Here is a 430,000-nt window from a genome sequence, read left to right as displayed (position 1 = left end):
GTTATCCCTCAATTGTCGTGCTACTAAAATCAAGTTCCCATAGCCCCAATGAAGTTACCACAATACCATAAGCATTTCTCCAGTACTAGAAAGCATCCATAACCTTGATAAAGATATTTGCATTCCTGCTTCATTTTTTATGCTTCATTTCAACCTAATCCTTGCCTCTATTTTGATATATAAATATCAATTAATGGATGGGAACAATAGTGGCCTTTGCAAGCTTAATAGGGGATGATTTCTATACATTGTTATATATTAATTTTATATTCCTTTTTATTAAAGTAATTGTCTTTTTTATTTGTATCCCATAGATTTCAACTCCTCTTCCATCACACTGTAAGTTGTTTAAGTGTTTAAATCCATCCCTTAATAAATTAGAATTACTCACCAACTAGGATTCAAGAGAATTCATTGTTTTTTCACCTATGTAGAGAACAATACAACCACTCACACATCATTTAAACATTTTCTACACATGTATTAAATATTTTCTTTCCTTCTAGATCACACCAAACAAAGACAAGTAAAATTAGCCAACCCTTTCTTGTGTGTGTTGTTGCCACCATCAGAGGTAGGATGAAAATTTCATGTATATAATAAAGAATATATCCATAAAATTATCACACACTATTATCATTTCAAATAATCATGAAATAGTAAAGCATACATATTAATCATCCTTCATTTAGTGCACACTAGGAGGATACCGTACAGGACCATAAAGGAATCTAGGCTATCAATAATTAATAATGTTGAGATTATTATTTTATGATTAAGGAAGGTATTAAAAATTTTCATTAGGCATTTGATTTATGATACTTCACAATTGTACCATGATGATTATTTTACGGTCAACAAGTGGAAGCACGGTTTCTAAAAACCACAAAACCAAGGAATCATTTTTCTCACACAAGAGCTATAAGATCAAACCATCCTTTACTCCTTTAGGATTTGTAGAAATTTTACCAAAGAGATATTAAATTCACTAAGAGAAAAAAAAAAATATTGGCAGCAACAAAACAAAAAACATAAATACAATGCACACAATGTTTATCCTAGGAAAACCTCGACTCCGTAGAAAAACCCAGGTAACAAAATTCCATTATTCCCTTGGCCAAAATCAGGCCAAGCTAGCAAAGTGAGCCTTCACAACTCACCTCCTTGGTACATTACAATGAAGTCTTCCAGATCCTTTTAACGGCTTCATTTCATGTGATCCATAGGAAAAAAAAACCGGAAACCACTACTATTGACATGATCAAATTTGACTCTTTCCCCAAGTCAAGTCTACCGAACATGGTTTATTCTAAACCCTATTATCTTTTTCCTCCTTAAAGACAAAACCCTAACTCTGTAGAATTTTCTTGTATATTCAAACTTCAGGTTGTAATATGCTAAAACAATTGACTTCAATCTAATCTACTCATCAGTGGAAACAAAAATTTATATCTCACTGCTTCACAACCCATCTCAAGCCAATACTTAGCCAAATATGTTGCCTACCAACCTCCTACTTCCTTGCGCAGTTTCCTAGGGAATTAGACCATATTCAATTGGGAAATTCCTCATCCATAACTAGGCAATCCATCCACAGACCTTTATCTAATTGCATGCATCACCTACTTAATTTAGATGATTTTACAACTGATAGTACACTGTCCCTGAACTCAAATCTCAACTGGGTCTTTCTCAGAACTGACATGCATGAGTTATTTATGAGTGAATTATCAGTTATCTGATTGATCACTACATGTGAATTAAATCCAAATTAATTCACTTAACATCTCACTAGTTCCTCCATTTGTTAGAACTAGTTTAACTGAATTTAACTCAATTAAACTGCATTAAATAATTACAACTCAATAATAACTCAACATGGGCCCCTAAAATTTAGGGATCACTCTACTTGACTCTATATAGACTCCCAACTCGAATTTACTGAGCCAACTAAGTCAACTTAACTTAGTTAACTGTTACAAGTTGCTACGAGAATTAGAATTACAATTTAATTCCTAATTTAATTCAAGGACAATTAAATTATGATTTTCTTGATGCTATTTTTAACATTTCTTGTTGTTATTTTCAACACTCCCTCTCAACAAGAAAGGAATTCAACTCTATCCTAGTCCAATACCTTTAGAATGTTTTGCATGCAACACTTGTCACTATTGTTGTTGCTACTGCAACATCTGCAACAAAAAATCATCCAAACAAAATAAATTCAATCAATTGTGTTTGCAATTGTCTACTAGGAAAACTGTGTTGTTGCTGACTCTGCTACTGAGCCTCTTGCTCTGCTGTCAACTCTACTCTGCACTTCCTCAGTATCTGACTAACATTGATCCTCCTGCTATTGAAGATTGTGGGCCCTCATAGCAAGGTAATGATCCATGAGACAAAAAACACCTCAATGGATCCTGCCAAATTTCTGAAACTCTTGGACTAAGGTTTCATATCGCCCCACCTCACACCTGGAGGTATGGCTGCATGTGTTCCTTTTTCCCACTTGGCTCAAAATATCCCCCTACTAGAGGTCTCTGCTTGAGTGGATGGTTCCACCTGATCTCCTCTCTGCTTCTCCAATTGTGGCTTCTCCACAACTTGTTGAGGTTGCTTCTAAGGCTGCTTGTTGAGAGATAATTCATGCTTCCTCTCAACAACCAAGTCTCTAACCATTTCCTTGCTCCCCAAGGCTTTGCATGCATCTTGTACCTCAAGTGCATATAGGTTCTTAACTCACACATCGATCTGTTTCACTTGTATCGTGGCGATGTGTCTAAGGAAAACCTTTCCTTTGTTAAATATCACATCATAGCCACGATCTTCCAATACAGCAATGAAAACAAGATTCTTCTTTAGTCCTGAGCATACATCACATATGTGAGTCTGAGAAGGGAGCTAGAGTTGCCCTGAAAAGTGATTGTACTGATGTCGGTCACGTTATACCTCCCATAATCTCCAAACTCTATGTTCTTCTTGAGGTCTTTCTCCTCCAAGTCAGTGAAAAGATCTCTATTACTCGCCATATGGAACGAGGTACTGTTGTCGAGATAACACATAATTCCCATTACAGTGCTTTCCATGTATGCAATGAGAGCAAAATCAAGTTTGAATTATGAAGCTAGAGGTTCACATGTTGCTACCACTGCAAACTCCTTCTTACTTGCTTTCTTCTGTGGGCATTTTGTGGCATAGTGCCCGAACTCATGACAGTGAAAACACTTGATGTTCAACAAGTCCTTCTTCTTTCCGCCCTCCTTGCCTTGGGACTTCTTTCCCTCGGCTTTAGTTTCTTTGCTAACTAATGCAAATTTCTATTCCACTTCTTTGGATGAGTTCCCATCTCTGGTGTTCCATTGAATCTCTTCTTATACCAATTCAGACCACAATTTCTCCCACTCTGGTAGCTTATCCCTCCCATTAACTGAGTCCTCGTAGTTTTTCCAGCTCTTAGGAAGTCCTAGAAATGCTAGGCTCACCAAATATTCTTCAGAAACAGTAACACCAACACTTCCAAGCTCATCCCAACATTCAGTGAACTTGGTCATGTACTTCGGTATTGAGTCACCCTTATCCATCTTGATATTTCCAAGATTTTCCTTCAATGGCAGCTTCTTGTGGTCACTATTGTTTTGAAACAAGTCTATCAAGGCCTTCCACATTGCAAACAGAGTTTCCTTACCATGTAGATTCGAGACAATATGATCTTTAACTCCTTCTAGGATCATTCTTCTCGCCTTTGCCACACACTTTCTCCACTTTGTCAAATCTTTAGCATCAGATGTTGGAGGCTTAGGGGTATCATGATCTATGAATTCCATCATCCCGTTGTCTTCCAACATTGCCTCCATCTTTTCCTTCCAAGCAATATAGTTCAAAATACTCTCAAGGGCATATTCAAGTCTCAATCCGTAGAACGACATCCTACTCGATCTGAAGTATGATACTATAAATTCGATTTCTACTTAAAAACAAATTTGTATTCTCCTCTTATATAGTGATTTAAGCTCCAATACCATGTAGAGATTTCTATAAATCTAGCTCTGATACCATGTAGAAATTTCTACAAATCTAGCTCTGATACCATGTAGAATTTTCTTGTAGATTCAAACTGCAGATTGTAATATGCTAAAACAATTGACTTGAATCTACTCTACTCATCAACAGAAACAAAAATTGATCGATGAAATCATGAAGAAGAAAAGGAAGAATTTTAATCAGGCATAACACAATAATTTTATGGGGAAGGCCATAGCTAAAAATCCATGATATCTGTATATTCCATTAATCAGAAGATCTGAGAAGAAAATGCAATGCTTATTCAACCCCAACAATCTCTACACAAGTACAATATATCTCACTACTTCACAACCTAGCTCAAGCCAATACTTAGCCAAATTTGTTTCCTGCCAAGCTCCTACTTCCTTGCGAAATTTCCTCAGGAATTAGCCCATATTTAATTAGGAAATTCCTCATCCATAACTGTGTAATCCATCCATAGGAATTTCGCTAATTGCATGCATCACGTGCTCAATTTAGATGATTTTACAAGTGATAGTACACTATCCCTGAAATCCAATATCAATTGGGTATTTCTAAGAACTGACATGCATGAGTTATTTATGAGTGAATTATCAGTTATCTGATTAATCATTGCATGTGAATTAAATCCAAATTAATTCACTTGACCTCTCACTAGTTCCTCCATCAGTTAGAACTAGTTTAACTGAATTTAACTTAGTTAAACTGAATTAAATAATTACAACTCAATAAACTCATCCTAGACCCTTCAAATTTAGGGATCACTCTACATGACTCTAGATATACTCCTAACTCGAATATATTGTGCCAACTAAGTCAAATTAACTTAGTTAACTATTACAAGTCTGTATGAGAATTAGAATTAGAATTTAATTCCTAATTTAATTCAAGAAAAAAATAAATTAGGATTTTCTTGATGCGATTTTTAAGATTTCTTATTGCTATTTTCAATAAACTCTAGTCTTCCCATGTAATTCCTCTTAGAACAATAGCATGCCACTCAAGACATAGAGACAATATACGAATGAAGAGTACTACAAATATACAAGATTGTTCCAAATCTCACATATCTAACACAAGTCTATGTTTACATGGGTGAACAAAATCAATTACAATTGATGAAAATACTCTCCCCTCAAGGTGAGAAAGCATAAATAACTGATGGACCTAGTCTACTACAAGTAACCTAATTCTACACAATATAGTCCGACATATGGAGCACTCCAATCCCAAGTGACATGGATCAATATCCAATGTGAGTAATTCCAACAATTGAAGGTCCAAGGTTGAATTCCCAACGAGGCGTGTCCAACACTCCTCTAGTGGGTTCCAATGTTCCAACACTCCCTCCTAGGCCACATATACCTCCAGGTACAACACACATGCATGATCCCTCTGCAATCCAAGCATATTCAAGAATAATAAGCCTCCGTGGAAGAAACTAATCCTCCCCATGAAATGTAGGGTTCAACATCCCCCTATAATATTCTTGACAATCCTCCTCCATGGTAAATCATCCTCCCAAGAAATAAACCAACATTCACATGCATGCCCCATGAATAAAATCACTAAGCCACATAGGTTTCCAATTCCCTGAGGAAATGATCCACATAAGAATCTAATTAAGGCATAGAAATCGAAAAGCAAATTATCTCTAATGTGTAAATCATTATGGAACATCCAAGTGTAGTCAACACACCATGTACCACACATCACATAAAGCACACCCAATCATGGTGTAAACACTTTGATGTAACCCCAAAAACTACACTCCCTATTTATGAGGATAGTTTTTTACTAATAACAATTCGTTCCCTCCACAACATGACCAAACATACCATCTATAAATATGAATCTATTATGGTCTCAACATGAGACACTAGCCCCTGGAAAGGAATTGCCACTCAAACATCATTCTCCTATATTAAGGAAACACATATAACCTCCTCAATACAACTACAAAACTCAAAAATGGAAGTAGCTAACACAATATGGTTAGCATATCCCCTAAGAAGCATACTTGACCTCACCAAGTATTTAGTTACTTTCATATCCTCTTATGGATCCTATAGCATCTATGTAATCCATTTCAACCTCCTGCATGTTGGAGTAAAAGCTAGTTCAAACTTGGATATTATCATATTATACCCTCCAAATTAGACTTTAGAATAATAATCTCCTCGCACTCTTCAATCACTAAAGTAGATACCTCTAATCTAGAGGACCATCATCCTCATCAAAATTTTAAACTCAACTCCCCAACACCTTCCATTTTGTTGGAATATAGAACTTGTAATTTGTCGAAGTACCAATATTTCCAACAACAAAACATGCTATCATAGTATATTGAACCTCTAGGAAACACTAACCACCTAGGAATATGAATGAACATAACCCTAAATCATCAAAAATTGCAAAACTCCATCATCCCTCAAGGCAATACCATGGGCCAAATCCTTTAGACACTGCATCATGATATATTCAATATATCCTACAAAGATGACAAAATCTCCATGTAGGACCAATACAAGTGGATCAAAATATATCAAAAACACAAATACAAACATATGCACAAATCCCATGTTTCTTACATGCAACGATCTATGTAGGGTTGTCAACAACATATAATCATGGGTGTCTCAGCTCCCTCACCTTGATAGAATCAGACACCCTTTCCCATGCACTATACAACATTTCCATCAACTCAAGCTCAGACTCAATCATTACTTTCAAAATAATTTTTGAACCTATCAACATGGAATCATACCATACATGCTTTTCATATGCCTCCTCAAGACTAGAAGACTCAACCATCTTCACATTAAACTATACAAATGTTATAGGTTCAACTAACAACCTATAAATGCCACCATCTATCAAACTTCTAGCCAATGTTCTTAGACTTTCTCGACTACAATAACTAATAGTGTGATGTTGTATTTCAAATGAAAATCTATACTAAAGCTACAATAAAATAAGCTAAAGGAACATTTTCCTTCATGATAAGAAAAAAAGACATCATTCAACATAAGAACATCACCTTATGGCAACCACAAGGAAACAAATCCCAATTCTTTTATAGGATATGTAGCATAATCACCCAATTCCACTTTCATTCCTCCATTTTGCTTATGAAACATGTTGTATATTTTCCAATCATAATTAATATGTCTCAAATCCCCATTACCCACATACAATCCAACACTTGACAACATATTAGAAGATAAATAACAAACCACAGAGAAGAAATTTCTAATACTAATTGATAATTCATCTAGTCCTACTATAGTATATGTAATCCATTCATCCTATATCTATTACTTGAGCTTCTCCTTCTCCAAATATTGGATAACATAATGTCCCCACTAGTAACACCTAAAAAAAATATCTTTTACTCAAATCCTTCTTAAATTGGATTGAATCTTCCTCACTCTTTTTTTTATTCTTTGTCACTTCCCTTCCTCATCCTTCCAAAGAGGGATAGGTATTCTACTTCTTTTGTTGCAATGAAAAATATTTAACCTAGTTTCTTCCTACATAAAGCTATCCCAAAACATATCACAATAGGTAAATTCTCACAAGTCTAAACAACTCAGGAAAAAGGTTTCCAAGATGGATAAAATCCATTCAAAGCTGTCAACACCAAATGCTTATCCTTCACGTTTTCCCCTTGGGATCCTAATCTCTCAAATCTACGATCCTTGCCAAGTATCTCGCCACTATATCTATATTTCTCAAGAGCCATTGTCTAGATTGGAACTCTAGTATAACTCAACCAAAGCCTCACATTTCAATGTATCAATCATGATCTTTGCAATGTGAGTGAATAAGTGATCCTTCACTAAATCAAAAATGGTTCTCTTTCCCATGGCCCACTTCCTGTCATGAGAAACTAATTGTGTTGAAATGGTATGTGAAACAATGTATTTCTTAACATGCTCTCAATTCTTTTCCTCCTCCAAAAGCATTTATAACTTGTACTTATAAGGTATGAAATTAGAAGAACCCACCAACATGTCACAATATCTCAGACCAAGAGTAGTCATTCTACGAATCCAAGTCACACCTCAAAGAACAATAAGCAACAAATAAAGTAGAACGACATCTATAAGGGTCAAGTACTTCTCCCAATTATACTAAGAATTCACACTCAATTGACATGTACTAAGTTAAGCACCTCTCCCACATACAACACAACTGGATATCTGACACCCTCTTCACGAAGAGAGCATTCCTAGTCAAATTAATTCATACCATGTATAAATGTCTAAAATTATTCAGTAACATGTAGAAAATTCAAGAATCTAATTTATAGTGTAAACTAAAAAAATTCACCACGACCTTTTAAGGTTTCCCATATCAAATTCCTATGAACTTTTAGAACTAGGGATGAATTTGAAATATGAAATTACAATAGCAATATTCACAAGGAAACACAAAATAAATACCATTCAAGTGTACTTCAATAACACAAAGCTACACCCACTATGACAAATTTTTCCAAGGATATAATAAATTCAAAATGTCTTATTACAACATATTAAAACAACAATTAATATTCCTCTTATCATCTACATATGTTTTAAATAACTTAACTATTCAATTACATGTTATGTCAAATCAACATGAACAACTAGCATTAGAATCTACCCAATCAAGAAGATAACATAAGATGAAATTCAAATCTACAAGTACACAAAATTTGGACAACTATAACACATCACACATACATAAGAGATGAAGCACATGTACATATCCACAACCTATTACAAGTTGATATAAGTCAAGCTCTCCAAACCTATTGTGGCTGCTACAACCCCCCTCCAAAATTTTTCCATTTCGAGCCTATCTTCTATTCATAAGAACTTATCTTTAATGGTCGTCAAGTGTTCCTCTTGTTGTTTATTGTTGATATCACTTTTTTTTGCATGCAGTGCATGTGATGGCTTCACTAAGCAACTTCTAAACACAAGCCACTTATGCCTTGATCTTGCACCAACTGTTGGTCTTCCCTCTAGGAATTGTGCAATCCCCTGCTACTAGAAACTGTGTAATCCCTCAAAGATCGGAACTAAGAAACCCTGAGAGACTGGAAGTCACTGAGCATGTGAACTAAGTAATCACTCACTGAGAGTCAAGACTTCGCAACTCACTTAGTTAGTGGATTGTGTAATCCCTTGTCCTTGGGAATTGTGCAATCCCTTCTGCCAGTGACACTGCAAAGTTCCCCAAAGCAAGCAAGTGCACATCCCTAGAAAATAGGAAGTGCGCAATCACTATGGATAAGTGGCACAAAGTTTATATTTTTGATCTAAGGAAAATTGTCACTTTCTCCTTGATTTTAGGCATGTGCGTTATAAACCCTAACCTAACCCTCTGAGGGCTAGATATATATAATAGATGCTTGTATATCTCATTGGAACACTCAACATTGGATCTCTAGCCTTCCCCATGAGATCAAGGAGATTTTGATTCATCTTGCAATGCTTTTTCGGGTAATTTTCTCATGCATCACTTTTTGCTACTTTTTTTGTTGCTTTTGTCATTTTTGTCTTTGTGAGTATTATTTCTCTCATTTATTTCCATGGTAGTTGGTGTTTCTATTATTATTAGCTTGTACAAGTATTGTTTTGGTCCGTTGTTCAATTTTTGTAAGTGTCGCATTGCCTTCTTGTTATTTTCCTACCAACAATTGCCATTATTGGGTCTTTTTGTGCATGCATGTTTTTCCTTTTGCATGATCTCTTTTGGTCCATGATTTTGATTGATCTAACTCACCCTAAGGAAGATATCCACTTTTCCTACCCTAACATTAGATATATAATTTTATCTCTCTCTCTCTCTCTCGGGTAGAACCATGCAATCCCTCATCGGTTGTTGCCTCCCTTACTGAATATTTCACAACTCCAAGGCTCAAGCTCACCCATTGACCTTTGAGACTGGGCAATCCGCAATCACTAGATTTCCCAATTGCACATTATGCAGATCTAGTCCTTAGTGCCCATCCTTGGCCTTTGAGACCGTGCATTGAACAACCCCTTCTCTCTCCTGCCTAGCTGATACTGCGCATTACGCAGACACGAATCTCAAGCTTCCTCCTTGTCAGTTGAGACTGTGCATTATGTAATTCCAAAGCCCATGTTTCCTTCCAAATCCCAACAACTATGCAATCCTTCTCAGTTAGTGTGTTGATTCTTTAAGTTTGATTAATGAACTAATATGCTTAAGCTAACTTGTTTCACCATGAGTGCATCTCTTGTTACAGGTACTACAAGTTTTGAGCTCATCTCTTTTTCATTAGTAGCCATCGTCATGCCTCCTAAGTGAGCATCCTCAAAAGAAACAATAGAGAGAAGTGTCGATGAAGTGGTTGAGATCCCTCCAGCTACCATTCCTATTCTATCTAATACTCAACTCTTCATTGATAAGGACTTTGACATCACTTGACATATGGTCAAAGATGCATTCATAACTACTGAATTCAAGGCATATCTAGAGGAAATATAGGTGTACATTAAGATCCAATGATTAGGTTTTCATAAAGCTGCTCACAAGTTCCAAATCCTACCTTGTGTAGATGTCATCAAATGGATTTCGCAGCACTTGGATACCAAGAGCATGACCCTTAGTGGTGTCACCGGGCGACAACTTGCTTCCTATTTAGGCCATGATATTCACTTGATGTATAACTTTCCTAAACCAAAGAGATATATGGATTCACACTTCTATGCAGTCATTCGTTGTTTAAACACCAAGGATTTTATCAAGACATGGGTAAAAGATCCAACTAAGTTCTGCTACACACCTAGTAATACTTACAAAACTAGATCTCTCATAAAGGTGTTTCAATACCTGATTGTATTATGCTTCTTTATCTATGAACAAAATAATACTGAATCCTTCCTTATGGATGGATTCATATGTTGCATTAGATTGTTACAGAGGGGAAGATATTTAATTGGTCTGATCTTTTGGCTTAACAACTTAGGATAAATGTAAACAATGCAAAGAATCCACCTAAAGGAAATCAAGCTAAATTCTACATGTTTGGATACCTTTTGGATGGTATATGTGCTCATAATGCTTTTCCTGGCATGGACTGGAAATGGACACCCAAGGAACCTCTTGTTCACATTCATTGCAAACTACTTTCAAGGTGAATTTATGGAGGAGTCATTAAGAAATTGGCTTACCACTTCTGTAAATCCTTGTACCAGATGATCTTTGAAGAGGAAACCCCTTGCATGTCTTGTGAGGCGATGGACTCAGCATCAGAAGTTTCCAATTTGTTTGCCTCACCAGATGGAACTTACCTCAGGGTGTTTAGCTTCCAGAAACCATAACATTTGTTACCGAGGTATGCCACAGATAACTTAGTCATGCAAGAGGTCGCATATCATCTTTCCACAGGGTTATCAACAGTACTGCAGAGGAAAAGGAAAACACCTTGGCCTGTTTTTTCTTTGAGGGTGGGATCTTACGAAATAAAGAACCTAAAGGCTACAGAATATGAGGTCAAAGAGTTGGAGAACTTCAGGTTTGGCATGATAGATTATCATTAGTACGATCCCAGAGGTATTTGCAAGCACCATTGTGCCAAGTTACATTTTAACTAGCCGTGTGGGACCTACTCTAGACTAGAGGAGAAGATCGAGAATTGCTACAATACTTCTTGGATCCACACACCAGGTAGCCACGCAGACCCTTCTCATGTGGCTCCAGATCAGGACACTACTCTGAAAGCAAGACAACCAGAAAAGCGCAACTCAATGAACATTAAATATAAATGGAAGGTTTCTCATAGCCCAGCAAAGGAGAAAAGACACAATTTCAAAGTGGATACAATTATTCTAAAAGCATCTATGGAAACAGAGAGAAAGAGGAAGAAACAATGAGAAGAGCAGAAGAGGCAGGAAGAGGAGTGAGTGTAGGAGGAACATAAAAATAGAGAACGAGAAGAAAGGAGGATGCAAGAAGAATTAAGAAGGAGGAAGAAGAAGCAATGTTGAAGCAAGAAAAAGAAGAAAGACAAAATCAACTACAGGAAGAAGAGAATAAAAAATAACAAGATTAGGAACTTTCACAAGAGATTGAAGAGTTAGTAGTTGTCAAAGACATGGAGGTAGAATAAGGGAAGAAGAATAAAGATGTTGATCTTAAGCCCAATATAGAACAAATCATCACTTAGTCTCTGCCTCCTCCTATAGATGGGCAAGCTCTAGGTGATGAAGAAGAAATTGCTCCTTTAGATGATAGCCCAGTCATGGATATTTGTAGCCTGATTTTTAATGAGCTTCAAAGAAGAATTGTGCAAGCAAGGAATAAGCATTTTCCCAATGACCTCACACATCCTTCTTTCATGAATACATAAAGGGTGATTTTCATGGATACCAGGAGAAATCCTCAAAACATTTTCACAACGAATTTGGCTTTTGTAGGAGCTTCAAATGCAAATACAAATTATCTAATGGAAAAAAAATAAAAATGGAAAAGGATTTAGAAGTTGTGAGACAACAAATAGAACAACTCCAAGCAGAAACTCATAAGTTGTCCTCCACACATGTGTACTTGAAGGATCTTCATGTGGCTATATATGGTGAAGTTCAAGCGTTGGGAGACACTATGATGAATCTTTATGAGGAGTTGGTCACCGTGCATAAAGAATTTGTCCTCTTGCATGATATGAAGAAGAAATCACTAGAGAATGAAAAATATCTAAAGGTAATTCATGCAACCATCACCACAATTCATGAATGGGGAATGAAGTACAGCGGTGCACCACCATAATTTACTAAGAAAACAAGGCAACAAGCCAAGTTGGAGAAATTTGAAATCATAATGCTTACATAAAGTAATAAACAATTCAGCACTTGCATAGCAAACATCTTATCTTCTTATGCATGGTTGTACAATGGTGTGGACTCCTTGGTGAAATCTCCTAATATCCCTTCAGTCGGGTCATTTATAGAAGCAAAGGGCTTGGAAGCTTTGTTTTGGAGCCTTGGTTTCTCTAGTTTAGCATAGGAGGAATATCATTCTTTGGAGAAGAAAGTGTTGGCTTCATGTTCCACTATTGGGGCTATTGTCTTTTCAATGTAATTGTATGTCTGGAACTTTCACTCTATAATAAAAGCTCAGAGCTGACATGCTTTCATGAATATGTCATAAATGTAGTAAGACTATTATTTTTGTATTTGTGATATGTGTTGTTTCATTTACGCTAATTCTTATGAACTAATTCATTTGTGTTAGTATGAATCTTGTTGAATTCATGATGTTATGTTATTATGATTGTTGTTATCTTGCGAACTATTTTGCAGGTTAACAAATGAGTCTCTTGCATTATTCGCGCATCTCCTTTAAGCTAGTACTATTACATGCTTCTAAGGTTCTCACTTATTTCCCTTTGATGTGATGGAACCATTCATTTTTTACATTTGATACTTCAGAAAGTTTATACATTTGCTTTCACCAAAGTTATGTTTATATCATTCTATGTGTTTATCGTAGCCAAGACACATCTTTGAAACCACCATTTTGGCAACTGGCCATTTTCTGGTTGGGGATCCTACTCCAAATCATGTGGGGTCTAATTGGTAATTCACATCAGGGAGACCCCTTTCCCTATTGGTGACTTCCAGCACCGTAAAAAAACCTGAGCTAGGGAAGCCATAAGAAAACTCGAGCCACCAATTCTTCCTTGCTAGGAATCAATCCTAACCAAACATGGCTACTCGATCAAAGATCCTTAACAAGAAAACATAAATACTAACAAGACTTTCTTGTCACATACATTTTCATCCAAGTGTAGAAGTATCACATGTCGCTCCTCCACAACAAGCACACCAAGTAGCACTAGGGTTTCCTAATGCCACAAAAACTTAATATATTTTCTCTCTTAAAAGACACAAGATCAAATCATAATTTTTCTCCTCTAGGGTTTATTTCAAACCCTAGTTTTCTTTTTCCTCCTTAGGGAAAAACCATTACCTTATCCTCCCTTGAAATTCCTCCAAGAACCCTAGTATTTAAGACAAAGAGAGCAGATAAAAAATGAAGAGAACAAGTAGATAATTTCATCAGATCTCTCACATCTCTAACACAATCATGTGCTTATATGAGTGAGAAATAACGAGTACAATTGATGAAAAGACTATATCCTCCATTTATATGAAAGGTGAGGGAGGCCAACAATAAAAATTGAACATATTCCACTACAAGAAACCAACACTACATAACATAGGTCCACATATGGAGTGTTCAAACTCCAAGTGACACATGTCCAACTCCATGGTAAATAAGCCCAACAAGAAAGTGTATAATCCTAAAATTTCAATGACATGTGCCTAACACTCCTTCCTGAGCCAAGTGTACCTATGTGTTCACAACACCTAAATGATCACTCCTCAAACCAGGCATCATCAAGTCAAGTACAAGCCTTGGCATGTAAGAAACTAAGTGTCCCCATGCCATCTAGGGTTGAATTCCCTTCGACAAGGTGCACAATGATCCTCCAAGTTAATTCATTGCTCCAAGCAACCAACCACATTCTATGCATGCACCTCATAAAGAAATCCACTAAGTCACATGGGTCTCCAATGCCTCGAGGAAGTGTTCCACATAAGTAACTATTCAAGGCATAGAAATCCAAGAGAAAGATATGTCTAATGTGTAAATCCATTACAAAACAACCAAGGGTGGTCAGAGCACCGTGCACCCCAAATCACACAAAGCACCCCAAGCATGATGTAAAAACTTTTGGAAAAACTATAAAAGCTAACATCTTTTTTTCTCTCATATGTTTCTTATTTCTATTGTACGTGCTTGTATGAAAAACTAAAGCGATATTTAATGGCATTCATATTTTTTCAAAACCTTTAAAGATAAATTTTATTTTTTTTAATTATAGAAAATAAACTAATATTTCCTTGGACAGCTAATCTATAACATAAAGTTCCACATCAATCTTTTGGAGGTCAACCTCTTCTTTGGGATTTTAGTATTCAAATTACACAACATAATAATCACCCTAATAATGTTCTTTTCTGCGTATTTACATTGTTGGGGAATTAAAAGATAAGTCTAGATTGATCTTGCATTTGATGCACTAGACTTTTATATTCTTTAAGCTATATGATCAACATATGTTATGCATTCCATACGCCTTGAAAATTTCATGGTAGAGAAAAAAATGAATTTACTTTTCTTAAACTCAAATATTATGGTTCCATGGCTATGTTTGAAAATTTTAGAAGCAACCACTCTTAAATATCATCCTTTTCACAATATCCCCTCTTTGGATTTCTTGAATGGAAGATATCTAACATTTTTTCAGTCCTTTGATTTGTATTTGCATCTAACACTACACTACTTGTCACCACTACAATATACAATTCTTGTCATAATTTCTTCTTTATCCATGGGGAATTTGGCTCACAGATCTTATAATATCTAAATATAATCTTGAACCATCTTCATGAGTTGCTATTTGATTTCTTCAACCTCACAAGAGTCACATGTTGCCCAATTTTATGAAAGAGCACATATATAATTTATTGTCTATATCTTCTTTTGAAAATTCATGGCATTCATGAATGCGATCATGAACCAATCCACAAGCACACCAAATATCCTTTTTGAAACTTCATAAACATCATATAAGGGAAGATCTATAATTACATCAATAGGAATCACATTTTTTCTATATCAAGATGTATTGCACAAATAGTTCTTACTTTGATGTTGTGAAAAGGTTTTTACATTCAATAATCCCTGCTTCTCTAAAAATCATCTAAAATGATGCTTTAACGAACATTAAGTAGTAGATTAGATTTCTTCTTCAACAAGGATTTTTAAACTAGGATTATATCAAGCCTTTCAATTTCTTACAACTTACCGAAATCAATAATAGAGGGTTACTTTCATGTCCATTGTATTTTAAATTAAGAAAAAAAATAGATAATATGTAATCTTATCACATTTACTAAAGTTTCTAACAAGATAATGTCCATCGTAATTGAATTTTGTTGATCTCTTCTAAATTGCAACATGTCTTATATCTTAAGTATAACTATGTATACTTGAGTTACTAATAGATGATACAATGGTTAGGTAAACTACTATTTTCCCTTATTAAACATGCATGCATGACCATAGATGCTCCCATGTATGGTCATTAATCAATTGACATCATAAGCATTCCTAAAAACTCATGTGCAACAAATGCCCAAACAAAAATGATGAAGGTGGATGCCTATAGAACCACATGCTTTATGAATTCTTTAATTCCTTTTTTCTTTTATAGAAGCAATGAAATCATTTTCATCTATCAAGGAAAAACCACCTATAAAAAAATTGGTGTTGGCTCTTACAAAACCAAAGCAACATAATTGAGAGGATATTGTTGCAAGGGATACATTAACATACTTACCAATGTCAATTTATAAAATACAACTAATAGTGTTGTCACTATATATTTTAAAAGGATGCGAAAAAATAAAGGATATGATTATTTGATTAAGGTAGTAGTGGTTTGGAAGAATAATCTAGGTTAATATTTTTTATGCTTCAACGATTTGAGAAGTGATGGTATGTTGCCAAATGCTTTTATCTACTTAAAAATGATCATGGTGATATAAAAAGGCACAAGTGTTAAATGCTAGTCAAAAGTGGCATCTTTACTACAATTTAACTTATCTCGCTCTAGACATCAAGAATTATTCTAAACTATGAGTTGTATAGGTGTGTCTTTTTTTCTTTGATTTCACAATTATTTATTTCATAGACAGTGTTTTCAAATATTACAAATATCTCATATGGAAATCAACACAATCATTTTTGTCACAAGCTAGGGGAAGTTCATTGCAACATGCATAAAAAAATTGGCCATAGGCCAAGAAGGTTCAAATTTGGCTCGATCCCACATGATACATAGATTTTGGGTTTTGATATTTGCTACAAAAATTCATAAAAATCATCCAAAATCACAAAATTAATTTTTAACAAATGTGAATGATAAGAAATACTATGACTTATTATCCATATAGTTAGGAAAATTCACACACACACACACTTCTATCGAAATGATTAATATGATAATAAATCCATAGAGACGTAATATATCCATAAAAAGAGTCATGATAGATTACAACAGGTGGGGGAATGGGCGAGAGTAGGATTCCCTATACATTCTTTGGAGTATTGATTTAATAAAATTTGAACTAAAAATCCTAAATTATGTGTCCATTATTTGGTGTAAGTGTGTGTTCCCTATTGCATTTGTAACATAATATTATATAGTATGGGAGTAAATATTGCTAGTTTATTAACATTTTTTAGCATATCGCATTGCATGAAATGTACGTATTAATTGTTTTGTGGGAAACCACAATAGATTATAATTTTGTCATCTCTATAAGTTGTCATTCACAATGATTCATTGATTGCTGGATTAATCATCTTGTAAATGCAAAATTTTAAACTATTAAACATAACATCATCAAAGCCATGATGCTTAATTCCAAGTGGTAAAACTAATATACCCTGTACATAATGTTGAAGTTCACCATCATTTTAATACATAATTTGCAACTTTCTATTCAATTTTCCAAATTAATTTTCAGTTTTCTATTCAATTATCCATGTTGCTAAAATAATTGTCACTTTCTTATGTTTCTTTCTATTTCTTTATAGTCAATGGTTGTTTTAACGCCAAATTCCAGTATTAAAAGATCATAAACTCCTAATGAAATAGCTATATTAGTACCTTGTTAAAAATTGAAAGCCTTGAGTTGATCCAAGATTTTTTTTCAGTGACCAACCAAATGAAAAAATAAAAATTTTAAACAAAAATCTAAAAACCTTGGATGCACCTTGATGTCATGTGGTATCCACACTTAACTGTAGGATAACATAAAATTATATTAATTGGGAATTTTCACATAAATTTTCATTTTAGGTTTGAAAAATCTTATGTAATATAAGATGATATTTATAATTAATCTAAAATCTTATCAAAAATCAAATCCGTTTTTTTGCAATAATATGAAGCGATTGAATTGAGGTAGATGTGAGTTCTATATGAATTTTAGTTTAAGTATGAAGTGGAGAACAAAGATACTTTTAATGTAATAATAAAGTTCTAATATTTAATTATTAGTTTTGATCTCCCCCTCTAATTTGTAGGTGTAATTTTCTCTTTTTGGTGGCAATGCTTAAAAGGTGATTTTCTCCTTTGTGATAACAATTAAAATTATATTAAGCGGGAGATTTGACCTTATATTTTCATTTTAGGATTGAAAAAGCTTGTGATAAGATGGTATTTATAATTAATCTAAAAACTTATAAAAAAATCAAATCTGAGATGTTTTTTAAATGTTAATATGATTTACAATAATATGAAACCACTGAATTGACTCAGATGTGAGTTGTATATGAATTTTAATCTAAATATGAAATGGAGGAAAATAATTTAATATAATAATAAAGTGCTAACAATTAATTATCTATTTTGACTTTATCCCTAATGTGTATTTATAATTTTTTCATTTTTGGTAGTAATGCTTAAAAAGTTTTTTCTGAGAAAGATAAGTGATTGGTTTCTTTTAAAGATACTAGTTAATATGTTTTAACTTTAATACATATTTCTCTATCATATTTTGTATTTATAAATAAAAATAAAACTTTAATTAGAGGCATCTTCATACTAGAACAGGGCATCGCTGGATGGAATAGTTGCTCTCCAGTTTGGAAAAGTGAGTCGTTGGGACTAATTGGCATACTTGCTGCTGAGTGGGAGGAATATATCCTACGACTTTGGCTCGTTGGAATTTGCAGATCTGAAGTTGGGGACTCTCACCTGGGCATGCACAAATCTAATAGAGGTGGAAAAAAATTATAGGTATCTCATACACTCCACAATCTCAGCCAAACTTGTTAGTTTTCACTAGTCTGGAAAATTGGCATCCCCGCTAAAATCATACTTTTTAACTGGTTGGTATGGAAAAATAGAAACCTTACATGGGAGAATTTATGCAAGAGGGGCTGGATGGGACCGGGGAGATGCCCCTTGTGTAGGACTTCCATTGAAAATAACTTTCATCTGTTCTTAGAATGTCAGTTTGCATCTTGTGTCTGGAGTGGCATATGTATTGCACTAAACCTTCCTTACAGGCACTTTGGAAACATGGTCGATTGTTATTTATGGTGGTTGCAGCGCAACACAAAGGTAAAGGTTGTTCCCTTTCTCACCACCTGGGAAATATGGCGTGCTAGAAACAGACTTATCTTTGAAGGGATTCTGGTAAACTCTCATTTTGTTATCCACAAAGTTCTATTTAATCTATAGGATGTTAAAACTCCCATTCGCACGATAAAGGATAGATCTCACAGATTTGCTCCAAATGCAATACATTTTCCAGCAGGTTTCTTTAACAAGGCTAGTCATAATTCAAATTGTGGTTGCGGTGTTTGGCTTCGGGTGGACCATATTTTCCATTACAAGTTCCATTGGAATGGTGGACATGGTACAAACATGAGCTTTATTTGTGTATGGGGACTCACAAGTCCTCATCAATGGCTTATCGACAAACTCATATTTCTCCCCCATCTTTCAGCGTCGATTGCCCAAATCAAACTTCTCAGTGGTACCTTTACATCGATCACTTTCCAACACATATATCACGAGAAGAACCAGGTTGCAGAATTGTTGTCAAAGCATGGGATTGCTGATTATTTTGGTACCATACATCATACTTATCTAGAGGGCGAGAAAATTTCGTATTGATTTTGGGTAGCATCGGATGTGCTCTAGCCATGAAATTTGGTGGAGAGGCTAAGGCACATGAGATCTCCAAGGCCCATAAATCGTTTGGAGAAATTCCATCCGGATGAGGAGTTATTAAAATAATTAATTTTTTTAATGGGTTTCTAAGTCCAAACTTAGGAAAATAAAAATATTAGTGTATTAATAAAATATGGGTGAGAAAGTTCTAAAGTGATGAGGATCAAGTTAATTCTAATCTTACCCATTGATTAAGGACTTATTCTCGGTCGTTGTTTCGTCAATAGGAAAGTATAAGAGGAGGCTTGTGGGTCAGTTGGAGACACACCAAGAGAGATCAAGAATTCGATTTTTTTGGGAAAGGTTTGCTGAGGAAATCGAGTTAGTGATCAGTTGCAGTGAGGGGCAGTTCAATAAGGGATTTCCATCCAAGGTTGAAGAATACATAGCAAAAAGGGAGTGAAGTGTCGGGAGAGATAGCGCAGGCCCTAGAAGAGCTAATGCAGAGGACGCAGAGGGTTGTAGACGCTGATGCAGAAGTCGTAGAGGGCTTTAGAGTCAGCGATGGGGAGATTCTGTGGGGCAGACTAGGAGCAGATCAGTAGATTTTGAGCCGGGATTAGGTGACGCAGCTCCTGGAGGAGTGACCCAGTTCCTCAAAAGTGCTTGGAGCAGCTTTCGATGTCTATCATAGCGAACAGCCAGAGTTGCTGTGGGGTTTGATCATCTAGTTGTTGATTTGCAGGAATATCTGTCTCCGGATAGAGGTACTACTGTCAAGGATATTCTCTGTTGGGTAAGCCATTTCTAGCACCCTAGTTGTATTCACGAAATCTACTTAATAATACAAACCATCTATATGTTGCACCGGTTTTTTCAAATTGGGTTTTTCCGGGGACGATTGTCCAAAAATAACAGTGTCCCTTGTGTTATTGTTTCTATTTATTTCAGTGCATGATCTGTATATCTGTGAAGGCTGCAATAGTGTTTACTTCGATGTTTATGCAATTAAATAACTTGTTAATGTAAAGAACAAGTAGGAGAGTGTAAACCAGTAATTGCAGTAGGGGTTTCTGATGTGTTAGATTAAGGAATTTTCACATGGTATCAGAGCGATTGCAGATCATGGGCGACTAAAGACACCAGCCGAGAAATCTGAGAATTTGCAGCAGAGAAGCAGCTATCTCGAGAGACATCAATGTTCCAGAGCTGAAGAGGCAAGAGGAGTGATGAAGTGCAGAGAGTGTGATGTAGAGGCTCACGTAGTGCCTGTGTCAACATTCTGAGCCGAGAAAGGAAGACGCAGTAGTTGGGAGGAGCCCACGTAGTAGCTGCGTCAGCCATTAGGGCCGGCGCAAAGGCAGAGGAGGGCAAATCAGGCTCACACAGAGCCACGTCATCTTTCTGAGCCAGGAAGGATTGACACAGTTGGCTGGGAGGAGTAGATTGAGCCCACACAGAGATTGCACAGAGCCTGAAGGGCTCAGATTCTTTGAGTTGTCGGGGCTTAGGGAGCTGTGTAGATTTTGATTTGTGGAGCTGGTGGGACGTTGTTTCTGTGAGTGCAGAATAGTGTCTAAGGAGACTGAACCAAGGTACATGGAAGCACTACCTTGACAGATTTCTAGCCAAGAAATCTAGATCCGGGTTGTAGCGGCAAAGGAGGATTGGAGATAAGTGATTCGATAGTTGGCCGAAGGATTTCTAAGAGGGAAATTAGGACTCAGAGGGAGTCTAGAGAAGAGGAGCAGAGATGGCAGTGAACAGATTGAGGGATCAAGACAGATTGGACGAAGCTTCCAATTTTGTCATCTCGAAGGCCTAGATCCTGGCAATGCTGGATAAATATCGCATCAAGGATTATGCCTTGAAAACAATGGTTGTCCCAATTGACCCTAATACAAATTAGAAGTATGAGGAGTCTAAGGCGAAGGCGAAATGCATGATCCTAGATGGGGTCAAGGATCATGCCATACCACATATCGCTGAGAAGAACACAACAAGGGAGATGTAGCAGACGTTGACCACCTTATACCAGGGATCTTCCGTGCAGCGGAAGATGTTATGGGAGAATCAGCTGAGGTCATATCAGATGCAGAAAGAAGAGGAGATAGATCCATTCCTTCTCAGGTTGCAAGGAATTCGTGACCAACTTACTTCCATGGGGTCTACACCAGATCTAGAGTTCATGGTCAGGACGGCCCTAAATGCAGTCTTCAAGGAGTGGGAAACATTTATCCAAAGAATTTTGGGCAGAACAACTCTCCCCAGTTGGGAGGAGATGTGGGCATCTCTTCGACAAGAAGAGATCAGGATATTGACCAATGTGGGGAGTAGCGGTAAGGGAGTTCGAATCAAGAAAGAGGAGGAGGATGCAGCTCTCGCATCAATGGGACAACAGGGAGTACAGAAGAGGAAGAAGAAAGACATTTCCAAGGTCAAGTGCTTCAACTGTGGGGAGCTGGGAAATTATGCCTCTCAGTGCCCCAGGGAGAAAGCAAGGGAGAAGCTTCCGATTCAAACGCTACTCCAGCAAAGGCGAAGAAGGATGTCCAAACTGATGACGATTGTGCCATGAGTGCTCATGCACCTCTAGAGAAGAGGTGGGGAGACATAGAGTTGTAGTCAAAAGGACTACAGAAGAGGGGCAGGATCCTTGAGGTGCCCAAACTCTTGGATCACATATGGCTATGGGATCCCTTAAGGACAGTAGCATGATGACAGGCGTCAGATGGAGCAACAGTGGCAGTGCTAGAGTGCTGAAATCTGAGGCAACATAGTGGAGGTTGCAGCAGTTCGAGAGGCACAGAGGTGTTTGCAGCAGCGCAGTGGCAACAAAGGGAGCACAGGATAGTAGTTGAGGTAGCTTCAGCGTCACAAGGCTTCCAGACTGACCAAGATGTCAATGTGTGGGTGAAGTCAGTTACTTACTTCTCAGTAACTGAGTTGCAATGCAGCAGTCAGTAGTGGCAGTGATATGGGCAGCATGAGGCAACATTTTGAGAGGGAGCTGCAGTACATATGTAGCAGTGGCAGTGGCAGTGTCATGGGCAGCAATATAGGAAACAACAATGCAGTGGATGTGGGGCAGCAGGCCAAGCATCAGCACAGAGGACCGATGTGGAGGATCAATGTGATGCTTCTATGATGAAACATTTTTAGAGCACATTCCTCGCTAAGAGGGAGTGTTGATTTTGGGTAGCATTGGATGTGCTCTAGCCATGAAATTTGGTGGAGAGGCTAAGGCGCATGAGATCTCCAAGACCCATAAATCGTTTGGAAAAATCCAACCCGGATGTGGAGTTATTAAAATAATTAATATTTTTAATGGGTTCCTAAGTCCAAACTTAGGAAAATAAAAATATTAATGTGTATTAATAAAATATGGGTGAGAAAGTTCTAAGTGACAATGATCAAGCTAGTTCTAATCTTAGCCATTGATTACGGACTTAATTTCGGTCGTTGATTCGTCAACAAGAAAAGTATAAGAGGAGGCTTAAGGGTCAATTAGAGACACACCAAGAGAGATCAAGAATTTGATTTTCTGGAGCGAAGTTTGTTGAGGAAGTCAAGTTAGTGATCAGTTGCAATGAGGGGCAGTTCAGCAAGGAATTTCCATCCAAGGTTGAAGAATACATAGTAGAGAGGTAGTGAAGTGTCGGGAGAGACAGCGCAGGCCCTAGAAGGGCTAATGCAGAGGTTGTAGGAGCTGACGCAGAGGACGCATAGGGCCGTAGAGGCTGATGCAGAAGCCGTAGAGGTTGACGCAAAAGTCATAGAGGACTTCAGAGGCAACGCTGAGGAGATTCTGTAGGGAAAACTGGGAGCAGATCAGCAGATTCTGAGCCGGGATAGGGTGTTGCAACTCCTGTAGGAGTCACACACTTACGGAGCAATGCTTAGAGCAGCTTTTGATGTCCAACATAGGGAACAAACGGAGTCGCAGTGGGGTTTGATCATCCAGTCGCTGATTTGCCGGAATATCTATCTGCGGATAGAGGTACTACTACCAAGGATATTCTCGTTTGGGTGAGCCATTTCTGGCACCCTAGTTGTATTCACAAAATCTGCTTAATAATACAAACCCTTTATATCCTACACTGGTTTTCCCGAATTGGATTTTTCTGGGAACGAATGTCCAAAAATAACGGTGTCCCTGGTGTTATTGTTTCTGTTTATTTCAGTGCATGATTTGTATATCTGTGAAGGCTGCAATAGTGTTTACTTCGATGTTTATGCAATTAAATAACTTGTTAATGTAAAGAACAAGTAGGAGAGTGTAAACCAGTAATTGCAGTAGGGGTTTCTGATGTGTTAGATTCAGGAATTTTCACATTTTGATTGAGGGATCTTTTCCCCTCCCATAGCTCCCGATTTTGAATTTTCTTATTATATCTATGCTAAGTATATATGCTTATGTTCTTTCTTTTTGGCACAGTTAGTTATAATAGAAGCCACTATCTCAATCATGGGGGTTATTGACGTAGATATCATCTTTTTTAATATGAAAGGATATGTATAGATCTATTTCTTGGTCCGCTGATAGAAACATTTTGAATATGAAAGTTTATATGTACTTATGACTCTTTTTTAATATATGCACTGGTACATAATATAAGCCAACGTTTTTTCCATCTGAAAAAAGAAAACCAAAATAATTTTTTAATTACATATGTAGGAAAGCAACCAAAAAAAAGTGGGGCACTAAGGATTCTAATTCCCCAATTGCTAATTTTGTGGCAACTTTCACACCTGCAGTAGATTCTTCTGCCAATTCAGGGTTTGCGTAACATTATGATCAAGTTGTAGTTATAATTTACGTAAGCTTTCAATCGATATCAACTATAATAAGTGAGAATTATATGGGCCTAAATGGAGTGCATCAACATCTAGGCCTATAAATACTAAACTTATCAAACCAAGTCTAGTGAATGAAGAACGTTAACAATTGATTTTCCATAAAGATGTTGAAAATAAATATCATGAAGCAAAAAGCTTCTCAGAATCTGGAAGCCAACTGTACATCGTACTAACAGGGGCAATATTGTGAGCACCACGTGTTGGCAATGGCATGGCTCTGGCCATGCGAGTTGGCATTATTATTTCCATGTGGAGACACACATATGGTGCCATCCAACACCATTTGTATGCTGCCTATTAAATTTGGCATAACTTTTCATTCAACCCGACAATTTTTATCCTCTCTATTACAAAATTTTCAACAACATCATACAACAGGGGCTCCCCATAGACTCAACAACTAGTCTGGCAATACCTCTTTTCAAGAGCGGTGACGTCAATAAATCCTCCAATTATAGGACCATCATGATAAACCCTTTGTTTGCAAAGCTATTTGGAAGCATGCTAGAAAATAAAAGTAGCATGTGGGCAAAAGAAAGAGATAAGAGTGCTAAAGGGCAAGCAAGTTTCAGACCTAAACATTCCACAGTTGATCATTGTATAACTTTAAGGCACATCTTTGAAAATGTTTGGGAGAAAAATGAAGAAGTCTTTTGTTGCTTTCTTGATTTCAAAAAAGTGTTTGACATGGTTCCTAGAGATAAGCTTTGGCACAGAATGGAGGAACTTGGGGTTCCTAAACATTTGAGAGCAGTTGTGCATACGCTGTATGAAGAGGTGAAAGTCAAAATTAGAACTTCAGCAGGCATTTATGAAAGTTTTAGAAGCGATATCGGGGTCAAGCAAAGTTTCCCACTGTCTCCTACCCTTTTTGGTTTGTATATCGACAAGCTTGAGGAGTGGTTAAATTCACAAGGGAGTGATGGTATCTATTTGGGCAAGTTTGCTATAAGGCTTCTTTTGTATGCAGATGACCTTATTCTAATTGCTAAATCGACTCTTGGTTTGCAGGAACACTTACTATCCCTTGAGCATTTTTGTAGAAGTGTGGGGATGCAAGTCAATATCAACAAAATGAAAGTAGTGGTTTTCTCTAAGAATAAAAAAACATAACTAGCATAAGTTCTACTTTGAAGGCAACATTCTGAAAGAAGTTGCGGATTACAAATACCTCATAATTGAATTCAAAAAAAAAGTAAGCTGGGATGGTTGTACAAAGAAAAGAACTTTGGGGGATTGGAAAACATTTTATGCTTTTCAAAATAGATGTAGAAAGGCAGAGTTATGGGGCTGAAAAACCACTCAAACTCTTTTTGGGCTTCTAGTGATTTCGATGATTCTCTATGGTTGTGAACTATGGGCCAACAGTACATCCAACATGCAATGGAGACAAATTGAGAAAATTCATAAGCGTTTGATTACAAACAAACACAAGATTAAAAGTGTAGTTCCTTATGGTATCTTGTTAAGTGAAACAAGGGCTGCTCCTATTGAAGCCATTGTTATGGTGCAAGCCATAAGGTATTTAAAAATTTTGGGAAAACGGAAGAGGGTAGATGGCCTAAGGTTGTCTTTAATGACAGACTGTGCAACAAAAAAAAAAAAATGGGGTATTGTCTTGAACACGTGGCCCATAAATATCAAAGAGATAAAAGTTTTTGTTATGGATAAGTTCCACAAGCGTTACTTGGGATAAGGAACTAGGAAGAAAGAAAAAATACTATATTGAAGTGTTTAATCCCATTCATAGTCATCAACCAAAAGCATACATAGAGGCCAATATCTCTTGGAGAGCCAAAATTCTTATTCCTCAGTTAAAGACTATTTCTCATCAACTCCATTGCGAAACAGGGCGATGGAAAAGGCCAAAAGAAGTGTGGGAGGAAGGACTATGCATTTTTGTTCTTCTGGAAAAGTGGAAACAGAAAAGCATTTCATTTTAGAATGTGAGGCTTTCAAAGACAACAGGAAAGTTATGCAGATATGTTGGCAGCTAGCTCTTGGGATAATCTATTTAGCGAGGAGTTTGTCGAGAAGCTGGGAGCATTTATTGTGAAGATTCACAGAAAAAGGGCCGAATACATCAAGCAGATGAAGAAACAATCTGTCCCATAGGCTATCTTTAGCCTCATGGACGTTAAAATAATTTCTTTCTTTCTTTCTTATATTTAAGGGCACCAAAGTTTGTTATGCATAAGATGAATCAACAAGAATTTAACCTTTACAAAGAATTTATATGTCCAAATTATGAATAGACAAGACTTCTGAAAGAGCTATTCACATTGATCACAGTTCAGTAAAACTTCTAATGTATTTAACTTGTAGATTGTCAAATGTCTGGTCTTAATATTTATTCCCTCATATCTAAGATTGTTTTTAATTAATTTACTGAAGAAAATGTCAAAGAAAGAAGAATTTACTCCTGGATTCCAGTCAAGACCCCATCTTGAATAGTTTGTAAGACTAGATTTATCCAAAAGGAATTGGAAGAGCAACCCAATCAATGACAAATTGAATATCTGTCAAATAACTTGGGAAAACTGAAGAAGACACCAGAAGATTAACGTAGCATCACTTACAGTAATTTTTGATGGTTTACATTTGATAACCCGACCTAATCTATAGATCGGTTTTAATTATTCAAGCAAAGTAGCATTTATCTGTGGCGCCCACCCAAATACATGGAAACGGGTACATACATGAGGACGTCACATGAGCATAATGCCTACTGATTTTCCTCGAGTCAATATGGACTCTTGCCTCATACACTGTTTCAAATTCTGTACAAATCCTTATGATACAAACAACCTCGAGGAAGGTCTTCCAAGGTTTTCCAGTATGAGAGTGAATTTCACTCCTAAAACTCAATAGACAAATATAGATATATAGTTCTATGAACTTAACACTGAACACAGAACAACTCTCTTTACTCCGCAGTTTATGTAATGTTGGGAACAATAACTAGAGACCTAACAGTAGCACTTGTTTCTGGCAAGAATTAGCACTGTTAATAAGGTAAGCTGGTAGCATGGAGAGCAACTGTCAAGAACGGCATTTACCAAGGCCCAGTTCAGTGCTTACTAATCGCAACAATACTTGAACAAGCTCACGCACCCTTGCTTCCCTGTGCAGTGATGCAAAGATAGAGAGTCAAATAATCTGGTGTCGTTAAAAACCTGAAGCAGTTGCCAATATTGAATAAACAGCAATAAGGTTAAGGGAAACGAGACCCACCTGCAAATAACAAGTTCACAAAGAGATGGAAAAAGTACAAGCAAATGAGTATGCTCCACATAGCTGCTTTTATCTCCCACACCTTTTACCACTATTGGTAACTCAACGATTGATGCTGTGCTTGGATGCAACACAAGCCTTGCTAACTCCTGGAGTACATAAATTAACTCTTGTACTCTTACTGACGGTAAGGGGGTTTCACCTGCTAAAAAATCGCATAACAACCCATTAGGCAGGGCCGGTAAGAAAGAACTCAAAAAGCATAAAACATAGATGAAAATATAACGAAAATAACCGTCATCATAAAGTCTACAACATACCAGAGTCATTTTCATCTGTTAGAAATTGGCGTAGTATAAAATCACATCGGTTCATTAGAACAGGCAATGCAACTCGACTAATTGTGAATCTTGAAGCATCCCATTGCGTAACAATCTCGTAACTGTGTTACAATCAGAATGAAACACCAAGAATTTTCATGAGACAATCATATGAACAACCCAATCTCTCAGTTTTTAAAGTATAACCATCTCCCACAAATAACTGAAAGTGATAGATGCAACCTACAAACTAAGGATCACTTCACATGATCTGTGAATTATGTACAGTTTAATCCAATAGGTGCATGGTTAGTCTGTGAGGCTGCGCTTCAGTGATTGAGATGATGCATCACCATGCAAACAACCCAGGCTCAAACCCTGGCAGGTCAGCGAGAAAATGATGTCCACCCTTAACTAAAAACATTACAATTAAGTGCATGGTTATGCCAAGTACCTTTATATTCACACCAAAAATTTCATAACATTACTGTTTCTTATAATTTCCTAAATTTCAGGAGGTTCTCTTAAGAGAGTCGTTACTAAATTACTCTTTCTTATAATTTCCTAAATTTCAGGAGGTTTTCTTAAGACTGTAGTGACTCGTTACTTAATATTTTGTAATTTCCTAAAATATAGCAGTTCATCAAGGGTGTTTTGGCCCTGTGGGCATATTACACACTCCTATAGACACTAATCTGAAGCTTCGTTCTTGATATAGAGTTGTGGATGATTTCAAAGCTTGATACATTTTATGCATACCTGAATAGAGCACACAACAGAAGGGAAAATAGTTGGAACAGTTTGAGAATACAAATTATCATCATGGGAAAAAGCCGTAGCAACTCCAAATCATTGAATATTGAGCTCGTGGCATCATTCATATCTTGTGATCTTTTTAATGTTTGTCTCCTCCACATATTGAATGTAACCATCAGCTAAGTTACCAGGATTCGGATACGGATACGGATGCGGATCCGGATCCGGATTCGCTAGTTTTTTGAAAATCCAGGATCCGGATACGGCAAGTACAAAAAATATAATAATATAAAAAATATAATAAAATTAATAATAGACACAAAATCATCCATTTTATATATATTAAAGCTAAATCATTGTCATTCATTTTGTGCTTTTACCATATATTCAAGTTCATCTTTAATTATCTTTTCAAATTAACAAATTGTTGTTTTTTAAGTTTGCATTCATAAAACACCATCATTAGTTTATGCCCACACACCTATATTTTAAGATTATTAAGACAAAATTAAATTAAAATTATATCTATATATCAATATGTATATTTAAATTTGTATAAATTTTATATATCATTTTAAATTTTAAATTAATTAATAAAAATTAGAAAAAAAAAAATATTTAAAATAAAAAATATATGCTCAAATTCCAATCTATAAGTCAAAACTAAATTATAAATAAAAAGCAATATAATTTAAAAAATACATACCTATATTTTAAGTTTATTAAGACAAAACTAAACTTAAAAAATATATATATATATATTTGAAATTTGTATAAATTTTATATATCGTTTTAAATTTTAAATTAATTAATAAAAATTAGCAAAAAATTATATGTTAAAATCTCAATCTATAAGTCAAAATATAGCTCGTAATAGCTCGTAAAAGCTCGGGTCATGGTCATAACACCGCAACTAGGGCAACTTTAAACCCTGCCTGCGTGCTCGAAACTCTGCACGTTTAAAAATTCCGGAGATCGTGTAACTTGAAGCCAAGGTCCGCGTTCGAAACCCTTGGAAATGTACCACGAATGTCTACAAAGTAAAAAAAAACATGGCAAAAAGCTTAGAAATCCGGAAAAGTGACACGGGATCCGTTTCCAGATTTCAACATCCGTTTCTAACAAATATTAATCCGCCACGTGCCGGTTCTTGGGCATATTTACGCAGATCCGGATCAGATCCGTGGATCCGTGGATCCTGTACCCCAGAGGGCCGGATCCGGTAACTTAGACCATCAGCGTCTTGATGCGTACAGAAAGTTTCCATTAAGTGCGTATGGATGCTTCTAATTGAGGTCTGAAGCATATAATTACCAAGAACTATGCGTTGGAAAAGATATGTTGTCAGAAGTTTGTATGTGTAGTTGATGTAATTGTTCCCATCAAAATGATGAACGCTGACAGAAGCATGTGCTCATCATGGTGAACAAAATTTGCCAGGATAAGGCTTATAACCTGCTCTTCACGGTTTACAGTCTTGGTATAAGATTGACCTGGAAGACATTGCTAGTCTGCTTTGTGGACAGAACTAAGGACAGACATCTCAAAGTGACAACTAAAGGTATGATTGAAATTATAGCAGAGGCAGTTCACTGCAGAGATTGGATCTTGTGCTAACAACTGTAGCAGAATTTTCATTGGTACCTTGGTCGTGCAAATCACATTTTTACTGTTGTAGGCTTATGTTATACTGCTAAGAATATGACTGTAAGTTAAGATGCCAGTAAAAGCATGCAGTAATCAAGTTCTTGGCAGAGGGTTTGTAAGTTTGTACTAGAAGACTGAGATTTGTTGATGACAGTAGAATTAAAAAGCTGAGTTGATGAGGTCAGAATTGCTAGTATGCTGGCTGATGTAAAGATTGTACAATCCTTGTATTTCCAAGTATGCTTGCTGGGGTCGCTGAAGCGAACAAAGTTCCTTCTACAAATTAATTACTCCAAAAGACTTGGAATATAAATATATCCATGAGGATACAAATATTATATATTAAATATGTGAATAAGAATGATAATGATAATGATTTACAAATGAGAACAAGAGGCTTGCTTATATATCAGGCAAGTGTCTCTTCATGAAGAGTCATGTCTCATTTAAACATGCCTCTTCAACCTAATTACTAGTTAAGTAATCATTACTACAATTTATCTTTATTATTTATATTTATATTATTTATATATATTTTATTCGTTACATTGCCCCCTTCCTCAAAGAGTTTTGTCCTCAAAGCTTGTCGATGAAAAAAGGCTTGATCTCTTTTTTGGCTTCAAAAGTCTTTCCCTCTTGGAATAGTCATCCTCGTTGATACAAGTTGATATGATCTTCTTAGTGACAAACAAAATTGTCGCACTGAGAAGGGATCAGACCATCCCAGATTAATATTCTATATAGTACTCTGATCACCGGAATTTTGTAATGACTTGTTAGCATAAGATTGGATTGAGATTACATCACTATTATCCGGAACATCAGTTTGTTGTTTCGGTTCTGACTGGTTCAAATATGTAGCATGATTGATTCGTCTGTTCTCATGATTCGGATGCCGATATGGAACCTTTTTTATTTGCTTTCTACTTACTGGGCATGTGCCAATTTTTATATTTTCTTCTGGAAAAGATGTTGTTGAGATGGTTATGGAACATTCACTTGGGATGTTCATTGTCTGAACTGAAACATCTACGTGTGTCGTTTCTTCAATTGACTTGTCTTCTTGAGTTGTCATATTCACTAGATTGGTATTTTTTATTTTGTTATCAACTTGAATTCCTACATTTGATATTTCTTTCTTGATAAATTGTTGTACCTTGTTTTCTAATGACTTCTTATCCTTCTTAAGTTTCCTAATTTGCATCAATAATTTTTCACTATGGTTTTTAAGTCGAGAAACTTCTTCATTTTTTTCAATAGTGATTTTGTCAATTTCATTTTGCATATTTTGTAATACTTTTTTACCTTCTTGAGAAATTACTTTTGAAATATCCGATATATTATTACTGCATTAGGTTTCAGTGTAACATCTTGGAGTGTTATTTTCTTCTTCTTGTAAGAAAATGTTAAAAACTTTTTCTTAGTATTTAGAATAAAGGAACCTAGAGTTTTCATCCATGGTGATCCCAAAACAATGTCACTATCGTTAAAAGATAAGGTTTGCACAGTGAATTGTGAGGTAAAAGTATAATTTCCAATATTTAGGTGTAGATTGCTTATATCGTATTGTTTGCCAAAAATATTTGTTTCAACTATATTTGATTCAGGAATCACCAATTGATTAGCACATTTAGGACTAACATAATTACTTCTTTCGGTAGGACTAATAGAGATTATGATGTCTCTTCCTGCGACTGATCCTTTGATTTTAAATAGTGTGCAAACACATGTACTATGGGTTTTAGGTAACCTTTCATTACTAGTCTCCATTTTTGCCTTTATGTTTTTACATAAACAATATGTCAACTAGAGCTATTTTTATTATAAAATATCACTTATTTCTTCTATGTATATTTTTCAAATATTCTCCTTTAATGTGGATTGTTAAAACTTGAATACCCTTTTATTAAAAAATACTCCTTTATATTGTTGCCCTCTATATATTTATGTATTTCTTTATATTAAGTCCCCTTTTCACAGTAACTTTATTATCTTATAATAATAATAGTTTCACTTCTTTTTTTTAATAATAAATTGGTCCTTTTTTTTATATACTTAATTACTTCCTTGATAAATTTTTAATGTCACCCCACTTAATAAATATAAAGGTCATGTCTTTTCATATGACACGGTCACGATGTTAAAATACCCTGGGCTGTTTTTAAAACCTCCATTAAAATGTTCTCAACGTAAAAAGTAAAACGTATTCCTTTTGTTTTTTGTTTTTTTTTTTTAACTTTTTAAAATACCATGGCAATTACCATGGGTTGTTTTTAAATCCATGGGCTTCTCCATGTAAAAAGTTTTAAATATACTTGGTATGAGATTTTGTATCCGTTTTGTTTTTTCTTTTACTTTTTTTTTCTTCTTTCTTTTTTAATTCATTTACTTATATTTTTTTCTTGGTTAATTTTTTTTTATGGCCAAAGGCCTAGGAAAACGGAGAAAAGGAGAACTCCCAAATATTTAGCAAAACGTTTGAACTGCAACAGCAATAAATTTGACGAAGAGTCGATAGCCAAAGACTTTGATCGGAGAACGAGCTCTGTGCACCGATTAAGCAACCTAGATGACCGAATTGCTCTGATACCAAATGAAGCAAACAAAGTTCCTTCTACAAATTAATTACTCCAAAAGACTTGGAATATAAATATATCCATGAGGATACAAATATTATATATTAAATATGTGAATAAGAATAATAATGATAATGATTTACAAATGAGAACGGGAGGCTTGCTTAAATATCAGGCAAGTGTCTCTTCATGAAGAGTCATGTCTCATTTAGACATGCCTTTTCAACCTAATTACTAGTTAACTAATCATTATTACAATTTATCTTTATTATTTATATTTATATTATTTATATATATTTTATTCGTTACAGTTGCCGCCATGTATATGCGTTACTTCCATCTGTATTGTCATGAAATTTGCTACAAAATTGCAGGCGTTGATATGTGGAATGATGTTGCTACAATAGACTTGAGAAAATACCTACTGTAGATCTTAAGTTTATGACAGTAGTAGATGTGTGGTGCCACCATAGGGGTTATGATATTGCACTAGTTTTGATGTAACCTTTACACAGTGACATTCCTTGAATGCACAGCATGGTCATATGGGTCCTAGTATGTTTGGTGGTAAGGCTTGATACTATTGAGCAAAGCCAAGAATTCATACTCGCATGGTCTATATGCTGCGCACAAACTGCCATGGTTAGCGGCATAAAGCTGCTACGTTTTGACAAAGGCACATGTGAGATAGGGTTTTTTGTTTAGAGGTTGGTGTGGTTGATGTGTTAAGGAGACAAAGCACATTGGCCCTGATGTATTAATCCACCAGTTGTGTATGATAGTAGGGCTTTCATGTGTGAACCTTTGATGAGTCAAAATATGTTGAGTAAGAGTGTTGGCTATGGTAATTATTGCTGAGCCTAGTATTGTCATTGCCATGAGCTAATGCCTTGTATAGCGCTGATGGTAATAGTGTGTTGAGCAAAGGGATGAGTAAGCTAAGAAGACCATTGTTGCTGCGACTGTTGCCAATGTGGAAAATATGTTTGATTGAATCTTGGTGTTGATAATCTTTGTCAGAAGCTTGTATTACAGAGAAAGATGCTGAGTAGTGATTGAGTAGAATCAGATCTGATAGAGCAAAGACTTTGACAAGGTAGGCATCCTATGTAATATTCCCACGGAAATATTAAGTTAATAACAAAAACATGAACTATAAAAACAACGATGAAATTCAACACATACACAGGAAATCAAACACAAGAGGAAATGCACCAAAACTCTAAGCCATTTTATTTATTTTAGAGAAAAATGGAGTACAAATGAGTATGAAAGAGGAACCTGGGCTTGCTATAGCAAGCAAAGCCAAACCGAGGTGATGATCAAGCTGCCCAAATGCCCGATGACCTCCCCACCATGTTTTGCGCTAGCTTAGAAATTTACTGCCACTACTGTTGTAGGTGGACTGAGATTTTGGCCCTCAAATCTACCCCAAAATTTCTGCAAAATTAAATGTAGGCTCTCCACACCAACTCCAACCAAACCCAAAAATATTTCATGGACCCAAGTGGTGGAAATGGTCCTGAAGTGAACTGCGCCCTCCTCTAGTGATTTTTGCTACTGGCTACTGACTGGAACAATGATTTTGGCCAAAAATTCTGCGAAATTGACCCCGGGCTCCTCTCAACAAACCCACAAAAACCCAGAAAGGGTTTGTCCTAAATCCACCGACCCGAAATTATCCAAAGTTGGTGTGTTCCCCTTCAACTGCTGGCCCAACAACCAGTTCAGAAATCTCTACTAAATCCCTGCTCCAAAACTGCTCCACTGAGCTGGAAATTCCTGCAATATTTCTCCCAGAAGAGAAGTGAGAATCTAGCCTTCAAATCCCACTAGATCTAATTGATTTTGCTGCTACAAGCAGAACAGAAAATGATTGCGCAGGCCCTAGGAAGGAAAATTCGTCCCACATTGAAGCAAGTGCCTCCAGCCCTAAAAATCACTCCAAAATTTCTTACCCCCTCAAGGAAATTTCCTGTAAATTCTCGAATGGAAATTCCCCCGGAATCTCCTCCCCCAAGCAAAACGAATTAGCTTCTGCGTCTCTGTCAAAAGATGGAAAAATTGGCTCAAGTGATAGCCTCCAATCAAGCCCGACAAATCACAGTCCAAACTCTAGTCTAACCATAAGATAATTTCCTGCGAAAACTCGAAGCGTCTAACCCATGCTTGCTCCCACAATGTGCTCCACAAAAATACCTTTGCACCCAAGAAATGTGCACTGCTGAGTAAACTCCTGCAATGATGTCCAATGAAAGCTCTGAATTGAGATCCCCAAATTGCCTCACTAGGGAGACACTCTAAGTTCTCCAAAAATGAGGGTGGAATTCCCTCTCGGAAATCCCTTGTGTTGAACAACATGGGTTGTCTTGGCTAAGCAAGTCAAGAGAACTAGAGTTGAATTGTAAAATGACAAAAGATTCCCAAAAGTGAGGCCCCCAAGCTCTATTTATAATTTGTTGACCTCTTCTCTCCTTGTGGTCCCCACACTCTCTCTCTCTCTCCTAATTTGCATTTCCTTCTCTTTTCTCTAACCTCCAAGAGTGTGAGTTTTCTCCTTGGGTCGAATTTCTCTTTCTTGTGGTCTCCACAATCCATTAGAGCTGCATTTTCTTTTTTTACTCCTAAGTCTGTTAATTTTAGGTATGTTCTATGCTGAGAGCAAATTTACTTCAATTTTCCATATTAGCTCAATATCTATTCCAGATTAGCAATCACATTTAGCATGATAGTAAAATGTAGATAGAACATAAACATAAATCGCAGAAGACAAGCCAAGACAAGAGGACACAAGATGTGGCGCCAACGAGGGACAAACCCCAATGTGGGGAAACCCTTGATCAATTTTTCTTATGTTCTTTAATAGTTCAGCAAAGAGAGAGACAGATAGTACATATACATTAGAAGTCAACATTTTGACTTGTCAAAATAAAAGTAGAGATCTTCTCCAAGAATATGACACATGAGGGAGCATATCTAAACTCAGGTGATTCCATCACCATCCTGTACCCATCACTGAGTTGCACCTCATCATCATGTTGCACCCATCACTAAGTTGCACCTCATTACTATGCTGCATCTCATCATGCTGCACTAATCATCACTGAGTTGTACCATGTTGCACCTCATCATCATGTTGCACCCATCACTAAGTTGCACCTCATTACTATGTTGCATCTCATCATGCTGCACTAATCATCACTGAGTTGTACCATGTTGCACCCATCACTATGCTGCATCTCATCATGCTGCACTAATCATCACTGAGTTGCACCATGTTGCACCCATCATCACGATGTTGCACTCTACTGTGCTGCACCATTGTCATGTTGCACTCATCATCATCACTGTGTTGAACCACTATCATGCTACACTTCATTATCATCACTGTGTTGCACCACTGTCATACTGCACTTCATTATCATCAATGTGCTGCACCACTGTCATGCTACACTTCATTACACTATGCTGCAATCATCATCATCACTGTGCTGCTCCATGTTACACCCATCACTGCATCCAATATGATGCAACCATTTACACTCACCAGCCTTAGCTGCTTGCCATGGCTTACAACCTAGCAGAGCAGCTAGGCTATAGTTGCAGACTCCTTCAACAGGTCCAAAGTGCAGTCTCCTAACAGTCCCAAAGTTTGCCCAAATTTGATTGCAATTGATCTCCAAGGAAAGGTTGTTGCCTTTACTATTCAGAATCCAAGTGGCATACAACAGTCCTTAGAACATGCTCATGACAGCCTAGTAGAGTCACTGATATCCCTCCAGCAAGTGTTCACTCAAGCCTCCTATCCTTGGCCTATCAACTAGTAGTTCAACCCTCTAATTGGACCCTGAAACAACCCTTAAATGGACACGCTGATCAATCTCCTTCTCGCTGTGGTTAGGGTTCTTTTGTCTGCAGAAATAGGCCTCCTCTTCCCAGCGTATACCTCATTCTCCTAGCTGCACAAACAGGTCTTCTTTTGATGCATATAGAAGCCCCCTTTTACATAGGAATCTTCTTTAGAACAACGTATTGATTAGAGTCTTCCATAGCTTATTAGACCTCCTTTATGCAGTCATTCAATTAGCATCTATGGGGCTACATCAGTCCCTCTATTCTCTGCGGCTAGGGCATAACATGATCCTCCTATCTCAGCGTCTAGAAGTCTTCACTTAGGACTCACTTCCCTAATGTGATATAACCTTCTTCCCTGACTGTGTTAGAGCTTCTCCATGACAACATTAAGTTTCTCCACTTAGAGCAGCATATCATCTTAAGATCTCTCCTCCCACCAAAACCCAAAGACAAGTGGAGAGGAAGAGACCACAAGAGGTGTGTTCCAACTGACTTGCAAGCCACCTCTTTTTATACTAAAACGTTGAGGACAAGTGGGGACAAATTGGTTGCTTGCCGACCTTGACGAATTGTCCCATAACAAATAAATTCATATCTCCATGAATACATGTCAGAATCGGATGATCTTTAGATCAATCCTAGACCTCTCGACGAGAGGAATCCAAGAAAAATATCAGTTGCCGTGAATAAGTAGACCCACATGGAGTTTGGCCCTAGTTGCCAATTTTAACACTCCCTCTCAACTAGGGAGAACTCCATCTGCTAATCCATCTACCAGATTGTACTATCTCTGCCATCAGTGCCCTGCACTGCTCTACTCTGCTGAACTATGAAGAAGAAGTGATCGAGAATGTATCATATCATTCTCTACTGACCTGAAGTCAGTCCCATATAAAAGAGAGTGTCCCATACCACTCTTACTGACCTAAAGTTAGTTCCAATAAAGAGAGTGTGTCATACCACTCTTAATGATCCGAAATCAGTTCCAAATAAAGAGAGTGTATATACCACTCTTACTGATCCGAAATCAGTTCCGAAAGAGAGTGAGTTATATCACTCTTGCTGACCCGAAGTCAGTTCCAATTGGTCCCAGATCAATCTCATCCTAGCATAGGAAGTACAATAGTAACACGATGTGTCCATCGATACTACTATGGTCCCTATCCTCATTTCCCTACTCATTGGCCAGATGAGAGGTACTTCCCATGAGTCCCATACTACATGGGTAGGATGTCTCAGCAAGAGAAGGATGAACCACTCATCCTGCCTACATGTCGCTAGGGGTATCCTAGGGGAAGTCTGAACCACTCACCTTGTATACAACAAATCACTAGGGGAAGGCTGAACCACTCACCCTATGACTGTGTCTCAGCAGGAGAAGGATGAACCACTCATCCTGCCTACATAGCAGACCACTAGGGGAAGGTTGAACCACTCACCCTATGGTTGCTCATCACTCCAAGATGCACCCCCAAGCCCCCCAGAGCTACCAAAGCTCAATGTCCATATCATACATGACCCTTAGGAGAGAGTCTCTCCACGACTCCTAGTCGTTCTCGGAAAATCAAGAATTTGACCTTTCCCAGGGGTTTCAACAGAATATCTGCGACCTACACATCAGTCCCAATGCGATGGAGCCTTCTTGGTCCTCGATGTATCATATCCCAGATAAAGTGGTACCAGATGTCTATATGCGTGGAGCGATCATAGAACACAAGATTCCTCAACAATCGAACCCCCCTTTGGTTGTCAAAGAAGATCACGGTGGTATCCAGCATGTGTCCAAACAGCTCACTGAAGAGCTTCCTCAACTAGGCAACTTCACACAAGGTCATACTCGTAGCTATGTATCCAGTCTTAGTGGTGCTCAAAGCAACCAACTTTTTCTTCCTACTCATCTAGGATATCAACACAGAACCCAAAGAGAACCAACAACCAGAAGTGCTTGTGCGATCCTCCACAATGCCTGCCTAATCAGCATTAGAATATGCAGCTTCACATTTCTAGCAATGTATCTCAATCCATGAGAGATTGTGCCCTGAAGATATCTCAAATGATTCTTGGCATCAATCCAGTAAGCCTCAACCATATATGAGCTCAACATGCTAACTACAAAACATATATCTAGATGGGAGTTCTCCAAGAACATCAATGCTAGAATGAGTTTATGAAACTCAGAGGCATTACCCAAATCAGGTATAGCATCACTACCACATAACTTCTTAAAGTTAGGCTTCATCGAGGTAGTCACGGGCTTGCAGTTCACCATTCCAAATCCAGAATCCAACTCCCTCTTACTTTTGCAAATGAGAAGGTCTACACCTGTTAGAAAGAGTTTGTCCTCATAAGGTGCCAGTACGAGAGGTCTATCATCCACAACCTTCAAGCAATGGTTTGGATCGACTTCACTCCAAGTGAATCTCAGCTTCATCAGATAGTTGTCAATCCTCTCATACTAAGTTTGGGGTGCTCGCTTCAAGCCATAGAGATCTTTCCTTCCACCTACATACATGAGATTCCCAATCATGAACCTCAAAGCCCTTGTTCCAAATCTGTGGACTTGCTACATGAGGGGAATGGTCCCCTTGTAAGTTTTCCTTCGGTACATCTCAGGCATGTACCTTCATTCTCTTCTTTGAATTCAGGCATCCCTGTCACCATCCAACTCACATCGGGTAGGGCCTTACAATGAAGATGGGAAAACCTCTGGTGCCCTTGAAGAGATGTGTCACACGACATGGTCCCCAATGGACTTCTTGTAACTTGATACAAATTGCCAACCCTGAACCCAAGAGTAAAAGCATCTTGAAAATTCCTTTTTCAAACATGTACCTTTCGATCGATGAATGCCACCTTGAAACCTTTGACTTCCATTGCCGAAATGGACACCAAGTTCTTCTTGAGATCAGGAACATAAAGAACTTCTTGTAAATGAATCATGCTACTCTCATTCAATTGAAGGGTAGCATTCCCTACACCCTTTCTGGGATAAGTGGCATCGACTCCAAGAATAATCTCCACGATTGTCTCCTTCTCTATCAAATTAGAGAGAGTTTCCTTGTATCTGATGGAGTGCCTTGAAGCACTACTATCAATAAGCCAGATTCCCAAAGAGTCTAGAAGAGAAGTAGTGGAGAGGGCCAATAGAAGATAATACTCCTTTAGCTTATCAAAAACAACATTTGATTCTTCATACCTGGAGTTCCTTGCTTTCTTTGAAGAGTCAGCCATTTCCTTGATGACCTGCATTCCTTTTTCCTTTGCCATTGTACCCTTTGTTCCTTCGATCACTGAAGATGCCCCTGGAATGATTGTTCTCATCATCAAGTGATGTGTCCCTTCTATTTGAATACTCCTTTGCATAATGGCCAAACTCATTGCAAGCAAGGCATTTGCCTTTCCTTCCATCCTTAGATCCAGAATTCCCATTGACGTGACCTTTAGGTAGGCCACCAAATGCTTTCGCTGTGCCACCTTGATAATCTTCTTTGCTTCGACTTCACCCTTGGTGAATTTGAAGAGGGAAGACGAACCCATTGAGCCTTTTGTCCTTTTTAACTGTCTTCGGTGATTGCTCTCAGTCGTGCTTGGGCTTTGTCTTCACCTTAGCTTTGATACCATGTTAATTTTAGGTATGTTCTATGCTGAGAGCAAATTCACTTCATTTTTCCATATTAGCTCAATATCAATTCCAAATTAGCAATCACATTTAGCATGATAGTAAAATGCAGATAGAACATAAACATAAATCGCAAAAGACAAGCCAAGACAAGAGGGCACAAGATGTGGCGCCAGCCAAGGACAAACCCCAAGGTGGGGGAACCCTTGATCAATTCTTCTTATGTTCTTTAATAGTTCAGCAGAGAGAGAGAGAGAGATAGTACATATACATTAGAAGTCAACATTTTGACTTGTCAAAATAAGAGCAGAGTGTTGAAAATGGCAACAAGAAATGCTAAAAATAGAAGTGCTAAAAATAGCACTAATATAAATAGCAGTTCAGGTACCAGTGCTAGACTGAGCAACAAGGAACGAAAAATGGAAGTGCTAAAAATAGCATTGCTATTTTTAGCAGTTCGGGATAGATTCCTATTTTAGTTAGTCCCTGAACTAAACTAAAGAAGTAAAATTCGAATTTGATCTTAGCAACTGTTTGTAAAATAATTAATTAATTCATCTTGAGTTAATTAGTTAAGGAAAATCAAACATGAAGTCTATGTGGGGACATGCAACAGTTTCTCCATTAATTGAGGAATTTATCGATTAGTTAAAGAGATAAGGATGAATTGTAATATTGAGTTGTAATTAGTTGGCTCAGTGAACTGAGTCAAGTTCAGTTAGATTAATTCAAATAGTTTGTTGAATTAATTGTGAGTTCAATTAGTTAATGCTTGCATGCATGTAATTGTTGCAATTCAAATAACTGAATATTCTCTCATAAATAACTCATGCATGTCAGTTCAGAGAAAGACCCAGTTGAGATCAGAGGAGGGACAATGTACTATCAGTTGGATGGATTTTTCCTATAAATGAAACTCATCTATACAAAAGGATATATCTCCTTCAAGATTGCGCAGTTACTACTGGGCCAAGTGAGCAGTGTGAGGTGGGAATTCACATGTGTGGAAGAACTGGACCCCAAGAAAAACTGCGCAATGAAATAGGAGGCTTGGAGGGCAGAGGAGAAGGTTTGTGAGAGGCCTTTGACTATCTATGAGCAGCAGAGGGATTATACTGAGAGTTGATTGGCTTCCAAGCTAAGGCTTTGTGTAATTCTGTGACTATTTTCCACTTGTATGATAATATAGAGTTGGGGTTTTAGGGTGAGGTTTTCCCCGGGTTATTTCTTCTGTGTTATGTGTGATTGATTTCTCATTCTCAACTATATGTGTTCTCTTGATCTTGCTCAATTCGATTAAGCTTCTGCAAAGTGTTGTAGAAGTAGATCTTGTATTGTGTTTTAGTATATTGCATAATCTGTTGATCTACAGTGGGAATTTCTACATGGTGTCAGAGCAAAGGTGATCAAGGCGAAGAATAGTATACAAGGAGGAGTTCGAAGGTTGTGGTTCCTAAATATAGAAATCGAGTTCTTATCACATCTCAATTTCACCAATGGCATTCAGCGATTTAAGACTCGAGTATGCCCTTGATGGCAGCTCGAATTATATAGCCTAGAAGGATCACATGGAGGCAATATTAGAGGATAACAATCTAAAGGACTTCATTGATCACGAAGTCCCCAAGCCAACTAATGCTACTCAACTGGCAGAATGGAAGAAATGTGTGGCTAGAGCAAGGAGAATCCTCTTGGAGGGAGTTCGAGACCACATTGTCTCGAGCCTCCATGGGAAGGAGACACCGTTTTCGATGTGGAAAACATTGAAAGATCTATATCAGAACAACAACGATCAGAGGAAGCTGGCGCTGAAAGACAAGCTTCGTAAGATCAAGTGTGAAAAGGGCGACACGATCTCTACATATCTGAACAAGCTCACCACCTGCAGGGATGAGCTTGGAAGTGTAGGGATCACGACCGCTAATGATGACATGGTGAGTCTTGCACTCCTCGGTCCTCCTAAGAGCTGGCATAGCTACCAAGACTCTATTAATGGAAGAGAAAAACTACCAGATTGGGAACGCTATTGGTCGGATCTGATGCAGGAGGAAATAAGAAGAAGCACCAGAGATGCATCCTCATCGAAGCAAGATGATGAGGAAAATCTAGCCTTAGCGAGTAAGGTGAGGAAAGGGAAAGGGAAGGCATCCCATCCCAAATCCAGTTCTTCCCATGGTGGGAAGAAGATTGACAAATTGAAAGTGTGATGCTTTCATTGTCGTGAAGTGGGCCATTATGCTACGAATTGTCCACAGAAGAAATCCAAGAAGGGATCCTTGGTTGGAAGTGAGGCACTTGCCTCACAGTTCGAGTTGGGCATCTTGCATGTTCATCCATGGTGGGAGTTGGATTGATGGAGTCTTCTTTCGCACTTGATGGCAACAGGTTAGGTCCATGTGTGGATGTGGTGGTGGATTCTTGATAGTGGAGATTCTTTCACCGATGGCAAGGTATGATGTACCTTGTTTCAGTACACTTATGAGATACTCATAGCGATGTAATCGCATCGTAGGTTTCAGATGTGGCTCGATTAGGGACATGGACAAGTACCATAAAACTTAAGGATAAAAAACTTGGTATCGATCGCGATGCTGGAAGACAGAGGCTATGATGTAGTCTTTAGTAAGGGAAAAATTTTCCTTAGACACATCATCACGAGACAGGTAAAGCAGATCGGTTCATGAGTCAAGAACTTGCATGCTCTTGAGGTTCAAGATGCATGCAAAGCCTTGAGGTGCAAGGCAACTATTGGAGACTTGGTGGTTGAGAGAGAGAGTACACTACCTCTCAACATGCAGCGCCAGAAGAAGTCTCAGACAATTGTGGAGGAGCCACAGTTGGTGAAGCAGCTTCAGGAGGTTCTGAAGCAGCCACAACTAGAGAAGTAGAGAGGAGATCGAGTAGAGGCATCCACTCATGCAGAGACCTCCAGTAGGGGGAAATTTCGAGCCAAGTGGGTAGAGGGATCACATGTAGCCATACCTCCAGGAGGGAGGTGGGGCGATGTGGAGTGATCATCCCAAGAAGGCTGGAATAGGGGTAGGATCCTTGAGGTACCCAACCTCTCTGATTCGACTTTGCTACGGGAGCCCCAATGAGGAGTAGCAAGACTGGCTGAGTGGGTAGAGACAAATGCGGATGGAGCAGCAAAGAGAGCTACAGTGCAGGAGTCCCAAGGTGTAGAGCTAGCAGGCTGCAGCAATGCGAGAGGCATAGGAGTGTTGCACCAGTGCAGGATGGCACAGAGGGGTGTGCAACAGTGCGAGATGCATGGAGATGTTGCAGCACCTCAGAGGTCAGTGAGGGAGCACTTCTCAGCAGCAGAGGGAGCTTTAGCATCAGAGTATGTTTCTAGCCCAACAGAGAGGTCAGTCGGGATTTTTTTTGTTTCTAGAGTTGCTGAAGCAACAACAATTGGAAGAAGTGTTGCATGCAGAACATTCCAAAGGTTCAGGATCGGGTTTGAGTTGAATGCCTTTCTTGTTGAGAGGGAGTGTTGAAAATGGCAACAAGAAATGCTAAAAATAGAAGTGCTAAAACTAGCACTGCTATAAATAACAGTTTAGGTACCAATGCTGGACTGAGCAACAAGGAATGAAAAATGGAAGTGCTAAAAATAGCATTGCTATTTTTAGTAGTTCAGGATAGATTCTTATTTTAGTTAGTCCCTGAACTAAAATAGAGAAGTAAAATTCGAATTTGATCTTAGCAGTTGTTTGTAAAATAATTAATAAATTCATCTTGAGTTAATTAGCTAAGGAAAATCAAACATGAGGTCTATGTGGGGACATGCAACAGTTTCTCCATTAATTGAGGAATTTATCCATCAATTAAAGAGATAAGGATAAGTTGTAATATTGAGTTGTAATTAGTTGGCTCAGTTAACTGAGTCAAGTCCAGTTAGATTAATTCAAACAGTTTGTTGAATTAATTGTGAGTTCAGTTAGTTAATGCTTGCACGCATGTAATTGCTGCACTTCAGATAACTGAATATTTTCTCATAAATAACTCATGCATGTTAGTTCAGAGAAAGACCTAGTTGAGATCAGAGGAGGGACAATGTACTATCAATTGGATGGATTGTTCCTATAAAGGAAACTCATCTATGCAGAAGGATTTATCTCCTTCAGGATTGCGCAGTTACTATAGGTCCAAGTGAGCAGTGTGAGGTGGGAATTCACATGTGTGGAAGCACTGGACCCCAAGAAAAACTGCGCAAGGAAATAGGAGGCTTGCAGGGCAGAGGAGAAGGTTTGTGAGAGGCCTTTGACTGTCTATGAGCAACAGAGGGATTATACTGAGCGCTGATTGGCTTCCAAGCTAGAGCTTTGTGTAATTTTGTGACTATTTTCCACTTGTATGATAATACAGAGTTGGGGTTTTAGGTTGACGCTTTCCTCGGGTTATTTCTTCTGTGTTATGTGTGATTCATTTCTCATTCTCAGTTATATGTGTTCTCTTGATCTTGCTCAATTCGATTAAGCTTCCATAAAGTGTTGTAGAAGTAGATCTTGTATTGTGTTTTAGTATATTGCATAATCTGTTGATCTACAGTGGGAATTTCTACACAGAGATCTTCTCCAAGAATACACTGTTGATAATATCGGCAATATATCGGCAATATTCGAAAATATCGCGATATTTTTGGCAAAACGCTATATCGCCGAGAAAATATCGGCTATGTTTAAAAATTGAAAAATTTATTTTTTATGCTTGTCGATATTTTGTCAATATTTTCGCCGATATTGCCGATAAGATGTTTTTTGGACCCTCGCCGATATTTTGTCGATACCAATATTATCAACACTGAATATGACATGAGGGAGCAAATCTGAACTCAGGTGATTCCATCACCATGCTGTACCCATCACTGAGTTGCACCTCATCATCATGCTGCACCCATCACTAAGATGCACCTCATCATCATGCTGCACCCATCACTATGCTGCATCTCATCATGCTGCACTAATCATCACTGAGTTGCACCATGTTGCACCCATCACTATGTTGCATCTCATCATGCTACACTAATCATCATTGAGTTGTACCATGCTGCACCCATCACTATGCTGCATCTCATCATGCTACACCCATCATTATGTTGCATCTCATCATGCTGCACTAATCATCACTAAGATGCAACATGCTACACCCATCATCACGGTGCTGCACTCATCATCATCATTGTGTTGCACCACTATCATGTTGCACTTCATTACACTATGCTGCACTCAGCATCATCACTGTGCTGCACCACTGCCATGTTGCACTGCATTATCATCACTGGTTGCACCATTGTCATGCTACACTTCATTATCATCACTGTGCTGCAACAGTATCATGTTGCACTTCATTACACTATGCTGCACTCATCATCATCACTGCGCTACACCACGCTACACCCATCACTTCATCCAATATGCTGCAACCGTTTACACTCACCAACCTTAGCTTCTTGACATGTCTTACAGCCTAGCAGAGCAGCTAGGCTATAGTTGTAGACTCCTTTAACAGGTCCAAAGTGCAGTCTCCTAACAGTCCCAAAGTCTGCCCAGATTTGACTGCAATTTATCTCCAAGGAAAGTTTGTTTGCCTTTACTATTCAGAATCCAAGTGGCATACAACAGTCCTTAGAACATGCTCATGACAGCCTATTAGAGTGACTGATATCCCTCTAGCAAGTGCTCACTCAAGCCTCCTATCCTCGGCCTATCAACTAGCAGTTCAGCCCTCTAATTGGACCCCTGAAATAGCCCTTAAATGGACACACTGATCAGTCTCCTTCTTGATGTTTAGGGTTCTTTTGTCTGCTGAAATAGGCCTCCTCTTCCCAGTGTATACCACATTCTCCTAGCTGCGTAGACAGGTCTTCTTTTGATGCATATAAAAGCTCCCTTTTACATAGGAGTCTTCTTTAGAACAACGTATTGATTAGAGTCTTCCATGGTTGATTAGACCTTCTTTATGCAATCATTCAATCAGCATCTATGGGGCTACATCAGTCCCTCTATTCTCTGCGGTTAGGGCATAACATGATCCTCCTATCTCAGCGTCTAGAAGTTTTCGCTCAGGACTCACTTCCTTGCTATGATATAACCTTCTTTCCTGACTGCATTAGAGCTTCTCTATGACAGCGTAGAGCCTTCTCCATGATAGCGTTAAGTTTCTCCACGTGGGTCAGCGTATCATCTTAAGATATCTCCTCCCACAAAAACCCAAAGACAAGTGGAGCGGAAGAGATCAGAAAAGGTGTGTTCCAAATGACTTGCAAGCCACCTCTTTTTATACTAAAACGTTGAGGACAAGTGGGGGCAATTTGGTTGCTGGCCGACCTTGACGAATTGTTCCATAACATAAATAAATTCATATCTCCATGAATACATGTCGGAATCGGATGATCTTTAGATCAATCCTACACCTCTCGATGAGAGGAGTCCAAGTAAAATATCAGCTTCCATGAATAAGTAGACGCACATGGAGTTTGGCCCTAGTTTCCCATTTTAACAAAGTCCCAATGCCAAAATTGTGTCCTCTCCCAATGCTCATCTCTAATGCTAAAAATCAAAATTGGGGATATTGCAGTACTCCCTGCCAAAAATTGTTTGTCCTCAAGCAATGCCTGAACAAAATATGGTGTGTGCGAAACAACCCTGCATCGGCCATACCACGCAATGGGATTTGTCGTCCTTCCTCCTAAAAGTGCTCCCCAATACTGCTCGGAGTCTAAACATCTGCCTGCAAGTAAGGTCCACCAACTGCTGTAGATGTTCCTGAGACACCTCGAAATGTCTCACCAAAAGCGGGTCATGCAAATCCCTGAGTGTGGGCTCAAGGGTGGTGCAAGTGCTACCTCTGCAGAAGATCAGACTACCCCCAAGCCTGCATCCACCAACTTGCGTTCTAACCATATGCCACAGCTGGAAAGCCTCTCTCACAATGCATTGTGTCTCATCCAACTATCTCATATGAACCTTCTAGGTCCTGTTGCTTGCGATGAGAGCATCAAGAGATGATAGCCAAGTCCTTTGTGTTAGTGTGCAATGTTGGAGTGATAAATGGAAGCTCACGGTCGTCCCTGTGATCAACTCGCTTTACAAATCTATGTGCCAAACTCAATGATGTGCCTGACACCCTCGTCAAAAGATCTCTGGCGGAAACACTCCGACACCCTGTTGTGCATCAACATGCTTGGATGCACACAAGTATGTACCCCTACACTCCTCTGCATAGCATTGAACTCCGTGGCACGACTCCATGCACCCTTAGATACCAATGCTCAATGCCATGCCTCCATGTACCATAGGGCATCCCATATGTGCCCATGTATCCGCCACTTTGTTAGTGCACCCACCACGATGTGATCTACACCTCCTCATTTTCCTAGGTACACCCGAGCAGCCCAACTCCTCACATGTAATCACGAATAACGCTACCGTGTCGAACCTCAGTAGCTTCGGTGCCCAATATATCAATAAGAGAGCATTGTCTCCATATGATGCCTTGTCTAGTGGCCTGTCGATGCCACCTCCTCCTACCAACTCCTGCCAGAGTGGGTTAATCACCCTCTGATCCCATGCTCAATCAATATGCCAATATAACTCGTGATATCTACCTGCTCTCCTGTCAAACCATCTCGTCACTAGTGTTGATGTAGATCTAAAAATGTGTGTGCGTCCAATCATCAGACCCATCACATAGCGACTACTATCACCCACTGGCTCCACCATGTGATGGAGAATTCCACCTTGATCCCAACAATCTAGCCCTCGAGCCCCTCTAGAAATCCACAACCCCTGCTAAATTGTGGCCATGGATACATCTAACCTCCTAGCCAGCTCCACCAGATATCAACTCAATATCTCTCACCATCCAACCCCGAGAAAGGGATCGAATGCACGAACAACCATACTTAGAACAAGTCCTCCATCCTACACAACTCGTGTTGCCTCTTCTCGCTAGTTTGGCCAATCCATGTAATCTGCCTAGGTAACACAGTCTCTCTCTCACCAACATGCGGGGGCGACCAAACAATGTTGCAAGCCCCATCAATGTATGCTTGAAGGGGATTTTTGTCTGAAAGTACGATAACTCTGTTGGCTGCCAATGCACCTAACTGCTCCTCATCAATGGCTGACTCCAAGGATTGTTGCTCATCCTCCTCCACCATGGGCTCAACATGAGCCACTAATTTCCCCTCCACAGATAGCTCATCATGCATAACATCCTCAACAATCAGCGATAGGTAGCTATCATCTAGAAACTCTGTCACAACTTTGGATAAATTTGAGCCTGCCAGCGCTTCATCGTTGGACATGTCTCCGAGCACCTCACTAATTTGTTGTGGGCTACTATCACCTAAAAGCTCGGACATGGCCTTGGACACCTTGGCAATGGATACCTCCACAACGGACAACACCTAATCCCTGGGTGGTACCTCATCAACAGATGGCCCTTTGAGTGTATGCTCTACTCTCTCAACTAGGGTGTCAATTAGAGCTACTAAAGGGATCTCCAACAAGGGTGACTCTTGTGTCACACTGGACACATCGACATGCTCCTCACACTCTTGTGTGCCCACAAACTCATGCTCAACCTCCTCCTTAGGCTCCTGATATCTAAAGCCAAGTCGCCACTAGCAAAAGTGCCTCCTAGTCTCACCCTCTAAATGTCCCTGTCTTGCCTGCTCCTTTTGAGGAGATCTGGTGCACTGAGTCTGTCAAATTTCCCCACATGGTGTAGGTGGTTGCACCCCATAGCCTGTGCACCTATAGTGTCTCTACCATAAGGATGAGGATGGAACTGGTCTGAAACCTTCCTCAACTGGGCCAATCTCTCATCGTTCCAGCGGATTCCACCCTTAAATTCTTGCATACTAAATCTTCCTTGAGCCATGGGTTGTCTATGGTTTAACGGTCACTATGCATACATGCCCAAATCTTCCATGATCTAGTTGGCTACCCCATAGTTGGCCAAGATTATGGTTCTGATACCACTGTAATATTCCTAACAGAAATATTAAGTGAATAACAGAAACATGAACTATGACAACAACTATGAAATTCAACACATACACAGCAAATCAAACACGAGGAAATGCACCAAAACTCTAAGCCATTTTATTTATTTTTGAGCAAAATGGAGTACAAATGAGTATGAAAGAGGAACCTGGGCTTGCTACAGCAAGCAAAGCCAAACCCAGCTGATGATCAAGCTGCCCAAATGTTAGATGAGCTCCCCACCATGTTCTGCACTAGCCCAAAAATTTACTACCACTATTGCTATAAGTGCACTGAGATTTCAATTTTCGGCCCTCAAATCTACCGAAAAATTTTTGCAAAATTAAATGTAGGCTCTCCACACCAACTCCAAAAAACCCAAAAATATCTCGCAAACCCAAGTGGTGGAAATGGTCCCGAAGTGAACTGTGCTTCCCTCACCAAACCCACAAAAACTCGGAAGGGTTTGGCCTGAATCCACCAACCCGAAATTACCCAAAGTTGGTGCGTTCTCCTCCAACTACTGGCCCAACACCTAGTTTAGAAAGCTCTGCTAAATCCTTGCTCCAAAACTCCTCCACTGAGCTGGAAATTCCTGCAATATTTCTCCCAAAAGAGAAGTGAGAGTCCAACCTTCAAATCCCACTAGCTCTAAGTGATTTTGCTACTACAAACGGAGCCCAGAAAAATGACTGCACAGACCCTAGCAAGGAAAATTCATCCCACACTGAAGCAAGTACCTCCAGCCCTGAAAATCACTCCAGAGTTTTGTACCCCCTCGAGGAAATTTCCTATAAATCCCCGAAGGGAAATTCCCTGGGAATCTCCTCCCCCAAGCACCACGAATTAGCTTTTGCATCCATGTCAAAAGATGGAAAAATCGACCCAAGTGATAGCCTCCAATCAAGCCCAACAAATCACTATCCAAACTCTAGTCTAACCATACGTAATTCCATGCAAAAACCTAGAGCCTCTAACCCACGCTTGCTCACATAAAATGCTCCATGCAAATACCTCTACGCCCAAGAAATGCGATCTGCTGAGTAAACTCCTATAATTATGTCCAATGGAAACTCTGAATTGAGCTCCCCAAATTGCCTCACTAGGGAGACACTCGAACATCATCGAAATGAGGAAGGAATTCCCGCTCGGAAATCCCTTGTGCTTGTTAGTTTTTGTAGCATCGAATGTGTTCTAGCCACAAAATTTGGTGGAGAGACTAGAATACATGAGATCTCCAAAACCTAATAAATTCGTTTCTAGAAAATCCACCCAGAGATGGCTTAGTTAGATTATTCGCTGATTTTGTCTAAACTTAGGGAATATGGCTAATTAATCAGAATTAATTAAGTTAAGGTCAGAATTCTCTAGAAACTCACATGGATCGATCCAGAAATGATCTGAACCATCGATTAAGATTTAATCTTGGTCGTTGGGGTTCCAACAAAAAGATATAAGAAGGGCTTGATGTGGTGATAGAGAATGCACTAGAGTCACTTGGAGAATTCGATTTTCCAGAGTAGCAGTAGTCAGCTGTCAGAGAGTTCGAGCTTTAGTGAGGTAGCAGAGATAGTGAGGGGCAGGGACAGTGATTCGAGGAAGTTTTCCAGATCCGGAGAGGCAACAGCAAGAGGGTCGAGTTATTCTCAATGAAGCAGCATAGAGGACTGCACAGTTGCTTCAAAGAAGCAGTTCGGTTTGCTGGAAAGAAATTCATTCTCAATTCCAAAGGCCAGGTAGAGGGTCCATAGTGTCAGAGAGGCAATTTCCTCTGTAGAGACAGGTTGAATGACTTCATCAGAGGCAGGTTTGAGGCTTGACGTCATAGGGTCTATGCAAAGCAACACAAAGGGTCTAGGGGGCTGAGTTTTCTGAAGGAAGTTGTGCCTGGATTGCTTGTGGAAGAAGGGTAATTCCCTTAAAATAATTTTGCCTAGATTTTCTTCTTGTTTGGATTGTCAGTTGGGCATCCATAGATTGTACTCATATTTTTGCTATTGCATAATAATAAAAACCCTCACTATTGCACCGGTTTTCCCAAGTTGGGTTTTTTCAGGGATAATTATCCAAAAATAGCGGTGTCATTTTTATGTGTGTGCTAGTATTTTATCAGTTTGCAGCACTATTTATTTTCCGCAGTTTTACATTGTGAAGGTTGCAATGTGTTTATTTCGATGTTGTCGTAGCAATAAATTGAATAATAAATTTATCAGTTAGAAGAAATAACACCAGTTGTTGCAATAGGATTTCAATGGTAAAATTTTCACATGGTATCAAAGCATGAATGATCAGCCGAAAAGTTCAAAAGTGAAGATGGGAATTTCGCTATTCCAAAGGAGCAGCAGGCCGAAATTCATAGAGGCAGCGCAATGCTTAGACTGGCAGGTAGAATTGTTGGGCAGAAAAATTGATTTTCCATTGCAGGGGTGCAGAAAATTCAATTTGCACACGATAGTGATTCCAACAATCAAAGGAAGCAGCTACAGGTCAAATTTTCACTAAGCAAATTTATGGTTGGATGCAGAGGGTTTTGCTGCAGGTTGCAGATGCAAAATCCACACCGGGTGGAAGAGAGAAGCACACATAGCAGAGGGAAAATTTTCCTCAGGGAACTTCGAGTCTCCGAAGTTTGAATTTCCAATTGCAGCCTGGCAGTACCAGCTAGCAGAGTCATGCATTCTAGGAGAAAGTGAAAATAGTAGAGCAGCACCCAAGCACAAGGAAAGAGGAAGTTTTCGACAATTTCAAACATGGCCACTACAGGGCTTAGAGATTAGGATAGGTTGGATGGAGTTTCCAATTATCTCATCTGGAACGCTAGGATGTCCTTCCTTCTAGATGAATATGGCTTGAAAGCCTACACTGATAATGCAGCGGCAGTTCCTCAGGATGCAGACAAGCTCAAGGAATATAGGAAGGAGATGGCACGGGCGAAGCGGTTGATCCTGGATGGTGTCCGGGACCATATAGTCTCACATATAGCGGCCAAGGGAACGGCCAAAGAGATGTGGGATGCTCTCTCCATGCTATACCAGGGTACTTCCGAACAATGGAAGATGTTCCTAGAGGAGAAGTTGAGATGATTAGGATGCAAAAGGGGGAAGGCATAGATCCCTTCCTCACTAGGATTCCGGAGGTTCGAGATCAATTTTCAGTTGTTGGGGTAGCGCCTCAGCCTTCAGAACTAGTACGATTGGCACTCAATAGTGTCTCAGAGGATTGGCAGGTCTTCGTCCAAAGTATATTGGGAAAAGACACGCTACCAAGATGGGACAAAATGCGAACCAATTTGCAGCTGGAGGAATTGAGATGAGCTCTACTGAAGAGCTCTACCAATGGCAACAGTAGCAACGGACAGATGGTGGTGAAGGAGGAGAATGTGGCCCTTGCATTTAAGGGTCCCAGTCAGGGGAAAGGGGAGCAGAGAAAGAAGAAGAAGGATCTGTCTAAGGTCAAGTTCTTCAAGTGTGGTGAGTTTGGCCACTACAATACCTAGTGTCCTCTTAGAAAGAAGGACAGAGGAGAAACAGGACTAGGCAGCAGCAAATGTTGAGATAGATAGGCTATCCTCCAGGTTGGAGGAAGACCTCACTATGATAGCCCACATAGCTCCAGGAGTGAGGTTGGGTGGCTTGGAGTTGTAGCCCTAGAGAGCTACAGAGATTGGGCAAGGTCCTTGAGGAGTCCACCTCATGAATCATTACCTTGCTACTGGGGCCCACAGTATTCAGTAGCAAGATGGATCAGTGTCAAAGCTGCAATCAAAATTCCCGAGTGACAATTGAAGGACTAGTTGCAATCAGATGCTGGAGAGCGCAGTGCAGAATTGGCAGCAATGTAGAGTCAGCAACAACGCAGATTCTTCAGAGGCAGTACAGATGCTAATAGCAGTCAGGACTCGGGAGACAAATGCATCATACTGAACACAGTTGGTTCAGTATTTTGGATGCTTCTCAGTTGCAGTAGTTGAAGTTGCAGTTGCAGCAACAACCGATGAGAGGGAGTTGCAGTGTTGGCAGTAGTACAGCAGGGTCAGCAGCAGCACAGATGCAGCATCAAAGTTGCGCAGTGGTTGGTGGGCAGTTGCAGGTAGTCACAGTAGCCAAATATCAGCAGTGTGATAGGAGGTGATACAAAGACAAGGTGTTGTGGCAGGATGTGCAACACCAAAACACATTCCTCGCTAAGAGGGAGTGTTAGCTTTTGTAGCATCGAATGTGTTCTAGCCACGAAATTTGGTGGAGAGGCTAGAATACATGAGATCTCCAAAACTCAGAAATCGTTTCTGGAAATTCCATCTAGAGATGGCTTAATTAGATTTTTAGCCGATTTTTAAATATTTCGTAAGAAACTTAGGGAATATGGCTAATTACTCAAAATTAATTAAGTCAAGGTGAAAATTCTCTAGAAACTCACACGGATTGATCCAGAAATGACCTGAGCCATCGATTAAGATTTAATCTTGGTCGTTGGAGTCTCAATAGGAAGATATAAGAGGGGATCGATGTGGTGATGGAGAATGCACCAGAGTCACTTGGAGAATTCGACTTTCCAGAGTAGCAATAGTCAGTTGCCGAGAATTAGAGCTTGAGTGAGACAGCAGAGATAATAAGGGCAGGGACAATGATCTGAAGGAAGTTTTCTAGATCCAGAGAGGCAGCAGCAAGAGGACAGAGTTATTCTTAGTGAGGCGGTGTAGAGGACTGCACAATGGCTTCATAGAAGTAGTTCGATTTTCTAGAGAGAAATTCGTTCTCAATTCCAGAGGTTGGGCAGAGGGTCCAAAGTGTCAAAGAGGCGATTTCCCAGCAAAGACGAGCATAACGACTTCATCAAAGGTAGGTTGGAGGCTTGACAACATAGGGTTTGTGCAGAGCAGCGCAGAGGCCGATGTAGAGGGTCTAGGAAGGTGAGTTTTCTGCAGGAAGTTGTGTCGGGATTGCTTGTGGAAGAAGGCTAATTCCCTTAAAATAATTTTGCCCAGATTTTCTTGTTGTTTGGATTGCCAATTGGGCATCCATAGATTGTACTCAGATTTTCACTGCTGCATAATAATAAAAACCCTCACTGCTGCACTAGTTTTCCCAAGTTAGATTTTTCTGGGGACAGTTGTCCAAAAATAACGGTGTCATTTTATGTGTGTGTGCTAGTATTTTCTTAGTTTCCAATGCTATTTATTTTTCGTAGTTTTATTTGTGAAGGTTGTAGTGTGTTTATTTTGATGTTGCCATAGCAATAAACTGAATAATAAATTTTTCACTTAGAAGAAATAATACGAGTTGTTGTTGTTACCGCTCAAACTAGCAGGGAACCTAAGGGGAATCCCTAAAGCGAAAATGCTACGCCAAGGGCAACAAATGGAGTCTTAGCCCACTATCACCTCAGATAAGGCTCCCTTCTATTTATGGATTTTCATCGATGGGAGGAGATCTGGTATGTGTGGAGTCACTAATGAAGGATAAGTCAATGAATATGAGTGACCCGAACAACCCTTTCCCAGAATTTGTAGGATAAAGGTTGCTTTCTTTGTAAGCAAGGTACTAGGTAATCTAAGGAAAGGAAGAAACGATTTGAGGGTTAGGTTTATGGGATAAGACGTGCGAAGGAGATTCCCAATCCCTAAAATCCTTATTAGAATTGGTATCCCAGATGGTTCTTGAAGAATGGTCTTTCAAAGGAGTGGGACCACAGGGGGCCAAGTGGACCCAGTCTAGGTTATGAGGAAGGAATGTAGCAACCAATAATATTCTTACCCTAGACAAGGTGGAGAGAGGATCAAAGAAAATATAATTACTCGAAGATGTTGGTTTGACCTTGGGAAGTGCTAGCCTTGGGGATGGTAGAAAAAGTTTTTGTCATGAAGCTAGGGCTTCGCTTTTCTGTCAATTCCATCGTCGGAATGTTTTCAAATTTGGAGGGCTAGAGGAAAGGCCAGTGCAGGAGACCCTAGGAGATCAAATTTTTTCAGTGGCTAACATGTCGGGAAATTGATGCCCTAGGAACTCAAATGTGGCTAGACTTGGGAGAAGGTGAAAAGACAAGAGATTTGGTAACCACCCTTGGTAGATCAGTGCCTTAATCCTTGGGAGAATGGAGTCTATGTTGATTATGTGTAAGATTTCTTGGTTCCCAGTCAAGGAGGCCTCAAAATTACTTCACAAACCCTTTAGGTCAAGTGAAAGCAATCTTACAACTTTTATACTTCAAATGCATAAGAGGAATGACTTATCAAGGTTAGATTTTACCCCTACGAGGTTTCGCTCACACAACATGGCCCATACATGGAGAAAATGCTATAATAGAGACAATCCCACAATATTAAGCAATAATTTGCATGCAGCAATTAGCCCTAAAACAACGAAAATCCCAATCCAACGTATATGACAAAAGTAACAAGAATAACATCAAAATTTTGTATTTACATGCAGTAGAGTATATCCAACCATTCACAAATGACAATGGAGAATCTCCAAGAGAAGATAGACCAATAACCATACATCAAAATTCATCCATAAATGCTCCAATTCATCCTCCAGAAAAAAGTGCGAAATTCTCTAAAGAAGAGAGAGATCCAATCCAAAATGATGATGAGAAATGATCTCACCTTACTTGTATTTATACACATCTTAGGAGTTCGAATTAGCCTCCTTGGCCTACATAAGCCCTCAAAATAAAATAATGTGCTAATAATACAACTTTTGGTGACAAGCCCACCAAACTAGCTCATAAATGAAAAAGTGAGCCTCTCAAGAGGTCAAATAATAATCTCATGCATGTTGTAGGGCCCTCTAAGAGGCCTAATGAGGTCCATGGGGGCCACAATGAAGAATAGGACCCTCAAAAGCAGTGGACAAGGGGTTGACCCCTTCTAATAACCTATGGTGCTCCAAATGACACGTGGGGGCACACAGGTGTCCTCACGGGTCTCCAAACAAATCAAAGATGTTGTAGATCATCTACAAGGGCTAGGATGATGGTGTAGGTGATCCTCATCATGCAAGTTTTGGATCATTTGCCAAGTGTATGGTGTAGATATGGGGCCAGCTGGGCATGATGGATCAGGTGCATCCTCCTCGTCCAATAAGTGAACCACGAGCAATCTCTGAATGGCTGTGGGGATCCATGGAGTGAAATTTGCTATTGTGGAGGCCCATGGCTCTCAACGTTCACCCTACATGTGCCAATGTAGCCCTCTAGAGGATTAGGACCTCGTATAGCGAGACCAAACCCAAACGGAAACCATCTGCAATCCGGCATAAGATCTAATGTGTCCCCTAGCCTTCCAATACAAGTCATTAAAGAAATCGAGTAAATGAGCTTACCTAATCATGGACCACAGGTGGGGACTTCATAATGGTCTTCCCTTCCATAATGGGCTTTGGGATGTGCTAATGTCTCCAAAACTCCAAATGGGGTTAACCAAATGCCCCATTAGGTGGTTTCTGCTTCTAAAGGGGATTATATAGTAAAGGTACATCCTTCAAAGGTGGTGGCATGTAGCAGATAGGTGAATGAAGTATGGAATGAGAAGGGGCAACCCTGGGTCACATGCTAGGGTACAAGGGTAGCTGATAAGAGAGAAGCCCACACTTGGGTTTATAATGTATAGGAGGGAGAAATCGTGGTACATGAGGTGCCCCGACCTTGATTTTCCACCCTTCTTTTATGCCTTTGTTTTTTTATGATTTTCTTTGATTGACTGCTCAGGGCTCAAGGGGTTAGAGCATGATGTGTAAGATATAGCAGTGGAATACCCCTTTTAAGGTGGGGCAATTCATCGCTCACTAGTTGTTGGGACAATCATGGGTTCCTACATGATGAAGATGGCTCATAGAACCTGTCGGAACCAGGGTGATGGCCATGATGATGGGGTCAAGCTCATGTATTGGCTTTTGCCCACGTGCTAAATGTTTTTGTCCCGACCATCTTTTGCATTTTATGTTACTTTTCTTGTTAAATGTGGCCATATATGCTTTTAACTTTCTTTTCAGTTGCATCCTAAGTCACCAAGTTCATGTTCGTGTTCGAGTTCGGCGACCTTGAAATTTGAATAAAGTTCGCCAACTAAAATTTTGCCGATAAAGTTTGACTTCAAATTAGACATATAGAAATTCAAAAAAAAAATTGTATATATATAAAAAAATCAATTTAAAGTCAAATTCAAAGTCCATAATGCACATTACAAAGACATAAGATTATTGCTCAAACATTTAAATCATTTCCACATAATTTTATAAACCATGAAAGCAAGTGCCAAATTCCAATAAAGAACCAACTTCCATACATAGTAAATAAGGTGAGAAATTCATCATAGACATTGGCACCCATATCAAATTCAACAAAACCATGGGCCATATCAGATTTCATATATTGAAAAACAATCTGATAAAAAAGTATTCAAAATATATAAACTCGAAAGTTTAAAGTAGCTTGGTAGTTTTAGAAAATTGTTTATGCAAAAAGTAAACTAGAAATCTAAAACAGGAACAGAAGTTTTATTCTTGATGTTCTTGTGGCCCACTTGTTATATCAAAAAGTTCTATATCATCAAGAGCAGAAGGAGTTGTGAATCCGCAAGATGCTTCAGCATCAAATCCATCAGTCAATTCCCTGTCAATGTTACTGTCAATGTACAAATCAGCTTCATCCATTGATGCATTTGGATCATGATCGATCCACGGAGTAGAGGAATTGGATGACTCTTTAGCCACATTTTTCAATGCCAACTGCAAGTTACTACGAACATAAACAAGATCTTCTAATCTTCCAGATAACAATCTATTTATTTTCTTGGAATGAATGTGGTCAAAGGAACTCCAATTCCTTTCACATGCTGATGCACTTGATCCTTGGCTTAAGATAAGAATTGCAAAATTTTGCAATTCTGGTGCCTGTGAACCATAAAATTCCCACCATACTGTTGGATCACTTCTGCTCCTATCATACTTTGTTGATTGTGTTCCAAATAACCCTTCTTCTAACCTGTATGCCCTCAAATGACTTCTGCCCAAACCTGCAATTTCTGGATCTGGATTTAGCTTCTCAATAGCCTGGATAAGTCCATTCATGACTTCTTCATCCCTATGTCTTGGTAACCCAAACAATCTAGGGTCCAAATAGCATGTTGTTGCATGTAATGAACTATGCATCATCTTCCATCTTTGATCAATTAAATCCCATATCTCCTGGTAATCAGCTTCCACATTATTAAAAGCAGTTGCAATGGTCTCTTTGCAACGATCAATGCTTTCATAAAAAAAACCCATACAAGGTTTGTCACCATCAACCATGTGGAGCACATTAACAATTGGACCACATATTTTTAAAACCTTGTTTGCATTTTCCCAAAAGCCATTATTGAGCACTATTTGTTGAACATTTTTCCCCTTAGTTTCTTTTGAAAGGGTAGATCTCTCCCACTCAGTGTTGCAAAAAACAACTCTTAGGCTCGCTTTTTCCTCAACAACTCTTTTCGGAGTGATATAAAAAGTGACAAACCTTATATCACAAGGCCTCAACAACTCTTTTGATGCATTCTTCCTGTATATGCTCAAAGTGAGACGATGGTTGATGATGAAGTTTGCAATTGTTTTGGCTCTTCAGATTGTCTCATTGACCCAAGGAAATTTGGCTAAGTCATGCAACATTAAATCCAAGTAGTGAGCTGCACAAGGGGTCCAATAAATGTGATTATACTTTTCCATAATCAGCTTCCCTGCACCAACACAATTTGATGCATTATCTGTAATAACATGGACAACATTTTCCTCCCCAACCTCTTGAATCACTTCATCCAAAAATAAATTCTGATGTCTTCACTCGATCCATTACATTTACTGCCTTCAAGAAAAGTACCCCTTGAGGACTATAAACAAGCACATTGATCAATGGGCGATGACACAAATCTGATCAACCATCACTCAAAATTGTGCATCCTGTAAGCTTCCAAGACTCTTTAATCTGAGCCAACTTTCCTGTCACTGTCGTTTGTTTTCTTTAGCAAAGTTGTCCTTAAAGCTTTAGATTCGGGAGGAACATAGCCCTTCCCAAAATCAATGGTCTTTTTAATTACATTTTTAAAATATGGACTCCTCGCCACATTAAAGGGAATTGAACATGCATAAAGAATTCTGCAACAGCATCATCAACTTCTTGTTTCTCAATAGGTTTCCAAAATTGATTTAACGTTTTGGTTCCCCCTATTTTTACTTGAGTAAAACTTGATCCACCAATGTTTGAGATTGAATTAATGGTGTTGGAGGAAGACATGGCAATCTCCCTCTCAATTCGCTACCTCTTATTTACCCTTTTCTCCTTTTGCATCTTTGCAGTGAAATGGTCTTTCTCCACTGTGGCTTTTTGTTCATCAGAGATCTTAGTGCAGCCTTCAACACCACCTCCACTTCCATTGCTAATACCGAGAAGGTGATCCACTGCTCTAGTTAAAGTGCCAGTGAAATCATGTCCACACAGCTGACATGAAAGATTATTCCCATCTTTTTTGACAAAATTCCAAGCTACAACAGTTGATTTTGGGGGTGCCATTGAAATTTGAAGGTTCTGAACCTCTGATTGTTGAAGACTGAGGTGAAGGCTTGAAGCCTGAAATGTCTGCAATTTTTTTTCAATTTACATTTTAATTAGTTTTATTTTTTGCAGAATGAAATTATGAAAATTTGAAACTATAATTTATAAAAAAAAAAAATTATCAGTTCAAAATTCAGCCTGAGCCTCTTTAAATACTGATAAATTGTATTTAATTTTAACTGATAAAAACTAGTAAATTTTATTGCACTGATAAGAAAAAGGTGTATTTAAATTTTTGACTTACCTGGAGGCTAGAACTTGGAAGCTGGAGTCTGGACAGTGCACTGTGCGGCTCGCTGGAGGGCCAAGGCTGCTTGAGGTCTTACTTGAAGGCTCACTGTTCTCAGGAGTCAGGCTCTGTAAGGACTTAGAAGGCTCACTGCTCTCAGGCTCTGTCAACTTTTAAGGGCAAAGTCCAAGTTGCAACCTATACATGAGAACTTAAGTCCTTTAATGAAAACTGTGTGATCCTCATCCAAGTGGACCTCAATTTTGGCAAGACATATTATAAATTTATAACTTAATCTTTTATTTCTTAGTTACTGTATCGATATCAGTGATCACGTCCAATAGGAGATGAATTGAATAATGCAAAAACAAACAAACAAAAAATTTACAGCCAAAAAAAACAACAATACACAGCCTACAGGAGTTTGAAAGTGTGCACTGTGCAGTACCCTTGATCACTCACTGGTCAACGTTTTGGCAAGAGGGCGAGTATTCACACGAGGACGAGTTCTGGTTAGCATTGTCAACCTTCAGGACATTGCCACAACCTTCAAACCACGGTCCATAGCCTGAGATGAGGTCGATGCTAAGACTCAGTGTCTAACGGTGTCTTACAATTTGTGGATTCGAGCTCGAATTCAAACACTAATCTGAGCGATGTAGCAGCCAGCTTTGAATTGGAATGTTAGCGAAGGGATTGGCAACTTCTAGGTCACGGCCAAAACTTAGAAGTTTTTAATCCGCTGAGACTAAGCTGAAGCCTGAGAGTCGAGACCTGTGTATGAGATGAGCTCAAGCCTCACGCTGCTGAGAGTCGAGGTTAGTGGTATTGGTCGCCGCCGGCCGGTCGCTGCAAAGTTTAATGAAATGGAAACCTAACTTCTAACCCACGAGCCGCGGCAAACAATGAAACCAAAACAAAACCACGGGCCCACATTCATGTTTCATTTCTACTTTTTTAACACTGCAAAATCGAATTTCAAAATGAATCTGAATGATTTTCAACGATTTCCAACAATTAAATTCGCCTTTAAATTCGAATTCGTTTCAAGTTCGAGTTCGGCATTTCGTTCGATGAACTTGAATGAATAAATTCGAATTCATTTAAAGTTCGGCGAATTTCAAATTTTTCCATTCAAATTCGCCGAATCTGGTGACTTAGGCTGCATCAACCTTCGGGCTTCATTCCAGGCCATGACCCAAGGTGTGGGCAAGGGGAAGGGGCAAGCTAACCCTATGTGGACCCAATGTAGGGATGTGAACCCAGGTGGGAAATATGATGAATGGGGCAATAATGGATGGAAAGAGGGTAATATAAGCGGATAAGGGAGCAAGACCACACAACCAAAATCAGGGTTTCCCGTGAAATACCATCCCTAGAACGAAATAGTCAATAAAAGAGATCCCATGGTATTAGAATCCAAGGTTAATTCCTAAAAGGGATCTAGGGGATAGAATCGAGACAGAATCACAGACATAGCCCATTCTTTCTGTCGAATCCCCCCATTAATCCATGCCCAGAAGTGTCCATGATAAGAAAACTATAATACTCAATTTCAAAATGACAAGGCATACCTTTAGATTTGGGAGGCCCACCTTCAAACATACGATCATGGCAGATAGGCGAGGGACCACATGGCTGGCTCAGGTGGCAAAGAAAAGGCACAATGAGCTAGTTGGTGGCTGCAAAGGGCCACTGTCTACCGGCTGAGGATCATCTTGGAGAAAAATTTTCTCCTAGGGATATTACCCACAAAATGGTGGTAACAGCTACAACAGGATTTCAATGGTGAAATTTTCAAAGTGCTAAACAACACGGGTTTTGGCTTAGTAGCTCAGGAGAACTAGAGTTGAATTGTAAAATGACAAAAGACGCCCAAAAGTGAGGCCCCCAAGATCTATTTATCATTTGTTGGTCTCTGTTCTCCTTGTGGTCCCCACTCTCTCTCTCTCTCTCTCTCTCTCTCTCGTAATTCGCACTTCCTTCTCTTTTCGCTCTCCTCCAAGAGTGCAAGTTCCCTCCTTAGGTCGAATTTTTCTTTCTTGTGGCCTCCACATTCCACTAGAGCTGCAATTTCCCTTTTTCCTCCTAAGTCCCAATGCCAAAATTGCATCCTCTCCCAAAACTCGTATCTAATGCTGAAAATCAAAATTGGGGATATTACATCCTGGGGTTTCCAAAGTCACTAGAGACTTTACCAAGATCCATGGAACTTAGGAGATGTGGGAACATATAGATGTGGGAAATATTGATCTGTGAATTACAAGGAAAAATGAAATAAAGAGCCGAAATTAGTAGAAATTTGCACTTTACAATTCAAACTACCCCACAGTAGAAGTTTGGACTTATGGCCATAGTCCCACAGCCTAAGGAGCTCAATGAATATTATAGGTAGGAATAAAATCTTGAAGGAGACTAAAATGGAAAAGCTCATGGGAAGCCCTAATCATAAGACTGATACCAATTGATGCAATTATAATTCCAGCAATTCCTATTATATTCACACACAAGAACTCATAACAAAGAAAGTATGCAATTATGAGAAGAGTAATGTTGGAACTGTACACATGCTGTACATTAATTTTATTATTATATAGAGTACAAAACTGTGCAGAGAATGATCAAAGATTACCAAATCTCTAATAAAATACAACGAAGTGGGTCAGTGATCAATAGATAAAGTCACCCAAGGATAAAGATAAAATACAATATAGAAAGTAAAAATATAATACATGTTCATTAGATTAAGTCTCATAAATGGTTGCCCTGTTCAGTAAGATAGCAGTTTTGATTCTCTGTAGAAAGACCATAACCGGACAATACACCACAAACCTCTGCATCAAGAATGTTTGGATGAATTTTGGACTGCAAACTTATATCATATTCGACAGAGACAGAAGATTCTTTAGTCATTCATAGAATATTCACTAATGGGCACCAAAATGAAAGGGCACATAGCCTTTCACTCATGGATAGATGAGCTGTGAGCATATGCAGATGCTCACTAGTTTTGGGGAGATGATTACATCAAACGGGGTTTAGGTTTTTCTTATAATAATCTCCACACTCTTGTCTACAGATATCTATCATGGTAATCAAGATTTTCTTGGGTCCTTTACAACTTCCCAATATACGGTTCCTTTTCCATAGTCAAGGGTTAAAATTCTCAAATAAGTTCAATCTGTTCAAACAAATCTGTTCAACAACTTCTCTTGAATTCTGAGTTTAAAGAATAACTGCAAAGAGCAAATTTGTGTGCTCAAAGCAGAAGACTGAAAGATGTGATAGCAATTTAAATTTTACAATAGCACCTGCCATGTAAATCTCAGCCTGGACAGTTTTAGCGATTGATTACCATTAGCTAACCTCTGGATATTGGGCATAACTAAAAATCAGTACGTGACCTGAATACATAAGATAAAAAATAATTGAACAGTTTCAGAGGGTTCACATTGAGCAACATTTTGCTGCAAGGTAATGTATCCTATGTCAATTAAAATTATCAGAACCATGCAGAGAACCATAAAATATTTCATGAAAAAATAACATATTATAAAATCATGAGGATAGTGAAATAAGTAATGCTGCAATATACATTGTAACTCACTAGTACACACCCATACTGTCCACTGAAGACAAAATGCAAGATGTGGTATTTATTTCACTAAGCTACACATACTCTTATTGACTGCTACTCAAAGAAATAGGGCACCATAAAATAGTGGTCTCTGAAATCAAAGAAATAACACACCTGCAAAGCGAAAAAATCTTCTGTAAACAAGTCAAGGAGAACCTGCTGCAATGTGCAGGTAAAAGCCCAACACTCTCGATGGGCAAACTGGATGTACGAGCTGCACACCGATCTAGAGTAGAAACTAATCTTTGAAAAACCTGCATGTAGATCCACCATTGAATGTCCATACTTCATTATGGAAAGAAACACAAGAGGGGAGGAACAACATATTATGAAAAGAAGTCGACCATAACATTTCAAAATTATAAAACAGTGTCCAATGTCTTATTTACATAAAACTAATCAAATGAATGCTCACCTCCACAGGAGCATCTATAGATGAATTCAGCACCCTGTTGCACAAAACCTCTAGAACATTTGCTTCAAGAGATTCATCAGCTTTTAGGATTGCAGGTGACAGAATTTCAGAAGGAAAAGCACGCCCACAAGAACCCAAAAGAAATGTTTCATAGGTATCTGCAACTTCTTTCCAGAAGCGGGACCTTCCAGGTCCACTACTGGGTAAATCAACCTTAGAGCCAAAGGATTGTAAATTTGACTGCAAACTGGTAATGTCATCTACCAAGATATGATTGAAAGCCTCCACAGCAGTCCTCCACAGTGAACCATCAGGAATATCTCTCCTTGTAGCCATGCACCTTAACAACAAAGAAAATGTCTCAAACCAATTACCCAACCTCTGTAGGTAAGTTTACAATAAATTTGACCATTGAAAATGACAATCTTAGTCAACAAGGCACCCACAATTTCATAAATTACAATTTTGATAATACTAATAATGCATCAATCTCTAACTTATGATAATTTTATTAATGTCCATAAATAACCAAGGAATAGGTCAATGACACTATAGAGTATTAGTGGTCAAAAGAAAATTTTATTAATGTCCACAAAGCAACAGGGAGCATATTAATGGGACTAGAAAACAATGTGCGCAAGAGACTGTTGGAGTGCCTTGAGGCCCTATCTCAAGTTTCAACATCCAAACTAAATATAAGTGGAGGCAAAGATTGAAGGGGAAGCATCCATGTCTCCATCTATCACTCAGAAGAGCTTGATGAAAAGCCCAAGGATGTCATCTAAAGGGTACCCAAGCTAAGATGCCTTGGTTGTGTGACCCTGGGCAGAGCTTTTGAACAAGGTGGCCTATGCCTTATGCCATCTAAGGCCGATGGAGTACATCCTGTGGCAAAGTTTAGTTGTTCAATCTAACGCAAGGGGCAATTCTCTATCATAAGAAGGTCATGCTCTAAGGCCATGTAGAGGCACCACATATGCCATTTGTTGCCGCCTAAATCGACACCTAGGAATATTATAGAGAAAATCTCTAACTCCACTTGGTGTGGCCATGGGGGCAAGTCTTGAGTTGAGGCTGTCACTCAATTCTTAACTCCTTCGTCTAGGCTTACTCCTAGTCGAAGTCAATGGGGGTGGACCCTACAAAATATCTAAGGCTCAACAAATTGATTTAATGAGTTAAGTTCTAGGAATTTAAATAACATAATCAAGGTACAATCCAACTATGTAAACCAACATAAGAACTTAAGACATAACCAATGATTTCATAAACATCCACAAGTATAAATATTGCAAGATAAGCATAATAGACCAATGCCAAATGATAAGTATTTGTAAGCAAATGATCCAAGTGCAAAAGATAAACTTGGAAAGAAGAACTTGAAAAGTAAATTTGCTTAAGAAATAGATACCCCACAAGATAAAATACCTAGGAAATATAAGCATGCATAATAATGAAAATACTTGAAAATGCAAAGACTTAGAATCAAGATGTTCAATAAATAATATATGCTTACTTGAAAAAAAATGGCAATTGCCTCATGATAGATGAACTTTAAAAAACCACAATTGCGAGATGGATGTAGAAATTGCTCTTCGTTATTTTTAGCTTAAGTTAGATGGTGAGTTCAAATATCTAAACCAAGTTTCAAATGAACTTGCTCCCCAAACCTTATCCTCGTCAAGGCCCCAATCTCAGAATAAGGAAGCAATAGAGGAACAAGGATCCCTAAGTTGCTACTTCAACCAACCAATGTTGGAGGTAAATTTATTATTGCAAAAAATTGACAAATTGCTCTCTAATCTAGAGTTGCGGGGGAGAGCTCCCCCCGCCTTGCTCCCACTCCCAATCCGCGCTCCGGGTAGGAGTGGCTCAGGAGCGGGTCGGGAACGCGCTCCCAATAAAAAATTTGCACTCCCGAGCGTTAAATTTTCGCTCTAGGAGCGATTCGATCGACACCGGGAGCAATCCGGGCGGAAAAAAAAGCCGCGGACGCGAAAAAAATCCAATTTAAAAAAAAATATATGTTTTAAAAACTCAATGGGGCAAACAAAAATTTCATTATCACTTGAATGAGAGCAAGAGCAAAGGAGCGAGGAGAAGCGAGGAGCAAGTGTCGAGGAGCAAGAAGCAAGCCTGCAAAGAGGTAAGTAACTTAGTAATTTAGTTAGTTTAATTTAGTTAGGTAGTAATTTAGCTAGTTTAATTTAGTTTATTAACTATATTTAGTAAAAAAATCATGAATCTAAATTAAATTAATAAATTAATAATCTTAAATTAAATTAATTAGATTAAATTACAAAATCAAATTAAATTATATTTGCAGATTCAAAAGCCTACAAAATACACAACACATAGATAACGGATACTCAAACAAATAGAAAAAAAAAAGACCAAAGAGAAAGGAATAGAGAAAACCAAGAAGGATGATGAAAACATGACGATCAAAACTAACAACAACACAAACACCCAGAAGAAATAGGCAACAAGCCAGAGGAGAGGGGGTGGAACCACTAAATTTCATTCCCACATGCAACAATGATTACACAGGTTCATACACCTGTGCAAAAAAACACTTCTGCAAGAAAGGCCATGGGATGGAGACAAACAAATAGGAATCAAAACTTGACCAATGGTGTCAGCAGCGGGTAGAGCCAAATACATAAGGGAAGAGGAGGAAGCCCAATACAAATCAAAAAAATCAAGGGGTTTCTTTGAACCAAGCTCACAATCACAAGCACAAAGAACTCCTTCAGCATCCTCCCAAGGCAATGGATATGGAGGCACAGGGTCATCAGCTTTAAGGCATAGAACCATATCAAATTTCCTTGATGAGGGGTGTAAGAATGATGTGGATTCAAAGGTTTACAGGTTTCTCTATGCATGTGGGATACCATTCAATGTTCTTCGCTCACCTTATTGGCACGAAATGGTTTCTGCCATAAATGATGCCCCTAAAGGATACAAGAGCCCTGGGTATGACAAGGCAAGAACCATTGGACTTGATCATGAAAAAGCAAAAATATCACATTCTTTGAATAGAATGACAAGTTCTTGGACTGACCATGGGGTGTCCATTGTATCTGATGGATGGACAAATGTAAAAGGCAAGCCATTGATAAGTGTTCTTGTTGTGTCTGTTAGTGGTGCCATCTTTCTAACTGCACATGATTACTCAGACAAGTTCAGGACCGCCATAACCACTGCAGAAGCATTACTTGAAACAATTGACCGTGTTGGGCCATACAATGTCATCCAAGTTATCACTGATAATGATCCTAATTGTAAGGAAGCGGGAGCAATTATTGAGGATACATACCCCAACATATTTTGGGCTGGATGTTTGGTTCACACTTTGAACCTTCTGATGCATGATGTTGTCAAGAACAAAAATGCACAATACAAATGGATTGGTGATTTATACAAGAAAGGCAAACAAATGATAAAATTTATGACAAATCATAGCAATACCCATGGCCTTTTCCATAGTCACTCGAGATTGGAGTTGTTGAAGATTGCAAAGACCAAATTTGGTAGCTATTACCTCACCTTCAAGCACCTTTTGAAGGTAAGAGAGTCATTAGCTAGCATGGTATCAAGCCCACATTGGCAAGTATTAAAGGAAAGGGCTACAAATGTAGCTGACAGGCGAGGTTTTGAACTAGTGGAGGAGGCCGCTCTGGATGGTCAGTTTTGGACAAGTGTGAGGCAAGTATTGGATTTCACCAAGCCCATTTATCACATGATTCGGTTTGCAGATACAGACAAACTAGTGATTGGCAAGGTGTATGAGCAGATGAATACCATGTTGGGGCAAATAAAAGATATTGTTCATAACAGAGATCCCGAGTTGTACAAACTAATTCATGATTGTGTGTGTGAACGGTGGAATAGACTTAATCTTCCACTACATTGCTTGGCGTATATCCTTACGCCAAAATACTACTCTACATCTTGGTTGGGCCAACCTGCACCAGGGGGTGGGATCAGGACCAAACCCCATTTAGATGCAGAGGTAACTAGTGGATATTTGCAAGCATTAGAAAACTTGATACCTAACAGGGAGGAATGTGTAGCTGTGTGCCTTGAAATAGGCAAATACTTCAGTGGCACTGGTTTGTTTGGTACCTTCCATGCAATGGAAGACAGAGACAGATTTGATGCTCTCACATGGTGGGAAACATATGGCGGCCATGGACTTTTGCCAAAATTGGCCAAAAAAGTTCTATCACAGGTTGTGAATACTTCTTCTGCAGAGAGGTGTTGGAGCACCTACAGCTTCATACACAATGTTAAAAGAAACAGACTCAATGAAAACCGAGCAGAAAGCTTGGTTTATGTGCACTACAACTTGAGGTTGTTCAGTCATTACTGTGATCGGGCTTATGAGGATCCCACATATAAAATTTGGGACAATCACCCAGAGGATGACAATTTGGAGGATGGTATAGTGCATCTTGAAGAACTGGAAGAGGAACTTATAAGGGATGAAGATGACGCAGCTACAGCTGCAGCAGCCATGCCACCTCCACCTCCACCATCCAGTAGCAGTGCTCGAGGTCTGAGTCTTGTTCCTTTGCTGTCGCCACCTCCATCTACATCCTCGCGTGGAGGGCATGTGCCTTCTAGTTCTAGTCGTTGGTCTATGCGGGAGACTCCTAGAAGACCACCACGACCTACTTATACTCCTGGAGACTCTCGTGGCAAGGGCCACATGTAGATTTACAGTTTACTTGTCTTTTCTAGTTTCTATTAGTTTTCATAATTGTTGAGTTTTGAGTCCTTGACTCTTGACTCTTAACTCTTTCATATCATAATGATATTTTTTGTAAACAATATATGACTATGACAATGAAAATTTGAAGTTTGAAGTTGGCAATTATAACTCATTGGTAATGATTGTGAATTATGAGTATGATGCTTCGTGAAAGATTAAAGTTGTTTCATTTCATTTCATTATTCATGTTTCATTTTATAACATTTCATTTCATGTTAACAGTTAGAAGTTAGGACTTAGAAATATCTAAGATATTACTTCTTGTAATGGTTAAACTTAGCTTACAAGTACAACTTTGGTGATCAATGATGATAAATGTTATATATTGAATTTTCAATTTTGAAAGCTTGAAGTTGAAACTTTAAGATTGAATTTGATGAATCATGATTCACGAGACTCAATATGTTGCAGTTGTAATATGTATTTTACTAACTTGTGGACATGGTTGAAGATTATAATTTCTAGATGATTGATGTGATATGGTTCAATAATCAATCTATGTTTTTTTATGTTTTCTATATCTAATTCATCATTTTACATGTTTTTGTTGACATATATGTATCAAAAATTAAAAAATATATATATTTTTAAAAAATCGCTCCCGGATTCGCTCCCAATTCGGGAGCTTCTGAAAATGGTCGCTCCCGCTCCCGTTTTCACTCCCGCTCCCGCTCCCAAGTAACATTGATGAAGACCAACACTAGTTACATTCTGCAACACTCCCTCTTAACTAGGGAGGTATTCATAACTATACATATAGGTGTGTTCCAAGCTATAGCCACTATAGGTACCATCAAGCTTCAACTCTAACACCAACACAAAGGGATCTAGGTATTGTATCCAAGGTCTAAGCTCCATGAGACCAATGATACCCTCCGTACTTTGGGATCTAGACATCTTCACAGGCCAGCCAAATGTCCTCCCTAGCATCTTACCCAAGATGCTTCATCTCTCCTATCAACTAAATCAGATATATCCACCAGTCCAAGCATGCTTCCAAGATGTTCAACTTTCTTATGGAGAGATCTACCTGTACAATCACAACCCCAGTTAGTAACAAACCTTCAAATATATATAAGTTAGCACAAAACTTCGAGGTTTTCAATCATACTAATGTTTCTCAGGTCGACACAATATCCAAACATATTTTTTGTGAAAGCTTTCTTCTTCAACTTCTCCAGCAGCACCAAACTCAGAATCAACACTTCTTCCATAATATCTAAATCTTGTTTATAACTTCATTAATCATGACCAACCATCTATAGTGCTTTAGCTATTCTCCGATCTCATTCTTTTTCAAGGTCTTATAGCTGTCACAATATGCCCTCCCTCTTAACTGGGGAGATATACCCTTTCTTTATCCAAGATTCTTCTTTATAACAAAATCCTCTTTCTTCTAGCCACACAGGCTCTTTTATTTGTATCATCATATCATCGAAGAAAATTCAATCTTTCAAAGCATCATTCCTTCAGGAATATTATTCTTTCTATGGCAACAAGGTTATCTATCCATTTTTAATGCCATCATCATTATTACAACTCCCTTTTTCCATCATGCTCAACATCACCAATTCATCATCAAGTATGAGGTAAGCATCTTCAACATCTTGAAGATTATGTACGTGCACATCTTCAACAAGTACAACCAAGTACAAACAAGAGCATTAAATCAATTTTATAAATGTTAGCATATTATCATTATGAGAGCATCTAGAGTTATCAAAACTTTAAACAAGAAATTAAACTTTGGACATCCAAAACCTAAACTTTGTTAGGTCTATAATCAACAAGGGTCATATCTTTTATATCCTAGACTTCGACAATTTTGTCACAAACCCTAGATTCCATCATTGAGACTTAAAGCCTTAGATATCAACAACTAATTCAATCATAGCATTTTACATTTGGAGTTTCAATATTATGCTTTAGAATTTCATGTCAAACTCTACTAAGGTTTCGTTACAAACCCTAGATTTCATCAATAAAACTAAATCATGTATATCAACAATCAAGTTAGCATTCTAGCATTTCATATCTAGGGTTTCAGTATTATTTCCTTATATCAATCTGTTACTAGGGTTTTTACCATAAACCTTGCATACAAACATCAAACTCCAAAATTGGATATAGACTAGGGCTTCAATTATGTGGAAGCTCATACACCTAGGGTTTTATTCCTAGGAATTTACATTGACTATCGCAAGAGTTGTCATAAACCTTAATTCATCAAACACTAAAAATCTAGGGTTTCATCATATAACCTAGATATCATCGACAAACCCTAAAAGGCTAGGGCTTCTTTATACCATTATCAAAATCCTCAATATCAAGAGTAGGATACCATTATATGATCTACACTTTATTAACAAACCCTAACTAGACTAGGGTTTCATTATTATTGTCAACATACCCTAAGCATCAAAAGGTTAGGGTTTTATAGTGAACCCTAAAGGTTAGGGTTTAACCAAAATGAACAAATGGTAAGAGATAGCATGACAAGGGTAGATTAATCACCCAAACAAGAATCTTTATAATTCAAAACCATAAACATAACAAAGTTAGTAATATAAGGCAAATTTTAAAATGATCGTACCTTTTAATGAAAAAGTTTAGCTATGAATCTTTATACATACCTTGAGATTCTTCCTTTACAAACCTTGTAGGGTTACCTTAATAAAGGGATCCCTCTGAATCTTGCCATAATCCTTTTAGAATATACTTGCAACACTTTCTTGACAAGTATCATCAAGTACAAGTCTAGGGTTTTCATTAAACTTTAGAAGATGAATTCATAGGGTTTTGAATACAAAAACTAGGCATTATTTAATTCCATTCTTGCAAAGAATTGTCCAACCCTAGCTATTATAAGAGGAAGCAAGAAAATCAGGATAATGTTCTATCTACAATTCTTAGTTATTTATTACAATGAAAACTTAGCAACTCTAGATACTTAACAAATGAACATTCTATACATACCTCAGGATTTCATACCTTTGTCTTTTATGATCCATTGAGCTTATTTCTTTCCTTGCAAACTAAAGATATATTTTCGGAAGATTGAGGTCTAAAAAACAATAATTACTTGACTTTGAAGAGGCCTTTTTCCATATAGTGGTGAAAGACAACAAGTTCTCCTTACTGTTGAAGATTGCTTTTTGACTTTTACTGTTGCTTTCTTTTGTAGACTAGGTTCACTTTCAACAAAGTTCTGAAATTGAGTCTTACTAACCATATACTTGTCATATCTTTGTGAATGCTATGTTTCTCAGTTTATCAGTGTGTTTAGAATGACCCAAAAAGAGCTACATTGGAAGTTATTGGCTATCACTAAAGGGAGACTTGAATGTTTACAAAGAAATTAGCTTCTACATCTCTGTTTAGGTTCGGACTTCATTTATATATAATTCACAGATTTGTGGCCTTTATTCCATGTAGTTCGGCTTCTATGAATAGTACGTGTCTGTGTTTTAATGGTGACTGTCACTTTATTTTAAGCTTTCCAACTAGGCCTATAAGGCTTTTCCACAATTCAATCTTCATCTCTCTTCAAGTAGAGATATTTCGTTGGTTGTCAAGGCTTCACAAGATGCTCTAAGATGGAATTAGGTCACCCACACTTGTGCATAGTATTCTAAAGTTTCGAATCCCTAAGGAGGCACAGAGAATTCGGGTTCCTTAATGGTGATTTCAAAACTTGTAGACTAAGTACAGTGCTTCGCTCTCCTTATTAAAGTGCTTGGCCTTGAATGGGCTATTATCCTTTTCGAATTTCTGGAACAGAGCTTTTATGTTCCTCAAAAAACTTGCTTTCCTTACTCAAGCCTGTGGCCTAGACACTGTGAATAGAGCTTATGAATGTGCCCAGAATTCTAATTTTCTTCCCCAGAACCTCAGTCCTAGAGAATTACCCTTTCTTAATTGTTTTGAAGCCCACGTGACCTTCTTACTTCCCTTATACAAGTGAACCAAGCTCTAATACCATGTTGAGAAATCTAGGGCAACTTAGTTACGACTTATTTTATTGATTTCTCTTATACTTTGACAAGTTCTTGAGATTATATTAATTATTCATCATTATTAATATGTTATGTTCATCATTAAGATAAATGCCAAACAAGAAGATCACAAATAGGACACCATAGCTAGGCACATAGCCAGAGAAAAACCCCTATGAAGGGGAAAACCCAGTCAAACTCTTCTTCTAGTAGAATCAAATCAAGATGAGACAAACCAAGACCTTTTTGACCATGACACAATCTTTCCTCCATCCATCAAGGCAGCCTTTAAGAATCTTCTTTCAAAGACAAATCAATACTTCAAGTGGTCCAATAGACTTCATCCTTCTCTAATTCTGCAATTTTCAGTCTCTCTTGTCTCTTCCTTGTACTCTCGACCCTGCAATGCATCAAATCTCTATGGTACAATGTTCCTCTTACGTGTGACAAAATGAAAGACAATTTCGACACCCTTCTATGTTTCTTTTAGGCTACTTCGCATCCTTCTTTCTTACTCAAATATTGCAGATCAAAAATTTCTTATCTCTTTTCAAACTAGGTTGAGTTCACTTGCTTTAAATAGTTGTTTCTGTCTATTCTATTGAGGCCAACATGAATGGTAGGAGAGGCTGACTTGATAGGGGGCAAAGCCAACTTGATGGAGGAGGAAAAGACATAATTTTGACATAGAAACTTTTTCTTTCTTTGACACAATGAGCCCAAGAAGGGTCTCTTACATGACAGCTTTGACTTTGACTTCACAAAAATTGTAGAGCACTCAATGGGTGCTTTGACCTAAAAACAAATACATAGAAAATGAAACCCATGCTCATAAAATAAACTTTTTTAATAATTTTCCTTTTCTTGACAAATATCATGACTTAAATATAATTATGAAGACTAACACTAGTTACATTATTTGTAATATCCCTAAGGAAAATTTACAATAATAAACAAAGCAAGCATAGTAAAAATATACAGAAAATTGCACACAAATCAGACCACAATATAGAGCCAGAAACTGCACTGTGGTAAGCCATTTTATTATGAAAACATGGGTTTACAATCTGATGTTTGGAAAGTGTACACCTAGGCTTGCCTGAGGCAAGCTAGCAAAGCCCAAGTGAAGAAGACAAGTCCCCCAAACCTGTTGGCTGATCTCTCTCTGGCTCTGCCCTGAACTGCCTAGAAAATGAGTCGTTGGCTATAAAAAATAGCTTCTAGGGCATCCTGCACTGCTTAGAAAATTCTAGGAAATTAACCTCGAGTTCTCCATCAATAACTCACAAAAACCCACGAAGGAATTGACCAAATGTTGACCTTGGAATTTCAGTCCAATTTCCCCTAGCTCCTCCTACTACTAGGTATTCCGACCCACCTGTAAATTTTGCTTTTGAGTGTCCCCAAAATGGCTGAAATCTTCAGCAATTCTCCTTCGCAGACTCCCCCACAAATCTTAGCCCAAACTCCCTTCTCTCCTCAAGCCCCATGTGTGGCACTAACAAGGACTGCGCAGTCCCTACGTTGTTACTGCTAGAACTCCTCCACACTCCCACTACGCTGCTCCTGGATCGCTCTGAAAAGGATGAGACTCCCTCCTTGGGTTGGCACTCGAAGTCCACCAAAGAAAGAGGTGAGATTTCTACCTGAGAACCTCTTGTGCTCAACAGCACCTGTAGACTTGGCTTCCAACTCAAGCGTGCTAGTCTAAGAGAATGCTCAAATGATCAAGAATGGCCGAAAGTGATTGCCTCGTCTTTTCTCAAAGTGCCTCCCAATTGCCCTTGTGGGCCCAGCCATCGATTTCCCCACCATTTCTTCCCTCCAATGAGTGCGTACTTCCTATGGGGCTGTATTTCTCCATGAGTGGCCCCCACTCTCCACCAACAATTCGATTTCCTCCCCTTTCTTCTAATGTTGGGCCTTCCCTTAACTCCAAAACTTCGAGTGGGACCCCCAAACCCACCATTGCTAAGTGAAAATATGAAATAAGGCAAAATTGGACAAAATTGATATTTCCCCTTAGCAATATTGCTAAGTGGGAATATCACAGTCCTCCCTGCCTAAATGTTGCTTGTCCTCAAGACACTGCAATGAAGGATGTTGAAGTATCTGCTCTCCCTCCCAAGTGGCATCCTCATCTGGTAGGTTCCTCCATCTAATCAAAAATTATTTGATGACCTTGTTCCGCAAGTGCCTCTCACAGGTGTCCAGAATAGCCTCCAGCTCCAGAACCAAGTGCCCCTCATCATCCATCAACAATAGCTCTGTAGTTGCTATCACCTGTTGACCCAATGCCTTTTTCAGGCAAGACACATGGAAAATGTTATGAACTTGGCTCCCCGGGTTAGCTCCAACTCGTATGCTACCTCCCTAATTCTCCTAATGACTTTGTACGACCCATAGAAGTGAGGCATGAGCTTCTCGACCCCCTTCTACTTAAGTGTCAATTGTTTGTATGGTTGAAGTCTCAGGAAGGCCAAATCCCCAACCTCAAACTGCCTCTCTACTTGGCCCTTGTCTACATAGAGTTTTTGCTGGTTTTGCGCAGTTTGCAGGTTATCTTTGAGAGCCCGCAAGATATCTTGGCTCTCCTATATCCAATCCTTGGCCCTAGGGGCCTTGTTGTTTCCAAAAATCACATCAGCAAAAGATAATGCATCATAACCATACAAAGCTTTGAATGGGGACATACCTATGGACATGTGGTACGTGGTGTTACAACAGTACTCGCCCAAATCCATGAACATTGATGGCTCGTCACATAGTTGCGTAGGTAGCTCTCCAACCATTTGTTGACTATCTCCATCTACCCATTAGTCTCGGTTGGTAACTAATACTCGAAGTGAGCTTTGTGCCCACCAAATGGAACAACTCCTGCCAAAATGCCCCCATGAACCTGTTGTCCCGATCACTGACAATGGTCTTCGGAAGACCATGACGCTGAAATACCTCCCAGAAAAATAGTTCAGTCACCCGTGAGGCTGAAGACTAGGCTGAGATAGCAAAGAAGTGGGAAAACTTTGTCAATCTATCTACCACCACGTATATGCAGTCCTTTCCCTAGAATATGGGCAACCCGATAGTGAAATCCATCGATATTCTCTCCCATTTCCCCTCAGGGATAGGAAGAGGTTGTAGTAACCCAACAGGGTGTGTCTACTCACCGTTGTTCCTTTGGCACGTATCACACTCCCGGACATGCCTCAGAACATCATCCTTAAGGCCCCTCCATGCAAATCACTCCCTAATAACCCTGTATGTCTTGGTAAACCCTTTATGCTCTGCCAATGGTGAGTGATGGGAAGCTTGCATGATCTTCTCCCTCAACTGGGAGTTGGGCACTAAATAAATTTGGTCCCGAAAGTAAATCACCTCGTTCATTACCATGTACCGGTCATCCGTCACTGCACCATCAAGGACCTCACATACAAATCGGTCCTTGGAATACTCCGTCAGCAACTGCACCCTCCAATATGGTGAAATGCACATTAGTGAAATGGTGGTCGGCCTCCTGGACAACGTATCAACTACCACGTTGTGCTTCCCTTTGACATACTTAATGTCAAAGTTGTATGCCTAGAGCTTGCTCACCCACTTTTGTTGCCTCTCTTGCAACTGCTTCTGCTCCAAGAAAAATCTGAGGCTATTGTGGTCTGTCTTTACCCGGAACCTATTTTCCACCAAGTACTACCTGAACTTGGCTAGCGCATGCATGATGGCTAGCATCTCTTTGTCGTAAATCGAGTACAATCTCTCATGGGGCAGTAGCTTCAGGCTCTCGAAAGCTATCAGGTGTCCCCCTTGCATCAAGACTGCTCCTATGCCCTTCCCTGATGCATCACACTCAAGTACAAAAGGTTGTGCGAAACTTAGGAGTGCCAACATCGGGCAACTGCTCATAACCTATTTGAGGCACTCAAAAGCCTCCTGTGCCCCATTACTCCACTCAAACACCCCCTTCTTCATCAAATCGGTGAGGGGAGCTGCTAGCTGAGAGAAGCCCTTCACGAACTTCCTGTAGTAGGTACAAATACCCACAAAACCCCTCAACTCTGTCACATTCCAGGGCTCTAGCCAATCCTGGATGGCCCTGATCTTCTCCTCATGGACTCTCCCGCCATCCTCCCTAATAATATGCCCCATGTAGAGCATCTATGTCAACCTGAACTCACAATTGGATAGGTTAGCATAGAATTATTGCTCCTCCAAAATACGCAAAATTGTCTCTAGGTGTTGCAAGTGTTCCTCCCAGGTTCGGCTATAGATCAAAATATCATCGAAGAATACCAACACAAATTTCCACAGCTACCCATGAAACACGTGGTTCATGTAGGACTGGAAAGTGGCAGATGCATTGGTTAGCCGAAGGGCATAACCAAGAACTCGAAATGCCCATAGTGACACCTGAAGGTTGTCTTAGGGACGTCCTAAACCCTCACTCTGATCTGATGGTAGCCCGAACGCAAGTCGATCTTGGAGAAGAACTTAGCCCCCCTTAACTCCTCTATCAGCTCATCTATGCGTGGAATGGGGTAACGGTTCTTTAGGGTCTTTGTGTTGAAGGCCCGAGAGTCTATGCACATTCGTAGGGTCTCGTCTTCCTTCACCAGGACAACCGATGAAGCAAAAGGGTTGTAGCTAGGCTAAAACTGAGACGCGTTGCCCCTACACGGTGCCCTTGATCTTCAAGGTCAAAAACTTGGGTACCCTACGTAGAGATGCAAGGACCCCTCCTGTTGGTGCGAAGAGAGCTCCCCCTGGTGGTGGTGGTCCCCACTCCACATGTGCCACATTGTCATCTCCACCCACCTCCAACTCTACATCGTCCTCCAAGTCACTGTCAGAAAAGACCTCAATGTAATGGGTCTTGCCTGTTGTGCATTTGTGGCCCGATGCCCATGGTTTTTGACAGGTGAAACATAAATTCCTCCTCCGGAGGTCTCTCCAAGTCTCCTCATCCAGTTTCCCATGTCCCTGGTTGCCTCCCGGTGGTGGAGCCCTATTGTCTCTTCCCCTCTGCTGGAAACCCTGTCTAGGAGGTAACGGTGCTTTAACCCTGGGTAGAGCATCCTACAAATCTCGAGCTCTCCCTACTGCGTCGTTCAAGGTGGTGGGCCTATTGGAACTCCCCAGACCCCTCAATGGCTCTACTAGCCTTTCTACAAACATGAAGACCCTCCTAGCCTCTGATAGATCAGGCACCATCACTGACAACCTCAAAAACTCTGAGATGTAGGTCTCAACACTCCCCGTCTGCTTGATCCTTGTCAGCTCCCCAAAATGCTCCTCTAGGTCTCTCCTCTCAAAGCGCTACAGCACCCTCCTAGTGAAATCCTTGTAGGTTGTCACTCTGGTATGCCCGATCATGGTTAGCCCATGGAACCACCAATCATGGGCTTCCCCTTCTAAATATAATGTGGCAATTTTAATTGCTTCTCCTTCTATCATCTGATTGAGCTGGAAGTAGACATCCAGAGTCTCAACCCATGCTTTCGTTGAGCTATTGGACGAACCATTGAAAGTTGGGAGAAACAATCTCCCCATGGTGCGCTGCAAATCAGTACCATGCATGTAGCTTCCTCCGCCTTGCCCTTTTCCCCTGTTATTACCTTTTAGTTGACAAAAGTCCTTGAAGGTAATGGCCTCTCTAAAGTCGAGCCCATAGGACTGATACTCCATAAGATAGACCCCCATGGGTAGCTCCTCTTGCCCTTGTGGCCCTCCAGCAGCGAATGCTATAAATGTGGGAATAGTGGACTTGGGTGGTGTGTTGGGAATGAGGGGTGCGTTGGGGCCATGACCCCCTTGGTGATATGAAGTACTGGAGCCCTTGCCAATTTGGAATTCCCCTTGCATCCCTTTGCCCATGTTATTATTGCAATTTTGTTGCCTCGGCTCCTTAATACCCTTAGACAAATCCTGCACAGCCTTGAGAAGATGTTGGGAAAACTCCTCTTTACTGCTTCTGTCTCCCTTGTTATCCCCCATGTTTGGCCTTTCGACCTTTGGTTCAACTATCATTGGATCTAGGGTAATTTGCAGTTGCCTCTCTTTGCTCCTGTACCTTTGCCTCCAGTAAGTCATGTTTTGTTGGCCTTCTGGTGTCATAGACTGATGTTGTTCCCTTAGGCTGAGCCAAGACTATGAGCTTTGATGCCACTATAATATCCCTAAGGAGAATTTATAGTAATAAACAAAGCATGCATAGTAAAAATACACAGAAAATTGCACACAAATCAGAGCATGATATAGATCCAGAAACTATGCTACGCTAAGCCATTTTTATGAAAACATGGGGTTACAATCTGATGTTTGGAAAGTGTGCACCTGGGCTTGCCTGAGGCAAGCTAGCAAAGCCCAAGTGAAGAAGACAGGTCCCCCAAAGTTGCTCGTTGATCTCCCTCTAGCTCTACGTTGAATTGTCTAGATAATGAGTTGTTGGTTGTAAACAATAGTTGCTAGCACCTCCTTCGGTCATTGGAAAAATCCGGGAAATTAACACCGGGCTTTCAACCAATAACCCAAAAAAACCCACGAAAGAATTGGCAAAATGTTGACCTTGGAATTTTGACCCAATTTCCCTTAGCTCCTTCTACTGCTAGGTATTCCGACCCACCTGTAAATTCCGCTGCCGAGTGTCCCCAAAATGGCTGAAATCTTCAACAATTCTCCTTCCCGAACTCCCCCACAAGTCTTAGCCCCAAACTCCCTTCTCTCCTCAAGCCCCATGTGTGGCACTAACAAGGATAGTGCATTCCCTACGTTGTTACTGTTGGAACTACTCCACACTCCCACTACGTTGCTACTAGATCAATCTGAAAAGGATGAGACTCCCTCCATGGGTTGGCACTTGAAGTCCACCGAAGCAAGGGGTGAGATTTCCCCCTAAAAACCTCTTTATGCTTAATAGCACCTGCGAAGTTGGCTTACAACTCAAGCGTGCTAGTCTAAGAGAATGCTCAAATGATCAAGATTGCCCAAAAGTGATTGCCTCCTCTTTTGTCAAAGTGCCTCCCAATTGCCCATGTGGGCCCAGCCATTGACTTCCCCACCATTTTTTCCCTCCAATGAGTGCGTACTTCCTATGGGGCCATATTTCTCCATGAGTGGCCCCCACCTTCCACCAGAAATTTGATTTCCTCCCCTTTCTTCCAATGTTGGTCCTTTCCTTAACTCCAAAAATTCGATTGAGACCCCCAAACCCACCTTTCCTAAGTGTAAATACGAAATAAGACAATATTGGGCAAAATTGATATTTCCCCTTAGCAATATTGCTAAGTGGGAATATCACATTCTTCAACACCTCCATCTAAGCTTACTCGTAGTCGAAGCCAAGGGGGTGGACCCTACAAAAGATATAAGGCTCAACTAATTGAGCTAATGAGTTAAATTCTAGGAGTTTTAAAAAGATAACCAAGACACAATCCAACAATGTAAACCAACATAAGAACTTAAGACATAATCATTGATTCCATAAACATCCACAAGTATAAATATTGCAAGATAAGCAGAATAGATCAATGCCAAATGATAAGTATTTGTAAGCAAATGATCCAAATGCAAAAGATAAACTTGAAAAGTAAAACTTGGAAAGTAAATTTGCTTAAGAGATAGATGCCCCACAAGATAAATACTTAGGAAAGATAAGCATGCATAATAATGAAAATACTTTAAAATGTAAAGACTTGGAATCAAGATGTTCAACAAATGATATATGCTTGCTTGAAAAGAAATAGAAATTGCCTCAAGATAGATGAACTTTAAGAAACCACAATTGTGAGATGAGAAATTGCTCTTGGTTAATTTTAGCTTAAGTTAGATAGTTAGTTTGAATATCTAAAGCAAACTCAAAATGAACTTGCTCCCCAGACCTTATCCTTGTTGGGGCCCCGATCTCAGAATAAGGAGGAAATGGGGGAACAAGGATCCCTAAGTTGCTATTTCAACCAATCAAAGTTGGAGGTAAATTTATTATTGCAAAAAATTGACAAATTGCTCTCTAATCTAATTAAGAATTCCTTGCAAAATAAAAATTGCTTGAAAACTACCCAGATGCGGGTGAAACCCAAGATCATTAATGGCCACCATTCGAATTGTCGGCGCTAGGACCTACTAGGCAGTGGGTTGTGCTCTGCTCCAGGCTCATCTCAGACAGAACCTGGCCAGTGTGCATGCTGCAATAAATGGCCCCTCAAGCCGAGATTTGGAAGCAGATGATATTCATATGGCGCCTCTTGAACCCTCTGTTCATCCCCCATTCCATAGCTTCTGTCCACCTCAGGCTGGAATTTCTTGCAGCAGAACAGCCACAGGGAGACGATGTTGGCTCCTCTGCTGTATTGATCTCGGAAGTGGGCACCATTACTCCCACTCCAGGTACTACCTGTTAAATCCTGCTCAGGAGCCCTGTATTCACAACCCGTTCTCCCTCCCGTCTGATTGTCCAACTGATTTGCACTCCAACCTCACTGGTATGGTCCGTCACCGCATGAGGAGTCGCAGAGGAGGAACCCGAGGAGGCAGCGCAGAGCTCGGCTCCTGCCTCTCCCCCTCAGCACCATGAAAACTCGCCTCCCCCCAGGTCGCCGCATAGTCACTATCCCCATACGCGTAGTGGGCGGGGGCAAGGGTCGGCCTCAATGGCTGCGCACAGCGATATTAGGCTCCATACTGCAATTTCTCCTCTGCGTCCAGGCTCTGTCCCTCACTCGACCCAATTCAGGTTCCAGAGTAGTCTGAATAGACCCATTATAACTGCCAATGTGACTATCGTTTTCTCTGAAGAAGATGAGCAGAACAATGACCAAGCGAGGAATTCTGAAGAGCACTCTCAGGAGGTGAGAAATCCAGAAATGGGTAGGGGTTCTGAGAAAAAGTCGAAGGATGATGGCGGGGGCGCAAGCCACAGCAGACTGCATGGTGGAGAAGCTCACGCAGGTGACATTTAGCGAGCTGGTGGCAGCTTTGCAAGAGCTGCAATAACGATAGGGTTCGCTGGCAGTTCGAGCGGCACCCAGCATGCAAGGGGGCCTCCAGGTGGTGCAGCGAAAGGCGACGTGGCGGAGAAGGATGAAGATTGGGACCAGTATGCCTGCCTCATTGTCGAGGAGACACCTGACGAGGATGACAACAAATGACGCCACGTGGCATCCGTTGCCACCCACGAGCCAGCTCAGCCTTCTGCTGCTGACGGGTTGGTCTAGTCATTTGATGTTTTTGCTGTTTGTTTGTCTGATCAGAGGGTTTGTTGTTCTGTTGTCGAGTCCGGTGGTGCTGAGTTGTATCTTTTTCTGGGTTTTGCTTCAAAACATGGATCCAAGTCCTATGTATGGGTTTCCTTTGGTGTCAGTCCCGGGATATATGTTTGGTCTTTTTGCAATGTCAAACTGGTTTCCCCAATCTGGGGCAGTTTCGACTTTCTTGATGAACTCTAGCAACAGCAGTTGAGGCTAGGCCTCGATGTAATTATATTTTTGTTTTTATTAATAGAATTAGCCTTACATAGAAAAAAAAATGCTTGAAAACTTAAAAGTTAAATAAAGCAATGAAATGAGAGACTAACTAAATTAATGAATTTGAGAGATAAGAACATAAGTTGCAAGAGTAGGTCTACAAAGTAACCAAATTACTTGCTGATTTTACACCAGAGAGATGGCCGAGTTCTAATCAAGATTTGGGGTCGAGTTGCACTGTTAAAGAGGGGGTTGACTCATCATTAAATTGCTGGCAAGATCTGTGTTTTAAGGAAGCTGGGTTACACAGTACAGCCACTATAGAAGGCCGTGATCCCTTGCCCTGTGTGGAGTTGACAGCTGAAAATAATACCAGGTTTCTCTTATTTACTATGCACTGTAATCTATGTTATACCGTTAATGAAATGGCAGAGTGTATTTACATTTACTGTGGATGCTTCTGAGTTATTTTCAGTGAAACGACAGTGAATATACTGCAGATATTTATTGCTTATCTTCCTAATATACCACAGCAAGCCAACAATAGTGGAATGTACCATTTCTGAGTACGCAATAAATTATACAACATTGTATGGAAGTGTCTTTTGGCACTTAGTTGGTACTGTGTATCTCTATTTTGAATAACATACATAAAAAGTGCACCTACAGCCATACATGTGCAAACTATTTCAGCAAATGTCGCAGTGACAAATACTAAACACACTCAGAAATTTAAAGGACTAAGATATTCCAAAGGGGTATCTTACAAAAAAAGGATGACTAGTAAACTGGAAAAGGGATCTTTGTTAACATTCCAGACAATTAAAAATGTTACTTCACAATATAATTGTTTTCTCTTTGTCACCTTTTCAATCCCCTTTCCCTGTGAGTTGGCATGGAATTGAACTTAAAACCTGATATTTCAATATTCCTTGCAGCCACGTGTATGAAGCCATGCTCCTTGTTCACATGTCAACATGGATTGTGATAATAGAAAAGTTTGCATACCTCCCAAGGGCTGCAATTATTTCAGGTGCAGTATCCAATCTCTCAGATGGAGGAGCCCGTAAAAATATATCAACAAGGACTGTTATTATTTTTTCAGCAAACAATGGACTTGAGACTTGATTTGACATCTCTTCAATCCGAGCAGCATTCAACTCGGAAACTGTAATCTGTGCTTTGATGTAAGAACTCTTGGGAACAGAATTCGAAAAGTCGGAGCTTTCAGAGCGCAGCATTTCCTTGGTAACAAGAGTATCATCAGCAGGTTTCTGAAACTGTGAATTAGATGCACATTGTCCAGTACCATGAAAACATGAAATTTCTGTAGTCCAAGTATCCCTAGCAGTACTACATCTTTCTTGTTTATCTCTTGAAGTACTATAGCTGTCCACTGTAGCACAGCCATCACTAAAATGGGCCTCATCTCCTGGAAGATAAAGTAGCATTTTTCTAAGAAGATTAGGCCACATTGAAGACAGTTTCCCATCTTTTGGTTTAAGCATAGGATATACCTCCAACACTGTGCGTTGCACTGGGTGAACACATCCCTGCAATGTACATGTCGGTAACAAGTCAGAGTGTTTTGAGACTCTAAGAAAAGTTTGAACATGTTCTCTCAAAAAATTCCAAGTATGCAACCCAGCTCAGAAAACCAAGATTCACCAAAAAGAGAATTAAGAGGCCAATATTCCAGGCAAATGATTCATCTCACATATTCTATAGTAGTGTTATCAACTACGCTTTTCGGATATCTAGCCATCAAGTCCACAAGCTCTAACACACGGAGATACAGGGTACTGTCAAACATCTCATGTCCTTGAACATATAATTCACCTGTTTATAGATTCAAACTCCAAACTGTCAAAAGAAAATTCCATATAGAAGCAGTGGAAGATAAAAGCAATACATCAATCATTACAGCCAAAAAAAATCACTAATAACATCAACATAAAGAGCATTGTTGTAATGCCATTGGAAGTAAACAAGAAAACTTACCCACGCTACGCAAAAGTTCCTGCTTGGCCTTGGTTGCAACTGTACTGTGATAGTCAGCAGCCTTTTGCAAGACAGTTTCGTAAACTAGGAATGCTGATTTAAAATAACTTTTGGGCAGTTTCCCCTACACAGCAACCTCAACATCAAGAAATATTGTATAGGAGGATATCCAAATAACTAAGGTGTTACAAGCATTGCAAAACAAATTGTGGTTACAAAGTATCATACCTATTTTTCTGAAATCAAAATTGGAATAGAATAATCTTACGGGAAACAAAAAAACTTAGAAAATGCAAATTTCCATGCAACCCCAAAAAGAGCCATAATAGCAGATTTGTTAATTAAGTGACAAGGTTAATTTAGGTGAGGCAAGGAATATGTTTTTCCTATTGTTAAAGGGATATAAAAGATTGAATGAAGTACAGAATAGGAATTTATTGCAATGACATCTTGACTAGAAATTGTTTAAATGTTGTCATACTGTGACAAAAAATATGAATTGTATGGATTCACAGTCAAAGCCCAGTGTGAGAAGTTATTATCCACTGCACTGTTCTAAATCCAAAGATCATAGGCAATAATACCTTCAAACAGTGACCGAGTAGCACTGTTTGTAAGCAGTTATTAGCTGCAAGGGCGACTTCTTTGCTTCCATTTAAGATACTTTCTTGGATAAAAAGCAGCAAGGAGTCCCAACCTGCCAAACTTCATGTCTTAGAAAAGGAAGTAGATCTTTCAATTCCTAGTCAAAACACATTTGAAATATTGTATACTTGGAGGCTCAAGCATATTCTCACCCTTCTGGAAATTGTCCAAGGTCTGAAGAAATGGTAAGAAAGGCCGTAACAGGCGACTCATTCCACCTAGCACCAGTACCAAGGTTTCATCCCATTGTTTCTGAGCTGTATTACGGCTGAAAAATCATTGAATTCATACACACAATAAGAAAGAATACCAAATCAAAGTTTAATAATTTTGCATTAACACTGGCTCTGCAAACAAAGAACCTCAACCATCCCTTTGCATTATCTCTCTTTCCCAACCACTGTACCTGTGATGAACAAGCATGTGGACTGGTTTCCCCCCTCGCATTCCCAATTCTTTTCCCTGCCATTCATCTTTTGAAGAAGTTGCAGCCTGTAGCAAAAATAGGTGCCTCCTGAATAAAATGAAGCAAACAACACTCTACTAATCCTTATCAATATAATTACCATAGAGTGAAGAATCTTCAGCACTCACCAAATGACGTACACTAGTAAGAAGAGGAAACACAAACTCCCAGAGGGAGCGATTCCACATATCCTTTGATAATTTGTGTCCATGACTGCTAAGAGACTGGAACAGAGTCCGAATAGCAGAGTTCCTCACCTGTAAGTCAATGAATAGAAATATTAACTTTTGAGGAATAGCTGCTCTAATACCATGAAGAACCCAACATATCAAAAGGCATTACAGAAAAGAATCTTGAATGAATGATTACTTATTCCTTAACATGGAAAATATCTTGACAGTTTAGTCATATTATAATATACATAATTCATATATTTAGAACCTAGATACCACATCTTGAAGCTCCATATACATATTCAAATAGCCTCCCATTGCATTTGACTATCGATTACTTGATATACAAGACAGAATAAATCCAAGCAGTCAAGGTACCATGATATTTTGATCTGCTCAAGAGCATACCAACCTAAAACAATTAAAGTAATACATCTAAAAATCTCAGTTTAAGGCTTTCCAATTTACAAATTTGGCATGGCACTTGCTAAAAATGCATCATTGTTCTCCTGGAAGAAGGTTAAAGATATGACCATCATTAACAGTCTGCAATCAAGTTAAATATAAGAAAAATATCTGCTGTATTCAAGCAAGGCAATGATCAAAAGCTATGAAATTAAGGCCATATAGTTACGCAGTTGTTTGGTGGTGATTAGGAAGCTTCACAGATGGACTAATCATAATGATTGACGATAAAAGTAAGTGATCTTCCTAAAGAACAATGACTATAGATTGGACATGAGGTATCAAATGACTACAGTTTCATGGAAAAGGGGAATAGAAGAACAAATTATTAAGAAAGGACAGAAAAATGTGATGGATAATGAAGGGAAGGGCATTAATTGTGCACACAATGACTCGTCACCCCAATTGCCCAAAGATAGCTAGTCGAAGCTTGATCACAGCCATGCCTGTATTAATACTCAGTATGAGAAGCAAATCTATTGCCAATGTAGTCATTCCAGTGAACATAGCCCAACTCAAAAGTATTTGTCTCCAGTTGCTAATGATTTCAAGATCAGCGTGGCTTGATCTCAGAATACCAGACTTGCAATACATGTGGATCTGTCAATGGCTACAAAACTACCACCTACTGCTAGTTTCCTCTTGCCTAATGACACGCTTATCCACAAGATTTTGCCTTGTATCAGATCTATTCCACTACTAGAAGAGACCACAACATCTGTCAATATCATTTATGTGCTACCACAACCTCAATCATTCTTATCCACTGTGGACAAACCTCAAACAATGGTGGTCCAAATAATGCAAGATGGATTTGTTGTAGATCATGGTCTGGCCATTGAACTCCATGTGCACTTTCTACATGAAGATGCTCAGTCTATGGATCATTTGTACATTGAACCTACGAGCTTAAAGGAGGAGGTCAAAAGTGTGAATCTGAAGTTAGCCTTGCATGTAGATGGATTGGGGTTTGCATATGAATCTGACCAGCTCCAACAACTCAAGCGTGGCTCAATTTTATCCAAGGGTATTGTAGTTAAATCTCTAGAAGCTTAAGATGCAACAAAAGGGACACCTACACCTAACCTTGAAGGTGACTTCAACTTTTTTCCTGAAATAGTAATAAAGAGTATAGTATGCCCAAGCAAGACATAATTTGGAACATCAAGGGCTGATCTTGTTCTTCCTTCATAAAATGTTGAATGAGAATACATTCAATAAATGCCTCATTTTGAAATAGGTAACCAAAGGGAATTCCTTTTACTCGAGTTAGGGCCTTTGGTTGAAGTACCTTTTCATAATGTTCAAGTCTAATGTGGTAGCCCAAAATGCACTTTCAGTATGGCACTTGGAACATGGAAAGCTTGCTAGCTTACGTTCAATCTTAGAAGTTTCATTTTAACCTTGGGGTCAAGTCTTAGGCACACCACCCACTTGCTTTGAGTTTCTCAAGCTTCATGTTAATCTCCAACCATTATTGGACCTTTGTGCTTAATGCTTTGGTTGAGTATTGATCCTGGATGGTCACCACCTAAGTCACAGTACATGTCCCTAGGGGATTAGTTGTCACAAATACCAAATGTTGGACATGGGTTCATGAGGGCATGTGTTGGAGATGAGTTATGTATGTGTCTTGTGAACAAAACATGTGCCAAACTCGTGTCTAACTCATGCCCTACATATGTCTTGGGTTTGGGACATGTGTTATGTCAAAAAGTAGACATGGGATGTGTTTACAAGTAGAGGGAAGAGTGGTTGAAGAGAAAGACAAAAATGTGTGATGTGTTTCCTAATGAATATGAGTTAGGACAACAATGTTGAGTTGGTGTTGGCCAACTTGGATCTCAATGAACTAGTACTAGAACTTGTCACTTTTGATGATGTTGATCCTCTCGAAGGGTCATCCTCCACACCAACAAATGCATCGATTGGATTTGATATAGAGTCGGAGGAGGGGGAGAATGGAGGAGAGAGCAACAGAAATGATGTTGATTTTGATGAATCTAAAATGGAGGACTATTGGTAGTGCATCTACAGCTCTAGTATCTACTATATTTTGTATTTGTCAATGGCATTCCCACCGATGGTAGCAATGAATCGGTACCTATGTAGTAGTTTTGATTTCGATGACTTAATGAGAAAATTGTACTTTATGGTTCTAATTTCTCGTGTGTTTGGCATTTGATCATCATTTATTTAGTAACTAGTTGTATAATTGAATTTGTATCATGTAAATGTTCTGGTTTCTAAATTCTAACAAAATTTGAATCTTTATGTCTAAATTTCATTTTTGTACGTATAAATTGTTAACTTTTCAATATATGTAATTCTTTTAAATATACATATATATTGTGTCCTATTTCTAGGGCCATCGTGTTGTGTCAAACACTTGTATTTTTGTGTCCTTCATGTCACATGTCATCATGCCAGGTGACTTAGGTCACCAACAATTCTTTCAAATCCAACCAATGAGTTTTTGTGGACATAGATTTGTAGTGGAAGCACCCCTTATTCATTTCAATGTTCAAAACTAATGGTGTTCATCAAAAGAAGGGTTTTTTATCTAAATTTTCCTAGTGCATGCTTTGCATGCCAAGCTTAAGACCACAACATCAAAGATTTCCCCCTTTAAAAGACCAAATGGGAGAGGCCCAAGGAGAAATAGGTTTCTAAGAATGCCTCAAGTTCAATCTCATCCTCTAGTTCCATCCAGTTTTCTTTTCCAAAGCATATTCCCAATCAAGTACATCTTCCTCCCTAAGATCCCCACCTATCTTCTTCAAATGTTAGTACCTAGGGAAAACATCCTTCCCATGCTTCTATCATTATTCGAACTCACACCACAATGCATACACCTATGAATGTAGACGAGTGTTAGATTTAGGCCTACAAAAACAACGGACCCCAACATGACTTCTTAGGAAGCATTGAAAATTCAAGCTATAAGTCCTCATTTGCACTCTAAATCTTAAAAGGATATAGCCGTGAGATCTCCACACAGTGGGTGTGTACACCCCAAGTGACTAAGTGCCCAGTGATAGTTGCAATAGATTGAGTATGGAGTTAATCTCTTCATCGAGCCTTCTCTCATTTCTGGGATGTCAAATGGTTGATTGTTGTAACAAATATAAAGTTATATAATAATAATAATAACGAACCATCATGGATCACGATTCACACCCCTGCACCTCATGACTACCAATGTATATTTATATATCATCCCAACAATCAATGTAATTCATCTAACTATTATTGAATCATTTTATATCTGAATTTGGAAACATATTCTAACTTCTAAATCATTCATAAAAGCTCTCATTATGCTTCTTGCATTAGTATCAGAGCTACCAATTTGGTCACTCGTGGATATTAAAACAATTATCTTATTCTCATATCTCATCTCATCTCAACTGAGATTTGAACTTGGAACTCAGTATTGCTAATTTTCCATCCTACCCACCAGTTATCATAAAATGCTTGTAAATTTTATTTTTCAATGTAAAGATATTTTGCAAAACAGAAAGAAGATCCACTAACATAAGCTATTACTTGCCTGCCCAAAGTTAAAAACATATTGATTTCCATCAAATTTGACACGACAAGGATATTAAAACCATTGTTTCAATGCCCTTCATCTATTATTGCATGTCAGGAAGTACCTCTGGCCTCTCATCTGTCCCAAGAGTTTGTAAAACACCAAATACTGAAAATAATAATCTGTCACAATCCATTTTGAACATCGTGGTAGACATCTTTTCAAGTCTATCAGTGGGAATATCAGAAGCTGGTCTAACTTTTCCATATTCACCAGGAATTTGCTCCTGAGTTTTTGGACTTGGTGGAGCACCAATACCACTTAATCGTCGCCCTGTAGTAGCAATAATGGGAAAAATAATTGCATTTGAAGATAAACAAATATCAAAATATGTCAAATTGCGTACATGTTCAAACATGTTTTACCATTGAATGTAAAAAGTGGTACTGAGAAATACCTGTTTCTTTGATCTCCAAGTGCTCATAATTTACACCCCTTGCAAAAAAATCTGACGTAGTCCATAGTAGTCCTATGGCAGTCAAGCTTATATTGACATCCATCCTTTGTGCAGCATATGCTCCAGCCACCTCTATACATCTGATGGCCAATATTCTGATCAAGACTATGACAAACAATGTACCTGGCTCTCTAACATCCCAAGATAGAACAATTGCATGCAACAAACTATTAGTTGAAAATTGAGCATATTAAGTTATGTCTTACATGTCAAGACATTGTACAGGTACTGCAAGAAGCCCATCATTCATGATGACACGAACAATCTGAAAATACAGAAAATATTTATTTAACTTTCAATTTTGGATAGAGCAAATAAATTCATTCAAAATGTCCTTATGAAACAGAAATAGCTTTATCATGTTTGGTAGAGTAATAAATTTGATTCATAGAATTGCAATTTGCTACAGTCGTTTTGCAGACAACCTATGAATGAGATAATTCAAATTTCAAGGAAAGTCGTACTGACAACAAGCATTCATTTTGTTTCTTATTAGATTGAACTAAATGTTCTTACGTGTATGAAGTTGAAGAATGGAGAAGAGTATTTTTGTTAGAATATTACTTTATCCAATTCCCTAATTATCTCAGCTCACAAAAACGACATTTTCATGACTTCCTTTGATAAAATCTGTCACCTAAAAAGTCAATGCAACATCTTATGGGATACTGTAAAGCAGCACAAAAGTTCAGAAATTGCACAATATGGCTTTGAGTGGTACATATCCAAGAAGGAAAAAATGCCAAAAATCAGCAAAATTGCGAAAAATGGTGATTCTAAACCAAAAACAAGAAATCACCTGCTAAAATCAGGGAACTGAGAATGGACTTACCACCATCCACAATTCATCTTATGAGGGCCCATGTAATGTTCCAAACTAGGAAAAATAGTTCTATGCAAAGCAAATAATAAAAACAACACCATAAAATTGAAACATCCAGTGCGCACCCATAAAAAGTCCAAGCATAAGTTATAACCAACAGTTCAGCCATTTTATTATAATCTAGGACAAAAGTACAATAATGTGGAAGTGTTGCACCTGGGCTTGCCTCAATCGCAAGCGTGATCAAACCCAGGTGGTAATATGTCAAGCCCAGATGACACAAATAACTGCTTCAATGATGCCTTGTGCTGCCCTTGTGAAATTGTGTTGTCTGCTACAAAGATGTTGCTGGAAACCCCACCTCCAGTGCTCAAAAAATTACGAGAAATTAACCCCAGTCTCTCCACCAAATACCCAGAATCACCCACAAAGGAATTGGCCAAACATTGACCACGGAAATTTGGCCCAAATTCCCCTTAGCTCCTCTAGCTACTGGCTGAGTTCAAACTTCAGACCATTGTTTGACCCCTTAGATCTGCCCAAAAAATTCTATAAAATTAGGAGTGTGATCCTTGCCCAAAACCTAGAAAAACCCAAAAAGGGTTTCCCTTGGTTCCAACCTTCAAAAATTGACCCTTCACAGCGTGGCCCTCCTCCAATTTCGAATTTTGTTGCTATGTCTGATCCTGTCAACCTCTGGTCTCCTAACTCCAGCAGTCCTCCTCAAATGGCCCTCCAAATGATCTCTCAACCTCCCAACTCCAAACTCCCTTGGATGTTGTTGCCCCAAAGAGTTTCACTCCAATGACTGCATAGTCATGGAGGAGATGACGCAGTTCTGTGTGTGATGAAATGAGAGATGTGTGTAGGATGGCCCTCTTGTCTGTAGCTGCCCTCTATACTCCTAAGAATGATGAAGGCTGCTCCTGTCTCCCCAACTTCTAGGAGTACCTCACGCTGTGACTGCGCAATCCCTGCGCTGTTGTTACTCTCCCTGTTGTTGGTACTTGACTTACAATTGTTGTAACTCATCACCCTGCTGCTGCTACGAACTGAGATGAAGAACTCCGTTCTAGGGCTGACACTCGAAGTCCACCGAAGCAAGGGTTGAGATCTCCGCTCATAGACACCCGTGTGCTAAACAGCACAATAACCCGGCTAAGCAGCTTGAGCAACCAAGGTTGAGATCAATATGTCAAAAGATAAGACGCTGAAATGAGGAGAGTTTCCTTCCTTATATAGATTTCGTGGAGCACTTTTCCCTCCATCGTGGTTCCCTCACTTAATCACGATCTCCCCTCCATGCAAATCAAACTAGGGAATGTGTATTCTCCTAGTGTGGGTGGCCCCCACGTACCAATTAACTACATCGAAAAAACTTCTACTAAGTCTAGCCTCCTAATAAAATTCAATGGGCCCCATCACCTCCAAAATCGGAGCCAAAATATAGAAATCAATCCTGTTCTAAAATAATTTAGGAAGGGACATTATAGTCCTCCCCTCCCAAATGTTGCTTGTCCCCAAGCAACTTTAGTGTTGGATGCTCAAGTATGTGTTCGCCCTCCCAAGTAGCATCCTCATCTAGCAAGCTCCTCCAATGCACCAAAAATTGCTTGTCCTCAAGCAATGCCTGAGCAAGCATCTTCTCTAACTGGTGCTCCCCACTGTCACTACAAAATGTGCCAGGGTCCCAAATGTGCCACTAGATCGTGTCTGACCTTTGCATTGTCCTGATATGAAAGAATCCTTCAATACCAGGATCCCAGGCCATCCTGTCCAACATGAAGCTCCCCTTGCTCCACTCATTATCCTGCCCGGTGCAAGTAACAAAAATCCCCTGCTACATCAGTGACTTGGTAAAGCCCAATGGAAGATCTGTATGATCTCCCCCTGTAGTAGCCAATGCATCCCTAAAGGTTATTGAGTTGTGAAGAGTTGTCATGCCCCAATTCCCTGCTAGTCCCAGAGTGGTGCCACCATGCTAACACTACACTACTCTAACTATGACATACTCCCCATCATGCGTAGATGGTATCCTCCCCTCTTGAGGCCTAGTGGTGAAAAATCTGTGAGAGTCAAGCTCATCCTCCCCAGGCATCTCCATGATGCCAATATCTTCCCCTCCACTGCCAATCTCAACTCTGGGCCATAACAAGACAAGTCTACCTCGCCATGCTATGGAGGTTTTAGTGATTCCCAATGTGTCAAACCCAAAGTGAATTGGATCATCCTCTGCCATGACCTTGCTCATCACAAAGTGGAGTGATTTGCCTGCCAATCGGATCCACGGATTCCCCAAACATACGGGGAGCTCATAACTCCCACTCCTCACAAGATATCACTGCATAACGTCATTACCAGCTAGAGCCCATCTGGCCCTCATCTCCGATCCCTGTATGTATTCCCTGGGTGGACCCCAACTATAAGGAATAGCTCTCATGCCTGTGAACCTGCCCTGCTCTTGCCAGACCACGCAATGAAATCTGTTATTCCAACTCTTGATGATACACCTCGACTATTGATTTGTGGTAGCATCGGATGTGCTCTAGCCATGAAAACTGGTGGAGAGGCCAAAGCGCATGAGATCTCCAAGACCCAAAAATGGTTTGGGCAGATTCTAACCGGTTTGGGAGATATTAAAATAGTTAATATTTTTAATGGAGTTCCTAAGTCTAAACTTAGGAAAAATAAAATATTAATGGGTATTAATATAAAACTGGGTTAGAAGGTTCCAAAAGTCATGGATCAAGCCAAATCTAATCTTAGCCATTGATTAGAGATTTAATCTCGGTCGTCCATGGACCAACGAGAAAAGTATAAGAGGAGGCTTGAGGGTCAGTTGGAGAAGACACCAAAGTGATCAGTCATTCTATTCTCTAGAGGGGGGTTTACTAAAAGAGATAGAATCAGTGATCAACAGCGAGGGGCAGTGAATACATAGGAGAGAGGTAGAGTTGGTACCAGAGAGACAACACAGAGTCGAGAGAGGTTGACACAGAGGCAGATGGGTGCTACGCAAAAGCAGCTAGGAGTTGCGCGGAGACAAGAGAGGCCAGCACGTGTGACGCAGAGGGTCTAAAGGTTGACGCAAAAGCTCCAGAATCTGACGCAGAGGCTAGCAGAGCTGACGCAAGGCCAAGAGGCAGCATTGGGAGGATTTCGTGGGACAGACTGGGAGCTGGTGAGCCGGGTAGGGTGACGTAGTCCTTATCAGAGTGACACAAAGCAGTGGGAGCTACAATTGTTGTTGTGGGATCATTCATCCGGTGATTAATCAACTGGAATATCTATCTTCGAGGAGAGGTACTACTACCAAGGGCATTCTCTGTTGGGTGAGCCATTTCTAGCACCCTGGTTGTATTCTAAAAACTGCATAATAATAAAACCCTCTGAATAGCTGCACCGGTTTTCCCGCATTGGGTTTTTCTGAGGACATTGGTCCAAAAATAATGGTGTCACTTGTGTGCTTGTTTTCTTTCAGTTGATGATCTGTAGATGTTGATACTGTACTTGTGTTTATTTTCAGTATTTACATGGTAAATAACTTGTTAAGTAATTAAACAAGCAGGAAGAAATAAACCAGATAGTACAGGAAGAATTTCTAACGGGTTAAACTTAGAAATTCCAACATGGACACTGCTCGGAGTCTGGGTACCCTCCTGTAGACGAAGTCTACCATCCACCATCCCTCAAGTGTGAGCTCAAGGGTGGAATATATGCTACCTCAATTATCAACTACGCCATCCCTAAGCCTGTATCTGACAGCTCGTGCACCTACAAGGGTCTCAACTGAAGAGTCTCCTCCCGACTCATGGCACGTTGTGTCTCATCCAACGTGGAATATATGCTACCTCAATTATCAACTACGCCATCCCTAAGCATGTATCCGACAGTTCGTGCACCTACAAGGGTCTCAACTGAAGAGTCTCCTCTCGGCTCATGGCACGTTGTGTCTCATCCAACTGTCAAGGGTGAGCCTCCCATACCCTACTACCTGAATGGAGAGTGTCAAGAGGAAACAACCAAACACTCTGTGACTGTAAGCAACACTGGAGGATGATGGGCGGGTATGTCCCAAACAGTATGATCAAAATTTTGTCGGAATGCCAAAGAATGATCCTACACTCTCTCTGCCTCGCGGATCTGCTAATAACTCCCTCGAAGCCTTGTCTCCGCTAAGCATGGTGTCCCCAGATGCTCAACAATGTCGTCATCGATCCTAGGTGAGTTGCATCCAATACTACACCTAATGCCCCTGTCCATATGCCTCATTAGAGGCAACACTCCAAGAGCCCGATGCGCCGCACCATGCATCACTGCACACGGCTAAGCAACACTGCCTTCCTCGACATGCCACTGTATGCTACAACCTGTCCCTGTACACCATTGGATAGCCCCAGCTACGGCTATACCATCCTGTATCGTCATATGTCCCGCTTGTGTCACTACACCGATCACTCCCTGCATGTACTCAATGTAATGTGAGGCACTCCCCCATGCGTCTCCATGCCCATCTGCAAACCAATGCTCCACGCTAGATGCTCCTACCCATCCCCAAATGAGATGGCCTAAAGTTGTGTCCCTATGCATCGGCCCACACTCAACCAGTATCATCACCTCCATCGTCGCATCATCATACCCTCCAGTGAATGGATCTTCACTCCAAATCCTCCCTGAGGGATCCAAGAAGTGAATCTCCCTATGTGTCAGCAGTGATGCTACCCCTACACTACTCCTCTACGTCCTCTGTGCGCCACACAAAAGTGAAGAATCCCCAACTCCATACAAGGCGCCATCTGGTGGTCTGCCAATGCCACCTCCTCCAACAAACTCCTGCAAGAGTGTGTTGATCACCTCGTGATCCTGTGTACAAATGTCATACCAAGTAAACCTAAGAAACCTGTCCATAAACTAGTTGACCACTGCTACTGACTGAAACTCTCCTAGCGGAGGTGCATGCTCAACTGCTAGGTCAACTATACCCTCTAGGTTGTAGTCAACCGGTATACCTGGAAAATGATAGGTGGTCCCTCCCGGATCCCAATGCCAGTCAAGGCTTCCAGCATCCTCATGCCAGGAAACTCCTACTGAGCTCCACCTGGGTCCACTACCATCTCCATAGGCCACTCCACCAGGTACCAACTCAAAATCTCTCATCACCCAACCCCAAGAGAGGGATCGAATGCACGAACTCCCAACATAGAACAACCCCAACATGCGAGTGCCAAGGTAACCTAATGCACGAACTCCAACTATCTTGGTCAATACACATAATCTGACTAGGTAGCTCTGTCTCTCTCTATCCAATGGGCCAAGATAACCTAACAGTGTTGCCATCCTCGTCTATGTATGCCCGAAGAGGGTTGTTATCACGCTCCAACGTGCACTCTAGCTACACCAGTAGGGAATCCAACGCTCCCCAACGTGAGTCAATTTGACCGTGGACTCAGAACAAACCACTCTCATGCCCTCCAGCTCCTCGTTCTGCTACAAAATAGCCTCACGCACTAATGTGACCTTCCTTTTTAATGCTAGAAGGTCGGCCTGAAACTGGTGGAACTGTCGTGGGCATCCATCGCCTGTAAACTCGATCAAAGCTCCAGATACCTCAGCAATTGTTGGCATCTATGTGTGTAGGCTCTATCTTCTCCACCAAGGTGTCAACTGGGCCTATCAAAGAGGTCTCAAATAAAAGTGACTCCTGTGCCACACCGGGTATATCGATGTGCTCCTCACCATCCTATGGGCTGTCAGCATCATGCTCAACCTACTCCTCAGACTCTTGATATCTAAAACCAGGTCTCCACCAGCAAAAGCACCCCCTGGTCTCACCCTCTAACTGTCTATGTCCTGCCTACTCCTTTTCAAGAGGGTTGCTCTCACGCTCCAACATGCACTCTCGCTGCACCAGTAGGGAATCCAACCGCTCCCCAACGTGAGTCATTTTGGTCGTGGACTCGAAACAAACCACTCTCATGCCCTCCATCTCCCTGTTTTGCTGCAAAATAGCCTCATGCACTAATGTGACCTTCCTTTTTAATGCTAGAAGGTCGACCTGAAACTAGTGGAACTGTCGTGGGCATCTATTGCCTGTAAACTCGGTCAAAGCTCCAGATACCTCAGCAACTATTGGCATCTCGTCCATGGCTGGCTCCTCCTCAACAGATGGCTCTATGTGTGTAGGTTCTATCTTCTCCACCAAGGTGTCAATTGGGGCTATCAAAGAGGTCTCTAATAAAGGTGACTCCTGTGCCACACCAGGTATATCGATGCACTCCTCACCATCCTGTGGACTCTCAGCATCATGCTCAACCTATTCCTCAGGCTCCTGATATCTAAAGCCAAGTCTCCACTAGCAAAAGCGCCCCCTAGTCTCACCCTCTAACTATCTATGTCCTGCCTGCTCCTTTCCAAGAGATCTAGTGCCCTAATCTGGTCGACTTTCCCCACATGATGTAGATAGTTGCACCCCCACGGCCTGCTCACCTCTAACGTCTATGTTGTAAGGGTGAGGATGGGTTTGGTCTATCACCTTTCTCAACTAGGCCAACCGCTCATCATCCCAATGAATTCTACCACAGAATTTCTGCATACTAGATTTCCCTTGAGCCATGGGTTTGTCTCCGATTTCACCCGTCACTGTGCACCAGTGTTGAAAATATCTGTATCGGCAAAATATCGGTGAGGGTCCAGAAAATATCTTATCGGCAATATCAGCAAAAATATCGGCAAATATCAGCAAGCATAAAAAATGCATAATATATTCATTTTTTTCAGATCTTTAAACATATAAAGCAATAACAACATGAAATAAACACATTGGCACATAAATATGAAGAAAACACTGATATATATGATGTCAAATAGAAATGATACATGAAAGGCGATCCCAAATCCTGCTGATCCCTGATAATTGTCCATTCAAGGACTCAAATATGGAGAACCAATACAAAATAACATCACATATATAAAAGTATCTCATCATCATGAGTTACATGTAGCATAACAAATAAAACTAGCAGCTATCTATCTGAAATCACTGCCCTCTCCCCCTTTTACGAGAAAACATGATGGGCTATTTGCCAGGCCTGCCCCTAGTAGTAGAAGGCCCTGACCCTGACCCTACCTTTGCACCTAATGTCAAATAATGAGTGCTAGGTATGGAGTTGTGCTCTCCTATATCTATAGAAGAGGGTGTTGATGCTGATGCTCCCACAATGTCCTCCTCCTCCTCCTCTTGCTCCTCCTCCGAGTCCTAATCCTCTTGCTGCCCCTGTTCTAATGGATCATCTGGCTCTAACCATGAAGGTGACTCCTCCAAGATGGGCTCCTCAGACTCCACCCTCCACTGAGACAATACATCAATATTGTCTAAGGAAATGGCATCTGGATCCATTGGTGCTTCTATTTGCCTCACTCGAAGTCAGATGTTGTAATGCACATACACTAAATCATTGAGGCGTGCGAACTCCAACCTATAAGAGTGTCAAAAAACTAATGAGTCTTGACTCTTGACTCTTGACACTTGAAGGTCATAAATTAAAAATTAAAAATTACAATAAGTGTAATTGCTCAACTGAAGGCTGGAGCTCAAAGTTATACCTATTGCGCTTTTTTGTGTGTATTTTCTCAAATACACTCCAATTGCGCTCACACCCTGAAGAGCTACATGTTTGACTCAAGATTCGTATGGCCAATTTCTGCAAATTTGATGCCCTTGCACCATAGCTTCGCCACCAAATATCTACAACAAAATAAAGAAATAAAAAATTCAAAAACTTAAAACATAATTAAACTTTCAAATAAAAGTTACATAATTGAATTTAAAAAAAATAGAATTATAAGTAAGGAAATTCTAAATTGAAAATTCTAATTTCTAATGAGTGATGACTTGTCACTTACATGGCATGAAGAGAGTCATTTCCCTAATAGCATCATCAAAGCCAAATAGACCAACACAATCCCGATAATACTGTATCTCGCAATTGATTTTGCTACGAAGCTCAGGATCAGGTACCATCCTATGAATACAGGAATGGAGCCCTTCCATCACCTCGCCATCAAAATCAAAGCCGCATTTGTATGAAAATGCGGGGTTGAGGAAGAGTGTTGTTGCATGAATGGATCGATGAAGCATCCCTGTCCACCGACTATCAATCACATCCCATAACATCATATGCCTATCAAGGCCAACAGAACCCTTGTCTGCATAATAAGAACGAATGGCCTCCTTGGCCCTATCCATGCCCTCATACAAATAAGCCATTGCAAGCTTCTCCCCATCTACCAATCTGAGAACCTTTACTATAGGTTCACTAACTGAGCATGCTTCTTCTACTCCACGCCAAAACATCTCAGAGTACACCATTTTTGCAATGGCTTTCCCGTCCTGTCTCCTGCTGTATCTACAATTATGCCAGTCATCAGACACAAACATTTGCTTCAACTCGAACTAACATCGAAGCAAAGACTGAAGAGTAATAAAGTTTGTGGCAAAACGTGTGATCGCAGGACGCCACAACTCCTTGTTTCTAGTGAACCTCCTCATGAGGCTAAGAACAAAAGCATGGTTATAAATAAACTTGGGGATGCTCCTAGCCATATCAACTGCCTCCTTGACGAAGGAGAGTTTCCCCATATCCTCAAGCAACAAATCGAGACAATGTGCTGCACACGGAGTCTAGAACAATGTGTGATGCCTCTCCATAAGCATCTTGCCGGCAAACACATAATTAGCTGCATTGTCTGTTATGACTTGCACTACATTCTACACACCAGTCTCCCGAATGAACCCATCTAACAACTCACATATCGTTGCTGCATCTTTGATATGTTCTGATGCATCCACCGATTTAATAAACATGGTACCTTTAGGACAATGTACCAAGAAATTTAGAAGGGTCCTACCCTTCCTATCTGTCCAACCATCAGACATCACTCTGCATCCAGCAACTTCCCATGTTTTTTTCAACTCCGCCAATCTAGAGTTGATGTCCTGCTTTTCTACTTGAAGAATTGACCCCTGCAACTCCTCAAATGTAGCACTTTTGTACCCTGGGCCCACAACAGCAATAGCATCACACATTGGCTGCCAAAATGGATTGGTTTTGGTGATGCTGAGAGGTAAGTCGCTCCAGAAAATACACCTCCCCATGACTCTATCTGGTTCTTGCTTCTCCTTTTTCTTAACAAGCGATTTTATGCCAGGTTGTGATCCATGTCCTGTTCGTGGAACAAAAAATGATGACCTCATACCAGCAGTAGCAGTTGATGATGTGCCAGCTATGGAGACCCTCCCACTACCCTCAGCATCAAAATCAGGAGAAGATATCCCGAAAGATCTACCTACACGTTCAGCCTTGTTTCTTTCTATCTCTTCCTTCTTTCTATCTTTTTCATCAATTGCCTCAAGAGCTTTTTGTATAAGCTCCGGACTAGAAACTATACAAATCCCAACATCATGTCCAGTGAGTCTAGCCAGATGGTATTTCAGTCGTGTAACCCCTCCTGTCATCCTAGTCCCACACAATTTGCATGTAAGATATGCCCGATTTGTCCCACCATTAGGGTTCCCATACTCCCAAAATGGGTCCAAGGCTTTTGGCATATTTGAATTTTGTAGTGAGTTAACTCAAAATGAGGGCACCAAAAAGAAATGGAATTAATAACTTAATAAGTACTAACCACATCATTCTACAAAATAGTTTTTTTGCTACATTATTTGCAATGTGAATTCAATGTGAATGAAAAACCATAAATGACAATAAGAGGGTGTATTTGAAAGTTTAAAAAAAATGGAGTGTGCTCTCCAAATATATGGAGAAAAGTTAAAACCCTTGCATTTGCTCATGGGCGTGAAAATCATAGCAAATGGAAAAAAAACCAAGCAAAATGATTGTAGGCAAATACGCAAGCAAGAATAATCCTAAAACTATAAAAAAATTCATTAACATAGGGGTTTATTTGAACATACCTGTTAATGGAAGAGATGAAATTGTCTCACTGTTCTTCAAGATTAGATCAACAAAATCTTCGTTGTTGGTGGTGATAATAGCTATTCAACACTCAAATCCTCCTTGGCAGCAAGCAAATAGCTCTCCCCTTCCTTCTCCAGCAATCAGAAATGAAAATGATTGAAAAAAAAAAACAAAATCGGACTTTTATAGCCGTGCAGCAATTTTTCACTGTCTCCCGGCGATTTTTTGCATTGTCGCGCGATATTTTCCCGAGATATCGCCAATATTTTCCCGAGATATCGCCGATATTTCAGAAATATCGCGATATTTTCGGGGAGACAAAATATCGCAATATTTTCTCGGCGATATTTCGTCTCCCCGAAAATATCGCGATATTTACGAAAATCAGCGATATCTCGGCGATATTATATACACTGTTGTGCATTCATACCCAAAGCTTCCATGATCTTCTGGCTAGTTTCTCACAGCTGGGCCAAGATCATGCTCAGATACCACTGTAATGTTCCAAACTAGAAAAAATAGTGCTATGCAAAGCAAATAATAAAAACAACACCATAAAATTGAAACATTCAATGTGCACCAAAAAAAAGTCCAAAAATAACTAAGAGTTGAGTCGTTTTATTATAATCTGGGACAAAAGTACAATAATGTGGAAGTGGTGCACCTAGGCTTGCCTCAATGGCAAGCGTGATCAAACCCAGGTGGTAATATGTCAAGCCTAGATGGCACAAATAACTGTTGCAATGATGTCCTACGCTGCCCTTGTGAAACTATGTTGTTTGCTGCAAAGATGTTGCTGGAAACCCCACTTCCGGTGCTCAGAAATTGCGGGATATTAACCCGGCCTCTCCACCAAATACCCAGAATAACCCACGAAGGAATTGGCCAAATGTTGACCTCAAAATTTTGGCCCAAATTCCCCTCAGCTCCTTTAGTTGTTGGTTGAGTTGGAACCCCTGTTTGACCCCTTAGATCTGCCCAGAAAATTCTATAAAATTAGGAGTGTGATCCTTGCCCAAAACCCGGAAAAACCCAGAAAGGGTTTCCCTTGGTTCCAACCTTTAAAAATTGACCCTTCACAACTTGGCCATCCTCTAATTTTGAATTTTGTTACTCTCCTAACTCCAACAATCCTCCTCAAATGGCCCTCCAAATGATCTCCCAAACTCTCAGCTCCAAACTCCCCCAAATGGTGCTACCCCAAAGAGTCTCACTCCAATGATTGCGCAGTCATGGAGGAGGTGACACAGTCCTGCGTGTGATGAAATGAGAGTTGTGTGTAGGATGTCCCTCTTGTCTGTAGTTTCCCTCTATACCCCTGAAAATGATGAAGGATGCTCCTGTCTCCCCAACTTCTCGGAGTACCTCACATTGTGACTGCGCAATCCCTGCGTTGTTGTTACTCCCCCTGCTGCTAGTACTCAACTTACAACTGTTGTAACTCGTCTCCATGTTGCTACTATGAATTGAGATGAAGAAGAACTCCCTTCTAGGGTTGGCACTCGAAGTCCATCGAAGCAAAGGGTTGAGATCTCCACTCAAAGACACTCGTGTGCTAACCAACACATTAACCCCGCTAAGCAGCTCGAGCAACCAAGATTGAGTTCAATATGTCAAAAGATAAGATGTTGAAATGAGGAGAGTTGCCTTATATAGATTTCGTGCAGCACTTTTCTCTCCATTTTCCCTCCATCGTTGGTCCCTCACTTAACCATCAATTTCCCCTCCATGCAAATCGAACTAAGGAATGCATATTCTCCTAGTGTGGGTAGCCCCCGCGTACAAATTAACCACATAGAAATATCTTATACTAAGTCTAGCCTCCTAATAAAATCGAATGGACCCATCACCTCCAAAATCAGCCCCAAAATGTAGAAATCAATCATGTTCCAAAATAATTTAGGAAGGGACATTACAGCCCTGTTGACCACTGAAGTGGCACCTGATGATTATATGAAGACTCCATGCCCAAAGATGATCCAAAGGACATTTGTACCATCAGATATCATCAGTCAACAGAGTTTTTTAACTCTAATTCTATCTTCTCATCATCTTTCTTATACCCATATTCCACACCCAATAGGCCTAGGATGTTGGAACTCGATCAGCAAACAAGTACACCTTGGAGTGTTTTTTTTATCTGGTTAATTATCCCTTCTTTGTCAGAGGCGGATAATTTTTTGGGTTTTTTTCACTCACTTTTTACCTCAAAGTTGGGGTAACAGTTTCAAGGTTGAGCCCCTAACACATCTTAGTGTCTAGAGTTGATGTATTTTACCATACTAGATCACACAAAAAAATTCGTAGAATTTGGTTAGGTCTAGGTAGTCATTTTTTAATTTTTTAAATTTCCCGCAAGTCAAAAATTGCAAATAAAATTGTATTTAAATTGTAATAAGTGTAGTCTAGAGAAGTTGTATGGGGTGTGAGTAATCAAAATTACACCTCTCACCCTCAACTTTCTACTATGACACACTTTGATGGGTTAAAAATGTATTTTGAACCATCAAAACCCACTTTTCCTAGGTTTAGTGGGAAATCTGGCAATTAATTAAGCCAAAAATTAAATAAATGGAAAAAAATAAATATCCACACATGCTAAATGTTGTGGAAATGGGGTGAAAATTATGGGGAAGTTAAAGTGAAGTCCCAAAGTGATGTGGACTCCTAAAATCAAGGAAAGGATGTGCTCAAATAAAATCGAATTTTTGGCATTAAAAGAGAAAGTTGCTTACTTGGAAATTCGAATTTGTGAAGTTAATGCACATTTGGAAGGATTTGGGAGAATATTTGGTGGAGATTTTTGTGGGAAATTGTCCCCACATGGGTTACCACCCATATGCAGTTGTCATTCTATCATAAAATTTGAATTTGGCACATGAGGGAAGAAGAAAATGATGCCGACTTGCCAGAATTCGATTTTACACTTGGAATTGGAGCTTCATTCAACAAATTTGAATTTCTCTTTGAGATTGTCACCTCCTGCCACTTGTTTAATCACTTCTACATTGGGATTGGCTCCAATGCCATTTGTCATTGTCATTCTTCATTGGGATTTGCTCCCAACTCTATATAATAGAGCCATGGGCTCTCATATATAATATTGTTACTAGCTATTGTGCTTGCGGAAGCGCTGGTGGCTTGTACACTTTCAAAAATATCAATAAAAACTTTGGGGTTTCATTCACGAGGTGGTCCTCCTTTTCGAATGTGATGAATTGTTGATCATTGGTATAATTCATTTTATTCATGCTTTGATCTATTTTGTTTTCATATGCTCTTGTAGATTTGTTAATATAGTGCTATCTTGCATTAACATTTGATTTTGAAGTATGCTCTAGGTATAGAATGCTCTAGTTGGTTTTAAATAAATCTCTAGAGTTTCTTATCATTGTTTATTGCTAAATCTATATGGAACTAATTCTTGATTGAAGTTTTGTAGAGGGAACATCTTGTTGGGATCACAAAATCAAGCGTGAGGGGAAGTCTTTGAAAAGACCAACCCACTCTTGATACATTCTTAAAGGAGATCCCATTTGTTCTTGAGCCTTCATAGTCTTACCTTACAAAGTGGTTTTGTAGGAGTTTTGGCACATAGCTTGTACACAAGCCGAACACTTCAAAATTTAAATATCTTTAAAAAAAAATTGTACCTCATTTCTTTCATTTGCTATTTAAGAGCTTGAAGATGGGTAAGCAAAGACGAGAGTTTACGTTCACTCTTTAGCTTAGCCTTTTGTAAATTATAATTGTACATATACATTTTATCTTGTTGATTTTTTCAGTAATACTGAACTTATTTTGCAGTCATTGTTTGTTAACTCTTGTGTGACAAATTTTGAAGAGAAACCTCCAGCAACATCTAACAAGTGTTTGCAGGACCTTTGGCAAGTGTTGGGGGTTCGATTTCCAAGGATACCATGAGCCCTTTTGAGGCTTATTTTGGCCAAAGTTGAGTTCACTATAGGGCTGCCCATTTTCCTCTCTAAACCGTGGGCATTTGGAGGAAACTTTCACCTTGTTTCCCTTGCATAAGTTTTGTGAAATCCTGTCATTACTTTCTCAAGAAAAGAGGTCTAATGTCCAAGTTTCAAGCAATTATTGTGAAAACTCTCCTTGAAGTTTAGTTGAGGACTTTGAAGGACCCTCTTCTTATTGTAATATTAATAAAAGATCTAATTTGCTTGTGGGAGCTTGGGATTTCTCTCAGGGTATCTTATCTCCCCATTTAGAGGGAGGCTTCTCTTGCGTGGATTGACATTTGCATGGTTTAAACTTTCACATTTCATTCACTTACATGCATGCTTTAATTGGGAACTAACACAACCTTGCCATCACATTTCAATTTTAAGTTGAAGTTTGTTACAATTTCATTTGAGCTTTGCATTCTCTATTTCGTTGTTGCTTGGAGCTACAAGCTTACACTTTACTTTGGGCAATTCATCATTTACATGCAAAACATTTATATTCTTAACAAAGTTTGATTCATTACCATTTACCTTGGTAAATTGTTTCATGAGCACTTGAATACATGCTTCATTTTTATGCTACATTCTTATCTTGAATATTGGAGCAACTTATCGTCATTGTCTATTTGAAACAAATTTTACTTTCAAGCAAATTACTTGTATAATTGTAATTCATTGATTAAATACATGCAACACTTGTAAGTTAATTTTATTCCTCCGATTGAAGTTACAATTGCAACTTATGTTGAACACTATTTCATTTTCAAGCATTGCAAATCAATCTCTTTGAAGCATTTGCATGTAGCGTTATTTTCATTTGGGGAATTAACACAATTTGCATTTTATCTAGGCATTTTAGTGTAGCAAGGCCCTAAGCCTCATTAAAATTTTACCTCCAACATAAGTTGGTTGAAATAGACATCTTAGGGATCCTCTACTCCTCTATTGATTCTTCACTATGCGATCCATATCTTTGAGCAAGGGTGAGGTTCAAGGATTAAAGAGTTAAATTGTAATCTTGTTGTAGAGATAATTAATAAAATTAACCAAGTGTTACCTTTACTTTACGTGTCTCTTAATGGTTTGAGTTTTCATATGCAAAGTCTATTCCAAAAGCAAGTATTGTAATCCTTTCAAACAAGTGTTTTATTTTCATGCTTCAAGTCTAATTGCATAATGATGTCTTGGTTTAGCACTTCCTTTCTTTTACATTTCCAAGTTAATTATTAATTTTTGGGTTTTGACAAGATATGTTTCACATGTTTTGATTTATAAAGTTGATTATCTCAAAAGCATTTTGTACCTTACATATCTTGTGCTAACAATTTTTGTTTACATTTCAGGGTTACTTCGTTTTCTCTTTTGAGAGAATTGCATTTTACTTTGAGCAAATATATCTTTAAATTGTTGAGCAAATTCCTTATAAGGCACTGGTTTTACGGTTTTTGTCATTGACATTGTTATTTCAAGTTGTTCACTTCATATTTACTCATAAATCTTTAAAAGTTATCCATTTTCACTATAACACTCTCCTAGAAACTCACATCTTTTAACTTAACTTTTCATTACGGACCACCCCCCTTAGCTAACCTAGGAGATAGCTCAAATGGAGAGAGTTGGGATTAGAGTGACAGCGCCTTCTCTGAGTTCCCTACCACCAACCACACCTTGTGGGGTTGAAGGCTTTTCTCACTGACTTGTAGGTAGGTGTAGGTGGCAGGGTGATAACAAACCCAACAATCATTCTCATCACTATTAAAGATTTATTCTAGAGTGGAGATCGATTTCCATCTACCTAGAGTTTTCATATTCCCAAATCACAGATATTCATATATCTTGAAATTCCACCATATTTTTTGCAAGATTTATGCAGAGTTTTCAAAATGCATGCTTTTTGTCTCTTATTAATGATTTTTTCATAGGTCACAGAACAGTTTATAGGCTTGTTTTTTTTTCCCTAGGTTTGAAGTTCAAAGTCAAATATTTCTTTGACAATAGGAAAAAGGTTGTGGACTTTCAAAAACAATGGTGTAGACAATATATTCATATTTGTATAAATGTATTGATATATATTTAATTGATAGAATGATTGATGGTTTTTTATGATGAAGGTTGTGGCTTAAATATAGACTTAGCGCCTTTTCACAAGGGGTCATGATATTTGGCCGTGCCCCTCTACATAATTAATATATAATTACAGTTATTATTTTTTTTTACATAACATTGTTTTCCCCTCAAAAGAAATGCTTTATTCTCAAGTAATGAGGGATGTTGTTAACAAAAACCTTTTGTCTTCCATAAAGCATCTTCTTCCGGTAGGCTCTTCCTTTGGATGAGGCATTCTTTAGTTACTCGGGAAAGCAACCGCTTTTATCTACTAGGAATGATAGCTTCTAATATAACTTCTCCCACTAGGAAGTGTAGACAATTTCAGTTTGGCCATCTATTTGGGGGTGGTAGGCTAAGCTCATGTTGAGGGATGTCCCAATTTGTTTGAAGAAGTCCTTCCAGAACTTTCCTTTAAATTTGGCATCCCTATCACCAACAACGACCTTTGGAAACCCACGTAATTTGTAAATATTCTTGCAAAATATTTCGGCAATTTGTTTGATAAGTATGATCTCTTTACACCTGTGAAGTGTGCATATTTAGTGAGTTTATCTACTACCACAAGGATTTTTTCATTCTCATTTGACATGGGTAGCCCATCAATGAAGTTCATCGATATTTCTTCCCATTTCTGGTTTGGAATATGCATGAGGTAGAACAATCCTTGTGTCATAATATTTTATTTTTGTTTCTCTGGCATTTATCGCATTCTACCACATATTTTTGAATGTCCTTGTACATCCCTTTCCAAATAATGATTGACATGCATTATAGTAGGTTTTGAAAAATCCCACATGTCGAGCTCCTAGAAAGTAATGACACTCCTTAAGAACTTTGGATTTGAATTTGAAAGTTGGACTTAGATGGATTTGTTGTTTATACTAAGAGATGTCATTCTTCCATTCGAATTTTGAGTTCTAAATAGGATTGTTGATTAGGTTACATGTTTCTGGATTCTTTGCATATTCACTTTGAACTTCGTCTAACCATTCTAGAACTATAGTTGAGATTGCAAATAATAATGGATCTTCGTCTTTTCGAGAAAGAGCATCAGTTGTGACATTGTCTTTACCCTCCTTATGTAGAATTTCTAAATCAAAGGTTACTATTTTCTCCAACCATTTTTTTGTTCTGTTGAAAGTGTTTTCAGTTGTAGAAGGTATTGTAGGCTATTGTGACTTGTACATATCAATAATTTTCTTCCTAAAAGTTATCATCACCATTTGCTTAGGGCATGCACAATAGCAAGCATCTCTTTATCATATGTTGATTTCAAGCAATCCCTTTTACTTAGCTTGTTCCTCTCAAAAGTTATGGAATGGTCATCTTGCATTAATAAGGTTTCTATTCCAAACCTAGAAGTGCCACATTCAATTACAAAAGGTTTTGAAAAATGGAGTTGATAATACCAATGTTATTGACAAGATTTCCTTTAATACTTCAAAACATTAACATGTTTGATCATCCCACAGGGACTTTGGAATCGTCTCGCCTTTCTCCATCTTGATTTTACGAAGTTTATCCTTCAGTGCCAACTTCCTTTGATCACTGCTATTCTGATACAAGTCCATCAATGTTTTCCACATATCATGCGGAATTTCCTTGCCATGGAGACTCGAGACAATGTGGTCTCAAACTTCCTCAAGGATTATCCACCTTGCCTTCGCCGCACACTTCTTCCATTCAACCAAGTTCTGTGCATCCATAGTTGCTGGCTTGGGGACTTCTTGATCAATGAATTCCTTCAAGCCATTATCTTCTAGCACAGACTCCATCCTGTCGCTCTAGGCTATAAAATTCGAGCTTCCTTCCAAGGCATACTCAAGCCTCAACCCATGGAACGCCATCTGTCGATCCTAAAGTATGTATGCAAATTCGACTTTCACTTGTAACCCAGAAACTCAAAACTTCGAAATCTCCTCTAGAGAGATGATTTTAAATCAGCGATATCTCCCTCATCCAAACTCCGATTCGACCGATTTTTTTTTTGAATTTGGGTATCTTTTCCCAAGGAATCCAAATCTGCAATTTGTTTCTGAAAATTTTGCATATAAATTCTCAGAACTTCTCTACAAACTCTCGGCCCAAAAAACAATCTTGCTCCGATACCATGTAGAAAAACCTGTAGATTCACAAGCTAATGCAATTTGCTAAAGAAAGAGACAAGAATCTACTTCTACTCTTTACAGCAGAAGCCCATAAACATCGAGCAAACAATAATCAATAGAGGAAGAGAATCAAAGACACATAACACAATAAATATTCAAGGAAAGCCACAGCTCAAAACCCCACTATTGGTTTTGTATTAATCCGAAAAATCAAGATGAAATTACAATGCTTGTTCTCTCAAGAGCAATTCCAGCACTTAGCAAATTCAATCTCCAACTCATAAGCAAGCTCAAGGCCAAAGCTTAGCCAATTCACAAGCTCTCCAAGTCTCTATTCCAATGTGTAATTCCTATGAAGGATAGCTTGTATTTAAAGGGAAATAAAGCCTCTAAAAATAGCGCAATCCCTCAAGGATCAGTTCTTGATTGCATGCACTATCAGTGCAACTCAGAAAAATTTAAAACAAATAGTACATTGTCCCTGCACTCTAGTCTCAACTGGGTCTTTCTCAGAATTGACATGCATGAGTTTCTAATGATGGAATCTTCAGTTAACTAGAGTAGAACTAATTAGGTCACTAGTGTCCCAACTGACTGTTTACTCACTATTAGTTCTTGAAACTAATTGGAACTAATTTAACTAGACTTAACTCAATAAACTAAGTTAACTAATTACAACTCATCCTGAACTCCTATAAGTTAGGGAGAACATATACATGTCTTCTAAAACACTGCCAATTCAAATTTCCTAAATTAATTAAGTTAATTAAACTTAATTAATTATTTTCAAATTGCTATGAAAAAAGAATTATATTTTAATTCAGAGTTGAATTCAAGGACAAATTAAACTGGAATTTCTTGTTGCCATTTCTCAACACCTGGAATGTCGTTGGAGTGTTAGTTTAATGAAAAGACATTATTTTAAACTCGTAATGAGCTTCATGAGTTCGGAAGGCAGTTTTCGAGGTATCCTCTAATCTTACTCTAATTTGGTAGTATACAAATCTCAAGTCTTATTTTCAAAAATATCTAGCTCCATGAGGTTCGTCTAACATTTCGTCAATGAAGGGAATATGGAACTTGTTCTTAATCGTTATCTTGTTTAGTGCTTCATAATATATGCATAACGTGAGCAATCCATATTTCTTCCAAGATAGAATCACAAGAGCAACATAAGTGATTCTACTTTTTGTAATGATACCACATTTTAAGAGGCCTTGGACTATTATTTCAATTTCAATTTTCTGATGATGTGGATATCTATATGGCTTAATGTTGATAGGGTTTGACCCTACCTTGACTTCAATTATGTGCTCAATTTCCCTTTCAGGAGGCATCTGCAAGGGAATATCTTGGAACACCATCTTGTGTTTTTTTAATTAATTCCTGAATCTTTGTTTGTTCATCACTAACTACTTCTGAGGACAATAATTCCATTTGATGACATTGGATCCTATAGGTTGGTGCTCCTTTCCAAATTAACTTCATCATTTGTTGAGAAGATACAATTTTACTCTGGGGTGGCTCGAATCCAAATAATTTGTACTTTTGTCCTTGCCATTTGAACTTAATAAAGTGATCCTAATAATTTGTGGAATAAGTGCCTAATTGTTGTAGCCATTGTATTCCTAAGACTACTTCTACTCCTCCCAGAGGCACAGTGTAAAACTAAGACTCTAAATTACAGATTTGAATTGTAATTTAACATTGTGGCACCTCCCCACATTTTCAATCTTCTTTCCATCTGCTACCATGACCTTCATATTGGGCATTGAATATATGAAAAGATTCAATCTATTTACCACGTTCACGCTGACAAAATTATGCTACTTATAGTATCTATTAAGACCATTATTCTTTTTTATATGTACTTTTAAATTTAATGTTTGTGGTTGGGATATCCCTATGATAGCTGCCACTGATATTTGAGTTGCTTCTTCATTTTCAAAATCTAGGGAAAAATTTTGAGGATTCTCATCTTCCTCTGCATCTAACTCTTCACTATCTAAATCATTTTTTGCTTCGCACGTATATAGGTTCTTGGTGTTGTTTCTTTTAAGAAATTTGTATTTGCAGTCCCATTTTTCTCTATAGTATTTACACTTTCCTTCCTTTAGTCTTGGACTTCTAGACTAAGATTTTCATCTTTTCTTAAATGAGGTGGAAGGTACTTTGAATTTTCTGTATATGTAGGTTGTAAGGATTTCCATCTTGAGTAAACTTTATCAGATCTTGGCAATAGTGATAATTCAATGTTTTCTCAATTGCATTTCCTTTACGAATTGCTTCTTCCATAATTCTAATATCATGAAGCTTAAGTTCATTCTGGAGGTATGGTTTATGTCCAATAATATGTGATTGAATAAGGTGTCATGTTGATAATATAGGTATTGTTGTAGCCAGTGTTTCCCATTCTAGAGCATACTCATCCACAGTTCCTTTTTGTTGTAGCGTGATGACTTTTGTGAAGAATTCTTCTTCCTTGATACCCTAGAATCGTTTAAATAATTCATCTCTGAATTTATTCCAACTGGTTGCATATGCTGACTTATTCCACTACATATAGCAATTATATGCATCACCTTCACGCTGCATGGATGCATGCTTAATTTTTCATCATTGTTATAAATGTTCTAAATTTCAAAATGCTCCTCTGCCTAAGTTGCACGAAGTGCCGAAATGCTTCAGAGTTTCCAAAACAAGTATGTTTAGAAACCTCAACTCCTAAAAATGGAAACATCAGGTGAAACGTCATATATATATATATATATGAAGAAATTTACAAATAAGTGAACAACACATTATCTTGCAAGAAAAAAGGGAAATAAGACACATAGATGACAATTTAGAAGGAAAATTGTTAAAATTGGCAACTAGGGCCAAACTTCATGTGAGTCACCTCATTTATGGTAGCTGATATTTTTCCTAGATTCCTCTTGTCGAGAGGTGTAGGATTGATATAAAAATCATCCGATTCCCACAAGTATTTATGGAGATATGAATTTATTTGTATTTACTTGACAAATTTTCAAGGTCAGCCAACAGTTAAATGTGTGGCACACATGCCCAATGAATCATATAAATACAAGAGAGGTTGATTCATTTTCTCATCATCTCATCTCACTATTCTTCTTTCTCTCTCCTTAGCTTTGGGTTATATAAGGAGCAGTGCAGATGTGGGAAGAAGGAGGATGCAGAAGCTATTGAAGGTCTCTTTAACCTGCGTTGACCAAGCGTTGACTCATCAAGGGTGCGGTTTTGGTGTGGCTGCCTCTCCTAGGCAGGCCGCAGATTTTGGCACAAAAATCAAGGCAATCAGTCCATAGGTTTGACCAGCCTTAACTGCCCTAGTTTTGGGTAGCAAGTTGACTTCAGTCAACAGCAGTTTGACTGTGTTTTTGGGGCTGCTTGAGTGTTGTTTCTTCAGGCTGTTCGAGGACTAGTTGACCGGAAATTGACCAAACATATTGGAGGTCAATTTCAACTCATTTGACCAAGTTTGACTTTGCTGATCTAGGGTTTGTTGCTGCTAATATAAAATTACAGAATTCTGATTTTGTACTATTTCTCTCTGCTGAACTATTGAAGATTAAAGAAGATTTGATCAAAGGGTTTCCCCGCATTGGGGTTTGTCCCTGGCTAGCCACCACATCTTGTGTCCCTTGTCTTGGCTTCTTTTCTATTGATCGTTTAATGTTCTATTTGCAGTTTACTTAATGTATATGTAATTGTTAATCTGTGGCTAATAAAAAGAAAAGAAGTAAAATGTTCTAAGCATAAAACATACCATAATTTAACAAAAACCAAGTCTATATTAACTCTCATAGATGATTACATGATGGTTGACTTTCGGGTACAACTCTGTTGACCACACTTTGTCAACAGTCCAAGAAGCAGAGTACAAAGCACCAAACAATTTTTTTCAAGGATCAATGTCATCATTCAACTTCTAGTTGTATCATTGTAAACCCAATTTCTACAAAAATTATTGTAAATGATGCTAGTATGACCATTAAGCCATGTAACAACACCTAGGTAAGCCTATGATTTTTTTCAAAGGATTTCATCCTAAGAAGTTTTTTAACCTCCTTAAATTATGTGTGTTTGTAAACACAAACAATCAGAAAAGTTTTTCTTCCAGTTATAACCCCAAAACTAGGGTGGAATTCGTTAACAAGGTCTTAGGTGAATCCTAGTGTTTATTGAGTCTATGTAAAAGTGTGTTTAAGAATATTTTAGTTCACGGTTACTCATAGTTAGACACCATGGCTAAATTATCTTATTATCAACACACTTGGTTTCATACTAGATCATATTGTGTCAACAGAATTGGGTAGTGCCTTGAGGGTCTATGTTTAAAGGTGTATTTCCCTTTCTAAGGGTTGAATTAAATTGTAATATCTTGATGTAAAAAATATTTTATTGCATGGTTACTCATAGTTAGACGCCATCGTTAATAAATTTGAGGGTGGAAAAAATAATCAATCCCCTCTAGTCATTTAATTAATTTTTCTGGCAAATTTAAATAAAAATCCTAAGCTAGAAAATTAATTAATTTTGAGTCAAAAAATAATTTGAGAGAACATAAATTCTAAGTTGCCTGGAACGGCTACCTTCAATGAAAAAAACGTCGAATCCCGTTTCGGATCTGGATCATCATATGAAACATGGTCAAAATGGGTCAAATACGTTTTTTGGGCGTTTTGAAATTTCGGAAACGGAAGAGAATGAACCTTCACCGTTTTTAGGCGTTTTTCTCCAAAAACGGCCCGGATCCAGTAAATTCCAAAACGTTTTATGAAATCACTGATCCGTATGCCGATAAACCAAAACGTTTCCCGATTTTTGCCCGCCGGGAACGACTTTCAATTTGGTTTTCTAAGTTCTTATTACGATTTTGAGCGGAACCTATCCCTAATCTTTTCCAATTCGCTTTTGTGAGTGAGTGTGTTCGTTGACTCTTGAGCTGTCGAGTGAGTGAGTGCGTTCGTTGAGCCGAGCCGTCGAGTAACTGTGAGACTAAGTGAGTGACCGCCGATTGTGTAGACTGTTGTGACTGTCGACTGTTGTAGACTCGATGTGACCATCGAGTGTGCCCGGTGTTGTCGACTGTGTAAAGACTAGAGTGTGTCACTGACTGTGTAGAGTGTGTTATTGTGTCGCCGTCAAGTCTCGACTGTGCAAACTCCAGAGTCCAAGGTAAGCGGAAAACCTCCTGTCCGTGTTTAAAATTTAAACTTTAAAGTTTTAAACACCTTCATCATTGTTTCAGTGTTTCAACTTTCATCACTATTCTGTTGATTGTTTGTTTGAAGTTTGAACCCTGAAATGATGCCAGCAGCCAGAGGCAACGCATCTTAATAGTATTTTACTACTACACTGTCCATTAACACTATTATAAAATTATAAATCCTGAGGAAATATGAGTTCTAACTTCTGTTGGTATGATAACTTATGCCAGATTCTACATGACTTCCATGTGTTCATAAATTTACAGTTTAAACTTTAAGGACATATCAAATATTGATTCTAATAATTCTAGAAATTCAAGCATGGAAATCTGAATAGAAATGTTCAACGGTCAACCTATGACTGTATAGTTTAAATATCACATACTCTAACTTAAAGCGCCTCTCCCAAGGAAAATGCACCCTATTCTAAATCTGGAATGTATCTCTACTATGCATTCTTCCTAAAGATAGATCTGTTCCTAAAACAGAACTGAGAAAAACACTTCTAATTTAAAGCCAACATCTAAATTAAACTAGAAAAGCATGCTAATTACGGCTCTATCTAAGTCTGGAAAACACTTTCAAATTAGGACAAGGATGCATGCATACAACAGCCATAAGATACCTGTAATGTTGTTGTAGCCTCACACAAATTGCAATGATCTAAGAGTCGAGACTTGTAGAAGTCTAGAAGATGTGCTCACTACAGCAATGGATCCAGCTACCATCTGTAGATTTCAATTTTCAAGTTTCAACCCTAAAGAGGATATACTCAAAACAATATCATTATAGGTTTGTCTCCCACACTTACCACAAACATTCTAGGGTGACCCGACCTTCCACTATGTTTATGTTACTTATTGTGCATGCATTTTAAGAGAGTGATAACCTCCATTGCATTCTAAAGAAACCATGATTACTCTTTCATCATCTTTTGAAAAATTACATGTCCAAGACTCCAATCATTGGTTTTAATAATGATTGTTCTTTTTCAAGGCTTGTAAGTTTGTAAACTGTAACTTGTTTTGAAATCCATTTTTGTCAATTTTATTTTGTAGTTTCATTTACATCATCATCATCATTCATGGCAACTTCAAGTTCAGCCATTCATGAGGTAGAGGAAGTGGAACATGAAATTGAATATGTCCCTAAAGTTGATCCAAAGTCACCACTTTGGAAATATGTAACTATTGTTGGGAAGATCCAAGGAGGGGGATCATTGGCATGGGTTTGTAACGAGTGTAAAAAGGAGTATAAGGGGTCTCATACACACGGGTTAAAGCACATTTGCTTGGCTTAAAAGGCAATGAGGTTCAAATACGCAGTGGCCCGCCTAAAGAGAATGGGACAGATGTAAACGGTTTAAGCAAGGCAACACTTGCAAAATATCAGAAAGAACAAGGCGAGGTAGATGCTAAAGCAAATGAGGCAAATCATGCCTCCCATTTAAAACACCCAACAAGGTTGGGAGCATCTTCATCGAAGCCTCCACTTCATTCTCATGGAATTGTTTGTTCAAAGCGGTCTAATTTGGGACCGCTTGAAAAGAGTTTTAATAATGACGCTCGAGAGATAGCAAATGCCACTATAGGCCAATGCATGTTGATTTGGGGTAGCATCGGATATGCTCTAGCCATGAAAATTGGTGGAGAGGCTAAAGCACATGAGATCTCCAACACCCAGAAATGGTTTGGGCAGATTCCAAACAGTTTGGGAGATATTAAAATAATTAATATTTTTAATGAAGTCCCTAAGTCTAAACTTAGGGAAAAAAAAATATTAATGTGAATTAATATAAAACTGTGTTAGACAGTCCAAAAGTCATGGATCAAGCTAGAGTTGATCTTAGTCATTGATTAGGGACTTAATCTCGGCTATTGATTTGTCAATGAGAAAAGTATAAGAGGAGGCTTAAGGCTCACTTGGAGGACACACTGAGGGAGAGCAGTCAATTCAATTTCTGGAGCGGGGTTAGCTGAGAAATTCAAACTAGTGGTCTAGTGAGCAGTCAGGAGGCATCAAGTACGGAACAGAGAGAAGGGATCAACCACTGGAGACCAGTGCTGAGGCAGGAGAGGCAAACGCAGGGCCTGTGTGGGTGACGCAAAGAAGCCTAGGGCTGACGTAGAGTGTCTGGGAGCCACACAGAGGTAAGCCAAGCTAACGCTGCGACTAGGAGAAGTGCTGGAGAATTTTTTTCCTCTCTGTGGGTAAGCCAGTTTGGCACCCTATTGTACTAAAGTATTGCTGAATATTAAAATCCTCCCTTGCTACACCGGTTTTCCCACATTGGGTTTTTTCGGGGACTATTGTCCAAAATATCTATGTCAATGTGTCGATTCTTGTACATGTGTTTGTTTCTGTATTACGATGTGATATCTGCAGCAGAGTTTATTTTAATTTTTATTGAAGGAATTTCATAAATAACTTATTGAAGAATAAGTAGGAAAAGTAAATCAAATGTTGCAGTCATAGAATTTTCACATGGTTTCAGAGCAAGTAATCAGAGATAGGAAGGGAAAATCAGTTATGGATCGAGACCACGATGCAGAGGCATCCACGTCAGGGGACTCACACAGATTTTTAGAAGATTGCACAAGAGAAAGAGACTTCGATTTCTCTATGTTGGCTTCCAGGCCGGAAGAAGAAGTGGCTTGTATGACTAGTTCTACATCATCAGAAGTGTGGTATATACACAGTGGAGCCTCATGGCATATGACGGGAATCAGGGAATGTTTCTCAGAATATCGAGAAGAGAAGATGAACTTTCAGATCACCATGGGGAACAAGGAAAAGTGTACTCCAGTAAGGAAGTGTACCATAGTTTTTCAAATAGAATCGGGAGAATGGTTTCGTGCTACAAATGTGTTCCATGTACCAAGATTGGAGATGAACTTACTTTCCGTGTCACAACTTCAAGGCAAGGGCTATGACATCTACTTCATCAAGGAAAAGGTATATGTCAAACACCTGAGCTGGAAAAAGAAAGTGCAGATCGGGATCAAAAGTAACAGGTTGTATAGATTACAACTAGAATCACCAATGGCACTAATAGGCAGTCATGGAGACAAGGACTTGAATGAACTAGGCCACAAAAGAATGGGTCATTTGCACCATGGAGCTCTGAGAATTCTCAGGAGCACTGTAACAGGAGTTCCGGATCTGAGTACGGAACGAGATGATGTATGCAGAGGATGCGCTGTAGGAAAGTATGTCAAGGCAGCATTTCCCAGGAGAAAACACAGGGCCAAGAGTGTACTAGGATTGATACACTCAGATATCTGTGGATCTATGTCCGTCAAAGCTCTCAGTGGTGTTGCGTATTTCCTTACCTTCATTGATGACCAGTCAAGGAAAACTTGGATATATTTTCTGAAAACCAAGGACGAGGTTTTCTGTCGATTCAAAGAGTTCAAGGCTCTGGTGGAGAATCTGACTGGGAAGAAAATAAATTGTTGCGCTCAGATACTAGTGGAGAGTATGTCGATAAGGACTTCACTAATTTTTGCGCTAAGGAGGGCATCAGAAGAGAGTGGACAGCTCCCTACAATCCGGAGCAGAATGGAGAAGCAGAAAGAAAGAACAAGACTATTGTAGAAGCAGCGAGGGCCATGATGTATGATCAAGATATGCCGAAATTCCTGTGGGCGGAAGCATGCAACAGAGCAGTCTATGTTCAGAACAGGACTCCTCATTGGGCGTTGGGCAAGATTACTCCAGAGAAAGTTTCACAGCGAAGACACCTGAAGTCATTCATTTCAGGATATTTGGCAGTTTAGCATATTGCCGCATACTAGAGGAAAAGAGGAGGAAGCTAGATCAAACTGCGGAAAGGGGATATCTGGTGGGATACAGTGAGAACACTAAGGCATACAGAATCTACCTTCCAAGGAGCAGGAAGGTAGTAGTTTGACGAGATGTAAAGTTCATGGAGGACAGGCTATGTTGCAGGAAACGTGGTATAGGGGTCCGTTTCCAAACACCATCAATCTCTTCAAACCATGAGCCACAAGTGAGATGACATAGTAGAATGTGCATCAAGGGAATGCTCTCCTGTGCAAAACCTATCAAATAATTGCTAAAACCATGGGCACAATAGGAGCGTGATCTAGCAAATCAAATCTTCATCATCCAAAGTATAGTCATCCATCCTCAAAGCATGTGCAAAAAGGATGAATGCATTACCCCAAGCATCACAAATCAATGAAGCAATAGTCCAAGTGACACCTTAAGAAACAATACCATCAAACAACAAAACTAATTCACCACATCAAGGATGAATAATACTTAGGGAAACCCTTAGTTGATGGCTATCCCTCTCCTTAGATGTGTGAAGGGTCAATCAAATGTGTGAGCAATGCTATGAAAGACCCTCAAACACCAAATCTGCTAGATGCAAGCCTACAAATAAGAGATGATGATGTGAACAAGGTGATAATCCATAAAAAGTATCCATCAAATCAACAACATAGAGCATGGATACTCCTACTGCAAGTTGCATGACAGGATCTTCAATCCAAAACAATCCTCACAGTATATGAGCGGTAACAGGTTTTCTAGTTTTCAGTCCTTGATTGGACAACTATCAAGAACCAGTACCAACTTTGATGTTTTATTTGGCATCCATTACATCATATATATCAGTATTTTTTCCATATTTATATTCCAGTGTGCTTATTTGAAGTTGCCGTTGGTTTAGATTTTTAAAATACTGAAAAAAAATAGAAATTATTTTGTATTTTTTAATGCTTATCATGGTTTGTTGATTTCTTCTCTTTTGTTTCTAATGTCCCAATGTCTGGACTTTCAACAATTTTTTGCCAATGCTGATTTTTTCATCAATGGTATATATTATATTCCAGTAACTGAACATGTGAGGCCATCAACACGACCATGAAGATAAGCAAGGATGAGAAAAGTAATTTTTTCTTGAATATCATTGTAATTGTCATCAAAAGCCTGCACTTTTATGAAATGTCTGCACCTTTAGGCTAACCTTCATGCACACAATATTTTTCCTGGATTGTGCATTGAGAAAGATAATTGCCATTGAAAGTGAATTCCGAAGTGCAATCAAACGTACACTGTTTACACATTGCGCCACATGGAAGTAGAGAAACAAGAAAAGATGAAGGAGAAGGAAGGTAGTTAAAGATGGTCACACCTGAAATCCCAACGGTATAAGGTCCGTCTCTGATGCATTTACAACTGATCTGTAATGAGTATTTACCAAATATTATGACCAATTCAGACAGAAACATAAAAGTATTTACTTCACATATCGAAAGAAAAAGAGGTCTATTTAACAGAAGTACATAAAAGATTTAGACTGGTGTACATCTACCTTAACATTTCTAGAATGCTCGGCCAACTATGATACAGTTTCTCACCATGCCTCTGAAATAACAAAGCAATTAAGTACAAACCACATAATGATAATTCATGAAACTTGAACCTTCTAAATTATAAGATACATAAACATTTCCAAAAAAACTTACCTCTAGAACATGCAATAATATCTTCAGTGCACAAGCACGAACTTCGGCATTTTGACTCTTACTGTACAATGTTCTTAAAGGTGAAATAACAGCATACTCAAAGCTCCCCGATTGTAAACTCAACCCATTTTCACCACTAGAAGACATATAGTCCCTTACTGTGTCAGTTAATTCAGCATCTAAAATATTATTGTCACTTTCTGTTTCGTGTTCACCTTTTGAGGCCACAGATGACACCATTGAAGATTCCTTCTTAAATTTATCACATCCTAGGACAGCACAGATTGCCCGATCTAATGCATCCAGTGCCATATTCCGTACTTGTGAACTACCATGTTCTGCCAGCTACAGAATCCAGGGAAAAATTAGTATGCAGTATATGTAATAAAACTGACAGAACATAATGAAGTTAGCAATTTCGCAAACTCATTTACAGAGAGAAACAATCTACCAAAGTGACCTCACCTCGAGAAGATGAGTAATAACCTGTTCCCAAATTAGCTCCACTCCTGATAACCAAAACACTATAATGATAAACCAATCCAGCTCAAAGTGACCAATATCTAGAAGATGTTATGTCCATTGTTAATGGAAATCCAGAACATGCCTCAAATGTTACAGCTAGGGACAAGTGCAATCCAAGAGAGACTTCAAAAATTTAATAAATGCATAGCACTAATTATTGTGACAATGAACAACTGGACACTAGTTATGCTTTAACCCATAAGATGTAGACCAGTTGGTTTGAGTGTGGTTTAGTCCCCACTGTTGGAAAATTTAACTAGTTTTGGTCTTCATAATTGTCATTGTACTCATGTCAATATGTATATTTTATGTTACAAGAAAAAGAAGAAAGAAAAATATTATTTTTAAGCATGGGTTTCATGCTTCATTTTATTGTTCATCTAGGGGAAGCATGCTTTTCATGCTCCCAAGGTTTGTCATGTCAAAAAAATATTTTTCTTGAGTCAAGAGAGTCCTTGTCAATTCTATAAGGCCCTATTGGGCAAGATGTAACATGTAAAAGATATTATTTTGAGTCTAGAAAGTCCTTATGAACCTCAAAGCACAAGGCGGCCCTGCCAGTGACAAGTCGGCCTAGAAGAGGCTTTTCGACCTCCACAGATTGGTATATATACAAGCAGCTTCGACCTCATTTACCACCAATTCGATCACACAAGAAAGTTCGAGCTGAAGCTAGGAACAAGAAGAAATCTAGAGCGAGGAAGCAAGAAGACAAGGAGGAAACCCTAGCGAAGGAAAGAGGCAAAAATTTGGAATTTTTTGCTCACACGTGTGAAGTGAATTAGGGTTTTTGTGCTGCTGCAGGGCCGAAGAGTTGCAAGTTGAATCGCAGATCCAAGTTACAGGGCCGAGAGTTGAATAAGGGCTGATTTGAAGAACGTTGATTCTCATTGACTTTGGAGACATTAACTTGCTTGAATAAGGACTTCTTGAAGTGTTGACATGTGCCAAAAAGAAGATTTTCCGCTGTTCCAAGGGACCAAAGTTGCAGATCTGAAGTAGAAGGCCGAAATTCTGAAGTGAAGCAGATTTGAAGTGGTTTGACCTAGGGTTTTGGGTCTTGGTTTTCTCATTTGAAGCAGATTCTATAAGAAGAGGAGATTCTTTTTGGGTTTTCCCCTTGGACGGGTTTTGCCTTTGCTTCGAGCCTACTTCCTGTGTCTATTGTCTTTATTGTTTCTGCGCTTGATAATTATTTGATGAAAAGATCTAATAAAGAAACATAAGAAGATAACTAAAGTTCACAAGCAATTATTAAGGTTAAAGAGAATTGAATTGATAGTTGCCCTACTACATTCTCCAACATGGTATCAAAGCTAAGGTGAACAAAGAAAAGGCAACTGGAAAGTCATCTTGTTGACATAAGAAGGGATTGCTTGTCAAGGGGAACCATTTGCAAAAGGACACAAGGAAAGAAGATGAAGCTTTATTGACCCAGAAGGAAGGTTACATCAAACTTTCATCAAAGATCTCATCATCTCAAGAAGGATCACACTCTCATTGAAGGAAGGAAGAAAAAGCTCTTGTTGAAGGCTCTCTAGTGCATAATCTTGAAGAAAAGGAAGCATCAAAGAATCTCAAAGTTGTTTGAAGACACTGTTGTTGAAGGGATCCTAGAAGTCATAATTCTAGGACATCTTTGAAATCTCCTTGAAGATCCTGAAAGTATCAAGATAGTTGGAGACATCATCAAGGAGGACTCTTGGTTGACAAGTATCATATTGTCTTCTCTGTCTCAATCTACAAATCATATGGCTACATTTTGCAAGGAGAGCAACAAACTCATTGGATCAGCAAACTTCCTAGCATGGAAGAAGAGGATTGACTTGGCACTCACAGAAAATGAAGTCATGGAATATGTCCTTGGTGAAGTGGTTGTACCAAACAAAGAGAAGACTCAAGAATTAGCAAAATACAAGAAGGGAGAAGTAAGAGCACAATGAATCATTGTTGAATTCATTTAGGATCATCTTGTTCCTTTTGTTACTGATTTAAAAACACCCAAGGATATGTATGATAAGTTGGTAAAGTTGTACTATATAAGTACATCAAGTCAAAAGATTTCCTTGAGAAATCAACTATATAGAATAAGGAAGTCAAAGGATGAAGACATGGCCACTTATCTTATGAAGGTCTCACAAATAAGCAGTGTTGAAAATATCGGTATCGGCAAAATATCGGCGAGGGTCCAGAAAATATCTTATCGGCAATATCGGCTAAAATATCGGCAAAATATCGGCAAATATCGGCAAATATCGGCAAGCATAAAAAATAATTTTTTCAGATTTTTAAATATAGCCGATATTTTGCCGATATTTTCAAAATATCGCGATATTTCGCCGATATTTTCCGATATTTGCCGACATTTTCTCGGCGATATATCGTTTTGCCGAAAATATCGCGATATTTTCGAATATCGCCGATATATCTACGATATTATCAACAGTGCAAATAAGAGACCAATTGCAAGGACTTGCGGAAACTGTTTACGAATCTGAAATGACTATTTGTGTATTAAATGCTTTACCATCTGATTGGAGCAATTTTGCAACTAGTATCTACTCGAAGGATACTACTTATTTTGATGATTTATGGGCTCAATGTATCTTGGAAGAATCTAGGATAAAGGCAAAGGATGACACTGAATCAAATGGAAGGTCTCAAGCCTTTATTGCAAGGTCCAAGAAGAAGAAGAAAGGGAAGTTTGGAAAGTCCAAGGAAAAGCTAGATAAGTCCAAGATTCAATGCTTTGGATGCAAGGAGTATGGACACTTTGAGAGGGATAGTCCAAACAAGAACAACAACAAAAGAAAGGAAAGAAGTGAAGCTCACATCGCTGAGGAAAAGGGATAACTTAAGAAGAAGAAGAAGAAAGGAGAAGATACCAAGGATCTTTACTATTGAATAGCATACATTGTTGCATTCTCGAGAAGAGTCTTGATTTTTGTAAAGCATGGCATCATAAATAGAAGCATATGATAGTAGAGGAATTAGATTCTACATAATCAAGTTGCTTTGAAAAGTCATCTAACTGTCAAAGAATGAGAAGATTGGACCATATTGCATATTATAGTTCATCCAATCATTTTCTAACATAATGTTAGAGGTAGTCATTTTTCTAAGATCCTATAAGAACCATCATTTTGGAAGGCTCTTGGATTTAGCATTATGACATGAGTGATATATACTCCATCAAGTATAGAAATAATACTCTTGAAGGATGAAAGAATGCAAATGGTCAAGTTGTAGTATGAAAGGCATAATGGAAGTATTTCTCTTCTTGGAAAAAGAAACATGTCTTTGACAGATATAAGAAGAAAACTCGTTCAGGAAGGGATGGCTCCACAACATTCAGGAAGAAAAAAGCTCAAGATAATGAGATACAAAGGAAAGAAGAAGTCATGCAGTTACTATCTCCATGAAGAACTGGTTACTGACACAGTGATGAAAATAAGCTAACAGAGCTTGTTGTTATGACTTCCCAATTGAAAGGAAGTGAAAGAAATTTCCTCTATGCTTGAGAGGAAGTAAGAAAGTCTCCTTAAATACTTGTGAAGGAGCAAGAATCTATTCCCTAATCAAGTGGGAATGAGGATATCCTCCCTAGTTGAGAGGGAGTGATGATGGACATTGTATTCTCTTCTATCATGTGTCATGCACTAGGCCAGGACTAACAGTTGTACGTCTAAGTGAAGGCCATGATAGGGAGAATAGAGGATTGGATAAGCATCTGAGATTTCCTTGAGGATAGAAAATCCAAGATAGGAAATGGACTGACACTCTTTAAGGATTGGACAGGTATCCAAGATAAGAGTGGTCAAAGAGGACCAATATTCTTTGAGGATTGAGAATCCAAGATAAGAATAGTCCTAAAAGGACATACCTAGTGAACATCCGGATGGGGTATGTACCTTGAAGAGGTAGTTTGGTATCCCACGTAAAGCCTCCCAGCACTATGCTTTGATATAAAAAGAGCTTGTCAAGTTAAGGCCTTACTATGTTGACAATGTTGGTCATGATGTTGATGCTTAAAGATGGCTTACTAATATGACTCTTCTTATGAGAACTCTTCAGTTTGAGAATATCCTTGTACTGGGTGTACAATTATGAATACCTCCCTAGTTAAAAGATGTAACATGTAAAAGAAATTATTTTGAGTCTAAAAAGTCCATATGAGCCTCCAAGCACAAGACGGCCTTGTCAGTGACAAGTCATCCTAGAAGAGGCTATTTGACCTTCACAGATTGGTATATATACAAGCAGCTTCAACCTCATTTACCACCAATTCGATCACACAAAAGATGTTCAATCTGAAGTTGGGAACAAGAACAAATCTAGAGCAAGGAAGCAAGAAGACGAGGAATTCCTAGCGAAGGAAAGAGGCACAAATTTGTACTTTTCTGCTCACACGTGTGAAGTGAATTAGGGTTTTTGTGCTGCTGCAGGGCCGAAGAGTTGTAGGTCGAGTTGCAGATTCGAGTTCCAGGGTCAAGAGTTGAATAAGGGCTGATTTGAAGAACATTGACACCCATTGACTTTGGAGACATTAACTTGCTTGAATGACTTATTGAAATGTTGACATGTGCCAAAAAGAAGGGTTTCTGCTGTTCCAAGGCCAGAATTCTGAAGTGAAGCAGATTTGAGGTGGTTTGACCTTTGTTGACTTGGTCAAACTTTGACTTCTTTGGAAAAGATTCTTGAAGGGCTGACTTGGAGCTTGGAGGAGGACTTAGTTTAGGGTTTTGGGTCTTGGTTTTCTCATTTGAAGCAGATTCTATAAGAATAGAAGAGATTATTTCTGGGCTTTCCCCTTGGAGGGGTTTTTGCCTTGGCTTGGAGCCTACTTCCTGTGTCTATTGTCACTATTGTTTCTGCTCTTGATAGTTGTTTGATGAAAAGATCTAATAAAGAAACATAAGAAGATAACTAAAGTTCACAAGCAATTATTAAGGTTAAGGAGAACTGAATTAATAGCTGCCCTACTACATTCTCCAACACCCATCAGGTCTCAAGTTCAAACCTCATGGGAGAGGTTGAGGATGGAAGCTACTTTTAAGGGAATTAAACTATCAAAAGACGAGTCCAAGGCTCCAAGCACAACCGAGCTTCACAAAATCTTAGTGATAGCATCCCGCTAGTGGGTAGATCATTCTTCCATCCAATAGACGGGCTGGCCCCAGCATAGGCTCAACCTAGTTACCCAAAATATATATATATAAATGGTTGCTTTGTATTGTGAAACAGACCATACCCTCATTAAGAGGAATAAAGTTCCAAGCAATCCTTCTTATTGCAGAAAAGAGAGAAAAACAGAACATTACAAAAAAAACTTTTACAAAAAGAACAGATAAATTTCTAATTTATCCAAGGTGAACATGAAGAGTAAATGAACAAGACAGCAATAATTTGGTTAGGCGGAACATACTGTGCAGATTGTTTACAAGTATAGCTATCATCCTTTCTACGGCAAACACCTTATTTGTTGTCTGTTGCGTCTGTGCAGATACCGAGCTTCCTAAAATGCCGAAATTCAGAGCTGCAGACTGGCCTAGCCCACCAGTGACTCCACCAAGTGAGTCATTGGACAACTGTCGCAATGCTTCTAGCAGGGCGCACACAGCTGATGTGTTCATTAAACCTGAACTCTCAAAAAGCTTTATACATAGACAAACCGCAAGTCAGGAAAATAAATGAAATCCTATGACATTTAAATTTCAGATTGTCAATTTGTATAATCTGAAATGCTTACGACTCAAAGCTGCTTACAAATTATTCAGAGTGGATCCTTACTTGAGAATTAAGAGAAGACAAGATATTGAAGTCACTGGATATGCCACTTGTTTCTCTTGTAAGCCTTGGAACAGAAGCAGATTTTTCCTGAATATACAAGTCAAAGCATCTTTTGAAACCATACAACTGAAACTGTGAAGCACTAAATGCAGAAAACAATTTAAATAAACATTGGAGATGGTAAACTAAACAAAACACCACGACTAATTTTTTGAAACATACGCCTCATATTTACAGAAAAATATTTACAAGCAGCAATGCAAAAAGTGGAAGGGTAAATACGGTGGACATCACAGCCACTTCCATAAAGCAACTAAAGCTGCAATAAAATCAGAATAAGCTGTTAGATCAAGAGATTGAGCATATTTGATAAACAAAATGCCCTTGGCCAGGAGCTGATGACATATCTCATCCTGGCACAGAGAACAGATGGATAATAAGCTGGGTTCACTCTTAAAGACAAACTTACACTTGAATATCCAAAAAGTCAAATACAGCCGAAATTCGCAAGCAATGCCATATCTGCGAAAAACCATAATGAACAAGGAAACTGCCCTCTCCAAACACTGTCGCATGCCAATGCAACCTGTACGGAAAAAAGCTGAATACTATCTTTCAACATAACTCCAGAACTGCTTTCCAAATGGACACTCCCAGACAATATGCTTCACCAACTCTAAGCAGTGACAAACCTGGCATTGGCCATCTAAAAGCTAACTCTTAACCAACCAAGCTTTGGAGTGAATACCCTGATAACTCAGCGACCAAGCAGAAAACCATCAGCTTATAAGAAAGCCGAACAAACAGACATTGTGAAGCCAATGCACCCATTTGTCCTTTGCATTAGAGGACTCCCATCTTGCATGGAAAAATAGGGATAACAGATGTCGCTGATGAAGCACTGAAAACAAACATTCAGAGTCATACTAGCAAAGCAAGGTAAGCTAAAACTCCATCCCCAATCTATCCAAAAATGCCCTAGCATCCCAACACTCATTTTGAACCACTGTTGATAATATCGGCGATATATCGGCGATATTCGAAAATATCGCGATATTTTCGGCAAAACGATATATCGCCGAGAAAATGTCGGCAAATATCGGAAAATATCGGCAAAATATCGTGATATTTTGAAAATATCGGCAAAATATCGGCTATATTTAAAAATTTGAAAAAATTATTTTTTATGCTTGCCGATATTTGCCGATATTTTGCCGATATTTTTGTCGATATTGCCGATAAGATATTTTCTGGACCCTTGCCGATATTTTGCCGATACCGATATTTTCAACACTGTTTTGAACAACTTAAACTCCAAAATAATGTTCCCCAACTCCATAATAGAAAGGTAGGCAGGGGTGACTAACCCATACTCCGAAGAAAGATAGGCAAGCCGCAGGGGTGACTAACCCATATTCCAAAGAAAGACAGCATCAATCCTTCCAACTATGGGAGGAAGAATCCTGCAAATCCTTCCAAATGAAATGCCTTTTTGCTCAATCAGCTGGCATGAAAACAAAACATCACGGCAACACAAGACCCCTAAATTTGCTAACTACAAAGGGGTCGGCTGGCTAGATCCCACCCTACTTGACTACCTTCCCAATGAAAATAGACCAAACCTACAACAGCCCTCCAAGCTGACCAAATACACCAGAAAATAAGGGAGTCAAAAACCCGAAACAAGTGAGGAGAAGATATAATGTCACATAACTCGGAAACCCCTCTAACTCAACCAAACTGTTGAGCAGTTGTCACCCAATGCCTAAATAAAATCTGCCAAGAAATGAAACCCTCTAAACAGCGCACCACCCACCATCCTTGGGCACAATATAGACATCCCAAGGAACCAATGAAAGACACCTTTGGCCACCATACTTAGACCACAAGCATCATCACAGAATCTGATCTAGCCACTGAAACTTAGTCCTACTAGGGAACCAACAAGAGGAATAGTAGACATGGGCAGCCTGAAGAATATGTTCAACATTAGTGAGCTTCCCAACAAAAGGGAGGTCTTATGATGCCAAATGTGCATTTTGCTCTGAAGCCTCTATAAACACCAATTCCACATGGCTACAATTGACAAACTAACCCCAAAAGGAATACCCAAATACCTCACAATTATCCCAAGCCAAATATGGACCAAGCAAAAGGAATCCAATCTGACACTGCATCCAACCCAACCAGCTAATAGTCAATCTTCTAGTTATTGACCACAACCTAAAGCGGCACAACACACACCCAAGAAAGTAGGGGATCCATCAACAAGTCCCACTCAACGATCATAGAGAGAAGAGAATCATCAGCAAAGTGGTTACTAACCATCACAGCGCCATCCAAAAGCAAACTCCAACAAGTGGCCTAGAGCATCCAATGTCAACAAAATCCAATGTTCCACCAAGACTATGGGTCCGGGGAACGCGGGTGCGGGGAGACGCACAAGGGGGACATGTGGGAGTACCCTCAATTTTTAGGGAAATTTAGGGGGGACGGTGAGACGTCAAGGTATATATATATATTCAAATTCATATCCAATAATGAAAGCATAAATATATTGATTTGTACATAATTGAATTAAATAATGAAATACATTGATCCATATTCATTGTTCATACCAGTAGATGCATCATTCATACTCATCATTCATCCATACACCACGAGATTATATATATATATAATATATATATATATATATATATATATATATATATATTCAAATTCATATCCAATAATGAAAGCATAAATATATTGATTTGTACATAATTGAATTAAATAATGAAATACATTGATCCATATTCATCATTCTAGAATTTAGATTGATTTAAAAATTGAATTTATCATTCATCATTCTAAAATGCAATGTTACCAGACTCGGAATCGGCAATAAATCGGCGAGGCAAAAGAACGAAGAGTTTTAATCGGATCGGGAAAAAATCGGCAAAAAATCGTTGAATTCATTAAATAAAAATATACACATATATTGAATTAAAAAAACCATTTTTCATTAATATTGGGTAAAGGCATGTCCAAACAATGCATAATATCAATAGATGTCCAAAATATCATGAACAAATAAGTATCTCATATATGTTATGAGTCCAAACATGATCCAAAGCACTGAGTCTTGAGTCCTTAGAAGCATATGCTTCTAAAAGTTTACAAAAAAGTTAAAAACTGCATACTAATCAGAAAAAAATCAGCAACTAAGAGTCTAAGACTCTTAAGAGTGAGAACTAGAAGCGATTCCTTCCACTCCTTCATTTGCTTGACTCTCAAAGTTCTCCAAGTCATGAAGGCTTAAAAGAGGAGGTTCATCTAATTGAACCTAGTTTGCCGCATTTGTAGCTTGCAAATCTATCTCTTCAAGGTCGATTGGTGAATGATCCATACCTGTCATTATCATGAGACATTGAAATGTGAATTAAAATTTCACTTTGAAGTTTGAAGTTTGAACTTTAAAGTACGAACTAGATTATGAAACCTTCAAATTCAAGCTCTCGAATCTCACCTTGTATTTGTTTGTTGCGAAGTCGTAGATTGTAATGGACAAATACAAGGTCATTCAAGCGTTTTTGTGTCAATCGGTTGCGCTTTTTAGAATGTATTTTCTCAAACATGCTCCAGTTGCGTTCACAACCTGAAGCACTGCATGCTTGGTTTAAGATTCAAATGGAAAATCTCTTCAAATCTGGCGTATCACTACCAAAGTTTTTCCACCAAAGACCTAGCAAGTGGTAAGGGTTTGTGAGTAGAAGACTAGAAGTACTAAATTAGTAAATAGTAAAAACTTAAAAAGAAAAGAAAATTTAATAAAACATTTAACATACAAAATAAAGTTTAAACAAATTTAATGAATTGATGAAGCCTTCAACCTGGGTACCTGGCAACATCTTAGACCTTTGTCTTATAGCACTGGTATAGGCAAACAATTTAGATGGTGCCCTATAATCTTCTAGTTGGGAAAAGACACGACTTTGTTGTTCTGGATCAGGGAAGCACCTTTCCACGCATGTCATAAGTCCTCTGCCAACCTCCCCATCCTCATTAAATTTGCTCTTATCATAAAAATATTGTGGGTTTAAGAAGTACCCAGTAGCATGTAAGGGGGAATGCAATTGCCTATCCCAACGTGCATCTATAATGTCCCAAAGAGGCATATACTTTGTCTCATCATCCCCATATCTTCTTTTGGTGGCCTCCTTTGTGAGATCCATCGCCTCATAAATGTAACCCATAGCGGGTTTGTCACCATCAACCATCCTGAAAGTTCAAGCATTCAAATTTAAAGAAATATGAAACATTGTAAATAAAAAGAAGCTTGAAAAGAAATTTAAAAAATGAAAAAGTTAAAAGACTTGAAGTACCTGAGAACTCTAACAAGGGACTCCATCACAGCAATAATCTCTTCGGCATCTTTCCAAAAGCCATCATTAAACACAAGTGCAGCAATTTCAATGCCTTCAGGGGTCTTGGAATGTTTAGATCCCATCCACTCAGGTCCCAAGAACGTCCTCTTCAGATTTATCTTTTGCTCAACCACAGATTGCAAAGATATGAAATTTGTTGCAAATCTAGTCACTGCAGGTCGAACAATTTCTTTACCTTCAGTGTATATTCTCATAGTGTTTAGGACAATAGTGTGGTTGTATAGGTATTTGGTTATGGATTTTGCCTTCTCCACAACCTCATGTATCCAATGAAGCTTACCAATGTCCTCAAGCATTAAATCTATGCAATGGGCAGCACAAGAGGTCCAAAAAATAGTGGGGTGCCTCATCTCAAAAAGTCTACCAGCAGCCATATAATTAGCTGCATTATCGGTGACAATTTGTACAACATGTTCTTCTCCCACTTCTTGAACGACTTCCTCCATCATTTCATAGATAAGTTGGGCAGTCTTAACCTTGTCTGAAGCATCCACTAATTTGAGAAACATTGTGCCTGCGGGACAAGATACAAGGAAATTTATTAAAGTTCTATTCCTCTGATCTATCCATCCATCACTCATGATGGTGCACCCTGTTTCTAACCATGATGAACGAAACTCAATGTTGTGAAAATCGCGATAAAATGAAAAAATCGCGATTTTTTCCCTCTGCCAATAAAATCGCGATAATTAAACGAAAAAATCGCCCGTTTTTTTTGTCGATTTTTATTGAAAAAATTGTCGGGGGTCGCGACAACATAGTTTTATAACGTTTTTTTGGGTTTTTTCATGCAGTTTTTTTTTAAAGAAACAAGTAATTTTTGAGTGGGGCAACTTAATGATCAAGTCTAGGCCCTAGTATGGATATGCTATTCATGGTAATGTTAAATTCTTAAAGTAAAAGTGACATTCTCTTTAATCTTCATTTTCATCCTTTTACTTAAATTTTTAACATTACCATGAAATGACTCAGGATGTTTGAGAGTGGTTCCAGCCTCATTGGATTTCATATGGAGAAAGTAGAATTTTAGATTTCATTTAAAATCCAGCAGACTTATCATTTTTTCAGGATTTCAAGATTGGGAGATTGTAATGTTTCCAGGTGACACCACCTGCCCGGGCTACCCCTGCCACCAGTAGAGGACGTGGTCTACCTCCTATAGCTCCTACTTCTAGTTCTTCAGCTTCTAGAGCACATCAGACTCCACTGCCATCTCCACCAGCACAGGCAAGAGGGAAAGGGAAAGTTGTGGCATTTTCTCGCAAGAGGGGCAGAGGAAATCAATAGGATTAACATTCATTTTATTGTATATGACATTATGACATGATGAGATACATTATCATGTTTTTTGTTGATATTTTGAGGCTGAGTTGGGACTCAGGAGTCGGGACTTACTATTTAGGACATGATTCAATGTTATGTGTGATTTTAGCGCTAGAAATGATATTAAACATCTTATATATTAGTTTTTTTATCATATTTATGTGTCAATGTATTTATTTTATGTTGTAGATGGTTTAGATATTAAAAAAATTGAAAAAAAAAAAAAGAAAAAAATGAATATTTTTGCACCAAACGATTTTTCCCGATTTTTTCCCAATAATTTCGATTTTTTTCCGATTTGTTCCCCGCGCCGATTTAATCCCGATCACGATTTTCACAGCATTGACGAAACTCAGCTAGCACAAGCATGACATCTTCAACACTCTAACAACATATCTGTCCTAAGCATAGTTTTAAAACTCCGACTCCGACTCCGACTCGGCCGAGGATCGACTCCGACTCCGACTCCAAAACGGTAATGACTCAGCCGGCTCGATTTCAGTGACTCGGTCATTGTAAAAAATACATTAAATATTTATTTTTTTATAAAAAAAACATAATTTTAAAGATTTTAAACATAATTTTAAAGATTTTCATTCATGTTTCCAAACACACAGCATTATAATATAGATGGAAGACAACATATGATCAAAGTAGGCTCATGAACCAATCCATTATATCAAAATGGTACCCAACGGCAATACATAGTCAACTGTCATACATGATCAAAGACTCAAAACAAAAAACACATAACCAAGGAGGCTAGAAATGGCCTCTACAACAAAAGTACACTGTGACCAGACTCCAGTACTAGTACTACAGCTACTGGCTAGTAGCTACTGCCAAAGGAGCCAAGATCATGTCGATCAATCTCTGGATCATCATCAGAGTCAGACAGGGGGCCCCATGGCTCCTCCTCATCATCATCATCTCCAACTGTAGCTGTAGAAGTGGTACCACTAGCAGGCTGTGCAACTGCAGCAGATGCAAGTTGAGATAGAGTAGATATGCGGCTGCGCTTCTGTCATGGCTGAGCAGAGGAAGCACCTACAATTGGAGTCCTTGCTGGCTGTGAGACTGAGGCTAGTGGATTGGGATCTGCATTCAACTGAACAGCATGTTCAAGTTCAACTGATGTCTCGATATCTAAATCTAAATCAAGATCATCATCAGGTTCAAACTCTACTGGACGACTCTCCACTACCCAATCTGATGTTGGATCAATGTCTTCCAACACAATGGGATCTGAATCAGGTCTTTTGTTCAGCAAATGGTTTCGTCTGAGCCGGAGGTTGTATTGGACATAAACTAGATCATTTAACTGTTTTTTATCCAAACGGTTTCTCTTCTTTGTGTTACTTGGGAGCAGGAGCGAAAATGGGAGCGGGAGCGAAATTTTCAGAAGCTCCTGGTTCGGGAGCGAATCCCAGAGGAGTTCGACAACCAATGTCACTAACATCAAGGTACATAGAGGGATTGGTACTCTTGATTAAATACGAGTTCCATACCCTAATACAAGACAAAATTCAATGGAAACATTGCAATCCTCCAATCCTGAAATCTTGAAAAACTGATAAGTTTGCTGGATTTTGAATGAAATCTAAAATTCTACTTTCTCCATATGAAATCCAATGAGGCCGAGTCGTTTTTTGTACCGAGTCACTCCAGAGGGCAATGGAACGGACCAACTCGGCCGTTTCCGTTTCGAAACGGCCGTTTTTTAAAACTATGGTCCTAAGGCTCTCTGATGTAGGGGCTTTGAACCTTGGACCTGCAACTGCAATTGCATCAATCATAGCTTGCCAATAAGGACTTCTAGCACAGTGGAAAGGTATGTCAGAATAGTACCAAAAGTTAGCAATGGCCTTCCTTGCCTGACTATAGATATTTTTTTCCCAACCAGTGCCATCCAAGCTAGGTTGGGAACCGGGTTTTGTGCGGGGAGCAAAAAAGGTGTTTATGTTTCCACCTCCAGTGTTGAAGGAAGGAGTTGAAGGACTCGCATGGCTTTGAGTTTGACTTGGCCTTGGAGGCATGTGTGGAAAACTTGGGAACGGCATTGAGGATTCAACAGAGTGAGCTGACATGGGGCTAATGGCAGAAAAAGTATCAACTCCAACAGTTCCTATTTCAGTATTTTGCTTTGCTTCCTTGGCATTATGCTGCTTTAACATCTCAAGGGCCAAGGCTGCTTGGTATTTGACATTATCGTCAACCTTGCCGCAAATACCTATATCATGGCCAGGTATTTGTGCAAGGTGGAACTTGAATCTATAAATGCCTCCACTACATTCCTTTTTGCAAAATTTACAAAGGATCTTGGATTTTCCAGGAATCTTGTCACAATAAGCCCAAGCAAAGTCCATCTCTCTCGGCATTGTTGTTGCTTTGAACTTGTGTTTAATTTGTGGCTTCTGTTAAGATTTGGAGTCGTGGCTTCTATTTAATTTGTGGCTCCTGTGAAAGACAACAAAAAATCAAATTTAAAAATGATCGAAAAATTTAAAATATGCTAGAAATTTAAAAGATTAAATGAAGGCAGATGTCAGTAAACATATAGAAATGTTGCCTTTCAATAAAACCAGAAAACATGCAGAACCCTGGCTTTATTCAATGGAGCACAACATAGCTCTAAAAATTGGCACAAAAGCACACCAAGAAAGTGCCATGTCATGCTAAAAGGCCAAAGTACAGTACTGCCTTTTAAGTTTTGCTAGTTGAGAACAGTCATAACAGCGCCATAGATGACATGTGAAGCAGACCAAAAAGTGGCACATTAACTGCTTGAAAATTCCTTAAGAAGTGCGTCTCCTTGAGTCCTTACCAAGCAAACATACTCAACAGTCAACACCCTATCTTATGCGAAAGAGATCCAAAAACTGTGCTCTCCATCACACCAACAGCAGTAACAGTAGCACCCTCCTCTAAGGTTGACTTATCTCTCATTAAATCTCGAAAAAGGTGCTTGGAAATTGGAATAAGTAATTTACTAATTTTCAAGCTTGTTTATTGATCATGCAAAAATTAAAATAACAGAAAGCCTTCACGAGTGAATTTGACTTAGCCTGAGGTGTGAGCAACCTTCATAATGATAATAGTAATACATAACTTCAATGGTAGAAAAGAAAGTTGAGATCCATGATGATATGGTATCTGAATTGAGGATCAATGGCAATGGCTTGAATTTTAGTGGCACTATAGAAAAGGATAACTCAGTTCTTAAAATTTTCTGGATGGAAATGGATCAGGCTTTCTATAAGTATATAGTATAGACTCAGCAGACCTTGAAATAGGGTGTTTATTATCCTTGAACAAACTATGAAAGTATATTTTCACTAAGCTCTAAAAACATTCAGTTCCTGTACAAACAAGACCTACGGTGACTCTACTGCAGTGGCAAGGTTAGTTTGGTGTCTTGTTCAAATTTGAAGCTGTTACATTTGTGAAGATTTTGACAAGGAAGAAACAGGGATGTTGGGTTAGGATGTCTTACTGAAAAAGTGTAGTGACACATAATTGTTTGTTTGTCCAGATTCATCTTGATGATTGTATGCAAAGCATCGAAATTGTAGACAAGGATTTTGTGCACTAACAGAGGTTGAATTGTATATGATTTGAACCTGAGATCGATTGGAATGTTTGTGTAAGCACGAATGTGCCTTGTAGATGATTATGATAGTGATTAATTCCTGGAACAGAAGTTGTATAACCAGAACATATGCCTGTGCATGAGGATGGTAAAATATACATGAGACCCTGTCGTGATATGACAAGAAGACACTAAGACAGTGACCTGTGATAGTTGACTCTGCGTTATATATCAGGCAGATACATATATGGCATTGCGATTGCCGCATTAGCATCTGTTCTTCTCTGCTGTATCGCGATTCGCATCACCTGATCACGTTGCACAGTATCACGATTCATCATTATATATATATATATATATATATATATATATATATATATATATGATATAGAGAGAGGAGTTACCTGAAGGCCCACACAGGTATACGATATCTCGACTCTCAACAATGTGGCGTCGAATGCAGCTCCGAGGCTCTGTGGCGGTGTCGACTATGCAGTGTCTGGACGCTGGACGTGGGACTATGGATGCGGGACGATGAATTATGAAACAGCTCGATAAAGTGATAAATGCGACAAACAGAAACCCAAAACCCGATAAACCTAAACCCAAAAATTTTGGCGGGACTCGGAAAAAAAACGCAGAGTCGGAATAATCGCCATACTCGCGAGTCAAAATCGCGTTGACCACGAGTCAAACTCGGTCAACGCGATTTGACTCGGGAAGATTCAGTTCGGATCGTTTCATGGCCGAGCAGAGTGGGAATCGCGATTAATCGGCAAAATCGTCGATTCCTGTTTCACTGCTAAAATGTAAATTGATTTAAAATTTAAATTCATCATTCATCATTTTAGAATCTAATTAGTACTAAGCAAAATAAACTATAGTAGATACCAATGTTATCGGAACCGAACCGGTGATCGAACTGGAAAACCCTATGAACTGAGAATCAGTCGGAACTAGAATGGAATCAGTAAAAAACCAATTGACCAGTATTCAAATTTTAAAGAAAAACATATATATTCATGTGCATCCATATGAATCCAAACCATTTATATGCAAATAATCAAAAGTTCTCATTTATATAATACGTAAGGGTGCACATAACCAAAATAGCACCGAGTTCAATCCATCTCTGAATCGAAAATGCATTAACAAACAGGCTCTAGATGGCCTCGAACATTAAAAAATAAAATAAAATAATGCTACAACAAATGCCTACATATCATCAAAATCATTACATATATTGGGATCTTTGTCATCAATATCATCCTCTAAGCATAAAAGTAAGATAGAAAAATGTAACATGTCAAGTCAAAATATTATTTGAGTGATGGGTATATTTTTAGTAGGGTCATGATAGAGAAGTTTGACAACCAAGCCACTAACATCAAGGTACATAGAGGGATTGGTGCTCTTGATTAAATACTATTTCCATACCCTTGTACATGACAAAATCCGATGGAAACATTGCAATCCCCTTGATCTTGAAATCCTGGAAAAATGTTAAAGTCTGCAGGATTTTGAGTGAGATCTAAAATTCTACTTTCTCCATATGAAATCCAATGAGGTTAGAACCACTCTCAAACATCCCATGTCATTTCATGGTAATGTTAAAAATTTAAGTAGATGAAAATAAAAGATAAAGGAGAATGTCACTTTTACTTTAAGAATTTAACATTACCATGAATTGCATAGCAACAGTAGGGACTGTTACCCACCACCAGTGGGTGACCCCTACAGGAGAATTTTTCTCCTAGATTTACCTTTAGCCAATAGCCCACAGCCCCTTGCAGCCACCAAGTAGCTCGATGTGCCACCATTCTCCATCACCTGAGCTAGCCATTATGTGCCCTCGCCCATCTGTTATGATCATATGTTTGAAGGTGGCCTTTCAACCCCGAAGGTATGGCTTTTCATTATGTAATTGGGTGTTTATGCTTCTTTTTTATGTCTAATATATGGAATGACAATTCAAGGTCTTGAATACACCCTAATTTGATGTGAATTTATGAGAACACATGTAAAGTTTTGTAGATGTTCTATGCTAAGAGCGATTTCACTTTTCTCACAGCAATCATACAAGTAGATAAGCGAAATGTAGATAGAACATATAAGCAGATCTTACAGAAGACAAATCAGAAACAAGAAAAATGAATGTGTTCGTTTCGACGGTCAACAGGATGCTTCAACCAGCAAAGTCTCCTTTGGTCAGCCAGCCCAGCATGTGTCACAACAACCCTCCTGGTAGCTCGTACTTTTAGGATGAGAGAGGAAGATGTGAGTTGAGTTGTCTTCAAATTCTCTCCAACTTTTCCTGTATATATATCCATCAATGAGGGTGTGTGACACATCTGTTGGGCATGTGAGCCTACATTACAAAACTGGCTGACCTTGCACATATAATTTATTAAGAATAATAAATTCAAAATATAAGTTCTGCTCATCGGATTAAGACTATTTTTATATGGATTTTACACCTCTCAGAAAGAGGAATCCAACAAAAATATTAGCCTCTTAATCTGAGCATCAGAACATGGAGTTTGGACCTAGTTGTCCAATTTTAACACTCCCTCTCAACTAGGGAGAACTCCATCTATTAGTGCAATTAACATCGTGAGTCATCCCGCCGAAACTTGCTTTGTTGGCTTCTTTATTTCAGAACAGAAGTGGGTCAGTCACAAAGACATCATTCCCCGACTGACATAATCAGTCCAGAGGTCCCAGACCTCACAAATCTTGATCCCAGATCAAGTGGTTGGACCATGCCATCCTAGATAGAGAGTACGGCAATCTCTGATGCGTCCATCAGTCTTTGCTAATAGTCTCTAGCTTTTCCACACCTCATTGGCCAAATGAGAGGTACTTCCCATGAGCCCTGAACTCAATGGGTAGGATGCATACGGGGCACAGATTAAATGAGTGGCGAACCAGCTCAATAATCACAAGGGTGGGGCAGAAGCATTATGAGTGCTTATAGCTCCGAGAAGCTATCCCCAAAGCCCCCCAGAGCTCCCAGAGCTCATCGTCCAACAGGACCCATATCATAGGGTCTTTCCACGACACCAAGACTCTCACGGAAGGTTGGGAACTTGACCTTCCCCAGGGGCTTAGTGAGAGTATCCGCGACCTGCTCATCAGTTCCTATATGATCGAGCCTTACGGCGCCTCGCTGTACCATATCCCGGATAAAGTGGTACCTGATATCAATATGCTTGGATCGGTCGTGGAACACAGGATTCTCAGTCATACGAATCCCACTCTGATTATCACAGAGTATTACAGTGGTATCTAGCACATGTTGGAACAGCTCACTAAAGAGCTTCCTCAACCAAACTGCTTCATAACAGGCCATACTAGCAGCAATGTATTCGGCCTCCGCGGTGCTCAAAGCCACCGACTTCTGCTTCCTGCTCATCCATGAGATCGAAGCAGAACCAAGATTGAAACAGCATCCAGATGTGCTCTTACGATCCACCACACTGCCAGCCCAATCGGCATCAGTATATCCCCGGAGTATCACACTCCCGGCAGTGTATCTCAGCCCATGGTTTATCGTGCCCCGAAGATATCTCAAAAGATTCTTGGCACCAACCCAGTGAAAATGATGAGGCTCAACCATCTGTTGACTCAAAGTATTCACTGCAAAACATATGTCCGGACGGGTGTTCACTAAGAACATCAAAGCTCCTATGAGTTGACGATACTCAGTAGGATTGGCCAAGATAGGCCCTGCAGCGCTGCCACTCAACTTCTTAAAGTTGAGTTCCATTTGTGTCGACATGGACTTACAGTCCACCATCCCAAATCTTTCCAGAAGCTTCACAATATACTTTCCTTGAGAAAGGAGAATCTCTCCAGGTCTCTGCCAGACCTCCAGGCCTAGGAAATAGTGCATCAGTCCTAGGTCTTTCATCTCGAACTCAGCAGCAAGCTCCCTCTTACATTGATGAATGAGAGGGTCATCATCTGTCAGGAAGAGGTCGTCCACATACAGCACTAGAATGAGAGGCTTTCCTTCCTCAACCTTAAAGTAAAGGTTTGGATCAGCATTGCTTCGAGTGAAGCCCAGCTTCATCAAGTAACTATCCATCCTCTCATACCAAGCTCTGGGTGCTTGCTTTAACCCATAGAGGGCTTTCTTCAACCTGCAGACATAAGTGTCTTGATCTTGAACTTCAAATCCCAGAGGTTGTTCTACATACACCTCTTCCTTTATTGCACCATGCAGAAAAGCGGTCTTGACATCCATCTGATGAAGACTCCATCCTTGCGTAGCAGCAAGGGCTATGATGGATCGGATGGTGGTATATCGAGCCACAGGTGCAAATATATTGTCATAGTCAATTCCTTCCTTTTGAGAGAAGCCACGGGCAACAAATCTTGCCTTAAACTCTTCAGCACTCCCATCAGATCCATGTTTAATCTTGTAGAGCCATTTAGCGGTGACAACAGATTTGTCCTTCGGTCTCGGGACCACATCCCAGACATCATTCTTCATAATAGCCTCATAGCATCCTTCCAGACTTGATGCTTGATGGCTTCCTCAAAAGATCCAGGTTCAGATTGTATAATAGTACTCATGGCAGCTAGATACCCTTGGTATCTACATGGCTTCTTGCTTTCTCGGAATGTTCCCCTTGGGGCAGCATGACCCTCAGCATCTTCGAGGGTGTCCCTGAGCCATGATGGCCTCTTTCCTAGAGAAGGGGAAGGATCAGTAGGGTCCATTGGCCCTTCAACATCAGGCATAGTCTCAGCCTGGGGTTCTTCCAGATTTCCAGGTCTTTCTTCATGGTTTTCTTCAGATCTAGGAAGATCTACTACTTTCTTCAGGGAAGCATCTTCGTCAAAAGTGACATCATGGCTTATCTCTACTTCCCTTTGATCAGGTACATAGACTCTATATGCCTTAGAAGTCTCACTGTAGCCCACAAACATTCCTTTCTTCCCAGTAGCATCCAGCTTACTTCTCTTTTCTTTCGGCACATGAAAATAGACAGGACATCCAAAAATTCTAAAATGTGAGACATCAGGTTTCTTACCAGAGAAAAACTCTTCGGGAGTTTTGGAGTCCAAAGCGGAATGAGGGCATCAGTTTTGAATGTACACAGCAGTATTTGCAGCTTCTCCCCACAGAAACTTTGGAAGACCCTGGTCACATAGCATGGCACGGGCAGCTTCCAAAATAGTCCTATTTTTGCGTTCAGCAACACCATTCTGCTCAGGAGTATATGCAGTGGTAGTCTCCCTCTTAATGCCAGCTTCTCTGCAAAAGTCTTTGAACTCATTTGATGTCCATTCAGGTGGCATCAATAGGAAGCTCATCAAACTGTGTCGAACATAGTCAAACCTTGACTCAATATAATTTCCAGAACACTGTGATCTTCTTGCTGTACTAACTGACACTGCTTCAGCAGTTATCCTTTTCATCAATAATGAAGGCCTTCAAGTCTGCAGTAGGCCACGCAGTCCAAGACTGATAGAACAACCTATGCTACTCGCTATGGTCTGCGGCCTAGCCCAGCAGCAAGATAGGCCTATGATCCTCAAACAGTCAGCAACTAATAACATATGCTGATCTGATGACAGTGACTTATCAACCTTGAAACAGTCCTAAGGAACAACCCTTATCAATGTGCTTTCACCATGCTTCTTTTATTTATAGCAATCGAAACACTGTCCTTCCAGACCTCCTTATACTGTGTATAGGGTCAACAGACTGCGGATTCAGGCCTTCTGAAGCTGCGGATTATGAGTCTCTTTCTTGAGCACTGCTGAGATCACCATCTTGCTGCTCCTCTAACATCATTGCATCACCAAGAACTTCATTGTTGTCGCAATATCTTTTAGTGTATCATTGTTACGCTATGGTTGCCCTTAGGATCTCTGCACCATAAAGACTACGACAACACTTCGCAGTACTGCTTCTTTCATTATACTTAAATTGTAATAATCATGTTATTACTTCTTGTGATCCTTGTCATTGTGACTGCTTCTGAGATGATATTCATGTCGAGATCACTAGATCCGAATACAATGGAGACTATTGATATGGTATATCTCCTTTTTCAGGGATGCCAAGAATCAATGTCATCACCGAAACATACTTTATTAATCTGGTTATGCTGAGACAGTAATATATATGAAATAGAGATAATATTCAAAATGACCTTCGTTGATCCGAGAGAGTAGATCCATCACTGCTCCCTTCGAGACTGCAGCTCTTGATTTGATTGTCACTGCTTAGATTGCAGTAGACACAGTCATTATTGAAATTCTCTTCAACGAGATTATATGCCGAGACTGATACAGGATTATCTCTGAAAGAGCGGAGATATCTTTATGCTGAGATTGTCATATCAATCTATTCATGTAATGCAGAGACTTTCATTATAAGGATTAGGTCTCTGTTGAGAATCTATATAGCTCAGACCTCATTGCAGTGTCCTTATCCGAGATCTTCATTTCTTTATCCATCCGAGTTTTGTGCCTTTAATTCATAGGTATGCCGAGAGAATATTTAGCCCAGTTCATGGATCAATTCTGCGTCCTCATCATACCTTCGAGTTCTGGTCATGAATGCACCTCATACCCTAACCGAGGTGCAGTCAGATCCAGCTTCTCCATGCGAGATCTAGCATGTGTGATTTCTGCGTTCTAGACTGCGGCTCCACTACTGCTTCATTCCCTTAATAGTATGATTATTATAGTGGACAGAGTTCCGACATTTATCATGTAACTGTTCTTCAAAATATCAGAAGTATCGGAGTTCATATGACTGTCTCCGTGACTGCACATAGGTTTTCACTGCGGCTTCATTAACTGTGCGTATATATGTATGGACTGCGTCTTCATTCCAAAGATTGCGGCTTCATTAATTGTGCGTATATATATATATAGACTGCGGCTTCATTATTCCAGCGTATATATTGTATGGACTGCGGCTTCATTGTTCCAGCGTATATATGTATAACCATTCCTAGCGTATAAAGTGGTTCCATATTGCGTATACAACATAAACAATATTGGGTATATGAACAGCATATCATAACTGTTCTTTATGTCCTGTGTTTACTTATATGCGTCTTCATTATTTCTTCAACTGCGTATTAGTACTCCTCTTGACAGCTACAAGTCTCCTTTTGCACTGCGGCCAGACCTCCTTGTAAGACATGACTGCGGCTTGACTGCAGCTACGTTAGCCTTACTGCGGTTGTCCCTTATATGAACACACGTTAACCTTTAACCTTACTGCGGTTTTTCCTTATATGACTGCGGCTTCCTGCGGTTAGGGCATCACCCTAGGGCCAGCGTATCTGTTGGTTCTCTCCTTCCAAAAACCCAGACGTGGAGAGGAGATCACCTCAAGAATACCTGTTCTTCGATGATGATTGCTATAGATAGAGTTTGTCTTCACCTCAGCTCTGATACCATGTAAAGTTTTGTAGATGTTCTATGCTAAGAGCGATTTCACTTTTCTCACAGCTATCATACAAGTAGATAAGCGAAATGCAGATAGAACATATAAGCAGATCTTACAGAAGACAAATCAGAAACAAGAAAAATGAATGTGTTCGTTTCGGCGGTCAACAGGAAGCTTCAACCAGCAAAGTCTCCTTTGGTCAGCCAGCCCAGCATGTGTCACAACAACCCTCCTGGTAGCTCGTACTTTTAGGATGAGAGAGGAAGATGTGAGTTGAGTTGTCTTCAAATTCTCTCCAACTTTTCCTATATATATATCCATCAATGAGGGTGTGTGACACATCTGTTGGGCATGTGAGCCTACATTACAAAACTGGCTGACCTTGCACATATAATTTATTAAGAATAATAAATTCAAAATATAAGTTCTGCTCATCGGATTAAGACTATTTTTATATGGATTTTACACCTCTCAGAAAGAGGAATCCAACAAAAATATTAGCCTCTTAATCTGAGCATCAGAACATGGAGTTTGGACCTAGTTGTCCAATTTTAACAACACATGAGAGCATTTATGGTTATTGGAATCATTGCATGCATTACTCATTGATGAAGATGAATGAATGTTCCTAGAGGGCTATATTGTGTTTTGCATCCTCAAAACTCCATTATACATTATGAACGAAGTGTAAATTTTCTGTTGTAGTTTTGTTGCTACCTCATTAGGGTTAGCGAAAGTTGCATTAGGACTCCTTGTTTGAGAGAAATTCCTAAATTGAAATAAATTTTGACTCCATTTTCTCCAATAGACATGCAATAGTCTTGAAATCCTTGGAGATCATATCAACTTAACAAAACATCATTATTTTCACCTTCTTTTCTCCCTCATTCTTCGTCCCTTCAAGAATAAGTAGCCCCTCTAGGACTTCGTGCGAAATCCCTTAGGAGTGAGATTTTTCAAAACTAATCTGACAGTCTCATGTGTTGGTGCTTCTTCTAGGTCTCCTCCAATATTGGGGCCATTCTCATGGTTGGATTTCAAGATATCTGATGCCATAGCCTTCATACCAAGTGGGAACCCTCAAAATTGCCTTGACTTAGGGATTCCTTGAAGGTTTATGCTTAACTACTTGTTGACGTACATCATACAAAGACTTTTCTCTTAACTACGGTGACCTTGGATGAACCCATAATTTGGTATATACATTAGCCCTAGGTCTCTTGTAGCTATCTATTACAAGGGGTTTTTCATGGAAAGCCTTTCTAGCTTCTCCCAAAGATTGCACCTTTTATTGAGCCTTTCCATTGAATGAGCCACCTTGCCTCACTTCAAACTTATCTTAGGAATATCTATCACAAGTGAGGGATACTAGGACTCCTCCCATCGATGAAAATCTGAGAAGAGAAGGGGACACAGGTTGTGGTGATAGTGGGCCTTTGGCCCATATTGTTGTTGTGCCCTAGTAGTTGTCCCTTTAGGTTCCCCTCTAGGACCCATGCTAGTTTGTCTGGCAACAGCGTCAGCCATAAGCTTGAATATTAGGCTTCCCAACACAAAAGTTCTTGGAAACTCAAGAGGGATGCTTCTGGGTGTCCCCCTTTTAAGGGGGTGCGCCCAAAAGCACCACTTTTGGGGAGACGTGTCCCCCACACTGGGGAAACGTTTCCCCCTGTGTCTCCTCATGTCTACCCAAAAGGGGGTCGTGGGGAAACGTTTAGGGTTTATCAAACAGGTGTGGCACATATTATAGACTAATTGGGGTAAGCACTTGTTGTATTGTAGATCATCAAGGCTCGACCTACTACCCTCAAACTATCGTTCAACTTGCAACAGGCTTGGTCGATCAAGCTTGTGGCACTGGGCTCATGACCAACTTTAATAGTAGCGTTGTATTTCACTTCCATACCTATTCATCTAACTCCAATTTCTATATTTGAAATGTTTCTAGTAGAGACAAGAACAAAATGTTGATGATTGTAGCTCAGGCAGGTACTAATGCACAAGCCTAAGTGTTTAAGCGTGCAGAATTCATCAAAAGTCCCTTTAAGATGCTCAAGTATCAAGTTGCTTTCGTAATTTAGCCTAAGCCTAACTTAAGAAAAGCACATAAGTAATTAAGTTGTCTACTGAGCTGAATAAATTCAAGAAAAGTAAAGTGTTTTAATCTCAACCATTGATCTCAAGTGAGGTGAGATCTAATCTCGGCCATCCATCACGCTGGAGATATTAGGGTTAGGAATTTAGCTCAAAAAGAAGTTATAAAACCAAGGCTAAGGAGAGAAAAAAGACACACCATATAGTGGCATAGGACATTGACAAGGAGATCTACTCAAGTGAAGAGTGAGATACTCAAGTGTGTTGAGTTTAACGAAGGCGCAGGGTTGCACCGTGGGAGATCCAGATCAGCCAAGCGGATCAAGGATAGATATAGGGCCTAATCAGCTAGATCAGATCTAGGGTATGTTGTATTTGTAAATTCCTCAACTAGGCCATTATCCCAAGACAGGAGCCCAAGTAGGTTCTGATTTAGATTTAATGAAGAACTTATTTCATTGTGCAGAATTTATGTGTATCAAATGTGAGCAACATTGGTTAATATTTTGCTTCCGCTGAATAAGTTTTATGTTAAGAACTAAATTGTGCTTTTCTTCATAGACATAAAATCTACTAGAAATTAATTGTTAGGTGTTGACTTCAAAATTTAACATGGTATCAAAGCAATAAACTCTAAGAATGTTGATTTTAGAATCACAAAAGCCAGGTTTGTACAAATGTCACCAAAGCTAGGTTCAACCAACGATCGTATGACACTAACATAAAAATTACAAGTTGCACATGGATTGAATACGAAGGTCGTATGTTGTATGGCATGGGCAATCAAAGTTGGAATGGGAAATTTTTTATAATAATTTATTTCCTTTTACTTCACTTTATCACTTCACAACTTTTCTCTAAGTAATCTTTAATATCTTTATAAAATCCTTTACTTTTTTAAACCCTTAATCTTTTACTAAATAAGCCATTTTAATATTTTGTATACTTCAGAAACTCTAAAACTAAGAATGAAGAGTCATATCGTTTAAATTGCTTTAATGTTTACAGTGACCAATCGAATAGATAAGCGTGGCTGGATCAGAAGGAGGCGCTTTGTGACAGTGACAGAGATGATTGTGTCCAACGAAAACGATGACAAAGACAAAATTGAAAAGTAGCTCTGGAAAGTCGGAGATGATAAGCGATTGTAGACATTGGACTCTGGACAAGGTAGGGCACGATTGTTGCAGTGGTTTGGCAGATTGCAAGGTAGAACAGCAAGTTAGCGAAGACCGAATTGCAGGCAGTGATAGCATTCCACGGGAATGACAGTTGTGGATATGTGGCATGGGGTGGATAATCCAGCGGAAGGCTACATGCGGCTTTGTAGGAAGGTGTTGGTCTTGCGTCGGGGCAGTCTAGTGTTTCAACGGTGGCTATCGACTTGTGTTGCAGCTGCATGGTGAACAGCGACCCGAAGGACGTATGTATGTGTCACGACTTTTATTTGGGGTTGGCTAGAATGTATGGTGGAGGAGCAGGACAACGGACTGTTAACGCGAAGCTTTTTGCAGCGGGAAACGTGGTGGTGTGCTGTCCGTCGGGGGACAACAGCCTGCGTGGTGTGGGCAGTGGCTCGGCAATGGCGCTGTCAGGAGTTTGCAATAGAGGAAGAGAATGGTGTGACTCCGGCAACTCTCCGGTGGTTACCACTACAGCCTTCGTATTTTTTTGTTTTGTTGTTATTTTATTTGTTATTTTTTTTCTATTTTTTTGGATTTTTTTCAACTAATATACCTTTTATATAAATTCTACGCAAAGATTTTTGCAGCAGGAAACGTGGTGGTGTGTTGTCCGTCGAGGGACAACAGCCTACATGACGTGGGCGGTGGCTCGGCGATGGCGCTGTCAGGAGCTTGTGATAGAGGAAGATAATGGCGTGACTCCGACAACTCTCCGGTGGTTACTACTGCAGCCTTGTTATTTTTTGTTTGGTTGTTATTTTATTTTTTATTTTTCTTTCTAATTTTTTATGGTTTTTTTCAACTAATATTTCTTTTATATAAATTCTACTTTTTTTATATCCCTTTCTAATTTTTTATGACTTATTTTGTTTTATTATTATAATTTCTTTATATATTATTATTATTTTTTTTTAACCCCTTTTTTAGATTAATTTTTTTTAACCCCTCTTTTAGATTATCTCTCTCTCTCTCTCTCTCTCTCTCTCTCTCTCTCTCTCTCTATATATATATATATATATATATATATATATTATGGCCAAAGGCCCAAATGGTGATATGTAGAATCTCCAAACTCTGAGTGAAACACTTCAATTACTCGACAACAAGGTTGACGGGAGGTTGATGGTCATGGACTGGATCAGACTGGTTCTCTGCAGTGGTTTAAGCAGCCAGAGGATCAAACATCTTTGATACCAAATGTAGCAAACAAAGTTCATTGAGGATACAAGAATATATATTGAAATGTATGAATGGGACTGATGTTACAAATGAGTGTAAGGGCCTGCTTACATACCCTAGGCAGATGCCTCTTCATGGAAGGTCATGTCCCATTTAGACATGTCTCTTCGGTACTAATTACTAATTAACTAGTCATTATTACAATTATATATATATATATATATTATTCATAACATATAGTTCTACAAGTTATTAATTATTTATATCTTGTAGGTTGTACAGTACATGATAATGCTAATAGTAGAGGTCTAAGAAATTAAAATTTTAGTTTTCAATTTTTTCCATTCAAATGATGAGGATGTAGACCCATTCCTGCATATGTAGTTAGACCTACTCTATATCATCATATCATTAGAGGGATAGTTAATGAGACGCTCAATTTTGTCTTTACAATTATCCTTTTTGTATAAGGCAGTGAAGATAATATCGGCAGTATATCGCCGAATATCGGAAATATTGCGATATTTTTGGCGAGCCGAAATATCACCGAGAAAATATCGCGATATTTTTGGCTCTCGAAAATATCGTGATATTTCCGAGATATCAGCGATATCGCAGCAAAATATCGCAAGACGATATAAAATATCGCCGGGCGTGTTTTGCCGCACCTAGAAAAAGTAAAAATCGTTTTTTTTCTTCATTTTTCTTTCTGAGTGTTGGAGAAGGAAGGGGAAGAGTTTTGTGGAGGTTGTCAAGGAGGGTTTGAGGATCAAACAACGATTATCACCACCAACTAAGATTTTTTTGTGGATCAAAGATTGCAAAATAGTGAGACAAACTTCATTTCTTCCATTAACATGTATGTTCTTAAAAACCCCTATGTTAATAATTTTTTCATAGATTTAGGGTTATGCTTGCTTGCCTCTTTGCCTACCAACATTTTGTTTCTTTGTTTTCTTCCATTTGCTATGATTTTCATGCCCATGAACCAATGCAAGAGTTTTCTCCATATTTGGATAGCAAGCTTCATTTTTTTTTTAACTTTCTTATGCACCCTCTTATTGCCATTTTTCATTCACATTGCAAAATGCAAATAATGTAGTATTTTTTTTTTGAATGAGGTGGTTATTACTTATTATTTTTCGTGTTCGAGGGTTTAATGCCAATTTTTTTGTTTTTTTTTTTGTGCCCTAGGTTTGAATTAGTTCACTACAAATGTCAAATATGCCAAAAGCCTTGGACCCATTTTGGGAGTATAGGGAGGTTGTTGGTGCGGAAAATCAGGCATATATATCATGCAACTTGTGTGGGACCAAGATGTCAGGAGGGGTTACACGATTGAAATACCATCTGGCTAGACTCTCTGCACATGATGCAGATGTAATGCCTTGTATGGTTTCTAGTGCAAAGGTTATACAAAAAGCTCAGGAAGCAATTGCTGAACAAGATAGAAAGAAAGCTGCAAGGGAGAGGCCAATGGTCTCAAATAGATAGCTACTAGTTTTATTTGTTTTGCAACTTTTGCAAAATATAAGTTTATAACCCATAATGATGAAATACTTTTAAAGTTTTATTATTATATATGTGATGTTATTTTGTTTGAGTACTTGATTGGACAATTATCAGGGATCAGCAGGATTTGGTATCGCCTTTGAAGTTTGATGTATCATTTCTATTTGACATCATGTATATCAATGCCTTCTTCATATTTATGTGCCAATGTGTTTAGCTCATGTTGTTATTGCTTTATATGTTTAGAAATCTGAAAACAAATGAATATATTATTCATTTTTTATGCTTGCCGATATTTGCCAATATTTTCGCCGATATTGCCGATAAGATATTTTATGGACCCTCGCCGATATTTTGTCGATACGGATATTTTCAACACTGGTATAAGGCATCATTATGCATCATGAGTTTAGTTTTCAAATTTATAAACTATCTAATGATTTCGGTTCTAATGTTGTGATTCATGAATGGTTTCAATTTTTAAGTTTGAATATGTTTTTTAAAATTAAAGAAAATATATTATTGTATTTTTTGTTATATCCATATGAATGCCATGTCATGATAAAATAAACATATGCATGGACGCATTCGGTTCGTCTCCTATGCAAATATATACACTGAATTTATTGTTCTAGTTCGTGTCTTATAGGGCAGAACTACCTCTCAATAGTTACTTGAACCATTCCCAGATTGCAACTAGTAATTCTTTTCCTTAGTACAATCTCTAGCAATAAATCTCCCAGCATTGGGCATGTTTTCTCATCTTAAACCAAGCAAATAGTTTTCTCATCATTTAAAACAATGTTACTTGGGAGCAGGAGCGAAAGCGGGGAGCGGGAGCAACATTTTCAGAAGCTCCCAGTTTGGGAGCGAATCTCGGAGCGATTTTTTAAAAATATATATATATTTTATATTTTTTAATTTTTGATACATATATGTCAACAAAAACATGTAGAATGATGAATTAGATATAAAAAACATAAAAAAAACATAAATTGATCATTGAACCATATCACATCAATCATCTAGAAGTTATAATGTTCATCAACCATGTCCACAAGTTAGTAAAATACATATTACAACTACAACATGTTGAGTCTCATGAATCATGATTCATCAAATTCAATCTTAAAGTTTCAACTTCAAGCTTTCAAAATTGAAAATTCAATGTATATCATTTATCATCATTGATCACCAAAGTTGTACTTGTAAGCTAAGTTTAACCGTTACAAGAAATAATATCTTAGATATCTAAGTCCTAACCTCTAACTGTTAAAATGAAATGAAATGTTATAAAATGAAACATGAATAATGAAATGAAATGAAACAACTTTAGTCTTTCACGAAGCATCATATTCATAATTCACAATCATTACCAATGAGTTATAATTGCCAACTTCAAACTTCAAACTACAAATTTCCATTGTCACAGTCATATATTGTTTACAAAAAATATCATTATGATATGAAAGAGTCAAGAGTCAAGAGTCAAGGACTCAAGACTCAACAGTTATGAAAACTAATAGAAACTAGAAAACACAAGTAAATTGTAAATCTACATGTGGGCCTTGCCACGAGAGTCTCCAGAGTATAAGCATGTCGTGGTAGTCTTCTAGGAGTCTCCCGCACAGACCGACGACCAGAACTAGAAGGCACATGCCCTCCACATGAGGGTGTAGATGGAGGTGGCGACAGCAAAGGAACAAGACTCGGACCTCGAGAACTACTACTGGATGGTGGAGGTGGAGGTGGCATGGTTGCTGCAGCTGCAGCTGCTTCATCTTCATCCCTTATAAGTTCCTCTTTCAGTTCTTCAAGATGCACTATACCATCCTCCAAATTGTCATCCTCTGGGTGATTGTCCCAAATTTTATATGTGGGATCCTCATAAGCCCGATCACAGTAATGACTCAACAACCTCAAGTTGTAGTGCACATAAACCAAGCTTTCTACTCGGTTTTCATTGAGTCTGTTTCTTTTCACATTATGTATGAAGCTGTAGGTGCTCCAACACCTCTCTGCAGAAGAAGTATTTACAACCTGTGATAGAACTTTTTTTGCCAATTTTGGCAAAAGTCCATGGCAGCCATATGTTTCCCACCATGTGAGAGCATCAAATCTGTCTCTGTCTTCCATTGCATGGAAGGTACCAAACAAACTAGTGACACTGAAGTATTTTCCTATTTCAAGGCACACAGCTACACATTCCTCCCTGTCAAGTATCAACTTTTCTAATGCTTGCAAAAATCCACTAGTTACCTCTGCATCTAAATGGGGTTTGGTCCTAATCCCACCCCCTCGTGCAGGTTGGCCCAACCAAGATGTAGAGTAGTATTTTGGCGTAAGGATATACGCCAAGCAATGTAGTGGAAGATTAAGTCTATTCCATCGTTCACACACACAATCGTGAATCAGTTTGTACAAGTCGGGAACTCTGTTATGAACAATATCTTTTATTTGCCCCAACATGGTATCCATCTACTCATACACCTCGCCAATCACTGGTTTGTATGTATCTGCAAACCGAATCATGTGATAAATGGGCTTGGTGAAATCCAATACTTGCCTCACACATGTCCAAAACTAACCATCAAGAGCGGCCTCCTCCACTAGTTCAAAACCTCACTTGTCAGCTACATTTATAGCCCTTTCCTTTAATACCTGCCAATGTGGACTTGATACCATGCTAGCCAATGACTCTCTTACCTTCAAAAGGCGCCTGAAGGTGAGGTAATAGCTACCAAATCTGGTCTTCGCAATCTTCAACAACTCCAATCTCGAGTGACTGCGAAAAAGGCCATGGGTATTGCTATGATTTGTAATAAATTTTATCATTTGTTTGCCTCTTTTGTACAAATCACCAATCCATTTGTATTGTGCATTTTTGTTCTTGACAACATCATGCATCAGAAGGTTCAATGTGTGAACCAAACATCCAGACCAAAATATGTTGGGGTATTTATCCTCAATAATTGCTCCCGTTGCCTTACAATTAGGAGCATTATCAGTGATGACTTGGATGACATTGTATGGCCCAATACCGTCAATTGTTTCAAGTAATGCTTCTACAATGTTGATGGTGGTCCTGAACTTGTCTGAGTAATCATGTGCAGTTAGAAAGATGGCACCACTAACAGACACAGCAAGAACACTTATCAATGGCTTGCCTTTTACATTTGTCCATCCATCAGATACAATGGACACTCCATGGTCAGTCCAAGAACTTGTCATTCTATTCAAAGAATGTGATATTTTTGCTTTTTCATGATCAAGTCCAACGGTTCTTGCCTTGTCATACCCAGGGCTCTTGTATCCTTTAGGGGCATCATTTATGGCAGAAACCATTTCGTGCCAATAAGGTGAGTGAAGAACATTGAATGGTATCCCACATGCATAGAGAAACCTGTAAACCTTTAAATCCAATCATTCCTACACCCTTCATCAAGGAAATCTAATATGGTTCTACGCCTTAAAGCTAATGACCCTGTGCCTCCATATCCACTGGCTTGGGAGGATGCTGAAGGAGTTCTTTGTGCTTGTGATTGTGAGCTTGGTTCAAAGAAACCTCTTGATTTTTTTGATTTGTATTGGGCTTCCTCCTCTTCCCTTATGTATTTGGCTCTATCCGCTGCTAACACCACTGGACAAGTTTTGATTCCTATTTGTTTGTCTCCATCCCATGGCCTTTTCCCACAGAGGTGTTTTCAGGCACGGGTGTATGAACCTGTGTAATCATTGTTGCAATGGAGGCAATGAAATTTAGTGGTTCCACCCCCTCTCCCTGCTTCAGGCCTGTTAACATATTTCCACAATGGGGTTTGGTCTTGTTTAGTTTTTTGAGAGTCATGTTCACCCTCCTCCAACTCCTCACCGGGGTTTTCATCAAATCCACTTTCTCCAGCTTCTTCATCCCCCTCTTCATTTTGGCCCCTCCATTTCCTACTCTCCAGCACCATAATAACCATAAAAGGGACCAAGAAGAGGAAAATGCCAAGAAATATAGCCAGGTCCATGATGTTTGATATTTGTAGGCTTTTGAATCTGCAAATTAATTTAATTTATTTAGATTAATTAATTTAATTTAGATTCATGAATTTTTTACTAAATATAGTTAATAAACTAAATTTAACTAACTAAATTACTACCTAACTAAATTAAACTAACTAAACCAACTGAATTACTAAGTTACTTACCTCTTTGCAGGCTTGCTCCTTGCTCCTCGGCGCTTGCTCCTCGCTTCTCCTCGCTCCTTTGCTCTTGCTCTCCAGCTTCTACTCAACTCATTCAAGTGATAATGAAATTTTTTTTGCCCCATTGTGTTTTTAAAACATAATTTTTTTTTTAAATTTGATTTTTTTTTGGCGTCCGCGATTTTTTTTTGCCCGATCGCTCCCGTCGTCGGTCGAATCGCTCCCGGAGCAAAAATTTAACGCTCGGGAGCGATCGGGAGCAATCGCTCCTTAATCGCTCCCGAGCTGTAATTTTCGCTCCGGGAGCAACGCTCCCGATATTGCTCCCAATTTTGGCAGGGAGCGGAAATTTTTTTATCGGGAGCGCGCTCCCGAGCTGCTCCCGCCCGAAGCACGGATTGGGAGCGGGTTCGAAGTGGGGGAGCGCTCCCCCGCAACTCTGGTTTAAACCGCCGTAGCCAAAATAGACTTAAAACCTCCTCAACGAATGTTTGGGTTTTACAGCATCCATTATGCAACTCAAGTGTGTCGGGTCCAAGGAAGGTGCAAAGGGGTCAGCAAGGAGATTCAGATTGTTGTACGTATTTTCCTCATATAGGGCCATTTTCCAAGTAAGGGAGCCTAAGTAATTTCTTATTTAATCAAATAAGAATTGTGAATGGGCAAAAACTTGTGTGTTTGTGTCTATGTGAGATTGGTTAATATAATGTGCCTCTGCTGAATAATTTTTGTTTATGTTAAGAACTCAGTTGTGCTTCTATTTAGTACGCGTAAATCTTCTAGGAATTAGTTTCCAGGTACTGGGTGCAGAAATTAACATCCATCCCAACTTCATCCAAGCTCACATATCATCAAGACTATCTCTACACTAGTATGTCCAAAACAGTGCTTGCCCAAACTTTACTCAACTTCCAAACTATGAAAATAACTACTTAAACTAGAAAAACAAAAATGTTTAACTTTGTTTCATCAAGTTTCTCTTACTTATGCTCCAATTGTTTTTTATCAAGAAATTATTACACTAGTAGTTCCATTGCCTGAAATGTTTTCTCAAAAACTAAGTTGATCATTCTACTGTTGTCAATAGACATGACATCAACTTCTGATGTTAGTCGTTTTTGCCCCTCCTGCATCCTCTACATGCTCATGGTTGTGATCCATTGGAACTAGTCAACATGCATCAACTGATGTTCATCGACTTGAGTGCAATGATGCTCCTCGATTGTAAATCCTTTCACTGGTATTTGACGTTGATATTCAAGGGCCTTTTTGATGACGGCTCGCTTCGACCATGGGCAGACTCTAGTTCTGTTGCAATTTTCCATCTGATCCTTTACAAAACAGAGAGATAGCCTTTCTACTAGCTCAACAAAATAGCCACTTGTTGTTGATGAGACTTAAGGTACAAACTTGAGGGCAATAGCTAGCTACTTTCTGACGATTTCACATCCAGCCCTATCATACCACAATCATAGAGGGGAGTCATTTAATTGGACATAATCAACTTCCTAGTGGTTCACGATCGATAAGCTAGAGACCTAGTTGGTCACATTATTTAGACATCTTTTCACTAGCTCTCTGTTGGAGTGAATCAGTATTTCTTTTACAATTGTTATTTTACCCAATTAAGATTTTTCACAAAATGAACCAGAAAGAAAATATATATATATATTAACAAGCGTTGAGGACACCAATCCTCTTTTACAGCAGTTACAAACTCCAACTTGTAAGAAGAATTGTTCTAGGGCTCCAACCCTAAGGACACCAATCCCTGATCAAAAAAAGTTAAAACATCTCCAGAAGTCTACAAAAAGAAGGTTCTTAAAATCTTCACAAGTTTATGTTCTATATTCCAAGCAGGTTTGCAATTGATAGACATATCACTGTTCTTTACAAAGAAACAGGTCCACAACTGACCTCACACACAGGTCTGTGAATGATGTATATTTATGCACCAATTGTGTCTGCAATAATCTACAATTATTCTACTTTTTTGAACTTTACTATCTCACCAATGACTGTTGTTGAATTGCTCCTTCAGGTCTCCAACTGTATTTCCTCAACAAACTCTCAACTGTGCAAATATCTTCAACAGGTCCGCAACTCTAATATATTAATTGAACCATTGTTGTATTAAATCAGATAAGTCTGCAAAACACCCACACAATAGTTCTTCTGCAATTCGTTACTCCAAGTCTGCAACAACGCTAACTGAGGACCGGAAAAAATACAAAGAAAAACTTTACAGGTCTTCTTTCAACAATTTTGTGGCTTTGTTATTGACTGTAGTTTACACCAAACCAGATATCCGAACTAAACTGATCTACAATAGGTCCGAAGTGCTCTTACTGTGCTCCAAAAACATTTGACATAATCTTCAACAAATTTGCATTTCCTATATAGTTCATGAGATGTGAACTATGTTCCACCGAGTTTCCAGGACGGGGAAACGCGGAAACGGGGATACACACTAGGGGGCGTATATAAGCAACCCCAAAATTTAGGGAAATTCCGGGGAAACTGGGGGACGTCATAGTCGTAAAATTTATAAAATTATTAAAAATTTAATATATAAAAATAAAAACTAAAAACTAAAATCCCAACAATATGTCAATAACTAAGTTAGTAAATAGTAAATTACTAAATCTTAATAATTATGAAATGTACATCTAAATCTGATCATCATTTCGTATTATACTATCATGAATCATAATTATAATTTGACATTTATGCAATCATCAATGTAAAATTGTAAATCTAAAAGTAAATTACTAAATTGAATCCATCATTTGGCATATGCAATGCTCCATCTAAATTAATCATTTGGCAATGGGCATTAATGTTATGCAAGGTACATCTAAATTAAATTAATCATTTGATAGTGAAAATTACACAATGCACATCGAAAGTAAATTCATCATATGACAATGACATTATGTTGAACTCTAAAATAGCCATAGAATACTAAACTAAACGTAAACATAGAAAGAAGTGAAATACTAGTAAATTTCTCAAAAAGTATCAAATAATAAATCACAGCTCCAATCCCGTGGCTCCATGTCACAAATGAAAATCGCAGCTCCAATCCTGCAACTCCAAGTCACAAAATGAAAATTGCAGCTCCAAATGTCTTAGACCCCCGATCGATGGTAAATCCGAATCATCACAAATTGCAAACCCAAATGTCTTAGGCCTATTGAATTTTCTAAGTCTATCCATTAGAAAATTAATCTGTATTCTGTTGGTTTATTTCTTCTACTTGTAAATTCTGAACAAGTTATTTAAAACATATAAATAACGAAATAAACACAATACAATCTCAACATCTACAGATCATCAGCTGAAAGAAAACAAACACACAAGTGACACCGTTATTTTTGGACAAATGTCGCCAGAAAAACCCAATGCGGGAAAACCGATGCAGCTATTCTGATGGATTATTATTATGCAGTATTTCCTTGAGTACCACTGGGTGCCTAACCGGCTCACTCGACAGAGAAAAATACATGGCAGCAATACCTCTCTATTCGGAAATAGGTATTCAGAAAAACCTGTCCCACGAAACCCTCTCCAGCAACTCTAAAGCTCTGTGCTGGCCCTTCTGGCCTTTGCGTCAGCCTCAAACCTCTCTGTGTCTACCCTCTGAGGCACTGCACAGCCTCTGGAACCCTCAGCGTCACTCCAGCTGCTCTCTGCGTGGATGACGCAGTCCCTCAGGCCTCTACGCTGTCTCTGTTGGGCTCTGCATGGCCTGAACTAGCTGCTGCTCTCGCTCTCCCTGCTTCTGCGCTAGTCTCTCAGTACTGTCTCTGCCTCTTCGTCTAGTACTCACTGCCCCTCGCTCTTGATCACTGATTCACTTTTGCTTAGCAACCCCGCTCTAGAAAAATGAATGATTGATCACTCTGGTGTGTTCTCCAACTGACCCTCAAGCCTCCTCTTATACTTTTCTTGTTGGTCCTTCAACGACTAAGATTAAATCTCTAATCAACAACAAAAATTAGATTTGGCTTGATCCATGACTTTTGGAACCTTCTAACCCAGTTTTATATTAATACCCATTAATATTTTATTTTTCCTAAGAGTAGACTTAGAAAGTCCATTAAAAATATTATTTATTTTAATATCTCCCAAACTAGGTACAATCTATCCAAACCATTTCTTGGTCTTGGAGATCTCATGTGCTTTAGCCTCTCCACCAACTTTCATGACTAGAGCACATCCAATGCTACCCCAAATCAACACTCCCTGTTAGCGAGGACTGTGCTCTAGTAATTCTCCACACTGAGCATCACACTGATTGTCTGGCACCGGAACTTGTGTTGATGCTAAGCCTCCTCGCCCAACATCCTCTACACTGCTGCATCCTGTACTGTTGCCCATGGCCCTACCACTATTGCATTTGTACGGCAGCTCCCTCTGCATTCATGTTGCTGCTGGTCCATCCTCCCAACACTGCATCTGCACTGCATCCCCCCCCATCATGCTGCATCGTGCCACTGCACTGCAACTCAGTTACTAAGAAGTAAGTAACTAATCCGCCCAACTTCTGACATCCCTGTCAGGCTAGAAACACTCTCGATGTTGAAGCTCCCTCTGTCGCTAACAAGTGCTCCCTCTACTAACCTCTGCGTTGCTGCAACAACTCCCTGCATCTCGCACCGTTGCACACCTCTCTGTGCCATCCTGCACCATTGCAACACTCTCGTGCCTCTCGCACGGTTGCAACCTACTAGCCTCATGTTACCTGGGGACTCCTGCGTCACTTCATCCGCATCCTTCTCTACCGACATCCGCCAGTCCTACTACTCCTCTTCAGAGCTCCCATAGCAAGGTATAATCCAAGAGGTTGGGTACCTCATGGATCCTGCCCCTCATTGCCTATAGTCTGCTGACTACAGCTCGATGTCTCCCCACCTCTTCTCTAGAGGTACATGAGCACTCATGGCACAATCGTCATCCTCCTCGACTCCTTCTCCACCTTCATTAGCGCTGCCTTAGAGTCAGACGCCTCTCCCTTGTTCTTCTTCCTCGGACATTGGTTCGCATAATGACCTAGTTCCCCACAGTGGAAGCACTTGACCTTGGAGAGGTCCTTCTTCTTCCTCTTCTCCTGCTTTCCCACAGATGCCAGAGCTGCATCCTCTTCCTCTTCCTTCTTGATCCGAACTCCTTTGCTGCTACTTCCTGCCTTGCTCAACCGCCTGATCTCCTCTTGACAAAGAGCCGCCCACAATTCTTCCCAATCTGGAAGATCCACCTTGCCCAGTATGCTCTAGACAAATGTCTCCCAATCCTCGGAGACTGCATTAAGTGCGGTCCTTACCATCAACTCTTCATCCAGCATGGCTCCTATGGAAGTCAACTGGTCCCGGATCTCCTTCAACCAACCGAGGAAGTGATCTATCTGCTCCCCCTTCTACATCTGGTATGACCTTAGTTGATTCTCAAGTAACATCTTCCTCTACACGGAAGTATGTTGGTACAATGTCTTCAAGGTGTCCCACATCTCCTTTGTTGTTTCCTTCTCGGTAATATGTTGGACCACATGATCCTTGACCCCATCAAGGATGATGCATTTTGCCTTGGCCATTGCCTCCTCGCACTTCTCATTAGCTATTGGGTCAACTGGGATAGCCATTACTGTCAAGGCAAAGCCCTTGATGCAATGGCTATCTAGAATGGACAAGATCCTGGCCTTCCAGACCACAAAGTTGGACGCGTCGTCTAGCCTATCTTGATCTCTCAGCCCAATCACGGCCATCTCTCTGCTCTTCTGTCGACTCCTCCAAGTCTCTCTACTTCCCTCTGGAAGTTCTCCTTTTGACTCCTGCTGAGTCTCTCTACTTCCTGCCTAGAAGATCTCTGCTAGACTCCCTATGAGTCTTGATTTCCCTCCTAGAAATCCTTCTACCAATCGTCAAGTTGCCCCTCTCAAATCGTCTTTGCACCCGCAACACTGATCCGGATTCCTTGGCTAGAAATCTGCCTCGGCGGTAACTCCCTCTACCTTAGTATTTCCTTGTTGGGTATTGTTCTGACCACAGTACCCCACCAGCTTTGCTCCCGCAAACTGCCCACAGCTTCCTATGCCCCAGCAACTGAAGGAATGAGCCTCTAGGCTCTGGGCAATCTCGGCACTGGCAAAAAAAACTCCCTCAACCACTGCATCAACCCTCCTCATCTTTGTGTGGCTCTACGTGAGCCTCTCTCTGCCCTCCTCAGCCTTTGCGCTGGCCTCTCTCTAGCCCGGACTGATGACGCAGTCCCTCTGTGTCAACCCTTCCTCTGCCGCTTCTGTAAGGATCATCTTTCAGTCACTCAAGACAGCTGATTCTGCTGCAAATGCTTTGCTTAGCTAATTCCTTCAGCTTTCCTGTGATCTGCGACCACGCTCTAATACCATGTTGAATTTTCTAAGTCTATCCGTTAGAAAATTAATCTGTATTCTGCTAGTTTAGTTCTTCTACTTGTAAATTCTAAACAAGTTATTTAAAACATATAAATAACGAATAAACACAATACAATCTCAACATCTACAGATCATCAGCTGAAAGAAAACAAACACACAAGTGACACCATTATTTTTGGACAAATGTCCCCATGAAAAGCCAATGCAGGAATACCAGTGCAACTATTCTGAGGGTTTATTATATGCAATATTTCCTTGAATACAACTGGGTGCCTAACCAGCTCACCCGACAGAGAAAAATACACGGCAGTAATACCTCTCTATTCAGAAACAGTTATTCGGAAAATTTGTCCCACGAAACCCTCTCCAGCGACTCTGAAGCTCTGCACTGGCCCTTTTGGCCTCTGCATCAGCCTCAAATCTCTCTGCGTCAGCCGTCTAAGGCACTGCACAGCCCTTGGGACCCTCAGCATCACTCCAGCTGCTCTTTGCGTGGATGACGCAGTCCCTCAGGCCTCTACGTTGTCTCTGCTAAGCTTTGTCTGGCCTGCTCTGGCTGCTTTTCTCGCTCTCTGCTTTTGCGCTGGTCTCTTGGCACTGTCTCTACCTCTCCGTCCAGTACTTACTACCCCTCGCTGCTAATCACTGATTCGACTTTGCTTAGAAACCCCGCTCTAGCAAATCGAATCACTGATCACTCTAGTGTCTTCTCCAACTGACCCTCACGCCTCCTCTTATACTTTTCATGTTGGTCCTTCAACGGCCGAGATTAAATCCCTAATCAACAGCTAAGATTAGATTTGGCTTGATCTATGACTTTTGGAACCTTCTAACCCAGTTTTATATTAATACCCATTAATATTTTATTTTTCCTACATTTAGACTTAGGAACTCCATTAAAAATATTAATTATTTTAATATCTCCCAAACCGGGTATAATCTGTCCAAACCATTTCTGGGTCTTGGAGATCTCATGTGCTTTAGCCTCTCCACCAATTTTCATGGCTAAAGCACATCCGATGCTACCCCAAATCAACAAGGTCCCCGGTCGATGGTAAATCTGAATCATAACAAATTGCAGATGGAAATGTCAAGCGCGACAACAAGAAAATCTTTGGTGGCAAGGTAAAATGTCGAGCAACAGTAGAAAGAAAATATCGGGCAACAAGGTAAAATCGTACAGTTAAAGAGAAACGAATGAGAAATGTGAATAATTATGTTTTAAAGTTTTAATTTATTTAGTTTTTATTTCATTTTTCTATATTAAAATTTGTAATTTTTTATGGTTTTAATTGTTATTAGCAAAAAATTTGGGGGGACACTTTTCATCACCAGAAAAAAGTCCCCTCAGAGTTTGCCCAAGTTTCGCCAAAAAAGGGAACGTGGGGAAACGTTTCCCTAGGAGTTTCCCTGTCCCGGGAGCGTGGGGGAGTGAGGAAGCGCATTCTGCACCCTAGGGGACACATCCCCATGGAACACTGCTAAATGAATTCCTTCTCTGTGCATTGTAGATTGCAAGATCATTCGAAATGGAGTGACTTTTATTGTAAATAAATAGTGATTTCCCATACTGAATAGTCGTGACAATTAGTGAAGGAGTCGACTTATTGGTTGAATCGACCTACAGTTTCTCCTTTTATTTTTTAATATCTCATTTCACGACCAACATAAAGGAGATCAGAAAGAAGATCATATGAAAATAAAAATTTGGTTACGGATAGATAGATTTTAATAGGAATAGGATTTAATATAGGGTTTTGAAATAGAATATAGGATTTTTAATGGGATTAGGAATAAATAGGGAATAAGGACTATGATTAAAATTTTACTTTTGTAAGGACTAGGGTTAGAGTTTTTGTACGGAAACTAGGATTAGGATTTTTAGGGTATACATTTATGACTCAGGGATTTATTAAAGGATTAGGGCAAGGAGTAAGCATAAGGTTTAGGGATTCTAAAATAAAAAATAATGGCAAGGATTTAGGGTGTTCCATCAATAAATTAGGATTCGGGTTTTTCCGTTTCAACATTATTATATTGACATCAATGATAACTTTGATCAACAATCTCCCCCTTTGTCACTGGTGGCAATACTTCCCCCTCTTTAGCATTCTCTCCCCTTTGAAATCAATGGCAACTTTTTCAAATAATGCTCCCCCTGTTATGGTGCTCTTCCTTTTTGTTATAGTGTCTCTCCTCCTGTCAATGAGTTGCTTTAATGGGATGCAAGAGAGATAACCACTATCTTTTGGCGAAGATATTCAAATGCTTCTCGCGGTAGAGCCTTTGTGAAAATATCTGCAATTTGTTCCTTTGTATTGACATATTCCAATCTGACATTTGTTCTACAACTTGCTCTCGGAGAAAATGATATTTGATTGGGATATGTTTTGTTTTTTAACGCATCACCAGATTCTTTGAAAGACCGATGGCGCTAGTTTTGTCACAATAGCTAGTGAATGGTTGATTAGTCTCCATGTTGACATCTTTCAAGGCTTCCTTCATCCATAATATTTGTGTACAACAATCTACAACATCTATGTATTCAGCTTCAGCTATAGAAAGAGACATAGATGGTTGCCTTTTGCTGAGCCAAGATACAAGACAATCTCCCATAAAGAATGCATTTCCGCTAGTACTTTTTCGATCATCCACACTTCCTACCCAGGCATCAGTGTGTGTTGTCAAGGTAAGTGTTGTGCTTTTGGAATACCATAGGATAAAGTCAAGAGTATCTCTTGTTGAGAAATCTAGGGCAGCTAGAATAGGTGATTTCTCTTACTTTGATAACTACTTGTGATGTATTTTTAGTATATACTTTACTTGATTAACTTCTTCTTTCCTTTACTATTATTAGTGTTCTCTATCATCAAACAGCTACCAAATCATAAATAACAGTGAGACAACAGGACACAAGATGTAGGCAATCAGCCAAGGCCAAAACCTCTCCAACTGAGAGGAAACCCATCAAGATTATTCTCTTCTTATAGAACTTCAATTGACGAATTCCAAGACCTATAACCCTTGACCAAGACCCTCCAAGTTCAAGTCAACCTTTTCCTTCTTGAACGGCTTCTAGCAACAAACTTCAACCTTTCAGCAACTTGTCCAACAACTCCGACCCCAGCAACAATTTTTGCAACTTCGACCTTGATTCAACTTCGACCTAGCAACTTCACAGCTTTGACCTAAAAGCAACTTCACAACTTCGACCTAGAAGCAGCTTCATAGCTTCGACCTTGCAGCTTCACAACATTGACCTTGCAGCTTCACAGCTTCAGAATTTCGTCTTGCCCAGTAACTGTAGAAACCCTAAAAAACAGAGAGAGAGAGAGACCCAAAACTTCAAACTTGTTCTTCTTCTCCTTCTCCGTCCTTTTCTGGCTTCTACCTTGTAGAGATCGAACTTGCTTGAGTGAGTGTCTAAATGAGGTTGAATTCCTTCTTATTTATAGGCTTGTGAAGGGTACGAATTGCTATCATGAGGCTGACTTGTCCCCTCATGTAGGTCGACTTGATCTTTGTGCCATGAAGAGGTCCTGGAGGGTCTTTTGACTCTATTTTGAGTCAATAAATTTTTCTTTACAATATGCAACATGCCCAAATGGGTCTTCAATACATGACAATGACTCAATTGACTTTATGACAAACCTAGAAGCACTCAATGGGTGCTTGACCTAAAAATAAATTTCCCTTGAGCATGAAACCCATGCCTCAAGAATACAAATAATAAATTTATTTCTCTTCTCATTAAATACATAAAATCACAATTACATATGTCATTATGAAAGCCGAACCTAGTTGCATATTTCAACGCTACCTCTTAATTAGGGAGGTGTTCATAATCCATACAAGGTACTTGGACATTCTCAATCTGAAGAATTCTCATAAAAAGAGTCAGATTGGTAACCCATCTGTATAGCATCATATCATCCAGCATTGTCACATAGCAAGGCCTTGACTAACATCTCTATCTCTCCACAAGATCAGAGCACAATGCTGGTGAGACCAATGATTTATAGACACCCTCATCATTGTCTCTCTCGAAACATACCCCACCTAGGTTCTCTCAGAGTATGTTCCACCAGGACTATTCTTATCTTGGATTCCTAGTCCTCAAAGAATATCAGTCCTCTACAACTACTCTTATCTTGGATGCCCTACCACATCCTCAAAGAGTATCAGATGTCAGATGCTTACCCAATCCTCCATTCTATCTTCCTAGGTGAAGACAAAAATGATGTGCCCATCTCTCCTCATGGCCTTCACTAAAACCTACGATTGTCAATCCTCGTCTAGTGCATGACACATGAAGTAGAGAACCACATTTGTCACTCCCTCTTATCTAGGGATGACCAACCCATTACATAAAAGGAATGTACCCAAGCTCCCTCTTAACCAAGGACTTGCTTCTAGCAGCTCTCTAGGTGGAGATAATGGGACAACCAGCTGCTTGTATGACTCCCTCTTTCGATGTCATGAGTTTCTTCTTTGTTATGGGGCCTACATCTTTTGGGGCTTCTTCGTAGAGCATTGACCATCCATCACTTTCATTCATGAATCATGTTAGTCATGTCATCCTTTCTTTCATCAGAAAGTGATCCACTAGTCCATATCTGGCCTTTGCTTCATAACTTGCTACTTTCTTCTCATCATGTTTCGTTCAACATCTTTCATCCTACCACATGAGTGTCAGTTGTAGATGACATCTACAGCTCTCCCTTTGGTAGTCCTGCATTAGCCCGTCCATATATTGTTCAAAAATAGAAAATGAACATTAAAATCAAAACATCTCCTTGTTTGCATCAGGATCCTACATATATATTGACACATCTCCAAAAATATATACAACGTCAAGGGTCTCTTTCCTTTTCAGACTTCATTAGGATCTTCATATCTTTCCCATGGAGATATCATAGTCAAATCTTCTAGTCCTTGGATGTTGATTGCCTTCTCCATAGTTGCATTTTTCATTATCTCTTTTTTTCTTTACTCACACATTTCCTCTCAGGAACTTCCAATCGTAGTTCCTTCAACTTTTTCAACCACCTCATATTTCATATGAGGACATATTATGTTGATTTCATCTAGTAAATGTGTGAACCATGCCTTCATGCATCCTTTCACAGGAGGAGATCCTTTCTTTTGATCATGCTCTTGAGGTAGAGCACTCATTCATGATATCTGCAACCATATGACATGACTCTATTTTATCAAGTACAAGCATACATACCTCATCTCTTTCTTTTGGTCATCTAGACTTCCTTTGGCAGCTTCCTTGATTGAAAGAACTTCAATCCCTTGACCTGCTTCACTTCTTTTGACATCATACCATCATCCCATGAATCCCATACAAGTTGGAATTCTCAGCAAGATACTTGCTTCTTTCAGAAGGTGAACCTTCCAATGAAGATTCCAACAGAGGATCTTGATCATCCTCATCTTGCAAATGCTCCTTTTGAATGATGTATAATGAGCTCTATACTAGATGACTTTCTTTTTCCCATAAGTACTACTTATGCTTCTAATGAGGTTACCAAGAGCTACATCCTTCTATAGGTGACAGCCATAGACTTCTATTTCAGCCATCTTTCATGTTTCTTTATGATGATGTCACAAGCTCTTGCTTTCAATCGTATGCTTCTACGATGCCATCTCCTAACATGATGCATCCTATCATGATTCTAATGATTCCTACTATGATAATTATACTTTACAACATAAAACTTGAAACAAAAACTTGAAAAGAACTAGTTGAGGAAGATTATCTCAATCATAATAGAGATATTTCACTTCCTCCTTGAATTTCTTCTGTTCAGCTTCTTCCACTTCTTCGGTGATATCGGCTTCTTCCCTTCCTCTTTTGTTGTTTTCCTTCTTGAGCTTTGGACAATCTCTCTTGCAGTGCCCATATTCATGACAGCCATAGCATTGAACATTCAACATGTTCTTCTTCTTTTTCAAAGCACCAAGCTTCCCAAACTTCCCTTTTTCTTCTAGCCATGGTAGAAAAAGCTTGAGCTTGTTCGCTTGATCCTAAATCGATTTTTGCCCTCAGCCCGATTTCTACGATTTTGCACAATGACCATACTTCATTGAATGGAGTAGCTTCCTTCTTCCCATAGATGTTTGATGTGAAGTTGCCCCATTCCTCTGGTAGTGCATTGAGAACTATGGTTGCCATTTCCTTGTCAAACATTATTTCTCCCAACTCTTGGAATTGTTCTTCTTATTTCCAGCACCCTTATCAAGTATGAGGCTATTCCTTCTTCTTTGATATCTTCATCTTGTAGAGCTTGAGCTTCTTCTTTCAATGGTTCGACAATTAAACCCTTAACATGACCAACGACTTCATTTTCTATGAGGATCAAATCTTTGTTAAAATTGGCAACTAGGGCCAAATTCCTCCTTGGGCAGCTCCTTTGAAGGAGAAAATTGTGGCATTAAATTCCTCTTTTCGAGGAGACCATTTTCAACCTAAAGATCATCAAATTTGGTCAACGAAAAATATTTTTTTGAAATTAAGCCCTCTCAAGTGCAAATTGTCAAACTCGGCTTGGGGAAAATTAAATGAGTGAAACCCCTCTCCAAATCCTATAAAAGGATGTGTTCTCCAACCTTATTTGAGACCTCCTGATCACATATATTTCTCTTTGAAATGGCCGCCGAAGGAAGGATGGCACCAATGAAGGAGGACGGGCTTGTTTGTCATCATTACAGGGCTATTATAGGGGTCGAGATCTTAAGGCAGGAGGCCGAGTTTGTTAGGGACCTATTTGGAGTAGTTTAAGCATTATTCAAGCGACATCTTTCTTCTTTTGCAGGTCGAGACCAAACAGAAAGGCAGTGGCAGGCTTGAGAGCTATTTGAAAAAAGTTTATGGGTTGTTTTGTGAAGGGTGTCTCTTGTGAAGATGGGCTGCAGCACTGGAAGATTGTCTCAGCAAACCGCAGGCCTAAATAAGTTTGGACCGGGGTTAAAAGGGCAACAATCTGCCCTTGGAAGGCTACAATCTTTGTAGGGTATTGTGGTTAGTTCAAGGGCTTAAACAAACCCAAATCAACCTTTGTCTATGGACAGGATGCAAACGTAATATTAAAAGGAGGTCTGGAAGTAAGGAGAGCATTGTAGCAGTCTGTCAACAAATCCTCACCAGGATACTATCTGTTGTTGGAGAATTCCAAGCTCACCAAAGACTACTTTGTCTATGCCATCGTTGACCATTGAACAGGGCACGCATTTGTTTATGCTAGAATTGCATTATTGTTTTGGCCATCTACTTATCTAAGGGCAATAATATTGTACTCTCTCTCTCTCTCTGAATATTTGATATTGATAATAAGAAGAATTGATCAAGAATTTTCCCCATCTTGGGGTTTTTCCCTAGCTTGTGCCAATTTTGTGTTCTCTTGTCTCGGCTTGTCTTCTGTGTATATGGTTTATGTTCTTTCACCAATCACTATCAATGAAATAATGATTTATGTGATTGTAAGAAAAGAAATGGAAATGATATGGGACTAATATGGAACGTTGAAGTAATTGACCAAAGCAAAGAACCTATTATCAGAATTAACAAATCTATCCTCTTCTTCCATGCAAGAAAATTTTGATGACCCAACCAATTTGTTGCTTTCCTTGCAAAATGAAGTCATCTTGACAGATAAATATAGGTATAACGATACTTACTTGTCAAGTGAAGATGCACCTATATGATGAAATCTTTAACTTGATGCCTTCTTGATTTTGATGATGATGTAGATAATAGAAGATGTCTTCTTGGTGAAGATGTCTTCCTTCAAAAGCGATCCTTGGCTCACAAGGAGATCACATTGATTTCATGATGATAACAACATTGTTTCTTGCATTTCTTCCTTCAAGTCAATGCTAGTCAAACTTGTTTCACAACCTCAAATTTCTGGCCCTTTTCTGCAGAAACCCTAGGTCACATGTGTGGCTGGAATATGGATAGATTTGCCTCCTTTTGACTTCACTTGACCTTGACTCCTTTTCTTGACAATTCGGCTTGCTAAATAGTCCTTATTTGGCCCAAACTTTGGCTACTTTGAGTGACTGCAATTTTTGGCTTTCACTACTGCAAATGATGCCCTAACCTTCACAGGTGTGGAGGAGAATTAGTCCAAAATAGATTAGAAAATACTTTGCTCTTCTTTATTCTTCCTTTGTTGGGTATTAGATTCCTTTCTCTTCCTTGATCTTCTTGATGATTGATGCTCTTGATGTTTCTAAGATGATTTCTTCATACTTCGGCCCTTGAGTATCCTTCTTTGTGTTGCCCTTCCTTGATGTAGTCACCTTAGCTCTGAAACCATGTTGAGAAATCTACGGAAGCTAGATTAGGTGATTTCTCTTACTTTGATAACTACTTGTGATGTATTTTTACTTACTTGATTAACTTCTTCTTTCCAATATTATTATTAGTGTTCTCTATCATTAAACAGCTACCAAATCATAAAGAACAATGAGAGAATAGGACACAAGATGTAGGCGATCAGCCAGGGCCAAAACCTCTCCAACTGAGAGGAAAGCCCATCAGAATTCTTCTCTTATAGAACTTCAATTGATGAATTCTAAGACCTATAACCCTTGACCAAGACCCTCCAAGACCAAGTCAAATTTTTCCTTCTTGAACGGGTTCCATCAACAAACTTCGACCTTTGTTGCTCACTCCTCCATCCCATATCGCTTAAGCATGTCTTCAAGATATTTTGCTTGTGATATTAGCATGCCTGCTTTAGTTTGAGTTGCTTTAAGTCCAAGGAAGTAAGATAATTTGCCAATCATAGACATCTCAAATTCCTTAGACATATTTTGAGCAATATCATGACTCATCTCATTGTTATTGCTCGCAAAAATTAGATTGTCAACATATATAAGTGTAATTAGCAGTCTATCTTTGTCTATCTTCATGTAAAGATTGCTTCCAACTACTCCCTTTTGGAAACCTTTTTGTTGTAAATAATGATCTAATCTTGCATACCAAGCTCTAGGAACTTGTTTTAGTCCATATAAAGCTTTCTTCAATTTATAAACATAGTATTTTCCTTCTGCAAGATCGAACCCTTCCAGTTGTTCCATGTAAACTTCTTCCTTTAGGTCACCCTTAAGAAATGATGATTTTATGTCCATTTGATAGAATTTGAAAACTTTTGAACAAGCAAATGCCACAAACATTCTTATGGCTTCCAATCATGCTACAAGGGAAAAGGTTTCTTCAAAGTCAATTCCTTCAACTTGTGAATATCCTTTGCATACTAATCTTGCTTTATTTTCGATGATTTGTCCATCTTTATTCATTTTGTTTTTGAACACCCACTTGGCTCCAATAATATTTTTATCCTTGGATCAGGGTACTAGTTCCCAAGTTTCATTCTTTTCGATTTGATACATTTCTACTTCCATAGCCTTTGTCCAATGAGGATCCTTACTAGCTTGAGCAAAGTTTTATGGTTCAGTCATAGATAGTAGAGCTACATCATTCTTTTTAGGTGTATTTGTCATCCTTCTTCGAGTTTGTATTCCATTATCTATATCACCAATGATTTGATCTTTCGGATGATGTTTTTGTATAAACTTCACTCTTGATGGAGTTTGAGAGGGTTCCTTTTGACTTTCTAACTCCTTTTCTTCCTTTGTAGTATCTCCTTCATTGGCTTCGACTTCTCTTTCAGGAAGTGCCTCATCAATTTTTACATCAATGCTTTCTACTACCTTCCGTAATCAATTGTTGTAGCATTTATAGGCTTTGCTTCTTGTAGAATACCCAAGAAAAATTCCTTCATCAATACGAGAGTCAAACTTTCTTGGTGAATCATCATTAATCTTTATAAAGCATTTACTTCCAAATATTCTGAAGTATTTTACTGAAGCAAGTCTTCCTTTCCATAATTCATATGGAGTTTTGTCACTATTTATTCTGAGTTGAGCTCTATTCAAGGTATATATTGTTGTCCCAACTGCTTCTTTCCAAAATTTGGCCTGCAAATTAGCTACAAGCAACATTGTTCTTGCCATTTCTTGTACAGTTCTATTCCTTCTTTCAACTACTCCATTTTGTTGAGGAGTTCTAGCAACAGAAAGTTCTCTTTTGATTCCATGTGTTTCACAAAATTCATTGAATTCTTTTGAAGTAAACTCTCCACCTCTATCTGTTCTAAGACACTTGATTTTTTATTCTTTTTCATTTTCCACAAGAGCTTTGAAATTCTTAAAACATTCAAGTGCCTCTGATTTAAATCTTATAAAAAATACCCACATCATTCTAGTATAATCATCTACAAATAGAGCAAAGTACCTTTCACCTTGTAGGGCTGGAGTTCTGGTTGGTCCACATAAATCTACATGTATGATCTCCAAAGGCTTTGATGTTGAGCATTCCTTGGTCTTGAAGTTGGTCCTTGTTTGTTTGCCATGTTGACATGGGCCACTAACAACTTTTCAGGTTTTGAAATTTTTGGAATATCTCTTATTGCATGAGTTTTGTTGATTTTAGCCAAATTGTCAAAATTTAGATGTCCCAATCGCCTGTGCCATAACCAACTTTCAGCTGTTTGACTCGTAGCATTTTTCTTCTTGAATTTTACTCAAAATATATAAGTTATGTTGGTGTTCTTACTCCTTTTCCCACAAATTTTCCTGAAAAGGATTTTCTTATCTCACAATCTATAATACCCCCAAGGAAAATTTACAGTAATAATGCTAATAAACAAAACATGCATAGACATAAACATACAGAAAAATTGCTCAAACATCAAAACACAAAATAGAGCCAAAAATTGCGTTGTTGAGCTATTTTATTGATAAAGCCTGAATTTACAATGGGTGCTTGGAAAGTATGCACCTGGGCTTGCCCAAGGCAAGCTAGCTAAGCCCAAGGCAAGCTAGCTAAGCCCAAGTGATGAATGTGAAATTCCTCCAAGGGTGCTGGTTGGTCTTCCTTGGCTCTACGCTGAAATGCCCAGGAAATGAGTTGTTGGTTGTGTAGAATAGTTGCTAGGGCCTTCATCGGTGCTCAGAAAATTCCAGGAAACTAACCCAGCGCTCTCAACCAAATACCTAGAATAACCCACAAAGGAATTTTCCGATGGTTGAATTTGGAATTTCGGCCCAATTTCCTTCAATGGCACTGTTGTTGGGTAATTCGACCCACCTGTCAATCCTGCTGCAAAAACCCCCAAAATGGCTTCAATCATCAACAAAACACTTCCCTAGACTCCTCAAGTTTCATCCCCAAACTCCCTTCTCTCGTCAACCCCCAAGTGTGACTCCTCCAAGAATTGTGTAGTGCTTGTGTTGTTGCTACTAGAACCTCCCTCATACTAGCACTCTCTGCTCCTAGATCGAACTAGAATGGATGAGACTCCCTCCTTCGGCTGGCACTTGAAGTCCACCAAAGCAAGGGTTGAGATTTCCACTCGAAAACGCTACTTGTGCTAAACAACACTTGCAGACTTGGTTTCACCTCAAGCGTGTTAATCTAAGACAATTCTCAAATATTCATGAATGACCAAAATGAGTGTCTCTTACTCTTTCTGTCAAAGAGCCTCCAAAATTCCCATGTGGGCCCAACTCGACTTCGCCCCCCCAAGCTCGCTCCAATGAGTAAGAGTTTCCCTGGTGGGCCGCATTTCTCTATGGGTGGCCCCCACGTACCACTAGTGACTCGATTTTCCCCCTCCATCCTCTAATGTTTGGGCTCACTTTAATCAAAAATACATGTGGGGCCTCTAAACCCACATTTCCTAAGTGCAAGTGCGAATTTATCCAAAACTGGGTTGTAATATTCCTAACCCAGAGTATTCCTCAAACCCCAGCAGAAACTCCAACCAAATATGTGCAAATGATATAATAACCCAGAAGTGTTAAAATAACAATGGAATAGCATATAATAATGTAAACCGGAAATATAAGAAGATACATAAGAAATGCAGCGAGAAATGCTAAGCCATTTTATTATACTGAGCAATAAATGAGTACAAGAGGTGATTAGACATATGGCACCTCGACTTGCACAAGGCAAGTGAAGAAATACTCTCAGAATGACAAGAATGGCCTCTCTGCGTGGATGTTGTTGTTGCTGCTAGAAAACAAATGATGATTTGGGGCTACTCTCCTCCTCGCAAAAAGCTAAAACTTTGGATTCAAGCTCTACTCAAGAAACCCAGAAAAACCCAGAAAGCTTTCCTGGAATGGCCTCACACTAATATGCGTCGCAGCTGCTGGAAAACTGTCGTGCTGATGTTGCTGCTGGAAATCGAATGAGGATTTGGGGTTGCTCCCCTCCTCAGAAAAAGCTGAAACCCTGGAATCGGACTCTACTCAAAAAACCCAGAAAGCTTTTCTGAAATGGCCGACCCCCAAAAATCACCCCCTTGGGGTTCTGCGCATTTCCTCAAAGACGCTAATGAAATTGCTGCTGAAATGTTGATGAAACTACTGCTGAAATGATAATTAACTATTGTTGAAACACCAAAGGAAATACCTTGCCCAAGCAAGCACTAGAAGTCCCCCGGGGCTAAGGGTGAGATCTTCAAACGGAGACACTCGATGCACTAGTGACTAAACAGTGTTGTAGACTAGCTAAACAGCCAGCATGCTCAAAAGGCGAAACGACTAGCTCAAAATGCACATAACTGGAATGATCAAAATGAGGGGGCTCCTCTCTCCTGTATAGCCTTTGCCTCTCTCAATCCCAAGGCTCACCTCCTCCTACGTGATTCCTCTCTTGCCACGTGTTTCTTCCCTCCTGCGCAGTCCCTCCATGTGTCTGCGTGGGCTCCATTTCTGCGTCCCCCTTTGGCCCCCTTGGCTCCCCTCTAAGTCACAACGTTATGCTACTAGGAAGTGACTTTTTATTCTAAAAGTGAGTTATGTCCCCCGTCCTCACTTTTTTTATTTACAAATAACTATAGAAGGCAAAAATTGAACAAAATCGAATATTCCAATTAGCCATGACTAATTAGGAATATTACATGGGCAAAATTGATATTTCCCCTTAGCAATGTTGCTAAGTTGGAATATCACACAATCCTTTGCACTAAAAGTAACATCATGTCCTTGGTCACAAATTTGGCTAACGCTTAGAAGACTGTGCTTGAGCCCTTAAACTAGTAGTGTGTTTTGTGCTTTGCCTTTTCCATTAACGAGATTCATTGTCCCTTTACCAGCAACCTTAGCAAATCCACTTCCAAAAGACACATTTCCATCCTTTTTCTTTAGTGAGATAAACTTCTTTTGGTCACATGTCATGTGTCTAGAACATCCACTATTTACAAACCATTGATTTTCACCACTTTGTGCACATAACGCTAGACCACATTTATTTGTAGTAGATTCCTTTCTTCTCCAAACTTTCTCCTTTGACATAAGTGGACAATTTTGTTCATCATGACCTAAATTATTGCATTTGGAGCATTCTAGACTGTACTTAGACATAGGATCAAATGAATTATAGGTCTTGAATTGACCTTGTTCTCTTGAACCAATCGAATTATTCTGATAATTGATCTTATTTCTTCTTGAACTATAATTCTTGTAAGCTTTGCAATGCTTAGCTTGATGACCAGAATTCTTACAGTCAAAACAATGACCAAGAAAGATAGTTTGATACCTGTTTGGGTAGCTTTGGCTTCATGTAACATTTCTTTCTAGAGATGGCTTCTTTTCATTCCTTGGATTGTTGTAAGGTGATCTTTGTCCTAAATTGAGCAGCTTCTCTTCTGTTGTATAATTGCAAAGAACGTCAGCATAGCTTTTGTTGATTTGGGGTCGCATTGGATGTGCTCTAGCCATGAAAATTGGTGGAGATGCTAAAGCACATGAGATCTCCAAGACCCAGAAATGGTTTGAGCAAATTCTACCCAGTGAGAGAGATATTAAAATAATTAACATTTTTAATGGGTTCCTAAGTCTAAACTTAGGAAAATAAAAATATTAATGGGTATTAATCAATGTTTTAAAACTCCGACACCGACTCGGCCGAGGGTCGACTCCGTCTCCGTCTCCGACTTGGTATCGACTCGGCTAGCTCAATTTCAATGACTCGGTCATTGTAAAAAATACATTAAATATTTATTTTTTTATAAAAAAACATAATTTTAAAGATTTTCATTCATGTTTCCAAACACACATCATTAGAATATAGATAGAAGACAACATATGGTAAAAGTAGGCTCATGAATATATCCATTATATCAAAATGGCACCCAGTGCACTGTCCAATACATACATGATCATGATATAGAGATCAAAACAAAAACACATAACCAAGGAGGCTAGAAATGGCCTCTACAACAAAAATAAACTGTGACCAGCACTATTGGCTACTGCCGAAGGGGCCGAGATCACATGGATCAATCTCTGGATCATCATCAAAGTCAGGCAGAAGGCCCCATGGCTCCTCCTCATCATCATCTCCAACTGCAACTGTAGAAGTGGTAGCACTAGCAGGCTGTGTAGCAACTGCAAGCTGAGATAGACGAGATATGCGCTTCTGTCGTGGCTCCACAGAAGAAGTGCCTGCAACTAGAGGACTTGGGGTTGGCCCTGAGGCTGGTACAAGTGGATCAAGATCTGCATTCAACTGAACATTATGTTCGAGTGTTGCCTCCACCTGTAAATCCAAATCAAGATCCTCATCAGAATCAAACTCTGCTAGATGACTCTCCACTACCCAATCTGATGTTGGATCAATGTCGTCCAACACAATGGGATCTGAATCAGGTCTTTTGTTCAGCAATTGGTTGTGTCTGAGCCGAAGGTTGTATTGGACATAGACTAGATCATTTAATCGTTTTTTATCCAAACGGTTTCTCTTCTTTGTGTGAATCCTCTCAAAGACAGACCAATTGCGCTCACACCCAGTAGCACTGTAAGTTTGACTCAAAATACCAATTGCAAACCTCTGCAATTCAAGACAATGGCTACCAAAAGCCACCCACCATTGTGCTACAAAAAACATAAGAGTGTAATGAGTTAGCTCAACAAAATTACAAATTATATCCAACTTTCAAATTATAAACGATTTAACGAAATAAGTATTAAGAATTTGAAAATTGAAATCTTTGTTTACTTGGCTCATCTACTTCACTTGCAATCTTTGCTAGGTTCTTTCCAAAGGTCCATGAGGCACTGCTGAAGGTTGTGGCCTGTCGGTGTATCTCCCGCTGATCACACTCCAATGGGATCATGCGATCAATGCAGTCAATCAATCCATCTCTAACCTCCCCCTTCAAAGCTCCTGTCGCCTTAGCTTTATAATGATATCGTGGGATCAAAAAATACTCAGCTGCATGTATAGGGCGATGGAGTTGATTGTTCCATCTTTCATCAATGATCGCCCAAATGGGCCCATACTTAGCCACTTTATCCTTGTATGCCCTCTTTATTTGCTCCTTTGCTTGATCCATAGCCTCATAAATGAAGCCCATAGCGAATCTTTCCCCATCCACCAACCGCAACACCTTAACCAATGGCTTAGCAAGCTTCACAATCTCTGTTGCCTTTCCCAAAATATTTCTTCAATGACTTTCTTTTTCAATTCTTTGCCTTTCAGTTTGTGAGACCACTGGCTTTAATTCCATTCTTCACTGGAAAAAATCTTTTGCAAGTTTCTATGTTCTGAAAGCATAGATTGCAATGTCAAAAAATGAGTAGCAAATCTAGTGATGGCAGGCCTAATAATATCCCTGCCCCCAGTGTGTTTCTCATCAGGCTCAAAATCCATGAATGATTGTAGATAAATTTTGTTATGCTTTTGGCATGATCTACAGTGTTTTTGACACAATCTAATTTGCCAATATCCTCAAGCATGAGGTCTATGCAATGTGCAGCACATGGAGTCCAAAAGATGGTTCTGTGCTTTTCCTCTAACCAGTGTTACTTGGGAGCGGGAGCAAGAGCGAGGAGCGGGAGCGAAAACGGGAGCGGGAGCGAAAACGGGAGTGGGAGCGACATTTTCAGAAGCTCCTGGTTTGGGAGAGAATCCCGGAGCGTTTTTTATATAATATATATTTTTTATATTTTTTATATTTTGATACATATATGTCAACAAAAACATGTAGAATAATGAATTAGATATAAAAAACATAAAAAAACATAGATTGAACCATATAACAACAATCATCTAGAAGTTATAATATTCATCAACCACGTCCACAAGTTAGTAACATCGTAACATACAACATATTGAGTCTCATGATTCATCAATCTTAAAGTTTCAAGCTTTCAAAATTCAATATATAACATTTATCATCATTCATCACCAAAGTTGTACTTGTAAGCTAAGTGTAACCATTACAACAAATAATATCTAAAATGAAATGAAATGTTATAAAATGAAATGAAATGAAACAACTTTCAACTTTCATGAAGCATCATATTCATGATTCATTACTAATGAGTTATAATTGCCAACTTCAAACTTAAATTGTCATATATTGTTTAAAAAAATATCATAATAAATATGAAAGAGTCAATAGTTATAAAAGCTACTAGAAACCAATGTGGAAAAAGTCGAAGTCGGGATTAATTCGGCAAGGGTCCAAAAGTTGAAAAACTCGGCAAAGTCGGGAGTTTTTCGAAAAAGTCGGCAAAAAGTCGGCAAAATTAAAAAAATACAAAAATATTCATTTTTAAAAAAATCCGGACTTTTTCAATAAAATCCCGACTTTTTCAATAAAATCCCGATTTTTTCAATAAAATCCCGATTTTTTCAAAGAAAAAAAAAAATCATTAAAGAAACTACCACGATTTTTTGGAAAAAGTCCCGATTTAATCCCGACTTTTTCGATTTAATCCCGATTTTTTCGTTTCTTAAAAAGTCGGCAAAAAATCGGCCGATTTAATCCTTTTCTTGAAAAAATCGCGTTTTGGGGAATAAATCCCGATTTTATCGGGACTTTTTCCACACTGCTAGAAACTAGAAAAGAGAAGTAAATCTGTTATCTATTTCTTATGCTTGGGCCTCTTGCCACCACGAGAAATGTCTAATTTTTTAGTCTTGTTGGAAAATCAGGATCTTTGTCATTAATATCACCCTCTAAGCATTAATATCCAGAGGTATCTTTGTCATTACCTCTGTATTTGTATAGGGATCTTTGTCATTAATATCACCCTCTAAGCATTAATATCCAAAGGTATCTTTGTCATTACCTTTTTATCTGCATAGAGATCTTTGTCATTAATATCACCCTCTAAGCATTAACATAAGATAGAAAAAGCATAGCATGTCAAGTCAAGATTTTGTTTGAGTGATGCGTACATTTTTAGGAGGGTCATGATAGAGGAGTTCGACAATCAATGTCACTAACATCAAGGTACATAGAGGGATTGGTGCTCTTGATTAAATACAAGTTCCATACCCTAATACATGACAAAATTCAATGGAAACATTGCAATCCCCCAATCCTAAAATACTGATAAGTCTGCTGGATTTTGAATGAAATCTAAAATTCTACTTTCTCCATATGAAATCCAATGAGGTCGGAACCACTCTCAAACATCCTGAGTCATTTTCATGGTAATGTTAAAAATTTAAGTAAAAGGATGAAAATGAAGATTAAGGAGAATGTCAGTTTTACTTTAAGAATTTAACATTACCATGAATAGCATATCAATACTAGAGCCTAGACTTGATCATTAAGCTGCCCCACTCAAAAATTATTTGTTTCTTTCAAAAAAATTTGCATTTTGAACATTACTACAAAAAAAATTGCAAAAAAGGCAAAACACTCCCGAAAAGGCAGGAAGCGAAATTTTTTTTAGGGAGCGCGCTCCCAACCCGCTCCCGACCAAAGCGCAGATTGGGAGCGGGATCGGGGGGGGCGCTCCCCCGCAACACTGCCTCTAATAGTTTACCAGCAAAAACATAGTTAGAGGCATTATTTGTGATGACTTGAACAACATTAGCCAACCCCACCTCCTCAACAACCTCACCCAATAGCTGAAACAACAATTGTCCATATTTTACCTTATCAAATGCATCAACTGATTTTAGAAACATGGTTCCCTGTGGGCAGAAGATAAGAAAGTTTATGATGGTACGATTTCTTTGATCAGTCCATCCATCTAACATGATGGTACATCCTGTTCTTGCCCGTGAGTCCTCGAAATCTTTCAAATACTCATTAATGGATGCAATTTCTTTCTGCAAACGATATCCCCTTAGCTCATGCATAGTAGGGCCTTTGAGGCCTTTTCCAGCAGCATGTACGGCATCAAACATAGGCTCATAATATGGTGAACGGGAAGCATTGAAGGGGATATCAGCATCATACCACCATCTAGCTATGTAATCACAAGCAGTCTCCCTCAATTCTTTCTTCCAATGGTCATCTAAAGTGGGTTGCAAATGACTTCTACTAGGTTGAGGACCATGTGCATTTGATGGAGAGGAGGGAGTGAAATAACTTTTGATATTTATATCACCCTTTTTCATTTTACCCTTTCCCTTTTCTTGAATAGACTCAAAAGAGGAAGGAACATATCGGAAGGGGTTGGATGCATCAGTACAAGGGATAAAGGAAGAACCCTCAAAATCAAAATGGGAGTTGGTAGCCAGCATTTTTTGTATATTCCTCTTCCTCCCAATTTCAGCCTCTAACTCTTTTTTCCTAGCCTTATCTTCTTTAAACTTCTCAAAGCTGGCTAACAAATCCTTTCTAATCTCCCCAATTTTTGGTGAGGTACATGGAGTAATTTGGCCTCTAATCCCCGCCAAGTGTTGTTTCAGCCTATTAATGCCCCTAGGACCTTCCTTAATTTTCCTATGGCAAAATTTGCAATGCATTTGACTATCAAACATTTCAACATATGCCCAAGCAACATCTTTCACTCTAGGTGCCATTTTTTGACATGGAAATGAAAGCAAACAATCCAAAAATGAAAACAAACAAAAAAAAAGCATTGATTCAATGTTCATTGCTTTCAGACAAAAACACTCTTTAGGATTTCTAGATTTGCACATAAAATTTAATAAGCAAAAACAGATTTTTACAAGTGAAAAAAAATACCTCCAGGCACAAACTACCTCCTCAAGCTTGCTCCAAGAAACCAACTCCTCAATGTTGCTCCAAATGGCTGCCCAATAAGCTCCTCACTCCAACTACAATGCTTGTCCAAGACTCCTCACTGCTGCTCCAAAAACAAATTCACAAACTCTCACTGAAATTCTCACTCAAATGCATGAGATGGTTGTGAGAGAATGAGAGGGGTTGAGTGGGTTAAATAGGGTTTAGGAGAGGGGAATGGACACCAAAGACAAAATAGACAAAATTAAAACCGGTTTGGAGTCCCCAAATTTTTTTTTTTAATCGTTGTTTTGGGTTTCATATGAGCTATTGTCACTAACTTGGCCGAGTTAGAGCGGGCTCGGCCAAGTCAATTCCGAGCCGACTGTTTTTTAAAATGGAGGTATTAATATAAAACTGGGTTAGAAGGTTCTAAATGACATGGATCAAGCCAAATCTAATCTTAGCCATTGATTAGAGATATAATCTTGGCCATTGAAGACTCAACAGGAAAAGTATAAGAGGAGGCTTAAGGGTCAGTTGGAGACACACCACAGTGATTAGTTAGTTCAATTTTCTAGAGCGGGGTTTGCTAAGAAAAATCGAACCAGTGATCAGTGTTGCAGTGAGGGGCAGTGAGTACGAGGCAGAGAGGCGGAGATAGTACGGGAAGACCAATGCAAAGGCAAAGAGGTAGACGCAGACCCAGAGGGAGCCATGCAGAGGCCAGCAGTGACTGCGCAAAGACCAGAAGGGCCTGCGTGACCCACACAAAGGTTGCAGAAGTGATGCAGAGGGCCAGAAAGGCTGCGCAAAGCCTCAAAGGGTTCACACAGAGGGTTTAAGGCTGACGCAGAGGCCAGGAGGGTTGAAGCAGTGCTTCAAATTGTGTTGGAGAGGGTTTCGTGGGGCAGAGTTTCAGAATATTTGCTTCCAAAGAGAGGTATTACTGCCATATTTTCTATCTCTGTCAGGTGAGCCAGTTTGGCACCCAGTGTACTCAAGAAAAGTTGTTAATAATAAAACCCTCGTAACTGCTGCACCAGTTTTCCCAAGTTTGGTTTTTCCGGGGACGGTTGTCCAAAAATAACGGTGTCCCTTGTGTGTTTCTTCATTTCTTTCAGCTGTTGATCTGTAGATGGTTGAGACTGTATTTTGTTTATTTCAGTATATATATGGTTAAATAACTTGTTAGTAATTAAACAAGTAGGCAAAATAAACCAGAGAATACAAATAGAATTTCTAACGAGTAATACTTAGAAACTTCAACATGGTATCAGAGGATTGCATATCACAGGAGAGCTGAAGGTGCCAACTGAATCAGAGAATTTGCAGCAGAAACAATTGTCCTGAGTGAAAGAAGTTGTTCCTATGCAGAGAGCAGCAGAGAAGGGTTGACGCAGAGGGCATGCATCATCAGTTTGAGCCAGAGAGAGGCTAGTGCAGAGGCAGATGAAGGCAGAAGAGGCTCACGAAGAGCCAAGAAGAGACCAGGAGGGTTGACGCAATTGGCCAGGGGAGCAAATCAGCCTTGTCGGGATTGCGTGGAGCCTAGAGGCTCAACTCTTTAGTTGCTGGGGCATAGGAAGCTCTAGGCAGATTACAAAGAGTGAAGCTGGTGGAGTGTTGTTGTTGTCAAGGCAGAATAGTACCTAACAGGACAGAACCAAAGTAGAGGGAGTCGCTACCTAGGTAGATTTCTAGCCAAGAAATCCAGATCAGTGTTGCAGGAGCATAGGAGATCGAAGAGGTGTGATTTGACTGTTGGCAAAAGGATTTCCAGGAGGGAAATCGAGACTCAGAGGGAGTCAAAGAAAGAACTTCCAGGAGGGAAGTAGAGACTCAGAGGAGTCGAAAAGAAGAGCAGAGAGATGGCCATGAATGGACTGAGGGATTAGGACAGGCTGGACGGGGCGTCCAACTTTGTCATCTGGAAGGCCAGTGTCATGTCTGTTCTGGATAGACATCGCATCAAGGCCTTCGCCTTGAGAACAGTGGCTATCCCAGTTGAACTAGCTAATAACGAAAGGTATGAGGATGCGATGGCCAAGGCGAAATGCATAATCCTTAATGGGGTCAAGGATCATGTGGTTCAGCATTTGCCAAGAAGAATACGGCAAAGGAAATGTGGGACACCTTGACAACATTGTATCAAGGCACTTCCGTGCAGAGGAAAATTCTACTAGAGAATCAGATGTGGTCCTACCAGATGTAGAAGGGGGAGATAGATCACTTCCTCAGCAGGTTGTAGGAGATTCGGGACCAACTGACTTCCATAGGGGCCACGTCGGATCAACAGTTGATGGTGAGGACCACCCTGAACGCAGTCTCCGAGGAATGGGAGACATTCATCCAAAGCATTTTGGGCAGAGTGAATCTTCCATATTGGGAAGAACTGTGGGTAGCTCATTGCCAAGAAGAGATCAGGCAGCTGACCAAGGCGGGAAGTAGTGGCAAAGGAACCCAAGTCAAGAAAGACAAGGAAGAGGATGCGGCTCTGGCATCTATGGGAAAGCAAGTGAAGAGGAAGAAAAAGGACCTCTCCGAGATAAAGTGCCTCAATTGTGGGGAGTTGGGCCATTATGCAACCCAGTTTCCAAGGAAGAAGAATAAGGGAGAGGCATTTGACTCCAAGGCAACGCCAACGAAGGCAGTGAAGGCAAAAAAGGAGGTAGAGGATGATGACGATTGTGCCATGAGTGCTTATGTACTTCTAGAGAAGAGGTGGGGAGACATCGAGCTATATCAAGGAGGACTAAAGGAAATGAGGGGCAAGATCCTTGATGTACCCAAACTCTTGGATCATATCCGGCTACGGGAGCCCTAAAGTGAGAGTAGCAGGATGGCGGATGTCGGTAGAAGCGGATGCGGATGGAGCGGCAGAGAGTTCTAGAGTGCAGTAGTCCTTGGCAGCGCAGAGAGGGTTGCAACAGTGCAAGAGGCATAGAGGAGGTTGCAGCAGTGCAGGAAGGCACAGAGGTGTTTGCAGTAGTGCAAGAGGCACAGAGTTGTTGTAGCAGGGCTGAGGGAGCACAGGATTGCAGCAGAGACATCTTCAGCATTAGGAGGGTTTCTAGCCTGACAAGGATGTTAGTCGTTGGGTAGATCAGTTACCATCGTCTCAGTAACTGAGTTGCAGTGCAGCAGTAGCAGTGGTAGTGTTATAGGCAGCACGATGCAGCATGAGGAGAGAGGGTTGTAGTGCAGATGCAGTGTTGGGAGAAAGGACCAGCAGCAGCACGGGTGCAGAAGGAGCTTCCGAACAAATATAGCAGTGGCAGTGGTAGAGCCATGGGCAGCAGTACAGGATGCAGCAGTGTAGAGGATGTTGGGCAAGAAGGCCAAGCATCAGCATAGGTACCAGTGTCGGATGATCAGGGTGATGCTCAGTGGTGGAGCATTACTAGAGCACATTCCTCGCTAAGAGGGAGTGTTGATTTGGGGTAGCATCGGATGTGCTCTAGCCATGAAAATTGGTGGAGAGGCTAAAGCACTAAGATATCCAAGGCCCAGAAATGGTTTGAGGAAATTCTACCCGGTGAGAGAGATATTAAAATAATTAATATTTTTAATGGGTTCCTAAGTCTAAACTTAGGAAAATAAAAATATTAATGGGTATTAATATAAAACTGGGTTAGAAGGTTCTAAATGGCATGTATCAAGCCAAATCTAATCTTAGCCATTGATTAGAGATATAATCTCGATCGTTGAAGACTCAACAAGAAATGTATAAGAGAAGGCTTGAGGGTGGAGACACACCAGAGTGATCAGTCAGTTCGATTTTCTAAAGTGGGGTTTGCTAACAGAAATCGAACGAGTGATCAGTATTGCAGTGAGGGGCAGTGAGTACGAGGCAGAGATAGTGTCGAAAGACTAGCGCATAGGCAGAGAGGCAGACGCAGAGCCAGAAGGACCCACACAGAGGCCAGAAGGGCCTACATGACCCACGCAGAGGTTGCAAAAGTGATGCAGAGGGCCAGAGAGGTTGCACAGAGCCTCAGAGGGCTAACGCAGAGGGTTTCAGGCTGATGCAAAGGCCAGGAGGGTTGATGCAGTGCTTCAGATTGTGCTGGAGAGGGTTTTGTGGGGCAGACTTTCAAAATATCTGCTTCCGAAGAGAGGTATACAGCCAGATTTTTTTATCTTTGTTGGATGAGCCAGTTTGGCACCCAGTGTACTCAAGAAAAATTGCTTAATAATAAAACCCTCAGAACTGTTGCATCGGTTTTCCCAAGTTGGGTTTTTCCGGGGACGATTGACCAAAAATAATGGTGTCCCTTGTGTGTTTGTTCATTTCTTTCAGCTATTGATCTGTATATAGTTGAGAATGTATTGTGTTTATTTTAGTATTTATATGGTTAAATAACTTGTTAGTAATTAAACAAGTAGGCGAAATAAACCAGAGAATACAGATAAAATTTATGACGGGTAATACTTAGAAATTTCAACAGCTTTTTTGTATTTGTTCATTAGTATTCTCCTTCGAATTTGATGTTTCAGTTTCACCTTTGAAACCAAGCCCTATTTTATCATGTTGAGGTCTTTGAGTATTAAGGATGATATCAAGAGTTTGAGAGCTTTGCAAACTCTTATTGACCTAATTCAATTCCTTCTTTAGAGAGACAATTTCAGCTTCTAGTTTTTCACACATTTCTTCCTTTTCTTTTATTTTGTTGTTTAAGATTTCTTCTCTCCTTTTTGCTTCTCCTTTTTTCAGTTTTGAGGGAAATGACTTTCTTTAGTTTTTCATTTTCTTCAAAAGCACTAATCAGCAATTCATCCACATTTCCTTCTTTTCTCCTTCAGATTCATCATCATTTGTGAATGCCATGAATAACACTTCACTACTTCCAGCATAGTCATCTTCTTCATCAGAATCATCACTATCCTTTTTGAGAAGGAAGGTCTTTTTAGTTGAACTTTTCTTCTTTATCTTGAATTCATCTTCATCAGAATCATCTTGTTTGGAGAAGTTCCTTTTATTTGGTCCCTTCTTCTTGAATATTTTCTTTTTGGTTTTATCTTCATTTCTGAAATGGCACTTTGCAGCATAATGTCCTATTTTACCTCACTTAAGATAAATGAGAGGATACTTACCTTTGAGTTTGGATCCTTTCCTTAGCTTCTTCACTAATTGTACTAGTTTTGTTTCAGTATCGGAATCATCACTGCTACAATTACAATTTTTCCCTTTTCTTGATGCTTTTGAGGCCTTGAATGCAGCTTCTTTAGGATTTGAGATTCCTTTTGTCATTTCATATGCAATGAGAATTTCATGAAGTTCATCCATTGACAGGGTATCCAAGTTTTTTAATTCTTCTATGACACTGACTTTGGAATCAAAACGTTCTGAAAGTGATCTCAAAACCTTTTGGACAACTGTTTTTCTTCAACATTTTCACCTAGACCTTGAAGTGAGTTGACAACTTCATCTGCTCACAGAAAATAAGCAACAATGTCTTCTTCATCATTCATTTTTAGGCCCTCGTATTGTCTTCTAAAAGTTTGGAGTTTTACCTTCTATACTTTGGTGTCTCCATTGTAAATGGCAACAAGCTTGTCCCATATTTGCTTAGCAGATTCACAATTCATAACCTTTGTAAATTCTAAATCAGAAATTCCACTAATTATACAATTTAGGGCTTTGGCATTTGCTATATAAACTTTTTTTCCATCCTGATCTGTTGGTGGGGAAGGTGGAACTTTATAACCGTCTAGCACTGATTTCCATACTTCTGGACCAAGAGACATCAAGTAAATTTTCATCCTAACTTTCCAAAAGGCAAAGTTTGTTCCATCAAATTGAGGGACCTTTCCTGCATCTTTACTGGCCATTGTGACTAAAAAATCCTTCTTCCAGCTGTTAGGCTGATTGTGAAGAAGCTGGCCCCGATACCAATTGTTGGAAATATTGAGGGGGGTGAATCAGTGTTTCTTTTACAATTGTTATTTTAGCCAGTTGAGATTTTTCACAAAATGAACCAGAAATTAAAAAAAAAATATTAACAGGTGTTGAGGACACCAATCCTCTTTTACAGCAGTTACAAGCTCCAACTTGTAAGAAGAATTGTTCTAGGACTCCAGCCCTAAGGACACCAATCTCAAACCAGAAGAAAACCTTTTAGGGCTCCAACCCTAAGGACACCAATCCCTGATCAAAAAAACATCTCCAGGAGTCTGCAAAAAGAAGGTTCTTCAAATCTTCACAAGTCTCTATTCTATATTCCAAGCAGGTTTGCAATTGATAGACATATCACTGTTCTTTACAAAGAAACAGGTCCGCAACTGAGCTCACACAGAGGTCTGTGAATGATGTATATTTATGCACCGTGTCTGCAATAATCTACAACTATTCTACTGTTTTGAACTTTACTGTGTCACCAATGACTGCAGTTAAATTGCTCCTTCAGACCTTCAACTGTATTTCCTCAACAAACACTCAACTGTGCAAATATCTTCAACAGGTCCACAACTCTAATATATTAATGAAACATTGTTGTATTAAATCAGATAAGTCCGCAAAACACCCACAGAACAGTTCTTCTGCAATTCATTACTCCAGGTCTGCAACAACGCTAACTGAGGTCCGGAAAAAATACAAAGAAAAACTTCGCAGGTCTTCTTTAAACAAGTTCGTGGCTTTGTTATTGACTGTAGTTTACACCGAACCAGATATCCGAACTAAACTGATCTACAATAGGTCCGCAGTGCTCTTACTGTGCTCCAAAAACAATTTGACAAAATCTTCAACGAATTCGCATTTCCTGCAGTCCACGAGATGTGAACTATTTACTGAATTCCTTCTCTGTGCGTTGCAGATTGCCGGATCGTCCGACATGGAGTGAATTTTATTGTAAATAAATAGTGATTTCCCATAATGAATAGTCGTGACAGTTGGTGAAGGAGTCAACTTATTGGTTGAGCCGGCCTACAGTTTCTCCTTTTATATTTTAATATCACATTCCACAACCAACATAAAGGAGATCAGAAGGGAGATTATATGTATATAAAAATTTGGATAGGGAGAGATAGCTTTTAATAGGAATAGGATTTAATATAGAGTTTTGAAATAGAATATATGATTTTTAATGGGATTAGGAATAAATAGGCAATAAGGACTATGATTAGATTTTTATTTTTGTAAGGACTAGGGTTAGTGTTTTTGTAAGGGAACTAGGATTAGGATTTTTTGGGTACACATTTATCACTTAGGGTTTTATTAAAGGATTAAGGCAAGGAGTAAGGATAAGGGTTAGGGTTTCTAAAATAAGAAATAATGGACAACGATTTAGGATGTTCCATCAATAAATTAGGATTGGGGTTTTTCCTTTTCAACGTTATTATATTGACATCAATGACAACTTTCATCAACACTCTCTAGCTCTCCTAGCTTCGCCCCAGTACATCTCACTTGATATTTTATTCATTTTCCAGCTTCTGTAATCCACTAATCTTTGTTTTTCTTTGATGTCCTATTGGTGGGCCAAGATCCCAGAAGCCCCATTAACTGCCTAATGTTCTTATAATACATGACCTGCTCAGCAATACAATTGATGAATTTTTGTCATTTAAGGATGTTAAAATGATATCTTCCATTTTTGTCTGGCTATCTTGTCCATACTTCACTTCACCACACAACCAGTCACAATTATGAACTCACTAGGAATAAATGCTTATCGGCATCTCACATTTACTCCTATTACTACAGGCACGGTGAGGTGCCTTTTGTAAGCTAAACTCCATCACCTTTTTCTTAAGTAGTTCAATCTAAATTCAGTGATAATTATATATGTAATAAAATTTTGTTAATAGAGGCACTCTCGGAACTAAGAAATATCTGCTGATTAAGATGCATGATTAGAGAGGCACTGGCATAAACTAGAAAGCATTACAAGCAGGGAAATAATGAAAATGAGCTTCACTTTTCACACAAACGTTGGCCTACTTAGCAGTCAAAGTTCTAATCACTCTTTCCAGAAAGTGGGTCTTAACTTCTGCCACACTAACTTTACTACTTGGGCTGTAATTTTAACCTGCACCAATAAACATATGATTGAACAATGATTGGGAAGATACATACAGAAGCAATGGAACTTTTTTTTTGTTATACAGAAAATATTTGTAAGCACCTGTGTGGTGGCATGTGGTGAATGAATGATGCGATCTAAGGCTGCCAAAGTTTCCAGAACCTGTAGAAAGTTTAAATGATTCCCAGTAAATAATTATCACATTATATATGCCCATAAGCTAGTGCAACAATATCTCAAGTATAAATTTTCTATTTAAATGCAGTGATATTATACCAACACCCATGATGAGCCCAAAACATTATCCAACCGATGCGCTATGTTAAAAAGAGTCCTGAGCGCCTGCAATTCAAAGGAAAAAATAATAAGCAGATAACGTTATCTCTGCACTGGACGCCCCTCAGCAACAATGATAATGCTACAAGATTAGCATGTGAATTGACAATTCAACTATCATAGTAAACTATTTCAACACAAATTGCCATCTTAGAGCTTCAAAGTACCAATGCAGGACATAGAGCATGATAGACATAAAGTATTTACCTGCACGTTCTTGGGTGTAAGAACAACAGAATCTTTTTGATCAGCAACATGTTCAGTACGCTTTGAGCCAGGAGATGGTAAGGGACCAACAGTGCTTTCATTGTCAACAGGAAGCATTTGTAATGTTAGCACCAAAACTATTGCAAAGCAATCCAAAGTACAAGTCAAAGGTACAAAAATCAGGTTAACCTTTTCTGAATAAAAATTCAGCAGTTGGAGCAATCAATTATCCGAAGTTCTAACAATATATGATCAGTGATTACCTCCTCCTATCTGAATCATTTTGAGTACTTAATGTGAACTTGCAAAGAGAAGCCAGAAATGCATTCAGAGGTTCCACTGCACGAAGAACTCCACAAGCCTGCACACGTAACAGAAGTCTTCAACATTTTTATATACTCCTCTGCATCATCAATTACCAAATTTGCATCCTAGAATTTAGTTCTACTTGAGGTTTTCATACAGTTATGAAAGAGTACAAGTATTGGATTACCTGTGTGAATGCTTGGTAACCTTTCAGTATTTCCAATACAATAGCCTCACCCTGTGACCTGAAGAAGATAAAATATGCCAAACAGATTTCATCTTTGATCATGAGTAACTCAGCTTGCAAAAGACTATTCCAACCATATGACATGCTAACCCCTAAACATACCTGGATAATATCAATGACAGAGCATCTAGAATAGTTCTCCACACTGAATTGACCATAGCAATGCAAAGAGATGCAAGCTCTCCACCAAATCTAGCTGATGATAGATTATTCTCACATCTAGGAGAGTCCAACTGCAACAATTGATAACTTCCAAATAGTTAAAAGGAGGGGGGAAATCTTAGTTCAACTTCTACATCCAAATAGCAAAGAAGAGAGACCCCTTGCACTGAAATTCTATGTCCCACCTCACCACGTTCAACAGCTTCATCTGTCAACGTAGCTACAGTAAAAACAACTCCTAGTAATCCTTCAACTGCTAATGTGATTGCATGAGCCTCACTTGCAACCACCACAGCGGCATTCGTTGCATCATTATCCATGCTCCATTCAACACCTAGAATGGGCATAACTTCCACACAATAAGAATTGAGAAGAGAAAATGACCCACAACAATTTGCTAGAAATTTTGAAACAAACAACAGGGCTACTATTTCCAACCACTGAAGCTGAATTTTTGACCCAACAAGGAATTCTCATGTTACAGTTTTGACAAAAGCATACATGAAATAACTAGAATTGTATTTCTCTTTAGCAATTCAGTTGTACAGTAGCAGATAATTATGACTAATATACTGCAGTTCTCAACATCTAACTCCATAGCGATACCGGTTCTTTGGTTCATCAGTTTTATGAGCCCTCCATGAAACAACCTTTAACACCAAAACCTTTCCCAGCAATTGTACAGGTGGGGAATTTAAAAATGGTGGTCTGACTATGCCAAGCCAGTCAGCAAATCAGTACAAAGTAGAGAAAAGAAAAATTACGCTGCCCTGCAATGGTGGCAATTCAAAGCCAGTCTTGGTATTAGAATCTAGATTTCAATCAAAAAACAAAAACAAAAAAATCCTTGTTATACCTGAATACTTCCTTTATCATATGCATTGAACCTGTTATTTCAAAATCATTCTGAACTAATTCTACTACATTTCATCTAAACCTTTTACTACCAACTAATTTTCAAAACCAACTACCATTGCCTGGGCTATTTATTTATTGTTTTCGGCAGATTGCTTGAAGCTTCTGTTGATTTGGGGTAGCATCGGATGTGCTCTAGCCATGAAAATTGGTGGAGAGGCTAAGGTACATGAGATCTCCAAGACCCAAAAATGGTTTGGGCAGATTCTAACCGGTTTGGGAGATATTAAAATAATTAATATTTTTAAAGGAGTTCCTAAGCCTAAACTTAGGAAAGATAAAATATTAATGGGTATTAATATAAACTGGGTCAGAAGGTTCCAACTTCCAAATGTCATGGATCAAGCCAAATCTAATCTTAGCCGTTGATTAGAGATGTAATCTCGGCCGTTGAAGGACCAACAGGAAAAGTATAAGAGGAGGCTTGAGCATCAGTTGGAGAACACACTAGAGTGATCAGTTATTCATTTTGCTAGAGCAGGGTTGCTAAGCAAAAGTGAATCAGTGATCAGTAGCAAGGGGCAGTGGGTACTGGACAGAGAGGCAAAGACAATACTGAGAGACCAGCGCAGAAGCAAAAAGAGCGAGAAAAGCAGCCAGTTCAGGCCACACAGAGCGCAGTAGAGACAGCGCAGAGGCTACTGGAGTGACGCAAAGGGTCCCAGAGGTTGCGCAGTGCCTCAAAGGGCTGACACAGAGGGTCCCAGAGGCTGTGCAGTGCCTCAGAGGGTTGACACAAAGGATCCCAGAGGCTGCGTAGTACCTCAGAGCGTTGACGCAGAGGGTCCTGGGGCTGATGCAGAGGCCAGAAGGGCCAGCGCTAGGCTTCAGAGTCGCCAGAGAAGGTTTCGTGGGACAAGTTTTCTGAATACCTGTTTTTGAATATAGAGGTATTGTTATCACGTATTTTTCTCTGTTGGGTGAGCCAATTAGGCACCTAGTTGTACGCAAAGAAATACTACATAATAATAAACCCTCTAAATAGTTGCACCGGTTTTCTCACATTGGGTTTTTCCGGGGACATTTGTCCAAAAATAACGGTGTCACTTGTGTGTTTGTTTTCTTTCAGCTGACGATCTGTAGATGTTGTGATTGTATTGTGTTTATTTCGGTATTTAAATGTTTTAAATAACTTGTTCAGAATTTACAAGTAGAAGAAATAAGCCAGCAGAATACAGATTAATTTTCTAACGGATAGACTTAGAAAATTCAACCTGGTATCAGAGACAGGTTGTAGATCACAGGAAAGTTGAAGGCATCAGCTGAGCAAAGCATTTGCAGCAGATTCAGTTGTCTTGAGTGACAGAGTTGATCCTTGCAGAAAGCAACAGAGGAAGGGTTGATGCAAAGGGACTGTGTCATCAGTCTGGGCCTGAGAGAGGCCAGCACAGAGGCTAAGGAGGGCAGAAACAGGCTCATGCAGAGCCTAGGAGGGCTGACACAATTGGCTAAGGGAGTTGTTTTGCCAGTGCCAGGATTGCGCAGAGCCAAGAGGCTCAATCCTTCAGTTGTTGGGGCGAAGGTAGCTATGGGCAGTTTGCGGGAGCAAAGCTGGTGGGGTACTGTGGTCAGAACAGTACCTAACAAGGCAAAACCAAGGTAGAGGGAGTTGTTGCCGAGGCGGATTTCTAGCCAAGGAATCTGGATCAGTGTTGCAGTTGCATAGACGATCGGAGAGGGGCAACTTGACAGTTGGCAAAAGGATTTCCAGAAGGGAAATCGGGACTAAGAGGGAGTCCAAAAGTGAACTTCCAGATGGGAAGTAGAGAGACTCGAAGGAGTCGAACCGAGAACTTCCAGGTGGGAAGTAGAGAGACTCAGCAAGAGTTGAACCGAGAACTTCCAGGCGAGAAGTAGAGAGACTCGGAGGAGTCGACAGAAGAGTAGTGAGATGGTCGTGAATGGGCTGAGATTGGGACATCCTGGACAGAGCATTCAACTTTGTGGTCTGGAAGGCTAGGGTCTTGTCCATTGTAGATAGACATCATATCAAGGGTTTCGCCTTGAGAGTAATGGCTATCCCAATTGACTCAGTAGCTAATAAAAGGTACGAGGAGGCAATGGCTAAGGCAAAGTGAATCATCCTTGATGGGGTCAAGGATCATGTGGTCCAACATATTGCTGAGAAGGAAACGGCAAAGGAGATGTGGGATACTTTGAAGACATTGTACCAGCATACTTTTGTGCAGAGGAAGATGCTCGTGGAAAATCAGCTAAGGTCATACCAGATGCAAAAGGGAGAGCAGATAGATCTCTTCCTCAGTCAGTTGAAGGAGATCCGTGACCAACTGACTTCCGTAGGGGCCAAGCCAGATCAGGAGTTGATGGTGAGGACCACACTTAATGCAGTCTCTGAGGAGTGGGAGACATTTGTCCAGAGCATACTAGGCAGGGCGAGTCTTCTAGATTGGGAAGAACTGTGGGTGGCTCTTCGTCAAGAAGAGATCAGACGACTGACCAAGACGGGGAGTAGCAGCAAAGGGGTCAGGATCAAGAAGGAAGAGGAAGAGGATGTGGCTATGGCATCTGTGGGAAAGCAGGAGAAGAGGAAGAAGACTGTGGGTAACTAGGTTGTTGATTTGGCGTAGCATCGGATGTGCTCTAGCCACAAAAATTGGTGGAGAGGATAAGCACATGAGATCTCCAATACCCAGAAATGGTTTGGGCAGATTCTAAACAGTTTGAGAGATATTAAAATAATCAACATTTTTAATGGAGTCCCCAAGTCTAAACTTAGCGAAAATAAAATATTAATGTGAATTAGTAGAAAATTGTGTTAGAAGGGTCCAAAAGTCATCGATCAAGCCAGAGTTAAACTTAGTTGTTGATTAGGGACTTAATCTCGGCCGTTGAATTGCCAACAAGAAAAGTATAAGAGGAGGCTTGAGGGTCACTTGGAGAACACACCGAGTTGATCAAAAATTCGATTTTCTGGGGCAAGGCTTGCTGAGGAAATCGAATAAGTGTTCAGAGTTGCATCTGAGGGGCAGTGAATACAGAAGCAGAGAGGCAGAGAGGGTACCAGGAGCATCAGCGCAGAAGCCGGGAGAGAGGGACGCAGAGCCAACTAGAGGCCACGCAAAGCCAATCAGGGCCCACACAGAGGCAGCCAAGAGTTTCGCAGTGGTAGAGAGAGCCAGCGTGGGTGACACAGAGGCTCTAGAGGCTAACGCAGTGCCTCCAAAGGCTGACATGGGCGGGTTGGGGTGACGTTGGGCTAGAGAGGCTGACGCAGTCCCTAGAGGCAGACGCTAGAGATTTTGTGGGCAAATTGGAGCTGAGAGCTATGGGATTGTTCATCTGGGGTTTTAGCCGGAATATCTGTCTCCGACTGAGAGGTACTACTGTCGAGATCATTCTCTGTTGGGTGAGCCGGTTTGGCACCCAGATTGTATTCTGAAACTGCTTAATAATAAAACCCTCAAATAGCTGCACCGGTTTTCCCGCATTGGGTTTTTCTGGGGACATTGGTCCAAAAATAACGGTGTCACTTGTGTGCTTGTTTTTCCTTCAGTTGATGATCTGTGTGTGTTGAGACTGTACTTGTATTTATTTTCAGTATTTACATGGTAAATAACTTGTTAATTAACAAAACAAGTAGGAAGCAATAAATCAAAAAGTACAGGAAGGATTTCTAACATTTAGACTTAGAAATTCCAACATGGTATCGGAGGGAGGTTGCAGATCACAAGAGAACTGAGGGCATCATTCGAGCAGAGCAACAGCAACAGAAACAGTTGTCCCGAGTGACAGAAGTTGTTCCTAGCGGAGAAGCAGCAAGGGAGGGGTGACGCAGTGCCTGCATCATCAAGTTTGAGCTGGGAGGAGGATCAACACAGTGGCAAAAGGGAGCAGACTTGACCTACGCAGTGCCTGGTCATCTTTCTCAGTCAGGAAGGATTGATGCCCGTGGCCAGGAGGTGCAGATTTTGCTAGTGTCGGGATTGCGCAGAGCCTAGAAGCTCTAACCTTCAGTTTGCTGAGGCATAAGAGGCTGTGGGTAAGTTGCGGAGTGAAGCTGGTGGGGTACTGTGGTCAGAACAGTACCTAACAGGGCAAGACCAAGGAGGAGGGAGTTGTTGTCGAGGATTTCTAGCCAAGAAATCCGGATCAGTGGTGCAGTTGCACTAACGATCGGAGTGGGGGCATCTCGACATTGGCAAAGGGGTTTCCAGGAGGGAAATCGAGGCTCAGAGGGAGTCACACTAAGAACTTCCAAAAGGGAAGTAGAGGAGCAGCGAAATGGCAGTGAACGAGGTAAGAGACCAGGACAGACTGGACAGAGCCTCAAACTTCGTAGTCTAGAAGGCCAGAATCTTGTCCGTTCTAGACAGGAATCGTCTCAAGCACTTCGCCTTGAAGACGATAGTGATCCCAGTTGACCCGGTTGAGAACGACAAGTATGAGGAGGCAATGGCAAGGGCCAAGAGCATCATCCTTGACGGGGTCAAGGACCATGTAGTACCACATATTGTCGAAAAGGAAACGGCAAATGCGATGTGGGAGGCCCTGATGAAATTGTATCAACATACTTCCGTGCAGAGGAAGATGCTACTAGAAAATCATCTGCGGTCATACCAGATGCAGACGGGAGAATAGATTGACACCTTCCTCGATCGATTGAAGGAGATCTGGGATCAGCTGACTTCCATAGGGGCCATGACAGATCAAGAATTGATGGTGAGGACAGCCCTGAACGCAGTCTCAGAAGACTAGGAGGTGTTTGTCCAGAGCATACTGGGTAGGTCGACCCTTCCAAATTGGGAGGAACTGTGGACGGCTCTTCGCCAAGAAGAGATCAGAAGGCTGAACAAGGTGGGAAGTAGCGGCAAGGGGGTCAAAATCAAGGAGGAAGAGGAGGATGTTTCCCTAGCATTTGAGGGAACGTAGGAGAAACAGAAGAAGAGGACCTCTCCAAGGTCAAATGCTTCCACTGTGGGGAACTGGGTCACTATGCGCGCCAGTGTCCTAGGAAGAAGAGCAAGGGAGAGGCTTCCGAGACCAACGCTGCGCCAGCAAGGGCGGAGAAGGAAGTGGAGACAGATGACAACTGTGCCATGAGTGCTCACATGCCACTTGAGAGGAAGTGGGAAGACATCGAGCTGTAGTCAAATGGACTATAGGCGATGAGGAGCAGGATCCTCGAGGTACCCAGCCTCTTGGATTATACCTTGCTATGGGAGCCCTGATGAGGAGTAGCAGTACTATCGGATGTCAGTAGAGACGGATGCAGATGGAGCAACAAAGGGAGCTACAATGCAAGATTCCCAAGACAACGTGAGACAGCAGTGCGAGATGCATGGAGTTGTTGCAGCAACGCAGAGGTCAGAGAAAGGGCACTTGTTAGTGACAGAGGGAGTTTCAGCAAGGGTGTCTCTAGCCTGACAGAGATGTCAGAGTCGGGAGATCAGTTACTTACTTCTCAGTAACTGAGTTGCAGTGCAGCAGTTAGCAGTGGCAGTGCTATGGGAAAAAAGTGTAGCATGATGAGAGGGGTTGTCATACAGATGCACCAGTGGCAGTGGCAGGGCCATGGGTAGCAGTACATGATGCAGTAGTGATGTTGCGCTGCAGACCTAGCATCAGCGCCAAGACCGATGCCGGATGATCAGGGTGATGCTCAGTGAGGAGTATTACTAGAGCACAGTCCTTGCTAATAGGGAGTGTTGATTTGGGGTAGCATCGGATGTGCTCTAGCCACAAAAATTGGTGGAGAGGCTAAAGCACATGAGATCTCCAATACCCAAAAATGGTTTGGGCAGATTCTAAACAGTTTGAGAGATATTAAAATAATTAATATTTGTAATGGAGTCCCTAAGTCTAAACTTAGGGAAAATAAAATATTAGTGTGAATTAATATAAAACTGTGTTAGAAGGGTCCAAAAGTCATGGATCAAGCCAGAGTTGATCTTAGCCGTTGATTAGGGACTTAATCTTAGTGGTTGAATTGTCAACGACAAAAGTATAAGAGGAGGCTTGAGGGTCACTTGGAGAACACACTAATTTGATCAAGAATTTGATTTTCTGGGGCAGGGCTTGCTGAGGAAATCGAAGGAGTGATCAAAGTTGCAACTGAGGGGCAGTGAATATAGAAGCAGAGAGGCAGAGAGGGTACCGGAGCATCAGTGCAGAAGCCGGGAGAGAGGGACGCAGAGCCAGCTAGAGGCCACGCAAAGCCAGTCAAGGCCCATGCAGAGGCAGCCAAGAGTTGTGCAGTGCCAGAGAGAGCCAGCGTGGCTGACGCAGAGGCTCTAGAGGCTGACGTAATGCCTCTAGAGGCTGACGCAGGGTGAGTTGGGGTGACGTTGGGCCAGAGAGGATGATGCAATCCCTAGAGGCAGACGCTGGAGATTTCGTGGGGCAAATTGGAGCTGAGAGTTGTGGGATTGTTCATCCGCGGTTTTAGCTGGAATATCTGTCTCCGACTAAGAGGTACTACTGCTGAGATCATTCTCTGTTGAGTGTGTTGGTTTAGCACCCAGAATGTATTCTGAAACTGCTTAACAATAAAACCCTCAAATAGCTTCACCGGTTTTCCCGCATTGGGTTTTTCCGGGGACATTGGTCCAAAAATAACTGTGTCACTTGTGTGCTTGTTTTTCCTTCAGTTGATGATTTGTGTGTTGAGACTGTACTTGTATTTATTTCCAGTATTTACATGGTAAATAACTTGTTAATTAATAGAACAAGTAGGAAGAAATAAATCGGAAAGTACAAGAAGGATTTCTAACAGTTAGACTTAGAAATTCCAACATAGGTCACTATGCGAACCAGTGTCCGAGGAAGAATAGTATAGGAGAGGTTTCTGACTCTAAGGCAATGCTAGTGAAGGTGGAGAAAGAAGTTGAGGAGGATGACGATTGTGCCATGAGTGCTCATGTGCCACTCGAGAAGAAGTGGGGAGACAACAAGCTGTAGTCAAGAGGACTACAGGCGATGAGGGGCGAGATCCTTGAGGTACCCAGCCTCTTGGATTATACCTTGCTACGAGAGCCCCGAAGAGTAGTAGGACTGGCGGATGTCGGTAGAGACGGATGTGGATGAAGCGACAGAGAGTGCTACAGTGCAGGAGTCCCCGGGCAGCACGAGGCTAGTAGGCTGCAATAGTGCGAGAGGCACGAGAGTGTTGCAACGATGCAGGATGGCACAGAGAGGTTTGCAACGGTGCGAGATGTAGGGAGTTGTTGCAGCAGCGCAGAGGTCAATAGAGGGAGTACTTGTTAGCGACAGAGGGAGCTTCAACATCGAGAGTGTTTATAGCCTGACAGGGATGTCAGAAGTTGGGTGGATCAATTACTTACTTCTCAGTGACTGAGTTGCAGTGCAGTAGCAGTATGCAGTAGCACGATGCAGCATGATGAGAGGGGGATGCAGTGCAGATGCAGTGTTGGGAGGATGGACCAACAGCAGCACAGATGTAGAGGGAGTTGTCGTACGGATGCAGCAGTGGCAATGGCAGGGCCATGGGCAGCAGTACAAGATGCAGCAGTGCAAAGGATCTTGGGTTGGGAGGACTAACATCAGCACAGGTATCGGTGCCAGATAATCAGAGTGATGCTCAATGAGGAGTATTACTAGAGTACAATCCTCGCTAAGAGGGAGTGTTGATTTGGGGTAGCATTGGATGTGCTCTAGCCATGAAAATTGGTGGAGAGGCTAAAGCACATGAAATCTCCAAGACCCAGAAATGGTTTGGGCAGATTCTAACCGGTTTAGGAGATATTAAAATTATTAATATTTTTGATGGAGTTCTTAAGTCTAAACTTAGGAAAAATAAAATATTAATGGGTATTAATATAAAATTGGGTTAGAAGGTTCCAAAAGTCATGGATCAAGCCAAATCTAATCTTAGTCGTTGATTAGAGATGTAATCTCGGTCGTTGAAGGACCAACAGCAAAAGTATAAGAGGAGTCTTGAGGGTCAGTTGGAGAACACACCAGAGTGATCAGTCATTCATTTTGCTAGAGCGGGGTTGCTAAGCAAAAGCAAATCAATGTTCAGTTGCAAGGGGCAGTGAGTACTAGAATGAGAGGCAGAGACAGTACTGAGAGACCAGCACAAAAGCAGAGAGAGCAAGAGCAGCAGCCAGTTCAAGCCACGCAAAGCCCAGCAGAGACAGCACAGAGGCCAGAAGGACTGCGACATCCACGCAGAGGCTGTTGGAGTGACGCAGAGGGTCCCAAAGACTACGCAGTGCCTAAGAGGGCAGACGCAGAGGGTCCTGGGGCTGACGCAAAGGGTCCTGGGTCTGACGCAAGTCAGCAAGAGGCTGACGCAGAGCCCAGAAGGGCTAGTGCTAAGCTTCAGAGTTGCCGGAGAGGGTTTCGTGGGACAGGTCTTCTGAATACCTGTTTCCGAATATAGAGGTATTGTTGCCATGTATTTTTCTCTGTCGAGTGAGTCGGTTAGGCACCCAGTTGTACTCAAGGAAATACTGCATAATAATAAACCCTCTGAATAGTTGCACCGGTTTTCCCACACTGGGTTTTTCCGGAGACATTTGTCCAAAAATAACGGTGTCACTTGTGTGTTTGTTTTCTTTCAGTTGATGATCTGTAGATGTTGTCACTGTATTGTGTTTATTTTGGTATTTAAATGTTTCAAATAACTTGTTCAGAATTTACAAGTAGAAGAAATAAACTAGTAGAATATAGATTAATTTTCTAACAGATAGACTTAGAAAATTCAACAGCTTCTCTCAAACAATGGACGTGATTGGAGCAGGCAGGGATGTTCCCAACTGTGGAAATGAATGCCCACCTTCTACTTCTCATTGAAGGAAAGGATCGGATTTCAAAAGCTGATTTGATCCTCGCACATTTGACTTACAAGTTCCTTCTCAAGCTCATGCCCCTTCAATCACTCTCTCAAGCAACAAACTTTTCTCTTTTTCCATTTAATCTATCAGCTTAACATTTTCATGTGGACTTTTTCTACACCTTTTCATTATCCAAGATTCTACAAAACAAATATACAATTTGCACGAAAATGGATCTAGATACATATAGTAATGTCCCTATCCAAGAAGATCGGTTTAATTGTTCTTTTTTCACTAGGAGAAAAAAACATCAAAAGGTGAAATGAATAATTAAATAAGAAGGTGCTATTAAGTGACTTTATAAAGTAACATTAGATTATTGAGTGGCAAAAAGGTAAAAAGCGGATTAGATTTCAATCAAAAATTTAAAAATGAAGTTCATTCTTATACCTGAATACTTCCTTTATCATATGCATTGAACCAGTTATTTCAAAAACGTTCTGAACTAATTCTACTAAATTTCGTCTAAACCTTTTACTCCCAGCTAATTTTCAAAACCACCTGTCATTGCCTGGGCTATTTATTTCAGTGAAGATAATATCGGTGATATCTCGCCAAATATCGGAAATATCGCGATATTTTCGGCGAGCCGAAATATCGCCAAGAAAATATCACGATATTTTTGGCTCCCGAAAATATCGTGATATTTCTGAGATATCGGTGATATCTCGGCAAAATATCACGAGACGATATAAAATATCGTCGGGCGTGTTTTGCCGCGGCTAGAAAAAGGAAAAAACGTTTTTTTTTTCTTCATTTTTGTTTCTAAGTGTTGGAGAAGGAAGGGGAAGAGTTTTGTGGTGGTTGTCAAGGAGGGTTTGAGGATCAAACAACGATTATCACCACCAACTAAGATTTTTTTGTGGATCAAGGATTGAAGAATAGTGAGACAAACTTCATTTCTTCCATTAATAGGTATGTTCTTAAAAACCCCTATGTTAATGATTTTTTCATAGATTTAGGGTTATGCTTGCTTGCCTCTTTGCCTACCAACATTCTGTTTCTTTGTTTTTTTCCATTTGCTCTGATTTTCATGCCCATGAACCAATGCAAGGGTTTTCTCCATCTTTGGACAGCAAGCTTCATTTTTTTTTCAACTTTCTTATGCACCCTCTTATTGCCATTTTTCATTCACATTGCAAAATGCAAATAATGTAGTAATTTTTTTTAAATGAGGTGGTATTACTTATTATTTTTTGTGTTGGGGGGTTTAATGCCAATTTTTTGTTTTTTTTGTGCCCTACGTCTGAATTAGTTCACTACAAATGTCAAATATGCCAAAAGCCTTGGACCCATTTTGGGAGTATGGGGAGGCTGTTGGTGGGGCAAATCAGGCATATATATCATGCAAATTGTGTCGGACCAAGATGTCAGGAGGGGTTACACGATTGAAATACCGTCTGGCTAGACTCTCTGCACATGATGCAGATGTAATGCCTTGTATGCAGAGGTTATACAAAAAGCTCGTGAAGCAATTGCTGAACAAGACAGAAATAAAGTTACTAGGGAGAGGCCAATGGTCTCAGATAGATAGCTACTAGTTTTATTTGTTTTGCAACTTTTGCTACATATAAGTTTACAACTCATGATGATGAAATACTTTTAAAGTTTTATATATGTGATGTTATTTTGTTTGAGTCCTTGATTGGACAATTATCAGGGATCAACAGGATATGTGATGTTATTTTGTTTGAGTCCTTGATTGGACAATTATCAGGGATCAGCAAGATTTGGTATCGCCTTTGAAGTTTGATGTATCATTTCTATTTGACATCATATATATCAGTGCCTTCTTCATATTTATGTGCCAATGTGTTTAGTTCATGTCGTTATTTCTTTATATGTTTAGAAATTTGAAAAAAAATGAATATATTATGCATTTTTTATGCTTGCTGATACTTGCCGATATTTTGGCCAATATTGCCGATAAGATATTTTCTGGACCCTCGCCAATATTTTTCCGATACCGATCTTTTCAACACTGATTTATTTATTGTTTTCAGCAGACTGCTTGAAGCTTCTCTCAAACCGTGGAGGTGATTGAAGCAGGGAGGGATGTTGCCAGCTGTGGAAATGAATGCCCACCTTCTACTGACTGCTTCTCTTAACTTTTCATTGAAGGCAAGGATTGGAATTCACAGGCCGACCTGATCCTCCCACATTTGACTTACAAGTTCCTTCTCAAGATCATGCCCCCTCAATCACTCTCTCAAGAAACAACATTTTCTCTTTTTCCATTTAATCTGTCAGCTTAACATTTTCATGTCGACCTTTTCTACACCTTTTCATTATCCAAAGTTAGATTCTGCAAAACAAATATATAAGTTGCACGAAAATGGATCTAGATACATATTGTAATGTCCTTTCCAAGAAGACCAGTTTAATTGTTCATTTTCACTAGGAGAAAAAACAACATCAAAAGGTGAATTGAATAATTAAATAAAAAGGGTGCTATGAAGTGACTTCATAAAGTAACTTTATATTATTGAGCAGAAGAAAGGTAAAAATGGGAGATCCATCGAATTTTGATGACCTATGGTATGGAACCATGGTATTCAAATGATCTGTGGTATTGACCCATGGTATTCTAATAATAAATGTTATAAAAGGAGAATTGGAGCTCACATTTGGTAGGCATTGGTGATTTTCTTTGATATTGATTGTGAGCCCTTTGAGCTTGAATGTAACAGTGTGAACCCATATAAGGAGGATATTCGTTGGTGCAAGATCCACCCTAGTTGATCCAGCAAGATTGGTTTCAGTGTTGCAACGATACACCCTAACCAGTCGACAAGGAGGGATCACTTTGTTAGTTTATGTAGCTCAGACAAGTGTTCTAGTCTTAGATGATGTCCATAAGGCTAAGGAACACAGCAAGTTAATTTTCTCCAATACCCAGAAAAATTTCTAAGGAAAATTACCTTAATAAGAATTAATTAGCCAGTTTATTAATTTTCCTAAGTCTAACATAGAGAAATGGCTTAATTAATCGGGATTAATTGAGGTAAATCAATTTTCCTCTAGTGGCTTCTAGAAAAATCATTTGATAGGGTCAAGATGATCTTAGCCATCAATTGAGATTAGATCGTCATCATTGATTGCTCAATGAGAGATTATAATAGGAAATAGATGAGCATTTGGAAAACAGATCAGAGACACAGATTTGCAGTCATAGCAAGGGCACAGTTATAGTGTGACACCAGCGGATTGAGATCAGCATGTTGAAATTGGCAGCTCTGAGATAAATTTCCTTAAATAGAATCTCATTTCTGACAATTTTGGAGTGACTTGCAAGAAATAGAAAGTTGTGTCTAGCATCTCAAATTATAACTTTCCAAAAATAGTAAATCACCTTACATCAATTAGTAATCAAGTATAGTTGAAGGAAAATCACTTAACTTATCATTAATCAATCCTAATAATTCAATCTTGACTTAATCATTAATATTATTATTATTATTATCCTTTATGATACTATGCTATTATTATTAAAAGGAATTACGAGTCACCTTACTTTCATCACCTCAATCTCTTCACACCTCTCTCCTTGATGACTCACATGGCACTACGTAACTCTCTCTCTCTCTCTAAACAATATGTTACACTCTCTTACGCACTCATTAAAGACATGGCGTATTCCTCTTACACTCATTAAAGGCATTTCATAAAAGATTATTCTCACGCTCTCTTTAATGCATATGTTACAATCTCCTTAACAAAGGCATGTATTCCTCTCTTAATGGCATAAGTTACTAAAGCATGTGTTCCTCTCGTAATGGCATAAGTTACTAAAGCATGTGTTCCTCTCTTAATGGCATAAGTTACTACAGCATGTGTACCTCTCCTTAATGTTGGAGAAAGTAACTAAGTTCGGTCATCATAATTGTTATGTTGTACTTCATGTAAAAGAAAAAGAAAAGAAGAAAATTAAATTTTATTATTATTTAGTAGTCAAGCATGCATTTCATGCTTCTAGGGTTTGTCAAAGTCAAAGTCCCATTTGGACTCTTTATAAAAGAAAATAAAATATTTTAGTTTTGAAGTTAAATCCTCAAGATCAACTCTACCCTTAAATGATCAGGTCAGCCAGCTCAAGGTACATGACCCTCCGCACAGGCAAATAACTATATATTGGCAAGTGTGCACCTCCATTCAAACAAGACTTAGTTGCTCTTTTGTGGCAAGGCATGCGAACCTAGTGAAGCAAGATATGCGAGTTTCTTGGAGGCAAAAGAAGAGAAGGGTCCAAAATTTTGAGAAAGCACCAATCTGAGTTCTGTAATATTCTGTCTCAAGAAGAGGATATTCGAAGTTATGTTTTAGGTCAAGTATGATGCTCGAGTTAGAAGACTTGTTACAGTTGGAAGCTTATGAAGGCCGAAATTTATTACAGTTGGAAGGCTTGTAAGGTAATGGATCAAAAGGAGGGTTGACTTGGTTCTTGAGGTGGTCTTGAAGTCTTGGATTTCTCATTTGATTTGATTCTATAAGAAGAGAAGAAATTTTCTGGGTTTTCTCCTTCGAGGGGTTTTACCCTGGCTTGGAGCCTATATCTTGTGTCTACTATTTTCTGTGATCTTCATGATGTATAATTTTGATAGTTGTTTGATGAAGAAACATAACAAATAGTAATAAATGGCGTAACATATTCACAAGCAATTATGAAGAAGGAGAAACTGAATTTAATTTGTAAACCTCCCATTTCTCCAACATGGTATCAGAGCTAAGGCGGTTTGAAGGAGGTTTGAAGATCACATCATGTTGCCTCTGTGGTTTATTTCAGTGGCTCGCTTGTCTTTCACTGTGATGAACAGTCACTGTGGCAACTCACTTTGTATCTATGACAACTCGTACTATATTTGTGGTAACTCGACTGTGGCACCTCACAATATCACTATGTGTGGAAAGTGACCTTGCTCTTGCATATTGAAGGCTCGCTCTTATAACTCTAAGAAGCTTGGCAGTTCAGATTCATGTCTTTGTAACCCAACAGAGACTCGTATGTGATAACTATAGCTATTTCCATATAACTCCCAATGACCTGTGATGACTACTTGCGTATACTCTAAATATTCGCAAACTAAATAGCACTAAGGCTTGTAATTATAGTAGATTGGTATACACTAAGGATCTTGCATCGTTCTTTCTTCTCATGTGAAGATCCTTGACTATATATAGTATGAAGGCTCTCACTTAACATCCAAGCTATTATCATGGCTTATTGTGAGGGTCTCGTATTGTTCTATGGCACTGAGGATAGTTTAAGCATTGATTGCTCTTGTGGCTCATATTGGCCTGTGGACAAATAGTGGCTCAATGAGTTAACATATGATGACTCGCATACACTCTATACCTAGTAACTTGCATACATATAGTTTGTACTCATCTTATGATGAATATCGATCGTGGTTCTAAAGGGATCAAACAAAAGAATATGCAACTATGGGTTTTCTGAAATGTAGAATCCTATACACCTTCCATTGAAGGATTGGAACGTGACCAAGAAACTATGAAGAGATACTATTTTAGACATAATGAGTATATTGGTTGTGATCTAGCTATGGTTTAAGTTTCGTAGTTCATCGTTTGCATAGCAAAGTCAACAATGCAAATCTAGCAGAAGATACATTATGTAGCAGTGATCTCTTGTGGAGAATGAGAAGTATAACAAGAAATGGTTATCTAAGCTCAAAAATAACAGTAACATAAAACTACAACTACAGTATTTCGGATTGTGAGATCTAGACTTTAAAAAGCATATCCTTGGGAAGTAGTCATAAATGGGTTTGCATCAAGTTTTCTTAAGGGTGACAACAAGTCAATGATATTAAATTTTGTGTGAATACAACAATGACATATATGATATATGGCAGAGATCTAATATGATCTTGATATAACAAAGAAAACCATGACAGTGGTGAATGATAGGCCGAGTCTCCTGAAGCAAAGACTGGAGATTTAGGGAATATTGTTCCAAAAGTTATGTAAGCATGAGCGAATTTTTATGGATCAAAGTCTGAAGGTATCTCTGGTGGAAGAAGATATAAGAAACATGAAGTTCGTAAGCATCCAGGGTACTTAACAAAAGGATCTATGCTGGAATGGACAAGAAATGTTGACAAGGACCAAGATCTTACAAAGAAGATAAAGTGGCAGAGCATGTTTTTGAAGACATAAAGGACAGAATGCTTTGGGAACTAAATGAAGTTCGAATACCTTTCTGATGCAACTCTCAGTAATTATGGAAGACGGGCGTACAAAGTTTTTTTTTTGCATATGAGGTATGTCTATAGTATGGTTAGGGTTTTACAGTTAACTTGTAAAGTTTTGCAATTCCATTGCAGTAGGTCTTTATGGCTATAAAGTTACTAGGGTTTGTAGGACTTCTAAATCTATAGTCTTGAAAACCCTTGGTATTTAGGGTGTCTGAACCCTAGATTGAACTAACCCTAGGAATGAAAATGCTAACCCTAACTGTTTTTTCCCACTAAAGAAGCCCTAGCTCTTAGGTAAGGATATTTAGGGTTTGCAAGGCTAAAACCCTAGTTTTTTTTAGAAAGATAGTCTAGGGAATGTGTTAAAACTCTAGCAAGGGTTGAATTGAATCAACCCTAAGGCTTGAAAGTCAAAACCCTAGGGCTGATGTGTTGAAATTTCTAAGTCTGACACATTAGAAATCCCTACTGCATTATCTGGTTTATTATCTCCTACTTGTTCTTTCCATTAACAAGATATTTATATATATAAATACTGAAATAAACGCAAATGCAGTCTTAACACATATACAGATCAGCAACTGAAATAACTGAGACAATCACACAAGGGACACCGTTATTTTTGGACAAACGTCCCCAAAAAAACCCAATGCAGGAAAATTGGTGAAGCAGATATGAGGGTTTTATTTTATTTTTTTTAACCATATGGTGAATCGGTAACTACCAGTCCTAATCTATGGGAGACCCAGGATCAATCCTCGTAGCTGCCTCTATAACACCAAGAGTACATCCAACCACCTGCAAGTCGGGTATACTAAGATCCTATGATTTTAGCAAGAGCAGACTCACGTGCCGCCAAGACGGGATTGGGGAATCCGCCCCTTTAGCTTCCACCACAGCAGGTCAGTGTACTCAATGAGATTTGAACTTCGGTCTCCCAGGCTTTGCCCAAGTGACTTACCGTCAAACCACACATCACTGTACAGATATGAGGGTTTTATTATTTTGCAGTTTCTGAATACAACTAGGGTACCAAAAATGGCTCACCCTTCAGAGATTTTCCTTGGCAAAAGTACCTCTCTTCGGAGACAGATATTCCAACTGATCAGCAACCCGATGATTGATCCCACAGCAATTTAGATAGTTTCTTAGTTGGACAACGAAAGCTGTTCCAAGCTTCCTTCCGGAACTGCGTCACCCTCCAGGGATTGTGTCACCCTCTACGGCTCTACGTCTGCCTCTCAGCTCCCAATCTGCCCCACGAAAATTCCTCAGCGTTGCCTCTTCAGCCCAGTGTCAGCTTTGCTAGCCCCTGCGTCAGCCTCTTGGCCCTCTGCGTCAGCCTTTTGGCCCTCTGCATCAGCCTCTTGGCCTTCTATGTCACCTGCGCTGGCCTCCTCAGCCTCCACATCAGTCCTGGCTACCTCTGCATCACCCTTCCAAGGCTCTACACTGTCTCTTCAGCACTTTTTCTACCTCTCTGATATGTATTCTCGGCCTTTGGTCGAACTGCTCCTCGCTGCAATAAATCACTGACTCGATTTCTCAGCAAACCCTGCCCCAGAAAATCAAATTCTTGATCAACTTGCTATATCTCCAACTAACCCTCAAGCCTCCTCTTATACTTTTCTTGTTGATGATTCAACGGCCGAGATTAAGTCCCTGATCAACGGCTAAGATTAGATCTGGCTTGATCCTCGTTATTTAGAACTTTCTCACCCATATTATATTAATTCACATTAATATTTAAATTTTCCTAAGTTTAGACTTAGGGTCTCATTCAAAATATTAATCATTTTAATATCTCTTCATCCAGGTGGAATTTCTCCAAACGATTTCTGGGTTTTCGAGATCTCATGTGCCTTAGCCTCTCCACTAATTTTCATGGCTAGAGCACATTCAATGCTATCAAAAATCAACACTCCCTCTTAGCGAGGAATGTGCTCTAATAATGCTTCACTATAGAAACATCACAATGATCCTCTACATCGGTACCTGTGTTGATGCTTGGCCTCCTACCTCACATTCCCTGCACTGCTGCTTCCTGTATTGCTGCCCATGACAATGCCACTGCCACATTTGTACTGCAGCTGCCTCTCAACATGTTGCCCATAGCACTACCACTGCTAACTGTTGCACTGCAACTCAATTACTGAGAAGTAAGTAACCGAAACTTTACCCAAAATCTGACATCCTAGTCAGTATGGATGCCTCGTGATCCTGAAGTTGCCACTGTTGTTTATTTGTGTTGCCCCTCTGTTGCCAATGTGTTGTTGCAAACTACTTTGTGCCTCTCGCACTACTACAACATCCACTACGCTGCCTCAGACTTTGGCACTCCAGCAATGCCACTGTCGCTCCATCACACCTCACTCCAACCGACACCCGTCATTATGCTACTGTCATTAAGGGCTCATGTAGCCGTATGTGATCCAAGAGTTTAGGCACCTCAAGGATCCTGCCCATAGTATGTAGTCCTCCTGACTACAACTTGATGTCTCCCCACCTCTTCTCTAGAGGTGCATGAGCACTCATGGCACAATCGTCATCAGTCTCAACCTCTTTCTCCACCTTAGCTGCAGCTGCCTTTTAATCGGAAACCTCTCCCTTGTTTTTCTTCCTAGGACACTGGGATGCATAATGTCCCAGCTCCCCACAATGGAAGCACTCTACCTTGGAGATGTCCTTCTAATTCCTCTTCCCTCGTTGTCCCGCAGATGCTAGAGTTGCATCCTCCTCCTCCTCTTTCTTGATTTGACCTCCCTTGCCACTACTCCTCGCCTTGGTCATCCTCCTGATCTCTTCCTGGCGAAGCGCTGCCCGCATCTCCTCACAACCGAGAAGAGTAGCCCTACCCAAAATACTTTGGGCCTCCCACTCCTCGGAGACTGCATTCAGGGCAGTCCTGACCATAAATTCTAGATCCAATGTAGACCCAATGAAAGTAAGCTGGTCGGGAATCTCCTGCACCATGAGAAGGAATGGATCTATCTGCTCTCCCTTCTGCATCTGATATGACTGCAGTTGATTCTCCAACAGCATCTCTCGCTGCACGGAAGAGCCCTGGTATAAGGTGGTCAGGGTGTCCCACATCTCCTTTGTTGTGTTATTCTCAACAATATATGTGGTATGACATGATCTTTGACCCCGTCAAGGATCATGCACCTCGCCCTCGCCATTGCATCCTCATACTTCTTGTTCTTAGCTGGGTCAACTAGGATAGCAACAGTTTTTAAGGCAAAGTCCTTGATGCGATGTCAATCTAGGATTGCCAGGATCCTAGCCTTCCAAATGACAAAGTTGGAAGCCCCGTCCAACCTGTCCTGATCCCTCAGTTCATTCACTGCCATTTCAGCTCCTCTTCTGGACTCCCTCTGAGTCTCGATTCCCCTCCTAGAAATCTCCCTCTAAGTCCTGATTTCCCTCCTGGAAATCCTCTAGCCAACTGTCGAACTACTCCTCTCCAATCCTCCTTTGCCGCTGCAACACGGATCTAGATTTCTTGGCTAGAAACCTGTCGAGGTAGTGATTCCCTCTACCTTGGCTTCGTCTCCTTAGACACTGTTTTGCTTCGACAGAAACAGCGTCCCACCAGCTCCTCAAATCACAATCTGCCCACAGCTCCCCAAGCCCTGGCAATCGAAGAAACTGAGCCCTTCAGGCTTTGCGCAATCCCGGCAAGGGTTGAATCTGCTCCTCCTGGCCACAACGTCGATCCTTCCTGGTTGAGAAAGATGACCAGGCATTGTGTAGGTCTGATCTGCCTCTCTCTGCCTCTGCGTTGACCCTCCTCCTGGCTCGAAATGATGACGCAAGCTCTGCGTCACTTCCTCTCTTGCTTCTTCTGCTCTGGAACAACGTTGTCTCTCGGGACAGCTGCTTCTGCTGCAAATTCTTCAGATTTCTCCTGTTGGTGTCTTCAATTCTCTTGTGATCTACAATGCTCTCATACCATGTTGAAATTTCTAAGTCTAACACATTAGAAATCCCTACTAAATTATCTGGTTTATTATCTCCTACTTGTTCTTTCCATTAACAAGTTATTTATAAATATAAATACCGAAATAAACACAAATGCAGCCTTAACACATATACAGATCAGCAACTGAAATAATTGAGACAATCACACAAGGGACACCGTTATTTTTGGACAAACGTCCCCGGAAAAACCCAATGCGAGAAAACCAGTGCAGCAGATATGAGGGTTTTATTATTATGCAGTCTCTTAATACAATTACGGTGTCAGAAATGGCTCCCCCTTCAGATATTTTCCTTGGCAGAAGTACCTCTCTTTGGAGACAAATATTTCGGCTGATCAGCAACCAGATGATTGATCCCACAGCGACTTAGATAGTTCCTTAGCTGGACAGCGAAAGCTGCTCCAAGCTTCCTTCTAGAACTGTGTCACCCTCCAGGGACTGCATCACCCTCTACGGCTTTACATCTACCTCTCAGCTCCCAGTCTGCCCCATGAAAATTCCTCAGTGCTGCCTCTTCAGCCCAGTGTCAGCTTTGCTAGCCTCTGCGTCAACCTCTTGGCCCTCTGCGTCAGCCTTTTGGCCTTCTACGTCACCTGCACTGGCCTCCTCAACCTTTGCGTCAGTCCTGGCTACCTCTACGTCAGCCTTCCAAGGCTCTGCGTTGTCTCTCTGACACTTTCTTTGCCTCTCTGATATGTATTCTCGACCTTCTGTCGAACTGCCCCTCACTGCAACAGATCACTAACTCGATTTCTCAGCAAACCCTGCCCCAGAAAATCGAATTCTTGATCAACTTGGTGTATCTCCAACTGACCCTCAAGCCTCCTCTTATACTTTTCCTGTTGACGATTCAACGGCCGAGATTAAGTCCCTAATCAACGGCTAAGATTAGATCTGGCATGATCCTAGATTAAGACCATGTAGTGCACCCGATATGTCCCCATGTTGACAGTGACCATGGGGAATTACTCAGTGACTCACCATTTCTTTGTGGTGGATGTATGGGACACCATTCTGGTGATGGGTGTCCAATGGCTTTACTCTCTTGGGCGAGTAACCACAGATTGGCAGAAGATGGAGATGGAGTTCATGAGGCCAAATGGGAAGTTAGTTGTCTTGAGGGGCATGCACTCATATCCACCATAGACAGTCTCGACACGCAGGATGGAGGCTAACTTGAGGCATGGGGACATGGAGTGGGCAGTGGAGCTGAGGATCTCGAAGGCTAGGGGCCAGCCCCAACCACCACACCCAGTTATTCAGGCTATTCTAGACAGGTACCCAGCAGTGTTTGGGAAATCCCAACAGGACAGCCACCCGATAGGGGATTCGAGCATACTATTGAGCTAGAGTCGAGGGTACAGACAGTCATCACTACCCCCTACTGACATTCTAAGGCCTATCGGGATGAGATTGAGCGAGCCATCCAGGAGTTGTGAGCATTGGGACACAACAGGCCCAGCTCCAACCCCTTCGCTTCATCAGTCGTTCTGGTGAAGAAGGATGGGACATTGTGGGTGTGCATTGACTACCTAGCACTAAACAAGAAGACATCGAAGAATCGGTACCCCATACTCTGGATTGATGAGTTGATCGATGAACTTAGAGGAGCTAAGTACTTCTCTAACATAGACCTCCATTCAAGGTACCACTAGATCAGGGTGCGTGAGCAGGACATTCACAAGAAGGCCTTTCGTTGCCACTATGGGCATTTCAAGTTTTTTGTGATATCCTTTGGGCTAACCAGTGCACTAGCCACATTTCAGTCTTGCATGAACCATATATTCTGTGGGTTCTTGAGGCGTTATGTCCTTATCTTCTTTGACGACATTTTGATCTATAGTAGGACATGGGAAGAGCACCTGCAGCATCTGGAGGAGGTGCTCAAGATCTTGGGGGACAATAGTTCTATGTGAAGTTGTCCAAGTGAGAATTCGGGCTAACAAAGATACTTTACTCAGGGTATATCATTAGAGGAGATGGGATGCGGGTGCACCAAGAGAAGATCAGGGCCATTTTGGACTGGCCTACACCTAGGAATGTGACAGAGTAGGAGGGATTCTTGGGCATTTGCACTTGTTATAGGAAGTTCGTGAAGGGGTTCTCACAGTTGCCAACACCCCTCAATGATCTAACCAAGAAGGGTGCATTTGGATGGACATACGTGGCATATGAGGCCTTTGAGCACCTCAAACAGGTGATGAGCAGTTGTCCCGTGTTGGCATTTCCAGATTTCACACAGCCTTTTGTGCTTGAGTGCAATGCCTCTGAAGAGGGCATAGGGGCGGTCCTAATGCAGGGGGGAACCCGATTGCTTTCGAGAGTCGGAAGCTACTTCCCCATGAGCAGTTGTACTCCATTTACGACAAAGAGATGTTGGCCATCATGCATGTGTTGGCCAAGTTTAGACAGTACCTATTGGGCAACAAGTTCAAGATGAAGACAAATCACAACAACCTCAGATTTTTCCTAGAGCAGAAACAATTGCAAGAGAGGCAGCAAAAATGGGTAAGCAAGATCCAACCATATGACTTTAACATTGAGTATGTCAAGGGCCGGCAGAACTTGGTGGTAGATGCATTGTCTAGGAGACTGGCTACCCTGTCACTTATGAGTATTGCCCCGCACTGGAGGGCGTAGTTGCTAGTAGAGTACTCCATGGATCGCCATGCATGCGAGATCCTTGATGGCACAATTTTGGATGACCGATACAGGGTGATGAACGAGGTGATTTACTACAACGACCAGATCTATTTGGTGCCCAAATCCCAACTGAGGGAGAAGATTATGCAGGTTGCCCATGACTCACCATTGGTCGGACACCAAGGGTTCACCAAGACATACAAGGCTATCTGGGAACGCTTCTCATGGAAGGGCCTCAAGGATGATGTTTTGAGGGACGTTCTAGAGTGTGACACATGTCAGAGGAACAAGGGTGAACAAACACACCCTGTTGGGCTATTGCAACCTCTTCCCATCCATGAGGGGAAGTGGGAGAGTATTTCGATGGATTTCATTATGGGGTTTCCTACAATACAAGGGAAAGATTGCATTTACGTGGTGGTCAACATATTAACGACGTTTGCCCACTTCTTTTCCATCTCCGCTCAGTTCTCAGCCTCACAGGTAGCCAAGCTATTCTTAAGAGAGTTATTCCAAATACATGGTCTTCCAAAGACCATTGTCAACGACCAGGACAGCAAATTTATGGGAGGATTTAAGCAGGAATTGTTCTAGCTTGTGGATGCTAAGCGAGTGAGCTTACTCCAAGCACTAGTTATCAACCCCAGACCGACGGACATACAGATTGTGAACAAGTGGTTGGAGTGCTATTTACACAACTATGTGACGAACAAGCAGCGTGCATGGATACGGTGGTTGCATTTGGGCGAGTACAGCTACAACACCACTTACCACATGTCCATAGGTATGTCTCCATTCTTAGCCTTGTACAGTTATGATGCATTGACTTTTGCTAACATGGCTTTTGGAGATAGCAGGGCCTCTAGGGCCAAGGATTGGATATAGGAGAGTCAGGATATTCTCCAGGCTCTCAAGGATAACTTACAAACTACGCAGAACCAGCAGAAACTCTACGCTAATAGGGGTCGAGTAGAGAGGCAGTTCGACATTGGAGATTTGGGTCTTCTTGAGACTCTAGTCGTACTGACAGTCCACACTCAAGCAGAAGGGGCGCGAGAAGCTTAAGCCCCGTTTTTATGGGCCATATCGAGTCACCAGGCGGGTTAGAAAGGTGGCGTATGAGTTGGAGTTGCCTCCGGGGAGCAAGGTCCATAACATATTCCATGTATCTTACTGAAAAAGGCACTTCAACAGCAAGTGATAGCAGCTTTAGAGTTTCCACCTTCGGATGACGAGGGACACTTGGTCTTGGAGCCTGAGGCTAATTCTGGACACCAGGGAGACGTGATTGTGGAACAGGATCACCAAAGAATTTTTGGTCAGATGGTGGAATTTCCCTAATGAGGATGCCACTTTGGAGGGTGAGCAGGTACTCCAGCACCTATCTTTGTAGTTGCTTGGGGAGAAGCAACGTTTAGGTGGGAAGGACTGTGATATCCCCACTTAGAAAATATTGCTAATTGAAAATACAATTTTGCTCCATTTTGATATTTTGGGTTGTTAACTTTGGGAAAGAGGGTTGGAGGACCCCACTCTCAATTTTGGCTAAGGATTCGGCTCGACATAGGGAAAATAAGGCAAATCAAATGCCAAGTGAATTGTGGGGACCACTCAAAAGGGAAATACGCTCCCTTGAATGATGAGGAACACTTGGTCTTGGAGTGTGGGGCCATTATGGACACCAGGGAGAGGCGATTGCGGAATAGGGTCATCAAAGAATTTTTGTTCAGATGGAGGAATTTGCCCGATGAGTATGCCACTTGGTAGGGTGAGCAGGTACTCCAGCACCCATCTTTGCAGTTGCTTGGAGACAAGCAACCTTTAGGCGGGGAGGATTGTGACATCCCCACTTAGAAAATCTTGCTAAGTGAAAATACAATTTTGCTCAATTTTGCTCCATTTTGATATTTTTGGTTGTTAACTTTGGGAAAGAGGGTTGGAGGACCCCACTCTCAATTTTGGCTAAGGATTGGGCATGACATAGGGGAAATAAGGCAAATCCAATGCCAAGTGAATTATGGGGGCCACTCAAAAGGGAAATACACTCCCTTGGGCAAACTTGCACTTTTGGAGGGAGAGGCTCAAGAGGATCAATGTATGGGACCCAAAAAGAGAGGAGGGAGCCCAAGGATAAATAGGAGAGACATACATCATTTGGGGGCCTTTTGACACTTTGACAAACTCACTCACCAAGTGCGCTTAAGTTGTTGAGCCAAGTCTACAAGTGTTGTTCAACACACGAGATTCTCAAGCGAGTTTCTCACCCCTTGCTTCGGTGGACTTCGAGTGCCAGCCCAAGGAGGGAAATTGATACCATTTGTGAGCCAATTCCAGCGTTGCATCAGGCATTTCGTGGGGCTTTCTTCAGCAATCTGGGCGTGGGAGAGGAACACACATTTCTTGGGGAAGCTAGTGGGGGAGCAACAAACTTATTGAGTCTTCCGAGGGAGCATTGGGCCTTTATTTGCTGAAGATTCAGGGTGATAGGACAGCCAAATTTTGTGGAGCCTTTGTTGTAGCAGAGAGACCATTCCAAGCACTATGCGAGACTGCGCAGGAGGTTCTTCTGGACAGCACGTGGGAGCTGAGGGTGTGGCCATTTGGGGTTGGATTGAACTGGGAATTTCAAGAGCTATCTAGGGGAAATTCACTAATATTTAGCATCATTTTGGAGGGTCATAACAATGCCATTTCCAGGAGGGCTGAAATACCCAACCAATAGAGGAGCACATCGAAATTGGGGTCAATTTCGAGGGTCAGAACTAGGCCAAACCCTTTCTGGATTTTGGTGGGTTATTTGAGGGGAGCCTGACGGAATTTTCTAAGCATGGGAAGAGGGTCAAATAGCAGTTTCATTCTAGCAAGTAGTGCAGTTTTTCTAGGGCGGCGCCAGGCATAGAGGAGAGTGCACCTCTCAGCATCCGGGCCTCTCATTTTATCACTTGCGACTTGTTTACCTTGCCTTTGGTAAGCCCAGGTGCACTCACACCATACTCTCATTGTACTTTTGTTGCATTATAATAAAATGACTCAACTGGGTGCACTTTTTGGAGAAATTTTGGATGTTTACTTGTGTTTAAATTTTATGTGTGCATGTGTTGTAATTGTTTGTTATCACTGTAAATTTTCCATTAGGAATATTATAGTCTCAGAGGGTCTTTTGACTCTTTTTTGACACAAATAAATTTTTCTTTTCAATATGTAACATGCCCAAAAGGATCTTTCATATATAACAATGACTCATTTGACTTGTGGACTCAATGACAAGCCCTAGAAGAACTCAATGGGTTCTTGACCTAAAAAAAAATTCCCTTGAGCATGAAACCCATGCCTCAAGAATAAAAATAATGACTTTATTTTTCTTTTTTCATTAAATACATAAAATCATGATTACATGTCATTATGAAGACCAAACCTAGTTACATATTTCAACACTCCCTCTTAACTAGGGAGGTATTCATAATCCATACAAGGTACTTGGACATTAGCAATCTAAAGAATTCTCATAAGAAGAGTCGGATTGTTTAGCATCATATCATCCAGCATTATCACATAGCAAGGCCTTGACTAACAACTCTATCTCTCCACAAGGTCAGAGCACAATGTTGGCGAGACCAATGATTTATAGACACCACCATCATTGTCTCTCAAGGAACATACCCCAACTGGGTGTTCATGATTGGACCATTTCCCAAGGATGTCGTGAGCATTTGGAGTCCCTCATTTTCTGCAAGGACGAGTTCACTTGAGAGTTGCACATAAAGCTAAGTCGTGGGTTGTTGGGAAATGTAACTAGGTTCAGTCTTCATTATTGTACTTGAGTCAAATGTAATATATTTGTCAAAAGAAAAGTAAAAAAAAATATTATTATTTTATTTGACTTGTTAAAGCATGGGTTTCATGCTTGGGTCAAATGTATAGGTCAAGCCTCCATTGTAGGCTTTAGGTTATTGTCAAAGTCAAATATAAAGACTCCTCCATCCATCGAACTCTCCTTGTTGCTGAAAGAATCCCCATCAAGTCGGCTTCCATAAGGTGATCACACGTTGGCCTACACAATTGTTCGATTATACATGTCGGCTCATTAATGATGGACAAACAACTATATATGTGTGTGTGTGTGTGTGTGTGTATAGGGACTTTGCTCAAGAGGAAAGTTTTGTTCTCGGATTTCAAATAAGTATTCTCGGTGGTCTCAGAAAACAAAGGTTCACTGATTTTAGAGATGGTCTTTCTATGATCTCAAAGACAACAACAGAAAAGTTCACATAGGAATTTCAGAGCCATATGCTTCAGTGTCCTTACAGTAAAAATTTCGATATCATAGTGTGCTCAGTTCGGATGACTTCAGCTCGGTGCTAATTCAGAAAGACAGTGACTTTAGTTTGGTACTATTACAGTGGTGCTTTCACAATATTTTGGTGCTATTATAATAGTGCTATCGCAGTGGATGAAGGAGTTCGGATTGACTACAGAAGTGATCTCTTCAAAGACAAGTGTGAAGAACACTGATTGCTACATGAGCAATGGAACTAAAGCATGACAAGGTTGACTTGATGGATGGAGGTAGTCTCGAGTTTGATTTGTAAGGGTCTTGGTCATCTCATCTTGAATCTACTGAAGGAAGAATATAGACTGGGTTTTCCCCAAGAGCGGGGTTTTGCCCTAACAACGTGCCTACATCTTGTGTCTTCTTTATTTGTTTTTTGGCATTAGTCTTGATGATAAGAAAATATAAATTGAAAGATCTAATAATAATAACGAAAACATCACAAGATAATGTCATTAATAAGGGAGATCGTTTACCTTCTAGCTCTATGGATTTTCCAACATGGGCCTCTTAAAGCTAACTTTCCCATTGTAATTTTGAGATTTCTAGGAGGTCTGTTGAAATTGGCAACTAGGGCCAAACTCCATATGGGTCATCTTATTTATGGAAGCTGATATTTTTCTTGGATTCCTCTCGTCGAGATGTGTAGGATTGATCTAAAGATCATACGATTCCGACATGTATTCATGGAGATATGAATTTATTTGTGTTATGGGACAATTCGTCAAGGTCGTCCAGCAACCAAATTGCCCCCACTTGTGCTCCACATATTAGTATAAAGAGAGGTGGCTTGCTAGTCATTTGGACACACACTCTTCTTGTGATCTCCTCCTCTCCACTTGTCTTTGGGTTTTGGTGGGAGGTGAGATCCTAAGAATATACGTTGCCCTAAGAGGAGTTGCCCTAGATGCTGCCATGGGAAAGTAGGATCTGCGCTGCCCTAAAGAAGATGCCCTAGCCTCTAACACTAGCATGGAGATAAAGGCTTAACGTGGCCAGGAAGATGGGCTTCTAATGTTGTTCTAACACTGCCCTAATGAAGCCCTAGCATTGCCCTAATAAAGAAGCCTTAACATTGCCCTAACAGAAAGACCTAGCCGCAGTCAAGTAGGAGGTTTCTATACCCAGCAAGCCGTAGTCCTAATGGGAGGACTACAATCTTACCCTAGCCGCAATAAATGACAAGATTTGGCCGCAGTCCTAGGGGATATCTAGAGCTACAATACGTTGCCTGAATGATTCCTAATCTGCAGTCTCAAGTCTGCCCTAGACGCAGTAAAAAGAGAAGGTTAGAGTCACCAAAATAGAGGACTATAGCAATTGTCCATTTGTGCTTCTAACCACAGTCAAAGGACGGCTAGTCTCAGCCCTCAAGGAGGTCATCATGGTTGCAGTTGGAGAGGACCCTATCAGCCAAATGATGAAGGAGATGTTGTAAGGTAAGTCAGCTATCATATCACATTCTGGAGGATATGTCCTTATGCCACTTTGTTGTAGGTGACAACATGGCTCATTTAGGAGTGTTGAAGAAGGGTGATCGTAGCCTTGGGAGGGATATTGCAGCTGATGTGTGAAGGCTGGTAGGACTTCATTAATGCCCTAACCAGTCCATGACCACATTGTGAAGGTTGTCTGAATTGTTGTTTGAGTCCAGCAATGCAACAAACAGCAGCATGATACAATATGATGTGACAACATTGTAATAAGGTGCAGCATGATGATGAATGTTGCAGCATGATGATGGGCATAGTGATGAAGTGTATCATAGCATGATGAGTGCAACACAAATGTAACAAAGTGCAGCACAATGATGATGAATGCTGCAATGAGGTGCAGCAGTATGATGTATTGCAGCAGCAGAATTGTGATATACTGCAGTATGCATTGAGTGCATAAAGGGTACAGCATAGTGCAACATGAAGGATGCAACAAAATGTTGATGAAGTACAACATGATGGGCACAGCATGATGATTGGGTGCAGCTCAGTGATGAGAGCAGCATAGTGATGAAGAGCAGCTCAGTGATTGGGTGCAGCACAGTGACGGGTGCAGCATGATGATGAGGTGCAGCACAGTGATGGGTGTTGCATGGTGATGGAGTCACCTTGGAGGATCAGTTGAAGCAGTATGCCTTCACTTGAGTTTAGATCAACTACCTCATGTGCCATCTTCTTAGAGAAGATCTCTGCTCTTATTTAGATAAGTCAAAATGTTGACTTCTGATGTATATGTACTATCTCTCTCTCTGCTGAACTATTGAAGAACATATAAGAAGAATTGATCAAGGGTTTCCCCACATTGGGGTTTGTCCCTAGCTGGCGCCACATCTTGTGTCCTCTTGTCTTGGCTTGTTTTCTACGATTTATGTTTATGTTCTATCTACATTTTACTATCATGCTAAATGTGATTGCTAATCTGGAATTGATATTGAGCTAATATGGAAAATTGAAGTAAATTTTCTCTCAGCATAGAACATACCTAAAATTAACATGGTATCAAAGGTGAGGCGAAGACAAAGCCCAAGCAAGGGTGAAAGAGCAATCATCGAAGATAGTTGGAAAGGACAAAAGGCTCAATGGATTCCTCATCCCACTTCAAATTCAACAAGGGTGAAGTCTAAGCAGAGGAGATTATCAAAGTGGCGCCGCGGAAGCATCTAGTGGCCTTCCTAAAGGTCACTTCAATAGGAAGTCCAAATCTAAAGGTGGAAGGAAAGGCAGATGCCTTGCTTGCAATAAGTCTGACCATTATGCGAAGAAGCGTTCGAATGGTAGGGACACATCACTTAATGATGATAACAATCATTCCAGGGACATCTTCAATGACCGGAGGAATGACAGGTAATGCAGGTCATCAAGGAAATGGCCGACTCTTCAAAGAAAGCAAGGAACTCTAGGTATGAAGAATCAAATGTTGTTTCTGATAAGCTAAAGAAGTATTATCTTATATTGGCCCTCTCCACTACTTCTCCAGACTCTTTGGGAATCTGGCTTATTGATTGTAGTGCTTCAAGGCACTTCATTGGATAGAAGGAAGCTCTCTCTAATTTGATAGAGAAGGAGACAATCGTGGAGATTATTCTTGGAGACGATGCCACCCATCCCGGAAAGGGTGTAGGGAATGTTACCCCTCAATTGAATGAGGGTAACACAATTCATTTAAAAGAAGTTCTTTATGTACCTAATCTCAAGAAGAACCTGGTGTCCATTTCGGCAATGGAAGTCAAAGGTTTCAAGGTGGCATTCATCGATGGAAAGGTATGTGTTTGAAAATAGAATTTTCAAGATGCTTTTACTCATGGGTTCAGGGATTGACAATTTGTATCAAGTTGCAAGAATTCCACTAGGGACCATGTTATGTGACACATCTCTTTAATGGCACCAGAGGGCTGCTCATCTTCATTGTAAGACCCTACCCAATGTCAGTCAAATGGTGACAAGGATGCCTGAATTCAAGAAGAGTATGAAGTTACATGTCCGAGATGTACCAAAGGAAAACTTACAAGGAGACCATTCCCCTCATGTAGCAAGACCTCAGATGTGGAACAACCTGAGGGGTTTGAGATTCATGATTAGGAATCTCAAGTATGCAGGTGGAAGAAAGCATCTCTTTGTATTAGACCAAACACCCCAGGCTTGATACGAGAGGATTGATAGCTGTCTAATGAAGCTAAGATTCACTAGGAGTGAAGCTGATCCAAACCATTGCTTGAAGGTGGTGGATGATAGACCTCTCATACTGGAACCTTATGAGGACGACCTCTCTCTAACAAGTGCAGACCCTCTCATTTGCAAAAGTAAGAGGGACTTGGATTCCGGATTTGGAATGGTGAACTGCAAGCCTGTGACTACCTCGATGGAGCTTAACTTTCAGAACTTATGTGGTAGTGATGTCGGACCTGATTTGGGAAACGCCTCTAAGTTTCATAAACTCATTCGCATTGATGTTCTTGGTGAACTTCCGTCCAGATATATGTTTTGCATGTTGGGATCATATATGGTTGAGCCTCACTGGATTGGTGCAAAGAATCTTTTGAGATATCTTCGGGGCACAATCCCTCATGGATTGAGATACACTGCCGGAAATATGAAGCTACATGATTATTCTGATGTTGATTAAGCAGGCAGTGTGGAGGATCGCAAGAGCACTTTTGAGTGTTGGTTCTCCTTGGGTTCTGCTTTGATATCCTAGATGAGCAGGAAGCAGAAGTCGATTGCTTTGAGCACCGCTGAGACCGAATACATAGCTACGAGTATGACCTCATGTGAAGTTGCCTGGTTGAGGAAGCTCTTCAGTGAGCTGTTCGGACACGTGCTGGATACCATCGTGATCTTCTGTGACAACCAGAGGGGGATTCGATTGTTGAATAATCTCGTATCGCTCCAAGCATATAGACATCAGGTACCACTTTATCTGGGATATGGTACATCAAAGAGCAAGAAGGCTCCATCGCATTGGGACTGATGTGCAGGTCGCCGACATTCTGTCAAAGGCCCTAAGAAAGGACAAATTTGTGACTTTCTGAGAACGACTAGGAGTCGTGGAGAGACTCTCTCCTAAGGGTCCTGTATGATATGGACATTGAGCTCTAGGAGCTCTGAGGGCTTGGGGGTACTTCTTGGAGCGATGAGAAACCATAGGGTGAGTAGTTCAGCCTTCCCTTGGTGGTCTGCTATGTAAGCAGGATGAGTGGTTCATCCTTCTCCTGCTGAGACACAGTCATAGGGTGAGTGGTTTAGCCTTCCCCTAGTGATTTATTGTGTACAAGGTGAGTGGTTCAACCTTCCCCTGGGATACCCCTAGCGACATGTAGGCAGGATGAGTGGTTCGTCCTTCTCCTACTGAGACATCCTACCCATGCAGTATGGGACTCATGGGAAGTACCTCTCATCTGGCCAATGAGTAGGGAAATGAGGATAGGGGCCATAGTACTATTGATGGATGCATCGTGTACTACAGATGGACGCATCGTCTACTACCGCACTCCCTATGCTAGGATGACCGATATTAATCTGGGATCAATTGGAACTGACTTCGAGTCAGTAAAAGTGATATGAGACACTCTCTTTTGATTGGAACTGACTTCGGGTCAATAAGAGAGGTATGAGACACTCTCGTTTGATTGGAACTGACTTCGGGTCAGTAAGAGTGGTGTGACACACTCTCCTTTGATTGGGACTGACTTCAAGTCAGTAGAGGATGGCATGATACATTCTCGATCACTTCTTCTTCATAGTTCAGCAGAGCAGAGCAGTGCATTGATGGCAGAGATAGTACAGATTGGCAGATGGATTAGTAGATGGAGTTCTCCCTAGTTGAGAGGGAGTGTTAAAATTGGCAACTAGGGCCAAACTCCACATGTAGGCAGGATGAGTGGTTCATCCTTCTCCTGCTGAGACATCCTACCCATGCAATCTGGGACACATGGGAAGTACCTCTCATCTGGCAATGAGTAGGGAAATGAGGATAGGGACCATAGTACTACTAATGGACGCATCGTGTACTACCATACTCCCTATGTTAGGATGACCGATATTGATCTTGGATCAATTGGAACTGACTTCGGGTCAGTAAGAGTGATATGAGACACTCTCTTTTGATTGGAACTGACTTCGGGTCAGTAACAATGGTATGAGACACTCTCTTTTGATTGGAACTGACTTCGGGCCAGTAAGAGTGGTATGAGACACTCTTGTTTTATTGGAACTGGCTTCGGATTAGTAAGAGTGGTGTGACACACTCTCCTTTGATTGGGACTAACTTCGGGTCAGTAGAGAATGGTATGATACATTCTCGATCACTTCTTCTTCATAGTTCAGCAGAGCAGAGCAGTGCATTGATGGCAGAGATAGTACAGATTGGCAGATGGATTAGTAGATGGAGTTCTCCCTAATTGAGAGGGAGTGTTAAAATTGGCAACTAGGGCCAAACTCCACATGTAGGCAGGATGAGTGGTTCATCCTTCTCCTGCTGAGACATCCTACCCATGCAATCTGGGACACATGGGAAGTACCTCTCATCTGGCAATGAGTAGGGAAATGAGGATATGGACCATAGTACTACTAATGGACGCATCGTGTACTACCATACTCCCTATGTTAGGATGACCGATATTGATCTTGGATCAATTGGAACTGACTTCGGGTCAGTAAGAGTGATATGAGACACTCTCTTTTGATTGGAACTGACTTCGGGTCAGTAACAATGGTATGAGACACTCTCTTTTGATTGGAACTGACTTCGGGCCAGTAAGAGTGGTATGAGACACTCTTGTTTTATTGGAACTGACTTCGGATTAGTAAGAGTGGTGTGACACACTCTCCTTTGATTGGGACTGACTTCGGGTCAGTAGAGAATGGTATGATACATTCTCGATCACTTCTTCTTCATAGTTCAGCAGAGCAGAGCAATGCATTGATGCAGAGATAGTACAGATTGGCAAATGGATTAGCAGATGGAGTTCTCCCTAGTTGAGAGGGAGTGTTAAAATTGGCAACTAGGGCCAAACTCCACATGGGTCGTCTTATTTATGATAGCCAATATTTTTCTTGGATTCCTTTCTCTAAGAGGTGTAGGATTGATCTAAAGATAATATGATTCTGACATGTACAAATGTAGTTATGAATTTATTTTGATTATGGTCAAATTGTCAAGGTCGGCCAGTGAACTTATGTAGGCTCAAAAGCCCAACAGTGATGTCTGTTCATCCTCAACGTTGCATATAAATAGAAGGTTACTTAGCCTCATTTGGACACACTCATCTTCACACTTCTCTCTCTCTCCTCATTGATTGGGTACGGATTTATGGACCTCTCTCTCTCCACGTCCGAAATTTCAGGGGAGCGAAATTTCAAGAGGCCAAAATTTCAGGAGACCGAATTTCTGGACAGTTTGACCAAGCGTTGACTAGCATACGTTGACCTCCTTTGACTGCGTTTTTGTGAGGGCTACCTCTGTTTGGGCAGGCCGCATTTTTGGGCACAGAAATCGAGGCTAAAGGTTGACTGTTTACCAGCGTTGACTACAGCTAAGGCTAACCATAGGTGGGCTGTTTGACCAGACTTTGACTGGGCTGAATTTGACTATTTTGAGGGCTGTTTTATCTCGCTGTTTGGAGGCCGAAGTTGACTGAAGTTGACCGATTTGTTGAGGGTCAAACCTTCTCTGTTGACAAGCATTGACTTTTCTGGTTAGGGCTTTTTTGCTGCTGTGATAAATTATCAGATTTGTAAATTGTACTATCTCTCTTTGCTGAACTATTGAAGACTAAAAGAAGATTTGATCAAGGGTTTCTCCACATTGGGGTTTGTCCCTGGCTGGTGGCACATCTTGTGTCCTCTTGTCTTGGCTTGTCTTCTACTATTTATGTTTATGTTCTATCTACATTTTACTATTATGTTGATGTGATTGCTAATCTGAATATTGATACTGGGCTAATAAAGAAATTGAAGTAAAATTGGTCTAAAGCATAGAACATACCATTGTTGCCTAAAATTAACACTATAAAGAACACCAAAATATCCACTTACATAGCTTGTTAAAGCGATGACTGTAAAATTGTTATGCAGATTGTCTATCTACTGTAGCACTATTTCTATGATATATTGCAGCAAATAATCAGAATTTGTAAAGGAGTAAGAGAAAACCAACAGGAGCAGTGTACTACCTCTTGCTTTGCTGTTAAACATGCCAGCAACAGCTGCTAAGCTCTCTTCACTGACATCTGGAATCTATAGCAACCAACTCAAGCAGAATAACATTACTTAAATTTTAGAATGTTGAAAAATTATTTAGATGTGTCAAAACAAATATACAAATACTACAATAATCCACACCATAAGTTGCTCCATTTCCTCAAAGAATTAAATAATTAAACAATTTAATCTCTTGTCATGCATACAAATGATAGAAAAAAGATTATATATGAATGAACTTCAACTTTTCAATATTATTTCATCAATTATTTGTATCTTTCTTTGAAGGATAAAAGATATTAATGAGTTAAAACCCTCTGCACAGTTTGCCAATAGCCAAATATGATGAAACTATTATATCACCTATTTTTGCTCGCTGCTCATTCCATACTAGTTCACAATGATAAAACCACTGAATCATGACAAAGAAACTAGATACCAGCAAGTGTGTGAATTTCACTAAAGTAAACCAAGTTGGAAAACATGTCCTGTCATGTTTCACCCTACTATCAAGGAATCTGACAAATTACGTTAGCTGATAAACAGCAACTTTTACTCTAGATATTGCATAATCCAAGATTTTGGCATTATATTCTGTCCATTGGTTTCAAAACCTTTTCTAGAACACATATTTTACCCTTTCAGTCATTGATGATAATGTGAATTCCAGATCAGATTAATAATACAATTTCATATGTGAATGCTTCCACCTATAAACAGCAACTTTTACTTGAGATATCACATAATCCAAGATTTTGGCATCATAGTCTGTCCATTGTTTTCAAAACCTTTTCTGGAAATATTTTACCCTTTCAGTTATTGATGATAATGTGAATTCCAGATGAGATAAATAATAATATCCCATATGTCAATCCTTCCACCTTGTCAACTTCTGCTGAATGTTCCTCCTCGATGATAGATTATCTCTAGCAAACAGCACTACTGTTGCAAAAATGCTTCACCTTGTCAACTTCTATTGAATGTTCCTCGTCGATGATAGATTATCTCCACCTTAAGAAGATATGATACTCAACAAGACAAATATCTCAAGCAAACAACACAACAGTTGTGAAAATGTTTATTGTGAGCTCTTGTCTAACAAAAATCTTCAGATAGGAGTCCCAGGTCTTTCTCAAGGAAATGGTGCATCTGCAATATGATCTTTATCTGGCACATTGTTTTGTCAATCTCCGAACTTTTCCCTCTGCCCCGCTGTGAAACCTCTCCGTGATACCTCTCTATGCAACTGTCCCCTTTGCAACTCCTCGGCCTTTGACCCAAGATTCAGCCCTCAACCTTCTACCCTGTCGAGACTCGTCCCTCTACCCCATTGAGATGCAGCCCTTTGCCGCATCATACCTACCCTGTCCTATCCAATTCTCATCTCCGCACCCTAGCTCGATAAAATTTGCTCGAGATTTCTGAGGCATTGTTGTCTATCCAGTTCTCGCAATTTTTTCTAGTATTGAATTTGGAGAATTCTAGCCTTTTGAAGGATTGCCCCAAACTCTAGCCTTGTCAGCCTGGTTGAACTAATGGCCAGTCAAGCAGGGGCAGCACCTCGTTGACTCTCTATTTACACCACCCGAACACACATCCAACCCTCTCAAGGCCAATCAAGCAGGGTTTTGCCAACCATAGTCTCCGGGCCCTAGCTTGACAAACTTTTCGTGATCCCAAGTGTTGTTGTCAATCAAAGGAATTATGGCCCAAGAAGAATGAAAACGTCAAATTTGGGACTTGGATCTAACCATTATTTGACCAAGCCACTGTAACAAGCAAGAGAAGAGTGCGAGTGAAAGAGCCACCATTGGTTTTAGCTTGTTCTAGTTCGATTGTTACTTAAGCCTACAACTGCTCCCAACCTCTTTTGTCAACAGAGAAACACAATCACCAATGATTTTTTCCTCAGCTCCCCTTGAGGCATGTTGATCACTGAAAGTACACTTGAAGATTCCTTTGCCCAAGGATATTTCAGAGCATTCTTGTACTTACAGAGCTCTAGATTTCATCAGGGCTTCTAGCCCCTTCTTCTTCATTGTACTTGGATTCCGCAGCCCTACGGGGATATTGTAAACGTGATACTAACATGATGAGATAGAGTCATGTAACAAGCCTAAGTACATTAGGACTATTCTATCAAGTGTGTTCACTCTAGGGAGTTTTTTTCACATAATTAATTATTTGTGCTTTTCAGTGCTTAATAATTAATTGAGTTTTTTCTCCCAGTTACTGTTGAGAAATCTATAGCGCAATAGTTAGAATGATTTCTCCTTCCTTGATAATTGCTTGTGATGTCTTTTTTCTTTTTCTTACTTATTAGCTTCTTCACTTATTATTATGTTTGCATATCATCAAATAGCTACCAAAACAGAAGAACAATAGTACACAAAAACACAAAATGTAGGTTGCAAGCAAGGGCCAAAACCTCTCCACTCGAGAGGAAAACCTGCAAATCTCTTCTCTTCTTATAGATTTTTCAATTGACAAATTCCAAGACCTCTAGACCATTAGCAATACCCTCCAACATGTAATATTCCTAATGGAAATATACAATGATAAGCAAAGCAAACATAGCAAAAACACACATGAAATTTGCACACAGATCAGACACCATGAATTGAGCCAAAAATTGTGCTACTTTGAGCCATTTTATTATAAAATCATGGGGTTACAAGTTGGTGCTTGGAAAGTGTGCACCTAGGCTTGCTCAAGGAAAGCTAGCAAAGACGCAAGTGATGAAAGCAAGTCCCCAAGTGTTGCTAGCTGATCTCTCTATAAAATTGGCAACTAAGGCCAAACTCCATGTGGGTCGTCTTATTTATGGCAGCTGATATTTTTCTTGGATCCCTCTCATCGAGGGGTGTAGGATTGATCTAAAGATTCTCCAATTCCAATAAGTATTCATGGAGTTATGAATTTATTTGTGTTATAAGACAATTCGTCAAGGTTGGCTAGTAACCAAATAAACCCCACATGTGCTCAATGTTTTAGTATAAAAGGAGATGACTTGAGAGTCATTTCACACACACTTCTCACTTGATTTCTCTCCACTTGTCTTGGGTTTTAGTGTGAGAGAAATCTAGGAGTAAGAAGCCCTAGACGTTGGAGGAAAGGAGGTTGCCCTAGTCGTAGCAAAGATGATAGGCCAGCAAAGCCATGGAAGGAACCTCTACGCTAAACTAAAGCTGCCCTAACGCTATCCTAAAGGATGTCTAGCCGCAGTCTACCCTAACCAAGAGGACACAATCAAGTTAGGAAGAAGAAAAGTCCTAACGCCATCAAAGAAGACAGCCCTAACCTATACGTTGGTCTCTATGCAGTCTAGAAGAGGCCTAACACAGTCTTGAAGGAGAAGCTACCACAACGTTGTTTAGAGGAGGCCTCTACAAGTCCTAGCCACCGTCCAAACAAGTGCCACAAGCTGGTGGTTTAGAGTGACCCTAACCGCAGTCCTAAGATTGCCCTAACCAACAAGAGGGACAGAACAGTGTCAGTTGTTTTAGGGTCATTTTATGAAGACCGATGATCTGAAAATGGAATGTACTTGAAAAAGGGTGCAAGGTATCCATTTTCATTTATGTAAATGAGTGCACAAATACTCCAAGTTTAAATCTGAAAATGTGAGAACTTCTTATTTCTAATACAAAGATAGATTGTAGGGGCATTTACTGGATATGTCACCTCTAAAGAGAGGATGAGATCCAGAAGCTACCTGGCCCTCTACAAACTCTGCCTAAAGAAATAAGAGAAGTAAACACTCAAATTCAATTAAAAAAAGACCTTGCTTGAACTTGACGTTATGCGGAATTTTAGCTTGAAAGAGGTGTATGTATTTTCTTCTATTTATGTGTTTTAACTTGATTTGTTTCAGCTGATATTAAACATATATATCAGACATATAAGGCAGCAAATAAACATCACACATAACAGCAAATTTAATAAGGAGTTCACCCCAATCTCGTGGGCTACGTCTCCTATGAGCTCTAGTCAACTAGACTTGGCTCTTTGGGATTATGGCTTGAATTCTTTTACAAGTTCCACACTCAACTCCAAAAGGTTACTGACTGAACCTATGGGTTTAGAAAAACATATACATCCCTGTCATGGCTATCCTCTTTGTGCAGGTAGATCTAGGCTCAATGTTGCACGAAGCGGGAGCGAAGCGGAAGCGCGGAAGCGGAAGCGGGAGCGCGGAAGCGGAAGCGGGAGCGCGGAAGCGTCATTTTCCAAAAATCTAGGAAGCGAAGCGTCCGCGGAAGCGTCTGCTATATATATATATTTTTTTATATTTTTTTGCATTTATACTCAAAACAAACATCCCAAATACCAAATTAATTGTAGAAGACATGAAAACATGCATATTTTTGCATAAATCAAGATAGATATGGCATCCATGATTCCATTGTAGTTACTAGTATGTACAACAATCATCTATATTCTAGCTATTACAAACATACATCAAATTTTTAAGCATATTATAAAACATAAAACATTTAAGCATATTATAAAACATAAAACATAGAGCATATTATGATTTATCTAGCAAGTGAGCAACTGTCAACATTTGTCATGTCCAAAATTCAAATAATAATGTTTACAAAATATGTCACTTGGTCACCGCCAAGCCAAAAAGGTTCAAAATTCAAATTCACAAGTCTACAAGTCTAATAAGTAATCTATGACAAAAAGTAGTAGATTGTGAATATATCTACTAATCTCTCCTCCTTCCACCACGAATAGAACGTGGTGGCGGGCCTCCACGTGGTGGCAATGAAGAAGATGGTGCCTGTGTAAGTCGTGGCACTGAAACTGATGAAGAAGAACCCCCTGCTGTTGGTGTTGAACCATGGAACCTAGGAACCAAGGGACCAGATGGGGGTGGGGGTGGTGGCATATCAACACGGTCATCATCATCCTAGAATCGCTCAAAAAATTCATGCATAAAAAAAACACTAGTTAACAAAAAAATTAAAAACATGAATTAGAGAAATGCTTTATAAGGGAAAATTGGAAAATTCATACCACAATGGACATACCTGGATAAGAGCATCCTCTAATTGCTCTAGTCGCAACACTCCATCCTCCAAATTGGGCTCCTCTGGATTCTTGTCCCAAATCAACAAGTCTTTATTAGACTTTGCATCTTCACAGTAATGGGACAACAATCGCAAGTTGTAATGAACATAAACCAAGCTCTCTGCCCGGTCTAAACTCAACCTGTTCCTTTTAACACTGTGGATGAAAGAATAAGAGCTCCAACACCTCTCTGCAGAAGAAGTGTTTACCACCTGTGATAGCACCCGCAATGCCAAACTCTGTAAAAGTGGAGTACCCCCTCCATGCATGTTCCACCACTCAAGAGCAGAAAAAGTCTCTCGATCTTTAATTGCATGCATGCTCCCAAATGGACCAGTGTTGAGCGTATAGTTGCTCACCTGTCTCCGTACCAATGCAGCGTCCTCCTCATCAGGGATTAATTTACTCAATGCAGCCATATATTTTTCGTGAACCTCTTTATCTTGGTGTGGTTTTCTCCTGCTTCCCCCCCAGGTGCTGGTGTTGAAAGCCATGATGGATGATAGTATTTAGGTGTCAAAACATATGCTAATGCATGCAATGGAATATTTAGCATTTCCCATCGGTTTTGCACCTCTACACGAATATAATTGTACAAGGTGGTATCTCTAGGCTCAACAATGTCTTTAATCTGCCCCAACATGCTATCCATTTGCTCATACACCTCCCCAATTACTGGTCGATCTGAATCTGCAAACTTGATCATGTAATAAATTGGTTTGGTGAATTGCAAAACATATTTAACCTGTGACCAAAAGTAACTGTCAAGAACAGTGTCCTTGACTGCATTAGCACCATCTGTGTCAGTGTTAATTTCATCCCATGTTTCAGCACACACCAGATTAGTTAAAGCTTGTCTCACCCTCACTAGCCGCCTAAATGTGAGGTAATAACTAGCAAATCTTGTCTTTGCAATTTTAAGCAATTGCAACTTGGAGTAAGTGCCATAGAAGTAGTTTACCCTTGTATGCCCTGTGATGAATTTAATGAGTTGCTTCCCTTTCCTGTAAACCTCAGCAATCCACCCACAATCTTTGTGTTTCACAATATCATGCATCAAAAGGTTCAATGTGTGAACCAGGCACCCAGACCAAAAGATGTGTGGATGAGTACGCTCAATAATTTTTCCTGCTGCCTTACAATTTGCTGCATTATCTGTGATCACTTGAACCACATTATTCGGACCAACATCTTTGATTGATTTCAATAGGAGATCTGCAATGTTTTGTTCAGATGCAGTGATGGAGGAGGAGTCATGACATGCAATAAATACTGCACCACTAGAAGAAACACCAAGAACATTTATCAAATGTTGGTTTCTAATATTTGTCCACCCATCTGATACAATGGATACCCCAGAATCTACCCACTCATTTGTAAAACGTGTCAAAGCTCTTTGAACCTTAGCTTTTTCTCTTTCTAATAACACTGTTCTAGCTTTCTCATAGTTGGGGGCCTTGTATCCTTTTGGGGCTTCATTGATGGGGGCTTCATTGATGGCCTTTACCATTTCATGCCAATAGGGAGAGCGAAGCACATTGAATGGTACACCGCAAGCACAAAGAAAACGGACTATCTTTCCATCCACATCATCCCTCCCAGCAACATTAAGGAAATCCCCTATTGTTCTTCTACCTCCAGAGCTTGCAGAAGTACCATGAGGAGATGAGCAACTACCAAATTTAGAGGTTGCACTTGATTCAGAATGAGTTTTTTGTTTCTTGTTTTTTTGTTGTGCAGCCATCTCTATTTGGATGTATTTTCTTCTTTCTTCAGTTGAAATGTTTGGGCAAATTTGTACCCCCACAGAACCCTTTTTTTCATCACTGTCCAGCACCCCACAAAGATGCCTCCTCAGACGGGTATATGAACCACAATATGGTTTCCCTCCATGACAACCATGAGGGCACACAAATTTGTAAGATCCACCACCCTTTCCCCCATCAAGTTTGGTCACATAGTTCCACAAGGGTGTTGATGTAGCTTTCCCATCTTGTGTTTCAGTGTCCCCTTCAAGTTCATCCCCTTCCTCTTCAAACCCTTCCTCCTCATCATACATTGGGTCACTACTATTAGGACCATCACCAATGTCCTCTTCTGTTTCTTCCCTTCTATTCCTCACCCTTGCCATCATTAAAACCAAGAGTGGAATGATACATAGAAGCCAAAAGAACACCATCTTGGAATATGGATATAGGTGGTGGACAACGGCAACCTATAAATAAAGGAGCAAGTAGAAACAATGGGAAAGAGTAGGAGAGGGAGGAGAAAAATACAAAATTTTTTTCAAAAAAACAAGGGAGTTTGGGGTTTGAACTTACCTCTTTAGCTCTTGTAGATGAAGTCCTCCAAGCTCTTGCTCCAAGCTCCTCCTCCTTCTCCTAGCTCCTCCTTCTTCACTCCTCCAAGCTCTCCTCTCTTCTCCTCTCCTTTCCTCTCTTCTCTTCTCCTCTCCTCTCTTCTCTTCTCCAACTCTCATAAACTCAAAGTGAGAAAATGAGGAATAAATGGGGGCTTTATTCTTTTCATTCCTCACCTTAAACTCACCCTAACCCACTCCCTTAAGCTTTAGTTAACTTAACTTTAAAAAAAAATTAAAAAAAAAATTGTTTTTCTCTTGGGCACGCCCCTTTCCGCCGAAGCGTACGGAAGCGTGCGTGAAGCGCACGCTTCCTGCTCCGAAGCGTGGCGCTTCGGCGGCCCGAAGCGCCGTACGAAGCGCGCTTCGGAGCTGGCGCTTCGGAAAAACCAGGAAGCGCAATTTTTTTTTAGGAATCGCGCTTCCTAATTTCCGAAGCGCGCTTCGGAAGGCGCTTCCGTACGGGGCGCGCTTCCGAGCTTCGGAGCGGGGGGGGGGGGCGCTTCCTGCAACACTGACTAGGCTCCCTTGGACTTGATTCCTTCAGTAGGTGCACTAAGCTTCCCTGAGCTTCTTAACAGCACAAACTCCTTCAGAATGCTTCAAATGTCTCTGAAACCTCTGCTAATGTCTCCAACACATATCTGACATAAACAAATGACTGTTCATTTGCTCAAAATGAGCACTGCATCCCTGATCTAGGCCTTCTCCCATGGTTGGCTCTGGGCTGCCTGGAACTTCTCTTCAGCATCTCGGCCTTTAGAAGTCTCCAAATGCTTCTGAAAACACCTTCATTGGATTTAGAAGGTTCCTTACAGTAGAAATAGGCTTTTGTTTCACCTCAAATAGATGAACCTAGCCCAGCATAGCTCAATCACTAAAATGGCCCTGGTGGCTCTTGGAACTTCCACGAAGCAAAATCACCTGCAAATGACCTCTGTTGGCTGTGAAACCTGTGCCAATGGCTTCAGAAGGTCGAAGAGACCCAAAATCAAAAACAAAAAAAAAAAAAATCGTCCATAAAGTACTTTCCTAGCCAAAGTTATGGCTCATTAAAGTTTCTGCCAGTATGCCCCTGATTAAACTCCAGCTAACTGAAGTTGGAGGCCAAATAGGGTCGCCAATATGGCGGGCCCGCCAATTTTGGCGCCCTCCACTAATTTCTCCACCAGTTAGACCTGACTGCCAGTTTGAACGGTTATGTGGTAATGCGCATGTGACTAGTTGTCTAAACCAAGAGTTATGCCTCGGATTGCGCATTGAGCTGGCCGTTAATGTGGTGTTAACTTTGCGTTAAAGGTGGGAATGTGACCACGTTTCAAAGGTTTTGAACGGTGACCGCTTAGTGTTAGTCGGCGATTAAGGAGTATAGCCCACGGTTCAAGGGCGGTGGTTACGTGGTATGGGGGGCTAGCCCCCTTCATTTCCCACCCAAACACATATCAAAGTTTATGAACCATTTAATCCACTCCCATAACAAGACCTGGCGCGTGGCGTGTTGGTAAGGCGTAGGATTGTTGTCTTGGAGGTCGCGGGATTGAACCACAGAAGTTGCAAAAATTTTGAACAAATGCCATATACATGCTGACGTCATCCAGGCCATGTGGCAGCCTCCGAGCCTACCACGTGGCGGCCTCCTATTCGTTACCCAAAAGGAATATTCCCTAGAATATTCCAAGGAATATTCTGCACAATATTCTTTTTTTATTTTTTTTTGAAAAAAATTCAAAAATTAAAAGTCATTGGGTGATTTTGTTTTTGGCATAACTTCTGCATACAGAGACCATTTTTCAAACCGTCTGTGGTGGCGGAATCAGGAGGACGAGCTCTATCCGGTCGTTCAGGTTCAAACCAATTCTGAGCACTTTCATCTTTGAGCATTTTATGACACTTGGTCCTGAGCTCCTGATCAACCGAATTGCTGTTATAAAGGGCTGAAGTACCTTCCTTGAAGGCTGAGGTGGATGAGGCATGTTTTGGGCTTGATATGTGGGTTGTAAGCTACAGAAGTATAGTGTGCTAGGCCGCAAGCCATAGCATCACAGTGAGGACTTGCGTAAGGTGAATTGAGGGCTTAAATATGCCCTGAACAGTAACATGCTAGGGGAGGTGACTCATTATGGTATGTTGCAGTCCTTGAGGGTTGTTTGTGGACTGATAGATGGGTGTGTAAGGGCTGCCAGATGCTCTAACCAGTCACAATATAAGCAGCAGTGAAGGCAGACTTGGAACAGCAATGTTGAAGGGACAGCAGTGCTAGTAAATGGGACAGCTAGGCAATATAGCTTGGTGGAGCCATGATACATGGGACAGCAAGGTGACTAGTGCAGCAAGATACATGGAATAGTTGGGATACATAGTGCTGCAAAGATACATGGGACAACTGGGCTACATAGTGCTGCAAAGATGCATGGGACAGCAAGGTCACATGGTGGATAATATTAATGAAGCATTATGGTTGGCTACAGCAGTTGATGCAACATGTTAGTATAGTGCTCCATAATGATCGAGTGCATCCCGGTGACGGGAGCATGTGATGAAGAGAAGCTTAATGACAGTGGTGCAGCGTGATAATACTTTGCAGTATACATTGAGCACAGTGATGGGTACAACCATGACTAGTGAAGCATAATGAGATGCAGCATGGTGATGATGGGTGCAACATGGTACAGCACAGTGAGGTGCAGCATGATGATGAGGAGCACCACAATGACAGGTGCAGCAAAGGCGATGGAGAATCAGTTGAAGCAGTATGTCTTCCACTGAGTGCAGCTACCTCATGTATCATCTTCTTAGATCTATGCTCTTATTTAGATAAGTCAAAGTGTTGACTTCTGTTGTAGATGTACTATCTCTCTCTCTCTCTCTCTCTCTCTCTCTCTCTCTTTATGTTGAACTATTGAAGAACATATAAGAAGAATTGATCAATGGTTCCCCACATTAGGGTTTGTCCCTAGCTAGCACCACATCTTGTGTCCTCTTGTCTTGGCTTGTCTTCTACGATTTATGTTTATGTTCTATCTGTAGTTTACTTTAATGTTGATGTGATTGCTAATCTGGAAAAGATATTGAGCTAACTGTGAAAATTGAAATAAATTGCTCCAAGCATAGAACATACCTAAAGTTAACATGGTATCAGAGTTGAGGTGAAGACAAAGCCCAAGCAAGAGTGAAAGAGCAATCACCGAAAACAGTTGGGAAAGGACAAAAGGAACAATGGATTCCTCATCCCTCTTCAAATTCACTGAGGGTGAAATTGAAGCAAAGAATATTATCAAAATGGCGCAGCGGAAGCTTCTAATGGCCTACCTAAAGATCACTTCAATGGGAAGTCCGGATCTAAGGGTGGAAGGAAAGGCATATGCCTTGGTTGTAATAAATCCAACCATTATGCAAAGGAGTGTCCAAATGGTAGGGACACATCACTTGATGATGATAACAATCATTCCAGGGACATCTTCAATGATCAGAGGAATGACAGGTAATGGAGGTCATCAAGGAAACGGTCGACTCTTCAAAGAAAGCAAGGAACCACAGGTATGAAGAATCAAATATTGTTTCTGATAAGATAAAGAAGCGTTATCTTGCATTGGCCCTCTCCTTCAGACTCTCTGGGAATCTGGCTTATTGATTGTAGTGCTTCAAGGCATTTCATCAGATAGAAGGGTGCTCTCCCTAATTTGGTAGAGATGGAAACAATCGTGGTATTATACTTAGAGTCGATGCCACCGGTCCCAGAAAGGGTGTAGGGAATGTTACCCCTCAAGTGAATGAGGGTAACTCGATTCATTTACAGAATCTCTTTTATGTACCTAATCGCAAGAAGAACCTGGTGTCCATTTCGACAATGGAAGTCAAAGGTTTCAGGGTGGCATTCATCGATGGAAAGGTACGTGTTTGAAAATGGAATTTTCAAAGATGCTTTTGAGTTCAGGATTGGAAATTTGTATCAAGTTGCAGGATGGTCCATTGGGGACCATGTCAGTCGACACATCTCATCTATAGCACCAGAAGTCCACTTATTATGGGGCCCTACCCGATGTGAATCAGATGGCAACAGGGATGACTGAATTCAAGAAGAGCATGAAGGTACATGTCTGAGATGTTCCGAAGGAAATTCTTACAAGGGAACCATTCCCCTCATGTAGCAGGTCCACAGGTTTGGAACAACCAAAGGGGTTTGAGATTCATGATCGGGAATCTCATGTATGCAGTTGGAAGAAAGCCCTCTATGGCTTGAAGCAAAACACCCCGGGCATAGTATGAGAGGATTGATAGATGTCTGATGAAGCTAAGATGCACTAGGAGTGAAGTAGATCCAAACCATTGCTTGAAGGTTGTGGATGATAGACCTCTCATATCAGCACCCTGTAAGGACGACCTCTTTCTGACAAGTGCAGACCCTCTCATTTGCAGAAGTAAGAGGGAGTTGTATTCCAGATTTGGAATAGTGAACTGCAAGCCTGTGACTACCTCGATGGAGCTTAACTTTCAGAAGTTATGTAGTAGTGATGTCGGACCAAATTTAGGAAATGCCTCTGAGTTCCATAAACTCATTCGCATTGATGTTCTTGGTGAACTTCCATCCGGATATATGTTTTGCAGTTAGCATGGTGAGTTCATATATGGTTGAGCCTCACTGAATTGGTGCCAAGAATCTTCTGAGATATCTTCACGGCACAATCTCTCATGGATTGAGATACACTGTCGGAAATGTGAAGTTGCATGATTATTCGAACGCTAACTAGGCAGGCAGTGTGGAGGATCTCAAGAGCACTTCTAAGTGTTGATTCTCTTTGGGTTCTATTCGATATCCTGGATGAGCAGGAAGCAAAAGGCGGTTGCTTTGAGCACCACTGAGACCGAATACATAGCTATGAGTATGACCTCGTGTGAAGCTGCCTGGTTGTGGAAGCCCTTCAGTGAGTTGTTTATACACATGATAGATACCACCGTGATCTTCTGTGTCAACCAAGGGGGGGATTCGAATGTTGAGGAATCCCATATTCTATGATTGCTCCAACATATACACATCAGATACCACCTTATCTAGGATATGGTACATCGATGAGCGAGAAGGTTCCATCGCATTGAGACTGATGTACAGGTCGCAGACATTCTATCAAAGCCCTTGGGAAAGGTCAAATTTGTGACCTTCCTGAACGACTTGGAGTCGTTGAGAGAACCTCTTAAGAGGGTCCTGCATGATGCATGCATTGAACTCTGGGCACTCCGGGGAGCTTGGGGTACTTCTTGGAGCAACAAGCGACCATAGGGCGACTCACCATCCCCTAATGTTGTGTTGTGTACAAGCTGAATGGCTCAGCCTTCCCTTGTGATACCCCGTGGTGACTTAGGGATAGGATGAGTAGTTATCCAGTCGAGGCATGCATCCTACCCATGTAGTCTGGGACTCATGGGATCTGGCCAATGAGCAGGGAAATGGGATTAGGCACCATAGTAGTACTATCGATGGACGCATCGTTGTATCTACTGTACTCCCTATGCTAGGATGACCTCCATTGATCTGAGATCAGTATGAGTGGTTTGAGACACTCTCTTGTGATATTGGTCTAGGATCAATGAAACTGACTTCGGGTCAGTAAGAGTGGTATGACACACTCTCCTCATATGGAACTAGCTTCGAGTCAGTAGAGAATGGAATGAGACATTCTCGATCAATTCTTTTTCTTCATGGTTCATCAAAGCAGAGCAGAGCAGTGCAGGGCATTGATGGCAGAGATAGTATAGTCTGGCAGATGGATCAACGGATGGAGTTCTCCCTAGTTGAGAGGGAGTGTTAAAATTGGCAACTAGGGCCAAATTCCATGTGGTCATCTTATTTATGGCAGTTGATATTTTTCTTGGATCCCTCTCATCAAGAGGTGTAGGATTCATCGAAAAATCATCCGATTCCGATAAGTATTCATGGAGTTATGAAGTTATTTGTGTTATAAGACAATTCGTCAAGGTCGGCCAGCAACCAAATAAACCCCACATGTGCTCAACGTTTTAGTATAAAAGGAGATGACTTGAGAGTCATTTCACACACACTTCTCACTTGATTTCTCTCCACTTGTCTTGGGTTTTAGCGTGAGAGAAATCTAGGAGGAAGAAGCCCTAGACGTTGGAGGAAAGGAGGCTGCCCTAGTCGCAGCACAGATGATAGGCCAACAAAGCCATGGAAGGAACCTCTACGCTAACCTAAAGCTACCCTAACGTTGTCCTAAAGGATGTCCAGCCACAATCTACCCTAACCAGGAGGACACAATCAAGTTAGGAAGAAGAGAAGCCCTAACGCCATCAAGGAAGACAACCCTAACCTATACGCTGATCTCTACGTAGTCTAGAAGAGATCTAATGATGTCCTAGAAAGAGGCCTAACGTTGTCTTGAAGGAGAAGCCTCAACGTTGTAAAGGAGGCTACCACAACGTTGTTTAGAGGAGGCCTCTACAAGCCCTGGCCGCAGTCCTAACAAGTGCCACAAGCTGGTGGTTTAAAGAAGTGTAGTGAAACTCGCGATAAAATGAAAAAATCACGATTTTTTCCCTCTGCCGATAAAATCGCGATAATTAAACGAAAAAAATCGCCGGTTTTTTTTTGCCAATTTTTATTGAAAAAATCGTGATTTTTTCATAAAATCGCGATAAAAATGAAAAAATCGTCGAGGGTCGCGACAGCATAGTTTTATAACATTTTTTTGGGTTTTTTTCATGCAATTTTTTTTTAAAGAAACAAATAATTTTTGAGTGGGGCAGCTTAATGATCGAGTCTAGGCCCTAGTATGGATATGCTATTCATGGTAATGTTAAATTCTTAAAGTAAAAGTGACATTCTCTTTAATCTTCATTTTCATCCTTTTACTTAAATTTTTAACATTACCATGAAATGACTCAGGATGTTTGAGAGTGGTTCCAGCCTCATTGGATTTCATATGGAGAAAGTAGAATTTTAGATTTCATTTAAAATCCAGCAGACTTAACAGTTTTTCAGGATTTCAAGATTGGGAGATTGTAATGTTTCTAGGTGACACCACCTGCCCGGGCTACCCCTGCCACCAGTAGAGGACGTGGTCTACCTCCTATAGCTCCTACTTCTAGTTCTTCAGCTTCTAGAGCACATCAGACTCCACTGCCATCTCCACCAGCACAGGCACCAGCATCTACATCTAGAGAGAAAGTGAAAGCTGTGGCATTTTCTCGCAAGAGGGGCAGAGGAAATCAATAGGATTAGACTTTCATCTTATTGTATATGACATTATGACATGATGAGATACATTATCATATTTTTTGTTGATATTTTGAGGCTGAGTTGGGACTCAGGAGTCGGGACTTACTATTTAGGACATGATTCAATGTTATGTGTGATTTTAGAGCTAGAAATGATATTAAACATCTTAATATTAATATTTTTATCATATTTATGTGTCAATGTATTTATTTTATGTTGTAGATGGTTTAGATCACTGTTGATAATATCGGCGATATATCGGCGATATTCGGAAATATCGCGATATTTTCGGCAAAACGATATATCGCCGAGAAAATATCGCGATATTTTCTGTTTTGAAAATATCGGCAAATATCGGCAAATATCGGCAAATATCGGAAAATATCGGCAAAATATCGCGATATTTTGAAAATATCGGCAAAATATCGGCTATATTTAAAAATTTGAAAAAATTATTTTTTATGCTTGCCGATATTTGCCGATATTTTGCCGATATTTTTGCCGATATTGCCGATAAGATATTTTCTGGACCCTCGCCGATATTTTCCCGATACCGATATTATCAACACTGGTTTAGATATTAAAAAAATTGAAAAAAAATGAATATTTTTGTACCAAACGATTTTTTCCTGATTTTTTCCAATTTTTTCCCGATAATTCCGATTTGTTCCCCGCGCCGATTTAATTCCGATCACGATTTTCACAACATTGGTTTAAAGTGACCCTAACCGCAGTCCTAAGATTGCCCTAACCAGCAAGAGGGACAGAACAACGTGGGTTGTTTCAGGGTCATTTTATGAAGACTGAATTGTTGTTATAAAGGGCTGAAGTACCTTCCTTGAAGGCTGAGGTAGATGAGGCCTATTTTAGGCTTGATATGTGGGTCGTAAGCTACAGAAGTACTGTGTGCTATGCTGCAGGCCATAGCATCACAGCTAGGACTTGCGTAAGGTGAATTGATGGCTCAAATATGCCCTGAACAGCGGCGTGCTAGGGGAGGTGACTCATGAAGGTATGTTGCAGTCCTTGAGGGTTGTTTGTGGACTGATAGATGGGTGTGTAAGGGCTGCCAGATGCCCTAACTAGTCACAATATAAGCATAAGTAACGGCAGACTTGGAACAGTTGTGTTGAAGGGACAGCAGTGCTAGTAGATGGGACAGCTAGGCAATGAGGCTTGGTGGAGCCATGATACATGGGACAACAAGGTGACTAGTGCAACAAGATACATGGAACAACTGGGATACATAGTGTTGCAAAGATACATGGGACAGATGGGCTACAGATTGCTCCAAAGATACATGGGACAGCTAGGCTACATAGTGCTGCAAAGATGCATGGGACAGCAAGGTCACATGGTGGATAATATTGATGAAGCATTATGGTTGGCTACAGCAGTTGATGCAACATGTTAGTATAGTGCTCCATAATGATTGAGTGCAGCCCGATGATTAGAGCATGTAATGAAGAGCATCTTAGTGACAGTGGTGCAGCATGATGATACTTTGCAGTATACATTGAGCACAGTGATGGGTATAGCCATGACTAGTGAAGCATAATGAGATGCAGCATAGTGATGATGGGTGCAGCATGGTGCAGCACAATGAGGTGCAGCATGATGATGAGGAGCAGCACAATGACAAGTGCAGCAAGGCGATGGAGAATCAGTTGAAGCAGTATGTCTTCAACTGAGTTCAGCTACCTCATGTATCATTTTCTTAGAGATGATCTATGCTCTTATTTAAATAAGTCAAAGTGTTGAATTCTGTTGTAAATGTACTATCGCTCTCTCTCTCTGCTGAACTATTGATGAACATATAAGAAGAATTGATCAAGGGTTTCCCCACATTGGGGTTTGTCCCTAGCTAACGCCACATCTTGTGTCCTCTTGTCTTGGCTTGTCTTCTGCAATTTATGTTTATGTTTTATCTGCAGTTTACTTTAATGCTGATGTGATTGCTAATCTGGAAAAGATATTGGGCTAACTGTGAAAATTCAAATAAATTGCTCCAAGCATAGAACATACCTAAAGTTAACACTCTATGCTGATCTCCCAGGAAACTAAACTACTAGATGCAAGAAATGGTTGTTATGGGCTCCTCTGGTGCTAAGAAAATTCTAGCAAATTATCCTCGGGCTCTCCTCCAATAACCCACAAAAACCCACGAAGGAATTGGCCAAATGTTGACCTTGGAATTTCGGCCCAATTTCCCCTAACTCCTCCAGTTGCTGGTTATTTCGACCCACCTGTAAGTGTTGCTTCTAAATGCCATCAAAATGGCTGAAATCTTTAGCAAAACTCCTCCACAAATCTCAGCCCCAAATTCTTTTTCTCCTTGTGTCCCACGTGTAGCACGAAAAAGAGTTGTGTATTCATTATTGAACCCTCTCCACACACACACTGCAATGCTCCCGGATCGATCTGAAAATGATGGAAATTCCCTCCTAGGGTTGGCACTCGAAGTCCACCGAAGCAAGGGTGAGATTCTCGCCTGAAAATCTCTTATGCTCAACAGCACATGCAGACTTGGCCTCCAGCTCAAGCATGCTAGTCAAGGTGAATGCTCAAATGATCAAAGATGCCCAAAATGAGTGCCTCCTGCTATTTTGTCATTGTGCCTCCCAATTTCCCATGTGGGGCCCAGCCATCGAACCTACCATCTTTTCCCTCCAAGGAAGGCATATTGTCAAGGGGGTCGTATTTCCTCCTTGGAGTGGTCCCCACCATCCACTAACATTTCAATTTTCCTTTTCTCCTAAGTTGGGCCTTTCCTTAGCTCCAAAAACTCAAGTGGGGTCTTGTAACCCACTTTTCCTAAGTGTAAGCTTAAAATATGACAAAATTAGCGAAATTTATATTTCACTTTCGCAATATTGCTAAGTAGGAATATCACAGTCCTCCCCACCAAAATGTTGTTTGTCCTCAAGCAACTGCAGTGATGGATGTTGAAGTATCTGCTCTCCCTCCCAAGTGGCATCCTCATCAGGCAGATTCCTCCATATGATCAAAAACTCCCTAATAACCCTGTTCCACAAGTGTCTCTCACAAGTGTCCAAAATGGCCTCTGGCTCCAGAACCAAATGCCCCTCATCATCCATGGGCAGTAACTTTGTAGCTGTTGTCACCTAATGCCCCAGTGCCTTCTTCAGGCAAGACACATGGAAAATGTTGTGAACTCAACTCCCCGAGGGTAGCTCCAACTCATATGCCACCTCCCCAACTCTCCTAGTGACTCTGTACGGCCCATAAAAGTAGGGCTTGAGCTTCTCGGCCCCCTTCTGTTTGAGCGTTGACTGTTTGTACAGCTGAAGTCTTAGGAAGACCAAATCCCCAACCTCAAACTGCCTTTCTACTCGGCCTCTGTCAGCATAGAGTTTTTGTTTGTTCTGCGCAGCATGTAGGTTATCTTTGAGAGCCCGCAAAATATCTTGGCTCTCTTGAATCCAATCCTTGGCCCCTGGGGCCTTATTGTCTCCAAACATCACATCAGCGAAACATAATGCATCACAACCGTACAAAGCTCTGAATGGGGGCATACCTATGGACATGTGGTGTGTTGTGTTGTGGCAGTACTCACCCAAATGCAATCACCGTATCAATGCACATTGATGGCCCATCACATAGTTGCATAGGTAGCCCTCCAACCACTTGTTTACAATCTCCATCTACCCATTAGTTTAGGGGTGGTAACTAGTACTCGGGGTGAGCTCTGTGCTAAACATTCAGAACAACTCCTACCAAAATCCCCCCATGAACCTGTTGTCCTGGTCACTGACAATAGTCTTTGGAAGACCATGAAGTCGAAACACCTCCATGAAAAATAGTTCAGCCACCTGTGAGGCCGAGGACTGGGCTGAAATAGCGAAGAAGTGGGCAAATTTTGTCAATCTATCTACCACCACGTATATGTAGTCCTTGCCTTGGACTGTAGGCAACCCGGTAATAAAATCCATCGAGATGCTCTCCCATTTCCCCTTAGGGATAGGAAGAGGTTGTAGCAACCTAATAGGGTGTGTCTGCTCACCCTTGTTCCTTTGGCACGTATCACACTCCCAGACATGCCTCAGAACATCATCCTTAAGGCCCCTCCATGCAAAGTGCTCCCTGATAGCCCTGTATGTCTTGGTGAACCCCTGATGCCCTGCTAACGGTGAGTCATGGGCAGCTTGCATGATCTTCTCCCTCAATTGGGAGTTGGGCACTAAATAAATCTGGTCCCGATAGTAAATCACCTCGTTCATCACCCTGTACCAGTCATCCATCACTGCACCATCAAGGACCTCACATGAAAATCGGTCCTTGGAATACTCCACTAGCAACTGCGCCCTCCAATCTGGCGCAATGCTTATCAATGAAATGGTGGTCAGCCTCCTCGACAATGCATCGGCTACCACATTGTGTTTACCCTTAACATACTCAATGTCAAAGTCGCATGCCTGAGGCTTGCTCACCCACTTCTATTGCCTCTCCTGTAGTTGTTTCTGCTCCAAAAAGAATCTGAGGCTATTGTGGTTTTTCTTCACCCGAAACCTATTACTCACCAAGTACAGTTTGAACTTGGCTAGTGCATGCATGATGGCTAGCATCTCTTTTCAATATATGGAGTATAACCTCTTGTGGGGGAGTAGCTTCTGACTCTCAAAAGCTATCGGGTGCCTCCCCTGCATCAAGATCGCTCCTACGACATCCCCTGATGCATCGCACTCAAGTACAAAGGGTTGTGCGAAATCTGGAAGTGCCAACACTGGGCAACTGCTCATAACCTGTTTGAGGCGCTCAAAGGCGCCTTGTGCTCCATCTGTCCACTCAAATGCCCGCTTCTTTATCAAATCGATAAGGGGAGTTGCCAACTGAGAGAAGCCCTTCACGAACTTCCTGTAGTAGGAACAAATACCCCCGAAACCCCTTAACTCTATCACATTCCGGGCTACTTCACTTTATACTTTTTCTTACTTATTAGCTTCTTCACTTATGTTTCCATATCATCAAATAGCTACCAAAACAGAAGAACAATAGTACACAAGAACACAGAATGTAGGATGCAAGCCAGGGCCAAACCTCTCCATTTGAGAGGAAAACCTGCAAATCTCTTCTCTTCTTATAGATTCTTCAATTGACGAATTCCAAGACCTCTAAACCAAGACCAATACCCTCCAAGATCTAATATTCCTAACGGAAATATACAATGATAAACAAAGAAAACATAGCAAAAACACACATGAAATTTGCACACAAATTAGACACCATGAATTGAGCCAAAAACTGCATTGCTTTGAGCCATTTTATTATAAAATCATGGGGTTACAAGTTGGTGTTTGGAAAGTGTGCACCTGGGCTTGCTCAAGGAAAGCTAGCAAAGCCCAAGTGATGAAAGCAAGTCCCCAAGTGTTGTTGGTTGATCTCTCTATGGCTCTACATTGATCTCCCCAGGAAACTAAACTATTGGCTACAAGAAATGGCTGCTAGAGCTTCCTCCGATGCTCAGAAAATTCTGGGAAATTAACATCGGGCTCTCCTCTAAAAACCCACAAAAACCCATGAAGGAATTGGCTACAAAAAATGGTTGTGTTGTCGCACAGAGTGTCTAGGCACCGCGACAATGCTCAGACCGGGGGCTGTCACCCTGACCCCGACCTCTCCGTTTAAGTCATCTCCCTAGGCTAAGAGGGGTAGACCCTATGGGATAAAAGAAGACCAACTGGTAATCAGCTGGCTTGGGAGACACAGCGAGGGAAACAAGCACTTGATTAAAGCTTAGAGATAATTTGATTAGATTTTAAATACTTAAGACCAGTGCCTTCGCTAGATCAAGTAATTGGTTTGCTGCTGCTTGGAAAATAGAAATATGAACAAATCCTTTGACAATTGCTTGAAAATATTTACTGAAATGTCTAGCATATGATGAGCATTAAAACAATCAAGCAATAATTAATTTCACCAGATGTAAGATATTCAAAAGATGCACAGAGCTCTAGCAATTAAATTTCAAAGGATCAAAATTCATTATTCAACCATGAAATTCAAATGCTAACCAGTTCATAAAATGATTCACCACTTTCAGATAGCTAATCTTCAGATAAAATTTAAGCGCATTTAACTATATAAAAATGACAAATATTAATCCCACATTAAAATTTTTAGCCTTAGCGGAAAAGATACACCAAAATTGTAAATGTGACAAATCCTTGAGTGAATATGCCAAGACTAAATGTGACAAAATATTTCAAATTTTTTTTTTTAATGATTAAAATCAAAATCATAAAATAAAAACTAAATTCTAAAATAAGACCAAACCAAAACCTAAAAACTTTTTATGATTTTTTGATTTTTATATTTTTGATTTTTTATTATTTTTTTATGATATAAAGTTCTAAATTTAAAATTTAAATAGAACAGAACTAAAATCAAATAAATCTAAAACTAAAACCTAGCTTAATAAAATCAAAGTTTACTCTAATCTAACTATCATATACCCAAGCCGTAATATAGAAAAAAAAATATATATGTTAACGCCTATGAAAAGGGGTTTTTGGCTTTTGTATATTGTTTGCGGGTTTCCACGATGGGGGCAAGGAGCAGCTCGACGGGTTTGAGGATGGGCAACAACGAGGAGAGCTGGGGATCGAGCGGAGGTAGGAGCACGTGAATGGCAGCGAAGGGATAGGTGACTGCGCGCTGGTCTGGAGTTTGAAGGTAAATTGAGAGGAGAATTCGCAAGCTTGGACAGCAGTTATGATGGACACATGCAGGCTATGGAGCATTTGTTTTGCAGGTGGGGATTGCAGGTTTTAGAGTGGAATGGAAGATGTGCGGTGAGGAAACTGTGGGAGAGGAGTTTGAATAGCGGCGTAAGGAGAAGTGTGGGTAGCATGCAGCGTTGGGGGAAACGTGAAAATAGAGCAGGTTTTGGAGCAGCGTGGGAAGGACACAGGTATGTATGGAAGGGATTGGCAGCGTGGAGAGGGCGATGTGATGCAGCGTGGATCTGGGCTGAAGACTGCGTGTAGAGGTATGGTAACGATACGTGGGCAAGCAGCGAGGAGGATGGAATATTTTCGGTGTGTAGGCGCAGGTATGGAACAAATGCATTGATGAATGCAGCTTGCAGATGAGTGAAGGAGGATGCGAACACAAGCTTCAACGCAGGTAGAGGAACTCGATATGCAGGTCGATGGCTTGGGATGAGAACTGCAGTGGAATGGAGAAGTGATGAAGGGACAAAATTGTGGTAGAGGGAAATGACGGCTATTGCGTGATGATTTGGAGCAGGTTGCTACATGAAGGTTCAAGGCAGAAGGAAAAGATGGAGCGTGAAGGCTGCAGATGGATAAGAAAAACGTCCTTGTGGGAAAACTGAGGTTGCCAGAGGGTTTGCTGGCAGCAATCAAGCAATCACAGCTTACTAAAAAAAAAATTCGAAAAATTCCTGTAACAAAGATGCCCTGGAAACCCTCGAATTTCTCCAGAAAACTTTAAAAAAAAAAAAATTAAATCCTTTTGCTTCAGGTTTCCCTGATGAAAACCCCACAAGAAATTTTCAGATATGAGACAAATGCCCCTGCAAGAGCTGATTCTGAGGCCAGATCTTACCCTCCAGGGACTAGATCTGGCTTCAAACTAGGATTTCCTCTTCAGATGTGCAACCTGCAATGACAAAACAAACACCTAGAAACAATATATGCAAGGATCATACTAAAATCCCAAAAAACCAGCTAAATAATTACAATATTCACAGTTTGAAAGCTCTAAATAGCCAGATTTGTTAGTATGCCACAGAAATATTTTTAGAATTTTAAATTTAGTATGAGGTGCTTCAGAAAACCCTTCATGCATTCACAAAAACAATTCAAATGATAAGCCCGGGATCAAAACTAGCTGGGCTCTTCAGAAAATGCCCTTTTCGAGATTTGGCTGGTTCAGCTGAGAACTTCCCCAAACGCCCGATGATATCAAAATCAAGATTTTCCTTCACAGCTTTATTCAACCATTAACAAAGAGGGAGAAAACAATACTAAAATCCAATTCTAATGGAGATACCTGCCATCATATTCAGATATTTAACTACCATTCAAACCCTAGTGACTAAACAAGATACCTGTGTTTAAAATCACTCTTCATCAGGCTATCATCAATGGTTGAAATTAAATTTATGCACATAAATAAAACATCTTACAGCATTTCCAGAAGAGTAACACTAGCGAGATTTCAACCCCAAAGTCTTTCTTTATTGCACATGAAAAATCACTACAAGAGAGCTTTCTTTAGCACAAGACTCACAAATTGAATGATCTCAAATGACCCCTGACCCCCTATTTAAAGATAAATTTCCCAAAATGAGTGCCTCCTATTTTGTCATTGTGCCTCCCAATTGCCTATGTGGAGCCTAGCCATTGAACCTCCCATCTTTTCCCTGCAAGGAATGCGTATTGCCAAGGGGGGTCATATTTCCTCCTTAGAGTGGTCCCCACCATCCACTAACATTTCGATTTTCTCTTTTCTCCTAAGTTGGGCCTTTCCTTAGCTCCAAAACTCAAGTGGGGTCCCGTAACCCACTTTTCCTAAGTGTAAGTGCAAAATATGACAAAATTTGTGAAATTGATATTCCCCCTTAGCAATATTGTTAAGTGGGAATATCACACAAGACCAAGACCAAGTCCAACCCTTCCAGATGATGTGCTTCCTTTGTCCAAGTCAAACCCAGTCAAATTTCTTCCAGCAACACAACTTCGACCCCTAGCTTCAGAATTTCAGCCTCTACTGCAAATTTGAAATTTTCATCCCTCCCAGCAATACTTGTTGCCACACGTGTGAGCTTATTCTGGCTTCCCAAGGCTTCTTCATAACTTCGCTTGGCTTTCTCCTTCTTTTGATGCCTGAGGATGACCTAATGTGACCTTCGCTGACTTTGTTTCTCTACTTTACTCAAGATTGAACCTGCAAAAGAAAAACTCTAGTCTAGCAACAGAAAACCTAGCCTTCCTTCGCATGTGTGAAAGAGAAATAGCCCAGAGACAAGTCTTCTTCATCCTCTTCCAACTTTGTTGCCTTCTCGCTCTTCTTCTTCACTTGGATGATTGAGTGATGAATGCGTTCCAAGGAGGTCGAGTTCCCTCCTTTATATAGGCTTCTAAAGGTGGACGTGGCTCCTCAAAAATAGGTCGACTTCCAAGTTGCCAGGCCGACTTGGTCTTGAAGTGTATTTTGACACTTTAAAGACAAAAATAATTTTCTTTACAAGTTACAATGTGCACAATGGGGTCTTCAACTTATGACAATGACTCTTTTGACTTCTTGACCTAGGACAAATCCTAGAAGCACTCAATGGTGCTTGACCTCTAAAATAAAAGACCTTGAGCATGAAACCCATGCTCCAAAAAATAATAATAATTGTTCTTTCATTTTACAATATACAAGAATCAAAAGTACATTTCATATTTTTGACGACCGAACCTAGTTACACATTTTTCAACAGTTATTACCCCAAAGTCGAAGTGCAGCTTGATGGTAAGGCCTTAAGTGTGTCCTAGTTTCTAGAGTCTATGCATATTACCAGGGTAGATCAATTGTAAAATTTCACAGAATTTTATTATGTCTAGGTGTCATTTTTTAATTATTAAAATTTCTCGCTAGACAGGATTTTTTAATAAAAAAATTATAAAAATTGTAATAAGTGATGTCTAGAGAAGTTGCAGGGTGTATGAGTAGTCAAAATTGGACCTCTACTCCTGAATTTTCTACTAAGTCACACTTTGAAGGGTGAAAAATCACTTTAAACCCCCAAAACCCACCCTTTCCTAAGTCTAGGGGAAAATGTGGCAATAAATAGCCCAGAAAATAAATAAATGGAGAAAAATAAATACAACCACATGCCAATTGAGGTGGAAATGACATGAAAAGCACTCAAGTCAAAAATTCAAGTTATAGGGCAAGTGGAGAAATGAGTTGGCATCACACATAGCACAAGAATTTTGCACATGAGCAAATCAAGTTTGTGGGGCCAGAATTAACGGTACAGCTTCATGGAGACATCAACCCATAGCTTGGACATAATTATCAAATATTTTAGGTGAGATTATTATGGAGTATTGTCTCTGTAATATTTTACCAAACTACCACTTGTACATTGCATCCTTGCTCCACCTCCAAGCAGTTTCACTTCAGCTCCACGCACAGCACTCTTGGGCTGTCAACACAGCAATTTAGAGGGATATGCAGGGCAGTATGGTGACAGATTGAACGAGGTGGCAATTTACAGTAGTTTTGGCTTGAGATTTTCATGGTATTGCTCTCCCATTCCACCTACAACACCCCATACATAACACAACTAGAAGGGAATTCGATTTTGGCACATGGGGATGAATGGAAAACGCTGCCACATCTCAGATTCGACCTCTACACTTGGAATTTGAATTTCCCTTGAGACTTCCACCATTCTCCACTTGGCATTGGGGTTTCACATTGGTATTTTCTCTCATTCTCCTATTTAAATGAGCCATTGGCTCCATTGTACTCATCTTGGAATGAGCTATTGTGCTTGGGGAGACTCTACTGTTTTGTGTACTCACATTTTCATGCTATAATAAAGACTTTGGGGTTCAATATTGTGGTGTTCTTCTTCCATGGATATGGTATGATCTTTCTGATTATGTGTTTATTATTCTATTGGTGATAACTCTATTGTTATTTCCATTTGCTTTCATAGATTTACTAGTGTACAGTTATCTTGCACTGGTATTTGGGTTAGAGAAGTATTCTAGATTGGGATGTTTTAGTAAATTTTCGGTTAAATTTCTAGAACTTCCTCTTCATTGTATCATCTAACCCCTATGGATCTAACAATTTACCTTGAAGTTGTGTAGAAATCTTTTGAATCAGATCTCAAGCGTGAGGGGACGTTTTTGTTGAACTAACCCACTCTTGAGCATAGAAGTGGAAGAACCTACATTATAATTTCCAAGGCCTTATCATTTGAGATTTGTTGTGCAGGGGTTTCCTTGGCCTTGGCTTGTGATAAAATCTATTCCAACTTATTTTCCTCAAATATTGTGCTTCTATTGAACAAATCCACTAATATAGAGCGTGTTATTGGCTAATCAATACTCACACTCCCTCATTTAGCTCTTGTAAATCATTTGTAGATATTTTTACATTATTTTCTTGGTGTCATCCACTAATCCTTGAAGTTCATTTTGCAGAGAAATAAGAGCTTATCTAAGGGGTTTCTCTCATACAAATTTGGCAGGGACTTTAGAGCCTAAGGCTGGAAATTATTTTCCAAATTTTTGCAGGCTGCCAACTATCTATTGGAGCAAGAAAACTTCCCTGGTCGTGAGCCCTTGAGGGCCTTCTTTTCTCCTTGGGCGTGAGCATAAAGAGGTTGTTGTTTATCTTTGTCAAGGCTGTGAGCAAAAAGAATCTTATCCTCTCTCCTTTTCGCAGATTTTTTCATTCTAAGTGGCTGGGGCTTTTGAGTAAAATTCCTTTGAAAAATTCAGAGTTGTATTGAGGAGTTTCCTTTGTGTCTCATTGCCATAAGTTTTGTAAAATCTCCTCACTGGTTTCTTAAGGAAGGGTTCTTTCTTTTCAAAGTTCAATATCATTGTAAAACCTTCCTTGAGGATTTGAGCACTTCTCACTATCAAAGGGTCTCCTTCTTTGTAATATCTAATAATAAAGCAATCTTGTTTCTTGAGCGAGCTTGGGAATTTTCCCATGGTATCCCACCTCCTTATTTAAAAAGGAGGATTTTTTATTACTTCTTAGCTTAGTTTAGTTTAGATCTAATCACTAACTTGTTCTTTGCTTAGTTTCATCTTCATTGTATTTGGATCTAATCTCTTGCATTGCATCTTTTGTCTAATTTTCTATATGATTTAGTTGCATTTGAGTAACTCATGTCTTCATCTCATTAATATCTTAGATTAAAGTAGTCCTTCTATTTTCTGATTAGCAATCTCATTTGCCATCATTTACTTGTGCTTTGTGATATAATTCTCACTTGGTTTAATTGTCATAACATATTATAAGTGAAGAAACATTTTATAGAGCACTTTCAATTAAAGGCATTTGAGTTATTGTTCTAGCTTTTGATCTAACTTTCTTTCATTGACCTTGTTTCATTGAGTAATTATTACATGCTTCATTGATTATTGTTATAAATCAATATCATATTGTGCTCAAAGTGACCTTAATCATAAGTGGATTGCTATCTCTTTCTTTGAAGCATCTTGTTATCACTATATCTCATTTGAGACATTGCATTAACATTTTGACATCCCATTCTCATATTAGATTTAGACTTGCACTTCTAAAATTTACCTCCAAGCATAAGCTTGGTTGATAGGCATTTAGGACAACCCTTCTCTAATTTTCATTCAATTTCCTTGATTTGATTTTGGATGAAAGGTTAAAACTGTTGAAAAATGTGTAACTAGGTTCGGTCTACATAAGTATGAAATGTATTATTCTTGTAAATATGAAATGAAAAAGAAAATTATTATTATTATTGGAGCATGGGTTTCATGCTCAAGTTCTTTTATTTTATAGGTCAAGCACCCATCGAGTGCTTCTAGGGTTTGTCCTAGGTATAAGAGTCATTGTCATATATTGAAGACCCTATGGACACATTGTAAATTGTAAATTGTAAAGAAAAAAATATTTTGTCTTTGAAGTGTCAAAATACCTCCAAGATCAAGTCGGCCTACATGAAGACCCACGTCCACCCTTGAAGAAGCCTATATATAAGAAGAACTCGTCCTCCATTTGGATCACTCACTCACTCATCTCTTATGCGAAGATGCAGAAGAAGAAGAAGTCAAGAAGGAAGTGCGAAGAAGAGGGAGTCGAAGAAGTCGAAGTTTTTGGGACTTATCTATTCTTCTGGAAGATCGAAGTTAGGGTTTTCTGCACTGGATCTTCTAGGGTTCGATTTTGGAAGCAGAAGAGAAGTGAAGGCAAGCAAAGGTCTTATAGGGCATCTTACTAGCCCTAGGACTCAAGTCAAGGCAAGCGAAGTCAAGAGGAAGGCTGTTAGAGGGAGATTGAAGTCTCCTAGAGAAGCAGCAGCAGTTGTTGGGGAGCAGAATTTCGGATCAATTGGGAGGTCAAAGGTATTGCAGCAAGAGACCATGGTGGACTTGATCTTGGAGGGTATTTGTCTGAGTCTAGGTCATGGTATTCGTCAATTGAAAGATTTGAAAGATAAAGAAGAGATTTACGGGTTTTCCCCTCAGGAGGAGGGGTTTCGGCCTTGGCTTATAGCCTATATACTATGTCACTATTCTTACTGTTTTGATAGTTGTTTGATGTATTGCACATTGGAATAATAACGAACAAAGCTAATAAGTAAAAGGTAACACAAACAGTTATCAAGTTAAGAGAATTAACATATTCATTGCCCTATTGAATTCTCAACATGGTATCAGAGCTTTGGTTCTCTAAGGGCATCATGAATATCTCCTCTACAATGAAGAAGTTCATCAAGAAAATTGCAAGCCATCTCAAGAAAGGTATCAAGGAAGCATGTAGTTTCTTATTTTCTCCAAAGAAGACATCAATCAATGAAAAGGATGAAGGTCTCTTTTCGGCTCTCTCTGGTACATTCCAAGACGAAGACATCTGGGTAATTGATAGTGGTGCATCAAGGCACATGACTGGTCACTCCAACCAATTGAAGACCTTATCAAAAGGAAAATCCGCTTACTCTATGGAACTTGGAGACAACAAAAGCTATCCAGTGAAGGGCATTGGATCAACTTACATAAAGCTCAAGGATGGAAGCAACATCCACCTCAACAACATTCTATTTGTTCCAAGTTTGCACAAAAATTTACTTTCTATTTCAAGTTTAGAAGATAAAGGAGATAGAGTAGCCTTCATTGATGGAAAAGTAGTTGTTTGGGGAAAAGACTCAAGCATAGATCAAGCTAAAGTTATTGGTATCTGAGAAGGAAGGCTTTATAGATTACTATCTCCCATAAACCAAGCCCTAGTTCACGCTGATATTACCCCGTGTGAACTTTGGCATCGAAGGTTTGGTCATCTACATTTCAAAATACTTCCAACTTTAAGTTCCATAGGAGATGGAATACCGAATTTGAACGAGGATCGTGAAGGTGTTTGCAAGGGATGTGCATTGGGCAAGAATAACAAGAGACCATTTGGAAACAGTGCTTCGCGGTCAAAATAAATCTTGCATCTCATTCACTATGATGTGTGTGGCCCTCTGACTCCAAAAAAACTTGGAAGCCATCTATACTATGTCACATCCATAGATGATCATTCAAGAAAGACCTGGGTTTACTTAATGAAAACCAAGGATGAACTATTCACAAAATTTCAAGAATTCAAGGCTGAAGTGGAGAACCTTACAGAAAGAAGAATCAAGATACTAAGCTCTGATAATGGAGGAGAATATACATCCAAAGAGATTATAGCATTCTGTAAGGAGTCTAGGATTAAGAGGGAGATGATAGTCCCATACAATCCCGAACAAAATGGAGTCGCAGAAAGAAAGAACAAATCCATAGAAGAAAATGTAAAAGCAATGTTACACAATGAAGATCTATCTAAGTTTCCGTGGGGAGAGGCAACAAAGACAACAGTCTACATTCAAAATCGATGTCCTCACATATCTTTAGATAACAAGACTCCGAAAGAAGTGTTCACTGGGAAGAAGCCATCTGTAGATCATCTCTGAATCTTTGGGTGTCCTGTGTATATTCATATACCAAAGGACAAAAGAAAAAAGTTGGATCCTTCCGGTATGAAGGGAATATTTGTTGGTTATAGTAACTCATCAAAGGCCTGTAGGATCTATATGAAAGATGGACATCACATTGAAGTTAGTCGTGATGTCATATTTGATGAAAATATAGCATTCAAGAAGTCAAAAGAATTTTCCATAGATCCTGATGACGAAGAACTTCTGATATTTGAGGAGGAAAGTTGACAAGGAAGGAGAAGGATCACACCATGAAGAAGAAGGACCAAGTGAACCTGTTCAACCCGTGGTCATTCCCGAAACAAGGAAAAGACCTAATTGGTTGAAATCCACACTACTTGATGCAGAAGGTCATGGGGCAACTCAAGGATCATTTAGAGAAAGTAAGAGACCCAATAAATATTCTGGGTATGCTGCATACATGACAAAATTAATAAAAGAAAAACCATCCGCCTTAAAGAGGTTGTAGAACATCGAGAATGGAAGGATGCCATGAATGAAGAGTATCAATCTATAATGAAAAATGGAGTTTGGAAGATAGCGCCTAGGCCCAAAAACAAATCTGTGGTTACTTCCAAGAGGATCTATAAGATCAAGCATGCAGCTGGTGGTAGTATAGATAAGTATAAAGCAAGGTTTGTGGCTAGAGAGTTCTCTCAACTTGAAGGCATCGACTATGGAGAAACATTCGCTCCAACGACAAGATATACAACGATTCGATCATTAGTCTCTCTGGCACCATCAATGTTAGGTTTTGGTAGCATCGGAAGTGCTCTAGCCTTGAAAATTGGTGGAGAGGCTAAGGCACATTAATTCTAAAGAACCCAGAAACCGTTTGGTGAAATTCCAACCGAATTGTATTTTATTAAAATAATTAATATTTTTAATGGAGTTCTTAAGTCTAGACTTAGGAAAATTAAAATATTAATGAGTATTAATCAAAATATGGGTGAGAATGATTTAGAAGGCAGACCAAGTCATGTTTTAATCTTAGCCATTGATTAGAGACTTAATCTCGGTCGTTGAAGACTCAACAGGAAAAGTATAAAATGGAGGCTTGGGGTTCATTTGGAACACACACACACACAGAGAATTGATCTAGAGTTCAATTTCTGGGGCTAGGAAGCTAAGAAATTTGAACTAAGTGATCATTCAGCAGCAGAGGGGCAATGAGAATTCGGGATAAGGACTTTCCAGAGAATACTAACAGAGAGGCAAAGAGAGCTTGTAGAGAGGCAGCACAGTAGTTGGGAGAGCTGACATTGGGTCAGTCCGGGCCCACGCAATCCTGACGCAGAGCCAGAAGGGCCAGCATAGAGCAGAAAAGTTGCCTGTCACGTAGAATCCAGAACTGTCGGAACAACCAAAACTGCTAGGAACCATCGGACCTGCCGGGAACTGCCGGACCTACCGAGAACTGTCGGACCTACCGAGAACTGCCGGACCTACCAGGAGAGCTGACACAGAGGGCAAAGAAGGTGACGCAGAGCCTGAAAGGCTGACGCAGGGCCAGCACAGAAAAAGCTGGGGTTAGCCAGTCTTGTGCTGGATCAACCGGAATTCTGTCGGGTGAAACTCACTCAGATTTTCCACCAGTATTTTCTCTATAAAGGATTGCTAGATGAGCATCCTAGATTTGTATTCAGATATGTCTCCTTCATAATAATAAACCCTCATAACTGTTGCACCGGTTTTCCCGCATTGGGTTTTCCTGGGGGCTATTGTGTCCAAAAATAAGTGTGTCCTATGTATCTTGCTCTTTCCTCTGTTTTCTGTTTCATGAGATCAAATATTTAATTAGTGTATGTTGCAAAAGTAATTTACTTCAATATTCAGAAGAATAACATGATGAATGTAATTTAAAAATCAAGTAGGTGAAGTAGATTCAGATTCGCTATAGTAGGGGTTCCTTCAGTGTAGGAATTTTCACATGGTATCAGAGCATTGATTTTGAAACAGGAAGAGCAGATCAAGTACTGAGCAGTGAGGCCGAAAGTTGCATTTGGCAGCAATTCGAATCCCCTTGAAGGGATTGCTGCAGTGGGGTCCACTCCTCAGCCAACCATGATGATGAAGATAACCTTGAATGGAGTCTCGGATAAATGGCAAGTTTTTGTCCAAAGCATATTGGGCAAAGAAAAACTACCTTCATGGGAGGAGATGTGGGCGACTCTTCAACAGGAGGAGTTAAGGAGGGACCAAGTAAATGTCAACCTCAATGGAAGCAGTGGGAGTGGCACAAAGACAAAGGAGGAGGAGGAGAACGCACCTCTAGCATCGAAGAGACAGTAGAAGCCGAAGCAAAAGGACATTTTGAAGGTGAAATGTTTTAGTTGTGGCAAGATGGGCCACTATGCATCCCAATGTCCTTTGACGAAAAAGGATAAGAATGAGAAATATGATCTTAACGCTGCTTCGGCAAAGATTGACGAGGATGAGTTTGCCATGAGTGCCCACGCATCTCTAGGCAAGAGATGGGGTGATCTTGAGCTGTAGTCGGGAGGACTACATGTGGGCAAGATCCTTGAGGAGTCCACCGCTTGGATCAATTCCTTGCTACGGGAGCCCAAGATTCAGCAGTAGCGAGATGGACTTAGTGTCAGATGATGCAGTGGAGTGTTTGCAGGACATATGCAATAGGTGGGGACCAAAGACTGATCAGCGCAAAGCAAGATTGGCAGCAGTGCAGTTGGCACAATGCAGGAGTCAACAACAGTGTAGAAGATTCAAAAGGTCAAAATCAGTAGCCGTCAAATTCCAACATTCATTGTATTATGTTGAACACAGTTAAGTTCAACTAATTTTGGACGTTTTTCAGTTGCTTCTCTCAGCAACTAAGTTGCAGTACGGATGCAGTGTTAGCAATGGCAGTGCTAGCAGCATAGCAGATGCAGCGTTTGAGAGGGAGTTGTAATACAGATGCAGCAATAGCAGTGGCAGTGGCTAGATCCGGCACAGGACTGGCTAACCCAGAAACCGTTTGGTGAAATTCCACTCGAATTGGATTTTATTAAAATAATTAATATTTTTAACAGAGTTCCTAAGTCTAAACTTAGGAAAATTAAAATATTAATGGGTATTAATCAAAACATGGGTGAGAATAAGCAGCAATACAGTAGTAGCAGCAGCACAGTGTTGGTGGCAGCAGCGGTGCAGAAAGGAGGTGCTTCAAAACACAGCAGCATGCAGGTGGACATTGTTGCTAGAGCACTTTCCTCGCGAAAAGGGAGTGTTAGTTTTTGGTAGCATCGGAAGAGCTCTAGCCTTGAAAATTGGTGGAGAGGCTAAGGCACATGAGTTCTAAAGAACCAGAAAACGTTGGTGAAATTCCACCCAGATTGTATTTTATTAAAATAATTAATATTTTTAACAGAGTTCCTAAGTCTAAACTTAGAAAATTAAAACATTAATGGGTATTAATCAAAATATGGGTGAGAATGAGTAGCAGTACAGTAGTAGCAGCAGCACAGTGTTGGTGGCAGCAACAATGCAAAAAGGAGGTGCTTCAGAAACACAGCAGCATGCAGGTGGACACTGTTGCTAGAGCACTTTCCTCGCTAAGAGGGAGTGTTAGTTTTTGGTAGCATCGGAAGTGCTCTAGCCTTGAAAATTGGTGGAGACGCTAAGGCACATGAGTTCTAAAGAACGCAAAAACCATTTGGTGAAATTCCACCCAGATTGTATTTTATTAAAATAATTAATATTTTTAACGGAGTTCCAAGTCTAAACTTAGGAAAATTAAAATATTAATGGGTATTAATCAAAATATGGGTGAGAATGAGCAGCAGTATAGTAGTAGCAACAGCACAGTGTTGGTGGCAGCAGCAGTGCAGAAAGGAGGTGCTTCAGAAACACAGCAGCATGCAGGTGGACATTGTTGCTATAACACTTTCTTCACTAAGAGGGAGTGTTAGTTTTTGGTAGCATCGGAAGTGCTCTAGCGTTGAAAATTGGTGGAGAGTCTAAGGCACATGAGTTCTAATTAACACAGAAACCGTTTGGTGAAATTCCACCCGGATTGTATTTTATTAAAATAATTAATATTTTTAACGGAGTTCCTAAGTCTAAACTTAGGAAAATTAAAATATTAATGGGTATTAATCAAAATATGGGTGAGAATGATCTAGAAGGCGGATCAAGTGATGTTTTAATCTTAGCCGTTGATTAGAGACTTCATCTCGGTCGTTGAAGACTCAACAGGAAAAGTATAAAATGGAGACTTGGGGTTCATTTGGAAACACACACACACACAGAGAATTGATCTAGAGTTCGCTTTTTGGGGTTAAGAAGCTGAGAAATTCGAACTAAGTGATCATTCAGCAGCAGAGGGGCAGTGAGAATCTGGGAGGACTTTCTAGAGAATACTAACAGAGTGACGAAGAGAGCTTGCAGAGAGGCAGCACAGTAGCCGGGAGAGCTGACGTTGGGCTAGTCTGGTCCCATGCAGTCCAGACGCAGTCTAGACGCAAAGCCAGAAGGGTCAGCGCAGAGCAAAGAAGTTTCCTGTCACGCAGAATCCAGAACTGTCGGAACAACTAAAACTGTCGGGAACTGTCGGAACTATCGAGAACTGTCAGGAACTGTCGGACCTGCCAGGAACTACCAAAACAACTGGGAGAGTTGACGCAGAGGACAGAGAAGGTGACACAGGGCTAGTGCAGAGCCTGAAAGGCTGATGCAGGCTAGCGCAGAAATAGTCGGGGTTAGCCAGTCTTGTGCCAGATCAGACAAAATTCTGTCAGGTGAAACTCACTCAGATTTTCTGCCAGTATTTTCTCTGTAAAGGATTGCTAGATGAGCATCCTAGATTTGTATTCAGATATTTCTCCTGCATAATAATAAACCCTTAGAACTGCTGCACCGATTTTCCCGCATTGGGTTTTTCCAAGGATTATTGTGTCCAAAAATAAGTGTGTCCTATGTATCTTGTTCTTTGCTTTAATTTTTGTTTCATGAGATCAAATATTTAATTAGTGTACGTTGAAGAAGTAATTTACTTCAATATTCAGAAGAATAACTTGATGAATGTAATTTAAAAATCAAGTAGGTGAAGTAGATTCAGATTCGCTGCAGTAGGGGTTCCTTCAGTGTAGGAACTTTCACAATCGATGGGATGGAACATCCACCAAATGGATGTCAAGACTGCATTTCTGAATGGCACTATAGATGAAGAAGTCTATATAGAACAACCCTTGGGATTCGAAGTCAAAGATAGGAAGGCATATGTTTGTAGATTGAAGAAAGCATTATATGGCCTCAAGCAAGCACCAAGGGCATGGTATGCTAGAATGGATGCATACCTACAGAGAATAGGCTTCACAAAAAGTTCTGCTGACTCGAACCTTTATATTAAGGTTGTAAACAATGAACCTGTAATTATTCTTCTATATGTAGATGATCTTCTCCTGACAGGTGTTGAAGGTCGAATTGAACAATGTAAGAAGCAACTTCCAGCAGAATTTGACATGAAGGATATTGGGTTGATGCATTACTATTTGGGACTAGAAGTTTGGCAAGGACCGAATGAAATTTGTTTGGGTCAAGGAAAGTATGTCATCAAGATTCTAAAGAAGTTAGACATGATGGATTGTAAACCTATGACCACTTTGATGATCACAAATTTGAAGAGACTAGGGAGTTCTGAATCAAGCCCTGTGGATCCTTCCAGGTATAGACAACTTGTTGGCTCATTGCTGTACTTGGTGAATAATCGACTAGATGCACTCAGTCAATTCCAAGTGGAGCCAAAGCATGATCATTGGATAGCAACAAAGCATATTCTAAGATATCTGCAAGGAACCATCAACTACTATCTGAAATATGATAGAAGGAATGATGTCCAATTAATTGGGTATATAGATTCCGATTGGGGAGGCGGTGAACAGGATGGAAGAAGCACTACAGAAGGATGTTTCAGTTTAGGATCCCCCATGGTCTCATGGATGTGCAAAAAGCAAGACACTGTTGCTTTGAGTAGTGCTGAGGTTGAGTATGTTGCAGCATGTGAAGTAAGCAAGGAAGCAGTATGGTTAAGGAAGTTGTTATCCGAGTTGTTTGAAGGACCAATGAACCCTACACTGATACTTTGTGATAACACCAATTGTATTTGTTTGTCTGAGGATCCAGTGTTTCATGGAAAGACAAGGCACATCAACAAGAAGTATCACTATATTCGAGAGCTAGTACAAAATGGTGTGCTGCAGTTACAATATATCTCCATTGATGAACAAGTAGCTGAGATATTGATGAAATCGCTTTACAACAAGAAGCTTGTATACTTAAGGGACAAGCTTGGTTTGGTGGATTTGTCCTCCCTAATTGAGAGAGAGAGATAGATACTACATTCTTGTTTTCACTTAGGAAGAAAGAATGGAGGATTGGGTACCCATCTGGCATTCGATACTCTTTGAGAATGTGGTAGGGCATTCAAGACGAGTAGTCGTGGACCGATATTCTTTGAGGATTAGCTACCCAAGATAAGAATAGTCCAATGGGAGGCAATACTCTGTGAACACTCGGGTGGGGTATGTACCTTGGGAGACAATGATGATGGTGTATATACATCATTGATCTCGCCAGCATTGTGCTCTGATCTTGTGGAGAGATAGAGTTGTTAGTCAAGGCCTTGCTATGTGACAATGCTGGTTAATATGATGCTAGACAGATGGGTTACCAATCCGACTCTTCTTATGAGATCTCTTCAGATTGAGAATGACCATGTACCTCTTATGAATACCTCCCTAGTTAAGAGGGAGTGTTGAAAAATGTGTAACTAGGTTCGTCTTCATAAGTATGAAATGTATTCTTGTAAATATAAAATGAAAAAAAAGATATATTATTATTATTGGAGCATGGGTTTCATGCTCAAGTTCTTTTATTTTATAGGTCAAACACCCATTGAGTGCTTCTAGGGTTTGTCCTAGGTATAAGAGTCATTGTCATATATTGAAGATCCTATGGGCACATTGTAAATTGTAAAGAAAAAATTATTGTCTTTAAAGTGAAAAAAAAAAACCTCGAAGATCAAGTCGGCCTACATGAAGAGCCACGTCCACCCTTGAAGAAGCCAATATATAAGAAGAACTCGTCCTCCATTTGAATCACTCAATCACTCAACTCTAATGCGAGGAAGAAAAATAAGAAGAAGTCAAGAAGGGAGTCGAAGAAGTCAAAGTTTCTGGGCCTTATCTATTCTTCTGGAAGATTGAAGTTATGGTTTTTTGCGCTCCATCTTCTGAGGTTCGATTTTGAAGCAAAAGAGAAGAAGGCAAGCGAATGTCTCTTAGGGCATCTTACTAGCCCTAGGACTAAAGTCAAGGCAAGCGAAGTCAAGAGGAAGGTTGTTAGAGGGAGATCGAAGTCTCCTAGAGAAGCAGCAGCAGTTGTTGGGGAGCAAAATTTCGAATCTACTTGGAGGTCGAAGATATTGCAACAGGAGGTCGTGGTAGACTTGATCTTGGAGGGTATTTGTCTCAGTCTAGGTCATGGTATTTGTCAGTTGAAAGATCTGAAAGATAAAGAAGAGAATTACGGGTTTTCCCCTCAAGAGGAGGGTTTTGGCCCTGATTTGCAACCTATATACTGTGTCTGTTAAAATTGGCAACTAGGGCCAAACTCCATGTGGGTCATCTTATTTATGGCAGCAGATATTTTTCTTGGATCCCTCTCATCGAGAGGTGTAGGATTGATCTCAAGATCATCTGATTCCGATAAGTATTCATAGAGTTATGAATTTATTTGTGTTATAAGACAATTCGTCAAGGTTGGCCAACAACCAAATAAACCCCACATGTGCTCAACGTTTTAGTATAAAAGAAGATGACTTGAGAGTCATTTCTTACACACGCTTCTATCTTGATTTCTCTCCACTTGTCTTGAGTTTTAGTGGAAGAGAAATCTAGTTGTGGAAGCCCTAGACGTTGGAGGAAAGAAGACTAAGGGAGCTGCCCTAGAGGAGATGCCTTAGCCCTAGACGATGTCAAAGAAGAAGTCTAAAACGTTGTCAAGGAAGCATACCCTAGCCGCAATCTTAGAAGAATCTTATCAAAGCTAAGAGAGGCCTTAACGTTGTCCAAAAGGCAGCCCTAAACGCAGTCTAAGGGCAGCCCTAAACATTGTCTAAAGGGAGCCCTAAACGTTGTCCAAAAGGCAGCCCTAAACGCAGTCTAAGGGCAGCACTAAACGTTGTCTAAAGGGAGTCCTAAACGCTGTCCAAAAGGCAGCCCTAAACATAATCTAAGGGCAACCCTAAACGCAGTCTAAAGGGAGCCCTAACGCTAACCTACAGTGCCCTAAATGCAGGCCTAATACCGCTGAAAAGGTGGGTTGTATGTGACCCTCAAAACAGGGGCAACATGAGAGTTTGAGGACTCAAACATGCCCAGGACAGCTGCATAATAAATGGGACAGCTAGGCATGATGCTTGGTGCAGCAAGCAGTGGGACAGCAAGCACTCATAGGAGCAGCAATGGACGGCTAGCATGGTACAACAAGGCTGCAAATGGGACAACAACCAAGTATGGTGCTGCAAATTCATTAGACAGCAGCAAGGTACAGTGTGCTAGTAAATGGGATAGCAAAGGGATGCTAAAGCAAAGTGGGACAGCAACTGTGACATGACAGCAGCAAGCATGGCAAGCGCAGACAGCATGGATAGCAATGGCAAGCATGGTGTTGCAAGCACATGAGACATGCTGTATGATAACATGGTTCAACAATGGCACATGTGACAACAGTGCAGCATAAGGTGGAGCAGTCATGAGGTCCAACATTGTGATGATGGGTGCAGCACGGTGAGGTGCAGCATGATGACGAGATGCAGCACAATGATAGGTGAAGGAGTCACCTTGGAGAATCATTTGAAGCAGCATGTCTTCAACTGATCTCATGTATCATCTTCTTAGAGATGATCTGTGCTCTTATCTAGATAAGTCAAAGTGTTGACTTCTGTTGTAAATGTACTCTCTCTCTCTCCGCTGAACTATTGAAGAACATATAAGAAGAATTGATCAAGGGTTTCCCCACATTGGGGTTTGTCCCTGGCTAGCACCACATCTTGTGTCCTCTTGTCTTGGCTTGTCTTCTGCGATTTATGTTTATGTTCTATTTGCAGTTTACTTTAATGTTGATGTGATTGTTAATCTGGAAAAGATATTGAACTAACTGTGAAAATTGAAATAAATTGCTCTAAGCATAGAACATACCTAAAATTAACATGGTATTGGAGTTGAGGTGAAGACAAAGCCCAAGCAAGAGTGAAAGAGCAATCACCGAAGACAATTGGGAAAGAACAAAAGGATCAGTGGATTCCTCATCCCTCTTCAAATTCACCGAGGGTGAAGTTGAAGCAGAGAATATTATCAGAATGGCGCAGCGGAAGTTTCTGATGGCCTACCTAAAGATCACTTCAATGGAAAGTTAGGATCTAAGGGTCCAAGGGAAGGCAGATGCCTTGGTTGCAATAAGTTCGGCCATTATGCAGAGGAGTGTTCGAATGGCAGGGACACATCACTTGATGATGATAACAATCATTCCAAGCACATCTTCAATTATCAGAGGAATGACAGGTAATGCAGGTCATCAAGGTAATGGCCAACTCTTCAAAGAAAGCAAGGAACCCCAGGTATGAAGAATCAAATGTTGTTTCTGATAAGATAAAGAAGCGTTATCTTGTATTGACCCTCTCCTTCAGATTCTTTGGGAATCTGGCTTATTGATTGTAGTGCTCCAAAGCACTTCAACGGATAGAAGGGTGCTCTCTCTAATTTGGTAGAGATGGAAACAATCATGGGATTATACTTGGATCCGATGCCACCTATCCCGAAAAGGGTGTAGAAAATGTTACCCCTCAATTGAATGAGGGTAACTTGATTCATCTACAGAATCTCTTTTATGTAGCTAATCACAAAAAGAACCTAGTGTCCATTTCGGCAATGGAAGTCAAAGGTTACAGGGTGGCATTCATCGATGGAAAGGTACGTATTTGAAAATGAAATTTTCAAAGATGTTTTTACTCATGGGTTCAGAGTTGGCAATTTTTATCAAGTTGCAGAATGGTCCATTGGGGATCATGTCAATTGACATATCTCATCTATAACATCGGAGGTCTACTTTATGGGGCCCTACCCGATGTGAGTCAGATGGTGACAAGGATGCCCAAATTCAAAAGGAGCATGAAGGCACATGTCTTTGATGTACCGAAGGAAAATCTTACAAGAGGGGACCCTCATGTAGCAAGTCCACAGGTTTGGAACAACCCGAGGGGTTTGAGATTCATGATCAGGAATCTCATGTATGCAGGTGAAAGAAAGCCCTATATGGCTTGAAGCAAAACACCCCAAGCATAGTATGAGAGGATTGATAGCTGTCAGATGAAGTTGAGATTCACTAGGAGTGAAGCCGATCCAAACCATTGCTTGAAGGTTGTGGATGATAGACCTCTCATACCGACACCTTCTGAGGACGACCTATTTCTAACAGGTGCAGACCCTCTCATTTGCAGAAGTAAGAGGGAGTTGGATTCCGGATGTCGAAAGGTAAATTGCAATCCCTCAACTACCTTGAGGATCTTAACTTTAAGAAGTTATATGGTAGTGATGCCAAACCAAATTTGGGAAATGCCTATGAGTTTCATAAACTCATTCGCGTTGATGTTCTTGGTGAACTTTTGTCTGGACATATGTTTTGCAGTCAGTATGATGAGCTCACATATGGCTGACCCTCACTGGATTGGTGCCAAGAATCTTTTGAGATATCTTCAAGGCACAATCTCTCATGAATTGAGATACATTGTCGGAAATGTGAAGCCGCATGATTATTCGAATGCTGACTAGGCAGGCAGTATGGAGGATCGAAAGAGCAATTCTGAGTGCTAGTTCTCTTTGGGTTCTGCTTCGATATCCAGGATAAGCAAGAAGTAGAAGACGGTTGCTTTGAGCACCATTGAAACCAAATACATAGCTACGAGCAATGTTACTTGGGAGCGGGAGCGGGAGCGGGGAGCGGGAGCGACCATTTTCAGAAGCTCCCGGTTTGGGAGCGAATTGGGGAGCGATTTTTTAAAAATATATATATATTTTATATTTTTTAATTTTTGATACATATATGTCAACAAAAACATGTAGAATGATGAAATAGACATAAAAAACATAAAAAAACATAAATTGATCATTGAACCATATATCACATCAATCATCTAGAAATTATAATCGTCATCAACCATGTCCACAAGTTAGTAAAATACATATTACAACTGCAACATATTGAGTCTTATAAATCATGATTCATCAAATTCAATATTAAAGTTTCAACTTCAAGCTTTCAGAATTGAAAATTCAATAACATTTATCATCATTGATCACCAAAGTTGTACTTGTAAGCCAAGTTTAACCATTAGAAGAAGTAATATCGAAGATATTTCTAAGTCCTAACTTCTAACTATTAACATGATATGAAATGTTAAAAATTTATAAAATGAAACATGAATAATGAGATGAAATGAAACAACTTTAGTCTTTCACAAAGCATCATATTCATAATTCACAATCATTACCAATGAGTTATAATTGCCAAGGCCCAACTTCAAACTTCAAATTTTCATTGTCACAGTGATATAATGTTTACAAAAAATATCATAATGTCATAATGATATGAAAGAGTCAAGAGTCAAGAGTCAAGGACTCAAAAACTCAACAGTTATGAAAACTAAAGTCTAATAGAAACTAAAAAAGACAAGTAAACTGTAAATCTACAAGTGGCCCTTGCCACGAGAGTCTCCAGGAGTATAAGTAGGTCGTGGTGGTCTTCTAGGAGTCTCCCGCACAGACCGACGACCAGAACTAGAGCCTCCACGCGAGGGTGTCGATGGAGGTGGCGACAGCAATGGAACAAGACTCGGGCCCCGAGAACCGCTACTGGATGGTGGAGGTGGAGGTGGCATGGCTGCTGCAGCTGCTTCATTTTCATCCCGTACAAGCTCCTCTTCTAGTTCTTCCATATGTACAATGCCATCCTCCAAATTGTCGTCCTCAGGGTGATTGTCCCAAATTTTATATGTGGGATCTTCATTAGCCCGATCACAGTAATGGCTCAACAACCTCAAATTGTAGTGCACATAAACCAAGCTTTCTGCTCGGTTTTCGTTGAGCCTGTTTCTTTTCACATATGTATATAACTGTAGGTGCTCCAACACCTCTCTGCAGAAGAAGAATTTACAACCTGTGAAAGAACTTTTTTTGCCAATTTTGGCAAAAGTCCGTGGCCGCCATATGTTTCCCACCATGTGAGAGAATCAAATTTATCTTTGTCGTCCATTGCATGGAAGTTACCATACAAATCACTGCCACTGAAGTATCTGCCTATTTCAAGGCGCACAGCTGCACATTCCTCCCTGTCAGGCACCAACTTTTTAATGCTTCCAGATATCCTCTAGTTACCTCTTGATCTAAATGGGGTTTGGTCCTAACACCACCCCCTGCTGCAGGTTTGCCCAACCAAGATTCTGAGTAGTATTTTGGCGTAAGGATATACGCCAAGCAATGTAGTGGAAGGTTAGCCTATTCCACCGTTCACACACACAATCATGAATCAGTTTGTACAAGTTGGGATCTTTATTATGAACAATGTCTTTTATTTCCCCCAACATGGTATCCATTTGCTCATACACCTCGCCAATCACTGGTTTGTCTGTATCTGCAAACCTGTAAAGTTTTGTAGATGTTCTATGCTAAGAGCAATTTCACTTTTCTCACAGCAATCATACAAGTAGATAAGCAAAATGCAGATAGAACATATAAGCAGATCTTACAGAAGACAAATCAGAAACAAGAAAAATGAATGTGTTCGTTTCGGCGGTCAACAGGATGCTTCAACCAGCAAAGTCTCCTTTGGTCAGCCAGCCTAGCATGTGTCACAACAACCCTTCTGGTAGCTCGTACTTTTAGGATGAGAGAGGAAGATGTGAGTTGAGTTGTATTCCAATTCTCTCCAACTTTTCCTGTATATATATCCATCAGTGAGGGTGTGTGACACATCTGTTGGGCATGTGAGCCTACATTACAAAACTGGCTGACCTAGCACATATAATTTATTAAGAATAATAAATTCAAAATATAAGTCTTGCTCATCAGATTAAGACTATTTTTATATGGATTTTACACCTCTCAGAAAGAGGAATCCAACAAAAATATTAGCCTCTTAATCTGAGCATCAGAACATGGAGTTTGGACCTAGTTGTCCAATTTTAACACTCCCTCTCAACTAGGGAGAACTCCATCTATTAGTGCAATTAACATCGTGAGTCATCCCGCTGAAACTTGCTTTGCTGGCTTCTTTATTTCAGAACAGAAGTGGGTCAGTCACAAAGACATCATTCCCCGACTGACATAATCAGTCCAGAGGTCCCAGACCTCACAAATCTTGATCCCAGATCAAGTGGTTGGACCATGCCATCCTAGATAGAGAGTACGGCAATCTCTGATGCGTCCATCAGTCTTTGCTAATAGTCTCTAGCTTTTCCACACCTCATTGGCCAAATGAAAGGTACTTCCCATGAGCCCTGAACTCAATGGGTAGGAATCTAGGATGCATACGGGGCACAGATTAAATGAGTGGTGAACCAGCTCAATAATCACAAGGGTGGGGCAGAAGCATTATGAGTGCTTATAGCTCCGAGAAGCTATCCCCAAAGCCCCCCAGAGCTCCCAGAGCTCATCGTCCAACAGGACCCCAATCATAGGGTCTTTCCACGACACCAAGACTCTCACGGAAGGTTAGGAACTTGACCTTCCCCAGGGGCTTAGTGAGAATATCCGCGACCTGCTCATCAGTTCCTATATGATCGAGCCTTACGGCGCCTCGCTGTACCATACTCCGGATAAAGTGGTACCTGATATCAATATGCTTGGATCGGTCGTGGAACACAGGATTCTCAGTCATACGAATCCCACTCTGATTATCACAGAGTATTACAGTGGTATCTAGCACATGTTGGAACAGCTCACTAAAGAGCTTCCTCAACCAAACTGCTTCACAACAGGCCATACTAGCAGCAATGTATTCGGCCTCCGCGGTGCTCAAAGCCACCGACTTCTGCTTCCTGCTCATCCATGAGATCGAAGCAGAACCAAGATTGAAACAGCATCCAGATGTGCTCTTACGATCCACCACACTGCCAGCCCAATCGGCATCAGTATATCCTCGGAGTATCACACTCCGGCAGTGTATCTCAGCCCATGGTTTATCGTGCCCCGAAGATATCTCAAAAGATTCTTGGCACCAACCCAGTGAAAATGATGAGGCTCAACCATCTGTTGACTCAAAGTATTCACTGCAAAACATATGTCCGGACGGGTGTTCACTAAGAACATCAAAGCTCCTATGAGTTGACGATACTCAGTAGGATTGGCCAAGATAGGCCCTGCAGCGCTGCCACTCAACTTCTTAAAGTTGAGTTCCATTGGTGTCGACACGGACTTACGGTCCACCATCCCAAGTCTTTCCAGAAGCTTCACAATATACTTTCCTTGAGAAAGGAAAATCTCTCCAGGTCTCTGCCAGACCTCCAGGCCTAGGAAATAGTGCATCAGTCCTAGGTCTTTCATCTCGAACTCAGCAGCAAGCTCCCTCTTACATTGATGAATGAGAGGGTCATCACCTGTCAGGAAGAGGTCGTCCACATACAGCACTAGAATGAGAGGCTTTCCTTCCTCAACCTTAAAGTAAAGGTTTGGATCAGCATTGCTTCGAGTGAAGCCCAGCTTCATCAAGTAACTATCCATCCTCTCATACCAAGCTCTGGGTGCTTGCTTTAACCCATAGAGGGCTTTCTTCAACCTGCAGACATAAGTGTCTTGATCTTGAACTTCAAATCCCAGAGGTTGTTCTACATACACCTCTTCCTTTATTGCACCATGCAGAAAAGCGGTCTTGACATCCATCTGATGAAGACTCCATCCTTGCGTAGCAGCAAGGGCTATGATGGATCGGATGGTGGTATATCGAGCCACAGGTGCAAATATATCGTCATAGTCAATTCCTTCCTTTTGAGAGAAGCCACGGGCAACAAATCTTGCCTTAAACTTTTCATCACTCCCATCAGATCTATGTTTAATCTTGTAGAGCCATTTAGCGGTGACAACAGATTTGTCCTTTGGTCTCGGGACCACATCCCAGACATCATTCTTCATAATAGCCTCATATTCTTCATGCATAGCATCCTTCCAGATTTGATGCTTGATGGCTTCTTCAAAAGATCCAGGTTCAGATTGTATAATAGTACTCATGGCAGCTAGATACCCTTGGTATCTACACGGCTTCTTGCTTTCTCGGAATGTTCCCCTTGGGGCAGCATGACCCTCAGCATCTTCGAGGGTGTCCCTGAGCCATGATGGCCTCTTTCCTAGAGAAGGGGAAGGATCAATAGGGTCCATTGGCCCTTCAACATTAGGCATAGTCTCATCCTGGGGTTCTTCCAGATTTCCAGGTCTTTCTTCATGGTTTTCTTCAGATCTAGGAAGATCTACTACTTTCTTCAGGGAAGCATCTTCGTCAAAAGTGACATCATGGCTTATCTCTACTTCCCTTTGACCAGGTACATAGACTCTATATGCCTTAGAAGTCTCACTGTAGCCCACAAACATTCCTTTCTTCCCAGTAGCATCCAGCTTACTTCTCTTTTCTTTCAGCACATGAAAATAGACAGGACATCCAGAAATTCTAAAATGTGAGACATCAGGTTTCTTACCAGAGAAAACCTCTTCGGGAGTTTTGGAGTCCAAAGCGGAATGAGGGCATCGGTTTTGAATGTACACAGCAGTATTTGCAGCTTCTCCCCACAGAAACTTTGGAAGACCCTGGTCACATAGCATGGCACGGGCAGCTTCCACAATAGTCCTATTCTTGCGTTCAGCAACACCATTTTGCTCAGGAGTATATGCAGTGGTAGTCTCCCTCTTAATGCCAGCTTCTCTGCAAAAGTCTTTGAACTCATTTGACTCATATTCAGTGCCATTGTCAGTCCTCAAAATCTTGATCTTCTTTCCGGTCATATTTTCCACCAAGGCTTTGAAGGTACGGAATCACATGAAAGCCTCATCCTTCTTCTTCAAGAAGTATATCCAGGTTTTGCGAGAGAAGTCATCAGTAAATGTCATATAGTAAGAACATCCCCCCAGGGATGTTACAGGCAACATACCGGAAAGATCAGAATGGAACAGTTGCAATATCTCAGATGTCTTTGTGACACTTGAGGGGAAAGGTCCCCTTGTATGTTTTCCTTCAGCACAGCCCTTACATACACCTTTATGATTATTTACGGTGACAGAACCTTTATGACATGACTCCTGAAACCCAGGTTCTGTCATGTTACGGTGACAGTCTGCCACGAGCCTGCCGTTCACGTGACTGCCTTCTAGCACCCTTGTACTATACCGGCAATCTGCTGTATGATCTTTGTAATACTTATTCGAGCGCTCCACGCTCTCATAAGCCTGCTAAACCGACTCTTCTGTCCACGTGTTCATCCGTTGGATTTAACCATGTGACAGTCCTTTGTCCAACCGCTGGCCCAATAATTGTCCCGACAATCCCTGCATACGTGTAGACCTCCACATTGTTTATTCAACCGATCCACGCCTTGTATAAACCTGTGTATTACACGTCCGGCTGTCTGAATATTATTTGCCAACTATTTACAAACAGACCATCGATAAAACGCTTTAATCGTTTTATCATAACCGACCAGCCCGCTATGTGTATACTTTTCCTGCGCTTTCTTCAAGCGTGACACGCTCCTACAGAACCGCGCAATGGTATAACCAAGCCACTGTCCGCATACAATTGATCAACCAAGACAGTTCGCTGCGTGTATAGACTTCTGCGCTGCCATCTGAGTGTATCATCCACTCATATAACCTCGCAACGTTCTATAACCAACCTGCTGCCTTCACGAGTTCTGTCTCCCGGTCGTATATAAACCCGAAGCTATAGAACTGCATTCACAACCCCAGATTACGCGAGATCCATCCACCAACCGCGTAGACTTCTCTCAATCGTATGACTGGTTGTGCAATTGCTTCAACCAAAACCCGACAGTCCGTTGATCTAATCTCTACGCTTAATCCGGGAGCAGTTATCCACGCGGATTACCCAAAACTCTCCGGTATCTCTGCGCAATTACACATCCAATCGCTGTCCAGGTTCTGTCCACCGATTACTGTCGCTAGAGAACAGACTTCCGCATCACTACAGCGCCTTTAATTCATAGGTATGCCGAGAGAATATTTAGCCCAGTTCATGGATCAATTCTGCGTCCTCATCATACCTTCGAGTTCTGGTCATGACTGTACCTAATACCCCGGTCGAGGTGCAGTCATACCCTAAAGCGGGCCTGCTTCTCCATGCGAGATTTTGGAGCGAGGAAATGCGAGATCTTCTTACTTGATTGCGAGCTTTGTTCCTCCTTGATTGCGGTTCCTTGACTCGAAAATTCAGAGAGACAAATGTGAGATTTTCCTTGTGTTCTATCCAACCGAGATTTAGCTTGACTGCACCTTATACCCATCCGAGGTGAAGTCAAGCCCTTCACCGAAAATCCCTGCGGCTCTGCTCCATCTAGAATATGTGAAATTTCAGAGAGAATTTGCGTGTTGAGTTCATCTTCTTAAGCTACGTCAACAAAAACGAGTCTTTGCGTTTAGGCTTCAACAAACAGCGTGTTATTTATCACCGCGGCTAGATGACAGTGGCACCCTAGACTGCGTATAGAAGTCCCTTAAGTGCTTCGTATAGAAGCTTCCTTTTACTGCGATTATCATATGGCCAGCGTAATGCTAGGCGTAAGGTCAGCGTAATGCCATGCGTATATGTATGAAGTGTTTCCAGCGTAGGGTTTCACTTCCTGAACAGCGTATAGAGATTCATCATGAATAGCATATAGGTTTGCATACTGACTGTAATTTAGGGCATCATCTGCCTGAGAGCTAGGGCATCATCTAGGCCAGCGTATTCTATGATCTCTCCTTCTCCAAAAACCGTGGAGAGGAGGAGATTACTCAAGAATCCATTTTCTTCGATGATGATTGCTATAGATAGAGTTTGTCTTCACCTCAGCTCTGATACCATGTAAAGTTTTGTAGATGTTCTATGCTAAGAGCAATTTCACTTTTTTCACAGCAATCATACAAGTAGATAAGCAAAATGCAGATAGAACATATAAGCAGATCTTACAGAAGACAAATCAGAAACAAGAAAAATGAATGTGTTCGTTTCGGCGGTCAACAGGATGCTTCAACCAGCAAAGTCTCCTTTGGTCAGCCAGCCTAGCATGTGTCACAACAACCCTTCTGGTAGCTCGTACTTTTAGGATGAGAGAGGAAGATGTGAGTTGAGTTGTATTCCAATTCTCTCCAACTTTTCCTGTATATATATCCATCAGTGAGGGTGTGTGACACATCTGTTGGGCATGTGAGCCTACATTACAAAACTGGCTGACCTAGCACATATAATTTATTAAGAATAATAAATTCAAAATATAAGTTCTGCTCATCGGATTAAGACTATTTTTATATGGATTTTACACCACTCAAAAAGAGGAATCCAACAAAAATATTAGCCTCTTAATCTGAGCATCAGAACATGGAGTTTGGACCTAGTTGTCCAATTTTAACAAAACCGAATCATGTTATAAATTGGCTTGGTGAAATCCAATCCCTGTCTCACAGTTGTCCAAAACTGCCCATCAAGAGCGGCCTCCTCCACCGTTTCAAAACCTGCCATGTCAGCTACATTTGTAGCCCTTTCCTTTAACACCTGCCAATGTGGACTTGATACCATGCTAGCTAATGCCTCTCTTACCTTCAAAAGGCGCCTGAAGGTGAGGTAATAGCTACCAAATCTAGTCCTCGCAATCTTCAGCAACTCCAATCTCGAGTGACTGCGGAAAAGGCCATGGGTATTGCTATGATTTGTAATAAATTTTATCATTTTTTTTCCTTTCTTGTACAAATCACCAATCCATTGGTATTGTTCATTTTTGTTTTTGACAATATCATGCAACAGAAGGTTCAATGTGTGAACCAAACATCCAGACCAAAATATGTTCGGGTATTTATCCTCAATAATTGCTCCCGCTGCCTTACAATCAGGAGCATTATCAGTGATGACTTGGATGACATTGTATGGGCCAATACGCTCAATTGTTTCAAGCAATGCTTCTGCAATGTTGATAGCGGTCTTGAACTTGTCTGAGTAATCATGTGCAGCTAGAAAGATGGGACCACTTCGGGACACAGCAAGAACACTTATCAATGGCTTGCCTTTTACATTTGTCCATCCATCAGATACAATGGACACCCCATTGTCAGTCCAAGAACTTGTCATGTTATTCAAAGAATGTGATATTTTTGCTTTTTCATGATCAAGGCCAACAGTTCTTGCCTTGTCATACCCAGGGCTCTTGTATCCTTTAGGGGCATCATTTATGGCAGAAACCATTTCGTGCCAATAAGGTGAGCGTAGAACATTGAATGGTATCCCACATGCATAGAGGAACCTGTAAACTTTTGAATCCACATCATTCCTACACCCCTCATCAAGGAAATCTGAAATGGTTCTACGCCTTAAAGATGATGACCCTGTGCCTCCATGTCCATATCCACTGCCTTGGGAGGATGCTGAAGGAGTTCTTTGTGATGGTGAGATTGGTTCAAAGAAACCCCTTGATCTTTTTGTTCTGTATTGGGCGTCCTCCTCTTCCTTTATGTATTTGGCTCTATCTGCTGTTGACACCTTGTCACAAGTTTTGATTCCTATTTCTTTCTCTCCATCCCATGGCCTTTTCCTGCAGAGGTGTCTTCTAGCACGGGTGTATGAGCCTGTGTAATCAGTGTTGCAATGGGGGCAATGAATCCCTATTTCAGCCCTGTGAACATATTTCCACAATGGAGTTTGGTCTTGTTTAGTTTTTTGACCCTCATGTTCACCCTCCTCCACCTCCTCCTCACTGGGGTTTTCACCCATTTGACTTCCTCCGGCTTCTTCATCCACCTCTTCAGTTTCAGGCCCCCTCTGTTTCCTACTCTCCACCACCATAATAACCATAAAAGGGACCAGGAAGAGGAAAATGCCAATAAATATCCCCAGGTCCATGGTGTTTGATGTTTGTAGGGTTTGAGTCTTGAATCTGCAAATTAATTTAGTTTATTGGGATTAATTCATTTAATTTATTAATTTAATTTAAATTAATGATCTTTAAACTCAAACAGGTAAATTAAACTAACCAAATTAACTACCTAACCAGCTAAACTAACTAAATGATTAAGTTACTTACCTCTGCAGGCTTGCTCCTCGCTCCTTGGCACTTGCTCCTCGCTCCTCAGCTCTGGCTCCTTGCTCCTCAGCTCTTGCTCCTTGCTCCTTTGCTCTTGCTCAGCTCTCAATCTCTTGCTCAATGAAGTTGAAATGATTTTTTTTTGGCCCATTGGGCTTATAAACTAAAAAAAATTCTAAAATTTTTATAAATTTCGGGTCCGGCGGATTTTTTTTTCTGCCGAACCGCTCCCGGAGCGTTTTTTAATGCCCGGGAGCGATCAGGGAGCGATCGCTCCCCGATCGCTCCCGGGCATTAAAAAACGCTCCGGGAGCGCGGGAGCGATCGCTCCCTGAATCGCTCCCTCACAGACCAGGGAGCGCAAATTTTTTTACGGGAGCGGGTTCGAAGGGGGGGGGCGCTCCCCCGCAACACTGGCTACGAGTATGATCTCATGTGAAGCTGCCTAGTTGTGGAAGCTCTTCAACGAGCTGTTTGTACACATAATGGATACCACTGTGATCCTTTATATCAACTAGGGGGGTTTTGATTGTTGAGGAATCCTGTATTCTATGATTGCTCCAGCAGATAGACATCAGATACTACCTTATCAAGGATATGGTACATCGATGAGCGAGGAGGCTCCATCGCATTGAGATTGATGTACAGATCGCAAACATTCTGTCAAAGCCCTGGGGAAAGGTCAAATTTGTGCCTTTCCCGAACGACTTGGTGTCGTTGAGAGACCCTCTTATGAGGGTCTTGCATGTTGCATGCATTGAGCTCTATGAGCTCTGGGGGCCTTGGGGTACTTAATGGAGCAACACGCAACCATAGGGCGACTCACCCTCCCATAATGGTGCGCTGTGTACAGGGTGAATGGCTCAGCCTTCCCCTGTGATGCCCTGAGGCGACCTAGGGACAGGATGAAAGGTTCTCCTATCGAGGGATCCTACCCATGCAGTCTAGGACTCATGGGAAGTACCTCTCATCTAGCCAATGAGCAAGGAAATGGGGTTAGGGACCATAGTAGTATTATCGATGGACGCATCGTTGTATCTACCGTACTCCCTATGCTAGGATGACCTCCATTGATCTAGGATCAATGAAACTGATCTGGGATCGATATGAGTGGTTTGACACACTCTCTAGTGATATTGATCTGGGATCAATAAAACTAACTTCGGGTCAGTAGAGAATGGTATGAGACATTCTCGATCAATTCTTCTTCTTCATGGTTCAGCAGAGCAGAGCTCAACAAAGTAGTGCAGGGCACTGATGGCAGAGATAGTACAGTCGGACATATGGATCAGCGAATGGAGTTCTCCCTAGTTGAAAGGGAGTGTTAAAATTGGCAACTAGGGCCAAACTCCAGGTGGGTCATATTATTTATGGCAGCTGATATTTTTCTTGGATCCCTCTCATCGAGAGGTGTAGGATTGATCTAAAGATCATCCGATTCCGATAAGTATTCATGGAGTTATGAATTTATTTGTGTTATAAGACAATTCGTCAAGGTCGGCCAACAACCAAATAAACCCCACATGTGCTCAACGTTTTAGTATAAAAGGAGATGACTTGAGAGTCATTTCTTACACACACTTCTATCTTGATTTCTCTCCACTTGTCTTGGGTTTTAGTGGAAGAGAAATCTAGGAGTGGAAGCCCTAGACGTTGGAGGAAAGAAGACTAAGAGAGCTGCCCTAGAGGAGATGCCCTAGCCCTAGACACTGTCAAAGAAGAAGTCTAAAACGTTGTCAAGGAAGCATGCCCTAGCTGTAGTCTTGGAGGAATCTTATCAAAGCTAAGAGAGGCCCTAACGCTGTCCAAAAGGCAGCCCTAAACGCAGTCTAAGGGCAGCCCTAAACACTGTCTAAAGAGAGCCCTAAACGCTGATCAAAAGGCAGCCCTACACACAGTCTAAGGGCAGCACTAAATGCTGTCTAAAGGGAGCCCTAAACATTGTCCAAAAGGCAGCCCTAAATGCAGTCTAAGGGCAGCCCTAAATGTTGTCTAAAGGGAGCCCTAAATGCTGTCCAAAAGGCAGCCCTAAATGCAGTCTAAGGGCAGCCCTAAACGCTGTCTAATGGCAGCCCCTAACGCTAACCTACGGTGCCCTAAATGCAGGCCTAATACGGGTGAAAAAGTGGGCTGTAGGTGACCCTCAAAACAGGGGCAGCATGAGAGTTTGAGGACTCAAACATGCCCAGGACAGCTGCATAATAAATGGGACAGCAAGATATGCTAAGATAAATGGGACAGCTAGGCATGATGCTTGGTGCAGCAAGCAGTGGCACAACAAGCACTCATAGGAGCAGCAATGGACAGCTAGCATGGTACAGCAAGGCTGCAAATGGAACAGCAGCCAAGTATGGTGCTGCAAATTCATTAGACAGCAGCAAGGTACTGTGTGCTAGTAAATGGGACAGCAAAGAGATGCTAAAGGAAAGTGGGGCAGCAGTTGTGACATGACAGCAGCGAGCATAGCAAGCGCAGACAACATGGATAGCAGTGACAAGCATGGTGCTGCAAGCACATGATACATGTATGACAACATGGTTCAACAATGGCACATGTGACAGCAGTGCAACATAAGGTGCAGCAGTCATGAGGTCCAGCATTGTGATGATGGGTGCAGCACGGTGAAGTGCAGCATGATGACGAGATGCAGCACAATGATAGGTGAAAGAGTCACCTTGGAGAATCAGTTGAGGCAGCATGTCTTCAACTTATCTCATGTATCATCTTCTTAGAAATGATCCCCACATTGGGGTTTGTCCCTGGCTAGCACCACATCTTGTGTCCTCTTGTCTTGGCTTGTCTTCTGAGATTTATGTTTATGTTCTATCTGCAGTTTACTTTAATGTTGATGTGATTGCTAATCTGGAAAAGATATTGAGCTAACTGTGAAAATTGAAATAAATTGCTCTAAGCATAGAACATACCTAAAATTAACAGTGTCACTGTTCTTACTGTTTTGATAGTTGTTTGATGTATTGCACATTGGAATAAGAACGAACAAAGCTAATAAGTAAAAGGTAACACAAACAGTTATCAAGTTAAGAGAATTAACATATTCATTGCCCTATTGAATTGTCAACAAAAACGTATGACCTCGCACTTCTCTTGTGTGGATTAGTCTCCTTGTAGGAACAAATGCATGCGGATTGCAAGGGGAACTAGGCAGGTATCGTTAACGACAGAATAGTGCTTCCTCGTCCTAGACTTCTTGCAACTCACATGAGTACTTACCAAGTTAAAGGAGTTGAGGGGAAGAGATCACCTTAGAATAGGCATTTAATTAAAATTAACCAAGAACACTTTGTTTCACACACTCACCTACAACTTTGTTTCACCTTGCATGTAACTGGTTGTCATTTGAGGTCTTTCTCAAATACATAAAAGTAGATTGTGAGCATCTACATTTATTCTACTTGCAAGCACATTGTATTATGTACTTGTTCATTTCATTTACATTCTCATGTTAAGTTTCCTTTCATGCCATCATATCATATTTGAGAAATTTTCATTTTCAAGTACAAATTGTGTTCACTTGCAAGTTTCACTTTCCATCTAGTTGCTCATCTTTCAAGGTTGTAAGCAAATCTTTAGATAGTGTGAATTACAATTGATTCACAAATATTGGTTTTGCAGCTTTCCATTCTTGCAACTTGAAAGATATATTTTACATGCAAGTATTGTGATTTCATTTTGAGCATATATTTCTTGCAAGTATATTATATCGACACTAGTCTACTCACATATATTTTCCTTGCAGGATCTATCTTGTTGAATCTATTTGTTCTATCTATGTTGTCAATGTTGATATGCTCATAATTACTTATACTTGCTAAATCATTCATTCGCTTCAACTTTTTTTTTCAAGTTCTTGAATGGTGAATGCTCTAATTGATGTGTTATCTATCTCCTAGAACTTGTTAGTTTAACGAGCTTTCCTTTAGAAACCTTCCTTAGGGCCCACCCCCCTTGGCATTAGCTACGAGAGAGCCTAGACGGAGAGAGTTGTGATTAGGTGACAGCCCCTTCTCTGAGCTTTTCCACCAAGGTCACACCTAGTGGGGTTGAGGATTTTTCCCACATTTAACTTAGGTGTGTAAGTGAGGCGGCAACAAAGTTGAACTAGAATGCTATGGTAATACATGGAAAGAATATGCTAGATTGGGGATTGCATCCTTCAGCCTAAAACTGCTCCCAACCTCTTTTGTCAACATCCCCCACGAACGTTCCTTTGTTGAATGTCTAACGTGCTGACAATCTTGCCAGCGATTATGCATGCAGCATACTTCTGTTACGACTAGTGGCTAGGTCTATCGGCCAACCTTTTTTATAATTTTTTTGTTCTATGAATATCGAAGTGCCCCAATTACAACTTGCTACACTGCTCAGTTACCTCCTTTTGTCTTCAAGCTAGGATCTCAACCCATTTGCATATATTAAAATATATATATATATATATATATATCGGCCTCGAAATTTTTTTATTTGTGTTGTTGCCTCATATGGTCATTGGTCAAAGCCAACCCCTATGACTCCTATACAAATTTGGCTTCTATGTGTAATAATTTGAAGATTGGTTTTCAGAGTTAGCTCTAATGCCATTTTAATTTTTGAACCCTAGCAACCCAACAATTGATTGCCTAGAAAATTAATCCCGCAGATCTTCTGAATAAACAACACAACTAGGATTTTAACATAAACAAAATAATCAGCAGAAGCAAAATTAAATAGTACCAATCTCACAATCACCTGCACAATTTTTTTCCCTTCAAATCAATGGTCAAAGCCAACACTTGCGACTCCTATACAAATTTGGCTTCTATGTGTAATAATTTGAAGATTGGTTTTCAAAGTTAGCTCTAATGACATGTTAATTTTTGAACCCTAGCAACCCGACAATTGATTGCCTAGAAAACTAATCCTGCCGATCTTCCGAATAAAAAACACGACTAGGATTTTAACATAAACAAAATAATCAGCAGAAGCAAAATTAAATAGTACCAATCTCACAATCACCTGCACAATTTTTTTCCCTTCAAATCAATCCTCCATTCATTTAATTTAGAACTTACATGGGCTCCCTTCCTAGGATAATGGCCCTCCAAAGAAAATACATACAAGAAGAACATGGAATTGATCTAGTCGATCAAGCCCTATGTATATCCTTTGATCTGCTTGGCTAATCTAAATCTCCCTTGTTGTCCCTTGCACCTTCCTTAAACACTGCACACTTGAATGGAAGTCCTTCTCCACTCAATCACTGAGATGTCCTTCTCTGAATGTCTTGTGCTCACTAGATGTGTGTGGTGTGTCCTCTCCCTTATCCTAGCCTTTTTATAAGTTTGAATTATTCATTGAAACCACAACCCTAATCTCCAACGTTGTTGACAATTGAGATTAGATCTCAAGATCACTTGTGATCAATGGTTGAGATTCATCTAATTAACTAATGCAAATAATAGTTGCATTTCATTAGATTAACTCAGTTTATCTTATAAAAAGAAATTACTTTAATCACTAAAGTGATTGCTAAGGTTTGAGCAATGTTACTTGGGAGCGGGAGCGGGAGCGGGGAGCGGGAGCGAAAACGGGAGCGAGAGCGACCATTTTCAGAAGCTCCCGGTTTGGGAGCGAATCCGGGAGCGATTTTTTAAAAATATATATATATTTTATATTTTTTTATTTTTGATACATATATGTCAACAAAAACATGTAGAATGATGAAATAGACATAAAAAAACATAAATTGATCATTGAACCATATCACATCAATCATCTAGAAATTATAATCGTCATCAACCATGTCCACAAGTTAGTAAAATACATATTACGACTGCAACATATTGAGTCTTATAAATCATGATTCATCAAATTCAATATTAAAGTTTCAACTTCAAGCTTTCAGAATTGAAAATTCAATAACATTTATCATCATTGATCACCAAAGTTGTACTTGTAAGCCAAGTTTAACCATTACAAGAAGTAATATCGAAGATATTTCTAAGTCCTAACTTCTAACTGTTAACATGATATGAAATGTTAAAAATTTATAAAATGAAACATGAATAATGAGATGAAATGAAACAACTTTAGTCTTTCACAAAGCATCATATTCATAATTCACAATCATTACCAATGAGTTATAATTGCCAAGGCCCAACTTCAAACTTCAAATTTTCATTGTCACAGTGATATAATGTTTACAAAAAATATCATAATGATATGAAAGAGTTAAGAGTCAAGAGTCAAGGACTCAAAACTCAACAGTTATGAAAACTAAAGTCTAATAGAAACTAAAAAAGACAAGTAAACTATAAATCTACATGTGGCCCTTGCCACGAGAGTCTCCAGGAGTATAAGCAAGTCGTGGTGGTCTTCTAGGAGTCTCCCGCACAGACCGACGACCAGAACTAGAACCTCCATGCGAGGGTGTCGATGGAGGTGGCGACAGCAATGGAACAAGACTCGGGCCTCGAGCACTGCTACTAGATGGTGGAGGTGGAGGTGGCATGGCTGCTGCAGCTGCTTCATTTTCATCCCTTACAAACTCCTCTTCTAGTTCTTCAACATGTACAATGCCATCCTCCAAATTGTCGTCCTCAGGGTGATTGTCCCAAATTTTATATGTGGGATCTTCATTAGCCCGATCACAGTAATGGCTCAACAACCTCAAGTTGTAGTGCACATAAACCAAGCTTTCTGCTCGGTTTTCGTTGAGTCTGTTTCTTTTCACATTACGTATATAACTGTAGGTGCTCCAACACCTCTCTGCAGAAGAAGAATTTACAACCTGTGAAAGAACTTTTTTTGCCAATTTTGGCAAAAGTCCGTGGCCGCCATATGTTTCCCACCATGTGAGAGAATCAAATTTATCTTTGTCGTCCATTCCATGGAAGTTACCATACAAACCAGTGCCACTGAAGTATCTGCCTATTTCAAGGCGCACAGCTGCACATTCCTCCCTGTCAGGCACCAACTTTTCTAATGCTTCCAGATATCCTTTAGTTACCTCTTGATCTAAATGGGGTTTGGTCCTAAACCCACCCCCTGCTGCAGGTTGGCCCAACCAAGATGTAGAGTAGTATTTTGGCGTAAGGATATACGCCAAGCAATGTAGTGGAAGGTTAAGCCTATTCCACCGTTCACACACACAATCATGAATCAGTTTGTAGAAGTTGGGATCTCTATTATGAACAATGTCTTTTATTTCCCCCAACATGGTATCCATTTGCTCATACACCTCGCCAATCACTGGTTTGTCTGTATCTGCAAACCGAATCATGTGATAAATTGGCTTGGTGAAATCCAATACCTGCCTCACAGTTGTCCAAAACTGCCCATCAAGAGCAGCCTCCTCCACCGTTTCAAAACCTGCCATGTCAGCTACATTTGTAGCCCTTTCCTTTAACACCTGCCAATGTGGACTTGATACCATGCTAGCTAATGCCTCTCTTACCTTCAAAAGGCGCCTGAAGGTGAGGTAATAGCTACCAAATCTAGTCCTCGCAATCTTCAGCAACTCCAATCTCGAGTGACTGCGGAAAAGGCCATGGGTATTGCTATGATTTGTAATAAATTTTATCATTTGTTTTCCTTTCTTGTACAAATCACCAATCCATTGGTATTGTTCACTTTTGTTTTTGACAATATAATGCAACAGAAGGTTCAATGTGTGAACCAAACATCCAGACCAAAAGATGTTCGGGTATTTATCCTCAATAATTGCTCCCGCTGCCTTACAATTAGGAGCATTATCAGTGATGACTTGGATGACATTGTATGGGCCAATACGCTCAATTGTTTCAAGTAATGCTTCTGCAATGTTGATAGCGGTCTTGAACTTGTCTGAGTAATCATGTGCAGCTAGAAAGATGGGACCACTAACAGACACAGCAAGAACACTTATCAATGGCTTGTCTTTTACATTTGTCCATCCATCAGATACAATGGACACCCCATTGTCAGTCCAAGAACTTGTCATTTTATTCAAAGAATGTGATATTTCTGCTTTTTCATGATCAAGGCCAACAGTTCTTGCCTTGTCATACCCAGGGCTCTTGTATCTTTTAGGGGCATCATTTATGGCAGAAACCATTTCGTGCCAATAAGGTGAGCGTAGAACATTGAATGGTATCCCACATGCATAGAGGAACCTGTAAACTTTTGAATCCACATCATTCCTACACCCCTCATCAAGGAAATCTGATATGGTTCTACCCCTTAAAGATGATGACCCTGTGCCTCCATGTCCATATCCACTGCCTTGGGAGGATGCTGAAGGAGTTCTTTGTGATTGTGAGCTTGGTTCAAAGAAACCCCTTGATCTTTTTGTTCTGTATTGGGCGTCCTCCTCTTCCTTTATGTATTTGGCTCTATCTGCTGTTGACACCGTTGCACAAGTTTTGATTCCTATTTGTTTCTCTCCATCCCATGGCCTTTTCCCACAGAGGTGTCTTCTAGCACGGGTGTATGAACCTGTGTAATCAGTGTTGCAATGGGGGCAATGAAATTTAGTGGTTCCACCCCCTCTCCCTGTTTCAGCCCTGTGAACATATTTCCACAATGGAGTTTGGTCTTGTTTAGTTTTTTGAGGGTCATGTTCACCCTCCTCCACCTCCTCCTCACTGGGGTTTTCACCCATTTGACTTCCTCCGGCTTCTTCATCCACCTCTTCAGTTTCAGGCCCCCTCCGTTTCCTACTCTCCACCACCATAATAACCATAAAAGGGACCAGGAAGAGGAAAATGCCAATAAATATCCCCAGGTCCATGGTGTTTGATGTTTGTAGGGTTTTGAGTCTTGAATCTGCAAATTAATTTAATTTATTGGGATTAATTAATTTAATTTAAATACATGATTTTTAAACAGTTAAACTCAAACAACTAAATTAAATCAACTAAATTAACTACCTAACCAGCTAAACTAACTAGATTACTAAGTTACTTACCTCTGCAGGCTTGCTCCTCGCTCCTTGGCAGTTGCTCCTCGCTCCTCAGCACTTGCTCTTCGCTCCAATGCTCTTGCTCCAGCTCCAAACTTGCTCAATGAAGTGATAATGAATGTTTTTTGGCCCATTGGCCTTATAAAACCAAAAAAAAATTCTAAAATTTTTAATTTTTCCAGGTCCGGCGGATTTTTTTCCGCCGAACCGCTCCCGGAGCGTTTTTTAATGCCCAGGAGCGATCAGGGAGCGATCACTCCCCGATCGCTCCTGGGCATTAAAAATCGCTCCAAGAGCGCGGGAGCGATCGCTCCCTGAGTCGCTCCCTAACAGACCAGGGAGCGTAAATTTTTTTACAGGAGCGCGCTCCCGAGCCGCTCCCGCCCGGAGCGCGCTTCGGGAGCGGGTTCGAAGGGGGGGGCGCTCCCCCGCAACACTGGGTTTGAGAGTCTATTAGGCGACTTCCACACACCTCGACACTTGGCCCTACGCAAAAGTACCTACCCAAGCTACCAACATCTACAACATCCAACATTTCTATTGTTCCTCTAAATTTCTTATGATATTTATACCAACAAATATGTCTACCCATCACTATATCTATTAAATTTCACATTTTCCACTTCATATTGTTCCAAAAAACATTCATTGCCCTTCAATGTTCTTCTGAACCTCTTGATTAATATTGTAGGATTTTTGCAATACCTATCCAAGTTCTCCAATGGTTAGTCTACTTCTAGTCACTGCCAATCATGATTTGTATCTCCCATCATCAGTTTGTTTCACCCCTTTTCCCACATTTTTCCTGTTGAAATTTCTAAGTATTACCCGTTAGAAATTTTATATGTATTCTCTAGTTTATTTCTCCTACTTGTTATTACGAACAAGTTATTTAAACATATAAATATCGAAATAAACACAATACAGTCTCAACCATCTACAGATCAATAGCTGAAAGAAATAGCAAACACACAAGTGACATTGTTATTTTTGGACAACTCGTCCCCAGAAAAAACCCAACTTTAGAAAACCTGTGCATCAATTCTGAGGGTTATTTTATTATGCAGTCTATCTAAGTACAACTGGGTGCCAAACCGTCTCACCCGACAGAGAAAATAGTCCGGTACCTCTCTATTCAGAAGCAGATATTCAGAAAATCTTCCCCACGAAACCCTCTCCAGCACAACTGAAGCACTACGTCAGCCTGAAAACCCCCCTGCGTCAGCTCTCTATGGCTCTGTGCAACCTCTTTGGCTCTCTGCGTCACTCCAGCAGTCTCTGTGTGGATGACGCAGGCCCTCCTGGCTTCTGCACTCTCTACTAGCCTCTGCATTGCTCCCTTTGGTTTCTGCGTCTGCCTCTCTGCCTCTGCACTGGTCCTCTGGCACTATCTCTGCCCCTTTGTCTCGTACTCAATGCCCCTCGCTGCAAACTGATCACTGATTCAACTTCTCTTAACAAACCCCGCTCTAGAAAATCAAATGACTGATCACTCTAGTGTGTTCTCCAACTGACCCTTAAGCCTCCTCTTATACTTTTCCTGTTGGTCCTTCAACGGCTAAGATTACATCTCTAATCAACGGCTAAGATTAGATTTGGCTTGATCCATGTCTTTTAGAACCTTCTAACCCAGTTTTAGACTTAGGAACTCCATTAAAAATATTAATTATTTTAATATCTCCTAAACGGGGTAGACTCTGCCCAAACTATTTATGGGTCTTGGAGATCTCATGTGCTTTAGCCTCTCCACCAATTTTCATGGCTAGAGCACTTCCGATGCTACCCAAAATCAACATTGTCTACATGCCCATGACCAAATTATCAACAAACTTTGTGGACCTCCAATCCCTGTTGTTCAAGTCTTCAATATGCCATCAAACAATGTAGAGCCTGTTGACCTCTATTGGTCAACTACCCATGCAGTGCACCCCGTTTTTCTTGACAGAAAGAAGCAGCACCTGATCAGCATGTCCGTGCCATCCTGCCATCATCAGCAGCTTGATCATTTCTTTTGTAAACCCAGTCTGCATATATTAATTGTAAATAATCTTAGCAGACATGAGTCATGTATGTATTTTGCCTAGGTGGAACTAACTTTCTGATGATAATCTTCGTCCCGGAAGGTTTTTCGTCTCACCGATCCACGGATCGGCAGAGTTTTCCTTCAAACCTGACCCCAAAGCCGGGATTGATTTTGTCATTAGAACTTTAGGAGAATCCTAGTGTGTTGATCTGCTAGATTATCGTGGTGTCGCAGAGCTGGGTGATTTATGAGGGTCTGTATTAAGTGGGCTTGTCCCCTTGAGATGTAAATTGTAAAAGTCATGATGTAATGTGTCCTGAGGGTCGAGAAATGTTTTAAATCCCCTCATGAGTCCTAAGTCCTAGGTCCTAGGTGATGTTTCCGAAAGCTTAGTTCAGTGATCCATGTTAAATGAATTAAAAATTAAAAAATGAATAAAAATAATAAAATAATAAAAAATTAAAAAATGAAGCAAAAACCCTAACTAATAAAATAATAATATTTTAAGTTAATAAATCGACGGATGAGATCAAGAGATGTCTTGATCCTCATCAACGGTCGAGATCATTTCTACATGGATCACTCGAACTAGCCGTTAGGATCATTTCCTTTATATAGGGTCTTAGGGGGTCATTTCAAATGCTCTGATCTGTGAGTCTGTACTGAAAAAGCTCTCTTGTAATCTGATTTTCTGGTTAATAAAAAGACTTTGGGGTTCAAAACTGGCTGGTGTTACTCTCTGGAATTGCTGTGAGATGATTGTTTTTTCTGCACATTTCAGTTTTCAGCAGTTAATAATAGCTGGTTTTCAGAGTATTGTGAGTACAGGTATCTTGCTCACGTGCTAGGGTTTGAATGTTGTAGGGTTTCTGGAATAATGGCAGGTATCTCCATTATTCCTTGAAATCTAGCAGCATTTCTTGCCCTCTTTACTGATGTTTGCTTGAGGTGTGCAGGAGATCTTTAGGTAAAGGGTACAGGTGGGCGTTTGGGGAAGTTCTGGGCTGAACCAGCCGACTCCCACTGGCTTTTCTGTGCAGAGCCCAGCTGATTGTTCCTTGGGTTAATCATTCAAAGTTTCTTTTCTGTTTTACATTGAGAGATTTTCTTTCTGTTCACAGTGAAGTTCAAGATTACATGATATTCTAAATATTTCTGTAATCATGGTTAAATCTGGCTGTTCTAGAGCTTTACAATTTTGATTTGAGGTTAATTTTGAAGGGTTTCACGTGAACAGTAATCGTGGCATTCCAATCCTGCTATAACGTATTCGCAGTTTTCATTTAGAATTCTGGCTTTGTTTGATAAATATATATATAGGGCTACATTTACTGTGATTTCATTCAAAGTCAGAAGACGCAGGTTAGACAACGAGGCGGCATTTCTTGCGTGGGGGGTTTGAAAGTGTCAAGCTGCATTCATCAATCAAAGCATACAGTGGTAACGCAAGTTTCAAAGGCTCCTGCAACGGAAGATCATTCACCCACGCGTCCTCTGCATTTAGCAACCATCAAACCAGGTAACAACGTAAATCGTATTCCTTTTTTGCTAAAGAAAAAATCGCGTAGGTCTCTTGCACTGTTGATTTCATTGTAAATTTGCTGGAGGTATCCTTTTTCTGAGTCGTATGCATCGCTGTTCTGCTCCTGCAAGTATAGTTCTTCTTTTTTTTGTTTGTTTTTCTTTTGCTGCGTTCTGCTCGGTGTCAAACCATAGCCCAGCGTGCTCTATAGGCTCCGGCATTTCTCGTTTGGGTTAATACCAGCGTTCACCCCCTTAAAAAAATTTACAAAGCTTGTAGCGAAAATCGTTTTGCATTTTGAGCCATCGCACTCACGCATCTGGTTATCTCGCCCTCGAATATAGTCACGAAATACCCTGCTGGCCTTCGTTCCTGCGTGCTGGTCTACAGTTATACCTGCAGTCACGGTTTATTTGAATGCGCATATAATAAAAGGGTCACGCGTTCAGCATTTAGACTGTCGCTTCTTCTCTGCCGTCTCAGCGTTTGCCTTTTCCAGACCTCGTTCTCCCTTCGAACTCTGTCACGTCCTCGTCCTGAGTCCCACGTTGTATTCGTCCTTATCGTATATGCATTAACAAGTTTGGCTCAGGTAAAATGTTTGTGCAGCTGCGATGAATAAATTTCTTGCTGCCGTCGTGGTTTCCATTCACTGTTTCATTGTATGTTATTATTTCGTTAGCGTAGTTTGAGTTTCAAATTTAGGGTTTTGTTAATCCTTAATTAGATTTTATTTAATTTCTTTAGTCTTTAGTTTTAGGATTATGAACGCATATGTTTGCATAGTTTAAATTCTTAAAGTTCAGTTAGATTGTGATATATTTTTATTGGTATTTTTATTTTTAGACTTTTAATTTAGGATTTTATTAGGTTTTTTTTTTTTTAATTTGTAAAAAAATAAAAATAATAAAATAAAAAATGAAAAAATATATTTAGTTTTATTTTTAATGGTTAGAATTTAGTTTTAGATTTTTTCCTTTTTTGATTTTCAAAATATAAAAATAAATAAAAAAGGTTTAGGTTTTGTTTTATATTTTTTTTTTATATAGTTTAGTTTTAGAATTTTAATTTTTTAGATTTTTTTAATTTCCATAATATTAAAAAATAAAAAAAATTGAAAAAGATTTAAAAAACTTTGAAAAAATAAAATTTTTGTGGGAAATTATTTTTGCCAGATTTCAGTTGCTTTCACGTTATATCTTTATTGCTGAGATCTAAAGTTTTCAAGCCGAGATACGAAATTGATATCTGGTTGATGGTTTATGATTCTCGTGGTGATTTAAAGTATTCATCTTTTCAAATTTTTAGCTGTTGGATATCGTTTTTGTCATTCTAAGAGCATTGTGTTTTAGCTGATGATAGATGATTGTTGTTCATGGTCCATCTTTTTATATCATTTAACAAGTAATCATTTTAATAACAATCTCTTAAGGCACTGGTCTGCTAAATTAACCAAATCCATCGCGGCCTTTTTTATATCGTATCTCGTGTTTCCCAACCAACTGGTCGACAGTTGGCCTCATCATCTCACAGGGACTACCCCCCTTAGCCGCGGGAAACAGGCTTAAACGGAGGGATCGGGGATCAGAGTGACAGCCCCCGGTCTGAGCGTTGTCGTGTCAATCTGCGCGACAACATTTTTTGGCGCCGTTGCCGGGGACAGAGTTTTTCTGTTCTTGGGGTTTCATCGACATTCAGCTTCTCATCTTCTCATCTCTCATTTGAGCTGGCAGATTCAAATATTTTGGCATCTTTTCATCACATATCAGCAGCATCTCTTCGGTTTTGTTTCTTGTTTGGGTGGCGACTCCATTTTTCTCATTTTTCCCAGACAAGAAGCTTTCCTCATATCTGCTTGTGTTTACTTTTTGGATCCTAGAATCAGATTCGTTGTTCAAGTGGCGACTCCACTTCTCTCATCTCTTAATTTTCTTGAGCAGAAATCTCTTTCTATCATCCATTTCATCCCCTGTTGTTCATCATGGATTATTCATGTAAACCATGTCATTTTACTAATAATCTCCATGATCTTCCGAAAGAGGCCATTTCTAAATTATTTAAGTTCTCGGGTGATGATCCGGTCGCTGTTAAACATCATTTAAACATGTTTACTTGTGTAAAGATCTTATATTGTAGATTTCCTCAATATAATCATGAAGATTTCAAGATGCGGCTATTTGTCCATTCTTTAGAGGGTGATGCCTTGAATTGGTTTAATAATTTTCCTAATGATTTTTTCACTTCTTTACAAGACATTCTCGATGCTTTTAAAGATAGATATAATAGTCCAAACAGCTTGCCTTCTACCTCTAAAATTGTGCAAAAAGAAGAAAGTAATCATATTAAAGGTCAAGCTGTTGAAAAAAGAGTTCAAGATCAGAATATGTCATCAACCGGAAATATTGCAGTTCATGATAGTGAAAAATCAGGGACAAATAATAGTGAAAGGGAAGAACAAAAGCAAATTATACAAGATCTAATGATGTTGGTAAGAAATATGGAAAGAAATCAAACTAGTCTTATCAATGATGTTAAAACTTTAGGCACCCACCTGGAAAAACGTAATAGGGAGTTGGAGGTTACGCAAAATCAGCATGCTAAGGAAATTGAGGCCATGAAAATTAAATATGAAACAGAAATTAGAAGCATGCAAAGCAAGATGTCAGTCTTAGAGGAGAATACGGTGACCATGAAAGTTGATCATGATAGGGAAATTGACTCTATGACATTCAATCATAACAATCAGTTGGCTGACATGCAAGCGAATCATAAAGAAGAAATAAATTTCATGCAACATTGCTTGATGGACATAGAGGAAAAGAATGATAAAGTAATAAAACACATGCAAGAACACCATGCCATGCAAATCAGTGCTATAAGGGATGAATGCTCTAGTCAGATGGATGCCATTAGAATACAAGTTCAAAAGATTCAACAATGGTCAGATGATAAGAGAAACCAGGAGCCTTCTCGTTTGCCGCAACAAGTTCCATCTTACTATGAGGAGGTCATTAGGTGGATAATTGAAGGTGATCCAGATAAGCTTAAAAACGATAAAAATCAGATGCAAGACACAAAAAGACTTAGCATGCATATCTTACACACTTCATCTGATAGTTTCGAGACAGAAAGTTCCAGCTCATCAGTGATTCATCCTGCCAGAAAGAAAAAGCGCAAGAGGAAGAAAATGAGAAGAAGATTTCACGCATCAGACGGCCGTGAGCAGCTTGATTTTCGGATAGGAAAGAGTCCTACCATATGCAAAATTGGACATGGCACATCCGACAAGCAGCCGACAGATTTGCCTGAAAGCAGGCAAATGCTCAGTATGCACTATATTGAACACATCTGATGCCGTAGGGCATCCTTCGTAGCGTATTTCTAACCCTACTCCTTGTTTTTTCCGCATTTTCATTTCTGCTTTAGATAGTTAATAAATGAAGAGCTTTTTTTCTTTCCTGTGCTTAATGTATATGCTGATTTATGGATGGACGCTACTTATTTTTGTGTTGTATGGATGCAGATTCTGGATTCTCACATTCCTGCAAGCAGCAACGTGTCCCCAAGTAGAGCCAGATGTTGACCTCTACTGGTCAACTACCCATGCAGTGCACCCCGTTTTTCTTGACAGAAAGAAGCAGCACCTGATCAGCATGTCCGTGCCATCCTGCCATCATCAGCAGCTTGATCATTTCTTTTGTAAACCCAGTCTGCATATATTAATTGTAAATAATCTTAGCAGACATGAGTCATGTATGTATTTTGCCTAGGTGGAACTAACTTTCTGATGATAATCTTCGTCCCGGAAGGTTTTTCGTCTCACCGATCCACGGATCGGCAGAGTTTTCCTTCAAACCTGACCCCAAAGCCGGGATTGATTTTGTCATTAGAACTTTAGGAGAATCCTAGTGTGTTGATCTGCTAGATTATCGTGGTGTCGCAGAGCTGGGTGATTTATGAGGGTCTGTATTAAGTGGGCTTGTCCCCTTGAGATGTAAATTGTAAAAGTCATGATGTAATGTGTCCTGAGGGTCGAGAAATGTTTTAAATCCCCTCATGAGTCCTAAGTCCTAGGTCCTAGGTGATGTTTCCGAAAGCTTAGTTCAGTGATCCATGTTAAATGAATTAAAAATTAAAAAATGAATAAAAATAATAAAATAATAAAAAATTAAAAAATGAAGCAAAAACCCTAACTAATAAAATAATAATATTTTAAGTTAATAAATCGACGGATGAGATCAAGAGATGTCTTGATCCTCATCAACGGTCGAGATCATTTCTACATGGATCACTCGAACTAGCAGTTAGGATCATTTCCTTTATATAGGGTCTTAGGGGGTCATTTCAAATGCTCTGATCTATGAGTCTGTACTGAAAAAGCTCTCTTGTAATCTGATTTTCTGGTTAATAAAAAGACTTTGGGGTTCAAAACTGGCTGGTGTTACTCTCTGGAATTGCTGTGAGATGATTGTTTTTTCTGCACATTTCAGTTTTCAGCAGTTAATAATAGCTGGTTTTCAGAGTATTGTGAGTACAGGTATCTTGCTCACGTGCTAGGGTTTGAATGTTGTAGGGTTTCTGGAATAATGGCAGGTATCTCCATTATTCCTTGAAATCTAGCAGCATTTCTTGCCCTCTTTACTGATGTTTGCTTGAGGTGTGCAGGAGATCTTTAGGTAAAGGGTACAGGTGGGCGTTTGGGGAAGTTCTGGGCTGAACCAGCCGACTCCCACTGGCTTTTCTGTGCAGAGCCCAGCTGATTGTTCCTTGGGTTAATCATTCAAAGTTTCTTTTCTGTTTTACATTGAGAGATTTTCTTTCTGTTCACAGTGAAGTTCAAGATTACATGATATTCTAAATATTTCTGTAATCATGGTTAAATCTGGCTGTTCTAGAGCTTTAAAATTTTGATTTGAGGTTAATTTTGAAGGGTTTCACGTGAACAGTAATCGTGGCATTCCAATCCTGCTATAACGTATTCGCAGTTTTCATTTAGAATTCTGGCTTTGTTTGATAAATATATATATAGGGCTACATTTACTGTGATTTCATTCAAAGTCAGAAGACGCAGGTTAGACAACGAGGCGACATTTCTTGCGTGGGGGGTTTGAAAGTGTCAAGCTGCATTCATCAATCAAAGCATACAGTGGTAACGCAAGTTTCAAAGGCTCTTGCAACGGAAGATCATTCACCCACGCATCCTCTGCATTTAGCAACCATCAAACCAGGTAACAACGTAAATCGTATTCCTTTTTTGCTAAAGAAAAAATCGCGTAGGTCTCTTGCACTGTTGATTTCATTGTAAATTTGCTGGAGGTATCCTTTTTCTGAGTCGTATGCATCGCTGTTCTGCTCCTGCAAGTATAGTTCTTCTTTTTTTTGTTTGTTTTTCTTTTGCTGCGTTCTGCTCGGTGTCAAACCATAGCCCAGCGTGCTCTATAGGCTCCGGCATTTCTCGTTTGGGTTAATACCAGCGTTCACCCCCTTAAAAAAATTTACAAAGCCTGTAGCGAAAATCGTTTTGCATTTTGAGCCATCGCACTCACGCATCTGGTTATCTCGCCCTCGAATACAGTCACGAAATACCCTGCTGGCCTTCGTTCCTGCGTGCTGGTCTACAGTTATACCTGCAGTCACGGTTTATTTGAATGTGCATATAATAAAAGGGTCACGCGTTCAGCATTTAGACTGTCGCTTCTTCTCTGCCGTCTCAGCGTTTGCCTTTTCCAGACCTCGTTCTCCCTTCGAACTCTGTCACGTCCTCGTCCTGAGTCCCACGTTGTATTCGTCCTTATCGTATATGCATTAACAAGTTTGGCTCAGGTAAAATGTTTGTGCAGCTGCGATGAATAAATTTCTTGCTGCCGTCGTGGTTTCCATTCACTGTTTCATTGTATGTTATTATTTCGTTAGCGTAGTTTGAGTTTCAAATTTAGGGTTTTGTTAATCCTTAATTAGATTTTATTTAATTTCTTTAGTCTTTAGTTTTAGGATTATGAACGCATATGTTTGCATAGTTTAAATTCTTAAAGTTCAGTTAGATTGTGATATATTTTTATTGATATTTTTATTTTTAGACTTTTAATTTAGGATTTTATTAGGTTTTTTTTTTTAAATTTGTAAAAAAATAAAAATAATAAAATAAAAAATGAAAAAATATATTTAGTTTTATTTTTAATGGTTAGAATTTAGTTTTAGATTTTTTCCTTTTTTGATTTTCAAAATATAAAAAAAATAAAAAAGGTTTAGGTTTTGTTTTATATTTTTTTTTATATAGTTTAGTTTTAGAATTTTAATTTTTTAGATTTTTTTAATTTCCATAATATTAAAAAATAAAAAAAATTGAAAAAGATTTAAAAAACTTTGAAAAAATAAAATTTTTGTGGGAAATTATTTTTGCCAGATTTCAGTTGCTTTCACGTTATATCTTTATTGCTGAGATCTAAAGTTTTCAAGCCGAGATACGAAATTGATATCTGGTTGATGGTTTATGATTCTCGTGGTGATTTAAAGTATTCATCTTTTCAAATTTTTAGCTGCTGGATATCGTTTTTGTCATTCTAAGAGCATTGTGTTTTAGCTGATGATAGATGATTGCTGTTCATGGTCCATCTTTTTATATCATTTAACAAGTAATCATTTTAATAACAATCTCTTAAGGCACTGGTCTGCTAAATTAACCAAATCCATCGCGGCCTTTTTTATATCGTATCTCGTGTTTCCCAACCAACTGGTCGACAGTTGGCCTCATCATCTCACAGGGACTACCCCCCTTACCCGCGGGAAACAGGTTTAAACGGAGGGATCGAGGATCAGAGTGACAGCCCCCAGTCTGAGCGTTGTCGTGTCAATCTGCGCGACAACAGAGCCCACAAACAATGCTTGACATGTATTACTATTAATGTTGCCTCTTAATTTTCTTGACAAGGACCACTATAGATTGTCATTAACAACTGTACTAGAGGATGCATCCATCTAATGGCCAACCAAACCTAGGCCATGCCCATCAGTCAGCTAGTTGTCGTCACATGACCATCATGCTTTCCAAGTCAGCATGGCCATCATTTCTTCTTACTAGCATATTTTTCTTGTCACTAAATAGTCACCCCAAGTCTTGGAGCATTTTGGAGGTCTATAGTTAGGGTTTATCCCTTGGAGGTTTGAGATTAAATTTTTGTGATAAAACCCTAGGGTATCTTTGGTGGAGAAGAAGAGAAGAGGATGTCTTGCCTTGGAGGATGTGTTGGAGTGATTCTTGCATATTTGAGCTCCTTGGTTGAGCTAGTATTTTCTTGTTTTCCATAACTAGGATTTTGGAGAGCTAATGAACTTGTACTAACCTTAAGAGAAGACTATGGTATGTACATGCACTTTATCTTGAGCACATGAAGATTTCAGCTGTCCAATACTTGTGCACTTTCAAAAACTGATTTCATGAATATTTGTTTTTCTTGTATTATTATTCAAATCTATATATGTCTTGACGATTTGACATTAGTGAAAGAGGAATTGTTAAAGTGATTTGACATCTTCATTGAGGAATATAGGGGCTGTTTCGCTGCTGTTATATCCACTCTTTTGCTTCTGTTATAACTGCTGTGAAAGTGAATTTTCAGATCTGGTTTATGTGGGATAAGCTACCCTAGAGGGCTGAAACTTATCCAGGTTGTCTGGTATATTTTCTACTTACATTGCCTAGAAATTTGGGCTGTTAGAAAGTGAAATATTGTACTTTTTCCACTGCTGGTCTATACTCTTTCACAACATACCTAAGGCTGAAAATTCACTGGGTTAAGATCTGGGAAACCTCTAGTCAAAGAGGATAAATTTTCTGTTTTGCATTAAAGTCATTCAGAGAAAATTTCAACAATTGGTACTTCCAACATTTGTTTAATGGATGGTCTTCCTAATAATTTGGTCAGAACCAGGAGTTTTCATGTGTCTATTTAGTAGAAACTATCAACAAAATCTAGGAGAATGTTCAACATTATACAGTCATATATCATTTATATTCTCCAGAATTTTGGATTTTCAGAATAGTTCTAATTTTACTCATCCAACTCTTGACTGTCGTCGCTGGTAACTTAGAAGTAGGATTTACCAAATATTGCCTTGAAGTTGGAACCTCTATAAAACTTCTATGTCAAATGATATTTCCTTTTACATTTACTATTTTTTTCTTATAAGGTATTATAACAGAGATATATGTTTATTGCGATTATCATTGTCAAACTTCTATACAAGATTAAATCATCAAGAAAACATTGCTTAGTCATAGCAATAAAGTTTCTAGTAATAGAAGCGAATTGCAAAATCTCCCTATTTTCTACCATTTCATTACATCATGCACAAATCCTGCTAAAATGAAGATTGGCGAGCATCATTGTCCTAATCATCCTAGTCAGCCACTAGTAATGATTGTTGTTTTTATTATTAACAGGTACATACATCTACTGATCCTGTAATGTCCCTTTTTCCAAACCTTGGTAGCAAAGACCATCTCAGTAGCCTAGCTAATCCCCATAGGCTAAAGAGTATTATATATTAGGGAATTAATTAAAAAGTGACTAAGGAAAAAGAATATTATAAATCACTTTATTAAAAGAGGAAAAGGACCTATGTATTTGAATGACCCAAGGTATTGGGATAGCCATGTCAATAAAAGGAAAGGACAAGCTCATTCATGGGCATGACGATTGGATATTTGATGAATTGATACTGGAGCTCTAGTAGCTTATTGTGTGAGGGGAAACCCTTGTGGAGATCCCAGTTTCGGTGTTGGAACTATACACCCTAGCTAGTGGCGATTAGTTTCGTTGATGAAGGATCCACCCTAGCTAGTCAAGAGAGAGAAACACTTCAGGTTTTTCATTGGTGCGCATCAGAGGAGGAGGATCAAAGATCGAAGTTCGGATGAAGGGTCCAATTGCAGCAATACGCATAACTTCAAGGAGGACTGATTATTTGTTGAAGACCGAAATATTTCCAAGGAAGAGGGACGAGTTGATTTAAGAGGAAACCAGCAAAATTTTGCTAATAGGTTCCATGAATCATTTTTGTGTAAATTTCCCCATAATTTATTAATTAAAATTGGCTGGAATTTTGCTATGCAATTTTATCTAGAAATTATGGTTATTGGCTCTTTATTTTTCGTGTGGATTGAAATAAAAATGTGGGTTCTCCAAATTGTTCCTCTTGAATTTAACTAAATTTTACGGAAAAATTATTCCTTAAATTTTTCTAGGGAAATTTGGGGAAAAGTTTGGGATGATTACAAAATTATTTAAAAGGGGATATTACAGAATCTTATTAGTTTCAGCACTATTGGTATGTATCCTGAAAATAATCTGCAAAAATGTTTTGCTCATGTATATTGTGATGTACCCGTGGTATGCACAAGGAGCGATCATAGAACTGCAAGAAAAGGCATGAAGCCATCTAATCCAAAAGAATAAAAATATATTGAATGATATGACAATGACTACAATTGAAAATTGTCACCTGCTTAAATTCTATATAATGTCAAGGAGATGATACACACTGAATGGTCATGACCTTATATCCTAATTAATAACAACTAATAATTATTATTTAGTATTATATATTATAGCCCAAGAAGGTAGCTCAGCCAATTGCTGCCAATGTTGTTGGGCATTTTGCTAGTTTTGTGCTGACAGGTGCCTAGTTCAAATTCCCTTAGGTGATGTGCACTAATCTAGATTCTACACCAATAGGTTTATCATGGATGCCATCCACAATGTGAGGAAGCATCCCGGTGTTTCCCCACAAGGTTTCCCATGGAAACAAAACTATTATATATTATAATTAGTTATGCGCTTACAACAGATAATGGGTGCATTCCAAGTAATCCCCTCCATAAATGCTTCAACCTCATATTAGAAACCATCAATCGTGTTGGAGTTCAAGTTCCACCATGAATCAACAACAAAATGTACACTTCACCTAGCACATGAATGTTTTTGTTCACCATGAAGATTGGCAAATGGATTCCTCCAGCAAGAAGAATGTCATACATAATATGTGGATCCAAAATATAGTGAGGAGAGGATAATGCAATGTAATATCCCTAAGGAAATTTTACAGTAAATAATCAAAGCATGCATAGACATAAACACACAGAAAATTACTCAAACATCAGAACACCAATTTAGAGCCAAAAATTGCGTTGCTGAGCCATTTTATTGATAAATCATGAAGTACAATAGGTGCTTGGAAAGTATGCACCTGGGCTTGCCCAAGGCAAGCTAGCTAAGCCCAAGTGATGAATATGAGATCTCCTCCAAGCGTGCTAGCTGGTTCTCCTTGGCTCTGCGCTGAAATGCCCAGAAAATGAGTTGTTGGCTGTGTAGAATGGCTACTAGGGCCTCCTCTGGTGCTCAGAAAATTTCGGGAAATTAACCCCGGGCTCTCCACCAAATACCCAAAATAACCCACGAAGGAATTGGCCAATGGTTGACCTTGGAATTTTGGCCCTATTTTCCCTCAATGGCTCTGTTGTTGGGTAATTCAACCCACCTGTCAATCCTGTTGCAAAAGGCCCCCAAAATAGTTGCAATCTCCAACAAAATACTTCCCCGAACTCCTCCTCAAGTCTCAACCCCAAAATCACTTCACTCCTCAACCTCCAAGCATGCCTCCTCCAAGAACTGTGCAATCCCTACACTGTTGTTGTTGAACCTATCCACAAACTCGCACTCCATGTTGCTGGTACGAACTGGAGTAGATGGAACTCCCTCCTTGCGCTGGCACTCGAAGTCCACTGAAGCAAGGGTTGAGATTTCCGCTCACAAACACTCGTGTGCTAAACATCACTTGCAGACTTGGCTTCAGCTCAAGCGTGCTATTTCAAAGACAATTTCTCAAAGATCACTAAATGCCCAAAATCAGTGCCTCTTGCTCCTTTTGTCCAAAAGCCTCCAAAATGCCCATGTGGGCCCAGCTCGACTTTCCCCCACCAACTTTACTCCAATGGGTGTGTGTTTCCCTTGTGGACCGCATTTCTCTATGGGTGGCCCCCACGTTCCACTAGAGGCTCGATTTTCCTCCTCCATCTTCTAATGTTTGGGCTCACTTTTGACCAAAAATACATGTGGGGCCTCTAAACCCACACTTCCTAAGTGCTAATGCGAATTTATTCAAAACTGGGCAAAATTGATGTTTCACTTAGCATTGTTGCTAAGTGGGAATATCACATGCAACAATAGCAATGGAATATTGATCTCAATCTTGGGATTCAACTAGTAATATAAGATTGCTAATGAATGTTATCTCAATCTTCTAATATTCATTAGGCAAGGATTGAAACTTCATCAATGTATATGGCTCAACTTGATTCGTCTCCAGTGTAGTGGTTTGAACTTCAATTTCATTATCTACATTATTGAACATAGATTCTATGATTGTCAAACATGGCCACACATTTATTACATAATGTCTGACAAAATTTATATCCAACAAAGCTTTTAGTGAAACATCTCTATTTCTCTTTCCACTTGTTCAGTGTAGCAAGCGACAAGGAAGAGGTTCAGGCTTCTTCAAATATCAGATCAGTGAGACCCATATCTCTTCTTGTCCCTCCCAGACAAGTCATCCTTCTTCCCAAGACGTTTGAGGAGCTCTCGTCCCATACCTCAAAAGAGACTTCATTAAACTGGCAAACAAAGCAATTCTAGGAGGCCTAGAGCCAGAGACAAACTTCCTTGGCACAAAGTACTACTCACCATGTTCCATCAAGCATCTAGTGATTTATTCGAAGTTTAGACCCCCGCACCTTGAAAATGTTAGGAGTCAGCATGAATGGTGTGCTATCATACTCTATCACACTATAAATTTACATCAAAGAAGGGATCCCATTGGCATCATACCTTTATGTGATTCCATATGATGCTCTTTGTTACCTACTGGAAGAAGCATGAATGCAAGGGAAAATCAAAGGTATCTTATAACCTTATGGTAACCAACTCCTTAATGCCCACTTAGCAAATTCTCCCAACCTTGAATGTTAGGAGTTAGTATAAATGGTGTGTTCTCGGAGTCTATCGTATTCTACATTTCCAACAAGCAAGGGTTCCCATTGGCATCATATCTCTATGTGATATGATGCTCTTGGTATGCTCTTGGTTACTTATTGGAAGAAGTATGAATGCAAGGGTGAAAACATAGGTATCTACTAACCAAATGGTAACCAACTCCGTAATGCACACCATGTAGATGACTCAACTCTCTCACCTAAGCTCACTTAACATTCTATGGAGGGCACAATGTTATAATTGGTAACTTTGCAAACTACATGGGGCAGTTGTTAGTAGGGAGAAAATGGAGGTTTTCCTTATTGCACAATAAGAGCCCCCATATAGCTGCAGCTAGGCATCCTTTTTGACATATAGGTTTCTCTTCAATATCAATGGAGGTGGATTGTGGGCAAATTTGAAGAGAAGACTCTTGCTTCGTCCATTCTAACTTGCCACTTATGGGGTGAATTATAAATGTCGAAAAGAATTTTAGCATTAGGACATTTGTATTGCTCCACATGAATCTTTCTTTCTCAATTTATGTATAAATCCCTGGAGACAGGGCCTCCCTCATGCGGCTTGCGACATGGGTTTACCCTGGGATCAAGGGGTTTTGTGCCTTCCTAAAGTAAAAGCCCAAAGAGTGGACTGTGTCAGAAAATGGGTGATACAGGGAATGGACAGGATGCCCCCTTTGGCAACTCTTAATGCATCACCAAATTCAATTGGCTCAGCATATTACAGAGATTAAAGGTCCTTTTCAAATCTGTGATAATATCAATAACGCAAAGGCATTTGTGATCTAAAGTTTCATTGCACTCAAGAGGGCATGGGCACCTTGGTAAACAATCTCTGAACTTCTCTATTGGCAATTTGAGGGACCTTGTGATGTTTGGGATCTAGCATCCCAGCCAATATGAACATTCTAATCTTCAAGGGGGAAAATGGGACTCTCACCCAACTATGTAAGTAAAAGGTTGCCAAGGTAAGGATCATTTTTTTGGAAGGACTTAGGGGATCCATAAACTTAGCAACGACACACATGGACTCTGAACCACACTCAAAAAGCTTTGTAGTGCTAACAAGTTTGGTTTAGAAGTTCTTTGCCCTATGATTCCATAAAGTTGTTTATCCAAAACGTAGATACATGGGGGAAGGCCTTGTCTGGTTTGATTGGGGATGGAACAATGGGAAGCCTTTATATATATGCGACAAAGGATCTTTATGAGTTGGTTAACAACTCCTTTGATCTATGTACCCACCTAAATAAAGATGAGGTTTGAAGATCTGGTTGAACGCTAGCTACAGAAGTGTCATGCCATTTGGAAGGCTCATGCCCCACTTAAAAATAAAGTTTGGGCGTGGAAACCAGTTCAACAAGTACTGGTTGTCATGAGTAGGTTGAGAAAAGTTGGCATTACTAATTTGGTATCTAAATTGTGTAGTAAGGACGATATAATTCAACAAGTTTCTTGGAGATGTCAGACTAACAAATTCTTTTGGCCATGGTTTCCAGCTGAGTATCATGCCTTCTATGTACCTCCAATTCCATGGAATGGGCCTCTCCTGGGGGCACGTGAATGGACTATGACAGCAACAAATTGCTTTGGCATTCAGTCTGTTTTGTTGTAAATAGCATTTTGTGATAACATATAGTGAAGTTACTTTAATTGAGGTTCCTCACTCCTTTAAGAGATGTAAGAAGCTTTAAGCAAGCATTGGCTCTACTCTTGAGAGTTAATCTTAGTGCATTCCATTGTGATGTTCATTCCCTCCCTGTAGGGGTCCAGGTTCCATTGCTGGCCTTTTTAGCTTTTGTAGATCAGGATTTCCCTGGTACCCATGTTGTCTACACGTAGTAACAACATTCAATCCTGATGTACTTATTTGTTCCCTGAGGTAATATATGAAGAATTTTGAAAATATAAACATCCCTCATTAAATAGTCATTATATAATGCTCCAAATGTTAGATATTCTAGTGATTTCACTAATGCAATTAACAACTTGGCCTTCGTGCCTTAATATCTCAGGCTGTACATTGCAATCATAGTTGGAAGCATTGCAGCTTACACTGTCTCCAAAGGTGCCTGTTCCACCATAGATAAAGAATCATCCACTTCCTCCAAAGCACAAACCAGTCCAACCTTGGATTTAGATGCGAGTTTGAGTTGCTTTCCTACTCAGAAAGGCTTCTGTGGGAGTTCATTGTTATCCACTCCCACAGTGATTTTTAATATAAAAGTTTAACCTCATATGTAATATTACATGATAATATACCTTTATATATAATATATAACATATATATTATATTGCTATAAGGTTATACTATAACCTTATAACAAAATTATACTATGCCACAAAATTCCTCAAAATATATGATGGAGAATGGTGCAAACTTGAACTTCTTCAATCTGCAATCTCTGAACTCAAGTAATTTGAAGGATTTGCTTTTTAACATATATTATTCTTCGCTTAAAGCAAGTGTTTATCTGAGAGGGAAGGGAAAATTGAGATTCAATATTCACAAAAATGAATGCAGCGAACATTGCTATAGTGGATCAGTATTTCAGGCTGGCACATCTGCACATGCAGGGTCAGCTGGGTATGCACAGGCAAAGGCATGGTGTTTACAGGACAGTGAGTGTGTAGGAGCAATGGAATCTGTAGCACCAGTAACATCTATAGGCAACTAGCATAACAATAAACTAATGGCAGCTGTGTGGTTGAGTGCCACTGTGGGGTGAATGAGGAAATTTTTGTGGGATAATTTGCAAAACAAATGCAACTCAATCTCTCATGGGCCATGCCTTTTCATATATATTTCTTTGACATTGGATTAGAAAAATGTCAAAAGAAAGACTTCCTCCAATAAAACCATTTGAATTTTTTTAAATATACATGGAAAATGATGACAATATTTTCCATATTTGCCTATCTAGGTTTGCCTGGATAGTGTATTATGAATTTATGATTAGTAATTTTGATAATATAAAAAAATGTCCCATAAACTGCCGGACAGCAGTATAAAGCTCTACCTGTACATTAGTGACCACTTGTGCGAGTGTTTTAATCATCCCTGCTACTACATTTGTGCTCCCTCGTTGCCTGGAAATCAAAAGAAAACATAACTTTGGAACTTTATATCAAAGAATTCAAGATCCTGATGATTTAGAACTTTACTGACAAATGTATACAGTGTAAAAGAAAAACAGAACAATGTAGAACCTACTTGGAAAAGGAAAATATAATCATCATGTCAAAAACACACATGTTGGCCTAGCCCAAAGGGTTAGCTCAATCAGTTGAATCATCCACCCAAGGCATGATGCCAATGGGGAGGCCATAGTCCACAGGTTCAAATCTAGTCAAGAGCCTCAGTGTTATCAGTCAATATTGTGGCTTGCAGTTGAGCCACCCCCCATCCATATATTCTGTGGAAACGGGGGTGTTAGGATGATCCTGCAAGGTTTTCCTTGAGAAAGAAAAACATAAATTTCGGCCTAATGTTCACAACTTCACATGGAATTATTGTATTCAATATGAACAACTGAAGGATTGTACTGTTCAAACTCTTGATGTTTAATTTAATAGCTAATGTCTATTAGGCATAGCAAGAAGAAGAATAAGAAATACAGAACAAGACACAGAACCTAACTATTCCAATGCAATGTTGCAAATATCATATCACAGAATATATCAAGGCCCTGGAAAGAAATTTATTGGAAATATCGGAGAAAAGATTGGAAAATATAAGTATGCAAAAATTTGGACCTGAAAACCCCAGAAAAAATTGGCAACCTGAAAAACTCAGGGAAAAAGTGGAAAGATCAGAAGATATTGGAGATTTTTGAAACACTGCAAAGTCAAATTGTGTTATATTCTAGAAAGTCCTCTATGTTAAAAACTTGAGCTCAACAAATCAGTCACAAACGTTTATATGCTAAATTTGATCATATGGATAAGTGAGTGCCAAATCGTTAACACAAGCTTTAGATCTTGATGGGCTTGTGTTATGTCAATTCCAACAAAACTGCATTACAAACAATAGACAACTGTATCAAAGCTGTCCTTGACTCATCAGCAAAATACATATAGCTTCCTTTGCTATCGTTGTTAACCCAGATTTTATAGCAATGTATCTTGAGTTCTCACTTGTTATATTTTTGCAGTCAGTACCTTCTGTCTTATTGGTAACTAACATTGCAATTAAAGCATGCACAGCTTTAACATAGTTAGTTGCCTTAATGGGGTCATAATCAGTTGGTGGGTGATTGCCTCCAACAATTCAATGGGCAACCTTTTAGAGTATAAAGAGGCCCCCTCTTTTCAATAGCATATCATCACAAGTACAAGGTATTGTACCTTCATTTGTTGGTCAACATTAACCTATGTAACTACATTAACAAGTATATGTCTCTTTCATATAATTACTATTTTACGTGTTATTTGTTGTTTTTCCACAACCCTGGTGTCTAGGAACCACCCCCCATCCATATATTCTGCGGAAACGGGGGTGTTAGGATGATCCTGCAAGGTTTTCCTTGAGAAAGAAAAACATAAATGTCGGCCTAATGTTCACAACTTCATGTGGAATTATTGTATTCAATATGAACAACTGAAAGATTGTACTGTTCAAACTCTTGATGTTTAATTTAATAGCTAACGTCTATTAGGCATAGCAAGAAGAAGAATAAGAAACACAGAACCTAACTATTCCAATGCAATGTTGCAAATATCATATCACAGAATATATCAAGGCCCTGAAAAGAAATTTATTGGAAATATCAAGGACTCATCAGCAAAATACATATAGCTTCCTTTGCTATCGTTGTTAATCCAGATTTTATAGCAATGTATCTTGTGTTCTCACTTGTTATATTTTGTCAGTCAGTACCTTTCGTCTTATTGGTAACTAACATTGCAATTAAAGCATGCACAGCTTTAACATATTTAATTGCCTTAATGGGGTCATAATCAGTTGGTGGGCAATTCCCTCCAACAATTGAATGGGCAACCTTTTAGAGTATAAAGAGGCCCCAGTACTAGGTATTGTACCTCCATTTGTTGGTCAACATGAACCTATGTAACAGTTGTACTACATTAACAAGTATATGCATCTTTCATATAATTACTATTTACGTGTTATTTGTTGTCGAGGAGCCACCCCCCATCCATATATTCTGCGGAAACGGGGGTGTTAGGATGATCCTGCAAGGTTTTCCTTGAGAAAGAAAAACATAAATATCGACCTAATGTTCACAACTTCACGTGGAATTATTGTATTCAATATGAACAACTGAAAGATTGTACTGTTCAAACTCTTGATGTTTAATTTAATAGCTAACGTCTATTAGGCATAGCAAGAAGAAGAATAAGAAATACAGAACAAGACACAGAACCTAACTATTCCAATGCAATGTTGCAAATATCATATCACAGAATATATCAAGGCCCTGGAAAGAAATTTATTGGAAATATCGGAGAAAAGATTGGAAAATATAAGTATGTAAAAATTTGGACCTGAAAACCCCAGAAAAAATTGGCAACCTGAAAAACTCAGGAAAAAAATGGAAAGATCAGAAGATATTGGAGATTTTTGAAACACTGCAAAGTCAAATTGCGTTATATTCTAGAAAGTCCTCTATGTTAAAAATTTGAGCTCAACAAATCAGTCACAAATGTTTACATACTAAATTTGATCATATGGATAAGTGAGTGCCAACCGTTACCACAAGGCTTTAGATCTTGATGGGCTTGTGTTATGTCAGATCCAACAAAACTACATTACAAACAATAGACAACTATATCAAAGCTGTCCTTGACTCCTTAAGACTCTAAAGCATTGAGCTGATATTTCAATTTTGTTAGTGCTAAAGAGTCAAGGACTCATCAGCAAAATACATATAGCTTCCTTTGCTATCATTGTTAACCCAGATTTTACAGCAATGTATCTTGTTTTCTCACTTGTTATATTTTGTCAGTCAGTACCTTTTTGTCATATTGGTAACTAACATTGCAATTAAAGCATGCACAGCTTTAACATAGTTAGTTGCCTTAATGAGGTCATAATCAGTTGGTGGCCGATTGCCTCCAACAATTGAATGGGGAACCTATTAGAGTATAAAGAGGCCCCCTCTTTTCGATAGCATATCATCACAAGTACTAGGTATTGTACCTCCATTTGTCGGTCAACATGAACCTATGTAACAGTCGTATTACATTAACAAGTATAGGCCTCTTTCATATAATTACTATTTTACGTGTTATTTGTTGTTTTTCCACAAACTTGGCATCTAGGATAGAGTCTTAAATCTCTGACGCTACCAAACCAAGAATCACAATGAAGCTACTTTGCACAACGGAATATAAACAGCAGTAAATCGACTAGTGCACAAAATATAGACAACTTTTTACACAATTTTGTACAATAACCCAATTTTGTTATATTAATCAATATGAATAATATTGTAGAAATTTCTGTTTTCCCACCCCGGTTTTCAGTTTCTCCTTATTTCTCCCATATAGTTAAATGCCCTTTCCTATAACCATACATTTAACAAGCTGAAAAAAATAAATTTGCTGAAAACACAAATTCTGAAAATTTTACAGAATGCTGGAAATTGCAGAAATAAAAATCAGCAGTAATAAACAGTCATTAAAACACATTTAAACACTGAGATTTTTTGTCAATGTGACCCTGGAAAAACCCCCTACAACTCTTGGGGAAAACCAGTTTGAGAGCTCTTCTTTATTTCTGAAAATTGTCTTTTACAGTGAGAAATTTTCAGCAAAAAATCAGCAAGCAAATTTACAACTTATCTCTTTTCCCATGCTTCACAGCAAACTGGAAATTACAGCAAACAGGACAGCAATAAATGTTGTACGGTCTCCTCGATTTTCGTGCCCACTTTCAGCATTAAATGTTGTTGTATGGCCCTCGTTTTGCGTGCAAAAAAACCAGCAAACTGCTCCTCGATTTTTGTGCAAACCTCTCCTCAAAAATCGTGCCAAAATCTGCCTTTCACTGTGTGCTGAATCAGCTGTACAAATCTGCTCAACTGCTGCCTTGGAATGTGTGCCAAGTTGTTGTCTCCTTCTCCTCCCTGCTCAGAAATCTCTCTTGCTCTCTTGCTCTCCTTCTCCCAATCTACTCATGAAATAATTGAATCGAATGTGATCTTTTCCTCATTTTCCTCCCTTAATATAACTCCAAATGACTTTTGGGTGATCCAAGTGACTTTTGGGTGATTCTAAATCCAATGGCTGAAATAGATTTAGATCAATGGCTGAGATTAAATGCTCATTTAAATCTCACTTTTTTATTTTTTAATTCACCCCACTTTAATAAAGACCCACTTAGTCATTTATTTCCAAAGTCACTTTTCCTTTCTAATTTTTCATTGACTTTATAAAAGTCACTTTAAAATTAGACTTAGTAACTTTATCACTTAAAGTCACTTTTAAATTTTTAACTTTATAAAATTATAAAGTCACTTTAGGAGAAAAATTAAATTCTTTTGGACACTTTTCCCTCGGCCAAAGATCAAAGCCTAAGGGAACCACCTGTCCTCCGGTACCAAATTTCAACACTCCCTCTTACCGAGGAAGGTGTTCCTCACCACATCCATCTTGTCTCTGAAGTAGACATGCTTGCCCCGTGGTAAGGCTTTGGTAAGGATATCTGCAACCTGCTCATCAGTGGAAATATACTCAAGCTTCACAACTCCCTTCTTAACATAGTCTCTGATGAAATGATATCTGATCCCGATATGCTTTGACCTGTCATGAAATTCTGGATTCTCCGTGAGTTTAATGCAACTCTGATTATCACAGTAAATCACTGAAGGTCTCAACGGCTGACCAAATAAGCCAAACAACATCTTGCGAAGCCAGATAGCCTCACAACTAGCTAGACTGGCTGCCATATACTCTGCTTCCGCTGAACTCAGTGCTACTGACTGCTGCTTCCGGCTGAACCATGACACTACTGCTGAACCCAACCCAAAACAGCACCCTGAAGTGCTCTTCCTATCAGAAGCACAACCTGCCCAATCAAAATCAGTGTATCCTGCCAATCTCACTCCATCTCCCTGCCTGTAGTCCAGACCATAATCCACTGTCCCCTGCAAGTACCGCAAAATGTGTTTTGCAGCCACCCATGAACCTTCCTAGGCTCACACATAAACTGACTCATCGTGTTGACTGCAAAACAGATATCTGGTCTAGTGTTGACCAAATACATCAAGGAACCAATCAGCTGCCTATACAATGTGGGATCCACCAACTCGGAATCCGAAGCATGAAGCTTCTTCCAGTTGATGATCATCGGTGTCGACATGGGTCTACAATCCTCCATATGGAATCTGCTAAGGATGTCCACAATATACTTCCCCTGCTCCAGGAAGAAATGCCCCTCCTCCTGCCACACCTCCAAACCCAAAAAGTAATGCATCAAGCCGATGTCCTTCATCTCAAACTCCGTCGCAAGATCTCTCTTGCAGTGCTCTATGAGTCTTTTTGCACCTGTAATGATCAAGTCATCCACATACAGCACCAGAATGAGAGGCTCCTCACCAATCACAATAAAGTAAAGGTTCGGATCTGCCTCACTCTTTGTGAAACCCATCCCCTGCAAATATGTATCTATCCTGGAGTACCAAGCTCTGGGAGCTTGCTTCAGGCCATAAAGGGCCTTCTTCAGTCTGCACACATGGGACTCCTTCCCATGCACCTCAAAGCCCTGTGGCTGCTCAATGTACACCTCCTCCTGTATGAAGCCTGTTAGTGTCAGTCTTTCCAGCCTTCCTCCAGTGATCAAACGTGCTCTTACAAAGTGATTTTGAAGTGTCAAAGTCAAATTTTGTCATTTCAGTGAGTCTTCAAGAAAAATTTGGTCACTAGGCATTAGGTCTAGGCTTTGCCCAAATGTCAGTCCATGTCATCATTCAGCTGAGCCTATCATCATTCAGAGGGTTGTCATTATCATGTCAGTGTCTAATGAGTCTTTTTACAACTTATTCATGCTTCAGTTGTGCCTAGGCAAGGTCATTTCCCTCTCCTAGGGTTTCGAAGGCAATTTCTCTTGGGCAGCTAAATAATCAGCAAAACTCATATCCTAATGTTCATACACCTTCCCCTATCCTTAAAATACCCCTATCAGATGCTTTCCATCCCTTAGATCCGCCAAATTCCTCATTTTTCCACAAACCCTAGTTTCTAGCTACAACTTGGCAATTTTCTAGGTTGGGCCTGTGTTTTGCCCTTTTGGACCCCTTCCCCTCGCTCAATCACTGAGATTCCACTTTCCCCTGCTTCCTAACATCCCTCCCCACTCCCACAAATTTCCCCAAGAATTTAGAAGCCCCCTATCCCCTTCATCTCGCTCCATTTCGACAAAATTCCTTGCTTCACACATCGGAACAAGTCGCACTCAAATGATGTTCCAGAGCAATCAAAGATGAATTTTGGAAAACTGAGAGAGGTTGTTTCTCACAACATGCCAAGGAAGAAAAACCTCCTTCACTTTTTACACAGGTGTCATGGTTTGAGAGAAATGTCAAGAATATCGTTGCCTCAGGAGAATCAAAGACACCTCTGAAGTGACCTTGGGAAAATCAAGTTTTCTCCTAGCTTGGTTGGCCAAATGATTTTCTTGATGGGTAAAATGATAACTAGACACAAAGAGCTTTCCAATGAGCTATCATGAGCTCAATTTGGGATTGAGAAAGACATTCAAAAGTTGACTGCAACAGCACTCTTCCTTCAGGCAGCCTCATTTGGCACTTTTTGACCAGTCTTGGGAGATTTGATTTTTGACAGGTCAAATCAACTCCAAATTGAAAAATTCCAATTGGGTTGGAAAGTAGACTCAAAGACCTTTCCAACGAGCTATCTTGCACCTAATTCTGACACTGGGAAGGCCTCCAAAACCCTCCTGAAATGTGCGCGACCCGTTGAGAGTTCTTCTGCAGTTCAGAAAAGCAACGTGCGCGACCCGTTGGGAGGGGCGACCCGTTGGGGATTTCTTCACAGAAATTTGCCAGTGAGCTGCCAAGGAACCACAAATTGCTCAAGCTTGCAAGGTAGGCCCTCAAATCATGAAAATTATTGCTTGCTACAGTGTAAGAAGATCATGATAATATTTTTAAAAGCCTTCATTTGCAAGCAAGTACAGACTCCATTGTGCTTTTGGCTTGAAATTGTCAAAGTTGTTAGGGTTAGTTGTGCTGTTTTAAGGTATTCCTTTTCATCCCTATTGTTCTTACATTTTCCCATATCCTATTTCATATTCCCTATCATTTGTATTTAAATTTTCCTACCAAAAATGTTAAGAGCCCTAAAACCCACCCCTATTCCTAAGAAATTAAAAAATCAAGCCCTAAACCCTACCTCCCATAACATCCTTGCAAATGAAATTGGATGATGATGTATATGTCATGCACAGCACCTTCACCACATCATGAGATTGTTCATAAGGAGGGTAGACCATCACAGCAGCATGATATCCCCGGGGCTAGCCATGTCAGCTCTCCTCCGCTTGTCACTTATCAGAGAGGCCAAAGGACCTTAATTGCAGCAGTTCGGCGAGTATTTTCTCCACAGCAGGTGGAAGGGGTCTCGCTTTATTCACCAGCACAGGTACTACAAAGGGGCAAAGAGCCCATGATTCATGAGGATCCGGTGATTGATCTTGAGGTCAGTTCTCCTAGCCAAGAGGCGAAGGAGATCATTCAGCATCTCAGGGCTGAAAATGATGTTTTACAGAGGAGACTTGAGGGTGCTCAATGGACTATTACTTACCTGGAGCAGCGGAACAAACAATTGGAGGAGGAAAAGGCACTTGATGAGCTATGGAGGATCCGTAGCGACCGAGTCTTGAACCGTAGGAGGCCCGGTGATCCATTGCCTGCTGATCGAGTCACTGCTCATTCAGGAGAATGCCCACTTGGAGAAGCTGTTGGCTAAGGCCAACCAAGAGAAAAAGCTATTGAGAAACATGAAGAATCACTATTGGGCAAGAATGCATGTATGCAAGGCCAAAATGAAAATGTTCCAAAGGAGGTTATCCGAGGCTCTTAAGCGGAGGAAGAAAACCAATCCACTCCGTATCTTGGCAGAGGCATCCCTCAGAGATCATGGCACTCACTAGCATCAGCTACAGCACAAATCCCAAAAAAATTTGAGAATTTTGGGTAATTTTGGCATTTTTTGGAAATTTACAGGTTTTGGCTTCTCAACGGGTCTCACCCTCGGTGAGACCCTTTGTCATCGTAGCTCCGTTTTGCGAAAACTCAACATTTCTAGATTTTTCATCCAAAGATACACATGCCTATGGATGGACTTGAGTTCTTATGGGGATTTGGGCCTCCAGAAGGTCAAAATACAGGCAAAATTTGACTTTCTGCCCCTTTTTTGAGTTGCAGAAGCAGTCTTGGGAGAATTGACTTTTGACTGGGCAAATGACCTCCAAATCCAAAAATTCCAGTTGGGTTGGAAAGTAGACTCAGAGACCTTTCCAACGAGCTATCCTGCACCCAATTCTGACACCGGGAAGGCCTCCAAACAGAGCTCCAAAGTGCGCGACCCGTTGAGGAAATGTGCGCGACCCGTTGAGGAAACTTTGCCAGATTTGACCAGTTCAGCCCAGAAAACGCAGTTTGGCTCCAGTTTGACTTTTTGAGGTGGATGGTGGTCCTCTTGGATGTAATTGTGACACTTTTTGGATATTTTTACTCTTGTTTAACTCTTCTAGAAGATTCTTGCATGTAAAGGGTAAAAATTGAATGTATGAACTGGTTTCCAAGTTTATAGAGGCAAGTTGTTTTGACTGCCTATTTTCTAGTGCTTAGTTTAGAAGTGGTTCAAACAGCTCCTAGGATAGTGAGCTCGACCCCTAGAGGCAAGGGAAGAGGTTGGCCTGCCTATATTATGTATTTTCTTAATCATTTTCAGAGGTTGGAAGGTTGGACTCTTGAGGGAGAAGCTATCATTGTATATTTTCACTGTATTTCTGCAATTTTTGGCTAAGGAAGACCAGGGTTTTGTAGTCATCTTTGGGATTCTTGTGGACTCATGTGTTGATGGTGTGTTTCTCAATGTTCTTGTAAGCTTTGTTATGTGATTCATTTCCTTTCTTTACTGCTGCACATTAAACAAATGAAGTGTTAAAGTATGAATTCATGCTAGCCATGCTCTGCTTTTAAATTTGTTTAATTTCCATGTTTTCTACTGTCTAAAGGGAATTCAAAGTCATTGTTTGCTCTCTTTAACTCCTCATCTTTCATTCCTCACCATTCATTTCAGTTAAAGGCATCAATACAGGCTCCTACCTCGCCCCAAAGACCCCCCTGCAGAAACTGTGTCAAATCCCCACACCCTAAATTGCAGTTCCTCAATTTGCCACCAAAAACCCCCAAATCAACCTTTATAATCAGTTTACTAGCCTAATATCATTGTTACCTTGTTGGTCATCTCATCCCATTGAAAATCTCCCGAGATTGACCGGAGAGAGCCTTCTCCTGCCCCGTAGGGCTAGCTACGAGGCTGAATGGTTTGATGTAGCCTTGAGGTTTACCTTTTTCAGCCTGAGGTGAAATTTCAAGCGCTAACAAAGCCATTGAGAAATGCGGTCTTCACATCCATCTGGTGGATCTTCCAACCCATCTCTGCTGCTCTCAATATAATGGAGCGGATCGAAGTATATCGAGCCACGGGAGCGAAGGTCTCTTCATAATCAACTCCCTCTACCTAGGAGAACCCTCTAGCCACAAACCTCGCTTTGAATTTTTCAATGCTGCCATCTGCAGCATGCTTTACCTTGTAAAGCCATCTGGAAGTAACCACGGATTTGCCCTCAGGCCTCGGCACCACCTCCCAAACATCATTCTTCATGATAGAAGAATACTCCTCCTGCATGGCCTCTCTCCAGACCTGCTGGCTAGCTGCCTCCTCATAGCTAGAAGGCTCAGAGTCAAGGATGCTGGTAACCATCGCCATATAGCTACAAAACCTCTCAGGTGGTCTACTCTCTCTGACCGGCCTCTTCCGTTCAGCAACAGATGTGGCATCTCTCAAGGTGTCCTGAAGCCACTTGGGCTTTCTCTTCCCTGAGCATGCTTCTCCCATAGGAGAATGAAACTCCTCCTCCTCATCACCATCAGTAGCCTGAACTCCTGACTGTCTGTCTGCTGTCCTCCTGCCTGCACCTGAACCTGTAGAAGCTGAGGTACCGTGTGAACTGTCCATCAATGGACTCCCTAGTGAACTGCTCTGCATGCTGCCCGGAGCACCACCCCTCTGGCTCGGCGAGCCACTGCTCACTGACGGACCTGACATCCTCATAGATGTACCTCCGGATCCTCCTGATCCCTGCCCACTAGATCCCTGCGACTGACTCAACTGCTGCTGAGGGTCTGGCTGATCCAGATACTCTAACTACCGTGACCTCCTAAAGGCCCTGTCCTCCTCGAACTTCACATCCCGTCTGACAACAACTCTCCTCTGTGCAGGAATGTAAATCCGAAAGGCCTTTGAGGTCTCACTGTAGCCCACAAAGATACCCTTCTCTGCGGTGGGCTCTAGTTTGGTCCTCTTCTCCTTCGGTATATAGGAGTATGTAATGCATCCAAAGATATGAAGATGACCAATATCAGGCTTCTTCCCAGAGAAAGCCTCCTCCGGAGTCATGTGCCCCAAGGCACGATGCGGACTCATGTTCTGCAAGTAAACAGCTGTGTTGCAGGCCTCTGCCCACAAGAACAATGGCAACCCCTGATCATGTAACATGGCTTTGGCAGCCCCTATGATGGATCTGTTCTTCCTCTCCGCAACCCCATTCTGCTGGGGGTTGTAAGGAACAGTGAACTCCCTCCTAATGCCTGCCTCCGCACAATAGTCAACAAACTCTCCAAGGGTGTACTCTCCTCCATTGTCCGACCTCAAGGACTTGATCTTTCGACCTGTCTGAGTCTCCACAAGAGCTCTGAACTCTTGAAACCGCTTGAAGACCTCACTCTTGGTCTTCAAAAAATAAATCCAGGTCCTCCTGGAGTGATCATCAATGAATAAAACATAGTACTCATATCCACTCAAGGAAACATGAGACATCCGACCGCTCACATCGGAATGAATCAAATCAAGTATCCCCGTCGCTCTGCTGTCACTGCTGGGAAAAGGGGATTTGGCAAATTTGCCCATCGCACAACCTCTGCAAGTATCAAAGTGATCAGTACTGAAATCTGGCACACCTGTAGTGATCTCCAGCAATGTCCTCAAGGCTCCATGATACATATGTCCCATCCTGCGGTGCCAAATCTCACACAGCTCAGAACTGCTAGCTCTGCTGTCGGTACTACTGCTCAATGCCAAAAGGGGCTGGAATGCAAACTTGTACACCTTTGCATGGCGTACACCTATCACTCTAGCTGAAACAGCTGGAGTGCCCCTGGGATACATCAACACCTGTCCTCCCCTGAACAGTACCTCATATCCTCTGTCCTCCAAAACTGAGACGGATATGAGGTTCTTCCTCATCCCTGGCACATAAAGAACCTCTGACACCTTCAAGGGAGGTTTGGACTCCCTCTGAAATGTCATTGTCCCCACCCCGACTGCTCTAACAACTCTGTCATCACCGAGTACTACCTCAATATCAGTGCCACTCTCTGAAAGCTCTGAGAAGTACTCACGGACTCCTGTCATATGACGTGAAGCCCCACTGTCCACATACCAGATACCTGAAGATGCTCCGCTAATCGAGGGAAAAGCATGCTCCCTCTGAACCTGTGTGGCAGGTGATCCTGCACTAGAGGACTCACGCGTAGTGAACGCAAACTCTCGGTCAAAACGACCAGCAAAGTCCTCAATCTCTGCTGAAGCTGCCACGTCCTGGTTCTTCCCCTTCTTCTTCTTCTTCTCCGGACACACAACTGCATAGTGTCCCACCTTTTGACAATTCCAACACTTCACCTTGGAATAGTCCTTCTGTGTGTTCCCCTGTTTACCTTTACCTTTGCCTTTGCCCCCACCACTGCTTGTGGAAGCCTGCTTCTTCCCTTTGCCTTTCTTGCTTCCTGCCACCAGTGCTACATCCTCATCCTGCTCAACTGGCTTGGCTGCCCCATGCTGACCTTTCCTGATCTCTGTCTGAATGCAATCATCCCAAAACCTCTCCCATGTGGAAAGGGTCTCACGTGCACAAACCCCATCAGCAAAGTTCAACCATGAACGGGGGAGGCCATTCACTGCAATCCGCACCAACTCAGTGGGTGGAATGGCCTCTCCAATCGCTGCACATTAGTAATCTTTGTGAGATATCCAGCTGCACTATCATTACCCATCTTAATGTTCTTCAGCTTCTCCTTCAGGACCATCTTCCGGTTCTCATTGGTACTCTGGTAGAGATTGGACAATGCTGTCCACATCTCATGGGCATTGCTCTTTCCTCTCACATGAGGAATGCAATGGTCTTTGATTTCGTCTAGAATCAGCCTCTTACCCTTGTTGTTCTTTTTATTATAAGCTGTCAACTAAGTAGTATCAGTAGGCACAACAACAGGGTTCTGTGTGGTATGCACCATGATATCCCAGACTTCTGCCTCCTCAAAGATACTCTGCATTCTCTCCTTCCAAACGCTGTAATTTATATGCACATCCAGCCTATCCTCCACCCTCAATCCCAATGACATCCTGCTGTCCTAAAACTGAAAAATAGCACTGCTGTAGTAAAAATAAAATTGTTGTTTATGAAAAAATCAGCTTGCTGGAATTTTCTGAGTGAAAAATCAGCAACTGTAATTTTTCCTTTTGCTGTCCCAAACTGCCCTTCAGCACTCAAGCTCTAATACCATGTAGAAATTTATGTTTTTCCACCCCGATTTTTAGTTTCTCCTTATTTCTCCCATATAGTTAAATGCCCTTTCCTATAACCATACATTTAACAAGCTGAAAAAAAATAAATTTGCTGAAAACACAAATTCTGGAAATTTTACAGAATGCTGGAAATTGCAGAAATAAAAATCAACAGTAATAAACAGCCATTAAAACACATTTAAACACTGAGATTTTTGGTCAATGTGACCCTGGAAAAACCCCCTACAACTCTTGGGGAAAACCAGTTTGAGAGCTCTTCTTTATTTCTGAAAATTGCCTTTTACAGTGAGAAATTTTCAGCAAAAAATCAGCAAGCAAATATACAATTTATCTCTTTTCCCATGCTTCACAGCAAACTGGAAATTACAGCAAACAGGACAGCAATAAATGCTGTATGGTCTCCTCGATTTTCGTGCCCACTTTCAGCATTAAATGCTACTGTATGGCCCTTGTTTTGCGTGCAGAAAAACCAGCAAACTACTCGATTTTTGTGCAAACCTCTCTTCGAAAATCGTGCCAAAATCTGCCTTTCACTGTGTGCTGAATCAGCTGTACAAATCTGCTCAACTGCTGCCTTGGAATGTGTGCCAAGTTGTTGTCTCTTTCTCCTCCCTGCTCAGAAATCTCTCTTGCTCTCTTGCTCTCCTTCTCCCAATCTGCTCATGAAAGAATTGAATCGAATGTGATCTTTTCCTCATTTTCCTCCCTTAATATAACTCCAAATGACTTTTGGGTGATCCAAGTGACTTTTGGGTGATCTCTAAATCCAATGGCTGAAATAGATTTAGATCAATGGCTGAGATTAAATGCTTATTTAAATTTCACTTTTTATTTTTTAATTCACCCCACTTTAATAAAGACCCACTTCTTCATTTATTTCCAAAGTCACTTTTCCTTTCTAATTTTTCATTGACTTTATAAAATTCACTTTAAAATTAGACTTAGTAACTTTATCACTTAAAGTCACTTTTAAATTAGATTTAACTTTATAAAATTATAAAGTCACTTTAGGAGAAAAATTAAATTATTTTGAACACTTTTCCCTCGACCAAAGATCAAAGCCTAAGGGAACCACCTGTCCTCCGGTACTTAATTTCAACAAATACAACAGTCTAGGGCTCCCTTACCAGGGATAATGGCCCTCATACATCCACTAATACAAAGATACAAAATTGGGGCTTGGTCTCAGTCCATCGACAACCAATCTACCCTCAACAAGATACTTTGACCATCTAGTTGATGTAGCATGCAATCACAACTCCTCTCAGTCGTACCATGTACCTGCCCAGTCCTTCGGCTCCCGATCTGCAGCACTGCCTCTATCAATGATCCAAGTCCATCTGGCCACTGAACCTCGACTATCCAATCTACTCATTAGTTGTGCCTTAGTCCATCAAGAGCACAACACATCGAGACTCTTGTCGAGTTGTTTACAACTCCATTTGTGAACAACTCTCAACTGCCCAATGCTACTCCTCAGCTACTTAGGGACTTCAGCCCACTATAGTCATCTTGCACTGCTCCAATGAAGACTAACATAGGGCAGGGGGTGCTACCACCTATCACTGCAAGATGTCCATCTCTCACAATGAACACTGCTAGGAGGATTGCCCATCTTTTGTTGTAGATGTCCTCCACACACAAGTCTAGGGTTGCTCAAACTGCTCCTGGCTGATCAAACCCTTGAGCTCTTCTTCTACCACTCTAGCAAACACCTAAGTCCATGAAGATGGTGCACACCGGGCTCCAACTTGGGCACTATCACGCTGCCCTCCAACAGACCATAAATGCCCAATCCACTGTCCACACTTGATCCACTCTCACGTTGCCCTCCACCAGACCACGAGTGACCAATCCTTGTTGTAGCATCTTCTCTTGGTTAAGGCATTTGACACCTAGGAAACCCTTCCCCTTAGTTACTAATAGACTTCTTCAAACTTTCCTCTCCTAGGACCTCTCATCCACTAGCATCAACCATCAACCAAGATGACTTCTACAACACACTATTGTTGCCTCTTGCCTCGATTTTTGTGCTTCTAGAAGACTGGTTAGGGCACACCAACTGCCCTAAACCTCTGCTCCAAACATGTGTTAACTTCTCCAACTAGGTTGTCACCTTTGTTGTCCTTATAAGCCTTCAAAACATTGTATTAGGGCACACTACTCCTCAACGCACCCTACAACAACCTGCTCTCAACAGCAAGATGAATCTGCCCCAAACTCAAGGAGAATGCCTTTGTTTAGGTTGCGGCCTCCCTTCAATAGTTGTGGCTCGGTGAGGAGACCCTCACAAGGCTTCACAACCCTACAAATAACCTCCTCACAGTGTTATACCTACAGCACTCTCTTGTTATACCTACAGCACTCTCTTGCGGCCCATACAGAGACATATAACACACCAAAATAGCACAAAAAAGCCTCACAACATACCTCAGAAATGTGGCCTAGTTTCTTCAAGGGACCCGCTCCATAAATAGTCCAAGACTCGTCCTTTAGGCCTCCTCACAGGCTGCCTTAGACCTTAGATAATTGTGGCCCAACTCCTTAGGAAATCCACTCCTCAACAGCAGTCCAAAGACTTCCACAAACTTGTCTTCCCAGCCTTAGAATTCGTTGTCCTATTTCAGAGGTATTTGATGATTGACTTGGATGTAAAATGATCTCACACAAGCCCTCTATTTATATCTTTTTCTAGGGCAACGTCTAGCCCAACAAAGGGTCACCTCATGTCAAGACCGACTTGACTTCTCTAGACAATTTTCCCACCCTTAACTTCAAAAATTAATATCTTCACTTGTAGACCTCGGATTTGAATGATTTTCGTTGTGTTGGATTCGTCTCAACGTCCTCTATCATCTCCATCTATCACATGTCCAATTCTCTCCATGGTTTTGGCCCCAACATCAATGGGTGCAAAACCCCAAGCTTGGATTTCATGCCCACAAAAGACTTTTGTGTGCCAACTCCTCCACAACCCTCAAGCCTAGGGTTTGGAGTACCTCCCAAGCTACAAATCTCAACATTATTCTACTTGGTTAACTATTATAATAACATTGATAAACATACTCTATTAAAATACCATGCTCTAAATTTCTAGCCCCTGGAAAAATTTGAGCACACCATTTTGGCTTATTACAAAGTATCGAGACTAACACGAGAGCACCTAGTCCTATTTGGTGAAGTAAGCAGGGCCAAAATAGAGTATATGGATGTCCCCCTTCATAGTTCAATAATTGCGACATGCAAACATGAGGAAGGCACAAGTGAAAGATTCTAAGGAGATCCCAACTAGTGCATGGACCATGTTAATTAAGAAAATATCAAGAGACAAACCAAACACTGCCAACAGTGGAGATTGCATTTTAATGACAAGAATTTTAATGATGATCCCAAGTTTGATTGAAGAATCACATGCAGAGATAATGAGAAAATCAAACACACATATCTACATCTTCACATCTTCATGTGCAATGTCTCAAACTGGTTGTCACTGACTAGAATGGGATTTTCCCTAACCTAATATTGCAATCTACCAAGAAAACACACCATCGATGCAAAGGTTGCAAAATAATCCACCCAAGATTGCAAGTTTTGAAATGACAATAAGACAATCAATAAAAAAATGTATGTGCATATGACTTTATTAAGAATCACATAATCATTCACAAGACCATAGGAACTGCCACTGAAGTCCTCACATGACCAGTGCCTTTGGCGTTCATCAACAGTATTCATGCAGATGAATCTCACATGGTCCTTGTTCTATGTTGTGGCACCATCACCTTGGTATATCTATCATCACTCATATAATGTGTCAAATGTTGATTTTTTGTGTAGCATGAAGAGGTATTCCCGCATGCCAAGAGACCTCCTCAGTCGGCCTAGAAAATTTATGGAAATTAAAATTAAGATAAATTTTATTTTGGGTTTCATGTAGGCTCAAAAGGGACAAGCCAGCCCCACCATGAAAGGTGTTGAATTTTTTAACGACTATGGAGAAATTTCCCTAGAAAACACTTTATGTGGTTAACCCCTTTCACGGTTGAAGCGAATTATTTCTCAAGAGCAAATTATTTTTCATAAGAGCAAAAGTTATTTGAAAACTATTTTATAAAGCAATTAGACATGTGCAAAAAAAACCACTTAAGTTATCTAATTCGAATGGATCACTCTAGGAGCTTCCAAAACACTTAATTCAAGGAAGGGATTTTGCCACAAAGATTTCTATATATTGAAGAGAAGCCTTCATTTGCAACACATCGAGTTCTCTCTCTCTTGCTTTGGTGGACTAGCTCTCGCATTGGTGATCAAACCCTCGCATCAGTAATTTATCTCTCGTATCATCATTGGCAGATCTCTTATTATCAACAGCAGATCTATTGCAGATTTGCAGATCTTTTATCATCATTGGCAGATCTCTTATTATCAGTAGCAGATCTATTGCAGATTTGCAGAGCTCTTATCATCATTGGCAGATCTATTGTTTGGCAGATCCACTGCTTGGCAGATCCACTGCTTGGCAGATCTATTATCTAGCAGATCTATTGTTTGGCAGATCTATTATCTACCAAAGGAACTGAATTTAAGTCTGTTCAAGCCACAGAAGGAACAAAAGGAACTAAATTTAAGTTTGTTCAAGCCACAGACAGGATGCCGAGATAGGTCTAAGAAAGTCACAATTAGGAGGCCATATTAGGCCTGGGATGACCGCAGGAAAAGGACCAAAGAAGCCCTGTAGAGGCCGCAGAAGATCAGGGCCAAGTCATGCCTTGTCAGCTGCAGGATGACAGATTGAAGGGTTGTTCAGACTTGTTTAGCTGAGCTCCAACACCAAATTTAGATGTTGTTCAAGAACCTAATGTGATGATATTTTGAGGATAAAAATCAGTGGCATTTTTGTATATGGAAGCAATCAAATTTGGATCTGTATCAAGGCTAAGTCTTGTTGATTGTTGTCTACTCATAAATTACTAAAATATCTCCCAAACTGCAAAAAGGAATGAAGTATAAAATTGTTGAAGTGTATGAGACTCCTTGATGTGCATGGTGTGACTCCTAGCTGTTGATGTCATATAATATGGTCATGAAAAGACAAGTGGAGCCAATACATGGTGATTGTCTGAGAAACACTCAGAACATGTGATCTTGATTGACTGCTAAGGCATGATGGCTTGTTGATATGAGAATGTATAGATGAATACGAGTTAATATATTGGCTACAGTTAGATCAGATTGCAAAGGTTTACTTGGTGTTGCATATAGCATTGTGAAGGGTATATTGTTGTCATGAGACTGTTGTAGCTGCCATGCTATTATATGTGTTCTACTTCTATGTCATCTGAAGGTTCAGTGTTCCTAAGGATTGTATGCAGCAGGGAGCATTTATGGTGCCATACATAACTATTTGTATGTTGTCGCTAAGAGAGGGTAGTTGTTGAGGTTTGCAAGCGTATGACGGTGTCCTTGTTGAGGAGCTGTATGATGAGCAAAGAATGAGGTTTCAATGATGAACAGGGTTGGATTCGATCTGGGGCACAACTTCCATTGACAATGATGAATCAATTTGTTCATTTTTAGCACATGGACCTGTATGCTCACACCTTGCTTGCTTGCTTTATGAAACCAAAAATTAGTATCTATGTGTAATCCCACATGGAAGATGAGCTAAACAAACAACTCACATTGGAGAAGTCATAATATGTACCTGGAAAGGAAGTAACAGTGAGTTGTGTTGTTATATAGTATTAAAGGCGTTCATGTACAACTACGTTACAACAAAATCGTGGAGATGTTAGAATGGAGCTAATGGCAAGGTAAAGCCTACTAGGGAGGGCTAGTTAAGTCATATTAGGACTGTGGATTTGTTACAGCTAGGAGTGTGTGGGCTGAAGGGATAAGCTCAGACCTAAGAAGCTGATCAAGGAGTCTGCCAGGTGGGTTGCAAGTTGACAGTGAACAAAAGGAACTGATCTTTGTAGGCAAAGGGCAGCCTGGTACAAGAGTTGAAAGTAAACTTGGAGTATTGCACGCAAATCAAGGTTGTGCGATGCATACCTGGTTTATCTCCTTGATAGTGTTGGAAATACTGAGAGGGGGGTGAATCAATATTTCTTAGCAATTAACACTAATCCTTTTCAAAGCATTAGTTAATCTTTGGTTATTATTATTGGTCTTCTTCAGATGATCATAAACAATAATCAACAGTAGACAACACCATACAACAACGCAAAAAATAAAACAGAGGACACAGAGATTTTTAGGTGGAAAATCCCCTCCGGGTCAAAAACCACCAAACATTTTTTTAGTAATTGTCTTCTCCCTTTTAAAAGAAAATTGATTACATCAAGATTTCAGATACAACTAAGGGAGGCATCAAGCCCCTAATTCACAGGCCACAACTTGTAGGACGCTACTAGACCCTAATATCTTGTTGCAACCAGAAGGACACCTCAATGCCCTGTAGATCAGGCCACAACCTTATGAGCTCCCCAACACTTTGTTTACCAGCTACTGTCGAAAAAGATGTTTCGCTGCCCTGTTAGTTTATCAGCCACAATGCCCCATGCAAGCCACAACTTGCCCAAGCACCACCCTACCGCCCTGAAGTGTTCTCAAACCACAACCTGACGGTGACTCCAATCACCTGCCTTGCACCACCCTGCCACCCTGACGAGCTAGAAGAACACGTTCCACAATTTTCAGACTGGATCCCCGATACTCTGAATCAATGTAGAATAGTTGTAAGGAAAATGTAAAATAGATATCGAATCCTAGTAGCCGCTGAGCATTGTGCCCACAAACTCGTTGCCGCATGATGCTATACATCAAGCTATCAACTGCACATCACTGTCACTACACACTACATATCAATGTTACTGCACAATTGTCATTATTGTTACTGCAAATCACTTCATAACTGCTGGCTACCACTGAATGCCACTTCACGAATGAATAGTCATCAATGCCCAACCACTGTTATCATCAGGTTGCACACGATGCTGCAACCATCTAGCACTGCTATCAAATGATGGCATAACCCAAGGTGTCTTAATTCATCCCGATGCCCTGCAATCAATGTTCTCAAGTTCTGTCCCCAGAGAGCTACCAGCATGCGTGTAAACACTGTTGCTTAGCTGGTCAAGCCCTGCTATCCATTCTTACTTCAATATGTTGTACAACTGGATGAAAAATACCTTCAACACTTGTTGCCCTGCAAGATTACAATTGTGTCACTGCACACAAATCCCTAGGTCATACTATGAGACAAACCTTAGATCAATATTGTCATATGTCTATGTGCTTCAGTCTATAGGTCAAGTCAATCAGTCATACCAAAGTTAAGGTGTGAACTCTATTTCAATGTCTTCAACAGTACTGCAACATTGTTATATAGTATCTTGGTCAAGTATAGTCAAAGACTTGTCAACTAGATGTAAACTCACTGTCCCAAACCATATGTCAAAGTTAAGTCTTATTCAAGGAATTATGTCAAGGTTAAGATGTCAACTTAAGGTTATGTCAAGGTATTACTATCATGTCACAAATAGTCAAGGTTAAACATCATAGAATGCTCACTAAGTCAATCACTGTTAGTCAATTTCACTTGCTGTCCATTATAGGTTAAAGCCACAGTCAAAGCAAGCAACTGTTGTCAAGGTTTTACTCTAAGTCACCGGATTCGTCCTAAACCCCCTGCGAATCCCGAATCCGGCGAATCCGACACAATTCGGTCCGGGTTCGTGTCCAAATCACAGGACAAGTCGTGTCCGTTTCGGACACGTCGTGTCCGAGGGCGTGTCGTGATTTTCAAAAGCGTGTCGCGATTTTAGGACACGTGTCCGGTTTCCAAGACTCGCTAAGCTCAGCGCGGGAATGAAAAGGGCATGTTTGCTCATTAAAATTGTCATTTGGCAAGTGATTTGTGTTGTTGGCAAGTGATTTGTGCTGTTGGAGCAAGGAGTAAATTTTCAGTTGGATAACAGACGCAAGCTTGCAGAGAATCATGTGCTGGGCATCATTACGGCCACAAAAGACTGTTCCATAAATGATTTCAAGCCGCCATTTAAAGGGAAACGTGTGCAGTCAGTTCTGCGTGATGCACAATTAAACTTCGATCAGAGTGGAAGCTCCAGTCTTTTATCCACGTATTCAGCATCAAGGGTTATGATCATCGTATATCATTTGATTAAACGCGCCCTTATTGACTTCGCGTGGTTTTCATTTTCATTTTGTCTGCCGTCGAGAGCTGGAAACCACAGTTACGCATGAAAACGTCAAACAACGGCATGAGAATTGCTCTGATTGTTTGGCACGAAAACCAGTTGTTGATCGGTATAGTTGCCGACCTTAGCATTCATCCGCGCGTTTTCTCAGAAGTCCCCTGTCCGCCGTCTAAATCGCACCTGCAAATGCACAAAGAAATCAAACGATACGCGCTAGGTAACTAATCCGAGCAAATCAAGGTCGTTTCAATTCGGTAAGTCAGGTTCGTAATCAGCGCGGTTTCAAATCGATCCTCAATGGCTCAAATCTGTCAGGCGTCCGGCAGTCTATCTAAAACTCACGCTAATTTTTTTTAGGCTGACGCGTTCGTTCTTTAGGGTTACGATTTTTCTTTTCTCAGTCAGCTTAAGCATCATCGTGTAGCAGTGTTTTAGTTTCATTTTGTATTTAAAGTTTAGTTTTATGATTTTACGTAGTCATTAGATTAAGTTTAGCATGGTTTTGTTTAGGGATTTAAGAGTTTCGTTTTAAGTTAGTTTAGTTATAATTCAGATTTTATAATTTTTAAATTTTAGTTTTATTTTTTATAAAAAATAAAAAAATAAAAATATAAAAAATAGTAAAAAAGATTTTTTGGCTTAGGCTTATATTTTTGTATAGTTAATGTTTTAGATTTTAAATTCTTATTTTAGATTTTTTCTTTTTTCTTTTAAAAAAAAAAAAAAAAAAAAAATTAAAAGGATTTTTAGGGTTTTAGTTTAGATTTAGTTTTAAAATTTCGTTTTCTTTTAAAATTCTTGAAAAGTATAAAAATATTGTGGAAATTCTCTTTGTTCTAATCCAGCGATTTTCGGGAATTATCATCTTTCATGCTGAGATCTAAAATTTTCAAGTCGAGATACGAATACGATATCTAGTGAATGATTTACGATTCTCGTGGTGGTTTAAAGCATTTATCTTTTTTTCAAAATTCTCAGTTGCTGGATATTGTTTTGATCATTGTGATTTCGTTGATACCTTTTGATGACAAATGATTGCTGTTCACGGTTTATGTTTCTATATCATCTAACAAGTAATCGTTTTAACAACAATCTCTTAAGGCACTGGTCTACTAAATTAATCAGATCCATCTAGTGCTTATCATATCGTGTCTCGTGTCTCCCAACCAACTGGTCGACAGTTGGTCTTCATCATCTCTCAGGGTCTACCCCCCTTAGCCGCGGGAGACAGGCTTAAACGGAGGGATCGGGGATCAGAGTGACAGCCCCCGGTCTGAGCGTTGTCGTGTCAATCTGCGCGACAACACTACCTTTGGTTCTTGAATTTATTCAACTTATACACAATGAGATTACAGTCACTGTCTTGAGGTGAAATTCCATGTCATATATTGACAGGGGGACCAAGAAACAAAAACAATTATGCCCTAATATACACCTTACAGTGAGCCCTAAGCAGACTTATATGTGGCTCTCAACCAGTCCTAAAAAGGACCTAGAACAGACCTGCAACAACCCTAAACGTTAGCCCCTAAAACTTGACACTACACAGACTTAAAAGCTTCGCTGCTATTTCAGACAATACAAAAATATGACTTACCTTGATATCACTGAAGCTTCCCAACTATCTTAGCATAAGACGAGTAAAATAAACAATTGCTAAGACTTACCTTTACACAGGTACGTACACTTAGACAGTGGTCTCTTCTCACAGATACATCATTAATTTGTTCATGGAACAGATCTTTAGGGATTTCAGTCTATCTCCTGAAAACTTATCAATTAATTTAATGCCAAGACTTGTGCCTTAATGAGTTTCAGTTCTGGTCTTTATCAGTTTCCTAATCCACAGAGATAGATTTATTGACTTGTGCCTTAATGAATTTTAGTTCTGGTCTGTCATTTTTGTGCCCTAGAAGAGGACCTGCAATATCATTTTGCTCAAGCGAATTCAAAGCATCAAACGTATCACCAAATACTAAAAGGAATTTTATTCATTTACAAGAGAACAGTACCAAGCTAACCCAGAACTTTAAGGAAAAAATAAGGCAAATGAATCCCCAAATATAATGAAATCTTGAGATAACATAGGCAGATTCCTAAGAAAAGACCAGCCGAAATTGCACAGCACACTTAATTACCTCAGGTCCGAAGTTCAAATGAGACTCAAACCTTCTAATGATCTCTTCGTTGCTTCCTTAGGTTAGCGAGAATTTCAGAGCTAAAATAATGAGAGAGTTGTTGAATTTTGATGTGTTTTGAGATAAGGTAAAGTGTCTCTTTTTATAGGCATATCTGTGGGCTAAGAGGGGCTCTATTGAAATGAACGTTGGAAATTAGAAGGGCCTCCATAATAAATTAAAACATTAGATATTAGTTAATTTATGTCATGTGTGCTAAATAAGGAAGGTTGCGAGCCTTGTGGAGAAGAAATATTAGCCCTCAAAATAGGAACGATACTAATTTAATACTTTTCTTAGGATAATCTTTCACTAACACTTACTAACTTATTCATAGTAACCCTTAAGTTAGATATTAATGATTATTGACCAATGAACATGTGCCATGACACTATCCTATGGGGATTTAGCCCACCAACTGGGGTCACCAACTTCAATTGTGAATATCTCTCAAACCAGGAGGCCTCTTGGGCCTACCACATATCAACAAAAACATATTTTCAAGAAGAATCCAATGACATAGATCCCTGACCACAAGGCAATCCAAAATTTGGGGACATTACAATCTCCCCTCCCCAAAATTGCTTGTCCTCAAGCAATGTCATCACATGTTACCGCTCCACAAGCTGATCCAAACTAATACTAGGGTCTGAAACGTGCCATTGTGCCACTCCAAACCACTGTGCTACCCTATCACAAAATGATCTCATGATAACGGATTCCCAAACCATCCTGATCATCATGAAGCATTCCTCGCTCCACTCACTCCCCAACAAGGAATAAACATTAGAGGCCCTCTGCATACCGCCAATAAGTAGAGCATCTCGAAAATTCAAAATCCTAGTCATCTCCTTGAAAATTTGCTCCATCAAAAAACCATTCTCATGTACCTCAAGCTATGTTGCAGGAAACGTGGGGTAGGAGGGCGTTTCTGTACGGAAACGAGTACGAAACGCTGAAACGCATTTGGTACGGCCTTGAAACGCGTTTCAGGCCATACTGCCACGTTTCACGAAACTAAAACGTGGCCAGTACGGCCTGAAACGCGTTTCAGGGCCGTACAACCCACGTTTCAACATTTACTTGTGTTTTTTTAATTTTTTTTTTTATTATTATTTGTTTTCTAATCTATTCTTACGTTAACCTAGTGATTTCTAGTTGCTTCCAGATGCCTGTCTAAAGTTATAAAAGTGAACTTTTGCCCTAGTGTTGATATGCAGTTCATGGTAATGTTAAATTCTTAAAGTAAAAGGATGAAAATGAAAAATAAAGGAGAATATCCTTTTACTTAAATTTTTAACATTACCATGAAATGACTCAAGATGTTTGAGAGTGGTTTCGCCCTCATTGGATTTCATATGGAGAAAGTAGAATTTTAGATCTCACTCAAAATCCAGCAGACTTATCTGTTTTTCAGGATTTCAGGATTGGGGGGATTGCAATGTTTCCATTGGATTTTATCATGTACTAGGGTATGGAACTTGTATTTAATCGAGAGAACAAAGCCCTCTATGCCGGGGAGACTCCCAATAATCAAGAGAATGTAGGGTACTAGGGTATGAAACTTGTATTTAATCAAGAGCACTAAGGTCATTCGACTATGTAGGAGGAGACTCCCAATCAAGCACGAGACAAAAAATTAGAAATTTCTCATGGCTGATTTCGGATATTTCTATTTTCATTATGTGATTATTCATGAGTAAATGTGATGTAAATTTAGATACTTATAGTTTATGCATTGACAATTGACAATTTTATCATAATGTAATAAATTAGAATGTATCATATATGCTTTATGATTGCACATATTTCTTAAATGTCATAATATATATATATATATATATATATATATATTCGCGTTTCCCCGTTTCCAAAATTTGGGGAGGTCGCGTTTCGTATCGCTTCCCGTTTCGGAAACTCGTATCCGTTTCCCCGTTTCGTGCAACCTTGACCTCAAGAGTGAGCTCCTGAAGGTACAATCCAACTCTTGCTGAGAAAGGTCCTCCTCCACATAAGCTAATCATGGCCTCCTACTGATCACACTGTCATACCATTGAGGCGCTCCAGCATATCAACGAATCACGAAGAAGTGAAACGCTCTTCATGAAATTAAGGTCCAATGGAATATTCGAGTGATCTTCCCCTGTAAAAACCAAATCATCCCTAATGGTAGCTGAGTTGCCAACTCTTGTAATGTCCATGCTAATCTAAAAAAGAGACTGCCATGTTGTCGTTGCACCACTCCAGTCATAAATAACTGCCCATCGTGCTCATACTATATCCTCCTCGCTTGGAACCACACGCCAATATATCTCTAAGGTCCAAACCCACAACCTTGCACATATTGGTAAGGCATCTCAATGAGGTCAGAGTATATCGGTCTAAAACTAGACTCGATCCTATAAGCAACAACAAGGAAAATATGCATCACCACATGGTGAATACCTCTACAATCCTCCACCTGTCAACCCCAAAATCAACTAGAAGTGGAGTGATCTAGCAACCAACTTATCCCCTTGATCCCACAGCCATATAGAAGTTCACAGCTCCCAATCCCTACTGACTGTTGCATAGTACTGGTAGTTATTGGAACCCATCCATGCCTCTCCTCTGATCCCTATATGCAATCAACACATGGACACCATGTATGGATAATCAACCTAGTGCACGCTAAACCACCTTGCTTCTGCCCAATCACATAATGAACTTTGTTATCTCGTCTCCTGATGATGCACCCTAATATTGCTTGGAGCCTACATGTCCTCCTGTAAAAGAGGTCTATCATTTGTTTTGCCTCATGCTCATGCAACGCCTCATAATGTCCTGACGAAGGTATGTCACAAAGCTTCCTCATTATCATCTCCCCAAGAGTGTACTGAGGGGCAAAACATATGCTACCTCTGCAGTAGACCATGCCATCCCTAAGCCTACACCCGCAACTCGTGCATCGACCATATGCCTCAACTAGAAAGCCTCTCTCTTATCCTACTTTGTGTCTCATCTATCTCAGGTGGGCCTCACGTGTCTTGCTACTCATGGTGAGAGCATCGAGGGGTGACAACCAAGTCCTCTAGGACAGTAAACAATACAGGAGAGTGATGGGTGTGTGAATCCCTAATGATATGATCGAGAGTCCATATAAAATCCAAGGGTACTCCTATGAATGCCCCTCTCTTCATATCTAATCTGTTGATATCTTGATCAAGACCTGATGCTCCCAGATGCTCATCCATCCCCTCACTGATCCTCAGTGAACCTGAGCGGCATAACTCCTCACATGCTAATAGGGATGTCACTGTCATGTTGATCCTCGGTCGCTCATGCGTAGAATACATCAATCGAAGTGCATCGTCTCCGTACAATGCCCTTCCTAGTGGCATACCAATGTCTTCCCATCCGAATGACTCCTGCCAGAGAATGTTAAGCATCCTACAATCCCATACACGGAAAATGTGCCAAGACATCTCTTGGAGTATTCTCATTCGCAAGTCAAGCCAACTGGCCACTAGTGCTGACAAAAATTCCATGAAGGAATGTGTGCACTTGGTCAATGGGTCATGCATCCTGCCATAGTCATCCTACATTTTTGGTACATGATGGAAAGCCCCACTTGGATCCCAATGCCAACCTAGGCTTCCAACATCCACTTCACTCATGTCAACTAAACCTGGATCCTAGATGGATGTACCCTCATCTGACATACACCTATCTCCATGTCCCATGGATGCATAATTGGAACCCTCTGGCACATACCTCTCTACAAGTGCATGTTCATCTAGGTGCTCCTCATGCTCAAATATCACAGGAGGTTCCTCTATCAAATCATGAGTGCCCCTAACATCTTGATCTTCTGCCATGGGGGATGAAGAATGTCCACAACTCAACCCCATAAAAGTTGCTCAACCTGCAACTCCGATTCTTGAAGGGCCATCTAAGTGTTCTTCAAGGACTCCTGGGTAGTCTCAAGCTCATGGGTAATCCTGTCAACTTCCTCCTCTTTCCCTTCTAGTGCATCATGGTATATCTCAACAAGCATGAGTAGGTGATCTCTATCCGAAAGAAGGTGAAGGTAGTTAGATTTCATCTCTACCAATGCCTCTTGGAGTGTTTGAAAATCTGCTAGTGAAAGCTCTCCTCCCAAACTGTCATGTATCATTGCATTTCTCCAACAATAATCTACCACTAATGCTTGTGTATCATCATAATGTCTCATGTCTGCCATAATCTGGTTGGTGCTTACCTTCAATTGGTTTTCCAAATTATGGGCACCAGTAAGTGTATGAGCATCATCTTCTTCATAAAATAAATCATCTAATGGGTCTAAGTTCACACTACTGACTATCTGTGTGTTATCATCTCTGCACACCTCTCAAGAATTATCATCAAATGTCGTAGCCTCATGATTTTCCTCAACAATCTTGTTAAATGATGATGGGCATTTTGCATCACTATTTTTGTCTCCCTCATCCCAAACCCTTGTACCAACGTTGCACGAAGCAGGGACGTTTTTTGGAAGCGGGGACGCGGAATACATCAAATTTTTAAGAATATCATATAACATAAAACATTTAGAAGATAAAATCATCAAACATTCAAGTAACTTATCTAACAAGTGAGCAACTGTCAACATGAGTCATGTCCAAAATGCAAATAATAATGTTTACAAAATAGGCCACTTGGCCACCACCAAGACTCAAGTACACACTGAACTAGGAAGAGTAAGACAAAAAAGTTCAAATTCACAACAAGAATACAAGTCTAATCTATGACAAAAGTGGTAAATTGTGAATATATCTACTAATCTCTCCTCCTGGAAGTTGTGGCAATGCAACTGATGAAGATGAAGCCCCTGTTGTTGGTGTTGAAGAATGGAACCTGGGAACCAAGGGACTAGATGGGGGTGGCATCTCAACTCGATCATCATCATCCTAGATAAGGGCATCCTCCAATTGCTCTAATCACAACACTCCATCCTCCAAATTTGGCTCCTCTGGATTTTTGTCCCAAGCTTTAAGGTCTTTATTTGTCTTTGCATCATCATAGTAATGGGACAATAGTCGCAAGTTGTAGTGAACATAAACCAAGCTCTTTGCCTGATCTAAACTCACCATGTTCCTTTTAACACTATGGATGAAAGAATAAGAGCTCCAACACATCTCTGCAGAAGAAGTGTTTAACACCTGTGATAGCACCCACAATGCCAAAGTTTGTAAAAGTGGAGTAGCACCTCCATGCATGTTCCACCTCTCAAGAGAAGAAAAAATCTCTCAATCTCTAATTGCATGCATGCTCCCAAATGGACCAGTGCTAAGTATATAGTTGCTCAAATGTTTTCGTAGCATCGAAGACTCCTCCTCATCAAGGACTAATTTATCCAATGCTTTCATATAACAATTTAGAACCTCTGGATCTAGGTGTGGTTTTCTCCTGCTCCCCCTCTCCCCCAAGTGTTGGTGTTGAAAGATGGATGATAGTATTTAGGTGTCAGAACATATGCTAAGGCATGCAGTTGAATGCTTAACATATCCCATCGTTTTTTCACCTCTACATGGATATAATTGTACAAGGTGATGTCTTTATGCTCAACAATGTCTTTAATCTGCTCCAACATACTATTCATTTGCTCAAACACCTCCCCAATTATTGTCTGATCTAGATCTGCAAACTTGATCATGTAATAAATTGGTTTGGTGAATTGCAAAACATATTTAATCTATGACCAAAAGTAATTGTCAAGAACAGTGTCCTTAGCTACAATAGCACCATCTCTGTGAGTGCTAATTTCCTCCCATGATTCAGAGATCATTGTATTAGTTAAAGCTTGTCTCACTTTCACTAGCCGCCTAAAGGTGAGGTAATAACTTGCAAATCTTGTTTTTGCAAGTTTAAGCAACTGCAACTTGGAGTAAGAGCCATAAAAGTAGTTTACCCTTGTATACCCTGTGATAAATTTAATGAGTTGCTTCCCTCTCTTGTAAATCTCATTAATCCGTCCACATTCTTTATGCTTCACAATATCATGCATCAAAAGGTTCAATGTGTGCACCAAACACCCGAACCAAAAGAAGTGTGGATGAGTACGCTCAATAATTGTTCATGTCGCATTATCAATGATCACTTGAACCACATTATAAGGACCTACAGGTTTGATTGATTGCAATAAGAGATCTGCAATGTTTTGGGAAGTTGCACTGATGGAGGAGTCATGACATGTAATAAACACTGCACCACTAGCGGAAATACCAAGAACATTTATCAATGGTTGGTTTCTAACATTTGTCCACCCATTGGATACAATGGATACCCCACAATCCACCCATTTATTTGTAAATTGTGTCAAAGCTCCTTGAACCTTTGCTTTTTCTCTTTCTATTAACATTGTTCTAGCTTTCTCATAGTTGGGGCTCTTGTATCCTTTTGGGGCTTCATTGATGCCCTTAACCATATCATTCCAATAGGGAGAGCGAAACACATGGAATGGTACACCGCAAGCACAAAGAAATCGGACTATCTTTCCATCCACATCATCCCTTCCAACAACATTCAAGAAATCCCATGTTGTTCTTCTACTTTCAGAGATTGCAGAAGTACCATGAGGAGATGAGCTACCAATTCTAGAGGTTGTACTTGATTTAGAATGAGTTTTTTGTTTCTTGTATTTCTCTTGTGAAGCATCCTCTATTTGGATGTACTTTCTTCTTTGTTCCGCTAGAACCTTTGGGAAAATTGCTATCCCCATGACACCCTTCTTTCATCACTGTCCAACACCCCACAAAGATGCCTCCCCACATGGGTATATGAACCACTATATGGTTTTCCTCCATGACAACCATGAGGGCACAAAAACTTGTAACTTCTACCACCTTTTCCCACTTCAAATTTGGTCACAAAATTCCACAAGGGTGTCAATGCAACTTTCCCCTCTAGCATTTCAGTGTTCTCTTCATCCCCTTCCTCTTCAAACCCTTCCTCCACATCATACATTAGATCACTCATATGGGGACCACTATCCTCTTGTTCTTCTTCCCTTCTAGTCCTACTCCCCCTTGTCATCATGAAAACCAAAAGTGGAATGATACATAAAAGCCAAACGAACACCATTTTGGACTATGAATATAGATGGACAACCTGCAATGAAATGAGCAAGAAGAAAGAATGGGAAAGAGTAAGGGAGGAGAAAAAATACAAACAACAATGACAAAAAAATGAGGGAGTTTGGGGTTTGCACTTACCTCTTTAGCTCTTGTTGATGGAAGCCCTTTTTTACTGCTCCGAACTCCTCCTCCTTCACTGCTCCTAGCTCCTCCTCCAAGCTCTCCTCAAGCCTCTCTTCTCCAAGCTCTCTTCTCCTCTCTTTCTCCTCTCTTCTCCAAGCTCTCCAAAAATACAAGAGTGAGGAAATGAGAGGGGGAAATGAGCTTTATCCCCATCTATCATTTCCCTAACTCAACCTAAACCCACCCCAAACTCAAGTTAGACAAAAAAAAATAAAACAAAAATGAATTTTTTGGGTCGATCGTGCGGAACCGCCCGTCTGGCATCGAATCCACTTGAGATCCTATTGTAGCTGCTCCAACACCCTCCAAAATTTTGACTTACACTCAAATTTTGGAGCCTTCCTTGGTCTTTTACATTGTTGTTGCAAACACTGAAGCTCATTTCATGAGCTTTCTCGCAGTTCTTTGGTCCCTTTTGCACGTTGGATTAACCGTCGTCTTTTGGCATGTTTGACTGTCGTACAACATCTGCGAGCCTTTTATGATGGTTTGGAAGGTCGGTCTTTGTGTATATGAGTTGTCCCAACCACGTAAACATCTATCGTATCCATACAAAAAGTCTTGAGCATTGTCGCACAAGTGTCGTCACAGTCGTCCTAACACCTATATTAAGTGTCACATTTGTTGTATTTAGTCACGAGGTAGTCACAATGAGGGAAATGCTTTGTTTACATGTTCCAATGATCTATGTTGTCATGTCGTCAGAGTATGCTAAGTGTGTGATCACAGTCAAGTTTCATCACAGGTCATCACCCATCCCACTTAGCCATTTTCTGAAAATCTTTCCAAGCGAGCAACTTAGCTTCACTGGGCTACGACTAAACTACGCACTGCGCAGTCTTAGCCCTCTAAGCTATGACCTTGCTGCTTGGAACTACGCAATGCACAGTCCCTATCCTCCAGGGTTGTTGCTCTACGCAATTCCTGAGCCCAGCTCCCGATCTTGACTTCTAGAATTGCGCATTTGTGTCTCCCAATTTGCCTTGAACTACGCACTTCGCATCTTCAACCCTCAAGCTTTTCCCTTGCCTGTTGGAACTACACAATGTGCAGAAGCCCAGCCTCCCTTGGCACCCAAAACTACGCAGATGCTTCTCCTAGTGTCCTTTCCCTCAGTCGGACCCCACTGCCTCCAGAAACTGCACAGTTTTGTCCTTCAAGCCTCACTGAGCTACGCATTGTGCAATCTTAGTTGCCCAGTCCCCCTTGCCTCTTGGAACTGTGCAGTTTGTCCTCCTAGGGCCCAAACTCGCAGCCTCCACTACCTACTTGAATTCCACAATTGTTCCCTCATTGGGGACTTCGCATTTTTTCCCCTCAGTAGGCACTGCACAAATTTTTTCCTCAACGGGCACTGCGCAAAATTTTCCCTCAGTGGGGACTGCACAAAAATTTCCCTCAGTCTGGCCTGAGGTGTGCACTACGCAGTCTCAGTGATCAAGCTTGACCCTTCGCTGCTTGCACCACGCAATTGCGCAGTCACTGGGCCTTCTCTCCTAACTTGTCACCCAGTCCCGGCCCAGTTCATGAATCCAAATGCTTTATCTTAGGCTAGGGGTTTTCAGACTGATGTCGTCTCGTCATGAGTGAGTTACAAATGCAAGTACTCTTTTACACCATCACAGGATGATGAAGAAGGAGATGCAAAAGGGGAGCATGCAAAAAGACATCTTTGCAGCTGAAACATGCAAGCTCATCTATCAAAGCAAAGCAAAGGGACACTAACTAGTGACCACAACTCAAGGCTTAAGATCATCAAGGACTCCCATCATCAAGCCATGAGGAGATGGAAGACAAAGTGTTCTCAAGAAGACATCAAAGACACAACAGCAGTAGTGGCTTGACATTGCCACATCATCAAGCAGTCCATGTCAGCAGTGTCATGTCAAGTTGTGTCATGAGTTGTCATATGCCACATCATCATTATGGACCATGTATATTGTATTCAAAATGTATTGTAAAGTGGAAGTCCAAAGGACACACATAAATATGGAGTCATGTAAGTTGAAAAGTCATAGGAAATTGAACAGTCGTGAAGGTAGTCAAAGAGTCACATGTGAAAATTCCTACTCCAAGGAACCCCTACTGCAGCAAAACTGAATTTACTTCTCCTACTTGATTTTAATATACATTATCAAGTTATTTTCTGAATACCAAAGTAAATTACTTCTGCAACCTACACTACTTAAAACTTGATTTCATTAAACAAAAAACTGAGCAAAGAACAAGATACATAGGACACAGTTATCTTTTGACAAAATAGTCCCCGGAAAAACCCAATGCGAGAAAACCGTTGCAGTAGCTCTGAGGGTTTTCTATTATCAAGCAATAATTCTGAACATACTGCTAGATGCCCTGTCGGCAATCCAGTGACAAAGAACATATAATGGCAGAAAACTAAGTGAGTTTTACCTCACTTCACCCGACAGATTTCGACTAATCCGGCAGCAGAACTGGCTAACCCCGGCTATCGTTGCGATGGACCTGCATAGGCCCTGCATCAGCCTTACAAGCTCTGTGCTAGCTTCTGCATTGTCTCTTCTGCCTTTTGCGTCAACCTTCCCAGTTGTTCTGGCAGTTCCGGCTTTCTACATGAGGGCAACTTCTGCTTCTGCACTGGCCCTTTTGGCTCTGCGTCATGCCTGCGTGGGCCTAGATTGGCCCAGCATCAGTCCTGCTAGTTGTTGCATTGCCTCCACTAGTGTCTCTCCACCTCTCTATCCAGTGCACCCGAACTATCCCCACCCCTCTACTGCAAAATGATCACTCAGTTTGAATTCTCAGCTTCCTAGCCCCAGAAATCGAACTCTAGATCAATTCATTATCTCTGTGTGTCTTTCTAAATGAACCCCAAGCCTCCTTATACATTTCTCGTTGAGACTTCAACGGTCGAGATTAAGTCTAATAACGGCTAAGATTAAAACTTGATTTGATTCGCCTTCTAGATCATTCTCACCCATATTGTGATTAATACCCATTAATACTTTAATTTTCCTAAGTTTAGACTTAGGAACCCCATTAAAAATATTAATTATTTTAATAAAATACAGTCCGGGTGGAATTTCACCAAACGGTTTATGGGTTCTTTAGAACTTGTTGACCACTACTGGTCAACTTCCCATGCAGTACACCCTCTTTTCTTGGCAGAAAGGGGTAGCACCTGAACGACGTGTCCGTGCCAGCCTACAGTGATCAGCAGCTTGAGGATTTCAATTGTAAACCCAGTCTGCATATATGAATTGTAAATAATCTAAGCAGACATGAGTCAATGTATGTAATTTGCCTAGGTGGACCTAACTTTCTGTTGATAATCTACGTCCCGGAAGGTTTTTTGTCTCATCGATCCACGGATCGGCAGAGTTTTCCTTCAAACCTGACCCCAAAGCCGGGATGGATTTCGTCATCAGAAAGTTTGGGAGAGTCTTATATGTTAGTCTGCTAGATTATAGTTGTGTCGCAGAACTGGGTATTCTCTGAGGGTCTGTGTTAAGTGGGTTCATCCCTTTGAGATGTAAATTGTAAAAAATCATGATGTAATGTGTCCTGAGGGTTGAGAAATGTTTTAAATCCCCTCGTGAGTCCTAAGTCCTAGGTCCTAGGTGATGTTTCCAATGGCTTAGTTCGATGATCCAGTTAAAAAATGAAATAAAATAATAAACATTTAAAAATTTAATAAAGAATAATAATAAAAGATTAAAAATTTAAAAATTAAAAAAAAAATGAAATAAATAAATAAAATAATAAAAATTCAAAAATTCAAAAAATAATAATAAAAAATAATTTTAAAATTTTAAAAATAATAATAAAAAATTAATTGAATAAATCGACGGATGAGATCAAGAGATGTCTTGATCCTCATCAACGGTCGAGATCATTTTTACATGGATCAATCGAACTAGCCGTTGGAGCATTTCCTTTAAATAGGGTGCTAGAAGTCATTTTCAGATCATTCGATCTGTGAGTCAGTACTGAAAAAGCTCTCGTGTAATCTGGTTTTCTGGTTAATAAAAGAAGACTTTGGGGTCCAAATTGTGCTGGTGTTACTCTCTGGAATTGCTGTGAGATCTTAAAATTTTCTGCATTATTTCGGTTTTCAGCCATTAATCATAGCTTGTTTTTTTGAGTAGTGTGAGCACAGGTATCTTGTTCACCTGCTAGGGTTTGAAGGCTGCTAGGGTTTCTGAAATAATGGCAGGTATCTCCATTATTTACTGAGATCTAGCAGTTTTCCTTCTCTCTGTGCTGATGGTTGCTTGAGATGTGCAGGAAAACCTGTTGATAGAGAATATTGGTGGGCGTTTGGGGAAGTTCTAGGCTGAACCAGCCGACTCCCACAGGCTTTTCTGTGCAGAGCCTAGCTGATTTTGGCCCTGGGTTTATTCATTTAAATTTCTTTTCTGGTTTACATGAGAGATTTCTGAAGTATTATCTGATATTCTAAATATTTCCTGTTATTATTTGTTAAATCAGGCTGTCAAGGGGCCATATCTGTAATTCTTTTCTGGATCTAGGGTTTTAGATTTCTTTGCTTTATGTGATTTTGATTAGGGTTTTCAGTAATTTTGTCCTTTTCAGGTTACCAGAAACCATGACATGAACCAGTGATCAACAGAAGGTGCAAATCTGCTGTGACCCTGCATCCGTTCAAACAAACAAGCAGAAAATCGTTGAAATCTCCAGAAGGCACGATCAGATGCTGCACCGTTGAAGCATAAGCGTATTATCAAGATCAGTGGCGTTTTGAGCATAAAACCTCAAAAAATAATTACAGCGGAAATCCTCAGAGTTACAGTGGCAGAGGGATACCTCCCAGCCTCCATCTGCATTCCGAGCTGCTCACGCGGGGTCTCACGAATTTTTTTTTTTGCCTGAACGCGTGGTTATTACCTGAGATCTGCACGATTTAAATCGCCACATTTTCGCTGGACGTCAGGGCATTCACGTGATTTCATTAAGCTTAGAAACAACTCACTCCAGGTGAAATTGATTCAAGAACAGAATGCCACAGCCTCACGCAATCCTCAGTTTCTCAACGTCTGCAAACTGGTAATGTTCTTTTGGGTGTATGCATGCCGTCTTTCTCATCGTTCTCGGGCCAGGTAATGTCGTGGTGAAGCTTGCATATCATTTTCGGAACTGGTAAATCGCAGCTCAGGTAAGCTCCAGGTAAAGCCGCTGCCAAAATTTCGTTCTGCTGTGCGTTGAATATTGCCATCGAACTTTATTTACTTCCGGCACCCTGGTAGCTCGTCTTTTTTTTCGTTTAGCAATTCATTTTTAGGTTTACGTTCACTGTCTGTAGTCGTTTTGGTTGATACGTAAGTTTCTTTTGTTTTCGATTTCAATCCTTTGGTTATTCGTAGGCCAGCATAGAATTAGTTTAGGATTTGAATTGGTTATGTATTTTAATTTTTAGATTTTAATGTATTTCTTTAATTTTTAGGTTAGTTCCTTTTTAGATTTTAGATTTTAAAGTTTTTTTTTTTTAATTTTAGAATTTAATTTAATGTAACTTAGATTTAAATTTATTTGTTTATTTTAGTTTAGTTTCAAGTTGCATTAGGTTAGTTAAATTTAGATGTTAAGCTTGGTTAGATTTTAAATTTTTTTTAGATTTAACTTTAAGTTAGCTTTTAATTTTTGTTTTATTTTTATTTTTATTTTTTTTATTTTTTTTTTAATAAAAAAAATAAAAAATATATTAGTTTTATTTTTTTAATGATTAGAATTTAGTTTTAGAATTTTAACTTTTTTTTTAGGATTTTTAATTTCCATAATATAAAAAAAACAAAAAATTGAAAAAGATTTAAAAAATTTTGAAAAATAAAATTTTTGTGGAAAATCAATTTTGCCAGTTTCAGTGGTTTCTCATGTTATATCTTTCATGCTGAATTTTCAAGTCGAGATATGAATACAATATCTGGTTACTGATCTTTGTGGTGGTTTTAAAGAAATCATCTTTTAAGGCACTGGTCTGCTTCATTAATTAAATCCATCACGTGCTTTTATATCGTATCTCGTGTCTCCCAACCAACTGGTCGACAGTTGGTCTTCATCATCCAGGGACTACCCCCCTTAGCCGCGGGAGACAGGCTTAAACGGAGGGATCGGGGATCAGAGTGACAGCCCCCGGTCTGAGCGTTGTCGTGCCAATCCGCGCGACAACAGAACTCATATGCCTTAGCCTCTCCACCAATTTTCATGGCTAGAGCACATCTAATGCTACCAAAAACTAACATCAGAAAGAGGAAGCATCACCCCTTGGTTATATATACCCGCTCATTGTATGAACAAAGGACTTTTCACCTTCGCTCCTCCCACAAGGCATTAGAGAGATCAGCTAGTTCTTTGAGGAGCAAGGAGTGGCTCCAATGTCACACTATTGGGGCTAGTGACGTACATTGTAAACATGTGTCTTGGAACTTTTACTTAATGACAGAAGCCTTTTAAGGCCAGCATGTTCTTCATGCATGGAATATGAATGTTTATAAGACTATTATGTGGACGTTTGTATTTCATGTTTGCTTTCACATGTACTAAGATAGTTGAACTATTTTGGTTATTTTAGTGCTTATCTTATTGAGAATGTGTTGTAATGGTTGTTATATTGCCCCATCCTTGTGGACTATTCCACGGATACTAGACAAATCTTCCTTGTTTGTTGGTTGTAACGACCGTTGCATCCATTGTGGACTATTCCATTAAATGTTAAACGGATCCTTTTAGTTCATGTGTGTCTCTCCCTGGGTGGTACTATTACCTCTCACTTAGAGGCTCACTTTTCCCCCCCTTTGCAATAGAAGAACCTTGACACAGTCGCAACTGCACACTCACCAGGCACACCTCCCTTGCTTTTCAAAGACACCATTCCATCCCTCTCCCATGCTGACAGTTAGAGCCAAGGCATATCTTTGAGATATATGGCAACCAGGTCGATATTCTGAATGGGGCTCCTACACCAAACAATGTGGGGTCTAATTAGGACTTCACATCGGAGAGACCCCTTTGGTTGACAGATTTCCAGCACAGTCAACAAATCCGTACGGATCTGTGCCTGATTCATCGCAGATCTGAGGCGGATCCGCGATTCGGAAATCCAGAATAGCGGATCGGGCCAGTACGGTTTTGAAATTCCAGAAACTATGTTTTCTAGCCCGATCCGCAATTCCAGATTTCCGAACTATGGATCTGGCGGCGGATCCCCCATGAATCCGTACAGGATGTGGATCCCGGTTTAAATCCTAGTTGGGGGGGGGCGTTTCCTACAACAGTGCCTTGTACCAACTTGCTAGAGTCAGTCTGGGCTAGCTTCATCTTCAACTGGTATGACTTCCCCTAATTCGTCCTCGGAGATTTGATCACAAACCTTTCCTTCAATCGTTGTTTCTCCTACAATGGCAACATCGACACTGGGGTTTTGTTTAGCAACTATGTATTTTTATCATCATCATCTTTCGATCTGCAATTTCTTCTTTTCTTTGCCGCTCTGAGGATACCCATGCTCCAACCTGCTCTATTATCTTTGTGAAATTTTTATTATGTTCTTCAAATTTTTGAAGGAATTCTGTGAACAATTTTGCTTGTTGGTTCGAAGACATTTTCTCCAAATAAATGCTTCAGACTAGCAGGAAAACCAGCACTGACACCACCGTAATGTACCTTCTGCTAAACACTTTGCGAACAGAGAAATAAACATAAATAGCATAAATTTTTCAGGAGCACAACCAATAATTTTATTAACTCAATTGGAGGGTTTACGTGCAAATGAGAATTTGGAAATCTGTGATATAGCCTTGTCAACTAATAGACCAAATGCCCAAACAATTCGACCCTAGCAATCAAGATCTGTTCTCTAGCAAATAAATAATGATTTGGTCCCAGCAACAACAGTTTGATCTCCGGTAAATGAACAACAATATAATCTTCAGCAGATGAATACAAACTCAGACCCAACAATAATAATATGACCTTCGAAAAATGAACAATAATATAATCTCCAGCAGATGAATATCAACTCGGCCCTAACAATAATAATATTATCTCCAGCAAATGATCAACAGTGTAATCTCAGGCAGATGAACATCAACTCAGCCCCAACAATAATAATATTATCTCCGACAAATGATCAGCAATATAAAGTTTAAACTTCAATAGATGAATATCAACTCGACCCCAACAATAATATGACTTCAGCAATTTGGCCCAATGTGTCAATGAACTCAACCCTCTGAAATTTCAACCTAGCAACAACAGCTCAATCTTCTAGAAATAATATCAATTCGACCCTTGAGAACTGCTACAGGAATCACCTGCAATTTCAAGCACAAATGGGAAATCTAAATAATTTCCCCGCAATGCCAACTAGGGTGGCAATAAAGTCCACCGAAATTGGTGAGTACCAGCTAGGGTGGCAATGATTTCCACCGAAACTAGTGTAAGAGTCTCGCATGAAGCCCTCAAGAGAAACTCACCTGAGCTCCCAATCAATCAACAAGAAATACTCATAAACCATGATGAATGAGAAATGGCCTTCTCTTCCCCTTTTATAAGATTTTGTCAGATCTTTTCCAATCTTCTAGAAATATCCTTTCATTATTTTATTAATAATCCATTTAGAGCATTTTCCTCCTATTTTCCAAATGACTTTAGCCCCCTTTTACTTACCCCTTAGACAAAAACACTTTTTCATCTTTTATTTAATAAGTGACTTTTTATTACTAGTTAAAGTCACTTTTTATCTTCAGAAAATGCTTAAACTGCCACCATGACCACATCGACCTCCCAAAGCCCATTTTCATCATTATGTTTTGTCAATCTTTTCGCCCCAATGCTAACAAGCTATTACACTAAGGTGTTTCTCCAAGTAATAAGCCCAAAACAACACCTTAAGCATGATTAATTAAAATATGCCCGTTAATAACTTTTTTTATGGAAATCGTCCTAATGCAGTAGAAACAAGGTCAAACTATGCAAAACTGATCCTAATAATGAAAAATGGTAAGCGATCCCAATCGACCCCCATAAAACACCTCAAAACCCTTTGGGCCCACCAATAATGTAATCTTGCTCACGTGACTTGGTTGTTATAAGCTATGGAAATCCTTCCTAATCTCACCACAAGGAAATCCAAAATTTGGGGACATTACAAAGGTAGCGTTGAGCAGTGTTTCCAATGCTTGTCCTCAAAACTATGTCAGCTAAGAAAATGGAGCTAATATATAACCATGGAGATGTAGCTTGTGTAGTAGACAATGTTTTAAAAACCGGAATAGGTGACCAGACCGGTCCACCTAATGAACTGGGTTTCGAACCGGGACTACTCAGGTCTAAACGAACCGGTTTTAAAAGAATACATTAAATAATTAATTGTTAATGAAAAAAAACCATTTTTAAGATTTAAAACCATGATTCCAATCCAATAGAGACAAAATATGCAAATATTCCTCATTTATATACCATGTAAAGGTGAAGATATCAAAATGGCACCGAGTCAAATACATATCATCAACAAAATACATAAGCAATGAGGCTTTAAATGGCCTCTAGAGTGCAAAAACAAAGCCTACAAACTATGGGGTTACTAGCCTACTACAAGTCTACATATATGATAATAGTGATCAGCATTATCATTAGAAACTTATCATGAGTCATCATGATCAAACTTAGTTGATTGAGTCTCAACTCCCAAACTTTGCAACTACTTGAGTGATGTTTTTAAAACCAGAACCGGTGACCTGACCGGTCCACCTAATGAACCGGTTTATCGACCGGAACCGGTCTAATTGGGACTGGTTTGGTCTAAACGAACCGGTTTTAGAAAAATACATTAAATAGTTAAATTTTTAATGAAAAAAACTATTTTTAAGAGTTAAAACCATGATTCCAAGCCAATAGAGACAAAATATGCAAAGTTTGCTCATTTATATACCATGTAAAGGTGAATATATCGAAATGGCACCGAGTGCAATACATATCACCAACAAAATAGCAAAATACATTAGCAATGAGGCTCTAAATGGCCTATAAAGTCCAAAACCAATGTTGCAAGCTATGAGGCCATTGGCCTACTACAATTCTACAGTGTACACATGATCAATCATCAAGTTCATCACCAGTACTAGCCACAGGATCATCATCAAGAGCTACATAGACATCATATGTTTCAGAGTCTGAGGATGCCTCAGCGTGATCTACAACCTCAGTAGCAATGCCACCAATAACAATAGAAGTGGACCTAATGGAAGCACGAGTTTGTCGACCTACACGACTAGTGCCTTCCATTGGTTCTTTGCCTTTCCTTGATGCCGCCACTGATCCTGGTTCTGATGCTGCCTCAAAATCTGCTTCATCCCTCGCTAAAGCCATGTCGATATCAAAATCACCTCAAACACAGGATCTTCAGTCTCCTCCACCCATTCTGATGTTGGATCAATATCATCCAACACAATGGGATCTAGAACAGGTGCTTTGTTCATCATTTGATTCCTCCTAAGTTGAAGGTTGTATTGCACGAAAACAAGATCATTTAACCATTTTTGTTCCTTAAAGGCTTGGATAGGGTGTTTTTGGAGGGAAAGCACCCTTAATTTCCCTCTAAAACCCCTAAACTACCTTGGAAAAGCCGCACTATGGATCGTCGGTGGGCATGGCAAATAACCAGCCGGTTTAGGACCGGTTAGGTCAAATTTTCCACCACACAACCTATTAAACTGGGTTTTTTCACCGATTCCAACCGATGGGCCTACTAACCGACCGGTTAGACCGGTAACTGGTTAGCTAGGCCGGTTTTTAAAACTATGCTTGAGTCACAAACTTCTCTATTGGTTCAATGACTTGAGTCTCAAACTTCTGAAGGTATTCTGCCCTAATATGCCCTATTGAGTCATTTGGTGTTTCACATGGCTTTACATGTCCTCCTATCCCAGCCAAGTGTTGCTTGAACCTGTTAATACCCCCTCCAATAGATTTTTGGCAATATTTGCAGATCATTTTGCCATTAATCATATCACAATGAGCCCATGCAGTATCCTTGGCTTTTGGAGGCATGATGACCAGTGTTGCAGGAACCCCCCCCCCCACGGATCAAAAGCCCGATCCGCAATCCGTACGGATCCGTGGGGGATCCGCCCTCCGAAACACGGATTGGGCTAAAAAATGTGGTTCCTGCCATTTCGAAACCTTACGGCATTTAGGTTTTTTCCGATCCGCGTTTCGGTTTTTGGGATCCGTGTTTCGATTTTTTGGAAACACATTTCACTTTTTCCAAAACGCATTTCGTGTGGAGATAATTGAGCAACTATATGCTTAGCACTGGTCCATTTGGGAGCATGAATGCAATTAGCGATTCTAGGATGATGATGATCGAGTTGAGATGCCACGCCCATCTGATCCCTTGGTTCCTAGGTTCCATGGTTCAACACCAACAGCAGGGGGTTCATCTTCATCAGTTTCAGTGCCACAACTTCCACAGGCACCATCTTCTTCATTGCCACCACATGGAGGCCCGCCACCACGTTCTCTTCGTGGTGGAAGGAGGAGAGATTAGTATATATATTCACAATTTACTACTTTTGTCATAGATTAATCATTAGACTTGTAGGCTTGTGAATTTGAACCTTTTTGTCTTGGCGGTGACCAAGTGACCTATTTTGTAAACATTATTATTTGAATTTTGGACATGACAAATGTTGATAGTTGCTCACTTGCTAGATAAATCATAATATGCTCTATGTTTTATGTTTTATAATATGCTTAAATGTTTTATGTTTTATAATATGCTTAAAAATTTGATGTATGTTTGTAATTGCTAGAATATAGATGGTTGATGCTCGAATAATTAATCATTGATGTACATACTAGTAATTACAATGGAATCATGGATGCCATATCTATCTTGATTTATGCAAAAATATGCATGTTTTCATGTCTTCTACAACTAATTTGGTATTTGGGATGTTTATTTTGAATATAAATGCAAAAAATATATAAAATATATATATATATAGCAGACGCTTCGCTTCCTAGATTTTTGGAAAATGACGCTTTCGGGTCCCCGCTTCATGCAACATTGATGATGACTACTACTTAGCTCAAACTCTCTGTTGTTCCACTACTCTAGCAAAAACTCAACACTCTCCAAGCTCCCAATCAAACTCACAAAAACTCCAAATGAGATGTGTGAGGCAAATGAGGGGGTTCAGCTCCTTTTAAAAGCTTGGAGAGGGTGTTTTTGAAGGGAAATAACCCTTATTTCCCTCCAAAACACCCTACAAACTTGGAAAACCATGTTGCATGGGTCCTCCACAGCCTTGGCAGCTAACAAGCCGGTTAGGACCGGTTTTTCCCTTTTTGGTCAAAATGAAGGGTCAAACCGGGTTTTTCTGCCAGTTTGACCAGGTGGGCTAGCTAACCAGCCGATTTGACCAGTTACCGGTTCAAACCGACTGGTTTTGAAAACACTGGTAGTAGAATATTTAATCACAAAACAGAAATCGACAAGCAGCAACCAATAGTATTTTGGTACTAAGTGTAACAAAAACGTTGAGGTTGATGCACTTTCTAGGAGACCAGCCACATGCTCACTTAGGGATATCACCAGAGATTGGAAATCCCACCTCTTGGTAGAATATTCCAAAATTAATTTATACTTGCTAATTGATGGATGGTCTCATCCAGGATGACAGGTACAGGATAGAGGATGAAGTCAAATTCTACAAGGATAGGATATATTTGATTCCTGATTCTACACTCAAGAAGGAAATCTTGAATGTTGTACATGATCCACAGCTAGCAACACACCAATGACTCTTCGAGACATACAACTAGATTAGAGAAAAGCTTTCTTGGGAGGGCCTCAAGGATGATGTGTTGAGGCACACAAAAGGGTGCATTACTGGTCAACAGAACAAGCCTAGGCACACTCCTGTGTACTGCAACAGCACGATGAGGATACCGAAGGGGGAAGGCAATGCTTGTGACCATTTCTAAGGTAGAATTATTACAGCCGAGTCCCTTAAAGGTGCCCACATGCCTCTGAGATAAGGCCGCATTTCTCTGTTTTTTGAGACAGGGTCGAGCCCTAATTTGGTTGCTGGTCTGTGATCAAGGTTTGGGCATCAAATTAAGGCTGAGCTGCTTGAATGAAAGCGCAGGGATAGAAGGCTTGATAGAGGAGGTCTAGCCACAGGGTGCCCTAACCAGGGCAGAAACTTCAGAGATAAAGTGTGCACAGAGAAGAGTTTTATGAGCAGAAGATTGGATGTCCCAAAAAGGTATGAGTTTTCCTTTTGTATTTTGATGAATACTAAGTGTAGAAGGTCCAGTTTGGACAGTCGTTTATGGCAGCTAGTTTACAGTTTAATGGGCTGGTTATGAAAGCCCTTAGTTTAGTCCCTTGTGAAGGGCAATAAGGTATGATGTTTATGAGGCCTCTCTAAGGTCTGTTGGGAGATCATTACAAGCCCACTTGACCAGCTCTGTGTGAAGTATTTAAGTGCCCTAGTCATCAGTAATGTATGACAGTAAGCTTGTGATATATGGCAGAGACATCATCAGTAATGTATGACAGTAAGCTTGTGATATATGGCAGAGACATCATCAATAATGTATGACAGTAAGCCTGTGATATATGGCAGAGACATCATCAGTAATGTATGGCAGTATCCTTTATGACAGTGACATATATAGCATTGTCCTTTATGACAGTGATGTATGGCATGTCCTTGTGACTGTAATGCATGGCAGCAGCCTTTATGACATTGATGTATGGTGTGTCCTCGTGACAGTGATGTATGGCAGTATGGCAGTGATGATTATAATTGTGATGACAGTGATATGATCATGACAGAGATATAAGCTACCTTCGTTGATATGGAGGCAGCCCTATGATCCATCAGAGGTCTTGTGAAGGACTCCTTAATAGTCTTGTCTTTTGCCATCTTATGAGGATCCGGTACGATCCAGGGTTGGCCCTAGGAGGCCTAATGTGATTGATGGTGAAAGACCAGTGTTTCATTCTTATTGTACTTTGTATCTCAGTTGAACATTTGATGAATATCTAAGAAGAAGAATTCATTTTTGGATTTTCCCCCTTGTGGGGTTTTGCCTTGGACTTCGACCAAAAATCCTGGTGTCTCTTTTGTGTATATTTTTCTTCTAATGTTTCTTACTGTTCCGCTGCATTGTTAATGTTAATGTTCTCTCTACACAATTGTTTATGATGATATGGGGTAAATATAATGTGAAAATGTTGAAAAAGTTTAAAAATGGAATTATCTACAGCAGAGAACTATCTAACCCTAAAATTAACACTATCCCAATTTGTTAGGTTCATTGAGCTAGCCAATTTTGACACCTTGCACATTTTCTAGGGGAATATGACATTTTCAAAACCATATCCCAATCAAAGGTTTAGAACATGCATGTATTAGTGCCAAAGCTGCTCGCTAGATTTTATGTCAAAGTTTGAGAAGTTTTCCATTTTAAAGAATTTCTTTTGATTTTTTCAATACTCAAATCTGATTTCAAACCCTGTGACTTAGCTCACATATACTGAAATTTTATTTTAGAATAGTAGAGTCTGGTGCTTCCCACAGTAAAGTAGATAAATTGTATTCAAAAGAAATTGAAGTTGCTATTGATAGAGTTATTCCCAACAATTAGAATAAATAAGTGTTCTATCACAATACAACTGTAAATTGGGTTAACCTCTTTAATGTGACTTCGGTCGTTTTCATGTAAATATCTCCCTTGTTCCCTAAACTGAACCTTCACAATGGTTAGAGGCAGACAATGGTGATAGATTAACTTACATGTCAAAAGTTTGAAAGAGAAGACGTAAAATGCGTGCTTCAACACAGAAACTCTGCAAAGACATCCCAAGTTGTCTCCATGAGAAAAGCAATATCTTGAAGAAATACAAATCTAGAAGTTAGAAGCAGCAATCTACAAGAATGAAAACCATGCACGTAATATTCCACTATGATCCCCAATCTAACAAGTTTAATACTATGTGCTTACCCTCAAAATTTCAAGCACCATTATCCGATGCCATAATGGCAAGTCGAGACTTGTGATTTTAACCAGCATGCTTAGGAAAACCTGCAATTGTGACAAACAAATATCTCCTTGTCAGCAAACATAGAAATCTTCATCTGTGAAGTCATGTAAATATCTTAAGATTCAACCTTACAGGCCACAATCAATGGCTTAAGCTTTAACTAATGGCTTAACTATGTTATAAAACAGTTATCATTAGCCTGCTTAACCTAAGAAATTCACAGAAAGTTGTTTTTACTTGAATGGTTTACAAATTTCCTAATCAAATTGAAAATATTCAGCAAATATCATTTAAGCCTTGTTTGCTTATTTTGTTTGAAACACACTTTCCTTTGTTATTATGCTCAGCTCTTTCTAACCTGGCTGAAGTCTTTTTGAAAATGTTTGAATTTTTACGGTTTTACATCTCCCATTACAAGAGTCTTGGTCTCCTTTTATTGATTCATCTCCATATGGGTGCAACCAAAAAATTATATATAATAGACTTGAGACACGTCACACACCAGAATTCCCTTTAATACCTATGTTGCATGAGCTTCCGGAATGGGGCAACAAAGGGGACAGTGCCCAGAACAGCTAAAGCATGCCCCAAAATTTTCCAAAGGGCAGTGGGTTGGGAATGACAATAATATATAGATAAACAAAAATATAAAAAAACTGCAATAAAACAGATTGCAACCTGCACTTATACAATCACCGGTGACAAGTCTCAGAGGATTACACTTTGAGGTTAGAGTCAAATCATGACTAACATTTGCAAATGTAACAAGCCAGAATACTGACTGAATATTCCATTCAAGTCCATGAGAAACCACCACAAGTTTATGTACATGATTCACATTTAAACACTTGGTTATGGTCCATTGAACACATCTAGCCTTATACACACATTAAACTCATCCCTCTCAAATCATTCAAAGCAAATGCTCGTTAATATCTCCATTAATAAAGATACCTACAAAGTCAAGAAAACTATACACACCTCTTTAGGAATAGATGAGCCTCATGTGATATGAATTCTCCAAACTAATGTCAAAGTGACACCATTATCATAATGCACAAATAGTCAAATGGTTGCAACTAACCTCAGTGTTGTAAGGGGTTCCATCCACTCAACCATACAAAATTCCCAATCACTTTTTAACTCAACAAGAAAGCTACAAGACAAGGGACATCCAGGGGTCCAAAAAGAAACAAGGCATGTGGGGATAGTCCCTAAAAGTCCCCTAAATTTTGCTTGGATCATAGGAATAGTGCCCATAAAAGTTCCCAATAGAGTCCCCAAGCATTTCACAATATTTCCTCCCAAGTCCCTCAAATGAAAAACCAACCAAAACATGGGTTTTAACGGTGGGGACAGGTCCCCATGCAACACAATTCAATTACCCATCTACCATATATAATTTTTTGAAAATGTCTTATATTAAAAAGGAGATATTTACAAATTTGACAATAAAAGCACAAGCATGTATACAATGGTGTCTCATATCCTTTTCAACAATGCCATTAAAGAAGAAATAAAGTCAAAATAAGCTAAGGCTTATAGGGCATCCTTAAATAGAAGTAACATCTGGAGGACAATTGCATACATACCTCTTCTCACCAAGTATAACAAAAAGATTAAACCAAACTAACCGCATCAAAGAAAACATACTTGCATAGTAACTTTCAGTGAGTAAACACTGCAATAATTCTAACCGCAATCCCATATGTTGATGATGAGAGAAAGTACTATGGATCAAGAGTCGCCAAATAATGTTGCTCGTCAATGGAGCCGCCCTTGAAACATGATAATTAAGGAAAGGACACTCCGCTAAGATATACATATGGGACCTGTTGACCACTGGAGTGGCACCTGATGATTATATGAAGACTTCATGCCCAAGGATGATCCAGAGGACACTTGTACCATCAAATATCATCAGTCAACAGAGTTTTTTAACTCTACTTCTATCTTCTCATCATCTTTCTTGTACTCAGATTCCACATCCTGCAGGGAATTGTAATAAGTGATACTAGTAATGATGAGTTTTTGAATGTGTAACAGGCCTAGGATGTTGGGACTCGATTAGCAAACGAGTACACTTTGGAGTGTTTTTTTTATCTGGTTAATTATCCCTTATGTTTCAGAGGCAGATAATTTTTTGGGTTTTTTCACTCACTTTTTAGTATTTACCCCAAAGTCAGGGTGATGGTTTGAAGGTTGAGCCCCCTGACGCATATTAGTGTCTAGAGTCGATGTATATTGCCATACTAGATCACACAAAAGATTTCGTGGAATTTGGCTAGGTTTAAGAAGGGTTTTTTAATAATTAAAAATTTTCCACAAAACGGGATTTTTTAATTATTTTCAATGTAATGATGTAAATAAGTGGCCTTAGGAAATGTTTGGGGCGTGTGACTAGTGACTACTTGAAATTCATCCTCAGAGACACAGCATTATCCTAAGACCCACTTAGGGAGTCAAAAAACGACTTATAGTCCCTCAAAAGCCGATTTTCCTAATGACAGTGGCAAATATGAGGAAAAAATTCAATAATTGGAAGAAAAAAAATTAAATTTTTCCAAAGTCAAACAAGTGACATGGCAATTCCAGTGATGGTCAAAGGTGATGTGGCAATCATGTGGGGCCCACCAAGCAAGCCACAACTCAAGTCAAAGTGTCAAGTCAAAGTCAAATTTCCAAGTAAATAAAGTCAAAGAGGGCCCATGAATTTCCAAGTCGTGAGGCAAAAGTGAAAACACAAGAAACTTATGTAATATATTTGATTTAATTCATTAAGCCAAAGTATAAAGTGCAAAGTATAAGTGGATGGGCATAGACCCCACCTTCCTCCTTGTGTACGCATAAGTTGGGAAATTTGCACATGTCAAATTAAAAGGCACATGCTAGACTGATCTACATATACAAGTCAACACAACAGCAAAGCATATCAGCGTATGGCATGGATTTGATCGAGATTATTGGGGAGTATGTCTCCACTTAACTCCACACATGTACGTACCTCTAATTCATTACCACAAGCAGCCAACTCATACAGCAGATCAACCTCAACGCTGGCAGCTTCCACGCAGTTTAGAGGCAGCCAAACGCACAACACTCAAAGCAGGTTATATGCAGATTTATGGGACAGATTGGAAGGTTCATTCAACGCATAAATTAAGGAGTGTGTCTCCACTATTCTACACCCATCCATCCATGTGTATAAAGCTAGCTACTTCAGCCCCTACATACATTAGACTTGGCAGCCACATGCAGTTTACACAGTAGTCTACAAACAGCAGTTTGAGGGTGGATCGTTGGATTGATTTGCAGTGTGGTTACACCACGAGTTTTGCTAAGAGTCGAGTGGGGGACAGACTGCCACTTGGAATCTAAGTTTTGCTTTGGGATTGTCAATCTCAGCCATTTGTCATTGCATTGGTCATTGGGATTTGCTTCCATAGTTCTATATAATAGAGCCTTGAACTCTCATTTGTATCAATTAAAAACGAGCTATTGTGCTTGGGGAATCATTGTTCTTATGTACACTTATGTTCTATTGCAATAAAAGACTTTGGGGTTTCACATATGAGGTGTTGTTCTTGTTGAGCAAGGTAATATCTTGATCATTGTGTTTCATTTTCTACTTATGCTATTGTGTTCATTAGTTTCCATCATACTTTTAAAGAATTATTAATGTGCAGCGATCTCACATTGGCATTTGGTTTTGAGAGTTTGCTCTAGATAAAGTTTTAGTTGATTTTCCAATAAATCTCTAAGATCTCTTTATCATTGTATTTCTTTTAACCCATGTGGATCTAATGTTTATTCGAAGTTGTGTAGAGACTGTAATGTTCCTAAACAGGAATGTAGGTGATATACAAAGCATGCAAACAATCCAACAATTAGAAAAACGAAATATACATTAAGCACCCATGGAAACACTGGAAATAGAGAACTATTGAGCCATTTTATTACTTCTTCAGGAGAAAATACAATAGTAAAATAGAATGGTGCATCTGGGCTTGTCTCAATGCACAAGCATGACAAAACCCAGGTGAGAAAATGTTGAACAGAAGGCTACTACAACTACTGCACCAAACTGAACTGTGCTGCCCCAGAAAACTACTCTGTCCGCTGACTTCGAAGGGCTAGAAACAATGCTTCCCATGCTCTTAAAATTATGAGATTTCAGCTCCTTGCTCTTTGGCCTAAACCTAGAAAAACCCACGAAGGAATTAGCCAAATGTTGACCTCGGAATTTTGGCCCAAATTCCCCTTAGCTCCTCTAACTGCTGGATAAGTTGGGACCCTTGTTTGACCCCTTAGCTCTGCTGAGAAAATTCTATAAAATTAGGAGTGTGATCCTTGCCCAAAACCCAAAAAAACCCAGAAAGGGTTTCCCTTGGTTCCAACCTTCAAAAATTGACCTTTCACAGCTTGGCCCTCCTCCAATTTCGAATTTTGTTGTTGTGACTGATCCTGTCAATCTTTGCTCTCCCAACTCTAGCAATCCTCCTCAAATGGCCCTCCAAGTGATCTCCTACTTCTCCCGGCCAGCTCCAGCTCTACAATTCCTTCCTCCAACTCCCACGTGAGCCTAGTGATGGCTCTCTGCGCAGGCCCCGAGTAACTGTAAATCAAACTACTGGGATGTTGGCTCTGTTGGCTCCAAAACTCACAAGAAAGGTTGGTCTTTGTTGCTCTCCGAATTCTCTAACTCTCCCGGCAAATGCTTGGTCACTGATAGCTCCAAACTCCCCCTGTGTATTCTCCAACTAGCTAGAAATACGCACCCCCTGTTGTGGTTGAATGGTAGTGTTGTAACACACTCCCGAAACTCCTGAAATAGTTATGGAACTGCCTCTCTAGGACGGGCATGGATGGTCCCCCGAAGTAGAGGTTGAATCTCCCGCTTGAGAGATTCGTCGAAAAACAGTCGGTTGTCTCAGCTAAACAGCAGAGAAAACAGTCAAGTAATTTTGATTGCAAGTTGTAAGAATGAATCCAAATGAGAGCTCTCTCCTCCTTTTATCTTTGTGGGCCTTCCTTGCCTCATGTGGGCCCCTCCATCCAGCACTTCGAATTCCCTCCAAGCCATTCAAATGGCCTAGTTCGAATTCCCACGTGGGTGGCCCCCACCTTCCACTAACAACCAAATTAAGTCGAATTTCCTCCTAAGTCCCTAAGTCGAAAATGCTAGGTTCTTTCCCTTAGCCAAAATTGTGCAAAAATGTGTGGAAACACCCTGTTACAAATGTGTTTGAGAAGGGACATGACAATCCTCCCCTCCCAAATGTTGCTTGCCCTCAAGCAACCTCAAAGTTGGGTGCTCCAAAATGTGTCCACCCTCCTAGGTGGCATGCTCATCCGATAAGCTCCTCAAATGCACCAAAAATCGTTTGTCCTCAAGCAATGCCTAAGCAAGCATCCTCTCTAACTGTTGCTCCCCACTGTCACTGCAAAATGTGTCAAGGTCCCAAATGTGCCACTGGATCGTGCCTGACCTCTGCATTGTCCTGATATGAAAGAATCCTTCAATACTAGGATCCTAGGCAATCCTGTCCAACATGAAGCTCCCCTCACTCCACTCATTATCCTGCCCGGTGCAAGTACTAGAAGTCCCCTGCTCCATCACTCACTAACGGCCAATGGAAGATCTGTATGATCTCCCCCTATAGTAGCCAGTGCATCCCTAAAGGTTATTGAAATGTGAAGAGTTGTGATGCCCCAGTTCCCTGCTAGTCCCATAGTGGTGCCACCATGCTGACGCTACGCTACTCTGACTATGACATACTCCCCATCGTGCGTAGACAGTATCCTCCCCTCTTGAGGCCTAGTGGCGAAAAATCTATGACAATCAAGCTCATCCTGCTCGAGCATCTCCATGATGCCAATATCTACCCCTCCACTGCCAATCTCAAGTCTGCCTTGCCAAGCAGTGGAGGTTTCAATGATCCCCCATGTGTCAAACCCAAAGTGAACTAGATCATCCTCTGCCATGACCCTGCTCGTCACAAAGTGGAGTGATCTGCCCGCCAACCGGATCCCCGGATTCCCCAAACATATGGGGAGCTCATAACTCCCACTCCTCACAGGATGTCGTTGCGTAACATCGTTACCAGCTAGAACCCATCTGGCCCTCATCTCTGATCCCTGTATGTATTCCTTGGGTGGACCCCAAGTATAAGGAGCAGGTCTCATGCCTGTGAACCTACCCTGCTCCTCCCAGACCACGCAATGAAATCCGCTATCCCAACTCCTGATGATACACCTTGACACTGCTCGGAGTCTGGGTACCCTCCTGTAGACGAAGTCTACCATCCACCGTCCCTCAAGTGTGAGCTCAGGGGTGGAATATATGCTACCTCGACTATCAACCACGCCATCCCTAAGCCTGTATCCGACAGCTCGTGCACCTACCAAGGGTCTCAACTAAAGAGTCTCCTCCCGACTCATGGCACACGGTGTCTCATCCAACTGTCTAGGGTGAGCCTCCCATACCCTGCTGCCTGAATGGAGAGTGTCAAGGGGAAACAACCAAACCCTCTGTGACTGTAAGCAACATTGGAGGATGATGGGAGGGTATGTCCCAAATGGTATGATCAAAATTCTAACTAAATGCCCAAGAGTGATCCTACAGACGACACTCTCTCTACCTCGGATCTACTGATAACTCCCTCGAAGCCCTTTCTCCACTAAGCATGGTGTCCCCAGATGCTCAACAATGTCCTCATTGATCCTAGGTGAGTTGCATCCAACGGTACACCTAATGCCCCTGTCCATATGCCTCCTTGGAGGCAACGCCCCAAGAGCTTGTTGCGCCGCGCCATGCGTCACTACACACCACCAAGCAAAACCGCATTCCTCGACATGCCACTGTATGTCGCAACCTGTCCCTGTAGACCACTGGATACCCCCGCTACAGCTACGACATCCTGTACCATCCTGTGTCCCGCTTATGTCACTGCATCGGTCACTCCCCGCATGTACTCAATGCGATGTGAGGCACACCCCACAACGTAGTCCAACATACTACATCACACCACCATGCATCTCCATGCCCACTTGTAGACCACTACTCAACGCTAGATGCTCCCACACATCCCTGGATGTGATGGCCTAGAGCTATGTCTCTATGTGTCAAGCCACACCTGATCAATATCATCACCTCCACCATCGCATCACTATCCCCGTCGATGAATTGATCTTCTCTCCAAATCCCCCCTGAGGGATCCGAGAAGTGACTCTCCCCGTGTCAGCAGTGATGCCACCACTGCTCTGCTCCTCTGCATCCTTTGTGCCCCATACAAAAGTGAGGAGTCCCCAGCTCCATACAAGGCACCATCCGGTGGCCTGCCAATGCCACCTCCTCCAACAAACTCTTGCCAGAGTATGTTGATCACCCAGTGATCACGTGTACAAATGCCATACCAAGAAAACCAAAAGAGTATGTCCATAAACTGGTCGACCACTGGTGCTGACCGAGACTCCCCTAGCGAATGTGCACGCTCAACTGCTAGGTCAACTGCACCATCTCGGTTGTAGTCAACCGGCATACCTGGGAAATGATAGGTACTCCCATCCTGAACCCAATGCCATTCTACGTTGTCGGTATCCCCAGTGCCTGGAAGCTCCTGCTAAGCTTCACCCGGGTCCACCGCCATCTCCATAACCCACTCCACCGGGTACCAACTCAGAATCTCTCGCCATCCAACCCTAAGAGAGGGATCGAATGCACGAACTCCAGCACATAGAACAACCTCAACATGCGGGTGTTGCACCCTGTGCAACTCAAGTCGTCTCATCTCACTATCCTGGTCAATACACACAATCTGACTAGGTAGCTTTGTTTCCGTCTGTCCAATGGACCAAGGTAACCTAACAATGCTGCCAACCTCATCTTATGTTTGCCTGAAGAGGGATGCTCTCATGCTCCAAAGTGCACTCTAGCTGCATTAGTAGGGAATCCAACTGCTCCCCAACGTGAGTCAATTTGGACGTGGACTCGGCACACACTGCTCTCATGCCCTCCATCTCCTCGTTTTGTTGCATAATTGCCTCTCACATTAACTCGGTCTTCCTTTTTAATGCTAGAAGGTCGGCCTGAAACTCATGGAACTCTCGTGGGCATGTATCACCTGTAAACTCGGTCACGGCTCCAGATACCTCAGCAATTGTTGGCATCTCGTCCATGGGTGGCACCCCTTCAACAGATGGCTCTATGTGTGTAGGTTCTATCCTCTCCACCAAGGTGTCAACTGGGGTTATCAAAGAGGTCTCTAATAAAGGTGACTCCTGCGCCACACCGGGTATATCGATGTGCTCCTCACCATCCTTTGGGATCTCAACATCATGCTCAACCTCCTCCTTAGGCTCCTGATATCTGAAGCCAAGTCCCCACCAGCAAAAGTGCCCCTTGGTTTCACCCTCTAACAGTCTCTGTCATGCCTGCTCCCTTTCAAGAGATTTGGTGCCTTGATCTGGTAGACTTTTCCCACATGATGTAGATGGTTGCACCCCCACGGCTTGCACACCTCTCACGTCTATGTTGTAAGGATGAGGATGGGTTTGGTCTATCCCCATCCTCAACTGGGCCAACCTCTCATCATCCTAATGAATTCTACCCCAAAATTTTTGCATACTGGATTTGCCTTGAGCCATGGGTTTGTCTAATTCTAATATTTCCCACAGGCTGAGCCAAGATTATAGCTCTGATACCAATGTAATGTTCCTAAACAAGAATGTAGGTGATATACAAAGCATACAAACAATCTCGCAATCAAAAAAACGAAATATACATTAAGCACCCATGGAAACACTGGAAATAGAAAACTATTGAGCCATTTTATTACTTCTTCAGGAGAAAATACAATAGTAAAATAGAATGGTGCACCTGGGCTTGTCTTAATGGACAAGCATGACAAAACCCAGGTGAGAAAATGTTGAACTAGAGGCTGCTACAACTGCTGCACCAAACTGAACTGCGTTGCCCCAGAAAACTGCTTTATCTGCTGACTTCGAAGAGCTGGAATCAATGCTTCTCGTGCTCATAAAATTATGAGATTTCAGCTCCTTGCTCCTTAGCCTAAACTCGGAAAAACCCACGAAGGAATTGGCCAAATGTTGACCTCGGAACTTTGGCCCAAATTCCTCTTAGCTCCTCTAACTGTTGGTTGAGTTGGGACCCCTGTTTGATCCCATAACTCTGCCAAGAAAATTCTATAAAATTAGGAGTGTGATCCTTGCCCAAAACCCAGAAAAACCCAGAAAGAGTTTCCCTTGGTTCCAACCTTCAAAAATTGACCTTTCATAGCTTGGCCCTACTCCAATTTCGAATTTTGTTGCTGTGACTGATCATGTCAATCTCTGCTCTCCCAACTCTAGCAATCCTCCTCAAATGGCCCTCCAAGTGATCTCCTACTTCTCCGGCCAGCTCCAGCTCTACAATTCCTCCCTCCAACTCCCACGTGAGCCTAGTGATGGCTCTCTGCGCAGGCCTCTCTGCGCAGGCCCCGAGTAACTGTAAATCAAACTGCTGGGATGTTGGCTCTGTTGGCTCCAAAACTCACAAGAAAGGTTGGTCTTTGTTGCTCTCTGAATCCTCTAACTCTCCCGGCAAATGCTTGGTCACTGATAGCTCCAAACTCCCCCTGTGTATTCTCCAACTAGCTAGAAATACGCACTCCCTGTTGTGGTTGAATGGTAGTGCTGTAACACACTCCCGAAACTCCTGAAATACTTATGGAACTGCCTCTCTAGGGCAGGCACGGATGGTCCCCCGAAGTAGAGGTTGAATCTCCCGCTTGAGAGATTCGTGGCTAAACAGTCGGTTGTCTCAGCTAAATAGCAGAGTGAAAAGTCAAGTAATTTTGATTGCAAGGTGTAAGAATGAATCCAAATGAGAGCTTTCTCCTCCTTTTATCTTTGTGAACCTTCCTTGCCTCATGTGGGCCCCTCCATCCAGCACTTCGAATTCCCTCCAAGCCATTTGAAAGGCCTAGTTTGAATTCCCACGTGGGTGGCCCCCACCTTCCATTAACAACCAAATTAAGTCGAATTGCCTCCTAAGTCCCTAAGTCGAAAATGTTGGGTTATTTCCCTTATAGCCAAAATTGTGCAAAAATGTGTGGAAACACCCTGTTACAAATGTGTTTGAGAAGGGACATGACAGAGACATCTCTTGAATCAAGCCTCAAGCGTGAGGGGAAATTTCTGGAGGAATCATCCCACTCTTGAGCAAGTTCATTGAAGAACCCGCATTTGTCATCTCCCAAGGTCTCATTTCACGATTTTGTGTTGCAGGGATCCTTGGTTTTTAGCTTGTGTTTCAAAATCCAATTTCAATTAAAATCATTTGTCTCAATTTCTTGTGCTAATAACAATTTTATTTCGCTATTAAGGAGCATGTTGAAAATTAGGCAAGAATTGGAGTTTCGTTTCAATTCCTTAGTCTAAATTTTGTAGAATATTTGTAGATTATATTTTCTAACTTTCCTCTTTGTTTTACACTAAGTTTGAGTGTGGGTTTTGCAGAAAATTCAAATCTATTTATGGACTATGTTCACCTTTTGTGTTGACAGGATTGAGAAAGCTAAAGTTTGAAACTCTAACTATTTGTTGTAGGACTCCAAGAGCACTTGAGGATCAACTTTAGGGAGGTCGTGGGCAATCTTGGATAGCAGCAAATTAGCTTGGTCATGGGCCTTTGTGCACTTGTAATTTTCAGATTTCAAGAGTTGTTTCTTGGCCATTGTGGTTGCCACTTCTTGGAAGGAGATCTTGGTTCCTATAGACTCCTATTTTGTAATTGTCACTTCCATCTTTTGGGCAGCCCATCAAGGGGCCTTCTACTCATTGTAAAAAGCTAATAACAGATCTATTTTTCTTGTGGGGAGCTTGGGTTTTACCCATGGTATCCCTTCTTTCCATTTAAGGAGAGAAACATGTGGGTGAATTAATTTTTTCATCTTCTCGTATTCCATTTTAATTGCATGCTTAAAATTTACACAACCTCACTTATCACATTTTTATTTTGTTCAAATAAGTTTGCTACAATTCAACTTAAGGTTTTGCATTCTTCATTTTATATGTTTATTTGAGCTACAAGCACTTTACTTTGAACAATCTAGTCTTCACATGTTTATTAACTTAATTTTCTATAAGTCATTTTAATTTCCTATTTCAAATTCAAGTCCATTTCTTTTGCAAAGTTAATCAATCTTGAATTCACTTAATCACAAGCATTGTTATTTACTTACATGCAAAGCATCTCTCAAGTTTTATTTGCTTTTGGGTAAATCACAAAACTATCATAAGGCAAAGCAAATATTTTTCACAAATCCTATGTGTATGCAATCTTGTGTTGAAGGCAATTTCTATCATTTACTTAACTTTTGCAAATTTATTTGCATGAAATAATAGGCATATCAAATTAGTTGCATTTAACAAGCTTCCAAAGCCTCATTCAAAATTAACCTACAACTTACGCTGGTTGTAAAGACATTTAGGGATCCTCCACCTCTGTTGACTCCTCACTATGAGATCTCAATTTTCTGGCAAGGTTGAGGTCTGGGGATAGGAATTCAATTGAAACTTTTCTTTAGAATACAAGTAATAAAATAAACCAAGAGCACATCTACATCACAACTTAACTTTACTTGCAAAAGCAATTCTTGTATTTATGCTATCTTGGATTTATTTCAGTTTTATCTACAAATATCATTTTTATTACTAGAAGCAGTTATTTTATTATGCAAGTATTGTGAATTCCTTTATTTTTTGCAACTATTAGCTTTTCTTGTACTTGGAATATTCTCATTGGTGCAACACTATCTCAAGTTACTTCATGTATTTGCTACTTTGATGATCATTTAGCTCATGAGTAATTGATGTTATTATCTTGTTACTTGGGGATTTTCTTCCAAGTACGATTTTCTTTATAGTTGCAAGTGATATTTATATGTTCATATTGATCTAATATTGACTTGTTTTGCAGGATTACTTGTTTGTTTCTTTTGAGCAAGTGTTTATTTTGAGGCAGTTATTAAGGCACTGTTTTACATGCTTATCTTCCAATTATGTGTTGATGATTATTGGGAATATATTTCTTTTCATATCTTGTATTTCCCATCATACTTGTTGAACTTGCTTATAATCTTGAAGTAATCCAATTTTACTCTAACAACTCTCCTAGAAACTCATATCACTTTTAACTTAACTTTTCATTAGGGACCACCCCCCTTCGCTAACCTAAGAGATAGCTCAAATGGAGAGAGTCGGGATTAGTGTGACAGCTCCTCCTCTGAGTTCCCTGCCACCAACCATACCTTGTGGGGTTAAGGGCTTTTCCCACTACCTGTAGGTAGGTGTAGGCGGCAGGTGACAACAAGACCCCATTGTAATATCATGTCATATCATCATTCTCTCATACATTATTCAATATATTATTATTTCCTAAATGGATTTTTATTGTATTCCAAATATTTTGGGTATTTAACTTGTGAACCAAGCTTGGCTATCACAGGAGACCACTCCATAACACAAGGATCAAGAGTGCATAACTCTACTTTTAAGCACTTTGCCACAGACACACATCAGAAAGAAACATAAGTAGAATAATGACAACAACAAAAAATACACAACTAGAAAAGAGGGTAAATCCATTCAACTGAGCCTTGATATAATCTTAAACAACAAACTCCATTGACATTTTGCTCTATAAAAGCTTTACTTTCGAACAGTTCATCCCCTTCACCTCATTCATTGCGGCGAAACAACTTAAGACCCATTGGTATTAGGATTCTTTTTCATTCTAATGATTTCACAGTCTTCACCATTAAATCTACTGTTATAGACATATATATGCCAAAGAAATACATGTGTTGCAGATTTTGTATGATCAACTCAGATAGCTTGGCTTTCCTTCACCAAAGTTATTGCGCTTTCAACAGCTCTAAAGGGTATTAATTTTCGCATACAGGAGTGTGGTTTCCTAGCAAGTAGTGAGGCCATCAAGCTTGTATTAACACAAAGACCTGGATCCAAAAACCTTGAATGAGTGTGAATGGACCAGCTGCAATTCCTGGGTGATTTTGAAGGCACGTATACACCCCTCATAACATGGTTGCTTGGCCAATCTAATGTCCCCAAATTTTGGATTACTAGGCGAGGTGATTAGGAGAGTTTTCCAGAGCTTGTGTCAACGTGGTCATAGGAGCAGGATTACTCCATTGGTGGGCACAAAGGGATTTAGAGGAGTTTTATGGGTCCGATTGGGATCGCTTACCGTATTTCATCATCAAGATCAATTCTGCAAGCTTTGCTCTTGGTTCTGTTGCGTTCCGACAATATCTATAAAATGGCTTTATTATAGGCACATTTTAATTATTTATGCTTAAGGTGTTGTTTCAAGCTGATTACTCGAAGAAACACCTTAGTATAATAGCTCGTTGGAATCAGGGTGAAAACATTAACAGGGCAGAATGATAAAAAGAGGCTTTGAGTGATTAGTGTGACCACAGAGGCGAATTAAGCATTTTTTGGCATTAAAAGTGACTTTAATTAGTTTATAAAAGTCACTTTATTAAATAAAGAAAGTAAAAGTGCTTTTAAATATTTAATTGGAGGGAAAAAGTAAGAAAAGAAAAAAGGGGAAGGTGAAGGTGAAAAGACAACCCTAAACTCATTAAATAAGGAAAATGAGGAGACTCTCCTCATTCATGCATTGTGTGTGAGTTTGGAGAAAGAGCTCTTGGAGAGAATTTGAAGGAGAAGCTGAGGGTTTGGAACCCTAGCTGCCATAGCAGACTTCAATGTTGCAATGAGACACCTTAGTTTGGGATTTGTGAGTGAAATCACTCAGATTTCACCGTTGAGCTTCAATGGAGAACAATATTTTCAAGTGCTATTGAGGTATCTTTGTGTTATCAGTTGATTTTATGATTTTATTCGGTATTCTCTATCTTATTCTTTTAGGTTGAAGAAGGCTCACTAGAGCAACGATTTCCCTAGTCATTGAGGAATCGATTTGCTGGAGGAAAGTGTGCAAAACGGGACTAAGCTACACTCCATACTGTTACTGGTTCCATGGGTTGAGTTTCTGAAGAATGGTGGACAAGATTTGAAGGGTGAGTTGAGTCGTGTTTCCCTTTACAATTGTTGGACATTTGCATACTGCTAACACAAGTTTCCCTGAAGGCAAAGGAGACGAATCTGGTTGTTGGTCAAGTTATCATCATTCTAGGTCGAGTTTCCTTGTTGAAAGAAGGTCGTGCCAGGACTTATTCACCTGGGGCAAGTTTTATGCAAGTGGAGTTTGAGTGTTGACTGAGACGACGAGATTCTAGTTACACTTGCTGTGTGGGCATGTATATAAATCAAAGGCTAAGTTCTGAGTTGAATGTGACCAAATTTGTTGTGATATTCCGACTTAGTGTTCCACTAAGTGAATATCAAATTTTGCTCAATTTTGGCATATTGCATTGTTTCACTTAGGAGAAGTGGATGTAGGGGACCCATATTTGATTTTTGGCATGAGAAGTGTGAAAATTACTAGATCTAACAGTCTCAGGAATCCTACTGCAACCGACTGAATCTACTTCACCTAGATTGTAAATTACATTACAAGCTTATTTCAAATTTCTTCATGAAACATTGAAGTAAATTACTGAAGCAGCCTACAACAATTAATTATGATTCTGAAACATAGAAACTGAGCAAGGAAAATAGAAACACATAGGACAGTTATTTTTGGACAAATGTCCCCGAAAAAACCCAATGCGGGAAAATCGGTGCAGCAGCGCTAAGGGTTTATTATTATTAACCAGTAGCAAAATCTGAATACATCACTGAATACCTCACAGGGTTATTCAATTACAGAGAGAAATACTGGCAGAATCTTTGTGAATTTTACCTCACACAATCACTAAGATATCCTGGTTGATCTAGCCCCAAACTAACTGCCTCCCGACATTTTTGGCTGCCTCTGCGCAGTGTCTGCGTCAGCGCAGTGTCAAGCTCACTGGGTGCTGCGTCACTTCTCTGGCTGGTCAATCTGCTGCAGAAGAAATTCGATTTCTGCCTCCCGGCTCCCGGATTCTGAAGATTGAATTCCTCTACAGATTTCGGACTCCTCTCTCTCCCTCTACGTTGGTTCTGCGTGGCCCTTCTAGCCCTGCGTTAGCCTCTACGTCAAGGCTTCTAGATCACTCACTGCCTCTCCCTGTTGATGTATCTCCATCTAAGAATATCTCTCTCCAGAAGCTGCTATCCCTGCCCCTTAACTGCAAGAGATTTCCTCAATCAATTTTTCCTCCTGAGAACTTCTCACTTCAAAAAATTGATTTTCTCTATTTCTTTGTGTTTTCCAAATGACCCTCAAGCTTAGTCTTATATCTTCATGTTGGACAACCAACAGCCTAGATTAAAACATAATCAAAGGCTCGGATCGTTTTGGCTTGATCTGTGGCTTTTCTAGAAGTTTCAACTTTGATTAGATTAATACCCATTAATATTTTAATTTTCCTAAGTTTAGACTTAGGAACCCCATTGAAAATATTAATTATTTTAATAAAATCACTTTTGGGTGGAATTTCCCAATAGGCTTTCTGGGTTCTTTGGAATACATGTGCCCAAGCCTCCCTGCAAAATTTGAGGCTTAGAGCACATACGATGCTACCCCAAATCAACACTCCCTCTTCGCAAGGAATGTGCTCTGCAGCTCTAGCAATACATTGTTACTTCATACTGCTCTGACTCTGAAGCATCGTCTCTGCCTTGCTAATGTCTGACCTGTTGTCCACCAACTACTGTGATGTTGTTGCTACTACTGTAATGCTACTTTTGACACCGCCATTGCCAATGCTACATATGTACTACAGCTCCCTCTTGAATGTTGCATCTGCTATGCTGCTAGAACTGTCACTGCTAACACTACATCCGTACTACAACTCAGTTGCTGAGAGAAGCAACTGAAAACACCCAAAATTGGACAACTATCCAATGGATACTCCTTGGTGCTTAAATCTTGCATTAGGAGACTTTTGAGGTCTAAAATGGGCCTCCTAAGAAAAATGTACAACCAAAATAAACTTTATAAGAAGCAATAGGATTCAAGATGATGATGTCAACCATGGGGGATGATTCACCTTTTTTGGAGTAAAAATAAAAATATTAAAAAATAATAAAACTACTTTTTCAACTCCTATTTTCAACTTATCTCCCTAAGGTTTTGCTCAAATTTCGAGCGGGAGTACTCGTTGGATGCAAAATTTAATTCCTCATTCAAGGAGTAACCATGTTGCATACTTTCAATGGACCCTACTACACGAAAATGAGAAGTACATGAAAAATGTGATTGCAATCACCAATCACATTTTTCATTTATTTCTCATTTTCGTGTAGTAGGGTCCATCTAAAGTATGCAACATGGGTACTCCTTGGATTATGAATCAAATTATGCATCCAATGAGTGTTTTTGCACGAAATTTGAGTAAACCCATAGGGAGATAAGTTGAAAATACGAATTGAAAAAATAGTTTTTTTCTTTTTTCCCCTCTAAAATTTGATGATGTAATCTAATCTTACTTTATTATTTCCACTATTATTTTATAATTTCCTTAGGAGGCCCATTTTAGACCTCAAAATTCCCCTAATGGACTGCTGCTAGTCCCACGCTGCCTTTGAAGCCACTACGTTGCTGAAGCTCTGCACTGTGCCTCCTCGCACTGCTACCTCTCTGCTCTGCGTTGCTCACATTCTAGCTCTACTAAGTTCTAACCATTGCATTGTGAAAATTTATGAATCGAACAAGTCAGAAATCCTACTGCAGAAAACTGATTTACATCACCTACTTGTATTCTTCATTTAACAAGTTATTATCAGAAATGTTTATAAAAATTTAATGTAAATACACTGCAGCCTACACCATTATACAGATCAAGTAGTGAAAAATAAATGAGAAAATCATGCAAAGGACACACTTATTTTTGGACTAAACGTTCCCGGAAAAACCCAATGCGGGAAAACCGGTGCAGTAACTCTAAGGGTTTTCTATTATTAAGAAGAAGTTTTGAATACGAATGTTGGTTGCCCTCCCGACAAATCAATGACAGAGAAATACAATGGCAGAGAACCTGAGTGAGTTTTACCTCACTTCACCCCGCAAAATCCGGCGGATCCAGCAGCAAAACTGGTTGGCCCCGACTACAACTGCTTTACTCCTTCGCAGTAACTGCGTGGAGCTCTCTAAGGCTCTATGTCAACACTTCTGCCCACTGCATCAGCTTTCTCGGTTGTTCCGGCAGTTTCCGAAAGCTCCCCGGCTTTCTGCATGGAAGGTAACTCTTCCTCTGCGCTGGCCCTCCTGGCTCTGCGTCAAGGCTGCGTGGGCCCAGACTGGCCCAACGTCAGCTCTCCCGGCTACTGCGCTACCTCCACAAGTTTCTCTCCGCCTCTCTATCTGTATTCCCAAACTATCACTGCCCCTCAGCTGCAAGATCTCCCCAATCGATTTTCCTCCTGAGAACTTCTCACCTCAGAAAATCGATTTCCTCAATCTCTCTGTGTGTCTTCTCCAACTGACCCCAAGCCTCCATTTATACTTTTCCTGTTGAGAAATCAACGACTAAGGTTAAATTATACTTGATCCTCGTCTCTTAGAAGCTTCTCACCCATATTTTCATTAATACCCATCAATATTTTAATTTTCCTAAGTTTAGACTTAGGAACCCCATTAAAATTATTAATTATTTTAATAATTTACAATCTAGGTGGAATTTCACCAAACGATTTCTAGGTCGTGGAGATCTCATGTGTTCTAGCCCCTCCATAAAATTTCAGAGGTAGAGCACATCCGATGCTACCCAAAAATCAACACTCCCTCTTCGCAAGGAATGTGCTCTAGCAATACTTCCCAGTAGAAGTATCACACTGATCCACGACATCGGTCCTTCACGCTACTGATGCTCGAACTGCTACCCCTCATCCACTGCACTGCTGCAATATGTACTGTTGCCCATGACACTGCCACTGTCACTGCTACATATGTACTACTGCTCCCTCTCAATATGTTGCCCATAACACTGCCACTACTAACTGTTGCACTGCAACTCAATTGCTGAGAAGTAAGCAACTGAAAATCCACCCAAAAGCTAACATGTTGGTCAATTTGGATGCCCCGTGATGCTGAAACTACCTCTGCTGCTAATCTGTGCTGACCCACCGATGCTACTATGTTGTTGTTATATCTGCTCTGTGCCTCCCACACTGCTACAACACTCCACTGCACTGCTTCAAACTTTGGCACTCTAGTTCTACCACTGTTGCTCCATCATCCCTCGCACCAACTGAATCTCGTCATTCTGCTACTGTCATTAAGGGCTCCCATAGCCGTTTGTGATCCAAGAGTTTGGGCACCTCAAGGATTCTGCCCTATCATATAGTCCTCCCGACTACAGCGCAATATCGCCCCACCTCTTCTCTAGAGGTGCATGAGCACTCATGGCGCAACCATCATCATTGCCCTCTTTGTCAGTTTGTGTTGGAGCAGCCTTTGAGTTAGACTTCTCTTCTTTTCCCTTCTTCCGAGGGCACTGTGTGGCGAAATGACCCATTTCTCCACATCTGAAGCATTTGACATTGGATATGTCATTTTTCTTCCTCCTTCTTGACTCTAATCCCTTTGCTCCTTCTCCCCGCCTTGGTCAACCATATGATCTCTTCCCATCGAAGAGCTGCCCACATCTCCTCCCAACTGGGAAGAGAAGCCCTGCCCAAGATGCTTTGGACAAAGGTTTCTCAGTCTTCAGTGACTGCATTCAGGGCAGTCCTGACCATATATTCAGGATCTGGTGTAGCCCCTACGGATGTTAGCTGATCACAGATCCCTTGCAATATGAGAAGGAAGGGATAGATTTCTTTTCCCTTCTGCATCTGAAACTATCTCAGCTGACAGACCACCAGATAGAGAGAGTTGACAGGACTTGCTGGCTATGCCATACACAGGAGGTGGAAACCGAATGGCACTTCATCTTTGGTTGTCCGATATATTATGAGATCAGAGGTCGCTTCCACTGTCTGTTCAGAGGACCACAGAACCTATCCAGCTTCTTCAACTACACGGACCAGAGATGCGTCGCACTTTACATCCAGGAAACTCTAAAGCATCGGGAGCATATCCTCCAGCCTCCCATCCGACCCAACACTACTCGTCAGATCACCTCTTTCTTCAGCACACTCCCCTCAGCCCGAGGAGTTAAGAGATCAACCAGTCCAAGTACCGATCAATCCGGCTCACACAGATCGACAGACCCTCGTTCAGTTAAGAGGAGAGGCCCCTTGCTTACGAGGGCCCAGCAGCAGAACCATTCCAGGCATCTCCCCAATAAGCAGTCCAGAATCATTAGATCACGGAGACAACACAATGGGAGACAACCAGTGCCCACTGCTTCAAACCAGCAAACCCTACTGAACTACCCACAGTTCTTTTCTCTCGGCCTCGGATGTTAGGAGTAGCGGATTCACACATCCGCGTCCCCAGGATCTTCTTCACCAGTGATACTATGACGCAGTCTAGAGATCAACAGGCGCAACCGGGATCGGAGCTCCATACGCTCTTCCCAACCCGCCTCGTTTTTAGTTTCTATCTTCCTTTCAGCATTTGTCTTTCTGAGGAGACCAATTGGTTATCCTGCTGGGCACGGCCCCTTATGTAACTGGCAGTCCCATTGACCTACTTTGTGGTCATTCATTGGACATTAATAAAATTATCTTATCTATCTTATCTCAAGCAACATCGTTCGCTGAAGGGAAGTTCCCTCGTACAATGTGGTCAAGGCCTCCCACATTTCCCTTGCTATGTCTTTCTCAGCAATATGTGGTATCACATGATCTTTGATCCCATCCAAGATTATGCACTTTGCTTTAGCTTGAGCCTCCTCATACTTCTTGAGAGGATCATCATCAACTGGAACAATAACCGTCTTCAAGGCATAATCCTTGATGCAATTTTTATCCAAAACTGCCAGGATCTTGGCCTTCTAGATGACGAAGTTGGATGCTCCATCCAACCTGTCCTGATCCCTCAGCCTGTTAACTACCATCTTTGCTCAAATGAAAGTCGAATTGGTTCTCTTCTCCGTCTTACGTTGTTGTCCCAGCAAAACTCGGATTTGGATTTCTTTGGCGATAGAAATCCTCTAAGGAACAAGCTCCCTCTGAATTTTGATTTCCTTCACGGAAATCTTTCTGCCAACCATTGTCGAACCACTCCTCCCTGATCTCTCCTTCTTGTTGCTCAGCACTAGATCTAGATTTCTTGGCAAGAAATCTTCTGAGGAATTGATTCCCTCTACTTTGCTTCTGGCCCACTAGGTATTGTTCTGCACCAACAGAATCAACACCCCACTAGCAACTCCAAATGAAGTCTGGTTGCACCTCTAGCCATGGCAACTAGAAAAACGAGACTCAACAGTCTCTGTGATGGCCCAACAATCACTGCATTGCCCTCTGCAGCAACAGCGTCACCCAATCAGGATGACGCTGGCTCTACATGAGCCTTCCTTGGTGACTGCGTCACCCCTCCTCTGCTTTCTCGGCTAGAAACTGCGTTGTCTCAGGGGACAGTTGTCTTCAGCACAGATTTTCTTATACTTTTGTTGATGGCTCAGTCTTGCTTGATCTACAATTGCTCTGATACCATGTGAAAATTTCTGAATTGAGCAAGTCAAAAATCCTACTGTAGAAAACGGATTTACATCACCTACTTATATTCTTCATTTAACAAGTTATTTTCATAAATGTTCAAAACATATTAATGTATATACACTGCAACCTACACCACTATACATATCAAGTACTGAAAAATAAATGAGACAATCATGCAAAAGACACACTTATTTTTAGACTAAACGTCCCTGGAAAAACCCAATGCGGAAAAACCAATGAAATAACTTTGAGGGTTTTCTATTATTAAGAAGAAATTCTGAATACAAATGTTGGTTGCCCTCCCGGCAAATCAATGACAAAGAAATACAATGGCGAAGAACCTGAGTGAGTTTTACCTCACTTCACCTAGCAGAATCTCGTTGACCCAGCAGCAAAATTGGTTGGCCCCGACTACAACTGCGCTACCCCCTCGTAGTAACTGTGTGGGCTTGCGTGGAGCTCTCTAAGGCTCTGCGTCAACACTTCTGCCCACTGCATCAGCTTTCCCGGCTGTTCCAGCAGTTTCCAGCAGCTCCTCGGCTTTCTGCGTGGAAGGCAGCTCTTCCTCTGCGCTGGCCCTCCTGGCTCTTCGGCAAGCCTATGTGGCCGCAGACTGGCCCAGCGTTAGCTCTCTCGGCTACTGTGCTACCTCCACAAGTTTCTCTCCGCCTCTCTATTTGTATTCCCGAACTATCACTGCCCCTCAGCTACAAGATCTCCCCAATCGATTTCCCTCCTGAGAACTTCTCACCTCAGAAAATCAATTTCCTCAATCTCTTTGTGTCTTCTCCAACTGACCCCAAGCCTCCATTTATACTTTTCCTGTTGAGAAATCAACGGTCGAGATTAAGTCTCTAATCAACGGCTAAGATTAAATTATACTTGATCATCGTCTCTTAGAAGCTTCTCACCCATATTTTCATTAATACCCATTAATATTTTAATTTTCCTAAGTTTAGACTTAGGAACCCCATTAAAATTATTAATTATTTCAATAAAATACAATCAAGGTGGAATTTCACCAAACGATTTCCGGGTCTTGGAGATCTCATGTGTTCTAGCCCTTCCACAAAATTTCGGAGCTAGAGCACATCCGATGCTACCCAAAAATTAACATGCATCTGTCAAATCAACACTCCATGGCCCCAACTAAAACTCCATCTCGCTACTACTGATCATGGGCTCACGTAGCAAGGTGATGATCCAAGAGGTGGGCTCCTCAAGGATCTTGCCCATTTGTAGCTCTATCGAACTACAGTTCTATATCAGCCCACCTCCCTCCTGGAGGTATCTTGGTTGTCATGGCGAACTCCTCCTCCTATTCAATCTTTGCGGCTGCAACCTTAGGATCATGCTTCTCATCCTTGTCCTTTTTCTTCAAAGGACACTGGGATGCATAGTGGCCCATCTCACCACATCTGAAGCACTTCACCTTGGAGACGTCCTTCTTTCGTCTCTGTTGCCCCTACTATCCCTTCGATGCAAGGGTTGCGTTATCCTCCTCCTCTACTTTGGGCTTCGACCCACTGTTGTTGCTGCTCCCGTCAAGTTTGACCTTGAGTAGGTCTCTCCTCAACTCTTCTTGTTTCAGAGCTGCCCACATCTCGTCCCAATTTCGCAATGTTGCTCTGCCCAAGATACTCTAGACAAAGGTTTTCCAATAATCCGAGACGGAATTTAGAGCCAGTCTCACTAACTCTGAATCCTAAGGTGTATGTCCGCAGGGACAGCTACCACATTATAAACAAAAATCTTGAGGGTATGCTCATCTAAAAGGAAAGTCATTCTAGCCTTCCAGATGGCATAGTTGGAAGCCCCGTCCAACCTGTCCTGATTCCTCAAGCCACTGATTTCCATATCCTCCGAAAAATATCAAACAGCTCCCTCTTTCTCCCTGCTGCGTAGCTCCTGATAGAGCTGGTAAGTTGTTGCTCCTCTACTGCTCAGCAATTCAGAATGTTGATTTCCTCGACAAGAAATCACTGACAAGGCATTCCCTCACTATGTGATCTACTTCTTCCTTCCGACGACTTTTTTGCCCAGCACTCAGCTTGTAGAAACTGCATCCCTCTAGCCCTGCGTGGCTCTGCGTAGCTCCCTCTGCCTTGGCATGTTTTCGATCTGGCAGTCTTACCTCTCTATCGGCTCACTCAAAAAGAGACACCCACGAAAATATGGCCCTCCTGGCTAGAACTGCGCAATCCCTCAGGGGATTCGAACTGTTTCTTGTTGCAGAAAGTTGGCCCTTGCTTTAGTGCTAGATTTGCTCTTCCTGTTTCACATCAACAACTCTGATACCATGTGAAAATTCCTAGATTTAACAGTCTCGGGAATCCTACTGCAACCAACTGAATCTACTTCACCTAGATTGTAAATTACATTACAAGCTTATTTCAGATTTCTTCATGAAATATTGAAGTAAATTACTGAAGCAGCCTACACCAATTAATTATGATTCTGAAACATAGAAATTGAGCAACGAAAATAGAAACACATAGGGCAAATATTTTTGGACAAATGTCCTCGAAAAAACCCAATGCGGGAAAACCGGTGCAGCAGCTCTAAGGGTTATTATTATTAAGAATTAGCAAAATCTGAATACATCATTGAATACCTCACAAGGTTATTCAGTTACAGAGAGAAATATTGGCAGAAGCTTGGTGAATTTTACTTCACACAATCACTGAGAAAGCCTAGTTGATCCGCCTCAAACTGACTGCTTCCAAGCTTTTATGGTTGCCCTTGCATAGTGTCTGTGTCATCCCAGCGTCAAGCTCTCTGGGTGCTGCGTCACTTCTCTGGCTGGTCAATCAGCTTCCCAGGAAATTCGATTTCAGCCTCCCAATCTCACACCCCGGCTCCCGGGTTCTGAAGATCGAATTCCTCTGCAGATTTCAGACTCCTCTCTCTCCCTCTACACTAGTTCTGCGGGGCCCTTTTGGCCCTATGTCAACCTCTACGTCAAAACTTTTGGATCACTCACTGACTCTCTATGTTGATGTATCTCCGGCTAAGAATCTCTCTCTCCAAAAGCCATTATCCTTGTCGCTCAACTGCAAGAGATTTCCTCAAATGATTTTTCCTCCTGAGAACTTCACTTCAGAAAATCGATTTTCTCTATCTCTCTGTGTGTTTTCCAAATGACCCTCAAGCTCGTTATATTAAAACATAATCAAAGGCATGGATCGTTTCAGCTTGATCTGTGGCTTTTTCTAGAAGTTTCACCCCTGATTAGATTAATACCCATTAATATTTTAATTTTCGTAAGTTTAAACTTAAGAACCCCATTAAAATATTAATTATTTTAATAAAATCACTTATGGGTGGAATTTCCCAAACCACTTTCTAGGTTCTTTGGAATACCTGTGCCCAAGCCTGCCTGCAAAATTTGAGGCTTAGAGCACATTCGATGCTACCCCAAATCAATAAGAAGCACCCCAACTTTATAGTTCAAAGGAAAGATTGCGGCTTTGGTGGAGTGTGGGGGCCACCCTAAAGGATTTTCGACCTACATGGAGAGTATGCTCTCATTGGTGTGGAAAAGGTGAGGGAAATTCGATGTGGGCCCACATAGGCAACCTTGGAGGCAAATCGACAAAAGGAAGGAGGGGCTCTCATTTTGCTCATCATCTATCATTTTCAGAATTTGTCTTTTGACAAGAGCACACTTGAGCAGTGAGCCAAGTCTACATGTGTTGTTTAGCACACCGGGTGTTTCCGAGCGGAAATCCCAACCCTTGCTTCGGTGGACTTCGAGTGCCAGCCCTAGGAGGGAGTTCTACTTCATCCCAATTTGTACCAACAGCAGGGAATCGAGTTACAGTAGCAGGAAGAGTAACAACAGTGTAGGGATTGCGCAGTCACAACTAGAGGCACTCCGAGAAGTTGTGGAGATAGGGAAGTTTGAGGAGGAAATTGGTGGGAAGGCTTGGGAAGCCTTCTAACAGGATTTGCAAGCATTTTGGGAGCATTCAACAACAGAATTCTCAGGTGGTTCAATTTACCCAATAGGAGAGTCATTGAAGCCCAAGAGGGTCGAAATTTCATGGTCAAGCTTTGGCCGAACCCTTCGTGGGTTATTCTGGGTCTCTTGAGTAGAGGTCGGGATTAATTTCCCAGAATTTTCTGAGTAGGCTCTAGCAGCAAGTCATTTCAAGTAGTGGCACCATTTTTGGGCATTTACAGCACAGCACTTGCGCCAAGTTACAGCAACTTGGAGGAGGGTGATTCAGAGATCATTATGGGCTTTTGCAAGCTTGCTAAGAGCAAGCCCAGGTGAACTCATCCCATCACCTTGATTGTACACCTCTTTCCATTAATAAAATGAGTACACAATGTTGTTTTGGGAGCAAATTCATGGTTTGATTGTTTGTTCTGATTTTATGGTGTGTTTGTCTATTTTTCTTTGAATATTCACTGTTAGTTTTCCCTTAGGGATATTACAGTGGTATCAGAGCTTATAGACTTGGCACAGTCTGTGGGAGCAGTGCAATCTATGACACCGGAGGATAGACAGAACATGACATACCAGAGGCAAAGGTATAGAAGCAAGGAACGATAGTTAGAGATCACCCCTGATCCTATGACTACAGAACCAGAGGTAGAAGAAACCAACATGGGGGATAGTGAAGGAGACAAAAGGGAGGAGGAGAAGAAGTTTTCCCAACTTCCACTTAAGGGAATGCAAGATTTGTTTCGAAACATCGAAGGAATGGGCCAACAAAATGGCAATGGCAACAAGGGTAAGGAAGTCCAAGGGGATTTCCATTATGGAGAAGGATCGGGCACCTCACATTATTATGCATCTCTCCATGCCAACAGGCCATTGATTCAGAATACACCCCCTAGTTCCACCATTCCTACAATTGGGAGTAGGTGGGCAACCATAGCAAGAGGAGGCACCCTATGGGGACTATTTCCTAGAGTATCAGTCTTATGGGCCTGATTTTGGGAGGGCCATCACTTTCAAAGATTTCTGTCAATTGAAGGGAAACAACAAGCCCAAGGGACAAAATGGAGGAGGTTACATGCAGGGGACAGATTTGCAACTCACTATGGGGAGGTTATTTCTTCCAACTTTCGATGGGTCCTCTAAGAGCTCGGCCAAGGCATGGGTCGAAAAGTTGGATGTTTAATTCCAGCTGAACCAAATGACAAAAGGAGAGGAAATCAAGATTGCCATGTTGCATCTGGAAGGGGAAGCCCACGACTGGTGGTTCCACAGATTGACCACGTTGGGACATGCGGGAGTGACTGCCTATGATGATTTCACCAGGAGGGTGTTGGAGCGATTTGAGAGGAAGGATCCAGAGGAGTATTTCGGGGAGCTGACAAGGCTCAAGCAGACTGGGAGTGCAGAAACCTACATCTCAGAGTTTTTGCGATTGTATGTGATGGTGCCTGACTTGTTAAAGTCTAGGAGGATTTTCATGTTTGTGGATGGGCTAGCAAAGCCATTGCGCGGGTTAGTGAGGTCCAACAGGCCCGCTACATTGCAAGATGCAGTTGGGAGAGCCCGAGATTTACAGGATGCCTTACCCAGGGCAAGGGCACCATTACCCCCTAGACAAGGTTTCCAACAAAGGGGGAAGGACATCAAGGCTCCACCACCGAGAGCAAATCAGGGATGTGGGCAGCTGGATGATGAGACCTAGAGAGACCTCAGGAGGAGGAAATTGTGCTTCACTTGTCAAGAGTCGTGGGCACCAGGCCATAGGTGTGCAGCGGGCAAGGCCCACTATATCGAGGTCTTCTCTGATAACGATGCAGAGGATGAGACCTATTTTGAGATGAGTGGAGAGGACAGTGCAGCACTGCAAGGAAGAGGAGGACCACCGCCACCACCACCTGGGGGAGTTTCCTTCACTCCTACTGGAGGGGTCCTGGCATCACTGCGTGGGTACCCAAATTCTTAACTATGAGGATTAAAGGCACTGTTCAGGGGCAGCGTGTCTCAGTTCTGGTGGACAGTGGAGCTACCCACAATTTCATTGATGCTCGGTTGGTTCAAAGGAGGGGAATCACAACTAAGGAGTTCGAGGGATTCTCAGTTATTGTGCCTGGGGACAGGGCCATGCAGTGCACTCATTATGTACCAACCTTGACAGTGACCATGGGGAACTACTCCATGACAAATCATTTCTTTGTGGTGGATGTATCGGACACCAACATAGTGTTGGGAGTCTAGTGGCTCTATACGCTTGGCAGAGTCACAACAGACTAGAGGAAGTTGGAGATGGAATTTGTAGGGCCAGATGGCAAGACCGTGTTGCTTCGGGGGATGCACTCCTACCCACCACAAATTATTTCGGCCCACAAGATGGAGGCTAACTTGAGACATGGAGACATTGAGTGGGTTGTGGAGTTGAGGATCTCAGAGGCTGGGGGAAAGCCCAAGCCACCACATCCAGAGATACAAGCTATTCTTGACAGGTATCCAGTGGTGTTTGGGGACATACCACCGGGTCAACCACCTGACCAGGGGTTTGAGCACACTATCGAGTTGGAGCCAAGGGTGCAGGTCGTCATCACCACCCCTTATCAACATCCCAAGGCTTATCGAGATGAGATCAAGAGGAACATCCACGATTTGTTGGCACTTGGGCATATCAGGCCCAGCTCTAGCCCTTTTGCTTCATCAGTTGTGTTGGTGAAGAAAAAGGACAGGGCCTTACAGATGTGCATCAATTACAAGGCCCTCAACAAGAAGATGATGAAGAACCGCTATCCTATTCCCCATATAGATGAGTTGATGGACGAGTTGAGGGGAGCGATGTTCTTCTCGAAGATTGATCGCGATCGAGGTACCATCAGATCCAGGTGAGGGGCCAAGATGTCCCGAAGACAGCATTTTGGTACCATTATGGGCACTTTGAGTTCTTGGTTATGCCCTTCGAGCTAACCAATGCACCCACAACATTCCAATCATGCATGAACCACGTGTTTCGTGGGCAATTGAGGAAGTTCGTGTTGGTGTTCTTTGACGACATACTGATCTACAGTCAGACGTGGAAGAGCATTTGCAGCACCTTGAGACAATACTGCGCATTCTGGAGGAGCAGCAATTTTATGCCAAACTGTCCAAGTGCGAGTTTGGGTTGACCGAGATGCTCTACCTAGGGCACATCATTAGGGAGGATGGTGTCAGAGTACATGAGGAGAAGATTAAAGCTATCTGGGATTGGCCAAAGCCCTGGAATGTGACCGAGTTGAGGGGGTTCGTGGGCATTTCCACTTATTACAAGAAGTTTGCGAAGGGCTTCTCCCAATTGGCAACGCCCGTCACAGACTTGACAAAGAAGGGGGCTTTTGACTGGACCACTACAGCGCAGGAGTCATTTAATTGCCTCAAGGAGTTTATGAGTAGTTGTCTGGTGTTGGCACTTCCTAACTTCACTCAGCCTTTCGTGTTGGAGTGTGATGCATCAAGAGTGGGTGCGGGGATTGTATTGATGCAGGAGGGCACCCCATAGCGTTTGAGAGCAGGAAGCTACTGCCCCATGAACTACTTTACTCCATTTATGATAAGGAGATGTTGGCCATCATGCATGCGTTGGCCAAGTTCAGGCAGTATTTGGTGGAGAACAGGTTCAAAGTCAAGACCAATCACAACAGCCTCAGGTTCTTTTTGGAGTAGAAACATCTACAGGAGAGGCATCAGAAGTGGGTGAGCAAACTACAGGCATATGACTTTCACAATGAGTATGTCAAAGGGAAGCACAATGTAGTGGCTAATGTGTCGTTTAGGAAACCAGCCACTTTATCCTTGATGAGCATCGCCCAGACTAGAGGGCGCAGTTACTAGTTGAGTACTCCAAGGACAAGTTTGCATGCGAGGTCCTTGATGGGTTGGTGACAGATGATCGGTATCAGGTGATGAATGAGGTGATCTATTACCGAGACCGGATTTACTTGGTCCCCAACTCCTTGCTGCGGGAGAATATTCTACAGGCTGCTCATGATTCACCATTAGCAGGGCATCAAGGGTTCACAAAGACATATCAGACCATCAAGGAGCACTTTGCGTGGAAGGGCCTCAAGGATGATGTTCTGAGGCATATCTGGGAGTGTGACACATGCCAACAGAACAAGGGAGAGCAAACACACCCCGCGGGCCTATTGCAGTCGCTTCCTGTTGACCGAGCTACCTACACCTACCTACAAGTCAGTGAGAAAAGCCTTCAACCCCACAAGGTGTGGTTGGTAGCAAGGAACTCAGAGAAGGGGTTGTCACACAAATCCTGACTCTCTTCGTTTGAGCTATCTCCTAGGTTAGCTAAGGGGGGTGGTCCCTAATGAAAAGTTAAGTTAAAAAGGATGTGAGTTTCTAGGAGAATTGTTGTTAAATAGATTATCTCTTTAAGATTTATAAACAAAAAATTGATATGAGCAAGATAAAGATGAAATACATAAACAATCAGTGCCTTCCAAGTATTTGCTCTTAATAAATGAAATTGTATTTTACTTGAAATGAAGTGAAATGCTTTCAAATGGAAAGCGAAAATAACCCTGAAAAGTGAAACACTAAATTGTTAGCACAAGATATTATAAATGTTTTCTAGATGAATAAGTCTACAAATCAAAGCATGGAAACTATCTCGCTCAAAGGATACAAAAATAACTCAAATGTTAGACCAAGATGACAACAAGCAATTAAGTTTGCAAGCCAAAATAATTGTACTTGAAAGTGAAATCAAACATTCATGACAATAAACAATTAAACCAAAAAATGAATAAATTTCCAAGTACAAGAAAATTAAACTTGTTGCAAATTAAAAGAGATTACAATGCTTGCATCCAAAGTGCCTCTTGAAATACGATTTTCATCTGAGAATTTAAACCATCAAGATAGCAAGAAATTTAAGAACTTTGCAAACAAGGCAAATATGATGGAATGAGTTCTTGGTTTATTTTATTAATTAGTGTTAAGGCAAAATTACAACTGAACTCTAGTCCTCAGAGCTCATCCGCGCCCAAATATTTGGATCTCACAAAGAGGAGTCAATAGAGGTAGAAGGTCTCTAAAAGTCTATTCAACCAACTTAAGTTTGAGGTAAGTTTTAATGATGCTTGGGGCATGTAAATAAATTAACCAAACAATGAGAATTCACTTCTACTTGAAATGTACTTGCTTGACATGACATAAAATGTTACTTTTTGAAGAAAATTTGTCCAAATACTTGATGCATGTAAAATGTGCTTAATGGTGAAGCACAAGTAAACTTGAAACTATGTTCAAGTCAAATAAGATCAAGTAAAAAGTGTTTGCATGCAAAAAAATCTGAACTTTTTATGGGCTTAACATGTAGTAAGTTAAAATAGAGTGCATGCGAAATGAGTGTGACACATGTTGTGTTAATTTCTCAATTAGATGATATACAGGGAAAATGAAATAAACCAACAAAGCCAGACCGTCAAGCTTCTCCAAAAGGTGGAGAGATAGGGATACCAATGGGTAAAACCCACGCTCCCAAAATCAGAAATTTTATTAGTTGTTACAAGAAGGAAAAGACAATGAAGTCTTCTCTTAAATCCAAGGAAAGTCTTAACAAATTGGAATCAAACCATAGACTTTTCCTCGCTGAATATTTCTGCAATTTGAGGCCCACAAAGGCTCAACAAAATGCAGATTTTCCGAAGAAGAAGAAGAGAAGATAAGCCTCCTCTATGGCCACGGCCAAGAGAGAGCGAGAGATGGCCAAAATGAACTCGGCCTTCCTCAAGAAGAACACGACCTTATCCAAGATGAATCTGGCCTAAAGGTGGAAGTAATCACTAAATTTGAGCCTCAAGGTCCTGCATGCAAACTTGTAAGTAATTTTCCAATGATGAATCCCGCAAGTAGCTGCAAGAGAACAGGTTAAAAAAAAAATACAACAACAAATGTTAGCTCAAAATAACTACAAAGTATGTTACAAAAATAATCTACAAGAGGCTAGGCCAAAGAGTATGAGAAAGCTCTCCTCTTTGACTAGCCATGACTTAGCTCTTTGAAATAGCCAGATATTGATAAATGAAGTACAATACGTAAAAAATAAATCTTTCCAAGTTTGATATTTTGATGCAAGAAATAAAAGCTTTAAGAAACTTGAAAGAATCCCTGCAAGACACAAATAAGATATAGATGAGACTTTGAAATTCAAAACATGCGGGTTCTTGAATAGCTTTCAAAAATGGGTTGATTCCTCCGATAATTTCTCCTCACGCTTGAAAAGCTTGACCAAATAATGATTCATCTACAAAACTTCACCACAAATCATTAAATCGACATAAAATTAAATAAGTGCAATGGAGAGAATTCCTAGAGATACATCTATTATCCACTAGAAGATTTATTTTCCTAAAGCAAATAATTAATTATTATGCTAATATGAGATAGTTGCATACTAACATAACTTGAAACAAGCATGAAAGAAATAATGACATGAGAAAATAAATAGAAGCATAACAAGAAGTCAAGAATTTACCACACATGCAAGGAGAATAACACCATCACGCTTTACTCCAAAGGTTATTGTATTATATTGCAAGTAGTGAATACAATCTCGCAGAGTCTCCTCAAGCACAATAGCTCGTATTACATGATACAATATGAGAGCCCATGGCTCTATTATATAGAGAGTTGGGAGCAAATCCCAATGAAGAATGACAATGACAAATGGCATTGGAGTCAATCCCAATGTAGAAGTGATTAAACAAGTGGCATGAGGTGACAATCCCAAAGAGAAATTCGAATTTGTTGAATGGAGCTCCAATGCCAAGTGTAAAAATCGAATTCTGGCAAGTGGACATCATTTTCTTCTTCCCTTATGTGCCAAATTCGAATTTTATGATAGAATGACAAGTGTATATGGGTGGTAACCTGTGTGGGGACAATTTCCCACAAAATATCCACCAAATATTCTCCCAAATCCTCCCAAATGTGCATTAACTTTACAAATTCGAATTTCCAAGTAAGCAGCTTTCTCCTTTAATGCCAAAAATTCGATTTTATTTGAGCACATGTCATTTCCTTGATTTTAGGAGTCCACATCACCTTGGGACTTCACTTTAACTCCCCCATAATTTTCCACCTCATTTCCACAACATTTAGCATGTGTGGATATTTATTTTTCTCCATTTATTTAATTTTTGACTTAATTAATTGCCAGATTTCCCACTAAACCCATCAAAGTGTGTCATAGTACAAAGTTGAGGGTGAGAGGTGCAAATTTCATTACTCATACCCCATACAAATGCTCTAGATATCACTTATTACATTACAAATACATGTTTTATTGCAATTTTCGCAATACGGAAAATCTAAAAATTTAAAAATGACTACCTAGACCTAACCAAATTCCACGAAATTTTTTGTGTGATCTGGTATGGTAATATATATCGGCTCTCTAGACACTGAGATGTGTTAAGGGCTCAACCTTCAAACCGTCACCTCGGTTTTCGGGTAAAACGTGAGTAAAAAAACCCAGAAAATTATCCGACTTTGAAAAAGAAGGTATAATTAACTAAATAAAAAAAACACTCCAATGTGTACTCGTTTGGTGATCGAGTCCCAACATCCTAGACCTGTTACATACTCAAAAACTCATCATTACTAGTATCACTTATTAAAATTCCCCATGGGGTGTGGAATCTGGGTACAAGAAAGATGATGAGAAGATAGAAGTAGAGTTAAAAAACTCTGTTGACAGATAATATCTGATGGTACAAGTGTCATTTGGATCATCTTTGGGCATGGAGTCTTTATATAATCATCAGTTTCCACTCCAGTGGTCAACACTTCCCAAACCAGAGGGGAAATAAGAAAGCATATCGATGGATTTTATTACCGAGTTGCACACAGTACAGGGCAAAGAGTGCATCTATGTAGTAGTGGATCGCTTGACGAAGTACACTCACTTCTTTGCCATTCCAACCTGATACTCGGTCTCACAAGTGGCCGAATTATTTTTCAAGGAGGTGTTTCGGCTACATGGTCTCGCAAAGACCATCATCAGTGACCGGGACAACAAGTTCATGGGGGGGTTTGGCAAGAGCTATTCCATTTGGTGGGTACTAAGCTCACCCCGAGTACCAGTTACCACCCTCAGACAAACAGAGATAGTTAACAAGTGGCTAGAGGGCTACTTGCTTAACCATTTGACAGGGCAGCATAGAGCGTGGATACGGTGGCTTCATTTGTGTGAATACTACTACAACACTATGCATCATATGTCTATAGGTATGTTACCATTTCAAGCCCCATATGGTTATGATGCATTATCTTTTTTTGACGTTATGTTTGGAGACAACAGGGCCCCAAGTGCCAAGTACTAGACACACAAGAACCAAGATACCTTGAGGGCTCTAAAAGACAACCTACAAATGGCCCAAAATCAGCAGAAGCTTTCTGCAGACAGGTGCAGAGTTAAGAGGCACTTCGAAGTTGGGGACTTGGTATTCTTGAGGGTCTAGTCATACAGACAGTCTACGCTCAAGCAGAATGGGGCTGAGAAGCTCAAACCCCGCTTCTATGGGGCTTATCGTGTCACTTGGAGGATGGGGAAGGTAGCATATGAGTTGGAGCTACCCCCGGGGAGCCCAATGCACAATGTTTCTCACGTGTCTTTCCTAAAGAAGGCACTGGGACAGCAAGTTACAGTTGCTAAGGAGTTACCCCTTATCGACAATAAGGGGCATTTAGTGCTGGAACCAAAGGCTATTTTGGATACCAAGGAGAGACATTTGCGTAACAAGGTCATTAGGGAGTTTTTGATCTGATGGAGGAATCTACCAGACGAGGATGCCACCTGGGAGGGGGAACAGATACTACAGCATCCTTTGCAGTTATTTGAGGACAAGCAACATTTTGGTGGGGAGGACTGTGATATTCCTACTTAGTGTTCCACTCAGTGAATATCGAATTTTGCTCAATTTTGGCATATTGCATTGTTTCAATAAGGAGAAGTGGATCTATGGGACCCACATTTGATTTTTGGCATGAGAAGCACCCAAACTTTAGAGTTCGAAGGAAAGATTGCAGCTTTGGTGGAGTGTGGGGACCTCCGACCACCACAAAGGATTTTCAGCCCACATGGAAAGTACACTCTCATTGGTGCAAAAAAGGTGAGGGAAATTCAATGTGGGCCCACATGGGCAGCCTTGGAGGCAAATCGACAAAAGGAGAGGCTCTCATTTTGCTCATCATCTATCATTTTCAGAATTTGTCTTTTGACAAGAGCATGCTTGAGCAGTGAGCCAAGTTTGCATGTGTTGTTCAGCACACTGGGTGTTTCGAGCAGAAATCTCAACCCTTGCTTCGATGGACTTCGAGTGCCAGCCCTAGGAGGGAGTTCTACTTTATCCTAATTCGTACCAGCGGTAGGGAATCGAGTTACAGCAGCAGGAAGAGTAACAGCAGCATAGGGACTGCGCAATCATAGCTACAGGCACTCCAGGAAGTTGTGGAGATAGGGGAGTTTGAGGAGGAAATTCGGTGGGAAGGCTTGGGAAGCCTTCTAACAGGGTTTGCAGGCATTTTGGGAGCATTCAGCAGCAGAATTCTCAGGTGGGTCGATTTACCCAGCAGGAGAGTCAGCCAAGCCCAAGAGGGTCGATATTCCGGGGTCAAACTTTGTCTGAACCCTTCATGGGTTATTCTGGGTTTCTTGAGTAGAGGTCGGGATTAATTTCCTGGAATTTTATGAACAGCAGAGAGGGTTCTAGCAGCAAGTCATTTCAGGCAGTAGCACCATTTCCGGGCATTTACAGCGCAGCACTTGCGCCGAGTTACAGCGGCCTGGAGGGTGATTCAGGGAGCATTTTGGGTTTTTGCGAGCTTTTTAAGAGCAAGCCCAGGTGCATTCATTCCAGCACCTTGATTGTACACCTCTTTCCATTAATAAAATGAGTACACAGGGCTGTTTTGGAAGCAAATTCATGGGTTGATTGTTTGTTCTGATTTTATGGTGTGTTTGTCTATTTTGCTTTGAATATTTACTCTTAATTTTCCCTTAGGGATATTACATCTGCTCCCAAAGAGACTGATTCCTCATCCCTGTGTTAATTACGAGTATTGGAAGAGACATAAAGGAAGCAGATTCCTCCCTGGGCATATTCAAGCTGCTGTAAACTTGCTCTAGACAGCATGCCATTTCAAGACCAAGTCTGGGTGATATTGCTGGTGTATAAAGGCTGCATTTATAAAAGGAAGCATTGAAGAACTGAGCTAATAGACCAGGTTCCAATTTTCTATTTTCCTTGTATCTTTGTCTGCTATTAAATAATAAGGGACTGTGTATTTCCCAGAACTTGTTTTCTGTAGTGTTGTGTGGTCATTGTGGCAAAAATTATATGTATATCAGCTGTATGCAAATTTCTGGGTATTAAAATATCAGATTGAATTCCTTGGAGGCTTCACTTGGGTGCATTTTATTCACTGTGTATTTATTGAGGTGGCAATTGTGAGAAATCATCAACAACAGTGTGTAGTTTAACTGTTCAACAAAAGACACTGCTGAAAACTCTAGTAAAAACTCAGAAATTATTAAACTTTCGAATATTTTCCAAAAAGGAATCTTACAGCCAAATGGATTCAATAAAAAGTTATTTCCCAAAAAAATAGAGTATTAACATATACTGCCATAGCCATTTGCAGTTGGTTTTTAATCTTTTCTTGGTTTAAATTCCCTTGCTTTAATATGAATGGACAGTAAACAGATGCAATACAAACATGGTGTAAAAAACTAAAGGCAACTGGAAGCAACTATATTTAATATGTCAACTAAAAGCTTGGATATGGAAGCACATTTATTCAAGAAATTTATCGTACTTCCTCAGGAAACTTTTATAAATATGATATAAATCCTGTTTTTACCTCGCATTCTGTAACCAAAGCTGAGCTGTAAAGTCGAATGACATGCGCTACGGATCTTAAAACCAGACGACGAAAAGCTGGCTCGCCTACCTCACCTTCAAGCTGTTCAGAGAAAATCACAACTGAATTACAACAAATGCCAGAAAATGTCTCATAGCAACCTGATCTAAGAAGACAATTTGAACAGCTAAAATGTATTAGTGAGTTTCAACTCTGCTTTTCTGGAGCTAGAAAACTGACCTCACCCGTTGCCCGCAACGAAGTCATAAGCAATGAGCATACCTGATGCCTTAAAACCTGACCATATATTCTTTTTCAGTAACATTGATTAATTTTCCTATAATTCCAATGCTAGAAATAACTGAAAAGTGTTTACCTGTTCATAGGGCAACAAGGTTCTGAAAACTGATACATAGTTTGAAAGAACAAATCTGCAAAGGTTACCAAAAAGCAAATTGAAAAGGTTAAGAGAAGAACAAACTTAGGTTAAATGAATTGGGACTTCTTTTGTCTTCTCCCCATGAACTTCATCTTGAAAATGCCAACCCAAACAAAGCAAAAGAAATTAATTTGAAGGAATTCAAACATATTTTGTACTTCTTCCTCACACAGCTTGTTTAGAAATTGTAAACAATGGTACCATAACAAACTATACATTATCATCTCTTCACCTGATATGAACACAGTAACAGCAAATGTGAAATACTCCTACTACGAAGAAAACAACAGAGAGCGAGTATGCAAGTATAAGAGGAAACTGCTGAACTGTATATACTATATATGTTGCACATCCTATAATGCATTAGATTATATAGGAGTACAAAGCTACTGGAGAGTGATCATCTCTGGGCAACTCTTCTATAAATATTAAAATACAAGTCGCCCAAATATGACAAAAGACAAGTGTACTAAAGTACAAAAGAGTAAAAACAGAGACTGAATTCAGCCTGACACCATGACCAACTCAGCTGCACCACACAGAGTAATGAGAGCTTTCTGCCTTCATTTCGAGTCCCTCCCCATGGGGGGGCAGGCTTTCATCGAGCAGGACTTTCCTAACCTATATGATGTCACCATCTCAGACTTCGTACATTGAGGTAATAAATTAAGCATTTTCAAATTAATAAGAAAAGAGGAGATAAAAAACAAGTATTAATACATGCGTGAACACATAGACTACATCTCATCATTTCCCTCAAAAATCAAGTTTATAGAATTTCTGGTAAAATCTTCCTTCTTATCTCTCAAGTTTCAACAGCAAAATGTAAAAATGAAAGAGCCATGCATAAAACCACTACCGTATAGCTACAAATATTAGCTAGAGGGAGATTCAAGGTTTAGGTTTTGCCTGCTAACCTACAGAGATGCATGGCATCAGTAAAATACCGTCTCATAGGCCTTGGGAAACCTTGTGGACTTATATTGAAAGCAACCAATTACTGTAAGTCATAGCAACTAAAGTATGGTATGAAAGATTTATCAAGAGCAATTATATTTAGCTATATGATCACAGTATAAAATGAGATGGAAGATCGTTATGTTCAATCACACCACAACATAAAAGCAGTGAAGTTCCAAAGCTAAATATTGCATCCAGCAGCCAGCCAAAGCAAGTTAATGACCATCAGATTACTGTAAGCTTCTAATTCTCCGGTAGAACTTGTTTCCAGGAACTCCTGAACATATTGAAGCATTTAAACGTATGACAGTTGTTTCAAATATACTACTGAGTCAGGATGCCCATTCCCATTCACTTTGTAACCACAGAGGCATGGCCATTTCCAGACAAAACTTTAACGATCCATACTTATTTTTTAAGTATTGAAACCAGTGTTGATAATATCACCGATATATCCGCGATATTTGAAAAAATCACGATATTTTTGGCAAAATGATATATTGCCGAGTAAATATCACGATATTTTCAGTTTTGAAAATATCGGCTAAATATGGGCTATGTTTAAAAATCTGAAAAAAATGATTTTTTATGTTTGCCGATATTTTCTGATATTTTACCGATAGTTTCACCGATATTGCCGATAAGATGTTTTCAAGACCCTCGCCGATATTTTGCCGATAACAATATTTTCAACACTGATTGAAACCTTGACTAATCTTGCTAAGTCATAAAATGACAATTATAAATATTTGGTGATATGTTTCTGATCAGATGTGATGCTTTTTTAAAAGGCACAAGAGGCCAGTATGCTTTCTCAAATCATTGCTAAAGCTTAGGTTGGGGTTATGAGTTGTGACATTTTAACACCCCAATTATAAATGTCAGAAGAAATTTTCTAATACTTTTCCAGCAATTATCCCACAACAGGATTTGTGTCTACCAAGAGATGTTTTCAAAACTCACATTAGAGATCTATTATTAATTTGGCAGTATAAACAAACATAGCAAAAATTACCAAATGTCGTAACTTGTACAAGTTGCCCTTAAACAAATTGAAGAAATCACGAGATAAAATCCATTTTAGGATATTTTAATATTCAACCATATCAATATCTTAGACAAAATGTTGGAGATAAACCCTCACTCTAGGATATCCAAGGCGAATGTTCTCTGCAGAGTAGTGACACGCAACCATGTAGCCTGCCATCAGAATGCAATCAAGAGTTTTATAAATACAAATCCCCTAATCCAACCACATAATGCTGTAAACATCAGCCAAAAAACATCCCAAGAAAGGCTTTAACCTGTCATTTGAAAATAAATTATTTACACAAGCAAAAAATTACATGAAACCATTTTTAAAGGATAAACCATGAAGAAGCTTTGCAATTTAAAAACTAGAAGATTGTATTTGCCACATACAGATCCACCTGCAGCAAGAGCTGTCAGGTCTTCAAAGAGAAGAAGGCCGAGCTTTCCTGCTTGAGTTAAGCTCTCTTTGGATGAAAATGATATTGCAGGACCTATTTCACTCTCCAGAGGTCTGCCATTGGCATTTAACCAGATTATTAGACCATTCAAAGCCCTTAAAATACTAAAAGAAAATGAAACCACTCAGGGTTTCAATGATTAAAATTATATTGAAAATCACATACATGGTTGTGCTAACACTCCGGCTGACATCCCGTGTAACAGAATTAGTTGGAGAAACATGTCGGTTTGAGCCAACCTTACTGACAGGTAAGGACTCAGCAGCTATGACACGATTAAATATTAAGGCCACTGCTTGTCGTAATGTTGCTGCAGCAGTGCTAGATGGCAGATTTAGATTTAAAATAATATAGGTTAGGATAACTGAAAGACAGTTAAAAAATTTCCTTCATGCACAATAAGTGTTCTCAAAAATAAGTACCAAAATTTGTAATTAAAGAGAAGAAAAGGACATGACAAATACTTGCGAACGCTATCTGGACATCGATTGTTTTCCAAAAGCCGCAGACTGATGCCCAGTGCTATTGCCATATCATCCTGGCACAAAATAATTAAAACAGACATTATAAGTCATTGCATTCTGATAATTATACTCATATCTTAGCAAACGATTTTAAATATTTGTCAAGAAAACCTAGAAAATGATTCACCCACTAGACAGAAGCCAGGAATATATCTATTTATAACTTAATTTTGCAACCCAAATGCAGAGGTATTTTAAATATTTCCCATACCATCAATTGATCAGTGTGAACTGATTCTGTACGATGATATTGAATTTTTATTTTGCTATATTTATATAACTAACGTAGACTCCTTTGCGGTGTAGACTCCTCTGCAGCGTTCGTAGACTCCAGATCCTCTGTGGCACTCATCTCCAACCACAAATTGAGGGTTAATTGCACGAATCAAGGATTTACATGATCCACACCAGTGTATTTGAAATTCAAGCTACAGATTTTCCGCAACCAGGGAAATTCGTGTGAAGGGTTTCATAGGTATTCGCAAGCAAGGTTTCATTGCCACCAATTGAAGACCTTCCAGTAACATCTCAACCAGATGATGAAGTTGGGATCCACAACAAGGACCCGGAACGAACGTACAACCCCACAATTACAGCTATGGAACAGAACTTCACATTTTGGATGTTGTAATATCCCTTCCAATAAAAATTTGCTAAATGTCTTTCTCAATTTTTATAAATTATGCATGGGGGAAATTTTGGATACAAACCTAGGAAAAGCAGGTGGACATTAATTAATTTAATGTTGTGTGGTACTAGAGGCCCCAAACATTAGACAAAGGGAAGATTAATCACATAGTGGGATGTGGGGACCACCCCATGATGAAATACGCATCCCCTTGATGGAGAAATTCAAATGGCTAAGGAGGGAGCTCAAATTGCTTGGTGAAGGGGCCCACGTGAAGGAAGAGGGCAGAAATTATACATAAGAGGAAGGCAGCATCATTCAGCACTTTGGGTCATTTGACATTTTACACTTTGTTGCTCAAGTTGTTCAGTTGAGTCACAGGTGTTGTTTAGCACCAGAGGTTTCCAAGGGGAAATCTCACCCTCTTCTTCGGTGGACCACGAGTGCCACCCTAGGGAAGCAAATTCTACTCATTTTTGGAGTTGGAAGGAAAACCACGCAGGCAGCACGAATTCTGAGTTAGCTGGGATGCAGTTCAAAGAGCCACGCAGTGATTGGAGGAGAGAAGAGCCGGAGTGAGGGATTGTATTATTGTTGGGGAACTCTTTGATCAATTTTCTGGCATGGGAGGGAGATTTGCTGGGATAGAAAGCATCACCCAACAATCATTCGAATTCCTAGATGAGGGCCTGCGTCTTTCTATCCATGGACTACGCAGTCCTTTGTTGAGGCAACTTGTGGGGTGGCTTGCAAAGGGGTTTGAGGAGTTGGGGCTATTTGGAGTTGGATTGGAGGTGATTGTGGGGAATTTTCCAGCATTTTGGTGGAGCAACAAACACAACATCTGCTACAGGTTACACTTTCTGCTTGTGGAGGGCCAAGCATTTGGAATCAATTTTGGAGCATCAAAACTAGAGCAAACCCTTTCTGGATTTTTCTGGGGTCAAGCAAGGGTCCCAACTCAGACAGCAGCTAGAGGAGCTAGGGGAAATTGGGCCGAAATTCCGAGGTTAACATTTGGCCAATTCCTTCGTGGGTTTTTGTGGGTTATTGGTGGAGAGGCCGAGGATAATTTCCCAGAATTTTTTGAGCACCATAGGAGGCCCTAGCAACGATTTCTTACAGCCAGCAACGCAGATTTCATAGGGACGACATTGAGCTTGGTTGGGGACAACCACACTTGTGTCCAAGCAACTGATTTCATCACTTGGGCATTGTTTGTTTGCCTTGAGCAAGCCTAGGTGCATGCATTTTGATCTTATCTTGTACCCAACATTTATCTTAATGAAATGGCTCAGCGCAGCGCAAATTTTTAGCATTTTCTGGGTGTTTTTGTTAGTTTTCGTAGCATCAAATGTGTTCTATCCTCGAAATTTTGTGGAGATGCTAGAATGCATGAGATCTCCAAAACCCAGAAATTGTTTCTGGAAATTCCGCCTAGAAATGACTTAATTAAATTATTAGTCAGTTTTTAAATATTTCCTAAGTCTAAACTTAAGGAATATGACTAATTAATCAAAATTAATTAAGTTATGGTGTGAATGTTCTAGAAACTCACACAGATCGACTTCAAGTTAATCCTAGCCATCGGTTAAGATCTAACCTTGGTCGTTGAAGTCTCAACAGAGGATTATAAGAAGAAGTCGATGTAGCTTGGAGAAATCACTTCAGCAGTTCGATTTCTTGAGCAGCAACAATCAATTGCCAGAGAGAGAGCCAGTGAGATCGAAACAGTGAGTGAGGGGCAGAGACAACAATCTGGAGGAAAGATTATCCAGAGAGGTAGCAACAAGAGAGCTGAATTATCCCAGACAGGCAGCGCTAAGGGGCAGCGTAGTTGCTTTAACAAGGCAGTTCAATTTGAAGGAAGAAAAATTGTTCTCAGTTCTAGAGACTGGGAAGAAGTCCTAGAAGACTGGAGAGGTGATTTCCTCAGCATCGAGAGGCAAAACGACTACATCATAGCCCAGTCTGAAGCAAGCAGTCCAACCAGTGACGTAAAGCAACGCAGAGGCTGATGTAGAGCTCTCGGAAGCCGAATTTTGGTAGGGAAAGCCGAGCCAGAGATTGCTTGTGGGAGAAGGGTAGAAGTCCCAGAAGGATAGAGAGGCGATTTCCTTAGCATCCAGAGGCAAAACAACTTCATCAAAGCCCAGTCCGAACCAAGTCGTCCAGCCAGCTATGCAAAGCAGCATAGAGGCTGATGCAAAGCTCCAAAAGGCTGAGTTTTGGTGGGGAAAGCCAAGCCAAAAATTGCTTGTGGGAGAAGGGAAATTCCCTTCAGTATTTTGCTCAGATTTTCTTGTTGTTTGGATTGCCAATTGGGCATCCATAGTTGTACTCGAATTATTTCACTGCTAATTAATAATAAAACCCTTAGTTGTTGCACCGCTTTTCCCAAGTTGCGTTTTTCTGGGGACTTTTGCCCAAAAATAACTGTGTTTTTTTTATGTGTCTTTGCTAGCATTTCTTCTAGAGTTTATTCTTCCGCAGTTTTATTTGTGTAGATTGTGGTGTGATTTATTCAGTGTTTGTTGTAGCAAACAGTAAATAAATTGTTAAATTAAATTAACAATTAGAAGAATAATTTCCAGTTGTTGCAATAGGATTCCAATGTAGGAATTTTCACATGGTATCAGAGCGCAAATGATCAGTCGGAGAGCTCAATAGCGAAGGAAGAGGGATTTTCATTGTTCATTGAGGGGCAGCAGGTCGAAAACCTAGAGGCAGCATAGTCACCTTGGCCAAGAGGTCGAATTTCTTGAGGAGAATCGATTTTTCTAAGAGGGGCAAAAAAATTCGATCTCTCTAGATCAAGGAATTCCAGAGGCAGAGGGAGCAGCCAGTGTTTTTCGCAGAGCAGATCTCTAGCTAGACGCAGTAGTTTTGCAGCAGTTTGCTAAAGCAAAACTAGTGTCAGGTGGAAGAATAGCACACACTGAGGGAAAATTTTCCTGAGGGAACTTATAGTCTCAAGAAGTTTGATTGCCCTTGCGGATCATCAGTGGTTGTGAGCAGAGTTTCTCACTACAGAAGGGAGTACAAATAGCCTAGCAGCAGTTGAGCAAAAGGGAAGAGGAGATTTTTGACATTGTATGAGATGGCCACTATCAGACTTCAAGATCAGGACAGGTTGGATGGTGCTTCCAACTATGTCATCTGGAAGGCAAGGATGTCCTTCCTTCTAGATGAATATGACCTGAAACCATTCATAGATGCAATGGTAGCTATCCCCACAGATGCAAATTAGCTAAAGGAGTACAGAAATGAGATGGCGGGGGCGAAGGGTCGATCCTTGATGGTGTTCAGGATCACATTGTCTCACACATAGCTAGTAAAGGGACTACTAGAGAAATGTGGGAGACTATCACCATGTTGTACCAGGGCACTTCTGAGCAGCGGAAGATGTACTTAAAGGAGAAGTTGAGATGCACCAGGATGTAGAAAGGGGAACGCATAGATCCCTTCCTCACCAGGATTAACGAGATCTGGGACCAGCTTGCAGTTGTTGGGGCAGCACCTCAACCCACAAAGCTAGTGCGATTGGCACTCAACAGTGTCTCAGAGGAGTAGCAGTTATTTGTCCAAAGTACCTTGAGCAGAGACACTTTGCCAAGGTGGGACATACTATGGGCCGATTTGCAGCAGGAGGAGTTGAAACGAGACCTGGTAAACAACTCCATTAGTGGCAGCAGCAACGGATCGAAGCAAGTGAAGGAAGAAGAGAATGTGGTCATCGCATCGAAGGGTCCCCGTCAGGGACATGGGGAGCAACGAAAGAAGAAGAAGGACCTGTCAAAGGTCAAGTGCTTCAGGTGTGGAAAGTTTGGCCACTATGGTACCCAGTGTCCTCTCAGGGAGAAGGACAAAGAGGAGAAGCAAGACCAACAGGCAGCATCAGAAGAGATTCATAGGTTGTCCTCCAGGCTGGAGAAAGACTTCGCCATGTTTGCCGATATACCCCCAGGAGTGAAGTGGGGTGACTTGGTGTTGTAGCCCCAGAGTGCTACAGATGGGCAGGATCCTTGAGGAGGTCCACCTCTTGGATCAATACCTTGCTATGGGGGCCCACAGTATTCCAATAGCAGGATGGATCAGTGACAATAGATGTAGTCAGATGCCAAAGTGACAGATGCAGAGTCTAGTTGCAGTCAGATGTTGGGGAGCATAGTGCAGAGTTGGCAGCAGTACATATGACACAGTGCAGAGTCAGCAGCAGCGCAAATGCCTCAGTGACAGCACCGATACTAGCAACAGCCAGAGACTCGGGTGACAGATGCATTATACTAATCACAGTTGATTCAGTATTTAGGATGCTTCTCAATTGTAGTTGTTGTAGTTGCAGCAGTAGCAGATGGAGAGGAAGTTGCAATGCAGATGCAAGCTTTCAGCATCTCTAGGTATCATCAGGCTTACTTGCTAAGCACCAACCCAAGGATCTATGTGTGTATCAAATGTCAGAGCTCTATGACCAACACCACCCTCCCAACTTCAGGACCTAGACATCAACACAAAGTGTCGGCCAGATGTCCTCCCAAGCAATGCTTCACTCACAAAGCCTCAATACTCCATGATCCAGCAGATCAACGACAACAAATCTCTCCCGATCAAATTGATTGGTAACCAGCATGGTATCAAAACTTCGAGATATTTACCTGTACAAACACAACCCCAATCAGTAGTACACTTTCAAATGTTCATACTCAAATACAAACCTCTAGGGTCGTTCTAGATGTTGCTTCTCAACTTATCGCAGTAGGACTATCAACCGAATCTTTGACAGAAGATTCCTCAATCAACTTTTCTTTCCTACTTCACATGCAGCAACATATCCTCCAAAATGCATTCTCCAATCAAAACTATGATATGCCCTCCCTCTAGGCTCCCTCTTAATCTCAGGGAGATCTCTTCTATCCAGGCTCCCTCTTAACTTAGGGAGATCAACTTCTTATTGGAGAATCTTTCATGGCTTCCATCCTTCTTATCAAAGTCATTCATATATCATGCTTATCATATCAACTTTACTTACGATCATCTTCACCATCTTGAAGACGATGTACCTGCACAACTTAGATAGCAAGTACAACCAAAACTATAGAAGCGTGAAGTTAGCCATATGAAAATCTTATAATAACGAAAGCATTAGACTTTAAAAACATAATCATCAAGATACTATACTTTAATACTTCAACTTCTTGCCCAGGTTTTGTTACAAACCCTAAATCATATCCATAGTTGATCAAGATATCAAACTAATTATGTCTAGGGTTTCAATATTCTTTCAATGATATGACAAGTTCTTTTATATAGAAAACCCTAGAAACAATTCAGATCAATGCATCTAACAACTTTCAGAATTCATACGTTAGACTACCTACTAGGATTTTATACAAACCTAGATTTCATACGTGAGCTTCAACAATCAAAACCAATCACAACTTAATCAGCAGCATAACTAGATTCTACTAGGGTTTGATGTACACCCTAGATTTCTCATTTACACAATCTCAACAATCACTATATAGATAGATTTCAGATTGTTATTTCACACATACTAGAGAATTTAACTACTAGGGCTTCGCTGCAAAACCCTAGATTTCCCAACAACATCATCCTAGAATATCAAACTCAGACAAGGGCTTAAATTAAACCCTAAGTCTTATGACCAACAATGATTAGGTCAACGCACAGATCTAGGAAATCATAATCATGCATGGGCACATCATATGTCAGGAAATTTTTAATACCTTAGACATATACCAACCTAGACTAGGCTAGGATTTTAACCAAATGGACACATATACACCTAAGGTTTCATTCCTAGGATCTTACCTTAAAGTCATAACAAGAGTTTTGCTTATAGATCCAACCAAACCCCAAATATCTAGGGTTTCATAACATAGAAAAGCAAACCCTATTATAGCAAAACTCCAAAGGTTTGGGATCTTAGACAGTATCATCCGACCCTAACAAATTAGGGTTTTCATGATCATATCAAAACCCAAAACATGACATCACCATTAAAACTTCAAATAACATTTCCCAATAACCCTAAGTAGGCTAGGATTTCACATATCAACATTAGCATACCCTTAAGTTAGGGTTTTCCAGAGAACCTGTCTAGGGTTCTATAAGAACAATAAGGGATGTAAAGAGGTTAGATTTATCAAGTGATGAATCATCCTAAACAAGAATCTTTATGGTTCAAGATAGCTAGACATTACAACGTTAGTAATGTAACGCAAATTTCAAAATACGATGAAGGTACCTTTAAGAGAAGCTTATAAGATGTATGGTCTAAGACATACCTGGAGGTGTTCCTTGACAAAACTTGTAAGGATTCCTTGAAGTGCTTTCTTTGTATTAAGTCATAATCTTTTATGCTTGTAATACATATTTTCAAGCAAAACATGTGATACCAAGAACATGATTTAATTTAGATCTCCTACATAACCATGGAAGATGGAATCCTATGATATTGAAATTCAAGTTATTCCTCCTTTCAATCAATATTAGGACATTCGCTTAACATCCTAGGTTACTGTAAACCCTAGAAGTTAAGGTTCTGATGTAAGACTTGTGTATGTTATCTAGCATTACAAGTTTTACCCTAGACTAGCTATGAATCATTTAGATTTAGATACATTGAAAATCTAAAACCTTGTGATTATACGTACCTTGTGTTTACATACCTCTGATTTTGATAGCCCATTAGACTTGTTGTAGTGACCAGTGTTGTTGGGGAGCGCCCCCCCCCCCCGATCCCGCTCCCAATCCGCGCTCCGGGCGGTAGCGACTCGGGAGCGGGTCGGGAGCGCGCCCCCGAAAAGGGAGCGATTTCGAGAGCGCGCTCCCTAAAAAAAATTCTGCTCCCTACCTTTTCAAGAGCGTTTAGCCTTTTTTGCAATTTTTTTTTGCAATAATGTTCCAAATCCAAATTTTTTTCAAAGAAACAAATAAGTTTTGAGTGGGGCAGCTTAATGATCAAGCCTATGGCCCTAGTATTGATATGTGATTCATGGTAACGTTAAATTCTTAAAGTAAAAGTGACATTCTCCTTAATCTTTATTTTGATCCTTTTACTTAAATTTTTAACATTACCATGAAATGACTCATGATGTTTGAGAGTGGTTCCGACCTCATTGGATTTCATATGGAGAAAGTAGAATTTTAGATTTCATTCAAAATCCAGCAGACTTATCAGTTTTTCAGGATTTCAAGATTGGGGGATTGCAATGTTTCCATTGAATTTTGTCATGTATTAGGGTATGGAACTCATATTTAATCAAGAGCATCAATCCCTCTATGTACCTTGATGTTAGTGACATTGGTTGTTGAACTCCTTTATCATGACCCTCCTAAAAATGTACGCATCACTCAAACAAAATCTTGACTTGACATGCTATGCTTTTTCTATCTTATGTTAATGCTTAGAGGGCGATATTAATGACAAAGATCCCTATATAGATACAGAGGTACTAACAAAGATACCTCTGGATATTAATGCTTAGAGGGCGATTTAATGACAAATATCCTGATTTTCCAACAAGACTAAAAAATTAGACATTTCTCGTGGTGGCAAGAGGCCCAAGCATAAGAAATAGATAATAGATTTACTTGTCTATTCTAGTTTCTAGTAGTTTTTATAACTATTGAATCTTTCATATTAATTATGATATTTTTTTTAAACAATATATGACAATTTAAATTTGAAGTTGGCAATTATAACTCATTAGTAATGAATTATGAACATGATGCTTCATGAAAGTTGAAAGTTGTTTCATTTCATTTCATTTTATAACATTTCATTTCATGTTAGATATTATTTGTTGTAATGGTTACACTTAGCTTACAAGTACAACTTTGGTGATCAATGATGATAAATGTTATATATTGAATTTCGAAAGCTTGAAACTTTAAGATTGATGAATCATGAGACTCAATATGTTGTATGTTACTATGTTACTATGTTACTAACTTGTGGACGTGGTTGATGAAGATTATAACTTCTAGATGATTGTTGTTACATGGTTCAATCTATGTTTTTTTATGTTTTTTATATCTAATTCATCACTCTACATGTTTTTGTTGACATATATGTATCAAAATATAAAAAATATATATATTATATTAAAAACGCTGCGGGATTCGCTCCCAAACTGGGAGCTTCTGAAAATGTCGCTCCCGCACCCGTTTTCGCTCCCGCTCCCAAGTAACACTAGTAGTGATAGTACTTGATTTCTTTACGCTGGTTCTTTGTGCTTTTCATAGGACAGACTTCGGGTTCCCTTCAAACTGAATACTTCTTGTAGTCATAGATACCTCAGATCATTGGTAGATTTCCATAGGCAACTATTCTGAGATCCTTTTCCTCAACGAGTTGTAGACCGAATGTACTACTTCACTGAATATACATATCACTGCTTCAATCTTATCACTGCTTCAGCACTTAGTGCTTCAACTATAAACATATCAATGAGCCCGAATTCTTCTTCATAACTGTGATTGTGACTTCAAGCCATCTCTGAAGATGTTTTGAATTACGAACTCAATCTCTTAAACAGGTCTTAATTTGAGGTATACCAAAATCCTCCTTCAAGATGTCTTTACTATGGTGAACAAAGATTGAACTACCCCACTGATCTTGATCTGACGTACATGTTTGAATGCAAACAGAGAATACTTCAAACTGCCTTTCACTGAGAAAATTGCCTTTGATCATGACCATAGCTCTGATACCATGTTGAGAAATCCAAAGAGTGGTAGTTACACGATTTCTCTTATTATGACATTATCTTGTGATGTTTTTTCATTTTTATTAATTTTTTTTCGAATTATCTTTTCTTATCATCAACACTAATGCCAAGCAACAAATAGAAGAGAACACAAGATGTAGGCATGCTATCAAGGCAAAACCCCACTCTAGGGGAAACCCGGTCAAAATTCTTGCTTCACTAGATTCAAGATGAGACGACCAAGACTCTTACACCTTAGACGTAAGACTACCTCCATCCATCAAGTCAACCTTGTCATTCTTCAGTTGTATCATTCTTTGCTCCTGTAGCAATCATTCTTCTTCACACTTTGATCCTTGCAATGGCACTGAACTTGTATCTTGAGATAGCACCGAGCACTAAACCATCTTTACTGTGATCACTGATAACACTGAGATAGCACTAAAATTTGTCCACGGTGATAGCATCAAAGTATATCCACTGTGATAGCATCAAAGTTTATCACTGTGCTTACACTGAATCCTTATCATTGTGTTTGCACCGAGACTTCATCAATGTGTTTGCACTAGCACCGAGACCATTCACTTATGATAGCACCAAAATTCTTTGTTGCGGTAGCACCAAGACATCTCTACTGAAATAGCACCGAAACATTCAATGTGACATATCACCGAAGTTTTGTCTTTAGTCTCCATTGTAATCCGCATTCTATCTCAGAAAGGTATGCCAAGAAGGTCACTGTGATTTATCTGAACTTGTCTCTGTGGTTATCCGAAATTATTTTTGTAATTAACCTGAGTTTCTGTGGTGTAGTGATGCGAAGAACTTATGCCTGTATTTATAGGGGTTTGTTCATAAAATAGGTCGACATGAGTCCATGAACCATTGTGTCTTCATTTAAGGTTAGGCCAACATGAGTTTACTTCTGGAAGCCGACTTGGTGATGAGTCCACTTTGATAGATGGAGGAGTCTTTAAAAAAAATTGAATTTGACAATAACATAAAGCCTATAATGGAGGCTTGACCTAATACAATTGACCCAAGCATGAAACCCATGCTTTAATAAGTCAATTCAATAATAATAAAATTCTTTTTGCTTTCTTTTGACAAATATATTATATTTTGACTTCAAGTACAATTATGAAGACCAAACCTAGTTACATTCTTCAACACCTGCAACCCCATGCAAAACCAACATGCCAAAACAACCCATGGATTTTGCTCACAAACTGCCTAGCTCCTAGTGCCAACTGGAACTCCCATAAAAAATGCATTCGCTCAATAACTGGGTCGACTACCTCATCAATGCCATAGCCTTCCCATATGTCTGATATCAGATAGGAAGCCCCACCTAGATCCCAATGCCAACCTGGTCCTCCAGTACCCTCAGCGTTTGAGAGCACCCACTGAGCTTCACTCCGAACTACGACCATATCCATGAGTCCAGCCTACTCCACCGTGTACCAACTCAGAATCTCTCGCCATCCAACCCCAATAGAGGGATCGAATGCACGAACTCCGGCACATAGAACAAGCCCTCCATCCTGCGAGTGTTGCACCTTGCGTCGCTCATGTTGCCTCATCTCAGCATCTTGGTCAACACATAAGATTTGTCAAGGTGACTCTACATCTCTCTATCCGTTGTGAAAGGGTAGCCTAGCAATGCTGCAAGCCCCATCTATATGAGCCCAAAGATAGCCACTGTCTGGAAGTACTGCAACTCTGTTGACGATTTGTGCATCTGTTTGCTCTAAATTGTTGGCTAGCCCAAAAGATGATTGCTCGTCCTCCTCCATCATGGGCTCAAAATGAGCCTCCAACTGTTCCTCCATAGACAACCCGACATGCAAGACATGCTCACCAGTCAGTTGTAGGTGGTTGTCATCCTAAAGCTTTGTCATAGACCTGGATGCCTTTGTACCTATCGGCTCCTCATCAACGGTGGAGATGTCTCCCAGCACCTCACAACACTAGGTACCTCATCAACTATCGGCATCTCATCAATGGGTGTATCCTCAATTGTCTCCTTGCCAACCATGGCCCCTTCAACTGCCTTTTCATTTTTTGCCTTGATCCTCCTCATCATCCCTGCATAATTCCACTAAATTCCCACTGATTTGTGCACATCTCTTAGTTCACAGAACTCCCAAAAAGAGAGGGACGCCTAAATGCCATGTCCCAATGATTGGTATGCCCTCCAATTTGCTGCCAATAACTACACATCATTTGCAATCATGTCCCACCATCTTGATGCATTATCCATAATTTTGGGCATAGTGGATTTGTTGTATAATTGAGAAATGTCCTGATTCCCAATTATGGTGTGAATCAGCTGCTCCCCCACATCAATCATCATTTGTTGCATCCTAACCACCTCATTCAAGGTTACTACCATGTTGTTTGATTTTAATCTTTTTGTGGATCCCATGATTTCTTAGTTTTTTTTTTTTTTTTTTGGCCTTGTCATCACTTGGCTTAAGGCCCACAGCTTGGCCAAGATCATGCTTTTGATACCACTGTAATATTTCTAATTGGAAAATAATAAGAAATACCAAAAACATGAACTAGGAACCACAATAAAATTAAAGTCCAAGCACCCAAATCAGAACATCATAGAAAATAAGCAAAATAACTAAGCCATTTTATTAATCAATGGGAATCTGAGTACATAATGAGTATGAACAATGGAACCTGAGCTTGCTATGCAAACTATGCAAACCCCAAGAGAAATCTCGCTGACCTAGCTACTAAAATTTCAGCCACAAGCTCCTCTCCTCAAACCCGAGAATACCCAGAAAAGGTTTGACCTATCTCCAAGCCAAAGTCGAGCCCACAAAATGGTGCAAATTCCCCAGCTAACTAGCAATTCGCCCTGCTATAAGAATAGGATTTTAGGCCCGAATATCGCTCGGAAAATTCTGTAAAATTAGTCGAAGACTCCTCTCAATAAACCCACAAAATCCCAGAAAGGGTTTGGGCTGAATCCACCGATCCTCGGTGACCCCCAACAAGTGCAAATTGCCCAATTTGGCAGAAAACGCTCCACATAACTGGTACTATTAAAATTAAGCCCAAATCCACCACTAGAAATCTCTCCCAACTCTGGCTAAATTCTCCCTTGAGGTTTATCTCCAATCTTCGGCACTTATCTCTCCACAATTCTTCTCCCTTCTTCTCTTGTGCAGGGTAAGCCAGAAACCCTTATGCACTTCCAAGTGAAGAGAATTTCGTCCCACAAATTTGTTGCTCTCTATCCCTGCAAATCACCACAAAATTCCCTGCTCCAACTAGGAAAATCCTCCTGCAAATAACCCAGACTCCAACTCGTTGTATGTTGGACCACAATGAATAACTCAAGTTGCCTCTAAGCCCGGAAAATATGGAGAACTGGAAATACTGCTATCAATGAAGCTCTATGAAAGCCCAGCAATGGACTCTCTGAATTCCCAACTAGGGAAGCACTTGAAGTCCTCCGAAGATGGGGTGGAATCCCACCTTGAATTCCTGTGTTAAACAACACTCTACCCTTGCGCTAAAGAGCTTCAAGAGAAAATGAAGTGTTGAGTCTAATAGTCAAAAGATAGTCCACAAAATAAGTCCATCCTCCTTTTATAATTTCTCCCCGTGCCTCTAGACTCCTTTTTTAATATTATTTTATTAGTGGGGACCATTTTTCCACTAAGTTACTTTTGCCGCCATTTAATAAAATAATAATTTGTTGTTATTCTCCAATAAAATAATACTAGCCACCTTTCTCCAATAATATTTGTCCCTTTTTAATTAGTATTACTAAAATTGGGCAAAATTTCTTAGTGACTCCCATGCTCACAAAATTGGGGATATTACACCAAGACCCTCCAAGACCAAGTCAAATCCTTCCTTCTTGACAAGCTTTCCTTCCAACGACTTCAGCAATTTCGATCCCTAGTATATTCTTCTGCAATTTCGACCTGTTCAGCAATTTCTTTTGCAACTTCGACCTACCCAACACAATCTTTTGTAGAAACCCTAGCCATTGCATGTGTGGAAAAATAATGGTAGATTCTCCCTTCTTTCTCCTTCGCTTAAGTTGATTCTCTCTCCTAGAGAACTCGGCTTGCAAGGTTTCCTTCTTGGTGCCCTAACTTGAATTTTGCAATTCAGCCTTTTATACTGCAATAGGTGCCCCGGTTCTTTCACACGTGTGGAGAGGAAGCTTTCCTTCCAACGACTTCTGCAATTTCAATCCCTAGTATATTCTTCTACAATTTCGACCTGTTCAGCAATTTATTTTGCAACTTCGACCTACCCAGCGAAATCTTTTGTAGAAACCCTAGCCATTGCAGGTGTGGAAAAATAATGGTAGATTCTCCCTTTCTCCTTCGCTTGAGTTGATTCTCTCTCCTAGAAAACTCGGCTTGCAAGGTTTCCTTCTTGGTGCCCTAACTTGAATTTTGCAATTCAGCCTTTTCTACTGCAATAGGTGCCCCGGTTCTTTCACACGTGTGGAGAGGAATAGCCCAAAAACAGTCCAAAACACACTTCGCTCTTCCTTCTCTTTCCTTTGCTAGGTATTAGGCTTCTTCTTTTAGCTAGATCGAACTTCTTGATGCTTGAGTGAATGTGCCTTCCAAGTGAGGTCGAAGTCTCCTTTATATAGGCCTTCTGCTAGGTCGAATTGCACCTTTTAGGCCGACTTGTCCACTTGAGTAGGCCGACTTGATCTTTGCAACATGACGAGGTCTTGGAGGGCCTTTTGACTCAAATAAATTTTTCTTTACAATATGTAACAAGCCAAAATGGTTCTTCAATACATGACAATGACTCAATTAACTTGTAGACTAAATAACAAGCCCTAGAAGCACTCAGTGGGTGCTTGACCTAAAAATAAATTTCCCTTAAGCATGAAACCCATGTCTCAAGAATAACAATAATAAATTTATTTTTCTCTTTGCAATAAATACATAAAATCATGATTACATATGTCATTATGAAGATCGAACCTAGTTACATATTTCAACAAGATTTACCCTGGGAAAACCCACTTGGGGGAAAACCTAGCAACCTCTTCTTGAGATAAATTCTTCAATTCAACAAGAGATACATCTAATGCAGTTGGTCAACTATGACATCAACAAGATCAACAAGCAATGGTCAAACCTGGTCTCCAGTCCTCAAGTCAAGTCAAACAAAGTCAAACTTCTGCACTTCAAGATTTCGGCCTTCTCAGATTTGCCTAGAATTCCAGCCTACACAGAATTTTGATCTGCCCAGAATTTCAACCTGCCCAAAAACTACCTAGAATTTCGACCTGCCTAGAAAAAGTCACACATGCAAAAATCAAAGAGAAAGATAGATGTAAACTAGAGAGAGATCTTTGTCCTTCTTCTTTTCATCCTTCTTCGTTTTGTCCTTCTTCTTCCTCTTGTCCTTGGCGTGGATGCCCGAAACTTGTCTTTCTTGTGATGGTCGAAAATGGTGCCTTTGTGGAGGAGCTTGAATGCCTTTATATAGTGGTCTGCCTGTCTAGAATGGGTGTCTCTCTTCACTGGGCCAACTTGACTTGAGGGAAGGCCAACATGACTTGAGGGAATGCTGACTTGACTAACTTGAAGCCAAAAAGTTCAGATTTCAAATTATGAAAAATTCTCTTTTACATCTGACATGAAGAACATGTCTTACATAAAGTATTTCAAGGACTAAATAATCAACGTAACATTAAGAACATGTCTTTCAAATTCTTTATACATTACAAATACTAAAATATAATTATGAAGACCGACCATAGCTACAAAATTCAACACGCCCTCTTAGCTAGGGAGGTATTCATAATGACTAGACAGATGTTCTTCATTGTGAACAAATTTCTCTAAGAAAAGGTTATAACGAATCATCACCATAATCGGGTCACAATTTGTGACACATGGTAATCCAATAGCATCAACCATTTACCATAATCGAGTCAAACATCTTTGACAGATTGTAAATTAACAGCAACAATATGGTACCATCATTAGGGTTAGGACCTCAGACCTATGGTATCTCCTTACCATAATACGAGTCGGTACTTAAGACATATGATACATCATTTAGCATCAACTAATCGCCATAATTCGGGTCAATACTTGACACATGGCATCTGAACTAGTCTTGGTCCACAATAATTCAAGTCAACATCTTGACACATGGTGAATCACCAAAGCCCACACTCTTAACAGAGTAATTTGGGGCCCGACGTTAAATGAAACTCATGCTTCAGGACCATTCTTGCTAATTCGGATCACAAACCAATTTACTTAAGTTTCTCTTGGATTGGAAAGAAGGAGCTTGGGATGAAAACTCATTCACCAAACTCCTTCAAAGGACAGAATTCTTTTGTCTCCAAAAAACTGTAATACCTTCAAAAATACACTACAAAGGCTTTTTGAGAAGGAGAAAATGTCATTCCATGGTCTTCATAGGCATGAACTAACATATTTAATTCAAAGTGCACTTGCAAAGTGCAAAAGAGCAAAAAATAGGAAGTCTGAAACAAATTGTTTTCCGGTTAATGCTTGGTTTAATGAGGAATGCAAAAAGACAAGGAGAACGTTGAAAGAGTCAAACAAAGATAACATAGACCTCAAAGCTTACAAGCAGATTTTAAGAAAGAAAAAAGTTGATTTCAGGGTCTCAAAGAGGGAAGAACTAATCTTCTTGGGGAAAAATAACCCCAAGTTATTTTGGAAGGAGCTGCAACCAAGAAAGAATCAAAATGAAAATAATATTACAGCCTCCCAATGGTTTGATTATGCAAGGCAACTTTATGAGCAAGATCCCAAAGTTGACCCTCACCCCTTGGTCAACACTACTACTAAGCTTTTCACTATGTAAGAGGTTGAGATGGGGCATTAAGAAGTTGGGTGTTGGAAAAGCAAAAGACTTAGTTGAAATTCAAGCAGATTATCTAAACTGGGGTTTGAAAATTCTTGCCTCACATCACAAAAAATTTCAACAACATCATGTAGTAGGGGTTCCCCACAAATTGGACAACTAATCTAGCGATATCTCTTTTCAAGAGTGATGACGTCAATAATCCCTCCAATTATAGGACCATAATGATAAACCCCTTGTTTGCAAAGCTATTTGGAAGACGCTAGAAAATAAAATTAGCAAGTGGGTAGAAGAAAGAAATAAATGTGCTAAAGGGCAGGTAGGGTTCAGACCTTAACTTCCACAATTGATCACTGTGTAAATTTAAGGCACATCATTGGAAAAGTTTGGGTAAAAAAAGGAGAGAACCTTTTGTTGATTTCAAGAAATCTTTTGACACGGTCCTTAGGGATAAACTTTGGCATAGAATGGAGGAACTTGGGGTTCCTAGACATCTTAGAACAGTGGTTCATAGGTTGTATGAAGAGGTGAAAGGCAAAATCAAAGCTTTATATGGCATCTCCGAAAGTTTTAGAAGTGATATCAGAGTAAAACAAGGGTGCCCATTGCCCCCTACCCTTTTTGGTCTATATATTGACAAACTTGAATTGTGGATAAACTCATAAGGTGGTGATGGTGTCCATTTGGGCGAGCTTGTTATAAGACTTCTTTTGTATGCGGATGACCTTATTTGATTGCTAATTCTGCTCTTAGCTTGCAAGAGCACCTACTTTCCCTTGAGCATTTTTGGTAGAAGTGTTGGACACCTAATCCTCTAAGGGTTGGTGTGGAAGCTGAACAGCCAAAAGGAGTCCAAGGGACCACTTGGAATATGAAACCAAGGGTCACTCCTATGTATTATAAATATGTATCATTGTGAATAAGAAATGCATCTCATGTTTATCTTTCCTATTTTGTCTCTGCCATGTATGTGTTTAACATGGTATCAGAGCAGGCAATATCCTACCCTGCTCATATTTGAGCCACTTGTTTTGTGGCCTCTCTATGCATGTCAGTTCTGCCATCAGTTCTGCATTTTATGAATGTTTTCTCAGATAAATTCCAGCTATGATCTCTGCCATCAATTCTGCATTTTATGAATGTTTTCTCAGATAAATTCTAGCTATGATCTCTGTTGTGTAACTGCCATTTTCTCTACACGTTGTCCTACTGATCTCTCAGAGGTTTGCAGATCCCAGTGTAGCTTGAACCGCCCCTTAAATAAGCATTGGTAGCTTGAACCGCTCCTTAAATAAGCGTTGGTATGAGCTTCCTGTGCTCTAGCTATCGTAGGATCCTTCACTCTAGACATCTTAGGAGGTGCCTGACAGTCCCTACGATTCTCAACCTACCATTCTGCAGTTTACCAAATATGCATATGTTAGCTTGCATGCAATCCTGAAATTAGTCAAAAACCCGTGGCTAATATAGGGAGGCCTTCGGCAAACCATTTGGATAATATTTTACCTGGGAAACTTCGAAAGTTGTTGAGGGCGTTTCAGTTTATTTCGATACTCTGCAAGGTTAGAAAAACGTTCGTCCAATTTGTCATTATCCTCCCCATTAATGGCTTCTATGAGAGTCTGAACCAGAAGGAGCCTCCATCCGTCGGTTTGGTTCTGCATCTCATCCAAAAGATGAATAAAAGGCCACAAATCCTTGGTTATTGGCTCGAGAATATCTCCAATATAAACTTGAATCTACGAGAGAAACGCTGACACCATAAATACTCTGTATAGTTTATTGGTGGCTTATACCGTATATTTTATACCGTCCTATGTTATAAGTTTGGTTAATTTGACGATAATTCTAGACGACAGAAAATGTCTCTCTACTATCTGTGCCATCATGTGAAGCCCTTCGGGTGAGCTGAGATAAGAAATGGGATGTGTTGTGGGTTATCTAGCCATCTCTCGATTTCCTATGAAGATGGTCGAAATTTAAACCTGCAGATGCGATCCTAATCACGTAAAAAAAAGAAACAGAATTGCTACCAGAACATGATTCACCGAGTGGAATGTTGTTGCTCTTTGATCGCCGATTATTGTTGTTGTCTAATCGCGTTGGGCAAGGCTTTTCGTTGAACCATTTATGACCAGTAGATACGGGAGACTGTCCTTCAGACATTGAAACTTAAGTGATCGCCCCCATCTATGTTGCGGTACAGTTTTTCCTATAACAGTGGTATACCGCCAGTCTCTCTTGCGACATCCATACCACTGCTCCTTTGCAGGTGGTCTGAAACCACTACTTGTGGCTCCTTGATGCGGTGCATTCTGTTGTGGCATCACTCCTCCGCTATCCCATGCTCCATTGCGATAAATGGAGAAGCATCGAAAGGGTCGTTTTATTGAAGAGCCTTTTTTCACTGTATTGAAACGATCATTTGGTCAGTCGTTGTATTGAAAGGAGAGTTTGGTTGCTGCATTGAAGTCTATACGTTGAATGGCTCGGATTTTGTCGTATGTTGGTCTTCCTCCAATGCGTTGAATGTTGGCGACTCCACTCCACCGTGCGGACCTCCAAACAGTCGGCCCTCCATCTTGGTGAGCGTGGATTACAACCGATTAGATAGCGTGTTCATGGCCTAGTGTGTTTGAGCCTTGTTATGGTATGCACATTGAGCCTTGAAAGGTCACGCATTGGAATTTTTGAGGTTGTAGTTTTAAAAGCGTGTTGAATAGTCATCATGTGTGGTGAATTCACTCCATATATATATGAATTATATACAGTATGATAGCTTGACTGCATATGGGATGGAATCCATTGGAAAGTGCGTTGAAGTTTTTAAATACCTTTAATGTGGGCATATGACAACCTTTAAATGATTGTTTTATATATGAGTTGAGTTTTTAAAAGGGGGCCTTATGGTATAGATAATGGTGGATATATATATTTTTTCATACATATTAAATTCGAACCTTGGCTCATATGTTGAGTGATATGTTTTGAAGACCATAAAACGTGAGCACGTTGGCCCTTTTATATGGCATATAATGTGAAGGCCATGAGTTATATGTGGTGAACATATCATAGGTATAGGTATGTATGGTATGACATGAAAGGTATGTATGGCATGCCATGAAAGTAGTACATAATATGGTATGTGGGATTTGCCCTTTTTTATGGCCATATGTCATATGGTATGAAATTGCATTGTATATGGAGGTATATTGAGAGCCTACATACTTGAATATTTTTGAAGACAAAGTTGTACGCCAATCAATCTTTTTGCAGTGATATTATTGTGAAATGGATAGAATGGGTGTTGTATTAGAATTATTGAATACTCTAATACATTCTACTATGGACAATACAATTATGATTGACAAAGCCATTGTCGCAGACATTCAAACCTGTTTGAAAAATGTACAAGAAAATATTGAGTTTTTGCAGCTTGAGACAAAGCTACAGCAAGAGGAGTTACAATAGAAAAGACATCCTTCTAAACTTGTTCAGAACAATTCCTTATTTGACTTTGAAACAGGATCCTATCAACAACCAACAAGTCATCAAGTTAGTAATGTTGAGTTTGATCCCCATCAACTGCCAATTTCAAGAGCAGTTTCGCATAAAGATGCAGAAGTTCAGCTTGCACTTCCCAAGCCCATCATCAGACCTTGGGAAGAGCTTGTCCACAACAAGCACAAAACAGGTCTTGGATATGATAAGGAGGTTTCCTTTCATATTCTAGATTACTCAAAGCCCATTCAATTTCAGAGTGTTGGATTCCTTCATGACAGTTCACCTTCAGCTGTTCCAGAATCTACTCTTCTTCCACAGCAACAACAACAGATTATGAAATTCCAACAACAACAGATTATGAAATTCCAACACTGTGACCGAGTTGGCCATATGAAAGATCATTGTTTTGATCTTCATCCATGTAAGCACTATCATAAAACCAGTCATTCTTCAAACAGATGCTTCAGAAACAAACCTCTTGCAAGAACAAGGATTCATTTGGATGGATCGCTTCTTGGCAATGGGCATCAATAGCCAAGAAGATATTTCAGTCATATGTCCGAACTTGTTCTAGAGTATTGAACAGTCTTGCAGTTGAGTTTTCTCCATCATCTCACCTTGTATCTGACAAGGGGGGAAATGATGGTCATCTACAAGCTTCAAAGCCACATCAAGCGAGCCTGAGCCACAACCTGCCATACCAGATTCAGAGTTGTAGCCAAAGACAAAGATGCCCCTGAGCATGCCTTCAGTCGGTGATACCTCTTCAAAGAATTGGGGACACTTCCTCTAGCAGAAGACTTCAGCTTCTTTCCAGTTTCGAAAGAGTTCCAAGAATTGCATTAAGCATTCCAGAGTTGTTGGTCATCCTTAAACCATCACAAGTTGAGACCTCCCTTTTCAGGTTGAGGTTCTCCCTTTTATGTGGGGTGAGACCTCCCTTTATTGGTTGAAGGTTTCCCTCTTCAAAACATCAGGAGCACTTCCTCTAGCAAAAGACCTGAGCTTCATGCCAGACTTGGAAGAGTTCTGGGAACTGCACTAAGCGTTCCAGTGTTGGTGGTCATCCTTAAACCACCTCCCTTATACCAACATTTCAGAGAGCACATTCAGCCTAGTGCTGCCATGCATTTTTGCACATTTTGTATTACAGCTCCCTTCTTGGACTCATACATAACCCTTCAGATTAGGGGGGGAATGTTGGACACCTAATCCTCTAAGGGTTGGTGTGGAAGCTGAACAGCCAAAAGGAGTCCAAGGGACCACTTGGAATATGAAACCAAGGGTCACTCCTATGTATTATAAATATATATCATTGTGAATAAGAAACGCATCTCATGTTTATCTTTCCTATTTTGTCTCTGCCATGTGTGTTTAACAGTGGGGATGCAAGTCAACATTAGCAAGACGAAAGTGGTGGTTTTCTCTAACAAAAGAACATAGTTAACATAAGTTTTACTTTGAATGCAACACACTTGAAGAAGTTGCAGAGTACAAATACCTTAGAATTGACTTCAATAGAAATATATGTTGTGAAGGCTGCAAAAAGAAAAGAACTTTGGGAGGTTGGAAAGCAATCTATGCTTTTCAAAACAGGTGCAGAGACGCAGAGTTACGGGATTGTAAGACCAATTCAAACTCTTTTGGGCTTTTAGTGATTTTGGTGGTTCTCTATGGATGTGAATTGTGGGCCAATAGTACATCTGACTTACAGTGGAAGCAAATTCAGAAAAACACTTGATTACAAACAAGTTCAAAATCAAAAGTTCAGTTCCATATGATATCTTGCTAAGTGAAGTGGGCGCTACTCCTATTGAAGCAACTACTGTGGTGCGACTCATAAGATACTTAAAAAAAAATTAGCAAATGGAAGAAGGCAGATGGCCTAAGGTTGTCTTCAATGACATATTATGCAAAAAAGAAAGAAGACTTGGATGTGTCAAAATAACAAATGGTTAGTAAATCGAGTATTCACTTGAACATGTGCCCCACAAATAATAAAGAGATAAATATTTTTATTATGGATAAGTTCCACAAGTGTACTTGGGATAAAGAGCTAGGGAGAAAGAGAAAGTACTATATTGAAGAGTTTAATCCCACTCGTAATCATCATCAAAAAGCGTACATAGGGGCCAATATCTCATGGAGAGCCAAAATTCTTATTGCTCAATTAAGAACTAATTCTCATCAACTCTGTTGTGAAACAAGGCGATGGAAAGACCAAAAGAAGTTTGGGAAGAAAGATTGTGTATTTTTTGCACTGCCGAAAAAGTGGAAACAGAAAAGCATTTCATTTTAGAATGTGAGGCCTTCAAAGACAGCAAGGACAATTATGTAAATATCCTGATAGCTAGCTCTTGGGATAATTTATTCAGCGAGGGGATTGTTGAGAAATTAGGAGCACTCATTGTCACGTTGCATAGGAAAAGGGTTGAATGCAGAAATCAAATGGCGAGGAAACTTTGTCCCATAGACTATCTTCAACTTCGTGGACATTAAAATTTCTTCTTCTTCTTCTTCTACATGACAAAGGAAGAATGTCAGTCCTCCAGACCTATAACGTCCCAAATGGGAAATTTTGCTAATTTGGCAGAAATCTAGCTTAACCAAAAATTCTTCATAAAATAACCATTCAACTAACAGAAGGTTGCTATGTAAAATATAACAAATAGAATGCATGCAATTCCATAACTCGATAAGCAGAAAATAATCTCAGCTTTATTATAATATAAACTGGGGTTTACATGCTGATACAATAAAATAGTTGAGATGGGAAACTGGCCTCAAGAATCTGCTCCAATGTTGTGTTGGCCCTCCAAACTGAACTGAAATGTCACTGTTGAGCTCTCTTGTGAATTCTGGATGAATTCACCAAGGGGAGATGGGTACTCACCCAATCCCACTGAATCACTAGAGGGTTTCCGCCTGCAGCTACTGTTGAAGTAGAGAATCGGGTTCTCAACCTCTCATACAAGAAGAAATATCAAATCCAAGATGTCCTCTAATGGCCTCCTCCTCTTTTTATAGATTTGATGGACCCCTCTAGAAGCTCCTATTTTATTATTATTTTAATCATTGAGCACATTTCCCTTAATTAAAATATTCTTTTTAATGTGGGAAAATGGTAAATTGGCCACCATGCCTCCTCAAGCCACCGAAAATCACTTCTAGCCATCCCATCTTATAGATATTCTCGTTCCGGTTCCAACGAGCTATTACACTAAGGTGTTATACCAAGTATTCCTCCTGAAATGCCACCTTAAGTGTAATTAATTGAGTCAAGCCCATTAATAACTCAATTTTTTGAAAGTTGTCAGAATGCAATGGAACGAAAGGCAAACTATGCAGATGATGGAATATACCAAGCAAATGCCATCGAACCTCATAAAAACTCCTCAAAACCCCATGAAACACCTCCAGAAGCCCTGGGCCCACTGATGAAGTAAACCTACACCTGTGACCTGTCTGCCCCAGCCCTAAAAGTCCATCCTAACCATGCCATGAGGAACACCAAAAAAAGGAACATTACAAGACCATTCTCCCTAATTCGGGCCATAGTACTTGACACATAGACAATTTCCCTAATGCAGGTCAGAGTACTTGACACAGGGAGAATGTCAGTCCACGATGTTATCTCATCATCACTCCCTCTCAATGAGAGAGGCATTCTCCACAAGTCCAAGCTTGTCTCTGAAGTGTACAACTTCACATGAGACAGAGGCTTCTTCAAAATATCTACAGTCTCATCAATGGAAACATATTGGAGCTTCACTGCTCCCTTTTGCACCATGTCACAGATGAAGTGGTACTTGATCTCGATGTGCTTCGACCTGTCATGGAACACTGGATTCTCTATCAACTTCACACAGCTTTGATTATCACAATATATCACAGTTGGCTCGAGCACATGATCAAATAGTCCCGCAAGTAACTTTTGAAGCCACACTACTTCACAACTCGCCAAGCCAACTGCAATATATTCTACCTCGGCAATATTGAGTGCGACAAATGTTTGCTTCCTACTCATCCATGAAATCATAGCAAAGCCCAAACTAAAGAAACCTCCAGATGTACTCTTCCTATCTTCAACACTCCCTGCCCAATCTGCATTTGTATAACCCTACAGCTAAATATCACCATTTGAGACATATCTCAAACCAAGGTCAACCATACCATGCAAGTACCTCAGTATGTGCTTCGTTGCAATCTAATTATCGTGTCTAGGTTCCATTTGGAATTGGCTCATAGTGTTCACTGCAAAGCATATGTTCGCTTGGTATTAACCAGATACATCAGCGAGCCAATCAGCTTCCGATACATTGATGGATCTATCAAATCAGACTCAAAGTCTCTTAGCTTTCTCAGATTTGTAACCATGGGAGTCAACATCAACTTGCAATCCATCATACCAAAATTCTGCAAGATCTTGATAATATATTTTCCTTGACCAAGAAAGATTTTGTCTTCAATTTGCCATACTTCTAGCCCCAAATAATAGTGCATCAATCCAAGATCCTTCATATCAAATTTGGAAGCTAGCTCCCTCTTACATCGAATAATCAAATGCTCCATACCTGTCAGAAATAGGTCATCAACATACAACAATAGGATCACAGGTTCATTCTTCTTGACCTTGAAGTATAGGTTTGGATCAGCATCACTTTTGGAGAAACCAAGTCTCGTCAGATAATTGTCAATTCATGTATACCAAGCTCTCGGTGCTTTCTTAAGTCCATACAAGGCTTTCTTCAACCTGCAAACATGAGACTCTCTACCATGGACCTCAAAACCTTGAGGTTTCTCTAAGTACACTTCTTCAATTACGCCATTAAGAAAAGCAGTCTTTACATCCATTTGATGTAAATTCCAACCTATAGTATTCAAAACTTGAATGTTGAAGTTCCACGAAATTCCGCTTGCTACTTGAATGAACAATCTGAAACTATTTTTTTCACCAAGATGCAAAATTTCTCAACAATAGAAGCAGCAGAATTAAACACAAAGATAAAGACACAATTACACATGAGACAATCATTTTCTAGGAAACCCTCTTCTTTCTTTATTGTAGTATTTTTTATTGATAGAGACTAAGGAATCTGATTTCTTACAAGGAAAATAGTGACTCAGAGAACACACTTGTCCTCCCCATACTAGCTGGACACACCCCGCAAACTATCATCCTCTGCTCACCTGCTTCCTTGCACTAAGATAGGCCCAATTTCCTTATCCACAGGCTGCCTATTTCCTAGCACAGGAGGCTCCCTATTACTTAGGAGTCAGGACTAGACTCTTTTTCCTAGCGCAAAACTGCAACAAGGAGGCTCTCTACAATACTGCACACCAGCTCCTCTAATGCGCACTCACAACAAGGAACTCTACTCACACACAAACTCATGCAAGACAATAATGAATCAAAGATGTGCCTTCATCCTCCTTTTATCAATTTCGATCAAGCTATATCTGGCAAGTTTAAATTTAGAACACGGAGTTGAGTTAAATGTTAACTGAGTCGAACTCACTCACTAACTCGTCCATGCCTCAATTAGGCACTCGTCCTTCTCTAAATTTAAACTCACACTTGGAGAAATTATAATTAGAATATTACGAAATTAGAACTGTCGTTGTGATTGACTTGGTTAACTGAGTTCGAACTGAACTCTCTCAAATCATAAGTTTATAACTCGTCCTTGCCTCAATCTAAACTAAAGCTATCAACTCATCTTATCCCAAATTTGAACTGCCACTTGGAGATCCAGTTAATTGACCCTCCAACTCCATGCATGAATCTACTAACTCGTTCAACTCCACGCACTCCTTCTTGACAAAAGGAAGACACCTCGTGGTCTCTCTTGACTAAGGCACAAGTAAAGAAGGAGACCTTCTTTGCTACACTTTTCAACACGAAACCGATGACCGGAACGGAAAAACTGGACTAGTCAAATCTCGATGAACCGGTCTTTAAAAAATACATGAATAATTTATTTTAAATAAAAAAACTATGGAGTAGTCTACCTAGGCTGTAGAATGGCCCGTTTTCCGGCACGGCCGGAAAATTGTCGGCTCCGGCTTCGGTAAACTCTCCATCCTCCACCACCATCTCCTAGCTCCGCCACCCTCCCTGACAGCCCTGACATTCCCTAACAAAAAAATCTGAATGCCGCTGACATCCCTGACCGATCAGCGACGAGCTGGAATTCATGCGGGGAGTATTATGGCCGGTTCGAAATGGTCACCCGCGCGCGATTCTGTTATCTCACATTTCTCGGTCCATTCTGGTCGAGTGTTCGAACCTCAAACAAGGAGATTTAGGCTTCGAATTTGTGGTGGTCTGTTCTGAGATTCAGATTTGCTCGGCAGAGGGTTTTGGCTCTTCCACATACCAATTAGCTGTTTTGAGCGTAAGCGAGAATGGGGGGGCAGCAAGTACGCATTTTCGGCTCTCTTGGCCGTTGTGATGATAATGGTGGGAGCGGGAGGTTCATGCTACTCCCGCTCCCACCATTATCATCACAACGGCCAAGAGAGCCGAAAATGCGTACTTGCCTGCCCCGCCATTCTCGCTTACGCTCAAAACAGCTAATTGGTATGTGGAAGAGCCAAAACCTCTGCCGAGCAAATCTGAATCTCGAACAGACCACCACAAATTCGAAGCCTAAATCTCCTTGTTTGAGGTTCGAACACTCGACCAGAATGGACCGAGAAATGTGAGATAACAGAATCGCCGGGTGACATTTCGAACCGGCCATAATACTCCCCGCATGAATTCCAGCTCGTCGCTGATCGGTCAGGGATGTTAGGCGACATTCAGATTTTTTTGTCAGGAATGTCAGGGCTGTCAGGGGAGGGTGGCGGAGAAGAGGGTGGCGGAGCTAGGAGATGGTGGTGGAGGATGGAGAGTTTACCGGTAGCGGAGCCGGACAATTTTCCGGCGGTGCCGGGAAAAGGGCCATTCTACAGCCTAGGTAGACTACTCCTTAATTTTTAAGATTTAAAACAATAAATGTAACTAGGTTCGGTCTTCATAATGACATGTGTAAATGTGACTTTATGTAATTGATGTAAAGACAAAAAAATAAAATTATCTTTGTAATGCTTGTCTCATGGGTTTCATGAGCAAGGAATTTTATTTTTAGTAATGGCTCCCATTGTGAGCCTTTAGGATTGGTCATAAAGTCAAAGAGAGTCAATGTCATGTATGAAGGACCCTTCTTGGGCATGTTACACTTTTGTATGAGTCATTAAATGTATAGGAAGGCACTCCAAGACCAAGCAAAGTCTCCTCCTCAAGTCGGCTTCAAGAAGGATAATAATATCTTCACCAAAGGACATGTCAGCTCTCCTACATGTCATGTCGGCTAATTAGCATGGCAAACAACTATAAATAGGCCACTCGGCCTCATTTCAGAGCAAGGAATTTTGGTGCAAGTCTGAAGTTTGTAAGGGGTGTGAAGGTCATCAAAAGGAAGCTTTATAATCAGCGAAAGGAAGGGAAGGAAGAGCGAAGTCCCTAGCTTTGTTTTGGGTCTGTTTTAAGGGCTGAAATTATCCACACGTGCGAGGAACCTTTGTTGTCCAAACTGCAGAAAGGAGTTGAAGTATCACAGTCATATTTGAGGTCAAATCAAGGAGAAAGTCAAGGTGATCTCCTAGCCGAGTTCAAGGAGAAGAAGTCTCCTTCTAGACCAAAGGAAAACAAGGGTATAAGTTGGTCCATCTTCATGAGCTAGGGTTTCTGATCTAGGACCGAAAGTTGCAGGTTTGTCCCTAGGAACCGAAACTCAGAGATATAACCGAGAAGGAGGAAGAATTGTGAAGTGTGTCTATCATTGACACAAGGAAGAAGGAACTCATCAAGGGAACTTTGTGACTTGGTCTTGGAGAGGCAAATAGGTCAAGGGTCTTGGTCTTGGTATTCGTCAATTGGAATCTCTATAAGAAGAAGAGTTTGTTCGGGTTTTCCTCTCAAGAGTGAGAGGTTTTGGCCCTGGCTGATAGCCTATATTTTGTGTCTCTTGTCTCTTTACAGTTCATGAATAGTTTTTGATGAAGAATAACATTATAATAACATAATTAAAAGATGATCCTAATCTAGAAGTAAAAATCATTCACAAGCAATTACTAATAGAAGAGAAATCACTTAACCTTGATGCCCTAAATTTCTCAATAGATTCCAAACAAATAAAGACAAAGTATACAAAGTTTGCTTATCTATATACCATGTAAAGGTGAATATATCAAAATGGTACCGAGTGCAATACATATCGGCAACAAAATACATAATAAATGAGGCTCTAAATGGCCTCTAGAACCCAAAAACAATGCTACAAGCTATGGGGCCAAAGGCCTACAACAACTTTATATATCAGTGATCAACATGATCACTCCTCATCATGATCAAACTCATCACCACTACTAGACATGGGATCATCAACATGAGCTACATAAACATCATCTGGCTTAGAGTCTAAGGACTCCTCAGACTCCTCTGTAACCTCAGTAATAGTAGTAATAGCAGCAAAACTAGACATCAAAACTACAAATCATTGATCAACATGATTACTCATGAAACTCATCATTGACTCACACTACAAGAAATGGCATCATCAACAAGAGCAACATAAACATCATCTAGCTCAAAGTCCTCAGACATGGATTGCTCAACCTTATAATATGGTAGAAATTGAAAACTTTTAACATGCCTAACCAATGATTTTGGTTTATGTGAAGGGTTCATCTCCTCAACCATATAATATGGTAGAAAAAGCTTAGCATGCCTAACCAATTATTTTTCTTTGAGTGAAGGGTACATTATTGTTAAGGCCATGGTAGAAGAGTTCAACAAGCAATACCACCAACATCAATGAAGTTCAACAATCAATGCCACCAACATCAAGGTGCTTAAAGGGCTTCATGCTCTTGATCAAATGTATACCCTCATGCACGATAGAATCAATTGGAAATGTTGCAAGCCCCTAATCTTGAAATCCTGAAATCATTAGGTTTGTTGGATTTTGAGTGATATCTAAAATCTAGTTTCTCCATATGAAATCCAATGAGGTCAAAACCACTCTCAAACTTCCTAAGTCATTTCATGGTAATGTTAAAAATTTAAGTAAAAGAATGAAAATGAAAGATAAAGGAAGTGTCACTTTTAATTTAAAAATATAACATTACCATTGATTGCCAGCGTTGCTAGGGTTGAGAATCTTGAGATGTGTGAGGCAAATGAGAGGGGAGGCATCATTTTAAAGGCTTGGGTGTTGTTTTTGGAGGGAAATATCCCCTAGTTTCCCTCAAAACCGCTCAGAAAAGCCAAAAAACAACTCACGTGGGGTCCGCAACCGAGCTGGTAATGAACCGGTCGTTTTATGACGGAATCGGTCGATTCATGGTCGGTTAATGCCAAAACCCCTAGCCCACATGCATAAAATCCGATTTTTCTACTGGTCAAGTACCTCCGCATAATGAACCGGTGGGTTTGACCGGTTTACAGTTTGAACCAGTCGGTTTTGAATATTATGCTCCAACCCATAGAAGAAGCAATAGAAATAATGGATCCAATGGTAGTGTACCTAGTAACCAGAGCCAAAGTCTTGTCATAGTCTTCTCCCTCTTTTTGGGAGAAACCTCTAGCCACAAATCTCGCCTTGTATTTGTGAATGTTGCAATGCATGCTTGATCTTGTATACCCATTTGGAAGACACCACTGATTTTCCTTGAGGTCTAGGCACAATTTCCCATACATCATTCTTCATAAACAATTGGTATTCTTTCAACATTGCATCCTTCCAAACTTGTTGTTTAGTGACTTTTTCATAGGGGGAAGGTTCAACATCAATAAGATGAGTCATCAACATTGCATAACCAAAAAACCTCTTTGCCATCTTGCTTTCCCTGAAAGTGCCACGTGGTGCTGAATGTCCTTCGGCTTCCTACAAAGTGGATCTCAACCAAGCTAGCCTTTTCTTCATTTCAGGAACAGCAATCAAGGCCAGTGGTTCTCTTGGCCCTTTTGGCTCTTCTTGATGATCAAGAGGATGTTCAAAAAGATTCAGTGGACCAAATCCTTCTTCCTTGGGAGCTTCATGTTTTTCGTCCTCATCAGAGTCCACTTCTTTAGACTTCCAATAAGCCACATTCTCATCAAAAGTCACATCCCTGCTAACTTCAACTTGTTTTTGTCCTAGAATATATATTTTATATGCTTTTGATGATTCACTATAACCAATGAATATTCCTTTCTTTCCTGAAGGCTCTAACTTCCTTCTCTTATCTTTAGGTACATGAATATAAATAGGACAACCAAATATTCTTAAATGACCAACCTGAGGTTTTTTTCCGGTGAATGCTTCTTCAAGAGTCTTGTCTTCCAAGATTTGATGAGGACTTTTATTTTGAATGTAGACAGTTTTCATTGATGCTTCACTCCACAGAAACATAGGTAGGTCTTGATCATGCATCATTGCCTTGATAGATTCTTCAATGGTTCTATTCTTTCTTTCAGCAACTCCATTTTGTTGTGGATTATAAGGGACTATTAGCTCCCTCTTAATCCCAGCTTCTTTGCAAAAGGCAATGAGCTCCTTGGAGGTATATTCTCCTCCATTACCAGATCTCAAGATTTTGATCTTCTTTCCCTTCAAGTTTTCAACTTTAGCTTTGAATTTTTGGAACTTGTCAAAGACTTCATCTTTCATCTTCATGAAGTAGATCCACGTCTTGCGGGAGAAATCATCAATGAATGTTACATAATACAATGAGCCTCCTAAAGACTTCACTAGCATAGGACTACATACATCAAAGTGGATTAAGTCCAAAACTTCTTGGATCTACTTTCACTGCTTGGAAAAGGTTTCTTGACATTCTTTCCAAGCGCACACCCTTTACATACTCCTTCATGCTCTTCCTGCAAATCTGGAACACTTGAAACCATTTTCTTTAAGGATGGAAAAGCTTTATAGTGAAGGTGAGCATATCTTTTATGCCAAAGCTCACATGGATTAATATCATTGTGTACAAATGCTTGAGTAGGTTGTTTCAAAAGTCTACCTTCCTTCACGAACTCCAATTATTCTAGTAGAATCAATACTAGATCCTTTGGGCCAAACAATAACTTTTCCATCAACAAATGCTACTCTATCCCCTTTATCTTCCAAGCATGAAATAGAAACCAAAATCTTCTTCAAACCTGGCACATATAATATATTGTTGAGATGAAACTATCACCTAATTCTAGCTCAATGGATGTCTTCCCAATGCCTTTGATTGCATAACTATTGTTGTCTCCAAGTTCCACCTTTTGTGCTAATCTTCTTTCCATCAGACTTGTGAGGTTGTCTCATTCTCCCGTCATGTGCCTTAAGGCACCACAATCTACTAGCCACGAGTCTCCACTATCTGCAACATAACCAGTAAGAGCATAAAAATAGAAGAATTCTTTATTATCTGAAATTTTGTTCTTTGGTCTCTTTGGGAGTTCTTCAAAATATGTTGCAGAGGAATGTTGTTTCCTTTTCTCTTTCTATCATTTGATCTTTCAGGACAATCGTGTCTAAAGTGACCAAATTTGTGACATTGATAGCATTGAACCTTTGACATGTCTCTCCTTCCTTGAGGGGCAGATCTTCTTTCTTCCAGTCTTCTTCCTTCATTTCTTCTTCCTCCATTTCTTCCTTGAAAACCAAACTTCTTTCTTCCTCCACCTTTCTTGAAATTTGTTGCATATGCTTGAGAATCGCCTTCATCAAATCTTTGAATCTTTCCTCTTGATATGAGCCTTGATTCTTCTTGAGTACAATTGGTCCATAGTTCATCAAATTTCGGAGCATCTTTTCTAGCACATATTCCTATTGCAAAAGCATCCCATGATTCAAGTAAACCATTGAGTGTTGTAGTTACTAATTCCTTATCAGAAACAACTTCATCAATTGCTTGTAGTTGATCTCTTAGTTGAGATATCCTCATAAAGTATGAGGCTATAGTATCATTCCTTGTCATTCTAACATCATGAAGTTCATTCTTCAAACTCATGGCTTGACCAATATTGTTGATAGTGAACAAATTGGTTAGGGCATCATACATCTGCTTTGAAGATTGAAGACTTGAAACACAAGGAAACAAGTGATCCTTGATAGAGTCCACAATGATGGTCATGGTTGTGATATCGCCTGTCTCAAACTTTTATTTCTCTTCATCTTTTTCTGGTTTGATAACCTTTCCTTTTACAATACCCAAGAGACCTTTTTTTGCAAGGAGAAGATCAGTCCTTATGTTCCAAGCCCTGAAATTTGTATCTCCTTCTTATTTTTTTTCTACTTTCATGTGGGAACCCATAGTCATAGACAAGCAAATTGATTGTAGATCTAGGGTTTCAAGAGTGATCTCTTACCAAAGCTTCTTCAAGGGTGATCTCAACATCCTTTTCATCACCAAAGCTCTAAAACCATGTTGATTTTTCAAGTGCAATAGATACAAGCACAATATTTATGAACTATTGGTAATTACTTCGAATGATATAGATCTTCTTTTAACAATTTCAGTTTATCATTAAGCAATTACACTTCAGAAATTCAACCATAAACCATAAAGACAGTAGAGATCACAATGCACAAAAGGAGAACACAAGATTTACCCTGGGGAAAACCCACTTGGGGGAAAAACCCAGCAACCTTTTCCTTAGAGAAATTCTTCAGTTCAACAAGAGATACATCTAATGCGGCTAGTCAACTATGACATCAACAAGATCAACAAGCTATGGTCAAACCTGGTCTCTAACCCTCAAGTCAAGTCAAACCAAGTCAAACTTTTTCTCTTCAAGATTTCGGCCTTCTTAGATTTGCCCAGAATTTTGGCTTGCCCAAAATTTCAGCCTCCCTAGAAAACTACCTAGAATTTAAACCTGCCTAGAAAAAGTCACACGTGCAAAATCGGAGGAGAGAGAGAAATGCGAGCTAGAGAGAGATCTTCATCCTTCTTTTCGTCCTTCTTCTTCCTCTTGTCCTTCGCTTGGATGCCCAAAACTTGTCTTTCTTGGGTGATGGTCGAAAATGGTGCCTTTGTGGAGGAGGTTGAATGCCTTTATATAGTGGTTTGCCTTTCCAGAATGGGTGTGTCTCTTCAATGGGCCGACTTGACTAACTTGGAGCCAAAAAATTCAAATTTCAAATTTTGAAAATTTCTCTTTTAAATCTGACATGAAGAACATGTCTTATATAAATTCTTTCAAGGGCTAAATAATCAAACATGTCTTTCAAATTCTTTATACATTACAAGGGCTAAAATATAATTATGAAGATCGACCATAGCTACAAAATTCAACACCCCATCCTGGGCTAGACACATTATTCATCCAATTCACAAATCAGGGGGTAGTTCTAATCAAAACAACTATCAAACTATCATGGTGGGTAATACATTCTCCAATCTTTAAGCCACAGTCTTACACCAGTGGCTTTCTAAGGAACTAGAGAGCCGTCAACTCAAGGTTAGAGGACAAGTAGGTTTTCACCCCAACTACTAGATGATTGATCACCTCTTCACACTCAGAGTCATTATTGAGGAGGCCCATCATCGCTCTTCAAATGTTTACAATTGTTTTGTAAACATTCAGAGAGCGTTTGACACAGTACAAAGGGAGGCATTATTCCAGAGACTCCAGGACATAAGCATAACTGAGACCCTACTGACAGCTATCATGAGACTATTCAGTTTTGGGATTCCTTAGGATGGCACACCACCTTTCTAACTTCATTCAGAGTACCATCTAGGTAAAACAAGGGTGCCCCCCTCTCCCCGACCCTCTTAGGGATCTATATTGTAGAGCTAGAATCCTTCCTTTGTGAGGCTATATGTGGGAAGGTATTCGTTGTCTTCTACATCAGGTGTTGATCTCCCTACTCCTATTAGTTGACAACTTGATCTTGTTGGCCTCTACTCCCAAGGGTTTACAAACACAGACCGATGCACTAGCCAGTTTTTGTGACCTCCAACCACTGAAGGCCAACTTGGTAAAAGTACTTGGAACAAGAGGAGGGATAACCTCCATAGATTATGGAGTTACCAAAAACAAAAAAAAACCAAGGCTCTAATACTAATGACAAGACAGACCTTGAATAACTACACATGTATTAAATTTTATTAAAGAGAGCCACGTATAAATACATATAGAGATGACCTTTGGTTTCATCTTCCCACACAAACAATGATTGTTTCTATTCACCTATGATTTTTCCTAATTCTAAATAATAATATTTACAAGACACCATAATCCCTAGTATTAGGTATCTAACATAGGAGACCTATGAAAAGCATAAACTTGGATGTAGACAAGACCAAAAAAGAACCAAGATGTTAAGATTTGTGTGATGTGCAGGAAAACGGGTGCAAATGACATAACTAGTGATAAAATGGATCAGTTAGAAGTAAAACAAGGAAAACTCTGCAAAAGACAAATTTTCACTGTTATGTGGGATAACTCACAGATGTATTTGATAAGATCCAAACCATTCCCTTCACACCAATTTGATTCTCATTTATCATCTCCATGTTACAACTTTTCAAAAGTCAAGGTTATGGTCATATTATGTAACATGAACTGAAAGGCTCTGACCTTTGTATCTCAATTTTTGTAATTTGGTGGTGTCATTATATGTAATATAATAAAGTCAGGTTATGGCTTTATTATGTAACATGAACTGGAAGGTTTTGGCCTTTGTAATCTAAAATTTTGTAATTTGGTGTTGTTATATGTAACATAATACAAGCAATGGGTCAAACCAACTTCTAGATTCCCTAGCCAAGACCCGTTAAACGCATGAAAGGTATCAGATAGGGCTGCATCACCAACAAATTGAGAATAGAGTATTCTTCTAATATATAAAAGACATCCCCTTCCATGCAACTTAAAGCATATATTAAACCCCTTAAAAGAATGGCACAGCTAGGTCCAACAATATTGCATTATTTAACAGGGAGCAATCTTCAACCAGTTCTGGGGGAAATTTATAGTGCTGGATGTGCATGAATTAGTCTCACTATTTCCAAATGTCTAGTAGTTTGAGATATAAATGTATCGCTTTTATCCAGTTTCTTTATTATTCCTTTTGTCATTTAAATCAGAAATGCCTTGAAAGTTGAAACATAACCATGCCACATTGCACTTTCGGACATAGTGTAATTTTCAGTCCAATTGGCTGTTTTGAATTGAGAACGTGTATTTTTCTTGATTTTAGTGAACTAATTGATTCAATGTCATTAATAACTCACTGTCATTTCGACCTTTGGCAATGTCTTTGCTGCCACAGCAGGTTGTTTATAGTAAGGTCTATTCTGTTTTATAGATTGAAAATCATGAACAGAAGTGTAACCCAAAATACTGTTGCCTAAATAAATGGTAAAACTAAGTGAATTAAGCAATGGTTTCTCAGGCCATCAGATCATAAACAAGGAAAGAAATACCTGTTATAAACCATCTATTTATCTTGCAGCAATTGTAACTAATTTAAATTTTCACCACCTGAAAGTGTAGATATAATCCTATAAATTAACACACCTCATCTTCTGGTTGTAGCCGTGATTGGAATATAATCAATATAGTTTGTAGTGTCTTCAGCTGCACACTTTCATCATTCATTTCTGCGTGCTGGAGAACCAAGTAGATGACGATAAAATCATAAAAGCTAAAACTGAAAATTCAAGAACAAAGTGTCTAGACTAATTAGAAGCCGGAATTTCCAAACCAGTGAGGCTTACAACAATAAAAAAAATTGATTAAATCAGCTCAAGTTGAAAATGAAATTTGAGAAGAGAATGTGCCACCTAATTAGAAAATAACTTACTGCAAATTGCATTCAAACAAGTTACACAATGCTAAGAAATCACACTGAAATGACAAGTGTAGTTTGCAAGATTCTCAAGGGTGGCGATAATTGCCACCTATCCTAGGAGGGGTAGGTACTAAGGCCACATGGAAGAAATTTAAGAAACAAAAACTTAAGCATAAGAAACAAAACTTATCAATTAAATGATCAAGTGAAATGAAAGACTAAACTAGATTGCAATTAGCATGTGTGATTATTCTATTCTAAGTTAATTTTGGATCTAACTACGAAAGCAAACCACAAGAGCATAACCACTACAATGTCCCCAATTGGGAAAGAGGGATGCTTAGGGGGAAAGTCCCCTAACTCCCAAGAAAAATTATGATGCTTTATTAGATCCCTTGTGGAATAAGGGATTAAAGTGAAGAGAAAGAAGAAAATCCCTTATGAATAAAGGGATGGAGAGAAGTCCTGGGGGGACAGCTCAATTGGTAATCCGAGATATGTGAAATCGTCGAAACAAGAGCGACCAAGTTCAAATCTTCCCGTTTGCGACCTGGTTTATGGAGAGGACAGGCCGTAGACCCCCAGAGATTTACCAGTAGTTACGTGTCAGGCGGGCTGCTGGGTTCCTCTGGATCACAAAAAAAAGTTGGGGGGGGATGGAGAGAAACTAAAAAAAGTTACAATGAATCCCTTGATAAATCAAAGGGAAGAAAATCTCATTCAACAGCCAAAGTAGAAGTTTATATGGTTGAAGCAGTCATAGTACATGATAGAGAGGAAGTAGCTCATAACATCTCCATTGGTAACATAGAAAGACAACCGAAGTAAGCAATTTATATGGTTGGAGAAAGTCATCTAGGAAAATAGGAAGAAAACACTTTGTCACACCTCATTATTAGGAAAGAAGCATTTGCAAAATGAGGATCATGAAGATCCTCCATTGGAATCTTTGTTAAAAGGTTCACCTCTACTTAGAAGAAACAAGTGTCACATATGTGGTCTACATTCCACCTTGTGTGGATCCACAATTTAAAAGGATGATGGTATGATGACAAAGATATGCAGCATGTCAAGTTGGTTGAAGTATTTTTCATCCTCAAGCAAGGAAAGGAAGCTACTAGAAAGTCTAGATGACCACATGAAGGAAGAGGTATGTATATATTTGGTAATAGATAGATAAAGTCATGTCATCATATGGTTGCAGATAGAATGGTTAAAATGTTCTATCTCATAAGCATGATGAAAGAAAAAGGAACTCTTCCTTCTGTATGATACATGAAGGCATGAATACAATGTGCCTTGAACTCTTCTACATGATGACATGATATGACCTCATGAAGAATATGAGGTGGTTGGCAACTATGGTTCCTATGATGACAAAGATATGCAGCATGTCAAGTTGGTTGAAGTATTTTCATCTTCAAGCAAGGAAAGGAAGTTGCTAGAAAGTCTAGATGACCACATGAAGGAAGAGGTATGTATATATTTGATAATAGATAGATAAAGTCATGTCATCATATGGTTGCAGATAGAATGGTTAAAATGTTCTATCTCATAAAATGATGAAACAAAAAGGAACTCTTCCTTCTGTATGATACATGAAGGCATGAATACAATGTGCCTTGAACTCTTCTACATGATGACATGATATGACCTCATGAAGAATATGAGGTGGTTGGCAACTATGGTTCCTATGATGAAGGAACTATGTATAGAAGATCCTAAGGAAGCAATATGTGAAGAAAGGTGAAAGAAGAGTTCGTGAAAGATGTATCTATAGTCATGTAAGATAAGATAAGTGATCAACATCTGATAACAAGAAGGATTAGCTATGATATCTTGTTAAAATTTGCAACTAGGGCTAACTTCCACCTTAGGACAGCTCATATGATGGAGACGATTATTGCATTGGATTCCTTTTTCGAGAGGTACAATTTTGATATAAAGATCATCTCATTTTGACACGCAGAAATGGGATTTTGAATTTATCCATTTTCATAGACAAATTGTCAAGGTAGGCCAAACTCAAATGTAGGCTCATGAAGCCCAATGAATGTGTCTCCTCACCCTCAATGAAGTGCATAAATAGAAGTGACCCTTCTCTCATTTGGACATCACTCAACTCATCACATCATCTTCTCTCTCCTCTCTTGATTGGTTCGTACACCTTGGAGGCTCTCTACTTCGCACGTGTGGAAGAGGACAGAATTCTGGACTGTTTTTGGAGGACGGAAATTCAGAGATTAGGGCATGCGTTGACCAACGTTGACTTGGAGTATTTGACCAGCGTTGACTTCTATTTTGTGGGCAGAATTTCAATTTCTGCAGGCCACATTCTTTGGCACAGATTTCGAGGTGATTGGGGATTGTTTGACCAAGTTGACTGCTGCATTGACTTTCTGGTTTGACCGCAGAATTACAGCAGACTTTGACTAGGTTGACTGAGCTAGTTTTGGGTTGACTTTGACTCCCTTGGCAGGCCGCATTCTTCTGTTGTTGACCAAGCTGCTTGGAGGACGTTTTGGGGCAGCTTTGACCACCGTTGACTTTCTGGTTAGGGTTGCATTGACTGCTGATTTGGCAGAACTGTTTTGGGCATGTATTTTTGATATTTGTACTCTCTCTCTCTCTACTGAACTATTGAAGAATAATAAGAAGAATTGATCAAAGGGTTTCCCCACATTGGGGTTTGTCCCTGGCATCCACCACATCTTGTGTCCTCTTGTCTTGGCTTGTCTTCTGCATATGTTTTATGTTCTATCTACATTTACTGTCAATGTGTATAAGTTAATGTGATTGCTACTGAAGATAATTGGAAATTGTCATTGGGCTGATAAGGAACATTGAAGTAAATTGTGCTAAAGCATAGAACATACCATTGTTATCTAAAATTAACATGGTATCAGAGCTCAGGTGAAGACAAAGCCCAAGCAAGAGTGAAGCAAAGCAATCACTAAGGGAAGTTGTTGGACAAGGACTTGGAACTAGTCCTAATGACGACTACATCTTTCTTCAAATCCAACCATCATGCATGGAAGATGACTTTGGATTTGACATTGGAAGAGAATGATGCCATGGACTATGTCAAAGGAAGAATAGCAGAGCCTCCTTCAAATGCATCCGTTGTTGCACAAACCAAGTACAAGAAAGGTGAGGTTAAAGCTAAGAAAATTATTGTTGATTCTATTCACAAGCCTTTGGTTGCCTATATTTCTGATTTGGAAACATCTAAGGAGATGTATGAAAAGTTGGTTGGGATGTTCAAAGTAAACAATGCAAATCAAATTCTCTTTCTCAAGAACAAGTTGAAAGATATCAAGATGGATAGAGGAGAATCCATCCAATCCTACTTCATGAGGATTACCGAGATCAAGAATGATCTCCTATCTATTGGTGAAGTCACTGGTGATAGGGAGCTCTCTCTTATTGCTCTTCGGGGCTTTAAAAGAGACTGGGATGTGCTTAACACTACCATCCTCAACAATGACAAGATTCTAGGATTTGATGAACTATTGGCCAGATGCACTCAAGAAGAAATAAGGATGATGGAAAGAGACAAGCCCTCAAATGGAAACAATCATACTACCTTCTCCGCTCATTCTAAGAGAAGGAACAATGCTGGTCCAAGGAATCAAGGACAAGGGTTCAAGCCAGGATTCAAAGAAGGAAGAAAAGGAAGATGCTTCAATTGTAACAGGTTTGGCCACTTCGCTATAGAGTGTCCTCACAAGAAGGATACTCCAAGAGATGATGACAACAATAACAACAACTTCAAAGGCAATGGCAATCAAAGGAACAACCAGTTCAATAACAAAGGAAAGAGAAATGTTCCCGTTACTCGAAATGGAAATGGTCATCCTCCCAAGAAGTCGAGAAACTCCAGTATGAAGAAGTTAATGTTGTAAAGCAAAAAGAATTTTATCTTATTTATGCCCTCTCCATCGCCTCTCCTCTGGATACATTGGACCATTGGTTGATTGATAGTGGTGCCTCAAGGCACTTCACTAGGTACAAAGAAGCTCTCTCAAACTTGGTTGAAAATAAGACAAATATGGAGATTATACTTGGGGATAATGCCACTTATCCCATGAAAGGAATTGGGACTGTTACTCTTCACTTAAATCAAGGTCAAACCCTCCACTTATAAGAAGTGCTATATGTACTTGATCTGTAAAAGAACTTGGTCTCTATCTCTGCGATGGAAGACAAAGGTTTCAAGGTGACATTGATTGATGGGAAGGTTCGAATTTGGCAAAGAAACCCAAGAGATGCATTCAATCTTGGATTCAGTGTTGAAGGTCTCTATCAGGTTGGAGGATGTCTGTTGAGGGCAATGACTTGTGATACTTCTCTTCAATCTGAATTATGGCACTAAAGATTTGCTCACCTTCATTTCAAAGCCTTACTCGATGTAAGGAAGATGGTTACAGGGATGCCCGAATTCAACTTTAATCATGAAGGTGTTTGTTAGGGATGTGAAGCTGCAAAACATACAAGGGGACCATTCCCCTCTAATGAGACTCTAACCACCGATATTCTTCAATTGGTCCATTCTGATCTATCAAGTATGTTGGTCGTGACATCTTTGGGTGGATATTTGTAGTATTCTATTTTTGTGGATGACTTTTCTCGCAAAACATGGATCTATTTCTTAAAGAAGAAGGATGAAGTGTTCAAATGGTTCTGCTCTTTCAAAGCCTTGGTCGAGAATCAAATAGGGAAGAAGATCAAAATATTGAGGACTGACAATAGCACTGAATATGAGTCAAATGAATTCAAAGACTATTGTAGAGAAGTTGACATTAAGAGGGAGACCACTACTGCATATACTCTTGAACAAAATGGTGTTTCCGAAAGGAAGAATCGTACTATCATAGAAGCTACTCGTGCCATGCTTCATGACCAAGGTCTACCGAAGTTCTTATGGGGAGAAGCTGCCAACACCACTGTGTATGTCCAAAATCGATGCCCTCATGAAGCTTTGGACTTCAAGACACCTGAAGAAGTTTTCACCGGTAAGAAACCTGATGTTTCTCATTTTAGAATTTTTGGTTTTGTTCGTATATTTTCATGTGCCGAAAGAGAAAAGAAACAAACTAGATGCATCTAGGAAGAAAGGAACATTTGTGGGCTACAGTGAAACTTCAAAGGCATATAGAATCTATGTGCTTGGTCAAAGGGAAGTGGAATTAAGTCATGATGTCACTTTCGATGAAGATTCTACTCTTAGAAAGATCTGAGATCTTCCTATTCCTATGAAGGACAATGATGATGCTGATGTAGAAAAGCAGGATGAACCTCCGTCTGATGAACTTATGCCCGATGGAACCCATTGATCCACCTCTTAGTGAGCCCTCTACTTCAAGGAAAAGGCCTTTGTGGCTCAAAGATACTCTTGAAGATGCTGAGAAACATATTGCACCGAGGGGGGCATTTCGTGAAAGCAAGAAGTCGAATAGGTACCAAGGGTACTTAGCTACCATAGTACCATTGTACAATCGAAGCATTGCACATTCGAAGAATCCATGAAGCAACAAGTTTGGAAGGATGTGATGAACGAGGAGTATGAGTCGATCATGAAAAATGATGTCTGGGATGGATTCCTAGACCCAAGGACAAGTCAGTTGTCACTTCGAAATGGTTCTACAAGATCAAACATGGAGCTGAAGGGAGTGCTAAGAAGCTCAAGGCCAGATTTGTTGCTCGAGGCTTCTCGCAAAAGGAAGGATAGACTACGATGAGATATTTGCACCAGTTGCTCGATATACCACCATCTATTCGATTATAGCCCTTGCCACCTTAGAAGGATGGAACTAAACTAGATGGATGTCAAAACTTTCTTCTTGCATGGTTCGCTTAAGGAGGAAGTGTATGTGGAACAACCCGAGGGTTCGAGGTTCAAGATCGTGAGACACATGTATGCAGGTTGAAGAAGCCCTCTATGGGTTGAAACAAGCCCCTGGGGCTTGGTATGAGAGGATCGATAGCTATCTTATGAAGCTGGGATTTGCAAGAAGCGATGCTGACCCAAGCCTATACTTCAAGGTTGAAAAGGATAGACCTCTCATTCGGTCCTTTATGTTGATGATCTCTTTCTGACAGGTGATGAACCTCTCATTCATCAATGCAAGAGGGAGTTGGCTTCCGAGTTCGAGATAAGGACTTAGTACTGATGCATTACTTCTAGGGTTGGAGGTCTAGCAAAAGCCAAGTGAGATTTTCCTTTCTCAAGGAAAATACATTGTGAAGCTACTGGAGAGACGTGGGATGGTGGACTACAAGTCTGTGACTACTCTGATGGAACTCAACTTTAAGAAGCTATGTGGAAGTGTTGTTGGGCCCGGATTGGTGAACCCTACTGAGTATCGTCAACTTGTGGGGGCCCTGATGTTTTTGGTCAACTCTCGTCCTGACATATGCTTCATTGTGAACACGTTGAGTCAATATATGGTCGAGCCTCATCACATTCATTGGATTGTTGCTAAGAATCTCTTGAGATATCTCTGGGGCACAATCCACTATGGACTGAGATACACTGTCGAGAATTTGAGGCTACATGGATATATAGATGTTGATTGGGCTGCAGTGTGGTGGATCGTAAGAGTACGTTTGGGTGTTGCTTCTCTTTGGGTTCTGCTTCTATGTCTTGGATGAGCAGGAAGCATAAATCGGTTGCACTAAGCACCGTCAAGGCTGAATACATTGCTGCATGTATGACCTGTTGTGAAGCAATTTGGTTGAGGAAGCTCTTCAATGAGCTATTTGAGCACATGCTAGATACCACCATGATCTTCTGTGACTAACAGAATGGGTAGGAAAATCCCGTGTTCCACGACCACTCCAAGCACATTGATATCAGGTACCACTTTATCCGGGATATGGTACAACTGAGAGCAGTTAGGCTCCAACACATTAGGACAGATGAGCAGGTCGTAGATATTCTTACAAAGCCTTTGGGGAAGGTCAAATTCTTAACCTTCTGAGAGAGACTTGGAGTCGTGGAATGACCCTCCTATGAGGGTCTCGTATGAGTTGGACATAGAGCTCTGGGAGCTCCTGGGGGCCTAGGGTACTTCTTGGAGCTATGAGTGACCATAGGGTGAGTGGTTCACCTTCCCCTAGTGGTGCGTTGGATAAAGGGTGAGTGTTCACCTTCCCCTGTGATACCCCATTACGGTTGACATGTGTGTAGGGTGAGTGGTTCACCTTCCCTACCCAGACACATGTATGTAGGGTGATTGGTTCACCTTCCCCTACAATTGACATATGCATAGGATGATTGGTTTGTTGATTTCTGGTAGCATCGGATGTGCTCTAAGTCTCAAATTTTGCAGGGAGGCTTAGACATATGTATTCCACAATACCCAGAAATCGTTTTGGGAAATTCCACCCAGAGACAATTTTATTAAAATAATTAATTATTTTTAATGGGTCCCTAAGTCTAAACTTAAGAAATTAAAATAATTAATGGGTATTAATCTAAACTGTGGATGTAACTTCTAGAAGAAGATGAAGATCAAGTCCAAATGATCTGAGCCATTGATTAGAATCTAATCTGGGCCGTTGGTTCTCAACTGGAAGATTATAAGAAGGACATCGAGGGGCATTTGGAAAATACACCAGAGGCAGATACTCAGTTACCCAAGTAAGATCGATTTTCTCACTGGTCGAAGTTTGGCAAGAGAAAATCGAATCAGAGGGAGAGTTGTAGGTGAGAAGAGAGAGAGAGGTTATCAGCGTCAGCCGGGAGGTCAGGAGCAGAAGACGCAAAGCAGAGGGAGGACAGTGCAGACTCTGTGACATAGAGGAGAGACAGCACAAAGGCAGTGTGACGCTGGGATTGCGCAGTTTCTCAGCAGGGGTTGACGCGGAGGGGGCAACAAGTCTCTCTCCTGGATTGAAACTCATAGAGAAGTGTCTGTAAAATTTCTCACAGAGAATCCTCTTCTATTCTGCTGGTTGTATCTTGTACATGAGATTTTTGCTAAAGAATAATAAAGAAACCCTCATCTGCTGCACCGGTTTTCCCACATTGGGTTTTTCCGGGGACAATTGTCCAAAAATAATTGTCATCGTGGTTATACTTGTGCTAGTATTTTTCTTTGCATTCACTTTCCGCAGTATTTTAATTGTGAAGGCTGCAGTAGAATTTATTTCGATATTTGTTGTAGAAACACTGTGAATAACTTATTTATGAGTTAATAAGTAGAAGAAATAATATTAATCACTGCAGTTGGATTTCTATTTAGAAATTTTCACATGGTATTAGAGCAAGGTTAAGCAAGAGTGCAGACCGGAAGAGCCAGCGTTAAAGAGGAGGGAGTTCAAAATTACTACATGGGCAGAAAATCGAATCCCCAGAAGAATTGCGCAGTCCAGCCTAGGAGGGCAAAATTCTCATGAGAAAATCTCTCTCTGAGAGAGTCGACAGAGAGGAAGATTTCCAAATTGAAGTTTGCCAGTGACAAAGGTAGCAGCGCAGAGCAGTCTTCAGGAGAAGACGCAGTTTTTCCTGCAACAGTTGTTGGGGCAGGATAGCGTCAAAGATCGTTAGAAAAATAGCACAAAGATGGAAACTCAAGATGTCTCTGAATTATCTTCCAGATTAGAAGAAGAATTTGCATGCTTAGCAAGTTCGCATTAACAGAGGTTTGGTACATTGATAGCGGGGCTTCAGCCCATATGACTGGAGTACGAGAATATTTCTCGAGCTATCAAGAAGAACAAATGGACTTCCAAATTACTATGGGAAACAGAACGAAGTGTACTCCAGTAGGGAGAGGCACCATAGCATTTCAAACGGAAGCAGGAACCAGCATCCGAGCCACCAATGTTCTGCATGTGCCCAGGTTAGGAATGAATCTGATTTCAGTGTCCCAGTTACAGGACAAGGGATACGATGTATACTTCATTGGAAAGAAAGTATACGTCAAACATCCAAGCTGGAAGAAGAAGAGACAAATTGGAGCTCGAAGCAACAGACTATATAGGTTGCAGCTCGAGTCTCCAATGGCACTGATAGGCAGCAGTCATAATGGTGAAAAGGAATTAAATGAATTATGGCACAAGCGAATGGGACACTTACACCATGGAGCATTGAGGATGCTCAGAGAGACTGTTACAGGAGTTCCAGTCCTTAGTACTAAGCATGATGATTTATGCAGAGGATGTGTACTAGGGAAGTACGCTAAAGCAGTTTTTTCCAAAAGCAACAATAGAGCAGAATGTGTATTAGGATTGATACACTCAGATATCTGTGTTCCAATGTCCACAAGAGCTCTTAGTGGTGGCGAGTACTTCATCACCTTTATTGATCAGCACTCTAAAAAAACTTGGATCTATTTCTTAAAGACCAAGGATGAGGTCTTTGATCGATTCCGAGAGTTTAAGGCTCTCATTGAAAACATGACAAGGAAAAAGATAAAGGTATTGCGTTCAGATAATGGTGGAGAATATACGAGCAAAGACTTCACAGATTTATGCACAAAGGAGGGCATCAAAAGAGAATGGACAGCTACATATAATCCGGAGCATAATGGAGTAGCAGAGCGAAAAAAATAGAACTATTGTTGGGGCAGCAAAGGCTATGTTGTATGATCAAGACATGCCTAGATTCTTATGCGCAAAGGCTTGCAACACAGCGGTATATATCCAGAATAGAACTCCTCACAAAGTATTGGGGAAAAGAACGCCCGAAGGTGTCTTCACAGGGAAGACACTGGAAGTAAGCATCTCAGGGTATTTGGAAGCGTGGCATATTGTCAAATTCCATATGAAAAGCGCAGTAAACTGCATCAGACTACAGAAA

The 430,000-nt window shown here is 40.2% G+C and overlaps 1 protein-coding gene across 2 annotated transcripts; it reads right to left on the bottom strand.

The window, feature by feature from the left end:
* Nucleotides 1-27,506: 27,506 nt before the first annotated feature.
* On the bottom strand, nucleotides 27,507-420,006 carry LOC149205703 (uncharacterized). 2 transcript variants are annotated; one of them, XM_089395141.1, is made up of 40 exons: nucleotides 419,919-420,006; nucleotides 384,590-384,663; nucleotides 384,291-384,446; nucleotides 384,058-384,178; nucleotides 383,780-383,835; nucleotides 381,613-381,667; nucleotides 381,477-381,533; nucleotides 381,237-381,338; nucleotides 345,655-345,735; nucleotides 345,447-345,499; nucleotides 300,126-300,195; nucleotides 222,829-222,892; nucleotides 188,446-188,594; nucleotides 188,201-188,331; nucleotides 188,039-188,096; nucleotides 187,809-187,906; nucleotides 187,546-187,639; nucleotides 187,279-187,344; nucleotides 187,105-187,164; nucleotides 126,615-126,701; nucleotides 126,250-126,478; nucleotides 120,765-120,808; nucleotides 120,300-120,644; nucleotides 120,146-120,198; nucleotides 119,966-120,014; nucleotides 90,792-90,850; nucleotides 90,526-90,665; nucleotides 90,193-90,401; nucleotides 86,024-86,152; nucleotides 85,836-85,921; nucleotides 85,582-85,697; nucleotides 85,369-85,481; nucleotides 84,785-84,908; nucleotides 84,501-84,622; nucleotides 83,792-84,336; nucleotides 64,557-64,896; nucleotides 64,256-64,395; nucleotides 28,240-28,361; nucleotides 27,920-28,124; nucleotides 27,507-27,809 (listed from the first exon to the last, which is right to left on the bottom strand). In XM_089395141.1, the coding sequence occupies exons 1-40, from the start codon at nucleotides 419,997-419,999 to the stop codon at nucleotides 27,728-27,730; spliced, it is 4,965 nt and encodes a 1,654-aa protein (XP_089251267.1). In that variant the 5' UTR covers nucleotides 420,000-420,006; the 3' UTR covers nucleotides 27,507-27,727. The 2 variants fall into 2 exon arrangements, with proteins under 2 accessions (XP_089251267.1, XP_089251268.1); XM_089395142.1 differs by having other exon boundaries at nucleotides 27,920-28,121.
* Nucleotides 420,007-430,000: the final 9,994 nt, after the last annotated feature.

Source organism: Pinus tabuliformis, chromosome 1_2 (assembly GCF_031772625.1).
Source record: "Pinus tabuliformis cultivar Carrire ecotype Pingquan chromosome 1_2, CPIR1, whole genome shotgun sequence".
In the NCBI taxonomy this organism is placed as follows: domain Eukaryota; kingdom Viridiplantae; phylum Streptophyta; class Pinopsida; order Pinales; family Pinaceae; genus Pinus; species Pinus tabuliformis.
This window is presented reverse-complemented; position numbering and strand designations above follow the sequence as displayed.

Bases quoted from the DNA above. Each gene is read 5' to 3' on its own strand.
- LOC149205703 (XM_089395141.1), bottom strand. From the start codon at position 419,999: ATGAATGATGAAAGTGTGCAGCTGAAGACACTACAAACTATATTGATT. The intron at 384,447-384,589 runs GTATTTGTCATG...TCTGCCATCTAG, and splicing joins TGTCCAGATAGCGTTCGCAA to CACTGCTGCAGCAACATTAC. The intron at 85,482-85,581 runs GTGAGAATATGC...GAAGTTTGGCAG, and splicing joins CTTGGACAATTTCCAGAAGG to GTTGGGACTCCTTGCTGCTT.